At 39.2% G+C, this 503,656-nt stretch overlaps 1 protein-coding gene across 5 annotated transcripts; it reads right to left on the reverse strand.

Moving 5' to 3' along the window:
• Positions 1-56,204: 56,204 nt before the first annotated feature.
• On the reverse strand, positions 56,205-482,663 carry LOC149180358 (nucleoporin (DUF3414)). Of its 5 annotated transcripts, none has more exons than XM_089416071.1 (30): positions 482,573-482,663; positions 462,545-462,614; positions 444,986-445,119; positions 413,959-414,099; positions 413,715-413,872; positions 413,319-413,487; positions 413,115-413,213; positions 391,323-391,400; positions 391,166-391,225; positions 390,897-391,054; positions 374,613-374,814; positions 357,666-357,788; positions 336,119-336,204; positions 335,863-335,973; positions 310,288-310,359; positions 309,933-310,021; positions 264,851-264,999; positions 219,315-219,464; positions 219,002-219,124; positions 183,953-184,060; positions 148,839-148,946; positions 148,590-148,703; positions 92,917-93,110; positions 92,264-92,765; positions 85,419-85,526; positions 85,117-85,175; positions 59,241-59,664; positions 57,439-59,061; positions 57,128-57,335; positions 56,205-56,785 (listed from the first exon to the last, which is right to left on the reverse strand). In XM_089416071.1, the coding sequence occupies exons 1-30, from the start codon at positions 482,648-482,650 to the stop codon at positions 56,700-56,702; spliced, it is 5,784 nt and encodes a 1,927-aa protein (XP_089272197.1). In that variant the 5' UTR covers positions 482,651-482,663; the 3' UTR covers positions 56,205-56,699. The 5 variants fall into 5 exon arrangements, with proteins under 5 accessions (XP_089272197.1, XP_089272198.1, XP_089272196.1 ...); XM_089416072.1 differs by having other exon boundaries at positions 59,241-59,643; positions 391,323-391,406; XM_089416070.1 differs by having other exon boundaries at positions 59,244-59,664; positions 391,323-391,406.
• Between the last annotated feature and the right edge of the window lie 20,993 nt (positions 482,664-503,656).

Below are 503,656 nucleotides of genomic sequence, written 5' to 3' on the forward strand. Positions count from 1 at the left end.
CCATGTGGCTCATAAACTCAACCACTGGTCACCCACGAGCTAAGGCAAAAACTCCATAGGAAACAATAACCGAAAAATACACACATCCATGGCCAAGGTGCCAACCTAACAACCATGTTGTTCCAGGGCTCCGGGAACCATCCATGCTAACTGCTAAGGTGCCAAACCAACAGACATGCTACTTTAGGGCTCCATGCACCCTCCAAGCCAACAAACCATTGGAGCACCATGTTCCTCAGAGCCAACATAAAGGCTCACAACATTACTTGATGCATCCAATTCAACATAGTTAACTTAATAATCGCACCTCAACCAGTTCCAAAGTCCAACCTCAGGACTCATCAGCCATAAGTCACCAATATTGAATTTCTCCTTCATCCAACCATCATTGGCTGAATGAATCCCTTTATAGCCAAAACAAAGCCTTTTATAACTTCATGGCCCTAACCAACCAATTGGCACTCATTGGAGCCACGTGGGCCCTAGGGTGCACTTTTCACGGAAAGAAAACAATTATTTCCTTTTTCTTTGAAGTTGCACCTCCCATACTCTTTTCGTGGAGTGAGCTCTATAGCTAGCCTTATTTTATTATTATTATAATATTTAATTACAACTAAATTACAAATCGAGGCCCTAAGGCCTCACAACTTTTACAATCATATCCATTCGGGAACATTGGACCACAATCTATTTAATTTGGTTACATGGGAACAAAAACCTCATAATATCGTTCTAACTTACCATCTTGAATAATAATAATTGATTACATCATAAACTACATGGTATTACATTCCTCCTCCCTTATTTTATGCATTGCCCTTAGTGCATAATATATCCACAATATGATTTTGTTGATGCAAATTGACTTGAGCTCCCACTCTATAGCTACAAGTACATGTCCTCTACATGGTTTCAACTTGGATCATCATCCACATGTTCGGTGCTAACCGCACATCAATAGGATCTAGAGGTCCATGCCTCATGCTGAAAAGCGTGCACTTCCAATACCACCAACATTATACCCCATAATAGTTTATGAGGGGTCTTCATGGGAAGCTACTCACCCATTACTAGATACATGCTCAGTACCCAACAACATCTAGGGCACTACGCCCCAAAAACCTTCAAACTACCACTTCTTCGAGCCTCCAAGTACCCTTCAAACCTTTGAATAATCCTCTTTACATTCCATGCACACTAGATCATCTTCTCTAATTGAACACACCCTTCTAGGCCCCTCGAGTGATCCATCTTGTCAAGGCCTTTACAAGAATCAAGAGCACATACCTACAACGTTTCTTCTCCATACTATTGTTGTGCTCAACAATTGTATGATCAATAACACAACAACCATGATTAGCTTCTAAACATATATTGCATCGATACTACATCATACCACTACCAAATATCACACAATCGTCAAACATATGCTCATGCAACACACACATATGTGCATATACCACACAAAATTTTTACATATCGTATTCAATTTCATAGGTTAAATAACAAGGGAAAGGTTTAGAAAAATTCCCTTGCTTAATGGTTGTCATGTTCAAATTTTACCGGCTACGTACTCTTTGTATAACTGATTCCCTCAAAGTTGTACCTATTTCAACTACCTAGATCCCATTTGCGGGGTTCACCATCACTTTCTATTAGTCAATAGATTTCCATTGACTATTTACTTGCCAAATTCTAATTCTTGGGTTGAAAGATATGCCCTCCAAGAGTCTTAGGTAAACTGCGCCTTTTCCGATTTCTGTAATTTCCTATGAGATGTTTCCTCACAAATCTCATATGATATCAAATGATGGGTTTTTCAGGAATGTCGTCTTCATCAATAAATCTCTATTGACTATTCATTTGCATCATTTTGACCTCTAGGTTGCAAGTTATGCCTTGAAGAATGCCACAACCCACTAAGCCATTTATGCCTCTCTTAAGAGTGTTGTAGCTTTCTCTTAGTTGTTCTCAGAATTCTTGGCACCATATCAAAATTATGGGTGGATAATTGAGACCTTCCCAAAAAACCATTTGTTTTGATTGATAATAAGCCAAAATCTGATTAACATGTTGAAAACTACGTCCCTCTGAAGTTTGTCCTCTTTCACCATTCCTTCCATATCTAGAATTCAAATCTGCAAGCTCCTAGTTAGGCCTATAACTACCCCTCTTCTGGCTAATTACTTAACCATTCGAGGCATATGGATTGCTTTACCAGCTCAGATATTCTTCCTTATTATGCTCAACATTCCTCCAGACTCTATTAGAGGCAATCTGGTTTAGTGGCATTTTTTCCTTACGTGACTAGCAAACTAACTTGGATTCCAAGCATAGTCCTTAATACATGATGTTATATATATATATATATAGATATATATATAATTAATTAATTAATTAATTAATTACATATATTAATTAAATAAATAAATAAACAAATTAAATATATATCACTTAATTATTTTCAATGATTAATTATATTTATATGAAACATTAATCATGATATAATTATATAAAAGATTATAATTAAAAATTAAATTGTATTTACAAATACATCCGGCCATTTCACATTGAAAAATATATAATAGAGACCAAAACCGATTAACTCATCGGCCTTCCCCGCAATATAATAAGTCTAAAGGTGAGAATTCTTGGGGTGTAATGTGACATTGGTATGGATGGATGGTCAGTCATACATTCCATTTCCATTCATACTTGGCCGACACTCAAAGCTCTCTGCTCCTAGTGCCAAGTCACAACAAGTTGGTCGTCCTGCTGCATATAAACTCTTTCCGAATTGAATCAAATCAAATGTATACATAAATGAAACTTGTACATTTTTAAGTAACTCTGTTTTTTTAACCTAACTTTCTAGAAGGGATGTTCATTCTTGAACCATGGTTTTGATTAGTGTTTGGTTTCATTTCGAATGTAACGAGCATTTTGTTTATTTAGTAATTATTATAAGAATGTTTTACTAATAGGAATGACATTTTATTCTTTAAAAGTAATAAATATTATTTTAGTAAAAAGAATTCTTAAATATAAAATTTAAATTTTTCATGTTTAAAAAATAGAGATAATAACAATTTGATTAAGATATAAATATTTTAAAATTAAGATATTTTAATGAGATTTTATGTAAATTGATGAAGTATTATAAAGGATATTCTCCATTGTGGTTTTATAATTTGTTTAGTGTCTAATCTATTTATATTTTTTTTTGTAAATTTGTTGAAATATGATTGTGAAAAATAGTAAATTTATAGAAATTTGATTGTGAAAGTGGTTTTTTTGTTGATGTGGAAAATAGTAAATTTGTACAAATTTGATTGTGAAAGTGGTTTTTTTAATGATATAATAGGTAGAGCTATTATCGCTTTTTATTTTTTTAATGATTCAACCAAGAATAACATTTTTATGTTGTCATGAGTAACTTTTTATTTTTCATGTTAATTACCTTTTATACCGCTAGCAGGTTCTTAATATTGTCTTTGTTTTTAATAAATGGAACTCTGATATATATTTAAAAAGAGGATTAGGTAAGAGAATTTTAGGATTATAATTTTTTTGTTTGTCCAACTTGACATCTCATGTGAATGTTTATTTACTTAAAGTTGGCTCCCATGTTCAATACCTCCCCATGAGGTTTGAACATAATAGGTAATGGAAATTGAATCACATGAAACAAATAATTTATACATCAAATTTTCTTTAAAAATGTTTTAATTCTAAACTAAAATGAATTTGTATAAAAAAATATTTTTTTTTTTTAAGAAAAAAAATCACTTTGATATATTATAGTAGTTCTCAGTTGAGTAATCTTTCAACTTGGCATTAAATTCTTTATTAATAAAGCTGTTTTACTTAACAGAGAGTACAATCAATTTGTAATCAAATAATAGGAGCAAAAATATTCACAATAGAATTTATTTGAATAAATAGATGCATGTAAAGTATTTTATTAAGAAACTAAATTTGTAATTATAAAATTTTAAACTATAACTTAAATTTGTTAATTTACTTTGTATTTTTTTTTCTATGTATATAATAATATATATAACACAAATTTGCATGTATGTATGTATATAGTTGATTCTAACTTTTGTTTTAATTTGAGTTTTATTAATAATCTGAAAAATATCCTAAAAATATTAATATAATTTAGGCTCAATCGTGTAAGATACATTGGTAAGAAATGAATAGTAATTTACCAATACTAAAAGTTTAATCTTGTTGCTAAGGTTGACATGAGGAAAACATAAAGATAGTGGTTAAATATGTGAGAGTTTTAGTTAAAAACAAAAACAAAAACAAAAACAAAAAAAAGGAATAAAGAAGGCATTTGTAAGAAATAACGAAAAAATGGAATAAGAGTGTAATTGCACTTCACACAAAAATCAATGGAAAAAATATAGTAATTAGAATACATAGATAATGTGTCAATACAAATGGACAAGTATGAAATGAGCATGTAACTCAAATAAGATAGAGTATTTCTTCATACATGACATATTGAATCATTGAAAATAGATTCAAGTACAATCTATCTAGCATAGATGTAAATAAAGAGAATTTCTATTAACAGATATTGAATTTAATCCAAGTTCATCTACATTACCGAGCGCCTATTGCCTACTTGTCATAAATTGTAAAAGCATAATTAAGGACATGAAGGTCCCTTAAATCATCTCAACATTAACATACATAAGTTATGCCAGGATTAGATAATGTTGTTAAAAACCGTAGTGTACTCAACTATAGGCTAGAATCAAGAGTAAGGAAGGGCTTGACCAATGCACTAGTCCCAACTTGTGTCAAAGAGCTCCAAGGTCAAGTCTCGTACTACCCATGTGATTCAATGACGCATCAAAAAAGAGTTGAATGGAAGTAGGATTTACCTACAAGGAAGAGAGGGGAATCACTAATAAGAATAATGTTAACTAAAATAAGGGAAGTAGTAATACTGCATGTGTGGATAATTATTAAATAAAGTATAAATAATATCGTAGGGTTTCTAGAAAAACCATGGTCAATATACACCATATTAAAAAATCATTAAACCCTTAATCAGATTCATAAGCTAGAAAAAAAAAGCGTATACAATAACAAACATGAGAAATGTCATTCGAAAATAAGTATTCTATGAGGGTTAAAAACAAAAACCCTGAAGACAAAGCCCAATTCTAAACCCTTGAAAGAGAAGTATAAACCCAACTCTAAAATTTACAAATGACCTCATCTAGGCCAGGCATTATGCTAAGTCATGGATTTCAAGGATAATGAAAATTCTTAAGGAAAACACGTAATTCTCAAGAAAAGGTAGTGTAAAAACCAATAAATTGTACAGAGAAGAATAGCAAAAATTACCTTTGGAAATTATGTCACGTCACTTCAGTGTTTTTTCTTCCTACTCCTCTACAGATCCTGGAATGAAACCACAACAATGAAGAACTCAACCATGAATATATACAGATAAAGAGGATGAAGTATAACAAGCTTAAATCACTTAATAACAATTTCAAGAGAAATGGTCAAAATAAATCACTTCAAAGTTAACGGGGAAACAAAAAATCCTTGAAACCCTTTGTGTAACAACCATCCTTTGATGAAATTGGGAAACATCTTAGAATGGTTCCTCACGGATGCAAGCCATAAATCCTTACATTCCCCTACAAATGGAAACATGGTATTAATCATATATTTTTAATAGAGGACTAAGAGAATCTAAGAATACTAAAACTACATTGAATTAAAAAAAGGGAGAACTTAGGTTTACCTCTACAACTTATGTAAAAGTGGTCATGTGGATGAGAGACTTCCAACCATATGGAAACAAAAACCAAAAATACAAAGTGCTAATGGTGTCGAGAACACCTACCATGAAAAAAGGTAAGGCTTCAAAACCCTCATTTGGTCCTCAGTAGAGAAATATCCAGGTGATAGAGGAATTTCAAAAGGAAAAATGAACAAAGGCATAACAACTTTACCCTAGTCATATACCTTTATTTTTATCTCAACCATTGGATCTCCTTGTTGTATCTCAGTTGTAGAACATGATCATAGTGAGTTGGCCTAGACAATAAGTGACAAGTGTAGAGGGTCATGTGGAGGGGAAACACCCATATTTCCATGTTCATATGAGTCAACCATATGTTTAATGAACAAATAAATCAAGGTATAAAGTATACCATTTAATAGAACAATAAAAAGGGCTGTGAGTATATGTGTAGAATGCAATCTTTGCATAGAACATAAAAGGGTCAAAAACCACGATATAATAAATGCAATACATAAATTGCATATAAATTCTAGGCCTAGGTGAGGGCGTAAAATGTTAGGAATGACATGAGCCTTGATGTGCTGAAACTATTAGCAATCAAGTGAACTATAGTAGTCCTTTCGACTTTACCTCTGTTGAAAACACTGAGAGAGGGGGGGGTGATAAATCAATATTCCTTTTCAATTGTTACTTTTACTAGTTAAATCACATAATTAGAACACAAAATGAACAATAAGAATAAATACTTTTATTAATCTCGATAAATCAAGTACAATGTTTGTGTAGGGCTCCAACCCTAGATGAAAACACCAATCTTCAATCTCCCAAGCTCCAACCTGTACTTTGCCAAGCACTAACTTGGACTTCCTAAGGCTCCAACCTCATCACTTTGAGGCACCAACCTCTAGGGCTCCAACTCTATCTCTAGTACAGGCACCAACCTGGTCTCTTGAGTATTCAATCCGAATAATTTCTAAGACACATTTGTAGCCTTGAGATTCTATATTTATGGGATGGGTGAGAATAGCAATGTTGGCCCATTAATTTATAAAAAACCAGCCCCAAGTTGTATTCTTATGATGGTACATTGTCCTATTTAGTTTGAGATTTCAACCCATTGTAAAAGGAACCTTTTTAGTGTCTTCACTTAATTAAATGATCCTTTGATTCAGCTATCACAAGATTACAATTTCTGACAAGCAAGCAATTGGCGATGAGCTTGGAGTAAACTCTTTTCTGTTAATAAAAAAATCTCTTTATTTACATCTATGCTAGATAAATTGTACTTGAATGTATTGAAAATGGTTCAATATTTTTGTATTTAAAATGGTCTTATTTGAGTTACATGCACATTTCATACTTGTCCACTTGTATTGATGCATTATGTATAAGAAATGCTCTATCTTATTTGAGTTACATGCTCATTTTATACTTGTCCACTTGTATTAACACATTATATGTGTATTCCGATTACTAGATTTTTCATTAATTTTTGTGTGAAGTGCAATTACACTCTTATTCCCTTTTTTAGTGTTTCTTACAAACACCTTCTTTATTCCCTTTTTTCAGTATGCAAATATTACAACTGAAAACCTCACATATTTGACCACTATCTTTATGTTTTCCTCATGTCAACCTTAGCAACAAGATTAAACTTTTATCATTAGTAAATTACTATTCATTTTTTACCAATGGATCTTACACTGTTAAGCCTAAATTAAATTAATATTTTTCCTTTTTGGATTATTATTAAATGTCAAATTAAAGCAAAAGTTAGACTCAGCTATATACATACATACATGCAAAGTTGTGTTATATATATATAGATATATATATGAAAAAAAATACAAAGTAAATTCACAGATTTATATCATAGTTTTATATTTATAATTACAAATTTAGTTTCTTATTAAAATATTTTGCACACATCTATTTATTCAAATAAATTCTATTGTAATTATTTTTTCTCCTATTATTTGATTACAAATTTATTGTACTCCTTACTAAGTAAAAAAACTTTATCAATAAACTATTTAATGCCAAATTGAAAGATTACAAGTGCGAACTACTATAATATATCAAAATGAATTATTTCCTAAAAAGAGAAATTTTTTTATACAAATTCACTTTAGTTCATAATTGAAACATTTTTAAAGAAAAAATGATATATAAATGATTTGTTTTATATGTGGTTCAATTTCCATTACCTATTATGTACAAACCTCATGGGGAGGTATTGAACATGATAGCCAAATTTAGGTAAACAAATATTCACATGAGATGTCAAGTAGGGCAAACAAAAAATTTATAATCCTAAAGTTTTCTTACCTAATCCTCATTTTAAATATATATTGGAGTTCTATTTATTCAAAAAAAAGTAATATTAAGAACCTCCTAGAGTTATAAAAGGTAGTTAACATAAGGTAGTTAACATGAAAATAAAAAGCTCCTCATGACAACATAAAAAAGTTAATCTTAGTTGAATCATTAAAAAAATAAAAAATAATAGCTCTACCAGTTATACCATTAAAAAAAACCACTTCACAATCAAATTTCTACAAATTTACTATTTTCACAATTAAATTTCGACAAGTTTACAAAAAAGTTGTATATGTATTAGACACAAAACAGATTATAAAACCACAAAAAGAAGATAGGATACTTATGATACTTAAAAAAGTGGAGAATTAAAAATATCCTTCATAATACGTCATCAATTTACATAATCTCAATAAAATATCTTATTTTCAAAATATTTATATCTTAATCAAATATTTATTATCTCTATTTTTTTAAACATAAACTTTAAATTTTATATTTAATAATTCATTTTTACTAAAATAATATTTATTACTTTTAAACAATAAAATGTCATTCCTATTAGCAAAACATTTATATAATAATTACTAAATAAACAAAATGCTTATTACATTTGAAATGAAACCAAACACGAAAGAAAACAAAATGAACATCCCTTCCAGAAAGTGAGGTTAAAAAAGGATAGTTACTTTAAAATGGTGAGGCTTCATTTATGTATACATTTGATTCAATTGGGAAAGAGTTGACGAGAAAATTCTTATCACTTGGCACTAGGAGCAAAAAGATTTGACTAGATGCTTGAGTGTCCAACATTGCGAAAACCCCCCACTCTCTTGCTTCCCTTATGTCGTTGCACTTCCATCATTTGAAAATCAAAGAACCTCCTCTAGACACAACCTTTCACACGAAGCAGTGAAATGGCTACCAACAGAACTCTTACTAACCTTCAATTGTTTGCGATTAAAATTCACCATTTGATTGCAACGCACTCAGTCAGAGATCTCCGACAGTTCGATCACATTCACTGATGTAAACACTACAAGATAGCTTGTAGTCAACCAACAACATGGCGCTTGACAAAAAAGAAGCCGATCCACCCATTAATCTAACATTATATATATACACACACAATCCAACAAACAACAATAGTAGTCAACTAAGTAATCTTCACATATATTTGTTCAATAATAATTGAAAAGTACTATACCTCAACTCTATAGTGGAAGACCCTGCAATGAACACTGCCATATGAGACTCTAGCAGGTAGCGCGTGAAAATAGTACTTCACTGAAGGAACCACCATGGAAATAGAGGCATCATTTTTGGCTTAGGAGGAGGACCCCACATGTAGAACTTATGAATTATAGGCAATTCGACTTTATCTTTGGCAGCTAATGGAATGTGGGGGCCACCCACATGAATAATTCAAACTTGTCCATTGCATGAGTTGGAGGGAATCGGATTAGTGGAAGGAAGGGCCCACATGAGGCTAAGGGGGCCCAAAAATAGGAAGGAGCTCTCATTTTGCAGCATCTTGATCATTTTACAAACAAAATTACCTTTGTATGCTCTGTTGCTTAGCGAGTCCACCAGTTGTTTAGCTACAGATCTTCCGCAATGGAGATTCAACCTCTACTTCGGGGGACTATATGTGCCCGCCCTATGGAGGAGGTTGTTCCACAAAGATTTCAGGGGTTCCAGTGTTAACATACACTTCATCTAGCCACGCAGAGGAGGATACTATGTATTTTTTGGGCAACCAGAAGCACGCAGGAGGGGATTGAGCCAATGGGGAGGTCCATAGCTTGCTGGGAGTTCCGGGAGTTGGAAAGGCTGTTGGTGGAGGGCAATTTTGCAACCAGCTAGTCAGGGGTTACAACAGTATGAATTTTTGGGCAGACGGATTGCATAGAGGCTTCTGGCAGCAAACTCGTGGTGCTTGGGAGAGCAGTGATCCGGGCCAAGGATCATCCGAGGAGCAAGGAGCTAGTCATCACAAGTAAACCTAGCATTCTAACGGTGTTTTCAGAGGGATTTGCAGATTGTTTCATGCAAGTCGAATTTAGCAGCAGCAGCTGAGGAGTGGCTCCAAGGAGGCCAAAAATCCAAAGTCAAAACTAGAGAAATTCCCTTCTCGGTTTTTCTGGGTTTTGTCCAAGGATTCTAAGGTTGAAAGGATATAATTTTATGGGCAGGTTTTGGGTACATTCTAGCATGTTGAAGTTTAGCAAGACAACAATTTTACTCAACAATGTAGTGCAGAGTGGTGCAACAACTGGGTAGCCTTCAGCTCAGCTATTCCATCACCTAAGTTTGGTCCAGCTTGTCCTTGAGACAAGCCCAGGTGCACCATATCATTTATATTGTGCCTATGCTCTCAAATTTTATAATATATGGCTCAACAGTTCCAGATTTACAATGTTTTATGGATGTATAATGCATGTTTTTAATTTTATGCTTCTGCACTGTTTATTTATTTAAAATATCACTCATATTCTTACTTTATAAGAACATTATAGTGGTATCAGAGCCTAGTTCTTGGCTCAGTTGTGGGGTTTGGTTCATATGAGAGGAGAAGATTGGGAGAACATCACTTACCAGAGATAAAGGTATAGGAGCAGAGAAAGGGAGTTAGAAATTATGCCAAATACGGGGGAAAAAGGGAAAGCAGTGGCCGGAGAGGAGGAAATGGCAGAGCCCAAGAGCAGGGAGGAGATGGCTTTCGATAGTCTCTTGAGGGCCTTGAGTGACTTGGCCAAGGGGCAAAAAGACATGCTGAAGGAGATCAAATCACAGAACAGAGACAAGGCCACACCTAGAGGGATTTTATGTGGAGAAACTTCCGGGTCTTCTCAGCCTTTCGATCACCCCTCACCAGTATCGCAATGCCCTTTAGTTAGTGTGCCAACTAGGGCTACACTACCCTCTTTCGTGCCAATGGCACAAATCAAACCAACAAGGGAGGAAGACACTCCCCAGATAGGGAATTACTTCATAGAGTGTGATGCAGCCTAAACTGCATCTACCCACATTATGCAAATAAAATTGCATGTCACACAATGTCCCAGGGATTTTAATATTCTTGCCTAGTAAAACCTTCTCAACCCAAGGTTGAATGATCTTAATTAAATGCTTAAGCAGAAGATATTTAATCATATGTTAATTAGATTATACCCATGGATTTTCTTACTGTCTGATCCATAACAAACCTGACCAATCACCGTCAACCGCGTGTCACACAACTAACGTATTTATTTCAACACTTGACTTTAGGATGCTCCAAATTATCCTCGTCGATCTATCTCGTCTGATCCAATGGCTATCGCGACATATCACATGCCAACTAGCTCGACCGATATCCACCGTATATTTCATTTACTTCAATCCAATGATGATCGTGTAATCTCGCACGATTACTAGCACAATACATAATAGGTCAAGAGCGCGCGAGATAAGTGGTTTTGCTTCCCCACCGATGTGCTACATCCTTCGTGTTCTCGGTGTAATCATGCAGCTCAAAGAATTTCTTCATCCCAAGAAACCAAACATCTGCATCTTCTAGTTTCCTTAATTCTCCATCAAACGTAGATGGTTTGGCTTTCTCAAAATCATCCGGAAAATTCAGGTTAATCGCGTGAATTTGTAAAATATTGTTTACCATTTTGAGACCGCATGAGATATTTCTTACTGCTTTCGTAGACTGCTCCATTATTCTGTTGTCACATGGCTTAAACTGAACCCTTCACTTCTTGACTTTATTTTTCACGATAAGATCTCCGTTGATCCTATTCTATCAATCTTGTCTGTTGATCTAACTGATCTAACGGTTCCTGTGCACGGTTACTTCGTTTCTTCCTCCTTTCCTTTCTTTATCTTTATGCAATTCCTGAGTGTTTTGGTTTATCCATCCGACTCGCCTATACGATTCTTAAGGCATCTATGCTTTTTGAGATTATTCAATCACTTCTTATTGTTGTACTCCTCCTCTATGCACTGTCCTCTCTCTGTTCGTCAGTGGTTTAGGTTTTCTCCAGGGTTTTTGGTCTTTGGTTGTTCTTCAGCGCAACTTCTCCTAAACTTACTTCTACATACTCTTAAGCGCTATCACATCTGAACTTCAACTTTGATCCTTCAATCAAATTCAAATGATCAGACCACTATCCTTCATTCTCCACTTTTGCGTTCTACTTTAATTCCACCTGCATACATATACTATGCAAAATTACTCTAATTCACACACAATTTATAATTCCATTAATCAATACACACTACACAACTCAGGAATCGAATTCTATGTCTTTATAAACAATTATTTACATAATGAATCTCTTTTTCTGGCCTGATTTTCTAATCAGTGGCCTTTTTCCTTTCCTGCCCGTAGGCTTACAGTCAAACCCTATCTAATCTCTAAACTCCAATTCTCACTATAACTCACTAACTAACTCTCCCTATGCCTTTTAGGCTTACATTTATACAAAAGGTTATGTAAACCATTTTTGTTCAGATCCTTAATATTTTGAACTAAATCCTGAATATCCTCTAAGTCCATTTTTGACTCAACTAATCCCTAAGGATCCTCTCTAGTTCCACAAACCATGAAACCAATTCCTAATCTAAGGTTTACAATTGATTTCCAAATCTCTCAATCCCTATGGAATCTTAACTATAGCCTAAATCTCTCATGTTCTCCAACATTCGGGAACATTCACAATATGCCTTACAATATCTAATTAATTCATATTCTAAATATCTCTTATTAAAATCACTCAAAAACCTTAATAATTACATTAATTTGATACATAGGAATCTAACTTTCTTAAAAAGACAAGAACCCCCATGTCTACTAAAATACAATGAAATTTCTGAGCCGGATGCTGCAGCATCAGACTTCCAAGGTTGAAAACAATCATGATCTCCAAATCATGTGTCCTCATATGTTGATAGAAAAACCTCCAGGCTCCTAAATTTTAATTTGTAACTGTCCAAACGATCTGCACCTTTGTTGTTGTTGTATGTCTGCTATCTTTTGTTTCATCTTCCTCTCCTTGTCAATCAGTTTCAAATTCTGATTGATCACTCTTCCTGTTGCTGTCAATCTCCTCCATCTGGACTGCTTCATCATTAATTGCCATAATTCTTCAATCTCCATCTCTAGCATATCCTTGGACTGGTACACACTCTGCCATTTACTGCTACCTCTTTCTCTTTGCTTCAGTTTGTTGTTGTTGTCCACTAACTCTTGCATCTTCACATTCTCTTTCTCTTTCATGGTTAACTCTTCCTTCATCGAATCCTGATTTTCCAGCATTATTTCCAGTAATTGAACATCTCTGTCCCATGGATTAAACTTTTCCATAGAATCTTCCTCTTCCATCTTTACTTGGCTACTCATATGTGCCAAATTTTCTCCAACATTTACAACAAAACCTGCACTCACAAAACAATTATTAAAATGAAAAACATAAGGCCTCAGTGCCTCTTCTTCCTTTGGCAACATTTCAGTATGTTGCGCTGATTTTTCTTCCTCTATAAACACATTAGTATGCCGATTCAACCTCTCTAAAGAATTCTCTAAAGGACTCTCGAGACTGTCAGCGAGTCTCTATTCCACACCATCTGCTTCAATGATGTCTTTCTGTGCTTGTCCACTGTAGTGAACTCCTTCTTCTGTAACCACACTGTCATACTCTGAGTTTTCCAGCAAATACTCCAGTAATTCAATTTCTCTGACACTTCATAAGTATTTCATCATCACTTATAATTCCTGCATTTGTATATCAGTTTGAAAATTACAAGGTTCAACAGTATCAACTGTTGCTTCACATATCAGCGCTTCAGACTGAATCTCATCTCCTTATTTCACAAGAAATTGTTCCTGGGTTGTAATAGCTTCAAACATCAATGTATTACTAAATTCTTTCTGCTGCAATAATTCACTACTTTTCTCATTCAAGAGACATTCTCCATCCCTCTTTACTTCAGAGTATTTATCTTCTAAAAGATACTCTTCCATGATTTTGACAACTTCAAAACACTACTCATCTTCTACAAAACCTGTGATCACATCAAAATTATTAGATTAAAAAATTCAAGGTTTTCATCCTCCTGCTGATCCGAATTTGTCCAACAGTTCAGAAAATCATCAATAATTCCTTCCTCAGCAAAGTAAACTTCTTGTTGTCTTCAATTCTCACAATAATTCATAAGATCTTCCACAGATCTCCAGTCTTTATCTTCACCTAGAACTTCACCCTGTTCTGCTTCACAAATGGAAACTTCCATTCTCAACTCAGCTTTTCTGAGTTCTTCAGATTTCAATTTAACATTCATTTCATATTCAAGCTTCATTAGCGCTTTTGCTAACTACATATTCACCAATTGATTTCTCTTCTCTTGTAGCCTCTTCCACTTTGCCACTTTACTTTCTTCCTCATGACACAACCATGCCTTTGGTCTTCTTTATTTATCTGCAACATCTTCATAAATATCTCAAGATGGAAATTTATCTCAGCTTTTCCTCTATCAATTTCCTCTTGACTCATTCTCTTGCCATTTGTCTTGGCATCTTCCTTCTTCACCTTTCTTCATTGGTGGTCTTCCTTAGAACGACTATCAATAGTCATCTTCTTCTCTATCTTCGTGAGTTCCTCACTCACTTACTATGAGCGGTACTAAAGCCTCTATAACAACAAGTCCTTTTTGCTGTCACTTACCTCACCAAGCTCTCCTCTGTACTTGGTTTTTTGGCAAGCACTTGGTTCTCCATTCTCTCGAACCTCTTTGAGCACTTCTCTCTACTCCTTCTAGGCTTCAACTCATCTGCACCTTTTAAGAACACAACTGTCCCCTTGTATTTCAATCACACATGAAATACTAGGTTCTCGCCACCTCTTCTTTCACTCAGAAATTCTTACTAGCTTTCTTCATTATTGCGTCTTTTCTTTTGCTGAGATACCTCCTTTTTGTCTACAACCTGAATTCTGCAACACCATCTTCAACCCAAATTAAAACAAAAACATATCATCTCACCTTCAAGATCTCTACATGATCTTGTTCTCCCATTCATCTACACTTCGAATGGCTTGTTCTCTATTTCTTTGCATCTACAAATTCTGCTACACTTTATCTTTGTGTGCCTATTTTTTGTCATATTTAAAATATGATCTCCTCTTGTGTCCTTTCATCACCATTCACCTGTATATACACCTTCAAAACATAACTTTGTTCTAAATTTTCTCAAAGAATTCTTACACACATAGTTTCCTTATTAAGCTTTGATACCAAAATTGATGTAGCCTAAACCACATCTATCCACATTATGCAAATAAAATTGCATGTCACACTATGTCCCAGGAATTTTAATATTCCTGCCTAGTAAAACCTTCTTAGTCCAAGGTTGAATGCTCTTAATTAAATTCTTAAGCGGAAGCTATTTAATCAAATGTTAATCACATTATATCCGTGGATTTTCTTACCATCTGATCCACAACAAACCTGACCAATCATCGTCAACCTCGTGTCGCACAACTGACGTATTTATTTCAATACTTGACTTCTGGATGCTCCAAATTACCCTCATCGATCTGTCCCATATGATCCAATGGCTATCACGACGTATCACACACCAACTAGCCCGGCCGATCTCCACCGTATATTTCATTTACCTCAATCCAACAATGATCGTATAATCTCACATGATTATTAGCACGATACATAACAGGTCAAGAGCGTGCGAGATAAGTGGTTTTGCTTCCCCACCGATGTGCTACATATCAACCCCTCAAGTTAATCGCGTGAATTTGTGAAATATCGTTTACCATTTTGAGACCACGCGAGATACTACTTACCGCTTTCTTAAACTGCTCCATTATTCTACTATCACGTGGTTTAAAATGATCCCTTAACTTCTTGACTTTATTTTGCGCGGTAAGATCTCTGCCGATCCTACTCTATCAATCTTGTCTGTTGATTTGACTGATCTAACGGTTCCTGTACATGGTTACTTCGCTTCTTGCTCCTTTCCTTTCTTCATCTTTATGCGATTCCTCAGTGTTCTGGTCTATTCAACTGACTCGCCATACGATTCTTTGTGCATCTATCCTTTCTGAGATTATTCAATCACTTCTGATTGTTGTACTCCTCCTCTATGCACTTTCCTCTCTCTCTTCTTCTGCGGTTTAGGTTTTCTCCAGGGTTTCTGGTCTTTGGTTTTTCTTCAGCGCAACTTCTCCTGAACTTATTTCTACGTACTCTTAAGCGCTATCACATATGAACTTCAACTTTGATCCTTCAATCGGATTCAAACGATCAAACCCCTATCCTTCATTCTCCACTTCTGCATTCTGCTTTAATTCAACCTGCGTACATATACTATGCAGAATTACTCTAATTCAGACAATTTATAATTCCATTAATCAATACACACCACACAACTCAAGAATCGAATTCTTTGCCTTTATAAACAATTATTTACATAATGAATCTCTCTCTCTGGCCTGATTTTCTAATCAATGGCCTTTTTCCTTTCCTACCCGTAGGCTTACAGTCAAACCCTATCTAATCTCTGAACTCTAATTCTCACTCTAACTCACTAACTAATTCTCCGTATGCCTTTTAGGCTTACATTTATATAAAAGGTTCTATAACCCATTTCGGTTCAGATCCTTAATCTTTTGAACTAAATCTTGAATATCCTCTAAGTCCACTTTTGACTCAACAACTAATCCCTAAGGATCCTCTCTAGTTCCACAAACCATGAAACCAATTCATAATCTAAAGTTTACAATTGATTTCCAAATCTCTCAATCCCTATGGAATCTTAACTAGCCTAAATCTCTCATGTTCTCCAACATTCGAGAACATTTACAACATGCCTTACAATATCTAATTAATTCCTATTCTAAATATCTCTTATTAAAATCACTCAAAAACCTTAATAATTACATTAATTTGATACATAGGAATCCAACTTTCTTAAAAACAGAAGACCCCCTGTCTACTAAAATACAATGAAATTTCTGAGCCGGATGCTCCTGCATCAGAGTGGCAGGGATGGACGAAGATTTTAAAGAATCCCTCTCCTTTAGAGATTACTACAAGCTCAAGAAGAGTGAGAGGAACAAGGGGTACAGAGGAAAAGGGACACAAAACTATGAGTTGCAGAGAACTCTAGGGAGGATGTATTTCCCTACATTTGATGGGACTAGCAAGTGCACAACTAGGGCTTGGGTTGAAAATATGGGCACATACTTTCAACTCAACAGGATGACGTAATAGGAAGCCATTAAGATGACAACACTGCACTTGGAGGGGGAAGCCCATGACTAGTGGTTTCACGACCTGACCACTTTGGGGCATGCCCAGATAATTTATTATGAGGATTTCACCTGGAGGGTGGTGGAGCAATTTGATCAGAGGGATCCAGAGGCATCTTTCAGGGAACTGACACAACTGCGCCAAACAAGCAACCCAGAGCAGTAATTCTTAGACTTTCTGTGTGTGTCAGTGATGGTCCTAGATCTGTTTGATGCAAGGAGGGTATACACCCTCATTGAGGGCTTGCTTGAACCGTTGCATGGACTTGTGAATTCACGCAAACCCTCCACGCTGCAGGAAGCGGTGGTGTGTGCTAGAGATTTACAGGGGGGCATTCCCAAGACCAGAGCACCATTTCCTACATGAACCCATTTTCCATAGAAGGGGCATGAGACTAGACCCCCACCACCGAGGACCACACAGGGGAGGGGGTAGCTAGATGAGGAGACACAGAAGGACCTCCAAAGGAAGAAGCTGTGCTTCACATGCAGAGAGCCCTGGGCACTTGGCCATAGATGCACTGCAAGTAGAGCACATTACATTGAGGTATTTTCTGACAGTGACCAGGAGGAAGAGGTGGTGCAGGATTGTGGTGGTACAGATGGAGAGAGTCCAGCGGATAGAGGGCCACCACCAACACCTCCACAGGGAGGGGCATCTCTTGCCTCATCAGGAGGATTCCTTGCTTCTTTATGCAAGATTCCTAAGTTTCTGACACTCAGGATCAGAGGTATAGTACAGGGACAGAGGGTATCAGTGCTGGTTGACAGTGGGGCTACCCATAACTTCATAGATGCACAACTGGTCCAGAGGAGGGGCCTCACCACAACAGAGTTTGAGGGGTTCTCCGTTCTAGTACCAGGTGACCGTACCATCCAATGTACGAGATATGTGCCCTCCTTAACAATAGTTATGGGCAACTACTCGATGAAGGACCACTTCTTTATGGTCAATGTGCCAGACACCAACATGGTGATGGGTGTCCAGTGGTTGTATTCCATTGGTCAAGTCACGACAGATTGGAGGAAACCTGAGATGGAGTTCATGGGGCAAGATGGAAAACTGGTGGTCTTGAGAGGAATGTAGCCTTATCCGCTTCAGAAAGTTTCAGCCCACAGGATGGAGGCAGATCTCCGACATGGGGACATTGCATGGGCGGTCGAGTTGAGGATCTCTTAGGTTGGGGGACAGGCGCAACCACCACTAGCAAACATACATGCTTTACTGGATAGGTATGTAGCAGTGTTCGTAGACATTCCACCAGGACAACCACCAGATAGAGGGCTTGAGCACACCACTTAGTTGGAGCCGGGTATACAGGCAATCATCACTACTCCTTACAGGCACCCCAAAGCCTATAAGGACGAGATATAGAAGGCCATTTAGGAGATGCTTGCGTTGGGCCATATCAGGCCTAGTTCTAATCATTTCGCTTCTTCAGTAGTGCTGGTGAAGAAGGATGGGACCCTCCAGATGTGTATCGATTATTGAGCCCTTAACTGGAAGACCCTTAAGAACCAGTACCCGATTCTCCAAATTGATGAGCTGATGGATGAGCTTAGAGGAGCCAAGTACTTTTCTAAGATTGATCTACATTTAGGGTACCACCAGATCAGAGTTCGAGATCAGGACATCCCGAAGATAGTGTTTCGGTGCCACTATGTGCACTTTGAGTTTTTGGTCATGCCATTTGGACTGACCAACTCTCCCGCCACATTCCAGTCTTGCATGAACCATATCTTTTAGGGACAACTGAGGAGGTTCATGCAAGTGTTCTTCGATGACATCCTGATCTATAGCCAGACATGGGAGGAGCACCTCCAACACTTGGAGGAGGTATTGCGCATTCTAGAGGAGCAACAGTTTTATGCCAATCTCTCCAAGTGCAAGTTTGGATTGATGAAGATACTTTATCTCGAGCATATCATTGGCGCAGACTGGGTGAAGGTTCGCGAGGATAAGATTCGGGCCATCTGAGATTAGCCAGTACCTCAAGATGTGACTATGTTGAGAGGCTTCTTGGGTATTTTCACTTACTACATGAAGTTTGTCAAAGGGTTCTCACAGCTGGTAGCACCCTAGACCAAGAAAGGGGCCTTCACTTGGACTAATGGAGCACAAGCTGCCTTTGATCGCCTCAAGGAGGTGATGAACAATTGCCCTATTCTAGCACTCCTTGACTTTTCCCAGCCATTCACGATGGAGTGTGATGCATCATGGGTAAGAGTTGGAGCCGTATTGTCACAGGAGGGGCATCCCATAGCTTTCGAGAGTCAGAAGCTCCTACTGCATGAGTTGTCATATTCCATATATGACAAGGAGATGCTAGCCATTATGCATGCATTGGCCAAGTTCTGCCAGTACTTGGTGGGCGATTCCGAGTGAACACTGATTATAATAGTCTTCTACATTTCATGGGGCAGCAAGGCCTCAATGACAGGTAACAAAGATGGGTCAGAAAGGTGCAGGCCTATTGACATTGAGTATGTGCGGGGCAAGCACAATGTGGTGGTCGATGCTCTATCTAGGAGACCAACTGGGTTATCTCTCATGAGCATTTGCTAGGATTGGAGGCTCAGCTGTTGGTAGAGAACTCCAAGGACAGGAAGGCCTGCGAGGTGCTAGAGGGGACACATGCAGATGAGCATTATTGTGTGATGGATGAGGTCATCTATTACAAGGGACACATTTACTTAGTGCCCAACTCGCATTTGAGGGAGAGGGTACTCCAAGCAGCTCATGATTCACCATTGTCCGAACACCAGGGATTCTGGAAGACTTACATGGTTTCTTGAGAGAGGTTCACATGGAAAGGTCTCAAGGAGGATGTGCTGCAGCACGTAAGGGAGTTGGAGGCCTGCCAGCAGAACAAGGGCGAGCCGACTCACCCTGTGGGGCTACCACAACCACTTCCCATTCCGAAGGGGAAATGGGAAATTTCTTCGATGGATTTCATCACTAGGCTCCCCACGGTACAGGGGAAGCATTGCATATATGTAGTGGTTGATAGATTGACCAAATTTTCCCACTTCTTCATCATCCCAACTAGATACACGACTGCACAGGTTTCCGAGTTGTTCTTCTCAGAGGTTTTCAGGCTACATGGGCTCCTAAAGAACATTGTTAGTGACAAAGACAACATAGTTATGTGGGACTTTTGGCAAGAGCTCTTCAGGTTGGTTGGGACAGAGCTCACTCCTAGCACCAGTTATCATCCTCAGATGGATGGCCAAACGGATAGGGTCAACTAGTGGTTTGAGGGGTACTTGAGGAATTATGTGACAGGTCAGCAGAGGACATGGATTCGGTGGTTGCACTTGGGCGAGTTCTGCTACAACACCACACACCACATGTCTATCGGTATGACTCCTTTCTGTGCCCTCTATGGATATGATGCACTAACTTTTGCTGATATTATTTTCGGAGACAGTCGAGCCCCAAAGGCCAAAGATTGGGTCAAAGAGAGCCAAGATATCCTCAAAGATCTCAAGGATAATTTAGTGACAGCCCAGAATAAGAAAAAATTGTATGCAGATCGGCACAGGATAGAGAGGCACTTTGAGGAGGGGGACTTAGTTTACCTCCGATTGTAGCCTTACAGAGAGTCTACGCTGAAACAGAAGGGGGCCAAGAAGCTACAACCATGCATCTATGGGCCCTACTAGGTGATTAGTCGGGTTGGGGAGGTGGCTTATGAGCTACAGATGCCTCCGAGTAGAATCTATAACGTATTTCATGGCTCATGCCTGAAGAAGGTGCTGGGAAAACAGGTGACTGCAGTAGTTGATCTACCCCCCTCGTTTCATAACACATTTGGTATTGGAACCAAAGGCCATTTTGGAGAGCAGGGAGAGGAGATTGAGGAGCAGGACCATCAGGGAGTTATTGGTACGCTGGAAGAACTTGCCAGATGAGGATGCCACCTAGGAGGGTGAGCACATACTGGAGCACCCAACTTTGAGGTTGCTTGAGGGCAAGCAACATTTGGGAGGGGAGGAATTTAATGTCCCTTCTCAAACGTATTAGTCACAGGGTGCAGTTACACAATTTTAGCATCATTTTTGGCTTAGGAGGACCCCACATGCCGAACAAAGAAACTATAGGCAATTCGACTTTATTCTAGCAGCTAGGGGAATGTGGGGGCCACCCACATGAATAATTTGAACTTGGCCATTGCATGAGTTGGAGGGAATTGAATTAGTGGAAAGAGGGGCCCACATGAGGCTAAGGGGGCCCAAGATGATAAAAGAGGAAGGAGCTCTCATTTTGCAGCATCTTGATCATTTTACAAACAAACTTACCTTCGTATGCTCTGCTTCTTAGCAAGTCCACTGATTGTTTAGCCACGGATCTTCCATAGGGGAGATTCAAACCCTACTTTGGGGGACTATCCTTGCCTGCCATAGGGACACTGTTCTACAAATATTTCAGGGGTTCCAACATTAACATACACTTCATCTCGCCATGCAAAGGAGGACACTGTGTATTTTCAGGTAGCCAGAAGCACGCAGGAGGGGATTGAGCTAGCCGGGAGGTCCATAGCTTGTTGGAATTTTTCGGCACTGGAAAGGCTATTGATTGAGGACAATTCACTAAGTTTTGTAGCCATCCAGTTAGGGGTTACAACAATATGAATTTCTGGGTAGAGGGCTTGTGTAGAGGCCTATGGCAGCAAACTCATGGTGCTTGGGAGAGTAGTCATCTGGGCCAAGGATCATCCGAGGAGCAAGGAGTCAGTCATCACAGGTGAACCTAGCATTCTAGGGTGTTGTCATAGGGATTTGCAAGCTGTTTCCTACAAGTCGAATTTGGTGGCAGCAACCACTGGGGAGTGGCTCCAAGGAGGTTGAAAATCCAAAGTCAAAACCAAAGAAATTCCCTTCTGGGTTTTTCTGGGTTTTGTCCAAGGATTCTAAGGCTGAAAGGATATAATTTTCTGGGAGGATTTTGAGCACATTCCAGCAGGTCGAAGTTCAGAAGGACAATAGTTTCACTGGGACAACGCAATGCAGAGTGGTGCAGCAATTGGGCAGCTTTCAATGCAGCTATTCCATCACCTGGGTTTGGTCCAGCTTGTCCTTGAGACAAGCCCAAGTGAAAAATTTCATTTATATTGTACCTATGCTCTTAAATTTTATAATATATGGCTCAACAGTTCGAGATTTACAGTGTTTTATGGATGTATAATGCATGTTTTTAATTTTATGTTGCTGCACTGTTTATTTGTTTAAAATATCACTCATATTCCTACTTAAGAACATTACAAAGACCCTGCAATAAACATCGTGATAGAGATTCTAGCACATAGCGTGTGAAAACAGTACTTCGCTGAAGGAACCACTATGGAAATAGAGGCAAACAGGCGTCCGCATGTTGATTTCGTTGCGATCGGGCTGAGGTCCAGGAAGAAAGACCTTAACAGTCTTACATGGATAGCTCCACTCGCTTTGGCTGAGGAATTAACAACACAAATCAAATGGGTGCCCAGACATAACAAAATTCAAACTCCAATGGGCGTGACGACACAGTAAAATTCAAATAGGTGGGGAGGCGTGAAATTCAAATGACCTTCAAATAGGCAAGGAGGTGTGAAATTCAAATGGGCTTGGAGTGACAGTGTCATAATAATTCCGGTGGAAAAAGTAAATTGGCGAGCCTTTCAATGTGTATATCAGAGCTGTAACGAACTCAGGGCGAGCTGTACAACTGTCGAAAAACAAAGATGGTCGAGGAACTATCAGTAGCATGTATGACCATCCATCCATATCAATGTCAAATTAGACCCCAAAATTTGCACCTTTAGACTACAATAACAACTGGCAAAACCATTTCATATATGAGCAATTACTTCAACGTTAAACTACACTTTCCCAAGTTACCAGATAGTGGCACAAACTATCGTGCTACGTTGACCAGCTTTGGACTAATCATGTAAAGCAATGTGCTTGCAAACATTATTTCAGGAGGGGAATGGAGAACATTCGGCTTTTGATGCTCCACGTATTGTGAAATTAGAGACATGGTACTACCTATCGAGGGATTATGATGCCATATATCTAAATTTAGATATAGAATGTGCTTAGTACTATTTATTGGACTTTTTCATGTAGAGACAATATCTATTGAGGAAGACAATAAGATATCATCTTGTCAGATCTTTCTAGCCATCTGGTTCTATCGTTGGATGGAAGCAAAAGCCCAGATAAAGGGATTAGATAGGTCTATGAGAATGCCACTCAATATTGATCAACAAACAACATACTTATAAAAATAGCTCCTTAGTACACTTCTATGTGTAGAAATTGTGAGCTCTATAGCCCTCCCAGTTTCAATGTTTTAGGATAATGTTTAATTCCCACAACCACAAAGTGTTCGCTAACATATCAACATTTGACACTAATTCTTTTGAAACACCTAAGACTACTCTACAACACACATAATTTAACACAAAGAATTAATGACAAACACACAAAATTTAACACACTTTTACAGTGTGTTTTAGTCAACAATAACACTAGAAAAAGCCACAAGGGGAAAACCAGTGCTAAGGAGGAATTTTTTTTTTCTCTTTGTTAGGAAATTTACACAACAATAAATTACCATATTTATAACTATCTCTCTCGAATATTCGAGCCATTGGCTAGCCACTGATAGTCTAGAAATTTGTGTCTTTGCCAAACTATATAACTTCATAAATTTGTGCCACAACCAACTGATCTCTTCCTCGAATCTCTTGCTACAAATCTATTCATGTTCCTTGAAATTTGGGCCAGTCAAACCAAAAATTTCTCTCAAATTTTGCACTGAATATCTATCTGATAACTTAGTCTCATACCCGAATTTATTGTCACAAACAGTGGGCCCGATAGACTTTATTTATAACAGTCCAAACCTCCTCGAAATCTATGCATACCCTCTTCTCCATCCCTCAAAACTCGCACTGATAATAGTGAGACTGGTTTGTAGATTTGTGCTTGCAGTCACTGCTTGAAGTTCGAACTGTGGCTCTCATTGTAGGTCCACTTCATTGGCAAATCTCTTCCTCTAGCAGACTCAAGCTCCTCTCTAGCTGTCTCCCTTACACTTATCCAGAATTCACATTGAAGAACAAATGTAGTCTTTGCCTTTTTCTCCTTCTTATAGAAAACCCTAACTCTATTGATCAAGGGCTGAGATCAGATCTCAGCCCATGAGATTAGATCTCAGCCCATGAGATCAGTGGCAAAGATCATTTCTATCGCTTGAACCCTTTCTCATGTGTTCCCCCTCATTTAATGAACTCCCTAGTCACTTTAATGTTTTTGTACCTTGACCCTTTTTCTCTACATAAAGTTTTTTTTTTTTTTTTGAAATCTAGGATAATCGGTAACTGGTGAGAGTTATCCTGAACAGACCCAAGATCAAATCTAATTGGCTGCCACTATAAACCTAGGCTACGTGCAACCGCCTGCAAGCCACACAATAGTAGGAAACTTATGCCTCAACAAGAGCCGAGACGTCCGCTATGGGGTCGCCTACTCTTCTAGCCAAGACACAACAAGTCACTTTCTCTACATAAAGTTAAAAATATATTACTTTTTCTCATAAAGTCACTTTAAAACAAAGTGACTTTAATATAAAGTACCTAGCACATGTACCACATAAAGTGACTTTTCACCACGACTTTAATATAACCCATAAAGTTACATGCCAAAAAGGTAATTAAAGTGTACTCCTAGGAACACTTCCTTGTTACCCATTTTCTCAAGAGTAGGACCATTGCTTGCAAGGCAATATAGAGGCTTTGTCCAATGCCACATTTATAAAATCCTTGTCTCCTTTTAGACAAGATTACACTAGGATATTAGAGGAGATATATATTCTTCATCTACTACTAACCAAGAACCAAGATTACAGAGGATACCTTCATGGCTATAATATGTCCTTCAAATGATAACTCAGGTTTAGGAGCTTTATAGTGATAGATCGGAGGTGTTGCTATCCTCATCTCGACAGCTATATACAGTCAATGGAATCTTCTATCGACTTGTTTTGGCTTTTGGCGTCATCAGCCTGAAATTGCTTTAGGCACTCCCTTTAGATTTTCTGCATGATATAATTAGTAAATAGCTTTCATCATAGAGTAGAGATAGACGAGTGATCCGTTGGGCGACTGACTCGTGTAGGTGAAGCTTCCTGTAGTTTGTGTGGACTCTTTTCTCCTTTGTTCATTCATCCACTTAGGTTAGTTACGCAGACGATTCTTGACGTGGAGAACTCCATGTACAAAGGATTGAGTGAGCACTGCTGCTTTGAAACGATATCTTCCTCAAGGATTTATAGGGATTTACAGTGAGCAGAGGCAGTTGGAGTACAGGGATTTACAGGTTCTACTGAAGCAGGTTCAGTTGGTGGCCACAGGCTGCGGATCGAATTGGGAAGCAACCCGCCATCCTGGGACCGTCGAATGCGAGATATCACGGTTAAGAAACTATTTTTCCCGATTAGCAGTGACATTCAGACGATGATTGTACATCATATCAGCACACGGATCCGACAGCATATGAACCCCCACTGGGCAGATTTTCTGGTTGTTGGTGAAAATGCTTGGTTAAAATGGTTCTATTAGAATCTGATCCGCTGATCTTTATGGTGTTAGGGGTTTTCAAACCTTTTTTTAACGGGAAATGGTGTTTTAATAGCCTAAAAACTGCATTGTTGTAGCGCAATGCTTTGTGTTTATGGTTTCCGTTTGATTAAGTGTGAGACCATTCAGCGTGAAAGAGTTCGATTCGTCATTGTCAAGAAAATAGAACCAAGATGAATCTTTGGGACGTATATACCAGGTGGCCTGAGTTGCTTGCATCAGGAGTGCATTCAAACATGACAAGGAGACAAGAAATTTCAGAACCTGTGGAAACAAATGATCTAGGAGAAGTGAAAATTGTCTTATCAGCCAAAATTCGGAAGTGGGTTTGGGTCAATGCAAAACAATATCGGGGTATCTTAAAACAAAGACTAACCCATCTAAAATGGGAGAAAATAAGGAAAAAACAGTCTCGAAGAGAAAGTACTCGAGCCCTTCGCAATAAGAAATATTCAAACAAGTCCCCTTTGCAAGCATGTGGAAACAACAGGCCCAAAGAAAAAGTCATTGATGATTCTTCCTTCTATAGTCCCACATCCACACTTCTCACTTGGTCATTTGATCTTTATGTGAAAGAATTGTTAAATGCAAAAAAGAGGTTGGAGGTTTTATAAGCTAAAGAGCAGGAAAGAGATCATGCAATTCATGTAATAACAACAGAAAAGTAGGCTTTAGCAGAAAGCAAAAGAGTTTTGAAGGAGCAAGTGGCATTACTACAGGAAGCTCTCATGATAGGGAAGACAAAATGGCAACACATGAAGGCAAATGTGTAAAACATGAAGAAATTAGTAATGGTGAGTACAAAGGTGATGAATGCGAAACTATGTCAGGATAAATGGAAAGTGGTTGCCCAAATAGACAACCATGAAAAGACAACAAGAGAAGAAAGGAAATGAGATTCCACAAAAGTTTCCAAGACTTGAGCCTTCCCTAATAGGGAAGGAGAAGTAAACACGCGGGTTGACAACAAGCAAGATAGAGAAAACAAGGAATGACAAGATATAGCAACAAACAAGGGGCGAAAGACTATGGCAAAAATGAATGTACTCTTGACCTTGCAAGAGACTTCTTGAAAGACAAGTTTCTATGGCAAGCACAAAGATGCCAAGCATGGAGAGTAGGCAAGTTTAATGGTGAGAGAGCCAGACCCATAAAAGTCATCATGCCTAGCTTGCATGATAAATATATCATTCTAAGCAAGAAGCAACTCTTGAGGGGTTCTCGCTTTTTTCTAGAAGAAGATTTAACTGTAAGACAACAAGAGGAAAGGAGGGAGGAAATGTCAAAGGTTAGGGCAACAAGGGATGAGGGAAAGAGACCATGGATTTATGAAGGTGAAGTTGTGATAGCGCGATTTGGACCTCTTTCCATAACAAAGGAAGCAATACGATAACAAAGAAGAGACAACAAACTACTTAGCAGGAAATCAAGAAGCGAGGTCAATATGTGCAAGTAGGGACAAAGACTCAATCGTGAGTCTTGCATGTCAAAACAAATAGCAATCATGTCATACCCAGGTTTCCTTAAGATTAATTTGTTGGAACTGCAGGGGTTACCCATGGAGACTAGGACCTGGGTTATGGCCTATTGCAAAAGATAGAGACATAATTTGCCTCATAGAAACACATGAGCATGAAGGGTGCAAGACACCATTGTTTGAAGGGTACTAGAAGATGGCAGTGTAGAACAAGGAAACAAGGAATGTAAAAGGACACGAGGGTTGACATGGTATTAGTGAGAGAAAAAGGTCATTTCATTCAGCTAGAAAAAGAATACTCAAATAAATAATTTGTTTGGTTTAAAATATAAGAAAATGGAAATCACATCAGAACTGCAACATGCTATTTTGCGCCGCAAGTTTCAAAAATCTACAAACATAGAGAGCTTGACCACAAAGATCCCTTTGCAGCTCTAAAAACAAATATCGCGACATACTCTCAACTAGGTGAAGTCCATATAGTGGGTGATTTCAATGTTAGGACTGCAAGTGAGCAAGCTAGCATTCTTTATTGTAAAGAAGACTGCGACCCTATCTAGCTTACAGAAGAGAGTAATCATTAGTGGGAAAAAAAATCAAATGACAAACAATGCAATCTCTTTGGTGAACAATTGCTTACTCTATGTGGGGCTTTCGATTTAGTCATTTGTAATGGTTTGACTAGACAAGAAAAGTTCGGTAATGTCACTTGCAATAGTTACAATGGAGCAAGTGTAGTAGATTATGTAACCTACTCGCATAGTTTGTGAGAGAAAATGGAGGAAGTTTTGATTGGAGATCAGCTTTGGAACTTAAAATCAGATCACAAGCCAATTTATTTAAGTTTCTCTTGGACTAGAAAGAAGCAATGAGGGTCAAAAACTCAGTGTGTTCAACAAAATCTCCCGAAGGGTGGAATTCTTTTTGACTCTAGAAAATTGTAATACCTCCAAAATAACGCTAGAGAGGCTCTTCAAGAAGGAGAAAATCTCATTTCACGGCCTTCATAGTCACAAATTAACACATTTAATTCAAAGCGCACTTGTAGAGTGCAAAAGAGCAAAAATTAAAAAGTCTGAAACAAATGCTTAGTTAATGCTTGGTTTGATAAGGATGCAAAAAGGCAAAGAGAATGTGGAAAGAGTCAAACAAGGATAACATAAAGCTCAAAGCTTACAAGCAAATATTAAGAAAGAAAAAGGTTGATTTCATGGTTTCGAGGAGAGAAGAACTAATCTTCCTTGGGAAAAATAACCCCAAATTATTTTGGAAGGAGCTCCAACCGAGAAAGGTGCAAACTGAAAACAACATTACAACTTCTAAATGGTTCGACTATGCAAGACAACTTTATGAGAAGGATGCCGAGGTTGACCCTCCTCCCTTGGTCAACATTAATACAAAACTCTTCACAGAAAAAGAGGTAGAGATGGGCATCAAGAAGCTGGGTTTTGGAAAAGAAAAAGGCTTAGTTGAACTCCAAGCAGAGTATCTAAAGTGGGGCTTAAAAATTTTTGCACCTCACATTACAAAAAATTTCAACATCATACAACAAGGGATCCCCACAGATTAGACAACTAGTCTAGCAATACTTCTTTCAAGAGTGGTGATGTCAATAATCCCTCCAATTATAAGACCATAATGGTAAACCCCTTGTTTGCAAAGTTATTTGGAAGCATGCTAGAAAATAAAATCAACAAGTGGGAAGAATAAAGAGATAGACATGCTAAAGGGAAAGCAAGTTTTAGACCTAAACATTCCACAATTGATCATGGTATAACTTTAAGGTACATCATTGAAAACGTTTGGGAGAAAAGGGAAGAAGCCTTTTGTTGCTTTGTTGATTTCAGAAAAGTATTTGACATGGTTCCCAGGGATAAGCTTTGGCACAAAATGGAGGAATTCGGGATTCCCAGGCATTTGAGAGTCGCTGTGCATAGGCTGTATAAAGAGGTGAAAGTCAAAATTAGAAATTCAACAAGGATTTCTGAAAGTTTTAGAAGTGATATTGGGGTCAAGCAAGGTTTGCCCATTGTCTCCTACCCTTTTTGGTTTATATATCGATAAGTTTGAAGAGTGGTTAGATTCGCAAGGGGTGACCGTATCCATTTAGGCAAGTTCGTTATAAGACTTCTTTTGTACGCAGATGACCTTATTTTGATTGGTAAATCTGCTCTTAATTTGCAAGAGCACTTACTTTCCCTTGAGCAATTTTGTAGAAGGGTGGGGATGCAAGTCAATATTAGCAAAATGAAAGTAGTGGTTTGATCTAACAAAAGAAAACATAACCAACATAAGTTCTACTTTGAAGGCAACATTCTGGAAGAAGTTGTGGATTACAAATACCTCAGAATTGACTTCAATAGAAATCTAAGTTGGGATGGGTGTAGAAAGAAAAAAACTTTGTGGGGTTGGAAAACATTTTATGCTTTTCAAAACATGGGTAGTGATATAGAGTTATGAGACTAGAAAACCACTCTAACTCTTTTTAGGTTTTAGTGATTCTCTACGGTTGTGAACTGTGGGCTAGCAATACATCCGAGATGCAGTGGAAACAAATTGAGAAAATTCAGAAGCGTTTGATTACAAACAAATTCAAAATTAAAAGTGTAGTTCCTTATGCCATCTTGTTAAGTGAAACAGGGGTTGCTCCTATTGAAGCAATTGCTATGGTGTGAGTCATAAGGTATTTAAAAAAAATTGAACAAATAGAAGAGGGCAAATGGCCTAAGGTTGTGTTTAATGACATTGTTCAAAAGAAAGAAGACTTGGATGCAACAAAATAACAAATGGTTTAGTAAATGAGGTATTTGCTTGAGCATGTGTTCCAAAAACAATAAAGAGATAATTTTTTTTGTTATGGATAAAAATTCCACAAACGTACTTGGGAGGAGTTAGGGAGAAATAAAAAGTACTATATTGAAGAGTTTAATCCCACTCATAATCATCAACAAAAACTGTACATAGGGGGAGAACATCACTTACTGGAGGCAAAGGTACAAGAGCAGAGAAAGGGAGTTAAAAATTATGCCAGATACGGGGGAAAAAGGAAAGCAGTGGCCGTAGAGGAGGAAATGGCAGAGCCCAAGAGCAGGGACGAGATGACTTTCGATAGTCTCTTGAGGGCCTTGAGTGACTTGGCCAAGGGGCAAAAAGACATGCTAGATGAGAACAAACCACATAACAGAGACAAGGCCACACCGAGAGGGTTTTTATGTGGAGAAACTTCCGGGGCTTCTCAGCCTTTTGATCACCCCTCACCAGCAGCGCAACGCCATTTAGTTAGTGTGCCAACTAGGGCTACACTACCCTCTTTCGTGCCAATGGCACAAATCGAACCAAAAAGGGAGGAAGACACTCTCTAGATGGGGAATTACTTCAGAGAGTGTGATGTAGCCTAAACCGCATCTACCCACATTATGCAAATAAAATTGCATGTCACACAACGTCCCAGGAATTTTAATATTCTTGCTGAGTAAAACCTTCTTAACCCAAGGTTGAATGCTCTTAATTAAATGATTAAGCGGAAGCTATTTAATCATATGTTAATCAGATTATACTCGTGGATTTTCTTACCATCCAACCCACAACAAACCTGACCAATCACTGTCAATCGCGTGTCACACAACTGACGTATCTATTTCAACACTTGACTTTTGGACGCTCCAAATTACCCTCGTTGATCTGTCTCGTCTGATCCAAAGGCTATTGCGACGTATCACACACCAACTAGCTCGACCGATCTCCACCGTATATTTCATTTACTTCAATCCAACGATGATTGTGTAATCTCGCCTGATTACTAGCGCGATACATAATAGGTCAAGAGCGCGCGAGATAAGTGGTTTTTCTTTCCCACCGATGTGCTACATCCTTCATGTTCTCGATGTAATCATGCAGCTAAAAGAATTTCTTCATACCAAGAAACCGTGCATCTGCATCTTCGAGTTTCTTTAATTCTCCATCAAATGTAGATGGTTTGGCTTTCTCAAAATCATCTGGAAAATTCAGGTTAATCGCGTGAATTTGTAAAATATTGTTTACCATTTTGAGACTGCACGAGATACTACTTATTGCTTTCGTAGACCGCTCCATTATTCTACTGTCACATGGCTTAAACTGAGCCCTTCACTTCTTGACTTTATTTTGCATGATAAGATCGCCGTCGATCCTATTCTATCAATCTTGTCCGTTGATCTGACTGATCTAATGGTTCCTGTGCACGGTTACTTCGTTTCTTCCTCCTTTCCTTTCTTTGTCTTTATGCAATTCCTCAGTGTTCTGGTTTATTCATCCGACTCGCCTGTACGATTCTTTGTGCATCTATCATTTCTGAGATTATTCAATCACTTATGATTGTTTTACTCCTCCTCTATGCACTATCCTCTCTCTATTCTTTTGTGGTTTAGGTTTTCTCCAGGGTTTCTGGTCTTTGGTTGTTCTTCAGTTCAACTTCTCCTGAACTTCTACATACTCTTAAGCGTTATTACATCTGAACTTCAACTTTGATCCTTCAATCGGATTCAAACAATCAGACCACTATCCTTCATTCTCCACTTCTGCGTTCTGCTTTAATTCCACCTGCATACATATACTATGCAGACTTACTCTAATTCACACACAATTTATAGTTCCATTAATCAATACACACCACACAACTCAGGAATCGAATTCTCTGTCTTTATAAACAATTATTTACATAATGAATCTCTCTCGTTAGCCTGATTTTCTAATCAGTGGACTTTTTCCTTTCTTGCCTGTAGGCTTACAGTCAAACCCTATCTAATCTCTGAATTCTAATTCTCATTCTAACTCACTAACTAACTCTCTCTATGTCTTTTAGGCTTACATTTATACAAAAGATTCTGTAACCCATTTCAGTTCAGATCATTAATCTTTTGAACTAAATCCTGAATATCCTCTAAGTCCACTTTTGACTCAACTAATCCCTAAGGATCCTCTCTAGTTTCACAAACCATGAAACCAATTCCTAATCTAAGGTTTACAATTGATTTCCAAATCTCTCAATCCATATGGAATCTTAACTAGCCTAAATCTCTCATGTTATCCAACATTCGGGAACATTTACAATATGCCTTACAATATCTAATTAATTCCTATTCTAAATATCTCTTATTAAAATCACTCAAAAACCTTAATAATTACATTAATTTGATACATAGGAATCCAACTTTCTTAAAAACACAAGACCCCCCATGTCTACTGAAATACAATGAAATTTCTGAGCTGGATGCTCCAGCATCAGACTTCCAAGGTTGAAAACAGTCATGATCTCCAGATCATGTGTCCTCATATGTTGATAGAAAAACCTCCAGGGTCCCAAATTTTAATTTGTAACTGTCCAAACGATATGCACCTTTGCTTTTGTTGTATGTTTGCTATCTTTTGTTTCATCTTCCTCTCCTTGTCAATCAGTTTCAAATTTTGATTGATCACTCTTCATGCTGCTATCAATCTCCTCCATCTGGACTGCTTCATCATTAATTGCCATAGTTCTTCAATCTCCATCTCTAGCGTATCTTTAGACTTGTACACACTCTTCCATTTACTGTGATCTCTTTCTCATTGCTTCAGTTTGTTGTTGTTGTCCACTAACTCTTGCATCTTCACATTCTCTTTCTCTTTCATGGTTAACTCTTCCTTCACCGAATCCTGATTTTCTAGCATTATTTCCAATAATTGAACATCATTATCCGATGGATTAAACTATTCCATTGAATCTTCCTTTTCCATCTTTACTTGGCTGCTCATATGTGCCAAATTTTCTCCAACATTTGCAACAAAACCTGTACTCACAAAACAGTTATTAAAATGAAAAACATGAGGCCTCGATGCCTCTTCTTCCTTTAGCAACATTTTAGTATGTTGCGCTGATTTTTCCTCCTCTATCAACACATTAGTATGCTAATTCAACCTCTCTAAAGAATTCTCTAAAGGACTCTCGAGACTGTCAGCAAGTCTCTCTTCCACACCATCTGCTTCAATGATGTTTTTCTGCTCTTGTCCACTACAGTGAACTCCTTCTTCTGTAACAACACTATCATACTCTGAGTTTTCCAGCAAATACTCGAGTAAATCAATTTCTTTGTAACTTCTTAAGTATTTCATCATCACTTATAATTCCTGCATTTGTACACAATTTATCAATTTGAAAATTACAAGGTTCAACAGTCTCAACTGTTGCTTCACATATTAGCGCTTCACATTGAATCTCATCTCCTTTTTTCACAAGAAATTGTTCTTGTGTTGTAACGGCTTCAAACATCAATGTATTACTAAATTCTTTTTGCTGCAATAATTCACTGCTTTTCTCATTCAAGAGACATTCTCCATCCCTCTTTATTTCAGAGTATTTATCTTCTGAAAGTTACTCTTCCATGATTTTGACAGCTTCAAAACACTGCTCATCTTCTGCAAAACTTGTAATCACATCAAAATTATTAGATTAAAAAATTCAAGGTTTTACATCCTTCTGTCGATCTGAATTTGTCCAATAGTTCAGAAATCATTAATAATTCCTTTCTCAGCAAAGTAAACTTCTTGCTGTCTTGAATTTTCACAATAATTCATAAGATCTTCCATAGATCTCCAGTGTTTATCTTCACCCAGAACTTCACCCTGTTTTGCTTCACAAATGGAAACTTCCATTCTCAACTTAGCTTTTCTGAGTTCTTCAAATTTCAATTTAACATTCATTCCTTGTTCAAGCTTCATCAGCTCTTTTGCTAACTGCATATTCACCTGTTGATTTATCTTCTCTTGTAGCCTCTGCCACTTTACTTTCTTCTTCATGACACAACCATGACTCTGGTTTTCTTTATTTATCTGCAACATCTTCATCAATATCTCAAGATGGAAATTTATCTCGGCTTTTCCTCTATCAATTCCATCTTGACTCATTCTCTTGCCATTTGTCTTGGCATCCTCCTTCTTCACATTTCTTCTATGGCGGTCTTCCTCAGAACGACTATCAATAGTCATCTTCTTTTCTATCTTCATGAGTTTCTCACTCACTTACTATGAGCGGTACTAAAGCCTATGTAACAACAAGTCCTCGTTGCTGTCACTTACCTCACCAAGCTCTCCTATGTACTTGGTCTTTTGGCAAGCACTTTGTTCTCCATTCTCTCAAATCTCTTTGAGCAATTATCTTTGCTCCTTCTAGGCTTCAACTCATCTGCACCTTTTAAGAACACAACTGTCCTCTTGTATTTCAATCACACATGAAATACTAGGTTTTAGCCACCTCTTATTTCACTTAGAAATTCTTACCAACGTTCTTCATTACTGCGTCTTTTCTTTTGCTGAGATACCTCATTTTTGTCTACAATCTGAATTCTGCAACACCATCTTCAACCCAGTTTAAAACAAAAACATATCATCTCACCTTCAAGATCTTTGCATGATCTTGTTCTTCCATACATCTACACTTCGAAGGGATTGCTCTCTATTTCTTTGCATCTGCAAATTCTACTACACTTTATCTCTGTGTGCCGACTTTTTGTCAGATTTAAAATCTGATCTCCTCTTGCGTCTTTTCATCACCATTCACCTGTATACACACAACAATGTAAACTTTGAAACGGGAACTATAAACTCAAAACAGGAACTCTGGCCAAAAAACCCCGAAAAAACATCAAAAACAATGCTAAAAACGAAAAGTGTTGATGCTGGAATAATACCTTTTTTTTTCCAGGGTGAATTTTCAATATGTTTTAAAAATGGCGGTGAAAACCAATTTTTTGTGCAAAAATTGTCCAAAAAACACCGTCAAAACGAAGTGTTGATGTTTGAATATCATTTTTTTTTTTCAATGGTAAATTTTGTGCAAAGAACACCTTCAAAACGATACTAAAAACAAAACATAAAATAAAAGTTAACAAAAAAATCAAACATAAAAAAAAAATCAATTATAAAAAAATAAATAAATAAATAAATTAATTAAACTATAAAAAATAAGAATTAAAAAACTAGAAAAAATTACAAATTATAAACAAATAAATAGTATATATATATATAAACCATAAAAAAATTTGGGAAAAGAAAGAAAACACATTAAAAAAAACTATAAAATTAAGTAGGTAAAAATAGAAAAATTAAAAAAACATTAACAAAAACTAAAAAAAATTAAAATTAAAAACAAACTAGATTTTAAAAAAAATGGAAAATTAACCCAAAAAAAATTAAAAACTAGCGAAATTAAGATTAAAATGATTACTTAAAAAAATAAATGTAAAAATACATATATATGAGACAAAAAAAAAATAAATAAATGTTTACAAAAAATTGTTTCAAAACCATAAAAGAATTTGGAAAAAAAAAAAATTAAAAATTAAAAAATTTATATATATAAATTTAAGTAAGTAAAAATAGAAAGATTAAAAAAATCATTAACAAAAACTAGCCAAAAAAAGAAAAAAATTAAAAACAAACTAGATTAAACAAAAATAAAAAATTAACAAAAAAAATAAAATTAAAAACTAGTAAAATTAATATTAAAAACATTTAGAAAAAACTAAAAATACAAAAATAAGCTCAAATTATTAAAGAAAAAACAAAAAAAAAATCGAAATTTTAAAAATATAAGTCTTTTCCAATTAAAAAAAAAAAATAAAAAACATTTTCAACTTACAAAAAAAGTCTTTTTGATTTAAAAAAAATAAATAATTTTTTTTATTAAATTTTCATTATTTACTTAAAAACAAACAAAAAAAAATTAAATATAATTTTTTTTTAAAGTAAATTTTTTTTTTGAAAGAAAAAATTCATTAAATAGTTTTAATAAAAATTATTAAATTTTAATTTATTAAAATTTTTTAATAAAAATTAAATTATTAAAAAAATTTATTAAATATTTTAATAAAAATTATTATTATTATTATTATTATTATTTTTTTTTTAAATAAATAAAAAAAATTGACCACGGCCCTTCCGCTGCCCGGTGGTGGCGCGGCCGGGGGCTAGGGCCTACACGCAGACCCTCGGCCCCCGGCCGCGCCACCACCGGACGGCGGGAGGGCCGGGCCAATTTGTTTTTTAATAAAAACAAAATTAAATAAAAAAAAATTAAAATTTAATTTTTATTAAAATTTTTTAATAATTTTTAAAAAAATTTCGTTTTATAAAAAAAATAATAAAAACATTTTTAATAAAAATATTTATAATTAATTTTTATTTTTTTGGGGTACATTAACTTAAAATAATAATAATTTTTGAAATTTTAAATTAAAAAATTTAATTTGTTTTAAGAAATTTAAAATATTTTTTATGATTTGTATTTTGAAATAAATAAATAATTGTCTAAAAAAATTATAATTTTTTTTGATAAAAAAAAGATTTTTAAAAAAAAATTAAATGTAAATTTAAATTTTATCTTTATTTTTTAAATATAAAATGTAGGATTTTTTTTTTTTTTTGAAAATATAAAATGCAGTTTTAATAATTTGTATTTTTAAATTAAAAAAAATAATAATAAAAATTGTTTAAAAAAAATTAATTTTTTTTAATAAAAGAAAAGATTGTTTAAAAAAAAAAAATTATTTATTTTTAAATAAAATATGTATATTTATTAAAAAAATAATTGCATTTCTTCCTTTTTAATAAAAAAATAACCATTTTTTTGGTTTTTTTTATAAGTTAAATTTATTTTCGTTTCTTTTAATATTAATTTTACTAGTTCTTTTATTTTTTCATTAATTTTCTATTTTTTTCTTTAAACTAGTCTGCTTTTATTTTTATTTTTATTTTTATTTTATTTTTTTTTTTTCCCAGTTTTTACTAATTTTTTTTAATCTCTCTCTCTATATATATTTTAATTTTGTTTCTTTTTTCCAATTTTTTTTTTATGGTTTGTGGGATAATTTCTATATTATATTATTTTATTTTATTTTTATTATTATTTTTTTTAATATTAATTTTACTAGTTTTTTTAAAAGTTATTTTTCTATTTTTTTTTTCTTTAAATTAGTTTGTTTTTAATTTTTTTTCCTAGTTTTTGCTAATATTTTTCTTTTTTAATTTCTCAATATTTACTTAATTATATATATATATATATATATATATATTATTTTAATTTTTTTTTTCAAATTATTTTATGGTTTATGAGATAAATTTTTTTTAACATTTTTTATTTTTTATTTTTGTCTTTTTTATATATATTTTTATATTTTCTTTTAGAGACAATTATTTCACGTGGATTGAAAATTTAATTAACGATGTATAAATATGTAAAATATCGAAAATACAAAATATCGACCTTCTTTTTAAATATGCAAATCAATAAAAAGCCCACTACAAAAAAATAAAAACAAATAAAAACTAGAAAATATAAAGAAGAAGACCACTTCCAAATTATTAAATTTACGAAATAATTGTTTACATTTCATACATTAGAAAATTTAAAGTCAAGAAATAGGTCTTTTAAAAAAAGGGTTTGATGCAGAATAACCATTTTTTTAAATCAGCATGAAAATCACTATCATTCACTACCATTTTAAAACGCAATGTACATAAAAAAAATGAAAGTGCAAAAAACTATGCTCTAAAAAAAACATGTGTGTTCTGCATCACCCCTTTTCAAAATCAGGTCACTTTTTTGCTATCTCTACAAAACGGGTAACAGTATCAGTTCCCGTTTCAAAGTTTACATTGTTACACCTTCAAAACATAACTCTGTTCTAATTTTTCTCAAAGAATTCTTGCACACAAAGTTTCCTTATTCAGCTCTGATACCAAAATTGATGCAGCCTAAACCGCATCTACCCACGTTATGCAAATAAAATTGCATGTCACACTATGTCCTAAGAATTTTAATATTCCTGCCTAGTAAAACCTTCTTAATCCAAGGTTGAATGCTCTTAATTAAATGCTTAAGCGGAAGCTATTTAACCATATGTTAATCAGATTATCCCTGTGGATTTTCTTACCGTCCGATCCACGACAAACTTGACCAATCACCGTCAATCGTGTGTCGCACAACTAACGTATTTATTTCAACACTTGACTTTAGGATGCTCCAAATTACCCTCGTCGATCTGTCCTGTCTGATCCAACGACTATCGCGACGTATCACGCACCAACTATCCTGGCCAATCTCCACTGTATATTTCATTTACCTCAATCCAACGATGATCATGCAATATCGTGCGATTACTAGCATGATACATAACAGGTCGAGAGCGTGCGAGATAAATGGTTTTTCTTCCCCGCCGATGTGCTACGTGTCAACCCCTCAAGTTAATCGCATGAATTTGTAAAATGCCGTTTACCATTTTGAGGCCGCTCGAGATACTACTTACCGCTTTCTTAAACCGCTCCATTATTCTGTTGTCACGTGGCTTAAACTGATCCCTTCACTTCTTGACATTATTTTGTGCGGTAAGATCTTCGTCGATCCTATTCTATCAATCATGTCTGTTGATCTGACTGATCTAATGGTTCTTGTGCAAAGTGACTTCGTTTCTTCCTCCTTTCCTTTCTTCGTCTTTATGCATTTCCTCAGTGTTCTGGTCTATTTAACTGACTCGCCATACGATTCTTTGTGCATCTATCATTTCTGAGATTATTCAGTCACTTCTGATTGTTGTACTCCTCCTCTATACACTGTCCTCTCTCTGTTCTTCTATGGTTTAGGTTTTCTCCAGGGTTTCTGGTCTTTGGTTTTTCTTCAGCGCAACTTCTCCTAAACTTACTTCTACTTACTCTTAAGCACTATCACGTATGAACTTCAACTTTGATCCTTCAATCGGATTCAAACGATCAGACCATTATCTTTCATTCTCCACTTCTGCGTTCTGCTTTAATTCTGCCTGCATACATATACTATGCAAAATTTCTCTAATTCACACAATTTATAATTCTATTAATCAATACACACCACACAACTCAGGGATCAAATTCTCTGTCTTTATAAACAATTATTTACATAATGAATCTCTCTCTTTGTTATGATTTTCTAATCAATGGCCTTTTTCCTTTCCTACCCGTAGGCTTACAGTCAAACCCTATCTAATCTCTGAACTCTAATTCTCACTCTAATTCACTAACTAATTCTCTCTATGCCTTTTAGGCTTACATTTATACAAAAGGTTCTATAACTAGTTTTGGTTCAGACCCTTAATATTTTGAACTAAATCTTGAATATCCTCTAAGTCCACTTTTGACTCAACTAATCCCTAAGGATCATCTCTAGTTCCACAAACCATGAAACCAATTCTTAATCTAAAGTTTACAATTGATTTCCAAATCTCTCAATCCCTATGGAATCTTAATTAGCCTAAATCTCTCATGTTCTCCAACATTCGAGAACATTTACAATATGCCTTACAATATCAAATTAATTCCTATTCTAAATATCTCTTATTAAAATCACTCAAAAACCTTAATAATTACATTAATTTGATACATAGGAATCCAACTTTCTTAAAAACACAAGACCCCCCATGTATACTAAAATACAATGAAATTTCTGAGTCGGATGCTCATGCATCAGAGTGGCAGGCAATGGACGAAGATTTTAAAGAATCCATCTCCTTCAGAGATTACTGCAAGCTCAAGCAGAGTGAGAGGAACAAGGGGTACGGAGGAAAAGGGACACAAAACTATGAGTTGCAGAGAACTCTAGGAAGGATATATTTCTCAACATTTGATGGCACTGGCAAGTGCACAACCAAGGCTTGGGTTGAAAAGATGAACACATACTTTCAACTCAACAGGATGACGGAGCAGGAAACCATTAAGATGACAGTGCTGCACTTGGAGGGGGAAACCCATGACTGGTGGTTTCACGGCCTGACCACTTTGGGGCATGCCCAGATAATTTCTTATGAGGACTTCACCTGGAGGGTGGTGGAGAGATTTGATCAGAGGGATACAGAGGCATCTTTCAAGGAACTGACACAACTGTGCCAAACAGGTAACCCAGAGCAGTGATTCTTAGACTTTCTATGTGTGTCAGTGATGGTCCCAGATCTGTCTGAGGCAAGGAGGGTATACACCCTCATTGAAGGCTTGCTTGAGCCGTTGTGTGGACTTGTGAATTCACGCAAACCCTCCACGCTGCAGGAAGTGGTGGTGTGTGCCAAAGATTTACAGGGGGCCATTCCCAAGACCAGAGTGCCATTTCCTGCACAAACCCATTTTCCATAGAAGGGGCATGAGACTAGACCCCACCACCGAGGACCACACAAGGGAGGGGGTAGCTATATGAGGAGACACGGAAGGACCTCCATAGGAGGAAGCTGTGCTTCACATGCAGAGAGCCCTGGGCACTTGGCCATAGGTGCACTGCAGGTAGAGCACATTACATTGAGGTATTTTCTGACAGTGACCAAAAGGAAGAGGTGGTGCAGGATTGTGGTGGGACAGATGGAGAGAGTCCGATGGACAGAGGGCCACCACCACCTCCATAGGGAGGGGCATCTCTTGCCTCATCAAGAGGAGTCCTTACTTCTTTATGCAAGATTCCTAAGTTTCTGACACTCAGGATCAAAGGTACGGTATAGGGACAAAGGGTATCAATGCTGGTTGACAGTGGGGCTACCCACAACTTCATAGATGCACAACTGGTCCAGAGGAGGGGCCTCACCACAACAAAGTTTGAGGGGTTCTCCGTTCTAGTACCAGGTGACCGTACCATCCAGTGTACCAGATATGTGCCCTCCTTGACAGTAGTTATGGGAAACTACTCGATGATGGCCCACTTCTTTGTGGTCGATGTGCCAAACACCAACATGGTGATGGGTGTCCAGTGGTTGTATTCCTTTGGGCGAGTCACAACAGATTGGAGGAAACCTGAGATGGAGTTCATGGGGCAAGATGGAAAACTGTTGGTCTTGAGAGGCATGTAGTCTTATCTGCTTCAACAGTTTCGGCCCCCAGGATGGAGGCAGATCTCCGACATGGGGACATTGCATGGGCGGTCGAGTTGAGGATCTTATAGGTTGGGGGATGGGTGCAACCACAACTAGCAAACATACATGCTTTACTAGATAGGTATGTAGTAGTGTTCAAAGATATTCCACCAGGACAACCACCAAATAGAGGGCTTGAGCACACCATTGAGTTGGAGCCGGGTATACAGGCAGTCATCACTACTCCTTACAGGCACCCCAAAGCCTATAAGGACGAGATATAGAAGGCCATTCAGGAGATGCTTGCGTTGGGCCATATCAGGCTTAGTTCCAATCATTTCGCTTCTTCGGTAGCGCTGGTGAAGAAGGATGGGACCCTCCGGATGTGTATTGATTACTGAGCCCTTAACCAGAAGACCCTTAAGAACTGGTACCCCATTCCCCACATTGATGAGCTAAAGGATGAGCTTAAAGGAGCCAAGTACTTCTCTAAGATTGATCTACGTTCAGGGTACCACCAGATCAGATTTTAGGATCAGGACATCTCGGAGATAATGTTCCGGTGCCACTATGGGCACTTTGAGTTTCTGGTCATGCCATTTGGACTGACCAATGCTCCCGCCACATTCCAGTCTTGAATGAACCATATCTTTCAGGGACAATGGCAGAGGTTCATGCAAGTGTTCTTCGATGACATCCTGATCTATAGCCGGACGTGGGAGGAGCACCTCCAACACTTGGAGGAGGTATTGCACATTCTAGAGGAGCAACAGTTTTATGCCAATCTCTCCAAGTGCAAGTTTGGATTGATGAAGATGCTTTATATCGAGCATATCATTGGAGTAGACGGGGTGAAGGTTCGCGAGGATAAGATTCGAGCCATCTGAGATTGGCCAGTACCTCAAGATGTGACTACGTTGAGAGGCTTCTTGGGTATTTGCACTTACTACAAGAAGTTTGTTAGAGGGTTCTCACAGCTGGAAGCACCCTTGACCAACTTGACCAAGAAAGGGGCCTTCACATGGACTGATGGAGCACAAGCTGCCTTTGATCGCCTCAAGGAGGTGATGAACAATTGCCCTATTCTGGCACTCCTTGACTTTTCTTAGCCATTCACAGTGGAGTGTGATGCATCATGGGTAAGAGTTCGCGTTGTATTGTCACAGGAGGGGCATCCCATAGCTTTCGAGAGTCAGAAGCTCCTACCACATGAGCTGTCATATTCTATATATGACAAGGAGATGCTGGCCATTATGCATGCATTAGCCAAGTTCCGCTAGTACTTTGTGGGAAACCGATTCCGAGTGAAGACTGATCACAATAGTTTTCGACATTTCATGGGGCAGCGAGGCCTCAATGACAGGCAACAAAGATGGATCAGCGAGGTGCAGGCCTATGATTTTGAGATTGAGTATGTGCGGGGCAAGCACAATGTGGTGGTCGATGCTCTATCCAGGAGACCAACTGGGTTATCTCTCATGAGCATTTGCCAGGGTTGGGAGGCTCAGCTGTTGGTAGAGAACTCCAAGGATAGGAGGGCCTGCGAGGTGCTGGAGGGGACACATGCAGATGAGCATTACCGTGTGATGGATGAGGTCATCTATTACAAGGGACACATTTACTTGGTGCCCAACTCGCAGTTGAGGGAGAGGGTACTCCAAGCAGCTCACGATTCACCATTGTCCGGAAACCAGGGATTTCGGAAGACTTACATGGTTTCTCGGGAGAGGTCCATATGGAAAGGTCTCAAGGAGGACATGCTGCAACACATAAGGGAGTTGGAGGCCTGCCAGCAGAGCAAGGGCGAGCTGACTCACCCTGTGGGGCTACCAAAACCACATCCCATTCCAAAGGGGAAATGGAAAAGTATTTTGATGGATTTCGTCACTAGGATCCCCACGATACATGGGAAGGATTGCATATATGTAGTGGTTGATAGATTGACCAAATTTTCCCACTTCTTCGCCATCCCCACTAGATACACGACTGCACAGGTTGCTGAGTTGTTCTTCCCGGAGGTTTTCAGGTTACATGGGCTCCTCAAGAACATCATGAGCGATAGAGACAACAGATTTATGGGGGACTTTTGGCAAAAGCTCTTCAAGTTGGTTGGGACGGAGTTCACTCCTAGCACTAGTTATCACCCTCAGACGAACGACCAAACGGAGAGGGTCAACCAGTGGTTTGAGGGGTACTTGAGGAATTATGTGATAGGTCAGCAGAGGACGTGGATTCAGTGGTTTCACTTGGGCGAGTTCTGCTACAACACCACACACCACATGTCTATCGGTGTGACTCCTTTTCGTGCCCTCTATGGATATGATGCACTAACTTTTGCTGATATTATTTTCGGAGACAGCCAAGTCCCAAAGGCCAAAGATTAGGTCCAAGAGAGGCAAGATATCCTCAAAGATCTCAAGGAGAATTTAGTGACAGCCGAAAAGCAACAAAAATTATATGCAGATCGGCACAAGATAGAGAGGCACTTTGGAGGGGGACTTAGTTTACCTCCAATTGCAGCGTTACGGACAATCTACACTAAAATAGAAGGGGGCCGAGAAGCTACAACCACGCTTCTATGGGCCCTACTAGGTGATTAGGCGGGTTGGGGAGGTGGCTTATGAGATAGAGATGCCTTCGAGGAGTAGAATCCATAACGTATTTCATGGCTCATGGCTGAAGAAGGTGTTGGGACAACAGGTGACCGCAGTAGTTGATCTATGCCCGTTGGATGATGAAGGCCATTTGGTGTTAGAACAAAAGGCTATTTTCGAGAGCAAGGAGAGGAGACTGAGGAGCACGACGATCAGGGAGTTATTGGTACACTGGAAGAACTTGCCAGATGAGGATGCCACCTATGAGGGTGAGCACATACTGGAGCACCCAACTTTGAGGTTGTTTTAGGGCAAGCAATATTTGAGAAGGGAGGACTGTCATGTCCCTTCTCAAATGTATTAGTCACAGGGTGCATTTACACAATTTTGGCATCATTTTTGGCTTAGGAGGACCCCACATGCAGAACATAGACACTATAGGCAATTTGACTTTATTCTAGCAGCGAGTGGAATGTGGGGCCCACCCACATGAATAATTCGAACTTGGCCATTGCATGAGTTGGAGGGAATTGAATTAGTGGAAATAGGGGCCCACATGAGGCTAAGGGGGCCCAAGGTGATAAAAGAGGAAGGAGCTCTCATTTTGCAGCATCTTGATCATTTTACAAACAAACTTACCTTTGTACGCCCTGCTTCTTAGTGAGTCCACTGACTGTTTAGCCACGGATCTTCCGTATGGGAGATTCAACCCCTACTTTGGGGGACTATCCATGCCTGCCCTAGGTATACTATTCTACATATATTTCAGGGATTCCAACATTAGCATACACTTCATCCAGCCATGCAAAGGAGGAGACTGTGTATTTTCTGGGCAACCAGAACCACGCAGGAGGGGATTGAGCTAGCCGGGAGGTCCATAGCTTGCTCGGAGTTCTGGGAGCTAGAAAAGCTATTGGTTGAGGACAATTTCGCTGAGTTTTGCAGCCATCCAGTCAAGGGTTACAAAAATACGAATTTTTGGGCAGAGGGATTGCGTAGAGGCCTATGGCAGCAAATTTGTGGTGCTTGGGAGAGCAGTCATCTGGGCCAAGGATCATCCGGGGAGCAAGGATCAGTCATCACAGGTGAACCTAGAATTCAAGGGGTGTTTTCATAGGGATTTGCAAGCTGTTTCCTGCAAGTCGAATTTGGTGGCAGCAACAACTAGGGAGTGGCTCCAAGGAGGTTGAAAATCCAAAGTCAAAACCAAAGAAATTCCCTTTTGGGTTTTTCTGGGTTTTGTCCAAGGATTCTAAGGCTGAAAGGATATAATTTTTTGGGAGGATGACGGGCACATTCTAGTAGGTCGAAGTTCAAAAGGACAATAGTTTTACTGGGACAACGCAGTGAAGAGTGGTGCAGCAACTGGGCAACATTCAGCGCAACTATTCCATCACCTGGGTTTGGTCCAGCTTGTCCTTGAGACAAGCCCAGGTGCACCATCTCATTTATATTGTACCTATGCTCTTAGATTTTATAATATATGGCTCAACAGTTCGAGATTTACAATGTTTTATAGATGTATAATGCATGTTTTTAATTTTATGCTACTACACTATTTATTTGTTTAAAATATCACTCATATTCCTACTTAGGAACATTGCAAAGACCCTGCAATGAACATCGTGATATGAGATTCTAGCACGTAGCGTGTGAAAATAGTACTTCGCTGAAGCAACCACAACGAAAATAGAGGCAAACGAGCGTCTGCATGTTGATTTCGTTGCGATCGGGTTGAGGTCCAGGAAGAAAGACCCTAACAGTCTTACATGGATAGCTCCACTTGCTTTGGCCAAGGAATTAGCAACACAAATCAAATGGGTGCCCAGACATAACAAAATTCAAACTCCAATGGGCGTGACAACACAGTAAAATTCAAATAGGTGGGGAGGTGTGAAATTCAAATGACCTTCAAATAGGTAGGGAGGCGGGAAATTCAAATGGTCAGGGAGTGACAGTGTCATAATAATGCCGGCTGAAAAAATAAATTGGCAAGCCTTTCAATGTGTAAATCAGAGCTGTGACGAAATCAGGGCGAGCTGTACAACTGTCGGAAAACAGAGATGGTCGACGAACTATCAATATAATGTATGATCATCCATCCATATCAATGTCACATTAGACCCCAGAAATTTGCACCTTTAAACTACAATAACAACTGGCAAAACCATTTCATATATGAGCAATTACTTCAACGTTAAACTACACTTTCCTAGATTCCCAGATAGTGGCACAAACTATCGTGCTATGTTGACCAGCTTTGGACTAATCATGTAAAGCAATGTACTTGCAAACATTCTTTCAAGAGGGGAATGGAGAACATTCGGTTTTTGATGCTCCACATATTGTGAGATTAGAGACATGGTACTACCTATTGAGGGGTTATGATGTCCTATATCTAAATTTAGATATAGAATGTGCTTAGTCCTATTTATTGGACTTTTTCATGTATAGATAGTATCTATTGAGGAAGATAATAAGATATCATCTTGTCACATCTTTCTAGCCATCTGGTTATACTGTTGGATGGAAGCAAAAGCCCAGATAAAGGGATTATATAGGTCTATGAGAATGCCACTCAATATCAATCAACAAACAACATACTTATAAAAATAGCTCCTCAGTACACTTCTAGGTGTAGAAATTGTGAGTTCTGTAGCCCTCCTAATTCCAATGTTTTAGGATAATGTTTAATCCCCACAACCACAAAGAGTTGGCTGACATATCAACATTTGACACTAATTCTTTTGAAACACTTAAGACTACTCTACAACACACATAATTTAACACAAAAAATTAATGACAAACGCACAAAATTTAACACACTTTTACATTGTTTTTTAGTCAACAATAACATTGGAAAAAGCCACAAGGAGAAAACTAGTGCTAAGGAGGAAATTTTTTCTCTTTGTTAGGAAATTTACAGAACAATAAATTACCACATTTATAACTATCTCTCCCAAATATTTGAGCCATTGGCTAGCCACTGACAGTCTAGAAATTTGTGTCTTTGCCAAACTATATAACTTCAGAAATTTGTGCCACAACCAACTAATCTCTTCCTCGAATCTATTGCTACAAATCTGTTCATGTTCCTTGAAATTCAGGTCAGTCAACCCATAAATTCTCTCAAATTTCAGTCAATTGACAAGCTGGTCTCTCTCAAATTTTGCGCTGAATATCTGCCTGATAACTTAGTCTCATACCCGAATTTATTATCACAAACAGTGGGCCCGATAGACTTTATTTATAATAGTCCAAACCTCCTCGAAATTTGTGCATACCCTCTTCTCCATCCCTCAAAACTCGCGCTAATAATAGTGAGATTGGTTTGTAGATTTGTGCTTGCAGTGATTGCTTGAAGTTCGAACTGTGGCTCTTGCTGTAGGTCCACTTCATTGGCAAATCTCTTCCTCTAGCAGACTCGAGCTCCTCTCTAGCTCTCTCCCTTACACTTCTCCAAAATGCAAATTGAAGAACGAATGCAGTCTTTGCCTTTTTCTCCTTCTTATAGAAAACCCTAACTCTATTGATCAAGGGCTAAGATTAGATCTCAGCCCATGAGATCAGTGGCGGAGATCATTTCTCTCACTTGACCCCTTTCTCATGTGTTCCCCCTCATTTAATGAACTCCCTAGTCACTTTAATGTTTTTGTAACTTGACCCTTTTTCTCTAAATAAAGTTAAAAATATATTACTTTTCCTCATAAAGTCACTTTAAAATAAAGTGACTTTAATATAAAGTACCTAGCACATGTACCACATAAAGTGACTTTTCACCATGACTTTAATATAACCCATAAATTTACATGCCAAAAAGGTAATTAAAGTGTATTCCTAGGAAAAAAAGGCTAATGCACTAGGAAACACTTCCTTGTTACCCATTTTCTCAACACTAGGACCATTACAAGGCAATTTAGAGGCTTTGTACAATGCCACATTTCTAAAATCCTTGTCTTCTTTTAGACAAGATTATACTAGGATATTGGAAGAGATATATATTCTTCATCTACTGTTAACCAAGAACCAAGATTACAAAGGATACCTTCATGACTATAATCTGTCCTTCAAATGATAACTCAGGTTTTAGGAGCTTTATAGTGATTGATTGGAGGTGTTGATATCCTCATCTCTTGATAGCTATATACAGTCAATGGCATCGTCTATTGACTTGTTTTTGCTTTTGGCGTCAATAGCATGAAATTGATTTAGGCACTCCCTTTAGATTTTCTGCATGATACAATCAGATTTTTACGCAGACGATTCTTGGTGTCGAGAACTCCATGTGCAAAGGATTGAGTGAGCACTGTTGCTTTGAAACGATATCTTCCTCATGGATTTATAGGGATTCATAGTGAGCACAGGTTGTTGGAGTACAAGGATTTATAGGTTCTACTGAAGTAGGTTCAGTTGGTGTCCACAGGCTGTGGATCGAATTGGTAAGAAACCCACCATCCCGGGACCATCGAATGCAAGATATCACGGTTAAGAAACCATTTTTCCCGATTAGCAATGACATTCAGACGATGCTTGTACATCATGTCGGCACATGGATCCGACAACATATGAACCCCCACTGGGCAGATTTTTAGGTTGTTGGTGAAAATGCTTGGTGCAAATGGTTCTATTAGAATCTGATCCGCTGATCTTTATGTTGTTAAGGGTTTTCAAACCTTTCTTTAACAGGAAATCGTGTTTTAATAGCCTACAAACTGCCTTGTTCTAGTGAAATGCTTTGTGATTATGGTTTTTGTTTGACTAAATGTGAGACCATTTAGCGTGCAAGAGTACGATTCGTCATTGTCAAGAAAATAGAACCCAAGATGAATCTTTGGGATGTATATACCAGGTGGCCTGAGTTGCTTGCATCAGGAGTGCATTCAAACATGACAACGAGACAAGAAATTTTAGACCCTGTGGAAACAAATGATCTAGGAGAAGTGAAAATTGCCTCATCAGCCAAAACTGGGAAGTGGGTTTAGGCAATGCTAAACAATATCGAGGCATCTTAAAACAAAGACTAAACCATCTAAAATGGGAGCAAACAAGGAAAAAATGGTCTCGAAGAGAAAGTACTCAAGCCCTTCGCAATAATAAATATTCAAACAAGTCCCCTTTGCAAGCATGTGGAAACAACAGGGCCAAAGAAAAAGTCATTGATGATTCTTCCTTCTATAGTCCCACATCCACACCTCTCACTTGGTCATTTGATCTTTATGTGAAAGAATTCTTAAATGAAAAAAAGAGGTTGGAGGTTTTAGAAGCTAAAGAGCAGGAAAGGGATCATGCAATTTATGTAATAACAACTGAAAACTAGGCTTTAGCAGAAAGCAATAAAGTTTTGAAGGAGCAAGTGGCATTGCTACAAGAAGCTCTCATGATAGGGAAGACAGAATGGCAACACATGAAGGCGAATGTGCAAAACATGAAGAAATTAGTAATGGTGAGTCCAAAGGTGATGAATGTGAAACCACGTCAGGATAAATGGAAAGTGGTTGCCCAAATAGACAACCATGAAGAGACAACAAGAGAAGAAACGAAAGGAGATTCCACAAAAGTTTCCAAAACTTGGGCTCAAGTTATTAGCAATTCTACTAATAGGGAAGAAGAAGTAAGCATGTGGGTTGACAAGAAGCAAGATAGAGAAAACAAGGAATGACAAGATAGAGCAACAAACATAATTATTAAAGGGCAAAAATGAATGTACTCTTGACCTTGCAAGAGACTTCTTGAAAGACACGTTGCTATGGCAAGCACAAATATGCCAAGCATGGAGAGTAGGCAAGTTTAACGGTGAGAGAGCCATACCCATAAAAGTCATCATGCCCAAGCTTGCATGATAAATATATCATTCTAAGCAAGAAGCAACTCTTGAGGGGTTCTCGCTTTTTACTAGAAGAAGATTTAACTGTAAGACAACAAGAGGAAAGGAGGGAGGAAATGTCAAAGGTTAGGGCAACAAGAGATGAGGGAAAGAGACCATGGATTTATAAAGGTGAAGTTGTGATAGCGTGATTTGGACCTCCTTCCATAACAAAAGAAGCAATACGATAACAAAGAAGTGACAACAAACTCTATAGCAAGAAATCAAGAAGCGAGGCCAGTATGTGCAAGTAGGGACAAACACTGAATCGTGAGTCTTGCATGTCAAAACAAATAGCAATCATGTCATACCCAGGTTTCCTTAAGATTAATTTGTTGGAACTATAGGGGTTACCCATGGAGACTAGGACCTGGTTTATGGCCTACTGCGAAAGATTGAGACATAATTTGCTTCATAGAAACACATGAGCATGAAGGGTGCAAGACACCATTGTTTGAAGGGTACTGGAAGATGGCAGTGTGGAACAAGGAAACAAGGAATGTAAAAGGACACGAGGGTTGGCATGGTATTAGTGAGAGAAAAAGGTCGTTTCATTCAGCTAGAAAAAAATATACTCAAATAAATAATTTGTTTGGTTTAAAATATAAGAAAATGGAAATCACATTAGAATTGTCGCATGCTATTTTGCGCCTCAAGTTTCAAAAATCTACAAACGTAGAGAGCTTGACCACATAGATCTCTTTGCAGCCCTAAAAACAGATATTGCAACATACTGTCAACTAGGTGAAGTCTATATAGTGGGTGATTTCAATGCTAGGATTGCAAGTGAGCAAGCTAGCATTCTTTATTGTAAAGAAGACTGCGACCCTATCTGGCTTATACAAGAGAGTAATCATTAGTGGGAAAAAATTCAAATGACAAAAGCTACAATCTCTTTGGTGAACAATTGCTTACTCTATGTGGGGCTTTCGATTTAGTCATTTATAATGGTTTGACTAGACAGGAAAAGTTCGGTAATTTCACTTGCAATACTTACAATGGAGCAAGTGTAGTAGATTATGTAATCTACTCACATAGTTTGTGAGAGAAAATGGAGGAAGTTTTGATTGGAGATCAGCTTTGGAACTTAAAATCAAATACAAGCCAATTTATTTAAGGTTCTCTTGGACTAGAAAGAAGCAGTGAGGGTCAAAAACTCAATGTGTCCAACAAGATCTCCCAAAGGGTAGAATTCTTTTTGACTCTAGAAAATTGTAATACCTCCAAAATAATGCTAGAGAGGCTCTTCGAGAAGGAGAAAATCTCATTTCACGGCCTTCATAGTCACGAATTAACACATTTAATTCAAACGAGCTCCAAATTATTTTGGAAGGAGCTCCAACCGAGAAAGGTGCAAACTGAAAACAACATTACAACTTCTAAATGGTTCGACTATGCAAGACAACTTTATGAGTAGGATGCCAAGGTTGACCCTCCTCCCTTGGTCAACACAGATACAAAACTCTTCACAGAAAAAGAGGTAGAGATGGTATCAAGAAGTTGGGTGTTGGAAAAGTAAAAGGCTTAGTTGAACTCCAAGCAGAGTATCTAAAGTGGGGCTTAAAAATTTTTGCACCTCACATTACAAAAAATTTCAACATCATACAACAAGGGTTCCCCACAGATTGGACAACTAGTCTGGCAATACTTCTTTTCACGAGTGGTGACATCAATAATCTCTCCAGTTATAAGACCATAAAGATAAACCCCTTGTTTGCAAAGTTATTTGGAAGCATGCTAGAAAATAAAATCAACAAGTGGGCAGAAGAAAGAGATAAACATTGTAAAGGGCAAGCAAGTTTTAGACCTAAACATTCCACAATTGATCATGGTATAACTTTAAGGCACATCATTGAAAAAGTTTGGGAGAAAAAGGAAGAAACCTTTTGTTGCTTTGTTGATTTCAGAAAAGTCTTTGACACGGTTCCTAGGGATAAGCTTTGGCACAAAATGGAGGAATTCGGGGTTCCCAGGCATTTGAGAGCAGCTATGCATAGGCTGTATGAAGAGGTGAAAGTCAAAATTAGAACTTCAATAGGGATTTCTGAAAGTTTTAGAAGGGATATTGGGGTCAAGCAAGGTTGCCCATTGTCTCCTACCCTTTTTGGTTTATATATTGATAAGCTTGAAGAGTGGTTAAATTCGCAAGGGGTGACAATATCCATTTGGGCAAGTTCGTTATAAGACTTCTTTTGTACGCAGATGACCTTATTTTGATTGCTAAATTTTCTTTTAGTTTGCAAGAGCACTTACTTTCCCTTGAGCAATTTTGTAGAAGGGTGGGGATGCAAGTCAATATTAGCAAAATGAAAGTAGTGGTTTGATCTAACAAAAGAAAACATAACCAGCATAAGTTCTACTTTGAAGGCAACATTCTGGAAGAAGTTGCAGATTACAAATACCTGGGAATTGACTTCAATAGAAATCTAAGTTGGGATGGGTGTAGAAAGAAAAGAACTTTGGGTGGTTGGAAGACATTTTATGTTTTTCAAAACAGGTGTAAGAGAGACAGAGTCATGAGACTGAAAACCACTCTAACTCTTTTTCGGTTTTATGATTCTCTACGGTTGTGAACCATGGGCTAGCAATACATCCGAGACGCAGTAGAAACAAATTGAGAAAATTCAGAAGTGATTGATTACAAACAAATTCAAAATTAAAAGTGCAGTTCCTTATGCCATATTGTTAAGTGAAACAGGGGTTGCTCCTATTGAAGCAATTTCTATGGTGCAAGTCATAAGATATTTAAAAAAAATTGAACAAATAGAAGAGGGCAGATAGCCTAAGATTGTGTTTAATGACATTGTTCAAAAGAAAGAAGACTTGGATGCAACAAAATAACAAATGGTCTGGTAAATGAGGTATTTGCTTGAGCATGTGTTCCACAAACAGTAAAGAGATAAAAACTTTTGTTATGGATAAATTCCACAAATGTACTTGGGAGGAGTTTCTGTCTTAGTAGTAGTTTCTTAGACGAAACTTCTTGTTTCTATTTCCTAGTAGAAACTTGCTGTTTCTATCTATGTAAATACATTTGTATTATTTATTGAGCTTCATAGCTCATTGTAATTCAATTCATTCATTGATTATGGTATCAGAGCTCGGGTATCTTTCGAAATAATTTTTCATTGCTTGAAAAATTCTATGGTTCATTTCGAAATTGCTCTTGGAATCTGAAATTTTTTTTGGGCGTCATTTTTTTCTCTTTGGACGTCATTGTTTACTTTGCTCCTGCGGGTTCTAACTACTCCGAGGGTTTCTTGAATACTGGAATATACGTTGGAGTCGATCCTCCAGCTAATCAAATCCTTTGGTATCTGATTTTTTTTTTTTTTTGGTTAGAAGCCCCATCCGTCGCCATTGCGTGGATTCGAAGGCTGTACAACTCAGTGAAGTTCAAAGTCAATTTTCTTTTTTTTTGCTGTATACGCTTTGAGATTTCTTGTGCATGGTCAATTTCTTTTTTTGCTTTTGCGGTGATTCAAATCCGTGACGTAGACGGGGAGGTGTTGGAGCCTCAGTTACTGCGTGTACCGTCCGTGTTTGCAAATGTGCATGTATCGAAACGACAGTCCATTGACCACGTCAGTGGGGTCACTATATTGCGTTCCGGAACAATGCGTGTTTGACGCGTATTTTACAGCGCCAATGTTTGTTGGAATTTCGGCATGATTTTTTTGTCGCATCATTTGTTTGTCGACTGACCTGAGTCTGCCACCCACACCCATTTACGAACCTCAAGAACCATTCACCATTTGAATTGCAAAAGGCGGTTTTGTGGCACCGAGGTGTATCAACTAATCGCAACGCAAGCCGATATATTTTTTTACCTCGCTGCAAGCTGAGAAATCCCACAAATTTGTCACACTTCCACTCTATAACAGTAAGGCCGAGTTTTCTTCCTCAATCCTTCTGGCAGAGTTCTCTTTCCGACTGGACAATTCCTTTGCTAGCAGAAGGACATTAACTGCTGTTTGGGAGCTCATTGTCATTGTCATTGTTGAGTTGAGCTATGGTGTTGAAAAAGGGTTGAGTATCTTATCAGGACAGAATTCAAGGTTTCTTGGTTTGCTGAGCAAGTTTGTCGCTGAATTTAGGACAGCGCTGCCTCTGTCCCTGACAGTGTGTAACCATCTCTGCCGTTGTGCATGGAGTATACTATGGAGGCTGAGTTTTGAAACTATCTGTGGGCAACATATTTCTCTTTCAGTCATTCTTTCAGTGTTATTTGCTGGTTTGGCATTCTCTACAACTATATCCCATATATTGTAAATGGGAAGGACAAGTTTCTTTATTACAGCACTTGTATGACTTACTGAAGAAAATTTTAGGCATTATATCAAACTCATAGACTAATATTTGTGGCTCGTATTTTTTTTTCGACCAAGAGTTGAATCTTATTTCCAGCACCTGTCAATTTTTGTCCAGATCAGCCAGCATATGTATTAAAATCCGTGCCAAACTCCTTTGTTGTTTTCTGTGTCTTAGGAAACGTGCAAATGGCCTCACTAACCAATCTGATGTCAGAGGGCAATCAACGTTTTAATGGCAACAATTATAACATATGGAAACAGAGAATGTTGACCATTTTTGAATATAGGTGTCTTGAGTAGCTCGTTCTGAATAAAGAGGTCCATCCTGGTACAGCTGGTACCGATCAAGATAAGTTTGATGATCGAAATTGAGAGGCTGTTATGCTTCTCAAACTCTCTGTCATTGATGATCAGTTACCGCAGATTCCTTTTGGCAAGACAACTGCCGAAATCTGGGAACATTTGAAGGAATTGCACGAGACATCCAACAAGAGCAAAGTTTTCTTTCTCAAGAATTAGTTGTTATTCATCATGATGGACGAACATATGTCTTTACAGGAACATCTTAACAAGATTAAAGACATTCGAGATCAGTGTGCAGCCATTGGTTGGACCATGGAAGAAGATATGGTAGTCATGGGAGCGTTTATTGTGAGACTTCACATGAAAATGGCCGAATAAGCTATATTTGTCCCATAAGCTATCTTTAGCCTCGTGGATGTTAAAAGAAGTTCATTCATTGGTCCAATGATCACTTTTGATCATCTTTAACCTAAGTTGCAGGAAACGTGGGGGTAGGGGTCGTTTCCCCCCTGAAACGGAAACGAAACCAGGAAATGCGTACCGTACGGCCTGGAAACGCGTTTCCGACCGTACTGGCACGTTTCCCAAAACAGAAATGTGGCAGTATGGCCGGAAACGCGTTTCCAGGCCGTGCGAGCCACGTTTCCCTAATTTAATGTGTTGTTTTTTATTTTTTTTTTAGGTTTCCGGAAAATTCTAAAAACCTATTTTAAAGTTATAAAAGAGCAGTTTGTCTCATTCTCTCATCACACTATTCAACAAGTCGTTTCTCTTGGAGACTGGCAGTTGTTTCAGCTAGGGTGTTTTGAGCAGTGAGCAAAGTAGATTTCAGCAGCAGGAGAAAGAGATTTCAGCAGCAAGAAAAAGAGATTTCAGCAAGAGATTTCAGTAGCAGCAGATTTGGCTCAGCGACAGCCATATTTCTCTTCTCTTTTTTGGCATTTCGGGGTAGTCTCAGCCACAAAAAATTAATTTGGGTAAGCCGAATCTGGAAGTGGAATTGGTGCATCATCTTCTTCAGCACCACCATCCACTGTTGAGCATTGTGCTGCTTCTATTTTTGATGAGGATTGTTATGATGAGGATTAGTCTTTTGTGACTTGTCTCTATAGTTCTTGCAGCCTTATAGTCTTTATTGTACTTGCAGCCTCATATACTAATATAAATAAAGGCTGATTTTGGATTTTCCTATATTTTTATTTTCATTATGTGATCATTCATGACTCATGAGTAAATGTGATGTAAATTTAATCTTAATGTTTAAATGTAATAAATTATAATCATATAATGTAAATGTATCATTAATGCTTTATGATTGCACATATATATATATATATATATATATATATATATTCGCGTTTCCCCGTTTCCAAAATTTGGGGAGGTCGCGTTTCGTATCGCTTCTCGTTTGGAAAACTCATTTCCGTTTCCCCGTTTCGTGCAACTTAGTCTTTAACATTTATATAATTTCTTTTCCACGTTATAGCAAGAAAAACAAAACGACCAAAAATAAATGTTTAAGAAAGGAATAAGCTTGCATCCAGAAACAAACACACATAGGCAATGAAACAAAAGAATAGTAAGCTGGTTTCTTTACTTAATTGAGGCCAGAACTTCTTATATTGTACGAAATAGCCAATCAACAAATGAATTTCAATTTGAAAATTGAAATCAAGTTCAAATTCAGACAACTACTCAATCACGACTTGTGGTACATGTTATTACATTATAGAGACAAAGAAAATGCTCAGAGGAATCAGAATCAGAAACTATCACCACAAGGATTAATCATTTTGTTTGCATATCATAAGATGCTGTTTTTTTTGCCAAAATTTCCATTTTATCAAAATCTTATGGCAAGATACATTTAACATACTCAACATATACAAGGTGCTGCTGCACAGCAATTTCTAAATAATTTGTATCGATCTAATCGAAAGAGGCAATACCAAATCTCTCTCATCGCTTCTGGCAATGCAACTATATCCATTCATTCATTGCATTATATTCACTTAAATTTTCTTTGTTCTACCACAATTTACAATGACTTGACGTCAATTCAACGAAGGGTATGAAACAATAAAGAATGGGTCATGACTTAAAATTTTGTCATCCATAGAGAAGTTGCCAATTGAAGCTACCAGATGTCAGACATGAACCATTGTGGGGGCTTTTTCCGAAGATTCTTGTTGCAATGCATCACTGAAGGCTGTCCTGACCCCTGATATCCCTTCTCATGTCATGTTAAGATACTAGGATAAAGAAGTACAATAACGCGCTTCAAAGATTTCAATGGACCCTCTAAAAATTGTTGACCCTGTGTAGCTGGAAGAAAATGATACGTATTAGAACATTACTGTGCACCACAGAAATTATCAGAACCATGTCTGAACTAGCTCATTAAAGAATATCAAATTAATATAAAAATAGGCAGCCTGAGGACAATTTCGAAAAGAAACCACACAATTTCACAGAATTGAGGCAATATATAAGAACATTTTTCTAGGAATAAAAATACCTCACGCATCCAAAAATATAAATTCAGCATAAAAAATATTAGAAGGACTTCCCAGTAAAGCATGAATGCAATTAGCAACTCTTGTTTTGAGAAGGCTACAGAAAAATTCAAGTAGATCAGAAAATACGCAATTCCTAGTACAGACTCACCAGAAATCAAGGCTTTGTACTCTTTTGAAAAGTCATCCAGGCGGACTGACACTGGGTTCACTCCACAAATCCGCATTACACAAACTTCCAAGTATAATGATTTCTCCATAATTCTCAAAAGTAAAAGACATACACTTTGAACTTGGGGTTCTATAGGCCTTTGTTTCCTGCTACTGCATAATTCTGTCATTATGACAACTGCTTGATCCTGCAAAAAGAGAATTAACATGAGCTCTGGAGAATATCAAGCTATTCTTCAAAACAATAATGAACTAAATGTAGATATGGCCTAAAAGGATTATGACAATTACCTGAAGACCATGCAGAATCTCAGGCACTGGAAGCTCTGGGAAATGAACAAGATCAATATTTCCAGCTTCCTCTACTCTTTTAATTGCTGCTTGTGCTTGCATACACAAAAAATTCAAAATTAGAAAACTTATTCTGTACACTTGTAAGGCAACCAAGTCCGAGTATTCTGTAAAGGAAGCAGTAATACTTTCAGATTCAGCTTCACCCTTTACCAAGGATAATGGCAAAACGTTTGTGCCAGGATCAAGTGCAGTTTGTTGCAATGCTGTCCACCGTTTTCTTTTAGCCATAGATCCCCTTGCCGAAACTGAAAACCATCCATTTTTGCTGTTTATTATTGAAGGCTTTTCGTGTGCAGCTATCTCTTCCTTTTGAAGGGGAGGGCATCGCAAAAGCATACTTTCCCTAGTATTATCTCGAGTACAGATAAGACCTTCTCTAGCAATAAAGGCTAATAGATGTATACTAGTTTCCCTAAGTTCTGAATCTACACCTTGCATAACATTTAGCCATGTTACTCGGTTCTTGGCAAGATGGCACATAAGAGTAATGGCATGCTCTGTTTCTTGTAATGCAACAAGGGAAGTTTGGGGCCTTTGATGTTTAGTTCTCTTCCTACCAAGTGCATCGGTTGGAAGGTCAGGGGCATACAGGGCACACAAGATATTATCTTTTTCAGAAAAAAAATAGGCCAATGCATTGTCTAGGACTGAAACACCAGCATCATTTTCTCCAAGAGAATTCACCATTGCTGTTACAACTGCTAACCCTAGACCCCATAACCCATCACACTGTCTATCTTTATGCCACACAGAGAATGGACCCTCTCTGTCTCTGGAGCCTAATGAAAGTTCATCCTGTAGGAAGTGACTAAATGTTGAGAAGTTTGAAAAAAACCCAGCAGACTGCAGCATCTCAGCACCTCCTCTAACACGTGCTAAAGATAAACAGAAATTCAAGATTACAGCAGCTGAATCTCTCCAACTATCATGTCGAAGCTGACCAATTACATACTGTGTGGGAAAATGCTTTTGAAAAACAGGCAGCCAGGTATTAGGTGCAAGGAAACCTTTTAAGAGCATATCAATTACAGCTAAAGACACGTTTGCAACATTGCTATTTTCAACACAACTGCAAAGAACAGGCAGAAATCCCAAACTCATAAGAGAAACATCAGAAAAGGCATCTCCCACATTCTGCTTATCTGTCCTTGATTCTCCATTTGCCTGGTACTTTTTATTTTGACAATGAATAAGCTCTAATGATGTCAGAAGCACTGCCAGGAGACATCTTAGCATTGCTTCAAATCCATCTGGAATGAATGGCTTGATATCCGTCAATGATCTTAGGCTTGTGATCACTGTTCTGATCACCTTTGCGTAAAGTGGCCAAGTTTGCATCCTATTTGTTGTTGACATTATACGGCTGGACATCCATCTCACAAAAATAAGCAAAAGTTGGGCCTGTGTTAAGAGAAAATTTAGCATGTAATTTGTTGGATCACCAAGAGGGCCTAGCAACTGCATTGATGCCAATAGATAATTGCAAAGATCTTCAACACACAACCCTATCGATTCTTCTGAGAAGGCTGCATTTAGGGTTATTGATCCCAACACTGTCCCCTGTTCAGCAAGACACAATATGAGGTCCTATAAACAGAAGGATAAGCACCAAAACAGATTGATCCAGAAATGTTATAACCAGAAACAAGGAATGTAGGTATTCTTAGAGTCTAGAAATATAACAAGAACAGAAAGTGTTTTGTATAAGTATGATAGTTCTCGAGCATGAATGAACTTACAACCTTTTTGTCGAATATTGACAAGGCTAACACAGTCATCCACGCTTTTAATGCATTCAACTGCAAATCTGCAAGACAAGAGGCCTTGTTTGCACGGCTCAAGATTTCTAGTGTCTTTTCTGCTGCAGCTGTGAATCCTTTGTCATCAGAGTGAGACCACCACTCTATACCCAATTCTGTTTCAAGGGCTTTGGTATCATAAAGATACTTATCTTCACACAATGGATGAAGCTCCTTTAAACGGAAATGTTTGTCAGTTTGCAAAATTGAATCTATCTCCAACTTTATGAGGTACTCTGAAACTCTCTGAAAGGAACCTGGGGGAAGTTTTCGACCTTCTAACTCTCCTTGAAGATGATAATACAAATCATTTACAATCAAAGCATGAAGTTCCATACCGTAGCTGCCAATCAAATCAAGATTACTGTTCATGTTTCAAATATAAGAACTATCAAAATTCCATACAGCTAAAGATATTCTAAGCAATACTGACAGGAAGCAGATAACCTACATGAAAAATATGGAACTACAATTCAGAATAATAATCATGAGACAATATTTAATATTTTTCTCTGAATATTCTTTTGTATACATCAAGTTGCTAGTCACTACCACTGACAAACTATTCTGACTTTGCCAGTCAACTGAGTTTCCTTTCTTCTGAGCCAAAAGTTGTGAAACATTATCCTCCAAAGTGAAACTCATAATAATTGATGAAGTATTGTTTCCCTATGACTACAACACAATTTTCAAACCAGTGTTATCAGACCCAGACTGGAACCAGCCAGTCCAACCAGTTTGGGGTTCAAACCAGTCCGGTTTGAGACTTTGAACCAGAAATTGTCGGTTCGGTACCAAACCGGCCTTTTTCTCCGAACTAGCCAGTTTTATACCAAGCCGGATGGTTTCATACAATGTCACCAAGGAATTTCCAAACACAATTAAAAAAAAAACAAATTTTTTTTAGTGGGGCAACTTAATATTCAAGCCTACCGCCCTACTATTGCTATGCAATTAATGGTAATGTTAAATTCTTAAAGTAAAAGGATGAAAATTCATCATTTTACTTTAATTTTTAACATTACCATTAATTGACTCAGAATGTTTTAGAGTGGTCCTGACTTCATTAGATTTCATATGGTGAGTAAAATTTTAATTCTCATTCAAAATCCAGCAGACTTAAACAGTTTTCAGGATTTCAGGATTGGGGGGATTGTAATGTTTCCAATGGATTTTGTAGTGTGCGAGGGTCTAGAATTTAATCAAGAGCACCAAGCCCTCTATGTACCTTGGTGTTAGTGACATTGACTGTTGAAATCCTCTATCACAACCCTAGTAAAAATGTATCCATCACTCAAACAAAATCTCAATTTGACATGTGAAGCTTTTTCTATCACATTTTAATGCTTAAAGAGTGATATTGATGATGAAGATCTCAATATAGGCAATGATTTTTATGATATGTATGATGAATTTCTACAGCACAAGAGAACCTAGGTTAGGGTCTTACAATCTCTGACACAACCAACTCAAATGCTACAACAAGACTGCATTGCACAGTGGAATAAACACAACAGTAAATCAACTAGTGCACAATAGACAATTTTTCACTTTTTCAACCCAACTTTGTTATATTAATCAATCTTTAATACAATAGTCTAAGGTTCCTGTACCAGGGATCATGGCCCTCATACAATCACTGATCCAAGAATACAACTAGGGTTTGGTGTCAATCCTTTGACAATCAATCTACCCTAAACAAGATACAATTGACCTACTCGCTGATGTAGCCGGTCTCAGGCTTTAGCTCAGTTTGGTCCACATACCATGAAGTTTGAACATAATTGTTCCTAGCAGAGAAGCAACAAGGAGTGACGCAGTGCCTGCATCATCAAGTTTGAGCTGGGAAGAGGATCAACGCAGTGGCAGAGGGGAGTAGACTCGACCTACGCAGTGCCCGGTCATCTTTCTCAGTCAGGAAGGATTGACACCCATGGCCAGAAGGTGCGGATTTTTCTGGTGCCGAGATTGCGAGCCTAGATGCTCTAACCTTCAGTTTGTTGGGGCTTAGGAGGCTGTGGGTAAGTTGCAGAGTGAAGCTGGTGGGGTATTGTAGTCAAAACAGTACCTAATAGGGCAAGACCAAGGAGGAGGGAGCTGCTACCGAGGATTTCTAGCCAAGAAATCCGGATCAGTAGTGCAGTGCCACTAAGGATCGGAATGGGGGCATCTCGACATTGGCAGAAAAGTTTCTAGGAGGGAAATCAAGGCTCAGAGGGAGTCACACTGAGAACTTCCAGAAAGGAAGTAGAGGAGCAACGAGATGGCAATGAACGTGTTAAGAGACCAGGAAAGACAGGATGGAGCTTCAAACTTTGTAGTCTGGAAGGCCAAAATCTTATCTGTTCTAGACAGGAACTGTCTCAAGCAATTCATCTTGAGGACAATAGCAGTCCCAGTTGACCTGGCTGATAACGATAAGTACGAGGATGCAATGGCAAGGGCCAAGAGCATCATCCTTGACGGGGTCAAGGACCATGTAGTACCACATATTGCCAAGAAGAATATGGCAAATGAGATGTGGGAGGCCCTAAAGAAGTTGTATTAGCATAATTTCGTGCAGAGGAAGATGCTACTAGAAAATCAGCTGTAGCCATAACAGATGCAGAAGGGAGAACATATCGACCCCTTCCTCGGTCGATTGAAGGAGATCCGGGATCAGTTGACTTCCATAGGAGCCATGCTGGATCTAGAATTGATGGTGAGAAAAGCCCTGAATGCAGTCTCAGAAGACTGGGAGGTGTTTGTCTAGAGCATACTGGGCAGGGCGACCCTTCCAAATTGGGAGGAAATGTGGGCGGCTCTTCGCCAAGAAGAGATCAAAAGGCTGAGCAAGGCGGGAAGCAGCGACAAGGGGATCAGAATCAAGAAGGAGGAGGAGGTGGATGCTGCCCTAGCATCTGAGGTAAAGCAAGAGAAATGGAAGAAGGACCTCTCCATGGTCAAATGCTTCCACTATGGGGATTTGGGTCATTATGCGACCCAGTGTCTAAGGAAGAAGAGCAAGGGAGAGGCCTCCGAGACCAAGATTGCGCCAACAAGGGCAGAGAAGGAAGTGGAGATAGACGATGACTGTGCCATGAGTGCACACACACCACTTGAGTGGAAGTGGGAGACATTGAGCTGTAGTTAGACGGACTACAGGCGATGAGGGGCAGGATCCTCGAGGTACTCAGCCTCTTGGATTAGGCCTTGCTACCGAAGCCCTGAAGAGGAGTAGTAGTACTAGTGGATGTCAGTAGAGACGGATGCGGATGGAGCGACAGAGGGAGCTACTGTGCATGATTCCCAGGGCAGCATGAGGTAGAAGTGCGAGAAGCACGGGAGTGTTGCACTAGTGCAGGATGGCACAGAGAGGTGTGCAATGGTGCGAGATGCAGGGAGTTGTTGCAGTAGCGCAGAGGTTAGAGAGGGAGCACTTGTCAGCGACAGAGGGAGCTTCAACATCATGGGTGTCTCTAGCCTGATGAAGATGTCAGAGTTGGGAGATCAGTTACTTACTTCTCAGTAAATAAGTTGCAATGCAACAATTAGCAACGACAGTGCTATGGGTAGCACGATGCAATAGGATGAGAAGGAGTTGCAGTACGGATGCAGCAGTGGCAGTGACAGGGCCATGGGTAGCAGTATAGGATGCAACAGTGCAGATGATAGGCAGCAAGCCTAGCATCAACACAGGGACTGATGCCGGATGATTAGGGTGACACTCAGTGAGGAGTATTGCTAGAGCACAATCCTCGCTAAGAGGGAGTGTTGATTTGGGGTAGCATCGGATGTGCTCTAGCCACAAAAATTAGTGGAGGGGCTAAGGCACATGAGATTTCCAATACCCAGAGAGGGTTTGGGAACATTCTAAACAATTTGGGAGATATTAAAATATATTTTTAATGGAGTCCCAAAGTCTAAACTTAGGGAAAATAAAACATTAATGTGAATTAATATAAAACTGTGTTAGAATGGTCCAAAAGTCGTGGATCAAGCCAGATCTAATCTTAGCCGTTGATTAGGGACTTAATTTCGGCCGTTGATTTTTCAACGAGAAAAGTATAATAGGAGGCTTGAGGGTCACTTAGGGAATACACCGAGTTGATCAAGATTTTGATTTTCTAGGGCAAGGTTTGCTGAGGAAGTCGAAAGAGTGATCAGAGTTGCAGTTGAAGGGTAGTGAATAATGAAGCAGAGAGGGTACCAGGAGAACTAGCGCAGAAGTTGGGAGAGAGGGACGCAGAGCTAGCCAGAGGCCACACAGTTCCAGCTAGGGCCCACGCAGAGGCAGCCAGGAGATGTGCAATTCCTCAGAGAGCCAGCGTGGGTGACATAGAGGCTCTAAAGGATGACGTAGTGCCTCCAGAGGCTGATTCAGGGGTTATTGGACTGACGCTAGGCTAGGAAGGGCTGACGCAGTCCCTAGAGGTAGACGATGGGGTTTTCGTGAGGCAAATTGGAGCTGGGAGCTGTCAGAGTGTTTATCTGGGGTTTCAACCGGAACATCTATCTCTGACTGAGAGGTACTACTGTCAAGATTATTCTCTATTGGGTGAGCCGGTTTTGGCATCCAGATTGTATTCAGAAACTGCATAATAATAAAACCCTTAGATAGCTGCACCGATTTCCCGCATTGGGTTTTTCTGGGGACATTGGTCCAAAAACAACGGTGTCACTTGTGTGCTTGTTTTGTTTCCTTCAGTTGATGATCTGTAATGTGTTGAGCATGTACTTGTATTTATTTTCAGTATTTACATGTAAATAACTTGTTAATTAATCAGAACAAGTAGGCAGAAATAAATCAGAAAGTACATGAAGGGTTTCTAATGGGTTAGAATTAGAAAGTCCAACAAATATCTCGGCTTTTGTAGTTGATAAATCCTCCACAAAAGTGCATAGAATCTACTATCTAGACTTCGGCTTGCACTCTACCAAACTCGGCCTCCAACCTGTCACAAGAAAGAATCAAAACAACCCCATCTTAACTTTGGCTAGGGAACCAATGGACTGCAGCCAGATCAGAGATGTTTTTCCTATGATGTGTTGCTCTTGGATGATAGAATGAGGCTGCCTCCTCCTCTCTATTTATATGTTTCTTTGGCCAACGTCTGGCCCTTCCAAGAGGGGTCTCTTCAGGTCAAGGCCGACTTGATCTCTTAGATTAGCCCACACAACACATAAATAAATTATTTTCTCACGAACGACAAGGCCTTTCTTAGTGTTCTTGGCAGTCCCTTGCTCCACTAAGGGTGTCCCATATTCTCCAAGTGCCAAGTCACCAACACCATGATTGGTTTCACACCCACAAGCTTGGGTGCTTAGCCCACAAATGACTTTTGTGGCATCAAATCCATCACAACCCTATACCCTAGGGTTTGGATTACCTCCCAAGATAGCAATCTCAAGAATGTAGGTATTTCTTGTAGCATGATTTTTTTTGACACTAGAGGCCATCTAGAACCTCTTTGTTGATGTATTTTTGGTTTAGAAATGTATTGCACTAAGTGTTATTTTGGTTACATGTACTCTTATTTGTTATATAAATGAGAACATTTGCATATTTGTGTATAAATCGTTTGGATTCATATAGATGCACATGAATATATATGATTTTCTTTAAAATTTGAATGTTCTATTTAGCCGGCCAGTTTTTTGGTCTGTTTTCTTTTCCCATTCTGACTTGGTTTGCGGTTCAGAGGGTTTTCCAGTTCCATCACTGGTTTGGTTCCAATAACATTGGCTCGAGCACTATTTTTCCACAAGTGGACAATAATGGGAAAAGACTTGTTAGGAGTTTTGATAGGGTAATATGTCTAGAAATGGACGAAGATGAGAATAGCTGAAACAAAACTTCTAAGAAAGTTAAGACATCACAAGATTGTTCAAAGGGAATTCAAGGATCCTATTCTCAACATACTCTCAATAATAGTTCATAGGAGAAATGCTTCCTTTAATCAAAGATACAACTTTGCATGAGAGTCTCATGCAGCCTCTTCCCTCGTACAAAATCTTACATATAACCAATTACGTCTTAAAAAAGACACCTACCCTACAAATATGTGCAGATGATTACGATAATAAATTAAAAGACTATTTTGCACTTCAGAGAATAAAGTATGGGTGTTTACTATTTCCTTCTTGTTTAAGAAAAAAATTGTCCCAATTGTCAGTGGAAGAAAGGAAAACTGTTCCTTGAATTTTAAGTTGGCTTGAGAGGGAAGAGTCCTCTGTGGCCAACCAAATGTGTTCTTATATGCTTCCATTTTGTGGATCTTATCTTGATATCATACAACTTATCCTCTAGTGTATAGGTTGGGATTCTGGGGTAACTTCCTTGATCCTAAAGGTATAGTGCTTGGACTTGCTATTCCACGTGTTGTTGGAAGTCTAGACAAAACACATCAAATATCACAACTTCATCTAGATTCTATAGCATAAGACTTGATTTGATGGCTAAAAGCTTGTGATGTTGTTGTTACTGAAATGTTCTCCATTGATTAATTGCCCAAGGAAGGATGAAGTAGCCTATCCAACCCCGTAGGCTATAGTTAATGATAAAGGGGGAACCCATCATCCAATGTTTTGGGGCAACATTAGGTAAATTTGGGATAGTTGGGGCAAAAAGACAGAATTGGGGGTTAAATTTGTAACCTCTCACACAAAAATAAGGAGGGACCCCATAAGGAATATATAAGTAAGAGAGAGATATAATCATTTTGACCATCATTGTGGATTGATATTTATTTTTGAGAGTTGAGGCTTTGAGGGTTTTAAGAGCCCTTTTTCCCTTTATTAATTTTTGTGGTGATGATCCCACCCAAGCTAGTCTTCTCCCCTTTCTCTATCCTGTTGTCTTATAATATTCCGAGGCAATTCTTATCTGGTTTTGGCAAACAAAGGACAAAATTCTCTATGGTTGTGGACTAAGAGTTCTATGCCACCAAGGCTCATACTCTAAGGAAGCAAAGGCTATTTTTTTGAGGTTTACTTGGCCATTGAATCTCTGTGCTAAGTAGTAAAGGCCATTCTTGTGGGTATCCTGACGTAGCGAAGATCTTTAGGGCATTATCTAAGGTCAACCCATCCCTCTGAGGTTATTCTAAGGAACAACATAGCCTCTGACCCCTTTTTCCAAGGTGAGACATCAAGGTTCTAAGAACGCATTAGTGGCAGCGAGGGCCTCTAGTTCGACGATGTTTGAGGGTAGCAAGGGTAGCTCAGAACCCTTCCTGAGGTAGTGGGTATCCCTTATAGGCAATCCAAGAGAAGGCAAAGCTGAATGGATTTGTGAGGAAAAACCTCTGGTGAGAATTTATAATTGCAGGAGCCTGGGAAGCTACTGACCATACTTCCAAGGTCTAATGCATTGGTCTGGACCATAGTATTCAAAATTGACCAGGTCAAATTGGAAATCGAACAAACCAGTTGGTTCATTAGCTAGCGAGGATGAACCTATGTTATCGGAAACATCCCTCGCAACCCCCAGAAATGCCGTTCAACATTTCAAAAACAGAAACGGAAAGAATGGGCTAGGTTGTGCTCTTGTCCCCTAGACCCCTTTTTCGATATTAACCTTGGATCTAGTCCTGTGGGATCTCTTTTACTAAGCATATGACTTTAGGGATGGTACTTCAAGGGAAACCCTGATTTTGGTTGTGCGGTTCTAGACCCTCATCCACATATATTGCCCCCTTTCCACTCATTATAACCCCATTCATCATTTCTCCCACCTGGGTCCACATAGGGTTAGCTTTCTCCTTCCCCTTGCCTACACATTGGGACGGGCCTAGAATGATGCCACAGAGGTTGATGCAGCCAAAAAGAAAAGCAAAAGCATAATTGGCTACATTCAACAGGAAAATGTACCACAAAATGCAAAAGATGGTCGGGACAAACACATTTAGCATGTGGGTAAAAGCTAATACATGAGCTCTACCCCGTTATCATGGCCATCACCCTGGTTCCTACAGGCCCTAGATGAGCCTTCCTTATCATTTAGGAACCCATAATTGTCCCAATTCCTGATGGGCAATGAACCGCCCTACCTTAAAAGGGGCATTCACTGCTATATCTCACACATGCTCTTAGCCCTTGAGCCCCGAGCACTTAATTAGAGAAAAATCATGAAAAGGCAAAAAGCATATAAAAAAGGGTGGAAAAATCAAGGTTGGGGTATCACATGTGCCACGATTTCTCCCTCCTATACATTATAGACCCACGTGTGGGATTCCATTTTCATTCCCTACTCCATTCATATTTTTACCATATGCCACCACCTTTAAAAGGATGTACCTTGGCCATATTATCCCCTTTAGAAGTAGAAACCACCTAATGGGATACCTGGTTAACCCCATTTGGAGCTTGGAGACATTAGCACATGCCAAAGCATATTATGGAAGAGCATGCCATTATGAAGTCCCCACTTGTTGTCCATGTTTTGTAAGCTCTTTTATTCGATTTCTTTGATGATTTGTTGTACTATAAGGTTAGGGGACGCATTTGATCTTATGTAGGATTGCAGGTGGTCTCCATCTTGGGTTTGGTCTCCTTATACGGGGTCTTAACCCTCCAGAGGTCTACATTGGCATATGTAAAGTGTGTGTTGAGAGCCATGTGCCTCCACAACAGTAGACAACACTCCATGGATCCCTAGAGATGTTCACATATTGCTCAAAACCCACCTATTGGACGAGGAAGATGCACCTAGTTCACCTTTGCCCAACCTGCCTCACAGTTGTACCATGCACTTGGCAAATGACCCAGGACTTCTATGTTGACATGGCATCACTTACACCATCATTTGAGCTTTTACAAAAGGACTAAAGGCATCTTCGACTCACTTAGAGACCCATGAGATCCCTTGTGTGCCCTCACAGCCATTGGGAGAACCACAGGTTTAATATGTGGAGAACAAAGGGTCAACGCCTTGTCCATTACTTTTTGAAGTCCAATTCATCATTTTTGGCACTTATGGATTTCAACAAGCCTCTTAGAGAGCCCACTGACATGCATTATTGATTAGTCGACCCCTTGAGAGGCTTATTATTTTGTTTATGAGCTTGTTTGGTGGGTTTGTCACCAATAGACAGTTATTTGCACATTATTTTAGTTGATGGGCTAATGTAGGCTCAAATTAGGTAATTCGGACTCCTAATGAGTGTATAGATAGGGGAAACATGAATTCATTTTGTATCATCAGTTGGATTGGATCATTCTCTCTCTTGATAATTTTGCATTTCTTTCTTGGAGGATGAATTGGAGCATGGATGAATTTTGATGTTTGGATTGGACTTTCTTACCTTGGAGCTTCTTTATTGGAAAATATGTTGATGGTTGGATATCTTCTCTTACATGTAAGTACACACATTTAATGCTATTCTTGTTTTACTTTTTCATATGCATTGGAATGGGATTTTTGCTATACTAGGGTTAATTGTTGCATTGCATAATTGTGAAATTGTGGAATTATTGTTTCTATATAGCATCTCTCAATGTATGAGCCATGTATGTTGAATGAAATCTTCTAGGGATAATTCTACAATTGAATTTATCTTGATAAGCCATCTCTTTATGCAAAGCGAAGTATAAAGCTTTAAGGTCACTTCATGCCCTAAAGGCCAAGCGAAGTGGTCATTGAGGCCTCCTTGACTGAGAAATCAAGTCCTTTCTCATCATTCTCCTAGACTCCATCCTCCCAAAGGGATCAAGCATTGGTTTACCAATAGGTGGTCACTCAAAGAACCATTTTTCTTCACCTTTCCCCCTTCATTCTAGGTCTAGCCACACTGGACCACCTATTGCATCACTTTCCCGACAAAGTAGCCATAGAAAAATTTTGATCTCCTAGCCTCCATTGCGCTGGTGTGTCCTCAAGGTCTCCTCGAAATTTGAAGAAATTCCGATAGTGGGATTGTGAGATATCCCAAGCCCTAGCTCTGAGATCAAACTTTGCCCTAGGGTTCCCTAGGTTAGTACCTCATATGATCAATTTGACACCTCTAAGTGAAAACTCTTGTTTTTATCCTTTCTCTTTTCTTGTCTGGGTTAAGATCATCATTGGTTGCTAAACTCCCTCCCCTTAACCTAAGTTCGATCCACTTGGTCTCGTGCAGTCCCATACCTTTGAAAAGTTAATTCTTCAAGAACCACCTGGGAAACCAAGTTCAATATGGATTTTAGGGATTGGGAAACTCCTTTACATGGCATATTTCTTAAACCTACCCCTTTACATGGCAAACAAGCTCCATTCTTAACCTCCTTCTAGGAAAAGAGTGATTAGGGATACTTCACATCCATTTGTTGATTCATCCTTCACAAGTGACTTTCTATATATTAGGTCTCCTCCCATCGATGAAAGTTAGTAAAGAGTAGGGAGTCTTAGCTTTGGTGACAGTAAGCTAATCTCCATTGTTTCCCTTGGCCTAGTAGGTGTCCCTTTAAGAGCCCCTTTTAGGTACCCTACTAGTTTGAGCGGTAACAATGACCACAAGTTCTAAGCATATTAAAGAATCACATTCCAGATGCATCTTTTATATAGTCCTAATCTCCAACAAAGAGCCTCTTGAAGAGAGGAACTAAGACCGAGCAAAATAGAGGCACTCTTAATCTCATTGGAACAACCTATTAGAAGTTACAGTGAACAAAAGGATTCGAGATTCTTGTAGCAGTATCAAATCATCATCTTTGTGGTTTGACAAGGGTCTGCACACACACACACACACATATACACTCAGGAGATATGAATCTTAACAGTAATAGAGAAAGTCGACTCTTGAAAAGAAACATAGTCATATACCAATTTTTGAAGCTCGTTTCAGTATGAAGGCTACTAGGACTTGATCTACTACATAATAACAATAAAAATGAGATCTTTAAAGAGGTTGGAGATCTATACTACAAACAAGGAAAAGCATAATCTCAGTCTTTTGAAATCCATCAATCTTGCAAATTATAAAAAGGATCAAGGAAGCAGTTTATATCGGAGATAGAAGAAGTCTATTTGAACTTCAAGACCTGCAACAATGTTGACACCTAATCCTCATGATTGGGTGAATATAATGTAAATAGATAAATAAGTAATATGAACAGTCATCGAGAGATGAAGTGAACAGTCTCTCCCTCATGTATATAATGTAGACCTACCTGAAGGAATAAACACGAATCAATTTTTGGTTGAGGAGTTACTGCCTGGTCTGACATGGTATCAAAGCTAGCTCCCAAAATAGTTGTAACTCCCATCTGTCTACTGCTCTCTGTCCTTTGCCTACTGCTCTCTATCCACTGCCTACTGCTCTCTGTCCCCTCCACTGTTGCTGCAATGTGTTGTATGTTGGTCTGTCATATGCGTTTTTATTTCTGAACGCTGCCTAAATGCTGGCCCGGAACGTTGCCTAAATGACTGGCCTCACTTGGTAGCAACGTTCCTTTGCATCTTGTTTTCAGCGCGTTCCATACGCTGCTCACTCCCTATACACTGTTTCCCATATCTCTGCTCTCCTACACACTGTTGCCCTCCATATCCCCTCGACATCATGCCTATCTGCTCTCCTATGCCTAGATGCAAAGAACTTCCATAGGACTTGTTAGCGCTTGAAATTTCACCTCAGGCTGAAAAGGCAAATCTCAAAGCTACATCAAACCATTCAGCCTCGTAGCTAGCCCTACGGGGCAGGAGAAGGCTCTCTTCGGTCAATCTCGGTAAATTTTCAATAGGAAGAGATGACCAATCAAGGTAACACTGATATTAGGCTAGTAAACTGATTTGAAGGTTGATTTGGGGGTTTTTTGGGTTTTTGGTGGCAATTTGAGGAACTACAATTTAGGGTGCGGGGATTTGACACAGTTTCTGCAGGGGGGTCTTTGGGGCAAGGTAGGAACCTGTATTGATGTCTTTAGCTGAAATGGATGATTAGGAAGAAAGATAAGAAGGCTAAAGAGAGCAAACAATGGATTTGAATTCTCTTTAGACAGCAGAAAACATAGAAATTAAACAAATTTAAAAGTAGAGCATGGCAAGCATGAATTCTGACTTTATCACTTCATTTGTTTAATATGCAGCAGTATAGAAAGGAAATGAATCACATAACAAAGCTTACAATAACATGAAGAAACACACCATCAACACCTGAGTCCACAAGAATCCCAAAGATGACTGCAAAACCCTAGTCTTCCTTAGCCAAAAATTGCAGAGATACAAGTGAAATAATACAATGATAGCTTCTCCCTCAAGAGTCCAACCATGAAAATGAGCATGAAAGTACATAATATAGATGATCTAACCTCTTTCCCTGCCTCCATGGGTCGAGCTCACTATCCTAGGAGCTGTTTGAACAACTTCTAAACTAAGCACTACAAAATAAGCAGTCAAAACAACTTGCCTCTAAAAACTTGGAAACCAGTTCATACAATCAATTTTACCCTTTTACATGAGAGAAACTTCTAGAAGAGTAAAACAAGGGTAAAAGTATCCAAAAAGTGCCACAAGTACAGTCAAAAGGACCACCATCGACCTCAGAAAGTCAAATTGGAGCTAAACTGCAAATTCTGGGCTGAACTGGTCAAATTTGGCACAAATTCCTCAACGGGTCGCGCACTTTGGAGCCCTGTTTGGAGGCCTTCCCGGTGTCAGAATGAGGTGCAGGATAGCTCGTTGGAAAGGTCTCTGAGTCTACTTTCCAACCCAACCGGAATTTTTGGATTTGGAGGTCATTTGCCCAGTCAAAAGTCAATTCTCCCAAGACTACTTCTGCAGCTCAAAAAAGAGGCAGAAAGTCAAAATTTGGCTGTATTTTGACCTTTTGGAGGCCCAACACTTCATGAAAACTCAAATCCATCCATAGACATGTGTAACTTTGCATGACAAATCTAGCAATGCTGAGTTTTCGCAAAACGGAGCTACGATGACAAAGGGTCTCACCAAGGGTGAGACCCGTTGAGAAGCCAAAACCTGTAAATTGCCCAAAAATGTCAAAAATGAGCCAAAACTTCCAAAATTTTTTGTGCTTGGTGCTGTGAAGAGGCTAGTGGGTGTCATGATGAGTGAGAGAAGCCTCGACCAAGATGCGGAGGGGGTTGGTCTTCTTCTTCCTCTTAAGAGCCTCGGTCAACCTTCTTTGGAACATTTTCATCTTTGCTTTACAAACGTGCATTCTAGCCCAATAGTGGTTTTTCATGTTCCGTAGCAGCTTTTTCTCTTGGTTGGCCTTAGCCAACAGCCTCTCCAAGTGGGCATTCTCCTGAATAAGCAATGACTCCCGGTCAACAGGCAATGGGTGCAAACTGAAGGACAAATTGAACTGCTGCCTCTGCCTGCAAAAGTACTGAACTCTATGTTGTTTCAAGGGGAAAAAACATGAGGGGAATGTTAGGGGAGGGAACTTCTTAACGAGGAATGGGAATATATGAAAATAACAGGGAATTTTCAAGGGAAACTTTACAAATTGTCATGCATATAGGAACACATTTTAACATTGGGAAATCATTTGCAAAGAACATCTCATATGGGACAAAAACATGTATGATAATGAACATGGTAGGGGCATACATGTATCAATAGGGACATAGGGACACCATACACCAAATTTGCTTATAGGAGTTCATGTGTGTCATAAGGCAAATTTTTGCTCTTTTTGTTCTTAAGGAGTACATGCACATTGTTTTCACATAGAGGGAAGGTTTTCATGTACAAGGGGATGTCAAGGGTATATAGGGGTTATGTACATGCCTCTAGATATACAGCAGCATTTATTTTCACATGACTCTTTCTTTATTTACAAATGTATCTTTTTTTTTGTTGTTTTATTTTTTTGCATGTGTATGGTAGAGGGAATTAGGGTTTTGTGTGCTTGTGAGAGGGGTAGGGTTTATAGCTTAGGGATGGGGGAAAAAGTCAACATTTTATGTACAAATAGTATGGGACAGAGATGCAAGCATGACTATGAATGAAAGAGGAAAAGAGGGAAGGGACCAAATGGGACAAAAACACTTGAAACAGTCACAAAACCCTAGCATTTTACAAACATTAGCAAGCAGCCATATTAATCCATTCATTTGCAAATTTAGAAGATGAAATCATAGCATACATCCTTATTTTCACCACCAATATCAACAACCATGCATTAAGAGCCTACCTCGACCGATTGAGCAAATTTGAAGTGGAATGAAGGAATTTGATTGAAGTTTTGGTGGCAGACAGTTGAACGGGTCGCGCAAAGCCCTGGACGGGTCGCGCACAGCCCAACGGGTCGCGCCCGTTATAATTTTACACTGCCGGAGTGCGCTGGACGAGTCGCGCACCGCCCAACAGGTCGCGCACAAGCCTGGACGGGTCGCGCACCTGCAAACTGCCCGAAACCGTTGCAATTTCGCCTCCTTCGCCTATCACTCTCTCACAATCTCTCTTGCAAGCTTGAAATGCACAATGAGAGTGAAAGGAGGGAACATTACCTTTTATAATCTCATTTGAAAAAATTTCATCCATAAACCTACTTTATAAAGTCTATTTTGACACTTTTTAAAACACTGATTTTCTTGGTTTCCTTTATCCTGAAGTTGACTTTTTGAGTGCTTTGACCTGATTCTTTTTGCAGGTAGATCATCTGAAGGACTGTGGCAAGGGGACCAGGGTTGTTGCTGCCTTTTTGAAGACATTTTGGAAATTTATTCTTTTTACAAAAATTATCATGACCTTGGCTTTAAAAACAGGGTTTTCAAATCCAAGGTTAAAAATGAACTGTACATGATGAAAATTTCAAAGGAACATGTTTACCATCCTCCCTCTGGCTTGCTAGTCACTCAAGGACTTTCAGAGACATGACCTTGCTAAGACAACTGACCAAAACCCTAGACCTAGAATTTTGACATTAAGACCAAACAAGAGCAGCTTGACAAACTCAATGACTGATATGACCTGATCCAGCAAAGCCAAGAGGGGTATGAATAGACCAGCTCCTCCATCAGGATTATGGCATGCCTAACGGGATGCAAATTTTGACACTGATGAGACACCTACTAATGCAAATGCAAAGAGCTTTGATCACTGATGGAGGGCTTTCAAGACCGACACTAACAGGACTGGTGCACAGAACCAACAGAACTAGAATCATCGCCGTTGTCTAAGCTGTCTTCCTTGTATCCATTTGTCAAGCAAGGCCATAATTCAAAGTTAGTTCTGTGTTAATCTACTGAGGGTAGGGTTAGTCGATATATAAATATATATACCTTTGAGAGCCACAAGAAGGCCACTCTGCGTCCACAAGCATTGTGTGTCTAGAAGGCCACTCTGAGAATTCCAAGCTTCCTGGTGGTCTTCTGCAGGAAAGATAGCAATCCGTTGAAATACAGAGGGACATTATCAGTCAAGGACCGACATAGCTTGGGTAATTTGGAGGTTCAAACATGCTCTACAGGTAGGCCATTGGGAATAGTCTCGAATCTAAAGTCGGGCTGAGGTTTAACAGAATCGACTGATCCAGATCTGAGAAGTGGAGGTGCCGTCAAGTGTTGAGGTCGTGTATAGAGTAAGGAATTTTTCCTTGGTCTCCGAAAATAAAATATTTATTTACATTGATTTTGGAGGGTCGGCTGTACGAGCCAACCCTATAAATTTCCACAAATTTCGTCGGCCATATGTCTGGATAGACCATACAGCACCCACCACGAAGGTAGACGTGGCATATTTGGCAGAGTTGAGATTGTAATGCAGCAAGGAACCCATGCGGGTTCCCATCTCCAAGTCACCGAGGGAGCAAGTATTGCATCAGAAAACGATTGATTCTACTCGGATTGTCAAAGATATCGCAGAGTGAAATTGCCGTCTCCAACATAAAGTTATGAAGAATTGTGAGGTTTGATAATTCCAAATGTTTCAACAGTTAGTGTGACAAAACTTGTTGAATGTGGTCTATCATTATCTTGTCCTTGGACTAAATATTACTACATTTTTGGCTTAAAAAAATAAAATAAAAATTATTACCACCAGAAGTACAATTTTACTGTATATTGGCAGAAGTATTTTTCTATCAGCAGAAGTAATTTTTTTTACAGAATGCATTCAATCATATCCATGGTGGGAATAGTTCTCACTGGCAAGGAGAACTATCCTGAATGGTCCCGGATGATAAAACACACCCTCATTTTCAATGAGTTGTGGAAAGGAGTGTGTGTCGGAGACGGAGACAATGAACTAGTACAACCTACCTCAGACAAAGAGCTCGTCATTTGGGAAACAAGAACAGCAAAGCTTATGCATTAATCGCAGCATCTGTAAATGAAGAGGTGAGTCACCATATTTCGTCATATTCAACTGCCTTTGAAGCCTTACAAAAGCTGAAAGAACTCTATGACTCACATTCTGCACTTGAAGTTGTTCAACTCATGATTAAACTCTTCACTCTTGAACTGCAAAATAACGATCCTCTTGCTCCTGCATCTGAAGTAAAGTCTATAATGCATGATATCAAATCCACTAAGGTTGAATTGGATATTCCTCTTATCGCTTTTCTCAAGGCACTTTATCCTACTTACTCCAATTATCTTGAGTCATTGCAAGCAAATGGAAATCTCAAAGATATCACCTTTGACTCTCTTGTGAAAAAGTTTGCTGAAAGAGAGAAATCTTTTGGAAAGAAGACAACCCCTGAATCTTCTAAAGAGGTTGTGTGCCTTGCTCATAAAGAAAAACATCCTACTCAAGATTCTTCAAGAGGAAGAGGTGGTCGAAGAGGAAGAGGAAGATATTTCAGAGGCAGGGGGGCAGACATTCTCAAGGAAAAAGGCATATTTGCACTGCATTCGCTATAAAAGAAATGGCTCACATGATGCCTCTACATGCAAGCTACCATGGGACAAAATTGAGCAGAAAAGAAACCAACAGAAAGGTAAAACTGATGATACAGACAAAGGTAAAGCACCTGAATCCGCTCACTATGTTGTGGCACAATGTAATATTGGAGTAAATGAAGATTTATTTAATGCTTCACTTGCTTCTTGGAAAAATGATTGGTTGCTTGATTCAGGAGCAACCTGCCACATGACTCGTAGAAAATATTTTTTTGAAGAATTTACTGAAATTGTTGATGGAGCAGTATACTTTGCAGACCAATCAAAAATCAAGCCATCAGGGCTTGGCACAATCAGGCTTAAGCTGCCTGGTCTTCTAGACTTTCTTCTGCTTCATGTTCTATATCTCCCACAACTCAAGAGAAACTTGTTGTCCTTGGTCCACATACACCAACAAGGTCACTCCATTCATATGTTTGATGGCAAGCTTGAGGTGAGAAAAGCATCTGACCACTCACTTGTCATGAGGGGAATAGAAGAAGAAAGGCTTCTCACGCTGCAAGGAACCTTTGCTCGTGCACAACATTTCTCATACAATTCTCATCATGAAGAAGGTACACTTCCATCAAGTTTATTATGGCATGCTAGATTTGGACATTTGAACTATGACAATCTCCGCTTGTTGAAGAAAAATGGTGTTGTTGGTTTGCCTACAATTCCTAGGAAACTTAAGCAATGTGATGCTTGCATCCTAGGAAAGCATAGCAAACAGTCTTTTCATGATTCACATTCAAGAGCACATATAAAACTTGAACTCATTCATTCAGATTTATGTGGTTCAATGCCTGTTCCTTCTACAAATGGAAATAAATATATGATGACATTTTTGATGACTACACCAGAATGTGTTGGGTTTATTTATTGAAGAACAAATCTGATGCTTTTCAAACATCCAAGAATTTTCATAAATGGATTGAAAATGATGCACAATCTCATATTGGGTCTATTCACACTGATAATGGAAAAGAATACACATCAAATGAATTTGAAAACTATCTTCGCCAACATGGGATCAAACATCAAACAACCGTGCCTTATAATCCCCAACAGAATGGTGTAGCTGAAAGAATGAATAGGACAATTTTAAATATGGTATGATCCATGCTCTTCTTCAAAAATGTAAAGATAATGTTTTGGGCTGATGTTGTTCTATGTGCTGCATATATAAAGAATAGACGTCCATCTAATGCTATTAGAAACAAGACTCCTTATGAAATGTGGTATGGACATGTTCCTTCGGTAAAGCATCTCAGGGTCTTTGGTTCCACCGGTTAGGCCTTGATACCAAAGGTACATAGAAACAAACTTGGTGCTAGAAGTCGTAAGTGTATCTTCCTGGGGTATTCAAACACCTCCAAAGCATACCGTCTCTATGATGAAGTAAATAAAAAGTTTGTTGTATCTAGAGATGTAATTTTTCTTGAATCATCCAAAACTGACAATGTTGTTGAGTGGCAACTTGATCGCCTGGATAGATTCACAAAAGCAAAATCATTTCAAGAATTTGATAATCAGATTCCACATCTTGAAGGGGGGATTCCTATACTAGATCAACATGTGGAATCTTTTTCTAAAGAACACTCTCCCCCACATGAAACTCCAACAACAGATGATGCTTTAAGTGATGTGATTGATAGAATTGGGAGACTCAATTTTGATTCAGTCCCAACTCAATCAACGGAGCAGCCTGGACCATCTGAGAAAGGTCCCCCAAAGTGGCTGACAAAAACACTTGAAAGTGTTCATCTTGATGAGGTTGGAAAGACAGGAACTAGAAATTCAAACCGACAAAATGGAGGGGATGTGGATGACTCTAATTCCCCTGTTGATATGGATGTTTCTTATGATTGTGAATTGAAGTTGTCTACAGATTTTGAACCAACTTCCTTCAAAGAAGTTGCTTCTCATGATGAATGGAAAGAAGCGATGCAAAAGGAGTATGATGCCCTCATAAAGAACGACACTTGGAAGCTGGTTGATCCTCCATTAGGAACCAAACCAATAGGCTGCAAGTGGGTCTACAAGAACAAGTATAAAGCTGATGGTTCACTTGACAAGCACAAAGCTAGGCTTGTGGCAAAAGGTTTTGCATAGAAGGAAGGGGTCGATTATGAGGAGACTTTTGCCCCCACAGCAAAGTGGGCTACCATCTGGACACTCTTTGCACTAGCAGCTCAGAACGGTTGTAAAGTCCATCAAATGGATGTAAAAACTGCTTTCTTAAATGGAGATCTAAAAGAGAATGTTTTTATGTCTCAGCCTGAAGGATTTGCTGTGAAAGGACATGAACATAAAGTATGCAAACTTGTGAAGTCCTTGTATGGCCTCAAACAAGCACTGCAAACCTGGTATGAAAAACTAACTGAGCATCTTCTGAAACTCAATTTCATATTATGATCTTGATGATGCAACTTTATTTGTCAAGAAAGTTGGCAAAATAGTTGTATATCTTGTGGTATATGTAGATGATCTTTTGATGACAGGGAACAATGAAAGCTACGTTGCATCCATAAAGAAGGAATTAGGGAAAAGTTTTGAAATCACTGATTTGGGTTATGTTCATTACTATCTTGGCATTGAAGTAACCCAACATCCGAAGTCCATATTTCTTTCTCAAAAGAAATACATTGGAGATATGTTGAAGAGGTTTGGCATGATAGAATGCAATCCTCTTACTACTCCAATGGAACAAAACTTAAAGCTCACATCTATTGAAGGAAAAGAATTTGAGGATGCAACAAAGTATAGACAGCTTGTAGGAAGTCTCAACTACCTAACTACTACCAGACCAGACATTTCATTTGCTGTTGGAATCCTCTCTAGGTTTATGCAAAAGCCTTGTGAGGGACATTGGTCTGCTGCAAAAAGAGTTCTAAGGTACTTGAAGGGAACTCAAGACTTTGGAATCAAATATACACAGCTGGACGACTTCAACTTAAATGGATACTCTGATTCAGACTTCGATGGAGACAAAGAAACTGGGGTATCTACTTCAGGATATGCTATGAGTCTTGGATCAGGCGTTGTCTCCTGGAGATCACGCAAACAATCAGTTCTAGCAGATTCCACAATAGAAGCAGAATACGTGGCAACAACTGAAGCAACAAAAGAAATTGTGTGGCTCAGGAAAATTCTTGAAGATTTGCAAGTAAAACAAGTACAATCAACCCACTCATGATTGACAATACCTCTGCAATAAAGTTGGCCAAGAACCCAAAGTTCCATGATCGAACGAAGCACATCAATACTACATATCATCTGATTCGACATCATGTTGAGGCCAAAACAATCCATTTCCGTCATTGTTCCACTAATGAGCAAATTGCAGACATCTTCACCAAAGCGCTTGGAAGAGAAAAGCTTGAACGATTCAGAATGATGCTTGGACTCACCAACATCCCTTCAAATTAAGGGGGGGAATGTTGACACCTAATCCTCATGATTGGGTGAATATAATGTAAATAAATAAATAAGTAATATGAACATTCATTGGGAGATGAAGTGAACAGTCTCTCCCTCATGTATATAATGAAGACCTACTTGAAGGAATAAACATGAACCAATTTTTGGTTGAGGAGTTACTGCCTGGTCTGACAAACAACTTATTTTTGAAAGCCACTACTTAAGTAAAAAAAAAGCATCTAGCATTTTGGACCCAGCTTTGAAGTTCTCATCAACTCAAGGTATGTTTAAAACCACATGATTTGTAGCTAGTCTTCTTCATATAAAATGGTACAATTATTTTTTGAATTTGCTTTATATTACTAACTCCCTCATGTCTAGGGTTTTGAATCGTCAAGATTCTTATTTAGGGTGATTAATATTTGAATTAAATCAACCCTTGTCATACTCTCTATCTTTACTCACTTTGGTAAAACCTAACGTTTAGGGTTCACTGTAAAACCCTAGCCTTTTGATGCTTAGGTTATGTTGATAATAAAACCCTAGCCTACTTAGGGTTTGTTAATAAAGTCTAGAACATATGATGAAATCCTACTCTCTTGATGTTTAGGGTTTGTTGATGAAACCCTAGCTTTTAGGGTTTGTTGTTGATGTCTAGGATATACGATGGAACCCTAGATTTTAGGGTTTGACCCTTGTAATAGTTAACGTAAAATCCTAAGAATGAAGCCCTCGGTGTATGTGCTTCTGCATGTTTGGAACCCTTGCTTGGTTGAGTTGTTGTATATCTAACATTGGAGTTTTGATGTTTGTGTCTAGGGTTTATGACAAAACCCTAGTAGAGATTGATAAAAGTTTCTAGGGCTTGATAATAAAACCCTAGATGTAAAGTGCTTTCACTAAGATTGGAATTCTAACTTGTTATAATTGTTGATATCTAAGGCTTTAATCTTGATGAATGGAATCTAGGGTTTATGACAAAAACCCTAGCATAGATGGTTGTAAAAGTCTAGGGTATGAAAGATGTAACACTTATTGATTGTGATTTCTTACTTTTGATAACCCTAAATGCTCCCATTTTGATGCATATTGACAAAGTTGACTTCATGCTCTTATACATATACATATTTGTGTTTGGTTGTACCTGTTGTTGAAAGTTTGCAGGTACATAGTCTTCAAAATGTTGAAGATGCCTACTTACCTCACACTTGATGATGAATTGGTGATGTTGAGAATGATGGAAAGAGGTAGTTGTAAGAACCTTGATAACATTGAATTTTACAGTGATTGGCACATGACCTTGTTATTATATGACGACAAAGGATGATGTACCTGAAGGATGAAGTTTTGGAAGATCGAAGTTTTCTGATGATATGATGATGCGAAAGAAAAATCCTGTGTGCTTGAGTTGTTGATGGATTTGTCCCTTGGTAGAGAAGAAGCTTGGATAAAAGAAAGTTTATATCTCTCTAGTTGAGAGGAAGCTTGGTTGAAGAGAAGTGAATCTCCTCCATAGTTGATAACATGATGTGAAGGCCATAAGGATGTTTGAGATCAGAGAATAGTTGAAGCACTACTGATGGTTATTCGTGATTGATGAAGTTGCGAACAAGGCTTGGATGTTTTGGAAAAGTGTTGAGGCTGAGTTTAGTGTTGCTAGAGAAGTTGAAGAAGGAAACTTCCATGAAGATACCTTTATGTGATAAATTAAGCAACATCAGAATAGTTGAAGACCCTGGAGTTTTTGTGCTAGCATATCAGAATAGTTGAACAGGTAGTTGTTGTGTGGTTTTGGATATTTAACAAGCATGCTTGGATTGATGATTGAGAGGGAGAGATGAAGTACCATAAACTGCATGTATGATGGTACTAGGGAGGACATCTTGGTCGGCCAGTGATGATGTCTGGATCCCAGTGAGGGAGGGTATCATTGGTCTTGTGGAGCTCCTACCTTGGATATGATACCTAGATCCCTGTCGGTTGGTGTTGGTGTTAGGGCAAAATCCTGAAGGTACCTATAGTGGCAAAAGCCTAGATAACACCTTAGTCCCGATTAGTGTCTTAGATCCTTGCATGAGTGTATGTCACTTGAGTCCTTGAGTTGGATTCTTTGTATTAGTGTCACTAAGACTTGGATCTTTGATGTGTTGGATACCTTAGCAGTTTTGGTATTCCTAGCATTGCGTATGTTGATTCTCTTCTTATAAGAACTTTTCAAAGTAAGTATCATCCTTGCACCATTAGTCAATTATGAATACCCCCATAGTTAAGAGGGAGTGTTGAATAATGTAACTAGTGTCAGTTTTCATAACATGATGTAATTATTGTACTTGTCAAAATAAAGAAAAGAAATTTTATTGTAAAATAAAATTGACTTATTAAAGCATGGCTTTCATGCATGTGTAATTGGTCAATAGGTCAAAACACCCATTGTGTGCTCTAGGACTTTCGTATTGGGTCTGAATCAAAGTCAAGGTCATGATGTAAAAGACCCATTGGGGATTATGTAACAAGAAAAGGAAATATCATTTTATGTAAAGAAGTGTCTAGAGTCCACAAAAAATCAGGTCAGCCAGACCTTCAAGATGGCCTAAAGTAGACCCTTCCAGCCCACAAGAAGCATATATATAAAGAGGAATTTGACCTCCATTTAAAACACACTTGGAGTATATACATCTGATATGATCTGAGGAAAGAAGGGAGGTAGAGTCTTATAGACAGCCAACGAAGAAGGAAGAAAGAGGATCTTGTGTTTTTTCTGAAGTGTTCTCTCCTATTTGTGAAAGTTCTGTGGAGATTAGGATTTCCACAGGTCCGAATCTTGCAGAAGATAGTAGTGAACCTTGTTAGGGGAGCGGATCTCTTGGTTGTGTGGCTGGCCTGGCCTTGGTGAGTTGGTATTGTTTCTCGGAAGTCTCCTTTGAAGAAGATTCTATAAGAAGAAGATTTTAGGTTTTCCCCCACTGAGGGGTTTTGCCCTATGTTACCGGATCCATCAGGCTTAGCGGCTGGATCCGCGGATCCGCGGATCAGAGATGGATTCGGATCCGGATCCACGAAGATCCGCCCCGCCCAACATTTGTTTGTGTATAATATGGTTTGACGTCAGCACATATTTCCAAATTATATTTCAGCGCAGAATCTAGAAAGAAAATGTTAGTGGATGAATAACCCGATATTGGAAAAATCAGCCGTGCGGGAGTTCATTAATCTGTGTGTAATATGGTTTGACGTCAGTGCATATTTTCAAATTATATCTCAGCGCAGAATTCCAGAAAGAAAATTTCAGCGGATGAATAACGCTATATTGGAAAAATCAGCTGTGGGAATAATTAACAAGGGACTTCATTAATTTCAAGATTATACACGTGCGGTTGACCATAGTATAAACTTTATTTCAAGATTATAAGATACGGATGTTGGGATATTCTAATTAAATTATATGTTTATTTTAAAAGTTTGATGAAGTAAGTTCTATAAAGTAACTTCATTTAATTTAAATATAATAATTATTAAATTATATGTTTATTTTAAAAGTTTCATAAAGTAAGTTTATTTAATTTAAATATAATAACCAGTAATTAATGTTTCAATATTATGATACATTAATTTTAACATATTAAATTAATAATTATTATTTTTCATCTGAAATTAATAATTATTTTAAAAATATTATATAGAAGTTTAATATTTAAAATTTTAAACAGAAATTATAATTTTTTTTTAATACAAATTTAATTAATATTTATAAATAATATATTAATTCTGATACTATTTATCTAATATATATTTTTATAGGTACTATATATAAAAACTATATATTTAAAAATTAATATATGATTTTAATTTTATTTTTATATAAATTTAATTTTTAAAAATTATAAAATATTTTATATTGTTTGTACTTGCCGTATCCGGATCCTGGCTTTTCAAAAAACTGGTGGATCCGGATCCGAATCCTGGTAACTTAGGTTTTGCCCTAGTTGAGTGCCTACATCTGGTGTCCATTTTTCTTTGATGATCTTCATGTTTTTGGTAGCAGTTTGATGATAAAGAACATAATAATAACAAGGAGAAGAAGAATCTAAAATGAATGTCACAAACATCTATCAAAGTTGAGAGAACTCGAATTAAATAAGCCCTAACTGAGCTGCACTAGACTTCTCAAAAGGGTATTGATTCTCTGATTGGACAAATTGCCCATGGAGTACTTGATGGATCATTTCCTGCACGATATCTCAATACTGTTAAGATTGGTGGAAGTGATACACTTCTCAAAGGAGCAGTATTTGGACCTGGCATTTCAATGCCACTTCCACAAATAAATGATGCTGCAACAAAAATAAAACATACAAATACAGACATGAATACTGGTTTTTCTTCACAACCATCTTCACCTCCACCATGAACTCCAGTTACCTTGTCAGAAGTATATGAGCTAGCTTCTGTTATCAAAACCACAACAAAGCCAACTGTCGTGACAGAGGTGGAAATAGCCTCTGAAAACAAACATGAAGATCTTCATCTTCACCAGCAGCATGAATTTTTGGGTGGAGAAAATGTTGTTAATGAAGATATGTCTTCCCCAACAGCATGGATTTTTAGATGGAGAGAATGCTGTTAGTGAGATGCTGGAATCTGTTACTCAGGATTACCTCCATCATTTATATGGCTGGAAGATGGAGGTGAAGATGGCTGGAATATATATATATATATATATATATATATATATATATATATATATTATTTTATTTCCATCCCCAACTTGCCATCCCCTGGAAAATTTGCGGGTGCGCTCTAGCCATTCCGGAAACTTGTCCCCCTGTCCCGGAAAATTGCCCCCATCCCCAAAGGCAGTGCAACATAGCTTCAAACAAAAGAAAGACTTTTGAGAACCTTACATTATGCCCAAGTAAGAGAGAGAAGTGTTAATACAAAATGAGCAGCGAGAAGCTTTGAAGGTTGGTAGATGTGTGTGTGATGAATTGTTCAACAATATGAAATATTTAGTACTGTTTATGCTTGTACCCATGCTGCTTCGGCAGTGACATACATAGAATACAGTAAGATCAATATATTGTTAGCTGAGTTTGATGCCTAGGAATTTATAAATTTAGTTATATATTAAATATTTATGGATGTTCCCCAAGGTTCCACCTTGAGGGTGCCCAGAAAGTCATGATTCAAATATGTTCTGCTAACCATGCCACAGCATATGTCATGGAATCTATTCTTTACCTCATAAGCATTTCTAGTTTCTAAAACATCAAATATTCTTCAAAGATTGTGAAAAGCTTTATGAAATTTGACATATCTTAAGTGCTATCAATATTATCAAATGAAAAAGTGATAGCAATCAGATAATAAAAAGGAATAAACAAGCATTGACATAGTTTTGACATTAGAGATGATAGAAACTAAAAGCTACAAAGAACCAATGATCTGCCAATAAACTGCATTCTAATTTATAGACATTTTCAACAGTTAAATTGCATTCTAATTTATAGACATTTTCAACAGTCCTTTATCTAGTTATGACATAAAATATACAGACTTGATTACATCATCAAGAAACTGATATATGGTGTACCTGTAGCCCCGTGTTGAGTATTGCCCTAATAGTTCAAGAAATGCAGGATGTTCAAATATCTGCATGGTATCAAAATTCATAAAACAAGTACATAAGAATTTCATCATAATATAACAATAAGAAAGATTGTTGGAAAGATGGAATAAATTATGGGAAAGAATTAGAGATTCAAAGGCAATAACAATGAATAAAGAATTTATTCAACCTAAGAGCAATAAAAAACCAAGTTTTGAATTTCAAAACATAGCTAATACTGCAATCTGCTTCAAGATAATATTTAACTATAATAGAAGGAATCCTACCTTTTTGGAAAATAATTGTATCTGCTCGATTATGGACAAACTTAACCCAGCATCATCACCAGACAACACTTTTCCAATTAAACCCACAACAAAAGCACGAGCAACTGCCTGCAAAACAGTGGAAACTATACATATGTTAAATCTTATAATTCCCAAAAGATTAAAATAACTATACTTGAGGTGAATGTAGGGAACTGCAAGTACATTCATTTTTCACAGTTCAAGCATATATTGAACAATCTATGCCTAACATAGCCATGCTTACTCACACACAATAGTAGCAAATTCAAGGAAGGGTATATAAAAGGACTAGCTGCATAAGATTCATGAGATATGGGTTGTTGTGAACAATGATTTGATATGAGTCTCTTTTTTGTAATTTTTCTCAAAATTTTCTTTATTTGGGTGTTAATAGGAGGTTTCAAGCTGAAGCTTCCTTTTGTATTCCAATGTTCTTATTCATTCTCCTAAGGCACTTAATGCTTTTCCAACTACCAGACTAAAGGGTTAAGTTCCTAGGATTGCATACAATAAATAAATCAGTTTGAAACTTCAAATAGGAGTTTTATTTCTTTGCAAGAGATGGCTTCTACAGGCGGAGAGTCTTTTCTTTACAATTTTGTTTCTTAAAGGCCATGTTTATATAGCTCCAATGTACTAGATATGACCTGGACTGTGGTAGGAGGGCTATAGTTATTTATATTAAAATTGTTAAGATATTTAACATATAGAAGTTAGTTAAGATCAATTTGGTCTAATGTGTCTCTAAGGAAAGTTTGTTTTCCTACTATGCATTTGTAGTTACTAGTTATGTAATCTGACAGTCATGATCTGTTCTAGACATAAACTGATCTAATGATTCATATTCTCCTTGATGCTAACAAGCATATTGATCTGTGGCTTATCACCTGATCGATCCACTATCTCTATTTAAAGAGCATGGGGAGTCATTTGTTGATGACTCATGATCGATTTCCAGAAACTGATGTGTAAAGTTCGTTCCTTTATATTAGTTTATTGCCTCAAGTAACTACATTGGCTGGGGCAGTGGATTGTTCCCCTCTTTGAGGGTTTTAACCACACAATACACTGCTGTGCTGATCTTTAATCTATTTGCATGAGTAGTCTCTTAAAGTGTTCAACCTATGTGGAAATACCCCATATTTCAATCAATTTAAATAATTGCATTGTACTTAGGAAAGATTCAATAGCTAGTATGCAAAGAATATGGTCACCAACTATAAAAATATCACTAGGCTTTTGGAAGTAAAGAATCTCTGGTTCATTATTTTAATGATATTGAATGTCAAACAAAAATATCCATAAGTACTGTTTTTGTGCTAGTCTTCCCCTTTAGAATGCCTAACGACCCTTGATATTTCTTTCCCAATGTGATGCTCCCTTTGCAAGTGGTGATATATCCCTATGCATGGCTGATGGTAACAAATACGAAGTTGGGGTAGATTAACTCTTAGGCCATATGGTCATTGCTATCTAGTATTTTCGGGAGTATAGATGAGGTTGTCCATGAATTGCTTGTGCTTATGGAAGAAAAGTTGAAGCTTTGAAGTTTGGGGCACTTGTCGATTAGTCCATGTGGTTTGAAATAGCTATTGTAGATCTCAATTATGATACCTCTATCAATATCCCTTTTAATGAGTTGCGGTGAAACAATATATAGTTATAAGTGGGAATAATTTTCAATAACCAAGTTTGAATGTTGGGGAAGAGAAGAAACTCTAGCATATCAAAATTTACAACCCCTTATCAGGCAAGATGCATTGAGGATTGGAGAGATCGGTAAGGGCGCCTACAACAAGTTGACTGAGTTTTCCATGCATTGAATCCTATATATCACGGCTAGAATATGGAAAATCATAGACGTGATGTAGTTGGGACCCAAACACAATAAGGATGATAGAATGCAGCACTGTATGCAGTATGCACACATACACAGTGAAAACGTAGTAATGACTACCCTCTCTATGTGGCTCTAGCATTTTTTGCATGATGAGACTTAGTTTAGTGAATATGTATTGTATTTCTGCTTTTCTATTGTGTACTACATGCTTGACTCTTTTGGGTGACTTGGTCTAAATTAGTCACCCACCTACTTTATTGTATTTTATAGGAGACTTAGTCAACTTTGATCACTCTGCCAACAATTCATACTCTTTTTATAAGAGTAAAATATTTGTACAATTCTGACAATGTCCTCAATTACTTGCATGCTTACTCGCTAGTATTTTTTTATGTCAGTGACTTATTTCATGTTTGGTATTGTGCTCATATAAATTGTTGTCAGAGAGTCCTAAAACTCCTCTCAAGAACTTCATTATTTTGGCTTCCTTTGGGATTTTCCTCCCACCTGAAATCTTTCTTCCTACATAAATTTTCATTCATTTTTTCTTGTAACCCACAAATCCCTGTTTCTAGTTGTAAAACCTATGTGTTCTTGCATCTTCCAGGTCTCATAACTTCCTATAAAAGCCCCAGTGATCAAAAGACTCTTAGGACTCTTAACTTTTCCCAAGTATTGGTCGAACAAACGCAAGAGCAACAACACTTATTGTTGGAAACCCATGTTACTCAACAACAACATGTCCATAAAGAATAGTAGTTCTAGACTCAAATGATGCATAACATGATGAGTATGCCTAAACAACTCTTTATCCATCAGCAACAAACACAACCACAACCTTAATTCCCACCCATTATTAACTAAGCAATTCCTATTGCTCAACAAAGTTCAAAGATGGACACTAAATAGTTAGTTCCTTAATTTGATTGGCTATCAATGATGACAAGCTCAATTTTTAGATATAGTTCATGGAAATCTATTTCAAAACCCTAGGGAACTTGATGGAGGCCCTTATATAGTCACAAACCAACATGTAATGTTTGGCAACCAACAAAAAACCCTTGATCAGCTCTTAGGGAGACTACAAGGATTTTTTCTGTGAGAGTTCACCAATTAGGGAACAAGTATCAGTTGTTTGCAAAATGAACACAACTTTGATAGATCCTAAAATGTAATGTCCCCATTTTCAGTCTCCTCTATAGTTCAACTAGGATGGATTTCCAAGCTACGTGATGGCCAGGTCACTCGAGCAGGAGTATGTCATCAGAGGTCACGAAGGGGTTTTGAGGACTTTTATGGGATCTGACGATGTTTGCTTTGCATATTCTATCATCGACACAACTTGCTTTTGGTTCTGTTGTATTCTGATAATTCCCGTAAAACGAGGTTATTAATGAGCCTGATTAAATTAATTACGCTTAAGGTGTCATTTCGGAGGAATATTAAATAAAACACATTAGTGTAATAGCTCGTTAGAACTGGGATGAGAAGATCTATAAGATGGGATGGTGAAAAGTGGATTTTCGTGACCAAGGAAAGAACGGTGGCCAATTTACCATTTTCTTAGATTAAAAAGTGACTTTAATTAGTCCTTTTAACTAACAAGGAGGTGATGAGTAGTTGCCCTGTTCTGGCACTCTCGGACTTTTCCCAGTGATTCACAGTGGAGTGTGATGCATCAGCAGGGGTAGGAGTTGGAGCCGTATTGTCACAGGAGGGGCATCCCATAGCTTTCAAGAGTCGAAAGCTCCTACCACATGAGCTGTCTTATTCCATATATGACAAGGAGATGCTGGCCATTATGCATGCATTGGCCAAGTTCTGCTAGTATTTGGTGGGCAACCGATTCCGAGTGAAGACTGATCACAACAGTCTTCGATATTTCATGGGGCAACAGGGCCTCAATGACGGATAGCAGATATAGGTCAGCAAGGTGCACGCCTACGATTTTGACAATTGAGTATGTGCGGGGCAAGCACAATGTGGTGGTTGATGCTCTATCTAGGAGACCAACTAGGTTATCTCTCATGAGCATCTCCAAGGACTGGAAGGCTCAGTTGTTAGTTGAGTAGTCCAAGGACAAGAGGGCCTGCAAGGTGCTAGAGGGGACACATGCAGATGAGCGTTACCGTGTGATGGATGAGGTCATCTATTACAAGGGGTGCATTTACTTGCTGACCAACTCGCAGTTGAGGGAGAGGGTACTCCAAGCAGCTCACGATTCACCACTATTCGGACACCAGGGATTCCAGAAGACTTACATGGTTGTTCGGGAGAGGTTCACGTGCAAAGGCCTCAAGGGGGACGTGTTGCAGCACGTAAGGGAATGTGAGGCTTGCCAACAGAACAAGGGGGAGCTGACTCACCCTGTAGGGCTACTACAACCACTTCCCATTCCGAAGGGCAAATGGGAAAATATTTCGATGGATTTCATCACTAGGCTCCCCACGGTACATGGGAAGTATTGAATATATGTAGTGGTTGATAGGTTGACCAAATTTTCCCACTTCTTCGCCATCCCCACTAGATACACGGTTGCAAAGGCTGCTGAGTTGTTCTTCCAGGAGGTTTTCAAGCTACATGGGCTCCCCAACAACATTGTGAGTGACAGAGACAACAGATTTATGGGTACCTTTTGGCAGAAGCTCTTCAGGTTGGTTGGGACGGAGCTCACTCCTAACACCAGTTATCACCCTCAGAGGGACGACCAGACGGAGAGGGTCAACCAGTGGTTGGAGAGGTACCTGAGGAATTATGGAAAAAGTCAGCAGAAGACGTGGATTCGGTGGTTGCACTTGGGTGAGTTGTGCTACAACACCACACATCACATGTATATCAGTATGACTCCTTTCCGTGCCCTCAATGGATATGATGTACTAACTTTTGCTGATATTTTTTCGGAGACAGCGAGACCCCAAAGGCCAAAGACTGGGTCCGAGAAAGCCAAGATATCCTCAAAGCTCTCAAGGATAATTTAGCAACAACCCAAAATCAGCAGAAATTGTATGCAAATCGACACAGGATAGAGAGGCACTTTGGGAGGGGACTTAGCATACCTCTAATGGCAACCTTACAGACAGTCTACGCTAAAACAGAAAGGGGTTGAGAAGCTACAACCACGCTTCTATGGGCCCTACCGGGTGACTAGGCAGGGTGGGGAGTTGGCTTATGAGCTAGAGCTACCAGCGGGAAGTAGAATCCATAACGTATTTCATGTCTCATGCCTGAAGAAGGTGCTGGGACAATAGGTGACCCCATTAGATGATGAGGGCCATTTGGTGTTGGAACCAGAGGCCATTCTGGAAAGCAGGGAGAGGAGATTGAGGAGCACGACCATCAGGGAGTTTTTGGTACGCTGGAAGAACTTGCCAGATGTGGATGCCAACTGGGAGGGTGAGCACATATTGGAGCACCCAACTTTGAGGTTGTTTGACAGCAACAACATTTGGGAGGGGAGGACTGTCATGTCCCTTCTCAAATGTATTAGTCATGGGGTGCAGCTACACAATTTTGGTATCATTTTTGGCTTAGGAGGAGGACCCAACATGCAGAACTTAGGAACTATAGGAAATTCGACTTTATTTTTGGTAGCTAGTGGAATGTGGGGGCCACCCACATGAATAACTCGAACTTGGTTGTTGCATGAGTTGGAGGGAATCGAATTAGTGGAAGGAGGGGCCCACATGACGCTAAGAGGTGCCAAGGTGATAAAAGAGAAAGGAGCTCTCATTTTGTAGCATCTTGATCATTTTACAAACAAACTCATCTTTGTATGCTCTACTGCTTAGCGAGTCTATCGGTTGTTTAGCGACGAATCTTCCGCCAGAGAGATTCAACATCTACTTTGGGGGATTATCCGTGCCCGCCCTAGGGAGGTTGTTCCACAGAGATTACAGGGGTTCCAACATTGAGATACACTTCGTCCAGCCACACAGAGAAGGAGACTGTGTATTTTCTGGGTAGCTAGAAATACACAGGAGGGGATTGAGCCAACTAAGAGGTCCATAGCTTGCTGGGAGTTCCGAGAGCTAGAAAGGCTTTTGGTTGAGGACAATTTTGCTGAGTTTTGCAACCAGCCAGTCAGGGGTTACAGTAGTACGAATTTCTGGGAAGAGGGATTGCGCAGAGGCCTCTGGCAGCAAACTCGTGGTGTTTGTGAGAGCAATATTCCAGAACAAGAATCATCTGGGGAGCAAGAGTTAATCAGCATAGGTGAACCCAACATTCTAGGGGTGTTTTCAGAGGGATTTGCAAGTTGTTTCTTGCAAGTCAAATTTCGCAGCAACCACTGGGGAGAGGCTCCAAGGAAGAAAAAAATCCAAAGTCAAAACTAGAGAAATTCCCTTTGGGTTTTACTGGGTTTTGTCCAAGGAGTCCAAGGCTGACGACATGATTTTCAGGGTGGTTTTTGGCACATTCCAGCAGGTCGAAGTTTAACAGGACAACAATTTTACTGGGACGGTGCAGTGCATAGTGGTGCAGCAATTGGGCAGCCTTCAGCTCAACTATTCCATCACCTAGGTTTGGGCTAGCTTGTCCTTGAGACAAGCCCATGTGCACCATCTCATTTATATTGTACCTATGCTCTCAGATTTTATAATATATGGCTCAATAGTTCCAAATTTATAGTGCTTTATGGATGTATGATGCATGCTTTTAATTTCATGCTGTTGCACTGTTAATTTGTTTTAAATATTACTCATATTACCACTTAGGAACATTACATAAGGGTGAAGAATGGATAAATGGAAAGGTTCTTAACTGTTAGCTTTTATTGAAGAAGAGAACACACAGGTTATTCGTCTAATATAATTCATCCAAAATATCTTCATGAGAAACAATAAGAAAGGCTTTTCTCCTGATACGATTCATCGAAGAAAAGAATAAAGAACCAAAAAAATATCAGCAACTGAATAACTGAAGATAAATAATGTAATCTAGTAATATTTAGGTATAATCCTTGCAGTATGGAGAGAATATACACCTTTGCATGCAGGAGAAGTTCCTTATCATATAAGCAAGAACCATAAGATTGAAGAGTTTTTCTCATTGTTGAATTGTTACTCCATTCCAACAGAATTTTTTCTGCACATGATGGTCGTGCGTACTTTAACATTATGGCTTTATTATCCTTTCCTATTGTTGCTTGATCAGTATTAGTTACCACTGTTGTTGATGATGACGCATCTGGCTTTGCTACAGTCTTTTCAAACTGCACAAGGTGTCTTCGGAGAAAAATATCATGGGCCATGATATGAAGCACTGAAGACTGGCACTGATATTGGAAAGCCTTAGCCATAACCTCTTCATCACTCATCATGCTAAGGGAAATCACTTCAGAGGAAGAAAACAATGAAATGCAGGATGATATGTGCTTCCAAAACATGTCACGACCATCAAACTTATCTACAATATGTAGATACTCTGTTCCTGCCTGCCATAGTGTCCTCAAAAAATGAAGAATCTGTGACAGGATATATGGTTGTCTGAAAATAGAAATTTAGCGAGTTAAAATATAGTAAATGATAGATGACTTTGCATTCATAAAAGAAAACAGAGAGGAAACACATTAAAAAGGAAAGGAAAGTAGAGAATTTGATCCTACATTCTAATTAGACTTGTATAATCAGAACTGACCTTTCCATAATAATTTCACATTGCTGTATATACCTCCAAAGTGCTTCAACACCCTTATATATTGTCCTCTCTAATTTCATGCTGTATCCCACACTGGTAGATGTACCAAGTCTGATAATCTCATTGTTTTCCATGGAATTTGTAGGTTCTGCGGTGCTTTCTTGAGGAAATAACATAACCTCTACAAATGAAGGCTGGCATAAAAACATATAAAGGCTATTTTTATCGGAAACTCAGTCTGTATATATTGCATGACCAATGATAAAGTAAGAACTAATTAAAGAATAAGCATTTATATCCACTCTCAAAGTACACTAGATATAGAGATCCTAAATTTCAGAATAGCATGTTGTCGATAGTAGAGTTTGTTACCTGGAAATTTCACAAACAAGCCTAGCTGGCTACATATATTTTCACAGGCAAGGCCAACATAGCTCAAAATGTTCACAAACTCAATTTCGTGTTGAAGCTACCAGAAGCTCGATGAAGAAGACATAAATCTTCACACTTTTAAGACTGGTGGACTGGTTTAAAATTGGGTTTTCAAATGTTATAATCATACATTTTTTATGAACGAAATATTTTATAAAATAAAATGACATTAAAATTAGAAACCAATCAAAGTTGTAAGAACAACATATTAGCTTTCTCAAAGCATAATTTAGGCAACATATGTTACCCCAACATTCAGAGAACAGCAACAGGGAAACAGTATAACGAGGTATGAGTACAGCTGGGCCATACAGGGGTAGGCAGCCAAGGAACAACTTATGAACATCACCTTTAGCTATTAGATATTTGCCATATCGATGGAAGATAGACCTAATTATTTTTTTAAAATAACAAAACACACAAAAATATCTTAAGGCAAATGAAATTTTATGATATGCTCTCGTTTTAGAAAGCTAAAAGTTAACTGTCACTGATAATATGTCTTGACATTAAATTGAAGAATACCATATTGCTAAATGCCCATTCCTTCCAAAGAAAAGGTACTTCTGTATACAGTAATCCGTCAAGCAACACAGGCATGATCCCAGAGCACAGAACAACAATTGGGACAAGGCATGAATCTTGAGTGACTCTGACGGAAGAGATACCCCTCCACTTGCAACTGATTAGCCGAAGGAAACTAAATTGAATGTTGTTAATGGTTACTGTATAATGATATATCTGGGTATGTTAGCCTGAGAAAGATCTTTTAAAACAAAAAGAACGTAAGAAAGTTGCTTAGTCTCTAAAGGCATTTCTTACACAACTCCACATATATCAGTATGGGCCAACACAAGTGGATGCTTTGCTCTCCAAAATCCACTGTTTCCAAAATAATATCTATGTTGCTTCCCAACAATACAAGCCTCACAAAATGACTCTTCCTCAAAGATGTTTGGATTATGGAATACCTTCAAGCATTTTCATCTTCACCATGGGGTCAAGGTAATGATGATTGAGCCTCCAAAGCCATGACATTGTTAAACCTCATTCACAAATTTTGCACTTGCACTTTAGTTGTGACATTTACTTGATGAGGTCTCAAGCTTGTACATGTCATTGTCTTCACATCCTTCAGAAACTACCTTGTAATTCTTCCTTATGTACCTTACTGAAAATTTATTGGCTTTGAATTCAACCGTCAAGTTCTTTACTTTCATGATTTGACTAATTAAGAGAAGAGAAGATTTCTCCTCAATGTTGCAAGATAAAGCACATTCTCAACAACTTTGCAATAGTTGCCATCCATCTTAATAACGATTGTCCTTTTCTGAAATCACCTATCTTGAGTAACTGGAATCAAATATTCAAATACAATTTTCTTCATCCATCCTTCATTTTTTACTTCAATATTTTGATACTTCTCCTTGCCATTATCTTTGGGTAAATATTATATACTTAAACACAACATCTTTATTGGACATAGACTCTATATACACGCACTATTTTGGATGGAAGCTCATGATTTTAAGTTTTATGCTGAGGGACATAAACATTGTAATGGATCTAGATCCAGATGAGAATATGGATCTGTGAGATTTTCTTAAAAGACCAGATTAATATAAATGTTTTGTTAAAAAAAAATCAAGATAATTGAACAAAACCACACAAATTTCATATCTTCAAACCCACTTTACTCCAAATCACTCTCACAAACTCAAACATGCAAAGACCAGAGTGTCTTAGAAAACTCAAGCTTCTGTGTACAATAGTCTATTTAAGAGACAAAAAGTAGGATGTTTGGGCCCCAAACTTTTCCTTTTTATTTTTTCTATTTTGTTTTTTTTTTTGCTTTTATATTGAAAAATAAAGTTTTGCGAAGTGGTCAGCTTCACATTTTGGACAAACTAGAAATAGAGTATGCAGATTTTCACAGTTGTAATTAATGTTTAATCGATATTTCTTCAGAAGTTCTCTGTATAACATGTATGAGACGACCAACGTTTCGAGTGGATGATCCACCCATCATCAGAGACACATAATGCTGTTTGTGAGAGCAATGAGTGCAGGAACCTCTTAAATAGAGTGATAGGGCAGTGGCTAGGAAGGAAATAAAATATGACAATTACAGTTACTGGGGGAATGAAAAGAAAAATTAATAACAATTACGGTTAATGGGGGAGACATCTTAGGACAGTCAGAAAGAGGAATAAAAGGAAAAAATAAAAAAAGTTAAAAAAAAGGGGTTCCAACGGTAAAAAAATGTTGAAATTATAGCGAGTGAAGGTCTTCTAGCTTGTGCCTTAGCCAGTGAAGACCTCAATTTGTCTTTCCCTAGCCATGAGTGTGAGCTCATGAGTTAGATTTCAGTTAGGATGAGTTTATTTCCAGTTTACTGGAATAGTCATCAAGATTGCATGCGTAGTGTCGGAGCTTCAGTTACGTGGAGTCTTCTTCAGTTTAACTACGGAACAAGGTCACAGTTACAAGTTCAGTTAGAGCAAGCTAGTCTTCAGTCTTGATTGAGGGAAGAACGACTGAAGACTCCAACTGTTAATTGGAGAGATAAAGAATATCATTCTCAGTTAACTCACTAACAGAACTTGACTTCTAAAATTGAACTGGGCCTTCCTTGCATGCTCAAATTGGGTCTATAAAGAGGAGGACGAAGGCACATAATTCACACATGTTTGAGAGATCATTCCCTCTGCGTGTGCGCGCAGAATTGGGGAGCTTGTGCGCTAGAAAATAGGAGCCAGGATTTGCGCTAGGAAATAGGAGGAAGTGCACAAGGAAATAGGGGTTCCAGTGCACAAGGAAATAGGAGCAGGGATTAGGTATTGCAAGTGAAAGTGAAGGCTATTCAGTAGGGGAACAAGTGTGTTCTCAGAGACAGATTGCTAGCTGCAGGAAGCAGCGCATATTGTAATAGATCAAATTGCTCAAGAACTATCAATAAAATACCACAATAAAGAAAGAAGGATTTCCCTTTTGGGTTCCCTGGGCAAACAAGTGTGTCAATTTGTGTGAATGTGTTTTATTCTCTTGATTATTTTCCGCTGCTTATAGATTGTTAAGAAACTTTGTATCTTGGTGAAAGTAAATTTGGTTTCAGCTTTCAGTTGCCTTGTTTTCAGTGATTCATCTAAGTAGTTGTAGAGTTTCATGAAAATTAGCATGGTATCAGAGCAGAGATCAGGATAAAGACCAGCACCAAATTTAAGGAGGCTCCCGCTAGAGTTTTAAAGATCAGTGTTTGGACAGCAGGATGGCGTTCCAAGGACTGAGGGAAGATCACTGTTTAGAGAGAGCCTCAAACTTTTTCTCATGGAGAGTCTCAGTGGTGTTGGAAGATGATGAGGTGCTAGAATGTACAAAGAATCAAATAGTCCCACCTCAAGATGCCCAACAATTGATCCAACATAACAAGAATGACACCAAGGCCACGAGGATCATTCTTGAGGGGGTCAAAGACCATGTTATCCCTCATCTCCAAGGGAAGAAAACAACATATAAGATGTGGAAAGCCAACTTAGATCTGTATCAGGGTTCTAGTGATGTCAGGAAGCTTTCCTTCAAGGGGATGCTAAGAAGTATCTGAATGAGCAAAGGAGAGACCATCATTACTTATCTTTCCAAGTTCACCTAGCTTTGTGATGAGCTAGCTGGAGTGGGCGATACTATAGCAAACAATGACCTTCAGAGTCTTGCACTTCTGGGACTTCATAAATCTTGGGAGAATTTCCGGGATGTAGTCAGTGGCAGAGAAGATCTTCACACCTGGAAGAGGTTGTGGTCAAACTGTGTTCAAGAAGAAATACGAAGAGGGATGAGAGCTAAAAGATCAGCAAAGATAGAGGACAAGGAGAACTTTGCCTTGGCAAGCAAAGGAAGCAAAGTCGAGGGAAAGAAGGGCCAAGGTAACGCCGAGTCTAGTCAGAATGGCAAGAAGAAGAAGAAGAAAGATTTAAGCAAGATCAAGAACTTCCATTGCCACGAGTTCGAGCACTATGCCACTAAGTGTCCTCATCAGAAGAAGGAGTCTAGCAAGGATCATGTGATTGCATTAGCTAAGGTGGTTAGGTTTTCTTCTCAGTTCGAAAAATATTTCTCATTGATAGCTTGCATGGCAAGCTAAGTAGGCAATATCATATGGTACATTGATTTTGGGGCATCCTTCCACATGACCAGTAAGGAGTATTTCAGCCAATTGAAGGAGGAGGAAATGCAGTTTCATATTGAGCTAGGAGATGATGGTAAGAACATGACTAGGGGAGTAGGTAATGTCAGCTTTGAGAGGGAGCCTGATAGTTGTCTCCATCTCAAGGATGTCTTCTATGTTCTAAGTCTGCAGAATAACCTTGCTTCAGTGGCTACCCTAGAGGACAAGGGTTATGATGTCATCCTCAGCAGAAGTAAGGCTTACCCCAAGCACTTAGCTTCTGGATCAATGAACCAGATTGATGTGAGGATCAAGAATCTCTACAGGTTGCAAGTTGAGACATGCGCAACCTTGAGTAGCAAGGCAGGAAGCATGCAGAGCAGAGATGTGGGGGAGCTTTGGCACAAATGCATAGGGCACTTGCATCATGGGGCATTGAAGATCCTTCAATAGATAGCCAATGGACTACCACAGGGTGTCTTTGACCAGCATGACATGTGCAAGGGTTGCACACTTGGCAAGTATGCCAAGTCATCTTTTTAGGGCCGAGACAACAAAGCCTAAGGGATTTTGGAGTTGGTATATAAATATGTATGTGGGCCCTTCTCTTCTCCATCTCTCATGAGACACAAATACTACGTCACTTTCATAGATGATTATTCTTAGAAATCATGGATCTTCTTTATGAAGAAGGAGGAGGTCTTCTCATGTTCATGGCGTATAAGGCCTTGGTAGAAAACCAAACCGGGAAAGCATTGAGGAGTGACAGTGGTGGGGAATATGTCCCCAATGCTTTTAGGGACATGTGTGCTAAGGAGGGAAATAGGAGAGAGCTTACAACACCCGATAACCCTCAGTAGAATGGGGTAGTTGAGACGAAGAACCGCAACATAGTTGGAGCGGCCAAGGCCATGTTGCATCACTAGGGATCGCCGATGCTCTATTGGGAAGAGGCATGCAACACTACAGTATTTTTGTAGAATAGGAGTCCAAAGAGAGGGAATTCTCGTGGGTTACAATGAGACAACTCAGGCATACAGGGTGTAACATATCATCACTCAAGAAGAAAGTTATCAAGAGGGACTTGAGGTTTGAGGACGACAGAGCTCTAAGGGCATCCTTAGAGCGAGAGCAGGTTGAGGTTCCCGAGGAGGAGATACTTGCTCCCAGGCAGGAGTCATAGCTAGGATCACAGATTGAGTCTCATCCATATAGGAAGAAGGTTGCACAACATGATGACCAAGAGTCAACACAAGATGAAGAGAAGAGACCATGACAAGTGGAGGAAGCCACTCAGTCACTGACTCCTAGCATAGTGAGGAACAAAGCCAAGTGGGCCGAGAGGTTGAATCAGGAGGCTCAGTAGCAAGCTGAGACTCCTAGCTCTATGTTCAGGCAGAGCAAGCAACCACAAAGGTACACCGGATGTATGGCACTGATGATTGAGTTGTTGGATACAGAGCCTTCTTGTCATGAGGAGATAGCCTCTCAGCAAGTTTGGCGGGATGCCATGGTGGAAGAATATTCCTCCATCATGAAGAACGATGTTTGGGAGATTAGGCTACACCCAAAGGGCAAATCAATAGTAGGCTCATGCTGGGTGTACAAGGTGAAGCATGGAGCAGATGGGGGTGTGGAGAAGTACAAGGCCAGTTTTGTGGCCAAGGGCTTCTCATAGGTTGAGGGCATCAACTACGATGAGACATTCGCTCTAGTGGCACATTATTCATCCATCAAGACGATTTTGGCACTCGCAACTCAAATGGGGTGGAAAATCCACCAAATGGATGTGAAGACAACATTCCTCAATCGGGTGGTTGAAGAAGAGATTTATATGGAGAAGCCAGAGGGGTTTGAGACTTCCGGCAAAGACATTCATGTTTGTTTGCTAAAGAGAGCTCTATATGGGCTCAAGAAGGCACCAAGAGCATGGTACACTCATACTGACAACTACATTCAAGAATTGGGCTTCACTAAGAGTGAGGCAGATGCCAACTTGTACTACATCACGTTTGGATGGCTTCCGCTCATTCTAGTGCTCTATGTTGATGATCTTATATTGACTGGAACAGAAAACTTGATTCAAGATTGCAAGGCATACATTACAAGGGAGTCTAAGATGAAGGATATAGCGCTAATGCATTATTTCCTCGGGCTAGAGGTATGGCAGGGTTATTGGGAAATCTCCTTGGGACAGGGGAAGTACACTATGGAGCAAGGTTGCTAGGGAGCGCCCCCCATGTACCTGCTCTGAATTCGAGCTCTGATCGAGAGCTATTCGGGAGCTAGTTGGGAGCTTGCTCCCGAAATCAATTTCAGGAACGCACTCCCTGCAAAAAAAATGCTCCATGGTTTTTCGGCAGCATTTAGTCTTTTTTTGCAATTTTTTTTTTTTGCAGTGACATTCCAAATGCAATTGTTTTCAAAGAAACAAATAATTTTTGAGTGGGGCATCCTAATGATCAAGCCTATGGCCCTAGTATTGATATGTGATTCATGGTAATGTTAAATTTTTAACATTACCATGAAATGACTTAGGATGTTTGAGAGTGGTTCCGACCTCATTGGATTTAATACGGAGAAAGTAGAATTTTAGATCACGATTTCAGGATTGGGGGGATTGTAATGTTTCCATTGGATTTTGTCCTGTATTAGGGTATGGAACTCGTATTTAATCAAGAGCACCAATCCCTCTATGTACCTTGATGTTAGTGACATTGGTTGTCGAACTCCTCTATCATGACCCTCCTAAAAATGTACGCACCACTCCAACAAAATCTTGACTTGACATGCTATGCTTTATCCATCTCATGTTAATGCATAGAGGGTGATATTAATGACAAAGATCCTGATTTTCCAACAAGACTAAAAAATTAGACATTTCTTGTGGCAGCAAGAAGCCCAAGCATTAGCAATAGATAATGGATTTACTTGTCTTTTCTAGTTGACAGTAGTTTTTATAACTATTGACTCTTTCATATTTATTATGACATTTTTTGTAAATAATATATGACAATTTAAGTTTGAAGTTTGAAGTTGGCAATTATAACTCATTAGTAATGAATTATGAATATGATGCTTCGTGAAATTTGAAAGTTGTTTCATTGCATTTCATTTCATGTTAGATATTATTTGTTGTAATGGTTACACTTAGCTTACAAGTACAACTTTGGTGATCAATGATGATAAATGTTATATATTGATTTTTGAAAGCTTGAAACTTTAAGATTGATGAATCATGAGACACAATATGTTGTATGTCACTAACTTGTGGGCGTGGTTGATGAAGATTATAACTTCTAGATGATTGTTGTTATATGCTTCAACCTATGTTTTTTATATATAATTCATCATTCTACATGCTTCTGTTAACATATATGCATCAAAATATAAAAAATATAAAAATATATATATAATATATAAAAAATCGCTCCACGAGTCGCTCCCAAACCGAGAGCTTCTAAAAACGTCACTCTCACTCCCAAGTAACCTTGCTACAAAGATCCTTGGGAGGTTTCATGACCACGCCTCTAGTCACAAAGTGGAGGAAGGTCAACGCTAGCAGAGCAGAGCAAGTAGAAACTACATTGTATAGGCAGCTCATCGAATCATTGATGTACTTGGTCAACACACAACCTGATATTTGTTTTGCAGTGAACCAATTGAGTCAGTTCATGATGGCGTCGACCAGATTTCGTTGGGTTGCTACGAAGCATGTTTTGAGGTATCTCAAAGGCACATCAAATTATGGATTATGGTACAGACATGTTGGTGGAGTAAGGCTGGAGGGCTTCACAGATGCAGATTGGGCAAGGAGCTCCACAGATCGAAAGAGTACACTAAGTTGCGTCTTCACCATTGGGTCAATAGTTGTTTCCTAGTTCAACATGAAGTAGAGATCCATTACATTCAGTTCAACAATGGCTGAGTACATGGTTGTCAGTTTGGAAGCATGTGAAGCTATCTGGATGAGGAAATTGTTTGTGGGCTATGTTGCAGGAAACGTGGGGTAGGAGGGCGTTTCCATACGGAAACGAGTACGAAACGCTGAAACGCGTTTGGTACGGCACTGAAACGCGTTTCAGGCCGTACTGCCACGTTTCACGAAACTGAAACGTGGCCAGTACGGCCTGAAACGCGTTTCAGGGCCGTATGACCCACGTTTCAGCATTTACTTGTGTTTTTTTAATTTTTTATTATTATTATTTGTTTTCTAATCTATTCTTACGTTAGCCTAGTGACTTCTAGTTGCTTCCAGATGCCTGTCTAAAGTTATAAAAGTGAACTTTTGCCCTAGTGTTGATATGCAGTTGATGGTAATGTTAAATTCTTAAAGTAAAAGTGATATTCTCCTTTATTTTTCATTTTCATCCTTTTACTTAAATTTTTAACATTACCATGAAATGACTCAGGATGTTTGAGAGTGGTTTCGCCCTCATTGGATTTCATATGGAGAAAGTAGAATTTTAGATCTCACTCAAAATCCAGCAGACTTTTCTGTTTTTCAGGATTTCAGGATTGGGGGGATTGCAATGTTTCCATTGGATTTTATCATGTACTAGGGTATGGAACTTGTATTTAATCGAGAGAACAAAGCCCTCTATGCAAGGGAGACTCCCAATAATCAAGAGAATGTAGGGTACTAGGGTATGAAACCTGTATTTAATCAAGAGCACTAAGGTCATTCGACTATGTAGGAGGAGACTCCCAATCAAGCACGAGACAAAAAATTAGAAATTTCTCGTGGCTGATTTTTGATATTTCTATTTTCATTATGTGATTATTCATGAGTAAATGTGATGTAAATTTAGATACTTATAGTTTATGCATTGACAATTGACAATTTTATCATAATGTGATAAATTAGAATGTATCATATATGCTTTATGATTGCACATATTTCTTAAATGTCCTAATATATATATATATATATATATATATATATATATATATTCGCGTTTCCCCGTTTCCAAAATTTGGGGAGGTCGCGTTTCGTATCGCTTCCCGTTTCGGAAACTCGTACCCGTTTCCCCGTTTCGTGCAACCTTGCTTGTGGGACATTTCAAGCAGAGGATGGAGAATATTTTTATACACTGACAATCAAAGTTGCATTAAGCTCTCAAAGAATCTAGTGTTTCATGATCACTCCAAGCATATTGAGATCAAGTATCGTCAGCTCATGGATTGTTTGCAGAAAGGGACAATGAGGCTATCATACATTCCAACAAAGGAGCAGACAACAAATATCTTGACGAAGACATTAGCAAGGGGCAGTTTCATCTATTTCTGAGATAAGTTGGGAATTGTATATAATCCATTCCTTGCTAAGAGGGAGTCTTGAAAATGTAGTGACTAAAGTTCTTATAGCATATCCTTAGCCAGTGAAGACCTTGATCTGTCTTTCTCTAGCCACGAGTGTGAGCTCATGAGTTAGACTTTAGTTAGGATAAGTTTATTTCCAATTTAATGGAATAGTCATCAAGATTGCATATATAGTGTTGGAGTTTCAGATACGTGGAGTCTTCTTCAGTTTCACTATAGAATGAAGTGGTAGTTAAAAGTTCAGTTAGAGTGAGTTAGTCTTCAATCTTGATTTAAGGAAGAACAAGTTAAGACTCCAGGTCTTGATTGGAGAGAGAAAGAGCATCACTCTCAGTTAACTCGCTATCAAAACTCGACTTCTAAAATTGAACTGAGCTTTCCTTCCATGCTCGAATTTTGTCTATAAAGAAGATGACAAAGACACATAATTCACACAAGTTTGAGATATCATTATTTGTGTGTGCATGCACAGAATTGAGGAGATTGTGTGCTAGAAAATAGGAGGCCACAGTGTGCAAGGAAATAAGGGATTTGCGCTAGAAAATAGGAGTCAGGAATTGTGCTAGGAAATAGGAGGAAGTGCGCATTGAAATAGGGGCTCCAGTGCACAAGGAAATAGGAGCAGGGATCAAAAATTGCAAGTGCAAGTAAAGGCTATTCAACAAGAGAACAGGTGTGTTCTCAGAGACAGATTGATATCTACAAGAAGCAACGTGAATTTTAATAGATCAAATTGCTCAATAACTATCAACAAAATACCACAACAAGAAAGAAAGTTTTCCCTTTTGGATTTCCTGGGTAAACAAGTGCGTCAATTTGTGTCAATGTGTTTTAATTTCTCGATTATTTTCCGTTGCTTATAGATTGTTAAGAAACTTTGTATCTTGGTGAAAGTGAATTTGGTTTCAGTTTTTAGTTCCCTTGTTTTTAGTAATTCATGCAGAGTTTCAAGAAAATTAACAAAATATGTTATTAAATATTTATTATAATAATTAATAGTTAAGCTTTTATTAATTCATAAAAATAATAATAATAATAATAATAATAATAATTAGATAGCTTCACTAATAATTGCTTAGTGTTAAAATTGGCAACTAGGGCCAACCTCCATATGGTCACCTTATTTATGGCAGCTGATATTTTTCTTGGATTCCTCTCTTCGAGAGGTGTAGGATTGATTTAAAGATCATCCGATTCCAACATGTATTTATGGAAATATGAATTTATGTATATCATTTGACAGTTTGTCAAGGTCGTCCAGCAAGCAAATTACCCCCAGCTCAACCTCAACGTTGCATTTAAATAGAGGAGACCTCAAGTCATTTAAGGAGCACAGCACTCATGATTTCTCTCTTCACTCGTTTGGGTTTGTCTTCTCTCAAGGAAGACATAGTGGAAAGGGTCATCTAAGAGAGCACTAGACGCAATCATTAAAGGTGCCCTAGCCACAATTAAGGAGAGACCCTAAGCCGTAGCAAAAAGGAGCTCTTATCCGCAGCAAGGAGGAGTCCTAGCTGCTTTCAAAGAAGAGCCCTAGCCACAGCAGCAAGGAGCCCTAGGCTGTAGCAAGGAGTCTTAACAAAGCATTAAGATACCTGGAAAGACAACGTGTTTGTTGTAGGTGACAGTGTGATAAAGGAAGTTGTTCTAGGCATGTTTTAAGGACTGTTTGCAAGGTTGGGAAGCCACAGTCATAAGGTAAAGGAATGCGTTGAACAAATCTGCCATATAAGCTCAGAACAGATCAGCATATGTATACAGTTGGGTGCTAGAAAGTGTTGACAGCAAAGTCAAGTTCTTGTAGGATAAAATATTGTTGCGTTGATGGTGTTTGGACGCTGGTTGATGAAGGATTGTAGGCCTAACTTCTTGTTAGGCTAGGCCACAGGCCATAGCCAGCAGCAAAGGTTGTTCTAAGGGTTTCCAAACCAGACTTGGACAACGTGGTAGTGGTTGAGTCTCTCCTTGGTACACCGCAGCCTTAGAAGGTGTGCTTTATTGATTGTGTGGAGAATGAGGACTGAAGGTTGATGTCATATCTCATGAAGCAGTGGCAGCTAGTGCAACAAAAAGACATCAGAGTTCTGGGAGATGTTTTGGGTTAAGGTTTGGCCATGCTTGGCTCAATGTAATGAACATCCTGTTGGTGCCATATGAATGATCTTCAGAGGAAAATTTTGTCTTGTTTGACCAGCATTGACTTCTCTGGTCAAGATTTCACTGCTGTTGTCATAAAATATCAGTTTTGTATATTTGTACTATCTCTCTCTCTGCTGAACTATTGAATATTATAACAAGAATTGATCGAGGGTTTCCCCACATTGGGGTTTGTCCCTAGCTGGTGCCTCATCTCGTGTTCTCTTGTCTTGGCTTGTCTTCTACTGTTTATGTTTATGTTCTATGTGCACTTTACTATCATGCTGATGTGATTGCTAATCTAGATATTGATATTGGACTAATAAGAAAATTGAAGTAAATTGCTCTTAAACGTAGAACATACCAAAAATTAACACTTAGTTAATATGATTTAATGAGATTAATAGTATTATTAGTATTAAAATTAACATAGATCCATCTTAACTTTGGATCTACCAAGCACCAAGAGAGATCAAATTTCTTAAGATGCAAACCTTTTTTTGAATGCAAAGCTTGAGGAAAGCTTTACACCTTGAGAGATTTTATCCCTCTAGGCACTTTATAGATCCAAAGATAAGAGGGATATATGTTGATTTTGAGAAACACACTAATAAAATATTTTAACTATAAGAAATTTTTATGTTTTATATAATCTATACATAGTTGACAACTTGACAGTGAAATATTTTATTTATGATTCAAACTCTCCACATAAAATGTTAATACATGTCCTCTCATATTCAAAAGTAGAAAATCTCTCTCTCTCTCTCTCTCTCTCTCTATATATATATATATATATTATGTTAAAATCTTTTACTCAACATATAAGAATTTCTTAACTTAAATTACTTTATTTTTCTCCATATAAAGTTGATATAAAACTATTATATTATTTGATATAGATATTGAAATATTTTATTTATGAAATAATTCTTTTTCTATTACTATAATTTTGTTTTAAATATTACATCTCAACTAAACAAAAAATGAGTTACACATTAACTAATATCAATAATAGTATTTTACATGTCATTTGCCAACTCAATATTATGTAGCGATGGAATTACATATTTTCCTTGTACTAAAAAGTAGATTATTTTTTTAAATTTTAATTACTTTATCTATCGATGTAAAATTAGGGTGGAATTGAGGATTTAATTTATGGCCAACATTGACTTCTTTTTCTTGTTACTATTATTTAATTTGTTAATGTAAATATTATTTTACTATTTTTAAATGTAATGTTACATGACAACATCTCCCTCATACTAAACTGTGACGCACCTCTCGGCACAATCACATTGTTAATTTTAATATTAATATTATTTAATTATTAAAAGTGATATTTTTAAAAAATATTATCAATATTAATACTTTTATTAAATTTGTATGTAAATATTGGATTTTTTATAATAATATTTAATTAATAATATTACTATTCAAATATAAACATCATTATTATTAATTTTTTTGTCAAGTTGTGTATGATCCTCTAGGCTTGCCCTGTCGCTTGAGAAGCTGCAACCCAGGGGCATCTAAGCCATCAAAGTCACTCAGGGATTGCACCCGGCCTGGGCCACACCAGCCCTTAGCTAACTAGATTTTTTAGCATGTCTCCTCCCCCTAGCACAGGGCACAACCACCCCCTGTGAAGTTTGATCCTGGGTCGCCTTGTTGACGAGGCCCATACTCAACCCCTTTTGTAAGTGGGACTTCACATAAATATCATGATTACTAATTAGTATTGTTAATCAAAATAATATTTCAAAATAATGTCATTATTATAGTTTTTATATTCTTATTATTATTATAAATATGAAAAGATGTCAATATAAGTGGTGTTTAATTAATATTTAAATGAAAGGTAAGGATTCTATCAATTAGGAAATATGTAATTATTATTAATAATGATAATGAAGGAAAGGTTTCATAATCATATTAATAATAGTAAAAATTAACTTAGGTATTATTAAAGGTAAAATAATACATAATTAATACTATTAATAATATTTTCTACTTAATTAGTTTAATTCGTTTTAGAACTCTTACTGATATATAGAAAATTAATCCACTTCTTGTTAATTGATGATGTGTTGTTTTTTTGCGATGGGTCTAGAAGAGATCTAGCCTCTGTCAAGGATGTGTTGAGCTTGATTCATAAGGCCACTAGTATGTTGGTGAATTTTCAGAAATCCTCTCTTTCCTCAAACACTCTGTCAAGGGATGAAGCTAATTATGCACAAAATCTATTCCCTTTCAATTCTCTAGATTTCAAAGTAGGCCTAAACTATTTGGGGTTCCACCTAAAACCAACTGATTATAGGAAAAATGACTAATTCTGGCTGATTACTAACATATAGGAAAGAATCAAGTCCTGGCATTTTAGATGGTTGTTCCGTGCAGGAAGATTAGTGCTTATAAAGTTGGTGTTGGAAGCGATCTTGGTGTTTTGGATGTCCCTATCAAGGATTCCATCAAGGGTCATAAACTCTATTCGGAAATTATGTTGGAGGTATCCGTGGTTGGGACGCAAAGATGGAAGGGTCTTCCCATGGGTTAGAAGGGAGAAAATAGCTCTGCCCAAACGCTGGGGAGGTTGGAGTTGAAAAGTCTCCTTTATTTTGCAAAGGCTCTGGTTGCTAAAGCTGGATGGAGGTTGTTTTCTACAGATAGCCTTTGGAGTACTACAGCCCACTGGGAAATATATCTATCATAGCTCCCTTGAAGAATGGCTTCAATCTCCTGATAAGAAAAGGCCTAAGATTTCCATCATTTCGAAAGCAGTCTTATCATCGATAGTTGTTGTGGAAGATGGTCTGGCATGGAAAGTTGGAAATGGCGAAAAGCTGAAAATGGAAAAGGATCCATGGGTTGGATGTGGTGATAGCTATCAGCTCTCACGTGAAATCATCCAATTGCTTAATAATCAAGGTTGACACACTCAAAATCATGTTGTTGATCCCCCCTAACACGAGCATCTAGGCGGAAGGATGGGTCAATGCTCATCATATGAATTTACCTCTAGAATATCATGGTTTATGCAAGAATTACATAGTGGCTTTAAACACAGCTCATATGCGCCTTAGAGAGGAATTTGATATCCTTCGATGGGTTCATTTTCCATGGGGAGAATACTCTCCAAAAGTTCGGTATGTGTTCACATACAATGATAGACGACCAAGGGTTGTTGTTTGGCGGTGGAAGAAGATCTAGAAACTTAAGTGTCCTCCAAAGACACATCTTTTCCTTTGGTGCGTGCTAGAATATAAAGCACCATCCTATGATAATCTTCAAAAACATTGTATGAAGGGACCAGGATGATGTGCTATGCGTAAAAAGGAAGATGAATCTGTTGAACAATTGTTCATTATTGTCCTTTCTCAATGGCAGTTTGGAATGCCATTTAGGCTCGTTTGGAAGGGGTATCGAATAGGGGTGGAGTATCCTTCTGAGAAGCATGGAAGGATTGGTAAGGGCAGGTCTCCCCTAAACAGCTCAGGAACCTACCTCCTTTAGTTTGTTGGGGTAAATGGAATGCAAGGAATGAAACTATATTCAAATACAAATCCTCTATTCTTCATTGGGTGGTAGCCAAAGTGGTTCCTGGCTATGAACTTCTCCAAGTGATTGAAGTTTCTCATGCTTTGCGACATATTGTGGTTGAAGAGGTGGACAAATATCAACCATGGGCATTTTTCGATGGTGCATCCACGGAAAACGAAGACTGTGGAAGGGGGGTTGTCCTTTACCTCCAAAAACATCAGTTTTATAGGATTCCGAGCGGTCTGGGGAGGGGAACCGACAACTATGCATAACATTTCAACCTCAAACTCCTTCTCCTCTTTGCAATTGACAAAGATTGCCATTCCTTGCAAATTTTTGGTGATTCTATGGTCATTATAAATTGGTTTAATGAGCTCTAGCATTGTCACATTCATACACTGAGTCCCATTCTTGAGGAGGTTTTACAACTCAAACATTCTTTTAATTGGGTTTCTTGTCCCCATATTTATAGGGAGAGGAACCAAGTCGCAGATGCACGCTCTAAAGTTGGTTCTGCACAATCTTTGGGGGTATGGAAAATCACTGAGTAGTTGAACGGGGTATCCACGGAATACTTTCACAGACTCTTCATCGAAGGGCTTCAGATTAACATTCCTCACTCCTGATCTTAGATTAATAGTTTGTACATCTTATGGCTTTTTCTAGCATCCCTCTTTGACACTATGTTTTTTGAGGAAGCCGACAAGGCTATAGTTCTGATATGTATTTATATTTGACAAACACTCTGATGGCATTTCAATTTATGGTGCTTGAACTATTTTCTGGACAGTGGCAAATCTATGCCTGCGTGGAGTGCTCCATACACATACAAAATGTAATTTTATTTTCTTAATAAAAAATACAATTTTTTCTTCGGAAGAATGAAAAGGAAATGAATATATTTACAATACTATTTAATTAGTTTGACTAGTTTTAATATATTAATTAAATTTATTTAATATTGTTATGGAAAGGATTAGAATATTAATATTATTTAATTAGTAATATTAATTTTCTTAGAAATTTTATTAATATTACTAGTTTTATTAAATTAGTATCTAAATATTATTGGTATTAGTTGGATATTTTAGTTATATTATCAATAACTCAATGGGTCTTGTTGAAGATAGCTAATTAATAATATTCTTAATTATTTTTAATTGATAAGTATTATTAATAATATACTTGATATCTTAGATAGTAAATGATATTATTAGAACCAATTTAGATCCATCTCAACTATGAATCTATCAAGTGTCAAGAGGGATCAAATCTCTCGAGGTGCAAACCTCTTTTTTGAGGAAAGGTTTGCACCTCAAGAGATTTGATCCCTCTCAACAAATGATAGATCTAGAGTTAAGATGGATCTATGTTACAATTGGCAACTAGGGCCAAACTCGATGTGGGTCACCTCATTTATGGCAGCTGATATTTTTCTTGGATTCCTTTGATCGAGAGATGTAGGATTGATTTAACAATCATCTGATTCCGGCCTGTATTCATGGAGATATGAATTTATTTGTATTTCCTGACAATTTGTCAAGGTCGGCCAGCAAGCAAAATAATGTTTCTCACCCCCAGTTTATCCTCAACATGGCATATAAAAGGAGGAGACCTTGTGGCATTATACCACTCATCTCATCATCTCATTCTTTTCTCTCCTAGTCTGATTAGGTATGTGTAGGAGGAAGAAGACACTCACACATGGGAAAAATGAATGACGCAGGTCTGATCTAGGGAAACGTTGACTAGGGTTGATCGTGGATCTGTAGCGTTGTATTTTGACTGTTTTGACCAGCAAAGAGGATTGTTTGACTGCGGTTTTGGTTGCGCAGCCTCTCCTAGGCTAGTCACATTTCTGCATAGCAAAGCATTGACCTGTTTGACCATATATTTCACCAGTGTTGACTGTTGAGGGTTGACTGCAGACTTTGACTTTCGTTGACTGTTGTTTGACCATCTTTCGTGGACTGTTTTGGGCTGCCTATCATTGTTGTTGGAGGCCGAGTTGACCAAGGTTAACTTGAGGTCATTTGTGAGTTGTTTGACTAGATTTGACTTTGTTGGTTAGGGTTTTATTGGTGCTGTTGTAAAATCACAGATTTGTGAAATTGTACTCTCTCTCTCTTTGAATATAAGAAGAATTGATTAAAGAGTTAACTAGCATTGGGGTTTGTCCCTAGCTGGTGCCACATCTTGTGTCTTTTGTCTTGGCTTGTCTTCTACTATTTACATTTATGTTTTATATGCATTTTATTATCATGTTGATGTGATTGCAATTTTGGAAATTGATAGTAGGCTAATAAGAAGTTTTGAAGTAAATTGCTCTTAAGCATAGAACATACCATAATTTAACATGGTATCAGAGCTGAAGTGAAAACAAAGCCCAAGCAAGAGCGAAGGAGAAATCACCAAAGACAGTTGGAAAGGTCAAAAGACTTTATGGGTTCCTCATCCCACTTCCCGACTGAAGATAAACTCCGTGAGAAGTCTAACTATCAAGGATGGAAGATGTCTCTTAATTTTTCATTGGAAGAGCAAGAAGTGTTGGACTATGTGAGGGACAAATTTACGAAGCCTCCATCAAATGCACCGGCTGCTACAAAGAACAAGTACACTAAGGGTGAAGTCAGAGCAAAGATGGTTATCTAAGACTCAATTGACAAGCGTCTGGTGGCCTACATTTATGAGTTGAACACCTCCAAGGAGATCTATGACACGCTGGTAAGCTTGTTTAAAGTTAGTGATGCAAATCAAGTTTTGTTCCTCAAAAATAAGTTGAAGGATATTAAGAAAGGCAAGGACGAGGATATTCAATCCTACTTCTTAAGGATCACTGAGATCAAGAATGATCTTCTATCAATTGGAGAAGTGATTCCTGACAGGGAACTAACTATCACTACCCTTGGAGGGCTCCCATCCGAATGGTATATATTTAGAACCACTCTTCTCAACAATGATCGAATTCCGAGTTTTGATGAATTGATGTCAAGATGCATTCAAGAAGAGACAAGGATGGTGGAGCAAGAAATACCTTCAAGCAAAGGCAACCTCAATGCTTTCTCCTCTCATGCCAAAAGGAGAAATAATTCTGCGTCTAAAGGTCATTTCAAAGGAAACCTTGGATCGAGGGGTGGAAGGAAGGGAAGATGCTTTGTTTGCAATAAATTTGGCCACTATGCGAGGGAGTGTCGAAATAGAAAGGACACATCACATGATGATGATCAAAATCACTCTAGGGGCAACTCCAACCACAATCAAAGGAATGGCAGGTTCAATGGAAAAGGAAAGAGGAATGCAGGAAATCAAGGAAGTGGTCAACCCTCCAAGAAAACAAGGAACTCCAAGTATGAATCAAATGTTGTTAACAATAAGCAAGATGAATATTATCTGATATCGGCCCTCTCTACTACCTCTCCTCCGGACACGTTGGGCAATTGTCTTATTGATAGTGGTGCCTCAAGGCACTGCACTGGTTACAAGTAAGCTCTCTCTACTCCGATAGAGAAGGAAACAAACTTGGAGACTATTCTTGGAGACAATTCCACCTATCCCGTAAAGGCTGTTTGGAATGTTATTCTTCAATTAAATCAGGGTAACACGATCCATTTGCAAGAAGTCTTATATGTACATGATCTCAAGAAGAACCTGGTGTCCATTTCGGCAATGGAAGACAAAGGTTACAAAGTGGCCTTCATAGATGGCAAGGTACGTGTGTGGAAAAAGAATTTTAAAGATGCTTTCACTCTTGGGTTCCAGGTTGACTATTTATATCAAGTTGGAGGAAGTCCATTGGGAGTCATGTCTTGCGACACATCTCTACAGGTTAAATTATGGCACCGGAGGTTTGGCCACCTTCACTATAAGGTTCTACCCGATGTGAGACAGATGGTGATGCAGATGCCCAAGTTCAAAGTAGAGCATGAAGGTGTATGTCCGCGATGTGCCGAAGGAAAGCTCAAAAGGGGACCATTCCCCTCTAGCCATAGCAAGACCTCTAACATTTTGCAGTTAGTTCACTCTGACATATCTGGTATGATGCCCGTGAACTCTTTGGGAGGATATCTATATATCTCACATTTACAGATGATTATTCTCGCAAGGCTTGGATATATTTCTTGAAAAATAAGGATGAAGTATTCACCTGGTTCTGTCACTTCAAAGCCTTGATCGAGAATCAAACCAAGAAGAGAATCAAGATTTTAAGGACTGATAATGGGATCGAGTATGAATCCAATGAGTTTCATGACCTTTGCAGAGAAGTTGGCATTAAGAGGGAGACCACAACACCATACACTCCTGAGCATAATGGTGTGGCTGAAAGAAAGAATCGTACGATTGTGGAAATCGTTCATGCCATGCTCCATGATCAAAGGCTTCCAAAGTTTCTATAGGCTGAAGCTGCAAACACCGCCGTATATGTTCAAAACCGATGCCCTCATCAAGCATTGAATTCAAAGACTCCCGAAGAAATGTTCACTGGTAAGAAACCTGATGTCTCTCATTTTAGAATTTTTGGAAGTCCTGTATATTTTCATATGCCGACAGAGAAAAGAAACAAATTGGGTGCATCTGGAAAGAAGGGAATCTTTGTGAGCTACAGTGAAAATTCTAAGGGCTATAGAATCTACGTGTGTGGTCAAAGGGAAGTCGAAATAAGTCATGATGTTGCCTTTGACGAAGATATGGCTCTTAGCAAAGTTGACAATCTTGCTATTCTAAGGAAGATAAAAAAGCTGACACTAGGAAGTCAGATGAGAAGGATGATGAAACAATGCCTGATGTTGAAGAACCTATGGATTCTATTGATCCCCCTCCGCAAGAGCCTTCCGCTTCTAGGAAGAGACCCTCATGGCTTAGGGGGACTCTTGAAGATGCTGAGAGACATATTGCATCCAAAGGGACTTTCTATGAAAGCAAGAAGCCAACTAGGTATCAGGGATACTTGACCATTATGAGCACCATCATTCAAAATGAGCCTACATCGTTCAAAGAAGTCGTAAAGCATCAAGCATGGAAGGATGCTATGGATGAAGAATATGAGCCCATCATGAAGAATGACGTATGGGATGTGGTCCCCAGATCCCAGGACAAAACAGTTGTCACCTCGAAATGGCTTTACAAAATCAAGCATGGAGCTAATGGGAGTGCTGAAAAGTACTAGGTTCGCTTTGTTGCTCGAGGCTTCTCTCAAAAGGAAGGTGTGGATTATGATGAGATATTTGCACCTGTTGCCCGATACACCACCATCCGCTCGATCATAGCCCTCGCTTCTTTGCAAGGATGGAACCTACATCAAATGGATGTCAAGATTGCGTTCTTGCATGGTTCAATTAAAGAGGAAGTCTATGTGGAACAACCCGAGGGGTTTGAAATTCATAATCAGGAATCTCATGTATGCAAGTTGAAGAAAGCTCTCTATGGGTTGAAGCAAGCACCCTGAGCTTGGTATGAGAGGATCGATAGCTATTTGATGAAGCTGGGATTCACCAGGAGTGAAGTCGATCCAAACCTTTACTTTAAGGTTGAAGATGATAAGCCTCTCATACTGGTGTTGTATGTTTATGACCTCTTTCTGACAGGTGTAGACCCTCTCATTCACAAATGCAAGAGAGAGTTGGCTTCTAAATTTGAGATGAAGCACCTAGCATTGATGCACTATTTCCTAAGGCTGGAGGTTTGGCAAAAGCCAAGAGAAATTTTCCTATCTCAAGGAAAATACGTGGTGAAGATATTGGAGATATTTGGTATGGTGGACTGCAAGCCTATGACTACCCAAATGGAGCTTAACTTCAAGAAGTTATGAAGTTATGCGGTTGTGCTGCCAAAGCATTGATGTTCTTGGTGAGCTCTCGTTCGGATATATGTTTTACAGTCAACACGTTGGGCGAATATATGGTTGAGCCTCATCACTCACATTGGATTGGTGCACAATCACTCATGGAATGAGATACACTGCCAAAGATGTGAGGCTACATGGTTATTCCGATGTTGATTGGGTAGGCAATGTGGTGGACCGAAAGAGCACTTCCGAGTTTTGTTTCTCTTTGGGTTTTGCTTTGATTTCCTAGATTAGTAGGAAGCAGAAGTCGATGGCTTTGAGCACAGCTGAGGCCGCGTACATTGCTGCGAGTATGGCCTCCAGTGAAGCTATCTGATTATGGAAGCTCTTTAGTGAGTTGTTTGCTCATACACTGGATACTACCATGATCCTCCGCGACAACCATAGTGGGATTCGTTAATCAAAGAATCTCGTATTTCATGATCGCTCCAAGCACATCGATATTAGGTACCACTTTATCTGGGATATGGTACAACAAGGAGTGATAAGGCCCCATCATATTGAGACTGATGCGCAGGTCGCGGACATTCTGACGAAGCCCCTAGGAAAGGTCAAATTATTGACTTTCCGAGAATGACTAGGAGTCCTGGATAGACTCTCTTATGAGGGTCTTGTATGATACATACATTGAGCTCTGGTATCTCCGAGGGGCTTGAGGTACTTCTTGGAGTGATGAGCAACCATAGGGTGAGTGGTTCAGCCTTCCCCTAGTGGTTTTCTATGTACAGGGTTTATGGTTCAGCCTTCCCCTCTGATACCTGGTGTCTACATGTAGGAAGGATGAGTGGTTCATCCTTCTCTTGCTGAAACAAGCTACCCATGCAGTCTGGAACTCATGGGAAGTACCTCTCATCTAGCCAATGAGTAGGGAAATGAAGATAGGGACCATAGTAGTACCGATGGACGCATCGTGCATCTACCATACTCCCTATGCTAGAATGACATTGATTTGGGATCAATTGGAACTTACTTCGGATCAATAAAAGTGGTATGAGACACTCTATTTATTTGGCACTGACTTCGAGTCAGTAAGAGTGATATAACCCACTCTCTTTTGGAATTGATTTCAGATCAGTAAGAGTGGTACGACACACTCTCTTCATCGGGACTGACTTCGGGTTAGTAAGAGTGCCATGAGACACTCTCTTTTATCTGGGACTGACTTTGAGTCAGTAGAGGATGGTATGATACATTCTCGATCACTTCTTCTTCTTTATAACAGAGCAGAGAAGTGCAGGGCAATGCATTTGATGGAAGAGACAGTACTGACAGACAGATGGATTAGCAAATGGAGTTCTCCCTAGTTGAGAGGGAGTGTTAAAATTGGCAACTAGGGCCAAACTCCATGTGGGTCACCTCATTTATGGCAACTGTTATTTTTCTTGGATTCCTCTCATCGAGATGTGTAGGATTGATCTAACGATCATCTGATTCCAACATGTATTCAGGGAGATATGAATTTATTTGTATTTCTTAACAATTTGGCAATGTTGACCAGCAAGCAAAATAGTGTTTCTCACCCTCAATTTATCCTCAACGTGGCATATAAAAGGAGGAGACCTTGTGGCATTATACCACTCATTTCATCATCTCATTCTTCTCTCTCCTAGTCTGATTCGATATGCATAGGAGGAAGAAGACACTCACACATGGGAAGAAGGACGGATGCAAGTTTCATCTAGGGAAACGTCGACTAGGGTTGACCATGGAGTTGCAGGGTAGTATTTTGACTGCATTTACCAGCGAAGAGGACTGTTTGACTGCGGTTTTGGTTTGGCTAGCCTCTCCTAGGTTAGCCGCATTACTGGGTAGCAAAGCGTTGACCTGTTTGACCAACGTTGACTATTGAGGGCTGACTGCAGACTTTGACTTTCGTTGACTGTCGTTTGACCATCTTTCTTGGACTGTTTTGGGTTGTCTATCATTGTTGTTGTAGGCCAAGTTGACCAAGGTTGACTTGAGGTCATTTGTGAGCTATTTGACCAGCTTTGACTTTGTTGGTTAGGGTTTTATTACTGCTATTAGAAAATCACAGATTTGTGAAATTGTACTCCCTCTCTCTATGTTGAATTATTGAAGAATATAAGAAGAATTGATCAAAGGGTTTCCTCGCATTGGGGTTTGTCCCTAGTTGGTGTCACATCTTGTGTCTCTTGTCTTGGTTTGTCTTCTACTATTTACATTTATGTTCTATTTGCATTTTACTATCATGTTGATGTGATTGCAATTCTGGAAATTGATATTGGTTTAATAAGAAGATTTGAAGTAAATTGCTTTTAAGCATAGAACATACCATAATTTAACAATTTAGGCTATATTGGGTTATCAAAACCTAGAGCCCAAAAACACCGAAGTTGAATTGACTCTATGACCTCAATTTTACCTGAACTACTGTAACAACATCTATAAGCATTAGATTGTTATAATTTTTTAATTTTAATTTTATTTTAAATAATTTGATTTTATTTTATCAGGGAAAAATGTTTACATAACATAAGAAGCCATTACGACATCTCTTACACACTGCACTGGAGAGCGCCCCTCAGCACAATTATCATATAATGTCAACCTAAAATTATTATCAAAATAGTAATATTACAAATTATTATTAGTGTTGTCGATTAATAATTTACTTAATAGATAGAGACTTGAATATTAATAAAGTAAGTCTCTATAATAATATTAATGAAAGTAAAATAACCTAAATTTTATTAAAGCTATAAGTTTTATATTAACAATACCAATCAATTAGTATCGTCAATGATAGTATTAGTACTATTCTTAATAAGAATGTTGATAAAATTAATATTGTGTTGACAGTGTTGGCTACTACCAACATACAGGGATCTCCCCGATATAAGGTCCCAATTAGACTTCACACCATTTAGTGTAGGAGTCCCATCCAAAATATGGCTTGGTTGTCGTTTATTTAAAGATATGCTTTGGCTTCCGCTATTAGCACGATAGAAGCACAAATGTCCTTTTGAATGCAAGTGAGTGCAACTTGTGAATGTTCAATTGCAAAGGTATCAAGGTTCTCTTACTTCAAAGGGGGGAATAAAGTGATTCTCTAAGAGAGAAGTAATAGTACTACCCTAAAGGACACATGAACAAGAAAGGCTTGTCTAACATTGAGTGAAATAATTCACACGGATGCAACAATCATTATAAATATTTCAACAAATTTCCAATAAGTTGAGCATTGAAGTCACTAAAATAGTTCAATTACTCCAGTGCAGGTGAAATAAAAAATGAACCATAAACATTCAAAAAATAGTATTAGAAATATTCACAATCCATGTGTGAAAATGTGCTAGCCTGGAAGGCTTTGATATTAAGCAAAAGTTCCAAGATACATAAATACAATGAGCATCACTAGCTCCAATAGCGGAGCATTAGAGCCACTACATGCTCCCCCAAAAGTACTAACTTTCTATCTCTAATGCCTTGTGGGAGAAGCCAAGGTTAAAAGTCTTTTACATGAGAAATGAGGATCCTTTTATAACTTGAAGCATGACTTTTCACATCCCCATGTCTGTTCACTATTGATTTGGGGTAGCATCAAATGTGCTCCAGACCTCAAATTTTGCAGGGATGCTTGGGCACATGTATTCCAAAGAACCTAGAAAGCGTTTTGGGAAATTCCACCCAGAGACAATTTTATTAAAATAATTAATATTTTTTAATGTGACCCTAAGTTTAAACTTAGTAAATTAAAAATATTAATGGGTATTAAGCTAATTGTGGGTGTAACTTCTAAATGAAGACAAGGATCAAGCTAAAATGATCTTAGCCATTGTTTAGCTTTTAATCTCGGTCGTTGAATGTCAACAAGAAGATTATTTAAGCGAGCTTGACGGTCATTTGGAAAATACGCCAAGAGATCAAGAGATCGAATTTCTAAAGTGAGAAGTTCTCAAGAGGAAATTTTGATAAGAGGAGATTTCTTGCAGTGAGGGGCAGTGAGTATCCAAAAGAAGGAAATTTTCCTGGGTCGGAGAGTACGAGGCAGACAGAGGGCAGAACGACGTCCAGAGAGGCAAGCGCTGGCCCATGTATAGCTGACGCAGTGGCAGCGAAGGCCATAGAGGGCAATTGAATTCCTGTTGAGGAAGTCGAGTTTCAGTAGCTGGAAGCCGAGGTGTTTGACCCGCAGGCAGAGATTCGGATTTCCAGCCAGGAGAGGGTCCAGAGAAGGAGCAATGTGATACTTCGTAGGGGTGACGCAGGAACTGCGTGGGAGTGACGCAGTTTTGTGCAGAGGCTACGCAAAGGCTCCAGTTAAGCGTGATCGGACTCAGATTCTCCCAGTGACATGATGAGATCATTTCACCATTCATTTTGTCCAGTTTCTCTTTGTATCAGATTGCTAGTTGAGCATCCAAGAATTCTACTCAGATTTTCTCCTGCATAACAATAAAACCCTTAGATCCGCTAGACCGGTTTTCTCACATCGGGTTTCTCCGGGGACATTTGTCCAAAAATAACTGTGTCGTTTGTGTTGTATTGTTTTTCTTGCTCAGTCTCTTGTTTCCACATATAATTTAATTAAGTGAAGGTTGCAGTGTATGTATTACGATATTTGTCGTAGGAAACTACAAGTAACTTGTTTAAAGGAATTTAACAAAAAGGAGTAATATCGTCAGTTTGTTGCAGTAGGAATCGGGTCACTGATTTTTCACATAGTATCAGAGTTGCAAGTGAAGCAAGAAGAGCAGAGCCAGTAGATCCAGCGCTAACCAGAAGAGGGAGATCGAAAAGCTGTAAAAGGCAGCAATTCGAAACCCCAAAGGGTTTGCATAGCTCCTAGTCGAAGGAATGAAATTTCGAGGTAGTCTCTCTTCGAGTGAGTCGACAGAGAGGACTACCAGTTCGAATTTTTGTCGGGGCAGAGGAAGCAGCGTTGAAGCCTCAACGTGAGGAGAGCTGGTGAGATGCAAATTTTTCTGCATCCAGTTTGTTGGGCAAAAGATTGTCAGAAGGGAGAAGAGAAGCATGATTGAGGGAATTTCTTCCTCAGAGAATTCTTAGCCAAGGAATTTGAATTCTCTAGAGCTGAGCAGCGGCAAGGGGCAGTAGTTTTACTAGCTCCAATAGGGAGTGCATAGGCTAGCCCAGTATCAACGCAAAGCGATAGGAGATTTTCGACATTTGTGGCAGAAATGGCAACCAGTGGCTTGAGGGATCAGGGAAGGATGGACGGAGCATCCAACTACGTCATCTGGAAGGCTAGAATGTCATTTGTTCTAGATGAGCATGCCCTGAAGACATATGTCGACAACGTGGTGGCTGTGCCTGCAACGGCAGGTCCAATGAAGAAGTACAGATCAGAGATGGCGAAGGCCAAGAGGATGATCCTTGATGGAGTAAAGGATCAAGTAGTGTGTCATGTCGCTAGCAGATGGACTGTTAAGGAGATGTGGGATGCCTTGGCAACACTATATCAAGGATCTTCCGAGCAGCAGAAGATGTACTTGGAACAGAAGTTGTGGTCTGCTCAAATGCAGAAGGGGAAGCGTGTGGATCCATTCCTCACAAAGCTAAAGGAAACCCGTGATGAGTTGTCTATTGCGTGGCATACACCTTAGGATTCAGAGTTGGTTATACTGGCCCTTAATTCTATCTCAAATGAGTGGCAAGTCTTTGTCCAGGGTATCCTGTGTAGAGCAGCATTGTCGAATTGGGACGAGATGTGGCCAACTCTGAAACAAGAGGAATTGAGGAGAGACTTAGTCAAGGTCAAACTTGACAGAAGCAGCAACAATGGGTTGAAGCCCAACGAGGAGGAGGATAATCTAGCCCTTGCATCGAAGGGACAACAAAAGCAGTGAAGACGTAAGAAAAACGTTTCGAAGATCAAGTGTTTCAGGTGTGGTGAGATGGGTCACTATGCTACTCAGTGTCCTCTCAAGAAGAAGGACAAGGACGAGAAGCACGATCTGGAGGCTGGGCCCACGAAGATCGAAGAGGAGGAGTTCGCCATGACAGCCAAGATACCTCTAGGAGGTAGGTGGGCTGATTTGGAGTTGTAGCTCAAAAGAGCTATAGATGGGCAAGATCCTTGAGGAGTCCACCTCTAGGATCATTTCCTTGCTACGAGAGCCCAGATCAGAAGTAGCAAGATGGACTAGTTAGTGTTGGATGGTGTCGAGGAGTGTCGAAGAGAGTTGCAGTGGCTAGGAGCGCCAGAGTTTGAGAAACATTGAACAGAGTTGGCAGCACTACATGGCACAGAGTAGAAGTCGACAGCGACACAGTAGATTTAGAGGGTCAGCACAGAGACTAGCAGCAGTCAGGCTTCAACATTCACGTGGTATCATACTAAACACAGTTAGTTCAATAATTTTGGTTGTTTTTCCGTTGTTGATAGAGTAGTAGCAACAGCTTGCAGTGCAGTGGCAGTGCTAGTAGCAGGACAAATGCAACACTTGAGAGGGAGTTGTAGTATGGATGCAGTGTTGACAGTGGTAGTCTCAGCAACAGTACAGATGCAACAACAACGCAGTAGTTGGTGGATAGCATGTCAGACATCAACAGCTCAGAGGACGATGCTTCAGAGTCAAAGCAGTATGCAGCGACGTATATTGCTAGAGCACATTCCTCGCTAAGAGAGAGTGTTGATTTGGGGTAGCATCGGATGTGCTCTAGGCCTCAAATTTTGCAGGGAGGCTTGGGCACATGCATTCCAAAGAACCCAAAAAGCATTATGGGAAATTCCACCCAGCGACAATTTTATTAAAATAATTAATATTTTTTAATCGGACCCTAAGTCTAAACTTAGGAAATTTAGAATATTTTTGGGTATTAATCTAATTATGGGTGTAACTTCTAGAAGAAGACAAGGATCAAGCTAAAATGATCTTAGTCATTGATTAGCTTTTACTCTGGGTTGTTGAATATCAACAAGAAAATTATTTAAGGGAGCTTGAGGGTCATTTGGACAATACACCGAGAGATCAAGAGATCGAATTTCTGAAGTGAGAAGTTCTCAAGAGGAAATCTTGATCAAGGAGATTTCTTGCAATGAGGGCCAATGAGTATTCGGAAGAAGCAAATTTTCCAGGGCCAAAGAGTACGAGGCAGATACAGGGCAAAACGACGTCCAAAGATAGGTAGATGCTGGCCCATGCAGAGCTGACATAGTGGCAGCGCAGGCCTTATAGGGAAATTGAATTCCTACTGAGGAAATAGAGTTTCAGTAGCGAGAAGTCGGGGTGTGAAACCGAGAGATAGAGATTCAAATTTCCAGCCAGTAGAGGGTATAGAGAAGGAGTTGCGTGATACCCAACAGGGTCGAAGCAAGAACTGCGTGGGAGTGACGTAGTTCTATGCAGAGGATCCAGTTTAGCATGATCAAACTCATATTCTCCTAGTGACAGAGTGATATCATTTCACGATTCATTTTGTCTAGTTTCTCTTTGTATCAAATTGCAAGTTGAGCATCCAAGAATTGTACTCAAATTTTCTCCTGTATAATAATAAAACCCTCAGATTCGCTGCGTCGATTTTCCCACATTGGGTTTTTCCAGGGACATTTGTCCAAAAATAACGGTGTCGTTTGTGTTGTATTATCTTTCTTGCTCAGTCCCTTGTTTCCGCATATAATTTAATTAAGTGAAGGTTGCAGTGTATGTATTATGATATTTTCCGTAGGAAACTGCAAGTAATTTGTTTAAAGGAATTTAACAAATATGAGTAATATCATCAACTTGCTGCAGTAGGAATCAGGTCACTGATTTTTCACATTGACTTTCTAACTCCTAATGACCTTTGGACTTCTACAACCATTGGACTTCCAAATGACTCTTGAAGTTACATATGACTTTTGGTATTGCATGTCTTTTGGACTCCCATGACTCCTTTGTCAATACATGACTCTTGGACTTCCACTTACTTGTCTTTACAATGATTACAACATTACATCATAGCTTCCATATCATCATGTGATCAAGACATGACATGTGACTATCTTTGATGACTGGGACTAATAGTGACTGATGACATGGACTTTCTTCAGTGGTGACATGGTTTCCACTTGTGCCTTCATTCTTCATGCAACTTCCAATCATTGATGTCTTGATCCTCCAAAGGGTCTTTAATCTTGAAGTCTTTGGGGTGCTTCAATCATCAAGCTTTCAATTTGTTCTTTGTTTTTCAGTACTTCCTTTGTTTGTCTTGTTTGCCTGATCTTCCTCATGCGTGCTTGTCATGTTGTCCTTGAGATACCTATGGTTGCAATCACTCATGACAAGCAACCATCAACCTGAAAATCTCCTAGTTTAAGATGTTTTATGCATATTTTTTGTTCATGCCTTTTCATTGCGTTTGGAAAGAGCAAGGAGAGCTTTCGGGGACAAGGGCACACTTCAAAAGGCTGAAGGGCTTCAAGGTTGGAGGCTTCACAACTTCGACATGTACTCATGCGCTCAAAAAAGAGAGGCAATCAAGGCAAGGCACATGGCGCAAGTCTGAAGGACAAAGGGGGAGGCTTCGAGCTTTTCCCAATTGCTCTGTGCCTTCAAGGAGGGAAGAAGAGCGCAAGGCACACTCCTGAAGGCTGAAGGAGGGAGGCTTTAGGCCTTTGGGTTGCATTCATGCGCTCAAGAGGCCTAGGAAGGTCCATGGAGCAAGTCTGCAGGCTGAAGGGTGAAGCTTCGAGCCTTCGCGGTGCGCTCATGCGCTCAAAGAGTCAGGAGGGTGCATGGCGCATTGTGGAAGACTGAAGGGTTGACCTTAAGCCCTTCAGGGTGCACTCATGCACTCAAGGAAGGCACACTTCTTCGAGTCAAAGGAGTGTGCTCAAAGGAAGGGTTGGTTTTTTGAAGGGCACAGTGGAACAAGGAAGGGGAAAGGGCTTAGGGAGTTCTCTTTGCATTCTTGGAGGGCGCATGGCGCACTTCTGAACAACGAAGGATTCTTGATCAAGGCTTCAAAGTGCGCTCATGCACTCTTGGCCTCAATGGGTTTGCTTTGAAACAGAAAATTTGGCCAAGTGTAGAATATAGGAAAAGGGACCAACATGATGAGTTTCAGACATAAAACCATGTGTGACACATATCAACTCATCGAGAAAACTTAGACAAGCTTGAACAATGATAAGTATACATCAAAATGCCACTTTGCATGCATTCCCCAAGTTCAATAGGTGAAGTGTGTGTAACTGCGACTAAGAAGTGTCAAATCACAACAACAAAGATGTTACAACCATGAAATGCACTTAAGATGTTCTAATTAGTACGAAGACACTTTAGATCATTCAAGAACACTTGAAACACATAGAATAACATAAGATGACACTTGATGATCAAGGCGACACTAGATATGACGCTGATAGTAGGCTCCAAAATTCGAATGTGGTGAAATTTTGGAGGGTGTGTAGCAGCGTCAACATATTGGAAAAACTAAATTTACAAAAGTATTGTTAATAAATGTTTCACCCAGAACTCTGCACACCTTTTGGGTTCTGGCTTGGTTTTGTTGTTGCAGAGTTCTGGGTTCTGGCTTGGTTCTGGTTACTATATTCTGGTGACAATATTCTGAATGATCAGATTGATGGGTTGTCAAAGTAATTGATTGATTCAGTTGTGGGTGGTTCAAAAGGTGATTGGTTGATGCAGATACATTTGATGATTGAATTACAGTTATGATGTTATTGATGGATCCAGTCTGAAAATTTATGAAACATGATCCCTAGAGGAAGAGAGAAGGTCATAGCCTTCTGTAGGTCGGCACCTATGTACCAGCAAACACATCGGCTAGTACAAGAGCTAGGGGGTTGTAGCACCCTTCCAATAGTAGCTGGAAAACAAGAGAAGGTTGCTGCGTTCCGCGGGTAGAAACCTGCGTATTAGTATAAGTCTGCACCAGTACAAAATTGTAAACAGAATTTTCTTATTATTAAAAGAAGATAGAGATGACAGCAGTAAGTGTTTTTTACCCACATTGGGTTTCCACCCTATATCTTGGTGTTCATGCGTGATGCTTATGCTTTATTCTGTTTTTACTGCACTGTCTAATTAATATCTGACATACTGGTTAAAGTTCAATACATGATAAATTGGGTAAATGAAAAGTTCTCTACATATACGTTGGTTGTTTTAATAGCAGTCGCGTGTACACGCTGGTTCACTTAGCTAAAGTAGCGTATACAAATCTGCTTATCGAAAGAAAAATTTATTGAGTTACTAATATTGATTCAGCCCCCCTCTCAGTATTATTTCCAACATCTCTCCCTCTGAATCAGGGAGGATACATCAACCAAACCAAACATGTCTCTCAAATATACAAGCTTCTTATTAGGATGAGGTTTCGTCAATATGTCCGCTACCTGTTCATCGGTGGAGATATATTGTAGCTGCAACAGACCATCTTGTACTAACTTCCGAATGTAGTGATACTTGTTGTTGATGTGCTTTGTCTTTCCATGAAATACTGGGTATTCAGAGAATCATATACATCTGGTGTTATCACAATGTATCACTGTAGGGTCCATTGGTCCTTCAAATAGGTCTGATAGCAGCTTCCTTAACCACACAACTTCTCTGCTTACTTCACAGGCTGCAATGTACTAAGCCTCAGCGCTACTCAAAGCAACCATATATTTCTTTTTGCTCATCAATGAGATCATGGAGGATCCCAAACTAAAACATCCTCGTGTAGTGCTCCTTCCATCCCGCTCATTGCCTCCACGCTCAGAATCTGTATATCCAATCAAGTGGACATCATTCCTCCTATCATATTTTAGGTAGTAGTGGATTGTTCCTCACAGATATCTTAGTATGTATTTTGTTGCTATCCAATGATCATGCTTTGGCTCCACTTGGAACTGACAAAGAATATTTATAGCAAAACACATGTCTAGTCAAGTATTCACCAAGTACATCAGTGAGCCAATCAATTGCCTATACCTAGAAGGATCCATAGGGCTTGATTCGGAACTCCTTAGTCTTTTCAAGTTTGTGATCATTGGCGTTGTCATTGGTTTGCAATCCATCATGTCAAACCTCTTCAACATCTTGATCACACACTTTCCTTGACCTAGATAGATTTCATCGGGTCTTTTCTAAACTTCTAGTCCCAAATAGTAGTGCATCAGCCGTAGATCCTTCATGTAAAATCCTGTTGCTAGATCCTTCTTACATTCTTCAATTCGACCTTCCACACTACTCAAGAGAAGATAATTCACATAAAGAAGAATGATTACCGAATTGCCCTTCACAACCTTATTATAAAGGTTTGGATTAACAGACCTCTTTGAGAAGCCTAATCTTTGTAGGAATGCATCCATCCTAGCATACCATGCCCATGGCCCTCGCTTGAGGTCGTATAATGACTTCTTCAATCTGCAAACATATGTCTTTTTGTGTTTAACTTCAAATCCCAAGGGTTTCTTTATATAGACTTCCTCATCAATTTTTCCATTTAGGAATGCAGTCTTGGCATCCATTTGGTAGATGTTCCATCTCATTGATGCTCCCAAAGAGACCAATGAACGAATAGTTGTATACCTTGTTGTTGGAGAAAATGTCTCTACATAATTGATGGTTTCTTATTGAGAGAAGCTCGTAGCCACAAACCTTGCCTTATATTTATCAATACCTCCATCTGTTGCATGTTTGATTTTGTAGAGCCATTTGGAAGTTACCACAGATTTGACTTCAGGCCTAGGTACAATCTCCCAAACTCCATTCTTCATTATAGATTGATATTCTTCATTCATGGCATTCTTCCATTCTTGTTGATTGACAGATTCTTCAAAAGTGGATGGCTTTGCTTCAATTAGTTTTTCCATGTAGGCTGCATACCCAAAAAATAGTTTGGGCTTCTTTCTTTCCCTGAATGTACCTTGTGCTGCCCCATGACCTTCTGCATCTAGAAGTGTAGACTTCAACCAGTTAGGTCTTTTTCTTGTTTCGGGAATTACCATAGGTTATATTCATTCATAGGGACCTTCATCTTCCAGGTTTGATTCTTCTTCTTCCCTAGTAACTTCTTCTTCAAATACGGGAAGTTCTTCATCATCAGAATCCATAGGGAGATCCTTTGATTCCTTAAATGCAATACTTTCGTCAAATATCACATGTCGACAAACTTCTATTCGGTGTCCTTCCTTTAAGTAGATCTTATAGGCCTTAGAAGAGTTAGTGTAGCCCACAAAGGTTCCCTTCATGCCAGATGGATCCAACTTTTTTCTTTTGTCCTTAGGTATATGTAAATAGACAAGACAACCAAAAATTCGGAGATGATCTATAGTTGGTTTCATCCCAGTGAACACCTCTTCGGGAGTTTTGTTATCTAGAGACTTGTGGGGACTTCGATTTCTATATATACAACTGTCTTTGTAGCTTCATCCCACAAAAATCTCGGTACGTCTTTGATCATGTAACATTGCTTTTACACTTTCTTCAATGGATCAATTCTTTCGTTCTGCAACTCCATTTTGTTCGAGATTATATGGGACTATCGACTCCCTCTTAATCCCGACTCCTTGTAGAAAGCTATGATTTCCTTGTATGTATATTTTCGTCCATTATCAAATCTTAATATGTTGATTCTTATTTTTGTAAGGTTGTTATGAAACCAGCTCACAAAAAGATAGAAACAATAGATCAACGACTTAGAAACCAACCTCTTCAAGGGGGCAACCTCCTTTACATTACACAAATGAACAATTCTTGGATGATACAAATGACAAAACCTCCTTTCTATATATAGGAGTCCAAGGGGTCACAATATAACCAAAGTCGACCTAACAATAATAATATAAGGGCACAAAAATAACAATAGTGGGCTTCTATGGGGCACAATAATAACAATATGGGGACAATAGGGGTACAACAATAACAATAAGGGATACAATGACAATAGTAATGGGGGAATCACTAGTATTATAGAGAACTAACAAAGGTTCTCTACTTCAGCTTCGAATTCTTGAAATTTAGTAAATACTTCATCCTTGGATTTCATTAAGTAAACCCAAGTCTTCCTTGAATGATCATCTATAAATGTGACATAATATAGATGACCTCCAAGTGATTTACGAGTCATAGGACCACAGAAATCGAAATGAATAAGATCGAAGATTTCTTTTGACCATGAAGCATTGCTTCAAAATGGTCTCTTGGTGTTCTTACCCAATTTACATCCTTTGCATACTCCTTCGTGATCTTCTTTTAGTCCAGGGATTCCATCTACTATAGAGCTTAGAGGAGGAAGAATTTTGAAATGGAGATTACAAAATCTCCTATGCCAAAGTTCACATGGGCTGGTTTCAATGTGCACTAAAGCTTGAGCAAGAGGGGATAACAACCTGTAGAGTCTTCCTTCCTGAATCCCAATTACTCTAGAAATTTCTAGGCTTGAGTTTTTACTCCATACTACAATTTTTCCATCAATGAAAGCTAATCTATCACCTTTATCTTCTAGGCTTGAAATTGAGAGTAAGTTCTTATGAAAACCTGGAACAACTAGGATGTTGTTGGGATAAATATTGTCTCCATTCTCCAGCTCTATTAATGTTGATCCAATTCCTCTCACAAGATAGCTCTTATTGTCACCAAGGTTTACGGAGTAAGAAGACTTTCCTTTTGACAATGTTTTCAGTTGCTTGTGATGCCCAGTGATGTGCCTTGATGCTCCATTATCAATTACCCAAATGTTCTCATCTTGAAATGTGCCAATGAGTGTTGAGAACAATCCTTCGTCCTCTGTCTTAGTTACCTTCTTCTTCAGATTAAATAGGAGATTCCATGGTTCTTTGATAACCTTCTTGAGATGACTTGCTACCTTTGAACACTTCTTTAGGAACATATTCAATGTAGTAGAGATCTTCATAATGCCCTCTATTGATTTTTGGGTAGCATAGGATGTGATTTAGCTTCGAAATTTTGTGCAGGGCCTAGAACACATGAGGTCTCCAAGACCCAGAAATCGTTCGATGAAATTCCACCTGGATTGTACTTTATTAAAATAATTAATATTTTTAATGGGGTTCCTAAGTCTAAACTTAGGAAAAATAAAATATTAATGGGTATTAATGAAAATATGGGTGAGAAGCTTCTAAGAGACGAGGACCGAGTCTAATTTAATCTTAGCTGTTGATTAGAGATTAGATCACGACCATTGATTTCTCAACAACAAAAGTATAAAGGAAGGCTTGGGGTCAATTGGAGAACACACACAGGGAGAGCAACACTTCAACTAAATCAAAATTCTGGGGCGTGGTTTGCTGAGAATTTCAGAGTGAGCTTCTAATGCAAAGAGGGGCATTTCGGCAGAAGGGACTTCTGTCCAAGGGCAAAAGTACATAGCAAAGAGGCAGAGCAGCACCAAGGAGAGACAACGCAGCTCTAGAAAGGGTGACGAGGAGGCTAGAGGGCTCACGCAGTCACTTAGAGGCAGCGTTGGGGTTTCTGTGAAGCAGATCAAGAAGCAGTTCAGCAGATCGATTTGAGCCAGGAAGGCTCACTAAGAGGGTGTGTTTGAATTTCTAAGTCTAACCACTAGAAATTCTTCTTGTACTATCTGATTTATTTCTTCCTACTTGTTCAGATCGTTTTGAGCCAGGAAGGCTCACTGAGAGGGTGTGTTTGAATTTCTAAGTCTAACTGCTAGAAATTCTTCTTGTACCATCTGATTTATTTCTTCCTACTTGTTCAGTTACTTAACAAGTTATTTACCATGTAAATACTGAAAATAAATACAAGTACAGTATCAACAACTACAGAGCATCAACTGAAAGAAACAAGCACACAAGTGACACTGTTCTTTTTTTTACTAATGTCCACGGAAAAACCCAATGCGGGAAAACCGGTGCAGCGATTCAAAGGGTTTTATTATTATGCAGTTTCAAAATACAACCAAGGTGCCAGAAATAGCTCACCCAACAGAGAATTCCCTCGGCAGTAGTACCTCTCAGTCGGAGACAGATATTCCAACTAAATCACTAGATGAACGATCCCACAACAACAATACAGCTTCTATTGCTCTGCATCACCCTATCCAGCTCTCCTGCTCCAATCTGTCCCACAAAAATCTTCCAGCGCTGCCTCTAAGGCAGGTGTCAGCCTCTCGGAGCTCAGAGTCAGCCTCTAGAGCCTCTGCGTCTCACACGTTGGCGCTCAATAGCTCTGCCCTCCGCCTGGTTGCCTCTGCATGGCCTCTGCGTCAACCTATCTCGGCTACTACGTTGATCCTCCTAGTACTAACTCTGCCTCATTGTTATGTATTCACTACTCCTCAGCTACAACTCAGATCACTTCACTCAATTTCCTCAGAGAACCCTGCCCCAAAAAATTGAGTTCTTGATCTCTCTTGGTGTGTTCTCCAACTGACCCTCAATTCTCCTCTTATACTTTTCCCGTTGGTCCATCAACGGCCAAGATTAAATCTCTAATCAACGGCTAAGATTACATTTGGCTTTATCCATGACTTTTTGGATCATTCTAACCCATTTTTATGTTAATACCCATTAATATTTTATTTTTCCTAAGTTTAGACTTACGAACTCCATTAAAAATATTAATTATTTTAATATCTCCCAAACTGGTTAGATTCTGCCCAAACCATTTCTGGGTTTTAGAGATCTCATGTGCTTTAACCTCTCCACAAATTTTCATGACTAGAGCACATTCGATGATACACCAAATCAACACTCCCTCTTAGCGAGAATTGTGCTCTAGTAATACTCCTCATTGAGTATCACCCTGATCATCCAGCATTGGTCCCTGTGCTGATGCTAGGCCTCCCCACCTAACATCCTCTGCACTGCCGCATCATGAACTGCTACCCATGGCCCTGCCACTGCCATGGTTGCATCCATAGGACAACTCCCTCTGGATCCGTGTTGATGCCCATGGCCTTGCGACTGCCACTGTTGCATCTGCATTGCATCCTCTCTCATCATGTTGCATCATGTTGCCCATAGCACTACCATTGCTAACTACTACACTGCAACCCAGTTAATGAGAAGTAAGTCACTGATCCTCCCAACTCTGACATCTCCCGATGTTGAAGCTCCTTCTGTCGCTGACAAGTGCTCCCTCTCTGACCTCTACGCTGCTGCAACAACTCCATGCATCTCGCATTGCTGCCTCACGTTGTCCTGGGACACTTGCACTGTAGCACTCTGTGTTGCTCCATCCGCATCCGTCTCTACTGACATCCGCCAGTCCTGCTACTCCTCTTCGGGGCTTTGGTATAATCCAAAAGGTTGGGTACCTTGAGGATCCTGCCCCTCATCACCTGGAGTCTGTCTGACTACAGCGCGATGTCTCCCCACTTCCTCTCAAGTGGCACATGAGCACTCATGGCATAGTCGTCACCTATCTCTACTTCTTTCTCTCCCCTCACTGGTCCTGCCTTGGTCTGAAAAGCCTCTCCCTTGCTCTTTTTTCTCGGACACTGATTTGCATACTGACACAATTCCCCACAGTGGAAGCATTTGACCTTGGAGAGGTCCTTCTTCTGTTTTTCCTTCTTTCCCGTAGATGCTAGGGCATCATCATCCTCTTCCTCCTTTTTTATTCTGACCCCCTTGTCGTTGCTTCCCGCCTTGGTCAGTAGTCTGATCTCTTCTTGAAGAAGAGCCGCCCATAGTTCCTCCCAATCCGGAAGGCTTGCCCTACCTAATAAGCTCTAGACAAATACCTCCCAATCCTTTGAGACTGCGTTCAATGCGGTCCTCACCAACATCTCCTCATCCAGCGTGGCCCCTATGGAAGTCAGTTGGTCCCAGATAACTGTCAATCGCCCGAGAAAGATATCTATCTGCTCTCCCCTCTGCATCTAGTATGACCGCAGCTGATTTTCTAGAAGCATCTTCCTCTACACGGAAGTATGCTGATACAACTTCTTCAGGGCATCCCACATCTCATTTGTCGTGCCCTTCTCAGCAATATGTGGTACCACATGATCCTTGACCCTGTCCTGGCCATTTCCTCCCCATACTTCTCATTTTTAGCAGGGTCAATCGGGATCGTTATCATTTTCAAGGCTAAGTGTTTGATGCAATACCTATCTAGAATGGACAAGATCCTGGCCTTTCAGAGTACGAAGTTTAAAGCTAGGTCCAGTCTATCCTAATCTCTTAGCCCATTCACTGTTATTTGGCTACTCCTCTTTCGACACTTTCAAGTCTCTCTACTTCCCTCCTGAAAGTCCTCTGATTGACTCCTGCTAAGTCTCTCAACTTCCTGTGTAGATGTTCTATGTTTGACTCTGTCTGAGCCTCGATTTCCCTTCTGGAAATTCCTCTGCCAATGTCGAGATGCCCCACTCCGATCGTTTGTGCAACTGAACCACTGATCTGGATTTCTTGGCTAGAAATCCTCGACAACAACTTCCTCCTCCTTGGTCTTTCCCTGTTAGGTACTGTTTTGACCTCAATACCCCACCAGCTTCGCTGCAGAACTTACCCACAGCCTCATATGCCCCAATAATCTGAAGGTTAGAGCCTCTAGGCTCTGCACAATCCTAGCATCGGCAAAATCTGCACCTCCTAGCCACAGCGTTGATCCTTCCTGAGTGAGAAAGATGACCGGGCACTATGTAGGTTAGGTCTGCTCCTCTCTGCCTCAGCGTTGATCCTCCTCCTGGCTCGAACTGATGATGCAGGCTCTCTAAGTCACCCCTTCCTTGCTGCTTACTGCTAGGAACAACTTCTGTCACTCGGGACAATTGTTTCTGTTGTTGTTGCTCTGCTCAGCTGATGCCTTCAATTATCTTGTGATCTGCAACCACTCTCTGATACCATGTTGGAATTTCTAAGTCTAACCGTTAGAAATTCTTCCTATACTATCTGATTTATTTCTTCCTACTTGTTCAGTTATTTAACAAGTTATTTACCATGTAAATACTGAAAATAAATACAAGTACAACATCAACATTTACAGATCATCAACTGAAAGAAACAAGCACACAAGTGACACCGTTGTTTTTTTAACTAATGTCCTTGGAAAAACCCAATGCGGGAAAATTGGTGCAGTTATTCAAACAGTTTTATTATTATGCAGTTTCAGAATACAACCAAGGTGCCAGAAATGGCTCACCGAACAGAGAATGCCCTTGGCAGTAGTACCTCTCAGTCGGAGACAGATATTCCGGCTAAATCACTGTATGAACGATCCCACAACAACAATATAGCTTCTACTGCTCTCATCACCCTATCCAGCTCTCCAGCTCTAGTTTGATCCACGAAAATCTCCCAGTGTTGTCTCTAAGACCTGCGTCAGCCTCTCTGGCCCAGCGTCAGCCTATTTGGCTCAGGGTCAACCTCTCGGGCCTCTGCGTCAACCTCTAGAGCCTCTGCGTCTCAAAACGCTAGCCCTCACTGGCTTAGCATGGCTCTTGGCTGCCTCTGCATGGCCTCTGGCTGCCTCTGCGTCAACCTCTCTCGCTTCTGCACTGATCCTCCCAGTACTAACTCTGCCTCTCTGTCATGTATTCGTTGCCCCTCAGCTGCAACTCAGATCACTTCACTCAACTTCCTCAGCAAACCCTGCCCCAGCAAATCAAGTTCTTGATCTCTCTTGGTGTGTTCTCCAACTGACCCTCAAGCCTCCTCTTATACTTTCCTAGTTGGTCCATCAACAACCAAGATTAAATCTCTAATCAATGGCTATGATTAGATTTGGCTTGATCCATGACTTTTGGACCATTCTAACTCAGTTTTATATTAATACACATTAATATTTTATTTTTCCTAAGTTTAGACTTAGGAACTCCATTAAAAATATTAATTATTTTAATATCTCACAAACCAGTTAGATTCTGCCCAAACCATTTCTAGGTCTTGGAGATCTCATTTGCCTTAGCCTCTCCACCAATTTTCATGGCTAGAGCACATCCGATGCTACCCAAAATCAACAAGGTGACGCAGCTCCTAGAGGAGGTGATGCAGTTCCAACGTAGCGCTGGGAGAAGCCATCGCTACACAGCACTGGGGTCAGCGCAGTCACCTGTGGGGTTTGTTCATCCAGTTGTTGGATTCGCCAAAATATCTGTCTATGGATAGAGGTACTTCTATCGGGTTTTTTCTCTATTTGTGAGCCGGATTTGGCACCCTATTTGTATTCAGAAATCTGCTTAATAATAAAACCCTCATATCTATTGCACTGGTTTTCCCACATTGGGTTTTTCTCGAGACATTTAGTCCAAAAATAAGTGTGTCCTCTGTGTGGTTGTCTCATTTATTTCTCAGTACTTGATCTATATAGTGGTGGAGCCTGCAATGTATTTGCATTAATATTTTTTGAATATTTCTAAAATTAACTTGTTAAAATGAAGAATACAAGTAGGTAATGCAAATCAATTTACTGCAGTAGGATTTTTGGTTTGTTAGATTCAGAAATTTTCACAAGGTATCAAAGGGATTGTGGATCAAGGAGGACTGAAGCCATCAGCGAAAGGACAATGGGAAATATGTGCATGAAGACAGATGTACCGAGAGACAGTGCAGTTTTAGGCCAAGAGAGAAGAGGACGGGTGACGTAGTCACCAAGGGAGGCTCATGCAGAGCTTGCGTCAACCTGATTGGGTGACGTTGTTGCTGCAGACGGCAACACAGTATTCACTGGGCCAGCATAGAGACTGTTGAGTCTCATTTTTTCGGTTGTCGCGGCTAGACGTGCAGCACAAACTTCATCTGGAGTTGCTGGTGGGGTGCTGATTCTATTTGTGCATAACAGTACCTAGTGGGGCAGAAAAAAAGTAGAGGGAATCAGTTCCTCAAAAGATTTCTTGCCAAGAAATCTAGATCCAGTGCTGAACAGCAGCAAACAAAGATCAGAGGGGTCGTTCGACAATGGTTGCAGAAGGATTTCTATGAAGGAAATCCAAATTCAAAGGGAGCTTGTTCCTTAGAGGATTTCTAGTGCCAAAGAAATGCAAATCTGAGTTTTAAAGGGGCTGCAGCGAAAGAGCGGGAAGAGAACCATCTCGACATTCATTTGAGCAGAGATGGTCATTAATGGACTGAGGGATCGGGATAGGTTGGATGGAGCATCCAACTTCGTCATATGGAAGGCCAGGGTCCTGGCAGTTTTGGATAAAAATTGCATCAAGCATTATACCTTGAGGACGATTGTTGTTCTAGTTGATGTTGATCCTCTCAAGAAGTACGAGGAGGCTCAGGCAAAAGCAAAGTGCATGATCTTGGACGGGGTCAAGGATCATGTGATCCCACATATTACTGAGAAAGACACAGCAAGGGAAATGTGGGAGGCCTTGACCACATTGTACGAGGGAACTTCCATTCAGCGGAAGATGTTGCTTGAGAGTCAGCTGAGACAGTTTCAGATGCAGAAGGGAGAACAAATCAATCCCTCCCTTCTCAGGTTGCAAAGGATACGCGACTAGCAAATGTTGATTTTATGGTTAGGACTACCCTAAATGCATTCATTGAAGATTGGGAAACCTTTATCCAAAGTATCTTGGGCAGGGATCCTCTTCCCAGTTGAGAGGAGATGTGTACAGCTCTTCAACAAGAAGAGATTAGACGGTTGACCAGGGTGGGAAGCAGCAGCAAAGGGATCAGAATCAAGGACGAAGAGGAGGATGCGACTCTTGCATCAACAAGAAAGCAAGGGCAGCAGAAACGAAAGAAGGACATATCCAAATTCAGATGCTTCATATGTGGAGACATGGGTCATTTCACCACGCAGAGCCCTCGAAAGAGGGGCAAGGAAGAGAAGTGTGACCCAAAGGCTGCTCCAGCGCAAGCTGACAAATAGGACGATGATGATTGTGCCATAAGTGCTCATGCACCTCTAGAGAAGAGGTGGGGCGATATTGAGCTATAGTGGGGAGGACTACATAAAAGGCATGATCCTTGAGGTGCCAAAACTCTAGGATAACATACGGCTACGACAGCCCTTAATGATAGTAGTGAATGACGAGAGTCAGTTCATGCGAGGGATGATGGAGCAACAGTGGCAGAGCTAGAGTGCCAAAGTTTGAAGTAGCGCAGTGGAGTGTTGCAGCAGTGTGAAAGGCATAGAGAAAATACAACAACAGCGCAGTAGCATCAGAGGGTCAACATAGATTAGCAACAGAGGTAGCTTCAGCGTCTAGGGGCATCCAAACTAACTAGCATGTCAGCTTTCGAGTGGCTTTTCAGTTGCTTACTTCTCAGCAACTGAGTTGTAGTGCAGTAGTTAGTAGTGGCAGTGCTATGGGTAGCATGATGCAGTGTTATGAGAGGGAGTTGCAGTACAGATGCAATAGTGATAGTGGCAGTGTCATGGGCAGCAGTACAGATTGCAGCAACACAGTGGATGAGGGGCAACAGGCCGAGCATCAGCAGCGCAGAGGACTGATGTCGTGGATCAGAGTGATACTTCCGCTGGGAAGTATTGCTAGAGCACATTCCTTGCAAAGAGGGAGTGTTGATTTCTTGGTAGCATCAGATGTGCTCTACTTCCAAAATTTTGTAGAGGGGCTAGAACACATGAGATCTCCAAGACCCAGAAATCGTTTGGTGAAATTCCACCTAGATTGTATTGTATTCAAATAATTAATATTTTTAATGGAGTTCCTAAGTCTAAACTTAGGAAAATTGATATATTAATGGGTATTAATGATAATATGGGTGAGAAGCTTCTAAGAGATGAGGATCAAGTCTAATTTAATCTTAGCCGTTGATTAGAGATTAGATCACGGCCGTTGATTTCTCAAAAGGAAAAGTATAAAGGAAGGCTTAGGGTTAGTTGGAGAACACACATAGGGAGAGCAGCACTTTAGCTAAATCGAAATTCTGGGGCGTGGTTTGCTGAGAATTTTCGAGTGAGCGTCTAGTGCAGAGAGGGGCATCCGCAGAGGGAATTCTTCCGTCCAAGGGCGAGAATACATAGTAGAGAGGCAGAGCAGCACCATGGAGAGACAATGCAACTCCAGAAAGGGTGACGTAGAGCCTGGAGGGCTGACGCAGTCACTTAGAGGCAGCGCCAAGGTCTCTATGAGTTAGATCAGGCAGCAGTTCAGAAGATCGATTTTTGAGCCAGGAAGGCTCACTGAGAGGGCAACATAGCTCCTAGAGGAGGTGACGCAGTGCCAGCGCAGAGCTAGGCGCAGCCATCATTGCACAACACTCGGGATGGCGCAATCACCTATGGGGTTTGTTCATCTAGTTGCTAGATTGACCAAAATATGTCTCCGGATAGAGGAACTACTACCAGGTTTATTCTTTGTTGGGTGAGTCGTATTTGGCACCCTAGTTGTATTCAGAAATTTGCTTGATAATAAAACCCTCTTATCTGCTACACTGGTTTTCCCGCATTAGGTTTTTCCGGGGATGTTTAGTCCAAAAATAAGTGTGTCATTTGCATGGTTATCTCATTTATTTTTCAGTACTTGACTTGTATAGTGGTGTAGGTTGCAGTGTATTTGCATTAATAATTTCTGAATATGTTTGAAAATAACTCATTAAAATGAAGAATACAAGTAGGTAATGCAAATCAGTTTTTTGCAATAGGATTTCTGGTTTGTTAGATTCAAAAATTTTCACACCATCTACCAACCTTAGCTCTAGTACCATGTTGAGAAATCTAGAGGGCAATTATTAGAGTGATTTCTCTTTCCCTTATCACTGCTTGTGATTTATTTTTACTTTTTCTTACTTATCAACTACTTTACATATTATTATGTTTGTATATCATCAAACAACCACCAAAAAAGGAAGAACAAGAACACAGAATATAGGTTGCAAGCCAAGGCCAAAACCTCTCCAATTGAGGGTAAAACCCGCAAATCTCTTCTCTTCCTTATAGATTCTTCAAATGACAAATTCCAAGACCTCTAGACCAAGACCAGTACCCTACAAGACCAAGTCCAACCTCTTCGGATGATGCGCTTTCCTTGAACAAGTCAAACGTAGTCAAATCTCTTCCAGTAGCACAACTTTGACCCCCATCTGCAGAATTTTGGCCTCCATTGCAGACCTGAAATTTTTGGCCCTCCTGCAATTGTTGTTGCCACGCATGTGAGCTTCATTTTAGACTTCCAAGGCTTCCTTAGGCATTCGCTTGCCTTTCTCTTCCTTCTAGAGCTTGAGGATGACGTCTTGTGACCTTCTTTTCTTCCCTTCTTCAAGATCGAACTTGTAGATGAGAACCCTAGGTCTGTTGCAGAAAACCTAGTTGTCCTTCACATGTGTGAGAGAGAAGTAGCACAGAAAAACAAGTTTCCTTTGTCCTCTTCCTTCTTCGTTGCCTTCTTCTTGTTCCTCCTTTGCTTGGATAAGTGAGTGGTTGATGTACTTCAATCAGGTCGAGTTTCCTTCTTTACATAGGCTTCTCAAGGTGGATGTGGCTCCTCAAATAAGGCCGACTTGGTTTTGAAGGGTATTTTGACACTTTTTAAGGACAAAAATGTTGAAAAGTGTAACTAGGTTCGGTCTTCATAATGACATCTAATTATGATTTTATGTAATAGATGAAAAGAAGAAAAATAAAATTATTGTAATGCTTGCTTCATGGGTTTCATGAGCAAGAGATTTTAGTTTAGTTAAGGCTCCCATTGAGAGCTCTTAGGGATATTGTCATCTAGTCATAAAAATCTAAAGAGTCATTGTCATGTAATGAAGGCATGTTACACATTGTAAAGAGTGATACTTGTCTTTGTAAGTAACCCTCCAAGACCTTGTAACTAGCCCTCCTTCAAGTCGGCCTACAATGAACGGATAATTCTAGAAAGGTGAAGTTGGCCTACTCTAAAGATCATGTCATCCTAAACAGTCATGAACCAACGACTATATATACCCCTGCTCGGCCTCATTTGGAAGCAAGCAATTCGGTGAAGTAAGTCTCCAACCACAAGTGCAAAAATCATCTTACAAAAATCCTTGAAGCCGGCGAAGAAGAAAGGAAGGATAGCGAAGGAGAAGGGTCATCATTGGAGGACTGTTTTGGGCTAACTCTACACTCACACGTCTGAGAATTGCAGGTCCAAAGTAGACAAGGGAAGATTGAAGGTTGCAGTGACATAAAGGTGACCTTGTTTGGGTAAAGATCTCCGCTGAAGGAAGCCGAGTAAGAGAGAAAAGAATCTCCTTCAAGAAGGACACTATTCCAGAGGCAAATATGATCTAGGGTTTCGGTTGTCAAGAAGAGGTATTGCAGACTTAAACAAAGAGGTCAAAATTCTGAAGGAAGCTGAGCAGGAAAAGAGGAAGAGCAGCGTTGAACAGGAGGCTAGTGACTTGGTATTAGGAGGATTCTAGTGTCAAGGGTCTTTGTCATGGTCTTGGTATTCGTCAATTGAAGATTCTATAAGAAGAATTTCATTTGGGTTTTCCTCTCAAAGAGTGAGAGGTTTTGGCCCTGGCTGACAAGCCTATATACTGTGTCTCTTGTCTCTTTATTGTTCATGATTTGGTAATTTTCTTAACTAAAAGAGCACAATAATAACTCAAGAATAGATGTCGTAATCAAGAAGTAAAATGTCTATCACAAGCAATTATCATAAGAAGAGAAATCACGTAACTATTGATGATCTAGATTTCTCAACATGGTATCAAAGCTAAGGTGCTAAAGTCGAGGAGGGGCATCTAATCAAGAAGACACACAAGGATCGAGTTTCAAGAAAAGGATCAAAGTGAGACAAAGAATACCAAAGTGAAAGATCAAGATCTACATCATATTGAAACCCTAGGTCAAAGAAATCTACTTCGGCAAGAGTCCTGGAATCATCATCAAGGAGGAAGCAGAAAGAAAGTTGAAACCCTAGAAGCATTTCTAAACTGCACTCATTCACCACCGAAGAAGTCAAAGTATCTTGAAGGCTAAAGGCATTGTCATCAAAAAGGTTCCAAGGCAGTCTCCCCCTCATTGGAGCAAGGACCTCCTTATCCTTAAAGAAGGTCATCCAAAAAGCATTAAGACATCGTCATCAATCATCATCAACAAAGATATCAAGCTAAAGATTCTATCTTCACTTGACAAAGTAAGTATCTTTTCTTCTATAAACTAATAAAATGACTTCATATTGCAAGAAGATTTATAAGTTGGTTGGGTCATCGAACTTCCTTGCCTGGAAACAGAGGATAGACATAGTCCTCGAAGTAAATGAAGTCATTGATCATGTCCATGGAAAGGTCTCCAAACCATCCGAAGATCAAGCACTATCTGAATACATGGAAAGGAATCTAAGAGCTCAAGAGATTCTTATGAAATCTGTCGAAAAAAGCCCTCATTCCCTATATAGCAGAGCTAGAGACATCAACAGATATATATGATAAGCTGGTAGAACTATTTTCTGAAAGTGCAATAAGAAAGGTCATATCGCTTAGATCTAATCTACACAAATTGAAGGTATAAAAGGATGAAGGGATATCTACATGTCCCTCAAAAGCATTTCAATTAAGATTTCGACTACAAGATCTAGAAAAGATGATATTTGATAAAGAAATGATGTCCATTGTTTTAAATGCATCAACTAATGAACAAGGTAACCTCGTATCTAATGCCCGTAAGGAAAAGGAAGCTATCCCATTGAGAAACTTGTGGCTTCTATGCAAGAAAGAAGAAGACAAGTTGAAGGGAGAAAGTAATGAAGAACCAAGTGAAAGGGGTCAAACATTTACTAAAAGAAAAGGAAAGTTTGGTAAATTTGGTCCTCAAAAGAAAAAGAAGAACATGGCTAAGGTTCAGTGCTATGGATGTTAAGAATATGGGCACTATAAAAGAGATTGTCCTAAACTTAAAAGGGACAATAACAAGAGAAATAAAGAAGAAGCCCATATTGCCGAAGAAGTGGACGAACCTGAGACAAAAGAAGCCTAAGAAGGAGGAAGCAAGAGATCTCTACTATGACTTAGATAATCTCCTTCACTAAAAGTACTCTTCTATTGTGTAAATTATAGATAGGAAGCATTGTAAATAAGATACGACGCATCATAGAGAATGGCATCATGGTAGAAGCATTAGAAGAGCTTGTGACATAGGCAACATGAAGGATGTCTGGAACAAAATCCATGGCAGTCAACTATGTAGGATATAGCTCTTGGAAACCTCATTGAAAGCTCAAGTGATACTTACGGAAAAGGGAAGAAGTCATCTAGGACAGACTCATCATACATCAAAGATAACATTTGCCTGAAAGGATATGCTAGATCCTCAAGATTCTATGATGGAATCTTCATTGTAAGGTTCACCGATCATGAGGGGAAGCAAGTGTTTCATCAAGAATTCCAATCTTGTGGAATTCAAAGGATGATGGTATGATGACATAACAGTGAAGCAGATCAAGGGGTTGAAGCTCCTTCATTCAAAGGAAGTTGTTTCAGGAAGTCTGGATGACCCAAAGGAAAGATGAGGTATGTATGCTAACATTTGGAAGTCATGGCATATGGTTGTAGCCAACATGGATCACTGCTCTATCTTGAGAGGCATGATCAAAGAAAGGATCTCCTCCCTCAAAGGGATGCAGGAATGCATGAGTCACATATTTACTAGATAAAATCAACAGAGTATGTCCTCATATGGAGTATGAGGTGGTTGACTACAATTGAGGAACTCTGATTGGAAGCTCCTGGGAACGGAATGTGTGAAGGAAGGAAGAGATCTTGGAATATGCAACAATGGTAAAGGCAGGCAACATCCGAAAGACCAGGAAGATTTGACTATGATATATCCCAGAAATATATGAAGACTCTGATGGAAGTCTGGAAAAGATGGAGACCGTTGACTATACATATCTTTAGGAGATGTGTCAACACGTATGCAAGATGTTGATGCCTACAGGAAGATGTCATGATGAAAGACCATCACAAAGTTAACTGTGATTTAAGTGTTCATTTCCTATTTTTGAACAAGTACCTGGATGCACTTATGCGGGACTACCAAAGGAAGAATTGTGGACATCTTCCCCAAGGATCATGTAGAAGGATGTAAAATCCTTCCAACAAAGGTAGTATGAAGAAGGTAGAATGACAAGAAGAAAGGCCAGAGGTAGACTAATTGATCACTTTATGATGAAAGGAATGATGACATGACTGGCTCATGGATGAAAATGATGGATGGTCTATGCCCTATGAAGAAATCCCAAAAGGAAGAAAACTCTGTGACAAAGAAATTCATGACATTGAAGGAAGGAGTTCTTCAAGCAGTTGATTGTCCCATCATCTCCACCCAAGGAGTTGTTGTAGGTCCCTAATTAAGAGGGAGCCTGGAAACAAGTTTCTTACTTGGAAAAAACTTGGAAATTCCTAAGCCAAGAGGGAGCTTAGGTACATTCCTTTTGTAGGAATGAGTAAATTGCTTTATTGGAATAAATATGTCCTCCCTAATTGAGAGGGAGAGATATAGACATCATTCTGGTCTTCACTTGCGAAGACAGAATGGAGGATTGGGTAATCATTTGGCATCCAATGCTCTTTGAGGATGAGATAGGGCATCCAAGATAAGATTACTCGTAGAGGACCGATATTCTTTGAGGACTGGGAATCCGAGATAAGAATGGTCCTGATCGAACACACCCTGAGAACCTGGGTGGAATATGTTCTAGGAGAGACAATGATGAGAGTGTCTATAAATCATTGGTCTCACTAGCACTAAACTCAGATCTTGTGGAGAGATAGAGTTGTTAGTCAAGGCGTTGCTATGTGACAATGTTGGTTGATATGATGCTAAATAAATGGGTTACTAATCTGATTCTTCTTATGAGAAATTTTTCAGATTCAAAATGACCAAGTACAATTATGAATACATCCCTAGTTAAGAGGGAGTGTTGAAAAGTGTAACTATGTTCAGTCTTCATAATTACATGTAATAATGATTTTATGTAATAGATGAAAAGAAGAAAAATAGCATTATTGTGACGCTTGCTTCATGGGTTTCATGAGCAAGAGATTTTATTTTAGTGAAGGCTCCCATTGAGAACCCTTAGGGATATTGTCATCTAGTCATAAAAGTCTAAAGAGTTATTGTCATGTAATGAAGGCATGTTACACATTGTAAAGAGTCATACTTGTCTTTCTAAGTAACCCTCCAAGACCTTGTCACTAGCCCTCCTTCAAGTCGACCTATAATAAAGGGATAATTCTAGAAAGATGAAGTCAGCCTACTCTAAAGATCATGTCGGCCTAAACATTCATGAACCAACGACTATATATACCCATGCTCAGCCTGGAAGCAAGCAATTCGGTGAAGAAAGTCTCCAACCACAAGTGCACAAATCATCTTAGAAAAAGCCTTGAAGCCAGCGAAGAAGGAAGGAAGGATAGCAAAGGAAAAGAGTCATCGTTGGAGGACTATTTTGGGCTAAGTCTACCCTCACATGTGCAAGAATTGCAAGTCCGATGTAGAAAAGGGAAGATCGAAGGTTGCAGTGACATAAAGGTGACCTTGTTTGCGTAAAGATCTTCACTGAAGGATGTTGAGTAAGAGAGAAAAGAATCTCCTTCAAGAAGGAGACTATTCTAGGGGCAAATCTGAACTAGGGTTTCTGTTGTCAAGAAGAAGGACTACTGAGTTAAAGAAAGAGGCCGAAATTATGAAGGAAGTTGAGAAGGAGAAGAGGAAGAGCAGCATCGAAGAGGAGGCTAGTGACTTGGTCTTGGGAGGATTCTATTGTCAAGGGTCTTTGTCAAGGTCTTGGTATTCATTAAGGAAGATTATATAAGAAGAATTTTGTTTGGGTTTTCTTCTCAAAGAGTGAGGTTTTGGCCCTGGCTGACAAGCCTATATACTATGTCTCTTGTCTCTTTATTGTCCATGATTTGGTAATTGTCTTGATGAAAAGAACACAATAATAACTCAAGAAGAGAAGATCGTAATCAAGAAGTAAAAATTCTATGACGAGCAATTACATAAGAAGAGAAATCACCTAACTATACATGCCCTAGATTTCTCAACAAACAATAATTTTCTTTACAAGTTACAATGTGCCCGATGGGGTCTTCAACTTATGACAATGACTCTTTTGACTTGTTGACCCAAGACCAACCATAGAAGCACCCAATGTTGGAATTTCTAAGTCTGACTATTAGAAACCCTTCATGTACTTTACTGATTTATTCCTACCTACTTGTTCTGTTAATTAACAAGTTATTTACCATGTAAATATTGGAAATAAATACAAGTACATGCTCAACAGATTACAGATCATCAACTGAAGGAAACAAAACAAGCACACAAGTGACACCGTTGTTTTGGACCAATGTCCCTGGAAAAATCCAATGCAACGAAACCAATGCAGCTATCTGAGGGTTTTATTATTATGCAGTTTCTGAATACAATCTGGGTGCCAAAACCGGCTCACCCAACAGACAATAATCTCGGCAGCAGTACCTCTCTACTCAGAAGCAGATATTACAGCTGAAACCCTGGATAATCACTCCGACAGCTTCACAACTCCAATCTGCCCCACGAAACCCCAGCGTCAACCTCTAGGGACAGCGTTTGCCCAGCGTCACTCTGGCTTGGCCTGCATCAGCCTCTGGAGGCAATGCGTCAGCCCTCTGGCCCTCTACGTCACCCACGCTCACCCTTTGAGGCACTGCACAGCTCCTGGTTGCCTCTACGTGAGCCCTAGCTAGCTCTGTGTCAGCCCTGCTACTTCTGCATGAACCCCTAGCTGGTTTTGTGTCCCTCACTCTCGGCTTCCGCGTTGATCCTCTTGGTACTATCTCTGCCTCTCTGCTTCTGTATTCACTACCCCTCGACTACAACTCTGAGCACTCTATCAACTTCCTCAACAAACCCAACCCCAGAAAGTCGAAATCTTGATCAACTCGGTGCATTTTCCAGGTGACCCTTAAGCCTCCTTATATACTTTTCTCATTGACAAATCAACGGCCAAGATTAAGTCCCTAATCAACGGCTAAGATTAGATTTGGCTTAATCCATGACTTTTGGACCATTCTAACACAGTTTTATATTAATTCCCATTCATATTTTATTTTCCCTAAGTTTAGAGTTAGGTACTCCATTAAAAACAGTACTTATTTTAATATCTCCCAAACTGTTTAGAATCTGCCCAAACCCTTTTTGGGTATTGCAGATCTCATGTGTCTTAGCCTCTCCACCAATTTTCATGGCTAGAGCACATCCAATGCTACTACAAATCAACACTCCCTCTTAGCGAGGACTTTGCTCTAGTAATACTCCTCACTGAGCATCACTCTGATCACTTGGCATCGGTCCTTGTGCCGATGCTAGGCCTGTTTCCCATCACCTGCACTACTGCATCCTATACTGCTACCCATGGCACTACCACTGCCACTGCTGCATTCGTACTGCAACTCCCTCTCATCTTGTTGCATCATGTTGCCCATAGCACTGTCACTGCTAACTGTTGCACTACAGTCCAGTCACTAAGAAGTAAGTAACTGATCTACCAACTCTGACATCTCTGTCAGGCTAGAGATGCCCATGATGTTGAAGCTCCCTCTGTCCCTGATAAGTGCTCCCTCTCTGACCTCTGCGTTGTTGCAACAATTCCCTGCATCTCGAACCGTTGCACACCTCTTTGTGCCATCCTGCACTAGTGCAACACTCTTGTGCTTCTCGCACTACTGTCTCACATTGTCCTTGGAATCCTGCACTGTAGCTCCCTCTATCGCTCCATTTGCATCCGTCTCTACTGACATTCGCTACTACTGCTACTCCTATTCAGGGCTCTCGTAACAAGGCCTAATCCAAGAGGCTAGGTACCTCTAGAATCCAGCCCTTCATCGCTTGTAGCCTATCTAACTACAGCTCGATGTCTCCCCACTTCGGCTCAAGTGGTGTGTGAGCACTCATGGCACAGTCATCATCTGTTTCCAATTCCTTCTTCGCCCTTGCTAGCGCAGCCTTGGTCTCGAAAGCCTCTCCTTTGCTCTTCTTCCTCGAACACTGGCTCGCATAGTGACCCAGTTCCCCACAATTGAAGCATTTGACATTGGAGAGGTCCTTCTTCTTTTGTTTCTGCTTTCCCTCAGATGCTAGGGCAACATCCTCCTCTTCCTCCTTCTTGATTATGATCCCCTTGCCGTTGCTTCTCGCCTTGCTTAGCCTTCTGATCTCTTCTTGGCGAAGAGTCGCCCACATTTCCTCCCAATCTGGAAGGGTCTCCAAGCCCAGTATGCTATGGACAAACACCTCCCAGTCTTTTGAAACTACATTCAGGGTTGTTTTCACCATCAATTCTTGATCCAGCGTGGCTCCTATCGAAGTCAATTGATCCCGGATCTCCTTCAATCGACCGAGGAAGGGGTTGATATGTTCTCCCTTTTGCATATGGTATGACCGCAGCTGATTTTCTAGTAACATCCTTCTCTGCATAGAAGTATGCTGGTACAATTTTTTTGAGGGCCTCCCACATCTCATTTGTTGTGTCCTTTTTGGCAATATGTGGTACTACATCGTCCTTGACCCCGTCAAGAATGATGCTCTTAGCCCTCGCCATTGCCTCCTCATACTTGTCGTTATCAGCTGGGTCAACTAGGATTGCTATCGTCCTTAAGGCGAAGTGCTTGCCATAATTCCTGTTTAGAAAAGATAAGATTCTGACCTTCCAGACTACAAAGTTTGAGGCTTCGTCCAGTGTGTTCTGGTCTCTTACCCTGTTCACTGCCATCTCGCTGCTCCTCTACTTCCCTTCTGGAAGTTCTTGGTGTGACTCCCTCTAAGCCTCGATTTCCCTTCTGGAAACCCTTCTGCCAATGTCGAGGTGCCCCCACTCCAATCGTTAGTGCAACTGCACCCCTGACCGGATTTCTTGACTAGCAATCCTCGGTAGCAACTCCCTTCTCGTTGGCCTTGCCGTGTTAGGTACTCTTTTGACTACAGTACCCTACCAGCTCCACTTTGCAACTTACCCATAACTTCCTAAACCCCAACAAACTGAAGGTTAGAGCTCCTAGGCTTTGCGCAATCAAGCACTGGCTGAAATGCTCCCCTAGCCAACTGCGTCAACCCTCCCGGTCTCTGCGTGGCTCTCCGTGAGCCTTTTCTACCCTGCTCAATATCTGCGCCGGTCTCTTCCTGGCTCAATCTTGATGATGTAGGCACTGCGTCACCCCTTCCTTACTGCTACTCTACTAGGAACAACATTTGTCACTCAGGACAGTTGTTTCCTGCTGTTGCTGCTCTACTCGACTGATGTCCTCAATTATCCTGTGATCTGCAACCATGCTCTGGTACCATGTTGGAATTTAAGTCTGACTGTTAGAAACCCTTCATGTACTTCATTGATTTATTCCTACCTACTTGTTCTGTTAATTAACAAGTTATTTAATATGTAAATACTGGAAATAAATACAAGTACATGCTCAATACATTACAGATCATCAACTGAAGGAAATAAAACAAGCACACAAGTGACACCGTTGTTTTGCACCATTGTCCCCGAAAAAACCCAATACAGGAAAACTGGTGCAGCGATCTAAGGGTGTTATTATTATGCAGTTTCTGAATACAATCTGGGTGCCAAAACTGGCTCACCCAATAAAGAATAATCTCGGCAGTAGTAGCTCTCTACTCGGAAGTAGATATTCTGGCTGAAACCCCGAATAATCACTCTGGCAGCTTCACAACTCCAATCTGCCCCACAAAACCCCAACGTCAGCCTCTAGGGACAGCGTCAACCCTTTCTGGCCCAGCGTTTTCCTAGCGTCACTCTGGCTTGGCCTGCTCCAGCCTCTGGAGGCACTGCGTCAGCCCTCTCGCCCTCTGCGTCATCCACGCTAGCCCTTTGAGGCACTGTGTAGCTCCCGGTTGCCTCTGCATGAGCCCTGGTTGGCTATGCATGTACCACTGGTTGGTTCTACATCCCTCATTCTCGGCTTCTGCGTTGATCCTCCTGGTCCTATCTCTGCCTCCCTGCTTCTGTATTCACTGCCCCTCAATTGCAACTCTGATCACTCTCTCGACTTCCTCAACGAACCCAGCCACAAAAAGTCGAAATCTTCATCAACTCGTTGTATTCTCCAAGTGACCCTCAAGCCTCTTTATATAATTTTTTCGTTGACAAATCAACGGCCAAGATTAAGTCCCTAATCAATGGCTAAGATTAAATCTGGCTTGATCCATGACTTTTGGACCATTCTAACACAGTTTTATATTAATTCACATATTTTATTTTCCCTAAGTTTAGACTTAGGGACTCCATTAAAAATATTAATTATTTTAATATCTCCCAAACTGTTTAGAATCTGCCCAAACCCTTCTGGATATTGGAGATCTCATTTGCCTTAGCCTCTCCACCAATTTTCGTAGCTAGAGCACATCTGATGCTACCCCAAATCAACACTCAATGGCTGCTTGACCTATAAATTAAAAGACTTTGAGCATGAAAACCGTGCTCCAAAAATAATAATAATAATTTTCTTTCATTTTACAATTTACAAGAATCAAAGGTACATTTCATTATTATGAAGACTGGACCTAGTTACACATTTTTGAACAACTTGTTATTTTTGGTTTGTTCGTTGGAAGCATGCAGTGGGCAACCTTTAGTGAAAAGAAATGCAGTATGCATGCAATGGGCAACCTTTAGTGAATAGAAACGCAATATGCATCATCTCAGACAATCCAAACGTTTATCTCGACATTGCCATTGATGCATCGCTAGAATCCAAACTGACCATCCAGAGATTCTCTTTGAATGGCACCTGGGGTAATGTTGGCTGGGATCTCAAATCCATTTTCAGTCAACTGAGTAATAAAAAGCTGGAACTATTGAATAACTGGCATTATCAAATCAATTGGTGCCCCTCCCCCCTCTGGGGCCGCCCCCAAATCAAAATGGGTGTTAGGGGGAGCCTAAAGAACCCTGATCTATGGAAAACGAAAACAAATTAACCTGTCATTCTTAATTTGATACGTTAATTCGACTTCACTTTCCATACATGAGGTTTCGTTAGGCTTCCTATGGACCCGACCCTCCTCATAAGCCTCCAAGATGTTTCCAAGTTTCCACAAGTATCAGGTACTGGTATGTGGGCACTTTAGGACTTATTTAAATAAATAAATAAATATATATATATATATATATATATATATATATTGAAAATTTTGAAATATGTGTATGGATGAACTTAATGTCAAATTCAATCTCAAACCCAAACCATATGATTTTTCTTTACTTAAAAAATTACATCAGTAGCTTTACAATAACCATCTGCCCTATGACAATATACATCTCCACTAAGCAGTCCTGTAACATATACTCCATTAATACACTGAGAAAGAATGTTTACATTAATTTAAACAACACATGCACCACTGGCTAGAAAGTCACCAGAGGAAAAATGCATACCTGGTAAACAGCTGCAGACGTGATAAGGTCCATTACCGCGGAGAAGAGCTCAACATTTGATGAAGCACCTTCCTTAGATAACAGATGAGAGAGGACAGAACTCAAATATTTTCTCTGAAATATCGAAACTTGAATCAAGATACAATGTTGGGGAGTACAAGGAGGATATGTTAACTCAGTGAAAGCTTAAACATTGCCTCTTGCAAGTGTCATTATTATAAAAAGTCAATCCTACAGAATCTTTCCCACCTGTTTAGCACTCAGCAGATAGCTTTCAATACTAACTGAATGAGGGCGTGTCCTTTGTGCAATAACACATAAGCTGCACAGCACTCTTGATGCAGCCAACTGTAGTGACTACAAAAGGGGCAAACATGTATAAGTAAGCAGCTAACCAATATCCTGTGTACTCAACCAGATTACATATGCTTATATTTGAACGAATCTCTCAGAGATTTAATAAATTTCAAATTGTGAAAGTCAAACCCCAGTGGATAGTAATCACAATAAGCAAGAAATCCCCAGCCATAGAGACTGAAATTTTTTTCACCATTTTCACTCGGTCCCTTTCTAATAAATGAAATTAATTTGGTCCACATGAAAGCATGCCTACAGTAGGTACTCTCTGATAGTAAATCCATCGATGGGAAATGACATATAGACGTTAGAGAAATCTACAGTTCAAAACAATAGACATTCAAGAATAAGGTGGGAACTGTTCCTTTGGCTCATGTCTTTGAGCCTTGCTGTTGTACGCCCTTAAACCCTATGGAATATCTTAAACATGCATTCATGTTAGAGGTTGAGATGCTTTATCACAGGAGAAAAAAGTGGAAACTGTTCCTCTAAAGACCAACATTCCATAATGTATGTGTTACCCAAAAGATGGAAGAAAGCCTCCTGATAAAAGTGGTTTACATCATCAACAAACAAAACGACACGACTTTTCATAGGCAATGAAAAGCATTCAATGAGGCTAGTTTAAATCATAAAAGTATGTATATCTAGATGGATTGCCTATCATCTTGAGACAAAACCAGATGTCCTGAAACCTTGGAAACCTCTCAATCTTGCACAACAGCAAAGTTTCAAGTTGCCATGTTTAAACAGAGTGTCACGAAGCATTCAAAAATTAAAATAGTTTTTTTTAACATCAATCTATCAAGTATAATACAAAAGATCATTCTATTTCATTCAAACCTCGTGAACCGAACCAGCATAACATTTCCAACTTATTTGGTTATATGTCATTTTTGGAAAACCTCGGAATACAATCACCATGAGATGGAACTACATTTTCATCATCTAGAAATGTCTTAAAAGACATTGAAGAATATAGCATCAGAATACCAACAATATGTTCAATGTTTTTAAAACCCGTGCTTCATATGAATACCATCAAATACTGCCAATTTATAATCCAGGGGACTATGACCATCAGAACACCGAATGACAGACAATTCCACAGAATGTTGGATAAATGCTATATTTGTTTTAGCTCTGAAAATAGTAGTATTTTTTCAGCATTACATCTGACATTGACTGTATTAAACCTTAAACTATTTTAATTTTCAAAAACTCTGCCCTACAACAAAAGTATGCTTTCAGATAAAACCAGAATAGTGTGTTATCATAGCAAAGACATTTAAAAAACATACCTGCTCCATTTCGCATTACCCTACACTTGTTCCCTTCCATGTAACAGTAAACATAATAGCCAGAGAACAAAATGAGTCATATATGTTGACAGTGTCATTGGCCCAAAGTTGAAAGAGATTGTAAAGTCATCAATATGTCACATCAAATACAGGCCACGATAACCATAGCATTCAGAAACTTTAAAGGAAAATTATCATATGTTTCCTTGAAGCCATAGAATAAATACAAATCTAACCATTTCAAAGATAAACTGAGTTCATTTGATCTATATATCAAGGATGTTGTGTCACATAAAACAGAACATCTTTGTGCTTTATTTGGGATAGTTAGAGATTGTGTGGGACCTGTTGCCTCAAAATCTAGCACCCCTTGTGAGAGGCCTCACAAGGCAAAAGCCAGATCAAGATGCAACAATGAAGTGGACTGCCGCTGTCACCTCAGCAATCCTCCTCCTGCTTTTTAGTGGAATTTCACCACACAAGAGACTTCCCTCACCTAAAGGATGTTCCAAGTCAATTGGCCAAAGGTGATATAGATCAAAGGCTAAGCAAGGTACTTCTTCAGTGGACAAAAGCACAATTATCAATGTGTAGGAGCAGTGTTCCATATACAAAGCCTTAGAAACGCAATTGACACCTAGGGTTTTAAGATGTATTTCAATAAAGGAGTGTCTAGGCATACAAGTACAAAGAAAAGGTTCATTAATGATGAAGTCAACAAAGGCAGTTGGAAAACCTTCAAATCAAGCCCCAAGTTGAAGCCTCTAGACAAAGTTACGGTTAAACTAGGGCACAAATTACCTAGACTAGATGCCATCAGCCCTATTAGGGCAAATTCCACCATGAAAATAGTTAGATTTTGAATTTAAAGGATCAATCAAGGTGAATCAAGCTACAAAATCCTAAACATCCTCATAATTGAGGCGCTAGTTGAATTCGGCCCTATGCAGTATCCATAGTAGCTTGCCTTAAAGGGCTTGGAAAAAGAGATAGGAAGGAAAAGATTAAAATTTTATGAGTTTTGACTATCATAAGGTTTCCCAATTCCTTTCCCTACTTGGGTGATTGAGTCATTTGGAGTAAGTAGAGGAAAGCTCTCTAGGAGGTCCTCTATGGCATTCAATGAAAATAATATTAAGTATGCAATGATCAAGCATGATTTTCCAATCAATATATGCATTTAGACATGGAAGAAAAGAAAAACCCCGGCAAACATTAATCACATGAAAAGCCATTAAAAATCTGCAATTATACTCACAATTTTTCCAATAAATTTCCTTCTTTCAATCCCAAAAAGGAATCTCCAATACACAAATTAATCTCCAATAGCAATAGCTCCAAAACATCACATCTCCACAAGTAGAGAAGTACAATAAGGCTAAATTGAGCTCTCTAAAGAATGCCGAAATCCACAAGTGATGATCAACAATAAGAATGGAGTGATCCTCCATTTACATGAGGTCTATCACATCCATTAATCCATCTAAAAACCCCATAACAGGTTTTGATTAAACATGAAGTAAGTGAGTTACAATCGAACCCAATAGCTGAATAAATTGAGGAAGAATCCTCCATAAATTGAGGAAGAATCCTCATGTCAAGCCTTAAAACACCTCCATTTGTCCAAAATCTAGCTCTAGGTTCCCTGTGTCATCCCAATGGGTACCATCAAGACAATGTGGTGCAATCTCACTCCAACACTGGGGCTCCATGAAGTAGTGCAAGCCCTCCTTAATCATATCGTGGACGATCATCATAATTTGACTCTGGATCAAGGCATGCACATCAAACAATGTCAAGGCCAGCTGGGGGGCATGTTGGGTCCATTATCAAGAATCTTTGATGATAAGCAAAATGAGCTAAGCATTTTGGCTTTTCCACCCCTCTAGTGCACATTTTAGTTCCTTTTGATAATGCTTTTATATGGAGCACAGCTAAGCGGTCCAGTCTTACATTTTATGATATAGCAGTTATTTACCCATTAAGGATGAGTTAGTTTCTTTCTTATTGAGGTTGGGATATGCAAGGGCTCCTTATGATGACATGGAGCATCTAGTGCTCAGGAATCAAGCGATGGCTAATCAGAAGGGTGGAGCTCATGCTAGGATTTTTCCCATGCGCTAATTATGTCTTGACCATCTTTCCCATTTTAACTTTTCTTTTTCTTTTGTTGTGGCCATCTTATGGTTTTTCTTTCTTGTAACTGCATCAACCTCCAGGAAAAAATTTCCCGCCTTAACTCAAGCATGTGGATGTATGAGTGCCAAATCCTAATGAACCAATGACAGTTAACCTAAAGGATGGATGTGATAACATGGGGCAATGAAAAGTGGTTAGTATGGACTGGTTATGGACACGCTACTTCAATCCAAGTTTCACAAGTAGTGGCCCTCTTGTAACCCTAAGGATTTAGAGGAGGTCCCACTGGATTAGGGCTAAAGACTAAATCCCTGGTAAGTTGAGAGAACAAGCTTATAATAAAAAACAATCAATTATCCAGATCACCCATTTATCCATGTTAGGATGCCCAAAACATTAAGTAAAAGGACTTGATTGCAAAATGGTTAAAGTACCTACCGAGTAGTGGCCCACCTTCATTCAAGAGGAATGTCAGATGGTGAGAGGTGTCTCACCCATCCAAATAGCAGAGGAATGTGGCAAATCATCATAATTGAGCAATGTGTGGGGCTCCTATCCGGCTGGTTGTCCAACATAAGAGAAAATTTTTCTCCCATGGGGTAACCTACTTTTGGTGAGTAACAGGATTTTGCTCAATGTCATTCGTTATTTTTAATTATTCCTCCTTAGCCCTACTATAAGTCACAACATTCAACAAATTTTATTTATGAAAATCCACTAGATCTTAAACAAAAAATGAAAATTCATAGGAGCCTGTCAAATTTCAAAGGCGAACTCCTGTGACAGATCTCCAAGCAAATATTTAAAAAAGAAGTCATTTTCAATGATCAGATACAATTTATAAACTATGTTTCTAGGAAACGTGGGTTCGGGGACAGGGACTAGTATGTCATATTTTGAAACAAGGTGCGTGTGTTCTTTGAGGGTATATTATAATTTATATAAATAATATATTTCATAAATTATAATATATATGAATTTGTATATTTTTCAACATTAAACAAGAAAACTAAAATATTTATGATTTAAACTTTAAAGATTTAAACATGCACATCATTGAACATTCATCATTCACATTGAAATTTCAAAATTTCTAGTTTGATGTCAAGTGAAAATTGGAGTTTACATATTAATAAGAATCATGATATATGTCCATTGTCATACTGCATTCAAAATTTGCCTTAAGGCATCTCTAAACATGAACTGGAAAATTTTAAAATACTAAAATAAAAATAGCTAATAGTGAACAATGGCTTCCTCAAGCCATATCATCAGCATCCATGTCATCAACATTACTCAGATCTTCAGTTAGCATGCTCTCCAAGTAGGAATCACTCTCATCTTGAGGCCCCTGCTCATCCATAGCAACTAGAGGTAGGTCAATAAGGCCATCTAGTTGTATCTCCTCATCCACACACATAGCATCATCTGTGTATTGGTCCCATCTCTTGAAAGGAACCCTCCATGTACCCAGGGTCTTTTCGAGATATGAGACTAAGTGTGGTATGAATGTACACTAAGTTCTTTTCCTTCTTTGAGCCCAAGCTATTTCTCTTTACTGAATGGATAAAGGCATCAATACTCCAATTCCTCTCGCAAGATGAAGAACTACCAACCTGGAATATTAGGGGAAGCCCATTAAATTAATTAAAATTTTAAAAATAAAAACAAAAATGAACCCCAAAGAACCCAATTTTGGGGTTCATAGTACCCATCATTGGGGTTCTTCGTACCCGTCATGACAAAAGAACCCAATTTCTTTTAATGGAGGATCTGGTTCTTCATAGAACACGGGTTTGCAAACCCATGCAACATAGTTTATAAAGTGTGTGTGCGTATGTGTCTAGACACATTTATAAAGAAAATTATCAACTTTTAGTTTTTATATACATGCACATGTGTATGTCTATGCATGTATCCAAATTTTTGAAATTTATATATGGATGAACCTGATGCCAAATATTATTGGGATTCCATCTGAAAATTTGAAGTTTAACTGAATTTCATGGTCAGAGAACCCAAACCATGTGGAATAGGTCCTACCTCAAAAAGTTTGAAATTGGATATCAATGTTTCCCAAATCCTCCTTCACATAAATTTGCATAAAATATTCTGATCAAGAATTTCCTGAAAACACTTTTCCCTGAACCATAAGCACCTCTGAGCTATTGTGCTACTAAACATAGTACTACTGATCAGGGTGTTTCTTAGCTGGCATGCCTCTTCAAACGGCAAGACAATATTAACAGAAATGCCATACTCGCATGAAGCTTTCAGAAAAAATGGCCAGGAAATAAAGACATGACATTATATTTTCTATGCTCCAAAATGCCTTGACATTTCTCAAATAAGGTTGTATAGGGGGGAATATATGCTTCTCTCCAAAGAAGTGCGTTTCAACCCCAAAACAGTCATTTTCAGTTGTTTCTCTCCATAAGGCAACTTTTTAAATAATAGCCCAAAAAAAGAACATAAAAACAGAAAAGTACTACGGTGAGCTTGTTCTTCACTTGCAAAAGGTGAGATATTAGAATTCTATAAGGAGAGAGCTATTCACGTTTTGGGTGTGCACCATGAGATATACTATTCTTGTTAGAGTAGCTATCGCTGTTGTCTTAACTCATCTAATACATCTTTTCAGTGGCACCTTCTTCAATAGTCAGCATTAGAATGGAAAGCTCTTGTTCTCCTTCTACAGCTTCCCAAATAAAACGTCACACAACCCAAAACAAACAACCTTAAAAAGGATCTTGGAAGGAAAAGGACGCCAATTGAAGCATGGGGGTCGACAGTTGTGAAATGTAATCATGCATAATCTGGGGAAGCAAGCTTAACCACTGGAAGAAAGGAAACCTATTTTGTAATCTTAGACTATATGGAGTGCCAAGAGTTGATGTGTAGACACATATAAGAATGCGGAAAACAATTAACACAGAACGACTGCACATGAACACACACACACAAGAAAGAGTGACATAACTATTTATCCCTTGCATAATCTGCACAATATGTATATCAAGAGTACAATTTGCAGATAATCAATATCTACAAGGGAGAATAAATTGCATGTACGAGATTTGCAAAGTGCACACACTCGTCTATCCAAATATAACTCATCCAAATAAGGAAATACAATGTAGATGAAATAAATGCTAAAATAAGATATCTACAAGATATATACAACCACTTCCCAGTATAGGCAATAACTTTGATGATATATAGGTATTTTTTGTAGCATGATTTTTCTTGGACTCATATGGGATGCACATGAATATTTATTGATTTTTTGGTCGAATGATTTTTGGTCCGGTTTTTTCTGCTTCCCGGTTTTGGGGTTGGTCGATTCAATGACCAGTCCAGTTCTGATAACAATGATTCATTATCCATTGTTCATTTTCAGTTTTAACTTTTGAGTCTTGACTCTAGATGTTGATGAACTCAGACTGAGTCCTTCACTCCTCACTCTTCTTTTTTTGAGTTTGAGTAATTTCAATTTACTAATCCAGTATTCAGACTTCAGTATCTATTACTTTGCTTAGTACTAACGATATTCTAAAATAACAAATGATGAATTTAAATCAATGTAGATTTCAGAATGAAGAATGATGAATTTGAATCAATGAATACAATATTTTACCATTTATATTTCATTGAATCATTAATGTAATTCATTATTCAATTTGAATTTCAATCCTAATATAGATATATATATTCACACACACACACACACACCCCGACATGCCCCCGTGCCTGAATTCCCCTAAAATATGGGGGTGCATCAATATATCCCCCTTGTGCGTCTCCTTGTTCCCACATCCCCCTGTCCCAAAAACTTAGTGGAACATTGGATATAACATATACAAAAATGTAAGTACGGGTATGGAACATCTGCCATACAAACCGAAGAGATTTTTGGTATGTACCACCATCCAAAAATGCATACCAAAAATCTAGAAATGAATTTCTATCATGTTTGGGGCTGGCTATGAGCACCACGTTTCAGCCCTTCTTTTCACTATTTTGGGCTTCAACATGGACCATCAAACCTATAAACACTACATTGCACACTTTAACACATGCTTTGAAACCAAGATTTTACGATAAAGACCTCATTTTTAACATCCATCTTCTACGAAGGTGGCCAATGAAGTGAAGAAAACCTTATGGATGTTCTTTCTAGCTACCATGCAAAAACCGAGGAAGGAAAGATGTTGATTGTGTTCCTAGATTGGATGATTGTGCAGATATCAAGTTAAATGCACCAAATTAAATGGGCTTGCCATTGGGAAAATGGTGTAAATTTCCAAATCCTTTCCACTTGTATCCTCAATACCCCCAAAATCTTGCCAATATTATTAAGCAATAATTTGTACATAAGTGGACCATCCAAAGGGGCTTCTAGAAGCTATCCAATTGAATCTCGGTGGATGGTGCCACATCCAAGGGTTGAACTACAATACAAACAACTTCCCTTCAAGTAACAAGTATCCATGAGTATGGCCACCCTAGTAGAGATTGCAAAATGGGAGTTACCACTCCACCCACTAGAACAAAGAATGTAAACAATCACAAGGAAAAGAACATCAGCAACCAACAACATCCCAATCTAAGGCTAATCATCCTTTCTGCCCTCTTGCTAAACCCCAAATAATTAATTTGAGATTCTCAATGAAGACATGCTCAAAAGATCTAATAAAGGAGGAAAGGCACATGCTAGAAGAAGTTCAAAAAAATTAGAAAGAATGATCTAAGGAATTAAAGCAAAAAGAACCAAACTATCTCTGACCTCAAGAGGAGCCAAAGACCAACCACCCAACTCCCATCTATATTGGAATCATTAAACAGGCTCTTAGCGATCCTTGTTGCACAAAATTTGGCAGGCCCGATGGAAAGCCTCATTGGGCGAGGCTAGACCTTATGGCAACAAGAGAAAGATTCTCCACAAGATTCTATGTCTAGTTCTCCACCAATTGAACACCTCATCCTTGGTCTTCATGAAGTAGATCCATGTCATCCTAGAGAAGTCATCAATAAAAGACATCTAACAGTAATACACAACTCCCTATATTGATACTACAAACAACAACCCACATACATTTGAATGTATTAGATCCAAAATCTCCTTGGACGTGGACAAGCTGCTTAGTAAAGCAGCCATGGAATGCTTGCTAAGTACACACCCTTTGCACACCTTTGATTGCTCAAAACTAAAATCTAGAAGATCAGTGACAATCTCCCTCAAATTCAACAATGTGCCATAATGCAAGTGCCCCATCCTCATGTGCCACAACTCACACAGGTTGTCATTGCTATGAACCAAGGCTCGAATAGGCTCACCATCTAACCTGTACAAATTTCCCTCTCTAAACTCAATAACCTTAGTAGTTTCAGGGCTAGATCCTTCTGGTGTGATAAGTATTTTCCCTTTCAGCAACTCCACAACAAAACCCATGTCTTCCACGACCAAGAATGAATCAAGGTTCTTCTTGCGCCCTAGAACATATAGCACATCATTCACTTCCAACGAGCTATCAAGCTAAAACTAAATTGTCCCAAATATTTTATTGCATACTTGGCATCATTACTAATCTCCACATGTACTCTGAAGTCCTACACTGTCAGCTAAGAAACAACTCCAGTCCTAACGTCATAACGAAAGATGCAACATTATCCATGTGCCATGCACTCCTGGAAATTGTGCAAGTAGAAAGGCAACAAACAAATGAGAAATCCTTCTCAAATTGCATAGCAAACTCACACATTTGAGTTTCTATTGAGGTTGCTATCTCCAAATGTTGACTTCACCTTCTTCCTCTCTAGACACTGTTATGCACAGTGACCATGCTTGTGACATACAAAACAATTGATTTTACTCAAGTCTTTCTTCTTCCCCAGTTGTAAGATTGACTCCTCAATGTTTCCTTTACCAGAACCCTTTCCATTGCGCTTCCTTGTCTGATTAACAATAACCAACTTCTCGCACCTTCCTGTCTTTTGGCTTTAAACTCCTCATGAGTCTCTTCCTAGACACAATTGTCCCAAATCATCTCAAAAGTGGGAAGGTTCTCCCGTGCACAAATACCCTTGACAAATGGTTCCCGAAGCCTTGAGAGACCATTTAATCGTATATTTACCAATTTTGCATTGATCAAATTCTCCCGAATTGTTGCACGTTGATCACATATCTAAGTGACCTTTATGAGGTAACTAATAATTCAGTTTGATCTAGACATTTGTGTGGATCTGAGCTTATTCCTTCATACCATATTCTTGTTTATGTTCTCACTCTGGTTGAGTCTTACTAGGGCATCAAACATCTTCTTGGCTATCTTTTTCTCAAACAAGCGAGGAATTAGATGATACTCCACTTCATTCAAGATTACCTACATAGATCTAATTGTTGATTTCAGGTAGCTTCAGATGTGCTCTAGCCACGAAAATTAGTGGAGAGGCTAAGGCACATGAGATCTCCAATACCCAGAAAGGGTTTGGGCAGATTCTAAACAGTTTAGGAGATATTAAAATAATTAATATTTTTAATGGAGTCCCTAAGTCTAACTTAGGGAAAATAAAATATTAATGTAAATTAATATAAAATTGTATTAGAATGGTCCAAAAGTCATGGATCAAGCCAAATCTAATCTTAGTCATTGATTAAGGATTTAATCTCGGCTGTTGAGTTGTCAATGAGGAAAGTATAAGAGGAGGCTTGAGGGTCATTTGGAGAACACACCAAGAGATCAAGATTTCGACTTTCTTGGACTGGGTTTGCTGAGAAAGTTGAGAGAGTGTTATGGAGTTGTAGCTGAGGTGCAGTGAATAAAGAAGCAAAGAGGCAGAGACAGTGTCAAGAGGATCATCGTAGCAGACAGGAAAGCTGCTACAGAGAGCAGAATCTGAAACTGTCGGGAACAGCTGAAACTGTCGGAACTGCCGAGAAAGCTGACGCAGAGAGCAGAAGCCAAAACTGTCGGGAACAACTAGAATTGCCGAGAACTAATGGAACTGTCGGGAAAGTTGACGCAGAGGGCAAAAGCTGGAACTGTCGAGAAAAATGACGCATAGGGCAGAAACCAGAACTGTCGGGAACAACCAGAACTGTCGAGAACTGCCAGAACTGTCGAGAAAGCTAACGCAAAGGGCAAAAAAGGCTTACACAGTCCCTAGAAGTTGACGCTGGGGTTTTCCGTGGGGCAGATTGGAGCCGAGGAGCTGCCGGAGTGTTTATCCGGGGTTTCGGCCGGAGCATCTGTTTCCGAAGGATAGGTACTACTGTCGATATTTTTCTCTGTTGGGTGAGCCGGATTTGGCACCCAAATTGTATTCTGAATCTGCTTAATAAATCAAACCCTCAGATAGTTGCACCGGTTTTCCCGCATTGGGTTTTTCTAGGGACATTAGTCCAAAAATAACGGTGTCATTTGTGTGCTTGTTTCTGTTTCCTTCAGTTGATGATCTGTAATTTGTTGAGCATGTACTTGTGTTTATTTTTAGTATTTACATGGTAAATAACTTATTAACTAATCAGAACAAGTAGGAAGGAACAATTCAGAAAGTACATGGAGGGTTTCTAACTGTTAGACTTAGAAACTTCAACATGGTATCAGAGTGTGGTTGCAGATCACAGGAGAACTGAGGACATCAGCCGAACAGAGCAGCGACAGAAAACAGTTGTCTTGAGTGAAAGAAGTTGTTCCTAGCAGAGTAGAAGGGGTGACGTAGTTCCTGCGTCATCAAGATTGAGCCAGGAAGAGGCAGCGTAGACGCTAAGGGAGATAAAGGCAGGCCCATGCAGAAGCCAGGAGGGCTAACACAGTTGGCTGAGGAGACTGATTTGCCGGTGTCGGTATTGCGCAAAACCTAGGAGCTCTAACCTTCAGTTTGCTAGGGTTTAGGAGGCTGTGGGTAAGTTGCATAGTGGAGCTGGTGGGGCGTTGTAGTCACAACAATACCTAGCAAGACAAGGCCAAGGTAGAGGGAGTTGCTGTCAAGGTGGATTTCTAGCCAAGGTATCCAGATCAGTGTTGCAGTTGCACAGACGATTGGAGAGGGGCATCTCAACATTGGCAGAAGGGTTTCCAGGAGGGAAATCAAGGCTTAGAGGAGTCATACCAAGAACTTTCAGGAGGGAAGTAAAGGAGCTGCAAAATGGCACTACACGGAGTAAGAGACCAGGACAAACTGGATGGAGCTTCAAACTTCGTAGCCTAGAAGGCTAGAATCTTATCCATACTAGATAGGAATCATGTCAAGCACTTCGCCTTGAGGACGATAGCTATCCTAGTTGGCCCAGGTGATAACGACAGGTACGAGGATGCAATGGTGAGGGCTAAGAGTATCATCCTTAACGGGGTCAACGATCATATAGTACCACATATTGCCGAGAAGAACATGGCACAGAAGATGTGGGAGGCCCTGACCAAGTTGTATCAGCATACTTCCGTGTAGAGGAAGATGCTACTAGAAAATCAACTGTGATCATACCAGATGAAGAAGGGAGAACAGATCGGCCCATTTCTTGGTTGACTGAAGGAGATTCGCTATCAACTAACTTCCATAGGGGCAACGTCGGATCCAGAATTGATGGTGAGAACAGCCCTGAACGCAGTCTCAGAAGACTGGGAGGTGTTTGTCCAAAGCATACTAGGCAGGGCGACCCTTTCAGATTTGGAGGAAATGTGGGCTGCTCTTCGCTAAGAAGAAGTCAAAAGGCTGAGCAAGGCGGGAAGCAACGGCAAGGGAAACAGAATCAAGAAGGAGGAGGAAGATGTTGCCCTAGCATCTGAGGGAAAGCAAGAGAAACAGAAGAAGAAGGACCTCTCCAAGGTCAAATGCTTCCACTGTGGAGAGTTGGGTCATTATGCGACCCTGTGTCCAAGGAAGAAGAGTAAGGGAGAGACCTCCGAGACTAAGGCAGTGCCAGCAAGGCCAAAGAAAGAAGTGGAGACAGACAATGATTGTGCCATGAGTGCTCATGTGCCACTTCAGAAGAAGTGGGGAGACATCGAGCTGTAGTCAGACGGACTACATGTAATGAGGGGCAGGATCCTCGAGGTACCCAACCTCTTGAATTAGACCTTGCTACGGGAGCCCCGAAGAGGAGTAGCAGTACTAGCAATGTCAGTAAAGACAGATGCGGATGGAGCGATAGAGGGAGCTACAGTGCAGGATTCCAATCCAGCGCGAGGCTAGTAGGGTGCAACATTGCGAGAGGCACGGGAGTGTTGCACCATTGCAGGATGGCATAGAGAGGTGTGCAACGGTGGGAGATGCATAGAGTTGTTGCAGCAACGCAGAGGTCAGAGAGGGAGCACTTGTCAGTGACAGAGGGAGTTTCAGCATCGAAGGTGTCTCTAGCCTGACAGAGATGTCAGAGGTGGGAGATCAGTTACTTACTTCTCAATAACTAATTTGCAGTGAAGCAGTTAGCAATGGTAGTGCTACAGCACGATGCAGCATGATGAGAGGTGTTGCAGTGCAGATGCAGCAGTGGCAATGGCAGGGCCATGGGCAGCAGCACGGATGCAGAGGGAGTTGCAGTACAGATGCAGCAGTGGTAGTGGTAGGGCCATGGGTAGCAGTACAAGATGCAGCAGTGCAGAGGATGTTGGGCAGCAGGCCTAGCATCAGCACAGGAACCGATGCCAGATGATCAGAGTGACGCTCAGTGAGGAGTATTACTAGAGCATAGTCCTCGCTAAGAGGGAGTGTTGATTTGGGGTAGCTTCGGATGCGCTCTAGCCACGAAAACTGGTGGAGAAGCTAAGGCACATCAGATCTCCAATACCTAGAAAGGGTTTAGGCAGATTCTAAATAGTTTGGGAGATATTAAAATAAATTAATATTTTTAATGGAGTTCGTAAGTCTAAACTTAGGGAAAATAAAATATTAATGTGAATTAATATAAAACTGTGTTAGAATAGTCCAAAGGTCATGGATCAATCCAGATCTAATCTTATCTATTGATTAGGAACTTATTCTCGGCCATTGATTTGTCAATGAGAAAAGTATAAGAGGAAGCATGAGGGTCAGTTGGAGAACACACCAAGAGATCAAGATTTCGACTTTTTGGAGTTGGGTTCGCTGAGAAAGTTGAGAGTGATCTGGAGCTGCAGCTGAGGGGCAGTGAATACAGAAGTAGAAAGGCAGAGATAGTGTCGGGAAGATCAACGCAGCAACCGGGAAAGCTAACGCAGAGAGCAAAATCTGGAACTGTTGGGAACAGCCGGAACTGCCGAGAACTACCAGAACCGTCGGGAAAGTTGATGCAGAGGGTAGAAGCCGGAACTGTCAGGAACAGCCGGGAAAGCTGACGCAGAGGGCAGAAGCCGAAACTACCGAGAATGGCCGGAACTACCAGGAACTGCCGGAACTGTCGAGAAAGATGACGTAGAGGGTAGAAGCCAGAACTGTAGGGAACAACCGGAACTGCCGGGAAAGCTGATGCAGAGGGCAGAAGAGGTTGACACAGACCCTAGAAGCTGGCACTGGGGTTTTTCGTGGGGAAGATTGGAGCCAAGGAGCTGCCGGAGTGTTTATCTGATGTTTTAGCCAGAGCATCTGTCTCCGAAGGAGAGGTACTACTCCCGAGATTTTCCTCTGTTGGGTGAGCTAGATTTGGCACCCAGATTGTATTCTGAAACTACTTAATAAATCAAACCCGCAGATAGTTGCATCGTTTTCCCGCATTCGGTTTTTCTGGGGACATTAGTCCAAAAATAAAGGTGTCATTTGTGTGCTTGTTTCTGTTTCCTTCAGTTGATGATTTGTAATGCGTTGAGCATGTACTTGTGTTCATTTTCAGTATTTACATGGTAAATAACTTGTTAATTAATCAGAACAAGTAGGAAGGAATAAACCAGAAAGTACATGGAGGGTTTCTAACTATTAGACTTAGAAACTTCAACATCACCTTCTCATGAGCTACCAAATGCTACAGATCTTTAAGTGAAGGAACTACTTTGTCAATGAAATCCCAAAGATCATTTTCCTTCAAAAAAAAGTGACTCTTTCTTTCCAAGGTGAGGAGTTTGAAGCTCCATCCAATCTATCTTCAAACCTGGGACTAACAACTTTCAACTTCAAAATATAAACAAAATTGCTTGGAAAATTTGCTTAGACCTTCTAGCACCCAATTAAAATAATAATAATAATTGTTGGTACCAAGGGCTACAAGATTTCCTGGTGTATAGACGTATCTGCACTAGATTTGTCTATTGATCACTTAGATTTGCAAGATTCGCTTGTTCTACCCAGATCTAGATTTGCACTATAATCGTCTGCTACTCACTCAAATCTGCAAGATCTGTTAGCTGTAAACCTACATTTGCATTAGATCTCTATCTTGGTCACTCAGATCTGCAAAAGCTGTTAGTTGTATATCCATATCTACAATAGATCTGTTTATTGGAAACTCAGATCTGCAAGATCTTCTTGTTATAAGCCTAGATCTTTGTAATATTCCTAATGGGAATATTAAGTGATAACAGCCATAAAATCTCAGACATGCAATAAAAAATTAAACAATAAGCAGAAATATTAGAACACCAGAAATTTACACCAAGAAATGTTGAGCCATATTGTTAATCTGATGAAATGGGGGCAGAATGAGTTGGAACATTTGCACCTGGGCTTGCTATCAAGTTAGATAAGTCCCAGGTGAGGAAAGCATTGCCTAAGTGCTAAAAAGTGGTTCCTCCAAACCCCTACTCTGGCCCAGTAATTCTGCTGCTTTTGGCTGGAATGGAACAAGTGTTTGACCCCTCTAGAGGGCTCAAAAAATTCTGCAAATTTGGCAGGCTCCCCTCAATAGACCCACAAATACCCAGAAAGGGTTTGAGCTACTTCCAACCACCCCCAGGACCCCTCTTCTAGAGTGAATTCCTCCTCAATTCGCACTTCCCGGAAATTTTGCCTGAAATGGGATGCCAAACTACAAGAAAATCCTCTGTAGATTTCCTTGTTGACTCCTTGTAAAAACAGCTGAGAATTCCCTGGCCCTTCACCAATTCGAGTCATCTTCCCTCACTGCCTGTGCAAGCCCTGCCAGGAAGCCTCTGCGCACTAGCTGGAAAGGTAAATTTAGGTCTGTGTGATATGCTTAAGCTTTGCCTTGCAAACCCCTAAAAATATCCAACAATAACCCTGTAGAATGGACCTCCAAAAGCCCAGAACTCGAGCTGCCCTGTAGCTGCTCCCCCCAAGCAGTGCGAGTTTCTCGTTCTGCACCCAGACTGCTCAAAAATTGGGACAAAACTCCCAGCAATTAGCTCCGGAACAACATTGAAAAATGTGTAAAACTTAAAAGCTCCCCTAGAGTGGAACACGAAGTCCACTGAAGAGGGAGGTGAGATTCTCGGCATGGAACCTCGTGTTGAACAGCACATTGTAGACTTGGCTCAGCAGCTCAAGCATACAAGAGAATAATTCCCAGATTGACAAAAAGCCCCAAAATGAGTTAGCTCTCTCCTATTTATCTTGGTTTCCTCCTTCTCCCTTGTGAACCCCATCAATTCGACCCTTTTGCCTCCTTTCTCCCTCCAATTCTACTTGCTTCCAAGGGGTTCGATTTTCTCTCTAGGGGTGGCCCCCACATTCCACTAACTTCTTAATTCTCCCCCGCCCCCAACCCCCTCCCCCTACTAATGTTTGCCCAAAATTTGCATAGCTCCCCAAAATTGGAAAATTGTATGGCTACCTTGATAAAATTTATTTGGAGGGAACATTACAATCTGCACTAAATCTGTCTAATGGTTACTCAAATTCGCAATGTTGTATACTCAGATCTGTATGCTAGAAGCTCAAATGCACAAGATCTGCCTTTTGTAAGCATATCTGCACTAGATCTGTCTACCAGAAACTCAAACCTGTTGTTGTAACCTTAGGATCTGCTACAATAACTTTCAAATCTGTCGTTGTAATATTCAAATCTGCTACAGTAACTACCTAAAAATTGATTTCCCTCAAAGATCAAGCTTTGATAACATGTTAAAATCTCTAATCCAGCAACCTAGCTAGATTACTTCTTGTGGTCTTCTTACTGAAAAAATAATTTAGATTGAATTCTTCAACTCATAGAATAAAATACACTCCCTGGAAATTTAACTGGAAATAAAAAATTGGTTAAAGATATAGTAAATCAGTCTCCAAAATACACATGGAAATATTTTCCCTTCAAATATCGGTGTTTTATTAAAATTACTCCAAGTTTACAAGGGCTTCCAAACTAGGAAAAGAGCCACTAAGAAAACAAAAAAAGATATTACAGCAAAACCTAGTCGTTTTGGTGCAGAATATAGCTTGTACGACTCTACCAAACTCTGTATAAATCATCCTGTTGCTACAGAAATCTGTTCCAAAAATGTGTATGGCTGCTGTTCTAATTTGTTGGGTTGTACGCAATGTTGTAGGAATAATCCCTCCCACCTCCGCCCACCCCCACTGGCTCAGAGGCCAAAACTGGTAATGGAAAAGTACTTCGAAAAAAACGGAACTGAATTACAGGCTGAAAAATGCACTTCCTGGTCTGTGGGAACCATGACAGTTCCATGCATGATTTTGCAGATTCGACCCATGGCTCTATCGCGGTTCTCAAGCAGTTCCAGAGGAACATGGACAGTTCCACAGAGCCAAGTTTTCTTTTATTTTTATTCCCCTCAACCACAATTTAGGTGGGGCCTATAGTGAGTTTAGGGCTAAGTTACCGGAAACTCCTGAAGAATTTCCCAGAAACGCGGATCCCCGTTTCCGATACATAAACGGATACGATTCTTGTCCGAAACACTGTAAAAACGTTTTTGTGCCGTTTCAAAAAATCGGAAACTTTAGATTTGGAATTGGATACGTTTCCAATGGATTTAAATTTTTTTGGATCCGTTTCCGGTAAAACAGATCCACGAAAATTGTGATCAGAATCCACCCTTAAAATGTTAAAAAGCTTGAAAATTTGCATAGCCATAAATAAATAATAAAAATGAAGAAATCAGATTTGCAAATAAACTCACTATAAACAGAGTCTCATAAAATCTTTTCTAAATCTTTAGAAACAACAACACTCCATATATTTATCAAAAATTCTTACTAAGAAAAAGAAGATGTTCAAAAATGCAAATAAAGGGGTTTGATGAATGTCTTCGTAAAGAGATTTATTTGAGCGATTAGTTTTCATTTTGGTTAAGGTTTTGTTAATTGTCATTGATTTTGCTTTTGATTTCATAAATCCCTCCAATGTGACAAATCTTCTCTAGCCAATCTTGTGCCTGCATATAGTCACAAGACCAAGCTGACATTGAGAAGATTGAAATGTTCAGATAGGTCTTGATGGAATATCCCAATGATCCCATGGGCCTTTTAATTGTCATGCAAGGAAGATAGATATCATCTGCCATGCATGACACGTTCTTTGAAGGAGTTGGACCCGAAAGCACAAAGGCTGTTGCATTTCTGATTACATTATTAATGATGATGATAATATGTTGAATGTTATAATAATCACTAATGATGATGACAATTTTTATGCTGAATTGATGATGATGATTTGTTTATGTTGAATTCATGACGATGACTATGCATTTTTAGATATAGATTCTAGATTCTAGATTCTAAAAGATGAATGGTAATATGAAATATATATATATATATGCATGTCGTTTCCTTGCCGTATCGTATCCTCATATTTTGAAAATTTGTCGTATCCGTTTCAAACCCCGTATCCGTATCCGTTCCCGTATCCGTTTCAGTGCAACTTAGGTTTAGGGAGATGGACGATGAGGTTAAAAGGTCTCTTCCCCCTCTCTTTTTCTCACTTTTTCATCATTGGATTTAGCTTGGAGAAGAGACCAAAGGAGAAAGCAGGTTTTTGGGAGCAAATTTGTGAGAGGTTCGAGGAGAAAGCAAAGGAGAGCTTGGAGGAGTGGAGAAGGAGAAGCTTGGAGGAGATTACAAGGGCTGCCATCTAGCTCAACATGTCAGGAGTTAAAGTGGTAAGTGCAAACCGCAACTCCCTCATATTCTTGTATTTCTTGTTTGTGTTTCTCCTTCCTCCTCTACTACGATTTTCTATTATTTATTCTTATTCATTTGTAGGTTGTCCATCTAAGCTTTGAAAAAAATGGTGTTACTTTGGCTTATCATTTCACTTTTTGTTTTCATGTTGTTGGTGGGCAGTAGGCATCAAAGAGATGAAACAGAAGAAGAGGATAGTGGTCACACTCATAGTGACCTAAATTCTAATGTCTGATGAGAAGGAAGGATTTCAACGGGAAGGGGATGAAGAGGGCAATGAAATGCAATGGGGAAAAGCTTCATTGATACCCTTGTGGAGATTTCTGACAAAACTTGAGGAGGGGAGAGTTGGTGGAACCTTCAAATTCATAGAATCCTCAAGATTATCATGGTGGAAAACCTTATAGCAGTTCATATATGACTGTGAAGAGGCATCTTTGTTGCGCAACAGAGAGTGATAACAATAAGGGTGCCATAGGGATCTCAGCTTTCCTTAAGGTATCAATGTAGCAAAGGAGAAAATACATTGAAATAGAGGATGTTGCAAAAAAAAGACAAAGTAGGAAACAAAAACTTCAGTTTGATGCAAGTGCAACCTCTAGATTTGGTGGTGGTGGCCACACTTCATCTCCTCTTGGAACTTCTGGAACCTCTCAATTTAGAAGAATAATAGTAGATTTCCTTAACATTGGTGGCAGGGACGATGTGGATGCAAAAGCGGTGCAGTTTCTCTCTGGTTACAGTATACTATTCAATGTGCTTCAATATCCCTACTAGCATGATTTGGTTAAGGCCATCAATGAAACCCCAAAAGGATACAAGAGCCCCAACTATTTGAGTGTTAGGACTTTATTATTAGACAGAGAGTAAGCAAATAATCATAGAGCTTTGACATGGTTAACAGATGATTTGGAACATTGCAAGCTATCCATTATATTATATGGTTGGACAAATATTAAAAATAAACATTTGATATATGTTCTTATTGTTTCTGCTAGCAGTGCAGTGTTTCCTGCAAGTCATGACTCCTTCATCACTATATCATCATAAAACATTGCAAATCTCCTATTGAAAACAATTCAGGATGCTAGTCCTAATAATATGGTTTAAGTAATCATTCATAATGCAACAAATTGTAAGGGAGCAGGAACAATCAATGAGTAACATCATCCACACATTTTTCGGTACAGGTGCTTGGTGCACACATTAGATATTTTGATGCGTGATATTGCGAAGCATAAAGAATGTGGATGGATTAATCAGTTGTACAATAGAGGGAAGCAACCAATTAAATTTCTCATAGGGATAATAAGGCTCAATTGTTTTTATGGCACTTAATCCAAATTGACGCTGCTTAAGATTGCAACAGCTAGAATTGCAAGTTACTACCTCACCTCTAAGCACTGATTGAAGGTGAGACAAGCTTTAGGTGCTATTGTGACATGTGATTCATGTGATGACATAAGCACTGAGAGAGATGGCTCTAATGTAGTGAAGGGAATTGTTCTTCAAAGTCACTTTTGGTCACCGGTTAAATATGTTTTGCAATTCACCAAGCCAATTTATTACATGATCAAGTTTGCAAATTCATATCGCCCAATAAAACGAGAGGTGCATGAGCATATGGATAGCATGTTGGGGTATATTAAAGATATTGTTGAGCCTAGAGATATTGTAAAGGTTGAAAAACGATGGCAATCCTAAACATTCCACTACATGCCTTAGCATATGATCTTACACCTAAATATTATCTTGGATCATGGCTCTCAACACCAGCACCTGGTGGGGGGACAAAATGAAAAGCACACCAAGAACTAGAGGTTTAGGTTAGTCATACAAAGGCAAGTCTCTAATGAGGAGGATTGTTGTTGAAATTGGGTAGCTTGGGAGGTGTTGCACACATTTTGTAGATGGTCCTCAGCCGACAGCCAGCAGCACCTTGCAGCCACCAGCTAGCTCATTGTGCCCACTTCTCCGCCACTCGAGCCAGCCATGTACTCTCTTGCCCATCTACCACGATCATATGTTTGAAGGTGGGCCTCCCGAATCTAAAGGTATGCCTTGTCATTTGGAAATTGAGTATTGTCGTTTGCTTATCATGGACACTTTTGGGCATGGATTAATGGGGGGATTCAATGAAAAGAATGGGCTAGGTCTATGCTTCTGTTCCCTAGACCCCTTTTACGAATTAACCTTGGATTCTAGTCCTGCAGGATCTCTTTTATTGACAATTTGGTTCCAAGGATGGTATTTCACGGGAAACACTGATTTTGGTTGCATGGTCCGGCTCCCTTATCCACATATACTACCCTCTTTCCATTCATTATTACCCCATCCATCATTTTTCCTGTCTGGGTCCACATTACTCCATAGGGTCGACATAAGGTTAGCTTGCCCCTTCCCCTTGTCCACACCTTGGGTCATGGCTTGGAATGAAGCCTAGAGGTTGATGCAGCTGAAAAGAAACTTAAAAGCATATATGGCCACATTCAACAGGAAAATGTACCACAAAATGCAAAAGATGGCAAAGACAAAAATGTTTAGCATATGGGCAAAAGCCAATACATGAGATCTACCCCATCATCATGGTCATCCCTGGTTCCTAGAGTTTATATGAGCCCTCTTCATCGTATAGAAACCCATGATTGTCCCAACCCCTGATTGGCGATGAACCGCCCCACCTTAAAACAGGAATTTCACTATTATATCTTATACATCATGCTCTAAGCCCTTGAGCCCCAAAAAGTTAATCAAGAAAGGCGAAAGGCATAAAAGAAAGGTGGAAAAATCAAGGTTGGGGCAGCCCATGTACCACGATTGCTCCCTCCTATACATTATAAACCCAAGTGTGGGCTTCCCTCTTATTAGCTACCCTTACACCCCAGCAAGTGACCCAGGGTTACCCCTTCTCATCCCCTACTTCATTCACTATATATGTCACATGCCACCACCTTTTTATGGACGTATCTTGAATATTATCCCCTTTAGAAGTAGAAACCACCTAATAGAGTACTTGGTTAACCCCATTTGGAATTTAGGAGACATTGGCACATCAAGAAGCCCATTCTGGAAGGGCAAGCCATTATGAAGTCCCTACCCATGGTCCATGATTAGGTAAGCTCATTTACTTGATTTCTCTAATGACTTGTTGTACTGGAAGGCTAGGGGATGCATTGGATCTTATGTAAGATTGCAAATCGTTTCCATTTGGGGTTTGGTCTCCCTATACGAGGTCCTAATCCTCGAGAGGGCAGGGTGAGCGTTGAGAGCCAAGGGCCTCCACAGTAGCAGATTGTACTCCATTGATCCCCACAAGCATTTAGATATTACTTGTGGTGCACTTATTGTACGAGGAGGATGCCCCTGATCCATCATGCTCTGTCGACCCCAGATCTACACCATACACTTGGCAGATTATCCAAGATTTGCACGATGATGTGGCATCACCTACACCATCATCCTAGCCCTTGCAGGCGATCTACATGCATCTTCGATTTGTTTGGAGGCCCATGAGGACACTTGTGTGCCCCCACATGTCAGTTGGAGCACCACAGGTTATTACAAGGAACCAACCCCTTGTCCACTGCTTTTGAGAGTCCTATTCTTCATTGTGGCACCCATGGATCTCAATAGGCCTCTTAGAGGGCCCTACTGTAGAAATTTTGAATAATTAAACACTTATTCACAGAGATTATCCCGATTATGCACTATTGCGGAATACATGCACAATAAATAACCTCCTCTACGTTGATCATCAATTTAGCAGCATTAAAAACAATGAAACATCAATCGCATGCACACATTAACACAGTATGTAACCCGGGGAAAGCATACAGCTGAAAACCCCAAACTATCTGTATATTATAATGATAGAGAACATGTAACAACACATAGTACAATACTCCTCGCAAGTACTCAGTACTATCTCCACCTGTTACACACAAACTAGCTAAGATCTGAAGCCTCAAATCTCCTCCACTATTTGCCTGCCTCCACTGCGCAATCTTGCAAGAGAATAATGAGTGTCGTTGATCCAAACTCGTATTTCCCTTGGCTGAACCACGCAATCCTCATTGGCAATACTCAATCCATTGATTGTGCAAATCTCATGCACAACTGTAGTCACAACTGACAGCTGTCTTGCCCTTTCACTCACCTCTAACACCTGTCTCCACTGAACTGTCCATGCACTGAGTTAACTGATGTATTCCTTAGTTGATTTATAAGTTAATAATTAGTGAATTAATTAACAATTAATTCACATCACTCATCACTAGTGTATTCTGCAGTTAGACTAAATACAACTAGTTCAACCAAGTCAAATTGAACACAACTCCATCAACTCCTCAATCAACTCCACCAAACTCAACCATTTGAGTTCTAACTGAAGTCCTTCATGCAATAGCTCAACTGACCCATAAGAAAAGCGTATTTCCTTCTGGCAGTTGCATGTGCCACATCCGTAGCTCGAACTGAATTGCTCCAAGAGGATAAGATAATGTTTATAGTTCAAATATTATTAAGAGCTAATAATATTCGATTGTTCTATTTTTAGCCTGGCAGCCTAAAACTAGACTCCGCCCATATGTCTAAAAATAGAAGTCCATCTATTTTTACCAACATGACCAATCATCCACAAATAGCATCCTGCAACTCATAGACCATGATCCATATGTCTAAAAATAAACATAGTCTAAAAATAGACTTTGTGCCAAAAATAGCCTGTGGGCCCACTTACTGAAGGCGACTCCTTTCCACTAAGCTCCATCATCTTGTTGCATTTTCAACACTCCCTCTCAACAAGATATGGATTATCTGCAACCCCTATCCTGCAACTCTGGAATGTTCTGCATGCAACACATTTGCCCGGTCCACTTGCTCCAACAACACTTGGAACAAAAACACTCCCAACTGACCACTCTGTTGGGCTAGGAACATACTCTGATGCTGAAGCTCTACCTGCTGCTGACAAGCGCTCCCTCTCTAACATCTGCACTATTGCAACATCTCCATGCATCTCGCACCATTGCACACTTCTCTGTGCCACCTAGCACTGTGCAAAACACTTGTGCCTCTCGCATTGCTACAGCCTGCTAGCTATGCGCTCTCCTGGGATTCCCTACACTTTCGCTCTCTCTGCCGCTCCATCCGCATCTGTCTCTACCCAATCAGTCAGTTCCTGCTACTCCACATCGGGGCTCCCGTAGCAAGGTCTCATCCAAGAGGTTGGGTACCTCAAGGATCCTGCTCCTCCTCCTTGGGACGATCACTCTATATCGCCCCACCTCCTACCTAGAGGTATGGCTGCATGTGATCCCTCAGCTCACCTGGCTCGAAGTTTCCCCCTATTGGAGGTCTCTACATGAGTAGATGTCTCTACTCGATCTCCTCTCAGCTCCCCTTGTTGTGGCTGCTCCACAACCTCCTGAAGCTGCTGCACCAATCGTGGCTCCCCCACAATCGTCTGAGACTTCTTCTAGCTCTGCATGTTGAGCGGTAATATACGCTCCCTCTCAACCACCAAGTCTCCATCACTTGCCTCGTTGCTCAAGGCTTTGCATGCATCTTGAACCTCAAGAGCATACAGGATCTTGACCCATGAACCAATCTGCTTCACCTGTCTAGTGATGATGTGTCTAAGGAAAACCTTTCCCTTACTGAAGACTACATAACAGCCTCTGTCTTCCAGCATCGCGATTGACACCAAGTTTCTCTTCAGTCCTGGTACATACTTGACGTCGGTCAAGGTAAGGCGAGCACCATGCTCCCTCTGAAAAATAACCGTGCCTACACCTGAGACACTATACTTCTCATCATTATCCATCGTTATGAGTATCTGGAGATCTTTCTCCTCCAAAGTACTGAACAAGCTCTTGTCACCGGTCATGTGGAAAGAAGCTCCACTGTCAAGAAACCAACCAATTCCCACCATGGATGAAACCATGCATGCGAAGAGTGTGAAATCCAACTCAAATTGTGAAGCAAGTGCCTCACCTTTAGATCCTTTCCCGGATCCCTTCTTGGACTTCTTTGGGCAATTAGTAGCATAATGGCCCAACTCATGACAACGAAAGCATCTCACCTTCGACTTGTCAACCTTTTTCCCATCATTGGAAGAACTGGATTCGGAAAGAGAACCCTTCTCCCCCCCCTTCTTTACCTTACTCGCTAAGGCACAGTTCTCCTCATCATGCATGGATGAAGAACTGTCTCTGGTGCTCCGTCTGATCTCCTCCTGCACAAGATCCGACCAAAGTCTCTCCCATCCTGGCAATTTCTTCCGACCATTGATAGAGTCCTAATAGGAATGCCAACTCTTCGGAAGACCAAGGAGAGCCAAGCTCACCAAGTCCTCATCATCGACAGTCACCCCCACACTTCCCATCTCATCCCGGCATTGGGTGAACTTCGTGAGATACTTGGGCATACTGTCTCCATTCTCACACTTAATGTTTCTGAGTTTATCCTTGAGCGCCAACTTCCTCTCGTCGCTCTTGCTTTGGAATAGATCTATCAACGCTTTCCACATCAAGTATGGAGAAGCCTTTCCATGCAGGCTGGATACAATGTGATCCTTCACGCCCTCCAACAGAATCCTTCGACACTTTGTTGTCTTCTTTTGCCAAGCCACAGCTTCAGCAGCATCAGTAGGTTTTGGGACTTCTGCCTCTATGAACTCCTTCAACCCATTATCATCTAACACTGCCTCCATCCTGTCTTTCCATGCAATATAATTTGAGTTGCCTTCAAGAGCATACTCCAATCGCAATCCGTTGAAAGACATTTCAACTTTGACACCAAGAAAGCACTGCTGCAAATTCGAATTCCACCATCTCAAAAACTCAACCGCTTCTGATCTAAAATTCGTGAGAACAAAGTATTTCTCGTACAGAGATTGACTGTATGGGCTTTTACCGGATATCTCACCTTCCAAAAGAAGGATGAATCCAGAGGCTACCTGGCCCGATTACAGACTTTGCCTAAAGAAATAAAATGTAAACACTTTCTGAATAATAGATCTGATGATCAACAGTTCTGATACCATGTAGAAATTTTGAATGATTAAACACTTATTCACAGAGATTATCCCGATTATGCACTATTGTGAAATACATGCACAATACATAACCTCCTCTACGTTGATCATCAATATAGCAGCATTAAAAACAATGAAACATCAATCGCATGCACACTTAACACAGTATGTAACCTGGGGAAAGCATACAGCTGAAAACCCCAAACTATCTGTATATTATAATGATAGAGAACATGTAACAATACATAGTACAATACTCCTCGCAAGTACTCAGTACTATCTCCACCTGTTACACACAAACTAGCTCAGATCTGAAGCCTCAAATCTCCTCCACTGTTTGCCTGCCTCCACTGCGCAATCCTACAAGAGAATAATGAGTGTGGCTAATCCAAACTCGTATTTCCTTTGGCTGAACCACGCAATCCTCATTGGCAATACTCAATCCATTGATTGTGCAAATCTCACGCACAACTGTAGTCACAACTCACAGCTGTCTTGCCCTTTCACTCACCTCTAACACCTGTCTCCACTGAACTGTCCATGCACTGAGTTAATTGATGTATTCCTTAGTTGATTTATGAGTTAATAATTAGTGAATTAATTAACAATTAATTCACATCACTCATCACTAGTGTATTCTGTAGTTAGACTAAAAACAACTAGTTCAACCAAGTCAAATTGAACACAACTCCATCAACTCCTCAATCAACTCCACCAAACTCAACCACTTGAGTTCTAACTGAAGTCCTTCATGCAATAGCTCAATTGACCCATAAGAAAAGCGTATTTCCTTCTGGGAGTTCCATGTGCCACATCCGTAGCTCGAACTGAAGTGCTCCAAGAGGATAAGATAATGTTTATAGTCCAAATATTATTAAGAGCTAATAATATTTGACTATTCTATTTTTAGCCTGACAGTCTAAAAATAGACTCCGCCCATATGTCTAAAAATAGAAGTCCATCTATTTTTACCAACATGACCAATCATCCACAAATAGCATCCTGCAACTCATAGACCATGATCCATATGTCTAAAAATAGACATAGTCTAAAAATAGACTTTGTGCCAAAAATAGCCTGCCGGCCCACTTAGTGAAGGCGACTCCTTTCCACTAAGCTCCACCACCTTGTTGCATTTTCAACACCTACGACGTGCATAGATTATTATTTGACCTCTTAAGAGGCCTACTTTTTCATTTATGAGCTAGTTTGGTGGGCTTGTCACCAAAAGTTGTATTATTAGAACATTGTTTTATTTTTGGGGCTTAAGTAGGCCAAGGAGGCTAATTCAAACTCCTAAGTTGTGTATAAATACAAGTGAAATGAGTTCATTTCTCATCATCACTTTGGTTTGGATCTCTTATCTCTCTTGAGACTTTCGCACTTTTTCTAGAGGATGAATTGGAGCTTTATGGATGAGTTTTGACGTGTGGATATTGGTCTATCTTCTCTTGGAGCTTCTTTATTGTCAATTGTGAATGGTTGGATACTCTATTACATGTAAGTACGAGTTTTTTGATGTTATTCTTGTTTAGTTTTTTCATATATGTTGGACTATGATTTTTGTTGTTCTAGGGCTAATTGTTGTATGCATTTATTGCTAATACTGTGGAATTTGTCTCTATTATAATATTCCTTCAATGTATGGGCCATGTAATGTGAACAAAATCTCCTAGGGGTAAAATTTGACGTTGACAAGCCATTCCTCTTACACATCGAAGTATAAAAGTTGCAAGGTTGCTTCTTCTTCACCTAGAAGGCAAACGAAGTGATCTTGAGGCCTCTTTGACTGGGAACCAAGAAATCCTACTCATACTCAACATAGACTCCAACCTCCCAAAGATTAAGCACTAATCTATAAAGGGTGGTCACTAAAACTCATAATCTCTCACATCCTTCCAGGACTAGCAACATTGGGGTGCCTAGGGCATCAATTCCCTGACAAGCTAACCATCAAAAGAATTCAATCTCCCAGGGTCGATTGCACTATCCTTTCTTCTAGCCCTCCTCCAACTTTCAAGGCATTCAAACAATAGAGTTGGGAGAAAAGCCAAGCCCTTGCTCTGAGACCAAAAATTCCCTTGCCATCGCCAAGGCTACGATGAAAGTACTTTCTTTCATCCTTTCCCCACCTTATCTAGGGTAAGAATATCATTGGTTGCTACATACTTTCCTCATACCTTAGACTGGGTCCACTTGGCCCCTTGTGTTCCCGCTTCTTTAAAAGATCATTCTTCAAGAACCATTTAGGATACCAATTCTAACAAGGATTTTAGGGATTGGGGAACTCCTTCACAAGCCTTAGCCCATAAGACCAAACCCTCAAAATTCTCTATCCCTTTCACTAGAATACATAGTACCTTGCTTAGAAAGCTAGCAAGCTCCATCTTTCAAACTTTTTTGGGAAAGGGTTTGTTTGGGTCACTCATATCCATTGAATTATCATTCATTAGTGACTCCATACATATCGGGTCTCCTCCCATCGGGGAAAGTCTGTAAATAGAAATGAGCCTTAGCCAAGGTGACAGTGGGCTAAGCCTCCATTTGTTGAACTTGGCCTAGCATTTGCCCTTTAGGGATCCCCCTTAGGTCCCCTGCTAATTTGAGCGGTAACATACCCACTTTTTCAAATGATCAAGATCATTAACCATCATCATTTTAAGTCATTTTAAACCCATTCTGCAAAAAAAATTAATGGAAATGATGCTAGTAAAATTATGTATGTATGTAGCAATGTAGGTAAGCCTATTATTTTGGCGATAAATTTTATCCTATGAGGTTTTTTGTCTCACTGATTCATTTATGTTTCTAAACCCGGATGATCGGCAGATTTTTTCCCTCCAGCCTCACCCCAAAGCTAGGGTGGAATTTGTCATCAAAACCTTAGGTGAGTGATAGTGTTTTAGTCAAGACTTATGTAAAAGTGATTTGGGAATAATTTAAGCTAATTGGATAAATTATTTTATTACAAATCAGATAGTCTACTAGATCATGTTGTGCCATACAATTGGTTTTGTAATTTGAGGGCCTATATCGAACGGATGTTCCCCCTTCGAGGGTTCAAAATGTAATCATTTTATGTAAAAAATATTTTAGTACATGATCCCTCATACTTAGACACCATGTCTAAAATATTAGAGGGTGGAAAAAATATTTAACCCCCTCAAGTGTCAATAAATTAATTTTTCTGGCAAAAATTGAATTAATCCCAAGCCAGGAAGTTAATTAATTAGAATCAAATTTAGAGTCTTAGAGAAATTAAATTCTCCAAGTCGAAAAATTCGTCGGTCTTGAAGAAATTAACTTTTGGAGGTACCCCACGAAGGGAATATTGGAAATTTCAAGAAAAAATGGACCCTTACGCCTTGGTGGTCAAGTCAAAGTTAATTTTTTGAAGGAATTAGCTCAAAATAATTATTTTTGAGCTAATAACAAAAGGGTTTAATGAGAAATTCGAAAATTCCTCAAAATTAATTATTTCGAAGGCAAAGATTAAAAGATCATCAAAGATTTATCAACAGCCAAGATTATTTTGACAGGGATCAAGCCACAAGATGTTATTTTCAAATTGGAGGATTTATCTATAAATTGAGAGTCATTTGTGTCTCAAGCCGTCTGATGTTTTGCTAAGAAAATTCTACAAAAAGGCTAATGTAATGCTATTGTCCCGCTGGGAACATTTTTTAAATCATAATAAAGACTTTGCAGTGCAGTTCATGGTGTTTATTGTCTATTGATTTGTGGTATGTGCTAGGTATGGGCATTCCTATTTTGTGTTTAAATTTTAATTAAATCATTATTTCATTGTAGATGATAGGAACACTATTGATAAGCTTTGGGCTTATCTTAGATGATCTGGTTCATTTTTGTTCTAACAATTTATACGTAAAGAATTATAGTGTTTGCAGGTTCCTCAGTCCTTGGGTTCCAAGTTAAAAAATTGTGGATGTAGGCTGACCTTGTTTAGACTTCAAATATTTTTATGGTTTATCTAACTTCGCAAGGGCTGTTTTCTTTTTTCAAAGTATTATTAGCCATTTATCGAAGAAATATTTAAAAAAAATATTTCTCAAAATTCATTTTAAAAGCATTGTATATTTGTAAATAAATTTGCATAATAGATTTTGTAAATTATTTTTTCTAATTGGGTTTTTAGGGTTTTGAGATATTTTGTATATATTGGGGTTTTGGGTATTTGTAAATTCATTTGTGCGGATGAAATCAAGTGAGAAGAACTGGATTAGAGCTAGATCTAGGCCCTTGAGGGTAAGATCCAATCTCCAACATTTTTGCAGGTCCATTGAATATTTTGTAGAAAAATTGAAAGATTTGAAGCAAATATTTTTTTCTAGAGCATGGGTTTTCAAGTTTTAGGGCTCTCAGGCCCAGATCTACCCTCTCCAAGCCTTGCATCATCCTCTCCATCCCTTGCGTCAACCTTTTTAGGGCTTGCATCACCTCTCCAGGCCTCCTTGAAGCCAATGTCAGCCTCCTCCTCTGCGTCTACTTCGTGAGGCCAAGCGTCATCTTTTTCACCCCTTCCAAGGTTGGTCGTCGCCCTTAGGCCACTCGACCGCCCTCTATCTCCCCTTTATCGGCTACCTTCCCTTTCCCCTCCTATCCCCTAGTCGTAGCCCCCAAAGGGCTTGCGGCAGGCCTTTTAGGCCCCCAAATGCTAGGTCGAAGGCTTTATGGCCTTGCTCAGGCCCTCGACCTTGTCTTTTTCCTAGTCGTAGCCCTTGTGGGGCCCCTACAAAAGCCCCTTGTGGGCCTCATTTCCCTCATGGCAGGCCTATTTGGCCTTTTCCCTTGAGCCACTAGACCTCATAGGCCCTTTCTAGCCCAACGCTAGCCCTATTGGGCCTAGTGCTATCTCCTCCTAAGCCCTAATTTCCCCTTTACCCATCTCTGAACTCTTTGGACTGAAGATTGGTGGGTTTTTCAGGGAGAAATGTTTTCAAAGTTGGTGTTTTTCGGTGCCAAATGCTTTCGAAAATCTTTGGCAACTTAGGCAAGTGATCTACAAGGCCTTGGGCCTAGGCTTTGTCTCTAAACCCTCACCTTGTCATTATTTTGCTTCAGCTGTCATATTCATTTCATAACAGTGAATAAAATAGCCTAAAATCATATCTAAGTGGTCTAAACACCCTAATAATTTCATGGTAAAAAATTGCTAGTGTTTTGGCTACTTGGGCATTGAATATTTAGCTTAGATCTAGTCACTTGTTTTCTGGAATATTTCTGCATAGTCACTTGATCAGATCTGATATAGGCTGAAAAGAACACTCTAAGGGGCATAAAACTGATTGGTGTGGCATCTAGCATATTATCATAGCTTCTAGATATCTTGGGCATTGATCTTTTGGGCTTAAATCTTCACTTATGGTGACTACTATCTCTGCATAAAAGTGTGATCAGATCTGATATTTTCTGAATATTGCATCTTAAGAAGGCCTAAAAGCTCATAGTTTCACATTGCTAAATCTATTTCAGCATCTAGAAAGGTTTGGGCATATTTTGGCACATGTTATTGCACTAGTAGTTCACTAATTGCATACTTGTCTTGCTGCTGTAATAAGAGTGTCCAGATCTGATATGCACTGAATAATTCATCATCAGTGGGTTATTTAGCTTGTGTTTAAAATTTGCAAGCTTCTTGGCATTTCATTGACCATAATTGGCTTCACATGATTGACAATTTCTTAATCTAAAGTAATTTCCTTGCTGCTGTCCTAAAGGTCAAATAATTGTTCATTGGAACACAAGTAGCATAAGATCTAGCCCTTTTTTCATGCTCTATAGATTACAGTTGCTCTTGTTTCATGGTTTTATAGCAATTTGACTAACACATTTGTTGTTGAGTTGATCTATAGGTTCACATCCAATCAGCACTCTCTAAAGCACTCTAATCTTAAATCTTTGGGCACCTTGATATCTTGTGTTCTAACTCATATTATCTAATTGTGTTAACAAGTGGCATTTGAGTACCTTAATATAATTGTGATCTAAGGCATTAAAGAATCTATTTGATTATCTTGGCATTTAAGGCTAAATCAAACACCTCTTAGTAAGTGGCACTATCTAAAGGATATAACCTTGGCATAGTCATCATTGGAATATCTTGTGTCTTTGTTGATGATCTTTGGCTAATTGTTGAGTTTGATTATCATCTTTAGTCGAGCATGATGTGGATTGCTTAACATTGACATTAAGTTGATTGGCACTTTCTTGGTTGTAAGATTTCATATAATTTATTAATAAGTACTCTTGTCACTAACGATTCATCATAACTTAAAGTACTTAAACATTAAGCCAATCTTAAACTAAGAATCCCACTCATAATCATTACATAAGCATTCTAGGCTTAACTTGCACTAATAATTTACCTCCAAGCATAAGTTTGGTTGATAGACTCATAGGGCCACCCCTTCTCATCTAACTTGAGGGATTCAACACCTTTTTAGTGGTTAACACAATGACCTTGCCGTCATCAGAGCCACATTCTCTACAGCGCCAGAGGCACTAGGTGGTTGGAACACAAGGGGGGTATTGTTAATCAAGCCTCTATTTGCTTCACGTTGGCTTCCATCCCACAACCTACTTTAAAGACTGATCTCAAAACTGTTTAGAGGGAGGTTCCATTTAGAATAGGCCTCTAATTTAAAATTAACCAAGAGCCTTGCATCACACCTGGGTCTTAGGATTTGCATAGCATATAGGTTAGTTAATCATTTAAGCAGTGGTTGTCCATCCAGTTACTTGGTCTTAATTTGTAATAAGCAAGAGTTTTGACTCCATAAGGCACTGGTCTCATTTCTAAATCTAATCAAATCCTTAAGTCTTGCTAAATTTAACCAAGTAGCTAGGCCACTCAATTGTGTCTCCTGGACAAGTTGGTTCCCAACTTGTCTTTCATCATCTTGTTTCCATAGGGACTACCCCCCATCCCTGTTGTTTGGAGACAGTTACAACAGAGTGGGCGGGGATCAAAGATAGCCCTCGCCCTATGTCGTTGTCGCGGTGCCTATACAATCTGAGCAACAACACGAGGTACTCCTACAAGCTTTGCGTGCTACGTTTGTACCCCCCATACCCTGTTGTTGGGAGACATTTAGAACGGAGTGGGTGGGGATCAGAGTGACAACCCTCACCCTAAGTCGTTGTCGCAGTGCGTATACAATATGAGCGACAGCAGGAGTAACTCCTAAAAACTTAGCGTGCTAGGTTTGTGAGGAGAAAACACACAAAATGGAGTGTAAGTACCCAAGTTTGGCGTTTTGGACCCGAAGTTGTGAGCTTGGAACCCAATAAAACTAATATTATATTCTAATTTGTTGTTGAGTTGTGAAGTGAGGGTTTTTTGAAGGACAAAGAAGACCTCAAAGACACTCACACAAGAGATATAAATATAGGCCAAAGAAGAGGCCTAGTCACAAGTGTGATGGACTACATTTGTGAAGAAGATCAAGCCTAAAGAAACCGCAATTGTCCAAGATGGAGGTCGAGTTAGAGTTTTTGGTCAAGAAGTTGTTCAAGAAGGCAAAGTTAGGGTTTCTAATCATGAAGTTGTTCAAGAAGGATGAGTTATCTATCCTAGAGTAGGGCGAGTTTCTATGGGAGCTGGTTTACTTGGCACTTTCTACCTTCGATTATCTGTGATATGCTTAAAAATTCGATGTTTGTTTATAATTGCTATAATCTAGATGGTTGATGCTCAAATAATTAATCATTAATGCACTATGGATGCCATTTCTATCTTGAATTATGTATAAATATGCAGGTTTTCATATCTTTTGCAACTAATTTGACATTCTGGATTTCTTTTCTAATATAAATGCAAAATAGCATACACACACACTAGATGCTTCTGAGATGCTTCACTTCCAAAGATTTTTCGAAAATGACGCTTCGCTTCCAAAAAACACACTCACTTCATTCCCACTTTGTGCAACATTGGTTGTACGACCTCCTAAAGTTGTCTCAACAGTTTTTATGTACAGCCCCTTCAATTTCTGACTGTTGGGTTAATGTCCTTTTGTTGCTCACATTGTTTCCTCTTTTCTTTTTTGGACTTGCACACTAAGTGAAAATCATTTATCACTCTTTCTTTTGTGTTTTTCTAACACTTTGTGCTCTTTCCTTTCAGTTTGACTTTCTGTTATAACATTGAGCTGATAACCAAGTCTCCATAGCCCTAATCTCTCAATGACATCGACAGTTAAAATTACGTCTTAATCGGCTGTAGAGATTAAATTTAAATCATTAATATAAATACTTTATTAGACATTAATCAACTCTCTAGTAAAAGACTCTTCACTTTAATAATTAACTTTAATCAAAGTCAATTAGAAAATAAAAAGAACCTTTATGGATGACTTCTACACGTCGAACAGTACACCTGGGCAGAAGTTCCTGTCCGATGCTACAAACATCAATAGATTCAACAAAACAACTTGTTTATTGAAGGAAAAGACAAAATCAGGTGTTACCTGTTTTGCTTTACTTACAGTTCCTGTTTTCAGATTTATCAATTTCTGTAATAGCAATTCAGTCACCAGTGAAAGCAAACCCGATTAATTAAGTCATTAAAAAGGATCACAACTAATTGCTATAGCATATTCATGAGTAGAGCACCATCAGAAGGAAAACTTGCTAAATTTCCAGAAATTAAATTGGCAGCCATTACTGATTTGGATATGTTTATAATAGCAACCTTGCCTATCCATTTCCACCTATTGCATAGCCCTCCTAGTCATTCTCAACTCCATCTACAGAAACTTAACCATAGGCCCTCCTAGTCATTCTCAACTCCATCTACCGAAACTTAACCATAGGCACCCCTTGAGCCTTGTTAGACTAAACATAAGCAATCCTCTCCTACAAATACCCCCCTTGTATCAGAGAAGAGCCAGTCTAAGCTGAGAAGAGGATTTATTATCATGACACTGATTCCCTCTTAAGTTCACAGCTTTAGGACTTTCTTAAGTTGTAGTTTTATTGGTGGCACAACCCATGGCCATGATCTGGGCCAGGTAAACTGACTGCAGCTGCAGTATGAACTGTCTCAGGAACTGAGGCAACATATATGTATGATCTCACTGTTTGAGCACAGAAAGCCACCCTGGGTCTCACAGAAATTAGCTATGTAGCTCCTGAAAACCTAATCTGTTTTATTAACTAACAATCACATCAATTTATTATAAATTCCTTCATAATCCTTTATCAAATCTCTAATGTATGCCTAAAAGCCAAATATGGCCATTATATCTACCACTAAAAACATTATAATGTACAAACATTCCCAGTACTGTAACATTGGAACCATAATTTTACACAAATATAATTCCAACGTCAGTGTAAATGTAGGTCGAACTGGAACCACACATACCTATTATTAGCACATAAACATCCAAAAAATTAAACATAAGAGTACTTTTCTCCCACAAATGCAGCCATTATATACATTAAAATGAAACCACATTAAGTTTCAACAAGCAAAATGAAGACAAGTTAAATAAAATTCTTACACCATTACGATGGAAGCCCAGCAGGGAGGTCGCAGCGTTGACAAAGGGAACAGGCATAGACGTTGAGAGAAGCAAACACTGGTCCAAAGTTGATGCACCTGCATAATCCTAAGTGACACCAAACGAAAAGATCCGAAGCTAATTAATTTCTACCATTACTTCAGGAAAGGAAAAAGATTTACTTCACTAGAAGAAAACCTATTCAAATGAATGCAAGTTTTCAGTACAAAAATTCAAATATCACAAGGAAGCACACTAAATCAACAATTACTCATTTGGTACGAAGTTCATTTAAAACATAACTAAGTGCACGAGACCGTGGGATACTTGTACAGTTTAAAGAGGGACATTCACACTCCTTAAAAATAAATACATGCAGAAATACTTCCAGAAAGAAGAATTATGCCATCCAATTGCCTTCTCTGATGAACTTGCAACAATGGTTGCAATCCAAAGAGACCATACCATGAACACTTACATCATCACTACATAAAATGGATCAAGAAATTCTAGTCTTCATAAAGACTATATCCCATCAATGTTATCAGAATTTAGAAGTGGACCAGAACCAGCAAAACTGGACACTCCAACCAGTTCTAGAGCCATACCAGTCCAGTTGAGGGTTCTGAACCAGCTGGTTCAATACTGGAAGCAGCCTTCAATCACTGAAATGGCTAGTTTCATCCTGCTGTAGCTAGGGACCACTGAAAATCAACTTAAAAAAGAAAATTTAAAAATTTAATAAAAACAGTAAAATAATAAAAGTGAAAGTTAGAAAACTAACCCTAGTAGTTGATATTAAATTCTTAAAGTCAAAGTTGGCATTCTCAATTGTTTTCATTTTCTATTTTTTTACACTATGTTCCATGGGGATGCATCGTCAAGGGTATGGGGTGAGTTCCCCACATTCCTCGAGCTCTTAGAACAGGGGAAACCTCGAGAAACATTTTCCCACATCCATCTTTTGTGAAAACTCGGGGAAATGTTTCCCTAAAAGGGGTGCTTGTAGGCTCCACCCTTCCTCCTCCCCCCTCCCCCTCCCCAATAAAGGAGCATGTATGAGCATCCCCCTGAATTTTGCTAAAAACAATAATTTATGAGTGGGGAAACCTAATATTTAACTCTAGTGCCCTGCCAATGCTATTTAATTAATGGTAATGTTAAATTTTTTAAGTAAAAGGAAGAAAATGAAAGATAAAGTACAATTCTCCTTTATCTTTCATTTTCATCATTTTTCTTAAGTTTTTAACATTACCATTAATTGTTTTAGGATGTTTGAGAGTGGTTCCAACCTCGTTGGGTTTCATATGGAGGAATAACAATTTTAGATACCACTCAAAATCCAGCAGACTTAACAATTTTTAGGATATAAAGATTGTTGCAATGTTTCCAATGTATTCTATCAAGTGTGATGGTGTGGAACTAGCATTTAATCAAGCGCACAAAGCCCTCTATATACCTTGATGTTGGTGCCACTGATTGTTGAACTCCACTGTCATGATGCTAGTAAAAATGCACTTACTCAAACAAAATCTCAATTAGACCTCTCCCTTGTTGTTTTGGTGTCGAAGGATATTATCCCCACAAGAGAGGCTTCCCTAGAAAAACTTAGAGGTTAAATCACTAGGGTTCCAAGCCAAATGGCTCTCTAAGGAGCTTGCAGATAAATCACATAGAAATGTTTTTTATAAAGGAAGGTTCAAGGGTGATGAGAGTCTAATGGTTATGGGAGAAGATACCGACAAAGCCTAAAGCCCAAGATAAGAGTTACAGATGTCCAAGTACACTTCCCACCAACCTGAATAAAACTCAAGAAAAGTTGTAATAAGGTAAGGCTTCTATAGTATGAGAATTTACAGCGTGCAAAAGCATATAACAAGAAAGAAATAGCCTATAAATGATGACATCAAGAAATGACTGAAGGCTACTAAAGAGGTAAACAAGGGATATGCCAACTTTAGGTTTTCATAGGTTAAAAATGTACCGAACAACAACATAAATCTTAGACATCAACCCTAAATTCAGGGTGAAAACATGCAATAAATGCTAGATTTTGGCTTTCAAATATTAATAAATGCAATATACACCTAAAGGGCAATAACATATAGGAACAAAAATGTTATTAAATACAGATTTAAATATATTGCACTTTTTAAATATGGCACAAAATAAACCCTACTTTCAAAAAATAACATGTAAAATGGAAGAAGGTAGCATTAAAACTTACACAATTCAAGCAAGAATCACTTCATCAATCCACAAGATAATCTCTCCATGCAAATATCCTCCCCAAGACAATCCACACCATCATTCATACATTTTGTCCAAGAGAAAAAATTGAAAGAGCTAGTGCGCACTCACTTGAGTGAAGAGAAATGAGTATGTGTCATGGTGATCCAATGAAAATGACTTCCCTCTACATATAGGAAGGCAATTAAGTCATTTTTCATTAATTTACAATGAAAAAGCTCTAAAAGTTTGACTGAAGCATTCACGAAGGATAATAGATCACAAGCCAACCTAAATATATCTTCACAAATGACAAATCATAATTAAAATGTCATAAAACCTCCACAAGTGTGGGAGGAAAGGCTCTCCAACGTCACATCATCCTCCAAAAATGGGCATCTCCATCAAGCAACAAAGTGGATCCAAGAGTGCTCCTCACTCCAAGAAACATCATCAAAATGCATGGGTGCATCTCCAAGTAACATCTCCTCAACCATGATCTTAGCATCAAAAAGGCTCCCATCATCCCCCAGGGACAAGCATGGGTGTCATGGCAGCCCTAGGGTCAACCATTAGCACCAAAATATATTGTGCTAGCCCTCCTAAACCATCTCAATTGTTCTCCATCCTCATCTAGGCTATGCAACAAGGCAATGTCCATCAAGAAAGTTCAAGGCTAGCTTGGGAGCATCATGGATCCATCTGGTCAAATCATCAATCAAGATAACGTCTTGGCTTCTTGGCTTAGTGTTTTATCATCTGGAGGTGTAGCAAGGGGCATACAACCATGTGCAGGCTCCTCAAAGCCCAACACTCATTTCAAGAATGGCAATGTCATATGCGCTCTCAAAGTTCGGAGACATCCTCTTCACTATGCAGGAAAAGTGTCAAGCCATCCCTTTAGGGATCTCTATTGTATGTGTGATCAACCACTAAAAACATACCATCAAGATCAAGTTGTTAATCTAGGTTGTCATTGATGTCAATATGGCATTAGCCGAGATGGAAACTATTGTTGAGATGCCTGGTTCCAAATGACAATGGCATAACTCTAGTTTCATAAGAATGTCATCAATTAATATGTCAAGTCACTAATGAAGAAGTCTTAAGAAGTGCCAAGTATTTAGAAGCCCTTGATGACATATGGAGGACTACATTTGATGATGTCACATTCTTGATGAATGACCACAATTGATGATGGCACTTGATGAGGTCTTGATAACATGGTTGGAGATCATTTGATGGTTGGAAGATTATTTTGGAGTTATCCTAATGATGTTGCACTATGACTGCACTAGTATATCATGACATTGTTCATGCATCGTGCTACATGGATGTTTCACTCCTACATAATGACTTTATGATCCTATGATGACATTGAGACAATGAAGAAGCCACGCTATCCCAAACATTCCTCACGTTGTCCCAAACTTTTTATGTATAAAATTTAAGGATAGTCACAAAGAAAAATTATTTTGGACGCCTTGGAGGCATCCTTTGAAAATGGATCCTAGACCATCTTAAAGAGGATTTTTTCCTCTTTCTAACGAGACTTTATTTTCCCCAAAATTCCCAATAGTTTCTGAGATATTGAATTTTTAAGTTAAGGAAATTATTCCTAGGAGTGAGCCGAACTACACTTAATCATACAAGTTGCCCTCACTTCAAAAAGACGTGTCCCTTCAGTTATAAACAAAATCTCTATAAATAGACATCTAAACACTTCATTTTGACTAGCAATTCAAGCAAGAATTCAGAGATACAAAGTACAAGAGAAGATAGAAGGTCGAGGAGAACAAGGAGACTATTGTTTAGGACGGAAAAAAGGATAATTTTGTTTGGGCATAAAATCTTGCTTGAATCTACTGTAGTTTCCGTGGTCGAAGCTGTCATAGTTGTCGTGTTCGAAGCTGTCGTAGTTGCCGTGTTCAAAGCTGTCGTAGTTGCCGTGGTCGAAGCTGTCGTAGTTGTCATGGTCGAAGTTGTCGTAGTTGTCGTGGTCGAAGTTGTCGTAGTTGCCGTGGTCGAAGCCGCTGTAGTTGTCGTGGTCGAAGCTGCCGTAGTTGTCGTGGTCGAAGTTGACGTAGTTGTCGTGGTCGAAGCTGTTGTAGTTGCTGTGGTCGAAGTTGCCATAGTTGTCGTGGTTGAAGTTGTCGTGGTCGAAGTTGTCATACTTGTCACGGTCGAAGTGTTGATTTATTGGGATTGGACAAATAAAGCTTGTTGAAGTCTTCTCTTGAGAAAAAAATAGGGCAGAGTTGGAGAACTTTGTGAAGCAGCATATTAAAGAATTGTGGAGATCAATGAAGGCCATGATGCATTGAAGCCATTATGAAGTGACCTTGAAGAAGTTTTGTTTGGGTAACATGAAGAGCAGTGGTGACACCTTCATGTGAAGAACAAGGTTGTCATTGATGATGTGACGTGGAGACTAACTGAAGGCGTAGCTAAAGATTGATAGGGCTTGTTGAAGAAAACATTGGGGGCCGTGAAGTATAACCAAACATACCTTGACAAAGTGAAGCTATAAAGTTGGAGCCCTTGGGGTTGGTGCCTTGGAAAGTCCAAGTTGGTCCTTGGCAAATATAGGATTGGTGTCCTTGGAGTTGGTGCTCCTAAACTGAAGGTTGGTGCCTTGGATAAGATAGGGTTGGAGCCATAGAGGATCGGAGTCCTCAAGAAACTGGTAGGAGCCTGAACCAGATATAGGGTTGGAGCCCTTAAGGTTGGTGCCTCAAAATTGACAATATTGGAGCCTTGGAAGTCCAAGTCGGTGCTTGGCAAATACAGGTTGGAGCCTGGGATATTGAAGATCAGTGTCTTCATCTAGGGTTGGAGCCCTACATATATTGTACTTGATTTATTGAAGGAATTAATAAAAGCATTTATTCTTATTGTTCATTTTGTGTTCTAAATATAAGTGATCTAACTGGTAAAATTAATAATTGAAAAGAAATATTGATTCACCACCATCTCAGCGTTTCCAACAATTGGAATCAGAGCCAGTACCTTCACTCAAAGCCTAACAGCTTGAAGGTTGATCATTAAAACACAAATAGCAAAGCTAAGGAAGAAAGTCTCCAATCCTCCAAAAGATGTGTCTCCCTCAACTATCGAAATTGAAGTCAATCAATTTGTGAAGGCTCCATCGTTCAATGAAAACTTTGATATATGGGAGGCAAGAATGAAGAATTTCTTAAAGACTCAAGGCAATGAAGTCTGGAAATCGGAGATCACTGATAGCATGATGGATGGAGAATCCAAGGAACATAATACAAGAGCAATGAAAGCAATCTTGAATGGGCTACCTGATTCTATGAAGGCCAATTTTGAAAAATGCTCGTCAACAAAAGGCATATGGGATAAACTTCATGATCTTCACTCAAAAGGAGCGTTGACAATGATCTCTAGTCAAGAAAATGATGTAAAACAAGAAGGAAATCCAGAGCCGATCAAGGAAGCTTAAGATAAGAGTGATGACATCAAGGCAAAAGAAGACCTAGAACATGAAGAGAATGAAAAAGATTTTGAACAAGATCTCTTCACTAAACTTATGGTTGCCATGGAAGAGATTAACAATTTGAAAAAGCAAAATGAGGAACTTAAGAAGAAAGTGCAAGTTGGTGACCAGAACAAGACAAGGAAGGAAGTTGACCTTGTCAAGCTTCAAGTACAAGAAACAGATGAGGAGCTCGCCAAGATTAAGGAAGAATTTCATCAAAACAAGAGAAAGCATCATGAAGAAGTCATATCCATGACAAATCAATTGGATAAGACAAAGAAATGGGAAGATACCTTGTCAAGCCACCTTGAACAAAGGCACAAAAGCTTAAACAAACTTGAAGTAGAGATGGGTCAATACAAGGAAGAGGTCTCCTACCTTAGATCTCAACTAGAAGAAGCAATGAAACAAGCACAAGAAGCTGAGAAGGTGATGATAGACGGACAAGTTGATGAAGCGGAAAAGGAGAGAAACACCATGATATGCCAACTAGAAGAAAAGGATGACGACATCACCAAGTTAAAATCAGAAATCACTTCTCTTAAGGCCCAATCATGTGATGCAACCAAGATGAAGGAAGAAATGGAGATCATACTATCAAAGAAGGATGAAGAAAGCAAGAACATGAAAGAAGATATTGTCTTTCTTAAAAAGGAAGTTGACTTGCTAAATAAGAACTTGAAGAGCTCTCAAACCCTAGATGGAATCCTAAGTCATGAAAGGTCTCCACTTGATAAATCAGGTCTCGGCTATGTAGGTGAATCCTCAATCAAGAATGATGCAAACCGTAATGCTTCAAACAACAAGGATGTGAGGAAGCTTGGAAGAAATGTTTATGCTCCCAGTTCCAGCAAAGGCAAGGAGAAGAATCAAGAACACATTGAAAGAAATCCTACTCCAAGAAGACTTGCAAATGGTGTCAAGAATACAAAAGCATATGGATATCATCAAAGAATCCCAAGACAAAAAGACTTCAAAAGTACATCAAGGAAACCTTCTTCTCCCAGGTACCAAAGTATATTTCTTAATTATTGCTATTCTTGTACAAACTTTGGGTAGATGGCAAAAGATTGTAGGGAATATCACAAAGATAACTATTATGGTCCCCGCCAATCTCCGAGAAGCAATTTTGCAAGAAGAAGTCATGAATTTTTATACATGAACAATATAGAGTGCTTCAAGTGTCATAACATTGGACATATGGCACGTGATTGTAACTTGACTTGGGCCCCTACACAAGCTAGAACCATACCAAAGAAAAATGTTACACAAGTATGGAGAAGGAAGCAAACACAATCCAGAAGTCTCTTGAACTCACCAACCAACAACACATGTTGTGACTTGATGATGTCATCCTCAATATTCCAAGTATTTGATGGGAGACTCTGCCAAAAGGAAGATCGTGCATATAGTTAGGGGGATCTTATGATGATTAGGCATTCTTATAGAAGCCATATGATTCTTATGAAAACCTTGATAAGCTATATGGACAATCATTCTTTGACAGATCATCTCTCAGGAACACTACTTGAAGAATATAATCCTTATTCATCTGATGGATTATTATTGAAGATCTCTTCCACTTGATCATTAGCAAGTAATCTTTCATGAGGGGGAGTTGGCTCATCACATGAAGGAATTTAAGCACATCTATCATGAACCACATTGCCAGAAAGAAGAGCACCATGACAGGGGGAGTAACATACCTATGAAGAATTACTATTCGTAAAGAAAATAAGCAGCTTGACATGGGGAGTACTTGGGCACCCCATTTGCCATTGATGTCAAAGGGGGAGAGAATGTTGAAAGGGCAAGAATATTGCCATCAATGACAAAGGGGAGATTGTTAATCTAGGTTATCATTGATGTCAATATGGCACTAGCCGAGATGGAAACTATTGTTGTGATGTCTGGTTCCAAATGATGATATCATAACTCTTGTTTCATAAGAATGTCATTAATTAATATGTCAAGTCACTAATGAAGAAGTCTTAAGAAGTGTCAAGTATTTAGAAGCCCTTAATGACATATGGAGGACTACATTCGATGATGTCATATTCTTGATGAATGACCACAATTGATGATGGAACTTGATGAGGTCTTGATAACATGGTTGGAGATCATTTGATGGTTGGAAGATTATTTTGCAGTTATCCTAATGATGTTGCACTATGACTGCACTAGTATATCATGACATTGTTCATGCATCATGCTACATGGATGTTTCACTCCTACATAATGACTTTGATCCTATGATGACATTGATAACAATGAAGAAGCCAAAGAATGAAGAAGCCACGTTGCCCCAAACATTACTCATGTTGTCCTAAGGTATCTTATCAAGCTTATTCGCTAGTCTATCTAAGGAAATTTTGTTGATAATCTGAGCTCCAATCCAAGCTTGTCTAAGGCAGTGTTGTTGTAATTTCTGAGACCCTATTCAGCCCCTTCTTGACAGACCCTTGTAGAACTTGATCTGAAGCTAATACGGGAGCATCTTAGTGGGATGACTTCAAGATTTAAGAGGAATATTCTAGCAGAACTTCGTTGTTCTTTCCAAGGTTGTCCGAGGTACGGTTCACATTGATTCTAAGGCAGATTTTCGGCCTCCTTTTAAAGCAATCTTTTCCCCTCTCTAGGCTTGTTTGTCACACTCCTGTAACCAAAAATGAGAGGGCATCCAAAGGTTGATTTCAAGTTCCTTCAGGGATAATTTTGACCCTATTCTAGTGCTTTCTAAGGTAGACCTTTTCTAAGGCTTTTGTGACATGATTTCAGTCTTGATTGAAGGATTATTTGAGGCAGCACTTGAAGTTGCATTTGTTGGTTCTAAGGTTAGTTTTATTCAAAAATTATTTTTACGACTTTCAATTGTTAAACGGGGTTACATCAAGTTGCATAATTGGTCACAACAAGTGTTATATGCCATTTTATCGCATCTAGTCAATAGACCTACAAACCGGATCAATCAACATCTATGAACACCTTGTCATCATCCCTACATAAAGGCCTCTAAACATGACTCTTGCAAATCCTTGAGTTTCGAGGTCTGACTGCTTCATTTCAATGCTTTTAAGGCCTAATTGACCATGGCCCTTTAGGGAACTACGTTCAGCAGTCGGTTTCTCAGTTCTACACCAACACTGATGAGCAGAAGGTTGTCCCTTGTTGGGGGTGCAATGATTCTAGAAATTCGGGAAAAATAAAAAGAATCTCGAAGCTTCCTCTTCCAGAAGCTTCCAAGAGTTGTTACAACCATTTACCCTAGATAAGAACTTTGAATCCTATCTAATCCTACCTTGGAGATTTCACCTCTTCTCCCTTGAGCTCATCCTCCCATCAAGAGTGGATCTTAAGCCTAAATTGGTAAATGGATAAGAATTCCCAAACTACCACACTCTCCTATAAATCTACAACAATCTACAACATCAGGGTGGCTTTGGAGACTAATCATACACTCATGCTGCTGCTTTCAACCTTAGAGAGTTATCAACTTCATGCATCAGAGTGACACTGAGGTGTGCTCTGTGACAAGGAAGGACAAGTCAACTTGGTGAGATCTCTACAAAATCAGCTTCCATTCTTGGCTGTAAACATTTTCCTTTTCATATTAATACAAAGACTATATCATTTTCCTATATGTGTTATGTTATGTTTACATTCATATCTTTCAATGCTATGCTAACCCACTGAATAGAGTGACTAGATAATGCTACATAAATGTCGTAGATCCTTGGCTTGTGTTGATTGTATGTGTAGGTTCTAATTATAGAAATTGAAGCTAGGATTGGAGCTCACAAGCCGAGAGGTGAGAAGAGCTTGTAACAGATCACAAGCAAGCATCTTTCCATTCTCCAATTTCTCTAAGGGGAGCTTTATATTCTTTGCTTTCTATTATTCTAGACCAGGCCACTAGGTCTAGGGAAAATACTTCTATCAGCAGTCGTAAATTCCACATAACAAATTGGCGGCCATAATGGGGATCTATTCATTCCTTTAGTGGTGTCCTTGACATAGCCCTCGTTACACCTCTTGAACAAACCTCCAGTGCCTCCCTCAGTCTGAATTGACCCTAGGAAGACCTTTCATTGAGCTGCATTTTATTTTTTGTGTCAGAAATGTTGGAAATACTGAGAGGGGGGTGAATCAGTATTTCTTAGCAATCAACACTTTTTAATCTTTTTCAGAGCACTAGTTAATCTTCAATTATTATCACTGTTCTTCTTCAGATGATCATAAACAATAATCAGCAGTAGACAACACCATACAACAATGCAGAAAGATAAAACAAAGGATACAAAGATGTTTAGGTGGAAAACCCCCTCTGGGTCAAAAACACTGAACACTTCTTTCATAATTGTCTTCTCCCAATTAAAAGAAAATTGATTACATCAAGATTTCAGCCACAACTGCGGGAGGCATCAACCCCCTAATTCACAGGCCACAACCTGTAGGACGCTACTAAACCCTAATATCCTACTGCAACCAAAAGGACACCCCAACGCCCTATAGATCAAGCCACAACCTGATGAGTACCCCAACACTCTGTTTACCAGTTGCTGTCGGAAAGGATGCTTTGCTGCCCTGTTAGTTTATCAGCCACAACTGAATGGACGCCACAACGCCCTGTGCAAGCCACAACTTGCCCTAGCACCACCCTGCCACCCTAAAGTGTTCTCAGGCCACAACTTGAAGGTGACTCCAATCACCTGCTTTGACGAGCTAGAAGACCACGTTTCACAATTTTCAGACTAGACTATGCTCTGAATCAATACTAGAATGTTATAAAGAAAATACTTCTACTGCATATACCCTATCAAGTCTTGGTAGCCCTTAACCACTGTACAATATTGATCACTACATAATGCTGCTCAATTGATCACTGCACATCAAACCCTGACTATCAACGATCCCAAATCAACTGACAACTACACAAGCTAACCACTGCTCATCACTATATACACTGCAACCACTGACCACTGCATGTCACTACTCACATAGGCCACTACACATCACTACTGAACCACTGCACTGCACATGAATAGATGAGCGTTCATGAGCTCACAAAACTGACTACCAACATCACTGTCCCAAACTGCCTGTATTGCTGCATGTGAAGACTGATGATAGCTCAAACCAAGGTGCCTCAGGTCATCCCTGTGACCTTCTTGCAAAGCTCTCAAACTTGGCCCAAGGAGGGCTATCAGCATATGTCTTTTCACTTCTATTGTTGATCCCAAATTAAATACCGTTATTCATATCCCATGCCAATAAGTTGTACAACAAGGTTATTAACACTTGTCAAGAGTCATGTCTATGTGTCAAGTCAATTCACTGCAGGTATATAAGTCTTATGTCAAAATAGGTTCACTGTAGTCTATATGTCAGGTCTAATAGGTCAAGCTTGAATGTTGTATGTCATCAATTAATCAGTTCAAATCACTGCTAATTGTCTCATTAAATGAGGCCATAATATCACTATCAGGTTATAAGGTACATAGTCATATCATCAAGTCTTTATGTGAAAAGTTAAGTCGTGGAGAAGTCTATCACAGTGAAATCAATGTGCCAAATAAGGTCATTAACATTGTCAATAGAGCCATTGTACATTTAAAGGGACCCTTCTTGGGCTTTTGAATCATGTAAAAAGAATTATTTTTGAGTCAAAAATGAATTATGTCACCTCAACACCAAGTCAGCCTCAAGAAGATCAAGTCGGGCTCAAGAAAGGTGATTCGACCTCACTAGAAGCCTATATATTGAAGCAGTTCGATTCATTTGGAGGAAAATCACTCAAGTAAGTTCGATCTCCTAGAAGAAGCCGTGAAAAAGTGTGAAGTTGCAATGGAAGAAGGAGAATTGAAAGGTCAATTGTCTTGGGTTATCTCTCTCTCTCTCAAACGTGTGACTTTCTGGACTACAACATCAAGGTCGAAGTTTCGTTATGGCATCAAGAAGTTTTGTTACAGAATCAAGGTCGAAGTACGGCATCTAGGTCAAAGTACGACATCAAGGTCGAAGTGTTGCTTCAAGATCGAAGAGCTCAGTGCTTCAAGGTCAAAATTGTTGCATTAAGATTGAAGTTGCTAGGTCGAAGATACTACTGCATCAAAGTGTTGTTGCTACTGTTGCATCTAGGTCGAAGACAGCACTAGAAAGTGATCATCTGTTGAAAAAGGAAAGGGCTGATTTGGTTTGGAGGAAGTTTGTGTCTAAGTCAAGAGTCTTGGATTATCTCAAGAAAACTATTGAAGGAAGTGTTGACTGGGTTTTCCCCAAGACTAGGGTTTTTCCCTGGTTGTACGCCTACATCTGGTGCCTTGATCTTCGTGCTATTGTTTTGGTAATTGCTTGACGAACTAAGATAAAATAATAACATGAGAAATTTAATAAGAACATAAGAATCTCACAAGTAACTATCAAGTATAAGAAAATATTTCTACCTTTCCAATTTTCTAACATGGTATTAGAGCTAAGGTGAAGAAGAAAGAAAAAGGCGGATTGACGATCTATTGAAAGAGACCAAGGAATCTCAAGAAGTTGAACAAGGGATCATATAAGGAGACCTTTCAAGGAAAAAAGTTTACTACCTGCAAGGACAATGTCTAACTCCATAAAGGGAGAGATCAAATTAGAAGGAGCATCAAATTATAGGTCATGAAAAAAGAGGATAAATCTAATCCTCGAAAAGAATAAAGTTTTGGATCTAATCAAAGGAAAAGTAAAGAAGCCTACAGATGAATCAAGTGAAGCAAAGAAAGCAAAGTTTAGAGAAACAAAGATTTTGGCCATGAGCTTAATAGTGGATGGAATGCATATTGTCAAGGAGTCAGAATATCTTTAGTAATCAACAAGTAGAGTGAAGAAGAGAAAATCTCGTATCACTGTTCTGCTCATCAAAAGAAGAAAGGAACCTTCAAGAAGTCCAAAGGGTCAATGCTACAGTAGTCACAAGATGGGTCTCTATGAAAGGGATTGTCCTGAGAATCCAGGAAATAAAAGGAGGAACAAGGATCAAGCAAACTTTGTCGAAGAAGTTTCACCAAAGAAGAATAAGATGGAAGGATCTGAAGTCAAAGACCTATTTGTTAGGGACTCTATCCCTTACGTATCCCTCAAGTTTGAATTAAGAGGTAGCCCTCACCACTTTCCAAAGATAAGTATCTTACTCCTTGTATTATCTTTTATATTTGGCTTCCCTTACTGATCGAAGTTTGTTTATATTAAATACTAATCACATTTATATGTTCCTTGTTTAGGAAAAGGTTACTAAATACTCAACGATTATGAAAGAAGGCCTCACAAGAGAAAGCATTAGGATTACATGGTTTGTTAAGAAACAAAGGTATGCCTTAGACCATAAGCTTTGTTCTCTTCATGATAAAGATATATTCAATCTTTCTGATAATATGTTCTACATTACTAACATTGTTGTGTCTAGCACTCTTGAATCATAAAGATTCTTGATTGGGTGATTCATCATTAGATAAATCTACCCTCCTCACATCTTTCATTATTCTTGTGGAACCCTAAAAAGGTTCTCTATAAAACCCTAACTTAAGGGTATGTCGATGAATATGTATGAAACCCTAGCCTACTTAGGGTTAGTGATGAAGTCTAAAAAAATGTTTGATGCTTTGATGATGTCATGTTTGGGGTTTTTGTATGGTAATGACTTCATCCATGTGGTTGTTGGGTTTGGGAAATCTACATGTCCTTTGGTTCATCATGTTGAAATATGTACCTGCGTTCAGTCTTCATAAATGTATTCGAGTCACAATGAAATATATTTATCAAAAAAATGAAGAAAATATTTTTTTCATTATTATTATTATTATGACTTATTAAAGCATGGGTTTCATGCTTGGGTCATCTTGTTTTAGATCACAGTCATTAGAGTCATTTTCCATTGAAAGAGACCCTTCTTGGGCTTTTGAATGATGTGAAAAGAAATAATATTGAGTCAAATATGTTATTTGTCCCCTCCACACCAAGTCAGCCTCAAAGAGATCAAGTCGGCCTCAATAAGGACAATTCGACCTCACTGGAAGGCTATATATACAAGGCAATTCAAATTCATTTGGAGCAATTCACTCTCTCTCTCTCATAGTTCGATATCCAGAAGGAAGACACTGGAAAATGCGAAGTTGTAAAGGAGCAGGAAAGGGGCCAAAAAGGAGTACGAAATTTTGGAGGAAAGAAGACACCAAGATCTAAATTTTGGGCCATCTACCTCTCACTCATGCAGAGTATCTAGGGAGATCGAAGTTTTCCTTTGTCTAGTCGAAGTTACTACTGCTACTGCTACTACTAGTTGTTGGGTCGAAGTTGCTACTACAAGTTGATGCTACCAGGTCAAAGTTGCTATTGAAGGGTTAATCCGCAAGAAGGATTGAATGTTGACATGGTGTGGAGGAAGTCTTTGTCTAGGTCAACAATCTTGGATTCTCTTGAGAAACTATTGAAGGAAGAATTGTTGACTGTGTTTTCCCCTAGATAGGGGATTTTCCACTAGATAAAGGTTTTTCCTTGGGTAGCCGCCTACATTTGTTGTCCTTGTGTTATTGTTTTGGTAATTGCTTGATGAACTAAAAGATAAAAGAAGAACATAAAGATAAAAGAATCACAAACAATTATCTATATAAGAAAATCTTTGTGCCTTCCTGATTTTCTAACATGGTATCAAAGCTAAGGTGAAGAACGCAAAAGGTAGTTTTGAGAATCTACTGAGAGGAGTCTGAAGGATGGATCAAGGGATCATATAAGGAACTCTTATAAGAGAGGAAGCTCACTGTGTTCAAGGACAATGTCTAACACAATAAAGAGAGAACAAATTGGAAGGAGCATCAAATTACAGGGCATGGAAGAAGACAATTGACCTCATACTTGAAAAGAACAAGGTCTTCGATTTGGTCAAGGGAAAGGTGAAGAAACCTACCGAAGAATCCAGTGATGCGGATAAAGTGAAGTTTAGAGAGTCCAAAATATTGGCTATGACACTAATGGTAGAAAGCATAAAGGACAATCTTGTCTCATACATTTCCAATATAGACCATGCTCAAGAAACGTATGAAGCCTTATCAAAATTGTTCACTATCAAGCACATCAGTCAAGTAGCAAGTATGAAGAATGAATTAAGGACTACAAAAATGATGAAGGATGACACTGTGGCTTCCTTCTTTGTAAGGACATGTAGTATTAGAGATGAACTTCAAGCCATAGATGAAATTGTACTCGAAAAGGAGCTAGTAATTACTACATTATGGGATTGCCACCTACTTGGAGTTCTTTTGCTTTAGGTCTCAACAACTTAAAAGAAGCTCCTACCTTCGAGCAATTATGGAATGCTTGCAGCCAAAATGAAATGAGCATCTCATTAGCATCCAACAATGAAGAAGAAAAGGTTTCAAATGTGTACTCCGCTTCTCACAAGGAAACTTCAAGAAGTCAAAAGGGCTAAGAAGGAAGGTCGATATGTCCAAAATAGAATGCTACCGATGGGTCACTATAGAAGTGACTGTCCTGACGATTCGAAGAACAAGAAAAGAAACAGAGACCAAGCTAATGTTGTTGAAGAAGGATCTCCAAAGAAGAATAAACCCGAAGAACTGGATATAAGGGACTTACGCTACTAAGTCCTTTGATCTAAGCTTTAGTTATTTCATTTTTTATTTCCAGTATTTGTAGGTTTAACATATTTTGGAAAAACATTTTTTGATTTCTTCGTAAGGTTATAGGTATATCTAAAGCTTGGAGGGAGCCCTCACCAACTTCCAAAAGATAAGTATCTTCTACCTTTTCATCTTTAGTTTGCCTTACTTATTTAGCTTTGCTTACATTAAATACTAATCACATTTCTATTCATATTTTCCTTGTCTAGGAAAAAGCTTGTTGAATACTCAAGGAGTATGGAAGAAGGCCTCACAAGACAAAGCATTTAAATTACAAGGTTTGTTAAGAAACAAAGGTATGTCTTAAACTATAAGTTTTTGCTATTCATTCTTGATAAACTATTACCAACATTTTGTGTCTAGCTCTCTTGAATCATAAAGATTCTTGATTGGGTGATTCATCATTAGATAAATCTACCCTCCTTATATCTTTGATTACTCTTGTGGAACACTAGAAAGATTCTCTGTGAAAAACACAAAGTTAAGGGTAGGTCAATGATAATATATGCAACCCTAGCCTACTTAGGGTTATTATTGTTGAAGTCAATAGAAAATGTTTGATGCTTTGATGATGTCATGTTTGGGGTTTCGGTATGGTTATGAAAAACCTAACTTGTTAAGGTTGAATGGTGATGTCTAAAATCCCAAACCTTTGAAGTATTGATAAAGTAGGGTTTGTTATGTTTTGTATTAAAACCCTAGATGTATAAGCAAAAACCATTATAGGGTCCTATATATGAAATCCTAGGTATATATGTATTTGTCCTATCGAAACCCTAGTCTGATCAAGTTTGTTATATGTCTAATGTTAATATATTGATATTAGTGTCATTGGGTTTAACTAACACATGTTATGATATGCTTGTGCATGGCGATGAAGTCCTAGATATATGTGTTGACCTAATTGTTGACGGTCATGAATCCTAGGGTTTGGAACTAAGTCCTAGTCAAAGTTTGATTCTCTAGGATGATAGCATTTGTGAATTCTAGGATTTTGTAACTAAACCTTAGTAGAAGTCAAATTCTCTGCTATGTGATGACTAGTGTGATTATCTGAGACTTATGAAAGATTGTTGAAATTTGAATCTAAGTTGTGAATGGTTTTGATTGCTCATCTAGGATCTTGCACTAAATCCAAGTAGAGATCTAACATATGAGTTCTAAAGTTGTTAGACTATATTTGAATTGCTTCTAGGGTTTGCAATATTTTGTAGGGTATGTTATACCTCTGAAATAAATATTGAAGCCTTAGATATAATGAAGGTCGTTGACTTGATTGAGGTACTTTAAGTCTTGATAATGAGATCTAGGGGTTTTTATCAAAACCCTAGCATATAGTCGTACTATAAAAGTATATGTTTCTTGTTGTTTGTGAGCCTAAGTAAGTTTAGGTATTTGATGTATAAAGTCTAATGCTTCCATTATTGTATAATTCTGAAATAAGTTAACTTCATGCTTCTATAGATTTGGTTGTACTTGCTAACTAAGTTGTGCAGGTACATAATCTTCAAGATGCTGGAGATGTTCGTAAGTAACATTGATATGATAAGCATGATGAAGAAAGTTATAATGGTCATGATAACTCTAATAAGAAGGATGGAAGCCATGAAAGATTCTCTGAGGTCGTAGAAAAGAAATTTAACCCCCTAAGTTAAGAGGGAGCTTGAATGATAGGAATATCCCTAAGTTAAGAGGTAGTTTGGATGAAAGGAATCTTTGTAGTTAAGAGGGAGGGCATATTATAGTTATGATGGACACCTTGAAAGAAGAAAACTGGAGAATGCATTTGGAGGGCTTGTTGGGATAAATAAATGCAGGATTTGATTGAAGAGTATGTTGTTGCATGTGAAGTAGGAAAGGAAGATGTATGATTAAGGAACCTTCTGTCAAGATTCATTTGGAATTCCTACTATGATAAATGAGAATCAACATCTATTGTCTCAGAGACCGTGAAGGTTTGTGTTTAGCACTGAAAGTTTAGCACTGATTGGGGTCGTGTTTGAACAGGTAAATCTCTCAGATGTTTGATAACATGTTGGATACAAGAGAGACATTTGTTACCAATCCGTTTGATCAAGAAGGATTTGTCACCCATTTGCAATAATCAGGAGTGTTGAGGCTTTGTGTGTAAGACACATCTCCTAGCAGGACAGTTGGTCGGCACTTTGTGTTGATGTCTAGATCCCAAAGTAGGGAGGGCGGCATTGGTCATAGATACCTAACCTCAGATACGCACCTAGATCCCTGGGTTGATGGTTAGCAAGTAAGCTTGATGGTACCTACAGAGGCTGAAAGCTTTAGTCCATCTTAGTCCCACCTAGATAAATTGCCCTTGTCAGGAACCTAGTCCATGGCATCGTGAGTGTCTAAACTGTTGAAGGACCTTGGATAGATTTCCCTGGTCAAGAATCTAGTCCTTGGCACTGTGGTGCCTAAATTCTTCATGGTTCATGTGTTTTGAGATCTTCCTTGTAATTGTACTTATGAATACCTCCCTAGTTAAGAGGGAGTGTTGAAATATGTAACTAGGTTTGGTCTTCATAAAATGTATTTGGGTCACAATGAAATGTATTTATCAAAAGAATGACGAAAATATTTTTATTATTATTACTATTATGACTTATTGAAACATGGGTTTCATGCTTGGATCACCTTGTTTTAGGTCAAAGTCTCCATTAAGGACTTCTAGGATTTATTTTGAGTCATTAGAGTCATTGTCCATTAAAAGAGACCCTTCTTGGGCTTTTGAATCATGTAAAAAGAATTAATATTGAGTCAAATATATTATTTGTCCCCTCCACACCAAGTCGGTGTTGAGAAATCTAGGGCATACAAAGTTAAGGGATTTCTCTACTTGATAATTGCTTGTGATGTACTTTTACTTCTTAGCTTATATTTTTTTCTTTGTTAGCTTATTAATGTGTTCTTTCATCAAGACAATTACAAGTATGCACAATAAAAGACAAGTGACACATTATGTAGGCTTCTCAGCCAGGGCCAAAACCTTTCACCTCTTAAGAGAAAAACCTGATCAAAATTGTTCTTCTAGATCTTCAATTGATAAGTACCAAGACCATGACACAGACCCTTGACTCTAGTATCCTCCAAGAACCTTGTCACTAACCTTGATGCTCTGCCTCTTCCCTTCTTCACCTTTCTTCTTGATTTCTAATTGCTCCCCTCGACTCCTAGAGAAACTCGATCTCTATCCTTCACACTAGTTCTTCTCAACTTCCCCTAGAGAATCTCGGTCTCTAGGCTACTACTGGTTTCGTCCAGAGAAACTCGGTCTCTAGATATCTTATTTCGACCTCCCAGAAGAATCCTTCAATTACCCAAAAGAAACTTCACCTTCGATTACCCAAAAGAAACTTCGTTGCCCCAGAAAAAACTCCTTTTCGTTCATCAACAAGAAACCCTAACTTCGCATTACCCAGAAGAATCCTCTTTCTCCCTTCTTCACACTTTTGTTCTCCTCCTTCGCAATTCTTCTTCATCTCTTCTTCGCACTTCTTCTTGTCTAAATGCAAGTCAAGTTGCTTGCTCATAATGGAGGACAAGTGTGTCTATATATACACCTCACCACATGTCCTTTAGGCCAACATGATTGTTGGAGGTAGGTCGACTTCTTCTAGAGAGTTCATTGATCGTTGTAGGCCGACTTGAAGACAATACATGACAAGTTCTTGGAGGATAATTTACATAGGCAAGATTGACCTTTTACAAAGTCTAACATGACTTCATCACATGACAATTACTCTTAACATTTTATGACTAGATGAAAAATAAATCCTAAAGACTCTCAATGGGAGTCTTGACTCAAAAACAAAATCCCTTCATCATGAAACCCATGAAGCAAGTCAATAAGATAATTTTATTTTTCTTATTTACATCTCATTACATAAAAATCATATTTACATGTCATTATGAAGACCGAACCTAGTTACACTTTTCAACAGTCAGCCTGAAGAAGGACAATTCGACCACACTGGAAGGCTATATATAAAGGCAATTCGAATTCATTTGTACCAATTCACTCTCTCTCTCATAGCTCGATATCCACAAGGAAGAAGCTGGGAAATGCGAAGATGAAAAAGAGATGGAAAGCGGCCAAAAAGGAATGCACAATTTTGGAGGACGGAAGAAGACACCAAGATCGAAATTTTGGGCCCTCTACCTCTCACTAAGGAGCGGAGTGTCTAGGGAGATCAAAGTTTTCCTTTATCTAGTCAAAGTTGCTACTGCTACTGCTACTACAACTTGTTGTGTTGAAGCTGCTACTGCAAGTTGATGCTACTAGGTCCAAGTTGATGCTGCTAGGTCGAAGTTGCTATTGAAGGGTTATCATCTGCAAGAAGGATTGAAGGCTGACTTGGTGTGGAGGAAGTCCCTGTCTAGGTCAAGAGTCTTGGATTTTCTCGAGAAACTATAGAAGGAAGAATTGTTGACTGGGTTTTGCCCTAGTTGTCAGCCTACATTTGTTGTCCTTGTGCTATTGTTTTCCTAATTGCTTGATGAAATAAAAAGATAAAAGAAGAACATAAACATAAAAGAATCACAAGTAATTAGCTATATAAGAAAATCTTGTTGCCTTTCTAATTTTCTAACATGGTATCAAAGCTAAGGTGAAGAAGGAAAAAGGTAGTTTTGAGAATCTACTAAGTGGAGTCTAAAGGATTGATCAAGGGATCATATAACGAACTCTTATTAGAGAGGAAGCTCACTATCTTCAAGGACAATGTCGAACACAATAAAAAGTGAGAACAAATTGGAAGGAGCATCAAATTACAGGGCATGGAAGAAGAGAATTGACCTCATACTTGAAAAGAACAAGGTCTTCGATTTGGTCAAAGGAAAGGTGAAGAGACCTACCGAAGAATCCAGTGATGCAGATAAAGTGAAGTTTAGAGAGTCCAAAATATTGGCTACGACACTAATTGTAGAAAGCATAAAGGACAATCTTGTCCAATACATTTCCAATATAGACCATTCTCAAGAAATGTATGAAGCCTTATCAAAATTGTTCACTATTGAGAACATCGGTCAAGTAGCAAATCCGAAGAATGAATTAAGGACAACAAAAATGATGAAGCATGACACTGTGGCTTCCTCCTTTATAAGGATATCTAGAATTAGAGATGAACTTCAAGCCATAGATGAAATTGTACTGGAAAAGGAGCTAATATTTACTGCATTATCGGGATTGCCACCTACTTGGAGTTCTCACTTAGGAGGAGTATCTAGGGAGATCGAATTTGTCCTTTGTCTAGTCCAAGTTGCTACTGCTATTGTTGCTACCAGTGGTTGGGTCAAAGTTGACGTTGCTAGGTCGAAGTTGCTATTGATGGGTTATCATCGACAAGAAGGATTGAGGGTTGACTTGGTGTGGAATAAGTCTCTGTCAATGTCAAGTGTCTTGGATTATCTCGAGAAACTATTGAAGGAAGAATTGTTGACTGGGTTTTGCCCTGGTTGTCTGCCTACATTTGTTGTCCTTGTGCTATTGTTTTTCTAATTGCTTGATGAACTAAAAGATAAAAGAAAAACATAAACATAAAAGAATCACAAGTAATTAGCTATATAAGAAAATATGTATGCCTTTTTGATTTTCTAACATGGTATCAAAGCTACGGTGAAGAAGGAAAAAGGTAGTTTTGAGAATCTACTAAGAGGAGTCTAAAAGATTGATCAAGGGATCATATAATGAACTCGTATTATAGAGGAAGCTCACTATCTTCACAGACAATGTCTAACACAATAAAAAGTGAGAACAAATTGGAAGGAGCATCAAATTACAGGGCATGGAAGAAGAGAATTGACCTTATACTTGAAAAGAACAAGGTCTTCGATTTGGTCAAAGGAAAGGTGAAGAAACCTACCGAAAAATCCAGTGATGCAGATAAAGTGAAGTTTAGACAGTCCAAAATATTGGCTATGACACTAATGGTAGAAAGCATAAAGGACAATCTTGTCCCATATATTTCCAATATAGACCATGCTCAAGAAATATGAAGCCTTATCAAAATTGTTCACTATTTAGAACATCGGTCAAGTAGCAAGTCTGAAGAATGAATTAAGGACAACAAAAATAATGAAGCATGACACTATGGCTTCCTTCTTTGTAAGGATATCTAGAATTAGAGATGAACTTCAAGCCATAGATGAAATTGTACCAAAAAAGGAGCTAATACTTACTACATTATTGGGATTGCCACATACTTGGAGTACTCACTCAGGAGGAGTATCTAGGGAGATCGAATTTGTCCTTTGTCTAGTCGAAGTTGCTAATGCTACTATTGCTACCGATTGCTGGGTCGAAGTTGCTACTACAAGTTGATGCTGCTAGGTCGAAGTCACTATTGAAGGGTTATCATCTGCAAGAAGTATTGAGGGTTGACTTGGTGTGGAGAAAGTCTTTGTCTAGGTCAAGGGTCTTGGATTATCTCGAGAAACTATTGAAGGAAGAATTGTTGACTGTGTTTTCCCCTAGATAGGGGTTTTGCCCTGGCTGTCCACCTACATTCTATATATGAAAATATTTATGCCGTTCTGATTTTCTAACACATCACGCCATTTCAAAGCCTTCGTTTTCAGCTTTGGGCCAATGTTGCCAACTCCATTTAGTGTCGTCGATGTCTTCAAGAGAAGTCATTCAGTTTATATCTTGCTACGATACACTTAAGCCTTCATTCCATGTCTACCATTCCTTAACCATTTCTACATCAACATCATTATATCTCAAATTAGGATATCAGTGTCGTGTCATCGATGGAGGATACATCAGGGCCCTCCTACGACGGGTCGCTTCCTGTTGACATCAACGCATTATCCAGGAAGTTCCCTTAGAAACTCTTCTTTCAATACCTTCTGACTTGTATACATCAATGGCAAGTTTCCTCGATCTCGGCGACACGTTTTCATCATTAGCCTTCGACCGACAGATTCTGTGGTGCTCGACTTCAACTCATTCATTCACACCATACAAAATGTAGTATAGTACCTTGAGAGCCATTAACATCATCGATGGTTTCTCCCGCTTTTGTTAAAGGCTTACATTATTGTCCAGTAATTATATGGTGTCTACCATGTTTGACTCCAACTCATTTATTCGCATCATTAGACTCGTACATTGGGTGATCGAGTGAACGAGATGGAAGACACCGGATTTAGTTCCATCCATTCGGGTTGTGATTTCAGGGTTAATGGAAGATTACAAAGCATGATGGCTATGATCATACAGACAATCATCCAATCATGGATCCACACTTCATCACCAACGGACACGACTTTTGATCATTGTACATGTAATGTTAGCTTATGTGATGAGCATGGGTATGCCTCCCTCAACAAAGATATCATGATGAAAATGTGTTGTAACAGATGATGATCTCAACCATTTGTTCTTGATCCAAACTTGTCACAAGGTAAAGCAATTCAGTTATCAGCCACTACTTTTGACTTTGCACTTTAGGGGTCAATCTGTTATAGGTCATTTTGTTGAATATGGTCAATAGGATTACAAACCAGATCAATCAACATCCATGAACACCTTGCCATCATCCCTACACAAAGCCCTAAGCATGACTCTTCCAAATCCCTGAGTTTTTGGGTCTGACTGCTTCATTTCAATGCTTTTAAGGTCCAACATACCCTAGCCCTTTAGGGACCTATGTTCAACAACAGGTTGCCCAGTTCTGCACCAACGTTGATCAGCAACAAGTTGCCCAGTTCTGCACCAACGTTGATCAGCAACAGGCTATCCCTTGTTGGGGGTGTGTTGATTGTAGAAATTCTGGAAAAATAAAAAGAATCCCAAAGCTTCCTCTTCCAGAAGCTTCCAAGAGTTGTTACAACCATTTACTTTGGATAAGAACCTCAAATCCTATCTGACCTCTCAAGAGTGGATCTCAAGCCTAGATTGGTAAATGGATAAGAATTCCCAAATTGCCATACTCACTTATAAATCTACAACAATCTACAACATCAGGGTGTGCTGTTGGAGACTAATCATACCCTCATGCTTTTGCTTTGAACCTTAGAGAGTTATCATCTTCATGCATTAGGGTGACATTGACGAGTGCTTTGTGACACAGAAGCATAAGTCAACTTGGGGAGATCTCTACAAGATCAGCTCCCATTTTTAGTTGTAAACTCTCTCTTTCTCATATCAATAAAAACAGTATATTGTTTTGCTATATGTGTTATGTTATGCTTACATTTATATATTTCAATGCTATGTTGATCCATTGAATATTGTGATTGGATAATGCTACATAAATGTAATAGATCTTTGGCTTGTGTTGATTCTATGTGCAGGTTCTAATTATAGCAATCAGAGCTACGATTGGAGCTTACAAGCCAAGAGGAGAGAAGGGCCTGCAACGGATCATAAGTAAGCATCTTTCCATTCTCCAATTCCTCTAAGGGGAACTTTATATTCTTTGCTTTCTATTGTTCTACACCATGCCACTAGGTCTACGGAAGATACTTTGGTCAGCAATCGTAAATTCCACATAACAATAGGGTTTCAAATAAGTTACTACAAGAGGTCGAATCAACCCAAGTTAGTCACAAACTAAGGGTTTGCTTGAACCTAGTTTCACGGTCCACAAAAAGAGTTTCCACCATTCAGGTTTGTTACAAGAATAGGGTAGGTAAAAAGGCAGAAAGGGGCAATGTTTGCTACAGCAGTTTGAAGGACATATCTCTTAGAAATCAGTGGCAGAGAACGTGTGTTTTGAATACAACCTTAATTTGAACTCCTAAAGCAATCGAAGGGTTCATCATTGACCTTCAAGATTACTGTAATCAGAGGTATAACCTTGTTAATCAATGTCAAAAAAGGTCATCTTTAGGGTAGTACACTTGACGAAATCTTAAGCAAATGAGTGGTAGACAATAGACCTAATTAAGGTATGTATATAGCTTGGTTATGTACACCTGAGTTGAATGTTGGGATAAGAGTTGAATAGAACGCCTACAGATATATACAAGAAGGAATCCTGAAGCTTGAAGTGATAAGATAGTAAATAGCTTGCCAATCTGATAAAGTTTGTTGACTTGCACACCTTGTGATCTGAGTACATATAGTGATCAAGTTGCAATGGACAAAATAGGGTTGAGGTTGTTCATGTAGCATATGCTGCTAATTTGATTTTTGCAGTGCTGCTAAAAACACTTTGTGTATGAGCTTTGCGTTGAACACTTTGTATGCAAAACAAATAAACGCTTAGAGCATAAGTATTTCAAGGCACAACCAGACTTCTATTAAATTGATCAAGAGATTTACATGGGGAATATTAATGTGAGAACCTATAATACAACTCCAACAAATAACTCAATCAATGTGGCACTCCTATAGTCAGCAACTCGACCCTTCTATAATAATGAGTTTGGCCTCAACAAATAAGCTCATCTTTGGCAAATAATCTCATCCCTAGCAAATAAGATCTCTGACAAATAATCTCATCCCTAGCACATAAGATCTCCAGCAAATAATCTTGACCCCAACAAATAAGGATCTTCGGAAAATAATCTCGACCCTAGCAAATAATTTAGCCCCGGCAAATAAACTCAACCCAACAAATAAACTTAGCCCCAGTAGATAAATTCGAACCCAGCAAATAAATTGCGCTCCAACAAATAGACTCAACCCAACAAATAAAATCGGCCCTAGTGAATAAATTGGGATCCAACTAATAAACTCGACCCAACAAATAAACTTCGCCCCAATAGAAAAATTTGGCCTTTATAAAATATTAATTCGTCCCTCCAATCACCTCGATCTTAACCAATAACCTTCAGCTCTAGCAAATGTCTTCAACAATGATCCAATCTCCAACTCCAACAATAATAACTAATTCGTCCCAGTGAATGTTACTTGGGAGCGGGAGCGAAAGTGGGGAGCGAGAGCGACATTTTTAGAAGCTCCCAGTTTGGGAGCGAATCCCAGAGCGATTTTTTAAAAATATATATAGTTTTTAATTTTTGAAACATATATGTCAACAAAAACATGTAGAATGATGAATTAGATATAAAAAACATTAAAAAAAAAAAAAACATAAATTGGTCATTGAACCATATCACATCAATCAACTAGAAGTTATAATCTTCATTAACCATGTCCACAAGTTAGTAAAATACATATTACAACTGCAACATGTTGAGTCTCGTGAATCATGATTCATCAAATTCAATCTTAAAGTTTCAACTTCAAGCTTTCAAAATTGAAAATTCAATATATAACATTTATCATCATTGATCACCAAAGTTGTACTTGTAAGCTAAGTTTAACCATTACAAGAAATAATATCTTAGATATTTCTAAGTCCTAACTTCTAACTGTTAACATGAAATGAAATGTTATAAAATGAAACATGAATAATGAAATCAAATGAAACAACTTTAGTCTTTCACAAAGCATCATATTCATAATTCACAATCATTACCAATGAGTTATAATTGCCAACTTCAAACTTCAAATTTTCATTGTCACAGTCATATATTGTTTACAAAAAATATCATTATGATATGAAAGAGTCAAGAGTCAAGAGTCAAGGACTCAAGACTCAACAGTTATGAAAACTAATAGAAACTAGAAAAGACAAGTAAACTGTAAATATACATGTGGCCCTTGCCACGAGAGTCTCTAGGAGTATAAGTAGGTCGTGGTGGGTCTTCTAGGAGTCTCCCGCACAAACCGATGACCACATGCCCTCCACGTGAGGGTGTAGATGGAGGTGGTGACAGCAAAGGAACAAGACTCGGACCTTGAGCACTGCTACTAGATGGTGGAGGTGGAGATGGCATGGTTGCTGCAGCTGCATCTGCTTCATCTTCATCCCTTATAAGTTCCTCTTCCAGTTCTTCAAGACTATACGATCCTCCAAATTGTCATCCTCTAGGTGATTGTCCCAAATTTTATATGTGGGATACTCATAAGCCCGATCATAGTAATGACTCAACAACCTCAAGTTGTAGTGCACATAAACCAAGCTTTCTACTCGGTTTTCATTGAATCTGTTTCTTTTCACATTGTGTATGAAGCTGTAGGTGCTCCAACACCTCGCTACAGAAGAAGTATTCACAACCTGTGAAAGAACCTTTTTTGCCAATTTTGGCAAAAGTCCATGGCCACCATATGTTTCCCACCATGTGAGAGCATCAAATCTGTCTCTGTCTTCCATTGCATGGAAGGTACCAAACAAACCAGTGCCACTGAACTATTTGCCTATTTCAAGGCACACAGCTGCACATTCCTCCCTGTCAGGTATCAACTATTCTAATGCTTGCAAATATCCACTAGTTACCTCTACATCTAAATGGGGTTTGGTCCTAATCCCACCCCCTGGTGCAGGTTGGCCCAACCAAGATGTAGAGTAGTATTTTGGTGTAAGGATATATGCCACGCAATGTAGTGGAAGATTAAGTCTATTCCACCGTTCACACACACAATCATGAATCAGTTTGTACAAGTTGGGATCTTTGTTATGAGCAATATCTTTTATTTGCCCCAACATGGTATCCATCTACTCATACACCTTGCCAATCACTGGTTTGTCTGTATCTGCAAACCAAATCATGTGATAAATGGGCTTGGTGAAATCCAATACTTGCCTCACACTTGTCCAAAACTGACCATCAAGAGCGGCCTCCTCCACCAGTTCAAAACCTCGCCTGTCAGCTGCATTTGTAGCCCTTTCCTTTAATACCTGCCAATGTGGACTTCATACCATGCTAGCCAATGACTCTCTTACCTTCAAAAGGCGCCTGAAGGTGAGGTAATAGATACCAAATCTGGTCTTCACAATCTTCAACAACTCTATTCTCGAGTGACTGCAGAAAAGGCCATGGATATTGCTATGATTTGTAATAAATTTTATCATTTGTTTGCCTTTCTTGTACATATCACCAATCCATTTGTATTGTGCATTTTTGTTCTTGACAACATCATGCATCAGAAGCTTCAATGTGTGAACCAAACATCCAGACCAAAATATGTTGGGGTATTTATCATCAATAATTGCTCCCGCTAACTTACAATTAGGAGCATTATCAGTGGTGACTTGGATGACATTGTATGGCCCAATGCGGTCAATTGTTTCAAGTAATTCTTCCGCAATGTTGATGGCGGTCCTGAACTTGTCTGAGTAATCATGTGCAGTTAGAAAGATGGCACCACTAACAGACACAGCAAGAACACTTATCAATGGCTTGCCTTTTACATTTGTCCATCCATCAGATACAATGGACACCCCATGGTCAGTCCAAGAACTTGTAATTCTATTCAAAGAATGTGATATTTTTGCTTTTTCATGATCAAGTCCAACGGTTCTTGCCTTGTCATACCCAGGGCTCTTGTATCCTTTAGGAGCATCATTTATGGCAGAAACCATTTCGTGCCAATAAGGTGAGCGAAGAACATTGAATGGTATCCCACATCCATAGAGAAACCTGTAAACCTTTGAATCCACATCATTGCTACACCCCTCATCAAGGAAATCTGATATGGTTCTATGACTTAAAGCTGATGACCCTGTGCCTCCATATCCACTGCCTTGGGAGGACGCTGAAGGAGTTCTTTGTGCTTGTGATTGTGAGGTTGGTTCAAAGAAACCCCTTGATTTTTTTGATTTGTATTGGGCTTCCTCCTCTTCCCTTATGTATTTGGCTCTATCCGCTGCTAACACCGCTGGACAAGTTTTGATTCCTATTTCTTTGTCTCCATCCAATGGCCTTTTCCCACAGAGGTGTTTTCTGGCACGAGTGTATGAACCTGTGTAATCATTGCTGCAATGGGGGCAATGAAATTTAGTGGTTCCACCCCCCCTCCTTGTTTCAGGCCTGTTAACATATTTCCACGATGGGGTTTGGTCTTGTTTAGTTTTTTGAGAGTCATGTTCACCCTGCTCCAGCTCCTCCTCACCGGGGTTTTCATCAAATCCACTTTCTCCAGCTTCTTCATCCCCCTCTTCATTTTGGCCCCTCTGTTTCCTACCCTCCAGCACCATAATAACCATAAAAGGGATCAAGAAGAGGAAAATGCCAAGAAATATAGCCAGGGCCATGATGTTTGCTATTTGTAGGCTTTTGAATCTGCAAATTAATTTAATTTATTTAGATTAATTAATTTAATTTAGATTTATGATTTATGATTTTTTTACTAAATATAGTTAATAAACTAAATAAACAAAATTAAACCAACTAAATTACTACCTAACTAAATTAAACTAACTAAACTAACTAAATTAATAAGTTACGTACCTCTTTGCACGCTTGCTCCTTGCTCCTCGGTGCTTGCTCCTCACTTCTCCTCACTCCTTTGCTCTTGCTCTCCTTTGCTCTTGCTCTCATTCAAGTGATAATGAAATATTTTTGGCCCCATTGTGTTTTTAAAACATAATTTTTTTTTTAAATTTGATTTTTTTTTTTGGCGTCCACGATTTTTTTTCCGCCGGATCGCTCCCGGAGCGAAAATTTAAAGCTCGGGAGCGATCGCTCCCGAGCTGTAATTTTCGATCCGGGAGCGACGTTCCCGATTTTGGCAGGGAGCAGAAATTTTTTTATCGGGAGCGCGCTCCCGCCCAGAGCGCAGATGAGGAGCGGGAGCGAGGGGGGGGGCGAGCGCTCCCCACAACTCTGGACCAGTGAAGAAATGTCTCCCAAATAACCTGTAATTGAAACACAAATGGAAAACCTGTGTGATTTTCCTACAATACCAACTAGGGTGGCAATCATGTCCACCGAAATTGGTGAGTAGCAGCTAGGATGGCAACGATGTCCAATGAAACTAGTGTTAGTGTCTTGCCTGAAACCCTCAAGAGAAACTTGCCTAAGCTCCCAATCAATCAACAGGAAATAATTATAAACCAGAATGAATGAGAAATGGCCTACTCATCCTCTTTATAAGATTTTGCTAAATCTTCTCCCATCTTCTAGAAGTCTCATGTTATTATTTTATTAATAAGCCATTTAGTGCATTTTCCTCCTATTTTCCAAGTGACTTTTGCCCCCTTTTATTTCACCCTTAGATAAAACATTTTTTCTCCTTTTATTTAATAAGTGAATTTTTATTACTAATTAAAGTCACTTTTATCTCTAGAAAGTGCTTAAACTGCCACAATGATCACATCGACATCCCAAAGCCCCTTTTAATCATTTTGTCTTGTAGATCTTTTCATCCCCATTCCCACGAGCTATTACACTAAGGTAATTCTCCAAGTAATTATCCCAAAACAACACCTTAAGGATATTAATTAAAATACACCCATTAATAACATTGTTTCAACGAAATCGTCGAAATGCAATGGAACCAAGATCAAACTGTGCAAAATTGATCTTGATGATGAAAAATGGATAGCAATCCCAATCGGCCCTAACAAAACTCCTGAAACCCTTTTGGGCCCACCAATAATATAATCCTGCTCCTATGACCTAGTTGACATATGCTTTGGAAATCCCTCTTAATTTCACCACAAGGCATTCCAAAAAATGGAGACATTACATTGGAGTACCTGGATGGTACAGTGGGACATAGATTGAAGTGATGAAGTACAATTGCATGAATACATAGATTTAGATTGGGCAGTGAGTACGCAAGACAAAAAGAGTACATCAGGATGCTACTTTAGTGTAGGCTCCGCTATGATTTCTTGGATGAGCAAGAAGCAGACATATGTTGCACTCAGTAATGTAGAGGTCGAGTATATTGTATCTTGATTGGCGAGTTGTGAAGTAGTATCGCTTCAGAAACTAATTGCAGGATTGTTTGATCAAGTGTAGGTGTCAACCATGATGACAGGTCAAAGCATAATGCGATCTAGTACCGAGACATAGTACATAAGGAAGCAAAATGGCTCTAATATTATTCTACAGACAAGTAGGTTGCCAACAAAGCCTCTATTCCAAGGTAGAAGTTTGTATACTTTGAGGAAAAGCTTGGAGTGCCTCTCTCAACAAGAGGGAGTGTTTAAGTTGCAGCATCAAGGACAGTCACTCTCCTTGGGTCATGTATATTGACCAAGATTAGGGAGAATGGTCTAGAAAGCGATAGTCATTCTCCCCAGATCAAGCACGTTGACCAGAATTAGGAAGAATGGACTAGTAGAGCATAGTCATTCTTCTTGGATCAAGTATGTTGACCAAGATTGGGAAGAATGGCCCTAGAGGCCTAGAATTACTCAACCATAGAGTTGAGTGGGTGCCTTTCAGCATCAAGCTCAAAATCACTCTACAAATAGTTTGAGTGCGCACATTTAGCGTCAGGTCTCGAATTACTCATGTGGAGTGAGGCCTTTCGGATAGGGACAAGGATTACTTAGATGGATTGCATCTATCCCTAGGGTTTCACCATGGGTCAAAAATGTTGACCAGGATGAAGATGAACCAAGACTAGTGTGTATACCATGGGTCAAAGGCACTGACCAAAATTATGGCGAATAGTTGATGCCAATAATACACCACGGATCAAAGATGTTCATCAGAATTATGGTGATCAGTTGATGTCATGTTGGAATTTCTAAGTCTACCTGTTAGAAAACCTTCATGTACTTTACTGATTTATTTCTACCTACTTGTTCTGTTAATTAACAAGTTATTTACCATGTAAATAATGGAAATAAATACAAGTACATGCTCAACACATTACAAATCATCAACTGAAGGCAACAAAAACAAGCACACAAGTGACACCATTGTTTTTGGACCAATGTCCCTGAAGAAACCCAATGCGGGAAAACTGATGCAGCTATCTAAGGGTTTGATTTATTAAGCAGTTTCAGAATATAATCTAGGTGCCAAATCCAGCTCACCAAACAAAGAAAAAATTCAACAGTAGTACCTCTCTACTCGAAAGCAGATATTCTGACTGAAACCCTAGATAAACACTCCAACAGCTCCACAGCTCCAATCTGCCCCACGAAACCCCAGCGTCAACCTCTAGGGAATGCATCAGCTCTCTCTAGCCAAGCGTTAGCTCAGTGTCACTCTGGCTTGGTTTGTGTCAGCCTCTCGAGGCATTGCATCAGTCCTCTGGCCCTCTGCGTCACTCACGCTGGCCCTTTGAGGCACTGCGTAGCTCCTAGCTGGCTCTGTGTGAGCCTTGGATAGCTTTGCGTGAACCCCTGGCTAGTTTTATGTCCCTCTCTCTGGCTATTGCACTAATCCTCTCGGTGTTATCTTTGCCCCTCTGCTTTTGTATCCAATGCCCCTCAGCTGCAACTCTAGATCACTCTCTCAACTTTCTCAGCAAACCCAACCCCAAAAAGTCGAAATCTTGATCTCTTGGTGGATTCTCCAAGTGACCCTCAAGCCTTCTCTTATACTTTTCTCGTTAACAAATCAACGGCCGAGATTAAGTCCCTAATCAACGGCTAAGATTATATCTGGCTTGATCCATGACTTTTGGACCATTCTAACACAGTTTTATATTAATTCAAATTAATATTTTATTTTCCCTAAGTTTAGACTTGGGACTCCATTAAAAATATTAATTATTTTAATATCTCCCAAACTATTTAGAATTTGCCCAAACCCTTTATGGGTATTGGATATCTCATGTGCCTTAGCCTCTCCACCAATTTTCGTGACTAGAGCACATTCTATGCTACCCCAAATCAACATGTTGTTGATTTTTCACAGGTCAAAGTAGCTGACCAAGATAATGGTATTCAGATGATGTTGACGCTGATAATAAATAGTGAGGTTGTCTTAACCTTTTCTTAGAGAAATTGTTCACCAAGAGAACATATGGATGGTCATTATGAATACCTCCCTCGCTAAGAGGGAGTGTTGAATTTTTGTATCTATGGTCAATCTTCATAATTGAGATTTTAGCCCTCCAAATATATGTAAGACATGTTCTTCATGTCAACTTCAAAAACAGGGAATTTTGAATTGTCAAATATTGAACTTTTGCCTCCAAATGTAAGGAAGACTTCAAGTCAGCCCCAATGAAGGGTCACACCAATTCAGCATCCTAGGACACTATATATGCCATTCGACTTCCTCCTCTTGGCCAATTCGGATCACACACACAACAAGCATCTTTTGCTCATCCATGAAAAGGAGACAAGGAAAAAGGAAGGTTGAAGTTGACGAGAAGATTCAAGAAGACCGATCTCTCTCTCTCTCTCTCTATTTGACCTCACACGTGTGACCGATAGGTCGAGATTTTTTTGGGCATCTTCACTGGGAACAGTCCGAGTTTTTTAGTGGAAGGAGAAGGTCTGAATTTTACCCTGTATGATTGGCCTTGACTAATTCTTTAGGTAGCATCTTATCTCATCTTGTGGGAAGATTGACCAAGTATGACTCAAAAATATTGTTGGTCAGTTTGATCTTGTTTTGACTAGAAGAATTGGATGTATTTCTTGATGACCTGAATAATTTCTCTTAGAAAAAGGTTGTTGGGTTTTTCCCCCAAGTGGGTTTTTTCTAGGGTAGAAATTCCTGTGTCTCTTGTTTGGCTGTCTCTTTATGATCCTACTAGCATTTGTTTCTATTGTCAATATCTTATGTGTAATTGCTTTATGATGAAAGTGAATAAAAGGAATATTGACTTAAGAAATCATCAGAAGAAATTATCAAACTAGAAGATCCTTGAAAACTCTACAGGATTATGGAGTGATTCCTTCTATAAAGAGTATTTTATGGGGCTACCCTAACTCAAGGGTTTTTCTCTCTATATTCTCGCGTTGTTCAAGGTAATTGTCTTCAATATCTTTGATGTTTAAGGGTTTATATTGGAAATTCTCCTGCAAGATTCTCTCTTATATCTTTGAACTTTTACTACACAAGAACTAGTGTCAACAAATCAAATAGAAGTTTTCAAATCTAATATGTAGCAGTAATTCCAACATCATCACCTCAAGAAAATCTGGCAATTGATCCAAAATTGGCTTTTCAAGACTTCAATGGTATTTTGTGATAGCCAAATTTGACACACGAATATAATATCCAAAATACTTGAAATACAAAGTTTCCATATATATATATAGTGTGAGAGAGAGAGTAAATAATATGATATTACAAATAAAAGCCTCATACATATAGCTAGGCAAGAGTGCCTTCATTAAGAATCATGTCTTTTTAGTTGGGACATATCCCTTCATTAATTATAAGTTATTATTTAACTATAAGTTATTGTTATTTATATTACTTTATATGTATGTTCATAACATTGCATTCCCCTTTAGAAATGCTCCGCCATCAAAGCATATGGGTGAAAAAGCATTACGTCTTTTACTTTCACTTGAAATATCTTCACTTGATTCTTTGCTTTTCTTACATTGTCATGGTTGATGATATGAGACAACACGAATTTATAAGCATTAAGCAACATTGTCAAACTGTAAGATGATTTGACCATCCTAATTCGATCCTTTTCAGAACATTCTGATTACAAGATTTGCAATATGAATTGTTATTATGTGATTTAATGATACTGGTATCAATATTTTTTTAAACATAGGTTGATTATTCTTGTCAGAATGATGTTGTTACACAGACTAATTAAGATATTTGCCCTTAGATTTGGATGTCGACAAGAAGTTCTTGAGATATGATTCTCCCTTATCATGCTTGTAATGTTTTCTTGGTTTATTTCAGGTATACGATTTTCTAAACACACTGATGATGCTTGGTTGGTTGTTGGACCTTCATGTGCAATTTTCATCTTTGTATGGCAAGTAGCAACATCCAAGTATGTTTCACTTCAATTGGATTGGCATCTTTCTAAGTCATGATATTAAACAAATATGTATTAGTTCATTGTTACAGAAAAATCTAGCAGGCTAGTGCAAAGCCTCACTAGGCGCTGTAAGTCTAGGGAAACAATGAGATCAACCACCACTGTCAACTTAGTGGCTTCTACCCTTGCTATTTTGTGGTTGAATTTTATCCTGACATGGAAGGCTTCCCCAACAAGACCCTGAGGTTAAACAACTCAAGGATTCCCAAGCCAAGTAACCTCTAAGGAACTTAATTTAGAAATCCAAGAAAAGATATTCAATAAAAAAAGGCTATGGGTGAAGATGAGATGGTGAGTTTAAGGAAACTACTCGCTAAGCCTATGAGCTATGATAAGTCCTATAGATGTTCAAGACAGTTCCCCACATGCCACCATCAAATAAAGGATTGTTGTTATAAAATAGGGCTTGAGATAGAAACAATTTATAGCATGCAAGATTTATGACACCAATATTGAACTATCCATAAAGATGTCTATCAGTGAAATGTCAAGGGCTATTTAATATGGTAAACAAGAGAAAGGTTAACACAAATATTTTAATTAACAAAAGTGCACAAAACAGCTAGGAAACCCTAGACATCAGTCCTAAAATCATGGCTGAAAATTGTATGAAATTATAAATTTTCTTTTTTAAAATTACTGGATGCGAACCCTCATTCTAGGACGATAACATATAGGGTAATTTAAGCTATTAAATGCTGATTTTACCAAACCCTTGTGCAAGTTTACGTTAAACCAAGATAAGAAGATAAATTTGTTAAGATCGGCACACATATACTAGTGCTTTCCATCAATTGACTATAATGAAGGGTTGAAATATAAACTTCTAAAAACTTAAAATAACACCCATAAAGTAGATGGCAGAGAACACTCATAGCACTATAAAATTGATTACCCACTTTTAAATATTCACCACCTGTAACATAATTAAGTGCAACACCCACTAGATCCATAGCTGAATACACAGCCTGTTGCAGCCACTCAATTTCTCTTGGATGAAGCATTCGGTTAAGATATAATTCCTGGGAAAAGGCAAAAAAGAACAGATGGTCAACTGCTTCAAGTTGACTGCCATTTTCCAAACATAACAATAACAGAAGACAATGATGGAACATGTGCACCTTATTTGTTAAAAATGTATCACCCTCTGCACCAAAGGAACAGTTCAACAAAAACTCCAACAACAATATATTAGAATGTAAATATCCTAACCTCCAGGGACTCTGCTCTTATGCATAAAACCTGAAGAAGCACATCATGTATCGTGTTATCATATAGCAATGTCTCCATTAGAATATGTCTCAGTTGTACTGAATGTTGATCCATTTTACACATAACACCTGTGCGCATAAGTTCAAAGATCTGCAAACAAAAAATACAACTATTTTTAAAACACGATGACAACCAAAATTTCATGAAGCAGAACATCCACAAGGCCAACTTTTTTTTCACTTCTTAATCAATGATATAAGTCATTACAAACTTCATATCAAACTGTATCAGTGAATTACTGCCCATCTGTTATTTATACTATATTTTCAAGTGAACACCAGAAATGCTTCATCAAGAAGCCACATCATTTAGTAAATCTCTCCAATAGAGACCCCAACAAAAAGAACTTCTTTATTTATGAAGAGATGCCTTGCTTTAACAGGGCCTTATTTGGTCCTATATGTCAAGATATAATGTTGTAAGTCATTCTTTCTTGTTGCTGCTAGTATGAAGATAACTGCAGTAAAAAATTAATGCATTATTTTGTCGTTATCAGCTTTACTAAGTATTGGACTATGCGAATTAGGTGAAAATAATTATTACAGAAGGGCTCTCTATTAGCCTAAAAAATATAAATAATCCTGCCAAGTATTTCAGAATATCATCGAATCCAAACCTATATCCTCAGCTACAACAATCTATCCCCATTGCCCTAGCATTCAATCAGTGGTAATTGTCCAACCCATTTATCTTATTTGATTAAATTTTTCCAACTGATTTCCCTTCATGGTTCAGTCTTCGGTACCATCAAAAGCCACATAAGTGGTATCAGAAACAAGTTTGGCTCAACAAAATTCCTGGATTTTTCTTGATGGCATAATTATTCTCTTGAGAAACTGTTGTTTTCAGTGATGAATCTGCTATTGTTGAGAATTTGCCACTACTTACTACTTTTTCTATTATTCTACCGATGGCCCACTTGAAATGACACATGAGATTGTGCAACAAAGAACAAGTTGTAGAATGTACCCAGTTTTCAATCTAATCATGGACTTGCACATTACGGCATTGACAGTGAGTGTTTTGCAGATGTACTGTCATAATGGAAAACAGAACAAATCCAGAAGTCAAAAGCTGCAATGTGGGCACACGTCTGAAGCTTTAACTGCAGTTGACGTCAAAGAAATCATCAATGAACAGAGACAGAAGAGAACGCCAGCAAGCTCACAAAAATTCATGAACAGAATGCAGATGATGTTCCTACACACCAGCTATTCCTTTGATGATACACATGTTCCACAAGCAGAATGAAACACAATCCCCAACTGCAGCTCGCCCTATCACATGGACCTCCAGCACTGACAATTGTAGGCATGAATAACCCACAGCAAATATAACGGGAGCACCCCTGCTGAGAACAAGAGACACTAACAACATTTGAATGCTTTTTAAGGTTTTCTAAGCTCCAGCAGAATTCTATTGCTTTCAATTTTTTCTTCAAATCCATATAAGATCCATCATAGGCTCTATGCCTTGAGGATATGCACGGCGACTTTACTAAATGTTGTAAGTTAAATAAATGTCACATGGTTCAGGTTCAAATTTAGATTAGGCAACGATGAAGTTCTGTTTCAATTATGACATTTGAATGAGGTTCATCACCATTCATAATTTCACAATAGAAATTATATTCTATAATATTAATATCATATATATACTCATATATTTCATATATAATAAATAGCAGTTTAATATATAAAAATATACTATATTAAATGAAATATACTCAACAATCTAATAGATATTATAATATATAAAAATAAGCTTTATAATAATACATAGCACTATGATAATAATAACCAGTGATGATAATATCGGTGATATATTGCTGAATATCGGAAATATAGCGATATTTTCAGCGAGCCGAAAATATCGCCGAGAAAATATTGCGATATTTCCGAGATCTCGCCGAGATCTTGGCAAAATATCGTGAGACGACAGAAAATATAGCCGGTTGTGTTATGCCACGGCTAGAAAAAGGGAAAATCATTTTTTTTTTCTTCATTTCTGTTTCTAAGTGTTGGAGAAGGAAGGGGAAGAGTTTTGTGGTGGTTGTCAAAAAGGGTTTGAGGATCAAAGAACGATTATCACCACCAACTAAGATTTCTTTGTGGATCAAAGATTGAAAAACAGTGAGACAAACTTCATTTCTTCCATTAACAGGTATGTTCGTATACTAAAAACCCCTATGTTAATGATTTTTTCATAGATTTGAGGTTATGCTTGCTTGCCTCTTTGCCTTCCAACATTTTGTTTCTTTGTTTTTTTCCATTTGCTATGATTTTCATGCCCATGAGCCAATGCAAGGGTTTTCTCCATATTTGGACAACAAGCTTCATTTTTTTTTCAACTTTCTTATGCACCCTCTTATTGCCATTTTTCATTCACATTGCACAATGCAAATAACGTAGTAATTTATTTTAGATGAAGTGGTTATTACCTATTATTTTTTGTGTTGGGGGTTTTAATGCCAATTTTTTGTTTTTTTGTGCCCTAGCTTCGAATTAATTCACTACAAATGTCAAATATGCCAAAAGCCTTGGACCCATTTTGGGAGTATGGGGAGGCTGTTGTTGGTGAGGCAAATCGGGCATATATATCATGCAAATTGTGTGGGACCAAGATGTTAGGAGGGGTTACACGATTGAAATACCATCCGGCGGGACTCCCTACACATGAAGCAGTTGTAATGCCTTGTATGGTTTCTAATGCGGAGGTTATACAAAAAGCCCTTGAAGCAATTGTTGAACAAGACAGAAAGAAGCTGCTAGGGAGAGGTCAATGGTCTCAGATGTTGGAAATAATACTGAGAGGGGGGGGGGTGAATCAGTATTATCAGATCAATAAAACTTTTTCAGTGCTCAGAAACATATACGCTACTTCAGTTAAGTGAACCAGCGTGTACACGCTACTGTGTCTAAAGAAAACAGTGTATAACCAGAAAACTTATAATTCAGTTAGTTTATCTTCAGTTAAGTGCATCAGGTCATTATTCACCATATTAAGAGTAAACAGATGCAGTATAACAGAACAGATCATCACACAAAAGCCACACACATGAACACCATGATATAAGGTGGAAACCCAATGTGGGTGAAAACCACCTGCTGCAAGTGTCTCTATCTTTCTTTAATAAGAACTTCAGTTTACAGTCTTTTGTACTGGTGCAACCTTATACCAGTACGCAGGCTACAACCTGCAGAAGGCTTCAACCTTCTCTCGTTCTCCAAACTTCCTTGGAAGGGAGCTCCAACCCCCTTTGCTCTTGTACTAGTTAAGATACTAGTACGTAGGTGCTGGCCTACAATCTTCTTTCCTTCAGGTACCACTTTTCATCAATTTTCAGACTGGATACTCCTGAAGCACAACATTACAATCTGAAGACCATGATTCATTCACAAATCATTGAAGCATAAAACAACCAATACTAGCATCATCAATCTTTGAATCACTGAACCACTGAAACCCTGTCAAACCCAGTCACCAGAACACAGAGCAGACTACAGAACTCTGCAATAACAGTCAGACCCAGCTGCAACCCAAAAATCAAGCTCCAAAAGATATACGCTACTACAATGAAGGCAACCCGCGTATACACGCGATTTTACTGAAGACAACCTGCGTACAGATCTAAAAATAATTTTTCATAACTTGCAGCTGTACCAGACATCAGTTATACCCAGAACATAATATTGCGTCAGTCATACGGATCTAGAAATACGCATAATCAACTATATAAAGATAGTTCATTTCAAACCATTTGATCCCGATCTCTCCTTAGATCTTGTTCTTCATCAACCGATGAGATCTCTCCTTAGCTCAGATCAAGCAATACATCATCAACCAATAACCTGCATACTGGATCTAATACTTCATCAGATATTCAAGACATTTCAGATACCCTTGCCTAAAGATTTCCTTCTCCTTATATAGCCTTAGGCCTTGTTCAATACCAAGAGCCAAAACCATAGAAATCCAATACCATCATCTTCAAAACTAGGGATCAACACGTCCGTCGAGACACCAAGGTCCAAAACCATAGGCACAACTTCCAAGGAATAACCACCGTGGACCAAAGATAAGTTTTCCACATACACGCGCTTTTACTAAAGCCAACCATCGTGTACACGCGACTTGGTATATAGCTAACCTGCGTATACGCGACTTGGTATATAGTGAACCTGCTTGTATACGCGACTTGGTATATAGTGAACCAGCGTGTATATATTTTTCTTCATACTTGTAGACTGATCATCAATTCCTTGCTGCTATCCTTCTGCACTATGATTTGTTATCAGTGTGATCTGCCATCAAGGACAACACTTGTCTCATAATGCCAACATCAGATACATAGCTGCTAGTTTTATTTGTTTTGCAACTTTTGCTACATATAAGTTTATAACTCATGATGATGAAATACTTTTAAAGTTTTATATATGTGAAGTTATTTTGTTTGAGTCCTTGATTGGACAATTATCAGGGATCAACAAGATATGTGATGTTATTTTGTTAGAGTCCTTGATTGGACAATTATTAGAGATCAGCAGGGTTTGGTATTGCCTTTCAAGTTTGATGTATCATTTCTATTTAACATCATATATATTAGTGCTTTCTTCAATTTATTTGCCAACGTGTTTAGTTCATGTTATTATTGCTTTATATGTTTAGAAATCTGAAAAAAATGAATATATTATGCATTTTTTATGCTTGCTGATATTTTCGCCAATATTGTCGATAAGATGTTTTCTGGACCCTCGCCGATATTTTGCCAATACCGATATTTTCGCCGATATTATGTCAATTCTTGCTAGTATGATTGGACTTCAAGGGTGTTGTTTTATAATGTGTCCAAGCATCGAAACTAGTGGTAGTCAGTAAGAGATAGTCAAGAGGAGACACCAAAAAATTAACCCATATTAAGGGTTGGTATGACCTAGGCTGGATGCAATCCTTGGCCAACTTTGACGGCTCAGATACACCTAGGTTGCAATTTCTTACAGCAAGGGCTTGTCACACAAGTCATAGACACACTACCACACAATAAAATTATAGCAATACAATTTATAAATTACATTCTATAATACCACCATTGCAAAGGAACATATTGCCACCCATATGTAAAGTTACTAACTCGTCAAAAGTTGTAGCATACAAAGATACATAAACAAAGGATGATGACTCAGCATGAATTGTCAAATGTCCAGCGCCAACCATCAAAGTATCCAAAGAGAAATATTAGATAATCAATTAATCCAATGATTGTACAATGAAAAGAAAGTGGAGTTGTTAATGCAAAAGGGAGAAAACTAGAGTGAAGAAACCAATCAAGCAGGCCACAGAAAGAAATTTGAAGTTTTTTTCACTAAACTATATAATATCATCATTATGGAGAAAGGAACACCGTTACAATTGCTCATGCATATGTTGTATCATATCACTGGCCAAGGACAAAGGAATACTCATACCGCCTGTGGAGGTCCTACCGACCATAGACTATAAAATGCAACCATCATTTTTTCATGGACATTGTTACTTTCCTTTTTAGCGAATTCTTGATGGAGTTAGAAGTTAGAACTTATAGCAACAAGTAGGCATCAATTCACTGCAATCTCCATATCTCACGAGTGAATTTCCTATGCCGAACCTTAATGAATTTGATTTTTAGGTTGAGGTTCTCCAAATTTCAAACCTAAGGCTCAACTCCAAAGAACCCTATAACTTAGGCTAAAATAATACAAACTCCATTATATCATCAAGGTCAAAACATATTCAAATTCAAAATCCAAAGCTTAGCCTTATTTCAATAAAAGCTTCTCATTTGGGTTAAAATAGGTTTGTTTCCATGATCAGTGTTAATTTCCCAATCCTAGCAACCTGGCTAATTATTTCTTAGCAGATTATTACACAGACCTAGTGAATAAAAACATAGCTGAGATTTTAACATGTAAAAAAAAGATAACATCGGAAGTAAATTAATTTATTAAAACACCAAACTCATACACATGCACACAAGCTATCAGCACTTCATAATCTATTTTTTCATTAACAGTTGTCTACAGAATAAAAGACTCCCTTACTAGGATAATGGCCCTCTGAGGAAAAATACAGATACAACAATAACATGGAAACGATCCAATTGATCAAAATCTTGACATATCATTTGATCTGCTAGCTACTCAGTGCCCTTCCCTTGTTGCCCCTTGCACTCTGCCAACCTAAGTTGCACTAAAACAGACACAGGAAAGGATACAGATACGGGGTTTGAAACGGATACGACAAATTTTCAAAAAATATGGATACAATACGGCAGGAAATGGCACACACACACACACATATTAAAAAAGAATATATATATATATATATATATACAAAATAACAATTTCATCCTACCATTCATCTTTTAGAATCTAGATTATATCTAAAAGTACTGGCAGTCTACTATCATTATTCATAATTCATATGGTTGTTCAAAACCTAAAAGTTTAAAAGTTAAAACACCATCATAAATTACATTTACATATCATCAAGTATGTCATCATTCATGTCACTAAGTCATCATTCTGTCATGAAACTGCTTTAAAGGTTGAGTACTACTCAAAAATCGGTTTATTGTTTTAGTGGAGATATTACTTGAATACATATCATATGTTGTTGGGGTGTGTCATTTTATTTGGAAGGGATTGACGTCTTTCATTTTGAGTGGAAAATGATGAGAGCTATAGGGGATTGAGTGCTGCAGAGGGACTATGATGCCCAGTTGAAAAGAATGATTGGAAACGAGGAACCTTGTTCTTCCTCATAGAGATGCTTAATCTTGTTATACTTGCTCCTGCAAATGAAACTTGAAATGTGGGTTCGTTAAAGGGTTGATGATGCTGAGGTGAGAACGTCAGCAATTTCACAATCAAGATCCTCAAGTTTCTTTGGCTTGAAAATCTCTTGATGTTAAAATACCAATAACAATAGTAATATCCAATCCAATGTCCCCTTAATCACAAGACGCATATAAATTTAACTCTATATATAGAACAGATAACAACATAAGAACATTTTCCATCTACATTCGAACCTTAAGTCACAAAGAAAAGGTAACCACAATTTCTTTAATTTATTGTTGTTAAGTAGGGACTTCATTGTTAGTGGTAGGTAAAAATGATGGCGTTGTATTTAGGAGTTAGATGTTTCAAAGCTCAAGCTGTAACGTCGAATGGTAGTCCAGATACAACTTGAGCTATCCAGATTTCCGAAAACAGTCCAAAAGTACCAAAAAAACCCAAAATAAGGGAGAAAACAAGCTTGCAGTTTCCGACATTTAAAAAATGGCATCAATACGTTTTATGTATGTATCCATACCGTTTTCGATTTGGCGAACGGCATTTCCAGCGACTTACCTAGGCGTTTCCGGCAACTTAGCTGCCAACCCTTCACACTTGGATGAATGTTCTTCTCCACCCCAATATTGCATGAAGTGGGAGTAAAGCGAGTGCGTTTTTTGAGAAGCAAAGCGTCGAAAGTATCATTTTCCAGAAATCACCAAAAGCAAATTAGTGATTTAATCCCTGAAAGTTCTGATATCATTGTACCAGCAGCTGATTCGTTCAACCCAGGAACACATTGATTGATAGTACTGATGTTGATAGAGATAATGCTAAATCAAAGATGATATAATTTCTTGGAAAAGCGTATCAGCAGAATTCTGTTATAAAGGAAGATGTGAAGACGCGTGTAATCAGCTATGAAGAAATTTTGCACCATAAGATGTTTGATGAACTGCTTGATGACGCGTTGAAGCTATGTAAGGATTAACAAATAACCAGGAAGGTCGAAGCTGATTATGATGTGATGCAGATAGGAACCAAGCAGCGACAACAGATGTCCATGGAAGATCATATAGCCAATGCTTCGATGAGTATTTTTGAGACAAGCTTAGGCTTGTGGCTATTCCTCTTTGTTTGAGAGGGACTAAGGATTTCCTCCCTGGATAAGAGGGAGTGATCATGGACGCCATATCCTCAATGTGTCATGCATTATGGCCACAACTAACAGTGGTAAGCCTCGTGAAGGTAGTGGTAGGGAGAAAGGTGGATTGAATAAGCATCAGGAATCTATACTCCTTGAGTAATGGTATCCAAGATAGGAATAGTCTTGACAACCGAAATGTTAATTTTTAAAGCATCAGACAAGTGTTATAGTCTCGACTTTGGTCAAAGACGCTAAGAAACACTGGAGCTCCAGTACCTAGAAAATGTTTCAAGAGAAAATGCCTAGAGATCGCTCAATTAAGTTAATTAGCCAATAATTAAATATTTCCTTAGTCTAATTTAGGAAAAGTGATTAATTAACAGGAATTAATTGAGAAATGTGAGATTTCACTAGAAACTCACATCGATCGACTCAAAGATGATCTTAGACATTCATGAGGAATTAATCATGGCCATTGGTGAATTAACAAGAGATTGTAAGATAAGTTCAATGGGGTTGGAGCATGACACACTTGAGAGATCGATTTCTTTGGCAGAACGAGCTATCAAGCAGCAGCAGCTGAGCAGGGAACAGGAGTTCGAGACAAAGGGCAAGTAGAGTAAATGACGTCAATGAGGCGCAGAGACAGTGACTCCGGAGGAGATTCCAGTTCCAAAGAGGCAGCAGCAAGTGATAGAAGTATTCCACAGTGAAGTTGCGAAGAAGCTTCAGTGAGCAGTTCGACTTAGTTGAGAGGGAGGTCGAATCAGCGTCCGGAGGCCAAGGAAATTTTCTAGAGGGTCGGAGAGTCGCCTCCAGCAATAGAAGCAGGAAAGACGGCTTAATCAAAGGCTAAACAAATCCACACATGCGAGGGGCAACGCAGGGACTGCACCGAGGGCTTGCGCAAGGGTTTGGACAACCAAAATTCTCGAGCAAAGCAGTGTTGGGAATGTTTGTGGAGTGAGAGAATTTTCTCTCTAATATTTTTGTCAGATATTTGTTGTCTGGAAAGCTAATTGGACATCCATAGATTGTACTCATATTATTTCACTATTGCATAATAATAAAACGCTCATTTGTTGCACTAGTTTTCTTGCATTTGGCTTTTCTAGGGACATTTGTCGAAAAATAACTATGTCAAACTTTTTGTGTGTGCGCTCTATATTTCTTAATTCCAACATTTTTATTTTCCGCAGTGTTTTTATTGTGAAAATTGCAGTTGTGATTTTATTCATTATTTGTCGTAGCAAATAAACTGCACTTAGAATAATTTTGAGTTATTGCAATAGATTAAAACTTCCACATGGTATCAGAGCGAGTTTGACAAATCATAGGCTTGGAGATGGACAGGAAGAAATTTCGTAGATTGGAGGGAGTATGAGCAAATTTCTTATGGGTTTGCACAGAGGTTGGTCTGGCAGTTCAGATTGTTGGACAGGGGTTCGATTTTCCAGTTGCAGGTGGCAAGAAGAGTCTAACTTGTTCAGTACCAGTTCCAACAAGCAGTGTTGAAGCCGGGAAGCAATTCTGGTGAGCATAACAGACAATTCATTGAGAAGATATGGGAACAATAATTTTGCAACAGTGATTGCAGAAGCAAAATCAGCATCAGGTGGAAGAGAAATAGCACACTAAATTATACTCAGGATGTCTTCAGTAACTTTTCCATAATTCTCCAGTCTGACAATGGAAAGATTTGATATTCAGGAAGCTACAAAACCGTCTTCCAGATTAGAGGATGAATTTGCTTGCTTCACTAGCTCAGCTTCACAGGGAGTCTGGTACATAGACAGCAGAGTGTCAACTCACATGACAAGAGTTAGAGAATATTTATCCAACTACAGTGAGGAGGAAAAGGACTTCCAAATAACAATGGGAAACAGGAAGAAATGCACTCCAGTTGGGAGAGGCATCGTTGATATTCACAGGGAGTCAAGAGCAAGCACCAACATTATGGATGTATTGCATGTGTCCACTTTGTAGGGAAGAAGGTGTTCATCAAACACCAGAATTGGAAAAAGGTGAAACAGATTGGGGTACGAACCAACAGATTATACAAGTTGCAGTTCGACTCTCCAGTGGCACTAGTAAGCAATGACAGTAACAGTCGAAAAGACTTGAATGAGTTATGGCACAAGACAATGAGACATTTACATCATGGAGCACTTAGAATGCTCAGGGAGACAACAACAGGTGTTCCAGAATTAGGCACGGAACATGATGATGTGTGCAAGGGGTGTGTGCTTGGGAAGTATGCTAAGATAGTGTTCCCAAGAGAAACAACAAATCAGATGGTACTTTACAAGTTATACACTCAGACATATGTGGCCCTATGTCTACTAGATCCCTCAAGGGGTACAAGTACATCATCACCTTTATTGAGCATTACTCTATGAAAGTTTGGATCTATTTTATGAAGACCAAGGATGAGGTCTTTGACCACTTCAAAAAGTTTAAGGCTCTAACAGCCCCTTGTTAAAAGTTTTGTAATAAAATTTAATAAAGGCAAAATAAGACCACGGTAAAGGGACACTTATTCCAAGCCTAATGTTGGGTAAAGATATCCTAGTGGGCATCACTAGATGTGTTTATGGCTAAGGAAATTGACAAAGGCAATGGCTAACGCATTAAAAAGGCAACTAGATGTGTTTATGGCTAAGGAAATTGGCAAAGGCAATGGCTAACACATTAAAAAGGCAACAAGGCATTTTTGGCACATTTATTAATGAAAATAAAAGAAAATAAAGGCAACAAAGAGGTAAAAAGTCACAGGTTGCATGTGAGGAGGAAATTGAAGGAAAATAATGGAAAATGAAGAAAATAGAGGACTCATTGATAAAAAGGCTTATGAGGATAAGTTTGTAACCTTTTGTCAGTTGATTTTTGCAGCTCTCTTACTATTCTCTTGATCTCTCTCTCACTCTTGGACACTTAGAGTTTTCTTGGAGCACTCTAGCTTTGGAACAAGGAAGGAAAAAGCAAGCAAAGGAAAGGAAGGATCAAGCAGCTTCAACAGGAACACTTGCAGGTAACCTATTGCATGTGTGATTTCCTAGCTAGTTTTGACATGCATGGCTTTGCATGTTGGTATATAATTCTCTTGTTGTCGGTGGCACTGTTTTGTTGGGTTATGACAATGGTTTTCAATCTTGCCTCGACTTTTTTCAGATAGCTATGGTGTGATGGGATTGTTTCTCGGTTTTGAATTTTGGATTTGCTAGATGGTTTCGGAATCCGAGGCGGAGGTGGTCTCAAGAAATTTCCCAAAGGCCTAGGAATCCCTTGAACCGTTTTGGCGGGATACACGGTAAAGCCTAAGGGTGGAGTCTCGGTTTAGGGCCTAGTGATCCGGTGTGGATTGCGGTAAAGCTTGAGAGACTAGTGTCTCGGTTTAAGGCCTAGTGATCCGGTTCGGATTGCGGTAAACCCTGATACACAAGGAAACGGAAAACTCCTCAAGTATAGTGATGGAGTTCGGAGGCATTCCTAGCCCGGTTTGGTTTTGTGATCTCGGTGCCGGTTTTGGTGGGATCACGGTTTGGTGAGGTTGGAGGCGGTGTAACCTCTAGATTACCTCGGCTGTTTTTGGATTGGTTTAGCCATGAGATCCCAAATTCATGCTTGGAATATGGCACAATGGTGACTAGCTGAAAGAAAGATTTGGTTCAACCATGGCTACAATCGAGTGGTGCGTGGAAGTCCCAAACCTGGTCGGCTTTGCCTATGATTAATAAAAGATAAGTTCACTTCCTTTTATACTTTTTAATATGTGGCTTTAATGGTTGTTATCTCATTGTTATTTTCATGGTTAAATGCTAGTTATAAGCATGGTTATGTGACTGGTTATTGTCATGGTTATTTCATGTACTTATTTGTAACTGAAAAGATAATGGATGCAAGACCTAATTGATGTCAAAATAGTTAAAGGAAGAGGGTGGTGATCCTTCTTGTCAAGTTCCACATGAGTTATCAATCCTTTATGCTATGTCTTGTATTCATTTCCTGTAGATTCCATTGATGCCAAGTGTTTGAAAAATTGTCACTCTCGGTTGGGGATGATCAAGCCTATTCGTGGAGTCAGCTTTTGATTTGTAAGTCCTGTTATTATATAAATTGTGGATTCTGAAGGTGTCATTGAGTTCTAGGAACTGACCTAGGCTCAAATCCTGGGTACGCAAGCACAGTACTAGGCAGAAAAGTCCTTGGACTTTGGCATACCATTTTGTGGGATCGTTCAGAGCTCTCTGGACACATGCATGCCCATATCAAGGGAGCATCTGAGAGTTTAATGGTTTAAAAACTCTGTGGGACCCAAGGGTTGGTTAGATGAGAGGTGGGCATGGTTCTTGGGAGTCTTGTTGCTGATGTGGAAGGTCTGTATGGTGTGTTTTCGTTAGTTCCACTTCCTTAAGGTGACTTAGGATGTCAAATCATATCATAGTAACTTCTCATCACATGCTTACCCTGATTGGCTAGTTACTTCAGTAGATGTGGGAGGACGGTGTTACAGAGTGGTATCAGAGCATGGTTCACCCCTCAGACTGGATGGGTTGTGTGTTGGTCATGTATTCATGTCGGTTGCACGTGTCTTAATTATCCTTGAATGCTTGTTGCATATGCATAGTGTCGGTCATGGTTGTAGTGAAGTCGCCATGTGGAACAGGATGTTGTTGTTGTGAGTTTTGTCATCATGAGTGTAAGATTGGTTATGCATTGCTATGTGTGTCAACGCTTACATGTTGTCGAATGTACAGTGATATGGTTGTTGTCGTCATCCATGAGGTCATGGTATGTGTAGTTGATATGGTCATGCATTGACGATTGGACTCTAGTTAGAATGATGGATATATGGTTACATGCTTATGTATTATATTTCTATATGTTGTCATGACTATGTTATACACGTATCACGCTTATTTGCTGATTTTGTAAAAAAGGTATCCTCCCCGAATTATGCTAAGGTGCATTGGTTTATTGTAATTTGGTTTAGCTAACATGACATACCTTACAGGAAGAATATCAAAGATGACCAGCAAGATGATAGACTACAATTCTCGAGACTCTCCCAATGGATTAGATGAGCAGCGTGTTGTTGGGCACTCTTCTGATTTGGTAGAGACACTGCGAACCTTAAAGGCAGAAATAAGGAGTTGCAAGGCAGACAATGATAGAATCATACAGGCACAGGAGAAACAAGTAGAGGTAAATGCAGCAAAATTTCAAAGTTTGTCAGAATTGAAGCAACAAGGACCACTTCGGATCAGCCATGAGCAGGAAGACATATCTAATAGGGCATATGGCAATAGGTCTCATGGTGAGTACAAGTTGGATGGACAGGACACGATCAAAGATGGCAACTCCTTGGATACTCCGGACAGGAGGGGTGATAGACACAGGTACTACTCTAGTTCTGGTTCTCACTGGCATTATGACCGTCATCACTATCATCCTTACAGAAGGAGTAACAAGGGGTATTTGCCGGATGAGTTTAAGAAAGCAAAACCACCTACATTCGATGAGGAGATGAAGAAATCAGTGGACGCAGAGGCATGGTTGCTTGGTATGAGGAAGTTCTTCAGAGTGCATGATTATTCAGAAAACATGAAAGCAAAGATAGTCACTTTCAGTCTTAAAGGGAAAGCAGATATCTGTTGGGAAGATGTGAAGAATGTTAGAGGTATTCATGAGGATGACTTGACTTGGAACGAGTTTGAGAGGCTCTTCAAGAAGTATTAGTCGAAAAGGTACAAATAGAGCTAAAGAGTTTTATGAGTTGCAGATGGGTTCCATGACAGATGATGAGTATACTAGCAGGTTTTTGGAATTGTTGACATATGTATTTTACCTCAAGCATGAGAAGGCCAAGGTTTAGAAATTCATTAGTGGACTGCCAATAGCATACAGAGACCAGATTGAGTTCGATGAGCCTAGATCGTTGGAGGAGGCCATCTGAAAGTTGAAACATTGTTATGAGCAATCAAAGCACAAAGTTGAGCATAAGTGTCACTTGAAAGGAAATGAGAAAGTTAAAGGAAAATGGCCACCAAAGCAACGAAGACCTCAAGATGCAAGTCAAAAAGAAAATGTAGTCCCTTATAAGAAGTTCAATACAGCTGAGAAGGGACATGGAGAGCAGCAAATTAGAGGCAATGTTAGAGCATCATTGCAGTGTTGGACATGTGACAAGGATCATCGTAAGAGGGATTGTCCGCAGTATCAAGGTGGTAGACCTCAGATCTATAGTGCTCAGAAGGCGCACATAGTTGGGGATGTTGATCATAGCATTCCTTGGATCTATGCAACTGTCGACAACAGGCAGGCGGATCATTGGGAATCTACATTCAGATGGACAGTAAGCTTTGTGATCAAGTTGTTTCTATTTTGATTGATCCTGGATCTAATTATAGTTATATTAACTTTGGTCTGATGGATAAGTGTGGTTTGAGAAAAGAAGTGCATGCAGAATCTTTCTTGGTACAGTTGGCTACAGGTAGAGAGAAGAGAGTTCACCATTGGGTAAGAGCTTGTGCATTTGAGTTAAATGGTATGCCTAGAGCAACACATTTGAATGTACTGCCATTGCGATCGTATAGCATGTTGTTGGGTATGGTTTGGTTATACCTTCACAGGACCAAACGTGGATTGCTATGGCAAGGCCATTGAGCATGTGGATGATCATGGGGAAAAGAGAATTTTGTAGGGAAAGAAGAAGCCTACATCATTGAGGATGGTTACGGCTATGCAGGCTAAGCGTAGTTGCAGAAAAGGTTATGTGATATTTGCAGTGCATATATCTGTGACAAGGGTAAAGATGTTGAGGATGCAGAAATATTCAAGAGGTGCCCTGTATTGCAGCAGTATTAGGATATGTTTCCAGCAGAGATTCAAGACATACCTCCTCACAGGGAAGTAGATTTCTCTAGTGAGTTGGTGCCAGGGGCAGCACCAACATCAAAGGAACTTTACAAGATCAATACTCCAAAGCTAGTAGAGTTGAAATTACAGTTAAAGGAGATGCTTGAAAAGGGATACATTAGGCCATGTGTATCACCTTGTGGTGCACCAGTGTTGTTTGTAAAAAAGAAAGATGGTACTCTCAGATTGTGTATTGATTACGGGCAACTTAACAAGGTAACGATCAAAAACAGATACCCATTGCCGAGGATTGATGATTTGGTAGATCAATGTAAGGGAGCAGTAATGTTCTCTAAGATCGACTTGAGATCAGGATACCATCAGATTCGCATTAAGGAAGACGACATCTACAAGACTGCTTTCAGGACCAAGTATGGGCATTATGAGTTTGTTATAGTTCCATTCGGTTTGACTAATGCCCCAACAACATTTATGTGTTTGATGAATAGTGTGTTGCATCCTTATCTAGACAAGTTTGTTATTGTATTCATTAATGACATCTTGATATACTCCAAAAATGAAGAACAGCATGTCGAGCATTTAGCAACAGTACTGAGATTGCTATGGGAGCATCAATTTTATGCCAAGCTTAGCAAGTGCTACTACTTTCAAACAGAGGTGCATTATTCGGGACATGTTGTTTCCATGGAAGGCACAGCAATAGATCCTGAAAAGATAAGGGTCATCATAGAGTGGGCAACTCGTAAGAATGTGGATGAGATGAGATCATTCATGAGATTGGCAGGTTCATCAGGCACTTCTTACGCATTGCATATCCTATGACATCCTTGCAGAGGAAAGGTAATAAGTTTGAATGGACAGAAGAATGTGCAACTAGTTTTGAGCAGCTAAAACAGTTGTTGATCAATGCTCCAGCCATTAAGATTGCAGATACGGATAAAGAGTTTATAGTGTGTACAGATGCATGTAAAAGAAAACTTGGTGGAGTCCTTATGCAGGAGGGATAGGTGGTTTGCTATGAGTCTAGGAAGTTGAATGGGCACAAGAAAAACTACGTGACTCATGCTCTTGAGTTGGAAGCTATTATTCACACCCTCAAGATGTGGAAGCATTATCTTCTTGGCATGAGATTTGTATTGATGAGCAATCACAGTGGGTTGAGATACTTGTTTGACCAGTGGAATCTAAATGTCAAGCAAGCTAGATGGTTGGCTACCCTTAGTGAGTTTAACTTCGAGATCAGATACATTAAGGGAAAGGAGAATTGTGTTGTAGATGCTCTTAGAACGAAGGTACAAGTGAATCATATATCCGCTATAAGCTCTTATGGGACAGAGTTATAGGATAGGATCTTACAGGTAGGACAGCAGGATGGCAGGTATATGGAGATTATGCACAAGTTACAGCAGAGCACAAATACAGGTACAGGTGTAGGTACAGGTACAATTGATCAGGATGCAGACAATCGTCTCACGGCAGATGGTTTGGTGAGATTCAAGCACAAGATCTATGTGCCAAATTGTAGTGAGCTCAAGAAGCTTATCTTGAGGGAGTTCCACAGGAAGCCATACACGGGTCAACCAAGATATAAGAAGACGTTGATGGCAGCAAAGAAGTTCTACTATTGGCTTAATCTAAAGAAGGAAGTGGCAGATTTTGTGGCTAGATGTTTGGATTTCCGGCAAGTGAATGTAGCACGTAAGCATCCAAGTGGTCTACTACAGCCTATTACGATTCCGGAACGGAAATGCGAGGTCATTTCCATGGATTTCATTAAAGGTCCTCTGAGGACAGTGAGACAGCATGATTCTATTATGGTCGTGGTCGATTGGTATGGTCGACAGGTCAAGCAAGGTAGCTCACTTCATTACAGTAAAGACTACATATTCAGCGAGTGATTATAGGCAGATCGTGAGATTACATGGTGTTCCAAAGAAGATTGTGTTAGACAAGGATGCGAAGTTCACTTCCATGTTTTGGAAGGAACTATTTGCAGGTTTAGGTACAGAGTTGGCCTTCTGTATAGCTTATCATCCACAGACAGATGGATAGACAGAGAGGATCAACAGGGTCTTGGAGGATATGCTGAGGATGTACGTGATGCACCAGCAGGGAAAATGGGAGGAGTATCTGCCATTGGTTGAGTTCGCATGCAACAATGGTTATCAGGAGTCATTGAGAGTGAGTCCTTTCGAGGCACTGTATGGGGAGAGTGGTAATACCCATCAGTTGGGGTGATCCAATGAAAAGGGTACTTATTGGACCAGATATGTTGGTATACATGCAATAGGAAATACAAGTTATAAAGAAGAATCTGAAGGTAGCACATGATAGAGAGAAGAGTTATGCGGACCAACATAAGGCATTCAAGGAGTTTCAGGTTAGGGAGCATGTATATTTGTGCATCAAGCCTAAGAAGAGCTCTTTGAGGATCGGATCACGTGCCAAGTTGGCACCAGGGTATTGCGGGCCTTTTGAGATCCTTGAGAGGATTTGAGCAGTGACCTATAGACTTGCATAGCCTCTAACAGTGAAAATCCATGATGTTTTCCATGCTTCATTGCTTAAGAGGTATATAAAGGATGTTGATCATGTTATTGATTGGTCTGTATTGCAGGTGAAGGAACAAGGAGAATTCCAGCCGGAGCCTCGGTGCATATTGCAGCAGAAGCATCTCATACTCAGGAACAGAGCCATGGAGCAAGTTAAAGTGCAGTGGAAACACTTTGGGCCCAAAGAAGCTACATTGGAGATGGCAGATCACATGCGAGCCATGTATCCTTCTTTGCTTGCCAGTGGAGGCATAGCAGTTTTGGTTTGATGTTTGGTATATGTTTGGCATATGTTTTGCTGATGTTTTGAGTATATGTACATATGTATATGGATGTAAATATCACCAAGAGCTAAGTTATAAAGCTCCAATAAGCGGTACGGTTGTTATCTTGTCATGTTATCATGATGTTTTGCTTTTGACCAAGCCATTCATTATAAATGTTGCAACGAGCTAAGTTATAAAGCCCCATGTGTAGTATGTTTACTTTTCAATGGTTTTTGTTGAGGCATTAAAAGGAGAAATTTATTTATGAAAATAAAGGAAAATAGGAGAAAAGGAAGGTAAAAGGTCACTGGTTGGATGTGAGGAGGAAATGGAAGGAAAATAATGGAAATGAAGAAAATAGAGGCCTCATTGATAAAAAGGCTTCTGAGGATCAGTTTGTAACCTTTTGTCAGTTCAATTTTGGAGCTCTCTCATTATTTTCTCTCTCTCTCTCACACACACTCTTCGACACTTAAGTTTCTTGGAGCACTCTAGCTTTGGAGCAAGGAAGGAAAAAGTAAGCAAAGGAAAGCAAGGATCAAGCAAGGAAGAGCAAGATCAAGCAGCTTTAGCAGGAACACTTGGAGGTAACATATTGCATGTGTGATTTCCTAGTTGGTTTTGACATGCATGGCTTTGCATGTTGGTATATGGTTCTCTTGTTGTCGGTGGCATCATTTTGTCGGGTTATGATAGTGGTTTTCAGCCTTGCCTTGCCTTTTTGCCGATAGCTATGGTGTGATGGGATTGTTTCTCAGTTTTGAGCTTTGGAATTGTCGGATGGTTTCAGAATCTGGGGCGGAGGTGGTCTTAGGAAAATTCCCAAAGGCCTACAAATCCTTTGACCGATTTTGGCAAGATACACCGTAAAGCCTGAGAGTAGAGTCTCGATTTAGGGCCTAGTGATCCAGTGTCGATTCCGGTAAATCCTGAAAGACTGGGGTCTCGGTTTAGGACTTAGTGATCCAGTGTGGATTCCGATAAAGCCTAAGAGACAAGGAAACGGAAAATTCCTCAAGGATAGTGATGGAGTCCAGAGGCATTCCTAGCTCGGTTTGGTTTTTTGATCGTTGTGCCAGTTTTGGAGAGGTCACAGTTTAGTGAGAGTGGTGGTGGTTTAACCTTTGGATTCCCTTAGTTGTTTTTGGATTGGTTTAACCATGAGATCCCACATTCATGCTTCGACTATGGCACGGGGGTGACTAGCTGAAAGAAAAAAACTGGTTCAACCATGTCTATGGTCAGGTGGTACCTGGAAGTCCCGAACTTGGTCAACTTTGCCTATGATTAATGAAATCTAAGTTCTCTTCCTTTTGTACTTGTTAATATGTGGCTTTAATTGTTGTTATCTCATTGTTATTTTCATGGTTAAAAGCTAGTTATAAGCATGGTTATATGACTGGTTATTGTCATGTTTATTTCATGTACTTGTAACTGAAAGGATAATGGATGCAAGACCTAATTGATCTCAAAAGAGTTAAGGGAAGAGGGTGGCGATCCTTCTTGTCAAGTTCCACATGAGTTATCAATCTTTTATGCTCTGTCTCATATTCATTTCCTGTAGATTTCATTGATGCCAAGTGTTTGACAAAATGTCAGTCCCAGAAGGGGATGGTCAGGCCTAGTTTTGGAGTCAGTTTTTGATTTGTAAGTCTTGTTATTATGTAGATTGTGGATTTTGAAGGTGTCATTGAGTCTTAGGAAGTGACCTAGTATCTGGGCCTGAAAAACTGGCTCAAATCCCGGGGACGCAGGCATAGTACTTGGCAAAAAATTCCTTGGACACTGGCATACCATGCTATGGGAGGGTCTAGAAATCTCTGGACGCATGCATGCCCATATCAAGGGGGCGTCCAAGAGTTTAATAGTTTAAAAACTCAGTGGGACCCAGGGGCTGGTTACCTGAGTGGTGGGGATGGTTCCTGGGAGTCCTGTTGCTGATGTGGAAGGTTTGTATGGTGTGTTTCCGTCGGTTCCACTTCCTTAATGTGACTTAGGAGGTCGAATCATACTGAGAGGGGGGTGAATCAGTATTTTCTTTCAATTGTTATTATTACCAGTCAAATTCTTCACAATTAAATCAAAGCAACGTGTAAGTATAATTTTATTGAGTATAAAAGAATAAATACAATGTATGATAACTATTCCCAAGCACCAACTTGGTTTTTAATGAGGCTCTGACCTCTAGGGCTTCAACCCTATCTCATCCAAGGAACCTACCTTGAGTTTAGGGGCACCAACTCCAAGGTCACCAATCATGTTGTTTTAATAGAGATTGTAAATATAACTTACTTGAAATGCATCATTATCTTCACCGTTCAACTTGACTGACATTAATGAAATTCTCACTCTCTTGACTGTTCAATCTGACTGTCATTAATGAAATTCTCACTCACTTCACTATTCAATTTGGTTGTCATTAATGAAATTCTCACTCTCTTCACTGTTCAACCATTTCCAATATCACTTCATGTCTTCAATTATATCAATAATCTTCACACCAAGAAGAGAAAGTGTCACTGTCCAGCATAAACTAAATTTCTCCAAGGTAAATTTGCAGTCCATGTCACTATTACATAGTCTTTTTCCCAGTTAGTATGAAACAGGTCCACAACACAGTCCAGCAGTCCGAACAAGATCTTTGAGGTTTAAGTTATAACCAAGTTCAATGGCCTTAATCCGCAGTCACATCATGATAAAGAAAAAAAATGAGACCGTGACAATTATAAATAGTCAGCAATGTTGTCCACAAAAATCTACGTGCTTCACAGAGATATTCTACTCCACAAATATTTACCTTTTGTTGCTTAGTTCACAAGATGTGAACTTTTCGCTCTATTTTGTTCCTCTATATCTTTGCTCCAATCAGCTATCCTCTAAATGAACTCATTCCGTAATTTGTATGTGTACTTGCTAGCCACAGCAGAGTTTTTGTGCAGGCAGAAGGATGAGCTTCTGTGCAGTCTGTGGAGGCAGAGAGATGAAATCCGACACTGTACTCTTCATGTTATCTGAGAAGGTGTTGTTCTTTTAATTCTTTTGTTTTCTAACTGTTCACGAGATGTGAACGGATCCTTGATTTGTCTTGTTCTTCTCCAGAGTTTTACAAAGAACCGAGCTGCGTATATATATAAAATCGTGTCAATATGGTGAAGGAACATGGCGTTTATTTGATTGAAGCCGACTTTCAAACTTGTGGAGCCGACCTCTGGCGTGGAGCTATTTATCATGAGTCGAATCCTACATATGGACTTTGGTGGCGCTAAACATAGATTAAATTATTTTATTATAACATAAAGTTAAAATTTTAACTTTATATTAAAATCAAAGTTTTCTTAAATTGAACATTTTGTTATAAATTTTAAGTAAATTATTTTAAGACTTACATTATTAAATTTGTTATAAGATTTAAGGTTAGGGTTTAGCTCTTTACATTGTTAGGATTAGGGTATCATTAGGAGCAAAATTTTAGGGTTAGGGTTTCATAGTCTAGGGTTATGGTTTCATCAAAAAGTAAGGGCAAAGGGTTTTTTAGGGTTTCATAAAAAAATTAGGGCAAAGTGTTTGCTCATGTATTGAGGATCTAAGGTTTGCTTACCTAGGGTTTGCACAACATCTAGGGTTAGGGTTGACTTCTAGAGTAAGTTTCATCAACAAGCAACGCTCAATTAGGCTATGGCTTCCAAGGTTTAACCATTGTCAACAATGCCATATTGACATCAATGACAACCTTGATTAACAATCTTCCCCTTTGTCATTGGATCGCAATATTCTTCTTCTCTCCCGCTTTCACATCAATGGCAAAAGGGTGCCAAGAACTCCCCCAGTCAAACTGCTCCCCCTCTCATGCAGCATCTTTGTGAATCCGCATAGTGTAATGCTAGAGCAATAACCCCCATCTTTTGGCGAAGATGTTCAAATGCTTCTCGAGGAAGAGGTTTTGTGAAAATATTAGCAATCTACTCCTTGGTATTGATATATTCCAACTTTATGTTTTGTTCAGCGACTTGCTCACAAAGGAAATGATACTTGATTGGTATATGTTTGGTCTTTGAGTGCATCGCTAGATTTTTGTTGAGATTGATAGCACTTGTGATATCACAATAGATGGTGATTGGTCGGTTGATATCTATGTTGACATCCTTCAAAGCTTCATCCATAATATTTGAGTACAACAATCTGCAGCAGCTACATACTCGGCTTCAGCTGTAGATAGTGATATCGCTGTTTATTTTTTGTTGAGCCAAGATACTACACAATCTCCTAGGAAGAATGCATTTCCACTAGTACTTTTTCGATCATCGACACTTCAGGCCCAATCAACATTGGTGTATGTAGTCAAAGAAAGAGTTGAGCTCTTAGGGTACCAAAGACCAAAATCACGCGTTCCTTTCAAGTATCTGAGAATTCTTTTTACAACCAACAAATGAGATTGTTTAGGAGCTGATTGAAATCTTCCCACCATTCCTACTGCTTGCATAATGTTAGGTCTCATAGCAATCAAGTATAGGAGGGCTCCAATTATTGACCTGTAATGAGTTGCATCTACCGGAGGAGACTCATCATCTTTGCCTCATTTGCAATCTGTGGTCATAGGTGTGCTCATGGGTGCACAGTCTTCCATTCCATATCTTTTAAGCATGTCTTTAATATATTTTGCTTGAGATATGAACATGCCTGCTGTGGTTTGAGATACTTGTAGTCCAAGGAAGTAAGATAACTCTCCTATCATCAACATTTCGAACTCTCTTGACATATTTTGAGCAAACTCATGGCTCATCTCATCATTATCGCTAGCAAAAATCAGATCATCAACATAGACAAGAGTGACTAGTAACTTATCCTCATCCATCTTCATGTAGAGATTACTTCCTGCCACCCCCTTCTTTAAGCCTTGTTGTTATAGATAGTGATCCAATCTTGCGTACCAAGCCTTAGGAACTTGTTTCAACCCATATAATGCATTTTCTACTTACAAACAAAGTCTTTTCCTTTTGTTAGATTAAAACCTTCTGGTTGCTCCATGTAGACTTCTTCCTTGAGTTCCCCATTCATAAATTTTCATTTTACGTCCATTTGATAGACCTTGAATCCTTTTGAGCAAGAAAATTCCAAGAACATCCTTATAGCTTCCATACGAGCTACCGGTGCAAAGGTTTCTTCAAAGTCAATTCCTTCAATTTGTGAATAACCTTTACAAACAAGCCTTGCCTTATTTCTGATGATTTGTCCATCTTCATTCATTTTGTTTTCAAACACCCACTTGGTTCCAATTATATTTTTATCCTTTGGATGAGGTACCAGCTCCCATGTCTCATTCTTCTCGATTTGAGACATTTCTTCTTCCATGGCTTCCACCTAATGAGGATCCTTGCTTGAGTAAAAGTTTATGGTTCTATCATAGATAGGAGAGCAACATCATTTTTCCTTGGTGTACTTGTCATCCTTCTTCGGGTTTGTATCCCCTCATCTACATTGCCAATAATCTGCTCTTCTAAGTGACATTTTTGGAGGAATTTCATCTTTGAAGGAGATTGAGATGGTTCTTTTTCCTTTTGTGTTTCTTGATCTTTTTCAGGTTCTTCTTCGTTTTCTTCAATGTGGGGGTCAGCTTCATGATCTTCAATTTCCTTTTCTGGAAAGGCTTCATCAATCTTCACACCAATGCTTTCCACTATTTTCCGTAGTAGATTATTGTAGCACTTGTAAGCTTTGCTCCTAGTAGAATATCCAAGTAATATTCCTTCCTCAACCTGAGAATCATATTTTCCTAGTGAGTCATTATTGATTTTTATGAAGCATTTGCTTCCAAAAATCCTGAAGTATTTTACTGAAGCAGGTCTTCCCTTCGATAATTCATAAGGAGTCTTCTCATTATTTGGTCTTAGTTTAGTTCAATTCAAGGTATAAATTATTGTCTCGACTGCTTCTCTCTAAAATTTTGGTTGCCAGTTAGTTGCTAGTAACATTGTTCTTCCCATTTCTTGGATAGTTCAGTTTCTTTTTTAAACTACCCCATTTTGCTTTGGTGTTCTAGCCGCAAAGAGTTCTCTTTCGATTCCTTGTACTCTACAGAATTCATCAAATTCTTTTAATGTGAATTCTCCCCCTCTATCCGTTCTAAGACATTTAATCTTAGAATCCTTTTCATTTTCTACAAAAGCTTTGAGATTCTTAAAACATTCAAATGCTTCAGATTTATATTATATGAAATATACCCACATCATTCTAGTATAGTCATCAACAAATAAAGCAAAGTACCTTTCTCCTTCGAGCGTTGGATTTCTAGTTCGTCCACATAAATCAGCATGAATGATCTACAAGGCTTTGATGTATAGAACTCCTTGGCCTAATGGTTGGTTCTAGTTTGTTTTCCATGTTGACATGAACCACATACAACTTGATTTGGCTTGAATAACTTTGGAATGTCTCGCACTGCATTAATCTTTTTGATATTGATCAAGTTATCAAAACTTATATGTCCCAGTCGCTTGTGCCACAGCCAACTTTCATCTATTTGACTTAAGTAACATTTATCTTCTTGAATTTTATTCAGAATGTAGACATTGTCTGATGTTTTAACTCCTTTCGCCACAAGTTCCCCTGAGGAAGAGTTCCTTATTTCACAATCTTTAGGGCTAAAGACAACATTATGTCCTTGATCATAGATTTGGATAACACTCAAGAGATTGTATTTGAGCCCGTCTACCAGCAAAGCATTTTGAGACTTTCATTTTCCATTAATAAGGGTAACGGTTCCTTTTCCAACAATTTTGGCAGATCCACTTCCAAAGGATACATTTCCTTCCTTTTTGTTCAATGAGACAAACTTCCTTTCGTCACCTGTCATATCTCTGGACTTTGGAGCACTGACTATCCACAAACCAATGATTTTAATCACTATGAGCACATAGAGCTAGGCCACATTTATCCGTATTGGGATTCTCATCTTTTGCTTCTCTTCTTTTGAGGGGGCAATTTTGTTCATTATGTCCATTATCATTACAGAATGAGCAAATTGGACCAAATTTGGCCAAAGGATTAAAAGAGTTGTAGGTCTTGATTTTTCCTTGCCCTTTGAGACCATATGGTTTGTTTGTTTGATCCTTCAATCTTGGTGTTTCATTCTTACAATCCATGCAATGTTTAGCTTGATGACCAAAATTTTTACAATAATAACAATGCCCAAAAAAGATAGTTTGGTACGTGTTGTAATAGCCATGATTTGAATCAACATTCTTCCTTGGAGTTACTCTTTCTTCATTCTTTGGATTTGAAATGGGCCTTTGATGAGATGATTTTTCTTCTTTTGGATTGTTGCAAAGTATGCCGGCATAACATCTTGCATTATACTTAGTACTTGACGATTTTTCTTTAAAAACAATCCCGGATTTGTCATATTGAGGTTTTTGAGCATTTAGGATATGGTCAAGTGTTTGAGTGCTTTCCCAACTCTTTTTGACCTACTCCAATTCCTTCCTCAAAGATACTATTTCAGCTTCGCGATTTTCACAAATTTCTTCCTTTTCTTTTAGCTTATTTTTCAAGAGGTCTTCCCTTCTTTTTGCTTCCACCTTTATTTCGTAATTACTCATTTTCTTCAATGGCACTCATTAACAATTCATCTACATTTCCTTCTAGTCCTGAATCATCATGATTTGTTAATGCCATGAATAATACTTCTTGGCTTCCAGCATAGACTTTTTCTTCATTTGATTCATCATTACCTCCTGTGTGATGAGGGAAATCACTAGTTGATTCTTTTTTATCACTACAAATTCATCTTCATCAAACTCATCTTACTTAGAGAATAAATTCTTCTTATTAAACCCTTTCTTTTTGTATACCATCCTTTTAGAATCCTCCTCATCATCAATATCATGCTTATGACGACATTTTGCAGCATAATGACCTATTCTTCCATATTTGAAACAAATAAGAGGGTACTTACCTTTTAGCTTGGATCCTTTCTTTAGTCAACGTACAAATTGCACCAATTCGGATTCAACATCGGAGTCATCACTGTTGGTATTCCATCCTTTCCCCTTTTTTGATTTAGAGGCCTTGAATGTTGCATCTTTGGACCCTGGGATTCCTTTTCTCATCTCGTAGGCAATGAGGATTCCATGAAGTTCATCCATCTTGAGAGTATCTAGGGCCTTCATTTCTTCTACAGCACTTACTTTGGAGCCAAATCTGTCAGGGAGAGATCTTACGACCTTTTGAACAATAGTGCTTTCTTCAATCTTTTTTCTAAATCCTTTAAGAAAGTTGACCACTTCAGCTACTCGGAGAAAGTATGATGCAATATCTTCTTCATCATCCATTTTCAGACTTTCGAATTGCATTCTATGAGTTTGAAGCTTTTCCTTCTTAACTTTGGAGTCCCCATCGTATAAGCTTACTAGCTTATCCCATACTTATTTGGCCGCGAAACAATTCATGACTTTGGTAAAGTCAGAATCAGTGATTCCACTAGTGATGAAATTTAAGGCTTTTACATTTGCAATGTAAGCTTTCCTTTCGTCTTGATCAGTTGGAAGAGTGGAAGGAGTAGTGTACCCATTCTAAACCGAATGCCAAACTTCAGGGCTAAGGGGCATTAAGTAGTAGGACATTCTTTTTTTCCAAAAACCAAAATTTGTGCCATCAAACAAAGGAAGCCTTCCTGACACTTCTTGATTTTTCATTGTGACTAAGAATCCTTCTTCCCACTGTTAGGTTGATTATGAAGAAGTTGGCTCTGATACCTATCGTTGGAAACGCTGAGCAGGGGGTGAATCAGTATTTTCTTTCAATTGTTAATATTACCAGTAAGATTCTTCACAATTTAATCAGAGAAACGTATAAGTATAATTTTATTGAGTATAAAAGAATAAATACAATGTATGATAGTTATTCCCAAGCACCAACATGGTTTTTGATGAGAATCCAACCTCTAGGGATTTGACCCTATCTCATCCAAGGCACCTACCTTGAATTTAGAAGCACCATCTCCAAGGACACCAATCATGTTGTTTTAATAGAGAATGTAAATATAACTTACTTGAAATGCTTCATTGTCTTCACTATTCAACTTGACTATCATAAATGAAATTCTCACTCTTGACACTGTTCAATCTGACTGTCATTATAAAATTCTCACTCTCTTCACCGTTCAATTTGACTGTCATTAATGAAATTCTCATTGTCTTCACTGTTCAACCATTTCCAATATCACTTCATGTCTTCAATTATATAAATAATCTTCGCACCAAGAAGAGAAAGTGTCACTGTCCAGCATAAACCAAATTTCTCCAAGGTAAATTTGGAGTCCAAGACACAAATTACACAGTATTTTTCCCAGTTGGTATGAAACAGGTCCACAACACAGTCCAACAATCCGAACAAGATCTTTGAGGTTTAAGTTATGACCAAGTTCAATGGCCTTAATCCACAGTCATACCATGATAAAGAAAAAGAACGGCACTGCGGCAATTATAAATAGTCAACAATGTTGTCCACAAAAATCTGCATGCTTCACAAAGATATTTCGCTCCATAGAGATATTCCACTCCACAGCGATATTCCACTCCACAAAAAGTCACTGGAGTTGTACTCAACCTCATTATCTAACCTCAAGACATTGATCTTCCTTCCTGTTTGATTCTCCATCTAGGCATTGAACTCCTAGAATCGAAAAAGACCTCATCCTTGGTCTTAATGAAGAAAATATAGGTTTTCTTATAACAGACATCAATAAACATGACATATTATTGTGCTCCCTATACAAATCCCATTGACATTGGCCCACACATATCTCAATGTATGAGGTCCAAGATCCATTTGGACCTACTATTGTTGCTCAAAAAAATGGCCTTGGTATTCTTGCCAAGTGCACACCCTTTGCACACACCTTGTTGCTCAAAACAAAAATCTAGGAGACCAATGACAATTTCCCTTAGGATCGAAAAAGCCTTGTAGGGAACGTATCCCATCCTCTAAAGCAATAGTGCACATAGATTGTCACTATCATGTACCAATGCCTAAACAAGTTGTTCTGTTAACCTATATAAGTCACTCTAACCTTGATGGCTACTGTTATGTCTGAGCTAGTCTCCTCTAGATGAATGAGCACCTACTCTTTCCTAAGCATAACCTCATATACTATATCCTCAAACACAAGGAAAAATGAACTGAAAAGATGCATTGTTAGAACCTATAACTCGGCTACAACAAGAAAACTAGGCCCAAGGAATTTGACCCACCAGAAAATCATTGTCCCAAAGAATTTGGCCCAACAAAAACTCGGCCTCCACAAGCAGCAAATCGACCCTCTCCTTTTGTCCTCATATAATCCCTATGCACTCAAGAAAAATTGGCCCACTAGATAAAACAACCTCTCCACAACTCATCCTCCTCTACGCTTCAACTACCTAGCCTCTTGATTGCTTGAACTCAGCCTCTTAGAAATATTGTTGAACTTTCCCTGTGGTCTTCCTCCTTTATCTTCAATCTAGCTGAGCCTCTCGCTCTAGAGAAAATCCATTCCTCCCCTTGTGTGTCTTCACCTTTCCCTTAGGCTTTCTTTATAACTTCATTAAACCAACTCACTAACCTTAATCTCCTCAGTCATTGACGGTCGAGATTCGATCTCACCTCACTAGAGATCAATGGTTGAGATCATATCTAAGTCACTTAAATAGTTTTATTATTTATCCTTAGTACTTGGCTTAACAATCCACAATAATTAATTGAGTTTATTTATTGTACTTTTCCTAAGTTAGACTTGTAAAGAAGTCATCAATCACTTACTCCACCAAGCAAACATTGAGGCAATCAACCATCTCTTACATGTTAAGACACCAAGCTCAAGTAGAAGACCTTCCGAAGCTACCAAGAACTTCAACAATTTTTTCGATAAAAATATTTATAAAATTTAAATTTTAAATTGAAAAAATAAAAAACGAAATTTGAATTAAACCATACCATATCAATTGTTTCGCTTTCATAATCATATTGCCAAATGGGGAATGAGACAAAACCACCAACTTCACTGAAAATCTAATAGTAGCAATATCTAGCAAATAGCATCACCAAAAATGCAGGCTATAACACCATAAGGAATGAGCCAAGATGGAGAACAATGAGAAGTAAAATCAACTCCACTAATTGCAAGAGGAGAAATAAAAATTACCAGTACTAAAAAACGAAGGAGTAAAATCAATCCCTCTAATTGTGAAAGGAGGTATAAAACATACTTGCAATAGAAAGTTGTGTAGCATGAACACTTCTAATTCAGATTACCAAACTATCATAATACATCAGTTGAATATGGCCCACTCTAATACTCTTATGGCTCTTTCGCCCATGACATTGATCTCACTTGATTTGGTGAGTGTGTACCAGATCATTGCTCCCGGGTACAACAACCATCCCTTGAAACATTGTATGATACTTCTCCAACACTTTTGTGTAGCCCCACTTGATGACTACACAAGGCACTATGACAGAGGTACTTGAACACTTATTGAAGACTATTGACCTTCGGGATGCTTACGCCTAGTTGATGACTTCCTCACCTTCATCAAGTACAATGGACGCTACCCTCCAAAGCCAATACAATGCCTTGAGAGCAGATGTACCCCATAGATAACAGGATGCCCCCAAGTTGTCATTGCACCTACTTGATGGATGTTGCCTTGCTTCTAAGGAGGATATTTGATGATAGTGACATGGGACCCCTCTCGAAGGGATGATACACTCTTCTCCATGATGATGCCATACCTTAGCACTATAACATCTCTATCGCGATGCTTGGATTGATGACGTGGGCACCATAGCAAAGAATGTTTGATTTGATGAGGTTTTGCTTGATGATTTGACACCCAATTTATGAGGGCACTTAACCTTTTGATGAGATGTACCCCTTTGGAACCATCTTGTGGAGAGATACACCTTTTTGGTGTTGAAGTTTCTAAGTTTACTTAGTTTAGAAACCCTTCACGCACTTTTTCTGATTTATTCCTTTCTACTTGTTATTTTCTTTAAAAATTTATTTACAAAGTAAATATTGAAAATAAACACCAATGCATGCTCAACATATTACAGATCAGCAACTAAAAGAAACAAGAACACACCACATGACACCATTATTTTTGGACCAATGTCCCTAAAAAAACCCAATGCGGGAAAACCGGTGTAACTATCTAAGGGTTTTCTTATTAAGCAATATCAGAGTACAATCTGGGTGCCGAGACTGGCCTACCCAATAGAGAATATCCTTAGCAGCTATACCTCATAGTTTGAGAGAAATCTCCTGGCTGAAACCCCGAAAAATCCTTCCGACAGCTCCTCGACACAAAACTGCTCTACAACCCCAGCGTCTGCCCAATCTAGACTACGTCATCCCCTCTTTGTCTCGCACTGGCCCTGCGTCAGCCCTTTATGGCTTGTGTCAGCCCCAAGAGGCCCTACGTCAGCTCTGGGAACCTTTGCGTCAGCTGCGCTGGCCCCTCTAGTGCTTTGCGCAGCACTTGCCTGCCTCTACATGGACGTGCGTGAACCCTTACTGGCTCTGCATCACCCTCCTTGGCTGCTGCGCTGCTTTCCTGGCACAATCTTTTCCTTCTCTATTTCTCTGTACTCAATGCCCCTCTACTGCTCTCTCAATCACTGATTCTATCTCTCTTAGCAAATCCCGCTATAGAGAATAGAATGACTGATCATCTAGCGTATTCTCCAAGTGACCCTCAAGCCTCCTCTTATACTTTTCCTGTTGACATCTCAACGGCCGAAATTAAGTCCCTAATCAACGGCTAAGGTTAGATCTGGTTTGATCCATGTCTTTTGGATCATTCTAACACAGATTCATACTAATACACATTAATATTTTATTTTCCCTAAGTATATCAGGCTTGATCCATGTCTTTTGGACCATTCTAACACAAATTCATATTAATACACATTAATATTTTATTTTCCCTAAGTTTAGACTTACGCACTCCATTAAAAATATTAATTATTTTAATACCTCCTGATATGTTTAGAATCTGCCCAAACCCTTTCTAGGTATTGGAGATCTCATGTGCCCCAACCTCTCATCCAAATTTCGTGGCTAGAGCACATCTAATGCTACCCCAAATCAACACTCCCTCTTAGCGATTGTGCTCTAGCAATAATCCTCACTGAGTATTACTCTGATCATCCAGCATCCGTACATGTGTTGATGCTAGGCCTACCTGCCCACCATCCTCTGCATTGCTTCCTCTTGTACTGCTGCCCATGGTTCTGCCACTGCTTCATCTATAAGACAGCTCCCTCTGCATCTGCGTTGTTGCTGGTCCTTTCTCCCAACCAGTGTTACTTGGGAGCGAGAGCGAAAGCGGGGAGCGGCAGCGAAAACGAGAGCGGGAGCGACATTTTCAAAAGCTCCCGGTTTGGGAGCGAATCCTGGAGCATTTTTTATATAATATATATATTTTTTATATTTTGATACATATATGTCAACAAATACATGTACAATAATGAATTAGATATAAAAAACATAGATTGAACCATATAACAACAATCATCTAGAAGTTATAATCTTCATCAACCACATCCACAAGTTAGTAACATAGTAACATACAACATATTGAGTCTCAAGATTCATCAATCTTAAAGTTTCAAGCTTTCAAAATCCAATATATAGCATTTATCATCATTGATCACCAAAGTTGTACTTGTAAGCTAAGTGTAACCATTACAACAAATAATATCTAACATGAAATGAAATGTTATAAAATGAAATGAAATGAAACAACTTTCAACTTTCATGAAGTATCATATTCATAATTCATTACTAGTGAGTTATAATTGCCAACTTCAAACTTAAATTGTCATATATTGTTTAAAAAAATATCATAATAAATATGAAAGAGTCAATAATTATAAAAACTACTAGAAACTAGAAAATAGAAGTAAATCTATTATCTATTTCTTATGCTTGGGCCTCTTGTCACCACGAGAAATGTCTAATTTTTTAGTCTTGTTGGAAAATCAAGATCTTTGTCATCAATATCACCCTCTAAGCATTAATACCCAGAAGTATCTTTGTCATTACCTCAATATCTGTATAGGGATCTTTGTCATTAATATTACCCTCTAAGCATTAACATAAGATAGAAAAAGCATAGCATGTCAAGTCAAGATTTTGTTTGAGTGATGCGTACATTTTTAGGAAGGCCATGATAGAGGAGTTCGACAACCAATGTCACTAACATCAAGGTACATAGAGGGATTGGTGCTCTTGATTAAATACGAGTTCCATACCCTAATACATGACAAAATTCAATGGAAATATTGCAATCCCACAATTCTGAAATCCTGAAACACTGATAAGTCTACTGGATTTTGAATGAAATCTAAAATTCTACTTTCTCCATATGAAATCCAATGAGGTTGGAACCACTCTCAAACATCCTGAGTCATTTCATGGTAATGTTAAAAATTTAAGTAAAAGGATGAAAATGAAGATTAAGGAGAATGTCACTTTTACTTTAAGAATTTAACATTACCATGAATAGCATATCAATACTAGGGCCATAGACTTATCATTAAGTTGACCCACTAAAAAATTATTTGTTTCTTTCAAAAAAAATTGCATTTCAAACATTACTACAAAAAGAAAATTGCAAAAAAGGCAAAATGCTCCCGAAAAAGCAGGGAGCGAAAAAAAATTTAGGGAGCGCACTCCCAAAATCACTCCCTTTTCGAGAGCGATTTCAGGAGCGTGCTCCCAACCCACTCCCAAGTCGCACCCGCCTGGAGCGTGGATTAGGAGCGGGATCAAGGGGGGCGCTCCCTTGCAACACTGCTCCCAACACTGCATCTGCACTGCACCTCCTCCCATCATGTTGCATCGCGCTTCCCACTGCTGCACTGCAACTCAGTTACCGAGAAGTAAGTAATTGATCCTCAGACTGACCTCCCTGTTGGGCTAGAGACCCTCCCGATGCTGAAGCTCCCTCTGCTACTGACAAGTGCTCCCTCTTTGACCTCTGCACAGCTGCAACAACTCCCTGCATTTCGCACCGTTGCACACCTCTCAGTGTCGTCCTACATTGGTGCAACACTCTTGTGCCTCTCGCACTGCTACAACCTGCTAGCCTCGTGTTGTCTCGGGACTCCTGCACTGTAGCTCTATCTGTCGCTCCATACGCATTCGTCTCTACCCACTCAACCAGTCCTACTACTCCTCGTCGAGGCTCACATAGCAAGGTCTAATCCAAGAGGCTGGGTACCTCAAGGATCCTGCCCCTCATCGCCTATAGTCCACCTGACTACAGCTCGATGTCTCCCCACTTCCACTCAAGTGGTGTGTGTGCATTCATGGCACAGTCATCGTCTGTCAAAACTTCCTTCTCTGCCCGTGCTGACGCTGCCTTAGTCTCGGAAGACTCTCCCTTACTCTTCTTCCTTGGGCACTAGGTCGCATAATGACCCATCTCCCCATAGTGGAAGCACTTGATCTTGGAGATATCTTTCTTCTTCTGCTTCTCCTGCTTTCCCTCAGATGCTAGGGCCACATCCTCGTCCTCCTGCTAAACTTTGATCCCTTTGCTGCTACTACCTGTCTTCGACGGTCGTCTGATCTCTTCCTGGTGAAGAGCTGCCTATATCTCGTCCCAAGGTAGGAGAATCCCTCTACCCAAGATACTCTGGACAAACACTTCCCAATCTTCTGAGACAGCATTCAGGGTTGCTCCTATAGCAGTCAAGACTCAACTAATCTCGGATCTCATTCAGTCCTCCGAGAAAGTTGTCAATCGATTGACCCTTCTTCATCTGATACGACCTCATTTGGTTCTCGAGCAGCATTCTTCTTTGCACAGAAGTATGCTAGTACAGGGTCTTGAGAGCATCCCACATCTCAACTGTTGTTTCCTTCTCGGCTATATGAGGTACCACATGATCCTTGACCCCGTCAAGGATAATGCACTTGGCCCTCGTCATCGCCTCTTCGTACTTGTCATTATCATTTCGGTCGACTGGGATAGCTATAACCTTTAAGGCGAAGTTCTTGACACGATTCCTGTCAAGCACTGATAAGATTCTGGCCTTTCAGACTGCGAAGTTCAATGCTCCATCCAGTCTATCCTGGTCTCTTACCCCGTGTAGTATCATGACACTCCTCTACTGCCCTCCTAGAAGTTCTTTGTTCGACTCCTCTAAGTCTCTACTTCTTCTCTGGAAGTTTTCTTCTGGACTCCCTCTGAGTCCTGATTTCCCTCCTGGAAATCCTTCTGTCACTTATCGAGATGCCACCTACTCTGATCGTCTTGTGCAACTGCACTGTTGATCCAGGTTCCTCGGTTAGAAACCCTCGGTAACAACTCCTCTGGCCTTGCTCTGTCAGGAAATGTTTTGACTACAGTACCTCACCAACTCCACTCTGCAATATTTCTACAGCCTTCTAGACTCCAGCAACTGCCTCTCTGTGAACTGTGTCAGCCCCACTCTGCCTCATGCTGGCTCTGCGTCACCCCAGATGGGCCTACGTCAGCCCTGCGATGCCCTGCGCCAGCCCTCTGGCCCTCTGTGTCAACAACGTTGGCCTCTCTGACGCTCTACGTAGTTCCCGGCTTCTTCTCTGTGGCTCTAGCTGGCTCTGTGTCACACTTCTTGGCCTCTGCGCTGCTAGAAACAGTTTCTATCACCTCGGGACAGCTGTTTTCTACTGCTATTGCTCCGCTCAACTGATGTCTCTTAGTCCTCCTGTGATCTGCAATCACACTCTGATACCATGTTGAAGTTTCTAAGTTTACTTAGTTTAGAAACCCTTCATGCACTTTTTCTGATTTATTCCTACCTACTTGTTATTTTTATCTAACAAGTTATTTACAAAGTAAATATTGAAAATAAACACCAGCGCATGCTCAACATATTATAGATCAACAACTAAAAGAAACAAAAACAAACACATCACATGACACAATTATTTTTGGACTAATGTCCCCGGAAAAACCCAATGCAGGAAAATTGGTGCAGCTATCTAAGGGTTTTCTTATGAAGCAAAATCAGAGTACAATCTGGGTGTCAAGACTGGTCTACCCAATAGAGAATTTCCTTAGCAGCTATACCTCACAGTTTGAGAGAAATATCCTGGCTGAAACCCCGGAAAATCCTTCCGGCAGCTCCTCAGCACAAAACTGCTCTACAACCCCAGCATCTGCCCAATCTAGATTGTGTTAGCCCCTCTTTGTCTCACATTGGCCCTGCGTCAGCCCCAGGAGGCCCTGCATCAGCTCTGGGAGCCTCTGCGTCAGCTGCGCTGGCCCCTCTAGTGCTCTGCGCAGCACTTGGCTGCCTCTGCGTGGCCCTGCGTGAGCCCTAGCTGGCTCTGTGTCACCCTCCTTAGCTGCTGCGCTGCTCTCCTGGCACAATCCCTGCCTTCTCTATTCCTCTGTACTCAATGCCCCTCTGCTGCTCTCCCGATCACTGATTCTATCTCTCTTAGCAAACCCCGCTCTAGATAATAGAATGAGTGATCATCTAGTGTATTCTCCAAGTGACCCTCAGGCCTCCTCTTATACTTTCCCTGTTGACAACTCAACAGCCGAGATTAAGTCCCTAATCAACGACTAAAATTAGATCTGGCTTGATCCATATCTTTTGGACCATTCTAACACAAATTCATATTAATACACATTAATATTTTATTTTCCTTGAGTTTAGACTTAGGGACTCCATTAAAAATATTAATTATTTTAATATCTCCTGATCTGTTTAGAATCTACCCAAACCCTTTCTGGGTATTGGAGATCTCGTGTGCCCCAACCTCTCCACCAAATTTCGTGGCTAGAGCACATTTGATGCTACCCCAAATCAGCATTTGGAGGATGACATCAACCTTAAAGGGATTTTAACTCACATGTGTTGGTTCAAACTTAATTGAGGTGTATTTTTATCTTTATTCATTGACTTTGCTAGTTTTGGGGGCTAACCTATCACCTAACCAACTTTTAATCATAATTTAATATTATTTTAGTGCTACCTACACTAAATTAGACAAATTTGACTTTGTTTCCGTCATATAAATAGAGGGAGGTCGAGCTTCTTAAGATCAATGTCACGCCTAGAGATTGTTGATTTTTGGTAGCATTGGATGTGCTCTAGCCATGAAAATTGGTGGCGAAGCTAAGGCACATGAGATCTCCAAGGCCCGGAAATCGTTTGGGAAAATTCCCCCTGGACACAGAGATATTAAAATAATTAATATTTTTAATGGGGTTCCTAAGTATAAACTTAGGAAAATTAAAATATTAATGTGTATTAATATAATATAGGTGAAAAAGTTCTAAATAACGAGGAACAAGCCAGATCTAATCATAGTCGTTGATTAAGGACTTAATCTCGGTCGTTGAATTGTCAACAAAAAAAGTATAAGAGGAGGCTTGAGGAGCAGTTGGAGACACACCAAGTTGATCAGTCAATTCGATTTTCTGGGACAGGATTTGCTGAGAAATCGAGTTACTGTTTTGTTGCAGCGAGGAACAGTTCGGCAGAAGGCCGAGAATAGATAGCAGAGAGGTAGAGATAGTGTTGAAGGGACAGCGCAGAGGCAGCCTGGGTTAACGCAGAGGCAGCGAGAGCTGATGCATAGGTTTGGAGGGCCAGTGTTGGTGATGCAGGAGGTTCAGAAACTGACGCAAATCTGACATAGAGTTGACACAGCCAGACGCAGGCAGACGCAAAGGCTAGCAGAGCTGGCGCTGGGCAGAAAAAGTTGCATTGTGGTGTTTTCGTGGGGCAGACTGAGAGCTGAGAGGCAGACGCAGAACCCTAGAGGGTGATGCAGTTCCAAAGAGAAACTTGTAGCAGCTTTCGATGTCCAACTAAGGAACAGTCGAAGTCACTGTATGATTGTTCATCGGGTTGTTGACCGGCCAGAATATCTGTCTCCGGAGCAAGGTATTTCTACCAAGGAAAATCTCTGAAGGGTGAGCCATTTCTGGCACCCTACTTGTATTCAGAAAATTGCATAATAATAAAACCCTCCCATCTGTTGCACCATTTTTCCCACATTGGGTTTTTCCGGGGACGATTGTCCAAAAATAATGGTGTCCCTTTTGTTGTCTCACTTTATTTCAATTATTGATCTGTATGTTTGTGAAGGCTGCAATTGTGTTTATTTCGAGGTTATATTATTAAATAACTTGTTCATGTAAATAACAAGTAGGAGATAATAAACCATATATTGCAGTAGGTGTTTCTGATGTGTTAGATTCAGAAATTTTCACATGGTATCAGAGCGATTGCAGATCACAGGAGGACTGAAGACACCAACAGAATAAATCTGAAAAATTTGCAGTAGAAGCAGTTGTCCCAAGAGAACATTGTTCCAAAGCTGAAGCGGCAAGAGAAAAGGTGATGCAGAGGCTCATGCAGAGCCTACGTCAGCATTTCGAGCCAGGAGGACGACCAACGCATAGGCAGAAAGGGGCAGATCAGACATACGCAGTCCCCAGCAATCTTTCTCAGCGAGGAAGGATCAAGGTTGTGGCAGGGAGGAGCAGATTCAGCGCAAGCCGTGATTGCGCTCAGATTCTCCAATTGTCGAGGCTAAGGGAGTTGTGCAGATTGTGATTTGAGAAGTTGGTGGGATGTTGTTTCTATTGAAGAAGAACAGTGTCTACGAAGACGGAACCAAGGTAGAGGGAAGCACTACCTCAACAGATTTCTAGCCAAGAAATCCAAATCCGAGTTGCAGCAGCAAAGGAGGATTAGAGAGGAGTGATGCGACAGTTGGCAAGAGGATTTCCAGGAGGGAGGTCAAGACTCAGACAGAATCTAGGAGCAGAGATGGTCGTAAATGAATTGAGGGATCAGGACAGACTGGATGGGGCTTCCAATTTTGTCATCTGGAAGGCCAGGATCTTGGAAATCCTGGATAAACATCACATCCAAGACTATGCCTTGAAAACCGTAGCTATCCAAGTTGATCCTGATGCTAATGATAAGTATGAGGAAGCATAGGCGAAGGCAAAATGCATTATTCTATACGAGGTCAAGGATCATGTCATACCACATATTGTTGAGAAGAACACAGCAAGAGAAACGTGGGAGACCCTAACCACCTTATACCAGGGCTCTTCTGTGCAGCAGAAGATGTTGTTAGAGAATCAGCTGAGGTCATATCAGACCAATGTTCTAAAACTCCGACTCCGACTCCGACTCGGTCGAGGGTCGACTCCGACTCCGACTCAATATCGACTCGGTCGGCTCGATTTCAATGACTCGGTCATTGTAAAAAATACATTAAATATTTATTTTTTATAAAAACACATAATTTTAAAGATTTTCATTCATGTTTCCAAACACACAGCATTAGAATATAGATAGAAAACAACATATGATCAAAGTAGGCTCATGAATATATCCATTATATCAAAATGGCACCCAGTGCACTGTCCAATACATACACGATGATGATATAGAGATCAAAACAAAAACACATAACCAAGGAGGCTATAAATGGCCTCTATAACAAACGTCTGTGACCAGTACTACTGGCTACTGCTAGAGTTGCCAACATCATCTGGCTCAATGTTACTTGGAAGTGGGAGCAAAAGCGGGGAGCAAGAGTGAAAACGGGAGTGGGAGCGACATTTTCAGAAGCTCCCGGTTTGGGAGCGAATCCCGGAGGAGTTCAACAACCAATGTCACTAACATCAAGGTACATAGAGGGATTGGTGCTCTTGATTAAATACGAGTTCCATACCCTAATACATGACAAAATTCAATGGAAACATTGTAATCCCCCAGTCCTGAAATCCTGAAAAACTGATAAGTCTGCTGGATTTTGAATGAAATCTAAAATTCTACTTTCTCCATATGAAATCCAATGAGGCCGGAACCACTTTCAAACATCCTGAGTCATTTCATGGTAATGTTAAAAATTTAAGTAAAAGGATGAAAAAAACCAATTAATAAAACCATTTGGAGTCCCCCACACTCAGAAAAACATAAAAATAAAATAAAATTGTGTTTTTGGGGGTTCACTGGCCGCTTTCCTTGACCCGGCCGGGTTGATACAGACTCGGCCGAGCCGGCCAAGTCATGCAATGACTCGACCGGCTCGGTATTAACTCGGCCGGCCGAATCGGTTCAACCACCGAGTTGAAATTTTTTTGGCCGACTCGGACCAACTCGGCCGAGTCGGTTCCGAGCCGGTCAGGTTTAAAAACAATGTATCAGACGCAGAAGGGAGAGGAGATAGATCCCTTCCTCCTCAGGTTGCAAGAAATTCGGGACCAACTTACTTCCGTGGGGTCTACACCGGATCCAGAGTTTCTAGTCAAGACTTCTCTGAATGCAGTCTCTTAGGACTAGGAGATGTTTGTTCAAAGCATTTTAGGCAGAGCAACTGTCCCCTGTTGGGAGGAGATGTGGGTAGCCCTTCGACAGGAAGAGATCAGGATGTTAACCAAGGCGGGGAGTAGTGGTAAGGGAGTTCGAGTCAAGAAAGAGGAGGAGGAGGGTACGGCTCTAGCATCTGCGAGACAGCAAGGGAAGAAGAAGAAGAAGGACATCTCCAAGGTCAAGTGCTTCAACTGTGGGGAGTTGGGACATTATGCATCTCAGTGCCCCAAGAAGAAAAACAAGGGAGAAGCCTCTGACTCCAAGGAAGCTCCAGTGAAGGCAGAGAAGGATGTCGAGACAGAAGACGATTGTGCCATGAGTGCTCATGCACCTTTAGAGAAGAGGTGGGGAGACACTGAGTTGTAATCAGGATGACTACATACTACAGGCAAGACCCTGAGGTACCCAAACTCTTGGATCACATTCGACTACGGGAGCCCTTAACGACAGTAGCATCTTGACAGGTGTCAGGTGGAGTAAGGGTGTGATGGAGCGACAAGGCAGTGCTTGAGTGGAGAAATTTGAGGCAGCACAGTGGAGGTTGCAGTAGTGCGAGAAGCACAGAGGTGTTTGCAGCAGCGTAGTGGCAGCAGAGGGAGTACGAATAGTAACAATGGTAGCTTCAGCATCACAAAGCTTCCAGACTGACCGGGATTTCAGTATTTTGGGGTAGTCAGTTACTTACTTCTCGATAACTAAGTTGCAGTGCAACAGTTAGCAGTGGCAGTGCTATGGGCAGCATGAGACAGCATTTTGAGAGGGAGCTTCAGTACAGATGTAGCAATGGCAGTGGCACTATCATGGGCAGCAATACAGGAAGCAACAGTGCAAGGGATGTGACGCAGTAGGCTAAGCATCAGCACAGGTACCGATGTGGAGGATCAGTGTGATGTTTTTGTGGTGAAGCATTGTTAGAGCACATTCCTCGCTAAGGAGTGTTGATTTTTGGTAGCATCGGATGTGCTCTAGCCATGAAAATTGGTGGAGAGGCTAAGGCACATGTGATCTCCAAGACCCGGAAATCGTTTGGAGAAATTCCACCCGGATGGAGAGATATTAAAATAATTAATATTTTTAATGGGGTTCTTAAGTATAAACTTAGGAAAATTAAAATATTAATGTGTATTAATATAATATGGGCGAGAAAATTCTAAATAATGAGGAACAAGCTAGATCTAATTTTAGTCATTGATTAGGGACTTAATCTTGCTCGTTGAATTGTCAACAAGAAAAGTATAAGAGGAGGCTTGAGGGTCAATTGGAGACACACCAAGTTGATCAGTGAATTCGATTTTTTGGGGCAAGGTTTGCTGAGAAATCGGGTTAGCGATATGTTGCAGTGAGGGGCAATTCGGCAGAATGCTGAAATTACATAGTAGAGAGGCAGAGATAGTGTCGGAGAGACAGCATAGAGGCAGCCTAGGTTGACGCAGAGGCAGCCAAAGTTGATGCAACGGTTTGGAGGGCCAGTGTTGGTGATGTAGGAGACCGAGAAACTGACGCAGGGAGACACAGAGGCTAGCAGAGTTGACGTTCAGCAGAAAGAGTTGCGATGTGGTGTTTTTGTGGGGCACACTGAGAGCTGAGAGGCATACGCAGAGCCTTAGAGGGTGACGCACTTCCAAAGAGAAGCTTAGAGCAATTTTCGTTGTCCAGCTGAGGAACAGTCGAAGTCACCGTAGGATTGCTCATCCAAGGTCCTAATTAGTCAGAATATCTGTCTCGGGAGCAAGGTATTTCTGCCAAGGAAAATCTCTTAAGTGTGAGCCATTTCTGGCACCCTAATTGTATTCAGAAAACTGCATAATAATAGAACCCTCCTATCTGCTTCGCTTGTTTTCCCGCATTGGGTTTTTCCCGGGACGATTGTCCAAAAATAACGGTGTCCCTTGTGTTGTCTCAATTTATTTCAGTTGTTGACCTATATGCTTGTGAAGGTTGCAATTGAATTTATTTCAATGTTTATATTATTAAATAACTTGTTAATGTAAAAAACAAGTTGGAGATAATAAACCAGATATTGCAATAGGGGTTTCTAATGTGTTAGATTCAGAAATTTTCACAAAGATCACATGCACTAGCTACTTGTCTTTTCTCTCTTGTGCGCTATGGAGCACTAGTTGAGCATACTACTTATGGATGATGTTGGTTGGATGGTTCTCTCTCTTGCATGATTATTGGCAATTCCTGGATGATATGTGCTAATTTATTTTAAGTTATCTCCATCCATCTTGTACATTTTGATGAATTAATGTTTAATGAAATTTTCACTAGAGTTTATTTCATGTTTTATGGCTCTAAAATCTCATTGCACATTATTTTCATCAATTTCTCTTCAGGAACCTAGGTTTCGCTTCCTCCCTTTGAATTTCCAAAGAAGATAGAAGGGCATAAGAGATCAAGATGTGAGGAAGTTCTAAACACAAGCTTGTCTTCTTCATTCTCTTCGAATTTGCTTCCATCTTTATTCTTCCATAGGTTTTTACTCCTAGAATCCATTAGCACTTGATTGAGAAATCTTATCTCTTGTGCCAATCCCTTAAATAAATAAAACCCTAAATACTTCTATTTTTATGTTTCTAGGGTAAATTAGGGTTATATTACAGCAATATCATCATTTTCCAACATTATTTACCTTGGACCTTATTGTCTGAGGGTTAGGATTTGTATGCATTCATTTGGAAATCAAAAAATATTATTTTACTTGCATTTTTCAGCTATAAATTAGGGTTGATGTCTAGCGATTTTCTTGTTGTTATATCTATTTTCCACCATGAAAATTTGTTGTAATTCATTTTCTTGTTTTATCATTTAATAGCCTTAATTTTCACTGGGTTATCATAGATTATGGGACTATTTCTTGATTGTTGTTATAAAATATTTGAATACTATAAACAATTGATTGAAACTCTAGTTTATAATAACAAATTATATTACTTGATGGAATGTGTTTGGTGTCCAAATTTCTAAAATGGAAATCCTACTACAGTGATTAATATGACTTCTTCCCCTTATTACCTCATAGATAAGCTATCTACTGTATTCTTATAGAAAATATCGAAACATGTTCTACTGTAGCCTTCACAATTAAAACATTGTAGAAATTAAATGTAAGTAAAATGTCAGCGCATATACAAACACAATGACATGGTTATTTTTGGACAATTGTCCCCAAAAAATCCCAATGTGAGAAAACCAATGCAGCAAATGAGGGTTTTACTATTCTTCAACAACAATCAACATGTACAAAATTTGACCCAGTAATATAGAACTGAGAAATATTTACAAGCATTCCTGAACAAGTGTCTGACCCAAGAGAGAGATTCCTTGTGCCTCTACGTCTCTCTGGCTTGCCCAGCGTCAGTTTCTCTGACTTGTCGAGCGTAAATTTCTCAGGCCTCCAGATTGGCATGCGCAATGCCTGCATCACTCAGGCCAGCGCTGCCTCTCCCGGCGTCAATCTGCCCAGCGTTGTTCCTTTTGCTACGTTGTGTCTTCGTCCCTGTCTTCCTGACTAATATTGAACGCTTTTTGGGTTCTTTGGAATACCTATGCCCAAACATCCTTGCAAAATTTGAGGCTTAGAGCACATCCGATGCTAGCTACCCCAAATCAACATTTGGGAACCTATTTGAGTTTTTATTGGTGAAACTAAGCCCTCTAGATTTAGCTATAGAGGCTTTTGAACCGGCTCTCTTGAATTTACACCTTAAATCAACCAAAACCTTAATCATTGCATACGTGTCCCTGGGTAGATATTGTCATAGAACTCTCAGCGGGAATTTAGCCTAGTCTATTTGCTCTTGATCTCCCTAAAATCTACCAAGGAAGCCTCCCATGTGGGGATTGTATCCAACTATAAAAATGACCAAAGTAGTTGTTGAGGTGACAATTGTAACTCTCCCATTGTTGCTCTCAATATAGAAATTTTAGTGAGGCTTTGCACTAGGATGCTAGATTTTGTAATAACAATTCCTACAAAACACCTATCCACAAACCAGAACAAAAACAAAATCTCACAATCTTCCACAAGAACTCTATTTATATCTCTCATGCGTCACCATCTGCCTTGCCAAGCCTCACTTGGTAAATATTTGTCATCTTTCCCTATTCATTTTTTTTTACTTCCTTTTTAATGTGCAATCATGGATCATGACTATACATGTATTTATTATCTTTTTGTATATCCTAGGTATATAAACAATAGGAACTTCATAAGAATCAATTCATAAAAAATAATTCAATAATTCTTAGTTGCTCAGCATATATCAAGCCAGTGTCAACTCTGTCCCTTAACTCCTTTTTCATGCTTCTCACAATCCTTCAAATTCCCTCATCGTGCCACCTTCTATTCTTTCATTTGTAGCTATAAATAGCAAGTCAAAGTTCCATGTAAACAAAGACAAATAATATGAAAGAAATAGAGAGAAGATATTTTCTTGATTTTATTCAACGGTTTAATGCCACTATAAGTAAGTGACAGAGGCATATCACACAATTCAACAGTAATTAATTAATAGCATACCTTACACTAAGACATGACATATGATCTAATCATTAACACGTTACACAAAGAATATTCTGACAAAAAGTACATTATTTAACTCTCAGATATGGCCATTATAATCATTTACTTTAACAAAGTCCATGTCCTATTGCACGTATGCCTTAGCCCTTAATTATTGACATTTTAAAGCAGTTCTTTGATTGCTCTGTTTGGACAGCTACAAGCTATGGAGTTATTTCAATTTAAGTCAATTCTAGAGGAATGAAATGGAATGCTATTATAATGAACCGAACAACAAAACCACTTGCAAGCTTTACAAGGAATCACTAGTGCAACAACAAGGCCAACCTCTCTAGCTTCCAATTTAATCAAAAGAATGCATCTAGACACTAGCTTTGCTTCAAAACCTGTACACCACTGTCATACAGTCACAATGAAGAAGACCCTTGAAGAGAAATTGGAGAATTACAAATATAAAAACACAGAAGAAAATTTCCATCACACCAGCTAACCTCTTCGGGAATACAAACCATGATAATGATAAATGAAATGATTCCCAACTTCTACGAGTATTACAGGTAATTTCATAAACAAAAATCACAATGCTACAAAGTACTCTAAGTGCAAAATAGACCTAAGAGAATATAAGGCAGCACTAGTTTTGGGTATCGTTCCAAGAGGTTAAAAGTTGACACTTTCTAAGTAATAGTTAAATCACTAACTTTTGATCTCCTGCTTAAAAGTTGACACTTTCTAAGTAACAGTTAAATAGCTAAATTTTAGTAAAAAGCTTTTATCTGTGTTACCGGATCCATGGGGTCTTGATGCTGGATCAGCAGATCTATGGTTCAGATACGGATATGGATACAGATTCACCCATATACACATAGGATTCGCCACATAGATGGATCCTTCAAACCTGGAAACGTATCCCATGCTACCAAAACAGATCTCGTGCCAACTAGCCCTAGCTTCTTTTATTTTTAAGGATGTTTGCCACCTATTTGAAACCATAAAAAGCAAATACTCTTTAGATTTATAACTAAATTACTTATTAGTAATTGATAGGCTGTATAGTCGTATAAGTAAGTCATTGATTACCTATAGGCTGTATAGCACATGATAATGCTAGTAGGAAAGGTCTGACACATCAAATTTTAATTTTTAATTTTTTATAATGCTAACATGAAAGCTTTGAGACAATACATGGATAATTATATATAGTGTACAAAGGATGGTTGTGTCAATAATAATTTAATTAGATCAATCCCATCCAACTCTAGATGAAGAGTCCTCTTAGAACAATATGATACATAGATTATAGCATGTTCTCAAATAGTGTATAACATTCATATACCATTGTAACTAGATGGGGATTTTTAGATTTTGAGGCTAATTTCATGTAAGATGACAAGATGATCATAATGTAGAGTTGAAATATTCAAATTATGAGCATATAGACCCATTTTTCGACATGTAGTCAGACCTATTCGACATCATCATATCAATAGAGTGACCATTGATGAGATACCCATTTTTGTATTTACAATTATCCTTTTTGTATAAAGCATGATGTATCATGATTTCAATTTTAAGATTTATACGTTATTTAACGATTTCAGTTCTATTGTTTTGAGTCATGAATGATTGTGATTTTTAACTTTGAAAACGTTTTTCCTTTGGTAAATTAAAAAAAATATTATTGTATTTTTCGTATGTGCCATTTCCCCAATGTATCCAGATCCTGGAGTTTCAAAAATCTGGTGGATCTGTCTCCAGATCCAAATCCGGATCTGTATCCGTTTCCATTTCCTCGTAACCTAGGCTTTTATCATGAATAAATTTTCCTAATACAGTTACTAAAGAAAAGCTCGTCTACGGTGTCAAAGTTAGGTCTGAAATAATGGGCATCAAATTAAGACAAACCTTTGATGTTATCTGCCATCGCTCGTATCTCAGCTTGTATTTCCAATTCCCGTGATTAACAAGAACATATCGTACTATATATATAATCAAAGCCATAACTAACTGTGTTCTTCCTCCTTTTGCTACAAACATTTTACAGAGGTCCAAAACTGCAAAAACAACACAATAATAAGCGTCAATACTACCTGTTGTAGAAAAAAAATGTACAAGGATGTACATCGCTATACAATTTAGCATAACCAAATAAAAGCCATCTAAAACAGATACTAGCTTCAACATCCAAAGTATTTTATAAATAATAATAGTAGAAATAAAATGGTTTCTCCTGTACAATACAACTATAAGGTTTCATCTACTTAGTGTTAACATCGCCTTTTATCTGTAGATCTAGTAAAAAGATTACATAGTTGAAGAGAAACTCTCTTCCCTTACCTGGATTTCAAACATGATTTCTCCAAAAGTTTAGATTGAATGACAATTCAACTTATAAAAAGATGTCATTCCATTTCCAATAACACTATCAGCAAAACTCTCAGACCAAGACAACTTTATTTTGTAACCGAGCACAAAACTAAATCTCGCTTTACACAAACCATAGCTGTCAACTAAGCCTTCTCTTCATCATTTAAAATAAGATCTTGTATACATTTCTTTACCTAATGTTTCCTTAAAATCAAAAAGCTTCTAAAATAATGCAACTCAAATGTAGTTCATTCCTTCAACTAAAGTAATGCAACTGCAGGAAACAAATTGCAAACACATGCCGATATTCAATGTTAAATGCTAAAATATTTCTTTACATATTCTAGGAAAGGTACAGAGTTGGACAACTAAGCAAAAGCAAAGTCCCTTAACTGTCACTTTTCAACTCTATGTTAAGTATCTGCAAACTAAATGTCAAGTAGGACCTAGATGTCAGTTTCATTTAAGAAATCCAAAAATGCCCAATAACAAAATTCAGAATACTCCTGCATTATGTTAACTTTTAGGGCTAGGTTGTTCTCTGCGAAAGATAATTGCATTTTAAAACCTTTTCATCATTTACACATTACATTCACCCCATAAAAACATAACATTATTAGCAATTTATGTAGAGAGAACAACAACATCAACAATGCAGTGGAACAGTAAAGAACAACAGAACAAAAGCATACACAATAAAGACACCAGAATTTAGGTCAGAGACCAGGGAAAAAGCCCACAAGGGGGAAATCCCAACCAGATTCTTCGTCTATTAGATATTCATCAAATGTTCAGCTGAGATACAAAGTACACTGATCATGAGACATCATCATCAATCACAATGGGCCACCTAGGGCCAATCCAGCAACATGGTATACCATCCATCAGAGTTATGCCACGGTCCACATCCATTTCAAAGACAAAGCCATATCTCCAAGTCATGCCATCACAGTCTCACTGTCATAGATATTATCGACTCATTGTACATATCACAGTCTCACTGTCATAGATATTATCGACTCATTGTACATATCACAGTCTCACTGTCATAGATATTATCGACTCATTGTACATATCACAGTCTCACTGTCATAGATATTATCGACTCATTGTACATACTTCAAAATTACTACTAAGCCAAGATATCAAAGATCATTGTTATGTCACGTTCACTACACTATTATTGTCATAAAGAAAGTTACTTCCATTCACTAGGTTACTGCCAAATACAGTGTTAATGCCACATCTTCCATATTAAGATCATTATCTGTCATCATGACTACATCATTGTCAATAGAACACACTCTGAATATACATAGTCATATAAAGTTTAAACACAAGAGACACCTTGTCACTGTCATATATTACTTAACCAGGGTTACTATCTCACCATTGAACAGGGATTACTGTCACACATTGAACAGTCGTATATAATTATATTATAGGTCATAGTCCTGTTGATTTTACAAAGAGATATAACGTGACCTACCATATAGAATGTGAGCTTCAAATATCACATGTGAACCATAGAAGTCAAGTGATGTCACCGTCATATAATTCAATGCACAAAAGTCCAAGCTATGTCACTAATAACAAGAATGAGCCACTGTGAGGTAAATCCATGCACAGAACTCCAAGTGATGTCACTGATGCCAAGAACAAGCCACTGTGAGGTAAACTGATGCACAGAAGTCCAAACGATGTCACTGATACCAACAACAAACCACTGTGAGGTAATCTGATGCACAGAAGTCCAAGCAATGTCACTGATGCAAAGAACGAAGTCATTGGAAGTCCAAGCGATATCACTGTCAGTCTAGCGACGCCAAGAATGAGTCATTGTGAGTATTGTGATGCCATATTGTATCATGAAGTGCCACTAATGTGATGCAATACTGTATAATTTGATGCCACTGATGTGATACAGCTCACTGTATAATGTGATGCCACTGATGCGATGACATATTGTATAATGTGATGCCAGTAATGTGATGCGGATGCCACAGGGTAGTGATGCTAGAGTGATGACATTGTAGAATACAAGAAAATAAAAAATCGATGTCGTGCGAGCCAATAGAAAGTGTTGTCATACGAGCCAAAAGAAAAGCGAAACCATACAAACCAATAGAAAACCAAAGCCACACAAAACAATAGAAATTGATGCCATACGAGCCAATGGAAATCGAGCCACAATATGATCTAGCAAGCCACTCAGAAAAACTTACGCAAGTCATAGCGTACCTGAAATAAACTTATGCGAGTCATACTGTGAATATAATAATGGTTACAAAGACAGAGTGTGAGCCTCACATATCAAATTGAACCACAAAGACCATTATATAATTGAGCCTTAGATTAAAAAAGAGCCACTGATTTTCACATGATTTCATAAAGTAACCTCGGACCATTTTCATTGTGAGATCTGAATTCCATATTTGGAGTTGGATCGATCCTCTTTTTATATAGACTCAAGATGCCTTAAAACGTCAAGCCGACTTGACTTATCTGGAGCAAGAAACCACAAATTCAAATTTTACTCATAATCATATATTTTTCCTTGATGATTTCTTTGCCCAAATTTTGTGCCATATTAAATAATAATATTTCTTTCTTCCAATTGAATTCTCTTTAGGGAATTTGGGCTTCTTTTAGGCTCTTTGGGTTCCAATGGGGAAATTCATCCCATAGTTGCCCCAATATTCAACACTCCCTCTCAACGAGGGAGGAATTTCCATCTGCATCATAAGTCTCATCTTAGATGTCACATCCTTGCTACATCATGTCTCTTCACTTCTCATCTCATTTCGTCTCGTTTCATAGAAGAAGAATAATCTACAACCGACAGTAGGGGACATCAAAAGATCCTCTAGACCCTACAAGTCTCCAAGTCAAGCTTCATGATCTTCTTCTCGGTCGCACCACCAAGATATCCATCTTATCAAATCTTGTCTCAACTTGTCTACTTTGATCATTAGCTAAACAATGATGTCTTGATCTAAAGAAGAAGAATCATCATACAGGAGATAAATCTGCCACCCTATATCCAATGTCAATAGGCGAGATACCACTTACCATGAGAGGTAAGGATCACACACTATCCTAATGTTCGTTAATCTTCCCACCTTGGTCCTCAAGTATCAAGTGGTAGAACACCTGCATCCACCACCATGGGGGAGATACACACTTACCATGAGAGATAAGGATCAAACACAGCCAAGGCACTTGGGGGAGACACAAATTTACCACAAGTGGTAAGGTTCAGACACACCGAACTCTCCTCACCCATTGGCCAAATGGGTGGCAATCCTGACAAGCCCAACTTGAGGGTAGGATTCCTATTGGGGTATACTTGGTCAAGTCCCAGACTTGACAGTAGGGAGAGATACACACTTACCATTTCTGATAACGATCAAACATGCCCCATAATGACAATAGGGGAGATACACACTCACCATGAGGTAAGGATCAAACACACCTATTGTCCACGGGATCCCTCAACCCCAGGAGCTCTCTGGCTCCATTCCTCTCCCTAGGAGCTCAAACAGGAGGAAGAGCATAGCTCAGTGTCTTGATCAGTCGTGGCCCTATCCCAGGAGCGTCACATCCACCAATCCAAATTGCTCTATGAAGACCAAGAACTTCCCTTTCGGCAAAGGCTTGGTAAGAATGTCAAAAACTAGCTCATTTGTTGAAGCCTCACTGCTTTAATTTCACAACAAATGAATGTCGGAGCCTCACTACTCCCTCTGCACCATATCCCGGACATAGTGATATCTAATCTCAAAATGCTTAGACTTGTCATTGATCACGGGAATCGAGATTCTCTAAAAGTCAGATCCCAATCATAATCGTGCCCAGCACATCCTCAAACAGCTCTCATAAGATCTTTCTCAACCACATAGCCTCACAACTAGTCATGCTAGCAAAAATTTTCTCTACCTCGGTTGTACTCAAATCAACAAACTTTTGTTTCCAACTCATCCAAGAAATCATCACAGATCCTGAGCTACAACGGCTCCCAGATGTGCTTTTCCTGTCAACAACATTTTTAGTCTCAATTAGCATCGATGTATCCATCAAGTTGTTGGCAGTGTGTCTTAGTCCATGATTAATAGTTTCATGTAGATATCTCAACACATGTTTAGCAGCAACCCAATATACATGACCACACTCTATTGGGTTCGAAGGACATAATCCGAAGCAAGGATCCATCTAATTGTCTGCTCATCATAGGATCCATCAAATCTGTATCTAAATAGGAGTCTCCCTCCACTGCTTCAGTCCACATCATCTCTCTATTACACTATTCATCTCAAGATGTTGATCATTTAGGCTCAAAGGCCAACTCCCTCTATCACTAAACATTAAGATGAACTGATCCTATCAGAAATAAATTGTCAGCATATATGAAACCAAATATCAAAGATATATCCTCAACCTTGAAGAAGGGACGGAATTTGCATCAGATGTCCATGAAACCAGGAGACTAACTTGGGTCCATATAGGACTCTCTTCAATCTATAATCATGAATCTCATCTCATGTGCCTCTAAGGTAGCTCTTAGTATGGAGGAAGACAATCTGATAATAGTGCATTAGAGTTGGGATCTTATCACAGTCCTCTCCCTTTGAGAGCATCTTTCTTATTATTGTTGCACTTAATATCACAGAAGCATCTAACAATGCTATATCTTTGTCATTAAGAATGGTCCTTGTATGAAGGACATACAACTCTCAACATCTTCTTATCTTAGAACATCTCGTTTGACTACTACATGACAGTGTACTCCTTTTGAATGGGAAGCCTCTTCAATCATACATATCATCCTGAGAGACAAGGATACTTCCTTAAAGGGATAAGCTCTTGTCCAATTTTCAAGTGATTATTCTAATCATGGGATGGCTTTGCATCCTTCTCATTCTCTATATGGAGGACCAGATCTTTACATCCATCTAATATACCAAATGATGAGGCAGGACTATCATCCTTTTTCTAGATAGGAGGGTGGCTTCTTCATTATCCTGCACCAGTGCCCTCTTGGAGCTTACACTTCCTGCACTATTCTACATGTTGATGATCCTCAAGATCTACTTTTCCGTGATCACATCCTCATCCAAGAAGTTTGTGAAAGAAGCATCCAAATCTTTATGCAGGAAGAAAAAGCAATGATCTAAAAACACTAAATCTAAACATGAACCTTTAAAAGTACTTATCTTTAACGAGGATTGTAGGAAGTTATCAGCTCCCTCTTGATCTCGCACCACAGACCATCAACCATATGACAATGTCGTCTTCAGAAGAAATGCATCCTCTTGAGTACCACCTGTCTCCTTGATCTCTTACATCGACAGCCAAGCCCACTTATCAATGTACTGGATCTGTAACATATCATCTCCTATTAGATAGGAATAAAATCCATCTAGGTTTCTTTGAACCTGTCACAGGTACTTGAATGATCGAATGTCATTAAACTAATCACATCGTATCTAAATTATACTAGGGTTCCAATACCGTAGAACCCAGGCCTTTACCATATCAAAGGCAACTCCTAGGGTTTCTCCAAACCCTAGCTTCTATACAAAAAGACTCCCCTAGGGTTTCCTTCAAACCCTAGCATTGTTTTTAGCAATGTTGCATTAATTGTTATCGGGATAATATCAGTGCGAGGAAAAAATCGGAAAAAATCGTAATTATCGAGAAATAATCGGAAATAATCGGGAAATAATCATTTGGTACAAAGATATTCATTTTTTTCAATTTTTTTAATATCTAAACCATCTACAACATAAAATAAATACATTGACACATAAATATGATAAAAGAACTAATGTATAAGATGTTTATTATCATTTCTAGTGCTAAAATCACACATAACATTGAATCATGTCCTGAATAGTAAGTCTTGACTCTTGAGTCCCAACTCAGCCTCAAAATATCAACAAAAAATATGATAATGTATTTCATCATGTCATAATGTCATATACAATAAAATGAAGAAAATAACTAAAGTCTAATCCTATTGATTTCCTCTGCCCCTCTTGTGAGAAAATGCCACAGCTTTCCCTTTACCTCTAGATGTAGATGTTGGTGCCCGTGCTGGTGGAGATGGCAGTGGAGTCTGATATGCTCTAGAAGCTGAAGAACTAGATGTAGGAGCTATAGGAGGTAGACCACGTCCTCTACTGGTGGCAGTGGTAGCCCAGGCAGGTGGTGTCACCTCCTCCTCCTGTTCCTCCTCCTCCTCCTCCTCCTCCTCCTCCTCCACTACATCCTGCACTAACCAATCATCAGCAGACTCCATGAGAGGCCTCTCAGCCTCAACCCTCCATGCAGCAGTGGTGTCAATCCCATCCAATGAGATGGCCTTCACATCAGGTGTCCTCTCAACTTGCCTCACCCACAATCGAAGATTGTAGTAAACATAGACCATGTCATTAAGGCGTTGGGACTCCAACCTGTACAAAGATCATGAAATAATAATTAATAATTATAAAAAAAAATATTGTTTAATGAATTCAAAAATTTATTTGGGAATTTGCAATATTTTAAAAATTTAAATGTTTAAGTGTTAAATTGCTGCGCTTCTTGTTGTGTATTTCTTCAAATACACTCCAATTGCGCTCACATCCTGATGAGCTACATGTTTGGCTGAGGATGCGAATGGCAAGCTTTTGCAGAAGGGGTACCCTGCCACCGTACATTTTCCACCATGCATCTACAACAAAATTACAAATAAAATTTTAAGTAAACATAAGAAAAAAATGGATTTTGAAGAGACAATGAAATTTGAAACAAAGTTACAAATTAAAAAATACCTGGCGTTTAATCGTCCTATCAGTGACACCCATGTCAAAGCCAAATGTGCCACCTGCCATCCTATATGTCTCAATTTGTTTAGAGATCTCTATATGTTGTTTTGGAGATCGCACCATCTTCTGGACACAGGATAAGAATCCATCCATGATCTCAGCATCAAAATCAAACCCACATGCGTAAGAAAATGCAGGGTTCAAGAAAAGCCCAGCAGCATGAATGGGACGATGGAGTGTGTTGTTCCATCGCTCATCAATCACTCCCCATAGGAGGAGTTGTCTCTGAAACCCATCATCTCCTTTACCATCACAGTAGGCCCGAATGGCTTCTTTGGCCCTATCCATGGCCTCATACAAATAGTCCATTGCGGGCTTCTCACCATCAACCAACCGAAGAACCTGTACCAAAGGTTCAGTAACAACGCACACCTCCTACACTCCCACCCGGAAGTCTTCCTGGTATGAAACTAGTCTGCATACGGCCTCTCCCTCTGGTTTGCAGCTCATTGACAAAGCACACCACTCCTCTGAAAGAAACATTCTCTTCACATCCCACATAGAATTCAAGAGGGATTGAAGAGATATGAAACTGGTGGCAAACCGTGTAATGGCGGGGCGCACCAACTCTTTGTTGTTGGTGAATCTTCTCATCAAGCTAAACACAGATGTATGGTTATATATAAATTTTGTAATGCTTTTGGATTAATCAACAATATCTTTGACAAAGGGAATTTTCCCTATGTCCTCTAACATTAAATCAATATAGTGTGCAGCACAAGGTGTCCAAAATAAAGTAGGATGCCTGTCCATAAGCATCCTGCCAACAGCAACATAATTTGCAGCATTGTCCGTTATGAGTCATGACTTGGACAACATTTTCTGCACCCACCTCCAAAATAAACACATCTAGCAAATCACATAAAGTTCTTGCATCTTTGATTTGTGCAGATCCATTAACAGATTTGATAAACATAGTCCCCTTGGGACAACAAACCAAGAAGTTTATAAGGGTTCTCCCCTTTTGGTCAGTCCAACCATCTGACATAACAGTGCATCTTGTTTATGCCCATGATGCCCTAAAATCCTCCAATCTTTGGTTGCAATCACGCTTTTCATTTTGATGAATCCGGCCTCTGAAATCATGATAAGAAGGGATTTTGTACCCTGAGCCAACACTTGCAATAGCATCAACAATAGGTTGGAAAAATGGATTATTCCTTACAATGCTGAAAGGAATATCACTCTAGAGGAGAAATTTTGCCAGCAACTTGTCAGCTCGTTCTTTCTCAGTTCTTTTTAACATTGAACTGATAGATGGTTGTGAACCACGTGTGGTTCGAGGAACAAAAAATGATGTCGCAACTACCAGATTGGTTGATGCTGCAGTAGAACCAGTGCCACTTCCTTCAGCTGACTTTTTTAGTTGCCTTCTGATTTCTTCTTTGGCCTCTCTAGTCTGCTCTAAATTTTCCAATGCTTTCATGGCTCTTTGGATGAGTTCAGGATTTGTATTTGTACAAGGCCCCACATCTTTTCCAGGGATTTGTGCAAGGTGATACTTCAACCTGTACACCCCCCTAGACATAGGGTGGCCACACAACTTGCAACTCAAGTTTAGTCTATCATTCAGAGCATTAGGTTCACCATATTCCCAGAAAGGATCCAATTTCCTTGGCATGTTTGTTTTTGAACTTTGAAGTTGCAAACTTGAATGGTGTTTCGGTACAATTGTGAACCTATAGGAAAATAAGGATTACAATTTAGTATTTACAAAATTACAAGTTACAAATTTACAATTTAGTATTTTAATTTTTAATTTTTACATTGTACAATGAAAACCCAAGTTACCCAACCAAAAACAACCATTCCAAAGTTCAAACACAAGTTACCCAACCATTCCAAACCAAGTAACCCAACCAAATGGCAAAAACAATGAAAAAAACATAAACAATGTTTAAAACAATGAAAACAAAAAAAACAAATTGATTCGCATAGTCATACCAAGTTACCCAATCAAAAACAATGAAGAAATACAAAAACAATCTTTAAAAACAATGAAAACAAAAAAAAAATGGTGCCCATACCAAAAACAATGAAAAAATACAAAAATAGTGTTTTTAAACAATGAAAACAAAAACAAAAAAAAATTAATATACATACCGTTTCTATGGAGAAATCGGTGGTCTCCTCTTGATTTTCTCCTCTAAGCAATTCGAATTAGCTTCAAACCCTCTCCAGCTTAGTCTCCCAGCTCTCCTCTGCCCTCCGCGCGCGACTGTCCAAATGAATTCATTAAAGAAAAAACAAAAAAACTAGATAAAACCTCGCTGCCGCGAAGCCTTGTGGTTTTTTCGGTTTTTATCGCGATAAATTCGAATTTATCGTGATAATTTCGTATAAAAATCGCGATATTTTCGACTTATCGAAAAAATCGAGATAAAAAGATAAAATCGCAATTTTATCGCAATTTTCACAACACTGGTTTTTAGCTCTTTTCCATGTTCATCCCTTTCACTCTGCTTTGATCATGAACTTCATCATAGGTGTCTTCATGGGGGTGACATTCAATGACTTTTCTTCAGCCCAACCATGATCCCATGTTAATTTTTAAGGCTAGGTTGTTTTTTGCTGAAGATAATTGCATTTCAAACATTTTTTATCATTTACACATTACATTCACACCATATCATAACATCATTAGCAATTATGTAGAGAGAATAACAATATCAACAATGCACCGGAACAATAAGGAACAATAGAAGCAAAGCATACACAATAAAGACACCAGAATTTAGGTTAGAGATTAGGGCCAAACCCCACAAAGGGGAAAACCCAACCAGATTTTTCTTCTATTAGATATTCATCAAATGTTCAGCTGAGATACAAAGTACAATGATCAATAGACATCATCATCAATCACAATGGGCCACCTAGGGCCAATCCAGCAACACAGTATTCCATACATCATTGTTATAATATCGCCATCCATCATTGTTATTAATACACTGCCATTTGCCAAAGTCTATTGCCATATCAAACTTATGTTGTTTTGGGTTAGCATTAGATGTGCTCTAGCCACGAAATTTGGTGGAGAGGTTGGGGCACATGAGATCTCCAATACTGAGAAAGGGTTTGGGCAGATTCTAAACAGTTCAGGAGATATTAAAATAATTAATATTTCTAATGGAGTCCCTAAGACTAAACTTAGGGAAAATAAAATATTAATGTGGATTAATATGAATTGTTTTAGGATGGTCCAAAAGACATGGATCAAACGAGATCTAGTCTTAGTTGTTGATTAAGGACTTAATCTCGATCGTTGATATGTCAACAGGAAAAGTATAAGAGGAGGCTTGAGGGTCTCTTGGAGAGCACACCAGAGTGATCAGTCATTCTATTCTCTAGAGCAGGGTTTGCTAAGAGAGATAGAATTAGTGATCGGGAGTTGCAGCTGAGGGGAATTGAGTACAAAGAAACAAAGAGGCAGAGATAGTGTCAGAAGAGCAGTGCAGTAGCCAGAGAGAGAGACGCGGAGTAGCCAGAGTTCACACAGGGCCACATAGGGGCAGCCGGGAGCTACACAGAGCCTCGGAGATGCCAACGTTGCTGAGGCAGAGGGCCAGAAGGCTGATGCAGGGTCTCCTAAGGCTAACGCAGACCCATTCAGGGTGACGCAAGGCCTCCTAAGGCTGACGCAGACCCATTCAGGGTGACGCAGGGCCAGCACTGGGCAGAGGGGTTGGAGCAGCCCAGAAAGGGCAGACGCTGGGGTTTCTGGGGCAGATTGGTGCTGAGGAGCTACCGGAAGGTTTATCTGGGGTTTTAGTCGGGAAATTTGTCTCAAACTGAGAGGTATTACTTCCACGGAAATTCTCTATTGGGTAGGCCAGTTTCGGCACCCAGACCCAGATTGTACTCTGATATTGCTTAATAAGAAAACACTCAAATAGTTGCACCGGTTTTACCACAGTGGGTTTTTCCGGGAACATTGGTCCAAAAATGATGGTGTCATTTGGTGTGATTGTTTCTATTTCTTTTAGTTGTTGATCTGTAATATGTTGAGCATGCACTAGTGTTTATTTTCAGTATTTACATTGTAAATAACTTGTTAAGTAACGGAACAAGTAGGTAGGAATAAATCAGATAAAGTGCATGGAGGGTTTCTAACTAAGTAGACTTAGAAACTTCAACATGGTATCAGAGCGTGATTGCAGATCACAGGAGGACTGAGGACATCAGTCGAGCGGAGCAATAGCAGCAAAAAACAGCTGTCCCGAGGTGACAGAAGTTGTTTCTAGCAGAGTAGCAACAAGGGAAGGGTGATGCAGTGCCTACATCATCAAGGGTGAGCCGGGAAGAGGCAGCGCAGTGGCTAAGTAAGGCAAAGGGAGCCTCACGTAGAGCCACGACGAAGCTGGGAGGGCTAACACAGTTGGCTGAAGAGGTCGTGTTGCTGGTGCCGAGATTGTGCAAAGCCTAGGAGCTCTCACCTTCAGGTTGTTGGGGTTTAGAAGGTTGTGGGAATATTGCAAAGTGGAGCTGGTGAGGTACTATAGACAGAATAGTGCCTAACAGAGCAAAGCCAAGACGAGGGAGTTGTTATCGAGGGTTTCTAGCCGAGGAACCTGGATCAGTGGTGTGGTTGCACAGACGATCAGAGCAGGGGGCATCTCGACATCGGCAAAAGGATTTCCACGAGGAAAATCGGGACCCAGAGGGGGTCTAGAAGAGAACTTCCAGACAAGAAGTAGAGACTCGGAGGAGTCGAACAGATAACTTCCAAGAGGGAAGTAAAAGAGCACCATGGCACTATACGGAGTAAGAGACCAGGATAAACTGGAAAAAGCGGCGAACTTCGCAGTCTAGAAGGCCAGAATCTTATCCATACTTGATAGAAATCGTGTCAAGAACTTCGCCTTGAAGGTTATTGCTATCCTAGTCGACCCCAATGATAACGACAAGTACGAGGAGGCAATGGCGAGGGCCAAGAGCATCATCCTTGACGGGGTCAAGGACCATGTAGTACCATACATTGCCGAGAAGGAAACAGCATATGAGATGTGGGAGGCCCTGAAGAAATTGTACCAGCATACTTTTGTGCAGAAAAGAATGTTACTAAATAATCAGTTGAGGTCGTATTAGATGAAGAAGGGAGAACCGATTGACACCTTCCTTGGAGGACTGGACGAGATCTGAGATTAGTTAACTGTTATAGAAGCCACACCGGATCAGGAATTGATGACAACGATGGCCCTGAATGCAGTCTCAGAAGACAGGGAGGTATTTGTGCAGAGTATACTGGGTAGAGGGACACTTCCACCTTGGAATGAGATGTGGGCTGCTCTTCACCAAGAAGAGATCAGACGGCAGTGGAAGACAGGTAGCAGCAGCAAGGGTATCAAAGTCAAGAAGGAGGAGGAAGATGTTGCCCTAGAATCTGAGGGAAAGCAAGAAAAGCAGAAGAATAAGGATCTCTCTAAGATCAAGTGCTTCCACTATGGGGAGTTGGGTCATTATGCGACCCAGTGTCCAAGGAAGAAGAGTAATGGAGAGTCTTCTAAGACTAAGGCAGCGCCAACCAGGGCAGAGAAAGAAGTTTTGACAAACGATGAGGGGTAGGATCCTCGAGCTACCCAACCTCTTGGATTACACCTTCCTACGAGAGCCATGAAGAGTAGCAGGAGTGGCTGAGTTGGGTAGAGATGGATGCGGATGGAGCAACAGAGAGAGCTACAATGTAGAAGTCTCGACACAACGCGAGGCTAGCAGGTTGCAGCAGTGCAAAAGGCACAGGCGTGTTGCCCAATGCAGGATGGCACAGAGTGGTGTGCAACAGAGCGAGATGCAAAGAGTTGTTGCAGCAGCGCAGAGGTCAGAGAGGGAGCACTTGTCAGCGGCAGAGGGAGCTTCAGCATCAGTGGATGTCTCTAGCCCAACAAAGACGTCAGAGTTGGGAGATCAGTTGCTTACTTCTCAGTAACTAATTTGCAGTGCAGCAGTGGGCAGCACGATGCAGCATGATGGGAGGAGGTGCAGTGCCGATGCAATGTTGGGAAAAAGGGCTAGCAACAGCGTGGATGCAGAGGGAGTTGTTGTACAGATGCAGCAGTGGCAGTGGCAGAACCATGGGCAGCAGTGCAGAGGATGTTGGGCAGCAGGCCTAGCATCAGCACAGGGACCGATGCCGAATGATCAGGGTGATGCTCAGTGAGGAGTATTACTAGAGCACAGTCCTTGCTATGAGGGAGTGTTGATTTGGGGTAGCATCAGATTTGCTCTAGCCACGAAAATTGGTGGAGAGACTAAGGCACATGAGATCTCCAATACCTAGAAAGGGTTTGGGCAGATTCTAAACAGTTTGGGAGATATTAAAATAATTAATATTTTTAGTGGAGTCCCTAAGTCTAAACTTAGGGAAATTAAAATATTAATGTGGATTAATATAAAATTGTGTTAGAATGGTCCAAAAGACATGGATCAAGCCAAATCTAATCTTAGCCGTTGATTAGAGACTTAATCTCAGCCGTTGATATGTTAACGAGAAAAGTATAAGAGGAGGCTTGAGGGTCACTTGGAGATTACACCAGATGATCAGTCATTCTATTCTCTAAAGCGGGGTTTGCTAAGAGAGATAGAATTAGTGATTAGAGTTGCAGCTGAGGGGCATTCAGTATAGAGAGACAGAGAAGCAGAGATAGTGCCAGGAGAGTAGCGCAAGAACCAGAGAGAGTGACGCAGTAGCAGCCAGGGCTCACGCACAGGTAGTCGAGAGTTGCGCAGTGCTTCAAAGAGGCCAGCGTTGCTGAAGCAGAAGGCCAAAAGGCTGACGTGGGGCCTCCTAAGGCTGACGCAGACCCATTCAGGGTGACTCAGGGCCAGCACTAGGCAGAGAGGAACAGACGCAATCCAAAAAGGGCAGACGCTGGGGTTTTTGGGGCAGATTGGTGCTGAGGAGCTGCCGGAAGGATTATCTGGGTTTTCAGTCAGGAAATTTGTCTCAAACTAAGAGGTATCTCTGCCATGGAAATTCTCTGTTTGGTAGGCCAGTTTTGACACCCAGATTGTACTATGATATTACTTAATAAGAAAACCCCCAAATAGCTACACCGGTTTTCCCACAGTGGGTTTTTCCGGGGACATTTGTCCAAAACTAACAGTGTCATTTGGTGTCATTGTTTCTGTTTCTTTTAGTTGTTGACCTGTAATATGTTGAGCATGCACTAGTGTTTATTTTCAATATTTACATTGTAAATAACTTGTTAAGTAACGGCACAAGTAGGTAGGAATAAATCAAATAAAGTGCATGGAAGGTTTCTAACTAAGGAGACTTAGAAACTTCAACAAGTTACTGTCAAGATTATTGTCATATAGGGTTATTGTCATAGACATCAAATGTCATTATCATAGTTATACCACGGTCCACATACATTTCAAAGACAAAGCCATATCTCCAAGTCATTCCATCACTGTCTCACTATCATATAGATTATCGACTCATTGTCCATACTTGAAAGTTACTGTCATGCCAAGATATCAAAGATCATTGTTATGTCATGTCCACTGCTATATTACTGTCATATAGAAGGTTATGGCCATTCAATAGGTTACTGCCAAATACAAATTTAATGCCAAGTCTTTCATATTAAGATAATTAATTGTCATCATGACTACATAAATGTCAACAGAACACACTCTTAATATACATTCATATGAACACAAGAGACACCTTGACATTGTCATACATTACTTAACCAAGGTTACTATCTCACCACTAAACACACATTGAACAGTCATATATTATAGGTCATATTCATGTTGATTTCATAGAGATATAATGTGACCTACCATATAGAATGCAAGTTTCAAAGATCATATGTGAAGTTGCGAACCATAGAATTCAAGCGATGTCACCATCATATAATTCGATGCACAAAAGTCCAAGCAATGTCACTAATGCTAAGAACGAGCCACTGTGAGGTAAATCGATGCATAGAAGTCCAAGCAATGTAATTGATGCCAAGAACAAGCCACTGTGAGGTAATTTGATGCATAGAAGTCCAAGCAATGTCAATAATACCATGAACAAGCCACTGTGAGGTGATTTGATGCACTGAAGTCCAGGCGATGTCACAGATGCCAAGAACGAGTCACTCGAAGTCCAAGCGATGTCACAAATGCCAAGAACGAGTCACTCGAAGTTCAAGTGATGTCATTGATGCCAAGAACGAGTCACTAGAAGTCCAAACAATGTGACTGTAAGTCTAGCGATGCTAAGAATGAGCCACCATGAGGATTGCGATGCCATACTACATAATGAGATGTCATACTATATAATGTGATGCCATTAAATGCTACATGACTCACTATATAATGTGATGCCACTAAAGGCGACATGACTCACTATATAATGTGATGCCAGTGACGCGATGTCATACTGTATAATGTGATGCCACTAATGCGACGAGGATGCCACAACGTAGGGATGCTAGAGTGATGACACTGTAGAATACGAGCAAATAGAAAAGCGATACCATGCGAGCCAATAGAAAACCGAAGCCATATGAGCTAATAGAAAAGTGAAGCCATACAAGCCAATAAAAAGTAATGTCATAAGAGCCAATAGAAATCGAGCCACAATATGATCCAGCTAGCCACTCAAAAAAACTTATGCGAGTCATAGCGTACCTCAAATAAGTTGTGACTATAATAATGGTTACAAAGACAGAGTGTGAGCCTTGTTACCCACCACTTTGTGGGAGATATCCATATGGGAAAAAATTCCTCCTAGCTAGTCCTTAATTGACAACCAGCAACCCCTTGCAACCACCAAATAGCTCGATGTGCCATTTTCTACGCCACGAGCCAACCACTTGGTCCCTCACCCATCTATTATGATCGTATGTTTGAAGGTGGGCCTTCCAAACCCAAAAGTATGGCTTATCATTTGTGTGATTAAGTATTTTTGTTTACTTATCATTGGCACTTTTGGGCATGGATTAGTGGGGGGATTTGGTGGAAAGAGTAGACTAGGTCTATACTCTTGTCTCCTTTGCCCCTTTGGATGGTTAACCTTGTATTCTAGTCCCGTGGGATCTCTTTTACTGGCTACCAGTGTTGCGGGGGAGCGCCCCCCCCCCTCGCTCCCGCTCCCGATCCGCGCTCTGGGCGGGAGCGACTCGGGAGCGGGTCGGGAGCGCGCTCCCGAAATCGCTCCCGAAAAGGGAGCGATTTCGGGAGCGCGCTCCCTAAAAAAAAATTCGCTCCCTGCCTTTTCGGGAGCGTTTTGCCTTTTTTGCATTTTTTTTTTTGTAGTAATGTTCGAAATGCAATTTTTTTTGAAAGAAACAAATAGTTTTTGAGTGGGGCAACTTAATGATCAAGTCTAGGCCCTAGTATTGATATGCTATTCATGGTAATGTTAAATTCTTAAAGTAAAAGTGACATTTTCTTTAATTTTCATTTTCATCCTTTTACTTAAATTTTTAACATTACCATGAAATGACTCAGGATGTTTGAGAGTGGTTTCGTCCTCATTGGATTTCATATGGAGAAAGTAGAATTTTAGATTTCATTAAAAATCCAGCAGACTTATCAGTTTTTCAGGATTTCAGGATTGGGGGATTGCAATGTTTCCATTGAATTTTGTCATGTATTAGGGTATGGAACTCATATTTAATCAAGAGTACCAATCCCTCTATGTACCTTGATGTTAGTGACATTGGTTGTCGAACTCCTCTATCATGACCCTTCTAAAAATGTACGCATCACTCAAACAAAATCTTGACTTGACATGCTATGCTTTTTCTATCTTATGTTAATGCTTAGAGGGTGATATTAATGACAAAGATCCCTATACAGATACAAAGGTAATGACAAAGATACCTCTGGATATTAATGCTTGGAGGGTGATATTAATGACAAAGATCCTGATTTTGCAACAAGACTAAAAAATTAGACATTTCTCGTGGTGGCAAGAGGCCAAAGCATAAGAAATAGATAATAGATTTACTTCTCTTTTCTAGTTTCTAGTAGCTTTTATAACTATTGACTCTTTCATATTTATTATGATATTTTTTTAAACAATATATGACAATTTAAGTTTGAAGTTGGCAATTATAACTCATTAGTAATGAATTATGAATATGATGCTTCATGAAAGTTGAAAGTTGTTTCATTTCATTTCATTTTATAACATTTCATTTCATGTTAGATATTATTTGTTGTAATGGTTACACTTAGCTTACAAGTACAACTTTGGTGATCAATGATGATAAATGTTATATATTGAATTTTGAAAGCTTGAAACTTTAAGATTGATGAATCATGAGACTCAATATGTTGTATGTTACTATGTTACTAACTTGCGGACGTGGTTGATGAAGATTATAACTTCTAGATGATTGTTGTTATATGGTTCAATCTATGCTTTTTTATGTTTTTTATATCTAATTCATCATTCTACATGTGTTTGTTGACATATATGTATCAAAAATTAAAAAATATAAAAAATATATATATTTTTAAAAAATCGCTCCGGGATTCGCTCCCAAACCGGGAGCTTCTGAAAATGGTCACTCCCGCTCCCGCTTCCGCTCCCAAGTAACATTGCTGGCTACTAAGCTTTAGGGATGGCACTACATGGGAAACCCTGATTTTGGTTGCGTGGTCCCTCTGCCCAAAACCATATACATCACTCCCCTTCCACTCATTGACAACCCCATGCCCCCCCCCTTGTCCACACCTTTTGTCGAACCTGGAACGATGCCCCGGAGGTTGATGTAGTTAAAAGAAAAGTAAAAGCATATTTGGCCACTTTCAATAGGAAATTGTACCATAAAATGCAAAATATGGTCAAGACATAAAATTTAGCACGTGGGAAAAAGCCAAACATGAGCTCTATCCCTTATCCATGGCCATCACCCTAGTTCCTATCAACCCTAGATGAGCCCCTTCCATCATTAAGGAATCCATGATTGTCCCAACCCCCGCTGGGCAATGAAATATCCCACCTAAAGGGGGTATTTGTTGTTGTATCCTACACATCATGCTCTCATCCCCTGGAGCCCTAAGTAGTTATAAGGAAAAATTAACAAAAGGCAAAAAGCATAAGAAGGGTAGATAAACAAAGGCCGAGGTAACTCAAATACCACGATTTCTCCCTCCTACACTCATATAACCAAGTGTGAGCCTCCCCTACTGTAGCTACCCTTGTGCCATTTGTTATGATCATATATTTGAAGGTGGGGCTTCCAAACCAGAAGGTATGGCTTATCATTTGTGTGATTAAGTATTTTTGTTTACTTATCATGGGCACTTTTGGGAATAGATTAGTGGGGGAATTCAGCGAAAAGTGGACTAGGTCTGTCCTCTTGTCTCCTCTGCCCCTTTGGACAGTTAACCTTGTATTCTAGTCCCATGGGATCTCTTTTACTGGTTACTGAGCTTTAGCGATGGCTATACATGGGAAACCCCGATTTTCGTTCTGTGGTCCTGCTTCCCAAAACCATATACATCACTCCCTTCCGCTCATTACAACACCATGCCTCCCCCTCCCCTTGTCCACACCTTGGGTCGGACTTGGAACGACGCCTCGGATGTTGATGCAACTAAAAAGAGAAGTTAAAGCATATTTGGCCACTCTCAATAGAAAATTGTACCATAAAATGCAAAAAATGGTCGAGACATACAAATTTAGCATGTGGGCAAAATCCAAACATGAGCTCTACCCCTTATCGATGGCCATCACCCTAGTTCCTATGGGCCCTAGACAAGCCCCCTCCATCATTAAGGAACCCATGATTGTCTCAACCCCTGGTGGGCAATGAAATGCCCCACCTAAAGGGGATATTTGTTGTTGTATCCTACACATCATGCTCTCATCCTCTGGAGCTTCGAGCAGTTATAAGGAAAAATTAATAAAAGGCGAAAAGCATATGAAGAAGGGTGGAAAAACAAAGGTCGAGGTAACTCATGTACCATGATTGCTCCCTCCCACACTCATATACCCAAGTGTGGACCTCCCCTACTATAGCTACCCTTGTACCATGGCATGTGGTCCGGAGCTTCGCCCTCGTGCCCCATTCCATTCCATCACTATATCACATGCCACCTACCATTTGATGGATGTACCATGGACATGTCACCCCCTTTAGAAGTTGAAACCCACCTAATAGGGTCCTTGGTTAACCCCCTTTTGAGCTTGGAGACAATTGTCCATGCCAAAGCCCACTATGGAAGGGCATGCCATTATGAAGTGTCCACTTGTGTTTCATTATTTCTAAGCTTCTTTCATGATTACTCTAATGATTTGTTGTACTAGAAGGCGATCAGACGCATTAGATCTTATGTAGGATTGCAGGTGGGTCTCCATTTGGCATTTGGTCTTCCTATACAAGGTCCAAGCCCTGCAGACAGTCACATTGGTACTTGTAGGGTGAGTGTAGAGAGCCATGGGGCTCCACCATAGCAGAGAGCAATTCATGGATCCCCAACGCCATTCAATGATTGCTTCTGTTCCACCTCTTAAATGAGGATGATGCACCTAGATCACCATGCCCAGTCGACTTCACACTTGTACCACACACTTGGCAGAGGTTCTAGGGTCCATATTAGGATGTGTCTCACCGTTGGAGATAAACGGAGGGCTTATGTCATCATCCTAGCCCTTGCAGATGGTTTATAGCCATTATCGATCCACTTGGAGAGGAGACCCATGAGGATGTTATTGTGCCCCCACACCCACTTGGGGATAGCACATGTGACTTGCTTGGATATCAAGGGGCCAACATCTTATTCCCTATGTTTGGAGCCTATTCTCACACCGTGGCACACTTTGGACTCAACTAGGCCTTCTCAATGGTGGTCCAATGACTCATTTTGTTTACTATTTTGCAATGTTGCAATAATCATTATCGGGATAATATCGGCGAGGGAAAAAATCGGAAAAAATAAATAAATAAATAAATAAAATAAAATAAAAAATCGTAAAATACAAAAATATTCATTTTTTTCAATTTTTTTAATATCTATAGCATCTACAACATAAATATATATATATATATATATATATATATATTGACACATAAATATGATAAAAGAACTAATATATAAGATGTGTAATATCATTTCTAGTGCTACATCACACATAACAGTGAATCATGTCCTGAATAGTCAGTCCTGACTCCTGAGTCCCAACTCAGCCTCAAAATATCAACAAAAAATATAATAATGTATCTCATATCATGAGTCATAATGTCATATATAATGAAATGAACCAAATAACTAATACCATTGATTTCCTCTGCCCCTCTTGCGAGAAAATGCAATAGCTTTCCCTCTAGATGTAGATGTCAATGGAGTTGGCAGTGGACTCTATTGTGCTCTAGAAGCTGAAGAACTAAGAGCTACAGGAGGTAGACCACGTCCTCTACTGGTGACAGAGGTAGCCTGGGTAGGTTATGCCACCTCCTCCTCCTGTTGCTCCTCCTCCTCCTCCTCCTCCTCCTCCTCATCATCAAAAAATCGACAAAATTAATAATAATAATAATAATAAATATAAAATAAATAAATAAATAAAATAAAATTCAAGATTTTTCCCCAAAAAATCGCGAGTTTTTCGTAATAATCGCGATAATTTCAAGTTATTGCGATTTTTTGCGAAAAAAGATTCACGTAATAATTCGGCGATAATATCGCCATTTTCAAAAATCCAGGATTTTTTTATATTGTCGCGATTATATCGCGATTTTCACAACACTGCTATTTTTCCCTCTTGAGAGGCTTATCTTTCGATTTTGGAGCTATCTTGGTGGGCTTGTCACCAAGTCATATCATTTTCGTATATTATTTTATTATTTCGGGCATTATTAGGCTAATTAGGTTATTCGAACCCCCCTTATGGATTCTGTAAATACATGAGAGGCTCATTCATTCCTCTCATCATCACTTGTTTGGATTAGTAGCTCTTTGGAGAATTTCGCATTTCTTTTTGGAGGACGAGTTTGGTTTCATGGATGAATTTTCATATTTCGATAAAATTATATTGGTCTTGGAGCTTCAAATTTGTCTTGATTTGATGATTGGATATAGTCATGGTACATGTAAGTGCTCTTTTTCATGTCTATTTTTTACATTTATCTTGTCACATGAATAATGTATGGGATTTTCGCTCTCTAGATCTGAAATTTACCCTAATTTATGTGAATTTGTGGAAGTTTTGGACTTTTGAAGTGCTTCATATATTACATGTGCCACGTACGATAAATGAATGTTCCTAAAGCTTTAATTTCATTGAATACACCTTGATAAGTCATCAATTCTTGTACATCTAAGTATAAAATCCATTGGTAGTTGCTCTCATGTCCTAATTTGCCATGCGAAGTTGCCTAAAGGTCTCCTTGATCGGGTTAGGTTTCTTCAAATCACAAAACCACCTTGACTCCATCTCTCCCAAAGGCAAGGCACTGATCTAACCATTGGTGATCACCTAAAAGAATATTTTTCTCGCCTTTTCTTCTTCTTCTGGGCCTACCCCTAGTAGGTCACCTAGGGCATCAAGCGAATTTCTTGGTAGCCATCTGAAGCCTTGATTTTTGGTCCACTACTGTGTTGGGGTCTTCTCCAGAAGTCCTCCAAGTTTGACGCAAATCCGACAATGGAATCTCGAAATCAAGCAAGCCCTAGCCACAAGACCAATTCTTTCCCTAGGTCATTTTGGGTTAGTGTCCTCACTTGGATCATTGCATTCAAAACTCAAAAGAAAATTAGTCCTTTGATCCTATTCTCTTCCCTAATTAGGTCAAGCCCCTCTTTGGTTGATCAACTCCATACCCTTCACTTAGTTTGGGCCCACTTGGGTTCTTCGTAGTCCCACAACTCTATAACTCAAATTCCACAAGGATTACATAGAATTCGTTTCTCTACAAGCGTTCTTAGGTCTAGGAAGCCCTGTGTCAAGGCCCATCCTCCAAACCTAGGCTTAATTACCCTCTTAACCCTTCCTAGAGAGCCCATCATCTTGCTTCTTGAGCAAGTGAAGCCATTTAATTGAGTCTCTCTTGTGAATAGGTTATAGGGATCACTCTCCACCCATTTATTGATCTATTCATCCTTGTGATTCCTCTTATATTAGGTGTCCTCCCATCGGTGAAAGTCCATAACGAGCACAGAGCTATAGCTGAGGTGACAGTGGGCTATTGCTCCATCGTTGCCACTTGACTTGGTAGTTGCTCCATAGGATCCCCTCCTAGGACCCCTGCTAGTTTGAGTGGTAACAAGCCTCACATATCAAAGGGAACCACAGAGACCATTATATAATTGAGCCTTAGATTAAAAACAAGCCACAGATTCTCACACGATTTCATAAAGTAACCTCAGACCTTTTTCATTGTGATATAGGAATTCCATATTTGGAGATGGGTCAATCCTCTTTTTATATACACTCAAGATGCCTTAAAAGGTCAAGCCGACCTGACATATTTGGAGGGAGAAACCACAAATTCAAATTTTACACATAATAATATATTTTTCTTTAATGATTTCTTTGCCCAAATTTTGTGCCATATTAAATAATAATATTTCTTTATTCCAATTGAATTCTCTTTGGGGCAGTTGGGCTTCCTTTAGGATCTTTGGGTTCCTATGGGGAAATTCGTCCCATAGCTGCCCCAATTTTCAACACATCAGCTGAGTTTAATCCACAGATTAAGTTCCACATACATTGCCTAGAATATCTGATTGCCATAAACAAAAATTCAACATACAAAAACAATATTGACTCGCTACTATCGATAGCAAAATGTTTAACAAATACAGAGGATATCTTTAGATTTTACAACTTGCCAATCATCCTTGTCATATTTCAAAATACAATGAATTCAAGAAAAGGAATCTAGAATGCTACAAAGAATCGTTTACTCTACCTAGTTATTCCTTAGCCTGTGGAGGCTATAACACTTTTGTAGGTCCACAACATTAGAACCTGGTATCTCAGCCACACCTACAACTTTAAAATCCTTAAAGCAAATAATGTAAAGACTGTACAGCTGTTGTAAAAAAACAGCAAAGGTTTTTTTTTAAATCATCATGAGCCTGTGATAAAATTTCCTAAAATTTTACAAATTTAACTGACAGAATTGATGAGAGTACCTCCCGTATTCCTACAGTTGATGATGCCTCAAGCTGCTCCTACTTCGGTTACCAAAACACCAAAACCACCCGACCAAACTGAGTATAACCTCAATACTCAGTCCAGAAAGCTTCTCAGTTGAAGCAGACTGTTCCCTCGTGCCCAGGAAACTTCAGAACAAGCAAGGCTCAATTGTTCCTGATGATACACGCTGTGTACAAATTTTCCTCTTGTTTCTTCCCCCTTGTCTTCAGCTTCGGCGTCGCCTTACGTATTGTTTCTTGGCGGTGGTCGCTCTCTCCACCAGCGAGCCCACCGCTTCCTCTCTCAGCGACACCTCTTGAATGTAATGTGAGTCTTATCTTTCCTTTAAAGATATAATCACATGTCTGATTAAAGATTTTATTTGTTTATCTAAAATGTCCTAAGTTCATACATACGAACTTTATTTTGATTTTATTTATCCTTTAATAATTATTAATATACTTTATTAAAATTTTGAGATAGATAATTATATAACCTTTTCTAAGAATTCACTTAATTTTTACATCTATTTCTTTTATAACCCTTTTACTTTATACTTTTAACTTAATATTATTGGTAATTGCTCATTAATCATGATATATTAAGTAATATGTGAGCTGATGGGTGAATGCGACTTTTCTATTTGAAGGAGTGTCAGGATATTTAATATTTTTAGTTAATTTAGAATATAGTTACTAGTGCGGTGCATGTGATACATGCATATGTAGCTATCATATGCATGCTAATATTCTTGTGCTCTGTATATTAATGATGGGTCATTACATACACCCCTCCTTCAGAAAACTTTGTCCCGAAGTTAGAGTTTTTATCATATAGCAATTAGTACATTCTTGTTTGGATTGTGTATTGAGATTAAATTCTTACTTAATGTGAGGGCACTATAAAATTGGTGTTTTGAATACTTTTAGGTTTATAACTTTAATGATCATGTTTTACTTCATCAAGTTCCCCAGGCTATCACAAAATCATCTTTTCCTTCCTAATCTCTTCCGCTCCCATCCTATCCGTCCTCTACTGGAGTATGTCATGGCGTCAGTTATACTAACTTAACCATTCATAAACTCCAAGGATGACAGCATCGGTTATACCGACCTGATCCCCAATAGGCATCCGGCAGGGATCATCAACCGCAGGAATACAGGTAGGTACTCTCATCAATTCTGTCAGTTAAATTTGTAAAATTTTAGCAAATTTTATCACAGGCTCATGATGATTTTTAAAAAAACCTTTACTGTTTTTATTTACAATGGTTGTACAGTCTTTACAAATAAGAATTGCAAAGAATCCATCTTCACCAAAGCATAGCGAGGCTTGTATGCTGAATAATACCCATAATTATTTTATAAGTCACATGACAACGCGACACAAAACATGTTGATAACATACATACATATTTTGAGCATTTATTGCAGAGGGTCTGAAATATAAATAATCAGCAATATTGGGGAAAATATCAGAAATTATCAGGAAACTTAAAAAAAATACAAAAATAATCCTTTTTTTCATTTTTTTTAACTTCTCGATGAACATCAACCTCAAACAATCACATTACAAAATAAATATGAAAATAAAACTGATATACAAGATGTATTAGATATCAAGTGGTACATCAAATACTGATTATACTAATAAAATAAGATATATGTCATGAGCATAGGTTTTTAAAAATTGACCCAGTCTGAACCAGAACTGGTCAAACCGGCTGGTTGGACAGGACTCAGGTACTAACAAATCAACACACTGAACCAAAAGGAAGGTTTGTTCTGGGCAGTTTGGTACCTAATTGCAACAAACCTGCCCTAACCGGTTGGTCCCGATTGTAACTGGCTGGTTCAATCCAGGGCGCACAAACCCCACATCTGCAAACCCCCAAAAAATTACAATTTGTTTTTAAGGGAAAAAACAGAATTTTCCCTCCCTCCCTCTTAATTTCTTATAAAGAAAACCCCTCCATCCTATTCACCACACACCTCTCATTGTGAGTTTTCATGAGCATTTCTCAGTTTGCTAATTTCTACAACATGATAAACAAACATGGCTCACAGTTAAATAATCCTAAAGACTTGGAATATAGAGTAATATAATATAAAGTAATGTACTAATGTAATATAGGATAAAATATAACATATTGAATATAGGATGAATATAGAGTAATATATATTGAATATAAAGTAATATAATATAGGATAAAATATAATATATTGAATAATATATGAATGAACTGATATGGTTCAGTTGTTACAGATGAGGGTCCCATATAAATAGTAGGCAGAATGCACTTTCATATATAGTCATTTCCCAACTGACAAACAAGTCATTTCATAATTATTTATTATACTTATTAATTACTATTACTATTTATAGATATATTTATATTCATATCATCTCCTTCCCCTTTAGAAATGCTTTGTCCTCAAAGCATGTTGATGAAATGGCTTGATATCTTTTCTTGTCTTGTAATGTCTTCGCATCTTTCCCAATAATTGGAACTATCATCTTTGATGATACAAGACAATATGAACTTTTGAGTGCCAAGCAAAATTGTCGAAAAGAAAAATGATTTAGCTATCCCAATTAGATCTTATAAGGAACCTTGCACTTACTCGATAATTGATATGTGTTGTTTTCATAGGACTTAACTGTGTTTGCATCAATCTTTTTCGGAATATAAGTTAGTGGTTTTTGTCCTGAGTGATATTGATACATTGACTAGTTTAGATGTTTGTTCTTATGATTTGGATGTCAATAAGGAGTCCTTGTGACTTGATTCTCCCTTATCATGCTTGTGGTGATTCCTTAATTTACTTCAGGTACTGATGCTACTGAGTAAATTACGAAATCTCCACATTTAAGTACGTATTTACTTCAATTAGATTGGCATCCTTCTAAGTCATAAGATTAATAGGATTTGTATCTGTTCCCTTCTCAACATGGGCATTTTTACCTGAGGACTTCGATGCTTTTGTCTGGATAAGTTGTTCTATTTTGTTGGGTTGCTTGATGACCCCACATGATGCTCGACACTCTGAGGTAACCCCAGATGTTGTAACAATGATCCCATGAAGCCTAGAGTTGGAGATATTGATGATGTGCCCAGTGGACCCAGGCTAGCCTTGACGATTTTTGATGGGCATTCTTGTTCCAAAAGCTGGTTGATGATGCTAATCCTTGTGATGAAAAGGGAGAGCTTCCACATCATTCTTCAGCCCTAAAACTTGAATAAGAGAGTGCCACATCACCCCTTTCCCTTCAGAGGGTGGCGTTGGGGACCATGGAGATGATGTCTTGTATGGAGAAACATTGTAGGCATGCCCATGATCTAAGATCTACATCTTGGATAATGGAGCACTCATTAGACCACATAACACTTATATGTGGCATTTAGAGCTCATTTCGAGGATGACATCATAGCTTGGGAGGTATTTCTCCCACATGTGTGGGCATTTGTGGCATCCTTTGTTTATGGTTCTGAGCTATGAGGTTGGATTGTAACCATTGTCTTGTGGAACACTTAAAGTAAACTTATAATCATGGCACTTTACAAAGTGGCTCTCAGGGGTTGTTGGCTACCGACAGGAAGAGATGAATAGGAGAAAAGCTTCTCCTAGGGGTCACCCACTTTTGTTGGGTAACATATGGCTCGAACAAGGACATGAGCTCATAGTAGAACGCATGATCCATGTACTCAAATAGTGAGTTCATGACAACTCCAGTGATCTTCTCAGACCGCAAACCTGTAACCTGTACATTATAATACAATTGTTGGAAGCATGTGCACTACGAGTACAATAATCACCCATGTTTTTCATAAAAGGAATAATCCATACAGAAAAGTACATATACACTAAATGTGAGACTAATCTACTATGCAATCTATTAAAATTGGCAACTAGGGCCAAACTCCATGTGGGTCATCTTATTTATGGCAGCTGATATTTTTATTGGAACCCTCTCATCGAGAGGTGTAGGATTGATCTAAAGATCATCCGATTCCGATAAGTATTCATGAAGTTATGAATTTATTTGCGTTATAAGACAATTCGTCAAGGTCGGCCACTAACCAAATAAACCCCACATGTGCTCAACGTTTTAGTATAAATAGAGGTGGCCTTCAAGTCATTTCGACACACTTGGGATCTCTTCCTCTCTCTACTTGTCTTTGGGTTTCAGTTGGAGGAGAGATCCTAAGGAATAATGTTGCCCTAATCCAGAGGGAAGAAAGCCGGAAAAGCCGGAATTGCCGGAAAAGCCGGAACTGCCGGAAAAGCCGGAACTGCCGGAAAAGCCAGAAATGCCGGAAAAGTCGGAACTTCCAGAAAAGCCGAAACTATCAGAATCGCCGGAAAAGCTGGAACTACAAGAAAAGACGAAAAAGTCAGAATTGCTTGAAACGCCGGAACTGTTGGAAAAGCCAGAACTGCTGGAAAAGCCGGAACTGTCGGAAAAGACAGAACTGCCGAAAAGCCAGAAAAGCTGAAAAAGTCGAAAAAGCCGTAACTGCCGTAAAAGCCGTAAATGCCGGAAAAGCTAGAAAAGCTGGAAAAGCCGGAACTGCCGGAAAAGCCGGAATTGCCGGGAACAACCAGAACTGCAGAGACCAGCCGGAACTGCTAGCACTGTCGGGAACTGCCGAAACAACCGAAGCCGCTATCTCCGAAGGAAAGTAGCATGCAAGGGACAGCTAATAAACATTGGGAAAGTTGTATGGTACTTAGCAGCAAATACACCAAGCATGCAATGTTACAGCGAGCATGCAAGGGACAACTAGCATGCAACAACAAGCATGCTAGGGACAACAAGCAAGCAAGGTGCAACCAACACATAGGTCAGGATGGCAACGTCGTGCAGCAATGGCACATAATGCAGTACAGTGATGGGTACAGTCATGATTAATGAAGAGTGATGAGATGCAGCATAGTGATGATGGGTGGTAGCATGGTGCAGCATGGTGAGGTGCAGCATGATGACGAAATGCAGCACAACAATAGGTGAAGGAGTCACCTTGGAGAATTAGTTGAAGCAACATGTCGTCAACTGATCTCATGTATCAGCTTATTAGAGATGATCTATGCTCTTATCTAGATAAGTCAAAGTGTTGACTTCTGTTGTAAACATACTATCTCTATCTCTCACTGTTGAACTATTGAAGAACATATAAGAAGAATTGATCAAGGGTTCCCCACAATGGGGTTTGTCCCTGGCTAGCACCACATCTTGTGTCCTCTTGTCTTGGCTTGTCTTCTGCGATTTATGTTTATGTTCTATCTGCAGTTTACTTTAACGCTGATGTGATTGCTAATCTGGAAAAGATATGGAGCTAACTGTGAAAATTGAAATAAATTGCTCTAAGCATAGAACATACCTAAAATTAACATGTTATCAGAGTTGAGGTGAAGACAATGCCCAAGCAAGAGTGAAAGAGCAATTACCGAAGACAATTAGGAAAGGACAAAAGGATCAGTGGATTCCTCATCCCTCTTCAAATTCACCAAGGGTGAAGTCGAAGCAGAGAATATTATTAGAATGGCACAACGGAATATGGCCTACCTAAAGATCACTTCATTGGAAGATCGATCTTAGGGTGGAAGGAAAGGCAAATAACTAGTTTGGCCATTATGCGAAGGAGTGTCCGAATGGCAGGGACACATCACTTGATGATGATAACAATCATTCCAGGGACATCTTCAATGATCAAAGGAATGACAGGTAATGCAGGTTATCAAGGAAATGGCCAACTCTTCATAGAAAGCAAGGAACCCCAAGTATGAAGAATCAAATGTTGTTTCCGATAAGATAAAGAAGCATTATCTTGTATTGGCCCTCTCCTTCAGATTTTTTGGGAATTTGGCTTATAGATTGTAGTTCTTCAAGGCACTTCATCGGATAGATGGGTGCACTCTCTAACTTGGTAGAGATGGGAAACAATCGTGGGATTATACTTGGAGCCAATGCCACCTATCCCGGAAAGGGTGTAGGGAATGTTAACTCTCAAATTTCAATTGAATAAGGGTAACTCGATTCATTTACAGAATCTCCTTTATGTACCTAATTACAGGAATAACTTGGTCTCCATTTCAGCAATGGAAGTCAAAGGTTACAAGATGGCACTCATCTATGGAAAGGTACATGTTTGAAAATAAAATTTTCAAAGATGCTTTTGATTTCAAGGATGTATCAAGTTGCAGGAAGTCCACTGGGGACCATGTCCATTGACACATAGCACCGGAGGTCTACATATGGGGCCCTACCTGATGTGAGTCAAATGGTGATAGGGATGTCTGAATTCAAGTAGGGCATGAAGGTACATGTCTGAGATGTACTGAAGGAAAATCTTATAAGGGGACCATTCCCCTCATGCAGCAGGTCCACAGGTTTGGAACAACGCGAGGAGTTTGAGATTCATGATCGGGAATCTCATGTATACAGGTCGAATAAATCCCTCTATGGCTTGAAGCAAAACACCCCGGGTGTAGTATGAGAGGATTGATAGCTGTCTAATGAAGTTGAGATTCACTAGGAGTGAAACTGATCCAAACCATTACTCGAAGGTTGTGGATGGTAGACCTCTCATATCGGCACCTTATGAGGATGACCTATTTCTGACAGGTGCAAACCCTCTCATTTACAGAAGTAAGAGGGAGTTGGATTCTGGATGTGGAATGATAAACTGCAAGCCTATGACTACCTCGAGGATCTTAACATTCAGAAGTTATATGGTAGTGATGTCGGACCAGATTTGGGAAATGCCTCTGAGTTTCATAAACTCATTCGCATTGATGTTCTTAGTGAACTTCCGTCCGAACATATGTTTTGCAATTAGCATGGTGAGCTCATATTTGGTTGAGCCTCACTGGATTGGTGCCAAGAATCTTCTGAGATATCTTCGGGACACAATCTCTCATGGATTGGGATACACTGCCGAAAATATGAAACTGCGTGATTATTGGAATGCTGACTGGGCGAGCAGTGTGGAGGATCACTAGAGCACTTCTCAGTGTTGGTTCTCTTTGGATTCTGCTTTGATATCATGGATGAGCACCAAGTCGGTTGCTATAAGCACCACCGAGACTGAATACATAACTACGAGTATGATCTCGTGTGACGCTGCATGGTTGCAGATGCTCTTAAGTGAGTTGTTTGTACACATGATGAATACCACTGTGATTCTCTGTGACAACCAGAGGATGGATTCAATTATTGAGGAATCCCATATTCGATGATTGCTCCAGCAGATAGACATCAGATACTCCCTTATCTGCGATATGGTAAGTCGATGAGCGAGAAGGCTCCATCGCATTGAGACTGATGTACAGGTCGCAGACATTTTGTCAAAGCCCCGAGGAAAAGTCAAATCTATGACTTTCCCGTACGACTTGGAATCATTGAGAGACCTTCTTATAAGGGTCCTACATGTTGCATGCATTGAGCTCTGGGAGCTTTGGGGGGCTTGGGGTACTTACTGGAGCAACATATGACCACAGGGTGACTCACCCTCCCCTAGTGGTGCTCTATGAATAGGATGATCAGTTCTTCTATGGGCCAAGATGATTAGTTCTCCCATGGCAACTATGGAACAGAATTATTAGTTCTCCTGTGGGTCGGGATGATTAGTTCTCCCATGGCAACTGTGGAACAGGATGATTAGTTCTCCTGTGGGTCGGGATAATTAGTTCTCCCATGGCAACTGTGGAACAGGATGATTAGTTCTCCTGTGGGCCAGGATGATTTGTTATCCGTGGCGACTATGGAACAGGATGATTAGTTCTCCTATGGGCCGGGATGACTTGTTCTCCGTGGCGACTGTGGAACACGATGATTAGCTCCCCTATGGGCCAGGATGATTAGTTCTCCATGGCATCCACTAACAGGATGATTCGTTCTCCTGTTGACAGGATGATTAGTTCTCTTGTCGAGGCATCCTACCCATGCAATCTCGAACTCATGGGAAGTACCTCTCATCTGATCAATGAGCAAGGAAATGAGGCTAGGGACCATAGTAGTACTATCGATGGACGCATCGCTATATCTATTGTACTCCCTATGCTAGAATGACCTCCATTGATATGGGATCAGTATGAGTGGTTTGAGACACTCTCTTGTGACATTGATCTGGGATCAATGAAACTAATATCGGATCAGTATGACTGGTTTGAGACACTCCCTTGTGATATTGATCTGAGATCAATAAAACTGACTTCGGGTCAGTAAGAGTGATGTGACACACTCTCTTCAGATGAAAATGACTTCGGGTCAATAGAGAATGGTATGAGACATTCTCGATCAATTCTTCTTCTTCATGGTTCAGCAGATCACAGCTCAACAAATCAAAGCAGAGCAGAGCAGAGAAAAGCAGTGCAGGGCACTGATGGCAGAGATAGTACAGTCGGACATATGGATCAACGGATGGAGTTCTCCCTAATTGAGAGGGAGAGTTAAAATTGGCAACTAGGGCCAAACTCTATGTGGGTCATCTTATTTATGGCAGCTGATATTTTTCTTTGGATCCCTCTCATCGAGAGGTGTAGGATTGATCTAAATATCATCCGATTCCGATAAGTATGCATGAAGTTATGAATTTATTTGCGTTATAAGACAACTCGTCAAGGTCGGCCAGCAACCAAATAAACCCCACATGTGCTCAATGTTTTAGTATAAATAGAGTTGGCCTTCAAGTCATTTCGACACACTTGGGATCTCTTCCTCTCTCTACCTGTCTTTGGGTTTTAGTAGGAAGAGAGATCCTAAGGAATAATGTTGCCCTAATCAAGAGGGCAGAAAGCCGGAAAAGCCGGAACTGTCGAAAAAGCCAGAACTTCCAGAAAAGTCGAAACTCGAAAAAGCCGAAATTGCCAGAAAAGCCAGAAAAGTAGGAAATGCCTGAAAAGTTGGAACTGTCGAAAAAGCTAGAACTGTCGGAAAAAACAGAACTGCCGAAAAGCCGAAAAATCCGGAAAAGCTGGAAAAGTCGGAACTGACAAAACTGTTGGAACCACCGGAAAAGCCAGAACTACCGAAACTGCCAGAAAAGCCGGAACTGTAGGGACTGCCAGAACTACCGAGAACAACCGGAACTGTTGAGAACAGTCGAGAACTGCCGAAACAGCTGAAGCATCTATCTCTGAAGGAAAGCAGCATGCAAGGGACAGCAAACTAACATTGGGACAGTTGTATGGTACTTAGCAGCAAATACACCAAGCATGCAATGTTACAGCTAGCAAGCTAGGGACAACAAGCATGCTAGGGACAACAAGCAAGCAAGGTGCAGGCAACACATAGGTCAGGATGGCAACGTGGTGCAACAATGGCACATAGTGCAGTACAATGATGGGTACAATCATGATTAATGAAGCGTGATGAGATGCAGCATAGTGATGATGGGTGCAGCGTGGTGCAGCGCGGCGAAGTGCGGTATGATGACGAAATGCAGCACAACGATAGGTGAAGGAGACACCTTGGAGAATTAGTTGAAGCAGCATGTCTTCAACTGATATCATGTCTCATCTTCTTAGAGATGATCTATGCTCTTATCTAGATAAGTCAAAGTGTTGACTTTTGTTGTAAACGTCTCTCTCTCTCTCTCTCTCTCTCTCTCTCTCTCTCTCTCTTTGTTGAACTATTGAAGAACATATAAGAAGAATTGATCAAGGGTTTCCCCACAATGGGGTTTGTCCCTAGCTAGCGCCACATCTTGTGTCCTCTTGTCTTGGCTTGTCTTCTGCAATTTATGTTTATGTTCTATCTGCAGTTTACTTTAATGATGATGTGATTGCTAATCTGGAAAAGATATGGAGCTAACTATGAAAATTGAAATAAATTGCTCTAAGCATATAACATACCTAAAATTAACACAATCTAACCTCGCATGAGAACATGATATGATGATATTGGCTATGCAAAAAGGAATATGCAATGCACCAGCACTACCATGCATGACATGTTAGAACACGTGTCCAAGAAAGGGGTGATACAGTTACCTTAGATCAGATCAGGCCAAAGCTCACCATCGAGTCTAGCTATATAAAAGTAACCCACACCAGCCTTTCCATGAATCTTCACAAGGATGGGATGTTTGTCAATTTAAAACCATTTCCCCTATCTCGACGTGTTTCTTAGGCTTTTACACCCATTGCTTCTTGGGTATGGTCGACTTAGAATTAGTTCTCTTGATAAGGCAGACCTCTTGAGAAAGGGGGAGCTTGACAAGAATAGATTGTCTAGTTGGAGGGCTTAGATTCTTAGTTCTAGGTTGTTGACCAGGGCATGGGAAAGGATCTATATCTTCCACATGATTCGGGACTTGAGGTTCCCTGTAGAGAATGAATGGGGTCACATCAAGTTAGGGAATAGTGGCTTATGATAAGTCCAGCTGTAATTGGCCAACAATTGAGAAACCCCACTTTCTAGACAAAAGCGTTCCAAAGACATCAGGTATATCAATAACAACAACATCCATGAGCACAAAAATAGATTTGTTAATAGCTCCAGTAATATCCAATTCTAATTGGTGCATAACTTTTAGCGACACTATATTAGCAGAAGCCCTCAAATCTAGCATGCAGTTATCGAGAAGCAACCTATTATTGGCCAAAGCCAACAAGAATGGCTCATGATTATCAAAGTGCATATTTTCCAATACAATAGAAGGATCATCAAGTTCATCATCTAGCCCCAGAGCCTTCTTCACTTGCCTTCTATGGGGAGCAAGCTTTACAATCTCTTTTAAGGGAACCTGCATGGTCATTTTGCCCACAACACTACTCGCATCGATAGATAACTCAATTTCATGGTTCATAGATTTGTGCTTGAGTTTTTCTTTTGGAGGCTCCTTTTCTTGAAAAGGATTAGCATTAGAGCTCGTTTGGGCTTGTTTCTCAATCTTTTTAGAGTACTGCAAGCTCTTAAATCTCCCACTACCTTCCCCAGCCAACACCTCATCTTCTTCCTTGTCTTTGACTTTGACTAGGCTAGGTTGTGGATGGACATATGTATTCCTAAGCAAGATATTAAATGGGTGAGTTTCATCCACATTATTCAATTGCTCGGGTTCCTACTCTTCCTCACTTTGCTCATTGGAACTATCCTCTTGGGCCTCCTCCTCTTGAACTACCATATTGGTTGGGGCACGCAGGTTGGGGACTCTTTGTTGATTACCTTGGTCTCCCTCAATATTCTTCTTAGAAAAGGACTTATCCCCGTTGAATTGATTCTTAGGAGGATAATACGATTTTGACCCCTTGACTCTTTCAAGAGTAGTCTGTTGAAGAATGCAACTAGGTTTGGTCTTCATAACTGTATTTGAGTCCTAATGAAATGTATTTATCAAAACAAAGAAAAAGAAAAAATTTATTATTATTAATATGATTTATGAAAGCATGGATTTCATGCTTCGGCCATCATGTTTTAGGTCAAAGCCCCCATTGAGGACTTCTAGGATTTATTCTGAGTCATTAGAGTCATTGTCCATTTAAAGACACCCCTCTTGGGCTTTTGAATCATGTAAAAAGATTTATTATTGAGTCAAATAAGACATTTGTCACCTCCACACCAAGTTGGCCTCAAGGAGATCAAGCGACCTCAAATAGAGTAATTCAATCTCACCAAAAGGGTATATATACAAGCGTTCAAATTCATTTGGAGCACTCACACTCATAAGTTCGATATCTAGGATAAAAAAGAGAAACAAAAAGTGTTAAGTTGCTGGAAGAAGGAAGATCGAAGTTTCTCGGTATATCTTTCTCTCATTCATGTGGATTTACTAGGATATTTGTTGGAAGGACAAAGATACTGTTGGGTCAAAGTATTTGTAGGGCTAACTGCTGGGTCGAAATTCTATTAGGTCGAAGTTATTGTTTCTATGTCGAAGTTGTTGTTGCCAGTTGTTGATGCTAAGTCGAAGTTGTTGTTGAAAGGGTTATCATCTGCAAAAGAAAGAAAGGGCTGACATGGTGTGCAGGAAGTTTGTGTCTAGGTCAAGAGTCTTGGATCATCTCGTGAAATTATTAAGGAAGAGATGTTGACCAGGTTTTCCACTAGATAGGGGTTTTGCCCTGGTTGTCTGCCTACATCTAGTGTTCGTGATCTTTGTGCTATTGTTTTTGTAATGGCTTGATGAACTAAAAGATAAAAGAGGAACATAAGAAAACATAAGAATATCACAAGTAATTATCAATATAAAGAAAATCTTTCTGCCTTTCTAATTTTCTAACATGGTACTAGAGCTAAGGTGAAAAACGGAAAAAGGAAGCTAAAAGATCTATTGAAAGAAGAATGAGGAGTTCTAAGAAGCTTTGAATAAGGGTCATCAAAAGGATCATCAACGTCAAGGGCAATGTCTACCTCAATGAAGGTAGAAAACAAACTAGAAGGAGCATCTAACTACAAGGCTTGGAAGAAGAGGATAGACCTCATCCTCGAAAAGAATAAATTTTTGGATCTAGGTAAAGGAAACGTGACGAAGCCTACAAATGAGTCAAGTAATGTAGAAAAGGAAAAATTCAGGGAAACAGAAATATTGACCATGACACTAATGGTGGATGAAATAAAGGATAACCTCATCCCCTATATATTGAACATAGACTTTGCTCAAGAGATGCATCAGGCATTATCAAAAATATTCACTATTAAGAAAACTAGTCAAATAACAAGTCTTAAAAATGATCTAAGATCTATAAAGATGACAAAGGAAGACATTGTGGCATCTTTCTTTGTGAGAATAGTCAGATTAAGAGATGAACTCTAGGTAATTGATGAGATAGTATCGGAGAAAGAACTTGTAATCACTGCACTTCTAGGTTTACCAACATCATGGAGTGCCTTCTCATCAGGTCTCAACAGCTGGAAGGAGACTCCTACATTCGAACAACTATGGAATGCATGCAGTCAGGAAGAAGTCAGAATTTCTCTAGTAAGCAATAAGGAGAATGAAGAAGAAAAAGTTTCAAATGCCTACTCCACTCATCACAAGAACAAAGGATCATTCAAGAAGCCTAAAGCGCCTAAAAGGAAGATAGACATATCCAAAATCGAATGCTACAACTGTCACAAGATGGGTCACTATAAAAGTGATTGTCCCGAGAATCCAAGGAACAAGAAGAAAGAAAGCGAATATGCAAATATTGTTGATGAAGGACCTCCAAAGAAGAACAAGAAAGAAGAATCTGAAGTCAAAGACTTATTTGCTAGGGACTCTTAGGGACTCTATCCTTTTATTCTAAGTTTTTTGAATTGTTTTCTATTTTTTATTTTTAGTACTTATAGGTTTAACATGTTTTGGAAAAACATTGTTGAATTGTTTTGTTAAAGTTAGAGGTATCCCTCGAGATTGGATTAAGAGGGAGCCCTCACCATTTTCCAAAGATCAGTATCTTACTCCGTGTATTATCTTTCATATTTGGTTTTCCTTTTTCTTATCTAGATGTGTTTATACTAGATGCTAATAACATTTCATTTTTATATATTTTCCTTGTTTAGGAAAAGCTTGTTGATATACTCAAAGGCTATGAAGAAGACTACACAAGACAAAGCATAGATGCTCTATTGGAATTAATGTCCTATAAGGTTTGTTTGAACTCAAAGGTATGTCTTAAACTATATGTTTTGGTTTCTCTTCATTATAAAGGCATACTCATTCATTTTAAGGAATTTGCTTTACATTACTAACAAGTGTTATGTCTAGGACCTTTGAATCATAAAGATTCTTGTCCGGGAGATTAATCATTAGATTGAATCTACCCTCATTAAAATCATTATGTTTGTAGAACCCTAAAAGGTTCTCTATAAAACCCTAACCTAAGGGTATGCTAATGTGAAAAACCCTAGTCTACTTAGGGTTACTAATGAAACCTAGAAAATACTATTATTTTGATGTTTGGGGTTTTGATGGTAATGTCATGTTTATTGTTATGGAAACCCTAGTCCTTTAGGGTTGGATGGTAATGTGTTCCTAGACCTTGAAGTTTTGGTAAATTAGGGTTTATGAGTAAAACCCTTATGTATCAAGAGTTAGCTCCTAGGAATGAATCCCTAGGTAAATGTTTGTCTATATGATCAAAACCCTAGCTTATTCGAGATTGTTATATGTCTGACTTTAAATGTATTAATATTGGTGTCTTAGGTTTACCTAATGGATATTATTGTGATATGCTTGTGCATGATTATGAAATCTTAGATATATGTGCTAACCAAAATTGTTGATAAAGTTCTAGGGTTTGTAACTAAGCCCTAGTAGAAGTTTGATATTCTAGGATATGGTGATGTTGTTTCCATTATGATGATAAAATCTAGGGTTTACAACAAACCCTAGTAGAAGTTGGTCACATTGTTGAAACCTTGTTATGATTGTTTTTTATTGTTGTCATCTAAGGCTTAGTGTCTCATGAATGGAATCTATGGTTTGCATTAAATCTTAGTACAAGTCTGACATATGAATTCTAAAGTTGTTAGATGCATTGTAAGTGTACTTTGAATTAATTTTAGGGTTTGCAATATATTATAGTAGAGTATGTCATATCTCTAGAAGAAATATCGAGGCCCTAGATATAATGAGACTGATATCCTGATAGAGTTACTGATGTGATCTAGGGGTTATAACCTAACCCGAGCAAAGGAAGTTGAAGCATAAAAGTATGTGTCTCTTATCATTTGTGAACCTTAGTTTAGGTATTTGTTGTCTAAAGTCTAATGCTTCCATTATTATATGATTTTCATATAGTTAACTTCATGTTTCTATATGTTTGTATTTGATTGTACTTGTCGTCTAAGTTGTGCAGGTACATTATCTTCAAGATGATGAAGATGTTTGTAAGTAAAGTTGACTTAATAAGCATGATGAAGGAAGTTATATGAATGATGATGATCAAAAAGGATGGAAGACATGAAAGATTCTCCAATGTCATAGAAAAGATGTTGATCTCCCTAAGTTAAGAGGGAGCCTGGATAAAAACACAGTATATCTCCCGAGTTGAGAGGGAGGGTGTTAAATTATGGTATGTTCTATGCTTAGTGCAATTTACTTATTTTTATTTTATTAATCACAGATTAGCAATCACATATACATAAACTAAAGTGTAGATAGAACATTAAATGATCAACCGAAAACAAGACAAGACAAAAGACACAAGATGTGGCGGCTAGCCAGGGACAAACCCCAATTTGGGGAAACCCTTTGATCAAATCTTCTTTTATCTTCAATAGTTCAGTAGAGAAAAATAGTACAAATCTGAATGCTGTAATTTTATATCAGCAACAGCAAACCCTAGATCAACGAAGTTAAACTTGGTCAAACTAGCTGAAATTGACCTCTAACATGCTTGGTCAATTTCTGGTCAACTTGTCTTCGAACAGCCTAAAGAAACAGCCCTAGAACAGCCCCAAAAGTTCAGTCAAAGTGCATATTTCCGAAGTCGACTGCAGCCCTAAACTAGGGCAGTCAATACCAATCAAACCAGAGGTCAGATCACCTCGATTTTTGTGCCAAAAATTGCGGCCTACTTAGGAGAGGCAACAACACCCAATCCGCACTCCTTGGACGGTCAATGCTGGTCAATGCTGGTCAAAGATGCCTGCTGTCCTGTTTCTGCGTCCTTTTTGCCCTAGGAAGACTTCCTTTTCATCCACACATGTGAGAAAGAGAGAGAGACTCTTTCTGCACAGGAGAGAGAGAGAGAGAGAGATGTGTGTGAGGGTGAAGTGTCCAAATGAGGAAAAAACTCCTTGTATTTATATGCAAAACGTTGAGGTTGAATAGACATGACTATTGGGCTTCTGAGCCTACATAAGTTGCTAGCCAACTTGACAATTTGTCCATAATCAAAATAAATTCATATCTTCATAAATACTTATCAGAATGGGATGATCTTTAGATCAATCCTACACCTCTCGACGAGAGGAATCTAATAAAAATATCAGCAACCATAAATAAGGTGACCCACATGGAGTTCGTCCCTAGTTGTCAATTTTAACAAAGGGCATATTATCGTCATGATGGATACCTTGAAGAAGAAATTGGAGAATGCATATTGAGGTGTTGCTAAAAGAAGGAAAGTGGGATTTGGTTGTTGCATGTAAAGTAGGCAAGGAAGCTGAATGATTGAAGAAACCTCTGTAAAGATTTGTTTGCGAAGCCTCGAAGTCCTACTGTGATAAATTGTGTGGCCTCATATAGAAGTCAGAAGACCCCGAAGGTTTGTGTTTACTCATGAGTATTTGGAAAATTGGGGTTACGACTATTCAAGTAAAGCTCTCTAAAAGTTTTTGAAAAGCATCCTTGAGGTTAGAGAGATTTGATATGTTGAGGCATTGATTGTGTATAATGTTTGGGAGGACATTTGGTCGACATATGTATTGATGTCTAGATCCCGAAGAGGGAGGGTGGCGTTGGTCATGGAGCTCTGACCTTGGATACGCACCTAGATCCCTAGGTTGATGGTTAGCAAGTAAGCCTCATGGTACCTAGACTCGCTGAAAGCTTTAGTCCATCTTAGTCCCACCCGGATAGATTGCACTGGTCAAGAATCTAGACCGTGGCAATGTCAATGCCTAAACTCTTCATGTGTTTTGAGATCTTCCATGTACTTGTATAAGTATGAATACCTCCCTAGTTTAGAGGGAGTGTTGAAGAATGTAACTAGGTTTGGTCTTCATAATTGTATTTGAGTCATAATGAAATGTATTTATCAAAAGAAAGAAAAAGAAAAACTTTATTATTATTAATACGACTTATTAAAGCATGGATTTCATGCTTGGGTCATCATGTTTTAGGTCAAAGTCCCCATTGAGGACTTATAGGATTTATTCTGAGTCATTAGAGTCATTGTCTATTTAAAGAGACCCTTCTTGGGCTTTTGAATCATGTAAAAAAGATTTATTATTGAGTTGAATAAGTCATTTGTCACCTCCACACCCAGTTGGCCTCAAAAAGAGTAATTCGACCTCACCAAAAGGGTTTATATATTATATACAAGCAGTTTGAATTCATTTGGAGCATTCAAACTACAATTCGATATCTAAGAGAAGAAGAGCATAAAAAGTGTGAAGTTGTTGGAAGAATGAAGATCGAAATTTTTGGGTTTTTCTCTCACTCACTAGTGTGGATTTACTAGGATATTTGCTAGAAGGGCGAAGATACTGTTGGGTCGAAGTTGTTGCTACTAGGTCGAAGTTATTGATGCCACTTGTTGGTGCTAAGTCGAAGTTGTTGTTGAAAGGGTTATCATTTGCAGAAGAAAGAAAGCGTTGACTTGGCGTGGCGAAAGTTTGTGTCTAGGTCAAGAGTCTTGGATCATCTCGTGAAATTATTAAGGAATAGTTGTTGACTAGGTTTTCCCCTACATAGGGGTTTTGTCCTGGTTGTCCGCCTACTTCTGGTGTCTGTGATCTTTGTACTATTGTTTCGATAATTGCTTGATGAACTAAAAGACAAAAGAAGAACATAAGAAAACATAAGAATATCACAAGTAATTATGAATATAAAGAAAATCTTTCTGCTTGTTTTATTTTCTAGCATAGTCAACCTGTTGACTACTGAATTGTACTTAGCAGATGTTGTAAAGACTCCAGCCCCTTCTTTATCCACTTTCATCATCTCTCAGTCCTCAGATTCCACAACCTTGTGGGATATTGTATAAAGGTCATTAGCATGATGAGTAAAACTATGTAACAAATCTATGATGCTTGAGACTCGATCAGCAACCAAGTACAACTTGGAGTTTTTTTTTTTACTTGGTTAATTATTCCCACTTTTCAACGGCGAATAATTTGTTAAAAAATGGTACCAAGGAAGTGTTTCCTAGGCATTTCTCTTTTTGGCCTAGGAAGACACATTAATATCCTTTTGTCTAAAGTGACATTATGTGTTTATTAATGTTAAGGAGCTAAAGTACATTTTATGAGTTGTGTACCTTGTATTTTAATTTATTAAAGTCACATGGGTTATTAAAGTGACTTTATGTGTGAAGTACTTTCATGTTATGTTATTAAAGTCACTTTTATATTTTAAAAGTCACCATATGAGAGAAAAAATGACCATGGTACTAAAATATTAAAAGGTACTAGGAAGTGTTTTAAGTGGGGGTCATCAAGAGAACGGGGTCAAGTGGGGGCTTTATCTCAACCATAGTTCTTATGGGCTGAGATTTAATTTCAGCCCTTGATCTTTAGGGTTAGGTCTCCTTTACTTATGAAAGACAAAAGGGAATAGGTAAAACTTTACTCTCATTATTCTTCTCAAAGGAAAGAGGAGAGTGTACGACGCAGCTTGAGAGGAGCTCAAGACAGCTAAAGGAGGATGCTGTGTTCCAAGGAGAGCTCAAAAATCAGAGCAGTACACAACCAAGTTGTGGAGCTCGTGTTTGGATTTGGAGGCACCAAGGAAGAGCTTCTTCAATCATTCTTATGAAAGCATTGAGAAGAGGAAAGGATATAGGAGGAAGAGAATTTTTGTGAACAAATTTTACAGCGAGAACTAGGAACAAGATCATGGTGAATCGAATCCCTAGAAGGCTGGGTTAAAGCTAAGAAGGGAGCACGAAAATTTGGGAGACTGTCACAGCAAGTGGTAGCACACATGTCAAGCGCTTTTTTGGAGTCAAGTTCAGTTACTCCATCTTATTTCTGTGGGAGACAGTGAGATTCACAGGCCAGGACCAGTGAGAATCTCAGGCCTGGTTTGAGTGGTATATCAGTGATATCTAGAGCATTGTTCTGGAGTGTAATGGCTCACATTCCAGGGTGGTTAACAGCTGATAAAAACACCTGTGTATATTTGTTGTGATGAACCCGAGTTTCAAGGAACCTTTGATTGTCACTGTGGTTCGAATTCTTAAGATGGAGGAGTATTTCAGAGGACTGTAATTTCAGCAGAGGAGAGCTGAACATTTGTTGAAAACATTGTTCAGAACTCCATTTGAGAATGGGATTTCAGAGATGCTTTTTCAAAAGGGAAGAGATAATTTAATCTCTGGTTGTAATTTTGTTGTAAAAAAAAATTCTAAGCAAGATAAAGACCTCCTAGAAGAACTGTATTTCCCCACTGGGGTTTTTCCGGGGTCAAGTTAACCAAAAACAATTGAGTCACTGTGTAATTTTCTGTGGTTGTGCTTACTCTTTTATTTCCTATATCAGTTGTGTGAAAATCAAAAGTGAGTGGTAGAGGTAGCCTTAAGTTTCAAGTTAAATGCTAATTTCATTTTTATATCAGCCATATGTTAAGAGGAGGTTGTGAGTATTAAAATCTGGGCAAAAACTAGAAACTGTGAAGGCTACAGCAGTACTAATTTTTTCTACAGGGTATCATAGCATTTCAAGCTCTAGATCTGAGATAGGGCCCTTGGGATTTGAGGAGAAATCAGCTGATATATCAAACCAGCAAGCACCTTCTGCTGTAACAGTGAAGGCAGTCACTAAACCACCTTCAGAAACCCAAAGGACTGTAGGCTGGGAGGGGGAAGGCTGCCTAGTGACAGTTTTGTAACAGATCTGAGTTTTGTCATTGGTTTGAAGGGTCATGGCAGGTCATGGCAACTGGTATAAGAGTGAAGAACAGGCTGGTAGGGACAGAAAATTTTGGCCCCTGGAAGGAGATGATGACGCTTTTGTTTGAGGAGCTGGAAACTTGGAAGTATGGGACATCGTGGAGAGTCTTGTGCAACCTCCTACAGATCCTGTTCAATTGGCTGAGTTCAACAAAAAGAATGTAAAAACGAAGAAAATCTGGAAGGAGATGATAATGCTTTTGTTTGAGGAGTTGGAGGTATGGGACATCGTGGAGAGTCTTGTGCAACCTCCTACAAATCCTGTTCAATTGGCTGAGTTCAACAAGAAGAATGTAAAAACAAAGAGAATCATTCTCGATGCCATCAGAGACCACCTATTCCTTCATGTGACAAGGATGAAATTTGCCTACGAGATGTGGGGCTCCCTGGTCACTCCCTGGGAACCGACTCGGCCGAGTTGGTCCGAGTCAAGCCCTCACCGGGTCGACTCAGCCATCGAACCGGTTCAGCCGGCCGGGTTATTACCGAGCCAGCCAAGTTGTCTAACAACTGGGCCGGCTCGGTAATAACCCAGTCAGCTCGGCTGAGTCCGAGCCTACTCGGTCGGCTCGGTGACAGTGGCCCGAAAACTCAAAAAAACAGCAATTTTTTTTTTACTTGCTTTTTGGGGACCCCAAACAAATTTCAAATTTGCCTATAGGGTATTGGGGGTCCATTCCCTTATCCTAAACCCTATAAAACCCACCCAACCCCTCTCATTTCCTCACAGCCATCTCATTGCATTTGAGTAAGAATTTGAGTCAGAGTTTGTGAGGAGTTGTGGAGTTTGTTTTTGGAGCAGCAATGAGGAGTCTTGGGCAACCATTGTAGCAGGAGTGAGGAGCTTCTTGGGCAGCCATTTGGAGCAGCATTGAGGAGTTGGTTTGTTGGAGTAACCTTGAGGAGGCAGTTTGTGCCTGGAGGTATTTTTCTTCACTTGTAAAAATCTGTTTTTTCTTATTAATTTTTATGTGCAAATCTAGAAATTGAAAAGAGTGTTTTTAGTGAAAGAAATGAACATTGAAGCACTGCTATTTTTTTTGTTTTAATTTTCAGATTTTTTGCTTTCATTTCCAAGTCAAAAAGTGGCACCTAGAGTGAAAGATGCTGCTTGGGCATATGTTCAAATGGTTGATAGTCAAATGCATTGCAAAATTTGCCATAGAAAAATTAAAGAAGGACCTAGGGGCATTAATAGGCTGAAACAACACTTGGCAGGGATTAGAGGCCAAATTACTCCATGTGAATCAGATGAAATTGGGGAGATTAGGAAGGAATTGTTACTTTGAGAAGTTTAAAGAAGAAAAGGCTAGGCAAAAAGAGTTAGAGGCTGAAATTGGGAGGAAGAGGAATATAAAAAATATGCTAGCTACCAACCCCCATTTTGATTTTGACGGTTCTTCCTCTATCCCTTGTACTGATGCATCCAACCCCTTTTGATATGTTCCTCCCTCTTTAGAGTCTATTCAAGAAAAGGTTAAGGGTAAAATGAAAAAGAAAGGTGATATGAATATCAAAAGCAATGCGGAAAAAGTCGAAGTCGGGATTAAATCGGCAAGGGTTCAAAAGTTGAAAAACTCGTTAAAGTCGGGAGTTTTTTGAAAAAGTCGGCAAAATTAAGAAAACACAAAAATATTGATTTTTTTTTTATCTTTTTAACATCTAGAGTACCACAGTCCATTAGAGCTTGTAGTCTGCAACATCAGATCTGCAATACATATGTCCTCATCACCTACTAAAGGAAGATAGGAATACTAATTAGTTTGCTATCATATATATCTCCGTAAATGCAGAAAAGATGCAACAACATATAGAAACTTTAAATTGAAAATCAGCAAAATACCCACTATTTTCATGTACCAACTCGATAAGCTTTAACAGTCAAGCATAATAGACTACTGAACCTTGGTATTGCTATTCTAGTACACACAAACACACACAGATCAAAGTTAAATGCCATATACAGCCTCTTCTATAATATTCTATTTGGCAAGTTAATAGAAAGGTAATATAAGCATTTTATTTCATTTAAAATATCCAAATAAAAACCTTGCTCACAAAGAAAGTTGTAAATGGGAGCAATTCAAGACACAAATAAATAAACTCACGAGATATCGTGAAGCGATAATATCCTCCACTTTGGTCACCATCTAGTGACAACAATCTTGCAAGCCCCTCCGGAAGCAGCCAAATATCACTAGTAAAGCAATTAATATTAATTCATATTTATAAAACCACACTTTCTATTTCCTAATAAAACATAGCAATATATTTTTGTGACAATATGCATCTGTCCAAAGCATAAAATTCCGAAAGCCCTGTACATGTAATACCAATGTAAATGCACCCAAACAATATGGAAGACTTCAACCCTATATATACTCACCAAATAATATTATCGCTATACTAATTAAAATAAAAGCAATAGAATACACAAAAAATCAAAGAATTATAAGAAGATACCTGTTAGATGTATTTGTACGTGGCTGAAAAACAACTGTCTTGAAAATTTCAGTAAAAACACGACTTGGAGAACTGCATTATATAATCAACCATTTTAGATAGACAATTAAACCAGTTAGAAGCCTAGAAATGAATGTTCTCTATACAATGCAAAAAATGAATAGTATATCCATTAATTTCCAACCCTCCAAAAAGAATTCCCCAGTATTTCAATCAGAAACTAGATAAGCTGTTTTATGCTCCTATTTCTTTCTCTGGAAGTAAAGTATTTTCCAGACGGTATGTGTCCTTACAGCAAGAGGGCTAAATGAAAATCTACTACCCGAAGCATAAGACTTTTTTCAGCAGACTAATTATTTTGTATGAACCCTATCCTTTTATATTTCAAAAAGTCAGACAAAATAGGAAATGAAATTTTACATGAAAACATTCTACACTTTTGTTTACTACTCCATATAGATCACATTTACGATGGCATTACATTTTATTTTTCATGATTCATTTAGAACATCAATCTAATTAATAGTTTCAACTTTACAATTAAGATCACCATCATAAAAGGAAAAACATAATAGTATGACCTTCTGAAAAGGCTGCACTACGGAAGCTTGCACCATTAAGACACCACCCCCCCTCCCAGACACACACACAAAAATGAAAAAAGATATTTCAGGAAAGATATTTATTTTTTAAATAATATAGTAATTTGAAAAAAACAACGACATACATAAATAATAATTTAGCAGGAACCCATGTGTATAGTAACTCTTGTTACCACAAAATCTAGCAACCTTAGTGCAAATTCTCACTAAGCACTGAACGTTAAGAGCAACAATGCGATCAGCCACCATTGTCACCTTATTAATTGTTTCCCTTGTTTTATGGATGGATAGTACCCCCACAAGGGAGGATTCCCCTGTGGATCTCGAAGATTTGGTAACCAAAGAATACTTAGGGTAAATACCATCAAAGGATTTCACTCAATAAAACACCCCATCATAATGTTCAATAAAGAAAGCCTCTGAATGAGATAAAGTAATGAGCTTCAAAGGACCTATGGCTAAATGTAGAGGAGCTAGAATAGTCCTGGAGAGGCTCAAATAGATCACAAACACATGACCTTATAATCGATGATTGTTGTCATAAATTAGAGTCTTTAAGAAGTGCAATTTACAGCATGCAAAACTTATGACAACAACAGCAAAATAGCGTATAAATGATTCAAACCAATAAATAAAAAAGTCTTCTAATGAGTAAACATGGGAAAAGATTGGAGCAATCTTTCTATGGATGAAAATGCATAAAACAGCTACAAAACCCTAGATGTCAGCATTAAAAAGGTGGCAGAAAAATGCATAGAAAATTATATTTTTCTTTTACAATTTAATAGATGTAAAGCCTAACCCCAAGACTACGAGGTCCAACAAATTTCATGCAATTAAACACAGATTTTTCCATAACCTAACCCTAATATACCCAAAATAATTTAAATAAAGGGAAAAATTTAGGGTTTTACTTTTTATGTAAGATCGACACACCAATTAGACTAGTGTCTTTCTCAATCTTTGGCACATGGAATCAAACGGTGAGGTCTATGGCAGAAGACTTTCTTTGAGCAAGTTATGAGGAAGAAAAACCTCTCAATCAAAACCCTACCAACATTCAATCAACTGGAGATTTAAGGTCAAGGAAGTTATACTAAGGCTGTTATAAACTAGAGTTTTTAAGAAGTGCAATTTACAGCATGCAAAATTTATGACAGCAATAGTAAAATAGCCTATAAATGATTAACAATAATAAATAAACAAGGGTTTTAATTTTGTATACAAGATTGCCCCACCAATTAGACTAGTGTCTTTCTCAATCTTGGGCATGTTAGAGATAATTACTCCCAGTTACACTCAGTTAGTGTGCAGTTTTAAGCAGTTTACATACAATCTAAATTTAGGATGTGTCAGTCATGCTGGAGTTCTAGCTTAGGAAGTGTCAATCATCCATGTGTGAGCTAAGATTAGCAAATCCATTCTTAGCAGTTTCGAGTCCATTTAATCATGTAGCATCAAGCAATTCAATCAAGCTTTGATGAGGATGGGGATCCCAGACTTTCAAGCTTTGGCCTTATGAAAAACAACAGAGATGGAAAGAGCTATAGCACAAACTTGGCATACACACCACCAGAGTTTCTGAGGACATGTATTCTTATTAGTTTTTAATGGATTATGATAACCTGTGTTTACTTTGCACCTAAAGGAATCTTATGAAATTTGACTGCCTTGAAAGGATTCAATCGAGGAATAAATAAAGATTATGCAGGAGGATGCATATTCTAATAGAAAACTACTACCACTTCCCATTGGCTTCTATTGAAACTAGGATCCCATTGGTATTCTAAGCTCAACTTGAATGTCAACAGTCATGTTTTTGAGCTATGAGCTTGTGTATGTTATCTAACCACCTATTTTCTTGAAGAAAGGAGACCTGTTGAATTGTTTTCTTTTAAAACTAGAATCCTGTTGGTACTCTAATCTGCACTTGTTATTGGTGGAGGCCATGATATTTGATTACTGAGCAGAAGTGCATATCTAAGTGTGCTATTTTGTGGCTTCCTCCTCCGTCCATCTATCAGATTTGTATCAAATCCACCTTATTAGGATGGTGTCATGACACTTTGCCATTATCAATGCATTATAGGCAAAACCAAAGACTGAGGCTTGAAGGAGACATTGCTATTATCCTTCGTCGTTGTGGATTGAGCCAAGGAACAGCCGCTGCGAATTGGAGGAACTAACCATATCAGAGCCAGAACATTGGAGAAGCCAGATAAATCCAATAATGTGCTGTTTGCACAGTCATTGTTCACCGCAGTCTAAACAGTCACCGTTGACGTCGGGGCCGTGATTGGCCACTGGCCTGCAGGACTGCCATAGTGAGAAAGTGTTGTGAGACTAGGCCACAACCGTCACTATTGTGAGCAACCCGCAAACTGATGTCTACGTCCATTGGTCTGTAAGCAGAGTTCGCTAAGGGTCTGTAAGCAGAGTTCGCTAAGGGTCTGTAAACCCGTCAATCTTGCAGAATCTGCACAGCAGAGAAGCTGTAGCTTGTTGTTAGCAAAGTCAACCATCATCTGTAGGTCTATTGAGCCATTGTGACCCACCGTATTGAGGTGACGTATGTCCAAGTCGTCATTGTGAGCCACCATCATGAGCCATGAAGATTTAGGGTGACATCGAGAAACACTTCAAAACAATTCCCTTGAAGTAAGTTGCATTTTTGGGAAGTGAAGTATTTGCAGTTTATTTTTTATTCTTAAATAAGGTGGCACAAAGTTAGCTTTTTTTAAACGTGGTGACAGTTTCATTTTAAAATCTTTTTTCAAAGGTTTTTTTAGGTATTAAACAAAAGGGTGATTAAAAAACATAAAAAAGAAAGTTAAAGAATATATAGAGATAAAAAAGATTTCGTTTTATGTTGACTAGAAAGGTAATTATATGTATATGTTGGCTGATTTATTGGGTGGTTGGAAGAAATTGTTTTCTGGAAGAAAATAAAAAGGAAAATGTTTGTTTTTCATAATTGATTTAAAAGGCGATTGAGTTCTCTTAAGATTCAATTAGCATGGATCTCATTAGTTCTTATCTTCTACGACTTTTTTATTTTCTTAGTAAAGATTATGAGTTTTTGACCATTAAGATGAGAACCATATTACGAATGGATTAGTATTGCATGGATTTGAAGAAAAACCAAATCAAGCAGCCTATGAGGCATGACACAAGATCAACTGGGTCAACTTATAGCTAACGGGAAGGATGATACAAGAGCATTGTCTCTCATACAACAGGATTGGGATAACAGCACTATTCCTAAGATTGTGGGTGCAACCACATCCTAAGAACCTTGGAACATTCTAGAAATGACATTCAGTGAAAGCAGGAGCAACATTGTTCAACAACAAGTTGAGACACGGAGCATTGCAATTTTTAGTATTTACTATAACACCTGGGAAATTTCCTGAATCTAACACATCAGAAACCCCTACTGCGTTTTCTGGTTTACTATCTCCTACTTGTTCTTTGCATTAACAAGTTATTTAAATGCATAAATGTCGAAGTAAACACAAATGTAGTCTTCACAAATAAACAGATCAATAACTGAAATAAACTCAGACAACACAAGGGGCACCGTTATTTTTGGACAATCGTCACCAAAAAAACCCAATTTGGGAAAACCGGTGCAGCATATAGAGGGTTTTATTATTAAGCAGTTTCTGAATACAACTAGGGTGCCATAAATGGCTCACCCTTCAGAGAATTTCCTTGGCAATAGTACCTCTCTCATGGAGGGGTTGACCAGGCTTGACCATAGGTCTATGTGTGTCTCTTGTTGAATAGAAGAATTTCTCTATTGAAAAGGTTGATGTATGGGAAATCGTATCTTCTCTTTGTGCATTGTGATCTCTATTGTTCTATTGTACTTTATGGTTGAATTTCTAAAGTATAATTGTTGAATGATATATTAGAATAATCAAAAAGAAGATCAACATCAAAAGTAATTATCAGTTTTTCAAAAATATTGTGCTAGTCTCTATAATATGAAAGAACAAGGATATTATTGCAGCAACCAAGGCTATGTTTCATGACCAGGAGATGCCTATGTTTCTATGGGAAGGGGCTTGCAATACTATCATATATTTGCACAATAGAAGCCCACACAAGGTGTTGGGAAGATTGACACCTAAGGAGACATTTATGAGGAAGAAACAGATTTGGGACACATCGCAATTTTGGATGCTTAGTGTGTATTGCCACGTTCCTTCTAAAAAGAGAATGAAGTTGAAAGCTCCTGCAGAGAAGGCGATTCTTGTGGGCTACAACGAGACTTAAAAGATCTATCGAGAGTACATTCCAGCTCTGAGAAAGATGGTGATACACAAAGATGTGAAATTCGAGGAAGAGCGGGCTCTTTGGAAGTCTTGCAGCACAGATCTACCTACAATTGAGGTTCAAGAGCAGTAGGCATTGATACAACGCAAACTCCTCAAAGCAATGTCACATAAATTGGAGCACAAAGCAAGCAAGCCGAGCAGGAAGAACAGGACTGGGGGAAAGGGCTCCTCACACCCTGCCTCAGACTCCTCGCACAGGGAGAAATAAGGCCAAGAGCATTGAGCAGGGCACTGAGAGAGGCCCAAGAGTACGTTGGTAACCAAGATTTTCAATTTGATAGAGGAAGGCTCCTCAGCACTATCTTGGTTACATGGTGTTGATGAGCGAGTTGACTGAGGCCATACCTGCTAGTTTCCAGGACGCATTCGAGCATCAGGTGTGGATTGATGCCATTGTGGAGGGAAACTCTTCCATAATGAAAAACAATATATGGGAGGCAGTACCAAGACCAAAGGAAAAATCAATGGTTGGCACTGTTACCCACCAAAAGTGGTTACCGAAAGGAGAGATTTTCTCCTATTTATCTTCTGCTAGCCGACAGCTCATGAAAGCCACCTTGTAAGCGATGTGATGTGCCACTTTATCTCCACTGCCTGCATCATTTGTATGTTTCCTCACCCATCTGTCAAGAGAACATGTTGGAAGCTGCGCAATTCGACCCAAACTGTATATTTTTCATTGTGCAATCAAGTGCTTATGCTTGTTTTTCATTTGCGCATTTTGACATGGATTATTGGCTGACTACGAAGAAGGAAGGGCATTCACCATGGTTTTGTTTCATCACCTTAAAGGGGGGATTATTCTTCAATCCTAGTCTCGCGAGATCTCACCTATTGGCCTATGGCTTTAGGACGGGCACCACTTGGGAAACCTTGATTTCGATAGCATGGTCCCATTTACCCTTTCCATATTTATCACTTCCCTCCTCACATTACGAGCCCTATTCACTATTTCCCTTCTCCAGGTCCACATGACCATTGGGTCCACAGAGTGTTGGCGCACCCACTCCCTTTGTCCACATATTCGAGTCAGACCCAGAAACGTTGCACCATAGATTGATGCAACCAAAAGAAGATTAAAACCATACCATGGCAACAAGAAAGAAACAAAAGAAAAAGAAAATCACAGAATCCAAAAGATGGACAAAACATTAATAATAGCACATGAGCAAAAGCCAAGCATGACCTCTACCCCTTATCATTATGGTCATCACCCTGGTTCCTCAAGCCACTAGCTGTCCCAATCACATCATTAAAGGAACCCATGCTCGTCCAGTTGAAGAAAGCGTAACTAGGTTCAGTCTTCATAATGACATGATCTTTGTATCTGATGTAATAAGAGAAAATAAATTATGTTTGTAATCTTGCTGCATGGGTTTCATGAGCAAGAAGTGTCATTAGATGAAAGACTTCTTCTTGATGTCTTTAGGATTTATTTCCATGTCAAAGAATCATGTCATGAGTCCATGTAAATGTACACAAGTCTTAATCAAGTGTAGCAAGCCCTCCAAGACCAAGATCAAAGCCTCAAATCAACCAATAGAAGTCTACAAGCGAAAATATTAAATACAGATCATGTCGAGTATGTTCACCACTGCTCTCGCACTATTGCCTCGACCTCCGCCTTCTCCGAACTCCGATAGGTCCGAGCTCTGATATGCTGACACTCGCTATCGGTTATCGCTCCTCCACCCGCGCATTACTTCTTCCGTTGTGAACCTCGGATTCCGCGATCGCCGATCAGATTATCGGTGATATCGCCAATCACTCATCAAAGGATCACTCGGTTTGTTATCGCCGACCCTTGGCACCTCTGAAATGCGATTGCGATTTCAATCGTCACTGTTGATCTTTGAAGATCCAACGGTTGCTGAGTATCAATTCTAGACTTCTCCGCTCGTCCCTTTTACTTGGACTGTTACGTTGTTTTATTCAATTTCTCGGTGATTTGGCTTCTTTAAAGGTTTCGGCCTTTTGCTCATTCGCAGCTCTCTCTTCCTTCTGAGCTTAAACTCCTCACACTCCTTTGATCTCTGTCCTTCTTGTAGAGCTCTAATGGATTCAATGATCCATTTCGATTCTTCTGAATCGTGCTCCTCTTTCTCTGCTTGTTCTTCAGAACTCCGCCTTCCACTGCTCAGCTTCTCTGAGCTTAACTCTTAAGCGCATCCTTGCTACGCCATTCCTCCAGGGCTTCCTCGGTCTCTTCACTTGGATTCGAAATCCATTGTAATTCCTCTTAATCACTCTGTCCCCCTGTGTCCTTCAGAATTCTGCCTGCAACCTGCAGAGCCTACGAATTCATAGTAAATCATTCATGAAATACTTCAAAACATACTGACACACACAGGAATAAGCTTTGTATATATTAATGTAAAAACAATGATTACATTTGAGATACTTCAGTCTCATGTAGGCTTGACTCTCAACATTAGTGGCCTCCTTCTATTGAACGCGCAGGTTCACTATTTATAAGAATGCATAGGATTGGATCATTGGAGGACCCAATCACCCCTCCAAGAAAAGCCCTAAAGTTCTTTGCATGCACACATATGTGGCAAACTTTATCTACTCCATCTTTTTCTCTGTTTTAAAACAGAAAGTCTCCTTATCAGCTCAATGGTCCATATCTACTCTAATTAATTCCTAAAAGCTCTCTCTTGCTCCTAGAGAGTTGGATTTGACTTCTACCACTCATGTTCTCATTTATTTATTTTGAGAGCATTTACATATTCTCCCATTATCTCATTAAATCACTTAAAAGCCTAAATATTAAATTGACTTGAGACTTAGGAAAACTATTTCCTAAAATGCATGAACTCCTATGTCTACTATTTACAACAATTTTCCTTGGGCTGAATGCTCCTGCATCAGACTCCCAAAGTAGAAAATATTCATGATCTCCTAATCATGTATCTTTTGGTCTTGGTCTTCCTGGATCCCATACTTTGTTCTGTAACTGTCCAGATGCTTTGTTCCTTTCCTGTTGCTGCATTTTTGCTGTCTTTTGCTCCATTTTCTTCCTGTCAATCAGGTTCAACTTCTGATTGATCTTGCTTGTTGTTGTTACCATTTTCCTCCATTTGGTCTGTTTCATCATCTGCTCCCACATTTCTTCAATTTCTATGTCCAGCATATCTTTGAACTGGTCCATTTTCTGCTTTGTATTTCGGTCTCTTTCTCTTTGTTTCAGGTTACTGTTGTTGTCTTCTATGCTGAATTTTTCTTTGCTTGCTCCAACTTTTGCTTTGCTCACTTTACTGACTGCCTCCCTATCATCCTTACCCTCTTTCACGATTAAATCATGACTGTTCAGCATTCTCTCCAGCAATTTAACTTCTCTGCTCCATGGATTGAGTTCTTCCATAGAATTCTCTTCTTTCACTTTTATTTGGTTGTTCGCTTGTGCCAAATCTCCTCCAACATTTGCAACAAAACCTGCACTCACAAAACACTTGTTAAAATCAAAAACATAAGGTTGTTGTGCCTTATTTCCCTTTGGCAACAATTGAGTTTGCTGCTTTGTTTTCTCCTTCTCCTCTATCAACACATCAATATGCTGATTCGAATTCTCGGCAAAATTCATCAGACTGTCAGTTAATCTCTCTTCCACACCATTTGTTCTAATGATGTCTTCCTGCTTGGGTTCACAGTAGTGAACTTCTCCTCCTTTAACCTGTTGCTGGTTATCTTCACTTTGAAATTGTTTGATTCCTACCGCCTCTTTACCATCTTCAGACAACCTCTGCTCAATCTCTCTAATCACATACTCATACTCATTCATGCTTTTTAATGGACCTGCAAACAAATTATTGTATCTTCCTGTCTCCATGTCTACTTGAGAGTCTGAGACACATCTTCTTCTTCAAAAACTGTAACTGCAGCTTTTGTTCTACGGTCAGGTTCTCTCATCAGTTTCTCCAGCAGTTTAATCTCCTCTTCACACTTAGCAGGCACTTCATCACAATGCTCTCTTCTTCCAGCTTCATCTTCACATGTTGTGTTACAGTATTAAAATATTGTCTTCTTCTGACCTTGTAATCTCAAGGTCTTTCTGCAATAGCAAATCACTACTTCCCTCATTCAAGAGGTCTTCTTCGTCATACTCTGTTCTCATAGAGTACTCCTCCAGACTTTCGACATCTTCAAAAGATTGTCCATCCTCTTCAAAACACTCCTTTGTTAGTGTTCCTTTTCCCAAGGCTAAATCCTTTGCATAGGGTTCCTCCTTCTTAACATCTTTCAATAGATGTCCTTCTTCCCTACTGTCTGTCTCAACAGTTTCCATGGCTATCTCCACTGTGCCTATCATCATAGTGAATTGATGATCCTTTACTATGTTATCAGCTAACATAGTTTCTTCCTCAAGTTTTCCTTTAGTCCTTTGTCGTTTATCTCCTCTGATAATATCTTCAAATGGTTGCTTTTCTCCTGCAACATATATCATCATAAACTATCAGTTTTAAAAATATAAGACCCTATGGTCTCACTTGATGGTTCAACCATCATATCTCCTTGTTGTTCTAAATCATTCATATGATTCAGAAATTCTTTGATAGTCTCTTCTTCAATCTCTTCAAGCCCTTCACTTGGTTGCTTGACATCTTTCTCCAGTTGTATATGAGATCTATCTATCTCATCCTTTTCTAGAACAGAATTTAGATTCTGCTGGTCTTCTTCCTTCTTCATGACAATATCAGCGAATTGTCATTCTTTACATGTTTCACCTGCATACACACATTGTCAGATTTAAAATCATTAGACCCTTTGGCCTCACTTGAAGTTTCAGTCTTCAAGTTTTCATCTTCACTTTCTCCCAGAAATTCTCCTTGTTCTGGTTCACAAATGGATTCTTCCATTTCTAACTCAACTTCCTTAAGTTTTTCCTTCAGCCACTTTACTTGCTTTTGTTGTAGCCTTCTCTGCATCTCATGCCAATCCACTGGCTTCTTCCTCAAGACCCAAACTAGTCTCTGGCTTTCCTCAAGCATACTCCTTAATGCATTGAGTTGTTTTTTTAATTCAGCAACCTCTTTGTCAATTTCTTCTTGACTCATCCTCTTGCCATTTGCTTTGGCATCCTCTTTCTTATATCCTCTGTTGTGGCTTCTCTCTGAACCTCTACTATGACTATCAGTAGTCATCTTCTTCTCTTCTTTCTTCATGAGCTCCTTTGCAACAAACCTCTGCAACAGCTAGTCCTCCTGGCTGCAATCTTACCTCACTAATCTCTCCTCACTCAGTCTTTTGGTAAGCACGGGTCCTCTGTCTGGAACCTCCCCTTGAGCAACACCTTTGCTCCTTCTAGGCTTCTGCAATCTCTCACTCTCTCTTGAGAACACTTCAGCTATCCTCTCTGTCCAATCTCTTGTTGGATTCTTTAGGTTCACTGCCACTTCTTCTTTTAGACTCTAGAGTATTCTCCTTACTCTATCTTCAAGAACTCACCTGGTTCTTCTCTCACAACTTCTCTTGTTGTCACCTGCGCATTAGTATAAAACACACATTCTTAATTTAAAACAGAATACATTACCTCACCTTCAAGATCTCAACATGATATTATTTCAACCATTCTTCTACACTTTGAATGGATTGTCCTCGGTTTTGTCTCCAAGTCCTCTTTCCTTCAAACTTGCATTAAGCAATCTTGCTTTTTCTTTCCTTTAAGCAATTCACTGTTCCTATTTACTCCAAGCCTCTGCTGGAATGCTACAATCTTCCAGAACTTCAAAAGTTCCCCTTACAAATTACAAATCTGCTTTGATACCACTTCTGCTCTAATACCACTAATGATGCAGGATCTCCCCGACATAAACCATACTTGGCAAACTGATGCCAGGGTAACACCGTACATACCCACAGTATGCATTTATAATGATGCATCCACAACTGTCCCAGGATATTTGACTCTACAATGGAGTCAAATCCTTAGACCATAAATGGTCAAGTGGCCCTCTTATAAGTTCCTTTGTAACGGAACCTCAATCACCCCGCCTGAACCTTCCTATCAAAATTGGGAAAACCCTTCAGATCCTTTTAAATCCTTTTATCCACGCATATATAACCTTCCCCCTTCCAAACCTTGGTTAATATATGCTATATCGCACGAATTGCACTAACGGCACTTTTTCCCTTCTTAACTCATTTACAAAGAAAACATATGTTTACAAGGGAACTCTGCAAAAACCCTTTTTGCCTTAATATGAACTTTGCACACATTTCAATGCTTTATCTTTATCTCCATCAGCAATCAGTGATCACATGTCCAACGGGTCATACACATATGTACCATCACCCCTCCTCCGCTTCCGATATGACTATCGGATCGTTTAAGCCTTAAAAAGCCCGCAACACTTTATCGCAATTACAAAGAATACACAGAAAATACACGAAGGACTCCACTCTGAAACCTTATTACGGACTTCAAATTCATTACAACCACAACTATAAATATTGTCGGGTCCGTTCACCACTGCTCTCGCACTATTGCCCCGACCTCCGCCTTCTCTGAACTCCGATAGGTCCGAGCTCTGATATGCCGCCACTCGCTATCGGTTATTGCTCCTCCACCCGCGCATTACTTCTTCCACTGTGAACCTCCGATGCCGCGATCGTCGGTCGGATTATCAATGATATCACCAATCGCTCGTCGAAGTATCGTTGGGTTTGTTATCGTCGTCCCTTGGCACCTCTGAAATGCGATTGCGATTTCAATCGTAGCCGTTGATCTTTGAAGATTCAACAGCTGCTAAGTATCAATTCTAGACTTCTCCGCTCGTCCCTTTTACTTGGAATGTTACGCTGTTTTATTCAATTTCTCAGTGATTTGGCTTCTTTAAAGGTTTCGGCCTTCTGCTCATTCGCAGCTCGCTCTTCCTTCTGAGCTTAAACTCCTCACATTCCTTTGATCTCTGTCCTTCTTGCAAAGCTCTAATGGATTCAATGATCCATTTCGATTCTTTTGAATCGTACTCCTCTTTATCTGCCTGTTCTTCAGAACTCTGCCTTCCACTACTCAGCTTCTCTGAGCTTAACTCTTAAGCGCATCCTTGCTACGCCATTCCTCCAAGGCTTCCTTGGTCTCTTCACTTGGATTCGAAATCCATTGTAATTCCTCTTAATCACTCTGTCCCCCTACGTCCTTCAGAATTCTGCCTGCAACCTGCAAAGCCTACAAATTCATAGTAAATCATTCATGAAATACTTCAATACATATTGACACACACAAGAAATAAGCTCTGTATATATCAATGTAAAAAAAACGATTACATTCGAGACACTTCGGTCTCACGTAGGCCTGATTCTCAACATTAGTGGCCTCCTTCTATTGAACGCACAGGTTCACTATTTATAAGAATGCATAGGATTGGATCATTGGAGGATCTAATCACCCCTCTAAGAAAAGCCCTAAAGTTCTCTGCATGCATACATATGTGGCAGACTTTATCTACTCCATCTTTTTCTCTGTTTTAAAAAAGAAAAGTCTCCTTATCAGCTCTATGGTCCATATCTACTCTAATTAGTTCCTAAAAGCTCTCTCTTGCTCCTAGAGAGTTGGATTTGACTTCTACCACTCATGTTCTCATTTATTTATTTTGAGAGCATTTACATATTCTCCCATTATCTCATTAAATCACTTAAAAGCCTAAATATTAAATTGACTTGAGACTTAGGAAAACTATTTCCTAAACTGCATGACCCCCTATGTCTACTATTTACAACGATTTTCCTTGGGCTGAATGCTCCTGCATCAACATGTCACCTATTGATTGAAGGATGTACCACGGACCAGTCTTTCCCCTTGTAGGTTGGGAACACCTAATAGGGTCATCTATTAGTCACTCCTACCTAGGGAGGTAACACTATTATGTGATCAAAGCCCCGAATTTGGAAGAGAAGCCCCGTACGAAGTGTCAATTTTCCCTTGATTAACAAGCTTGGTTCACTTAGATACACTAATGATTAATTGTATTTAATGGGAGGATGTAGCACTGGGCATTGTGTGTGATTAGCAAGTGGTTTCCATCATGGGATGGGCAACTTAACTAGGGTCGAGGACCACTAGAAGAGCATTGATGCCCTATAGGTGAAGGGTTGAGACCCCTTCAATCCCTTAGAATTCTTCACCAATTGTTTCAAAGGAAAGTTCAAACTGTTTCTATTTGAGAAACATTTCTTAACAAAAAATAAGCTCAAAGTCAAAAACTTGAGTTACAAAGAAGTCCACCTTTTCATAGTAAGGAGAAAATGAACAAAATGGAGAAAAAGAAGTCTGATTGCCACCATAAGATCAATCTTCTATCAAATATTTCATCGCTTTCAACTCATGTATCATTAATGTATTTGTAATCATGGTTAAGACCAAACTTTGATCATTTATTATCATTTGTTGTAATGATAGGAAGTGGTTAATGCCAACCTAGTTAAAATTGTAGATGTAGGCTCATTAACCCCTCCTGGGGTAGCGCACAACTTGAATTGTGTATAAATACACAACAATCTCATTTGTATTCTACCATCTTCTAATCTTTTTGAACTCCCTAGTAAAGTAAATAATGCCTTAGAGAACCTATATCATCAGCGGCCTCTTTTTATTGGCATTTTTTTCTTTATGTGAACTTGTGTAGCTCGTGTCTAGCACACATCTACTTGGGTATTTTCTCTCTCTATAGTGCACTTGTGATTGGATTATTGCAGAATATCGGTTGGTCTTTGGTTCCATTCAAATATCATTGCTTTCACTTGTCAACTTCAACATGGAAAATCTTTGTCGAAGAAGGTTGGAAAATAATCACCACATTATTATATTCTATTCACATCAAACTTCAATGGCACATGTAATTGATTGTCATGATTTATCCTAACATTTGAGTTGTGTTTACTTCTATGTGCTCCTTCTAATAGCTATCACGCAATTAATCTTGATGTTGAAAAGTAGAGTATACATATTATACCTAATTAAACCTACAATTTAATCAAGGAAAATGCTATTGGTCATATTTTAAAGTGAAAAACATGCAAAAGCCCAAATACAGTCTCAAACTCCCAAGACATCGGACAAAATCAAGGACTCTGAATTTCCAAGAAGAATTACACGCCAATGAAGTTACCCGTAAAGTAAAACAAAGTGATGACCCTACACCATTCCCAACAACATCTAGCAAAGCTACATTACGATGAAAAGAAGAATCAAGGCATATACTTGGTGACAATAGGGGCACAACCCATCTGACAACATGCTTTTGGCAAGGAGAGCCTTCAAAGGAAATCAGTGATAAACAACCAAGCAAGCAAGGACCTTAAGCTTGTAGCTCAAAAAAACAAACCAAACACTATGAAGCCTAAAAATCCAACAAGCATCCTAGTTAGAAGACACCCATCTAGCATTGAGGACAAAACATAAACAATGTCTTTGGTGAAAAGGGTACAGCTTCTTGGAGTCATACTATTGAAGAGCTTTCCCAAATGTCCATCCCCAATATCTCCAAAAGGCCCCACATGTCAATACATAACTTCACCAGGAGTAGATTAGTGATATCTCAAAGTTGATAATCTAAGGAACGTGGAAAATGTTCTCTAATACTTCCAATCAGTGTTACTTGGGAGCGGGAGCGGGAGCGGGGAGCGGGAGCGGAAGCGGGAGCGGGAGCGACCATTTTCAGAAGCTCCCGGTTTGGGAGCGAATCCCGGAGCGATTTTTTAAAAATATATATATTTTTTATATTTTTTAATTTTTGATACATATATGTCAACAAAAACATGTAGAATGATGAAATAGACATAAAAAACATAAAAAAACATAAATTGATCATTGAACCATATCACATCAATCATCTAGAAATTATAATCGTCATCAACCTTAGTAAAATAATAAATTAAAATAACATTCAATTCAATAACATTTATCATCATTGATCACCAAAGTAACAAGTTGTACTTGTAAGCCAAGTTTAACCATTACAAGAAGTAATATCGAAGATATTTCTAAGTCCTAACTTCTAACTGTTAACATGATATGAAATGTTAAAAATTTATAAAATGAAACATGAATAATGAGATGAAATGAAACAACTTTAGTCTTTCACAAAGCATCATATTCATAATTCACAATCATTACCAATGAGTTATAATTGCCAAGGCCCAACTTCAAACTTCAAATTTTCATTGTCACAGTGATATAATGTTTACAAAAAATATCATAATGTCATAATGATATGAAAGAGTCAAGAGTCAAGAGTCAAGGACTCAAAACTCAACACTGAACAGTTATGAAAACTAAAGTGACAAGTCTAATAGAAACTAAAAAAGACAAGTAAACTGTAAATCTACAAGTGGCCCTTGCCACGAGAGTCTCCAGGAGTATAAGTAGGTCTTGGCGGTCTTCTAGGAGTCTCCCTCCCAGACCGACGACCAGAACTCGAGCCTCCACGCGAGGGTGTCGATGGAGGTGGCGACAGCAATGGAACAAGACTCGGGCCCCGAGAACTGCTACTGGATGGTGGAGGTGGAGGTGGCATGGCTGCTGCAGCTGCTTCAGCTTCATCCCGTACAAGCTCATCTTCTAGTTCTTCCATATGTACAATGCCATCCTCTAAATTGTCGTCCTCAGGGTGACTGTCCCAAATTTTATATGTGGGATCTTCATTGGCCCGATCACAGTAATGGCTCAACAACCTCAAATTGTAGTGCACATAAACCAAGCTTTCTGCTCGGTTTTCGTTGAGCCTGTTTCTTTTCACATTATGTATATAACTGTAGGTGCTCCAACACCTCTCTGCAGAAGAAGAATTTACAACCTGTGCAAGAACTTTCAATGCCAATTTTCGCAAAAGTCCGTCGCCGCCATATGTTTCCCACCATGTGAGAGAATCAAATTTATCTTTGTCGTCCATTGCATGGAAGTTACCATACAAACCACTGCCAGTGAAGTATCTGCCTATTTCAAGGCGCACAGCTGCACATTCCTCCCTGTCAGGCACCAACTTTTCTAATGCATCCAGATATCCTTTAGTTACCTCTCGATCTAAATGGGGTTTGGTCCTAACACCACCCCCTGCTGCAGGTTTGCCCAACCAAGAATCTGAGTAGTATTTTGGCGTAAGGATATACGCCAAGCAATGTAGTGGAAGGTTAAGCTTTTTCCACCGTTCACACACACAATCGTGAATCAGATTGTACAAGTCGGGATCTCTGTTATTAACAATGTCTTTTATTTCCCCCAACATGGTATCCATTTGCTCATACACCTCGCCAATCACCGGTTTGTCTGTATCTGCAAACCGAATCATGTTATAAATTGGCTTGGTGAAATCCAATACCTGTCTCACAGCTGTCCAAAACTGCCCATCAAGAGCGGCCTCCTCCACCGTATCAAAACCTGCAATGTCAGCTACATTTGTAGCCCTTTCCTTTAACACCTGCCAATTTGGACTTGATACCATGCTAGCTAAACCCTCTCTTACCTTCAAAAGGCGCCTGAAGGTGAGGTAATAGCTACCAAATCTAGTCCTCGCAATCTTCAGCAACTCCAATCTCGAGTGACTGCGGAAAAGGCCATGGGTATTGCTATGATTTGTAATAAATTTTATCATTTTTTTTCCTCTCTTGTACAAATCCCCAATCCATTGGTATTGTTCATTTTTGTTTTTGACAATATCATGCAACAGAAGGTTCAATGTGTGAACCAAACATCCAGACCAAAATATGTTCGGGTATCTATCCTCAATAATTGCTCCCGCTGCCTTACAATTAGGAGCATTATCAGTGATGACTTGGATGACATTGTATGGGCCAATACGCTCAATTGTTTCAAGCAATGCTTCTGCAATGTTGATAGCGGTCTTGAACTTGTCTGAGTAATCATGTGCAGCTAGAAAAATGGGACCACTTCGAGACACAGCAAGAACACTTATCAATGGCTTGCCTTTTACATTTGTCCATCCATCAGATACAATGGACACCCCATTGTCAGTCCAAGAACTTGTCATTTTATTCAAAGAATGTGATATTTTTGCTTTTTCATGATCAAGGCCAACTGTTCTTGCCTTGTCATACCCAGGGCTCTTGTATCCTTTAGGGGCATCATTTATGGCAGAAACCATTTCGTGCCAATAAGGTGAGCGTAGAACATTGAATGGTATCCCATTTGCATAGAGGAACCTGTAAATTTTTGAATCCACATCATTCCTACACCCCTCATCAAGGAAATCTGATATGCTTCTACGGCGTAAAGATGATGACCCTGAGCCTCCATGTCCATATCCACTGCCTTGGGAGGATGCTGAAGGAGTTCTTTGTGAGCTTGGTTCAAAGAAACCCCTTGATCTTTTTGCTTTGTATTGGGCGTCCTCCTCTTCCTTTATGTATTTGGCTCTATCAACTGTTGACACCCCGTTGCAAGTTCTGATTCCTATTTGTTTCTCTCCATCCCATGCCCTTTTCCCGCAAAGGTGTCTTCTCAAACGGGTGTATGAGCCTGTGAAATCAGTGTTGCAATGGGGGCAATGAAATTTAGTGGTTCCACCCCCTCTCCCTGTTTCAGGCCTCTGAACATATTTCCACAATGGAGTTTGGTCTTGTTTAGTTTTTTCACCCTCATGTTCACCCTCCACATCCTCCTCACTGGGGTTTTCACCTATTTGACTTCCTCCGGCTTCTTCATCCACCTCTTCAGGGTCAGGCCCCCTCCGTTTCCTACTCTCCACCACCATAATAACCAGAAAGGGGACCAGGAAGAGGAAAATGCCAATAAAAATGCTCAGGTCCATCGTGTTTGATGTTTGTAGGGTTTGAGTCTTGAATCTGCAAATTAATTTAGTTTATTGGGATTAATTCATTTAATTTATTAATTTAATTTAAATTAATGATCTTTAAACTCAAACAGGTAAATGAAACTAACCAAATTAACTACCTAACCAGCTAAACTAACTAAATGATTAAGTTACATACCTCTGCAAGCTTGCTCCTCGCTCCTTGGCACTTGCTCCTCGCTCCTCAGCTCTGGCTCCTTGCTCCTCAGCTCTTGCTCCAGCTCTCAATCTCTTGCTCAAGCTCTCAATCACTTGCTCAACAAAGTTGTAATGACAAGTTTTTGGCCCATTGGGCTTATAAAACAAAAAAAATTAGCTAAATTTTTTTAATTTTTCGGGTCCGGCGGAATTTTTTTCCGCCGAACCGCTCCCGGCCGGTTAAAAATCGCTCCCGGAGCGTTTTTTAATGCCCGGGAGCGATTAGGGAGCGATCGGGGAGCGATCGCTCCCGGGCATTAAAAAACGCTCCGGGAGCTCGGGAGCGATCGCTCCCTGAAACGCTCCCTATCAGAGCAGGGAGCGTAAATTTTTTTAAGGGAGCGCGCTCCCGAAAATCGCTCCCGTCCGGGAGCGATTTTGGGAGCGCGCTCCCGACCCGCTCCCGAGCCGCTCCCGCCCGGAGCGCGCTTCGGGAGCGGGTTCGAAGGGGGGGGGGGCGCTCCCCCGCAACACTGCTTCCAATCCTTGGTACTAAAGTACCAAATATAGGTCCAGAAGAAGACATCTTCCATGCTTACCCTACAGTATGGAATATGTCACCCTCTGCAATACACTAGCCTTGATCAATCCATGTTAGTTTTTGGTATGTTCTATGCTTAAGAGCAATTTACTTCAATTTCCTTATTAGCCCAATATCAATTTCGAGATTAGCAATCACATTAACATTGATAGTAAATGCAGATAGAACATAAACAATAAGAAGAAGACAAACCAAGGCAAGAGGACACATTATTTGGTGGATGCCACGGAAAAACCCCAATGAGGGTAAAACCCTTTGATAAAATCTTCTTATTATTCTTCAAGAGTTCAGCACAGAGAGAGTACAATATACAAAATTCACTTGCCCAAAAACAGTCAAATTTGTCTAGTCAAACTGCAGTCAACCAAATGCCCTAACCAAAACGTCAACATTGGTCAAGTCAGCAGAATTACTCCTCCAAATCAGCTCGGTCAAACCCAACCAGCGATATTCCCACAAAAATCGCAGTCAAACAAACTCAAATACTGCCCAGTCAATCTTGGTCAATGCAGAAATCAGAAAACCCAATCAAACTCACACATGTGGAGGAGAAGAACGCTACCTTGAAATTCGTACGACCCAATATGATGAGGAGAGAGAAGGATATGTGTGAGATGATGAATGTCCAAATGAGGTAGATGCTCCTTCTATTTATATGCAACGTTGAGGGTGAAGAGACATGACTTTTGGGCTTCTGAGCCTACATTAGATTGTTGGCCAACCTTGACAATTTGTCCATAGAAGAAATAAATTCATAATTCCATTTATACGTGTCAGAAGGAGATGATCTTTAGATCAATCCTACACCTCTCAGAAAGACGAATCCAACAAAAATATCATCTCCATCATATGAGTTGTCCAAGGGGGAGTTTGGCTCTAGTTGCCAAATTTAACACTCTCTCTCAACTAGGGAGAACTCCACCTGCCAAAACATCTGACAATCTGACCATCCCTGTCATCCCTGATCTACTCTACTCTACTCTGTTGAACCATTAAGAAATAATGAAGAAGAAATGATCGGGAGTGTATCATACCACTCTCCACTGACCTATAGTCAGTCCCCATTGATCCCAGATCAATATCAAACATCCTGTCATAGGGAGTACGGTAGTACACAATACGTTAATCGGTAGTACCATGGTCCCTATCCTCATTTCCCTATTCATTGGCCAGATAAGAGGTACTTCCCATGAGTCTCGGACTGCATGGATAGGATGTATCAGCAAGAGAAGGTGAACCACTCATCCTATGCATATATCAACCATCATGGGGTATCACAGGGGAAGGTGAACCACTCAACCTGTACACAAGGCACCACTAGGGGAAGGTGAACCACTCACCATATGGTCACTCATCGCTCCAAGAAGTACCCCAAGCCACCCCAAAGCTCCCAGAGCTCAATATCCAACTCAAACGGGACCCTCATAAGAGGGTCCTCCACGACTCCAAATCATTCACGGAAGGTTAAGAATTTGACCTTCTCGACAGGTTTCGTCAAAATATTTGTGACCTGATCATCAATCCCAATGTGATGGAGCCTTATTGCTCCCCGTTGTACCATATCTCGGATGAAGTGGCAGTCATGAAACACGGGATTCTCATAGACACAAATCCCACTTTAGTTGTTGCAGAAGATCACGACGGTATCCAGCACATGTCCAAACAGCTCACTAAAGAGCTTCCTCAACCAAACAACTTCACAGGAGGCCATACAAGCAACAATATATTCGGCCTCGACGGTGCTCAACGCAACCAATTTCTATTTCTTGCTCATCCAAGATATCAAAGCAAAACCTAGTGAAAAGCAACATCGTGATGTGCTTTTACGATCCACCACACTACTAGCCCAGTCAGCGTCAGAGTAACCATGGAGCCTCACATTCCCGACAGTGTATCTCAGTCCATAGGTGATTGTGCCCCAAACATATCACAAAAGATTCTTAGCAACAATCCAATGTATGTGATGAGGCTCAACCATAAACTGACTCAATGTATTTACTGCAAAGCATATCTCTGGACAGGAGTTCACAAAGAACATCAGGGCCCCCACAAGTTGACGATATTGAGAAGGATTTCCCAAATTGGGCCCAGCAGCACTTTCACATAAATTTTTGAACTTAAGTTCCATCGCAGTAGTCACGGACTTGCAATCCACCATCCCAAATCTTTCAAGTAACTTCACAATGTATTTTCCTTGAGAAATAAAAATCTCACCTGGCTTTTGCCAGACCTCCAACCCTAGGAAATAATGCATCAGTCCTAGGTCTTTCATCTCAAACTCGGAAGCCAACTCCCTCTTGCATTGATGAATGAGAGGATTTGCATTTGTGAGAAAGAGATCGTCCACATAAAGTACCAAGATGAGAGGTTTATCATTCTCAACCTTAAAGTAAAGGTCCGGATCAGCTTTACTTCTCGTAAAACCCAGCTTCATTAGATAGTTGTAGATCCTCTCATACCAAACCCGAGGATGTTGCTTCAACCCATAGAGGGTTTTCTTAAACCTGCATACATGTGTCTTATGATCTTGAACTTCGAACCCCTCAAGTTGTTCTACATAGACTTCCTCCTTAATTGAACCATGCAAGAAGGCGGTTTTGACATCCATATGGTGTAGGTTCCATCCTTGCGAGACAAAAAGGGCTATAATTGAATGAATGGTGGTATATCGGGCAACTAGTGCAAATATCTCATCATATTCCACACCTTCCTTTTCAAAGAAGCCTCAAGCAACAAACTGCCCTTGAACTTTTTAGTACTTCCATCAGCTCCATGTTTGATCTTGTAGAGCCATTTTGATGTGACAACAGATTTGTCCTTAGGTCTAGGGACCACATCCCAAACATCATTCTACATAATCGACTCATACTCTTCGTTCGTAGCAACCTTCCATACTTGATGCTTCACAGCTTCTTCGAATGTGCAAGGCTTAGTTTGAAAAATGGTGCTCATGGCAGCTAAGTACCCTTGGTACCTACTTGGGTTTCTTACTTTCACGAAAATGTCCCCCTTGGAGCAATATGTCTCTCGCCATCTTCGAGAGTTTCCCTAAGCCATGAGGGTCTCCTTTCTTAGGAGGAGGGCTCATGAGGAGGTGGATCAATAGGGTCCACTGGTCCTTCAACATCGGGCATCGGCTCATCCTGCGGTTCTCCAAGTTTTCCTGCATCTACCTCTTTGTCCTTCCTTGGAATAGGAAGGTTACTAAGCTTCCCAAGGGCAACATCTTCATCAAAGGTGACATCATGACTTATCTCCACTTCCCTTTGACCAGGCACATAGATTCTTTATGCCTTAGAAGTTTCACTGTAGCCCACAAATGTTCCTTTCTTCCCAGATGCATCCAATTTGCTTCTCTTTTCTTCCGACACATGAAAATACATGGGGCTACCAAAAATTCTAAAGTGAGAAACATCAGGTTTCTTACCGGTGAAAACTTCTTAGGGAGTTTTGGAGTGCAAAGCTTGATGAGGGCATCTATTTTGAACATACACAGCAGTGTTGGCAGCTTCTGCCCATAGAAAGTTCAGAAGGCTTTGATCATGAAGCATGGCACGAGTGGCTTCTATAATAGAACCATTCTTCCTTTCAGCAACACCATTTTGCTCAAGATTATATGCAGTAGTAGTCTCTCTCTTAATGTCATCTTCTCTACAATAGTCATTGAATTCATTTGTTTCATACTCGGTTCCATTATTGGTCCTCAATATGTTGATCTTCTTCCCTGTTTGATTTTCCACCAAGGCTTTGAAAGAACAGAACCATGTGAACACTCCGTCCTCCTTCAAGAAATAAATCCAAGTTTTGCAAAAAAAAGTCATCCACAAAGATAGCATAATATAAATATCCTCCCAAAGATGTCATGGGCAACATACCAGATAGATCAAAACGAACCAATTGCAAAAATGTCGGTAGTCTTGCTATCACTTGAGGGGAATGGTCCCCTTGTATGTTTTCCTTCGGCACATCCCTAACAAACACCTTCATATTCTACTTTAAATTCGGGCATACCTGTCACCATCTTCGTTGCATCGACTAGAGCCTTATAATGTAGATGAGCAAACCTCTGGTGCCACAATTCGGATTGAAGAGATGTGTCATAGCTCCCAATGGGCTTCCTCCAACTTGATATAGGCTATCAACCCTGAATCCAAGAGTAAATGCTTCTTTGAAAATTTTTTTCCAAACACATCACTTTCCATCGATGAATGCCACCTTGAATCCTTTGTCTTCCATTGTCGAGATGGATACCAGGTTCTTCTTTAGATTGGGTACATAGAGTACTTCTTGTAGATGAATGGTGCTACCTTGATTTAATTGAAGAGTAATATTTCAAACTCTTTTCATGGGATAGGTGGCATTGTCTCCAAGAATGATTTCCAAATTTGTATCTTTTTCTATCAGATTTGAAAGAGCTTCCTTATACCCAGTAAAGTGCCTTGAGGCACCACTATCAATCAACCAATTTCCCAAGGTATGCGAAGGAGAGGCAGTAGAGAGGGAAGGTATAAGATAAAATTCTTTTTGCTTGTTATCTACAACATTAGATTCATCATACCTGGAGTTTCTTGATCTTTTGGGAGATCAACCATTTCCATGTTGAGTGGCGGGGGCATTCATTTTTCCTTTGTTGTTGAATCTGTCATTCTTTTGATTGTTGTTGCCCCTAAAATTGTTGTGGTAGTTGTTGTCATCATCCCGAGGTGTATCCCTTCTATTAGGACACTCCCTAGCATAGTGGCCAATCTTGTTACAAATGAAGCATCTTCCCTTTCTTCCATCTTTGAATCTCGGTCTTCCTTGACATTGCTTCCTAAAACCTGCATTGTTCTTCTTTTTAGCATGAGCGGAGAATGTAGTAGGATCATTCTTATTTGAAGGCATGTCTCTCTCCATCATCCTTATTTCTTCTTGAGTACATCTAGTCAATAATTCCTCAAAACCTAGAATCCTGTCATTGTTGAGGATAGTAGTGTTGAACACATGCCATTCACGATGTAGACCTCCAAGGGCAATGAGAGTGAAGTCCTTATCAACGATAACTTCTCCAATTGAAAGAAGATCATTTTTTATCTCGGTAATCCTCATGAAGTAGGATTGGATATCTTCAACTCTTCCCTTCTTTATGTCCTTCAACTTGTTTTAGAGAAACAGGACTTGGTTTGCATTGCTAACTTTGAACATGCCAACCAACCTATCATACATCTCCTTAGATGTGTTCAAATCTGAGATGTATGCAACCAAATGCTTGTTAATAGAATCCCTGATGATCTTCTTAGCTTTGACTTCACCTTTCTTGTACTTTGTCTTAGTAGCAACCAGTGCATTTTAAGGAGGTTTAGTAATCTTTCCCTGCACAGAGTCCATAACATCCTACTCTTCCAAAGTCAAATTAAGAGACATCTTCCATGCATGATAATCAGACTTATCATTGAGCCTGTCATCAGGTTTGAAGTAAGATGTAGAGGCCATTGAATCTTTTCCTTGTCCAACAAATCTCAGTGATTGCACTTTTTCACTCTTGCTTGGGGTTTGTCTTCACCTCAACTCTAATTCCATGTTACTTATTGGTATGTTCTATGCTTAAGAGAAATTTACTTCAATTTTGTTATTAGCCCAATCTCAATTTCTAGATTAGCAATCACATTAACATTGATAGTAAATGCAGATAGAACATAAACAATAAGCAGAAGACAAGCCAAGACAAGAGGACACAATATTTCGCGGATGCCAGGGAAAAACCCCAATGTGAGGAAAACCCTTTGATCAAATCTTCTTATCATTCTTCAAAAGTTCAGCGGAGAGAAAGTGTACAATATATAAAATTCACTTGCCCAAACACAGTCAAATCTGTCCATTCAAACTACAGTCAACCAGATGCCCTAACCAGAAAGTTAAGGCTGGTCAAATCAACAGAATTACTCCTCCAAATCAGCTCGGTCAAACCCAGTCAATTCGACCACCAAAAACTATCCAAATCAAGCTAAAACAGTCTTAAAGAAATCAGTCAAACTTGGTCAACACACAGTCAAACCTACGGTAAAACTTACTGCAGTCAACACTAGTCAAACAGCCCAGAAAATCTCGATTTTTGTGCCCAAATATGTGACCTTCCCAAACAAAGATATTCCCACAAAAATTGCAGTCAAACGAAGTCAAACACTGCCAGTCAATGCTGGTCAAAGTTGGTTGCAACTTGGTCAACGCTGAAATCAGAAAACCCAGTCAAACTTTCGCACGTGTGGAGGAGAAGAAGGCTGCCCTGAAATTCGTACGACCCAATCAAATGAGAGAGAGATATATGTGTGAGATGATGAATGTCCAAAAGAGGTAGATGCTCATATTTATATGCAACGTTGAGGGTGAAAAGACATGACTTTTGGGCCTCTGAGCCTACATTAGATTGTTGGCCGACCTTGACAATTTGTCCATAGAAGAAATAAATTTATAATTCCATTCATACATGTCAGAATGAGATGATCTTTAGATCAATCCTACACCTCTTGGAAAGAGGAATCCAACAAAAATATCATCTCCATTATATGAGTTTTCCAAGGTGGAGTTTGGCCCTAGCTGCCAAATTTAACAATCCAACTCCAAAATGACCTCCACGCCAATTCGCATCCCACTTGATTTTTAAAGAAGTTCCATCTAACCAAAGTCGCCACAAACATCCAAGCCTCCCCAATACTCCAACATATGAAAAAAACGAACACCTTGAAAAGTTATAGGCCATATTTGCCTTATTAATTAAGTTTTTACCTACCTTACTAGAAAAGTCATAAGATATAAAACATATCTAGAAAAACTGTGCAAACTATTTATATTTTTTACATATTTCTTTTTATATTATATCTAACAAAATTTACTTTAAAACTATCAAAGATTTATTATCTAAACATTGTTATATAGCCTTGAAGCCTTCTATAAAGTTAATATCATAATGTTATAGGTGAAAACAACAAAAGTTGAAAGTTTATAAACCTATCAAATCCTCCTAGAAAATCCATATACCTTGCTCACTAGAAAACTAAATGATAACTTCAGAATTATATCAATAAAAAGAAAGCAATTGCTCTTACCAATCACAAAAATTGTACAAAATAGTGATACACAATGCTGGTATTTTAGAATCCTTGCTGATTGGCACAAGATTGTTTATCAAAGAACAAATTATATTAATAATATCGACCCTGCCATGCACAAAACAAGGTATTAATAAAAGTAGGTATATGTAGTGCTATTAGATGTTCAATTACATATCAAATGACAAGATAATCCAATAAGAGAATCTAACCAAATCTAGTAAACTACAAAAAGCCTACTATATATCGATACCTCAACGTCTTTTCCATGCATCCATAAATTCGAGTCATTTCAACAACTGGGGAACCATCAAGCTCAAGTAGCTTCAACGTCAATGCCTACATTTTACAATAAATAATGAATGCACTCGCAAGATTACTATAAGAAAATTTAGCATATATCATGGCAATCATAAAAGAAAAGAAACAACTGAAAGAACCTCAAATTCAATATCATGTGTTAAATTATTTATGATGCGAAAAAAGCAAAGTCCTTTACCAAAAAAAAGGCCACTCTTAATCTAGAATTGTAATTGTCATCGTAAATTGTAAATGTGCTATATCTAGATTTATTATAATGTGTTCAAATATTTATGGTATAAGTAAAGGTCAATTCTTTGTCAAAAAAAATGGGAAAGGGCACTCTTAATGATCTAGAATTGTGCATGTCACCCAATTTCCCTATCAATCTCCAAATGTAGATGAAGAGGACGACCATGGCTATCCAAAGAAGCACTAAAGGGGAAGAACGCTTGATCGACACTACATGGGTGTGATTGGGTAATAACAGAGATACAGAAGTAGTGTGACAAGTGTGAAATCTTTTGGTCCACTCATGGGACAATTCAGTGATTTTACTTCATGAAGGGTGTCATCCAGATGCATGTGGAGTAGATACCAATGAAACTAAAGGTGGGATAGAAGAACCCATGAAATTCTGGTTGCATGGTATCTACAACTAATAAGGTATAAGATTGTAATTCCATTTCTAGCAAAGCACTAATAATTCATGAGACAATTACAATTCAACACGTCATTTTGATACAATTAACTATGGCCCTAGCATTTAATCACCATGTAATACCATCTTAAAATATCCTTCCCTGCATGGCTAAAAAAGACTATGATAGGAAGAAAAAATTCATTTCTCTCATGATGATAGTCATAAGCATAAAAAACAACTACAAAAGTCAGAGAAGCTATAATAGGCCATATATACACTCACAAATCCTTATTCCAGCTTTATTCAATTGTTACAATAATGGCTTATCTCGCATACACAAATAGTTGTTTTCATTCCATGATGTTTGCAGAATACCAGATTCACTTTCTTAAAGAAACTAATGGCAGCTACAATAAACATCCACCTAATAAATTTTAAAAAATAATCTCCCATAAGTCATAAGCCCTCAAATTTTCCCACGTTATCTTCCACTCTCATCTCCAATAAAGGGGAACCTACAACAACCAAAAAGAGAACTTGTCTAATCTGTTGGCAATCATCGACTTACTTCATGCTTCAAATTCCTCATCAGCCTTGTTAGAAAATAGAAAATTTAAATTTCGTATTACAACTTTAAAATCCTTGCATTAGAATGGAAAAAATTTTAAAAAAATAAATAAATAATGTTTAGAACCCTAAGACTAACCCCTAAATTAGAAATAAACAAAAAGAAAATATAAAATGCTATGTTGCATGAAACTTCTAAGAACCCGACGTTTTGGGCTGTACCCATACCTGAAACTCCGAAACTCGAAAGAAACTCGACCATCATGTAATCATCTATGAGAGTTAATATAGACTTTGTTTTCCTTCTAAATTGTCATCTATGGGTCTTATTCCATTTTTACTTGCAAGATAATGTGTTATTCACTTATTTATAACTTGACGTTTTCGCTGACATTTTTATTTTTAAGAGGTGATGTTTCTAAACGTACCCGTTTCGGAAACTTCAAAACATTTCGACGTTTCGTGCAACTTAGATAAAATGTCAAAGCCAATAAACTGAGTGAACAATCGTTTTGCAATCACAACCAACGCTAATCATTAAATCGACAAGGGTCCGAAAAAGGAAAAAAAAAACGTACAAATCAGGATAAATCAGTAAATATCAACAAAATTTAAAATTTAAAATTTAAAATTTAAAAAAAGAAAATTACAAAATCAAGATTTTTTGGGAAAATATCACGATTTTTTCAAAATGAAAAACTCGTCGATTTAATCATTTCAGGCAAAAAATCGCAATTTTCACAACACTAACCATTACTAACACTCAGAAATAGCATTTTAGGAGTGAATTGCCAACAAAAGTTTACATTTGATCACAACAACTTCTAACATCTTCTAAAAGATTCTAAAATATTATGAATCCATTTTTTACAATTAACAAAATTAGGTAAATAAGACCTTCATATCTATTTTATTGTCCCATCTTTTAATGAATGCTCTTTCAAAGGCCTCCCAAGATTTGATGCTTTAATGCTTTTTTCTAGAATACTCGTATACCAAACCTTCACATTGTTACCCAGGAACAAATCAAATAATCCCATCATTACATCTTCAGTTATATCTACCTTTCGATAAAAATCACATACTTCACTAAAAGAATCCAAATGCTCCCTAACTATGGTGGTACAATTTCCATACAATTATGATAAACATTTGTTGAATACCTCAGGCATCTTATTACTATGGTGGCATCATTTACGTACAATGTTGTTAACCATTAGTTAAATCCCTTAAGCATCTGATTAGGATATCCTTGTATTCTGGTCATATCAAGGGGTTTAAAGATATGCTCAATCCACGCTTGACAACCATTACCTTAGCAAGCTTGTCAAATATGGGATCACTGGAAGGAAAAATTCTTTTAGCCCTCCTTTGATATAACCCAGTAGGTTTGTATACTACAATGTGTAGATTCATACGTTGAGTCGCCATTGCCAGATGACCACACTAAAAGAGGCTTTCAAATATACTCATCAAAGAAAAGGTTGCAGCATAGACAATGGATTCTAATCAGGATTCAAATCTTCCCTGGCAAAGTCTCAAAAATGTTACAACAAAATCTAGCACCCTAGTGTAAAGTCTTGCTAGGGAACCTAGATCAAGTGGAACAATGGAAGTGTCACCATTGTCGACTCAATAACAACTCCCCTCGTTTGAGTGATGGACAAATTCTAACACAAGGGATGCTTCCCTAGTATATCTTAGCAATCAAATAATCCAATTTTCTTAACCTAAGAGCGCCCTAAGTGTTCGACAATGATTTCCACCCAAGGATTGTTAAAAAATGTAACTAGGTTTGGTCTTCATAATGACGTGTAATTGTGATTTTTGGTAATTGATGAAAAGAAGAAAAAATAATATTATTGTAATGCTTGTGTCATGGGTTTCATGAGCAAGGAATTTTATTTTTAGTATGACTCCCACTGTGAGTCCTTAGGATTGGTCATAAAGTCAAATTGAGTCAATGTCATGTATGAAGGAACCTTCTTGGGCACATTACATTTTATATGAGTCATTAGATAAGTATAATTGGCCCTCCAAGACCAAACAAAGTCTCCTCCTCAAGTCGGAGTCAAAAAGAAATAATATAAACCCTCCAAAGGACATGTCCAATCACATACACTCATGTCGGCTAATTACAGAGCCAAACAACTATAAATAGGCAGCTCGATCTAAGTTCAGAGCACACAATTTCAGTGATATAGTTTGGTCAAGATCTGAAGTGCGAGGGTCATCAAGAGAGTCGAATTACCAACGAGGAAGAAAAAAAGAGCAACAAGGTATTTTGTGCTAATTTGGGACTATTTTATGGGCCAAATTACCTCCACACACACACAAAATTGCAGACTTGTATATTGCAGCAGTGAAGGTCGAGGAAAGGTGAAGTCTATTGAAGCAGTAAAGGTCAAGAAGAGGAGAATTCTATTGCAACAGTGAAGGCCGAAGTCTGTTGCGGTAGTGGAAGCCAAGGAGAAGTGCAGTCCTCCTAGGGAGTTGAAGTGGAAGAAGGCCAAAGGTCTAAAGCAGAAGAAAGCCACAGTTGAAAATAAGTTGAGGAAGAAGGAGCAAAAGGTTGACTATCGTTGACTAAGGATCTTGTGTCTTGGCCTTGGAGTGGCAGATAGGTCAAGAGTCTTGGTCTTGGTATTTGTCAATTGGAATCTCTATAAGAAGAATTTGTTCGGGTTTTCCTCTCAAAGAGTGAGAGGTTTTGGCCCTGGCTGATAGCATTTATTTTGTGTCTCTTGTCTCTTTATGGTTTATGCATTGGTATTTGTTTGATGAAGAACACTAATAACCTAAGTAAAAGAAGATCCTAATCTAAAGAAGTAAAAAGCACTCATAAGCAGTTACTAATAGAAGAGAAATTGCTTCATCTCTATGCCCTAGATTTCTCAACAAGGATAAGAATAGGAAATTAAGATTTAGGGTTAATTAGAGAGTAATTTCAAAATTTGAGTTCAAAGTTTCCATTGTATCAATCTAAACGCTTAGGTCAACCAACAAAGGCTCCATATAGGTTCTCAAACATACATTATACTTGGCTTTCATAAACTAGCTCTTTAAATCAGAATTTGCAACAATACAATAGTTTATAATAGCAGCAAATTTAGCCCGAGAAAAGACAATAATAAAATGTAAAATGTGGGCCAAAATTATGAGTAAACAAGAAAGTAAATTACACCAATTTTCCATGTTTCAAAAGGTGCATAACAGCACATAAACCCAAGACATCAGGCTCAGCCTTAATTAATAGCTGGAAATTGCACATTAAATGTTATTTTTACTTATTCAATCAATTTCAAACCATTCCTAATAATATGACATCAATGTCAAAACCAATAAATGCTGAAAATATATGATTTTGCTATAAATAAACCCTAATTTACTTTAGACAAAAATAAATTCATTTTAGGGTTTTAAGGATAGTCACAATAGAGAGAACTAGTGCCTCATCAATCTAGGGAAATGGGGTCTAGCAAAATATTACTTACGGAAATTTAATATAGAAATAGGACTGAAAAGAGTTAGGGCAAGTTAACCAACTTACCCTAGGGTTTCAATCAAGGCTCTAAAATTTTCAAAGATAGATTAAAGGAAGGAGATAACATACTACTTCCTTAAAGTCTTGGAAGAAGGGTTAATTCAACAAAGAGGATGAAACAAATATCATGCTAGCATGCTTAATACATGAATGATCCATACAATAAAACATAAACCAAGACGAGAATTTAGCCTACTTGTTTCACCATGCATTCATTCAAGCTTCACCATAATCATCCATGAAAAGACATCAAATCAACATCAACATACTCCCAAAAAAGGTTGCGCAAATAGTGCTCCATAGAACATTAGAGAAAAGAATGTTAATCAAAGAGACGTGTGTCTCTCAAGTTGTGCAATAATGATATAAATCAAGTGCTTCCCTTATATATACTAGGGAAACGAAGTTCTTTAGTTCAATTAGGCTAAAAGCTCCTAAATATAAAAAAATCCATAATACAAGATAGATATCTCATTAAGTCGACCCCAAATATAGCCTTATGTGAAAATCTAACAAAATAACACACATGCAAGTATATAGGCCTCCTGAGGATGGTGTCATCCTCAAAAGACATGTCTCTCCAATAGAAGTTGCAAAGAATGGTCACCACATTCGCACGTGTCTTAAGTACTAGGAAGAGGATCACATGAGGCACACAATTATTGAAGAAGCGCCTTACATGAGGACACTTGGATCAACGCTAGTTTGACAAATCTACATCCATGTATTATAGAGCACTCCATGTGTGGTTTCCTTGTTGGCAACTTGTATGGACTTATGTCCTTATATTATGCTAGCCTCCTTCACCTACTGTATAATTAAGGGAGTAGACAGATGTTGTATCAATATCATTATTACACTCTTCTTTCTACATATCTTAGAGACATTAGGGTTCACAAAGAAACCTTACAGGAGAGAACTATTATAGGGAACAAGGTGTTATGGTTAATGAGGAAACCCTAGCAGCTAGATAAGGAGTCAAATGTCTTGGATTTTCACATAGAGATTGCTTATTTTATACTAGGTTTTGTGCTATACGTGTAAACCTCGAGAAGAACATGATGTTGAAAATTATCATTGTTGTTATGCCTCTTGTTGTACCACTAGGGTTTCTACCCTGGTAGAAGATTCAAAAAATGAAGCTTATGACTTCCATGATATTGCAACCTTCTCCTTTTCGGGATGCAAGGGTAGGGCAAGTTCATGGAGAGATAAGCCTAATGATTCTTGAACTTGGTGTGATGCCTTGCTTCAAAGAAAACTTGACTTTTGAATCTTCAATGCTCCATGGAGGTCATGGGCAACGGTGGAGGCTTAGCCCACTGTCACCACAGCTAAGTCTCCCTCCTCTTTACGGGCTTTCACCGATGGAAGGAGTCCCGGTAGTGTATGGATCAGTTGCAAAGTATATGTCACTGAATAGGTGGAAGGTGACCCTAGAAACCCTATCACAAGGAAGGAGTGAAGAATGGAACTTGCTTGCTCTTTAAGCAAGGGACTTTGTCCACTAGGGGTAAGGGGTGAGGATTGGAGAGTTGAGGTTGAAGGAATAGGCTTATCGACGAGGTTCTCAATCCCTATAATCCTTGGGAAACTTGGATCCCCAAATGGTCCTTGAAAAATAATCTTTATTGGAAAGTCGGACCACACGGAGCCAAGTGGACCCAATCCCGGTTCGAGAATGGAATGTAGCAACCAATGATGCTCCTATCCTGAACAAGGTGAAAGGAAAGGATGAACCAAGAACATTTACTTCCAAAGGTTGAAATGATCCTGTTGAGGTCTAGCCTTCCGTATGCCTAGGCAAAATTCAATCCTAGAGCTAAGGCTTGGAATTCCCAGAGATTCCACTGTTAGAATTACCTCAAATTTGGAGGAGAGCGAAGGGACCCACCAATGCAGTAGCCTGTAGGAGATCAAAGTTTTCCCTTGGGTCATTTCCAGGGATATTGATGCCCTAGGTGACCTAATGGAGCTAGACTTGGGGAAAAACGGGAAAATGGTGAAAAAGGTGAAGGGAATGACCACCCCTTTCAAGAATCAGTGCCTAATTCACTTGGAGATATGTAGTCAAGGATGATGATGAGTAAGAACTTGGTTTCCCGATCAAGGAGGCCCAGAAAGTCAGCGTCATCCAATGTTGAAAGAAAAGGAAGAAAAGTAACCTTCAAGCATTTATACTTCAAAGCAAATGATGAAAGCTTATCGAGACAAATAATCTCTAGGACGTTTCATTCATATAACATTGGTCAGAACATTAAATTAGCTAAAACATGCTCAATTTGACAGTTCATGCATGTAGCCACTAGCCCTAATTTTAGCAGTATGCAATAGCATCAACATTTACTTACAACGTTATAGAGTATATCCAACCAACATTGCATTTACAAGACAAAGCCCCAAGACAAGATAAACAACCCAAATCCATACATCAAAATTCATCCATCTCCAAAAATATCCTCCAAGGAAACAATGTGAAGTTCTCTATATTAGAGAGATCCTAAGTCCAGTGATGATCCAAATGAATGTATCTAACATCAATATATAGCCTCATAAGGAGTTCGAATTAGACTATGGGCCTACATTAGCCCCTAATGATAAAATAATGTGCAAATAAAACCCCTATTGGTGACAAGCCCACCAAACTAGCTCACAAGTGTAAAAACAGGCCTCACAAGGGGTCAAATAATAATATATACTTGTCATAAGGCCCTCCAAAGGCTCAATAATATCCTAAAGTGCCATATTGACGAATAAATTCCTCAGAATATGATGAACAACGGGGTGGCCCCTTGTTCTCCGAGTAGTAGACCTGTGGTGCTCCCAAGTCAGTATGAGGGCACATAAGTGACCCCATGGGTCTCCATATGAATTGGAGATGCCTGTAGCTCCTCTACAAGGGTCCAAGTGGTGGAATGAACACTGCCATGACATCATACAAGTGGTGGAATGAACGCTACCATGACATCATACAAGTCCTGGGACACCTGTCAAGAGTGTGGAGCTTATGCGGGGACCTGCTAGGCATGATGTACCAAGCATATCACCATCATCCCAATAAGCATCCATGAAGATCCGTGCCGTTCTTTCTACTGCTGCAAAGGGCCATGGCTCTTTATGCACATCCTACATGTGCCAATGTAGACCTCTAGAGTTAGGATCCCATACAGGGAAACCAAACCCAAATGGAAACTACCTGCAATCCTGCATAAAATCCAACGTATTCTCTAGGCTTCCAATACAACCAGTCATTAAAATAATTGGATAAAAGAGCTTACAAATATTGGATAACAAAGTGGGCACTTCATAATGGCATGTCCTTCCGTAGTGGGCTTTCGCATGTGCTAGTGTCTCCAAGCTCCAAAGGGGGTTAGCCAAGTACCTTATTAGGTGGTTTCAGCCCTTAAATGGGAAATATGTCCAAGGTACATCCCTCTAATGGGGGTGGCAAGTGATAAATAAGTGGAATGGAGTAGGGAATGAGAGGGGCAATCCTGGGCCACATATGGGGCATAGGGGTAGCTAGATGAGCAGAAGGCCACACCTAGGTATGTAATGTATAGGAGGGAGCAATCATGGTAAATGAGGTGCCCCGGCCTTGATTTTCCCACCATTCTTTATATGCCTTTTCCCGTTTATGAATTTTCTTTAATTAACTGCTCAAGGCTTAGAGGACAAGAGCATGATGTGCAAGATATAGCAATGATTACCCCTTTTAACCTTTTAGGTAGGGCGGTTCATTTCCCTTCAGGGATTGGGACAACCATGGGTTCCTGAATGATAGAGGAGGCTCATCTAGGCCCTATGGAACCAGGATGATGGCCATGGATTGGGGTAAAGCTCATGTAATGACTTTTGCCCATGTGATAATTATTTTTGTCCCGACCATCTTTTGCATTTTGTGGTACAATTTCCTATTAAATGTGGCCAATTATGCTTTTCACTTTCTCTTTTAATTGCTTCAACCTCTGAAGCATCATTCTAGGCTTGACCCAAGGTGGGCGCAAGGGGATACGGAGGCTAGCCCTATGTGGACCTGGAATGGGAATGTGGACCCAAATGGGAGAAAAGATGAATGGGGGTATAGTGAGTGGAAAGGAAGTAATATGTGCAGGTAAAGGAGCAGGACCACGCACCCAAAGTCAGGGTTTTCGAAGTAGTACCACACTAGAATCAAATGGTTAATAAAGGAGATCCCACGGGACTAAGATCCAAGGGTAACAGCCAAAAGAGATCAAGGGGACAAGAGCACAAAGTAAGCCCACTCTTTCCGCCAAATCCACCCATAAGTATCCATGATAAGTAAACCCAATACTCAATTACCAAATGACAAGACATATCTTTAGATTTAGAAGGCCCACCTTCAAACATACGATCAATACAGGTGGGTGAGGGACAACAAGGCTGGCTTAGGTGGTAGAGAAATGGCACAATGAGCTAGTAGGAGGCATTAAGGGGTTCCTAGCTATCGACTGAGACTCAACATGGAGAAAAAATTGTCCTGGGGCTATCACCCACAAAGCGATGGGTAACATCTGGCTCCAACTAGGACGTGATCTCTCGAAGAAGCGGACGATGTTGCTCGAACGGGAGGTCACAAGAACTCCAACAATCTCTTGCTCATTGTAGACCTATTATCTGCACATGTCAAAGATCAAGGCCACGGGGCAGCGTGTTTTTCATGGTGTCTGATGATCACTCATGCTTAATGTTAGCTCATAAACCAATATAATATGCAATTTTTTATTTGCTTTTTTATGCAACCTAATCTATCATGAGAAGCATCATATGTAGTTAATTCTAATGCAAAAATCAGCATGCAATGCATGCTACCCTAACATGCATATAGTAAGGATAATACTAATTGTAATCATAAAGCCAATGCAACCAACATATCATCACATCAATATACATATGCTTGCCAGTATGATTACTCGTGTAGCAACCCCCAAATCGAATGTGGATGTATTCACATGGCAGATGAAGCGAGTGGGAGGCGGGAAAGTATGATCTCCATTCGAGATAAAGGGAAGTCCTAGGAGAAGTAAAACTGGTCAATCTAGAGGTCCCAAGCTTTCCTTCAAGGTACAAAATGTTGGAATGAATGGTCACTCTCACGAACTCCTCATCACAATCATTGTTCGAATATCATGCTTTGAGGAAGTCATATGCATGTGATGAGGGGGGAACGAAGGGTGAGAGAGAGAAGGAGTGCAACAAATAGGTTGCTCAATGTGATGGTCACATTGTAAAGGGGAGGTCGCGGTGTAATCATGATCCTAAGGATGAGTCAAAGAGGATAAGTATATTCAATGAAGGGTTCTTCCTTGACAACACATTCAGAAGGGCGAAAAGGGTCATGGTCATGCGAGGTCATACCAAAACGAGCGAAGGACTCACTTGAGGAAGACTCAAAATGATGAACAAGAGGGAAAAGTAAAGGAAAAGGTGATCCAGGTGGCTCCAGAGACACACAGGACAAAGAGGATTTATGAACGCTCAAAAATCAAAGTGTTCAGAATGATGTCGACCCAGGACCAAAGCGTAGGCCTCGTCATTCTGATCACGTCAGTGTGAACGGTTCGTCAATCTGAGTCTGTATGCGAAAGTTAGAAGCAGTCAAAGTTGGGTTGCCTTTTTGATGATTGGGCAGGTTTAAGTAGGCCACAATTTGGACTTTTTCCGGCCATCGGATTCCGGCCAACCTGGGCCGAATTCTAGGTGAAATTGTGGGGTCATTAAAAAGACTCCTACGACTTAAATTCGAATTTTCAAAAAAAGTGCATGTTTGTTAAAATATATATATATATAAAAAAAGGGTGGGGGCCACCAACCCTGCCCCACCCCCAACCTTCATAACCACCATATATAAATAATGGTGGAGGGACGGGCCACGACCCCCGGCCCCCTCCCACAGAACAAGCAACCAAACAAGGGTGGGCGGCCATGACCTCGCCACCCCACAACTCACACCCAACAACATGCATTAATATATATAGTGGGTGGTGGGCCAGCCCTTGGGGCACGGACCCAACCACGCCCAACATGTAACCTAATGCACGAAACTCGCAGAGGCAGGTACGGTGGGCAGGCCACCCAAGGCAAGCCCGACCCAACCATTAAATGTTAATTTAAAAAAAAAATCATTGTAATGTATAAAAAAAGGAGGAGGTGGGGTTTGATCACTCGACCTCCTCCATACTAACCGAGAGCCTTAACCAACTCCGCGAACCGTTCACCTGGGAAAATCCATCGGTGAAATTTTATTTAAAACGCAGTTTTCAGTGCACTCAGGTAGAGGAGGCAGTGCACAAAGTTCGACGCAGAATTTTGCAGGAGGGCCGAAATTTCACATTGTCGGAATTTGACAAATTTTATATGGTTTCAGCACTTCTCGACTCCACGAACGCAATGGCGCTGTCTGTTTCTCCATCAAAGTTCTGCATTTTTCGGTCATTTTTAGTACGAGGGTGGAACCATGATTGCTACAAAACAAGGGGAGCAGAACCATGATCCTTGCAATTTCCCTGAGGAGGTAATTTTTCTCCATGTCGGAATATAGTCAAGTTTACAGTCATTTCTCATGGTTTTCCATAGGGATCACAATGGCGAGGTCAAATTCGCCTTTGGAGTTGCAGATTTCCAATCCACCCTTGCAGCAGAATCTTTGAAGAATCTAGGGGGAATCTAAAAGATTCCTTGAGCTCCAGATTCTCAACTTCTCAGAATTCAGATTTTGGACAGTCGATTTTGCACTATTCGACGCCACAAATCTGATGGTGCATTCAGATTTCTCATTTACTCATTCTATTCTTCAGTTATTTTTCTAAGTGGAATGCAGGTGTCGCATTCATGTGCGCGCAACCATTTCCATGCGATTGATGCCGTGAGATCGATGGTCCGAGCAGCTTCATCAGTTTGACATCCGCTTCTTCAAATGGTCGTTGGTCGTGAGGTATATGCAGTGTTCATGTACTTCTTTTGCTATGCATTGTGTTGCACAGGTCCTTGCTTGATGTTTGATGTGGGATCCTGTTTCTTACTCATTTTTCATGATTCTTGCTTGATGTGATGTGGAATCATCTGTGTGATGTACTTGTTGTCATGATTCATCATGTTGTGTTTTGAGATCCCTTTGTTGTATGTTGATGGGATACTCATGTGTCGCCATGCATGTTGCTTTGAGATCCCTTTTATGCCATGTTGGCGGGATGCTCATCATGCATGAGTTTTGTGTCATACTGATAGGAGTCTTTTCACTGAGAGTTCCTCTAGTGGAATATCTCTTGGAGCCCCTCCTGCGTGAGGGAATTTTCCTTGTATGATAGCGACATGATCTCTATGTACATCATCACTATTGACAACACTTAATGCAGCAGCCTACACCATCTTGACACCGGGGCCCGGAGACGTAGTCCCCCCTGGACGAACTCTATTATCAACGCTTTTGTTTTTATGTTGTTGATGATTGACATGTCCCTCTTCTTTACAGCATGCACATGTATTCACTCATGTTCTTTTAAAAATGCAACTTAACACATCACGAAAGTAAAAGGTCTTGGAAGGGTCCTTCATCACACCTGGACCTGGATCAAAGGGTGAAGTGTCATATTCAACAGGTTTTCCTTCCCCAAAATCATAATCTAAATGCTCAATTGATTTGAATATATAATCATAAGATGGGTAGGTAGAAGCCCCATTGTTTTCCTCATGACAAGTGTCAAAGATTGGGTTTTCATTAAAAGGAGAATCAATTACTTCCAACTGTCCTTCTTCATGCAAGGGAAAATAATAATTCTCCTTCCCAAGGGTATCAATAAATATATCATCAAAAGCAATGCCCAAGTGTTGATCAGCAAAAATGTCCTCCGTCAACATTAGGGAGACAACTCGGTCAGGAATTTAATGCAGCGCCTTTTCCGTTGAAGATGGTGGTTCTAACTAGTTATGCGTCCATTTACCCTGTCATCTACGACTAACCTAAAACTAATCTAATACTAATCTAAAACAAATATAACCTAAACTAATAATTAATCTATTTACACCTATATTACATGATGTTACATTTCCTTTATATCGATCTTTAAAGATGGAAGTTAAAGAAGTAAATCGACACAAATGTTTAATCGGTTTGAAAAGTTTGATCAAACCGCAATTAAATGATTTATTTGCCTCTTTCAGGGAGGACTTAATGCAAACTAAGATGTAAATACAGAACTAATCTAAAACATGAAATCCTATCTCAAACTAGAATGGGATAGCCCTCTCCTAATCCGAAAGCAAGATAAATAAAATAGGGGAAAGATTGGTTTATAATTCATCATATGCTTTTATATTAATTAAAGGAAGTAGTTCACATTAACTAATACAAGTGAAAGAAAAATAAGCCTGCAAATGACTAATAAATAGTTATCAGTCACCACACGAATACTTCAACGAATTAAGATTAATTTCGATCTCATTCTACCCTGCAAAGATAGCCTTCACAAAGTTTCAACAGCAAAATGTCAATGACACGACAAATGTGCATAATATCAAAGAAACATAATATTGTTTAGAATAAAGATCAGAACCAAAAATGAAACTTTAACAATGAGGCAATAATCATGCATCCCGGTAATAGTACACATGAATAAGAATTAATTAAAATCATGTCAAAATTTACATTACAAACTATGTTGCACGTGTTTGTGAACCCAGGGGTGGGGTTCTCGAACCCCTCTTGGATTCTTGTCTCCAAATACCGGATTCAAGTATGGGTGCTTCTGAGAAGAACGGATAAGAACTGAGTTCTCCATTAAAAAAATTTGGGTTCTTTTGTCTTGACAGGTACAGAGAACCCCAATGATGGGTACCTGGAACCCAAAATCAGGTTCTTTGGGGTTCATTTTAGTTTTATTTTTAAATTTTTAATTAATTTAATGGGCTTCCCCTAATATTCCAGGTAGCTAGTTGTTCATCTTCCGACAAAAATTGGAGTACTTATGCCTTTATCGATTCAGTAAAGAGAAATAGGTTGGGCTTAAAGAAGGCAAAGAGCCTAGTGTACATTCATATCACACTTCGTCTCTTATCTCGAAAAGACCTTGGGTACAAGCAGGGTTCTTTCAAGAGACGAGACGAATACACAGATGATGTTATGTGTGTGGACGAGGAGAAACAACTAGATGGCCTTATTGAGCTACCTCCAATAGCTATGGATGAGCAGGAGCCTCAAGATGAGAGTGATTCCTACCTAGTGAGCATGCTAACAAAAGATCTGAGTGATGCTGATGACATGGCTTAAGGAAGCCATTGTTCACTATTAGCTATTTTTATTTTAGTATTTTAAAATTTCGTAGTTCATGTTTGGAGATGCCCTAAAGCAAATTTTGAAAGTAGTATCACAATGGACATATATTATAAGTCTTATTAATATGTAAACTCCAATTTGCACTTAATATCAAACTGGAAATTTTCAAATTTCAATGTTCATGTTTAAATCTTTAAAGTTTAAATCATAAATATTTTAGTTTTCTTGTTTAAAGTTGAAAAATATACAAATTCATATATATTATAATTTATAAAATATAATGTTTATATATTTTATATATAAATTATAATATAACCCTGAAGAACCCACGCACCTTGCTTCAAAAAATGACATACCTACCCCCGCCCCCGAACCCACGTTTCCTGGCAACATAGATTACAAATGTGCAGACCTAGAGTCGCTTAGACCCATAATAAAATTGCCTGCAATACTGCAAAGCAATTATAGCAGATCCAAAAACCCTCTGTTTTCTCTATAATCGACCTTTCTGTACATAATAGTACTGCTATTGCACAAATCGAACAACTACAGAGAATCCCCCTTGAGTGGATCGCGACCTCTCCTTTGAAGATTTAATACAGGGGTATTTATACAAAATTTACAGAGCTAACAACTCCCCTTATATTTCTCAACAACCAAATCTAGAGGTTTTCTTCAACAATTGGAAAACAAATTGTTTTAGTCGAATACAGGCCAAATTTGCAAAATATTTCCAACGAAGTGTTGTTCTTTAGCCGAAGGGTTGATTTGTTGCCCACGGTGATGGCCTTTTTAGTCTTTGTTACAACAATCTTCCTAGTTTAGAACTGTGTTGTGTCACATGGCAAAGATTCTTTGGAAATCACAGATCGAGTTGATATTTCCTTCTTATTGACCCTGTGTTCATTCCTGTTTCTGTGAAAAATCGGTCACCCGATTCTACTACAGCAAACTGATGATATTTCTCCTATTTGTTAAATTACTTGAACAAATTATTTGCAGTTTTCTATAGCAAATATCGAAATATACACACTACAGACTACACAAAATAAAATACTACAGAAACTAAATATTGTACTGGAGAGAAATAGGCACACACATATACACTATTGTTTCTGGACAAATATCCCCGGAAAAACCCACTTGGGAAAATCGGTGCAACAGCTAAGGGTTTTATTTTTATGCAGTAGTAATCTGAGTACAAATCATTGGATGCACAAACTCGCTATCCGATACAGAGAAATACTAGCAAAGAGTTAGTGAGAAAAATCTCAAACTGATTCGGGAGATCCAACACTAATCAAGGATTGGTTGGCTAGCCCCACGTTGCCTCTGTGCAGCTTCTGCATCAATCCTACACAGCTTTGCATCAACAGTCACTGGGCTCTGCGTCACCTGCTCTTCTGATCTCCCGTTGTCTGGAAATTAGACCCTCTGGCCCTTCGATCTCACAACCCGGTCTCTGGCACTGGATCTCGACTTTCCCAGCTGAATTTCGAACTCCCTCCGAAGCTTTGCACTGCCTCACTAAACTGCTCTATGCCTTCTCTACCTTGCACTCGCAAAATGTGGATAAATTTCCTCCAAACTACTATCCCTGCCCCTCACTCCAAGAAGATCACTCGATCTCACTCCGACAACTCAACGCTGCTACTCTTGAGAAATTTGATCTCTAATCTCTCATTTGATGTGTTTCCAAATGCCCATCGAAATCCTTCTTATAATGCTCCAGTTGAGTAATCAACGGCCCAAATTAGATTCTAATCAATGGCTCAGATCATTTGGACTCAATCTCCATTTCTTCTAGAAGTTTCACCCTCAATTTGATTAATACCCTTTAATTATTTTAATTTCCTAAGTTTAGACTTAGGCACTAAATCCTGACTGTTCCTCAGTAGAATTTTGATCTCCCTCTGAAGCTCTACGCTGCTACAACGTAGCTCTTTATGGCCCTGCATCAAGCTCTCTCGACGACTTTCTGCCCTCTCTGAGAAATTCGATCTCTTGCTATCTCTCCGATGTGTTTCCAAATGTCCATCGAAGTCCTTCTTATAATCCCCCAGATGAGTAATCAACTGCCCGAATTAGATTCTAATCAATGGCTCAGATCATTTCGACTCGATCTTCGTCTTCTTCTAGAAGTTTCACCCTTAGTTTGATTAATACCCTTTAATTATTTTAATTTCCTAAGTTTAGACTTGGGAACCCATTAAAAATAATCAATTATTTTAATAAAACCATCTCTGAGTGGAATTTCCCAAAACGATTTTTGGGTATTGTGGAATACATGTGCCCTAGCCTCCCTGCAAATTTTGAGGCTTAGAGCACATCTGATGCTACGAGAAATCAACAGTTTCAACCAATCAAAGCTTATTAGTTCTATTATTAAACTTAGTCGAAAATCGATTTGAAACCTAAACACAACAAACTTCTCGTTAAACCATTGAAAAAAGACTTTTCAATTATTATAACAGCAACCCCATATGGAAGTGACAAGTGGCAAGAGAAGAGTGGTATCGGAGGTAAGCTCATCAGAACTTTTAGAATGAGACAACACAAAATATTTGCGATATTGGGTAGCTCCAATATGGAGCAGATGCGATATCGTATTCAACTCCCTTTTAAGAGCTTTGTCGGGTCCATTGTATTAGAAATTTGATATCGGAGGTTTTACAATTGTAACCATTTAAAAGTTTCAATATACAGGCAGACGTGATATTCTGATTAGACCATTGTTAATAAGTATATCGGGTTCGAATATCAGACCCTGGTAGATATCAAAAGTCGGAGGTCGGAGGCGCACTCGGAGAACGAAGCAGCATGGATATCGGAGCATTGGCATATCAAAACTTTTAAGAGGTGACACATAACAAAAACTCTGATATGAGAGATTCTCCAATATAAGGGAGCGAAGGACGGTTACGTGTTATGTGGGTCCTCTGTAATACTTCAGCCACTTTGTAATATATATATCACCGAAACCTATATTCGTTTGTTTGTATTAAAGCCATTTGTCATATGGTTCGGAGATTATATTTGAATGTTTATTAAAAAGGGCTAAGCCAGTGTATTTTAAATCGAAGTTTTAACATTCGGGGATTCTAAAAGGGCTCCTCTGATGTCAAAGCTCTGGTATCTCCGATATATTATAACCACTTGTTTAATGATTAAGGCTTAAAGTCTACGCACACATCTTGATCTTGAGATATCAACTAAAATGAGAATCAATTACTTCAAATTGTCCTTCATGTAAGGGAAAATAATAATTCTCCTTCCCAAGGGTATCGATAAATATATCATCGAAAGCAATGCTCGGGATAAAAGGAAACCCAATCTCAGCCTCGTCTTCTTCGTCGGTATCATAAATAAGATCATCAAATTGAGGCCTAACAATTTCCCATTTCTCCTTTTCAATGCGGAAATAATTTCCAATGTCAACTTCCAAGGAGTTCACAGGATCACCTTCCAAAGGGTTCTCAAAAGGGGACTCATCATGAGTGATATCCTTGAGAAAGGTAATGTTAGTCTCGACCTTACTTTCCATAACTTCATTCTCCTCAATAGATGTACTCTCAAAGCCATCGTGTCCGTCGTGCAGCCCCAACGAGGACTCATCTTCCTAATCATCACCGAGATCCTCAAGTTCATCCTCCTCTTGGTTGGTTGACAAGTGGGACCTCTCTTCTTCTCTTTTCTCTTGAAGAACAATGGCTAAGGTATTTGTTACATGATTTTGGTAATATGCTTCCAGGAGGAGAGCGTTAGTAGGGTTTTCCTTATATTCACATTTCATCTTATGAAGCTTCACTTCTTCATCATATAAGCAAGAAAAAACATCATTAGAATTATATTCCCTTACTACCTCCCTGCATGATCTATTATATTCATCCATTCTTTCTTGTGTGATTTGGAGGCTTTCAGGATCCAACTCTTCGTCATCCTCAGCACAGATGTCTTTCACTTCACTGTTATTCGCACCCAATTTCATAACTGGTATTTTCTCATCATCCTCATTTTCTTGGTCATCCTAGTCATCCAAATCCTCATCTGGTAATGATCTGTATTTTTCCTTAATCTTGTGAAACAAGGAATTAAATGCATCAGTATAATATGCAAGCTCCAAGAAGCGATAATCTGTGGGCCCTTCTTCATACTCCTTTATGGTGTCGAGCTCTGACCTGCTCTTGTTATAAAAATCAAGTATGAATTCCTCATTCTTGTGCTCTATCAGATGATCACAAAGCTCAGACCACGAATCCAATCTTTCCCATAGGTCTTGTTCTTCTTCGAGGATGATGTCATGGATACTTTCTTTAAACATTTTTCATGATCTTGCATCTTGCATATAATGCTAAAATAGAGTCGCCAAGGTGAATTAAAATGCCATCACAAACACCTGCTTCACCCTACAAGTATTGACTTTGAAGTTCAATGAGGAACTAGGACTTCGTTCCTCCAATGGAGTCACCAAATGATATATCAATAATGTCGTGTGGAGAACAAAACACACTTTTTTGTCCCTGTCGACGGCGCCAGAAATGTTACCACTCAAACCAGCAAAGGACCTAAAATGGGTTCCTAAGAGGGAAACTGCTAGGTTAAGGGGAACAGTGGAGGCTTAGCCCACTGTCACCACAGCTAAGTCTCCCTCCTCTTTATGGGCTTTCACCGATGGAAGGAGTCCCGGTAGTGTATGGATCATTTGTAAAGTATATGTCACTGAATAGGTGGAAGGTGACCCTAGAAACCCTATCCCAGGGATGGAGTGAAGAATGGAACTTGCTTGCTCTTTAAGCAAGGGACTTGGTCCACCAAGGGTAAGGGGTGGGGATTGGAAGGTTGAGGGAGAAGGAATAGGCTTATAGGCAAGGTTCTCAATCCCTATAATCCTTGGGAATTTGGATCCCCAAATGGTCCTTGACAAATAATCTTTATTGGGAAGTGGGACCACACTGGGCCAAGTGGACCCAATCCAGGTTCGAGGATGGAATGTAGCAACCAATGATGCTCCTATCCTGCACAAAGGTGAAAGGAAAGGATCAAACAAGAATGCTTACTTCGAAAGGTTGAAATGATCATGTTGAGGTGTAGCCTTGGGGATGCCTAGGAAAAATTTGATCCTATAGTTAGGGCTTGGGATTCCCAGAGATTCCACTGTTAGAATTGCCTCAAATTTGGAGGAGAGGGAGGGGACCCACCAGCGCAGTAGCCTGTAGAAGATCAAAGTTTTTCCTTGGGTCAATTCCAGGGAAACTGATGCCCTAGGTGACCTAATGGGGCTAGACTTGGGGAAAAACGGGAAAATGGTGAAAAAGGTGAAGGGGATGACCACTCTTTTCTAGAGATCAGTGCCAAATTCACTTGGGGATATGGGGTCAAGGATGATGATGAGTAAGAACTTGGTTTCTTGATCAAGGAGGCCTAGAAAGTCAGCTTCATCCAATGTTGAGAGAAAGAGAAGAAAAGTGACCATCAAGCATTTATACTTCAAAGCAAACGATGCAAGCTTATCGAGACAAATAATCTCTAGGACATTTCATTCTTATAGCATTGGCAAATACATTAAATTAACTAAAACATGCTCAATTCCACATTTCAATCATGCAGCGTACATAGTCCTGCCCAGGATTGGATCACAACACCTGTGGGTACCAAACCTCCCCACCTAACCGTTGGACCGCAGCCACGGGACTGTGAAACTACACCTACAGAACAGATCTCAGGTTGTAATAGACAAACATTTTTCTATTTTATTAATGGATTATGTGCACTGGAACACTTCTAGGCAGGGATTATCAGACCTACACATTACTTTTGTAAACCCTCACTATATGGTTTGGAAGCAGCTTTTTTAATACAAATTTCTATCCGTTACTCTGAAATAAAGGATTGTGTTTTGAAATTCTGATCCAAATTTGACAGTGCGGTTAGACTAAACATAGTGGATGCATCCCAAACCAATCTACTCTCAATTATCCCTGTATTCTACCCAATACATAAGTGAAATTTCTCCACTTATTTGGTTCATGAAAAGCTAATCAGAGAGTAGGTACCACATTGCTTGAAGCTGCATTCAAGCACAACCTGTAGAAATCATTGAACTCTGAGATAGCACAAAAACATCTGCCAAACCTTTCGTAATGTCATTTGCACATCAAATTTCTACAATGGATGCTAAAGACACAAATTTTATCTGTACATGTTCAATTGAAAGAAAATGACTCATGCTCTAGGGCACAAATCTTCGAAAAAAAACCTAAAGCATGACCTTAGATCCAAGCTTGACCAAACTTTGAAATAAAGATATCATAGTTTATATGTTATGCGACCAAAGATCACCTGGAGTTTTACTAGGCACAAATAAAAGACAGAATGGTTTCTAAGATTAAACAACACTATAAAACTGCAACTTAGTCTATTTGGGGTCTTACAATATTAATTTCGCAGTAAAGAACAATCCATTGGTCACATTCTCAAGTAATTAGATTAATAATACCTAGAAGGCTGTTCACATTGAGGGAATTGAATGCCTGATTACCCAATCAAATAAGTAACAAGGACCTCTAACAGTCAAACTGGCAACTGTACTGTCTAATTTATTGACATTAAGATTCAGCCTGCAGAAAGTATAGCCAGACTGAAGGCAGATCATCAGGACAACTTTTGATAGTTATTGAGAAAATCGCTACTTCCACATAAAAAAATTGAGATTGCCACCCTTATCAATCTACTACATTCATTACAACAACAAAAATGGAATCATCCAAAACTTTATATCTTAAAACGCTCAACAAATCACCACTCCCTAAACAACAACGACCCTCTGGAATGACACCAAAATTCAGCTAATTCTTCAAAGATGGTAGAAGAAAGCAAGAATAAGAAATCCCTAATGACTTCAACCACAAACCCAATTCATTATAAGTTCTCAGATGTTAATCCCAAGCACCATTCTTGTCTGTCAAGAGTTTCATTTGGTTTTCAAGAAATTGGGTCAACTTCTAGATTAAGTGATCAAGACATCCATTCTAATTATAGATCATCAGGCAACATGTTAGTCAATACTATACTCTAAAATGCCACCAGAGAATCTAAAACAATAATAAACCCTTCTTACGCAATCTAACATTGTCAAAAAGGCAGTGCAATTAATCCACACTTACACACTAACAATATCCAAGATATCAAAACATGCAACTAAATACAGATGCAGCATCAACCACTTTACGATCAATTTTAAAATCAAAAAAGAAAAAGAGGCAAAACAACCAAATGCTAAATTAGTTGCTTCTAGTGTTTACTTTACTTTGACTTTCAGATAACTTCAAACGTAATAAAATCTAAGCACCCAAACCAAAGACAATATAAAATTACAAACATCCACCCACATAGCAATTAGCAATTGCAGCATAATATATGTTGCATATTTTGACAGCCACAAGTATGTTACTTACTTTGTTGAATGACAACATCCGACTCAGCAACTCTAGGCTTCCTACCAATTCCTCATATTGCTGATCACTGGATAATTCTTGCATCAATCTTATGAGTACGACCAAAATACCAGAATGCATGCTCTGCATAAAAGTAAAAGCAACTCGTTAACGACCAAGATGGAAAAGTTAAAACAAAACACCAAAACATTATATTAAAAAAATAGAGCGTTCACTGTCAAACTCCGAAACACAGATTGCTTATTCAATTGAAACAAGATATTCCATGTCAAAAATATAAGATACACATACACGCACACACCCAAATAAATAGCTATATATATATAGATAGATAGATAGATAGATAGATAGATAGATAGAGAGAGAGAGAGAGCAGAAAAACTCCAACACAAATGTAATTCAATGCCACTAGTATTTGAAGTATATCCTGCATATCTGTATGAACACCTCTCGAGTCTCATGTCAGCTTTAGCTTGTGTAACATAGATCAAATAAAATACTTCCCAAAAGGTAAAACTTATACCTATTAAAAGCAGATCTATCATAAACAAATGTTCTTAAAAATGTATATAGACACTGTTATCGCTCAAACTAGCAGGGGAACTAAGGGGAATCCCTAAAGGGAGAATGCTAGGCCAAGGGCAACAAATGGAGTCTTAGCCCATTGTCACCTTAGCTAAGGCTCCCTTCCATTTATGGACTTTCACCAATGGGAGGAGACCCGATATGTATGGAGTCACCAACGAATGATAAGTCAATGGATATGAGTGACCTAGACCCTTTCTGAGAAGATTTTGAAAGATGGAGCTTGCTTGCTTTCTAAGCAAGGTACTATGCTCTTCTAGGGAAAGGAAGACGATTTTTGGGGTTAGGTGTATGAGAATAGGCTTTGAAAGGACTTTCCAACACACTAAATCCTTGTTAAATTTGGTGTCCCAGATGGTTCTTGAAAAATGGTCCTCTGAAGGAACAGGACCCTAAGTCACCGGGTTCGGCTAATTTAATTCTTCGAATTCGAAATTCGCCGAACCTGAAAACAATTTGAACAAATTCGTTTATGTTCACCAAACTTTATGCCGAACACAAACACGAATTTTATGCCGAACACGAACACGAACTTTATGTCGACCACAAACAAATTCGATGAAATTCGTCAAAAATTCGTTGAAGTTCATTTCAGGGTTTTAAAATTTAAAATGGTATGTTTGATAACCCTAGTGAACTTGAGGCTAAAACTTGGCGACACGCGAAAATCTACCTCACTCACAATAACACTCGCTCACTCCACCACCAACTGGTGAGATAATCGGGCCTTTGGGAGTTGGATAACTAGCCACCAAGAAGTTGGATAACTAGGCCACTGGGCCACTGGAGCATTTGGAATTATTGAAAAAACAAGAAAGGTTTTTGATCCGATTGACAGACTTTTTCTAATGGGAACAATAATAAATCTTCTTCAAGTAATGTTTCTGTCAACCAAACCATTGAGAGGGTTAAATCATCGGGGTGAATAATGAATTTTTGTCTAGTTCAGTTAATAGAATTCACTAACTAAAACAACAATTATATTTTTGTCAATTTATAGTTCCGTTAATCAGCATATAATTCCATTGCGATGTATTGTCAGCAGAATAATTTGTACTTGTCTGTAAGGATTTAGTGAAAGTTAATGGTGATTTTTTGCTTTTTATGGGGTAATCTACATGATTTATTTGTGAAGAACTATGGCTAAATGTGTTTTTCAGCCTACTTAAATTTAAATTTTATATAATATTTCAAATTTTATATGTCAAATTTTATGCCGAATTGTATCAGCAAAATTTTAGGTGCCAAACTTTATTCGAATTTCAAGGTTGTTGAACTCGAACACGAACACGAACACGATGACTTAAGAGGGACCACACGGGGTCAAGTGAACCTGTTCTAAGGTATGAGGAAGGTATAAACTAATCAATAATTTTCTTATCCTAGACAAGGTGGGAAGGATCAAAGAAAGAATTTCACTCAATGATGTTGTTTTGACCCTGTGAAGTGCTAGCCTTGGGGATGGCAGTGCAAGATTTGATCCCCGATTAGGGGTTGGCTTTTCTTCCAATTCCACTGTTGGAACGTCTTCAAATTTGAAGGAGGGCTAGAGGAAAGGCCAATGCAAGAGACCCTAGGAGATCGAAATTTTTAGTGGCTAGCTTGTCGGAAAATTGATGCCCTAGGCACCACAATGTGGCTATACTTGGGAAAACATGAAAGCATAGGAGTTTTGGTGACCACCCTTGGTAGATCAGTGCCTTAATGCTTGGGAGAATGAAGTCTATGTTGATTATTTGTAAGGTTTGTTGGTTTCCCGTCAAGGAGGCCTCAAAATTGCTTCACAAATCCTCTAGGTCAAGTGAAAGCAACCCTGCAGCTTTTATACTTCAAATGCACAAGAGGAATGGCTTGTCAAGGTCAAGTTTTACCTCTAGGAGATTTTGCTTGTACTTCAAGGGCCAATGCATGGAGAGAACGTTATGATAAAGACAATCCCACAATATTAAGCAACAATTTGCCTGCAGCAATTAGCCTTAAAACAAAGAAAATCCCATCCAACGTATATGGCAAAGTAACAAGAATAGCATCAAAAATTTCATACTTACAATGCAGTAGAGTATATCCAACCATTCACAAATGACAATAACGAAGCTCCAAGAGAAGACAAACCAATAACCATACATCAAAATTCCCATACAACCTTTTGGTGACAAGCCCACCAAACTAGCTCACAAATGAAAAAGTAAGCCTCTCAAGACGACAAATAATAATCTATGCATGTCATAGGGCCCTCTAAGAGAACTAATGGGGTCCATGGGTGCCACAATGAAGAATAGGACCCTCAAAAGCAATGGACAAGGGGTTGGCCCGTTGTAATTACTTGTGGTGCTCCAAATGACTGTGGGGGGAACACAAGTGTTCTTATGGGTCTCAAAACAAATCGAAGATGCATGTATGTTACCCTCTGGAGGATTAGGACCCTATATAGGGAGACCAAGCCCCAAATGGAAACCATCTGCAATCTTGAATAAGATCCAAAGTGTCCCCTAGGCTTCCAGTAAAACAAGTCATTAGAGAAATTTAGTAGATGAGCTCACCTAATCATGGACCAAAGGTGGGTACTTCATAATGGCCTACCCTTCATTAATGGGATTCAGGAAGTGCCAATGTCTCCTAAACTCCTAATGGGGTTAGCCAAGTACCCTATTAGGTGGTTTCTGCTTCTAAAGGTCATAATATAGTCAAAGTACATCCATCAAAAGATGGTGGCATGTGGCTGATAGGTGAATGAATTACGGAATGAGAAGGGGCAACTCTAGGTCACATGTTGGGGTACAATGGCAGCTATCAAGAGGGAAGCCCACACTTGGGTTTATAATGTGTAGGAGGGAGCAATCATGGTACATGAGGTGCCCCAGCCTTGATTTTTCTACCCTTCTTCATATGCCTTTTTATGATTTTCTTTGATTAATTGCTCGAGACTCAAGGGGTTAGAGCATGATGTACAAGATATAGCAGTGAATTACCCCCTTTAAGGTGGGGCGGCTCATCGCCCACTAGTAGTTGGGACAATCATGGGTTCCTATATGATGTAGAAGGCTCATAGAACCTGTTGGAACCAGGGTGATGGCCATGATGATGGGGTAGAGCTCATGTATTGGCTTTTGCCCATGTGCTAAATGTTTTTGTCCCAACCACCTTTTGCATTTTGCAGTACTTTTCCTATTGAACATGGCCATTTATGCTTTGAACTTTCTTTTTAGCTGCATCAAACTTTGGGCTTCATTCGAAGCCATGACCCAAGGTGTGGGCAAGGGGAAGGGGCGAGTTGACCCTATGTGGACTCGATGGAGGAATGTGGAACTAGGTGGGAGAAATGATGGATAGGGTGATAATGAATGGAAAGAGGGTAATATAAGCAGATAAGGGAGAGGGACCACGCAACCGAAATCGGGGTTTCACGTGAAATACCATCCCTCAAACCAAATGCTCAGTAAAAAGGATACCACGGGACTAGAATCCAAGGTTAATTCCTAAAAGGGGCCTAAGGGACAAAAGCACAAACCTAGCCCATTCTTTCCGCCAAATCCCCCCATCAATCCATGCCCATAAGTGTCCATGATAAGCAAACTACAATACTCAATTTCAAAATGATAAGGCAAACCTTTAGATTCGGGAGCCCCACCTTCAAACATATGATCATGGCAGATGGGCAAGGGACCACATGGCTGGCTCAGGTGGCGGAAAAATGGCACAATGAGCTAGTTGATGATTGCAAGGGGCTATTGGCTACCAGCTGAGGACCATCTTGGAGAAACAAATTCTCCTAGGGATATTACCCACAAAATGGTGGGTAACATCTAGCTCCAACAGGGACGTGATCTCAAGAAGAAGTGAGCAAAGCTACTCGAATGTGAGGTCACAAAAACTCTGGCAATCTCTTGCCTACCGTATACCTGTCACCTACAAATATAATAGATGGAAAAACATGGGGTAGCATTCTTTCCCGGCATCTCATGATCGCACATGATAATATGTTAGGCCATAAAATCAACAGAAAATAAAATATGCAAATTTTAATTCAGATGCATCTAATCTACCATGAGAAATATCATATGATTTTAGTTCTAATGAGAAAATGAACATGCAATGCATCCTACCCTAAAATGCATATAGTAAACCTAATACTAAGTATAATCATAAATCCAGTGCAACCAACATATCATCACATCAATATACATATGCCTGCCAGTATGATTGCTCATGTAGCAACCCCCAAATCGAATATGGACATAGTCACACGGAAAATGAAGCAGGTGGAAGGCAGGAAAATATGATCTCCATTTGATGTAGAGGGAGGTCCTAGGAGAAAGAAAACCAGTCATTCTAGAGGTCCAGGGCTCTCCTTCTAGGTACAGAATGGAGGAATGAATGATAACTCTCGAGAACTCATCACAATCACTACTTGTAATATCATGCTTTGAGGATGTCACATAGTTGTGATGAGAGGGGAACGAAAGGTGAGAGAAAGAAGGGGTGCAACAAATAGGTCTCTCAATGTGATGGTCACAGCGAGAAGGGGAGGTCGTGGACTGATCATAATCCTGAGGATAGGTCAAAGGGGATAAAGTATATTCAATGAAGGGTTCCTCCTTGACACCATATTCAGAAAGGGGAAAAGGGGCATTGTCACTAGAGGTCATATCAAAAGAGGCGAGGGAATTACTTGAGGAAGACTCAAGGTGATGAATAAGAGGAAAAGGCAAAGGGGAGGGCGAAGTGTCATATTCAATGGGATTTCCTTCCCCACAATTTAAAGGCTCAAGTGATTTGAATACATAGTCATGAGGTGGGTTGGTGGGAGCCTCATTGCTTTCCTTATTATAAACATCAAAGATTCGGCTTTCGTCAAAAGGAGAATCAATCATTTCTAGTTGTCCCTCTTCATGCTAGGGAAAATAATAATTCTCCTTCCCAAAGTTATTGATGGATATGTCATGGCAAGTAATGTTCGGGGTAAACGAAAAACCAATCTCAATCTCATCGTCCCTATCTGTATCATAAATGGGAGCATAATCAAATTGGGGCCCAACAATTTCCCACTTCTCCTTTTCAATGAGGAAATAATCTCCAATGTCACTTTCCAAGGAGCTTACGGGATCACCTTCCTCAAGGTTTTCAAAAGGAGATTCATCAGGAGTGATACCCTTGAGAAAGGTAAGGTCAGTCTCGGCCTTACTTTCCATAACTTCATTGTCTTCAAAACATGTGCTCTCAAAATCATCATGCCTGTCCTGCAGCCCCAATGAGGACTCATCTTCCTGCTCATCACCGAGCCCCTTAAGGTCATCTTCATCTTGCTTGGTTGACAAGTGGGACCTCTCTTCTTCTCTCTTCTCTTGAAGAATAATGGCTAAGGTATTTGTTAGATGATTCTGGTAGTACACTTCAAGGAGGATAGCATTAGTAGGGTTCTCTTTATATTCACATTTCATCTTATGAAGCTTCACTTCCTCACCATATACGCAGGAGAAAACTTCATTAGAATTATATTCCCTTACTACTTCCCAGCATGACCTACTATATTCATCCATTCTTTCTTGCATGATTTGGAGGCTCTTGGGATTCACCTCTTCGTCATCCCCAGAGGAGGTATTCATTTTCATATTAATGAGGTTATCCAAAATATTCACAACACAAGTTATGTGAGCAAGCTCAAGGAGACGACAAGGATCATCTTCGTAAGCACACCTTACTATGTTGAGTTGTACTTCTTGCAACATATACAACGCGAGTATGAATTCCATATTCATGCTCTCTAACATATTTTGAGAAGTTCCTGCATATTCCACAACTTTCTTTTGCAGCCCTTGAATCTCTTGGTTTTTGAGTTTTTCAAATATAGGACCAAGAGAAATCTCCATCTTCTCTAATCTTGCATATTAATATTATAATGGAGTCGCCAAGGTGAATTAAAGTGCCTGGATAGATGCTTCCTTCACCCTACAAGCATTAACTTTAAAGCTCAATGAAGAACTAGGGCTTCACTCTTCCAGTGGAGTCATCAATAATGATATGTCGATATGTCGTACAGGGAACAAAACACACGTCTCGTGTCCCTGACAACGGCGCTAAAATGTTACCGCTCAAACTAGCAGGGGGCCTAAGGGGAATCCCTAAAGGGCAACAAATGGAATCTTAGCCCGTTGTCACCTCAGCTAAGGCTCCCTACTATTTACGGACTTTCACCGATGGGACGAAACCTAATAAGTCCAGTGGAGTCATCAATAATGATATGTCGATATGTCGTACACGGAACAAAACACACGTCTCGTGTCCCTGACAACGACGCTAAAATGTTACCGCTCAAACTAGCAGGGGGCCTAAGGGGAATCCCTAAAGGGCAACAAATGGAATCTTAGCCCGTTGTCACCTCAGCTAAGGCTCCCTACTATTTACGGACTTTCACCGATGGGACGAAACCTAATAAGTATGGCGACACCAACGAATGATAAGTCAATGGATATGAGTGACCCAAACCCTTTCCGAGAAGGTTTCCAAAGATGGAAAATGCTTGCCTTCGAAGCGCCAGAGGGAGAGGAGGTTCAGCCGGAGTTGGTCGCCTTTACCTTTGCATGGATTGTCTAGGAGCTATTGGAAGGGTGGTGTTTGTCTCACTTAGGTAGTGTCGGGGTTTAAGCATGCGGTCGGTTCCTCGCTCAGGACGTTCCTCAATCCAGGTGTCGCCTAATTCAGGTAGGCCAAGCATGGCTAAGTCCTGACCTTGGCTCGAGCTAGTGTTTGGCAGTGGTGCAAGGAGTCTAGAAGTGCAAAGGGTTTAAGTCGCGCGGCTTCAGGAGGCAGAGGTGGTGGCCGGTCAAGGCGTTTTGGACACGCAGGGTCAATAGCTCGAGGTGGTAGACGCAGGGACTCAACTAGGAGTTAGGGCCGCCTCGCTCCACCCGTTCTGCAGCGAGGAGGTTCGGTTCGTCGTGGTGGTTCTGCGCGTTGTGTGTCGGTGCGTCAGGGTGGTCACGATTAGCGACAACGTTGTTGCATGGAGCATTGCCAAGATGTAGTTCAGTCAATTGTGAATCGTCTGGAGAATTCAAAGCAGGTTAGACAGGAGGAGCACGATGAATTGATAGTGTCGTCGCACAGATTGTCACGACAACGCTCAGACCGGGGGTTGTCACCCTGATCCCCGATCTCTCCATTTAAGCCGTCTCCCGAGGCTAAGGGGGGTAGACCCTATGGGATGAATGAAGACCAACTGTGGACTAGTTGGGTTGGGAGACACAACAAGGCAATTTAGCACCTGATTGATTTTGGAAATTAATGTACCAGTGCCTTATGGAGTTAATGATTAAATAATTGTTTATCAAAAACTGCAGAAATATGAACTTTATAATTCCATGATTAACAATCATTTATCATCAAATAACCCAAGCAGAATGCAAGATATTCAACAGACGCACAATGCCTTAATAAGGATCCAGCAATTAAATTTTAAAAGATTAAAAGCTTTAAGCAACCACGAAATTTAAATGCTAACCAGATTTCAAATAGTTAATCTCCAGATATAAACATTTTAAGCACATTTAACTATACCACAACAAAAAAAAAGACTTTAAAAATAATTTCCAATTTTTAATTAGTCTTTTCCAGAATTTTTTAATTTTTTTAATTTTTTTTATACCTTTTATAAAAATCTAAGCAAAACTAATTTAAATCTAAACTAAAGAAAACTTAAAATTAAACAATTAAAAAAAAAAATCCTAAAAGCAAAAAATGAAAATCTAAAACTTTTTATGATATATATATATATTAAATAAAACCAAAACTAAATTAAAACATATCTAGTCCTAAGACCTAAGCAACAGGAAACTAAAAATAAAAAAACTTTAAAAACTCAAAATCTAAATTTAAAACCTAAATTAAATAAACTCCAAGGGAAATCAAAAGTAAACTTGAAAATCTAATGAAATAAATAAATATATACATCCTAACTAAAACAACGCACATATCATAAAAAGAAAAATAACTTATGCTAACCCTAAGATTAACTAAAATTTTATGCCTCCCCTTTTTTTATTTTTAAAATCAAATTAAAATAGAAAAGAAATAAACAATACTAAATCGAATTTTTTTATTTTTATTTTTTATTTTTTTATTTTTAAATTGAACTAACACATATTTCATTAAAAAAAAGAAAAGAAGATACAATTAATCTAACTATGCTAACGCTAAGCTTCACCCATTCATAAATTAAAAAGAATAAACAAAGAATTAAAGAAAACAAAACAAAACAAGGAAAGAGATCTCACGAGGAGATCTCACGCAGGTGGAATTGGTGGCTTTGGAGCTGTGGATTGAAGGATGATGGCAACATTTCAGAGCATCGATGAATAGCACAGAAAATGAGGAGAGCAATGGGTAGCATGCAGGTTTAGAGATAGCGCTGCTTGGACGGATGGGAGATCGAGGACTCGAAAGCAGACAGCGTGGAAGTGATTGTGAGAAAGGGCAATTGATAAAGCCTGCGTATGGAGCAGAGAGAGAAACTGGGTGCCTTATGACTGCGTGAAGAATGCAGGCTCTGAGCTGCGGGAAAATGAGCAGCAGCGTGAGGAACTTTACCCAGCCTGCTAAAAAAAATTTGAAAATTTTTCCTGCAATAAAATTGAAGCCCCAAGCAGCATAGAAACTGAAACTGTATTCCAGAAACTTAATTAAATTTTTTAAAACCCTTCTTGCTCCAGATTTGCCTGATAGAAACCCTGAAAAATTTTCAAAACTTGTACCTGCAACTTGCAATGGCAAAACTAGAAACCAAGAAGTAAAATGTGCAAGAAACAAAACTGAAAACCCTAAAACCAGCAAAAAAAATTTACAATATTTACAGATTTTCGACTCTTAAGCAGCCAGATTTGTCAATAATCCACTATAATATTTTTAGAAGTTAAATTTAATGTGAGATACTTCAAAAAACCCTTCATGCATTCATTAAAAAAAAATTCAAATGATAAGCCCGGGATTAAAACTGGTTGGGCTCTTTCAGAAAACGCAATCCGGAAGTTGGCCGGTTTAGCCAAGAACTTCCCCTATCGCCCGGTAAACTAAAACTAAGATTTCCTGCACAACTTATAATCAACCATTAACATAGAGGGAGAAAACAATAGTGAAATCCAGATCAAATGGAGATACCTGCCATTATGTTTCAGAGTCTAAACTATCATTCAAACCCCAAAGATCAGACAAGATACCTGTGCCTGAATCAATCTTCATCAAGCTATTATCAATGACTGAAAATAAAATTATGCAGAAAAATAAAACATCTTACAGCATTTTCAGAAGAGTGACACCAGCAAGATTTCAACCCCAAAGTCTTTCTTTATTGCACAAAAAATGACTACAAGAGAGCTTTCCTTAGTACCAGACTCTAAGATCCAATCTGATCTCAAATGACCCCTACCACCCTATTTAAAGGAAAATTTCGCAACAGCTAGTTCGAGTGATCCATGTCAAATTAATCTCGACCGTCGATGAGGATCAAAATCCCTTTTAATCTCATCCGCCGAAATTTTAAATGCGTTTTAATATATTAAAATATTAAAACTTTGCATTTATTTTCTCAAAACTTTGACTTATTATTATTTTATTATTTTATTTTATTTTTTTAGTTATTTTTTATTTTTTATATTTTTAATTTCATTTTTTATTATTTATATCTATTATTATTATTATTATTATTATTATTTGGATCCTCGAACTTAGCCTTTGGAAAAATCACCTAGGACCTAGGACTTAGGACTTATGAGGGGATTAAAACATTTTCTAACCCTCAAGACACTTTACATCATGACTTTTACAATTTTACATCTCAAGAGGGAAAACCCATTTGACATAGACCCTCATAGACCACCCAGTTCTGCAACACAAATATAATCTAATAGATCAAGCAATTTGTAATAATCTAACCAAATAGTTAGAATTATTTCCAAATTACTTTTACATAGACTCAAAGCACACTAAGATTCCCCTGAGATTCTAATGACAAAATCCATTCCGGCTTTGGGGTTAGGCTGAAGGAAAACTCTGCCAATCATGGATCGGTGAGACAAAAAACCTTCCGGAACGTAGATTATCACTTAGAAAATTAGGTTTCCCTAGGCAATTTACATACATGACTCAAATCTGCTAAGATTATTTACAATTTACACATGCAAACTGAGTTTACAACATAACATGATCGGGCTGATGATGATAGTCGAATGGCACGGACACGTCGATCAAGTGCTATCCCTTTTGCGAAAAAGGGGGTGTACTGCTATGGACAGTTGACACGTAGTGGTCAACAGAGAACAACCCTGAACAAAATGCATTATTTCCAATGTCATACCCGGGAACGTGTTGTGGTGCTCTAGCGCGGCCAGAATTTGCAATGAGAGAAGATCGAGAAATAGGAGGCTTGGATGGCCCATTTCGAGGAGCATGTCCAATGCTCCTTTCGTCCTCCACCACCTCCTAGTACAACTTTGAACAACCCAACCTCCGTCACCTCTGACGACTAGCATGGATACAAGTGATTTATATGTTCTGTCTGTTTAATGGGGCCTATGGCCTTTGAAATTGTGGATTGTGTCCCTCTTTGGATTGTGTCCCTTAGCGATAGTCAACAAACCTAGTCTGGGTGAGACTACCTACATTTTTCCTCTGATGTATTTCCTTTCGACACTATGAATAGAAATTTGACTTACAAAAAAAATCATTGTCGAACTCGAATTCGAACCTGAACCATGTGACATAGCTAATAACATTGTGTTCAATAAATGAAAACAAATTTACAAGTAATTGGACTAAAATATGTCCATCAGAAATACTTTCAAAAAGGCAATATCACATTCCTAATTTGTATAAAGTTTAAACCATCTTGCACTAGTTTCACTTAATAATAAATATCTAATTTGTAGAGAGTACCTTGAGATAGCCTTACATGAAAATTGAAATACATTTTAAAAAAACTTGGTGTAGAAACAAAATGTTGTTTAAGGTGCATTGAAAAAACACATTCTTTGATTTTCAATAACAATTTATAGTATTGAATGTTACAAACAATAATGGAATACTTTCATTTTTAAAGTGGCTTATATGTGAACCAATGTTATCAGAACCAGACCGGAACCAATAGAACCAGCCTATTCCAGTTTGGAGGCCGGTTCGAACTGGAAATGACCCCAAAACGGTCGAACCGACTGGTTCTACCGGTTCTAGTCCAATGTTGATAACATTGGTCCAAACTAGTATCAACACAAACACTAAGGCTCAAACCCTCCAAGTGAGTATGGATGAGGCTAATGGAAATCCCGAGTAATTTTGATAGTGTAAACATACCTCTCGTGGCACAGAAACTTAGCTAAAGAGATTCTATAACAAGTATTTCTCATAAAACTAAATAGAAACCCTAAAAATAACATTCTATGATCATCACGAAAATCTGCAAATATGCTCTTCTTCAAAATAGTATCAAGAAGCCTAATTGATTTCCCAAAATAGAAATTTTTAAAAATGGAAACATTCCAAAACAACAAACCTGAAAATCACAAAATATAGAACTGCCAGACCAAGAATTTTGTCCTCGAAATTGCAATCAGCTACTAAAAATACAAACCTTCTTTAATAGTTGATGTACAAATCATGTTGCAACTATATTTTTGCAAGATGCTCCTCTTGAATCAACATCTTCATAGGAAAGGATCCAAGAGCACAAAACCTTGTTTTATTAGCACCCAAATTCATGGTCTCGCTTCAATGCTTGATTAGGTGGAACAAGAAGTTCTCACCCTCTCACAAAGTGTGTAAAATGTGGAGTTGAGAAATTTGTCCCTCAAGAAGCTGCTAAGTGAGAACAAAGTACAAGATCTTCACCTACCACATGACGTCTTATAAGGAAAAAAGTTGGACCTCAGAAACAAATAGGAATAGATCAACAATCAGCAAGCCATTTCTAAACAAGAAACTGAGACATGCATTAATTCATGGGAATAAGTTGTAATCGAGCAAGGACATTGAACTTTAAAGTAAGGGGTCTCACTTTACCTAAATTCATCCCCAAACCCTAAGGATGTTGTGGCCATATTTCTTCGAGCTACCTTTGACCTCACTAATGTGACCCTCAAGAAGGCTTGGCTTGGCTACCACTCCACTCTTTTCCTTCAATTCAAAACCGCGGCTAATAGGCTTCAGGTCATTAAAGCTTACCCGAAGTTGTTCGTTATCCCCAGCAAGATCTTCTTTGATGAATATCTCAACAAATCTTGGGTTGTGGAGCTCAAGTGCTCTAGGGAATTGGTTATGGCAACACAATATGCAAGAAAATGGGTAGTCATTGAGAACCTAAGAGTCGTCATTCCAGACTCGTTCACACCCAAATGGCAACCTCAATCTAGATCCTCCAAATGATCAGCCTAGCAGGAGAGGCAACATGGCTTAGGCATATCCATCAATTGTTCGAACGGCCACGGATCTTCCTGGTCATCGTCAAGCCTAATGTATCATGCTCTTGTGTCGTCATACATTCTTTTCATCATTGAGAGCTATGCCAACCTTATCCAGCCTCTCCTAGACATTAAAAGTTATCATTGGCTTTTAGCTCACAGATAAGAAACATTGTGCTTAGGTGGTGTTAGAGGTTCTCGTAGAGTAGGTTATCTAATTAGACACTCCCTTCAAAGTAGAGTTTCTATGGTAGCCTCAAACACATTGGACAAATTCATACCAATTCAAATCAATGCCCTCAATATTGATATAAACCTAAGGGCTAACAAAACCTAGAAGAACACGAAAACGTGATAATGAACCGTAATGTGAATGTAGACTACAAAAAAATTAGGATGTGAATCAAAAAAAGGCTTTAGTACCAATTAAATCAAGTGCACACCAAAGAGAGAGAAACAAGCAGTAGAAAGATAGTTTTCTTAACATGCATCACAGTAGCGAAACGAACTTAAACAAGTGAAGGATCTTCAACTCTGCCCAGCCCACAGTTGAAATGGATTCATCCAATCCAAAATTGGTAGGTCCAATAAGGGCCTAAGTTCTTTCCCACATGTCAAAAAACTTGCAAGTTTATTCAATAACTCAAGTTAAAGAGTCTATAAAAGGCCATTATCTCTCATTTTTACCATTCTTGTCCATTTCGCCAGACAATTTTAAAAGCAATGAGATGGTTTAGGGACTAGGGTTTTGAACTTGAAGCAAAGTAACTAGAATTCTCAACATTTGCACACCAACTAAAGTTTTGACCCACCTCTAGGATTTTGATTAGTATCACTTCATGAGTTGATATTCATGAATAATGAGCCATAATCCATAGAGATTATGAGTCTCGATGGATGAATGACAATAATAGATATGTATTATCATGGTTGAACTTTATCATGAATCAATATATTCTTTGATTATGTTTGGATGTGTAAATTTTCCATTTTATACAATGTATTTGCATTATAATCAGTTTTCTCTCTCATATTTTATGTAAAACACATTTGGTTTCCTTGGAACACACATATTTGTTGTACTTTTCATGATAATAAAGCCAACCTTCAAATTCTTGATTGGAATTAATTTCCCAATTTAGCCTTCCTTACATGAGGATGATAGACATACATGAGGGACAATGTACATAGATTACATATCATATGCTTTTTTGCGAAAAAAATGCTTAATTAACAAAAAGAGGATTCATGATACATTGATAATATACAAAGAGTGTCAAGTCTACCTAAACACTAGTTAAAATGCCTTGAATTCAAAATGAGACCTATGCTCACAACTTCTCACGTATCCTCTAAGAAGAGTGTCATTCGCATTGAAATAAGCAGTGGATTCCTAAAAAGACAATCCCTAAAAAAACGTGGCAAAGAACAAAGGTACATTAAAGACAACCTCACATCTAAGTTTCCATGGAAAACAACTCTAATACAATGCCATGCTCCTCTGAAGTGCCAAGGACCAATCAAGTTAACATCAATACTAGGGAAGATTTCCACAAACCATTGTTGTGCAAGAAATGATGCCAAGTATCCTATACAAGCTCTGAACATCCCCAAACACACTTCTAGGTCTAGAAAACATGAAACATCAGTGAACTTTGCTAGGGACAATCAATTCTTAGAAGGAAGTGCCTAGAAGAACAAAATCCATGCAAAACCCTCACCTAAAAGTCCCCATCTTCAATTCAGGATATCATGGAAAGTATACAACGGACAATGGAATGCCCCCTACTAAAATTAGGTTGTAATTTTTTATTTTATAACATTCAAACAATTTGTCAAACACTTTGTAGATAGGCATTTTGTTAAATATTTTGTTGGGGAATAAACCAACAGAAAATAACCAGCGATATTATCACAGTAACTTGTAAGCAAACCCAACCAGTAAACAAAAAGCTTACGATAAATAAAATCTTCCAATAGCTCTGTTTATTAATGCCACAGAAATATGTTTTTGTTAACAAAATAGATCAACCAACATAACATAGGAAAAATTACGCAGCAATAAACTCAGCCAGCTATTTTATTAATCATATCAAGAAATTACATGCTGACAGCCTTTTCTAAATGCAAAAATCGATTTACTGAGAACCTGACTGATGGCGATGCAAGCTGCAACAAATTTATTTCTCTGGACTCCTGCCAACTACTACAATTTGATCCCCCTTCCTCTGTTAAGTGCCAATGGAGAACTTGAAATGATTCCCCCTTCAAACTAGCTAGGGTGGATGTTTCCCCACCGAAAATAATCGCAGCCAGCTAGGGTGGATAGTTTCACCACCGAAACTGGGAACTCCACAAGGGTTTCCCCTCACACAGTAAGCTACTTGAGCTCCAAAAACAATTATTAAAAATCAATAACCAATGCCTGCCCAGAAGTGAACTCTAATTCTCTTTTATTACTTTATCTTAGAGTACCATGGGTCATCAGAATACCATGGATTTTCTCTTTATAACCCTTTTTTATTTAATTATTCATTTCACATTTTGATGTTGTTTTTTCTCTCCAAGTGAAAATGAACAATTAAATCGATCTTCTTGGTAAGGGACATTACAGACAAGGAGCCTGATATAACCTACGAGTCTTATACATAGACATCGGCTTCTCATAATCTAGATTCTAATCTCTCTAAATGAAACCTGGAGTGTGAATATTCGATTTATACAATTCATCTGCTGGAAAAAAATTCTGAATTTATTAAATTGCTAAGAAATGAGAGCATAAGAGTCCATATTCATTGGAAAGGAAATGCCAAGTTGTCCACTCTCTTTCATCTTCATCCCGTAAGTCCCTCCAACAGAAAATATGAGATGTTGATGACTACTAATTGTAAAATAGTTAGGAAATACATTGACACTGAATCCCCGAAAAATGACTAGGCTTACATCAAATGCCCAAAAGTGACAATGAGTCATCACCACTCCATAAAATTCTAGCAGATTCTCATTTCAGTATTAATTTACAAACCAGCTAAACCACAGAGAGAAAAGCTTAAACAAGAGAAGGACCTGGAGCTATTTGCATACTCAAACTAGGATATGCTTGTGGAGCCGAAAAGATATCAATATAATTTCTTCTGACATCCTGTAAATATGTTCAAAAGATTCTACAGAAAGTGCCACAATGCACTGGCCTTTCCAAACTCTTGCAATACACAATCACGTTTACATGAATCTAGAAACATAGACAATGTCGAAACATGACCAAAATATTCCTCACACAAAAAATAAACCAGCAACAAAAATAGCTCAGCTCTATGTAATAAGCTCATTCTGTCTATAAACAGTAAATAATGATATCACTAGCCACTCAAATTCATAATGCAGCTTCTCTCCTAATTTATGTGAGAAAGCCTCCAAGTTACACAACAAATGTGATAAATATCTCCAACTTGAAGCAGAAAAACATATTTTTTCTCTGTTATATGACCATAGCCTTTTCAGATGTATGCCTTCATTTAACTTATGATCAAATATATAGAACCATCAAGAGATAAGAGAATAGACAATGATCTTCCAGGAATATCACCAGAAATTGAACAGCCATAATGATCAAAACCACTGGAATACACTCTGAAACTGCATCGTACAACCAGCTCAGAGAAATCTCAATCCATAATACTACTAATATCTTTCTTAGAAGTATACATGAAATACTGTCGAGATATCTCACAATTTGAAAATAGCATTTGTGACAAATGCAGGGAGGAATATTGTATAATCAGAGATACCGAATCAGCAACTGAATAAGAATATTGTTTAATTATCATCCAACATGATATGCAGAAATACAAAGAACAAATATCTAGAGATCCACAAAACTATAGTATCTACAAAACTTCCATTCATATTAATATTAGTTTACCTCCCAACGAACAAGAATCACATCTTCATTCACCACCTTCATAACATGCCCAATGGTTCCAACAGGTATAACTAGTCCCGATGCACCAGGAACTTGCAAGGAAATATGTGCTTGAACTGTTTGTGAATCATTATTTTCATAAGAAATGCCATTGCTTTGGAACAAAGTGGTTATTTTTGTCATTTTATACAAAAAATCATACCTGCAACCAGCAGACAAGATTTGAAGATCAATCAACTAACTGAATATTTTTCTAGGCACCAATTACAATGCCTGATAATGTTGTCTTTCAAAACATGACCAAATAGAAGCTCAAAATTCAATTGCATCAAATTTCTGTGCCCCCCTCCTTCCAGCATTTTGGCACCAACATGTTCAGTAAATCAAAATGGCCTGAAAACGGCTAGGAAACTCCTGTAAAAGTCTTCATGACATAAACATTTGCAGGCTGTTTCCTTGTCATTTCCTGCCTGAATGAGGAGTCAGGAGGATGTCTCCAGCTGCTTTATGCATAATTCAGGCTGTGTGGAACCCACGAGAGACCTACAAACTTTTTAAATGAAAAACATGTTGCAGATACAAAGGAAGAAAAAAAACAGAATCCAAAGGAAAGTTCAATGAAAAAAAAAACTACAAGCTATTTTCTTCCATTTTTAGCATCTTTCCTTCATTTCTGAACACTTCAAGTACTACAACAACCATAACTACCACCACGGCCTATGCCAAGTGAATTTATGTAGCTCATTTTAGCCTGTTACCCCTCAACATATAGCATGTGTGTTAATTTGATGGTGATAATGACTTGAAATAACTCCAAAAGGGATGGTATACATTCTTTGATGATGACATTATGCCCTAGCCCTGTCACATCACCCTCACAAGGTCTAGAGTAATGGTGTGGGCTTGGCTCATGCAGATATCTTGAAGTGAAGGGTTTTGCTTAACCATTGGACACCTTGTTGATGAGAAGATGGCTTTCAGCGACGAGTACTTAGATGACTCATCTTTTGCACCTTTCTTGGTGGAGATCTTACCTATCTAATAGCCTTTATTATTTTATAGTTTACCATCATTTGTGGGTTATTTTATCATTGTTGTCATAAATTTTGCATGCTACAAAGTGTCTCTATCTAAAATCCTAATTGATAATAGCAATTATTTGATTAGCTGTAACACGTGTTTCCAATCTATTTAAGCATCTCCAAGACTTATATCATGTTGATTTGGGGTAGCATCGGATGTGCTCTAGCCATGAAAATTGGTGGAGAGACTAAAGAGCATGAGATCTCCAAGACCCAAAAATCGTTTTGGAAAATTCCATCCGAATGAAAAGTTATTAAAATAATTAATATTTTTAATAAGGTCCAAAGGCTAAACTTAGGAAAATAAAAATATTAATGGGTATTAATAAAGATAAGGATGAGAAGCTTCTAAGAGACGAAGATCAAGTGTATTTTAATCGTAGCCGTTGATTAGGACTTAATCTCAGCCGTTGATTCATCAATAGGAAAAGTATAAGAGAAGGCTTGAGGGTCCGTTGGAGATACAATGAGAGAGACCAGTGAGTTCGATTTCTGGAGCGGGGTTTGCTAAGAAATTCGAACTAGAGGTCTAAATTGCAGCAAGAGGTAGTGAGTACAGAGCAGAGAGGCAGGGACAGTGCTAGAGGATCAGCGCGGCGGTCAAAAAGGCAGAAGCAGAGCAACTCAGGAAGACGCAGAGGCAACAGGACTGCGCAGTCACTAGAGGGCCTGTGTGGGTGACGCAGAGAGGCCCAGTGCTGATGCAAAGAGGCAGAGTGTTGAAGCAGAGGGTCTGGGAGCTGCGTAGAGGCTAGTTGGTCTCACGTTGAGCCTAGGATAAGTGTCGGATAATTTATCTCAGTCGGGTGAGCCATTTTGGCACCCAGTGTACTCAGAAAAGCTATCTAATAATAAAATCCTCCTCTATTGCACTTGTTTTCCCGCATTGGGTTTTTCCGGGGACAATTGTCCAAAAATATGTGTTGATGTGTTTTACTCTTGTGCATGTATTTGTTTTACTGTTATGGTGTGATATCTGCAGTAGAATTTATTTTAATATTTACTAAAGCGTTTTCATAAATAACTTATTGGAAAATAAGTCGGTAAAATAAACCAATTGCTGCAGTGATAGAATTTTCACATATCATCCCCCTAGACTTAGCCATGAGTTCTCTTAACTCACTACCACATTTTCACTTGGAACCCTACCTTATTGTGTTGAACTTTGGTAGTTGCGGTTGGTATTCTTCAATTATAATAGCCCACAAAAATTAAAGAGAATGAAAACTCTGATTTGGATTTAGGTCAGCAAAAAATATAAAAGAGGGAAAATTTAAATTTTGGATTTTGAAATTGCCTCCAAAAGTCAAGTCAAGTCCAACTAAGAGACACAACAATTCAAACTTCTTCAACCACTATATATTATCATTTGACCTCATCACTTGGAGCAATTCGGATCACCCAAGAACATCTGATTTCTGCACACACGTGCAAAGGAGAGAGAGAGTCGAGACCGAAATTCAACTAATGTTCACCAAGAATTTGTGGGTTAGTATGACCGGAGTTGACTAAGGTTTTTGAGGCAGTTGCAAGAGGCCGAAATTCGGCCTACTTGACCAGACCTTGACCAAATTGCAAGAGGCTAAAAATGTGGTATGTTTGACCAGGTTTGACTCAATAGATTTTGTGGTTAGTTTGACCTAGTTTGACAAGAAAATTCAAATTGTATCTCTTGTTGAATTGGACAATTTCTCTAAGATAAGGTTGTTGGGTTTTTCCTTGGTTAGGGGTTTCCTCTATTACACGGGAATTGCTCCCAAGAGTTGGGAAACTCGTTCCAATGGTACCCATGCTCCCGAGAGCTTTGAAACTATATGGGTACGTTCCCTTTTCAGCAGGAGCTGCAATGGGAGCTTGGGAAAGTTCCGGGAGCTTCAAAGACTGTTTTTTTTGGAGTTCCGGCATTCCCTGGGGTTGGGGAATACAAAACCTGTAGAGAAATATGTTGAACTACCCACAAAACGTGAGCCTAAGTTGAAACCTTCACAGGAAGAAAGGCCAAAGACATCCTTAACATTGATATCCTTAATTGAGAAACTAGAGCAATATCTTGATGGGTTAAGGAAGTGTGTGGCACCTCAATGTAAGAGCGATATTTGGGATGTCATGCTGAGGAGTATTACTTTTGTTGTTTATGTATATTTATCGCAGAAGATTACGTGTGCATATTGTATGTGGCAGTCAATGCTTAAAAATTAGAGTTGCTTTAATTTTTCTCTTAAGAATAACTAGAGAAACATATGTAAAATTGTTCCTTTGTATTTTTAAGCCAAATTGTTTCAAAGACTCGTCATGTGTCATAATGAACTTAACATTTTAATATTTTATATATATAAAAGGGAGAGACTCGAGGAGAGAGACACCCAAAGAATATATTTATATATAAGAGAGATTATATATTTATTATTTATATATTTAAATTGATTTTAATATTTGAATATTTTGATTCAATATTAATTTTGATTATTATATAAATTATATAATTAAAAAAATATTTTTTATCTTTATATTTTTAATTTTTTATTATATAATATCACCATTCTATATTTGCCATTTCCTGTAAGTTTTGGGGAAACCTCTAGCCGTTCCCAACACCCATACCCAAGTTCCCAACGTTCCCACGTTCCAGAAACTCATGCAACATAGGGGTTTTCCCAAGGTAAAAAATTGTCTCTTGTGCTTGGTAGTCTCTTCATGATCCTACTATCATTATTGTTTTACAATTGAGATTTTCTATGTATAATTGCTTAATGATGAATGTAACACAAGAAGAATTAATTAAGAAATTATTGGAAGCAATTATCAGATTAGAAGATCATTTAAAAAAAATCACCATATTGAACATATTTCTAAGGTGTCCAATTAATAGGTTCCTTGGAGGGTATTCATATTAGGAATTCTTAGGTTACTTAATCTATGAGACCTATAGGGAAAATCTCCATTGTGGCAATAATATCTATCCACAAAATAACAAGAGAAAAGCCACTAAGTTGACAGCAGTGGTTGACCTCATTGTTTCCCTACACCTAGAGTGTCGAGTGAGGCTTTGCACTAGGCTGCTAGATTTTGTAGAAACACAGCCAAAATACTCTAATCATAGAGTCACATCTTATGGAGCCAAACTAGTGTTTTACTGAGTAATTATTGGATGATGTTCTCCCATAGGCAATGCCTCATGTTTTCATGGATGGCTGTTGTTCCCTTAGTAAATTGTTCAATGGTGGTTTCCCCTTTGTTCACATGTCTCAGAGATTGTCAAAGAGGATTATCATTAACTATTGACCAAATATTACCACTTTTATGAGTTGCATCAAGCATCCACAATATATTATTAATCTTTGATCCCATCCTTACTAGATTCATAACCTTGGCATGCTAGATTGACTCCTTGAGACTTAAGGATGCAATTGTGAGTCATCATTTTATGTGCCAAATCCTCTAATCATAAAGCCACATCTTATAGAGCCAAGTTGATGTTTTATTGACTAATCATTGGAAGATTTTATCCCTCATGTAATGGCTCATATCTTCATGGATGAGTGTTGTTCCCTTAGTAAACTAATGATTGGATACTTCGTTCACGAGTTATTGAGGATACATTCATTATGGCATACACTATCTTATGGTTCATACTACATATTATTCATCCATTCCATTTAGTTATTGAGTAGTCAATTGTTCTATTGATTCAAGTGGTTTGGGCATCATGCTATCTGTGACCATGAGTTCCTCTTAGAAGCAGCTCCATACCCCTTAACACGCCACATATGATCAGATGGGTGGACAAATATTAGAAACCAACATTTGATAAATGTTCTTGGTGTTTCTTCTAGTGGTGCAGTATTTATTGCATGTCATGACTCCTGCTCCATCAATGCAACTTCCCAAAACATTATAGATCTCCTATTGCAATCAATCAAAGATGTTGGTCCTAAGAATGTGGTTCAAGTGATCACTGATAATGCAGCAAATTATAAAGCAGCAGGAAAATTTATTGAGTGTACGCATCCACACATCTTGTGGTCTGGGTGCTTGGTGCACACATTGAACCTTTTGATGCATGATATTGTGAAGCATAAAGAAGATGGATGGATTAATGAGCTTTACAAGACAGGGAAGCAACTCATTAAATTTATCACAGGGCATACAAGGGTAAACCACTTTTATCGCACTTACTCCAAGTTGTTGTTGCTTAAACCTGCAAAAACAAGATTTGCGAGTTATTACCTCACCTTTAGGTGGCTAGTGAAGGTGAGACAAGCTTTAACTAATATGGTGACCTTTGAATCATGGGAGGAAATTAACATTGATAGAGATGGTGTTAATGTAGCCAAGGACACTATTCTTTACACGTTATTTTGGTCACAGATTAGATATGCTTTGCAATTCACCAGCCCAATTTATTACATGATCAAGTTTGCAGATTCAGATCGGCCAATAATTGGGGAGGTGTATGAGCAAATGGATAACATGTTGGGGCAGATTAAAGATATTGTTGAGCCTAGAGATATCACCTTGTACAATATATTTGTGCAGAGGTAGAAAAACGATGGGATATGCTAAACATTTGCATGCCTTAGCATATGTTCTAACACCTAAATACTATCATCCATCATGGCTTTCAACACCAACACCTAGGGGGAGCAAGAGAAAACCACAACTAGATCCAGAGGTTCCAGAGGCTTATATGAGAGAAATGGATAAATTAGTCCCTGATGAGGAGGAGTCTACCATGGTACATAAACAGTTGAGCAACTATACGGTTAGCACTGGTCCATTTGAGAGTATGCATTCAATTAGAGATCGAGAGACTTTTTCTTCTCTTGAGTGGTGGAACATGCATGGAGGTGCTACTTCACTTCTACAGACTTCTGCATTGTGGGTGCTATCACAAGTGGTAAAAACTTCTTCTGCAAAAAGGTGTTGGAGATCTTTATCTTTCATCCGCAGTGTTAAAAGGAACAGGTTGAGTTTAGACAGGGTAGAAAGCTTGGTTTATGTTCACTACAACTTGCGATTGATTACTGTGATGATGCAAAGACTAATAAAGGCCTTGAGGTTTGGGACAGAAAACTAGAGGAGCCCAATTTGGAGGATGGAGTGTTGCGATTAGAGCAAATAAGGATGCTCTTACCCAGGATAATGATGATCGAGTTGAGATGCCACCCCCATTTGGTACCTTGGTTCCCTAGTTCCATGTTTCAACACCAACAACGGGGCTTCATCTTCATCAGTTTCAATGCTACAACTTCCACAACCACTATCTTCTTCATTGCCACCACATGGAGGCCCACCACCAAGTACTATTCGTGGTGGAAGGCAGAGAGATTAGTAGATATATTCACAATTTATTACTTTTGTCATAGATTAGACTTGTAAGCTTGTTCTGAATTTGAAATTTTTTGTCTTACTCTTCCTAGTTTAGTGTGTCCTTGAGTCTTGGTGGTGGCCAAGTGGCCAATTTTGTAACAATAATTATTTGAATTTCGGACATGACTAATGTTGACAGTTGCACAGTTGCTAGATAAGTTACTTGAATGTTTGATGATTTTATGATTTATCTTCTAAATGTTTTATGTTTTATAATATGCTTAAAAATTTGATGTATGTTTGTAATTGTTAGAATCTAGATGGTTTGGGAAATGGCGCTTCCGCATCCTCGCTTCCAAAAAACATCCCTGTTTCGTCCCCTCTTTGTGCAACTTTGGTTGAAACCACTCTTAAACATACTCAAACAATTAATGGTATTGTTTAAAATTTAAGTAAAATGAAAGTCGGCATTTCCTTTTATCTTTCTTTTTTTGATCCTTTTACTTATAGAATTTGAAATTAGTAAATTACCATTAACTAACAACATTGATAGGGATAAGGAGTTAGGTTTTTTTTAATAAAACCTAGTCAGCCACAATGGAGTCATACATTTATTTGTTGAGTACATATGAACTTAGCTTAGTAGGGTCGGTTTCGTACGAAACCATCTGATCCATGCTTTAACTCAGCAAGGTCAGTATCAAACCAACACACTAACCCAAGCTAATAGATGAGCCGATCAGATCACCTATCAACTCAATCAATTTGATCTAGTCTAGTCACCTCAAAATGACTTTTAAAACAATGATTTCAACCCATTTTCCCAATGGATAAGGCACTAGTATGGTCAATTGATCCATCTTATTTCTCCAAACAAACCAAATTGTTTTGTTGGAGCGTTCTCTTCATTTATGTTGGAAATACTGAGAGACGGGGGTGAATCAGTATTCCTTTTCAATTGTTACTTTTACCAGTTAGATCACTTATATTTAGAACACAAAATGAACAATAAGAATAAATGTTTTTATTAATTTCATCAATCTCCTAGGCTCCAACCTTGTCAATTTTGAGGCACCAACCTCAAGGGCTCCAACTCTATATCTAGTTCAGGCTCCGACCTGGTTTCTTGAGGACTCTGATCCTCTAGGGCTCCAACCCTATCCTCCAAGGCACCAACCTCGTCTTTTCGAGGCTCCAACCCTTAGCTTTACTTCGTCAAGATATATTTGATTATACTTCACGGCTCCCAATGTCTTCTTCAACGAGCCCTGTCAATCCTCAGCTATCCCTTCACTTAGTCTCCATGTCGCATCATCAAAGACAACCTTGATCTCTTAGAAGGTGTCACCACTACTCTTCATCATATCCAACCAAATTCTCCAAGTCACCTCATGATGACATCATGGTCTCCAATGATCTTCACAAATTTTCAATATGTCTTCAAGCTACTCCCAAATGTTTTTCCAAGATTCTTCACTATGCTGCACTAGGTCTGCTCCAAGAATTCTTCAAGGGTATCTTCAATAATTGTTCCTGAGAAATAGCTTTCCAATGCTCAAAGGTTACTTTCAAACCTGCATAACAAATCTTCAAAAACTCCAAGTGTGGTCTATAAGAATGTCTTCAATAGCATTAAACGTCAGTAGCAATAAATCACCACTAGACTTCAAGCAGACTTACTAAGCTTCCAAACAGACCTGCCAATATGACTGTCTCCACAAATCTGAGCTATCAAATATGGCTGTCCCTGTCCAAGATATATAGGTCTGCACAAGTGACTAAGGTAAGTTGAATTCCAAGCTCCATAACAGAGTTATCAAGCCTTCACAAAATGTTGTTTGTAACAAGTCCGAGGTATAGCTTCTCCAACAAATCTGAGGTTCATAAAACTGTTCAAATTTCCGAGCTTCTAGTCTCCAACACAGGCTGCAAGCAGAGCCTCTGTGATAAGTTACAGAAACGAGACTTGAGAGGTGACTGTTCACTGGTTAATTCAACACAGATCTGAGTTTCTTCAACACGGGTCCAAGGGAAGATGTAAATCAGAGCCTTCACACAGGTTTACCACAGGTGTATCCAAGCTACACAGCCATACTGTCCACTTCTTGATCACAGGTCTGATGATTGTCTTATTCACCACATGATGACTATCTTAGTTCCTCCACAGATAGATGTATATATTATTGTATTACTGTTACTGAACTTGCACCACAGAAATCACATCACAAAGGTGTGTCACTGCAGAACTCACATTACAGAGGTACAAAACTTGCATCACAGAACTGTGTCATCACAGGACTCGCATTACAGAGATACAAAACTTATATTGCAGAAGCATATCACCACAGAATTCGTATAGCAGAGGTTAGACACCTGAATTATTTTATCCACAAATCATCACCGAAATTATTTTCTCTTCTTCAGATTCAGATCCTCTCTTTTTCTTTCTTATCTTCACTTCAAGTCCAAGCCCTTTTTCTCTGAGATTTCTTCTCCGAAAATTGGATCAAATGAATGAGCTCAGGCTTGTATTTATATTGATTTCGTCTAGACATGAAGGGACACGTCTTTCTGGTGTAGGCTGACATGAGTGACAAAGTGTAGGTCGGCTAGCCTGCAAATATATATTTTCTACCTTAAAAATTCAATATCTCATCAACCACCAGGTGTTTATGGGCAAGTAATAGCTCATTAGAAAGAGGAAAAAATCCTCTTTAAGATGGTATAGGACTCATTGTGGAAAGATACCTCCAAGTTGTCAAAAATTATTTTTCTTTGTGACTGCCCTTGAATTTTTGTGCATAAAATGTTTGGGACAGCATGAGGTCATTAATGCCTTCTTCATTGTTATGACTCCAATTATGTCTTTATATTATTTTCACGTCATCATGAAGTCCTCCAAGTGATCATATGTCACCAAGTGAATCATTATAGTGTCAACATGTACCAGTGCAGCATTCATGTCATCAAGAGCCATCATGTATGACATCATCAAGTATAGTCCTCCATATGTCATCAAGGGCTTGTATATTAGATACATCATTGGCACTTAAGGTCTAGATCATCAATCAAGGCACATGATTGATACTTGGCAATATCATAGTTAGTTCTAGGACTCCTTAAGATTTCTTCATTGGTGTCTTGACATATTAATAGCTTGACATCTTCATTGATGGCATCTTTATCAAACAAGAATTTGTTCAACATGTACGTCATTATCATCTGGAACCAGGCATTTCAAGAATACTTGCCATCTCGGTCAATGCCATATTGACATCAATGACAACCTTGATTAACAATCTTCCCCTTTGTCATTGATGGCAATATTCTTGCCCTTCCAACATTCTCTCCCCCTTTGACATCAATGGCAAACGGGGTGCCCAAGTACTCCCCCTATCAAGCTGCTTCTTTTCTTCATCAATAGTAGTTCTTCATAGGTATGTTACTCCCCTTGTCATGGTGCTCTTCCTTCTGGCAATGTGGTCCATGATAGATGTGTTTACATTTCTTCATGTGATGAACCAACTCCCTCTACATGGATAAATTCCTCTAGCTTCTTTAGACAAGAAATATTTTTGCCTTACGATAAAGTGGAAAAAATCTTCAACAATAGTCCATCGGATAAGTAAGGAATCATGTTCTTCAATCAAGTTGCTCCCAAGAGATGATCTATCGAAAGACGATTGTCCATGTGTGACTTATCAAGGATTTCATAGGGCCCATTCACGGATAGCTTCTGCAAGAATGATTAAGAATCATAAGCTCCCCCTAACAGTATGCATGATCTCCTTTGGCAGAGTCTCATTATCAAACACTTGGAATATCAAGGATGACTTCATCAGATCAACAACATGTGTTGTTGTCTGGAGTGATCAAGAGATTTTCGGATCCAATTTGCTTCCTTCTCCATACTTGTGTAACTTTCTTCTCTAGCTTGGATGTTATGGTTTTAGCTTGTTTAGGGACCCAAGTCAAGTTACAATCACGTGCCATATGTCCAATGTTACGGCAATTAAAGCACTCCATCTTGTTCATGAATGAGAAATCAAGAATTCTTCTTGTAAAATAGCTTCTAGGAGATTGACGGGGACTATTATATTTGTCTTTGTGATATGCCATACAATCTTTTGCCATGTGCCCAAAGTTTGTACAAGAATAGCAATAACCAAGAAATAAACTTTGGTACCTTGGAGATGAAGATTTCCTTGATGTACTTCTGAAGTCCTTTTGCCTCGAGATTCTTTGATGATATTCATTGCCTTTTGTATTCTTGACACCATCTGCAAGTCTTCTTGGAGTAGGATTTCTTCTAATGTTGTCTTGATTCTTCTCCTTACCTTTGCTAGAACTGGGAGCACCAACATTTCTTCCAGGCTTCCTCACATCCTTGTTGTTTGAAGCATTAGGGTTTGCATCATTCTTGCTTAAGGATTCACCTACACAGCCAAGACCTGATTTATCAAGGGGAGATCTTTGATGACTTAGGATGTCATCTAGGGTTTGAGAACTCTTCAAGTTCTTATACAACAAGTCAACTTCCTTTTTAAGAGAGACAATTTCCTCTTTCATTTTCTTGCATTCTTCATGCTTATTTGATAAATTGATCTCCATTTCTTCCTTCATCCTTGTTGCTTCATATGATTGTGCCTTAAGTGAGGTGATTTCTGCTCTTAACTTGATGATGCCATCATCCTTTTCTTCTTGTTGGCATGTCATGTTGTTTCTCTCCTTTTCAACTTCATCAACTTGTCCTTCTATGAATGCCAAAGCTTCCATCACCTTCTCAGCTCCTTATGCTTGTTTCCTTGCTTCTTCTAGTTGAGATTTAAGGTAGGAGACTTCTTCTTTATATTGACCAATCTCCGCTTCAAGTTTGTTTAAACTCTTGAGTCTTTGTTCAAGGTGGCTTGACAAAGTTTCTTCCTTTTTCTTTGCCTTATCCAATTGATTTGTCATGGATATGACTTCTTCATGATGCTTTCTTTTGTTTTGATGAAATTCCTCCTTAAGTTTGGTGAGCTCCTCATCTCTTTCTAGTACTTGAAGCTTGAAAAGGTCAGCTTCCTTCCTTGTCTTGTGTTGGTCACCATCTTGTGCTTTCTTCTTAAGTTCCTCATTTTCCTTTTTCAAACTGTTAATCTCTTCCATGGCAGCTATAAGTTTAGTCAGGAGATCTTCTTCAAAGTCTTCTTTGCTTTCTTCTTCTTCTAGGTCTTCTTTGGCCTTGATGTCATCATTCTTATTTTTAGCTTCCTTGATGGGTTTTGGATTTCCTTCTTTCTTTCCATCATCTTCTTGACTAGTGGTCATGGTCAATGCTCCTTTTGAGTGAAGGTCATGAAGTTTGTCCCATATACCCTTTGCTGACGAACATTTTTCCAAATTGGCCTTTATAGAATCTGGTAGCCCATTCAAGATTGCCTTCATCGCTTTTGCATTGTACTCCTTGGATTCTCCGTTCATCATGTTATCAATAATCATTGATCCCATACTCCAACGCCTTGAGAGGGGGGGTGAATCAGTATTCCTTTTCAATTGTTACTTTTACCAGTTAGATCACTTATATTTAGAACACAAAATGAACAATAAGAATAAATGCTTTTATTAATTTCTCCAATAAATCAATTACAATATGTGTAGGGCTCCAACCCACCGATCTTCAATCTCCCAGGCTCCAACCTGTATTTGCCAAGCACCGACTTGGACTTCCAAGGCTCCAATCTTATCAATTTTGAGGCACCAACATCAAGGGCTCCAACCCTATATTTGGTTTAGGCTCCGCCCTGGTTTCCTAAGGACTTTGATCCTATAGGGCTCCAACCCTATCCTCCAAGGCACCAACCTTGTCTTTTCGAGGCTCCAACCTCTTGGGCTCCAACCCTTAGCTTTACTTCATCAAGATATATTTGGTTATACTTCACGGCTCCGAATGTCTTCTTCAACGAGACCCGTCAATCCTTAGTTATCCCTTCACTCAGTCTCCATGCCGCATCATCAATGACAACCTTGATCTCTTAGAAGATGTCACCACTACTCTTCATCATATCCAACCAAATTCTCCAAGTCACCTCATGATGACATCATGGTCTCCAATGATCTTCACAAATCTTCAATATGTCTTCAAGGTACTCCCAGATGTTTTTCCAAGATTCTTCACTATGTTGCACTAGGTCTGCTCCATGAAATCTTCAAGGGTATCTTCAATAACTGTTCTTGAGAGATAGCTTTCCAATGCTCAAAGGTTACTTTAAAACCTGCACAACAAATCTTCAAAAAATCCAAGTGTGGTCTATAAGAATGTCTTCAATAGCTTTCAATGTCATTAGCAATAAATCACCACTAGACTTCAAGCAGACTTGCCAAGATTCCAAACAGACCTGCCAATATGAATGTCTCCACAAATCTGAGCTATCAAATATGACTGTCCCTGTCCGAGTTATATAGACTTGCACAAGTGACTAAAATAAGGTGAATTCCGAGCTCCAAAACAATGTTATCAAGCCTTCACAAAATGTTGTTTGTAACAGGTCGGAGGTAGCGCTTTTCCAACAAATCTGAGGTTCATAAAGCTGTTCAAAGTTCCGAGCTTCTAGTCTCCAACACATGCTGCAATCCGAGCCTCTATATTAAGTTACAAAAACGAGACTTGAGAGGTGACTGTTCACTTGTTAATTCACCACAGATCTGAGTTTCTTCAACACAGGTCCGAGGAAAGATGTAAATCTGCGCTTTCACACAGGTGTATCCAAGCTACACAGGAAGACTGTCCACTTCTTGCTCACAAGTCTGATGATTGTCTTATTCACCACATGATGATTGTCTTAGTTCCTCCACAGATAGATGTATATATTATTGTATTACTGTTACTGAACTTCAACCACAGAAATCACATCACAAAGGTGTGTCACTGCAGAACTCACATCACAGTGGTACAAAACTCGCATCACAGAGCTGTGTCATCACAGGACTCACATTATAGAGATACAGAACTTATATTGCAAAAGCATATCACCACAGAATTCATATAGCAGAGATTAGGCACCTGAATTCCTTTATCCACAGATCATCACCGAAATTATTTTCTCTTCAAATCCTCTCTTTATCCTCCTTATCTTCACTTCAAGTCCGAGCCCCTTTTCTCTGAGATTTCTTCTCTGAAAATTGGATCAAATGAATGAGCTCAGGCTTGTATTTATATTGATTTTGTCTAGACATGAAGGGACACGTCTTTCTGGCGTAGGCCAACATGAGTGACAAAGTGTAGGTCGGCTAGCCTGCAAATATATATTTTCTACCTTGAAAATTCAATATCTCATCAACCACCGGGAGTTTATGGGCAAGTAATAGCTCATTAGAAAGAGGAAAAAAACGTCTTTAAGATGGTAAAGGATTCATTGTGGAAATATGCCTCCAAGGTGTCAAACACTATTTTTCTTTGTGACTGCCCTTGAATTTTTGTGCATAAAATGTTTGGGACAGCATGAGGTCATTAATGGCTTCTTCATTGTTATGACTCCAACTATGTCTTTATATTATTTTCACGTCATCATGAAGTCCTCCATGTCATCATATGTCACCAAGTGATTCATTATAGTGTCAACATGTAATAGTGCAGAATCCATGTCATCATGTAGTCTCCAATCATGTCATCAAGAGCCATCACGTATGACATCATCAAGTATAGTCCTCCATATGTCATCAAGGGCTTGTATATTAGATACATCATTGGCACTTAAGGTCTGGATCATCAATCAAGGCACATGATTGACACTCGGCAATATCATAGTTAGTTCTAGGACTTCTTAAGATTTCTTCATTGGTGTCTTGACATATTAATAGCTTGACATCTTCATTGATGGCATCTTTATCAAACAAGAGTTTGTTCAACATGTACCTCATCATCATCTGGAACCAGACATCTCAAGAATACTTGCCATCTCAGTCAATGCCATATTGACATCATTGACAACCTTGACTAACAATTTCAATTTGGACTTTATTGCATAAGTTCTAGTAATACTAATACAAGGAAGCCCCCCGAGTCGAAGCAGAATCAACCTAAAGTGTGAAGAGCGTTCATAATGTCACATTGGAATCCATCTTAGTTCCTCCAAGGTCTCACTTGAGCTTAGGACTTTATCTCAAGAAGTGATGGTTTGTGACATAACATAGCCTAACGTATAAGGCTAGTTTTGGAACTTGCCAAATGTAATGCTATATTGAATTCAATATACAAGCGAGACTCTTATTAATTTCTGGAATCTGTTTATCATTTAATATTGCCTAATACTTTATGTTAAAACGTAAGATTGTTCTATGGTTTGCCTTAAAAAAGAAACTTCTAACAAGGGACAACTGCATTAAAAGTGGATGAATTGGCCCAGGCCCCAAACAGATGTGCACTATGTAAATCAAATCAGTAAGCGGTTTCTCATTTGTTCATTCATTGTCCTTTTGCAGTTCAAGTTCGATTGCTAGTGGCATGCACTTTCAACCCATTGACAAGTTGGAACAATTAATTCCTGGACAATTATATGCTTGATTGGTCACAAGACTCAGCAGTAATGGACTCTGGTTCTATTTGGTCGACATGTAACTTATGTATTTTCCAAGACAATCACTGTGAATTAGTCGTTGTCTTCGTAGAAACATTAAGCAAAGAATACAAGACTGATTCGAAGCAAAAAAAGAGGATGATTCAGTTTATGCCCCAACTGAAACCACATTCCTTGTTGGTTTTCAGACAGCGCCGACCAAGGGGCGCCTCCCAGATGCGGGGTTGGCACAATGTTGTATATTAACCACAGTCATTATTTCCATCTTCACTATGCTCCAGGTAAAGGCACAAACACAAAAGCCAATTTCTTTGCTTTGTTGACTCTTCTCCATTTCTCAATCAATCAGGCTGTTGACAAGCTTCAGGTTATGGGGGATTCTAAACTGGTTATTGACGAGGTGTGCAAAGAAAGCGGTGGTTGAAATTGCTAGTGTCAGACCTCTCCTATGGGAAATCCAAAACTCCATGCTCTCTTTTCAGTGGACTTCCTTCAAGCTTATATATATACAGAATTGAACCAGAATGCAGATGAATTATCCAGAGAAGCTATGGCCCTACAGCCAGGTGCTTTCCGATTCTATGACTTCTGGGATGGCAAAGAGATGCAAACCATGGATTTTCATTTTTACCATGCTTTGAACGTATTGTCATGTTTAATTTTTGTCTCCTTTCATGCTGAGTGTTTCTTGTTATGGGGTTAAGAGCCTGTCTGTTTATATTCAAACCCAGAAGGGTATAGATTTTGAATCTTTGGAGAAAGAAAGTCTGACGTTGCAAATGTATTGTATATTTTTTGTTTACGAGGGATCTAAAGGGAACGCATGAGAGGTTTAAGTTGTATTCTTGAGTATTTTTCGACAGTCCTATGGGACTGAAACATGTATATCCACATACCATGTAAATATAATAGCAAAAAATCCCATGAAAACAAAATAAATATATATATATATATTTGGTGTTTTACTATTTCCTGAGAGTTCGGGGATTTACATTGCCATTCCATACACATTTCAGAAACCCTGCCAGCTCTCAAGTTTTGTTCATAAGAAAACTTCAAATTTAAGATTATTGACAGTTGTTCTACTTCTTTCATATGGTGGCAACATCAATTATATGAACATATGTAAGACATCAATAGTCTAGAGCACCAATTTATAAAATATATTAAGTTCAAAAATTTATTGAGAGTGATGCAAGTCAAATGAAATATGCAATGGTTCACACAAAACATATTGCACTATTGACAATAAGAGTAACAAAAATTGCTACATAATCTATTATGAACATAATGAACTTGCAGACATAAAATCCAGGATATTCACAAAAGAAACTGACACGCATTCAGAAGGCCAGGTTCCTTCACACAGTGAAGAAAGCAACCGAATCATAGGCGAAATCTCATATGGAAAGTGGTCCCTTAATGTGAAAAGCAAACTTCGAATTGGCCCATCAAGTATACTCTCACGATCCCAGAACTCTGAACAAAGACCCTCCTGCAATTGTGCAATCATATTAACCAAGTCTCTCATTTCAAAACACACTTCTCATACAGCATGGATGAAACTCAAGTATTCAACGAAAGTTGCAAAATATTTCCAGCAAACCTGGCCAGAGTATATCTCACAAATAATATCCAAAAAAATCTTCACAGTGCTTTCTTCGATCTGCAAAAGCAAAGGAAACAAGATAAAATTTACCAAAGTTTTTAATCATGTCACCTGCAAACATATGTTCTGCACTATAGTGTCCAAAGAAGCAAACCTGGCTAGCAAAATCATATGCGGCAAGAAATCCAGCCATTAATGTTTTCACCACACTCTTGTATCCAGCAACTTGACCCTGTACCTAGACAAATTTTCAGATGCATTCATCAAGATATCAATTTTTAGAAAGAAAAAAAACACAAAATACATGTTTGTATTTGAGACAACTTCTAGAGTGTCAACCTGTTCAGCAGGCAAGCAAAAAATAACATATCATAAACTGATCGCATTGAGTTAATTTATAATTCAGGAAAATATCAAATATGCAAAAACACAGCCAACTAAGGTCTTTAATAGACTCACGTACCCAGCAACTTTATTCACTGCACAAACAATTTTCAGTCCCATTAATATGTGAACTGTCTAAGGTAAGAGATAAATACTATAGTTAAGAAATATATCGAGATATCTTCTTGACAAGAATAAAGGAAAGGAAGAAGAGGGAATAAGGGAAGTGGATGATATGGGATGATATTGGATCAGTGTCTATCAATCTGTGGACAATGGCGTCGTGAAATATTGCATGACTAGTGTGTCACATTCAACTACTTTTGATGGCTATATAGTAAAAAAATACCACATTCAACCGTTGGGATGAAAGAACTTATTTATACATCCATTGTTTTGTTAACTTAAGTTAAAAGGAACTAATTTGATGCAATTCAACCTTAAGTATTTGATGAAAAGTAATGTGTGAACACTGAAAACTTAATCTTGGAGACCTAGGATTGCTACTCATCAAAGAAATTTGAAAGCGGTCATATTAGGCTGAATTACAATTCCATTTTGAGCAATTAATTTATCAGATGAAGGAAATAACACAGAAATATATGCTCATGTTTGTAGCTAGCGCAGGTAGTTCTACATAGGCCAAGTGTCTAGGCATGAAGAAATAGCCTAGTACACCCTTAAACTTAGCAATTACTTTGGTGATTAAAGAAATTTCATTTTATATGACAAAAGTGAGATAATGTAATGACATACAACAGTTTTTGCATTAATGAATTCAATAAATCTCGACCATTCATCTCAAGTGAACTGACATATAATCTCAATCATCAATCACTTAGAAGATTAATCATTAGGTTTGTGGATTCAGTCATAACTCAAGCTTATAAAAGAACGGCTAGGACAAAGGAGGAAACAAAGAAGACATCTTGAGCACGAGACACAGTGAGAGTGGGATCTCAAAGCTTGAGTGGACGACTTCCATTCAAGTGTGCCAGGTTCGAGGGAGGTGCAAGGAGCAGCGAGGGTGATCTAGATCAGCCAGGAGATAGATCGAAGGACAGATATAGGGCTTGATCAGCTGGATCAAATCCAGGTTTATTGTTGTATATGTAATTTCCTTAAAGAGCAATTTTCCCTGTAAGTGAGCCCGAGTAGGGTCCTAAGTTATTAATAAAGAACTATTTGATTGGGCAGAAAATTTGTATGCATATGTCATTGAGATTGGTTGTCTTATTTGCTTCCTTTGAATTTATTTTGTTTAAGTTTTGTTAAGATCCCAGTTGTGCTTTTATTTTGTAGATCTGAGATAATCTGTCTGAAAAACTATGGTACCCTTTCCTACTGGAGTACATTTTGCCTTGTTCCCCATGGTGATTTGAAAGTTAATCTTCTCTTCTCGATATTCTGAGAAACTCTTCATGATTCCCGTCATATGCCACGAGGCTACACTGTCTATATACCATACTTCTGATGATGCAACACTAGTCATGCTGATCCAGGTGGATATTGGTGGCCACCTGCCAAGTCCACCTGGACCCCCACCATTGTCTTTCTCAGCATTTTCAGTTTCCTTAATTGTAGCACAGTTTACTATTTTTAGCAGTTTTTCGGGTCCTGAACTTCCGGAGCTGTTTTGAGGCCCTAAACGACGTTTTTTTGGGAATCTGGGGCAACATGGGTCCATGGACCCATGTTGCCTCCCAAAGTGGTAGTACTCGGATAGATCTTTCTAACGAGCTATTGTACGCGTCAAACAGAGATCATATGCCAAAGTTACGACCCCGGGAAGTTGATGTACCAATTTACCCCCAAACGGGGCCCACAGTTTGGCGTTTCATCTCCTAGGGTTAGGTTTTGGAATGTTAAGGGTTTTCCATTGTTTCTCAACAATAAATAGGCCTTCGAGCCTCATTGTAACACAGTTCAGAGGCATGTAGCCATCACATCTCTTCTCAGAGATAAGCTACCATCGCCCTAGCTAGTTTATTTCTATTTCTGTTTGTAAGCATATTTCAGTATTTTCCATTAATGAAATGAAGTATTATTTCCGCTGCATCTTTGTGTATATGGTTATCTCTGTAATTTGTTGCGTTCCTGTTTAAATCCGGATCAGTGGTATCAGAGCGGTCTGCTTTTTCTCTGTTTTTCTTTGCATGTCCCCAACAAGGTCGGGATATAAGGAGTTAGGGCTTGAACTGGTTGAACCTTTGCAAGACCAGCCTCGCAAATCCCGACGGCCTCCCATGGCGGACGAGAAGAAAGACGAGGGGGCAGGAGATCCCATCAAAATCTTGCTCGAAGAAGCGCTCGAGCGACAACGGAACGCGATGATGGACAGCTTTGCGCAGATCCTTCAGCGGCTACCCAGAAGCGGCGCATCGGCTTCCAGCAGCTCCTCTGGAAACGCCACACCCTTTAAGGTACAAGTTAATTTTGAAATCCCCATATTCGAGGGTCAGATAGACGCCGATGCCGTAGATAAATGGTTAAATCTGCTAGAGGGTTATTTTTCTGTTCATGAATTTTCGAGTCGGGAAAAGATTGTTTTTGCTCTTCTCAAAGCAGCCCCCCACGTCAAGGACTGGTGGGAAACCTACTGCGAGCAGAAGGATGAAAGTACTGGCTCACTATTTTCAGCCGCACCCACTTGGGATTCGTTCCGGGATGCCATCAAGGAGCAGTACTACCCTGTCGGAAGCTATGAGGATGAATACATAAAGTGGACCACGTTGCGGCAGGGAAGGGACCAAGACGTGCCGGAGTTCACCAATCTTTTCCACACCCTTCGCACAAAGTTGGGTATCAAGGATTCGGAGCAACATTTGATACTCAAATATCGTGGCTGCCTGCACAAGTACATCCAGGAAGAAATACAGTTCCTAAACATCCCCTCGCTCGGCGCTGCATACCGGTATGCCGTCAAGGTCGAGCAGAAGTTTAAACAAAAGAAGCGAGACTTTGGATCTGCGAATCCAAAGCAGGGGAAAGGTGCCCCTAAACCACAGAACAAAGGACAAAGCCAAGGCGAGACAGCCCAAGACAACCAGCCGAAGCTGCAAGCAAAGAGCAACGCCGCAAAGCCGAGAAAGGACACTGGAAAATGGTGCGAGTTCCATAAGAGCTCCACTCATAACACAAGTGAGTGTCGGGCCAAGCAGTCACTGGTGGCTGAGCTAAAGGTTTCAGAATCAGATGCATGTTCCGACTCTGAGTCAGAACCCGATAAGGGGTATGAAAAAGGGAAGCAGATCATTGATGCGGATCCCAGCGCCACTGTTGCTACCGCAAAGATCCAGAAAAATGAACCCGAAGATCCAGAGGAGGAGGAGCGTCTCTTCCACTCCCAGATGTGGGTAAAGGGCTCCCCGATACAGTTCATTGTTGATAGCGGGAGTCAAAAGAACCTCATTTCGGCAGAGGTCGTGAAGCGGTTGGGCTTACCGACCACAGCACATCCACAACCATACACCATTGGGTGGCTTCACCAAGGGCGAGATCTTCGCGTGAGCCAGCAGTGTCGCCTTCCATACAACATCAAGCCCTTCACGGATGAGGTATTGTGTGACATTGCTCCCCTTGAAGTTTGTGATGTATTACTAGGACAACCATACTTGTGGAAGCGACATGCTGTGTATGAATCAAGGCCCCGTGCTGTTATTATTACATTGGGAAATAAGTTGTTCAGGATACCAGAGGTAGCACCACCTGCCGCCATCTCTTTGATTACTGCAAAACAATGCAGTAAGATCATTTCCAAAACCAGGAAATTTGTTTTCCTGATGATACGCCCTCAAGGGAAGAAGAAGACAGTGGCCGCGGCCTCCAAACGGGGTCCCTCTGCACGGCAGCTACAGATGGATAAGATTGTGGAGGAGTACGAAGACATCTTCACCTCCCCGGCAGGGGTTCCTCTGCACTGTCAAGTCAAGCACTCCATCGATCTGACCCCAGGTGCGCCGCTACCCAATGGACCAATTTATCGGCGCTCCGTTCTGGAGAACAATGAAATTAAGAGGCAGATTCAGGAGCTCCTGCAGAAAGGTCACATCCGTCCGAGTTCTTCGCCCTGTGGGAGCCCGATAGTGTTGGTACAGAAGAAGGATGGGACGTGGAGACTCTGTATTGACTATCGGGCGCTGAACAAGATCACTGTCCGTAATAGGTACCCGATCCCGCGGATTGATGACCTCCTAGACCAACTAAAGGGGGCGAAATATTTCAGCAAGATCGATCTGAAGTCAGGATATCACCAGGTACCAATTGAACCCTCAGATGTGTGGAAGACTGCCTTCAAATCCAAGGAGGGCCTCTTCGAATGGTTGGTCATGCCTTTCGGATTGACGAATGCTCCTGCAACCTTTATGAGGCTAATGGATGACATCTTGCGGCCATTCACCAACTCGTTTGTAGTAGTATACTTGGATGACATTCTGATCTTCAGCCAGAGTTGGGAAGAGCACCTCCACCACATCCGACAGGTTCTCCAAACACTGCGGTAACACAAGCTATGTGCCAATTTGGAGAAATGCACTTTTGGCATGACCGAGGTTCAGTATCTGGGATACATCATTGATGAACAGGGGGTGCATGTCGATCCAGCCAAGGTCCAAGTCATTCGGGATTGGCCCTCTCCAACCACTCTAACAGAGCTCCGCAGCTTTCTAGGTCTTGCCAACTTCTACCGCAGGTTTGTGTTGGGATTTTCTCATATTTCTTGGCCCTTGAGTCAAGTCACCAAGGGCGGGGCGAAAGCAAAATTCTTTTGGTCTGAATCTCAACAGAAGGCATTCAGGGAGTTGAAGGATCGCCTCTGCACGGCACCAGTGCTCGCGTTACCAGATTTACAACAACCATTTGAGGTCGAGACAGATGCCTCTGACTATGCTATTGGGGCAGTCCTTACTCAACATGGACATCCAGTGGCATATCACAGTGAAACACTTTCAGACACAGTCCGGAAGTACCCCACTTATGATAAAGAGATGTATTCCATTGTACAGGCCTGCCGACAATGGAAGCATTACATTTTGGGGAAGGAAACGGTCATCCACACAGACCACCGGCCTCTGCAGTTCATACAGACCCAAGGGAAATTGCAGAATGATCGCCATCAGAAGTGGTCTACATACCTGCAACAGTTTCACTTGAATATCAAGTATAAAAAGGGCAGCACCAATAATGTTGCAGATTGCCTCAGTCGACCACCGATCATGGCGCTAACCACCGTGCTCAACTCTTGCGGGCACGAGACTTCTGATTGGCCACTTCTCTACAAAAGCGACCCAGAATTCGGCCACACATACCAGACACTCTTGGAGGGTCGGCAGGTTGCAGATTTTCACCTCCAGGATGCCCTATTATGCCACCTCGGTCACCTTTGTGTTCCTTCAAGCGAGCGTGCCAAGATGATTTGGGAAGCACACTACAGTCGGGCTGCTGGGCATTTCGGGGTCAAGAAAACAGTGGCAGTACTGCAAAACTATTTCTATTGGCCGAATCTTCGACAGGATGTTGGGAAGTACATCCGATCATGTACTGCCTGTGCCATTGCCAAACCGACCATTAAGAAGCAAGGCCTCTATACCCCGTTGCCTACCCCTAGTCGACCTTGGGAATCCATCTCCATGGATTACATGTCAGGCCTTCCTTCCACTAAGCATGGAAATGACTGTGTTTTTGTGGTCGTCGACAGGTTCTCAAAGATGGCCATTATGATGGCCTGCAAGAAGAATATCACAGCAGAAGCCACTGCTAAACTCTTCTTTGAACGAGTGTGGGTGCACTTTGGGATCCCACAGTCTATCATCTCAGATCGGGACAGTCGGTTTCTCAGCACCTTTTGGTCCAGTCTCTGGTCAATGCTGGACACCAAACTCACGAAGTCCACAGCCTTCCATCCTCAAACTGATGGCCAGACAGAGGTTGTCAATAGGATGATTGTGCACATTCTGCGCATGTATAACTCAAAGCATCCTCGCACATGGGACGAGAGCCTCCCCTACGTTCAGCATAGCTACAACCGAGCTCTTCACAGCTCCACTGGCCATAGCCCTTTTCAGGTGGGTTTGGGATTCCAGCCACTATGCCCCATTGATGTGGCCATGCCACTTGCAGCTACTCACATGAATTCAGCTCATGTCCAGTCCGAAACAGATAAGGCCACCAGCTTCATTGAGCGCATCCAACATATTCGCCAGCAGGTCCATGACATCCTTGAGAAATCCAATGCCAAGTACAAGCAGCGACATGATCAACATCGGGTGCCACACAAGTTTCAGGTGGGCGACAAAGTCTGGTTGCATTTGCAAAAGGAACGCCTTACTGGAGCCTATCGGAAATTGAGACCACTCCGATATGGTCCTTACACCATTACTAAGGCTATGGGAGATAATGCATTTGAGCTCAGCATTCCCCCATTCCTTGGCCTGCACCCAGTGTTCAATGTGGACCGCCTTCGGCCATACTTTCCACCATTGCTAGACGCATCCGACATTGCAGAACAGCTCAAACCCACAGAATTAAATCCAGATTGCATGGAACAAGCTGCAACTGATCGGATCATGGACACACAGATCAAGAACACTCGCCAACAGAATATCCAACTGTATCGAGTTGTCAAAGCAGGCCAACTCCTTCAGCAGGGCAAGTGGCTCACCAGGGAACAAGTTCAACAGAAGTTTCCTCATCTCATGGAGGAGCTCAACGCAATGGGGACCATTGCTTCCTAAGGGGGGAGGAATGATCCAGGTGGATATTGGTGGCCACCTGCCAAGTCCACCTGGACCCCCACCATTGTCTTTCTCAGCATTTTCAGTTTCCTTAATTGTAGCACAGTTTACTATTTTTAGCAGTTTTTCGGGTCCTGAACTTCCGGAGCTGTTTTGAGGCCCTAAACGACGTTTTTTTGGGAATCTGGGGCAACATGGGTCCATGGACCCATGTTGCCTCCCAAAGTGGTAGTACTCGGATAGATCTTTCTAACGAGCTATTGTACGCGTCAAACGGAGATCATATGCCAAAGTTACGACCCCGGGAAGTTGATCTACCAATTTACCCCCAAACGGGGCCCACAGTTTGGCGTTTCATCTCCTAGGGTTAGGTTTTGGAATGTTAAGGGTTTTCCATTGTTTCTCAACAATAAATAGGCCTTCGAGCCTCATTGTAACACAGTTCAGAGGCATGTAGCCATCACATCTCTTCTCAGAGATAAGCTACCATCGCCCTAGCTAGTTTATTTCCATTTCTGTTTGTAAGCATATTTCAGTATTTTCCATTAATGAAATGAAGTATTATTTCCGTTGCATCTTTGTGTATATGGTTATCTCTGTAATTTGTTGCGTTCCTGTTTAAATCCGGATCACATGCATGCCACTTCTTCTTCCAACCTGGAAGCCAACATAGAGAAATCGAAATCTCCCTCTCTTGTGCAACCTTCTAAAAATCTGTGTGAGTCCCTTGAGGTGGATGCCTCTGCATTGTGGTCTTGACCCATAACTGATTTTCCCTTTTTGTCTCTCATTACTTGCTCTGATACCATGTGAAAATTCTATCACTGCGACAACTGATTTACTTTTCCTACTTATTTCATCATAAGTTATTCATGAAATTAATTCAACAAACATTAAAATAAATATTGCTGCAGATATCACATCGTAATACAGAAATAAACATATGCACATATTGACACAGTCATTTTGGACTAATGTCCCTGGAAAAACCCAATGTGGGAAAACAGATGCAGCAAGGGAGGATTTTATTACTCGGCAATTTTCTTGTACAACAGGGTGCCAAACTGGCTTACCCATAGATAGACAAACTTCCAGCGCTTTTCTAAACCCAGCGTATGCCCTATTGACCTCTGCTACAACCTGAAACCCTCTGCGTCAGCCTGAAACCCTCTGTGTCAACCTACTGAGACTTTGCCAAACCTCTCTGGGCTTCGGCGTCACTCCTGCAGCCTTTGCGTGGATGACGCAGGCCCTTCTGGTTCTACGCAGCCTCTGCTGCCTCTGTGTGGCTTCCTCTGGTTTTACGTCTGTCTCTTCTGCGCTGATCTCCCGTCTCTATGTTCCATACTTGCTGCCTCTTGACTGCTCTCCAAACCACTGGTTCAATTTCTCAGCAAACCCCACTCCAGAAATTGAACTGACTGGTCTCCCTCAGTGTGTTCTCCGAGTGCCCCTCAAGCCTCCTCTTATACTTTTTCTATTGACATCTCAACGGTTGAGAATAAGTCCCTAATCAATAGCTAAGATTAGATCTTGCTTGATCAATGTCGTTTGGACCATTCTAACACAGATTCATATTAATACACATTAATATTTTATTTTCCCTAAGTTTAGGCTTAGGGACTCCATTAAAAATATTAATTATTTTAATATCTCCTGATCTGTTTAGAATCTATCCAAGCCCTTTCTGGGTATTGGAGATCTTATGTGCCCCAACCTCTCCACCAAATTTCGTGGCTAGATACATTTGATGCTACCACAAATCAACAATTAAATCAAATAGTACCGTACGAGATGGCTCTTCATCATGACATTTTCCTATAGGTATCAGCATCCTGCATACATGTTGACACATCTCCCAAAGATATCCATAGTCAAATGTCTCCATCTTTTTCAGACTTTTATCGAAGTCTTCATATCTTTTTGAGAGATTTTTTAGTCAAATCTTCTTGGTCCTTTGGATGTTGATTGCCTTCATCATGGTTGCATATCTCTTGGTCTCTTCCTTCCTCACACATTCCATTCCCAGGAGCTTTTAATTGTAGTGAACCACCTCATACTTCATATGAGGACATATTATGTTGATTTCATCTAGTGTGACTTATGCCTTTCTGCATCTTTTCAGAGGAGGAGATCCTTTTCCCTTGATCATGCTTCTCAAGATAGAAGTAATGATCCATGTTACCTGCAACCATACGACATGACATTATAATACTAAACACAGGCATACATACCTCATTTTACCTTTAGGTCATCTAAACTTCTTCCAGCAACTTCCTTGATTGAAAAGATCTTCAATCCCTTGATCTGCTTTATTTCTCATGTCAACATACCATCATCCCATGAATTCCATAAGATGGAGTTCCTAATGAAACACTTGTTTCTTTTCTAGATTAGTGAACCCTCCAATGAGGATTCCATCAGAGAACCTTGACAATCTTGCATATCCCCATCTGGCAGACGTTTCCTTTTTGACTTGATGTATGATGAGCCTTGTCCTAGACGACTTCATCCTTTCCTTCAATGTCCCATGAGGTTCCCGCGAGCTATATCCTTCATGTTTGCCATGGATTTTGTCCTTCATGATTCCCATGGCGATATCGCGAACCCTTCATTCTAATGTTTTCATGTTGCCACGATGCATCTTATTATCATGGTCATATCTATAACAAAAGATTTAGGAGCTTATGATAGGACCCTTTTGTGAGGGATACCATCTTAATCACAATAGAGCTCTGTTACTCCCTCTTTCCTTGGCCCTTTTCTTCAGCTTCCTCCATCTTTCCAACGATATGAGCTTTCTTTTCATAATGTTTCTATGGAATTGTTTTGTCTTGTTTGAGGCCCAAACTTCCCTTTCCTTTCTGCGAAATGTTTGAGTCCTTTAACCTTCAATAATTTTGCCATCAACTTGTCTTTCTCTATCTAGCATGGAGACCACAAATTGTCGAATGACGTAACCTTCTTGTTCATGGACATTTGTTAGCTTGCTTAACAGTTAGAACAATGATGATTATCTTCTCATCATCTCTCCCAGATCTCTCAATTGAGATCTCATGAAGATATTCCTTCATTCTTTGATACCTTCACTTTTGTGTAGATCGGGTCTAAGTGATGTGACCTTCTTTACTGCATTTTCAGAGAATATATCTTCTAGTATGTTGAGAGGACCTTAAGAGTTCCCACCCATGAATTCAAGGGAGACCTTTTTCGTTCATATGTTTACTAACTTCTCTTATCTATGAGGATTATGACAATCCTCCTTATACCCCATCCAACCTATAGATCTCCTTGCAATCATGAAGTCATTTTACCAAATTGATTAATGAAAATACTTGACATGTAAAGATAAAATATTCACCTTGATCATGTTGAAAGTAGTTAAAGCAGATGCATTGATGCTTCCTCCGGATGAGATCCTTATTCTAACGATAGGAAGCTTGCCTTCAAGTTACTACGACTTATATATTTGATCCTTATGATTTGAGATGGCACTGTATTGTTGTCACACAAGTGAACCTTGTAGTATGCAGCATCATGTAGAATCATAGAACATCAAGGTTACTTGCTACGATCACCTTATAGTACCTAGAACTATTTCTGAGCGCTATGTTGTAGATGATCCTGCTTCAATATGCCATTGAGTATCATGAATCTAAGTTGTCAAGACTGTATTCTTTATAGAAAAGGATTCAATCTACTAGTATGATGAGATCATTGTATGACATAGACCGAAACTGTGGGATACACCAAAACTGTTGCCATGTACCCGAGTTCTGAACGCTTCATCTTTTGACTGAGATTACTTGATCCTAGAACTTCATATAAGGATCCAAATTAGCCTTGTTGTAGGACTAAATTGTCTTGTTGTTCTAGACTGTCTCCTTAATTATATAGACAAAAGCCCTTGCCATTGTATACTATTGTTGTAGACTGCTCCTTCAATCTTTGATGTAGGTTTTGAAACACAAAGCCCTTCAACTTGCTTTTGAAAATTGATCCTTGAATGTCTCTTTTCGTTGCCCTTCCTTTGACTTCAACACCTTTGCTCTGATACCATGTTAAGGAGTCTAGGGCAAATCAAGTTAATAAGATTCTTCTCTTCATGATAACTATTTGTGAGGTAGTTTTAACTTTTCCTTATTAGCACAATCTTTGCTTGATATTATTAGAGTTTGTCTTCTTAGTTCATCAAAAAGTTACCAAAACAAAAGAGACAAGAACATAAGAAGTTGGCTTTCTATCAGGGCCAAAACCTCTCACTCTTTGAGAGGAAAACCCACACAAAATTCTTCTTATAGAGATTCCAATTGACGAATACAAAGGCCATGACCCCTGACCTATTTAGCCACTCCATGACCAAGACACCAATCCTCTTCTTCGTCATAGTTGAAATCATCATCACTACATTGAAGTCATCATTGCTGCTACACCAAAGTCATCATTATTGCACCACTGAGATCTTTACACCTTGTTGCACCTTCACATTATGTAGAGATCATGATTGTGTTTAGTATGCTGAGAGAGTATTATTGTGGGATCGCTTAAATCCTCATCATCACAACTATGCCAAGACTGCGACTGTGCTTTTCTCCCTACACCGAGATCTTCATTATTTAGATATCTCGAGACTGTAACCACGAGACTGTAACCACCGAGGAGGTTGAGATTGTAATCATTAAGACTGTGAAGAGGACGAAGAAGAATTTCATCTCGGTGGTACCCATCCGAAGAACAGAGATCTCTGAGATTGTTAGATCATGAGACTGTTATTACTCACTGTGATTACCCATGAAGGTGCAAAGGAGTTTGAGTTCTGTACCCTACTGGACACATCCGAAATATTGTACCTCTGTACTCATCCCAAATTTCAGAGGATCTGTGTTTTGTACTCATACAAAAATAATTTTATTTCTTGTATTTCATCATTTACAAAGATCATGTCATTATGAAGACCGAACCTAGTTACATTTTCTTCAACAGACAATGCACTAAAATATTGTTTACATCAAAATATTACAATTTAATTCAACCCTTAGAGGAAGAAATGCACATTAGACCATACCCTCAAAACATTATCCGATTCTGCGACACAATAGGATCTAGTATGAAACCAACTGTGCTTATAATAAAATTATTTTTCCATGGTGTCTAATTATGAGGTACCATGCACTAAAATTATTCCTAAACACACTTTTACAATAGACTCGATAAACACTAGGACACACTTAAGACATTGCCAAAGAATTTCACCCTACCTTTGGGGTTATAGCTGAAAGAAAAACTCTGTCGATTATTCGATGTTTACAAACACACATAATTCGGGGAGGTTAAAAACTTCCTAGGATGAAATCCTTTGACAAAAATCATAGGCTTACCTAGGTGCAATTACATGACTCAAAGGCCATACTAGCATCATTTACAATAAAACTTTGCAGAAATAGGGTTTACAATCATATAACTGGAAGCTGAATGATGACATTGATTAGAAAAAAATTGTTTTGTTGCTATGTACTCTGCTTCACAGATTGTTGACAATATAAGTTGTAACAATATGTAAAACAATAAAAGATCGAGATGAGTTAAATGCATACAGCAGAAAATATATTTTTTGTATAGTTATATATTAATATAAATATAAGTAAAGTTAATAAATTTTATATAAATACATAAAAGTTAATATATATTAATTATTATTATTATTATTAATATTAATTAATATGTATTAATTATTATTAAGTAAGATATATTGATTATTATTATTATTATATATTTGAACCTAAAGATGAACATTATTCGAATCTTAACAAAATTTTGAATTTGAATCGAACTTTATGGTTGTCAAACCCAAACTCGAGCCCAAACCATGTGAAATAACATGCAGGACCCCCTCAAGCTTCATACCCACACTCTCCAGCCTCCTCCTGGGCCAGATCCTATTCAACAGATCACCTCCTTTACGGTGCTCCCATAAACTATGGGCGCTAAGAGACAGGTTCATGACAACATTGCTTCTAGCTCCAGATCAGTGTGAACCAGAGGAACCATTCTCCCTCCTCAAAGACCACAGAGATGTCTCCACAGTAGATCCCTTATCAGCATGCACATCAAATCACCTTGACACCAGTAGCGAGTTATAGCAACCAGGAAGCAACACAGGACACAATCCAGACCTTTTGTTAGTTCTTCTTCAAAGCATCATCCTATATTGAGTGTTGATTTCGGGTAGCATCGGATGTGCTATAGCCATGAAAATTGGTGGAGAGGCTAAAGGACATAAGATCTCCAAGACCCAGAAATGGTTTGGTGAAATTCCACCCGGTTAGAGAGATATTAAAATAATTAATATTTTTCAATGGGTTCCTAAGTCTAAACTTAGGAAAATAAAAATATTAATGGGTATTAATATAAAACTGGGTGAAAAGGTTCTAAATGACATGGATCAAGCCAAATCTAATCTTAGTCGTTGATTAGAGATTTAATCTCGGTCGTTGAAGACACAACAGAAAAAATATAAGAGGCGGCTTGAGGGTCAGTTGGAGATACACCAAGTTGATCAGTCAGTTCGATTTTCTAGAGCGAGGTTTGCTGAGAGAAATTGAACCAGTGATCAGAGTTGCAGCGAGGCGTAGTGAGTGCATAGCAGAGAGGCAGAGATAGTGACGAAAGACCAGTGCAGAGGTAGTGAGGCAGGGGTAGAGCCAGCAGGAGCCACACAGAAGGCCAGAGTGACTGCACAGAGGGCCTACATCAATGATGCAGAGGGCTAGAGAGCCAACGCAGAGCATCTATAGGCTGACGCAGAGGGTTCTAGGCTGACGCAATGGCCAGGATGGCTAACACAGAGCCTCGAAGAGGCGTTGGAGAGACTTTCATGGAGTAGACTTGCCGAATATCTGCTTTCGAAAAGAGGTATCCGTATTACTGCCATATTGATTTCTCTATCGGGTGAGCCAATTTGGCATCCAGTTGTACTCAAGAAAACCTGCTTAATAATAAAACCCTCAGAACTGTTGCACTAGTTTTCCCATGTTGGGTTTTTCCGGGGACGATTGTCCAAAAATAACAGTCTCCCTTGTGTGTTTGTCTATTTCTTTCAATTGATGATATGTAGATGGTTGAGACTGCATTTGTGTTTATTTCAGTATTTATATGGTTAAATAACTTGTTCAGTTATTAAAACAAGTAGGTGAAATAAACCAATTGGTGCAGGAAAATTTCTAACAGGTTAGACTTAGAAATTTCAACATGGTATCCGAGCGTTGTAGATCACAAGAGAGCTGAAGGCACCAGCTACATCAGAAAATTTGCAGCAGAAACAACTGTCATGAGTGACAGAAGTTGTTCCTAAGCAGAAAGCAGCAGAGGAGTGATGCAGAGGGCATGCGTCATCATTTCGAGCCAAAGAGAGGCCAACGCAGAGGCAGAAGAAGACAGAAGAGGCTCACGAGGAGCCACGTCATCCTACTAAGCCAGGTAGGAGTGACACAGTTGGCCAAAGGAGCGATTCAGCCTTGTCGAGATTGCGCAGAGCTAAGAGGCTCAATTTCTTCAGCTGTTGGGGCCTAGGAAGCTGTGGGCAGATTGTGAATTGTGAAGTTGGTGGGGTGTTGTTGCTGTCGAAGCAGAAAAGTGCCTAACAGGACAAAACCAAGGTAGAAGGGAGTCGCTACCTAGGCGGATTTCTAGCCATGAAATCCAGATCAATACTGCAGGAGCAAAGGGGATCAGAGAGATGTGATTTGACTGTTGGCAGAAGGATTTCTAGGAGGGAAATCGAGACTCAGAGGGAGTCTAGGAGAGGATTTCCAGAAGGGAATTCGAGACTCAGAGGGAGTCTAGAGGAGAACTTCCATGAGGGAAGTAGAGACTTAGAGGGAGTCGAAGAGAAGAGCGGAGATGGCAATGAACGGACTGAGGGATCAGGGCAAGCTAGACGGGGCGTCCAACTGTCATCTAGAAGGCCAGGATCCCGTCTGTTCTGGATAGACATCACATCAAGGCCTTTGCCTTGAGAACCGTGGCTATCCCAGTAGACCCAACTGATAATGAAAAGTATGAGGATGCAATGGCCAAGGAAAAGTGTATAATCCTTGAAGGGGACAAGGATGATGTAGTTCAGCATATTGCCGAGAAGAATACGACAAAGGAGATGTAGGATACCTTGACGACATTGTATCAGGGCACTTCCACGCAAAGGAAGATTCTATTGGAGAATCAGTTGCGGTCGTATCAGATGCAGAAGGGGGAGCAGATAGATCACTTCCTCAATAGGTTGCAGGAGATTCGAGACCAACTTACTTCCATAGGGGCCACACCGAATCAGGAGTTAATGGTGAGGACCTCCCCGAACACAGTCTTTGAGGAGTGGGAGAAATTCGTCCAAAGCATTTTCGGTAGAGTGAATCTTCGAGATTGGGAAGAATTGTGGGTAGCTTTTCGCCAAGAAGAGATCAGATCGCTGACTAAGGCAGTTAGTAGCAGCAAAGGAGGTCGAATCAAGAAAGAGAAGGAAGAGGATGCGGCTCTAGCATCTACGGGACAGCAAGGGAAGAGGAAGAAGAAGGACATCTCCAAGATAAAGTGCTTCCATTGTGAAGAGTTGGGCCATTATGCAACCCAGTGTCCCAGGAAGAAGAATAAGGGAGGGGCCTCTAACTCCAAGGCAGCGCTGGCTATGGCGGAGAAGGAAGTAGAGGATGATGACGATTTTGCCATGAGTGCTCACGTACCTCTAGAGAAGAGGTGGGGAGACATCGAGTTGTAGTCAGGAGGACTACAGGAGATGTGGGGCAGGATCCTTGAGGTACCCAAACTCTTGGATCATATCCGGCTACGAGAACCCCGAGAGACAGTAGCAAGATGATGGATGTCGGTAGAAGCAAGATGTGGATGGAGCGGCAGAACAGTGCTAGAGTGCAGAGATCTGTAACAATGCAGTGGGGGTTGCATCAGTGCGAGAGGCACAGAGGAGGTTGCAGCAGTGCAGGAAGGCACAAAGGTGTTTGCAACAATGCGAGAAGCACAGAGTTATTACAGCAGCGCAGAGGCTGCAGAGGGAGCACAGGATAGCAGCAGAGAGAGCTTTAGCATTAGGAGGGCTTCTAGCCTGACAAGGATGTCAGTGGTTGGGTAGATCAGTTACCATCGTCTCAGTAACCGAGTTGCAGTGCAGCAGTAGCAATGGTAGTGCTATGGGCAGCACGATCCAGCATGATGAGAGAGGGTTGCAATGCAGATGCAGTGTTGGGAGGAAGGACCAGCGGCAGCACGGACGCAGAGGGAGCTATAGTACAGATGTAGCAGTGGCAATGGTAGAGCCATGGGCAACAGTACAAGAGGCAGCAACGCAAAGGATGTTGGGTAGCAGGCAAACATCAGCACAGGTACCAGTGCCGGATGATCAGAGTGACATTCAACTGTGGAGCATTACTAGAGCACATTCCTCGCTAAGAGGGAGTGTTGATTTGGGGTAGCATCGGATCTGCTTTAGCCATGAAAATTGGTGCAGAGGCTAAAGCACATGAGATCTCCAAAACCCAAAAATGGTTTGGGGAAATTCCACCCAGTTAGAGAGATATTAAAATAATTAATATTTTTTAATGGGATCCTAAGTCTAAACTTAGGAAAATAAAAATATTAATGGGTATTAATATCAGTGTTCCAAAAATCACGATTTTTTGACTCAGCCGATATTATCACCCAAATTTTACAAAGTTTTTTTATTTTAAATCACTGAAAAAAAATCGTGATTTTTTCAGCGATTTTCTCCAAAAAATCGCAATTCAAACGGAAAAAATCCCGACCCTTCGGGACAGCGCATTTCATAAGCAAATTCATGAGTTTTATTTCTCATTTTTAGCAGACAACGGACTTGTTTGAGAGATGAGGAGGAGAGGAAGGTGTCTATTATGGCAGAGGAGAAAACAGGAGATTTTAGCATCCCAAGCAAGAGAACTTCGTGTTTAGACCAAATTTCTTCGACAAACCGTGGTTTCCAGGTATGGGCACCAAATTTGGCCATTTTGTTTTGGTTTTTTTCTTGCTTTTGTTTGGGTTTCTATAACCCATTGATTATCAATGGTTTTTTAGTGGAATTGACGGTGTCTTTTTTTCATTTTTGTTGAATAAAGTGGAAAAGGTTCATTTTGGTCAAAAATGCAAAAACTTGATTGTTAGATTTATTAGTTTAATTTTTTCTTGTGCTCTATTTTTCTACATCATTTTTTAGAGTTTGAATGTGCATTTTTTCTATTATTGTTGGATTGAGTTGAGGTTTTTTCTTGTTTGTCAAAAATTCAATGTGTTGTGTCATGTATGGAATTTTTTTTTTGTTTAATTTGCAATTCTTATTGTGCCATAGGTTCAACTTCAAACTTCATCTTACATTAAACTCAAGAGTTCAACCAAGTTACAAACATGCCAAAGAAATTGGACCCTCTGTGGAAATTTGGTGAACCTAATAGAGTGTTTGATAGAATAAACTTGTCTTGCAAGTTGTGTGGCCAGCGTATGTCAGGGGGAGTTTATAGATTGAAGTATCACCTTGCACAAATCCCTGGACGTGATGTAGGGCCTTGCACCAATACAAATGTGGAAATCATCTGAAGAGCCATGAGATCATTGGAAGAATTAGAGCAAGACAAAGTGACCAAAGCAGATCTGAAGAAGCAACTAGCAGGGAGTGTGTTAGGATGTGAATATGGAAGTGGCACTGGTTCTACTTCAGCATCAATGTCTACAACCAACCCTGTAGCTACCTCATCATTTTTTGTTCCTAGAACCACGACTGGTTCACAACCATCTATCACTTCAATGCTTAAAAAAAAGGAGAAAGAACAAGCTGACAAGTTGTTGGGCAAGTTTCTCCTTTGGAGTGATATTCCTTTCAACGTTGCAAGGAATAATCCATTTTTCCAACCTGTTGTTGATGTTATTGCAATTGTTGGCCTAGGGTTCAAAATCCCTTCTTATGATGACTTTAGAGGCCGCATTCTTCAAGATGAAAAGGTTGATTGCACCAAAATATTGAAGGAGTTTAGGGCATCATGGGCACAAACAAGATGCACTGTGATGTCAGATGGTTTGACCGACCAAAAGGGGAGAACCCTTATAAACTTCTTGGTTAATTGTCCCAAGGGGACAATGTTTATGAAATCTGTTGATGCATCTTCACATATCAAACATGCAACATTATTATGTGATTTGTTGGATGTGTTTATTTTGGGGTGGGTGCAGAACATGTTGTCCAAGTCATAACAGACAATGCTGCAAATTATGTTGTTGCTAACAAGATGCTTATGGAGAGGCATCCTACTTTATTTTGGACACCTTGTGCTGCACATTGTATTGATTTGATGTTGGAAGACAGAGGAAAATTTTTCTTTGTCGAAGATATTGTTGACTCATCAAAAAGCATTACAAAATTTATATATAATCATGCATTTGTGCTTAGCTTGATGAGAAAATTCACCAACAAAAAGAAGTTGGTATGCCCCGCCATTACACGGTTTGCCACCAATTTCATATCTCTTCAACACCCCTTGAATTCTACGTGGGATGTGAAGAGAATGTTTCTTTCAGATGAGTGGCGTGCTTTGACATTTAGTCGCAAACCAAAGGGAGAGGCCATATGCAGATTAGTTTCATACCAGAAAACTTTTGGGCAGGAGTGCAGGAGGTGTGCAGCATTACTGAACCTTTGGTAAAGGTTTTTCAATTAGTTGATGGTGAAAAGCCCGCAATGAGCTATTTGTATGAGGCCATGGACAAGGCCAAAGAATCTTTTCGGCCCTACTATAATGATAAGGGAGATGAGGGGTTTTAGAAACAACTTCTCTTATGGGAAGTGATTGATGAACAATGGAACAACACACTCCACTGTCTCATTCATGCTGCAGGGATCTACCTGAACCCCGCATTTTCTTACCCATGTGGATTCTTATTTGATGTTAAGATCATGGATGGATTCTTAAACTGTGTTCAGAGGATGGTGCGATCTTAAGCAGAACGTGCAAAAATCTCCAAAGAAATGGAGATATACAGAATGGCAGGTGGCACATTTAGCTTTAAGATGGTTGTGGTTGATAGGAAGACTAAAATGCAAGATATTTTTTAGTTTGTTTCAAATTTCATTGTCTCTTCAAGTTCATAACTTCATACTTTGCCTCAACTTTCAAATTTCATTTGTTTTCTTATGTTTATAAGTATCCCATCTGTGAAATCTTGCCATTCGAATCATCAACCAAACATGTAGCTCCTCAGGATGCAAGCGCAATTGGAGTGTATTTGAAAAAATACACAACAAGAAGCGCAACAGGTTAAACTTTAAACTTAAAATATTCCTAATTACCAATTAATTTTTAAATTCATTAAATAATATGTTTTTTTATAATTATTATTTTATGATCTTTGTACAGATTGGAGTCCCATCGACTTAATGACATGGTCTACGTCTACTACAATCTTCGATTATGGGTGAGGCAACTTGAGAGGATACTTGCTATGGAAGCCATCTCATTGGATGGGATTGACACCACTGTTGCATGGAGGGTTGAGACTGAGAGGCCTCTCATGGAGTTTGTCGATCACTGGTTAGAGCAGGAGGTAGTGGAAGGCGTAGAGGGATAGGAGGAGGAGGAGGAGCAACAGGAGGGGGAGGTAACGCCACCTACCCAAGCTACCCCTGCCACCAGTAGAGGACGTTGTCTACCTCCTATAGCTCCTAGTTCTTCAGCTTCTAGAGCACAGCAGAGTCCACTGCCAACTCCACCGGCATCTACATTTAGAGGGAAAGAGAAAGCTATTGCATTTTCTCGCAAGAGGGGTGGAAAAAATCAGTAGTATTAGTTATTTGGTTCATTTCATTGTATATGACATTATGACTCATGATATGAAATATATTATTATATTTTTTGTTGATATTTTGAGGCTGAGTTGGGACTCAGGAGTCAGGACTTACTATTCCAGACATGATTCACTGATATGTGTGATGTAGCACTAGAAATGATATTACACATCTTATATATTAGCTCTTTTATCATATTTATGTGTCAATGTATTTATTTTATGTTGTAGATGCTTTAAATATTAAAAAAAAAGAAAATAAATGACTATTTTTGTATTTTACAATTTTTTTCCCGATTTTTACCGATTTTTTCCCTATTTTTACGATTTTTTCCAATTTTTTCCCCTCGCCGATTTAATCCCAATCGCGATTTTCGCAACATTGATTAATATCAAACTGGGTGAGAAGGTTCTAAATGACATGGATCAAGCCAAATCTAATCTTAGCCGTTGATTAGAGATTTAATCTCGATCATCGAAGACTCAACAAAAAATATATATATATATGAGGAAGCTTGAGGGTTAGTTGGAGATACACCAAGTTGATCAGTGAGTTGGATTTTCTGGAGCGGGGTTTGCTGAGAGAAATTGAACCAGTGACCAGAGTCGCAGCAAGGGCAGTGAGTGCATAGCAAAGAGGCAGAGATAGTGTCGAAAGACCAGCGCAGAGGCAAAGAGGCAGACGCAAAGCCAGCAGGAGCCACGCAAAGGGCCAGAGTGATTGCGCAGAGAGCCAGAGGGCCTACATGGGTGATGTAGAGGGCTAGAGAGCTAGCGCAAAGCATCTGTAGGCTGATGCAACGCCTCAGAGAGGTGTTGGAGAGACTTTCGTGGAGCAGACTTGTCGAATATCTGCTTTTGAAGAGAGGTATTACTACCAGATTGATTTCTCTGTCGAGTGAGCCAGTTTGGCACCCAGTTGTACTCAAGAAAAGTTGGTTAATAATAAAACCCTCACAACTGATGCACCAGTTTTCCCATGTTGGGTTTTTCCGAGGACGATTGTCCAAAAATAACGGTGTCCCTTGTGTGTTTGTCTATTTCTATCAATTGATGATCTGTAGATGGTCGACACTGCATTTGTGTTTATTTCAGCATTTATATGGTTAAATAACTTGTTCAGTAATTAAAACAAGTAGGTAAAATAAACCAGACAGTGTAGGAAAATTTCTAACGGGTTAGACTTAGAAATTTCAACATTGAGTTTCTCTTCATTCGGCCTCAAATGTTAGGAGAAGGGGATCTAGTGTATCATGACCCAATGCCTAGATCCTTTCCCTCTGCACATCTCCCTCTCATTGTGGCAGCCCGCACTAGGAATGAGGATTTTCTCGTGTTTTCTCATGCTTTCACACATAGATTTCATGTTTCTACTTTATTTCCTGTTCTTTATATGGGAGACTCCTTGGTACTCCTGCTTTGTTTTGACATCATTGTACTCAGGAATCCCATTGACCTACTTTTGTGGTCATTTGTTGGATAATGATATAATTATCTTATCTCACGTTTGTATAGTGTATTCTCATTTTTCTTGTAGCTTTTAGGGCTTGTTGATGGTTCCATTCAGTCCTTCCTTTCTCTTCTGATCATGACAGTTTTAGCCATTATTAATTTTTCAAGAATCATAAGTCTTGGACAACAGTATAATTATCTTATCTTATCTTTGTAAAGTGTATTCTCATTTTTCTTGTAGGTTTTAGGGTTTATTGATAGCCCTATTTAGTCCTTGCTTTCTCTTCTGATCGCAACAGTTTTAGGCTTTTAGCCATTGCTGCCTTTTAAAGAATTGGATGTCTTATACCAGATATAACGATAATTTCAACAATGGAGAGAAGTACACAAACTTTTACATATTAAGATGGAAAACCTACAAGAAAAAATTGTAATTTAAATAACTACACCAAAAAGAGTACTAATGGTATCATGTGATATCAAATTCAGTGTACCATAACTTAGAACAATATTGCTGGAAAGAAAATACTTACATCGAAGTCTTGAAAAGCCTCACTTTGAAGCATTTCTAGAATAATATTAGGCGTTCCACTATCATAAGCTTGGCGAATGTAAACTAAATGATCAATCTCCTGAAAAATAAAATATTAAATATATCCTCAGGGTCTGCAAGAAGTACAACTATGAGAAACAAATGTGCAGCAAAGAAAAATAGTCTTCACTATCATGCTACCTACCAATATAGTAGTTTGATTTTCTGGTGTTGGGAGCATGGTGACAAGACAAATAAAAATAGCCCATGTAAATATTAGAAGACCAGACTCAGGATCCTCCAATGAATTAAGACCTGATATTGAATTGTCAATTTCTTGCAAGTCCTCCAATGAAAATGCATGAGTGCCCTGGCTGATAGCATATGCCAATTAAACAAAACTTAGATATTCTCAACAACGGGTTCTTTACTAATACACAACTAATAAGAGACATTGCACTAAAAACTACTCCACTGATCCCAAAGTAACAGAGCAACAGAAAGCTCTAAATATGAAAACTGAGTAGTTCATTGCTAAAAACCATCATTAACCACAAGAAATACACAAACCAAATAATATAAAGGGTGCATCTCAATCTACCTGAAAGGAACATTATTGTAGACCATATAAAGAAGGTGTTCAAGATCCAAGGCTTCAATAAGAACTAGAATAGCCTGATATCTGACATGCTGTGCATATTTCTGCGCTTCTTGTGTCACAGCAAGTTTTTCAATGTTGCTACAACCAGATATTATGTCCTGTACATTACAATGAATATATCAGGACTTAAAATATAACACATAAGAAAACATGACTCTAAAAGTAACTTGGGAGGATATTTCACCTTGAAGACACCAAGTAAACTTTTCCATCTACCAGCTGTGCAAACATGGGCTGGTTCATAGTAGAGAAGGAATAGAATGTCCATAATTAAGCTCTCTTCAATCAAAGTCTCCTCAGCCCAAAGGTCTGCATATCGAAGATCCTAAAGCCAAGAACATTATATCTCCTTCTATAGCAGAGAAACAACTAGTCCAGAAAATTAAAACTCTCTCTTCAAAGAATGAATTCCTAGACAAAAAATCTCATGCAAAAATAAAGCAAAACGAGTCATTGCACCACATATTTTCAGAAACTTCTAGAAGCCACCAGTACTACAATATCAATTCCAGGAGAGTGTAAAAAACTAACTAGAAGTATTTATGTCTATTTTGGTTAACCAAGATAATGAAGTTGCAGATATCTAAGAACATTTTTATGAGTTGTAAAATCTGTAAATGCAAAAACAAATGCTATAACAGTTATTTGTATATCCTAAAATATAAAGGTAGTCTAATGCCCACCTGAACAAAATGAACCTCCACAACATAGTTGAGTAGAACCAGCCAAAAAACAATCCACAAAGTAAAATGCCTGCATTAAGAAATTTTGAAGCAGTGATCTCAGAAGCCCCAGTTCCCAAGAAACCCTACGACTGAAGTATTCCTGGAGCATTGTTTATATAACATACATTTTAATGCATATACATTCAGGAAAAAAAATAATGGGCAGCCAAACAGTTCAGACTCGCCTCCTTTATTTGTTGGTAAAGCAAAGCAACATTCTTCACACTAAGAAAGAGTCAAAGGCTCTCCTCAAAGAACAACAATGTGAACCAGGTGATGCAAAAGGTTATGAGTGATTATCCAGTTGCTCCAAATCCACAACTTATCCTAATCACCAGAGACTCTTCCGCAATACTGAAGAAAGTATTTTTGCCAAAAATACCAGATAAAAGATCACTCATTTTCTGTTGTCATTGATAATTCCACTCAAAAAAGGCTAGTATCTCAGAAGAGTTTCGTACCTACATCTTAATACTACATCCACCCTATTCTCAATCACTTGGGCTACATCAAAAATGTTGGAAATAAAATGTTGGTAATAACTTATAAGGCAATGTGCAGTGACTTATGCCATCGGACCTTTTATGCCTTAAGAATACAATTCATTGTGATGTCACTGCATTTGATTGTTCCGAGCTAATGCTTGGGCTACTTACTAGTATGAATGCCATACCATTCATGATAGTTAGCACAACACCTACAGACTTCAGAAAGATGGTAAAGTACACAAACTAACATCCTCTTCTTCTGGTGAGAGAGTCCTTCTACATCCATCACAAAAGTTTTTAAATCAACATATCCACCAAGATACTGTGGTCTATCATGAGGATGAATGAAGAAAATCTCATCAATAGATACTATTGACATGGAATGCTAAAGAAGCAATATTTCTATTAATCAGATTTTTGTCCTTCATACTGAATATGTATCACAGTAACTTGGTCGGAAAATCGATTTAAAAGCTTATGCAATGCATCCGGAAAAACTCTCTCACCAAACATTGGTTGCAGAAGTTGTAGAACTGAGATCTATTCTTCTTATTCTTCTTCACCTAGCTCTCTTTTTTGGAACTCAAACAATGAAACAAGTTAATATCAATATATATTTTGAACACAATTTGGTCTTCCAAGCAAAACTGGATGGCATCAAGAAATTCCATTGCTCAGATAGTCAAGATATTACTGTTGCATATTCAGACATTTTTGACGAAACTTGGGGATTACACCCTCTTCAAACCATCCAACACAATATAGACTTCGTTCAAGGTTCTTCACCATGAATTTTTCCGCATAGCATCTCATGCAACTACTGAGTACCAAGATAGATAAGCAGCAGCCAAAACTTATTGAAGGATCTTATGAGCTAGGGGCAACATCAACAGGAGTTTGTTCCTGCACCTAAGAGTTTCCAGGAACATCTTTATTGCCAGTTCTTCAAGTCACTCACATCCTTGAGATACATTCAATTTTTTCCACTCATCTACATGGTGAGCCTACGGTATTGAAAAAACATCACCAATTCATATTCACTCCTCATCTCAGGCCTCTCTACCTTCAATGGACCTTTCTCCTTTTATCCTTTCAGAGTTGCTCTCACAATCCTCCACTTCTTCAACAGTTTGTCATATAGCTCATGGGAACTTCTATACTAAGCAGGGAGGACTCCCCGTGCCTAACTTTTCCACAATTTTGAAGAAAATCTCAACAGTTCTGAGTACAACAGCAGTGCTTGTGTAGTTCCTCATATTCATCTTCCTTCTACATGAGTCTTTCCCTGTCTGGTTTTGCAACAGGCTTCCCTGATTGTTTTCTTCAACACAGAGGACATCCAACAGCTTTCTCCCATGAACCTCTTACTTTCAACAAATCACTCCATGTTTAGCGAGGACGTGGATTTATACAAAGATCTCAACTACACAAACAACATTATTTTCTCCCTCAGTGGAAGGTATGTAACAAGCACCCCAGGTTGAACAGGAATCAGGCATTTTTTTGTCTAAGCCGAGGAGGAATTACGAAACATGGTCACATGCACTGTTACATTTTATTGTATGTATTGTACATATTTCTATGTGCATTTCCCTAGAAGATCCATTCCTCTAGAATTACTCTTGTAGATATTTTTTTCTCTTAGAAGTCACCTTCCTCTACGGGTTTTTATTGTATTTTATTGGAGGTGTTACCTGCTAAGTTGTACCTAGCAGGATCTGAAGACCCCATGGCTCAATGTACAGGGAACTCATTAGAAATTTTCAGAAGTTCAGAAGACAGCAGGACACCTATGCCCCTTTTCTATATCCTCTCTCTACTCTCTCTCTCTCTCTCAAATTCTGAGACCCGGACGGGGAATTGTAATAAATGTCGCTAGCGTGATGAAATTTGTAACAGGCTTAGGCGACTTGGGACCCAGCCATTAAGTGAGTCCACTCTAGAGTGTTTTTTTCACTCAACCAATTATTTTCGCTCTTCAGTGATAAATAATTAGTTTAGTTTTTTCACTCAATACCTCCAAAATTGGAGTGCGGCTTAATGATTGGGCCTTGGGTCCATCCTAATGCCTAGGGTCAATGTATATTACCATGCTAGGTCATATCCAAAGTGTCGCAGAATTTGACTAGGTTTTTATAAGATTTTTTAATTAATTAAAATTTCCCACAGGATGGGATTTTAATTAATCTTCTATGTAAAATTGTAAATAAGTGGATCTAACGTATGTTAATGGCATGTGGATACTTGAAATTCGTGCTCACAACCTCAACATTATCCTAACACCACCTTAGGGGGTCACAAAATGACTATTACCCCTTCAAAACCCACTTTCTCTAATATTAGTGGCCAAAAAGAGGAGAAATTTCAAAAAAATTAATAAGTGGTGGACCCAATAAATGTGTCACCAAGTCAAAAGGTCATAGAGAAATTATGTGGCATCAAAGACAAGCTAAGGAGCAATTGGATGGCTAACATGGCAGCCACTTCATCACACAAGTCAAGAGACTCCAAAAGGTAGAGTTGATTATTGATTTTCCTCGGAATTGGAGAATCTCGGTTAGGGTCTTACAATCTCTAACACAACCAACTCAAATGACACAACAAACTAATTTTCACATTGGAATAAACACAGCAGTAAATCAACATGTGCACAAATAATTTAATAAACAACTTTTTACAATTTTCAACCCAACTTCGTTATATTAATCAATCTTTAATAGAATAGTCTAGGGCTTCCGTACCAGGGATCATGGCCCTCAAACAATCACTAATACAAGAATACAAACTAGGGTTAGGTGTCAATCCTGCGACAACCAACCTACTTTAAACAAGACAACAATTGACCTACTTGTTGATGTGTCGCCCCACAGCCCTTTCAGTCCACATTTCTTGAAAACATTTGTCGCTCCTTTGGCTCCCAACCTGCAGCAACACCAATTTGCTTCTTGGACAGTCCTCGGGACTGCTTTGAAGACAGACTTTGGTTGCCCCTTTTAGGCAGAGTTTTGGGGCAGATTTTAGAACAGACTTTGATTGTCCTATACTGTTAACTGTGGACAGACTTTGATTGTCCTATACTGTTAACTGTGGACAGACTTTGATAGTCCTTTTTCACTAATTTTTGGCACAGGTTTTAACAAGAACAAGGCGTTTCTAGGAGTGGGTACTTGGCACTGTTGATAATATCGGCGATATTCGAAAATATTGCGATATTTTCAGCAAAACGATATATCGCCAAGAAAATATCGCGATATTTTATGTTTTGATAATATCGCGATATTTTCAAAATATCGGCAAATATCGGAAAATATCGGCAAAATATCGCGATATTTTGAAAATATCGGCAAAATATCGACTATATTTAAAAATCTGAAAAAATTATTTTTTATGCTTGCCGATATTTGCCGATATTTTGCCGATATTTTCGCCGATATTGCCGATAAGATATTTTCTGGACCCTCGCCAATATTTTGCCGATACCGATATTTTCAACACTGGTACTTGGCACCTTCACAAACACCTTGAAGACTACCAACATTGTAACCTTCTTCAAGAGGACCATTGTAATTTTGGTAGGGGAATTTGCTCTTTGGACTTACCCAAAAGGGCCTTTGTAATTTCTTTTGATCACTTCTAGATTCAAGAAAGCAATTTTTGCTCTCTTCCTACAAAAGGAGACTTATTGTAATTTTTTGCTCTTTAAGTAGTTTGAGGTCCTCTTCAGGGGGATAATTACTTGTAACTTTCTCATTGTAAGTCACAAAATATTTGCAGAAGGCATTTGTTCCGTCAAGGGATTTCATTGTAAGCTTCTCTCCAAGCTCACTCCTCATCCCTCATTAAATAAGATGGACTCTAATAAAGTTTAACTTTTATTTGGGAGCTTGGGGATTTTTTCCCACGGCACACATTTTCCCCATTTGGGGAAATTGTCTCATATGGTTGCTTGTGTGGTTCCATTTTGTCTTGAATCATCTAGCTAGAGTAGAATAGATCCATGAGCTAAATCATCCAATCTCTTTTTAAAACTGTTTTTCATGCAATTTTATTCCTAGTCCTTTAAACTTGCCCATTTTATTTTACATGCAATTTAGGCTAATATGTTGAATAATTACATTGGTTAGCTTAGCTCACTAATTCTGTATTGCTTCCATCTCCTTATGCAATTTTTAATTTCTTGCAACTAAGAGATTTATTTGTTCTTGCAACAAATAAATGGTCTTTCAGCTTCATTTAGCTCATATTTAATTTGGTCGCCTTGCCTTTCTCTTTCAAACACTTTCATTTTGCAAAGCAATCTTTCATAGTAACTTGACAATTTACCTCCAACTTAAGTCGGTTGAAATAGACATTAGGCACACTCCATCCGCTATTGTCTCCTTACTTTGAGATCCGAGCCTGATCGAGAGTAAGGTCTGGGGAAGGGAGTTGTTCTAAAACTTGCTTTAGATCCTAGGGCTAACTTAAGCTAAAATTTACCAAGATAATTTCACTTCACTACAACGCAGGGTTAAAATTTGAATTTATGTTTCATATGCTTTCATTGGGCAAGTGTTATCTATTTTGAGCAATAATTATTTATTTCAAGTATCGTACTGAGCACTTATTTCATTCTCAAGCATCTTCCAAGTTGGTGTGCTTGCTAAGTTACCATTTGCCATTTTACTTTGAAAGCATTTATCTCTTAACTTTGAATATTTGTTTAGCAAGTACTCATATCTTGGCACTGATCTTACTTTGAATATTTGTTTAGCAAGTACTCGTATCTTGGCAGTGATCTTACTTTGATTATCTTGCAATATTCATTCTTGTTGACTGTATATGCTCATGAATGTATTTTGATGTTATATTGTAACACACCCACTTATCACCCATCGTCCTACAAAGGTAGAAAGAGGGCAATTACTAAGTTGACACAATCTCCAAGGTACAGTTATGGATATGGGGTCATATTTTTTATCTTTCTCAATTTTTTCAAAACTTAAAATGGATAATGTCATTATGTTTGTCTCATCGAGAACTTTCCAACAATATAAATTTTTCCTCAATCCAACTCCCAAATAAAAAGATACAAGCCCTCAAAGCTTGGCCTACTAGACAGTGCCATGTCAATCTAGTATGCCATGTGGTACCTACTGGACATCCATCACATTGCCTACATGGCAGTTGTCGACCCGTCAAGTCATATAGGCACTCCCTTTTCCATGCCTCACAAGTGTTGTCCATACATATATATAACACACATGAGGCACGTCGGCCCCTCTGCACCACCTCACCCCGCAAATAAAATCCTGGGGATTTCTATTGCAATCCCCCGTTGAAACCGTCGAGGAAGAACCTCTACGGTTATGTGGAATCACCACTCTGCCATCCTCCCAAATCAACCCGTTGGGAAGCAATTCGAGCCAAATTGCATGAGGTTTGGTCTCCACTGTGGACCCCGCCTACTCATCACATCGCTTGCCCTCTCGTCTGCGCAATTGGGCTGCAACTCTGCCACATCACCGCTGGAATAAAACCCTGACGGTATTGCACCAAGTGCCACAGGAACTCATCGTAGTAACATTACGATATCTATTCGTTGGGGTGACGTCACATCTTCTAACCGTCGGGTCATCTAATAGCCCAAACGTTCTACGGCAATCAATGGTTCTAAACCCATATCACTCTTGCCTATGTTCATCGGGGCAGACCACACAACGAAAGAGGCTTAAGGCCTAATTTCCTTTGGGGTGTAGGTTAGGTGCGAAAGGGGGAGGGCATGAGCATAATGTTAAAAGGTTGCAAGCCCAGCCCTTAGTACTCCACTGCAGGTCTCGAGCCCGAGGTTCATGGCTCTGACCCCACTCTGCGCAGCACATAAATATATGTATATAGTTAAAGCTTGTCGATGCGCTTTCTCTTGTGCACATATACTTGTGCATGGCGAAATCCATTCTGAGCTTATTACGGTCCCAGCCCAGCTAGGCCTGAAATACATCCATACAATATATATATATATATATATATATATATATATATATATATGTTGATTTTGGGTAGCACCAAATGTGCTCTAGCCATGAAATTTGGTGGAGAGGCCAAGGCACATAAGATCTCCAAGACCCAGAAATCGTTTGGAAAAATTCCACTGGGATGAAGAGATATTAAAATAATTAATATTTTTAATGGGTTCCTATGTCTAAACTTAAGAAAATAAAAATATTAATGTGTATTAATATAAAATGGGTGAGAAAGTTCTAAGTGACGAGGATCAAGCCAGTTCTAATCTTAGCCGTTGATTAGGGACTTAATCTCGGTCGTTGAATCGTCAATAGGAAAAGTATAAGAGTAGGCTTGAGGGTCAGTTGGAGATACACCAAGAGAGATCAAGAATTCGATTTTCTGGGGCAGGGTTTGCTGAGGAAATCGAGTTAGTGATCAGTTGTAGTGAGGGGTAGTTCAGCAAGGGATTTCCATCCGAGGCTGAAGAATACATAGTAGAGAGGCAGTGATGCGTTGAGAGATACAGTGCAGCCCAAGAATGGCTGACGCAGAGAGCCGTAGAGGCTGACACAAAAGCCATAGAGGCTAACGCAGAAGTCGTAGAGGGCTTCAGAGGCAGCGCTGGGAGATTCTGTGGGGCATACTGGGAGCAGATCAGCAAATTCTAAGAAGAGGAGGGTGATGCAGATCCTGAAGGAGTGACGTTGTTCCAGAGCAGTGCTTGGAGCAGCTTTCATTGTCCAGCATAGGGAACAGCCGGAGTCGCTGTGGGGTTTGATCCTTTGGTTGCTGATTTGCTGGAGTATTTGTTTTCGGATAGAGGTACTACTACTGAGGATATTCTCTGTTCGGTGAGCCATTTCTGGCACCCTAGTTGTATTCATGAAATCTGCTTAATAATACAAACCCTCTATATGCTGCACCGATTTTCCTGAATTGGGATTTTCCAGGGACAATTGTCCAAAAATAATGGTGTCCCTTGTGTTATTGTTTCTGTTTATTCAGTGCATTGCAGTAGGGGTTTTTGATGTGTTAAATTCAAAAATGTTCACATGGTATCAAAGCGATTGCAGATCATAGAAGACCGAAGACACCATCCAAGAAATCCAAAGAATTTGCAGCAGAAAAGCAGTAGTCCCGAGTGTCAGCGTTGTTCCAGAGCCAGAGACGTAGAAGGAGGAGTGACGCAATGCAAAGAAGGTGACGCAGAGACTCACGAGTGCCTGCATCAACACTCTGAGCTAGGTAAAGGTGACGTAGTAGCTAGGAGGAGCCCACGCAGTAGTTGCATCAGTTATCTAGGCTAGCGCAAAGGTAGAGGGGAGCAGATCAGGCTTACGCAGTGCCACGTCATCTTTCTAAGCCAGGTAGGATTGACGCAATGGCCAAAAGGAGTTGATCCAGCTCTCACTGTGATTGCGCAGAGCCAGAAGGGCTCAAATTCTTCAGTTGTCAGGGCTAAGGGAGCTGAGCAGATTTCGATTTGAGGAGATAGTGGGACATTGTTTCTGTCAGTGCAAAACAATGTATAAGGAGACTAAACCAAGGTAGAGGGAAGCACTACCTCGATAGATTTCTAGCTAAGAAATCTAGATCCGGGTTGCAGCAACAAAGGAGGATTGGAGAGGAGTGATTCGACAGTTGGTCGGAGGATTCCCAAGAGGGAAATCAGGACTCAGAGGGAGTCTAGAGAAGAGAAGCAGAGATGGCAGTGAACAGATTGAGGGATCAGGACAGATTGGACGGGGCTTCCAATTTTGTCATCTAGAAGGCCAGGATCCTGGCAATCCTGGATAAACATCGCATTAAGGACTATGCCTTGAGAACAGTAGTTGTCCCAGTTGACCCTGATGCAAATGAGAAGCATGAAGAGGCCGAAGCGAAATGCATGATCCTAGACGGGGTCAAGGATCATGTAATACCACATATTGTTGAGAAGAACACAGCAAGGGAGATGTGGCAGAACCTGACAACCTTATATTAGGGCTCTTCCGTGTAGCGGAAGATATTATTGGAGAATCAACTAAGGTCATATCTGATGCAGAAAGGAGAGGAGATAGATCCCTTCCTTCTCAGGTTACAAGGAATTCGAGACCAACTTACTTCCGTGGGGTCTACACTGGATCCAGAGTTCATGGTCAGGACTGCCCTAAATGCAGTCTCCGAGGAGTGGGAGACATTTGTCAAAAGCATTTTGCGCAGAGCGACTCTCCCCAGTTGGGAGGAGATGTGAGCAGCTCTTCGACAATAAGAGTTCAGGAGAATGACCAAGGCGAGGAGTAGCAGTAAGGGAGTTCGAATCAAGAATGAGGAGGAGGAGGATGCAGCTCTCGCATCAATGGGGCAAAAAGGGTCTTCAGAAGAGAAAGAAGAAAGACATCTCCAAGGTCAAGTGCTTCAATTGTGGGGAGTTGGGACATTATGCATCTCAGTGCCCTAGGAAGAAAGGCAAGGGAGAAGCTTCCAACTCAAACACTACTCCAGCAAAGGCGAAGAAGGATGTCAAGACTGATGACAATTGTGCCATGAGTGCTCATGCACCCCTAGAGAAGAGGTGGGGAGACATAGAGTTGTAGTTGAGAGGACTACAGAAATGGGCAGGATCCTTAAGGTGCCCGAACTCTTAGATCACATACGACTACGGGAGCCCTTAACGACAGTAGCATGCTGACAGGTATCGGGTGGAACAAGGTGTGATGGAGCGGCAAGGCAGTGCTAGAGTGTAGAAGTCTATAGCAGCGCAGTGGAGGTTGTAGCAGTGCGAGAGGCACATAAGAGGTTGCAACAGCGCAGTGGAGGTTGTAGCAGTGCGAGAGGCACAGAAGAGGTTGCAGCAGCGCAGTGGCAACAGAGGCAGCACAGGATAGCAACAGAGGTAGCTTCAGCATCACGAGGCTTCTAGACTGACCAAGATGTTAGTGTTTGGGTGAAGTCATTAACTTCTCGATAATTGAGTTGCAGTGCAGCAATTAGCAATGGCAATGCTATGGGTAGCATGATGCAGCGTGTTGAGAGGGAGCTACAGTACAGATGTAGCAGTGGTAGTGGCAGTGTCATGGGCAGCAGTACAGGAAGCAGCAGTGCAGTGAATGTGGGGCAGCAGGCCAAGCATCAGCACAGAGGACCGATGCGAAGGATTAGTGTGATGCTTCTATGATGAAGCATTGGTAGAGCACATTCCACGCTAAAAGGGAGTGTTGATTTTGGGTAGCATCAGATGTGCTCTAGCCATGAAATTTGGTGGAGAGGCCAAGGCACATGAGATCTCCAAGAACCAGAAATCTTTTGGAGAAATTCCACCGGGATGAAGAGATTAAAATAATTAATATTTTTAATGGGTTCATAAGTCTAAACTTACGAAAATAAAAATATTAATGTCTATTAATATAAAATGGGTGAGAAAGTTCTAAGTGACAAGGATTAAGCTAGTTCTAATCTTAGTTGTTGATTAGGGACTTAATCTTGGTCGTTGAATCGTGAACAGGGAAAGTATAAGAGGAGGCTTGAGGGTCAGTTGGAGATACACCAAGAGCGATCAAGAATTCGATTTTCTGGGGCAGGGTTTGCTGAGGAATTCGAGTTATTGATCAGTTGTAGTGAGGGGTAGTTCAGCAAGGGATTTCCATCCGAGGCTGAAGAATACATAGCAGAGAGGCAGTGAAGCGTTGAGAGATACAGCGCGGCCCAAGAATGGCTGACACAGAGAGCCGTAGACGCGGACACAAAAGCCATAGAGGCTAACGCAGAAGTCGTAGAGGGCTTCAGAGGCAGCGCTGGGAGATTCTGTGGGGCAGACTGGGGGCAGATCATCAGATTCTGAGCAAAGGAGGATGACGTAGATCTTGAAGGAGTGACGTTGTTCCAGAGCAGTGCTTGGAGCAGTTTTCGTTGTCCAACATAGGGAATAGTCGGAGTCGTTGTGGCGTTTGATCATCTGGTTGTTGATTTGCCGGAATATCTGTCTCCGGATAGAGGTACTACTGCCAAGGATATTCTCTGTTGCGTGAGCCATTTCTGGCACTCTAGTTGTATTCACGAAATCTGCTTAATAATACAAACCATCTATATGCTACACCGGTTTTCCCGAATTGGGTTTTTCCGGGGACGATTGTCCAAAAATAACGTTGTCCCTTGTGTTATTGTTTCTGTTTATTTCAGTGCATGATCTATATATCTGTCAGGACTGCCCTAAATGCAGTCTCCGAGGAGTGGGAGACATTTGTCAAAAGCATTTTGCGCAGAGCGACTCTCCCCAGTTGGGAGGAGATGTGAGCAGCTCTTCGACAATAAGAGTTCAGGAGAATGACCAAGGCGGGGAGTAGCAGTAAGGGAGTTCGAATCAAGAATGAGGAGGAGGAGGATGCAGCTCTCGCATCAATGGGGCAAAAAGGGTCTTCAGAAGAGAAAGAAGAAAGACATCTCCAAGGTCAAGTGCTTCAATTGTGGGGAGTTGGGACATTATGCATCTCAGTGCCCTAGGAAGAAAGGCAAGGGAGAAGCTTCCAACTCAAACACTACTCCAGCAAAGGCGAAGAAGGATGTCAAGACTGATGACAATTGTGCCATGAGTGCTCATGCACCCCTAGAGAAGAGGTGGGGAGACATAGAGTTGTAGTTGAGAGGACTACAGAAATGGGCAGGATCCTTAAGGTGCCCAAACTCTTAGATCACATACGACTACGGGAGCCCTTAACGACAGTAGCATGCTGACAGGTATCGGGTGGAAAAAGGTGTGATGGAGCGGCAAGGCAGTGCTAGAGTGTAGAAGTCTATAGCAGCGCAGTGGAGGTTGTAGCAGTGCGAGAGGCACATAAGAGGTTGCAACAGCGCAGTGGAGGTTGTAGCAGTGCGAGAGGCACAGAAGAGGTTGCAGCAGCGCAGTGGCAACAGAGGCAGCACAGGATAGCAACAGAGGTAGCTTCAGCATCACGAGGCTTCTAGACTGACCAAGATGTTAGTGTTTGGGTGAAGTCATTAACTTCTCGATAACTGAGTTGCAGTGCAGCAATTAGCAATGGCAATGCTATGGGTAGCATGATGCAGCGTGTTGAGAGGGAGCTACAGTACAGATGTAGCAGTGGTAGTGGCAGTGTCATGGGCAGCAGTACAGGAAGCAGCAGTGCAGTGAATGTGGGGCAGCAGGCCAAGCATCAGCACAGAGGACCGATGCGGAGGATTAGTGTGATGCTTCTATGATGAAGCATTGGTAGAGCACATTCCACGCTAAAAGGGAGTGTTGATTTTGGGTAGCATCGAATGTGCTCTAGCCATGAAATTTGGTGGAGAGGCCAAGGCACATGAGATCTCCAAGAACCAGAAATCTTTTGGAGAAATTCCACCGGGATGAAGAGATTAAAATAATTAATATTTTTAATGGGTTCCTAAGTCTAAACTTACGAAAATAAAAATATTAATGTCTATTAATATAAAATGGGTGAGAAAGTTCTAAGTGACAAGGATCAAGCCAGTTCTAATCTTAGTTGTTGATTAGGGACTTAATCTTGGTCGTTGAATCGTGAACAGGGAAAGTATAAGAGGAGGCTTGAGGGTCAGTTGGAGATACACCAAGAGCGATCAAGAATTCGATTTTCTGGGGCAGGGTTTGCTGAGGAATTCGAGTTATTGATCAGTTGTAGTGAGGGGTAGTTCAGCAAGGGATTTCCATCCGAGGCTGAAGAATACATAGCAGAGAGGCAGTGAAGCGTTGAGAGATACAGCGCGGCCCAAGAATGGCTGACACAGAGAGCCGTAGACGCTGACACAAAAGCCATAGAGGCTAACGCAGAAGTCGTAGAGGGCTTCAGAGGCAGCGCTGGGAGATTCTGTGGGGCAGACTGGGAGCAGATCATCAGATTCTGAGCAAAGGAGGATGACGTAGATCTTGAAGGAGTGACGTTGTTCCAGAGCAGTGCTTGGAGCAGTTTTCGTTGTCCAACATAGGGAATAGTCGGAGTCGTTGTGGGGTTTGATCATCTGGTTGTTGATTTGCCGGAATATCTGTCTCCGGATAGAGGTACTACTGCCAAGGATATTCTCTGTTGGGTGAGCCATTTCTGGCACCCTAGTTGTATTCACGAAATCTGCTTAATAATACAAACCATCTATATGCTACACCGGTTTTCCCGAATTGGGTTTTTCCGGGGACGATTGTCCAAAAATAACGGTGTCCCTTGTGTTATTGTTTCTGTTTATTTCAGTGCATGATCTATATATCTGTGAAGGTTGCAATAGTGTTTACTTCGATGTTTATGCAATTAAATAACTTGTTAATGTAAAGAACAAGTAGGAGATTGTAAACCAGTAATTGCAATAGGGGTTTCTGATGTGTTAGATTCGGAAATTTTCACATATATATATATATATATATATATATATATATATATATATATATATATATATATATCGCCAACTCTCCTAAGCTTATTTGGCCTAGCCCGACCTGAAATCCATTTATATACTTTTGCATGGTAGAAGAGTTATCCGTCTTGGGTTCCCTAAGTTAACGAACACAGAAACAAACCCATTTTCGGGAAATTATCCAGGAATTCAGCCTCTCACTTCCACACAAGAAAGAGGGCATTCCATGCTATGATTTGGAGACATTCATCAACCATTAAACCCAGAATACACTCCATATATAGTAAACATAAAACTTCAAGCATTTTAGCTCATAAATGTATGACAGAAATTCATAAAAAGAACCATAAGCATTAAAGAATTTCAGTCAATAAGTTCATGCACCAGCACTGCACAACAATGCAACATCATTCGGAGCTACATATCAATTTCCATAGAAAAATTATTTAATTCCACAGTTCTCAACTCAGTGCATCTTATTTACAATACAGTAAAAGGGTGAACTAAAGGTGGGACTTCAATTTTCCACCCAACCTTAGACTCACTACAACTAGAATTACATGCAATAATCACCCCCAAGCCAGATCCACGAACTAAGGTTAATTTCTTCAATAGGTTTCAATAGGAGGTCATATTCACCTCAAAGAGGACAGTGATTACTTTTAAAATTAGGTGGTTTATCATCTCTTTAGCAAGCACCCTGAGTGATTTCTCAGCCAATTCTTGGCAAGCACTCATTCCCATTTTCCTCGGACTTTTCTTCAGCTCCTCCAGGCCACAAATTAGCTTCCCAGGGAATTTATTCCCTCCACTTTGCAAGTGTTTCCAGTGCTTCTCATGTGCTTCCCCAAGAGGAGAATCCAGTCCCAACATTGTTGTGCAATTTCCTTTTTATAATTTCTCATGCGTGCCTCTTCATGCTCCTCTTGGAAGCTTCTTCTAGTTTTCTTGATAATCTACACCATAAATTAAAAAATGGTGTCAGCTAGCTCCACACAGGTTTCTTTTCCTCTTCCTCCTTATATCATGGATCTGTGGTCCCACTCTTTAGGCCTATTCATAAAAAGATATTCAGTTATATTCATTACATTACAAAAATCAGGGGAAAAGTATATCAAGGGTGTCACATATATAGTGAAGTGTATCTTGCTAATCTTTACTAACTCCTAGAACTTAACTTTTAGTTGAGCCTTAGATATCTTTTAGGGTCCACCCCCCTTGGCTTCGCTAGCAGTATGCCTAGATGGAGGAGTTGAGAATTGAGTGATAGCCTCAACTCGAGACTTGCCCCCAAGGCCACACCAAGTGGAGTTAAAGATTTTCTCCACAATAATCTCAGGTGTGGATTAAGAAATGTTAATTTTTCCTAGGGATATATTGTTCTTTGCTTTGATAATTGCATTTCAACATTTGCATATTAAATTCACCCCATAGTTTCATGTCATTATTTAGATTTACAACATTATTCAGCGACATATGCAATTATATAGAAAGAACAACATCATCATCAATGCAGCTAAACATAAAGGAACAATAGAAGAAAAGTATTCACACATAGAGACACTAGGATTGGTCGAAGACGAGGGCAAAACCCACTATGGGGAAAACCCTTTCAAATTCTTCTTCTTCTTAGATTGTCATTGAATGATTCGGCGAAGAGAGAGTACAATGCTTCATATCTCTCATCATAAACCTATCCAACAAAATCAACTAGACAATATCCATGAGATGAATCCAACAATGCCAATAATCCAAAAACCTTGATTCAAGAACCTGTAATCCACTGTCACTATCTGTTGTCAACTGTCGGACTCTGCGATCAATGAGCGAAAACTTCAGTAAACTGAAAATTCAACCTTTAGGTTCCAGTCACAAGGAAGATGTGTCATGCATGCGACTAAAAGGCTTTAATTGAAATTTCTCCATGACATCCCTGCAACAACAGTCAAAATTTCTCCATGGCGTGCCTGTTACTGAGACCCAAAACCCTAGAAACAGAGATGTGAGCTTCGGACCATGTGATTTCGAACTTGTGCCAACCAATCTCCACGAACTTGCCTCAGACCTGTGTGAACCAAACCAAAGAAGAGAACGGAAACCTTCTAAGGGTGTCCAATTGGCTTTAGGGTCGACCTAATCAAATATGCACATGTGGGATTTAATTCAAAAATACGCTTTCCCTTGTCCAAATTGAGCGCTTCAATAGTCAAAATTGGTCCTCTCAAAAAGAGGAATCTCATCCCATGGTTGGAATTTGTCAGAGCTGCCAAATTAACACTCCCTCTCAGCTATGGAGAAATTCCAAATGCATCATGTAATCATTGCAAGAATCATGTCATGAAATCATATCCAATCTCAAGTATCTCGTCATCAAACGTCATCACTACTCATCTCTGCTCATCTCTACTTATCCCAGCTTATCTCTTGATTGTCTCTACTCATATGCTAAACATTCTCGAATCTAAAAGAAAAATAATTTGACATCGAAGAGGTGCTTAAGCTACCACCCTCTATCACGTCGGAGAGCACATCTCAATCCGAAACAATATCGAGGAGCACATATCGACCTGGGACTACATCGGGGAGCACATCTCAACCCAAAATCACTACCAACGGGGAGCCCAATGCTACCACTCGGGAAACATAAGAGGGCTTATCATGAAGTAGCCTCGCTCAACCTGGAACCACATCGGGGAGCTTAGTCTCAACCCAAAAACATATCAAGGAGCACATCTCAACCTGAAACCTCATTGAGGAGCACATCTCGACCCAGAATCTCATGGGGGAGCTAAACATCTTCAAAACCATATCGAGCAATAGGTATAGCAGAGCACATCTCAACCCATACTATTTCCCACTAATCTTCCAAACAATGACACTCAATAGTCATGTGGTAGAACACCCGCATCATAATCCAAGCTTGGATGAGATACCCAACTTACCAACGGTAAGGATCACAAACCCCCAAGCCTCCTCAACCCGTTGGCTAGACGGGGAGGGACAATCCCAACAACCCCAACTTGTGGGTATTGTTACCCACCATTTTGTGGGTGATATCCCTAGGAGAAAAAATTTCTCCAAGATGGTCCTCAGTCGGCAACCAGCAGCCACCAACTAGCTCGTTGTGCCATTTCTCCACCACCTAAGCCAGCCATGTGGTCCCTCACTCGTCTGCCATGATTGTATGTTTGAAGGTGGGCTTCCCGAACCTAAAGGTATGCCTTGTCATTTGGTAATTGAGTATTGTAGTTTGCTTATCATGGATACTTCTGGGCATGGATTAATGAGGGGATTCGGCAAAAAGAATGGGCTAGGATTGTGCTCTTGTCCCCTAGACTCCTTTTGGATATTAACCTTGGATTCTAGTCCCGTGGGATCTCTTTTACTGACCATTTGGCTTTAGGGATGGTATTTCATGGAAAACCCGAATTTTGGTCGCGTGGTCCCACTCCCTCATCCACATATATTGCCCCCTTTCCACTCATTATAACCCCATTCATCATTTCTCCCACCTAGGTCCACATTCCTCCACTGGGTCCACATAGGGCTAGCTCTCCCCTTCCCCTTGCCCACACCTTGGGTCGGGCCTAAAATGATGCCCCGAAGCTTGATGCAACTAAAAAGAAAAGCAAAAGCATAATTGGCCACATTCAACAGGAAAATGTACCAAAAAATGCAAAAGATGGTCAGGACAAACACATTTAGCACATGGGCAAAAGTCAGGACATGACCTCTACCCCATCATCATGGCCATCACCTTGGTTCCTACAGGCCCTAGATGAGCCTCATTTATCATTTAGGAACCCATGATTGTCCCAACCCTTAGTGGGCAATGAACTGCCCTACCTTAAAGGGGGTATCCACTGCTATATCTCACACATAATGCTCTTACCCCTTGAGCCTCGAGCAGTTAATTAAAGAAAAATCATAAAGAGGCAAAAGGCATATAAAGAAGGGTTGAAAAATCAAGGTTGGGGCACCTCATGTACCATGATTGCTCCCTCCTATACATTACATACCCAAGTGTGGGCTTCCCTTTTACTAGCTGCCCTTGTATCCCAACATGTGGCCCAGGGCTGCCCGTTTTCATTCCCTACTCCATTCATCTTTTTATCACTTGCCACCACATTTAAAAGGATGTACCTTGGACATATCATCCACTTAGAAGTAGAAACCAGCTAATGGGATACTTGGTTAACCCCATTTGGAGCTTGGAGATATTAGCACATGCCAAAGCCTATTATGGAAGGGCATGCCATTAGTCCCCACTTATTGCCGATGGTTTGTAAGCTCTTTTACTCGATTTCCTTGATGTATTGTTGTACGGCAAGGCTAGGGGACGCATTGGATCTTATGGAGGATTGCAAGTGGTCTCCATCTTGGGTTTGGTCTCCCTATACGGGGTCCTAACCCTCCAGAGGGCTACAATGGCACATGTAGGGTATGTGTTGAGAGCCATGGGCCTCCACAGCAGTAGACAGCACTCCATGGATCCCCAGAGATGTTCAGAGATTGCTCAAGATTCACCTATTGGACGAGAAAGATACACCTGGTTCACCTTTGCCCAACCTACCCCACAGTTGTACCATGCACTTGGCAAATGACCCGGGACTTGTATCCTGATGCGACATCACTTACACCATTATCTGAGCCCTTACAGATAGACTACAGGCATCTTCGACTCACTTGGAGACCCATGAGGTCACTTGTGTGCCCTCACAGCCATTGGGAGCACCACAAGTTTATTATGTGGAGAACAAGGGGCCAACCCCTTGTCCATTATTTTTTCAAGTCCAATTCATCATTTTGGCATTTATGGACTTCACCAAGCCTCTTAGATAGCCCAACGACATGCATTATTGATTATTCAACCTCTTGGGAGGCTTATTATTTTGTCTATGAGCTAGTTTGGTGGGCTTGTCACCAAAAGATAGTTATTTGCACATTATTTTAGTTGATGGGCTAATGTAGCCTCAAATTACGTAATTCAAAATCCTAATGTGTATAAATAGGAGAGACGTGAATTCATTTGTATCATCACTTGGTTTTGGACTTGTGATCTATTTAGAGATTTTTGCATTCTTTCTTGGAGGATGAATTGGAGCATGGATGAATTTTGATGTTTGGATTGGACTTTGTTATCTTGGAGCTCCTTTATTAGCAAATATGTTGATGTTTGGATATGTTCTCTTGCATGTAAGTACACACATTTAATGTTATTCTTGTTTTACTTTGTCATATGCATTGGAATGGGATTTTCGCTATACTAGGGCTAATTGTTGCATTGCATAATTGCGAAATTGTGGAATTATTGTTTCTATATAGCATCTCTCAATGTATGGGCCATATATGTTGAATGAAATCTCCTAGGGATAATTCTACCATTGAATTTATCTTGATAAGCTATCTCTTTTTGCAAAGCAAAGTATAAAGCTTTAAGGTCACTTCTTCTTGCCCTAAAGGCCAAGCAAAGTAGTCCTTGAGGCCTCCTTGACCGAGAAATGAAGTCACTGGTCTACCCATAGGTGATCACTCAAAAAACCATTTTTCTTCACCTTTCCCTCTTCATTCTAGGTCTATCCACATTGGGCCACCTAGGGCATCACTTTCCCGAAAAAGTAGCCATAGAAAAAGTTTGATCTCCTAGCCTCTACTGCGTTGGTGTGTCCTCAACATCTCCTCCAAATCTGAAGAAATTTCAACGGTGGGATTGTGAGATATCCCAAGCCCTAGCTCTAAGATCAAACTTTTCCTTGGTGTTCCCTAGGCTAGTACCTCATAGGATCAATTTGACACCTCTAAGTGAAAACTCTTGTTTTGATCCTTTCCCCTTCCTTGTCTGGGTTAAGATCATCATTGGTTGCTAAACTCCCTCCCCTTAACCTAGGTTCGGTCCACTTGGTCCCGTGTGGTCCCATACCTTTGAAAAGTTAATTCTTCAAGAACCACTTGGGAAACCAAGTTCAATAAGGATTTTAGGGATTGGGAAACTCCTTTGCAAGACACATTCCTTAAACCTAGCCCTTAAATCCTCACCTCCTTCTCCTAGAAAGCTTTGTACCTTGCTTGAAGAGCAAGCAAGCTCCTCTCTTAAACCCCTTTTAGGAAAAGAATCATTAAGGTCACTTCATATCCATTTGTTGATTCATCCTTCACAAGTGACTTTCCATATACCAGGTCTCCTCCCATCAGTGAAAGTCTGTAAAGAGTAGGGAGTCTTAGCTGAGGTGACAATGGGCTAAGTCTCCATTGTTTCCCTTGATCTAGCAGTTGTCCCTTTAGGAGTCCCTTTTAGGCCCCCTACTAGTTTGAGTGGTAACATTTTGGCGCCATTGTCGGGGAGGAAGAAGGTCTACCTCCCTAGTTAATCATTGAGGAATTTATTCATTGACGACATCTATAAGCATTCCTCTGACAACTCCACTCATTGTCCAAACCCCTAGTTTACTTGAAGGTGACAACATTCCTCCTTTAACTAGGGTTGCTGCAAAAAGGGGAGAACGAACTCCATCACCTGTTGGAACCGCCCTTCTCCCTGAATTTGAGAAAGTCAGTGATCCATCCCCAAATATGCCATCTAGTTCTAACACTGACCCAAAACAAGATCAACCCAAGATGACCAAAAGTGAAAGACACTTGGTTAGTGTCTTTGCCCCTTTGAAATTGAGTGATGATCCCAAACCATTACCTGAGAAATATAACCGATGGTTACCCAAGTTCAAAGGGGATGCTACTTGGATTGCCCATGGCTTTATTGAGGAATTCTATTAGCAAATGTCCCCTAGGATGATCTTCGATGAAGATAGGCTCATGATGCTTTTTGCTCTATCACTTGAAGGACAAGCAAGAGAATGGTACCTATGACTTCCCCCAGCATGCATAGAAGACTCTGATGACTTTGATAACCTATTCATGAAGAGGTGGACATGCAATGCCCAAGGAACCTTTAACATTCAAAAATTTTATCAAATAACCAAGGGAAGGGAAGTCCTACGGGAATTCATTCAAAATTTTGATAGGGTTAGTCGAGGATATACCTGATCATTTGAAACCATCTGAAGCTAGAATTCTTGATAAATTCATAAAAGTCGTGGGTGGCCACTTAACTTATGTATTAATGGCCAAGAAGCCTTCCACGTTGGCTGAAGCCAAAGAGATAGAAATGGAAGTCGAGGAAAACCTACAAATCTCGAAGGTAGATGTCACTGACCACCCTAGAGCCAAAGCCGAGATCAAGAAGGAGAAGTCCAAAGATCAACACGAATAAACCCTCCTTACCATCCTCAAGAAAATCGAGAAGTTCGCTGAGGAAGCCAATGCATGTGACAAGGTTATCATGAAAAAAATCATTGCCTTGGAAAGGGCTCAAAAATCTAGTTATATTCCAAAAGGAAAACCCTTTCCCAAAAAGAAAAGTGAAGAAGATAGGCCAAGCTCGTCTCAATTCCCAAACACTTTGGCTCCAACTAATGTTGTTGAGCCAAACTCATCTTCTGAGGATGAGGAAAGTGAAAAGGGAGAGAGTGAGGGTGAAGAAGTGGACGAGCAGGCTAACCTTGTCGAATCTGACATCTTCAACATCTTGCTAGGAGGATCATATACACACCCTCCCATTAGTGAGGTCACCCTTAAGGAAGAAAAGGAAGAATCCATTCTTAACTTTGATAGCAAGGGAAGGTTCAAAGGGGTCCAATATTCACGAAAGGAAAATAACAAAGACTCTACAACCTCTAAGGAACCATATAAAGAAGACTCATTACCCAAGCAAGCCCCTCCCGAGGAGTCTCTCCCTAAAATTCCTCCCAAGAAGGATCCCCCAACCAAAGCCAATTCAAAAAAAGATCCTCCAAGGAAGGAAAATGTCAAGAAGAAAGAAAAAGGAAAAGAGGCTAAACTTGAGATTGACATAGGGGTTTCCGTAGGAAAAATAACCATACTCGTTCCTTTAAAAGAGATTGTGGAACTTCCCGAGCAACAAAAACAAATCAAGAAGTCCTTAGGAATCCAAGAAGAAGAATTACCCAAAGAATTACAAAACATTCACATTCCTAACCAAAACCCTGGGTGTGAACCATTTATGCTCACTTTGGCCATCAAGGACCTCTTCTTACACAATTGTATGCTAGACTCAAGGGCTTTTGCGAATATCATGCCCTTAAAAGTTATGAAGCAATTGGGTCTCAACATCACTCAACCATATAAGAAGGTATGCGGTTTTAAGTTTTAACTCCAAGACTGAGGAGGTGGAAGGTCTCATACTAAGGTAGCACCTAAATGTGCTTATATCATCAATAGTGATCCTAATCAGCATCAATACATCAATGTAGTCACATATCATAGGAAGAATATCTCAAACCAAAAATTAATCTTCCCATGCAAATATCTCAAAAGTGTACTCGGTAGCAACTCAACATGTATGAAGCGGCTCAATCAGGTTTTATGCAAAACATATATATATATATATATATATACGAACGAGTGTTCACACGGAACATCAATGGTTCAATCAACTATCGGTTGCCAAGCCAAGTTCAATAATATCTCTTCATAACTTCTTGAAATTCAATCGAAGTGTCCAAGGATTAGAGATCACAGTGAACAATGAGACAAGAGACACCAAAACATTTAGGCGAACAACCAAAGCAAAACCCAACAATCTTTCCTTATGAGAGAGAATTCAGTTCATCAAATGTACATCATAATATTTCAAACAAGATTCCAATTTTCTGACCTCAACATTTGAAATTCAAACCAGTCAAAGGAGAGAGAAACAGTTAATGTTGGTCAAAGTCAAGTCTGCAACAAAAGCGTTGAATTTTAGCCTGAGGTAGTTAAACAGAGACAAACGAAATTTGGTCAAATATCAATCAACAGATCCAAGTCAATTCTCAGTGAAAGAGCAGTGTTGACCTGTGGTCAACTCTCAGTCAACGAGCCAGAAACAGGAGTAAAATTCGAACAGACAGAGTCAACGAACCTCTAAGATTTTCGACCTCCACAAACGATTAAAGTCTCAGTCAAAGGAAAGCAAATGATCTCAACTCAATGTTGGTCAAACAGATGATAAGAGAGTTGGTCAATGCAAACTGAATCCTCCTCTTTCTCCTTCACATGTGTGGACTTCTTCTTCTTGTTTGAATCAAATGAGTGAGTTCACGTAATGATACAAATGAGGTCAACAAACTCTTATTCATATATGATTTAGGAGGAGAGTTTTGACCTTGGGGTCAAACCCATTCAAAGAGTGAGGTCGACTTGACTAAGAGAGGTCGACTTGGTCAACATAGAAATTCATAATTTCTCCTTTGATTTGCTAATGAAAATACCGACCAAAGCTAACAAATTTTCAACATATGGAAATACCCTACTTGTCAAGCACGGAATCAAAGCATGTAAGGAAACCCTACTCTCATTGTTGATTGATATCCTTAACTTGTGTCAACGCATGCATCAAAGTATTGCATTAGCTATGTAATCAAAATATGGTCACTAGTCTTCCTATCATTTTTTGTAGAGATGGTGCTTGTGTCAATTGTATTCTCAACGAACATCATCATGATAGTTTTGACAAATGTGCCTCTTGGCATGCCTCCGCCCCTTTGCAACTTGATAATAATTTGTGTGGTCCTGTTCCTTTTCCTTCTTTCTCTGGGTACACGTACTTCTTAACTTTCATTGATGACTTCTCTAGATGCACTTGGATTTAATTCTTATATATTAAGAATGAATTTTTTGACAAGTTTTCAACCTACAAGTCCCTTGTAGAAAAACAATTTGTACATCAACTACAAAGTTTAAGAATAGATAATGGAGACACATAAAATACATATTTGCAAGCGCACTACACAAGGCATCCAAAAGCAACATACTATTCCGTATCAACCACAAATAAATCGTGTTGTTGAGATAGAATTGCACATTAAAGGAAATGCAAATTGTAAGGATCCAATTTAAGGGATTAAATCTTCAACATTGAGTAGAAGACATTAATTGTGCCAATTACATAGTCAACCGCAATCCTGCAAACTTTAAAAGTACAGCACCGAAAGAAGCATCAAGTAAAATTAAGCCAAATGTAAGCCACTTTTGTATGTTTTCTAGTAAAGAAGGGCCCACATTCCTAATGAGAAAGCGAAAGCATTATAGCATAAAAGTGAGAAGTGCAAATTTGTTGGCTACTTTGAAAATATAAAAGGTTATATAGTTCTTCAACTTCATTCCAATGAAATTACTATTATGATAGATCTTACATTTCATGAAAATCTCTCAATATACGAGCCTAATTCAACCTTTGTGCCACCAATTTCGGCTTATGAGCCATCTTTGGTGATTGTGCCATCCTTTCTCCCCAACTTTTTCTGATAGTGATCATATCATGGTTTTTTCTTCAAAAGATAATAGTCAGGATGAAAATCCACCTCCACCTACCTACCTTCCTCCAATTAGGTATATTGGGCAGGAACCTAAAGTAGCATAACAACTTCCCAGATCGGTCAATACAACATGAGAAGTAGACAATGATCTTGTAAGTGACCCTACAAATCAACATTACACATGTTCACAATTCAAGCAAGCCCCCTCTCTTTTGGCTCAAGTTTAAGAGAATTGTGATCCAAAAACCCTTGAAGAAGCTTCTAGCCATCTAAATTAGAACACAGCGACGAATGAAGAATATCGCTCCTTAATGGTGAATAATACATCAGATCTTGTAACTCTTCTAGAAGAAGAAAACTTTAAAATATGAACAGGACCATAGAACTAAGTATGCATCCAATGGAAGTGTGTTGAAAGAGATAAGACATGGTTAGTTGCCAAAGAATTCTCTCACATTGAAGGGATTGACCATAATGAAACATTTTCCCCTGTAAACAAAATAATTTCCATCCACCTTGTTCTAGCCCTTGTCGCCTCACATGAATGGGAGGTCTATGAGATGGATCTTAAACTTGTCTTCTTGCAAGGGATTTGCAAGAAGACATTTACACAAAATAACCTATTTGTTATGTTAAGGATGACTCTAGCTTGTTTGTCACCATAAGAAATCTCTTTATGGCCTTCAGGAAGCTCCTCAAGCTTGGTATGCTAAAATAGATAACTTTCTTCTTGACACCACCTTCTCTAGATGTCATCCTGACCCCAATGTCTATAGAAAGATGTAGAGAACCATCCCATACTATATGTTTTTTATGTTGATGACCTTATTCTCACTAAAAGTGACCCCAAACTTTTAATCCATGAGAAATCTAGCCTTAAGAAGAAATTTGAAATGACAAACTTAGCTTGTTTGCATTATTTCCTTGGCATGCAACTATTGCAAGCCAAAGAAGGAATTTCTCTTTCCCAATTTAAGTATGCATGTGGCCTTCTTCGTAGCTTTCACATGGAAGATTGTAAACCAACCTCATCTCCCTTCAAGACTCTAGATAAATTTGTTGCCACCTGCACTACCCAAAGTAGATGCCACTTTGTACCATTAGTTAGTTGGTAGCCTCTTCTATTTGACTCATACTGTCTTGAGAACACCAGCAATCTCTTGGGACCTGTTACCTGCACATCATAGACAAAGCAAATGGGGGAAGCATGTTTTGGTTGCGTCCTTTGATCGCCCATGCTTTTGTTAGTCCATAAAATCAATAGGAAATAAAATATATTCTAGAATGCAAATCTAATCTAAATGCACCTAATTTAGCATCATAACATAACATGATATTTAAATTCTAATGCGAAACCAATATGCAATGCATCATACTCTACTCTGCATAGTTACATTATGTGAATGCTAAGTGTAGTCATATAGCCAATACAACCAACATATTATTAGACTAATATAAAATCACTTTCCCTTATGAACCATCATGAGGCAAGAGACCCAAATATCACCCTTCCCATTGCAAGACTTGCTTAATAAATGGTAAGGGTGGGGAGCGCGAACATTTGAGGACCATGCATGAAGGGTCATGGATGGGAAAGGAGAAGAGGAATCCAACTTGTCCAACTTTCTTGCAACGAGAATATGGAGAACTCAACGACCAAGCTCATAAACTTTTGATGAATAGCAAGCTCGGGCATATCCTCCTGATGGTATGAAGAGATAGATGGCTCATCCAAAATCATATCATCTTGATTATTCGAGAAGGAACAAGGTGGACTATAATCATCATATCTTGGGAAGAACCACAAGCCCCTTTTAGGGCATTGGGAAGGCTCATCAACTCATGGATCCCAAAAGATTCATTAAGAGGGGCATCAAACTCCTCTTGGCTATCAATGACATGATGATCATTGGATTGAGGATCATCATTTTCAAACATATAAAATAGGCCTCTCCAATGAGCCATTTATTGCCATGCAAATTTTCATAAGATTTTAAATATGGAGTCGCCATGGTGAACTTGAAATGCCTTGAGAGATGCTTGCTTCACCCTATAAGCATTGACTTTGAAGTTCAATGAAGAACTAGGGCTCTGTTCTTAAAATGGAGTCGCTAAAAGGATATATCAATGATGTCATCTAAGAACAAGACACACGTCTTGTGTCCCTGGCAACGGCACCAAAAATGTTGCCACACAATCTATCAGGGGTCCCAAGAGGGGTATTTAAGGGACAACTACTAGACCAAGTGATAACAATGGGGCAAAGACCAATTGTCACCTCAGTCAGCGTCCCCTACTCTTTACGGACTTTCACCAATGGAAGGAGTCTCGTTATGAGGGACATCACTATTAATCATAGAATCAATGACTAGGTATGATGTGATTTCTGAGGCCCGTTCAAAGGAGAGGCTCAAATAAAGGCTCAATGCTTCAAGAGAAGCAAAAAGGCTCTCCAAGAAAGACCTATGAGGAGATCTAGACCTAGGGCTTATGGTATTCAATGATAACAAGGAGACCTAAGGTCAAGGCTCCAAAGAGATAGGGACCTTTCAAGAAGCTTTGTAAGATGGTTATATCTCTTTATATAAGCTTTCGCTATTCTTGAGAAGGACCTAGGATGGGACCACACGAGACCTAGGGTTTATGTATAATCTTGGGAGAAGACTCTTCAAAGCACTCTCTAGGTCAAGGTGGGATGAAAGAAAGGGTTTGAATGATTTATTCCACCGAATACTATGTGCCGAAAACCTTAAGAAGGCCAACACACCTAAACGCTCAAGACTAGTTTCAAAGTTGGAGTTAGCGCTTGAGATTTCTCAAGAATGAATAGTGGTAAATGCATGAAAGCTGGAGGATCACTAGAGGAGACACTAGCGCAATAGCTTATTCAAGCGGATTTGAAAGATAGTCCCTAGATAGATCGTCTAGGTTTGGAGGCCGAAAATTTTGGAGGAGAAAAAGAAGAGGGATAAAGGGGTCATCACCAAATTTACTTGGATTAGTGCCTTGTCCTTGGGCTATGGAGTCCATGTGATTTGATATTTGGCCGAAAGTGTCTTCAAGGAGGCTAGAAAATGATGCCCTAGCAAGCACTCTAGCATTTAACCACCCAAGATTTATGGACTTTCATGGAAGAAAAACAAGTTTTACTCATCGAGGAACATTCATACATTGGTTATCAATGAGTAACATGCACAAATCTGCAATCTAACAATCCTTCACAATAATATTCAATAATTAAGGCACAAAAGAAAAAGCTAGTTACAATTTTTCATCCAAAAATATTCCACAAGATTACTTACAAGACAACAAGAGATGTATCCAAATCCAAGATCAAGAAGATGACTCCAAGAGAACGAAATTTCAACTCCAAAAATATCAAAATGCATCAAGAGATCTCCAATAGACAACCAAGAGAAAAGTGTGAAATTCTCAAGAAGAGATATCCAAGTTCAAGTGATGATGATCCAAATGAATGAGGATTAGCTCTATTTATATGAGCCTCCTCTAATTCGAATTAGCCTAAAAATTCCCCTAATATTATTTTAATGTGCAAAAATAACATGTCTTTGGTGACAAGCCCACCAAATAGCTCATAAAGTGAATGATAAGCCATCCAAAGCTAGCTGAAATGATGAAACAATGGTGTAAGAGGGTCGTTGGAAGGCCTAAATGAGTCCTCAAAGTGCCATGATGAAGAAGAGGGCTCCATGAATGATGATCAAGGGGGTGGCCCCTTGATTTCCAAGCAAAACATCATGTGGTGCTCCCAAGTGGCTCCAGGGCACAAGAAATGGTCTCATGGGTCTCCTGGTGGCTCAAAATCAAGTTGATGCTCCATTAATGAGGGCTAGAAGATGACACATGGCCTCCTATGTCTCCTCGGGAAAGACAAAACCTCCTCTAGGCCCTGGATCAGCTGCAAAGTGCAATATGTAGCCAGTTAGGCAACATCGTCCAAGTGCATCATCATCTCTGTATAATTGGGCATAAACAGGCAATGTGGTGGTGTTGAAGAAACCTATGGTGCGGCAATCAATGCTCTGCATGGCTGGAGTACCATAGCTCTCAACCCTCACCCTACAAGTGTCATTACGACCTTCTGGAGGGCTTGGATCCCGTATAGGGAGGCCAAGTCCAACATGAAAACCCACCTACAATTTTGTATAAGATCCAATCCATCTCCTCACCTTCCAGTACAATAATTCATTAGTGCAATTAAGTAAATAAGCTTGCTAATCAAGGGAAAAAGTGGACACTCAATAGTGGCATGCCCTTCTAACTGGGGCTTTAGACATGCCCAAATATTTCCTTAATAAACGATCCTATTAGGTGGTTTCAACCTCAAAGGGAATGACAGGTCCACGGTACACCCATCAAATGTCATGTGTCATGATGGAAGGGATTGGGGGTGATAGGGGAGGCTCCAAGCCACATGCCATGGTACAAGGGCAGCTTTGATAAGAGATGCCCATACCTTGGGTGTATGAATGTAGAAGGGAGTAATCGTGGTACATGAGTTACCCCGACCTTTGTTTTTCCACCCTTCTTTATATGCCTTATGCCTTTTATTGATTTTTCTTCATTTTTACTACTAAGGGCTTAAGGGGATAAGAACATGATGTGTAAGATGTAGCAGTGATCACCCCCTTCAAGTGGGACAATTCATTGCCCACCACGGGTTGGGACAATCATGGGTTCCTTAATGATGAGGAGTAGTCATAGGGGCCCTAGGAACTAGGTGATGCATAATTATACGGGGTGGAGCTCATGTTTGGTTTTTGCCCACATGCTAAATTTTATTGTCTTGTCCATCTATTGCATTTTGTGATACATTTCCTTTTGTATGTGGCCATATTATGTCTTTATCTTTCTTTTTAGCTTCATCAACCTCTGAGGCATCATTCCAAGCTAGACCCAAGGTGTGGACAAGGGGAGGGGGAGGCTAACAACTTATGGACCCATTGAACAAAAGTGGACCCAGAAGGGGAGAATGTGAAAAGGTCTTGTAATGACTAATGAGTGGAGGGAAGTGAGATATGTTGTATCGAGAAGCAAGACCATGCAACCAAAATCAAGGTTTCCCATGTACTGCCACTCCTAAAGCTAGTAGCCAATAAAGGAGATCCCACAGGACGAGGATACAAGATTAACCCCCAAGTTGAGGTAAGGGAACAAGAGTATAGTCAAAGCCCTTTCTTTCCTCTGAATCCCCCCACTAATCCATGCCCAAGTGTACCCAGGAAAAACAACCATAAACACCCAATTACATGATGAAAAATCATACCTTTGGGGTTGGAAGGCCCACCTTCAAACATACGATCAAGACAGATGAGCGAGGAAGCACAATGTCTGGCTTAGGTGGCAAAAAAAAGCAACATGTGAGCTATCAGGTGGTTGCAAGGGATTGTTCGCTGTCGATTGAAGACAAATCTAGGAGAAAAATTCTCCTATAGGCGTCACCCACAGCTGGTGTACAACAAGGCCAACTTGGTCCTTTTGAGGCTATATGAAACCTAAAAATAAACATTTTGCTTTAATTTCCATAATTTTCCTAGGCCAATTTAGGAGGCCTCTTTGCATGCAAAAATACCTCCCGATGCTACACAAAAAATCAACATCAAAATGGGTAAGAGACAAAACTATCAATCCTCAATTTCCCTCAAGATATTGGCAGTGCTTGCATTACTAGTTTCTTGTATCAACAACGCTTTAAAGTTGCATGTTAGAAGAGTCTTTGTTTCAATCTCTACAACGAGGTCTATGATGTTGCATGGTATCATCAATTTGATCTAGTCTCTATTAGAAAAATTTTAATTGGCCTTTATCGATCCTATAGTTGATAGCTTTCTAACTCTTCAAAGGATGAGAAGAATAAGTAGCACCTTTCTCTCTACTTATTGGCCTTTTGCAGAGCTCTAACAGTACTTGGTGCTATTGCAATACTAGTTCTTTCTCTAACTCTATGTTTATTTCTTCGCTGATTTTTGTTTTGTTGTAAGCCTTCTCTATCATTCTACAAGTAGCATCTTTTGGTCTACTTGTTGGACTTTTGAAGAGCTCACAAGGTATGTCGTGATGTTGTAATCTTACTCTCTCTTTCTTTATTTTTCTTTCTTGGTTAATATTTGTTTCATTTTATTCCCTCCCCATTATTATACCACTTTATGCAACATCTTTCATGGCTACAATTTGTGACCTATCTGACATATTTTCACATATTTTTATTCATTTTTTTATGTTACTTATTTTATTATATTAGCATAAGAAGCCAATTTCAGTGCTCCTATGGCTATCATCTTTTGGCATTGTATCGCTAGTCTAACTAAGCTACTTCGGTCGTTAATGAAAAATAATGGAATTTTTCTCTTCACCATGGAATTTCATGAGTATTGTTATTTTTCTGACAGGGTATGACTATGTCAACTAAATGCAATTATGATGTATTTTCAAATCCAACTCCCTTTCTTGAAATTATTTCCTGGATCTTGGAAAATTTTGTAACTAATAATTCTAACTTTGAATATCCATAGCCCCAATCCAAATGGGATAGAAGCTTCAAATTACAATGGGAAGAGTCATATTGGTTAAGCTACTCAAACGAAATATCCCATATTTTATATCGTTGGAATGTAAACTGTTCTATTTATCTTTTAATTTCCATCGATCACATAGCTTTGAGTTTGTATCCTCCTTTTGCATTTTAAATAACGAGAGCTCAGAAAGTAGATGGATCACACAATTGTGTGAATGGATCTTGTAATTGTTAAGTTGATAACCATCATGAACCATCTCAATTTGGTTCCATTCTGTATCTTTTGCTAGGGCATCGCTTATAAATTATTACGTAGTTATTCATTTATGGTAATAATTTGTTGGTTTTCTATTATTTCCATCTTGGGGCATTTGATGGCTTACAGATATTTGGGTTCAGCAAATATCATTCTTTTTCGTTCTTGTATATATTGGGTAAGAAATCAATGTTGGGGTAGCTGTAGCATATCAGTATCACATATCGGTTGCAGTTGTATGATACTGATATGTTACAGCTGCTCCAACATTGATTTCTTACCCAATATACAAGAACAAAAAAGAATGATATTTGCTGAACCCGAATATCTGATAGCCATCAAGTGCCCCAAGATGAAAATAATAGAAAACCAGCAAATTATTACAATAAATGAATAGCTGATAACATGACCACTTTCACTTTCTCACTGAGAGAGAATAAGAATATCAATCTCCCAAACACGTAGAGGGTATTCAGTAGCAGAAGATCCTACCAGTTTTGAAGGTCGCTTAGCTAAAAGCAAGTCTTTGAAAACCACTAATGCCTTATCCTCCAAGCCCTCGTCCAATAGTTCATTTGCTTCTTCTCTTATTGCAATATACTCTGAGAAAGCATTTACACCTGTACCTGCAGAAAAACAAAAAAAACAAGACATATAAATTAGAACAAACATAAAAATTGAAGATGCATTCGAAAAGTACAAACTTTTAAATGAAAAGGGAAAAACATGATAATCGTAACATAACTGTTACACAATAAAGCACAAATAAATACACTAGAGTTTACCATAAGGTCATTAACATTGTGATAGAGATTTTTACACTCAAGTTTCCAGTCATCTCCATGGCTCATCCTTCAGGCATGAGGAATACACAAAATCACTATGCTGTAACAACTTGTGTTCATATTAGTTTTGAATAAACAGGTTGCCACTTAATTCAAACTAATGCAGGCCCTATTTATTACAGCATAGTAATTTTCTCTTTTCCACAAACACCAAGGATGAGTTACCAAAGCGAGGTGAAACATCAGACCAAAACAAATTGTGCAGCCTTTACAAAGTTAAGGTGAACTCAAGTACGATGAGCTATCTAAACCTATTCAGAAAATAAATATGAGTCAAAACTTATTCTCCTATTTTGAATGAACTGAAATTAATTCAAATTAATAGACTTGACATTGAAGCATGAATCAAAGATAATATGCTAGATGCAAAAGTCATCTTGCCACTGTCTCAGCTTTACTCAAGCACCAATGTGTCTCTTATATAACCCAGAACTGTTGTCGAAGATTATTCAACCACCAATGTGCCCTTCAATTTGACCCACCAAAGACTCGGATTAATGAACCCTTGTGATTTATGTCACCATCCTCTGGCAGGCAATGGCTAAAAGACCACCACCACAGTTAACAAACCCTAATCTTGTAAAATAATAATAATTTAAAAAATCAACAGGTTTCTGCATGGATGATCACATTAACAAAAGAGATTTGTGTGGGAAGGAAAAAGCATGATCACATTAAATTCCAAAAGTTGACTTTCACAGTCACTCTGTGTTGAAACAAAAACAAACACCTGAGGTTGAAAATTCCCAAACACCAAGGTCCAAGGTCAAATTTAACTTAGGAAGGCTACCCACAGTCACCACAGTAGATCTTCCTCTCAATTTAGGCTAGCTCTTTTCAAGAACAAGGGGGTTCTTCCCTAAGGTATCCTTAAGTCCAAGGTTAAAAAGTTGAATGAAGTGTTCAATATCTGAAGTTAAGTCTGATTTGCAATCTAGTTTATGTGTGTCCAATGAGGTAAGCTTAAAATTGCAAATAAGTTGCAAATGTTGTGTAGGAATGGAATGTGTGACGTGTTGAAACTTGAGACTTGTATATGATGTGTAATGTTGGTCCGTCCATATTTGAAAAGTACAAATAAAGTTTTAAGCAAAAGTAAAATATGGAATGTGGGTTTAAAATTTAAATGCTCAAATACAATCTGAAATGTAAATTTTTTACATCAAATATGAACTAAGTCACCTGACACGGGGATTCGGGACACGTAGGATTCGGGATTCGTGGTGTCGGATTCAGGACACGCTAACCCCCCGGAACAAGACACGTTAGGACACGTTATATATTATTTTATTAAAAAAAAATATATATATATATATATATATATATATATTAAAAATTAGATATTATCATATTTCTTACACAAATTTTAATTAATGATACAAATTTATTGATTTCAAACATAGATCTTCATCTATAGCTATTAGCATGCATAGTACCTACAAAATTCAAATAAATGTCAGTGGTACTGGTCACATAAATGATAAATCTATTAAAAATTTAAATCATGATTCATAATTCATAACTGAAAGACAACTTACAACTACAAGATAGTAAGATAAACACACTGACAACTGTAGTTTTCTCATTAAGTCATCAAATCAAAATGTGTTACATAGGTAGTGTTGGTGCAATGCCAATGGCAAATAGAAATAGCAAATATAAAACAACTACAGGTATACAAGCCTCAAGGCATCAATCAGCATCAGAATCAGCATTACTGTCCCCATCATCATGGTCCCCACTGCTCTCCTCTACATCCTCCTCCTCCCCTGTATCCATAGTCGCCTTTGCATCTGCTGGTATGGAGGCTGACCCCTCTAAGTCATCAAATCTAACAGGCTCTAGCACTGGATCATTGAGATCCATGTTGGCCAATGCTAACTCAACAATGGTGTCCAGACCCATATCATCAGGAACAGTGTTACTTGGGAGCGAGAGTGAAAACGAGAGCGGGAGCGACATATTCAGAAGCTCTTGGTTTGGTGCTCTTGATTAAATACGAGTTCCATACCCTAATACATGACAAAATTCAATGGAAACATTGCAATCCCCCAATCCTAAAATCCTGAAAAACTGATAAGTCTGCTGGATTTTGAATGAAATCTAAAATTCTACTTTCTCCATATGAAATCCAATGAGGTCGGAACCACTCTCAAACATCCTGAGTCATTTCATGGTAATGTTAAAAATTTAAGTAAAATGATGAAAATGAAGATTAAGGAGAATGTCACTTTTACTTTAAGAATTTAACATTACCATGAATAGCATATCAATACTAGGGCCTAGACTTGATTATGAAGCTGCCAAAATGTTCTACTCATTGCTGCAACAGCACAACACTTACCAAATGAAAATATTAATGAGCAAACACGCCCTTTTCATACCCGCGCTGAGCTTAGCGAGTCCTGGAAACCGGACACGTGTCCTAAAATCGCGACACGCCCCTGAAAATTGCGACACGCCCTCGGACACAACGTGTCCTATGATTTGGACACGAATCCGGACCGAATCGTGTCGGATTCGCCGGATTCGGGATTCGCAGGGGGTTTAGGACGAATCCGGTTTCCTAGAATATGAATGAAAATGCAAAATTTTATAAGGAAATCGAGAGAATTAATTCCAGAATGTAAACTGCATGAAATGAGAAATAAATAAGATCTACAAATGAGGTTCTAAGACTACGTAATCTGGAATTATAAATTTTCATCTTATATCTAAAGTTGGAAATGCATAGTGTAAAATGGAAAATCATATTCATATTCATATGCATTCATATGAATCCAAACAATTTATACACAAATATGCAAAAGTTCTCATTTACATAGCATGTAAGGGCGCAATAGCCAAAATAGCATCGAGTGCAATCCATCTATGAACCGAAAATACATCAACAAATAGGGGCTCTAGATGGCCTCTAGCATCCAAAAAAAATCATGTTACAACAAATGCCTACATATCATCAAAATCATTGCCTATATTGGGGTTTTCATCATCAATATAACCATTTAGGCATTAACATAAGATAGAAAAAGCGTAGCATGTCATGCCAAGATTTTGTTTGAGTGATGGGTATATTTTTGATAGTCATGTAATGTCCCTGATTAATTAATATGGTTAAAAAGAAATTCCATTTTTTCAATTTTGACCACCGGGAGATATTTTGGCGTTAGAACTTAGGAAAGGTGGATTAGGAGGACCCCACTTGGTTTTTTAGGAAAAGAAGGCTTCCAAACATTAGAAAAGGTAATAAATCAAAGTGCAAGTGGAATGTGGGGGCCACTCCAAAGGGAATTTGTAACCCTTAGGAGAGTTTGAACTTGTGGGGAGAAAGAGGAGAGGGAACTTGAATTGTGGGGGCCGCATGAAGGAATAGAAGGGGCAGCGAGATAAATAGAGGTGGAGGGCCTCATTTTGGGTATCTTTTGCTAATTTGATATATGAACCATAGTTTGCTCAAGTTGTTTAGCTGGGTCAACAGAGTGCTATTTAGCACACGAGATTTCTGAGGGGAAATCTCAACTCCTTCGGTGGATTTCGAGTGCCACCCTAGGGGATCTTTACTACATTCTTAGAGTTGTTCTGGAGGGATTTCACAGGGAGATTTGATTGAGAAGCAGGTTGGGCGCAGTAAGGGACAATGCACTCATGTGGGAAGTGAGCTTCATGAAAGTGTGGGTTCTAGGAATTTACAGGCATATTCCCTTGACGCTTAGCAGCGATTTTGCAATGGCTTGAAGGGTTGGCTGAGTGGATTACAAACAAGATGAAATTCCTCTTCTTGGGCCAACGTAGAAGGGGTTTGGTTGGACGTGCACAGTCATTGGAGGAGTCATTGATTGTGGAGGCTTGAACCAAAGTTGGGGATGCAGATTTACCAGGAGTATAAGGATAATTCTTGGAGGTATTCTCACCTGATCTTGGAGGGCTTTGGCAGCGATTCTTCAAGAAAAACGAATTACCCAACTATAGAGGGTGCTCACATTATTTGGGGTCAATTTTGGAAGTTTGGAATTAGGCCCAACCCTTTCTAGGTTTTTCTGGGTTTAATGAGAGGAGGCTAGGATCAATTTTACAGAATTTTCTGAGCACTCTAGAGGGCTCAAACAGGTGTTTCTTCCCAGCCAGCAGTTGTTGGTAATTTGCTCCATTTTGTGGGTTTCCGATTTAGAGGATTCGGACCAATTCCTTTTTGGGTCCTGTGGGGAAAATTAAGAAGAGGCTACAACAGCAATTTCAAGCCAATCTGGGCATTCCAACAAGGGACTCGAACCACTTTTAGATAATAGCAGTGGCACAATTTCTGGGCCAACGCAGAAGCTAATTTCTAGGCACATGTGGAAGGTTGAGGAAAGGAGTTTGGGAGCTAGGTTGTGCTAGGAGTTTGAGGAGATCATCTGGGGAGTGGAGTTCAACATTTTTGGGGGAATTGGAAGGTTGCTTCAACACATTTCCAGACAGGCTGTATTTTCTAGCCAGTTTGAGGAGGACGTGGTATTTGGGGTCAATTTTCGAAGGTCAGAACTAGGCCAAACCCTTTCTGGGTTTTGGTGGGTTTATTGAGAGGAGCCCGGGGCTAATTTTACAGAATTTTCTGAGCACCGGAGGTGGGACTTTTAGTAGCATCCTTCCAGTAAGCAGTACAAGTTCCATAAAGGCAGTGCAGGGCATCACTGCAGTAGTTATTTATGTGATCTGAGCTTGAGATTATATCACCTGGGCTTGATCACGCTTGCCATTGAGGCAAGCCCAGGTGCACCTCTTCCACATTATTGTACTTTTCTCCCACATTATAATAAAATGGCTCAATTGATGGTTATTCCTAGACTTTTTATGGATGTGCACTAAATGTTTCAATTTTATGGTGTTGTTTTTATTGTTTGCTTTGCATATCATTATTTTTCCTAGTTTGGGACATTATAGTGGAGGGCGTCATTTTGGGTATCTTTTTGCTAATTTGATATTTGAACCATAGTTTGCTCAAGTTTTTTAGCTAGGTCAAGAGAGTGTTGTTTAGCACACGAGATTTCCGAGGGCAAATCTCAACTCCTTCAATGGACTTAGAGTTCCACCCTAGGAGAGCCTTACTACATTCTTAGAGTTGTTCCAAAGGGATTTCACAGAGAGGTTTGAGCTATTGAGGAGCAAGCTGGGCGCAGAAAGGGACCACGCACTCATGTGGGGAGTGAGCTTCATGACAGCGTGGGTTCTAGGAATTTAGAGGCATATTCTCTTGGCACTTAGCAGTGATTTTGCAGTGGCTTGAAGGGTTGGCTCAATGGATTACATACAGGTTGAAATTCCTCTTCCTGGGTCAGCGTAGAAGGGGTTTGGTTGGGTCTGTGCAATCATTAGAGGAGTATGTTGATCGTGGTGGCTTGAACCGGAGTTGGGGCTGTAGATTTACTAGGGGCATAATGATAATTCTTGGGGATATTCTCATTTAATTTTGGAGGGTTTTAGCAGCAAATCTTCAAGCAGAACGAATTACCCAGCTGCAGAGGGTGCTCACATTATTTGGGGTCAATTTTGGAAGGTTAGAATTCGGCCCAACCCTTTCTGGGTTTTCTGGGTTTGTTGAGGAGAGACCAAGGTAAATTTGACGGAATTTTCTGAGCACTCTAGAGGGCTCAAATAGGTGTTTCAACCCAGTCAACAATTGTTTGTAATTAACTCCATTTTGTGGGCTTTATGATTTGGAGGATTGGGACCAATTCCTTTCTGGGTCCTATGGGGAAAATTAAGAGGAGTCTAGAGCAACAATTTCAGGCCAATCCAAGAATTCCAGAAAGGGACTCGTGCCACTTTCAAATAGCAGCAGTGGCACAATTTTTGGGCCAGCGCAGAAGCTAATTTCTGGGCACCCATGGAAGGATGAGGAAATGGGTTTCGGAGCTGAGTTGTGCTAGGAGTTTGAGGAGATCATCCGAGGAGAAAAGTTCAGCGTTTTTGGAGGAATTGGAAGGCTACTTCAGCACATTTCCAAACAAGCCGTATTTTCCAGCCATTCTAAGGAAGACGTTGTATTTGCTGTCGACTTTTTAAGTTTAGAACTAGGCCAAACCCTTTATGGGTTTTGGTGGGTTTATTGAGAGGAGCCCGGGGCTAGTTTTGCATAATTTTCTGAGCACCAGAGGTGGGACTTTCAGCAGCATCTATGAAGTAGACAACACAGTTTCACAAGGGCAGTGTAGGGCATCATTGCAATAGTTATTTCTGCCATCTGGGCTTGTTAAAATTGGCAACTAGGGTCAAATTCCATGTGGGTCATCTTATTCATGTCTAATAATATTTGTATTAGATTCCTCTCATCAAGAGGTGTAGTATTGATCTAAAGATCATCCGATTCCGATAAGTATTTATGGAGATATGAATTTATTTTGATTTGGAATAATTATCAAGCCGACCAGCAACTCATGTAGGCTCAGAAGCCCAACAATCGCATCTATTCAATCATCAACATTTGTATATAAATAAAGGAGATCTTTTCCTCATTTGGACACACTCTCTCATCACATCTCTCTCTCTCTCCTGCGCAGAAAAGACGCTCTTCTCCCACTGCGCAGAAAGGGACTCTTCTCTCACATGTGTGGAAGGAAGGACGCAAATTTAGCGCTGCAACTGCAGATCGGAAGTTTGACCAGCATTGACCATCTTTCTCTCTCTCTGAACTGTGTTGTAGGTGGATCTAACTCTCCTCAAAAGGCCGCGTTTTTTGGTGAAGGAATCAAGCCGATCCGACGGTCGGTTTGCAAGATATTGTCTGCCCTAGTTGAGGGTTGATCTAGGGTTTGTTGCTGCTAATGTAAATCAAATTTGTGTATTATTTCTCTCTGTTGAATTATTGAAGATAAAAGAAGATTTGATCAAAGGGTTTTCCCCATATTGGGGTTTGTCCCTGGCTAGCCACCACATCTTGTGTCTCGTCTTGGCTTGTTTTCTATCGATCGTTTAATGTTCTATCTACACTTTACTTAATGTACATGTGATTGCTAATATCTGGATAATAATAATAAAAGGAAGTAAATTGCTCTAAGCATAGAACATACCATAACTTAACATGGTATCAGAGCTGAGGTGAAGACAAAGCCCGAGCAAGAGTAAGAGCAATCACCGAAGAGAAGATTGGCAAGGCTATCCTAAAAGAACTATGGGGTCCTCAACACTCTTCCCTGCCGAAGACAAGCTCTGTGAGAAAGTTGACTATCACGAATGGAAGATGTCTCTCGATCTAACCTTAGAAGATCAAGGAGTGTTGGACCATGTGAGAGGCAATATTGTTGAGCCTCCATCAAATGCACCCGCTGCTGCCAGGAACAAATGGAAAACCGGCGAAGTCAAAACAAAGAAGATCATCCGAGACTCTATCGACAAGCGCTTGGTGGCCTACATCTCCGACCTGAACACCTCCAAGGAGATCTACCATAGACTGGTGAGTTTATTTAAAGTTAATGATGCAAATCAAGTCTTGTTTCTTAGAAATATGTTGAAGGAAATTAAGAAGGGCAAAGATGAGAGTATGCAAGCATGCTTCTTAAGAATCACCAAGATCAGGAACGATCTCCTATCTATTGGGGAGATTATTACTGATGGGGAAATGGCACTCACGACTCTTGGAGGATTACCATCTGAATGGTACGTGTTCAGGACTACTCTTCTCAACAATAATGTAATCCCTGGTCTCGAGGAATTAATGGCAAGATGCATTCAAGAAGAAACAAGGATAGAAGAGCAAGAAATTCCCATGCCTAAAGGTCCTCCTACTACCTTTTCTTCTCATGCTAAGAAAAGAAATAATTTCGGGACTAAATCAAAAAGAAAGGTTGGACCTAAGAGTGGAAGAAAAGGACGATGTTACATTTGCAATAAAGCAGGTCACTATGCAAGGAAGTGCCCTCATAGAAGGGACTCACACCGGGACGATGATCAAAATCCCTCTCATGGAAATCAAAGGAATGGCAAATCTAATAGCAAAGGTAAAATGAGTGTTGGAAATCAAGGAAGAAGACAATCATTCAAGAAGGCTAGAAATTCCAAGTATGAATCTAACACTGTTGACAATAAGCAGGATGAATATTATCTACCAGCTGCTCTATCTACCTCTACTCATTCGGACTCGCTGGGAATTTGGCTTATTGATAGTGGTGCCTCAAGGCACTTCACTGGTTACAAAGAAGTTCTCCATAATCTGATAGAGAAAGAAACTAACCTGGAAATTGTCCTTGGAGATGATATGAAATATCCCGTAAAAGGTGTAGGCAATGTCTCTCGGTCTCTTAAATTGAATCAAGGTAATACAATCCACTTACAGGATGTATTATATGTACCTGACCTCAAAAAGAACCTGGTGTCCATTTTGGCAATGGAAGACAAAGGCTACAAGGTGTCTTTCATCGATGGCAAGGTACGGGCATGGAAAAACAATATTAAAGATGCCTTCACTCTTGGGTTTCGAGTCGATTTATTATATCAGGTCGGAGGAAGTCCGCTAGGTGTCATGTCTTGTGACACATCTCAAGCCTTGATCGAGAATCAAACCGAAAAGAAGATCAAGATCTTAAGAACTGATAATGGGACTGAATATGAATCTAACGAGTTTCATGACTTTTGTAAAGAGGCTAGCATTAAGAGAGAGACTACTACACCATATACTCCTGAACAGAATGGTGTGGCGTAAAGGAAGAACCGTACAATTGTGGAATTTGTTTGTGCCATGCTCCATGATCAAAGACTTCCGAAGTTTCTATGGGCCGAAGCTGCAAACACCGTCGTATATGTACAAAACCGATGCCCTCATCAAGCATTGGGTTCCAAGACTCCTAAAGAAATGTTCACCGCTAGTCAAAGGGAAGTCGTGATTAGTCATGATGTCACCTTTGACGAAGATATGGCTCTCAGCAAGGTGGACAATCTTCTGACTTTGAGGAGCTCCCAAGAAGCCGACACCAGGGAACCAAAAGAAAAAGATGATGAAACAATGCCTAATATGGAAGAACCCATGGATCCTACTAATCCACCTGAGCCTTCCTCTTCTAGGAAGAGGCCCTCTTGGCTTAGGGGACTGCTCAATGATGCTGAAGGACACACTGCACCCCGAGGAACCTTCCGTGAAAGTAAGAAACCTAACAGGTATTAGGGATACCTGACCATCATGAGCACGATCATTAGAGGCCCTCTTGGCCTAGGTGACTGCTCAATGATGTTGAAGGACACACTGCACCACGAGGAACCTTCCGTGAAAGTAAGAAACCTAACAGGTACCAGGGATACCTAACCATCATGAGCACGATCATACAAAATGAGCCTTCACCATTCTCAGATGTCGTCAAGCATCAAGTATGGAAGGATGCTATGACCAAAGAATATGAGTCTATTATGAAGAATGATGTCTGGGAAGTAGATCCCAGACCCCAGGACAAGACAGTTGTCACTTCTAAATGGCTTTACAAGATAAAGTATGCAGCATATGGAAGTACGGAAAAGTATAAGGCTCGTTTTGTCGCTCGTGGCTTCTCCCAGAAGGCAGGTATAGACTATGACGAGATATTTGCACCTGTTGCCAAATATACCACCATCCCCTCGATCATAGCCCTTGGGGCTTCACAAGGATGGAACCTACATCAAATGGATGTCAAGACCGCGTTTTTGCATGGTTCGATCAAATAAGAGGTCTACATGGAGCAACCCGAAGGATTTGAGATGTATGATCGAAAATCTCATGTATGCAGTTTGAAGAAGGCTCTCTATGGGCTGAAGCAAGCACCCCGAGCATGGTATGAGAGGATCGATACCTACTTGATGAAGCTAGGATTCACAAACCTCTCATACTGGTGTTGTATGTGGATGACCTCTTTCTAACAGGTGTAGACCCTCTCATTCACAAATGTAAGAGGGAGTTGGCTTCTGAATTTGAAATGAAGGACCTAGGACTGATGCACTATTTCCTAGGACTTGAAGCCTGGCAGAAGCCAAGGGAAATTTTCCTATCTCAAGGAAAATATGTGGTGAATATATTGGAAAGATTCGGTATGGTAGACTGCAAGCCTACAAGCCTGTAACTACCCCGATGGAGCTTGACTTCAAGAAGTTAAGTGGTAGTGCTGCTGGATCTGTTTTACGAAATGCTACCGAGTATCGGCAATTCATCGGAGCATTAATGTTCTTAGTGAACACCCGTCCAGATATATGCTTTGCAGTCAACACATTAAGTCAACATATGGTTGAACCTCACCACATACATTGGATTGGTGCCAAGAATCTGTTAAGATATCTTCGTGGCACAATTACATATGGGTTAAGATACACTGTCAGAGATGTGAGACTACTTGGATACACTGATGTTGATTGGGCAGGTAGTGTGGTGGATCGTAAGAGCACTTCCGGGTGCTGTTTCTCCTTGGGATCTGCTTTGAGCACCACCAAGGCAGAGTATATTATTGCTAGCATGGTTTCCTATGAGGCAGTCTGGTTGCGAAAGCTCTTCAATGAGCTGTTTGGATTTACATTGGATACCACCATGATCCTATGTGACAGCCAGAGTGGGATTCATTTGTCAAAGAATCTTGTATTTCATTATCACTCCAAGCATATCGATATCAGGTACCACTATATTTGAGATATGTTGCAGCGAGGAGCAATAAGGCTCCAACATATCGGTACAGATGAACAAGTCGCCGACATCCTGACAAAGCCCTTAGGGAAGGTCAAATTCCTGACTTTCCGAGAACGACTTGGTGTCCTGTATGATGTATTGAATTCTGATGAGGGTCCTGTATGATGTATTGAGCTCTGGGACCTCCAGGGGGGCGCGGGTTACTTCTTGGAGAGACATATGACCACAGGGTGACTCACCATCCCCTGGTGGTGTACATGTACAGGGTAAAAGAATCAAAACTTTCCCTGTGACACCCTGTGGCGACTATGTAGCAGGATGATTAGTTCTCTTGTGAGGTCTAGATGATGTGTTCTCCATGACGATTATGTAGCAGGATGATTAGTTCTCCTGTGAGGTCTGGATGATGAATTCTCCATGGCGATTATGTAGCAGGATGATTAGTTCTCCTGTGAGGCCTGGATGATGTGTTCTCCATGGCGATTGTGGACAGGATGATACGCTCTCCTATGGACAAGATGATTCGCTCTCCCGTGGACAAGACGATTCGCTCTCCTGTGGACAGGATTGATTAGTTCTCCTGTTGAGGCATCCTACCCATGCAGTCTGGGACTCATGGGAAGTACGTCTCATCTGATCAATGAGCAGGGAAATGAGGATAGGGACCATAGTAGTACCGATGGACGCATAGTTGTATCTACCGTACTCCCTATGCTAGGATGACCTTCATTGATCTAGGATCAATGATACTGGACTGGGACCAGTGATAGGAGTTGTACCCACTATGACACTGACTTCAAGTCGGTTGAGGACTAGTCTGGGACCAGTGGTACACACTCTGAGACTGATTTTGAGTCAGTGAAAGATGATACTGGTCTGGGACCAGTGGTAGGAGTTGTACCCACTATGACACTGACTTCGGGTCGGTTGAGGACTAGTCTGGGACCAGTGGTACACACTCTGAGACTGACTTTGAGTCAATGGAGGATGGTATGATACATCCTCGATCATTCCTTCTTCATAATTCAGACAAAGCAGAACAGAGCAAATCGGAATAGGGCATAACATAACAGTGCAGAGCAGAGCAGATCGGAACAGGGCAGAACATAACAGAGCAGAGCAGACAAAATAGAGCAGAGCAGAGCAGGGATCAAGCTGTACAAGGCAGTGCATTCGATGGATGAATAGTTGCGACCAATAGACAAATTGCAGATGGAGTTCTCCCTAGTTGAGAGGGAGTGTTAAAATTGACAACTAGGGTCAAACTCCATGTGGGTCAATCTTATTCATGGCTGATAATATTTTTATTAAATTCCTCTTGTCGAGAGGTGTAGGATTGATCTAAAGATCATCCGATTCCAATAAGTATTTATGGAGATATGAATTTATTTTGATTATGGAATAATTATCAAGCCGACCAGCAACTCATGTAGGCTCAGAAGCCCAACAATCGCATCTATTCAATCATCAACATTTGTATATAAATACAGGAGGTCTTTTCCTCATTTGGACACACTCTCCCATCACATTTCTCTCTCTCTCTCCTACGCAGAAAAGAGGCTCTTCTCCTACTGCTCAGAAAGGGACTCTTCTCTCACATGTGTGGAAGGAAGGACGCAAATTTAGGGCTGCAATTGCAAATCGGAAGTTTGACCAACGTTGACCATCTTTCTCCCTCTCTGAACTGTGTTGTAGGTGGATCTGACTCTCCTCAGAAGGCCACATTTTTTGGTGAAGGAATCAAACCGATCCGACAGTCGATTTGCAAGATATTGTCTGCCCTAGTTGAGGGTTGATCTAGGGTTTGTTGTTGTTGATGTAAATCAGATTTATGTACTATTTCTCTCTGCTGAATTATTGAAGATAAAAGAAGATTTGATCAAAGGGTTTCCCCATATTGGGGTTTGTCCCTAGCTAGCCGCCACATCTTGTGTCTCTTGTCTTGGCTTGTTTTCTGTTGATCGTTTAATGTTCTATCTGCACTTTATTTAATGTACATGAGATTGCTAATATGTGGATAATAATAATAAAAGGAAGTAAACTGCTCTAAGCATAGAACATACCATAACTTAACAAGGCTTGACATATTATCACCTGGGGTTGATAACACTTGCGATTGAGGCAAGCCTAGGTGCACCTCTTTCACATTATTGTACTTTGCTCCCAAATTATAATAAAATGGCTCAGCTGATGGTTATTTCTGGACTTTCTATGGGTGTGCACTGAATGTTTCAATTTTAAGGTGTTGTTTTTATTGTCTGCTTTGCATATCACTATTTTCCTAGTTTGGGACATTACAAGTCATGATAGAGGAGTTCAACAACCAATGCCACTAACATCAAAGTACATAGAGGGCTTGGTGCTCTTGATTAAATACTAGTTTCATACCCTTGTACATGACAAAATCCAATGGATACGTTGCAATCCCCCCAATCCTGAAATCCTGAAGAAAGAAAATTAAGTCTGCTAAATTTTGAGTTGAAATCTAAAATTCTACTTTCTACATATCAAATCCAATGAGGTTGGAACTTGGAACCACTCACAAACATCCTAAGTCATTTCATGGTAATGTTAAAAATTTAAGTAAAAGGATGAAAATAAAAGATAAAGGAGAATGTCACTTTTACTTTAAGAATTTAACATTACCATGAATTGCATAGCAATACTAGGGCCATAGGCTTGATTATTAGGCTAGCCTAAGGGAGAAATAAAAGTGGGCCAACCAACTGAAAAAACTCAAAAAATTAAAAAAAGGCAATTTTTGTATGCTGTCATGCATAGTACAAATTGCACGGAACCGGTCCTGAACTAGCCGTTTTGGTACCAAACCGGCTTATTCCGGTTCGGAGACCCAGTTTAGACCGGTTTTGGGCCAAAAACGGCCGGACCAGCCGGTTCCGGTCCTGTTCTGATAACATTGGGCTGGATATGTAAATTCTGGATGAAGTAAAGTGCTGAAAAGTACTTAAAACAGACATCGAAAAGATCATTTCCAACAAGCACACAACATTATTAGTCTAGCTTGAAGTCTAAAATAGAAATCATGGACTAATATATATGGCTAAAAATCAAAGTTCTGAGCTCAGCTGCAAAAAAAATCCAAAATACTCCTAACAAGAATTTGTATACAATTTACATAGTACAAAGGAAAGGAAAATATCTTAGGAATTTTGTATTGTTCTATTTATGAAGGAAGTACACTAGTGCCAAGCTAATCATTGGGCTAATGGGGTCATTCACTAACATAAGAAGGGTCAAACTTCATCTATAGTCAAGGCTCTAGGGATTGCCCTACAGCATGCTACAAAGAACCTATATGGCTGAAAACTAGAGCTAGAAACTGTGCAAGGAAATAAGCTTAAAGGTAACAATTTCAAGATTAAAACTAGGCATTTGCTTAAATATTATTCAATTTAGTTACTACGACTTGAAGGAACTAATTGAAAAATATATTGCAAACAAAAAGGGGAGAAAATTAACAAAGAGTGGATCATAGTAATGTAAACTCCAGCTGCAAGTTTCTAAACTTTCGATATTGGAAGCATACACCTATGGTCTCTTTTTATTTTTTTCATTTTTTTCCTTTGAATGAGAAGGTACTGGCAAGATTATCAAAGTTCTATATTCATTTATGCAGAAGAAAAACTCACAGGATATATCCTAAATGTAAGCCTAGTATACTTTCTTACTCATGCTAGAACAGAGCTTATTGAGGCAGAGGAATAACTAGACAAGAGTACCGTTAAGCAAACCAAATCATTGTTGCATACTTTTTAAAGATCAAGGTATAAGCATATTGCGTTTGGACGAAAACAAGAGGTGAAGCAAATGAATAATAGCATGTGCATAGGTTAAGCAAAATTGCTATACATTTGAAATATTTATTTTCTTCAAAAGAACAGTCAGAGCTCTTTTTATGCAACAAGAATATGATATCTTGTAATTATGAATCTTTTCAAAATCATGGATATGCAAAAGTTAATAATATGCACAAGAATGTGGGACTAAATCGGGCTTTAAAGGTTCTTTTCAGAATGTGAATAAAACGAGTATCCCACAAATTGTATGACTGATAAAAATCCTCTCTCTTGTCAAGATTATTTGTTTCCCAAAAAAGGACTTTAAAAACTAGCTTGCTAAACATAAATAATATAGCAAAAGGAATATTATATAAGATATGGAACTGAACCCATAATTGTAGTAGCTTTTATTTTCCTTCACATCTAAACAAACCAGGAACAGTGCATGCATACTCCAGATAGAATAGAGGCTAAACAGTGTAATATAAAGCTGAGCCAAATGGTTAAACTTATAAATTTCCCTTTAAAATATTGGACGTGTAGCTCTGGACTGCAGCCATAATGTTTTCATTTTAGCCACAGAAATGAGAATAGATTGAAAAGAAAAAGCACAATGAATTAAAGGCCTAATGTATGCATGCTGGGATAGAACATTGAGTTATGGACTAGATGATAAAGAGAAACCATGGATGAATGACACTCAAACGAAGCCATTAAAACCATTTTACAATGACCACAGGGCTACATATAGCATTTCTTAAATTAGCAGCAGTGATTTGTTGCATACCTTGAAAGAGTGTTGGTTTTTTTTCAAAGCTGTGTGTTATTCCTTCATTTGTTCTGCTCTCAACAACTTTTTGAAATCAGTTTCACTCGATGGGCACATACCAGAATTTAACTTGAGAGTAAATTGATATGTGAGTTCGACTACCAACTTCAAACAATGGCATCAAACAGTAATTAACCCTAGCAAACCTCACAGTTCTGAAATGTAAATCTGTTGTTTTTTAATGTTCTATATTATCACCATTAATGTTGAGTTGCATTGAAGTTGTCATAGCACTAACTCACCACCTTGCATCGTATCCAATTGTAATGTCCCCAACCACTTAGGAGGCATTAGGGGGAGTTCCACTAGCCTAATTAAGTTCCCGTAGGGCTAAGGCGGGGAAAAAATTAACTAAGGGAACATGATTCGCCTAGGAAAAACATTACAAATTCTAAAGTGATGAAATGGAGGACATGTCCTAGGCTAATGAAAAGTCACTTTTAATTTATAAAGTGAAAAATCCAATCATATGGGTGATCTTCAAAACTCATCAACTGCGGTTACAAACTGCCCTTTAAACCTCACCGCTGCCCAAGAACATGCTCTGATACCCTCTAGGAGTATTTTGAAATTCAGTTTATTGTGTGTGAGAGAGAGAATTATATATTTTAATGATAATTTCATTTAATTTCTATGATTAAAAATTATGGCCATATTATATTTGATGTATAATTTTTTAATTTATATATATGCAAATTATATAGTTTAATGGTAAATTTATTTAATCCATATAATTAAAAATTATATTTACCGTATATTTTTTTTAATTCATACTTTATGTCAACGTTTATCCATAATTTTTTAAACGATGATTTTTTTTAATTTCATGGCTGTCAAATTCAAACACGAACACAAACCAGGTGACTAACTATTAATACACACTTGAAAAGTAGAGCAGCTTCCCAAATAGAGGTTACAGGTCCACATATGTTCCCAAAGGAATTATTGAAACACCACTAACTAGATCAACCTTGGCCCGAATGTGGTAGTACCACAAATGATCAGATTAACACAACCAATTTCATTAACGACATAAAGAAAGCTCGCCATAGCTGAATGTGAGGATTGTGCCATTCTGAATAGACCTAGCCAAACTTGTACACATAGACTCATTAACCCCTCATGGGGATAGTGGCCTATTTGAGTCCTGTATAGAATCTAGATAGATTACAACTCTCATTTGTAATCCGTTATATTGGAACCTATTTTGATCTCTCGTATAAAGTGTTTCATAGCTAAGGTCACCTATAACTTTGGCATTCTTTTGTGATAGGCACTCCTTTTATGTGCACTTGTGCGTCTCTTGTGCAGTCCACTTGTACTTGGGTATTTTTCTCTCTAGTGTACTAGAATTATCTATCTCTAATGCACCTATGACTGGGTTATCATAGAAATAGGGTTTGTCTTTGGTTTCATTTGATTCTCTTGCTTCATTTGTGAATCTCTAGGTATTATTGTGATTTCTCAATATCTTATAAGAAACAGGCACCCTTGATAATGCTGATTGGAGATTTTATAAGGCTACAACAAACCAAATTGATTGCTATTACAACCTTAGTTTTCATCCATTAGAAACAAGGCTTGATCAATGAGGGTTTCGATGTAAATTTTGTTCAACTTAGTTTTTCAATTGAGATGTTGAGTCCCTTCCTATTGGTGAACACATTCACATGATTGCTCTATTCGCTTTTCTAGGGTGGGGCTTTCCCAGTACCCCTTTTGATTGCGTGATGCAATCCTCTTTGTTCCATGATGCAGTTATTTATTCTATGAAGTACCATATCCAGCACTTCCAAAAAAATGCACTAGGATGGACAACAACAAAAGCACATCAACTGCATAGGGATGGGCAATAAACAAATGCTCGCTCATTTCTAAAACAAACTAAACCAAAAGTAGTTGAAACAAAAAGATCGTACTAAAAAGATTATAAAGAAACTTATACCTTACAAATAAAATCCAACTTACAATTGTACATGAGGATTTGCCGTGCACATTTTAACAAACATTGACGCTCCAAGAAATATCGCATTGCAATCTGCAATGAACAGATCTGTCAGAACATGCATTTAAACAAATTATGTATCAATAAACACCAACCAACCTGATATCTAGCATTGTTACATTTCTGACCTAGGTCAGTTGTTTTCCAGGAATATCAGTTCTGTGTGTGTAATACCCTTCTTGGGCACTGCCTTGTTATGTTCAAAAGTTTTGAATCTAGTGATGTTCACTGCAAATCAGAACCTCTCAAGACTCTTCTAGATTTCAAAAATTGACAATTTCTAAGAGACCACAATCTTGATTAGCAGTATGCATTTCACAGCAGAAACTTCAAATTTTTGATTAAATATTTTATCCGATTTATGTTAATTGCAATGAGAATCAGCATTATGGCCATTTTGCAACCAGATTATCAATCTTAAGTTACATGTTTGCTGAGATAAGGTCATCTGAGCTCCTTGAGGCTTGCAGTATCTCTGCAGTAATGAAATATCAGATGCATTTTGAAGCTTTGAACTCACAACTAACCCATCACCCTTTTTAATTTTTTATTATGACTCCATGCATGCTGCACTGATTTTATCCTTTTTTAATGTTTCATAAAGCTCAAGGGACACGAGGATGTGGGGATAAATTGTGTTGAGAATCGAGATTATGGGTAATCTTCATTTGAGGCCATATGCCAAACCTCTATTTGATGTATTGGCGGATATAAAGGTTACTGAACCTGCAAATTGGTAATTAACCCATATTATCGTATTTTTCTATATTTGACTAAGTCAGCTTAGTCACCTTCATGGGGTGAGCGTCCTAAACACTAAAGGACAGGCATAAGCAAAGCACACTTCTCATTGTAATTAACTCACTCAAGCACAGTCATGGGGTGACTGTCCTAAACCCTAAAGGGCACATATAAGCAAAGCACACTTCTCATTGTAATTTATTCACTCAAGCTTGCCCGGTGAGTTTGCTCAAGTGGTTGAGTGTTGTGAATTACAAGCAGGAGGTTGCAAGGTCAAGTACCCAAGCTGGCTGCTCCATGAATATTGCAGGCCTCACTCAACGTCCTTGTCAGGTTGGGTTGCCAAGACTCAAAACTGCAACCAGCTGGTTTCCCATGGGTACCATCGTTGGAATGAGGGGAAGTTCTGAGCGGGCTTTCCAGGATGTGTATTTCATGAAAACAAATTCACAAACTCCAGTTATTATTTGATAAAGGCCTAAGGGCAATCTTCCTCTAGTGCGCTTATTTAGTCCATGTGCATCGGTATTACAACAATCTCTCTCGTGGTCATCATTTAAGTGTTGTTTCATTTCTGCAATATTTTTCACTTTGCTGGATAAAAATTTACCAGGGATTTCACTGTAGCTCCACTATCTTATAATCACAACATGGTATAAGAGCCAATGTGAACTCTTATTTTTTATCCAGCATTATTTTAAGGCTGTTTCAGGTCCATAACTAGAGTTTCTAATACCCTTTTAGGCCGATTTCAGGCCTGACACTAGGGTTTCAGCACTTCTTTTCCAGACAGCAAATAGGTTTCTAGGGTTATCATCTTTTCTTTCACCAGCACCCTTCTTCTTTGGCAGTTTAATGTCTATACAGCAGATTCAAGAGCAGTTATATGCAGATCTGTGACCTTTTCTAGGGAAGCACCCTCCTCTTCCTCTCTTTTCAGCCAATACAAACCTATTTTTCAGGCTGTGCTGGAATCTTGTGCATCTGTGGATGGAAACTGGGCCAGCTACAGCATACGGGCAGATCAAATGACAGCCCTTGTTCACAGCAAGGATTTAAGAATGTATTTTGAAAAAGCCACTTACTGTGCCTGATGAGGACAACTAAGACATAGTTTGCTTGAAAAAGGATAAATCTCTTGGATAGCCACTACACCATAGTTCTGACTTCTGAGTTTGCATCCCGAAATACTTACCATCCTGCTCTAACAACCAACATCGGAATCCTGCTTCCTTGTACCATCCATCCATCACCTTGTCCTTATTTGGGTTGACAAATAATGTGCAAGGTTGCTCATCACTCACATTTCTATTCCCCTGCAATTGTGAACTCCATGTGTTGCAAGCCTTGCTTATGTAACTCTGAAGAGGGTTATTGTACGTCTCACCTCCTACTCTTATTAAGAGTAACTTAAAAGCATGTTTTTGTTGTTTCCCTCTCCGATGTTTTAACTGCTCCTCTGAAGCAACAAAACTTATAGCTTGTTGACTTTAATGTAAAAATACACAAAAAATATTATTAATAATAATTTATTATATATATAAAATGTACAAGGATGTTGAATGTTACAATGAGGCCCTGCTTATATTCCTAGCCAAGTCTCCTTTCATAACTGGGCATGTCTTTTAGACATGCATTTTCATTTAACTTAATGACTATTTAACATAATCAAATTTGATTATTTATTATTTACATTATTTATATTCATTTTATTTTATGTAATTTATATTCGTAACATTGCCCCTTCCTTTAGAAGCTTTGTCCTAAGAGCTTTATTCAGAAAAATTCTCCCTAATTGCACACGCCGTTCGATATGTGTAATTCATCATTATCTTGAAATCAGAGTTTATCCATTTTTCCTTCTTTTATATATATATATATATATATATTTTTTATTTATTTTATTTATACGTTATGAATACAATTATTATCATTATTATTATTATTATTTTTAAAGTATCTTTATAAAAATTTATTATAGCGTAACTTTATAATTTTAAAAAAGTCACTTTAATAATTTTTATAAAGTACTGTATGATCTATTATAATTATTTTTGTTTATTTATATTTATGAGCAATAGGCAAGTCTAAGTCGCGCAACGCTTCGACTAGAGTCGTGTCCACAAGTCATTTAGAAAAGGCTCTCGTTCAATCAGATCATAACTTTCCACAGTCCTTGGTTTGTCGATGATTATGCTGGTTTCGAAGATTGCAACCCTCAGGTTGTCTCCAACCCCCAATCCAACCTTCGATACAGAGGTTGCAGATAACACCGATGCCACTTGTTTTATTGATAAAAACATGGCATTATTTTTCACTAAGAGGCTTTTCGTCTAGCCTAAGGCATTTTTCTCGCTAAAAAGAAAATCTACAGGAAATTACTTTATTTTCAATCGCTTCCACAAAGAATCCATCGTGGAGGTGTCCACTACAGTGTTTTGTCATGTTAAAATTTGGGTACCAAAGGACAAGTGGTTCCCTAAGGCTTTGATCTTTGGCCTAGGGAAAAGTGTTCAAATTTATTTGTACTTTTCTCCTAAAATGACTTTATAAGTGGTAAAGTCAATTTAATTTAAAAGTGACTTTATAAGTGGTAAAGTTACATTCTAATTTAAAAGTGACTTTATAAGTTGTAAAGTTACATTCTAATTTAAAGGTGACTTTATTAAAGTCAATGAAAAATTAGAAAGTGAAAAAGTGACTATGGAAATAAAAGGCTAAGTGGGTTTTTATTTAAGTGGGTGAGATAAAAAATAGAAAGTGAGAATTAAATGCACATTTATTCTCATTCCTAGATCTAAATGAATCTCATCCATTAGATCTTATGGTAACCCAAGAGGTCATTTAGAGAGTAAAAGGAGAAGAGGAGGAAAAGATCAATTCATTCTTTCATGAGCATTTGAGAGAAAGAGAAGAAAGAGCAAGGAGAAAATTTCTGAGCAGTGAGGACGTGAAGGAGAGCAGCGAGAAGACATTTCAGCAAATCTGGGCAGTAGCATTTATTGGCACGCATCCCAAGGAAAAACCAAACAGCAGGAGAAAGGCACAGAAATCAAGGAAGAGGGACAGCAGCAAGGGCATGAATTTCAAGGCAGATTTGGGCACAATTTTCGAGGCAACCATACTGCTGAAATCCGTACAGCCCGTACATCAAGTTCTGGGCACGTTTTTCGAGGCAAACCGTACAGCATTTAATGTTGTTTTATTGCTAGAAAAAATTATGTTTTGGTTGTTCGCTGATTGGCACGATTTTCGAGGCGGAGTTCAAGCACAGAAATCGACATAAGTTGTAATTTGTGGTCGCTAGAATTTTTACTGTGTATTTCAGTTTCTCTATAAAAGCATTTTCAGAAATAAATAAGAGCTCTCAAACTAGTTTTCCCCAAGAGTTGTAAGGGGTTTTTCCAGGGTCACATTGACCAAAAATCACTGTGTTATTTTCTGTGTGGCTGTCATAATTTTGTTGTGTTTTATTTCTGCAATTTCAGCAGTTGTGAAATCTCTAAATTTGTGTTTTCAAAAAAATATTGTCATTTCCAGATTTTAGAATTTTTATCATGCTTGGATTTAAAACTAAATGCATGGAGTGATAAGGAAAACTGATAACCGGAGTGGGGGTTGAAATTTCTTCATGGTATCAGAGCTTGGTTGGCTAAAAAGTGCAGTTTGGGACAGCAAAGTGAAAATTACAACACGTTGATTTTTACACATAAAACATAAACCTTTACCACAGATTTGAAAATTTCAGTTTGATAGGACAGTGAAAGATGTCTTTGGGTTTGAGAGTTGAAGACAAGTTGGATGAGCAGAACAATTGTAGTGCATGGAAAGAGAGAATCCAGAGCATATTTGAGGAAGCAGAAGTCTGGGGTATTATGGTAAATACCACACAGAACCCAGTAGTAGTACATGTTGACCCTATACAGTTGGCAGAGTTTAACAAAAAGAATACTAAGGCAAAAAGATTGATTCTGAAAGGAATCAAAGCCCATGTCAATCCTCATGTGAGAGGAAAGACTTATGCAAATGAGATGTGGACAGCCTTGACCACTCTTTTCCAGAGCTCAAATGAAAACAAAAAAATGGTCCTAACGGAGAAACTAAAGGCCATTAAAATGGCTAAGACTGACAATGCTACAGCATACCTCACAAAGATCACTTTAGTGAGAGATGAGTTGGCAGTCGTACGTGAGATCATTGCACCCACTGAATTGGTGAGGATTCCTTGAATGGTCTTCTCAAGACTTGGGAGAATTTTGTGGATGCCATTGTTGCACGAGAAAACCTTCCCGATTGGGAGAGGTTGTGGGATGATTGCATTCAGAATGAGATCAGAAAGAACCATCTTGGGGCAGCCAAACAGGTGGAGGAGAATGACAATGTCCCATTGTTAGCAAGAGGCAAGAAGGGCAGAACAAAGAAGCAAGCTTCCAACAGTGGAGGCAAAGGCAAAGGTAAAGCCAAGCAGCAAAACAAGGAGAAGGACTATTCCAAAGTCAAATGTTGGAATTGTGAAAAGTTGGGACACTATGTTGTTGTGTGTTTGGAGAAGAAGAACAAGAGAGGGAGAGACAAACCCATGGCAGCTTCTGCAGAGACAGAGAGCTTTGATCGGGGGTTCATAGCTTGTGAGGCCAGTAGTGCAGGATCACCTGCCATACAAGTTCAGAGGGAGTGTGCATTCCCCGCTACTAGCGGAGCATCTTCTAGCATTTGGTATGTTGACAGTGGTGCTTCCCGCCACATGATAGGAGTCAGAGAGTACTTCTCAGAGCTTTTAGAGGGTGATACTGATATCGAGGTAGTACTTGGTGATGACAACATTGTTAGAGCAGTCGGTGTGGGGACATTGACATTTGATAAGGGACCCAAACCTCCCTTGAAAGTGTCAAATGTTCTATATGTGCCTAGAATGAAGAAGAACCTGATATCCGTCTCAGCACTTGAGGACAAAGGGTATGATGTGTTGTTCAGGAGAGGGCAGGTGCTTATATATCCTAGGGGAACTCCAGCTTCTTCAGCTAGAGAGATTGGTGTGCGCCATGCCAAGGTGTACAAGTTCTCATTCCAGCCCCTGATGGCATTGAGTAGCAGCACCCGAGACAGGACCGACAACAGATCTAGCAGTTCAGAGTTGTGTGAGATTTGGCACCGCAGGATGGGGCACATGTATCATGGGGCCTTGAGTACATTGCGGGAGATCACCACTGGTGTGCCAGATTTCAGTTCTGATCACCTTGATGTATGCAGAGGATGTGCTATGGGGAAGTTTGCCAGATCCCGTTTTCCCAGCAACGACAGCAGAGCGACCGGGATCCTTGATTTGATTCATACCGATGTGAGTGGTTGAATGTCTCATGTATCCTTGAGTGGCTATGAGTACTATGTTTTATTCATTGATGACCACTCCAGGAAGACCTCGATTTATTTCTTGAAGACCAAGAGTGAGGTCTTCAAGCAGTTTCAAGAGTTCAAAGCTATTGTGGAGACCCAAACAGATAGGAAGATCAAGGTCCTTAGGTCGAACAATGGAGGGGAGTATACCCTTGGTGAGTTTGTTGATTTTTGTGTTGAGGCAGGCATTACGAGGGAGTTCACAATTCCTTACTACCCCCAGCAGAATGGGGTTGCAGAGAGGAAGAACAGATCCATTGCAAGAGCTGCCAAAGCCATGCTTCATGATCAAGGGTTACCTTTATTTTTGTGGGCAGAGGCCTGCAACACTGTTGTGTACTTGCAAAACAGGTGTCCACATCGTGCCTTGGGGAATGTGACTCCAGAGGAGGATTTTTCTAGGAAGAAGCCTGATGTTGGGCACTTTCGTATCTTTGGGTGCCTTACATATTCCTATGTCCCCAAGGAGAACACGACCAAGCTAGAGCCCACTGCAGACAAGGGCATCTTTGTAGGTTATAGCAAGACCTCGAAAGCTTATCGGATCTATATTGCCGCGCAGAGGAAAGTAGTTGTCAGGCGGGATGTGAAGTTCGAGGAGGAGAGAGCTTTCAGGAGGTCACGGGAGTTAGAGTATCCAGAGTCACCAGACCCTCAGGAGTAGCTGAGTCAGTCACAGGGATCTAGTGGTCAAGGATCAAGAGGTACATCGATTACAGTGTCAAGTCCATCAGTGAGCAGTGGCTCTCAAAGTCAGGTGGGTGGTTCTTCGGGCAACATGCAAGGCAGTCCGCGGAGCAATTCACAGGGTAGTCCACTAATGGACAGTTCGCACGGTACTTCAGCATCTATAGGCACAGATTCAAGCATGAGGTCAATTGGCAGGCCTTCAGGAGTTCAGGCTTCTGATGATGATGAGGATTCTTTCACTCCGGTGGGAGAAGTATGCTCTGTAAAAATTTCTGTTTTCCCACCCCGGTTTTCAGTTTCTCCTTATTTCTCCCATGTAGTTAAATGCCCATTCCCATAACCATACATTTAACAGACTGAAAAAAAAAAAATATTGCTGAAAACACAAATTCTGGAAATTTTTCAGAATGCTGGAAATTGCAGAATTAAAAATCAGCAATTAAAAACAGCCATTAAAACACATTAAAACACTGATATTTTTGGTCAACTTGACCCTGGAAAAACCCCCTACAACTCTTGGGGAAAACCAGTTTGAGAGCTCTTCTTTATTTCTGAAAATTGTCTTTTTACAGTGAGAATTATTCAGCAAAAAATCAGCAAGCAAATTTACAACTTATCTCCTTTCCCGTGCCTCACAGCAATCTGGAAATTACAGCAAACAGGACAGCAATAAATGCTGTACGACCTCCGTTTTGTGTGCAGAAAAATCAGCAAACTGCTCCTCGATTTTTGTGCAAAAATCTGCCTTTCACTATGTGCTGAATCAGCTGTACAAATCTGCTCAACTGCTGCCTTGGAATGTGTGCCAAGCTGCTGTCTCCTTCTCCTTCCTGCTCAGAAATCTCTCTTGCTCTCTTGCTCTCCTTCTCCCAATCTGCTCATGAAAGAATGAATGACCTTTTCCTCCTTTTCCTCCTTTAATATAACTCCAAGTGACTTTTGGGTGATCCAAGTGACTTTTGGGTGATCTCTAAATCCAATGGCTGAAATAGATTTAGATCAATGGTTGAGATTAAATGCTCATTTAAATCTCACTTTCTATTTTTTAATTCACCCCACTTTAATAAAGACCCACTTAGTCATTTATTTCCAAAGTCACTTTTCCTTTCTAATTTTTCATTGACTTTATAAAAGTCACTTTAAAATTAGACTTAATAACTTTATCACTTAAAGTCACTTTTAAATTAGATTTAAATTTATAAAATTATAAAGTCACTTTAGGAGAAAAATTAAATTCTTTTGGACACTTTTCCCTAGGCCAAAGATCAAAGCCTAAGGGAACCACCTGTCCTCCGGTACCAAATTTCAACACTCTCTCTTACCGAGGAAGGTGTTCCTCACCACACCCATCTTGTCTCTGAAGTAGACATGCTTGCCCCGTGGTAAGGCTTTGGTAAGGATATCTGCAACCTGCTCATCAGTGGAAATATACTCAAGCTTCACAGCTCCCTTCTGAACATAGTCTCTGATGAAATGATATCTGATCCCGATATGCTTTGACCTGTCATGAAATACTGGATTCTCCGTGAGTTTAATGCAACTCTGATTATCACAGTAAATCACTGAAGGTCTCAACGACTGACCAAATAAGCCAAACAACATCTTGTGAAGCCAGATGGCCTCACAACTAGCTAGACTGGCTGCCATATACTCTGCTTCCGCTGAACTCAGTGCTACTGACTGCTGCTTCCGGCTGAACCATGACACTACTGCTGAACCCAACCCAAAACAACACCCTGAAGTGCTCTTCCTATCAGAAGCACAACCTGCCCAATCAGAATCAGTGTATCCTGCCAATCTCACTCCATCTCCCTGCCTATAGTCCAGACCATAATCCACTGTCCCCTGCAAGTACCGCAAAATGTGTTTTGCAGCCACCTAGTGAACCTTCCTAGGCTCACACATAAACTGACTCATCGTGTTGACTGCAAAACAGATATCTGGTCTAGTGTTGACCAAATACATCAAGGAACCAATCAGCTGCATGTACAATGTGGGATCCACCAACTCGGAATCCGAAGCATGAAGCTTCTTCCAGTTGGTGATCATCGGTGTCGACATGGGTCTACAATCCTCCATGTGGAATCTGCTAAGGATGTCCACAATATACTTCCCCTGCCCCAGGAAGAAATGCCCCTCCTCCTGCCACACCTCCAAACCCAAAAAGTAATGCATCAAGCCGATGTCCTTCATCTCAAACTTCGCCGCAAGATCTCTCTTGCAGTGCTCTATGAGTCTCTCTGCACCTGTAATGATCAAGTCATCCACATACAGCACCAGAATGAGAGGCTCCTCACCAATCACAATAAAGTAAAGGTTCGGATCTGCCTCACTCTTTGTGAAACCCATCCCCTGCAAGTATGCATCTATCCTGGAGTACCAAGCTCTGGGAGCTTGCTTCAGGCCATAAAGGGCCTTCTTCAATCTGCACACATGGGACTCCTTCCCATGCACCTCAAAGCCCTGTGGCTGCTCAATGTACACCTCCTCCTGTATGAAGCCATTGAGAAATGCGGTCTTCACATCCATCTGGTGGATCTTCCAACCCATCTCTGCTGCTATCGATATAATGGAGCGGATCGAAGTATATCGAGCCACGGGAGCGAAGGTCTCCTCATAATCAACTCCCTCTACCTGGGAGAACCCTCTAGCCACAAACCTCGCTTTGAATTTCTCAATGTTGCCATCTGCAGCATGCTTTACCTTGTAAAGCCATCTGGAAGTAACCACGGATTTGCCCTCAGGCCTCGGCACCACCTCCCAAACATCATTCTTCATGATAGAAGAATACTCCTCCTGCATGGCCTCTCTCCAGACCTGCTGGCTAGCTGCCTCCTCATAGCTAGAAGGCTCAGAGTCAAGGATGCTGGTAACCATCGCCATATAACTACAAAACCTCTCAGGTGGTCTACTCTCTCTGACCGGCCTCTTCGGCTCAGCAACAGATGTGGCATCTCTCAAGGTGTCCTGAAGCCACTTGGGCTTCCTCTTCCCTGAGCGCACTTCTTCCACCGGAGAATGAAACTCCTCCTCATCATCATCAGTAGCCTGAACTCCTGACTGTCTGTCTGCTGTCCTCCTGCCTGCACCTGAACCTGTAGAAGCTGAGGTACCGTGTGAACTGTCCATCAGTGGACTCCCTAGTGAACTGCTCTGCATGCTGCCCGGAGCACCACCCCTCTGGCTCGATGAGCCACTGCTCACTGACGGACCTGACATCCTCATAGATGTACCTCCGGATCCTCCTGATCCCTGCCCACTGGATCCCTGCGACTGACTCAACTGCTGCTGAGGGTCTGGCTGATCCAGATACTCTAACTCCCGTGACCTCCTAAAGGCCCTGTCCTCCTCGAACTTCACATCCCGTCTGACAACAACTCTCCTCTGTGCAGGAATGTAAATCCGAAAGGCCTTTGAGGTCTCATTGTAGCCCACAAAGATACCCTTCTCTGCGGTGGGCTCTAGTTTGGTCCTCTTCTCCTTGGGTATATAGGAGTATGTAATGCATCCAAAGATATGAAGATGACCAAGATCAGGCTTCTTCCCAGAGAAAGCCTCCTCCGGAGTCATGTGCCCCAAGGCACGATGCGGACTCCTGTTCTGCAAGTAAACAGCTGTGTTGCAGGCCTCTGCCCACAAGAACAATGGCAACCCCTGATCATGTAACATAGCTTTGGCAGCCTCTATGATGGATCTGTTCTTCCTCTCCGCAACCCCGTTCTGCTGGGGGTTGTAAGGAACAGTGAACTCCCTCCTAATGCCTGCCTCCGCACAATAGTCAACAAACTCTCCAAGGCTGTACTCTCCTCCATTGTCCGACCTCAAGGACTTGATCTTTCGGCCTGTCTGTGTCTCCACAAGAGCTCTGAACTCCTGAAACCGCTTGAAGACCTCACTCTTGGTCTTCAAGAAATAAATCCAGGTCCTCCTGGAATGATCATCAATGAATAAAACATAGTACTCATACCCACTCAAGGAAACATGAGACATCCGACCGCTCACATCGGAATGAATCAAATCAAGTATCCCCGTCGCTCTGCTGTCACTGCTGGGAAAAGGGGATTTGGCAAATTTGCCCATCGCACAACCTCTGCAAGTATCAAAGTGATCAGTACTGAAATCTGGCACACCTGTAGTGATCTCCCGCAATGTCCTCAAGGCTCCATGATACATATGTCCCATCCTGCGGTGCCAAATCTCACACAGCTCAGAACTGCTAGCTCTGCTGTCGGTACTACTGCTCAATGCCAAAAGGGGCTGAAATGCAAACTTGTACACCTTTGCATGGCGTACACCTATCACTCTAGCTGAATCAGCTGGAGTGTCCCTGGGATACATCAACACCTGTCCTCCCCTGAACAGTACGTCATATCCTCTGTCCTCCAAAGCTGAGACGGATATGAGGTTCTTCCTCATCCCTGGCACATAAAGAACCTCTGACACCTTCAAGGGAGGTTTGGACTCCCTCTGAAATGTCACTGTCCCCACCCCGACTGCTCTAACAACTCTGTCATCACCGAGTACTACCTCAATATCAGTGCCACTCTCTGAAAGCTCTGAGAAGTACTCACGGACTCCTGTCATGTGACGTGAAGCCCCACTGTCCACATACCAAATACCTGTAGATGCTCCGCTAATCGAGGGAAAAGCATGCTCCCTCTGAACCTGTGTGGCAGGTGATCCTGCACTAGAGGACTCACATGTAGTGAACGCAAACTCCCGGTCAAAACGACCTGCAAAGTCCTCAATCTCAGCTGAAGCTGCCACGTCCTGGTTCTTTCCCTTCTTCTTCTTCTTCTCCGGACACACAACTGCATAGTGTCCCATCTTTTGACAATTCCAACACTTCACCTTGGAATAGTCCTTCTGTGTGTTCCCCGGTTTACCTTTACCTTTGCCTTTGCCCCCACCACTGCTTGTGGAAGCCTGCTTCTTCCCTTTGCCTTTCTTGCCTCCTGCCACCAGTGCTACATCCTCATCCTGCTCAACTGGCTTGGCTGCCCCAAGCTGTCCTTTCCTGATCTCTGTCTGAATGCAATCATCCCAAAACCTCTCCCATGTGGGAAGGGTCTCACGTGCACAAACCCCATCAGCAAAGTTCAACCATGAACGGGGGAGGCCATTCACTGCAATACGCACCAACTCAGTGGATGGAATGGCCTCTCCAATCGCTGCCAACTCATCTCTCACATTGGTAATCTTTGTGAGATATCCAGTTGCACTATCATTACCCATCTTAATGTTCTTCAGCTTCTCCTTCAGGACCATCTTCCGGTTCTCATTGGTACTCTGGTAGAGATTGGACAATGCTGTCCACATCTCATGGGCATTGCTCTTTCCTCTCACATGAGGAATGCAATGGTCTTTGATTCCGTCTAGAATCAGCCTCTTACCCTTATTGTTCTTCTTTTTATACTCAGCCAACTGAGTAACATCAGTGGGCACAACAACAGGGTTCTGTGCGGTATGCACCATGATATCCCAGACTTCTGCCTCCTCAAAGATACTCTGCATTCTCTCCTTCCAAACGCTGTAATTTATATGCCCATCCAGCCTATCCTCCACCCTCAATCCCAATGACATCCTGCTGTCCTAAAACTGAAAAATAGCACTGCTGTAGTAAAGATAAAACTGTTGTTTATGAAAAAATCAGCTTGCTGGAATTTTCTGAGTGAAAAATCAGCAACTGTAATTTTTCCTTTTGCTGTCCCAAACTGCCCTTCAGCACTCAAGCTCTGATACCAGGTAAAAATTTCTGTTTTCCCACCCCGGTTTTCAGTTTCTCCTTATTTCTCCCATGTAGTTAAATGCCCATTCCCATAACCATACATTTAACAGACTGAAAAAAAAAAAAAATATTGCTGAAAACACAAATTCTGGAAATTTTTCAGAATGCTGGAAATTGCAGAATTAAAAATCAGCAATTAAAAACAGCCATTAAAACACATTAAAACACTGATATTTTTGGTCAACTTGACCCTGGAAAAACCCCCTACAACTCTTGGGGAAAACCAGTTTGAGAGCTCTTCTTTATTTCTGAAAATTGTCTTTTTACAGTGAGAATTATTCAGCAAAAAATCAGCAAGCAAATTTACAACTTATCTCCTTTCTCGTGCCTCACAGCAATCTGGAAATTACAGCAAACAGGACAGCAATAAATGTTGTACGACCTCCGTTTTGTGTGCAGAAAAATCAGCAAACTGCTCCTCGATTTTTGTGCAAAAATCTGTCTTTCACTATGTGCTGAATCAGCTGTACAAATCTGCTCAACTGCTGCCTTGGAATGTGTGCCAAGCTGCTGTCTCTTTCTCCTTCCTGCTCAGAAATCTCTCTTGCTCTCTTGCTCTCCTTCTCCCAATCTGCTCATGAAAGAATGAATGACCTTTTCCTCCTTTTCCTCCTTTAATATAACTCCAAGTGACTTTTGGGTGATCCAAGTGACTTTTGGGTGATCTCTAAATCCAATGGCTGAAATAGATTTAGATCAATGGTTGAGATTAAATGCTCATTTAAATCTCACTTTCTATTTTTTAATTCACCCCACTTTAATAAAGACCCACTTAGTCATTTATTTCCAAAGTCACTTTTCCTTTCTAATTTTTCATTGACTTTATAAAAGTCACTTTAAAATTAGACTTAATAACTTTATCACTTAAAGTCACTTTTAAATTAGATTTAACTTTATAAAATTATAAAGTCACTTTAGGAGAAAAATTAAATTCTTTTGGACACTTTTCCCTAGGCCAAAGATCAAAGCCTAAGGGAACCACCTGTCCTCCGGTACCAAATTTCAACATGCTCAGGGAAGAGGAAGCCCAAGTGGCTTCAAGATACCTTGCGCGAGGCCACATCAATTGCTGGGCCAAAGAGACAGATTAGAGAGAGTAAACCACCTAAGCGGTTTTGTAGTTACATGCATTGGTAACAAGCATTGTTGAGTCTGAGCCTTCTAGTTATGAGGGGGAAGCCAGCTAGCAGGTCTAGAGAGAGGCCATGATGGAGGCGTATTCTTCTATTATGAAGAACGATGTTTGGGAGGTAGTGCCAAGGCCTGAAGGTAAATCAGTTGTTACTTCCAAATGGATCTACAAGATAAAGCATGCTACATATGGCAGCATCGAGAAGTTCAAAGCTCAATTTGTGGCGAGAGGGTTCTCACAGGTAGATGGAGTTGACATTGAGGAGACCTTCGCTCGCGTAGCTCGGTATACATCTATTCGCTCCATTATATCAATTGCAGCAGAGATGGGTTGGAAGATCCACCAGATGGATGTGAAGATCGCATTTCTCAATGGCTTCATTCAGGAGGAGGTTTATATTGAGCAGCCGCAGGGATTTGAGATGCATGGGAAGGAGTCCCATGTATGCAAATTGAAAAAGGCACTCTATGGCCTGAAGCAAGCTCCTAGAGCTTGGTACTCGAGGATTGATGCATACTTGCAGCAGTTGGGTTTCACAAAGAGTGAGGCTGATCCGAACCTATACTTCATTGTAGTGGGTGAGGAGACTCTCATTCTGGTGTTGTATGTTGATGACTTGATCATCACTGGTGCAGAGAGACTCATTGAGGGTTGCAAGAGAGATCTTGCTTCAGAGTTTGAGATGAAGGATATCGGCTTGATGCATTATTTTCTGGGATTGGAGGTGTGGCAAGAGGAGGGGCATTTCTTCCTGGGACAAGGGAAGTACATTGTGGATATTCTTAGCAGATTTCACATGGAGGACTGCAAACCCATGTCTACACCTATGATCACTAACTAGAAGAAGCTTCACGCTTTTGATTCCGAGTTGGTGGATCCTACTCTATACAGAACGTTGATTAGTTGTTTGATGTATTTGGTCAACACTCGACCAGATATATGTTTTGTAGTTAACACTATGAGTCAATTCATGTGTGAGCCCAGGAGAGTGCACTGGGTGGCTGCAAAACACATTCTTCGTTACTTGCAGGGGACTGTGGATTTTGGTCTGGATTATAGACAGGGTGATGGAGTGAGACTGGCAAGGTACATGGATTCAGATTGGGCAGGTTGTGCTTCAGATAGGAAGAGTACTTCTGGGTGTTGTTTTGGGTTGGGTTCGGCAGTTGTGTCGTGGATTAGCCGAAAACAACAGTCAGTTGCATTGAGCTCAGCTGAGGCAGAGTATATGGCTGCTAGTTTGGCTAGTTGTGAGGCCATATGGCTTCGCAAGATGTTGTTTGGTCTATTTGGTCAGGCATTGAGACCTTCAGTAATTTACTGTGATAATCAAAGTTGCATAAAACTCACGGAGAATCTAGTTTTTCATGACAGGTCAAAACATATTGAGATCAAGTATCACTTCATTAGAGACTATGTCCAAAAGGGAGTTGTCAAGCTTGAGTACATTTCCACAAATGAGCAGGTAGCGGACATTTTCACCAAAGCCTTACCACGGGGCAAGCATGTCTACTTCAGAGACAAGATGGGAGTGGTGAGGAACACTTTCCTCGGTAAGAGGGAGTGTTAAAATTTGGGTACCAGAGGACAAGTGGTTCCCTAAGGCTTTGATCTTTGGCCTAGGGAAAAGTGTCCAAATTTATTTGTACTTTTCTCCTAAAGTGACTTTATAATTGGTAATGAAACGCTTCAACGACAACAATGTTGATGAATTTGATGGTCAGAGACCTAGATCGGAGAACACGGCTCACCAGAGGATCGAACAACTCGGATACCAATGTAAAGACCACTAGTCGTATACATAGCGGAAATATTAAAATACTTCGTAGACAAATACATCCATCACAGGATAGTAAGTGTAAATTGTATATTATATAAAGAATTGATGTAGGATGAGTACAAATGAGAATGAGGATCTTGTATATATAGCCATGTAAGTACCTTTTCACAAACAGGGATGTCTTAGAGACATGCCTTTTCATTATTAACTAACTAACCATTAGTTAATTTACTTATTATTTATTATTATATTTATATTATTATGATTATTATTTATTATCTATTTTTATTTATTTTTACATAATTTATGTTCATAACAACCGAGTGGGGTAGATAGAATCTAACTGGCGCACAGAAGTGTGTTGGTTGATTTTGGAATCTAGGAAGTCTTTTCCCCCTTCATGTAATTTTCTGAATTTGCTATTGTTGAAGAAAAATAAAGAGAACACACTATTGCAAGTTTTCCCCAGTTGGGGTTTCCTAGGTAAATTTTTTGTGTAGTTTTATGGTGTGTTTGTCTTCATTTGTTCCTTCGTTGCATGCTAGTTAGTAAACTTAGTATATTTGTGGATTGAAGTTAAAGTTCAGTTTTTAGCTCTTTGCTTAGCATAATTCACAGATTAGATTGTTGAGTTTTAAAGAAAACTAACATGGTATCAAAGCCACGTCTCTGAGTGAAGACCAACACCCTTGTTTTGACCTCAGGAACAGGTTTAAGGCGCAGTACAGTTAAAGGATTGTGCTAGGGTTTCTAGCAGTGTGACCTAGGGTTTTGACCCACAAAGCACAGATTTTCAAATCAAACCAGCACGCTTGGGTTTCTGAAGAATTCAACCAGCAGAATGTCTTACCAAGTTTTGAGACCAGAGCAAAGTTTGGAGGGAGCAGCAAATTTCTGCTCACGGAAGGAGACAATTACTATGGTGCTTGAGCAAAGTGTGAAGGAGTTTGTGGAGAACCCACTAGCCACACCAACTGACCCTCAACAGTTGGCTCAACATAACAAGAATGATGCTAGAGCAAGGAGGATTATTCTTGAAGGAGTCAAAGACCATATTGTACCACATCTTTCCGGCAAGAAGACTGCCAAAGAAATGTGGACAGCCATTTTGAACTTATACCAAGGCTCAAGTGAGGCTAGAAAACTTGTGCTCAAGGACAAACTCAGAAATATTCGAATGGGCAAGTCTGAGCCCATAATCTCTTATCTCACCAAGTTCACCTAGGTGAAGGACGAGTTGGTTGATGTAGGGGAGATAGTACCTAAAGCAAATATGGTAAGTCTTGCACTATTAGGGCTTCACAAATCATGGGATAACTTCTAGGACGCAGTAAGTGGTAGATAAAATCTTCGAGACTAGGAGCGATTGTGGGGTAACTGTGTCCAAGAGGAGATTCGGAGGCAAGCTAGATCTGGAGCTCATGTTAAGCATGAGGACGAGGAGAACTTTGCCCTAGCTGGCAAAGGGGGCAAGGCCAAGAGCAAGAAGAGTGCAAGAGGGGCCGAGTCCAGCTCCAAAGGCAAGAAAGAAAAGAAGGATCTTAGCAAGATAAAATGCTCCCAGTGCCATCAGTTCGAACACTACGCCACCAAGTGTCCTTAGAGTTTGAGAAGGAGTTCTCGCTTATACCCTGCATGGCAACCTCAGAAGCCAACAGCATATGGTACATTAATAGTGGAAGATCGAGCCATATGACAGGAACAAGGAATATTTCAACTATTTGATGGAGAAAGACATGCAGTTTCACATTAAGCTAGGATATGATGGCAAGTACTTGACCAAGGGCAAAGGTACTGTCAAGTTTGAGAGGGAGTCAAATAACCCTCTTCATTATAGAAATATTTTCGAAAAAATCACATCAGAAAAATTTTGTCGACGCGTTTTGAACCAACGAGTGTGGTTCATCATCAGGACAAGTTTCAATTCAAAGATGTCCTCTACGTCCCAATGCTTAAATATAACCTTGTTTTAGTTTCGGCCCTAGAGGACAAGGGTTATGAGGTTATCTTCAGCAAAGGAAAGGCTTTCCTCAAGCCCTTAAATTCTAAAGCAGCGAAACAGATTGGAGTGAGGATGAGAACCTCTACAGGCTACAGTTTGAGACAGTCAAGGCCTTGAGTAGCACAATGGGCCGTGAGCAGAGTCGAGACCTTGGGGAGCTATGGCACAAGCATATGGGCCTTTTACATGATGGAGCACTAAAAACCCTCTTCATCTCAAAGATGTCCTCTACGTTCCAGCGCTTAAATAGAACCTTGTTTTAGTTTCAGCCCTAGAGGACAAGGGTTATGAGGTTATCTTCAGCAAAGGAAAGGCTTTCCTCAAGCCCTTAAATTCTAGAGCAACGAAGCAGATTGGAGTGAGGGTGAAGAACCTCTACAGGCTACAGTTTGAGACAGTCATGACCTTGAGTAGCACAATGGGCCGTGAGCAGAGTCGAGACCTTGGGGAGCTATGGCACAAGCATATGGGCCTTTTACATCATGGAGCACTGAAAATCCTCAGGGAGATAGCCACAGGGTTGCCACAGTACAACACAGACTAGCATGACATGTGCAAGGGTTGCACACTTCGCAAGTATGCCAAGATGTCCATTCCCAACAGTGAAAACCAAGCCAACTTGAGAATTGGTGCTCGATTCTTGACTTGCAAATATAGATCATTTTCTCAGGAACTTTCGTTTTCTTTACTCTAACTTCGTTTACCACCTATTGATTTACTATTTCCCATTTTGAACAACTAACTTTGTGAGAATTTGGTTTTCATCCCATAGATCATGTAATTTAGAAGTCTGCTTTACAACTGTTTGAAGTTCTTCCAATTCTTTTTTCAATGGTACATATTCTTTTTTTAAATATATGTGGTTTACGAACCTCAGAGATCAGTGACTACCACGTCCATGAATAATTTGTACCAAGCAGATCCACCCAAAGGGATCGCTTTCTGTCAACTCAACCATGGAGCCTAACCCCGAAAGTGTCGAGACAATTGACCCTGTGACCTCTCAATAGCAAAGGTACTTCAACAACGGGGATTAGACCAATTGAGCTAACCCTCAGGGCTAATGGTACATATTCTTTACAAAATGCTTTCACCAATAATTACATGGTTGATATGGAGTGCAGGGGGTAACAAATATCAACTTTAAGAAATATTTCTGATAAGAAACTAGATCCAAAATAAGTAATTAATCTCTCCAAATAGAAATTATCAGCAGGAAACTTAAGCAAGTCATTTGAATATCAGTGTTAGGCAAAGTTATTAAAAAAAAATTCAAACCCTCCATACCCTTCCTTGACTTGGGAATTATATGGCTTATAAACTTTAAATAACCTACATTCCTCTTGCACAGTGGAACAGCTTGGGTAGGGATGAAGCTCTGATACCAATTATTATAATCCAGACAGTTCATAAACAGAATAAGCATTGCAAAACAGTACAAAAACCCAATATGTACATAAAAAAACAAAATAATAACAAATGATTGATGAATATGATGTCTTGCGATACTAAGGTGAATTGAAAATAACGAATTTGAGAGGTTAGATTGCCAGGAAGGAGTGTGGCTCTTAGACAGAGACACTAATAACTACTTAGGTTTAATTAGATTCATTACATGGATCCTTTACACATCAGAAAAACCAAATTTTGCATCAAGCTATGGATGAATAAGATAACACACAATTAAATGATTTAGATAATACTAGCATGCATTCAAACTTTCACTTGATGTGCCTTTCCATCATTTCTTGTGCTCCTTGAATTTACCCAGACATGATGAATTGTCATAAAAGAGAGAAGGTGTTATAGGTTGCCCGAGTTTGATTCCAGTTTAAATGTCTTTTTTTCTGGTCTCGTGAAAACAAATATGCAAATATAAACTCAAATTCCTCAGGACCACTTCAAGATATTCAATGCATGCACACTCATATAATCTACAGAATAATCAGAATGTAGAACTTCCAAAAACTTTATATAACTGGGCATTCAAGTAAAATAGCTTTGTTGCATATCAAGTTTGCATGAAAATTCAACTGCAATCCTCAGGAAAATGACAAGTAATACTTTACAAGTTTACTACATTCTTCATATTTTCAGATTGTTTAACAAATAACAGAACCTATTTTGATGCATTTTTTGAAAATAAAAAAAGAAGCATAGCTTCACTTTGATTTCCTTAACCATTCCAATCAACCAACTGTTTTTCCTCATTATTCCGTTCATATTACAAAGGGGAATCTTACAAGTACATATCTCTCTCACGATTCTTTTTTGCTTAGTCTATATCTGAAGTGGTGTGCAAATCACAATGCTGAAAAGAAGCTTTTTTATGAAAATATTTGTGTCTAATCGTCTAAGAAGACATTATTTTATTTGAGGTCATTATAGAAATTCAGAATTAGGAAAATAAAATACTGGACAAACCCAAATTCCGCAATCAACCAGTTGTGGTAATATAACTTACTGTTTCTAAAAATGATTCAATTCCATCTGTTGTAACAAGGGTCTCCTGTTTAAAAGACCTGCTCACCAAGATATACATCTGGACCTCATCCAATGCCTACAAAAATGGCCCCAAAGCATTTGAAAATAAGCAAAAACCCATACATTTAAATGCAAAAAATATAACTTAGTAACAAAATCTAGAAACAGATTTGCATCCAAAAGTTTAAATTTTAAAAAAACTGCATTATTGAGAATGTGATTATATAAAACTGCAGATAGAAAGAAGAAGATGAAATTAGTAGTATGAAATGAAAAATTTGCCAAGCTTTATATAAAGATATAGCCCTTTTATAGGAAGAATGAGATATCAATGCTTTGATATTGAACTCAACAGTGGTTACCAGTCCCCCCAAAGGCATCAGTCAGTTGGAGCATGTTTAGTGGCAGGACAAAGACTATGGATTTTGTCCACCTTTGTGCACAGATTGAAAATGTGGCGATTTTACAGATGGGAAATACACTGGTAAGTGACATAATCCCAGAGGATATTCATCAAGAACAAAGACTACAAATATACCAACATATCGGCAGAAATTGTAGACTGGAAGATTATCCATGTAATGATAACGTTCAGATAAGAGTTTTATCTAATCAAACCATAGGTACATTGATGGGAAGTATATGAGTGAAGAAGATACCATTTAATGAAAAAAAGGCAAGAAGGTAGGCCTCTGTGTGAGTATTTGTTATAGAAAAAGAAGATATACATCCACATATTGTAAGCATTTCATAGACGTAAGGTACATGCGAAGTGTTTCCTTGAGAGGTAACCTTTTGTTTTATGTAAGCACTGTGTACACACCATAGATAGATACATAATCAATATTACCTTGAGGGATCATATGTATAAATACTATATTAAAAGATTTTTTATTTAATCTTCTCCTGCGTTTAGCATTCATTGCTCAAGCCACATCTATGCTAACTCTGTCTGCCCCAAATGTGAAGAGGCAAATAGCAAAGAACAGTTGAGAAAGCATGAAACCGTTAGCAGACTTTCTCAAGATGGGAAATGTGACCAGAACAGTGGAAGAACAGCGTGAAAAAGGACACTAAACGTATCACACATCGAGAGATCTCTTGCTGATGTCAAAACAGCAGCTTCCATTAGAAAATGTACAAACAGCCCCTGAAATCCCTGCAAAAGATGGAGAAACCAATTTCTGGCACCCACAAAGTAATAGGTCTCACAAAACACACAAAAAATTCCAAAGCTAGAGTTAAAGGACCAAGCACACCAAAATAATCGATTAGGTGAATAACTTGGTGAAAAAGATCAAAGAAAATAAGCAGATTCATTCCCCTGTTAGTAAAAAAATCATGAAGAAACATTAACTTGATGAAGCTCAGCAGAATTTGCAAGAGAATGTAAACCTAAATTAAAAATACCTCTCCAAGAATTACAGATCGATCTCCTCATTCCTGAAGCACAAAGCTAAAAAATGCTATGAAGAGATTTATCATGTAATGCACCAACTCACTATGCAATAACAGTGACCAATCTCCCTAGGGCCTAGAGGTCTACTCCAGCAAATTGGTAGATGACGGTCATTACCAAATCTCCCATGTAGCCGAAAATGAAACAAGGTAGACGACGGTCATTACTAACAAGTGATGTTTGTCCCCTGCTCTCACAAGGTAAAAACTCACATGGTCTGGGTCACCAATTTGCGACTACACCAACATACAATATCTAGGGTTGATACTTTATGAAGAATAAGGAGGATCCACAAAAAGATTACCTTAATCACAAAGCACAAGAGCTTCTGCAAAGCCTCAACAAATCAACAGTATAGAGGAACTACGTAAGGAATACCTCAATAACAACATCCTGCCTTCTACATCCCACAATACAATAAAAACAAGTGTGACCCCTATGATACACAGTTCCCCGATGTGGCTCCAGGTTGAGTAGGGCTCCCTAATGATAAGCTCTCTGATGTGGTTCCAAGCAGTAGCATTGAGCTCCCCACTGGCATGATTCCGGGTGGTAGCAGTGGCTCCCCGATGAATAGAGGGTGGTAGCTTGGACTCCCCTTCGATGTCAAATTATTCTTCTTTTAGATTCGAGAGTGCTCAACATATGAGCAAAGTTACAGAGATAAGCAGGGATGAGCAGATATGAGCAGAGATTAGCAAAGACGACATTTGATGATGTTGAGATACATGTGATGGGACATATATTGCAGTTGGTAGTTTCTCCCTAGCTCAGAGGGAGTGTTATTTTTGGCAGCTCAAGGACAAATTCCCTCCTTTGGACAATCTTCCTCATCAAAGAAGACCCCTACTAGCCCTTGGAAGAATTTAATTTGGTTAAGGAAAAATATATTTTAATATGGAAACCCCCATGTGCACAAAAAAGATAGGTCGGCCCAAAAGTGAAATTGGACACCCTTGGATGGCTATAAATACAAGTCAAGTGACCCTCATTTGGAGATTATCAATCATTCTTCTTTCTTTGTTTTGGCTCGCACAGGTTTGAGGTTGGTTCGCGGAAGTTGGTTCACACAGGTCCGAAATTGCAGGGTCTAATGCTCGCACGTGTGATTATGGTAACGAACAAAGTTCGTCTACTCAGAGGAATGCTCTGATACCAATGTAACGCACAAAGTTCATTATAGCAGGTTAGACAATCCAAAAGATTTGGAATATGTAGACCTCCATTGAGGATAAAAGAATATATATTAAAATGTATGAATAAGAATGATGATTACAATGAGGGTGAGGGCCCACTTATATACCTAGGCAGGTACCTCTTCACCAACGGTTATGTCCTTAGGGACATACCTTTTCATTAACTATTTACTAATTAATCATTATTTATTATTGTTGTTGTTTTACATTATTTAGATTTTATATATATATATATATATATATCATAACATTGCCTTCCTCTTCAAAAATCTTTGTCCTCAAAGCTTACTGATGAAAGGGCTTGATCTCTTTTCCCATTTCGAATATCTCCTCATCTTTGAACTTTCATCTTCGTTGATAAAAGGTGATATGATGCTCTAAGTGATAAACAAAATTGTCGGAGATTGGACCATCCTAGATTAATCTTCTATGGAACATTTCGGTGATTGGTAATTTGTAGTGAATTGTTATCATCGAATTGGACTCTGCAAACTTCAATATTCCTTAGAATATAAATCTGTTGTTCACATTCTGAATGGTTCAAATATGTAGACTGACTTAGTTGTCTGCTTTCGTGATTCATAGGTCGATAAGGAGTCCTTCTAGTTCGATCTTGCCCTCATTTGTTTGTGGTGATTTCTTGTTTTATTGGAGGTATTTTATTCCCTTCAGGTTCATAAATTGTTTGATTATTTGTGAGATCTTCACTTGAATTTTTTGTTGTTTGGACTGCAACTTCTCAGTACGTCTTCACTTCAACTGATTTATCCTCTTCTTGAGTTGGGATATTGACAAGATGAGTATTTGTTCCTTTATCTTCGACTTGGACTGTTATGACTGGAGATTTCAATACTTCTTCAGTATGTTGTTCTAATTTGTTATTTAGTGACTTCTTGTCACTTTTAGCGTCTTAATTTGCGTAAGTAGGGCTTGGTTATGATTCCTTAGACGGGAAAGTTCGTCATTTTCTGAATCGTTGACTTTGTCCTTAGTATCCTTCTCTTTATCTTTAATATTTTTTATTTGTTCTAATAATTTTTTATTAAGGTTCTTTAAGCGTAAATTTTCCTCTTCCTTCTCTGATGGACTTTCATTGAGATTTTGGTTGGAACTTTCTTTTTATTGTTTTAATTTTTGTTTCTTAGCTTTACATTTTCTCACTTGTGTAAGTAGTTTCTGATTATGCTCCTTCAAACATGAATTTTCCTTGTTCTTGTTGGATATGATTTCTCCAAGCTCTTTTTGCTTCTTTGATATTGTTTATGGATTCTCTTGAACCATTAGTTTCGAAATATCCTTAAGATCTTTTGATGAAGGCATTATCAATTCAAATTTCATAATCATGCCTTCGAACGTGACCATCTTCTTCTTGTAAGGGAACATCAAGAAATTTTTCTCTGTGTTTAAAATGAATGTACCTAATTCCTTGAACCAAGGTCGACCGAGAATTATGTCAACCTCTTTGTTAAGCATAGTTATGCACAGAATTGAGATATGTACTCATAATGATCAATTGTCACTTGTAAATCATTAATTTCATATATTTTTTTTTGCCAAAAATACCTTTTTGTTCACATCTATTTGGCTCTAGAACTAATAGTTGATTTGCCAAATTATTATTGATGTAATTATCCCCAATGTTTGGATTGATAGAGATACTAATCTCTTTCCCTTGGATACACCCCTTTAATGTAAATAATCTAAAATCTACAATTGGAATACCTTTATAGGAAAATCTTTCAATATAGGTCTCCATTTTTTCTTCCTTCATCATTTTCCAACTAAACTCCTTTTTTTTTGGGGGGATGAGCATGGGGTTTTAAAGGTAACCCCTTTTTGTGATAATACTTTTTAAACTTCAAAGCTCTTTTATAAAACCAAAAAAAATATATATATATATATATATATATTTATATTTATTATAGAGTACCTTAGTGATGATACTTTATATAACCCTTTTAAACCACTTTTAATATCCTAGTATAAAATAATTTTTGCATCATTTGATCAATTTTGGATTTTTAATTATTTGCCTTAGTTTTTGGGTAATATATATCGTTTAACCATCCACAAAATCCCCTAGTAATGAAAATTCACGACTTTAGGTAGTGAGAATAGTACGTTACGAATGAAGTAACAGCGTATGTATGTAAATTCACCCACAAAATTATCAGAGGCGAAAAAAATTGTTTTGTACAACCTGTTGCACTTGGCACAGTGATTAATTAATTGTTAGAAAATTATTGTTGTGTTGTGGATAGTTGTCATCGACTGCGGTTCTTCACCTTGAAAGCGCTATGTAATTCAATTGACTAGGTATGGTTTGAGCTGTATCTTGGCCACACTGTGCCACAAAGGTTAAAAAACAAACAAACAAACAAAACAAAAACAAAAAAAATGGACCTCTTAACCACCATTTTGTGGGTAATATCCCTAGAAAAAAATTCTAGAAGATGGTCCTCAGCAAGCAGCCACCTGGCAGCAACTAGCTCATTGTGCCATTTCTTCGCCATCTGAGCCAACCATGTGGTCCCTCACCCATTTGTCATAGTCGTATGTTTGAAGGTGGACCTCCTGAACCTGAAGGTATGCCTTGTCATTTGGTAATTAAGTGTTGTTGTTTGCTTATCATGGATACTTCTGGGCATGGATTAATGGGTGGATTCACGGAAAGGGTGGGCTAGGTCTGTGCTCTTGTCCCCTAGACCTCTTTTGGATATTAACCTTGGACCCTAGTCCTATGGAATCCCTTTTACTAACCTTTTGGTTTTAGGAAGGTACTTCATGGGAAACCCTGATTTTGGTTGTGTGGTCTCGTTCCCTCCTCCACATATATCACTCCCCTTTCGCTCATTATAACCCCATTCATCATTCCTCCCACCTGGGTCCACATTCCTCCACTAGGTCCACATAGGGTTAGCCTTCCCCTTCCCCTTGCCCACACCTTGGGTCGGGTTGGAACGATGCCCCGAAGGTTGATACAACTGAAAAGAAAAGTAAAATCATAACTGGCCACATTCAACAGGAAAATGTACCACAAAATGCAAAAGATGGTCGGGACAAACACATTTAGCACATGGGCAAAAGCCAATACATGAGCTCTAACCCATTATCATAGCCATCACCTTGGTTCCTATAGGCCCTAGATGAGCCTCATTTATCATTCAGGAACCCATGATTGTCCCAACCCCTGTTGGGCAATGAACTGCCCTACCATAAAGGGGGCATCCACTGATATACCTTACACATCACGCTCTTATCCCTTGAGCCCTGAGCAGTTAATCAACGAAAAATCATAAAAGGAAAAAGGCATATAAAGAAGGGTGGAAAAATAAAGGCCAAGGCACCTCATGTACCACGATTTCTCCCTCCTATACATTATATACCCAAGTGTGGGCTTCCCTTTTGCTAGCTACCCTAGTACCCCAACATGTGGCCCAGGGCTGCCCCTTTTCATTCCCTACTCCATTCATCTCTTTATCGTGTGTCACCACCCTTTGAAAGATGTACCACAGACATACCACCCCCTTTAGAGGTAGAAACCACCTAATAGGATGCCTGGTTAACCCTATTTGAAGTTGGGAGACATTAGCACATGCCAAAGCCCAGTATGGAAGGGCATGCCATTATGAAGAGCTCACTTGTTATCCATGGTTTATAAACTCTTTTACTTAATTTCTTTAATGACTTGGTTACTCGAAGGCACGAGGCGCATTGGATCTTATGCAGGATTACAGGTGGTTTCCAATTGGTTTTGGTCTCCCTCTACTGGGTCCTGGCCCCAAAGAGCTACATTGGCAAATGTAGGGTGTGTGTAAAGAGCCATGGGCCTCCACAATAGTAGACAACACTCCATGGATCCCCACAACCATTCAGAGATTGCTTGTGGTTCACTTATTGGACGAAGAAAATGCCCTTGATCCATCATGCCCAACTAGCCCCAGAGTTGCACCATACACTTAGCAGATGATCCAGGACTTGCACGATGATGTGGCATCACCTACACCATCATCCTAGCCCTTGCAGGCGATCTACAGGCATCTTCGATTTGTTTGGAGACCCATGAGGACACTTGTGTGTCCCCACATGTCATTTGGAGCACCACAGGTTATTACAAGGGGCCAACCCCTTGTCCACTGCTTTTGGGAGTTCAACTACACATTATGGCACATATGGACTCCATTAGGCCTCCTCCAAGGCCCAACAACATGCACTATTCATTATTTGACCTCTTGAGAGGCTTATTCTTTTGTTTATGAGCTAGTTTGGTGGGCTTGTCACCAAAAGTTAGTTATTTTGCACATTATTTTATTGTAGGGACTAATGTAGGCCTAATTAGCTAAATCAAACTCATTAGAAGTGTATAAATACAAGTGATGTGAATTCATTTTAGTATCATCACTTGGATTTGGAACTAGTATCTCTTTAGATATTTTTGCTATCCTTCTTGGAGGACGAATTTTTGGAGCATGGAATGAATTTTGATGTTTGGATAATTTTCATGTCTTGGAGCTTCTTGATGGCAAGTTTTTTGGATGGTTGGATATATTCTTATACATGTAAGTACATTTTAATGCTATTCTTTCTTTCTAATTTTGTCACATACATTGTTGTTGGGATTTCACTATACTAGGGCTTATTTGTTGCATCTCTTATGCGAAGTTGTGGAAATTTTGTTTCTAGATAGTGAATGCTTCATGTATGGGCCATGTATAATGAATGAATGTTCCTAGGGATGTTTCATTACTGAAATTCATCTTGACAAGCCATTTACCTTGCAAAACGAAGTATAAAGTCTTTGAAGTTGCTTTTGTTGTTGCCCTAGTGCCAAGCAAAGTTGTCTTTGAGGCCTCCTTGACCTAGAAAATTCAAAGGTCCATAGTCATAATTCTACCTGACTCCAATCTCCCCAAAGGATTAGGCACTGGTCCACCCAAAGGTGATCACCTTAAACCTATTTTCCTTCTCCCCTTTCCTCTTCTCTAGGTCACCTAGGGCATCAATTATCTCATGATCTAGCCATCCAAATACTTCAATTTTTGGTCCACAATTGCGTTGGTGTGTCCTCAAGAAGCCCTCCAAATTTCATGAGATTTTGACGGTGGGATCTTGAGATATCGCAAGCCCTAGCTCGAAGACCAATTCTTTCCCTTGGTTTCCCTTAGGCTAGAAACCTCACTGGGATCCTTGCATTGTCTTTCATTGAAAATTCATTCCTTGATCCCTTTCCCCTCCCTAATTAGGTCAAGCATATCATTGGTTGCTAAATCCTATCCCCTTGACCGAACCTCGGGTTCACTTGGTCCCGTGTGGTCCCATGCACTATCAAGGTTAATTCTTCAAAGATCACTCGGAACCCAAGTTATGATTTAATCTCAGCCATTGATCACAATTTAATCTCAGTCGTTGAGAAGGAGATTAAGGTTAAGGTTGAAATTATAAGAGGAGATAGAGTGAGTTGGTGGCAAGTTAGTTGAGCACAAGCAGGTGTGAGAGCATAGAAAAGGAAGAGTCGAGAGTTCTACAATTCGCAGAGGTTCAACTTCCAAGAGAGATTCATATCAAGTAAAGGTTGAATTGCCTTAGCCCTGAGATCAGGTGTGTAGCTAAAGTTCGCATGTGTGCATTGCAGGCGAGAAATTGTGCTTGCACATGCGAGCATACAAGCAAATTAGCGCGGCCTTTTGGCAAATAAAGGAGGCAATGATCAGATCAATTATCTTGGAGGATTAATTGATTGTATTTCTATGATATAAGGGAAGTTTCTCCCTTGTAATTCTCGGAACAAAATCTTTTGCTACAAAAGAATAATAAAATACACACAATGTTGCAAGTTTTCCCCGAAGTTGAGGTTTCCTGGGTACATCTTGTGTTCTGTGGTTTGATATGTTTGTCTTCTGAATTATTTTCCGATGTGCATATTAAGTTAGCAAACTTCGTGTATTTGTGATTTAAGTTTCAAGAATATGAGTGGCAACCGAAATCAGAAAGGCATTAGCACCTACGATAACAATTTAATTGCTGTCCATTCCCAGAACGAAGGCTTAACCTTGATGAAGGGCAGCAGGAATCCCGAAGTCATGAACACCTGTTACAATAATTTAAAGAACGTAGACTGCGCAGAGATTATGATTAATCATAACGAGTTGATACATGTCAGTAACACATGTAACCATAATTCAAATGATGTCAGCCGGGCAGATATTATTAAGCGTAGCGGGTTGATTCCTGATCCAAATATGAGTAACTGTGATAACCATTCAAACATTGTCAACGCTGGAGAAAACTACACAGTTATTAGTATTAAACATGATAAGTTGATACCTGTCCCTAATATATTGAGTGGCAGCGGAAATCATAGCACGTGGGATAATAATTCGAAGGAAGAAAACTGCGCAGATATCATTAAACCTGATCCAAATATGGGGATAAACAGTGATGACAACAAACTGGATAGGGAGCAGAATGTTGAAGCCAATACGTTGAATACCCATACAGATGACAATCACAACACGGATGGCAAGGGGCTCTCGACATTAGTAACTCCAATTTTTCTTCAGAAATCAGATAACGTGGCCAATTCGCAGAGCAAGGACATAACGATGAAGATTGGCAGCAGAAATCATAATGATAATTCAATTAATGACAACATTGTAGTTAAGTCCATTAAAAACTGCGAAGATGATAATAAGTTGCACATTCAGCATTCAAGGAGTTCCAAAGATGACACGAGAGACAATAGCAATCAAGGCTTGGAAAAGAGCTTCCAGAAAAGAAAAAGTCTATCTTCAGCAAACACTTGTGAGTCAAAATCAAAAAGAAAAGTGGTCAACCTGTCTTCCCTGGAATTAGATCCTGTAGTCATTAATGTTCTCAGCAAAGGTTTGGGGTTTGCGGTGGCTCCTAAAAACCTTCCCATTGAAAAGATGATTTGTAGCATAGAGGATGGGATCAGTAACCTTACTGTGGAGGATAAAGAAACATTGAGGCAAGAATTTTCTCTCATCATGAGAAAAGCCAAAATTCCCAGAAGCAACCTGAGTAAAGAGGAACAAAAAGCCTTCAATTCCTTGCGAAACAATGACAAGGTTGTGGTTCTTAAAGCAGATAAAGGAGGAGCAGCGGTCATCCTGGATAAAGAAGACTATGTATGTAAAATGAATGATCACCTAAATTGTGGCAGTTATAAGAAGCTAAGCAGTAATCCCATCCCCAAAATCATGAAGGATGTAAAAAAGATTATCTCAGATTCCAACCTTGACGAAAACTTAAAGAAGAAGTTAATCCCCTCCTGTGAAACTGTCCCTAGAATCTATGGATTACCCAAGATCCATAAGGAAGGGGTCCCCCTTAGACCAATAGTTAATACTATTGGTTCCCCAACCTATGAACTTGCTAAATATGTTGCTAAAATTCTTAAACCCCTTGTCGGAAATACTGATTCCTTCATCAAGGACTCCCAGGACTTTGTGAATCTTATTAGAAATGAGAGGTTGGAGCGTGATGATATCCTTGTAAGCTTTGACACGGTATCCTTATTCACAAAGATCCCTCTTGATGAAGCCATTCAGGTTATTAAAGAAGTTACTGATCCAGGGACTGCAAAGCTGGCTGAGATCCGCTTAAGGTCAACTGTGTTCACCTTCCAAGGAATATTTTATGAGCAGACATCCGGTGTGGCAATGGGATCACCCCTTTCGCCAATCGTGGCCAACCTATACATGGAATACTTTGAAAAGAAGGCCCTGAATTCATATCCTTTGAAACCAGCCTGGTGGAAGCGGTTTGTCGATGACACCAATATAAAATGGACTCATGGTAAAGCAGAACTCGACAAGTTTTTCACTCACTTAAATTCTATCTCTCCAGATATAAAATTTACGATGGAGCTTGAAGAAAACAAGAGCATCCCATTTTTAGACGTTCTAATCATCAGAAAAGAGGATGGCTCTTTGGGCCATAAGGTTTTCAGGAAATCAATTCCCACCATCACCCAGCCCAGAAGTTTGGTGTTCTAAACACGCTTGCCATTAGAGCCCTTCGAATTTCCGACTCAGAGCATCTGGATGAAGAAAAGAAGCATCTAGTTTTAACTTTTAAAAGTATAGGCTACAAAGAGCAGGAAATTAAAAAGGCCATAGAAAAAGCTGAAAGAAAGTTGTTATCTCATGAGCCTAAGGCTCAAAACCAACCTCAATGTGGTAAAGTTTTTCTACCTTATATCCATGGAGTTACAGACAAAATCGCTAAAATCCTAAGAAAGAAAAACATTATCACGCATTTCTCAGCACCGGGTACTATCAGGCAAGGTTTGAAGTCTGTAAAAGATGATATCGACAAACATCAGCTTAAAGGAGTCTACAAAATAGATTGTTCTTGTGGAAAAAGCTACATTGGTGAAACAGGTCGCTCCCTCCAGACAAGACTCAAGGAACATGGCGCTGATATTAGGAACGGAAGATCACGTACTTCAGCCCTGGCAGAACACTCCTCAAAGACTAAGCACCATGTCTGTCTGGAAAGCGCATCAATTATCGCAAGGGAAGAGCAACATCAGAGACGAAAGATCAGAGAAGCACTTGAAATTATCAAGCATCCTCATAATCTGAACAGAGACAATGGTATGGAGATTAGCGGGAGCTGGCTTCCCTTGATCAGCGAAATAAAAATCGCAAACACATCCCCAGGTAAAGGCCTCAACAGGTAAGTTATCCCTCTCCTTTCTTCTGTTATTAGTCTGTACTTTCATTAATATCTAAGTAGAATAACTACCATTAATACTATAATATATTAATTTCTATAGAGCTATTAAGTAATATATTAATTATTATTATTAAATTATTTATAATTGTTAATATGATTTGGTTAATATATTAATTAAATTATATAGGAATTAATATATTTCCCTAGTATTAATTAAAAATTAATATATTAACCTAATTTTGTTTTAGATATAACCTTTAATTTAATAGTTAGCATTATTGCTATATAATAATTTCTATATAACTATTAATTAATATATTAATTATTATATTAATCAATTATAAATATTTATTATTTATAATTGTTAATATGAATTAGGTTAATATATTATTTTAATTTATATAAAAATTAATACATTTTAGTTCAATAAGCTATTCTTAGTTTTTAGTTTAGTCCCTATTTTAATCATTAGGTTTTGTATTAATATATTAACTCTTCCAAAAATTTTAATAATAATAAAAATAATAGTAATTTATTAAAACAAAATAATATTAAATTATATAAAATTAATTAATTAATATTACAGCCGACAGTGTGTTGTTCTTAAAATTCATCCTCATCACTATTTATTCTTTCTTAGTTGCTCTTCTTTTATCATCATTCTCATATCCTGATGATGGATCCCATTTGGGATTTGAAACGTTGGTATAAAAATGTTCAAACTGTGGATTCTCCGGTCAATGATTCAAATGAGTTGTTTATGTTTCTAGGTTTTTATACTTAGAAGATTGTGAATTAGTTTATTGGGTTTTAAGGAAATCTAACATGGTATCAAAGCTTAGTTTGTGATTGAACACTAAGCACAGATTTTATCTTCGAAAGCAAATTTTGCAATTCAAAGGGAGCGAATTTATTAGATCGATTTGGTCGTTAGGGTTCTGAGCAATGTGCATTGATTTTCTCAGTGTGATTTGTATTCAATAGTTTAATTTGGCAATATGGCATATCAAGGTCTCAAATTTGAAGACAAATTGGACGGTGTGTCCAACTTCTATTCGTGGCGTGAAAGGATAGCAATGGTGCTAGAGGAACAAGGGGTTTCAAATTTTGGTTATAATGTCCCAATTGCACCTACAGACCCTTAGTAGTTGGCTCAGCATAATAATATGGATGCCAAGGAAAATAGGATTATCTTGGAGGGAGTCAAAGACCACATTATCCCTTACTTGACTGAGAAGAAGAAAGCCAAAGAAAAGTAGGTTGCCATCATTGGTCTCTATCAGGGTTCGAGTGAGGCCAAGAAGTTGGTGTTGAAGGACAAGCTTAAGAGCATTAAAATGTCCAAGTCAGATTCAGTGGTTTCTTACCTCACCAAGTTCTCCAAGGTAAAGGAAGAGTTGTTTGGTGTGGGTGAGACAGTTCCAGATAAGGACCTAGTGAATTTTTCTCTCTTGGATTTCACCAAGTCGTGGCAAGCCTTCATGGATGGGATATGTGCCCGAGAAAACTTTCCAAATTGGGAGCATTTGTGGGGTGACTACGTCCAGGAGGAGATTCGCAGACAAGCTCAAGTTGGATCTCATGTTAAAAGCAAGGAAGATGAAGAAAATTTCACTCTAGCCAACAAAGGGACCAAGTCCAAGGGTAAAAAGAGCAGTGGTGGTGGAGAACCGAGTTCCAAGGGTGATAAGAAGAAAAAGGATCTCAACAAGATCAAGTTTTTTTCAAGCCACCAATTTGGGCATTACGCTACTAAATGCCCTAACAGGAAGAAAAGGACCAAGTAGCAGCCTTTGCAGAGATAGATGAGTTTTCCTCTCATTTTGAGGAGTTCTCACTCATTGCCTGTACGGCAAGTTCAGTGGCTACCAGTTTATGGTAAGTGGACAGCGGTGCATCCAGTGATATGATGGGAAACAATTATTTTAGCAAACTGTCACAGAAGGACGTGCAATTTGATAATAAGCAATCTTGGAACAGCAAAATCAAGTATGCTTTATGGGCAGATAGGATCACTAAGAAGAAAGCTACTAGTAAAAGTCCCTTTGAATTAGTTTATGGCTTGGATGTAACGTTACCTGTGCACCTTAAATTGCCAACCTGACAACTCCTTCAACATTTTTCCACTAATAGAGATGTTGCTCAAAATAGAATTAATCAGATCGTGGAGTTGGATGAAACTTGTAGGACAACGTTTGATAATATGTGTAAAAGTCAATCTAACATTAAGAAAATTTTTGATAAATCATCTCAATCTAGATCTTTGCAGGTTGGAGATATGGTACTCCTTTGGGATCGCAAGAATGAAAAACCAGGAAAACATAAGAAATTACCATACATTATCCGAGACATTGTTGGGCCAAATTCATTCCACTTGAGCAAATTGGATGGCGAACCACTTGACTTACCTGCAAATGGCCAAATGCTCAAGTTATTCTTCAAAGATGACATCTGATGCCATGGGGCATCCTTTGTATTGTATTTCTAACCCTACACCTTGTCATTTTAGCATTTCATTTATGTTTTAGGATTAGATTTACTTTTCGTGTTAGTAGATAGTTAATAAATGAAGAGCTTATATCTTTCCTGTGCTTAATGTTATATGATGATTTTTGAATGGACGCTACTTATGTTATATTGTGTGTTGCATGGATGCAAGTTCTGGATTCCCAAATTCCTCCGATGCACCAATGTGTCCCCAAGTAGAGCCAGATGTTGACCACTACGTGTCAACGACCCATAGCAGTACACCCGCTTTTTTCGCAAAAGGGATAGTGCCTGATCGATGTGTCCGTGTCGTCCAGCTATCATCATCAGTCGATCATCATGTTATAAAGTAAACCCATTCTGCATGTATATGATATAATTAATCTCAGCAAATCCGTGTCATGTATGTAATTGCATAGGTAAACCTACTTTCCTGGTGACGATCTACATTCTGGGAAGTTTTTTGTCTCACCGGTCCATTCTCGAATGGTCGACAAAGCTTTCCTTTAGTCTCACCCCAAAGCCAGAATGAATCTTGTCACTGGGATTTTAGGCGAGTCCTAATGTTATAGATCGAGTCTACGTAAAAGTGATTTGGGAATAATCCTAACTATTTGGTTAGATTATTTTATTACAAATTGCTTAGTCTGCTGGATTATATTTGTGTCGCAGAAATGGGTAGTCTGTGAGGGTCTATTTCAGATGGGTTTTCCCCCTTATGATGTAAAAGATATGAAAATTATGATGTAAAGTGTCTTGAGGGTTGGAAAAATAATTTATCCCCTCATAGGTTAATTAATTAAATTTTCTGGCCAAAAATTAATTAAAATCCTAAGCCAGAAATTTAATTAATTCTAGGTCCTAGGTAAATTTAAATTCTCCAAAGGCAAAATTCGTCGGTCCTTAAAATCAAAATTTAAAAGGCCTCGGGACTAAGGTAAATTAATTATTTTGCTAAATTTTAAGCCTTTAGTCCCTAGGGATTAAGTCAAAGTCAAATTTTTGAGGAAATTAACTCAAAATTTTTATTTTTTAGTTAATTAAAATGCATTTAATTGAAAAAATCGAATTTCCTCGAGAATTTAAAATTTCGACGGATGAGATTAAAAGAAATTTTAATCCTCATCAACAGTCAAGATTGCTTTAACGAGGATCACTCAAACTAGCCATTGGAGGATTTATCTTTAAATAGGAGGTCATTTGTTAGTCAATTCATCCGATCTTTGAGTCGTGTGCTAAGCTAAAAGCTCTCGTGTAATCTTTTTTTTGGATAATAAAGAAAGACTTTGGGGTTAATTTTTCGTCGGTGTTACTCTTCATGGAAATACTGTAAGATGTGTCATTTTCATGCATAAATTTTTTTTAGCCATTGATGATAGCTTCTGAAAAATGATTTGAGTACAGGTATCTTGCTCAGTTGCTAGGGTTTAAGTGATAATCTAAATTTTGAATGTAATAGAAGGTATCTCTATTTATCTGAATTTTATTATCATTTTCTCTCTCTATTTTAATGGTTGGATTGAATTTTGCAGAAAAGTCTTGATCTTTAGATCATCAGGCGTTCAGGGAAGTTTTCCGTTGGACCAGCCAACTCCTAATTCGTATTTTTTGAAGAGCCCAGCTTGATTTGATCCCGGGCTTATCATATGACTTTTTTGGTGATACATGAAGGGTTTTGAGCAATGCAGCTCATTTAAAATTTAAAAATTTAATTTTTTATGTGCTAAATTGATAAATCTAGTTGTTAAGAGCCTTAGATTATCAGATCTAGGAGCGGATTTGGACTCACACTCGCTAGATATGATAAATCTACCATTCCTGTGCATAGATCTGTAAAAAAATTGGGGGATTTCTGACTTGGGTTTCTTGGGTTTTATTTATTTCTTGTATATCCGGGTTTCAGGTGTTTCTGTATTCAAGTACACGTTGCAGATCTAAAGGCGAAGTTTGATTTGAAGCCAAATCTAGGCCCTGGAGGGTAAGATATGGCCTCAACATTATTTTTGCAGGCAGTCTATCCAGATTTTTGCAGTCCAAGGGTTTTAAAATTTTTTAAATCTGGAAATAATTTTATGAGGGTTTCATTGATAAATCTGAAGCATAAGTGTGAAATTCGTTTTTCTGGGTTTATCTTGAGTTTGGGCTATAGTTTCTCCGCTTCCTGAGGTTTTCAAATTTGTTTTGTTGCCTGGGGTTTTCCAAAAGGAATTTTTCGAAATCGTTTCGCTCTTGCTGCATTTTTCTAGTCTCTAGGAGATTTCGATTTTCTTTTTTATTTGTCATTCACCCTTGCCTTCCTGCAAAAATTCCTAACACCCTACCATTCCACATCGTTCTGTCCGCTGCCTTATTCTCCCATCACTCTTCACCTCCTCGCCCTTGTTGTTGCTACTTCACCCTCATCCGTCCTTCCCTCCTAGACGCTGCCATACCCCTCGTTCCTCAATGCAAATCATTGTTTTCCTTTTCCACCAAGCTCCATTCCTATTCGCTGCCATCGCTCCTCTAGATCCACGTCCATCCCTTAACCCGCTGCTCTTCATAATCCTCAAACGCTGCGTGCGTCCGTCCTTCCAACCTACGACTGCCTCCCGCATGCTCTTTCCCGTCGTTGCTCATTACCTCTCCGTCGTCAGCCTGCAAGTGCATTCAATTTTTCTTTATTGTTTAAGTTTCATTTGCTTATATTTCTTTTTTTATGGTTAGGTTTTAGTTTTAGTTCTTTCTTTTCAGAATTTTCGATTTCATTTAAATGAACTTTAGTTAGTTTCATTAAAATTTCGAAAAAAAAATTATATATAATCGATTTCTATTTTTTATTTCCTTTTTTTTAGTTTGATTTTATTTTGCATTATTTCATTTCGACTTTGTTGTTTTTCAATTAAAATTTAAAAACTCTAAAACTTAGAGGTAAAAAAAAAAAAAAAAAATTAAAAATTCATAAAAATCAAAATTCCTAAAAATAAAAAACTAAAAAATAAAAGGGGCTTCATTTTTATTTTTATTTTATGTGACTTTGAGATATCTTAAAAATTTTAAGTCAAAAGTAAATTTTCGCATTAAAAGATTTTTTTAAAAAATTGTGGCCTCCGGCCCATTAAAAAAATTTTAAAAACATTATTAAATCCTTTTGATTTATTTTGGTCACATAAAAAAGTCTTAATTGATCATTTACCGCATTAAGTCTTGCTTCATAAAACTTAGCACATTGAAAAAGTTTTCCTAAGGACTAATTAAATTGTCAATCTTTAGTTCCTTCTTGGTGTTCTTTTTGTGTGTTAAGGGTAAAATCTAAAAGAGAACTTTTGTGGTATTGACATTTTTTCATTTCTCTATAGTTAAACGCGCTTAAATTTTTTGCATCTAAAGGTTAACTATAGGAAAGTGATAAATTTTCCTAGATTTGGGTCACTAAGCATAAATCATTTTAATTCTAGGATTGGAATTGATTAGCATTTAAATTTCATGGTTGTTTAAAGTATTTGGATCTCTAGAAATTTAATTGCTAGAATATTTTGCATCTATTGAAATTGATCGTCATTGCTTGAATTATTTGATGTGTGTTACATGTTAGATATTTTGCGAATATTTTCAAGTAATTGTTAAAGTGCTCTGTCGTGGAATTATAATAGATCGCATATCTTTGTTTCCTAAGCTGAGTATTTGTGAACATCTGTTGACATTGATATTAAATTGCAAAGAAGTTTTTGTTCTCTTTGAGCTATAATTGTATCAAGAAGATTTGAAATAAGCTTGTGGTTTAATTGTAATATTTTCAAGAGTTTATTTTTAAGTCTTCATCCAATAAAGCAAACATTTAATTTTGGTGATTGAGGGCTTTTGCGACACAAGTGTTTTATAATCCTCGAGTCTAACTTCATCTCATCATCTAGCGCATTCTCATATAGGTTAGCTTTGCATAAATAAAATTTACTTCCAAGCAAAAGCTTGGTCGATAGAGAGATAGGTATCCATCCATCTTTGCTTGAGAAGACTACTTTTAATAGTACTTAAAACGATGACCTTGCAATGGTCAAAGCCGCAGCGCTCTGCAGTGTTGGGGGCACCGGCGTTGTTAGATTTTCAGGAGAGGTATCGTTAATCACACCTTAGTGTGCTTCACCTTATCTTCTCTTTGCCAATTACTACGAAATCAGGCTCAACACATAAAGGATCGAAGAATTCACATTTAAATAGGCATTTAACTAAAATTAACCAAGATTCTTGCATCTCACATTAGCTTTAGGATTTGCACTTCATATAAGATAGTCATTCATCTAAGCAGCAATTGTTCATTGATTACTTGGTCCTAATTTCCCTAACAAGATCGTTGACTCCATAAGGCACTGGTATCAATCATTTAAAATCTAATAAAATCTTATAAGTCTTTCTAAATCTTAATCAAATACTTGGTCGCTTCACTATGTCTCCCCAACTGGTTGATTCCCAACTAGTTCTTCTTCTTTCCATTTTTCCATAGGGTCTACCCCCCTCAGCCTGCTGTAGGGAGACAGCTTAAATGGAGAGACTAGGGATCAGAGTGACAGCCCCCGATCTGAGCCGTTGTCCTGGTGCCTAGACATTCTGTGCAACAACACACTCCACACGATTTTGGGAAGATAAAGCACATGGATATGATGAGGAATAGGAGGTTTTCTTATTAAACTAACAAGAAGGAAAAGTAGTGGGGTCCCTGACAATAGGAAACCAATGAAACAGCAACAAAATGAGCAATGTTGGCTCAAAAATGTTGAAAGACATGCAATGAATGAAGACAATGTGCAATGTGGAAGAACACACAGCAGACTAATGTCAAGAAATCAATGCAATATGTGGATATAAAACAAACTTCAATCTAGTATGGAGGTGAAAAACAAGGCCTGAAATAACAAATCAAGATGCTCTCATCCTATATAATTAAAAGCCAGTATACTCTAGGCTGTAGAGATAAAAAGAGTGTATATTGAATATTCTATTATTCTATAATGAAAAGTAAAATAATGTACATCAAAAATCTCTCTAAGGAGACAAACAATCAAGTTATCAACCATAAAATTGGCCTAATTAGTGCTAAGGGATCATTATTGCCTCATTAAGACACAGCATGTCTTAACCCCATTTATTAGTGTAATGTAACACTTTAATATCAAATGTTTATCACTATAAGCCTGTGATACTTTATTTTCTAGTACCAACACGTAGTAAATGTTGGATAGTGTTGTCATTGGTGTCAAAGAGAAACCAGGAAAAGACAAGTGTTAAAGAGTCTTACTCAGGAAACTGCATCTAGTAGATCACAGTCAATGGGTGAGGTCAATGCAATTTGGGTTCCTCAATGGTTTGAAATGGATTTTAAGTTCCTGCAGGAGTGCTGTCCTTTGGGTGATATTGTCCCATTGCTCTTTGATTTCTAGACAAGCATGTAGAAATAAGTTTGAAAGAAAAATATATATATAAAAGCGTCACTGTATGCAACACATTCATTGGCGGTTATGCTATGGATGATCCGATAAATGGATGGAGTGTTATTGATCTTATATGCTCAAGTCATAGTACCACCTTCAATATCATGGGGATGGTCCAATTTCTGAAAATAAAATGAACGTAATATGCTATTTCTTGCTATGCATTACCATCGATCTCTTTCTCGTTTCAGAATAGAGAGGAGTATGTGGTGGATTTTTCAACAAAGAAAGCGATGTCAAAACATGTAATTATGAGTTATCGACAATAAATACCGGTGATATTTCAATGCTCAGAAACTAAAGCTGTATTTGGTGTTTCTACCATGGTACAACAATAACTAGCAAGATTTTTTGGCAGGTCGGCTTTTCAATTTAGAACAACAATTGACAAGATTATTTTGGCAATCGGAAGTCAAGTCGACTCTAAATTAAAGATAACGGTTCAACACATATAAATCATCTACTCATATGGCTCATTTGAGAATCAATGCAGAGCAGTAATAAGAATTTGATGAATGAAAAAGAAGAGAGCCTGTGATAGAGGACGAATGGTGGAGCTTCTGGAAACTTTGTGCAGCAGAGCTGAGTCAAGTTTGAAATTGTAAGAGGTTAGAGTACCTGAAAGTTGAAGGAATAGTTGTGGACTGGTGTAAGTGTTGAATCAACACCTGAGTTGGAATCCTTAGAGCTGCAACCCAAAGGAATGCTGAGCTGTGAGCGCTGCATGCAAAATGTTGCATGGGACTGTCCATATCTATAATTATTTTGTACTATACATGGTATTGGAGCATTGTAGTTGAGCTTCGTGAGTGGGAACACTATCTGTCTAAAACGTTGTGTAAAAAGCAATGAAGCTGTAGATTTTGTGTGAAGTATTGAAGCTTATTAAATTGAGGAACAAAAGAGTTAAATTGCAGGCCGTGGCACAGAAAGTTGTGATGCATGATCCGAGCAGAGATGAGTGAGATAACGCGTGGAACTCCTTTGGTTTTCGGGTGGAGCAAGCTAACCCAAGGGTGTTGATTAATGTTGTGTTACAATGTAAAAGCCATGTTGAAGGATGTTGAGACTGTATGATCTGTGTGCTCTTAAATGTGTCTGAATTACAGTTGTGGAGATGGAGAGGCTTGGGTCAAAGTGTATGGTGTGTTATACATTAAGGGGGTCATGCAACTTCACACAATTCCACACAGGATACATGCAAAATCTTACCATCAAACAATAAGACATCAAGAACTTCTGTTTTCAGATGCAATCTTGAGCAGACTTTGGAAGCATTTTGGAGCTGTCTCTTGAGGCCATTTTGGAGCAGCATTAAACCCCTTTTAAGACAGGTTTTTGAAGCAGACTTCAAAGCAAACACTGGAGTAGACTTAAAGGAGACTTTGGTGCATACTTGAAGCACTTGTTGAAGCATTCTTGAGACCATCTTTATAGCAGACTTGAAGACATTTTAGAGCAGACCCTGTAGCCCTTCTTGAAGCAGACTTTGGACCTCACTTTGAAGAATCCTTGAAGCACTTCTGAAGCAGTATTGAAGCCACTTGGTAATATCGCAGAGCTGAAGCTTGGAACTATCTTGATTTTGAAGTCTATTTGAAGTATTTGGAAAGGTTGGAGCCTAAGAGGATTGGAGTCCTCATATATAGATCAGGTTGGAGCCTGAATTAGCTTGAGAGGATTGGAGTCCTCATTCAAGGTTGGAGCCTTGTAAGAATTGAAGTATTTGTAATGGTTGGAGCCAAAATTTGATT

This window comes from Pinus tabuliformis, chromosome 3_2, assembly GCF_031772625.1.
Source record: "Pinus tabuliformis cultivar Carrire ecotype Pingquan chromosome 3_2, CPIR1, whole genome shotgun sequence".
Classification (NCBI taxonomy): Eukaryota; Viridiplantae; Streptophyta; class Pinopsida; order Pinales; family Pinaceae; genus Pinus; species Pinus tabuliformis.

Excerpts from the sequence above, each read along its gene's own strand:
- LOC149180358 (XM_089416069.1), bottom strand. The coding sequence starts at position 482,650 with ATGTATATCTTGGTGAGCAGGTCTTTTAAACAGGAGACCCTTGTTACA. Across the intron at positions 265,000-309,932 it reads TTATCGCTTCACGATATCTC|TTTTGGACCTCTGTAAAATG; the intron begins GTGAGTTTATTT and ends TTGTTTTTGCAG. Across the intron at positions 59,665-85,116 it reads TACTCAACACGGGGCTACAG|TAATCTTGATTTGATTGGCA; the intron begins GTACACCATATA and ends AAACATGAACAG.